We start from the raw sequence: 538,461 nt of genomic DNA, 5'->3' as shown, positions 1-538,461 counted from the left end.
GTGGCGGCGCTGGTGCTGCTGTACTACGGCTTCTCCATCGGCATCACCTTCTACAACAAGTGGCTGATGAAGGTGCGGGGCGCTGGGCGGCGGGGCGGCGGGCGGCCGGGCGGCGGCGGTGACGGCGGCTGTCGGTCCCGCAGAGTTTCCCGTTCCCGCTGCTCGCCACGTTGCTGCACCTCCTGCTCATCTTCGCGCTGTCGGCGCTGTCCCGCTCCGTGCTGCGATGTCGCTCCGGGCGGCCGCCGCCGACATTGTCCTGGGCCGAGTGGCTCCGCCGGGCCGCGCCCGCAGGTACGGCCGGGGATGGGGCGGCGGGGGCTGCCCGCGGCTCGGGCCGTGGTTGTGTTGTCTCCGGACGAGGCCAACGGAGGGTATGAGGCATCCATAGCACCGCCCCGAGCATCCACGGAGCGGTCCCAGCCCTCGGCCTGTCGTAGGAGTCGTGCTGCTCCATGATCTGTCAATGCTGGGCTCCTGCCGGTGTTTCCCATGTGCTGGGGGCCCGGTGTCGGGATGTGGCCCCACCAGTGCTGAGTAGAGGGAAGGACCGTCTGTGTTGACATGCAGGTGACACATGGCCCGGCACAGCCAGGGATGGCTCCCTTAGCAGCACGGAGTGCACGCTGCTCACTGCTCAATGTGATGCTAACTGGGGCTCCTGGGCGGTCCCAGCACCTGCTGCTGCCTGGGGTTGTTCCTTCCCAAGTGTGATTATGTGCCCCTACCCGTGGTTCACTTTATTAGGTTTCTGTGAGCAAAGCTCTCTGGCTGCCCGCCCCTCTGGTGCATCAGGTTCATCCATGGAGTTACTGAGAGTGCACTCACCATCCAAATCTACTGACAGCTACCAATGACTTTCTTCTCCTTCCCATGCCTGGAAATGGTTTTTACTGATAGCTGTTCCATGACCTTCCCTGGGAATCTCAGCCTTTTGATATTAATACTGTATCAGGAGTTGTTCCTTCCCAGTTGCAGCTCCCTGCCCTCATCCTTATTGAACTTCATGAGGTTGTTAGCAAACCTCTCCATCCTGACAGGATCCATCAGGACAGCTGTGTGACCCCCTGTAAACAAGCTGCGCCTCCCAGTCTATTTTCCAGCCTGTTGTTTGTTACATTAGCAGCTTTCTCTGGTTGGAATTTGGTCTTTGGCTCCAGAATAGAAACAGAGCTGAGCATATCCAAGCTGTGTTAGTACTGAAAAGTTAGTGAGAAAAACACCATTATTTTTTCCTGACTCTGCTCTGTGTTTGTGGACACATAGCAGGGATTTCTTTTGTGGGCTGGAAGGCAGCTAATTTCAGGATGTTTTCTTTGATTCTTCAGCTTTGTCGACTTCCTTGGACATTGGGCTGAGTAACTGGAGCTTCCTGTATGTCACTGTGTCCCTGTGAGTACAGATCTCATCTTCCTTGGGAGTCCTAATAGTTCTTCCTAATAGTGCTTCTCTGGTAAAAGACTGCATTGGAAGCTAATGATGACATATTTTGGTCCTTACAGCTACACGATGACCAAATCCTCCGCCATTCTCTTCATCCTGCTGTTTTCACTGCTCTTCAAGCTGGAGGAAATGGTAAGAGTTCAGTGCAGTGCTTTGAGGAGGCTGAAGCTCAGGCACAGGGAGGCAAAAGAGATAACACGCGTGAGAAACTTAAGTAGAGGAGGAATGCACTTGTGTGGGTGACTGAAAGAGTTAACTGTCTGTTCAGCTCTAGGAGTCTTGGTAGTGATTTTGTGTTTGCTCTCACCCAGAGGGTGCAGTTGGTGCTGGTGGTTGTGCTGATCGCTGGGGGGCTCTTCATGTTCACCTACAAGTCCACGCAGTTCAACACACAGGGGTTCATGCTGGTGCTCTGTGCCTCTTTCCTTGGGGGTGTTCGCTGGACTCTCACACAGATACTTATGCAGAAGGCTGAACTGGGTATGTAAAGAGCAGGAACTGGGAAGTGGTGCTGGCAAAGGGTGGGGAATGAGGAGGCTGTAACTTAGTGCAGAAACAGAACCTCCTGTGTAAGGGGCAGCATTTGAAACCTGGGTTGGGATCGTCTCTTGGTGGGTAATAAAGATAGCTTGGTCTCTGCAGCAGCAGCAGCCTGGGCATTGCAAAGAAGGTTTACATCTACACGTAGTACTAATAGCTCAAGGAATTTACTAATCCCTGGCTTGTTGTTACCTGATCTGTTATCGATTCTCTTCTTGCAGGGCTCCAGAACCCCATTGATATCATGTTTCACCTGCAGCCACTCATGTTCCTGGTGCTCTTCCCTCTGTTTGCAGTGTTTGAGGGTGCGTGAGTTCATTAGGAAGAAAAGCAAGGGTAGCTTAATAGAGTGGTTGGGAGTTTGCTTAGCTGGTTTAAGATGATTCGTGTAGTGAACACATGTGAACTTTACAAAGCAATCCTCGAGTTACAAGGACCAAGATATAACTTAAGTAGAACATCACAGAGTATGTAACAGTTGTAGCTTGCCACACCTGTGGAAATAAGGGGACTAAAGACCTGGCTTTACATCCTCCTGATACTGGAATGTGAGCAGCTCAGCTGAGTCTTGTGGGGGGCCCTGGGGGTTGGGAAGGGTCCTCTGCTACTCACTGTCTTGTTCCTAGGCCTGCCTTTGTCCGTATCAGAGAGGCTCTTCCATTCCCGTGAAGCAGGAGCGATGTTCTGTATGGTAGGAAAGCTGTTGTTGGGTGGAATTCTTGCCTTTGGTCTAGGCTTTTCTGAGTTCCTCTTGGTTTCCAGAACGTCTAGCCTCACCCTTTCTATTGCTGGCATTTTTAAGGTAAGGCATGGTTCCTGTGCTAATACTAAAGGGCAAGTACTGAGGCACCCCTAATGGGCCTAATGTGGTGGGAACTTCCTTACAGCCTCAGAGGTCATCTCCTATGACACAAAAGCTTGCTGCTTTGACTTGCTGTCTCTGCAGTGAGGGCTCATCCCTGGTGCTCTGATAACAAAGAGCAGAGGCATTGCATACTGTTAAGGTCCAAAGTTTGGTGGGATCTGGGAGGAGCTTGAACATGTGGGCCTTGTGACCATTGGATGGTGTGGGAGGGAGGAGAGTTGAGAATGCTTTCGTGCATCAGACCTGGATAAGGATAAGCCTCTGGGTAGAGGTAACTCATTAACCTGATGTGGCATGTGTTGTCCTTCATTGAAAAGTACAGTGCATGTACTGCTGAGCTGGTTGGTGACATGTGAAAGTCAGCTATGTAGGAATCTTATAACTGCCAGATTAGATGAATGGTTCAATCAGGGGACGTAAAATCCCTGATCCCAGTTTGACAGGTTGTTCTGATTCTGGAATCTGTTGTTGGAACTTTTTACACATGGTGGAAGTCAACAGCCTGACATCTTGATTTAGGCTTGTGCTGCAAAATAACTTATGCACATCTCGTCCGGTGCTGTGCTGCCACTTGTCATATTTTTTCTTTCCACAGGAAATCTGTATTTTATTCCTTGCCACGCACCTGCTGGGAGACCGCCTCAGTCTCTTGAACTGGCTTGGCTTTGCTGTCTGTCTGTCAGGAATCTCCCTTCATGTCGTTCTCAAAGCTCTAAATTCCAAAGGTGATTCTGTTTTAAATACCTTTGTGTTTCACTGTAGGTGTTCTTGAGTTTCACCAGGAGCTGCACCTGATTCCAGGTTTGATGGGTGCTCCAGTGTGAGCTGGCTTCTTAGTAAATGAGCTGTCTGCTCACAGGTGAGAAAACACTGAATCTACACAAAGAGACATGCTCTGAGCCTGACCTGGAGCTGCTGCTGCACCACACTGAACACGGGGAGGAGGAGGAGGAAGATGTTGGAAGCCTACAACAGCACTGAATGAACGTGAAGCAGAGTCCCATGCTCTGTGCTTGCCAGGTCTGACAACTGCCTAAGGAGAAGGTCCAAGGATTCTCTGTCTGACTTTCCAAAGGAGAACGAGGGTCCAGTGAGAGTCCTGCTGTTCTACTGTAGTGTGGATCCATAGACGTTGCACAGCAAACAAGCAATATCCTTTGCCAGAGAGCAAACTTGGAAATTGAATCCCAGTTCAGCAGAAGTAAAATGGTGAGACTGGGAAAACTTTCTAGGGAATCCTGAAGGCTTTATATTGAGATTGCAGACCATGAGCTGTGGATCAAGTATGGACATGTCTGGACTGCAGGCTGAGTGGTTCCAGGATGGTTTTAGTGGTGTTTAGGCTTTAGCTGCAAAGAGGAAGGTAGGTGCATCTTCCTGTGCTTGTTTTGTGGTTCTGCCGAATGGGAGCTCCTGTCCTTGTGGGTGCAGGTAATTGCGTGTAATTCCCAGAAGGAGCCTTTGTGCCTGGTGATATCCATGTGTGTATGTAAGGAGGGGAGTACTTATCAATCTGCTGGTATTTGGGATCAATTAAACAGGGCCAAATGATGTTGGGCAGAGAAAAAATGAGGGTGCAGGGAGTCCTGCTGGCCCTACAGCCGAGGGAGGAGAGGGCACAGGACGCCCAGCTTAAGCAGTAAGCTTACCAGAAAGTATGTGGGTATTTTTTATGGCTGGTTGGTTTTGGTGGCTTGGTTTTTATTTTCAATAAACTAGTTTTCTGATTCCCTACTGTCTGCACCTTATGTAGCTGTGCTTCAGCAAGCAGAGATCATCTCCCTTCTGAACTTTGTCTTAGACCCATGGCATCCTTGCTACTGCGTGCCCTATTGATTTGGACAAATACTTGCTCAACCTCAAGGTTGCTTGACCTCTAGGATTGGGATCCCTATTTGGAGGATCTGTCTACTTTGATGGTGCTAACAAGACCCCATATCCTAAGAACACGTGCTATTCTGTTTCACTGTAGGAACCTTATCTCTGCCCCATTGCTTTGGGTTAGTGAGAGCTGAAATTTTGTCCAGGGAAGTGGAATAGTGAAGGATTTAAGGCGTATCTACTTCCTTTCTGCTATGAAATGGGGTTGGGCAGCAGCTCTTTATTAAGTGAATTTCCTCATACTCAGAACCTGAAACATCTTGACTGATTGTCCCTCCATTGATTTTGCTGGGTAGCTTTCAGACTGGAGGCCTTTCTTGCTGCCTTTAATCAGGAACATATTCTGAAAAGAAAAAAAACCAAAACCAACAAACCAGCTGGTTCTGAGGAAAACTTTTGTTAATGCTGATCGTTTTACATCGTGTTCTAAAGGAGCCTGGTGCCTTGCTTTAGAGCAGACAGCAGGTGGAGCAGCTACCTCATGGAAAGCTGCTGGTGCAGTGGTGGTGGCCCATCAGCACCCCCAGGGGATCCTGTGTGCCAAGTGGGACGTGTCCTGGAGTGAGAATGGTTTGTTCTCTCCCTGGCTGGATTTTTCAATAGTTGGGGCTTGTGGTCCTTCCACTGGGGCTTACCCATTTGCCCTGTTGAGAGGTGTGAGCACCATCTTCTTTAGTGAAGCACTGAGTACTGTTTTTACATGCTGGGGGGCAGTGGTGCTTTCTGCATGTGGGCTGTTAGCAGTGTTGCAGCTGCTCTTTGCCTTTCACTTTTCACTCTCCTTGGACTGAACTTTAGGTTTCTTCCTACTGCGTAGCTCTTGCCTGGGATTTCAGGTCCCTGCAAATCCAAGGTAAGGTGACTTTGTTCACAGAGATTTGCATCCCATATGGTGCTGAAAGATAAAATTTAATTGTGCCTGTGCAGGTTCTTGGGAGCCATAGGGCTCTGTAGTCTCGTGCTTCCAGAGTTGTTTCTTCTTTAAGACAAAGGAGCTGATGCCCTACAGCCTGGTGTCCAGCATTCTGTCTTTCTGAACTAGGTACAACCTCTTGGTGACTAATACACCACTGACATTTACTCCAGCTCTATGTGCTGCTAATACCTTTTGGAACAGAGATAGTCAGGGTCTCCTGTTGTCACTGAAGCTGTTGCAGATGTGGGTCAATGCAGTGAGAGGAATGAGGTGGTCGTGCAGACCCCCAGCCCTACGTCAGGAGCTGCTTGAGAGGATGGGAAGTCATCGTTTTCTGTGCCATTGTGTGGCATGGTTTGGTTTGCCTCTGTTTCCCGATGGAAGAGTGTGAAGGTTGGTCTTGCTGGAACAGTTGAGCACTGCAGTGCTGAGGGGACCTGCATGTGTGTGACAGCACCTTACATGGAGAGAACATGCACACGTGTTCCTGCTGGGGAGGTTTGTGAAGGTCTGCACACACTGACACACAGCCAGGCACAGGAAATAAAGGGCTGTGATTGAATATTGATGACGTTTGAACTAATTAACGAGTGGAAGCAAAGCTGAATGAATCTGAGGTGCTGCACTCTTCCCACAAGCTCTGTCCTTGCCTGTAAGGCCAGGTGTTTACATGGACGCTGATTTTTGTTCCCTGCCTCCCCCCCAGGAGGTCTCTCTACTTGAGCAACAGCTGCTTGCCTTCCTGCTGGGATTTCAACACAGCAAACACCCTGAGGGCAAGGAGAAATTGTCCCTGCAAACCCCTCTGCACTCTCCAGTTCTCTGCCCAGAAAACAAGGTCTCATCAGCAAGCTTACTGTCAGAGCTCACATGCATTTGCAATTTTTGCTATGTCAAATTCTTACCCCTGCTTCAGCACCAAGGCTCTCCCGTTCAGTGCTGTGGTGTTGAGGTTTTGATGTTCACAGCCTTAAGTATCTGTACTCCAGGGGTGGTGAAGGACCTTTGCTCCTGGTTTGCACCCCATGCATGGAAATGACACCTTTCATGCGGTTGTGCTTACCTGAGAGATACTGTGTGTTGAAGCTGTCTGAGGAGTTGTAGGTTGGGAATGGCCTTAGGGGCAGAATTGTTTGTCTTGCTTTGCATTAGGAAAGGTGATGTAGCCAAAACAGGGTTGTGTGTGTGTAGGGGGGGATTGGGGTGGGGTGCTTAAGAAAGTGGTGGTGGCTTTTGCTTCCCTCTTGCAGATGGTCTTTCTGACAGGAGCAGGGATGTCTGAGTGCCTGGCTGGAGCTGTGCTGCCCACCTGGCCTTGGGGCAGCACCCAGTGCCTGCCCTGCTCAGGACCTTGCCAGGAGCAGAGCTGCTGCCGTTGTGTGGCAACTTGCCCAGTGAAAAGTAGCAGAATTGACTGTGCAATTGTTAATGAAAATCACAGGCAGGAAGTTGTAGCCAAGGCCTGTAATTGCACTAATTGGTGGCATCCTCATGAATGTGCCAAGAGCCATTCTCCTGATCTCAGCCTAGTAATTCTTCTCATGTCGTGTTTCAGCATCTCCTGTGTGAGGCAGAGCCACCTGCCTGGTGGACATCATCAGTATGGAAGTTGCTGTAGATCTGCTCCTTTGTTTTCAGATGTTGAAAGTTTTCAGTGGAGAAGGTGTTGGAGTTGGTGCCGGGTATTGCAGCATTGCATTCTTCATCTATGAGATGAGATGGATCAGCCCAGGCCAAGCAGGAACCTCGTGGACTCTCTCATTGGGCACCACTGCCAAGAGCCTGGTTCTGTTTTCTCAGGTAGCTTCTGTGTGGTACTGGTTGCTGTGATGGCCCCCGAAGCCATCTATCTCATTCCCAGGCTGAACAAACCCGGCTCCCTGTGCTTTTCCTTCCAAGAGCATATATTCCAATCCCTGTATTACCGTGCTGGCTCTCTACTGAACTCAATCCAGTTTGTCCATGTCTTTTCCTGTACTGGGGGGAAGCTAGATACAGTATTCTTCATAGAGTTTACAAAATATGGGTACAGATGGATAATCATTTCCCTTGACCTATCTCCTGCTGTGTAGCTAGCAGTTAGGATGCCATTACATGCTACTGGCTCATGTTTAATGTCTTGTTTACTGAGATTTCCTGGTTCTCTTCATGAGAGGAGCAGGAGAGCCAGGGGTGGTCCTGGAGGCACTTGAACAGAGCCCTAGGCTGCCCTGTTAGGTATTTCAGGCTGCTGTCATGGCACAGATACCACAGGGACATTCCCTTTGCTAGTGTGAGTTTAAAAACAGTGTGGTTTTGAAGGATTTGACTTGCAAAACTGTTAAGATGGTCAGGCCTGAAAGAGGAGAGATGGGCAAGACCACATGGCGAACTGCTGCCTCTGCACTGGCATGGCTGACAGTTGTCCAGGTTCTGAGACAGGAGCAGGTTGGCCTTGCTAATAAGCTCTGCAGGCAGGGTCTACTCCCAGGTCTCTAAAGCATCCAGATCCTCAACCTTTTCTTGTCCTCTGCATATTCTATGGAGATGGATGCTCCTTCTGCCCAACACTCTCTTCCGAAGTCATTTCTTGTGAGAGAAAACCGCAAACCCAGCATAGCTTTTGCCCTAGGACAGGTCTTTGGCTTCCTTGACACAAGTGCACTGCTAACATTCTCCCCAGTTTCCCTCCAGGCGTTTGTCCTCAATCTGCCAGTGTCCCTCAGCATCTGACCGCCTACCTGTGCAGGATGCAGCCGGCAGGATTCCCCTTGAAGCTCCGATTCTTCCCTACATCTCTGTTCTTTGATGTTCGGCAGCATCGCCCTTCCTGTTAACACTCTTATCAGAGCCCACAGCTGCTCTCCCCTGCTGTTGGCACGGGGAGGGGAGGCAGTTCTGCACTGCAGTCAGATGGGCTTCGGTGTGGGTGGTAGGAGCAGAGAGATGAGGAAGGAAAGTGTGGGGAGAGGGCCTGGAGGAACGAATGTTCTTGTTACCTGTCCTTGCACCAGCCTCAGAGGGAAAGGAAGCCTTGTTCCCACCAGGGGCCATACCAGCATCCATCCTCTGCAGCAGTGCTGTCCATTGTAGGTTTGGGTAGAGGTAGGCGCTGATCCTGGGTCCATCCCCAGGTGGCAGGTGAGACCAGTGGCTCAGGAGCTCCCTGCAGGTGGTTCAGTGCCTCCTCGCATGGTGCCGGCTGTACCTTGTGCTGCCAGCTTCATAGATTTTAAGGCCTGAAGTGGCTGTTCAGCTGTCCGGGGGCCCTGTGTAGCTCCAAGTGAGAAATGCCATTATCTTCTTTAGCCTGTAATGAACTCAGTATCTCTCAGCTGATGTATTTTCCATGACAGGATGGAGGATGCTAGGAGGCAGAGCAGATGGCACTTCCCTGGTAGCGTGGCCCAGTGCCGTGTTTCTTATTTGCACTTGCTTGACTACAGGCTCCATCCTCTTTTCTTCACAAAGTTAAAGAGCTCTTTCACACCAAGTATTTTCTCTCTGTGAAGTGCTTACAATCAAATCACCTCTCAGTCTCCCTTTTTGGTGAGATAACAGACTGAACTCTTTCATTCCGTCTCTGGCAAGTGTTTTCTCCAGCCTCCAAATCACATTTGTCATTCTTCTGTACATCCTACATTATCTTATGTATTTTTTTTTTTTCAAATCCCTTTAGAAATGTGGGCACCAGAACGGATCGTCAGCGCCATCCCACTCATCGCAACCATCCACATCTCTGAGCTTGCTGCCACTGCTTTCCCCACTGAGAGCATGTGCAGGAGACAGGGAGTGCTGTGTGTAAAGCAAAAAGGACTCTGTGGTCCCGTGAATGGCTGATTTCCCCTCAACTTATTATTAACCCAAGTGGGTCAGTCTCATTGTCATTGCCCACTGGGGTTGGAAGCCGTCTTGGAAGGGGCTGCCCCACCAGGCTGGCAGGTCCTGGAGGATAAGAGAACAAAGAGCAGTGAGTTATTGCTAGGAATTGCATTACTGTTCACATCATTGGTTCATGACCCCTAGTTGCCTTCCCCACAGCCACATCTTCCATGGAAAAGCAAGCAAAGGGAGGCTTTAAACAGAAAAGAGGAGGAGGAGGCACCTGACCAGAAAAGGGCACAGAAAACAAGGGATGGGAATGGTGAGAGATGCAGCTGGAGGGCATGAATGCAAGAACTCATTCTGTCTGGCACTGAAAGGGCTTTGGTGGGACACAGAACTGTCCTACAAGACCCCCCCTTTAGCATAAGTATCCCTGCTACCTTAATTGCTCTTAAACTTCTCAGCCTTGCAGGACTGGGTGATTGCTTTATCAGAGCTGCTTGCATTAACAGGCAGTAATGGGCACCTGTGCTAAGGAGCCTTTTTATGATTACTGCTGAATGCAGATCAAACTCTCCACAGCTGGGAGATTACGTGGGGGAGGAGTGGTAATGCTCATGTTTACCCTGTCTTTCCAGCAGGTGCTCCTCTTCCCTCAGGGCTGAAGCATTTTTGGTGTTTGTTTCTTGTGCCTTAAATCTGCAGTAGCACCAGCCAGGGCTCCATGGGAAGCATAGCTGTGTGCTTCTCTGGAGCATAGAGAACAAGCGCAGCTCACGCAGTGCTCATCTCTGTTCTTTGTCACGTGGGTGTTTCGTACAGAAGCTTCTGCTAAAAATCTTACCTTGACTAGTGAAGGCATGAGAGGGATTTGGTCCTTGGTTGTTCCCTTAGCCCTATGCATCACCAGCTGTGGGGGCTCTCCCCCTGGCATACAGCTCCCTTGGCTCCTGCTGCATCAGCACTCCCTGTGCACTGGGCCCAGCCCCCTTCTGTTGCCATTTGTCATTTCTGATCCAATAAATAACAGTACAGTGAGGGACTGATTTAGATTGTGGGTAGGAGCCCTAGGCTGTGTGATGGAAGCACAGAGAGTTGGCTGCGAGCACCTGGGGGTAAACTGTGCTGGCATCTCAGGAGTGCAGCAGCCTGGTGGATCCCAGGTGGTGAGGAGGAGTCCTGCTCCATGGGGGAAGCAAGGCCTTTGTAGGCTTCACTACAGGACTCCTGTCCCACAGTTCTGTCTGAGAACCAAACCTTGAGCAGTAACAAATTGACCTCAGCTGCGTTGCTCACCCTTTGCTCTGTCTCTGCAGGGTGCAGTGCTCTGGAAGAAGCCCATGAGAGGCCCCCATGACTGCTCCAGGGGACTGCAGCAGCTGTCCTACTGCCACCTACATCCAGTGCTCACAGAAGTGGCAGGAGTGGGTGCAGAAGGAGTTAAAACAGTGCTGGGAAAATTGGTATTTAATCCAGCACTGTCCCTTCTAGCAAACCTAGATGGGAAAATGCCTCCCTGTTGGAAACGGTGCCTCTCAGAAATGGAAATGCAGGATGGCTGGGGATTAGGGTGCCTATCGCTGGAAATGGGTTTCTTATCGTCTCTCTGTGTTGAAATGGTGGGACAGCCTCTGAAAATTGAATTGCTTTCCCTGTTTCTGCCTCTGCCATTGCATCCCTCCTGTGCTGTGGCTTTGCACTTGCTTTCCTGCCTCTGGTCTCTCTTGTCCCAGTGCTCAGCAACGTCAGCAAGGAATTCATGTCTGTGGAGAGGGATGGTGCTGCAGCGGGCTGTGGGCAGGGCTGGCTGCATTGGGAGGGCTTCATTCATGGGACTCCCAAGGTCAGGATGCAGACCCTCTTTCCAAGCTTCCTTCCAACCCGGCAAGGACAGCAGAGGCAGAGCCTGATATGGGGCAGCACACAAGGAGGCTTGGAATGATCAGAGGACATCGGGCACAACTGGAAAGGAGGGACTAATGGTGAGGAGCTGGGGGAGAAACCAGTCTGAATGTGCAGCACGAAAGAGACTGAATTCTCGTGAGACAAGAAGCAGCCTTGATCCCAGGGCTTTGCTGTGGTATGTAGGGGTGTAGCATCCCACATCTCTGGCTGTGACTGCAGTGGCCATTCCTCCTCTTTCCTCCTTGCAGCTTGTCTTCGTAGTGTGAAACACATGTGTCCACAAGCAACGGTCAGTCTTTACACAGCTCTGTGATGCTCTCAGGCAAACCCACACAGCACGGCTGTTGAGCACACCAACCTGCAGCCTTGGTGCTGCACCTGGGTTTGCTCACTGCCCTTATATCTTTCTCTGCCACCTGTGGAGCTTGCAAAGAAAAAATGATGGAGCAGACATTATGGGAGCCAGCACAGAGCTGTCCCTATGTCAGCTGTAGATACTGAGGGTCACCCAGCTGGGCTGTGCCTGGCCTGGATGTGCATTTTGTCACCTGGGGCTCTCACAGCCCCTTGGGTGTGGTCATGTGTTGAACAACTATTAAAACAACTTCTGTTTCATTTTGGGCTAAAGCTGATAAATCAAGGTGACTTTGGGGAGAGAAATAATTCCTTTCCTCGGATTTGCATAATCCTGGCTGGTGATATGATAATGGTGTTTGTTAAAGACAGGACACAATAAATTAATACTGTTAAGTTGTTGCTGCAAACTACAAAGCAGGTAATTTACTCTGGGTGCAAAGGAGAGAGTGAGTGCTGCAGGCATGGCCATGGCCTCTGTCCTCAGCTTTCACCACATGCACCTGGGTTCAGCTGATGTGATGCTGCAGGACAAGTGAGGAAGGGCTGGTGTGATGCAGAGGTAGGGAGAGGTGCTCAGTAGGGGTGCACTGGAGCCTCACTCATTCCCTGGGCTGCTGCTGCAGCTCCAGAGCCATCCTTGCATGTCATATCCCACTGGAATCCTAATGCACCATTTATCTCTGCAGCTTCACAGCTCTATTAGAAGGAAGATGCTGTGTGGGAGCCAGAGCAGGGTTTCGAGCTAATTGGATTCTGTGTCTCCGTGGTTTCCCATGTAGGCAGGCAACAGGGATTAGTGCAGTGTTTCTGAGGAACAGAGGAGAGTTGAGGATGACCTGTATGGGGATTTCCTCCTGCATAACCCCTGCTGCTAGCAAAGGACTTTTAAAACAGGCTGTTGAGGTGGAATGGCTGGGAGCAGCATGTCCTTAATCTTTGGTAGAGTTGCTGCCTGAATTTCATGTTCTCTTCCTAATTCTTTGAGCCAGGTGCCATTCACTTTCCAGGGACTAAACCAGCTCAACCAGCCTCCAAGCACAAACAAGCCTGGCACTGTTCTGGTCTCTCCTGCGAACCCCTTTGTAGGGGAAACCAGATGGAAATGAAACTGTTGGTGTCTCCTGAGCACAACTAACCACCTGCCTGAGTTACTCCCTTTTGCCTCCCTGCTCCCCTTCCCAAGCCTAGCTGCTGTCTGGAAGCAGTGCACATCAGATATCCATCCTCCCTGAGTTCCTAGTCTGCCAGTGTAGGAACAGAATTCTCCTCATTAACATAGATTTATTCCTGTATCAACATTTCATTGCTTTAATTGCAAACCAGTCATACTGCAGGCAGTGGTGGCAATGCCTTCATTTACACTAAGCATTGGAGACAGCAGAGTACATATGGCACATGGCTGATTGCATACAGGTAGGACGTGCCACGGTGTCTGCGTGCAGAAGTGTGTGCTGTGCAATGCAGTGGCAGCTGGTCTGGGTAAGTGACCCTTCTTCCTGGCAATAGTGAGGCCCTGGGGCCCCATTCAGCTGAGCACCAGTGCAGGAGGATGCACCCAGGCAACGGTCTGCTGATCTGACAGCTCTGTAGGTGCAGAGAGGTACCGGTTCTTGACAGCCTGCTGCTGCATTTCATGCTCTCTGCTCTCCCACATTCTCACCCAAACGTTAATTTTACGGATGCCTTTATAAATCTCGCCGTTTTCTCCTGTTCATGGGCTTCATAGATTTCATCATGCTGAGAGATGGCACTTCTGGCCTCTGGTACCAAGCTATCAATTTAATACTCTGAGTGTAATAAAAAACATGGGACGATATTAACTCACAATTACTCTGCTGCTCCTTGCTGTAACTCGTTCTATTCCATCTGAAAGCTTGGGATGCAGAGTATGTGCATCAGCTGCTGGCAGAGCCACAGGCTCAGGGCAGCCAGTGCCTCCCAGCTTGGATCTACTCATTTCCCAAACTATGAGCTGTTCTTCTGCTTGCCAAGAATACAGAGGTGTCCGTCTGTACCTCTGTCAGACCAGACCATGTGGATGCTGAGATTGCTGCCTTCTAGAGAGCGCTTTTCCAGGTCTGTTGAGTAAATATAGACCTGGAAGTCATTTTTTTCTATTCTGTTCCCCTGCTATTTCATGAAGTCGGGACATTTCTCATACAGAAGGCTCCCCCAGCAGCCCAGCCGCAGGGTGTAGCGAGCGCCCAGGTCCCAGTTGACCTATCACTCAAAGAGCAACAGCAGATGGATGTGAAAAGCCTTTAAATTCAGCACATGATCAATGCTAAACCGATCTCCCGGAGTCCTTTATAAGATTGCCCCAGCTTCATGCATCCAATTGTAACGAAAAAATCACTCGGCACACAGGGGAGATGTGAGAAACGCTGTAGATCCCATTTAGGATGCAAAGAGCCAGAGTAAGTAACTTCACATTGTTTCTTGCCGTAAATAATTTATCCAGCTTACATTTTGGTTTATTGCCCCTGCCCCCCTCAGCTCTATTCTACCGGTTTCCTTCTTTTGTCCTGAAATTCCCTCGCTGGGTCACTTCTGTCACTATGATTCCCTACCACGCACGTGTGTGTGCTTGTGCACGCACAGTGGCACGACTGACCCAGTTCAGCTTCTGCTGGTTGTGGTTTATCAGGGCCGGCAATGCTGGGGCAGGGATGCTGCCTTTTCACCCAGCTTCCTCACCTCGGGCTCTTCCCCAGCACAGCTTTTACACGGTGTCAGGATGCGTTAATGAAAACGTTTGGAATGCGTTAGCAATGCTAATAGTATTGCTGTACTAATTAGGAATGCCATTTGAACGAACTCTCGCTTAACGATACAAATTACCAGCCAGCCAGGCGCAGAGCGAGGGCTGCAGCTGCTGCATGGAGAGCAGCGATTACGGGGTGTGAAGTTCTGGCACCGGGCCTGGCAGCAGAATGAGGCCCTGGGCTTCTCTGTGCTGTCAGAACCAGGAGGAACCCTGCAGCAAGTGCTCTGCATCTGGGCTGGGGTGCATGGTGGGCTCTGCCCTGATTGCACAGCCTTCCTGGTGCAAGCTCTGGTGGTACCACTGAGCCAGATGACCTGTGTGTCAATGCAAGTTGCTACAGCTGCAGAAAGAACAGGTTGATGTGTGTCCCCGCCATGGGAAGGAGCTTGTCTGGCCCTGTTGTACTGCAGTTCTGAAGCCCTTGGCAGCACGCTGGCTCTGGGGCATCCTGCTTCCTGGAAGCTTGGTGGAAAGGGCTGATTTACAAACAGACAGGTGTTCCCAGAGCTGAAAACTAGTTGGGAAGAGCAATGCCTGCATACCCATCCCCAGCCTGCTCCTGGTTATTGCTCCTGGCTGCTCTGAAGACATGATACAGATTGAAAAGACTCTCCCAATGGAAACCATTTGGTGCCTGAGGAAACCAGAGCCCTGCAGATACCTTCCAGGGAGTGGCTTTGTTGGGACAGGTGGATGCTGTTAAGTATCCAACCCCACCTTTGGTTCTGTTCACCTCTGGTTGCTGTGAAGGGCAGGAGAGTTGAGATCAGAGAGTGTGGCCTGTTTGTCCGACCCAAATGGCACCTTCAGGAGCAGATCTTCAGACCTTGTGCAACCCTCTCTATTGGCTGTTCTGCTGCTCCTTCCAGCCAGGCAGCAGGTGACCTTTAGGAGAGAAATGATCCCAGCATCAATGTGATATTTTGCATGCTGTCCCCTTGGGAATCGGTAAGTATTTATAGGCCAAATCTGAGTTATTCTAATCCTTTGTTTTGTGATGTGCTGGCAAGGTGTCACCATCTGGAGGTCAGGGGCTGCTCTGGGTATTTTGAATCCAGACCAGAATGCCTGTAACGCCTGTGGGGCTCTTACTGGGCCTTGGTCCAACCAGAGCTGATACTAACGGGGTGCAGAGCGCTGCACAGCACAGCCCTGCAGGTGAGAGCTGTAGCACTCGGCTCCTCTGCAGCCACTCTCAAGGCTCTGACTTTGCTTTCTATTCAAGGAAACATCCTGGCTTGACCCCCATGCTCTTCCTGTGGGATCAGACATGCTGTGCCTATGGGCTCTCTGCTGGCAGACCCTCTGTGGCAGCAGCCAGTGGTCCGGGGCCGCGTCAGGCAGCGTTGACAGCCCTGGTGTGAAATAAGATGAATGGGCTGAAGTTGGTGAAAATGATTCTAATTTATAATCTGCTGCTTTGTGGAGCTCCCCAATTAATTCTCTGTAGATACATAAGTAGGCCACATGTTTGCTTTGCTTCAAGTGTAATAAACATTACGCTCTGTCCTCTGCTTTTGGTGCTGGTTCCTGTCAGAGCGTTAGTCCCTATAGCTAATTTCTCACACCTGTCTCCCAGGCTCCTGGGAGCTGGGCTGAGCACGGGGAGGAAACGCCAGGCTGCAGGAAACTTGTGGCATGGAGAGATAAATTGCTGATCAAAGGGCTAGCGCACAGTGCCTCTGAATATTTAGTTGCAGGCGAGGCAGCCAAACCCACTCAGGAAAGAGCTTTGTTCTTGAAGAGCTGTTTGCCTGGTTCTGCTCTGCAGCAGTGAGCAGCTGGGGTGTGATGGGGTGGTGGGATCAGCGCTACCTCGGAGCCAAGCAAAGAAATGGATACTGGGGTGTGATGGCAGTAAGGGGCTGTACTCAGCTCTTGACAGGGAAGAGGTGGGAAGGGTTCCAGAAGGTAGGGTGGGATATTCCTCCATCTAGATGGTAAGAGTGCTCAGGTGGAGGCAGTAAGTTCTGATGAAGAGACAAGCACAAAATGTTGCTGGATGCACGACCTTCCTGCTTGCTCTGATCTTTCTAGATCTCTGGGTAGCCAGAGACCTTCTCCAGACCTTCATCTTCATTCCATACCCAGCAAAAAAACCATCACAATTGCTTGCTTGCATCAGTTTGCTCAGCACCCTGACCTTGCTCTGGTGCTCTGTGGGTTCATTGGGTGAGGAAGCGCAGAGCTGCTTTGCTTGCTGAGATGCCCTTGAGAAGGGGTGAACAAACTGGAATTGCCACACTGCCCACAGGTGCCAGTGGGCACTCACTGGTGCTCATACATAGAGCTCAGTCTGGGTCAGGATCCAGAGCCCTGGAGATGGAGAGCTAAAGCACTACAGCAAGAGGATGCACAAAGCTCTTGAGACTCTATGCCACTGGCTGAAGGCATTTCTGTATGGCCCAGGGCACGGTGCCCTCAGGTGCCTGCTGCTCACCCTGTCCCCAGCAGCCAGCTCCTGGCAGCAGCAGAGTATGTTTCCAGCCCTGAGATGGAGTGTTTCTCTCTCATCAGTCCAGTTTGGTTCAGGGATGATGGAGCACTCACAGCAGGAGTGGGCTGAGGCTGCTGGGCAGCCAAGCTGCTGGAGCATGACTTTTTAAATGCTTTCCATTACAGCTCTCTGAAGCTTGTGTCTCTCCGGAGCTGCTTTCTGCACAGCAGGGGGATGGAACTAGGTGATCCTGGAGGTCCCTTCCAACCCGAGCTGTGCTGTGATTCTATGGTCTCAGCAAACAGGAGCTTTCAGAGTACGCTGCTGCAAGAGCAGCTCTGGGCTCCTTGAATGTGTCCCTGGGAAGAGCTGCTCTGCACCTTGCTTTGGGGATCCCCAGCACCTCTGGAGAGGCTGCGCTGGGGTTCTGGCAGTGGGGAGGGAGAGGGCAGTTTCCTTTGGAACAGGACTATGCTTTTCAGCCTTTCTTAGCCCAGCTCTGCTCCCTCTATACCTGTCTTTGGCTCTTTCCTTACCACAACATCACAGAGAGAAGACAAGGGACTGCAAGGAGTCAGAAGAGGCATCAGAGCTGGTCATCCAGGCTCACCAAGCCCAGGACCTCCCTCAGCCCCAGGTTCCCTCATCTTTGTACTACCTGCTCGTGCTCAGAGAGCTGCCAGCATGCAGAGAGGTGCCTGCTTGCACCCAGCATCCCCATCCTGGCCTGGCTCCTGGCCTGAATATATTTTTACATGTTATGACTCAGAGGTTTTTAAATTTAATGGGTTCTTTTTTTCTTGCTTGCTTCTTAGCACCTGAACTGGATCCTCTCTGAGCTGCTGCCAGCTCCAAGGGATTACAAGTGAATAATTCAGGTTCGATGCTGTTTGAAGTTTCAGGGAAGGAAGTGGCATGTGAAGCCTGTTCCCCACACCTGTCCCAGGGCCACGCTGCTCCAAAGGCAATCACAAGAACACCCTGAGGAGCCACACTGAACATTTCTGTGTGGATGTTGCCTTCCCAGCTCCTGGCAGCCTGGACTGAGGCTGTTTGTACAGGCTGCAGCTCTGCACAGGGGCAGCTCCCCAGCACTAGAGGATTGCTGCAAGGCTTGAGAGTGCTGTGGAATGAAGCACAGCATCCTGCTTGTCCAGGAGGGGTTAAATGCCAGACTACTGTGTCTGTTCCAGCTGCATTGAAGCATGGAGAAGAAGGCAATGGACAAACATGACCTGCTGTAAACAAATTTACAACTGAACATAAATCAAAAGCTGAATTGCCATCAGAAGCTGGGTGTTCTTCCGTGACAAAGATGGTGGGAGCCACATCCACGGGCACTCGTGTTTGGCAGCTGGTTCTCAGATGGCCTTCAGAGAGGTTTCCATAAGCAGAAGTCTGTGTTAAGACAGGGAAAGGGATGGGTAGCACAAAGCTTTGCTTAGAATCTCAGAAAGGCTCCTAGGGATCTTTGGAGGGATGGTGATGATCACAGAGGGACTATACTTTGTCTCAAGGGGTCCCTGTTGCTAGGAAATGCCTCTGGGAGCGTGTCCTAGATGAGGCAGTGCTTTCCTACCCCACTGCACCACTGCTCAGACACTGCTCTTTTCAAACAGCACTCATGGATCGCCTGTCACCATTGAAACTGCTATGGCACTGGTGGCAGAGCCAGGAGCAAGGAGGCAATGGGAGCTGCTGTCCAGCCAGTGGCTTCATGCTGCTCTGGGAGATCACTTGGTGTGCATTCCTCTGCTGCTGAACTTCAGTGGGAAGGGCTGAGTTTGGGTTTGCTGCTGCAGGCTACAAGAGGCACCTGTGATCCTCAGGCTGTTGGCTGCAGTTGTGGCTGGAGGAGGAAGAGGTTTGCAGTGCACTGAGGGATGGAGAGCACAGAGCGTTTGTCCGAGGTGTTCATCTTTGCTGAGCACAGAGCACATCTCTGCTCAGCTCTCCAACCCCTCGGGGTCAGGAAGCAGAGCTGACTTCCTTCACTGCATCCCAGGGATGTGTGCTCCCATCAGTGCTCTCCACAACCCGTGTTTGCACAACGCCAGGTGTTGCTGCTTCTTGAGACGAGGGACACAGAAAGATAGGCTGGGAAATTATTTTTAACCTCCTGCAATTTACTGTTCAGAAAGATGTCACATTTGTCAGGGCTGGTTCATAGCAGCCGCAGTGGAGGCAATCTTTCCCTCATAGATACACTTCTTTTTGTAAGGTGGCTCTCACAAAATGTAAGTATGATCTTTGATGGCTTCTGAGAGCTCTTGGAAGAACTAACAAGCATATCACAGGGTCCAGCATTAAACCCTTCCCTGCAGGGGTGCAGTTGAGAATGGAAACTATCAGGCAGTTTGAGATCCATTTAACAGCAATTAGTGTGGATGAAAGAAACGCTAACGTGAAAGTGCCAGTCTGTGTGCATAGGGTCAGAGGAGGAGAAAAACATGGAAGGGAAAATATAAACGTGACAAAATGTGGTTATGTAGCCCATGAAACAACGACTCCTTTTAAGTTTTTTTCATGCCAGCAGAAGCCAATCAGTCTGCAACATGATTGAAGACCTGCAGTAAAACCACAGAGCTGACGGGATTGGAATTCTGTGTGTGGTATGAAAGGAAAGGCAAGCGTCCAATGAACGAGAGCCAGAAGCTGCAGCAGCAGAAGCCTGGATGAGAGGACCATGCTTTGGCAAGGAGAAATCACCTCTGGTAAGAGATACGGAGCAGGTACAGAAAGCAGGAATATTACCCAGGAAAATCCCAGGTCATGGCAAATGTGGCCCTGAAGTACAACCTGAAATATGTGACTTGGAATGTGTTCTTTGAGGCTGCGTCTCATGGAGGACTCTGTGGGTAAAAGCATATTGTGGACTTTATGCTGTGAAGTGGTGAATGAAATGCAGAGGTGAGGTTGGCTTCAGGGGGGCACGGGGGGGAGGTTGGTAGGATGACAGCCCTGGAAAAAGGAAAAGGAAGGAATACACAGCAGATAAACTTCATTCCATGGGCAAAGGGCACTCTGGGCTACACTTCAGTGTGTTCTAAAAGTACCTACGCTGCTAGGTCCTACGCTTGGGAAATAAGAGGGAAGACACATATTTGCCATTTGGAAATACTGACGTTTGTTACAAGGTTAGTGTTATTCCCTGGATCCTGGTAACTGAGTGAGCTCGACGTGGTGCACTTGTGCTGTGCCTTTGGGGAGGCTTGAGTTCCTGCAGCTGTACACACTCATTCAAAATGATACACAGGGAAACCTGCTCGCTGAGACAGAAGAACAACACGTGGCACAAGGAAAGTGTATTTCAATGGGAACTCTATGAGTGGGGCTGTAGGAAGCAGGGGATTCACCGGGCTCACACAGACGTGTGTTAAAAGATGGTGGATCTGGTGGTGATTGCTGAGCAGGGTTTGCATAGGAGGGGACTGGGCATGGGGAAGGATGGACTCTTGTGCTGTACCTCCAGATGCAGGCACTGGACAGGGCTCCTTCACCAGCAGTGCTGGGGCTTTGCTGCTCCCTCCCAGCCGTGTTATTTATCAGAGTAATGAGTTCAGCCATTACAACACCGACATACTCCAAAAGTGGTCACATTGCTGTGCCTTGCTGGGATATGAGTCCAAAGACCATCCTAGTATCAGAAATAAACTACTGCTATTTTCCAACTTACCTGCTTTCCGCAGCTTTTTGCAGCAAAATTGGGGCTTTCACTGCATGTGACTGCACCACAGCTCTTCTGTCTTTATGGGAAGATTACAGTTGCTCTGAGCCCTGTTTCTCCCCTCTCTCAGATGGAGAAAGGGAACAGAAAAGCACGTGTGAGTGTGCGTGTATGCATGTGTATTTACTAGGGAGAGAATCACGGGAGGAGGCTGTGTGGTGCTCCTCCTTCCAGTGAGCCCTGTTCTGAGATTACAGTCCAGCTGGGATCCTTGTGTTTAGCCCAGATCTCTGCCTTTCCTGTGTTTTCTTTGCAGGGTGATGTATAACTATACATCTAGGGGATGGCTTCTGTCTCACTCTGCCTAAGTGGTGAGTCTAAATGTAGTTCTTGGAGTAAACACCGCCTGGAACAGAATGTCTGTGCTGACTGCAGCAGGGCACTGTGTGAGCGCATCCCATAGCAGTGGGTCGTCCTCTCCCCATCACCTCTCTGCCGCTGCCTATCAGCAACTCCAAACTCTTGCTGCTGGGCTTTCTTCAAGCCACAGTCTGGGACTGGGCCGGCAGGGCAAGCGCTGAGTCACTGCTACAAATGACTGCCCCAACCATTAATTTTTGTAGTCTGAGTGGCAGCATTTCATGCTGGGCACAACCAGCGGCAGAGATGAAAGCTTGAAGCCAAATAGGCATCGCAGAGCCAGCACAAGTGCTATTTATTAAAAAAATGCCTGGATTGCAGAGGAAGCAGAGGGGTGCGCCTTGAAAGGAACCTTTAACACCTGTGAGCAAAGAGCAGCAAAGGGCTGAGGAGCACAGGGAGCTGCCAGAGGCAGCAGCTAATGGCTCTGGTCCTGGGGTGAGCTGGCAGCAGGGAACGTGTGGCCGAGAGCCAAGGGGTACTTTGTGCTGCTTCCTCTGTAGCCATAAAAGCAAAGTGAATGAGGGCTGTCGTACTGCTGGCTGTAGGTGCTGCTCAAACTGAGCCGAGAGGCAGTGAGGTGCAGGTGGGGAAGGGGATATCCCTGTGCTCCTGCAGGGAACTGCTGCCCTTCACTGTCCCGGCCTGCCTGCAGGGATTGCCACGTGTGTGTGCCCGTCCCCAGCCTCCAAGTTGCTCCGTGCAGCAGAATCTGCTGCATTAGGTCGATTTCAAGAGCCCCTCAGGTCAGTTAGCAATTACCTGCACCAGATACGCGCTTGGAAAGGAGCTTCTGATCTCTTCAATGCACTCGTTTTCCTCTCTCGATTTCAAATTCCCCTTGCTGGAAATAGGCACTTCAGCCTCTTTTACAGACCGTAGTAAATTAAGATTTTGTCCAGTTCTGTTGCTTTTGCTGATGGAGATGTTTTTCCCTACAGAGGCAAAGCCATGGCCAATCTGAGGTGTGCTCAGACCCCTCCATGCCAACTCTTCCAGGTGACGTCATGGTGTGCAGAGTATTTCTGCTGGCCCCGCTGTGGGCTGAGGATCCTCTCCTGAGATTGTCCCCACAGTGCCAAAGCTCTGCTAATGAATTCAGGCTCCAGGGAGGGGGTCAGCCCATTTGCTTTGGGGCTCATAGCTGGGCTCCTGCTGTCTGATGGGAAGTTGCGTGACTCCCTATCCCAAACCAGCGGTTCAGTGCTCACAGGCAGAAGCAATTTTACATAAAGTTCAATTAAATATTTGCTTTATAATTGCGCAACAAATTATTCATAAAGGCATTGGAATTTAATCACAAGGCTGACACCGCAGAGGCTGCAAATGACACAGTACTTGGGGAGAATAAAGATAGGGAGAGAGTGCCTTAATGCACAGGACAGTGGAAATGCTCCTAGAAAAGGGCTGGAAGCCACCATCAGCCAAAGCAAGGCAGTGCTGCTCGGGCAGCTGGAGAGGAGCAGCATGTGAGAACTGCTCTGAGGAACAGGCTGAGGGGGACGGGGTGCTCTGTGTATGCTCAGCAAACATAGGGCAGTGTGCAGCTGTGCCCATCCCAACTGTCTCCTGTTGGCTCTGATGTCACGTCCATCCTTGCAGCACTGAGAATGCAATGCATGATGTGGAAGGGATGTGCTGGTGTTTGCTGTGGAGCAGAGCTGTGGGGGCTCACGCACATGAGGAGCTGTGTTCCTGTTGGCCTTCAAGGCTGAGAGTCATGCAGTTGTACGAGGTTTGAAGGCCTTGTGCCATCCTCGAGCTGTAGGGGGGAATATCTGTTCCTGAGATGGTGCCAGGTGAGAGCTGGGAATTTAAAAAGGCCTTTGAGCCGATGCTGAGCACAGCTCTCACCACCGCCCGATTTTGCTTTACCCAGCAAGGACCTCTCCATCCCAGATATTGTCCCTTACTGTCACTCTGAGTAGTGGGGATGAAGGTGTCCCACCATCCTGCTCGGGGGAAGCTCTGCAGGGCAGCAGAATTAGGCAGGTTGTGAGTGACAGGGAGCTGGGTCCTGGACAGAGAGCAGGACTGGAGATGGATTGCCTGCCACTAAGATATGGACATTAGATAGGGAGTTAGATTAATGGGAGCTGGCTCTGCCAACATAGAGGTGAGTCACAGAGCTTGTCCTGTGCTGAATCTGCTCTCCAATAGGGAAGAAGTAGGAGGATTTAGCAAGATTAATCCCTCACAGCATTGTGAGAATAGCCAGCGCTCAGGAGCTCCTCAGCAACAAATTTCCATGTGAGCAGACAGCTCTGTATGGAGCATAGATCCATACTTGGGAACCTTGGAATTCCCTGCTGCTGGGCACAGCTCAGGTTGGCTGTCCTTGTCCTGCAAAGCTCTGCCTGCACCGAAGCACCATGAGAGCAGAGGTCTGAAAGCACTTCTTCCCAGAGCTTTCCCTGGGGTCGTTGTCTGCAGTTGCTCTGCCCCAGACAGTGCTGGATCCTGCATAGAGCACACAAGAAAGGGGTAAGAACTCCATGCAGCCAAGAGGGGTGCTGACAAGCCTCACTGTGTGAGGTGTTTATGGGAACAGTGGATAGAGATTATCTCAGTGGCAATGAACGAGGGAGGCTTACATGGAGAAGACGAATCTCCATGCGATGCTGGGAGTCCCGGTGCTTTGTTCTGTGTTGTGTTTTTATTTATTTGTTCTTTCTGATATTTCTTTAGTATTTCTTCGGTTCCTGTGATGACTCTTTGGTCTGAGCAGTTTTACAAATGTGCTGTGGAGATGAAAGCACCAGGGAAAGCTGCTCGGGATCAAGTTGGGAAAGCTTTTCATTTTCAGCTCCTACAGACAAAGGCACGTGGGAGCTGGTGGGGAGGTGGGGGGGTGTAGTGCAAAGAGTGGGAAAAGGAAAGGAGCAGAAGAAAAGAGGAGAAAAGAGGAAAGAAGAGGAGAAAAGAGAAAACAGGAAAAAAAAGAGGAGGAAAGAGGGGCAGAGCAGAGAAGACAAATCACAACATGGGAGATGGAACAAGTCAGTAGCAGGAAGAAGGTGAGAGAACAAAGCAAAGGGGCCTGGAACCCCATGAGATGGGGAGAGTGTTGCAGGTACAGAAGGACTATTTGAATGCTGGGACAAAGAAATATAGGAATAGGAGGAAAGGAGAAGCCAGATAAGGACTGAATTACTGTGGAAATACAGGGCAAGTCAGCAAAGTTAAAGGATGACCGATCCATCCTTGCATCACTGAGAATGCAAGACACGACATGGAAGGGATGTGCTGGTGTTTGCTGTGGATCAGAGCTGTGGGGGCTGCCCTCAGTGCTCACACACGAGGAGCTTTTGGCCTTCAAAGGTAGGAGTCATGCAGTTGTACGAGGTTTGGATGCCTTGTGCTGTGCTCGAGCTGTATGAGGTGCCTGAGCTGCTGCCTTGCTCAGCTCATGGTCCGGAAAAGAAGTCATTTCCCCTGGATTCATGCTGTCATTATAAGACACTCTTTTTGCTTTACATCCTCTACTCTCTGACCTGCAGACAACCTGCCAGTGTGGGAAGCACCATACCCAAGTGATATGTGGATGAGAAACCCTGCTGCTGTGTTACCACCGTTTCTTGCCCCTATTGGCTGAGCACAAGATGTGTACAAGGCACTGCACACTCGGAGCAGCAGGATATTCCCTTCTCTGCTGCTCTGTCTTACTCTTTCCAGGGCCAGATTCCAAGGCCCATTACTAGATAGAGATCACCGTGAAAACAGTGGAGACTGGAAAACATCCCTCTGGAGCTGTTTGCCTGAGTTGTGGCTAAACCTTGACACATATGACCAAATATATCAGTCCTAAAACGATACTGCAGCCACACCAGCCTTGATCGTCTTTTCTTCCCTGCTTCCACTTTCCCCCTGCCCTAATGATGCCCACAGCAATCTGTAAACTCGTCACCCCATTGTGGATCCCACTGGCACATGGCTCTCCACCGCAGTCACTGTGCTGTCCCTGTGACCGCAGGGTGCTGCTGGGCCCAGATGATGCTCTACTGTACAGCTCTGGGGGAGGCACCTGTGACCTGAGCTGAGGATGCTCCAAGCACATCCGGAGTGGGGTCTGCCAGTGTGTGAAGTCCATGCCCATTTTGAAGCCTCTGCCAAGCTTCCACTGGGCCACGGGGATAAGGGAGGGCAGCCTGGGGTCACCCCGCCCTATGGATGCTCAATTCGGCTCTATGCTGCCACGCACTGTGTTTGTGCGTTCTCAGCCATGGGTGACTCCCGGCGGTGAGGTGCGCCCCGTGCCCTCAGCGCCATGGCTCTCCCCCTAACTCCGGGATGGCCCCAATCTCTCAGCGAACCCTAGGCGGCTTGGTATCTGGATGCTGAAGGAATAGGAGCCGAGGGGACGGCTGGTCCGTAAGGCTGGGCTCGGGCCGCCCCGGGGGCAGGCGTGGAGCAGGTCCCCGCAGCCCGTACCCGGAGCTCGCAGCTCGCCGGTCCCCGGGGCGGGACCCCAGGGCCGGTCCCGGGCGGGGACCCGGCGCTGCATTCTCAGAGTCTCCAGCAGAGGCTGGGCTGGGCAGGGCTGGCGGGGAAGGAGGGAAGGAAGGGAGCGAAGGAAGCGAGGGGGAGGAAGGCGGCTCTCGCCGCACATGCATCCCCAGCCACACACCCCGCCGCCCGCGCCCCGCCTCGCTCCGTGCCCGCCCGGTGCCAGCAGCCGCTGCGCTCCGCTCCGCTCGGGGCCGCCGGGATCCTTTCGGTGCCGGGGAGCGGCGCAGGATGCCGCTGGAGGCCGGGAGCCCCGCGCGGGGGGACCGTCGCGGCCGCCGCCCCAGGTAAGAGGCGCTGCGGGCGGCGGGGCGGGCGGCGCAACGCGGGGGGAGCCCAACTTCCCCGTCCATCGCAGCGCCGCAAACTTTAGTGCCGCTCGGAGAGGCTGCGGCGGGCGCTCCCCGCGGGGCTGTGCGGGTTCGGCCCTACCCCGACCGGCCCGGGACCGCCGCAGCACCGCACCCCGCCGCCCCTTCAACGCTCCGCGGCCGTAGCGTTGAGCGCTTCAGCTCCGCAGGGCGGGTGAGGACTTGGATTTATGCGCCGTTGGGCATCGCTGGTGGTACCCAGGGCTCTGGCAGCTGCGTGGTTCGGCGTACCCTTCAATAAAGGGCTCGGGTTCTCACGGAGCTGCGGCTCTTTTTAAACCGGTGCAACCTTCAAGCAGCTTCTTGGAGCTCCTTCCTACCCAAGAACGATCTCATTTTTCTTAGTGAGCCCGGAGCCCTCCATGCCAGCTGCACGCTCGGGGACGGGTGTGAACGTGAGGCTGAGCTGCCCAAGGAGTCCTGCCCGCGTCCCTTCAGCAGGCAGGGGAGCATCTCTCTGTGTGGAGCCACGTTTGTGGTGTTTGTTGTTGTTGGTTGGTTTTATTTTTCTTTTTTCTGTTTTTTTCCAACAACAAACTATAAATAACCGTGCTAAAAAAAATAACGGTGCTAAAACTGGCACTTTCCTAATTGAAAACGTGGTTCCCCAATGGCTGCGCAGGGCCCTGCTGAGGGCAAGGGCTGCAGCTGCGCCTGCCCCTCCTGCGTGCACAGCCACAGCACTCACACCAGCGCCGGGTGCTGAGTGCCCTGGGAGCTCATCCCGTGGCAGCCAGGCTCCCACTGCTGCTCGCCGTGCCAGCAGGGCAAGGAGGGATGTGGTTGATGCATCCATTCTTCTTTTGTGTGATTTCTGGTCGTTGTAACATTCAGTTGTACTGTATGTGGAGATCTGCGCTGTCTTTTCTCCTAACCTCATTTTATACATGAGCAAGAACAGTTACAGGCATGATGGTGCGGGTAGCAGCAAGGAGAAGCAGGAGCAGAGTTCAGGGGTAACTTCCTAAGACAGCACAGTGCATTTCAGGGAAAGCTTTGCACCTAAGAGGGGTAAGAAGGACGCTCCACCAGAGCTCTGCTTCTCCACAGCTCACAGAGAATCAGGGACATGTGCCTCTCCCTGTCTGCTGCTGGCTTGGTGCTGTGCTGTTACGTGTGTGTTGCAGCAGCAGCCGGTCCTGTAGTCTTTCATGCCACTGAGGAAATCCCAGGTAAGGAAACCCCGGGTGATGATGGTTTCTTTGGGATCTGTTCAGAGGACTTAATGTTTCTGCTGAAGCCTACAGAATGTGCTCCTGCACAGTGTGCTCCTGCAGACCTGGTGCCCAGCTATGAGCCCCGGCTGCACTTAGTTTTCCCAGAGACCAGTGGATGCTCTCCACCTTTCTCATGAGCACCGGTTAAGGAGTATGTGCAGCAAACACTTATCAGGGTTGAAGATTGTGATCCTGGCACATCAGTTTTCAAAGGCTGGAAATAAATTGCTTGTCTGGCTTTGGGTATCGCATAGCGGGGGAAAATGGAAACAAGAGTCTGAAATGGTTTTGCTGTACTGATACTCCGTTTATTTGTGTTCGAGGCCAAAAGGTGGGTCTGCTGCTTATTGATGGAATCCCTGGAAATGCTGACAGGACCCTGAGAGTTGCACAGGGGAGAGCCCACTGTAATGGGATAAGATGGCCCAGAGTCTGTACTGACCTCGGTACTGCGTACATCTCTGCTCCAGCTAAGTGGAGGCTGGAGCAGGTAAAACTTGGTCTCTGTATGAAATGGTGGTGATATGACATTGGAACTGATGGGCTTGTGGAGGAAAAAAAAGTGGGTGCTGTTTCATAGGTTAAAAAAAGCAGCTTTTTTCCTTAAAATAATACAAGTCCTTTGCTTTGTGGTGCACTGCCTGTGATACGACACGGTGATTTTATACCTAGGACAGACAAGTGGCGACTGAAACCAATCATCCTGAGAGCCCATGTTTGATAACTAAAGCAGACCACATTGAAGTAGCATGGTGACATTTGTTTTCTTTTGCCATCAGATCACCAAACAGCATTTGTACAAAAGAATACAACCACGCACGGGTTTGTGTGGGTATCTTTTAACCATGTTGTTATGCGGCTGTCTTTGAGTTTACAAGGAGTGACACTTCTCTGTGGATAAGTCCACACGTCCTAAGGCACGGCCTGTTTAGGAGGATCTGATTTTTGATGAACTTCATGTAGAAATTGGGTTTGGCCAGCAAAATGCTGCCCGTCAGCTTTCCCTGCCCTTGTGTGAACCAAAGGCATGGGGAGCTCATTTTAGGGCTGTGGGTCTGCAGTTGGGTGCCCACGGGTCATCTGTGCCTGCAGCTGCATCCACTTTGAGCATTGGATTCCACTTCAGAGAACAGTGGAGGGACAGTGGGAGTTGCTCTGACCCCACCAGTTGCCATTGCAGAGACTTTTCCCCCCCGATCACAATTCTTTTTGCAGTCATCGATGACACTGTGTTATTTGCAAAGCTTGTAAAGGGAACACAGCACACCCCAGTTAATTTCAACTTGATTCCTTGCAATGACAGGCAGGGAGAGCTGGAACTGTGCAGCCCAGAAGGGAAAAAGAGGCTGTGGGGAGAGCTGAGAGTGGCCTGTCAGCGCCTGGAGGGGCTGTAAGGGAGGGGGTGGACTCTTGAGCAGGGACAAGGGAAATGGTTTTAAACTGAAAGAAGGGGGATTTGGATTGAATGTAAAGGAAGAAGGTTTTACAGTGAGGGCGGTGAGGCAGCAGCACAGAGATGAGGTGGGTGCTCCATCCCTGCAGGCAATCAGGTCAAGCTGGTGCTCTGAGCACTGATGGAGCTGTGGGTGTCCCTGTGCACTGCAGGGAGTTGGACCAGATGGCCTTTAAGGGTCCCTTCCAATTCAAACCATTCTATGACTCCATAATGAAGACTTCACCTCATGTTAGCCCTATATCTCTTTCACTTCTGTTTCTTTTTTGTTTGTTTCAGTTTTCGTTTTGTGTTTATTTTGTGCTACATTAGGAGGAGATAGCTTTGTGCCATGCTGTTGGCTGACACTGTACTGCTGGTTCTGTGGTGCAATGTCTGCATAGCAAAAGCAGATGTCTTTTTCAGTACTTGCTGCTTTTCCCCACCCTGGAGGCTGTCTGCCATGCCTGCAGGGGGTGTGGGGTCCTTCTTTTCCTGTGGAGGCTGAAAGATCCCATAATACTTACTTGAACAAAACGTAAAGGACAGACCCTGCTAAGGCTGAGGCTGCACAGAAAGCAGCCGGCCCATCCACCTGCAGCCCAGGGGTGAGGTTCTGGCTGGATCATTCCCTGCTGCTCCAGGAGCTGTGCTGAAAATCAAGGTGCTTTCCAGAAAGTGACTGTGCTCTGTGCTGCTCCTTCTAATTCGGGCTCCACTGTAAGGGACCCGCGGTTTAGTTCACACGCTGCAGGGCTGGTGCCTATTAACACACACAGCAAACTGTTGTGTGCAGGGTCTGCTGTGCAGAGAACTGCCTCACCTCTCTCCTGTGCTGATTTTGGCACTGAGTGGCTGACAAAGGAACGAAGCTGTGGGTGTGATGGAGGTGATGATGGACCTGGTGCTTGTCAGCAACAGCCACGAGTCTGCGGCTGCAGCATTTGGTCAGGTGTTCACTGAACAGAGCTGAGAGCATCCCGGCCTTCCTTTGGGAAGCAGCATGCCAGGGCCAGCTATTGCACAGGGTAAGCACCCCTGTGCTGCAAGGGTACAGCTGTGCGAGCCTTGCTAAGCCTTCCCACCCAGGAATCATCACAGCAGAACTCTGTTCAATCCCCTTTTACAGATGCCTCTACCCCTTTTTCCTGCTCTGCCGTGCTACAGCACTCCAGAGGACACTGAGGGAAAAAGGCTGCAGGACCACTCCTTTTTACTTGCAACATTGCTTCACTCACATTCACCACTTCAAGTAGGTTTTGCTAATTTTTTTTCCTAATTAACTGTGGCTGATAGCAATAAGAAATGCTGGTGATTTGCAGCTTGAAACCCTCAGCCCACCTGAAGATGCTGATGGCCAGAAGCCTTTTGCAGCCAATGATGGGAATCTCCATAGAAACATCCTGGGCAATAAATAGAGCCTCAAAAGCACTGTGTTTCTTTTGGCAGAAGCCCATGCACAAGTAGGGGCACAGGCACACAGTGCTGTGTGCAGGAATGGGGAAAGGGATGGGTTGGTAGGCTGTGACTGATAGAGGGTGAGCTGTGGGGAGGCTGAGGCTCATAGGGAGCAGCGCAGTGATTTCTGTATGTGCCTGAGGATGCTGTGCTCTGTTTCCTGGTCCCACTTCCTTCCCTCTCTGTCACACTGGGATTATCTCCCTCCACTCCTACTGCAGCTGCTTCCTGGAATTTGCAATCCTCAGAATGCTGTTTCTCTGGTAATCCTTGCTGCCAACGGTGGCTCCTAAACTCTGAGCACCTCCTCTCCCCAGCCGGCACCTCAGCATCCTTTCAAGAGAGATACAGTCTGAGATGAGTAAAGTAGATTGATAAGCAGAGAAATCAGAGACAGGACACCGCCACCCCTCATCACCACGAGCTCACTCTGGAGTCACCCCAGGCCATGAGCTCTTCTGGATTTTTCACTGTTCTGTTTCTGAACAGTACAGAGATGCTCTCCCCTTTGCTGCCCCCATGGCCAGTGGGGCTGCTGGAGGCTGTGCTGTGTGTGAGGGGCAGCTGTCTTCCCCTCTGAGTCTGGAAGGTGAAGGACATGAAGTGAGCAGTTCCTTGAGGAGCATTCAGAGCTCAGCCGGTGGCGATACAGCAGAGCCCTTGGAGAGCATCAGCACAGCCCTCAGGAAGCGACGTCCCAGCTCAAAACTTCTAAAAGTCGGCTGAGCGCCTGTTTGCAATGACCACCACCCCCCTCCCCGGCCCCCCTCTCCATGGATGTGCTCTTCTCCCCAGCAGTGTGATCAGGGACAGGGTGCTTCCTCGGGAGCCTCCCCCGGTGGGATTCAGGCTGTGCCCCCCGAGGTGCTGCGTGCAGAGCAGCGTTGGGGTCCCAATGTTTTTGGGGAAGGGAGGGCGTGGGGCTCCTCGGGCCTCGTGCCGGCAGAGGGAGCCAGGCATCCTCCGTTCCTATGTGCAGCCTGACACGCCAATTAACGAATTAATTTGAAAGGTGCTCTGAGAGATGAGATTAGAAGCAGGATCCTCCAGTGGGCAATGGCTGAGGTAGGCTTGCCGGGGGCTGAGAAACGACCGCACCCTTCCCAAATGTCTCTGTGTTGCTGCCTGAGTTTGGATCAGACAAACCCTCAGGTGGGTTTGGTCTGGTTGGGCTTTGGGCAGCTGTGCTGGGCACAGAGAGCTCTGAGCAGATGCAGCTGGTGTCGGTGCTGTAGGCAAAATACCCAGCAACCAGGGCTGCAGGGGTTGTAATTGATCCTCACCCAGGGCTTGACAGTGGCTTAGCTGGGCAGACAGGAGCTCGTGGGTCAGGGCTGTGAGGTCCGACACTTTGAGACCTGCCTTGTCCTGCATGCTGTGCTGGCAGCTGGTGCTGCTTCCTTCCTTGGTACTGCCATGTGATGCAGGTATGAATTGCAAGCACTGGGCCACCCCTGGGTAGAGAAGCAACTGCAGGTGAGTATTTACAGGCTTTGGAAAAGCTGCTGGCATTTTTGTGTAATGGCGGGCTCTGAGAGGTGACCCCATCTAGATGAGCTGGTGGTTTGGGGCTGCTCCACAACAGATGTGAGCTCATGCCACAGTGCTGAGAGGCTCAAAGGATGGTGCAAGCACTGTGGTGGCTTCTCACTATGCTGGGGCTGCTGCTTTCTGGTTAACAGGCTGGGAAAAGGATTGATATGTCTTCTTCCACTCTGGCTGTGCATGCGGCCAGTGGTGATGCTGCCATGTGTTTTGGGACTTCTAAACACTTCTTACTGTGTGCCTTTGCAGAGTGCCTGAGCTGTGGGAAGTTGCTTGGTGCCTTTTGCCAAAGAGTCCTTGTTAACCTGGTTAGCACAGTGGGACACTTGGCCTGTACTCCGTGGGTCTGATGGCAGAGGCATGACTGGGACTGCCTGTGATGCTGCCAATCACAGCTCTGTTTTGATAAGACAGGGAGAAACTGAGTGCCAAAAAACAAGCCTCAGAGCAGGGCACTGAGCTACCTCAGCTGTTGCAAATTAGCCTTGCTTTATTGCTGTGGTTGAGCTGGACAGGCAGGATCTGACCTGTGACTGCTCTCAGGGGTCTGCAGACACTGCTGAATGTCCCTCTTTGGTTCCTGGGTACAGACACCAGTCCAGCTCGATGCTGCTGGGAAGGCCTTTTTTGAGCCTTTTGCTGTCCAAGAACCAGAAAATCTGCAGCTGGGTCTGTATTGCTCCTGCCAAGTGCTGTCCTGGTTGTGAAAAGCTGTCTGCTGCAAAATAGAAATGAGAGGGAGGGGCTGTGAAGCAGCAGGCTGGAAGGCCCTTGCTTTGAAGCATAGCTGAGCTGGGCTCAGGGCTGGGAGCACGCTGCCTGGTCCTGGCTGCCATAAGGCAGCACGTGCGTTTCCCTTGTGAGCACTCAAAGGATGGCACTGAGTCTCATCTCTATCTATTTTCTTTCTTCCTATCTGCTCCATCGCTGTGCTATCTGGTGCCTCCCAAGTATGTTTAGAAATAGAAATGCCAGCTTTTCTTTCTCCTTTTGTATCTGGTGGGTGAGGTGTTTTTGTGTGTGTGAGGTCTATCTGTGCACTAAGACCGGTGGCTGTCTCCTGAGCATCTGATGTACCTGCCATGGGCTGAGGCCTGGGCAGATCCAGTGCCTGTGTCTAGTTCACTCTTGAGCCTCTTAAGGTTCACTCTCAGCACTCCAAGCAGCTGGGACTCATTATTCTGGTTTTGAATCACGCTGTGTATTCAGGTGTGAGTTTTGGTGTCAGTTCACCATGAGGCTGTGATGGTTGGGGGCAGGAGGTGGGTACAGCTCCATGCGCATCATGGGGTAGAATGGCTTTTTGTCTGCGCTCTGCTTTGTGTTCCCAAGCTCTGCTGAGGCTGCTGCTAACCCAGCGACCTGAGAAGGGGGTTATTTGGATGGTAGGGAGCAAAAAAGCACATCTGCCTTTGTGGTACCGCTCTTGGTTGGCTTTGGGCACGTTTACAGAGCTCAGTGTTAGGAGCGATGGGGGCTTGGGGACTACCATTATCCTGTACATGAAGGCAGTGTGCATGGCTGGAGTCGGGGTGTATTGTGTTTTGGCTGGGAGAGAGTTAATTCTCTTTGTAGAGTCTTCTCTGATGCTGTGCTTTGGATTTTTGATGAAAATGATGGCAATAACACGGATGTTTTCAGTTGTTGCAGATCGGTGCTTATGCCAAGTCAAGGACTTTCTGGCTTCTCACGCTGCCCTGTTGGTGAGGGGCTGAGGGAGCACGTGGGGATTCCAGTGCTTTGCATGAGGATGCTGGGCTCTGGGTGTCCCAATCCCTTTTTAGGCGTTCACGAGGGGCTGTGGGGCTTTGTGCGTGAGTTCTGACATGATCATCATGGGGGGAAAAAAAAGCTAAAGAGAACAGTGGAGAAGGAGGGGGAAGTGAAACAGCCCAAGGAATAAGGGGAGAGGGAGCAAAGGTCTGCGATGTAATGATAAAGACAGCAGGAAGCGAAGATGCAACGTGTGAGGATGACAAAGCTGGAGAGAGCCGTGTTTGCATGTAGGCAATGAGAAGTGTCTGTGTGCTGCTACTTCTCCCCATTTCCAGCATGGAGCTCCGGGGAGGAGCGGTTCAGGCACTGCTGAGAGCACTTGGAGCCTGAGTTACAGCTTTGGTTTGGCTCTGAGGATTGTCACTGCCACAGGATGGCTGTGAGGGTCTGTGCTGGATGGAGTGAAGTGGGTCACAGCATCCTATGTATGCAAGGGACAGTCTGTGAACCCACGGAGGGTCTGAAGGGCTCAGGGCTGTGCAGGACCACACCTGCTTGTGTGGGTTTCTGTGCCCCCTCCTGTGTGCATTACATGCTCACGTGTTCCAACACGATCCTGCTCGCTCACGTGTATGCATATCTCTCCTTGGCTCTATTCTTTCACATGCACTTTGTCCATTTGCTTTTCTGTCTTCCCTGTTGCTACTGTAATCTCTCTCTCTGTCTCCCTTTGTTGCCTGGGCTGCTTTGTTGCCTCTCACCTCACCATGTCCTTCTTTATTTCTTTTGATAATAATAACATTAGAACGTACACGCAAGGCCTCAAGGTCTCTGCTTTGTGCAGATACATCAGGAAAGACCCTTCAAAGCTTGTGCGTTGGAGAGAGCAGATTCCCACAGTCTCCCTGTTGCCAGGACTGACGGAGGCGAAGGGTTCAGTAGTGACACGAGACCTGTGCAAAGCCCTGTGTGTGTCCTGTGTCCATCCTGGGATGTTGGAAGGGGAGATTTGAGTCTCTTGTTTGATGGAGTTCAGCACCAAAGCCCTGAACCCTTAGATCTGATTGATGGATTGGCCAATTCGCCTCCTTTCATTACTTGTGTTAAGCCCAGTGCTTGTCCCCAGAGCTCCAGTCTGTCCCTTCCTCAGCGTGATGTTGGACTGGTAGGAACGCAAATCTGAAGCTACTTGTGGATGCCATTCGAATGTACTCAGCTTTCAGAAATGTTCTCCTTTCCAACTGCGTTTTACATGTTTGGCCTCTGCTGAGAGCTGATGAACTTCAGTGGGATGCTGAAGGAGGAGAGCAGAGCTCCCAGTGACACACAGTGCTCGCAGTGCCTGCTGTCCCTCCTGCATTGGCAGTCCTGTGTGACTGCTGGGTGCTGGGCCATGTTCTGCAAACACAGCACTGGAGATGGGGGAGGAGGAATCCAGTTTTATTTTCCACCTGACAAAGTGGTCAGAGTTCTTTGTGAAGGGAAGGTGGGTACTGTCTCCAGCTTGCCAAATCATATCCAGCAAGCCAAGCTATTCTTTTTGATTTGTCAGAGAGATGTGGCTCTGCCATGCCCGTCCATCGTGATGTGTCAATGATTCAGGCTTGAACTAGGAAAGCATTCTGAAGTCAGAAAAGAGATTTAACGCTCTTACAGCCCTCTGAGAAATGTGCATTCTGTCTGTAGTGGTCTCTTTCAGCTTTGTTCAGCCACGCTTCACAGTTTTCAGGTGCTTCCTTCTGTTCTGGCTCTGACAGAGGAGCCTTTTGCTGTGCCTGTGTCAGTTCCTGTGTCCTGAACCTCCTTGCTGACACCTGGATCTGGGGAAGAGTGAGCAATAGGCAGTAAAACCACGAGCCCTCACCTGGCCCTGGGTTTTGTGGTTGTCTGCAAAGGTTGCTGAAGCTGCAGGTTGCCTTGGCAGATTTGCTTACCATCCACTTTCTCCAGGAGAGAGTTTGCTCCCAGAACAGGTGGCCAAGGTCCCTCTTGGTGAGGTCTCATCCTGGGCTCATCACCCCCAGAGAAGGAGCACGGTGGTGATTTGCCTTCCTCCAGTTGCTGACATTAGATCTGCCCATGGCAATTGGAGCTCCCATCTGCTCTGCGCTGCTGTGCACCTGCCTGCAGCTGTCAGAACAATTCCTCATTGCCAGAAGTGGAGGGAGGGAGGAGAGCGTTCCCCTCCCTGGACAAGGCATGCTACTGAAAAGCACTGGATCTGGCCAGGTGAAGGTTTTGAGAAGCACCTGTAGGCACCAGCAGGGCTTGTTCTGGATGGCTGCCTCTCTGTGGGACTGTGTACCTTTGGTCTTGGCCAGGAACTATGTGCAATGAGTGGAGTGACAGGCATCGATCTGTCTGGGGATGCACGTGAGAAGTGTGGCAGGGCAGGGGGAAGCTGTGTCTGTCCACCAGCACAAGGCACACTCCTTGGCAGGTGGTCTGGGAATGGAGTGGGCTCTTAGACCTGTTGTGAGCCTTGACTGTGTGTAGTATCTGCCCTTGCTTATGGAGAAATGAGGACAAGTTCTTCTCCCCCCTGTGCACACACAGGAAGGCAGTGGGGCTGGCATGCCTGCCTTCAAACCATCCTCTTGCTCCCGCTCCGCAAAGCCTCCTCCTATAGCTAGTTAATATTAGTATTCAGTTTGTGGAATGGGCTATGCAATTAACACAAAGGTACAGTCATTCATTCCGACTGGAGGACTCATGGGATCAGATGTACTGGGGATAGGAAGCGGAGGCTTTCTGCTGGGAAAGAATGTCACAGCACAGCGGACACAGAAATGAAAAGCTATTAATAATGATCCCGGAACTTCACTTCCATCAGCTGTTTATTTAAAGGTGCTCCGTATTCAAAGCCTCCTGATTTATGTGGGCAATAACACTCACAGTCCTGGGATCACTTTTTTAAGCAAGGCTAATGGGGTGAAACCATCATACTGCGACAGTAGAGATCAAGCTGGGAAAATGATACTGGAGAGAAAAATAAACTATTGCCTAGATTATCCAGGAGCTACGCCGGGCTGGGAGTCAGTGTGAGCTCCCTGCTCTTCCAGCATTTATTAAGGCTTTTACTTCTTCTTTTTTTCTCCTTGTTCTTTGTGAACAGAATTTATTGGGCATGGAAGGATATAAAAAGTTGATTCTATCAGACAAGATGCCAAAAGCTTCTGATTTTTGCGTTAGTATGATTTTTTTTTTTTTTTATGGTCTGTGGTAGGACTGTGTCATTTCCCTGACTCAGCCCCATATCTGAGGGACCCTCCAAGGGAAGGGCTTTCTGCTTGTTGCTTGGCTTCTACTTGGACAGTGGTGTTTCTAGGGTACCTCTGCCTTCAGCCATGTGCCTGCAGGGTGAAGGTGAGAGATGTGGTGCTGTGCTCTTCCTGGAGGAGCTGCCTTTCAGGTAGACTTCTGCAGTCCTGATGGCCAAGAAGTTCTTCCCGAGGAGGTGACTCAGCCTCCAGGGATTCCTGCCAATTCTGGATTTTTCTGAGCAGTGCTGCATCTTAACAAAACATCTTTTCTTCCCCTTTGAGGAGTGAGGCTGCACGATATTCAGTCACCTCCTGATTCCTGAACTGGTTCGGTGCTTCCTTTCCTTTCTGTGGTTGCTCAGTGGTTTCTGGAGAGCAGAAAGGTTTGGGCCTGAGCCCCTTCCCCATACCAGCATGTTCTGTCCTGAGGTGGTACTTCCCAGGTAGCAATGTGATGGTGATGGCACCAGCCTGGTGCATCACACAGATGGACATTCCAGGGGCAGCCTGGGAGGCTGAGCAGTGCAGCTGCAAAGAAGTGGATTTTGGCAGGTTTATTGTTGCAGAAATAATGTTCTTATCTGTTATACTATCTTGCTTCTAATTCTTATTTAATGAGCTCCTCTGAAAATAAGAAAAGCATTGGAACAGTTTTCTTAAGTGTGAAAGATCAGGCTGAAATTGGCGTTAAAGAGACTAATTACTCTCATTCTTCCATCTTCCTGACAGCTGTTTACTGCTGCAGAGCTTGTCCTGAGGTGCTGAGGAAGTCACTTACATCTTCACAGGCTGCTTTCGGCCCGAGGTGCCAGCAACAAAGTCAATGCCTGCTTCTGATCTGGGCTGCGTGCAGCTGATCATCCTATTACATGGGCGGAAGGCACTGTCACAGCTGCAGGCGTGAGCCCTGTGGTGCAGCTCCCCCAAGTCTTGTCCTGCTTTTTGCTACTCTCTTTTTCTCCTTTATGTCCTCCTGGCTTCAGTCAGTGTGACCCTGTGCTGCCTTAGGTCTCACCATCTCAAAATGGCACTGTGTTGGACTGGGAAGAGACTTCCCTGATGTCATATACTGGAAGGAGGTGACGTGCATCCTACCATAAGACAGAGAGGTTTCCAGGGACAAAATTGCCAAGAACACCTAAGAAAATCATAGAATGGTTTGAGTTGGAATGGACGCTAAAAAGCCACGTAGTCCATGCTCAGGCAGTGCGCAGGGACACCCACATCTCTACCAGTGCTCAGAGCCCCCCAGCCTGACCCTAAGTGACTTCAGAGATGGGGCACCCACCTCATCTCTGTGCCTCTGCCTCACCGCCCTTATTGAGGAGCAAAAAACACATCGGAAAGAAGAGTTGGCAGCAGCAAGACCTTCTTGAGAGTGACGTGTACCTGCCATAGCATTTATTTAACCAGGGAACTGAACCTGCCCTCAGACCCTGAGCAGTAAACAGAAGGAAACTGCTTGGAGCCCTTCTGGCTCAGTGATGCCCACAAGTTTCTGTAGAAATGTGAGGTAGAGAGTTGTAGGTAGGAAAGCTGTGAACATCTTCTATTTAACCACACGATATTGAGTGATAAATAATTCATACATCTGCCAAACATTTGATTAAAAGTACCCGATTCCCTCCACATTTGTCAAAGTCTAAGAATTCCATTTTGTGTCTTTTATTTTAATCTGTCCTTTAACTCCTATCCAGGTGCCCACTTGTCGGGGCTGTCAGCCTTGATTCATCTCACCCTGCGCTGGGTATCCCAGTGCTGGGGCTGTTCCTTTCTCCTCTCTGCTGGTTTGCAGGGGATGGAGGGGCAGTGGCCAGGGAGGTGCTGGGTTAATGTCCTGTGCTACAGCAAGGAACAGCAATGTCACCTTGTTTGCCTTCCCAGCTAGAGACAAGCATCTCCTTCATGTGCTTTCTTTCAGCTTCACCTCTGCATTAAAGCCAATTTGGCACCGCCTTTCAGTTGCAGTTTGGCCAGTCCCTTGGCTCAGTCCAACCCTTCAGAAGTTCCTTGCGATAGCCTTGACTGGGATAATCTCCTTTCCTTTATGGATTTTTCTTCCTACGTGGGCCCTCTTGGCATTTTCTGGCAGGTCATGATTGAATTCACTGCTTGTTTTTTCCCTTTCTTTGTCAGATTTGTCAGATCTTTGTCAGATTTGGACTTGTGGCAATGGGATGTATCTTTTTAGGGTTTTTTTCCTTTTGTTGTTTTTGTTTGCCATCTTGGTTTTATCTCCCATCTGCTGCTGAGAGCTGATTCTTCTGCTCCACAGCCTTTGGGGACCTGCAATGGGAAAGAAGGGAACAGCCTCAGTATGTGCCAGGGGAGGTGCAGGTTGGATGTCAAGAAGAATTTCTTCTCAGAAAGAGCGGTGATGCATTGAAACGGGCTGCCCAGGGAGTGGTGGGGTCCCCGTCCCTGGGGGTGCTTAAGGAAAGGGTGGATGTGGGACTGAGGGATGTGGTTAGTGGGCAACATTGGTGGTACGTGGGCAGTTGGACTTGGTGGCCTTTGGAAGTCTTTTCCAACTCTAATGGTTCTGTGATTCTCCCTCTGCCAAAGAAGTTGGTGTGTCCTAGCAGACAGCTTGCCTATGTGAGGGGAAAACCAGCCGTGCCCTGTCCTATCTGGGTGCACCAGTGCCTTGTTCTGCTTTTTGTTGGCGCTTCAGGCAATTTGTCAGCTTCACAGGAAAGAGCAACCAGGAGCTATCGGAGCTGTGTCCAACAGGTGGGCAGCGTGGGCGCTTGCAGGTGCTGTGCTGAATGGGGAGGACGGGTCTGGGTGTGCACAGCAATCCTCACTGGGGCTGTGTTTTCTCCCATCTGACTTTTGGCATTCAGTGCAGGGATGTGTGTGCTCAGCTGGGACAGCAGTCTGTCCAGGTGCACTGCTTGTCCAGCTGGGCAGTGCTGCTGCTGGCTGCTCACCTATGGGGTGCTGGGGGGTACAGTGCAGCCAGCTGTGCTCTGCTCCAGGCACGGAGCCACTCTGCTTTCTTCTCCTTCTGGCTTGGAGTTGGTTCCTTTCAGACGTAGGCAGAGATTGTGTATGTAGTCAGGGCGGCGGGAAGCTGCCTTTGCTTTCACCTCCTCTGAGTTTGTTTTTAAAGGCAAATTAAAAGTATTGTGTTCACGTAGACAAGGCATGAAAATTCCGTTTTGGAAAAGAATTGCTGCAGAGCGAAACCGTTCTGGCTGTAAAAACCTCTTCCCTAAGGCGGACTTTGAGATTTTCTTTGCAATTAAAATTTCTTTGAAACTTGGACCAAAGATGATTTGGAGGAAAAGAAAAATAGGAAGGAAAAAAATAAAATAAAAAAAATCCTGAACTTTGAAAATACGTTTTTCCAAACGCTGCTTGTGTGAGAGCTTGAACAAATAACTCTTCCTCCCAGTGTGTCTGATAGCAGACAGTGGCTGCTGAGCATGAGAAGCCAAGAGGTTGTGAATAGCTCCTGCTCTGACAGTTGCCGCACTCTTTTATTGGAATTTCTCAAGGCGGCATCAAAGGGGACAATAATTAAACTGAACTTAAAAAGGAGGGAGAAAATGGGTGCTTAGTCACACGGCCCAGCATTGTTCATGTAGAAATTCCTTTAGGAAAACAACTTCACCTGAGCTGTGTGTGTGCAGGTTCCCCTCAGAAGAAAGGCAGAGGCTCAGGACAGAAGATGTGCAGAAAGGCACCTTGCCAAACCACATTGCCTGCATTTGGGATCAGTTCATCTGCTTTACAAAGGCCTTTCACTGCGTAAGTGAAAAGGCTTCTCTGGTTTTGAATCCCTTGGCCACTTATCTCCGGCATTTTTACGCACATTTATGCTGTGTGCCACCCAGATCAATATCTCCTGCCTTTTCTCTATTACTTGATTGGTAAAATGCATTGAGATTCTGGAAAGGGCACCAGAGTAGAGTGCGCCTCATGCATGAATGTATTCCAGCAGAGGGATGCTATGGGGCATTCCTGAGCTTGCACTGCTGACAGCCTCTCTAGCCTGCTGTTGCTTTCTGTGGCACCATTCAGACATATAATGTCCAGATTTATTTCATCAGAACATTGGACCTTGAATGGGATCTGGTATGGAATGGGGACTTGCAGTGCAGTGGCTATGACCATGGCCACTCTCAGTGTGGTTTGGCATCCCCCACCTTTGCTCTCACCTGTGATGATGCTCCTTATGGACTTTGAAATGCAAGTCATATATTCCAGCCAAAGGCACTTGCTCATTGTGGCAGTGGTACAGTAGTGGTACAGAGGGAATGGTGGTCCCCATTGTGCTCAATGTGCAGAGCACTTGTTCCTTATAGGGCTGAAACTGGTGAGTGCCCTGGCTGTGTTACTGTCCAGCCCACAGAGATGCTCTTAAAATACCTCTTGGAAGCCAGGGAGAAACCATGGGAAGATGTGAGCATGTGGGTGGGTGCTTGGGCTTGGCACACTGGTTACAGTTGGTGTTGCACTGAGGTGAATTGTCAGAGGTAGTATGTGGGATGCTGGTATGGGAGGTCCTTGCCTTTGGCCTGCTCTGGAGTTGGCACTATCTCATATCTGGTGAGGTTACTTCTTTCTTCCTTCTTCTCTGGATTTTGAGAAGTTCATAAAAGGAAAAAAAAAAACAAAAACACCAAAACCCACAAAAACACTATTTGCCTCATTTTGTCTTACAATATCCAGTAGAGAAAGTGAGCTCCAGAGAGCCTGAGTTCATATCTTAGCCGTAGGCCTAGAGATTATGAACCTTCTTAAAGCTTTGCAGCAAGCTTGCCGTTCTTGTGTTGCCTCCATATTCCAGACAGCAGTGTCAGCTGGTCCTGTGTCCCAGGAAGGGGAGCGTTAAGTGGCTTTGTATCCTGTTTAACAGGAGGAGCTGTGGTTACATGGCATGTGTGGAGCTGCAGGCAGTACGAGACAAGAATCTGATGGTAAATAACTGCAGACTTTTTGCTGCTCCGTCTCCCAGAGAAGTGTGGCTGGACCAGCATGCTGCCTGCTTGTGCTCAGGGATGCTGCCTCGCTCTGAGCTGGCACGAGTGTGGTCCTCAGAGCTGCTGTGCTGCTGCTTGCACATGGCCTCAGCTATTCTCTTGTGACTGAGGCAGCTGGTGAGTGTAGGTGGTGCTGGGCCCCATGCTGGGCTCCTGTTCTCTGTTGTCATCACTGCACGCAAGAGATGGCAGAGCTGTCCCACCGAGCTCCTGGGTAAGGACACATTTGTGCAGAGAGTGGAGAGCTCTGCATGTTGCTGGAGGTTTGCCCGTTGTTGGACAGGACTTCCAACCATGCTCTACTGCTGCTGCAGTGCTGCTGCATGTCTGGCTGTGCACTGGGAACCCTGCAGGAGCCTTTGTCTCTGCTGTCCTGAGCTGTCTCCGGGGGCTGCAGCTCTGCCTGCCAGGAGCAGCACTGTGAGCTGTGTCTGTGCTCTGTGTCCATATGCAGCCGCCTCTTGGTGCACCTTCCAATGCTCTTCTCTCTCCCATGTAGCAGCTATGTAGTGCCAAAGCTAATCAAGCCCCAGGGGCTGAGGCTGAGCTGTGCTTGCTGACCGGCTGCCTTCCTGCTGGAGCTGTTGCTGTCTGTTGTCCTTTGGGTTGGGAAGAGACAGAAGAAAGCTTAGGCTGTAGAGAGCTCCTGCCCTGTGCCTGGCAACTCTGCCTTCCAAGGGTGGAATGAGCAATGTCTGCCCATGCAGTGGAGCTGCAGCTGTGGCACAGCAGGTGCAGTGCTGGTGCAGTGGGTGATGCTTTGCTGTGGGGGGTAAGGAGCAGAGTGCTGCTGGTTACACATTAGTCTGGCAGAGAGTTGGGGGGAAGGGAGACTTTCCTGCCTTGTTGCATCCTTTGTAGCTGATTGTCAGCTGTGTGTTTTCTGCTGATCATAAGGGCTCATCTCAGGGGTGGTGCTGGTGTGTCAGTCCTTCTGACATGGCTGTGGGCAACAGCAGTGCTTGGAGCTCCTTGTGTGTTTACCTGGTGCTGGCTGGGTTGGCACACTCTGCTCTGGTGTGGCACTGCTGCAGAGCTGTGATGGAGCAGGCGGTGCTGCCTCTGCCTGTTGTTGTCTGTCCATGCCTTCCCCCTCCCCTGCCTGCTTTCCTTTGCACCGGGCTGCATTTGTAAAATGAAATAAATATTGACACGGACGGGATGCTATTCAATTTGTCCTGATCACTGGGCTGCGGTGAGTCCTGACAGAGCAGAGTGTAAAACATAAGCTCAGGATGTAATTTCTACTGTCAACATGATGTACAGTACGGCTGTGCCAAATATACACCGACAAACGGCACAAGCTCTTGCAGGGAGGAGAGGGGGAGCTGTGCTGATAATTGGGAAGTGGGGATGACGGAGCATCAATAGGAGAGGGGGCATGTTGGGGTGATGTGAGAGTCTGCCTGGCAGAGCAGGACCTGGGCACAAAGCCACATGAGTGCATGCACTTCTGTGCATCTGCAGGCTGCTCGGGGTGCTGTGCTGGGGCTGAGTGGCTGCAGAAAGTAGCAGCTCCCACTTTACTATTTGTGGCAGGAAGGAGAGGTACCTCCAGCTTTGTGGAGGCAGTGGTACAGGTTGCCCAGAGATGAGGTGGATGCCCTGTCTGCGCAGGCACTCAGGGCCAGGCTGGAGGGGTGTCCCTGATGACTGCAGGGGGGTTGGACCAGATGCCCTTTAAGGGTCCTTTCCAGTTCAAACCATTTTATGACTCTGCAATGTGGGGCTCTCAGGTACTTTGCCCCTGGAAGAGCTCTGTGGTGTGACAGCCAGAAGGAAAAATGTGCATTGACACAATGCTGGCCGTAGGCATGGCCTGAAGCTGTGACAGAAGAGGAAAAGATGAAAAATTTTGGGTAGGGTGTGAAAATCTTGTCTGTGGCAATGAACCTTGTCAGAGATGTGGCTCTGGGTATGTACTCTTAGGTGGCTCTGGGTACCAAGATCATAGGATCACAGAATGGCTGAGGTTGGATGGGACCTTGAAGATCAGACAGTTTCAATCCCCGTCATGAACTGGTTGCCCCACCACCACATCAGGCTGCCCAGGGCTCCATCTAACCTGGCCTTTAATGCCTTCAGGGATGGGACATTCCATCCAGGTCTGGAGCTCACAGTGGGGTGTGTCGAATCTGGGACCTGAGTGTGTGGGAGGTGCACTGGGACTGGGATGTGCTCTGCTATCGCCTGCAAACAGCTCAGCCGAACGGAGCTGAACTTTGTCAGTGTGAGACAGCCAGTAGCAAACCACAGTAGTTCAGGCATAGCTGTAAGATGAGAAATCTGTTAAATGTAAAACACAGCATAATGGCTGGGACTCGGAGCACAGTGTTGTGGTTCCCACAGCAACGGCAGCCCAGCCCATGCGCGCCCAGCGGGACTCTCCTCGTTGAGCCAGAGCTGCTCTACGGAGTGCTCAGATGCAACAGGGCTGAGCAAGTTGCCTTGGGAACTGTGGGCCAGCTCTGCCGGAGCCGTGCTGGCCCATTGCAGCATCTCCTACCCTTGCATATTCTGCCTTGCTTCAGTGTGTGCATTTAGCTTGTTCTTTCACTGCTTTGTTGATGCTGTTTTGGATTTAGTTGCTCAGGAGGTCTTCAGAACTGTTATGTCTGTAGTGCTATTGCTGCCTGGTGAGGCTTCTGCAGGGCATTAAGAATCACACCGTGCAGCCTGAATGGCCTCAGGGCATGGGGGGAGATGGCTGCAGCTGGTGATGGCCTCTCCCCAACGCTCTGCTTATGTGGCAGTCCTTGAGAACATGTACATACGCTGTAGTTCTGCTTCAAGCAGCTCTGTTGATCAGGTACAGTCTGTTTGTAAGAGGATTCTGGGCACATCTGGAGGCACTGCCTGCAGAGTAGCAAGAGGAGAGATGCTGGATTGGGTGTTCTTCCCATGCATATTGCATGTACCGGGTGCCGACCTGAAGCTGTTGCTCTGGCACAACTTCGGTCTGCTGACATCTCTCATTGTCGGGGGAACTCACTCAAAAATAGCTGCGGATTTCCCAGGTATGAGGAATTGGAGAGATGCTGTTTGTGGCAGCGACACTTTGTGTCTTGTTATTTGTATCTCCTCTGTATCCACGCAGGAATGATAGAAACAGATTTGTACGCACCCTGTTACTTTGTCAATCTCTGTTCTTGAATCCTGCTGCAGGTGGGGCAGCTCCTTCACATCCGTGTTTGGCCCACGAAGGGAGCAGTCGCTTTATGCTGTCAGACTCCTAACGGTGGGAGGGAACAAGTCAGCCCATCACCCATCCACAGATCATCCTACTCCCCTGGATGTAGTCTGCCTTGTAAAATGCTTCGTGGTGTTTGTTTATAGGGATTCCTGCCCTTTACGTTGGCAGGAATAACCTGACCTCGTGGGGCAGCGGCTGCGAGAGGGAGCTCTGCCATCTCTGCCGACCTTATGGGGCCACTGTGAATATGTCTGAATAACAAACAGGCTGGCAGGGCAGAGAGGCAGAGAGGAATGTTAGTGCTTCTGCACCGTGGCTCCTAACAAAAAGATACACTGGGGACTCTGTGCTTCTTGGAGCGTGAAGTGCACAGGGCTTGCACGTGGGAGAGCTGATATGTGCATGTGTGCACGGAATATGGCATGTGTACATTGAGGGAAACCTGGCACGTGTAGACCCAAATGAGGCACAAATATGGATAGAGAGGAGTGATGGCTTGAGAACTCTGAGCTGTGTGTGTGAAATATGAGTGAGCCCTTGTGTGCAAATGTGTTTGTATGCATTGCCTGACACACTGTGCACGAACCAGGAGTAGGCAGCGCTGAATGATGCCTGGCACTTCCTTGGGTCAGCAGCTCTGTGCTTCTCAGTGCTTGTCTGGACAGGGAACTGTAGAACTGACCATATGCCTCCTTGGATGCTGTAGGGAACCTGCTCTGTAGGTGCAGTCACAGTAGGGAAATGGCAAGGAACAGCTATGGTGATATTTGCTGGCTGCCCCTTCTCTAGGCTGCTTGGGCTGTTTGGAGTCCTGCAGGGGGCTGTGCAGGGCATGGGTCCAGGCAGCTGCTCAGTGCCCTTCCCTGGGGAGCAGATAGCAATACCTGGAGCCTCGCATGTGTGGTCCAGGATGGATCCCCCTTTCTGTCCATCTACGTTCCCTCTGCTATTTAGAGTAACAGATGGCAAGAGATTAACTCCTCCAACCAGTGAAGATGAGCATGTTTCGTGCCTGGCGGGTGTTGAGGAGCTCTGGTGGAAGCTCAGGGTGTTGGTGGAGGGAGGGATGGGTGCTGCATGCCTATCCCTGACCCTTATCAAGCTTGCTCTCTCACTGAGTGCTCTTGTTTTTTATTCTTACCACCTCATTTATGGCTTGAAGCTTACTCCAGAGGTTTTTCTTTTTTCTTTCTTTTTTCTTTTTTTTCTTTTTTTTCTTTTTTTTTTTTTTTTCCCCTAAATTGGCTTTAACATCATCCAGCTGATGAATCCTTGAACAGCTGCCTTTCTCCAAACCCACTGGCAGAGAAATGAGGTGCCAGGAGCACAGGGCTGGTGGCAGGGGCTGGAGAGCCAGCAGCTCCCACTGGCAGGGCTCTGCCAGCTTCCCTCCAGCAGGACCGGTGGGGTTGGGCACTGCAGTGGGACACCCAATGTGGGGGGGGAAGGGGGAGGTACCAACTGAGGGCACAGGGGCAGTGGGAGGCATGGAGCCCCACTCTTGCAAAAGCACTAACACTTGGCCTTTTCCAGGCTCCCAGAGATGCTGCTGTCTGCCCTACACCTCTCTGCATGAGCTGGCAGAGGATGGAAGCGACTGGCGTCGGCTGGGCCAAGGATCCTTCACCAGGTGCTGGGATATCACCCCTCTGAAGACAGGATTTACAAATGGGCTCATGAGCAGCGTCTGCAACACAGAACCCTGTGCTGCTGGACCCCTCATGCAGTGCTGCGGGACTGCCATGGGACAAACAGAGGCTGCCTGCAGCACCTCATCCACTTAAATCCTCTGTGAACCTTTCCATGGAGAAGCTGTGCTGTGCTCCCTGTGGATGCTGGTCCAGGGCAGCGGTGTGTTGTGTGTGGCTTTGGAGCTGCCTGCCTGCAGGGAGGGCACCAAGCTATTTGTGACCCCGCTCTCGGGCACGGCTGTTGCAGCTGATCCCAGAGCCGTGCAACCTGTCCCCAGGGACAAATGCAAGCTGCCAGACTCTTCTCTGGAGACGCAGGAGCCGCCTGCAAGGCACCAGTGCTGAATGCTCTTGAACTAGCAGCAGGCGGCCCAGGACACCTGTAGTTGCAGACAAGACCACAGCCAGCTGGAACAGGAGGTGTCCAGCTGCAGGATGTAGCATGCTGCAGGGATGGACACACTGCAGTGACCAGTGAGTCCCACGCTGCCAGTGTTGACTTTACTCCTCCTCTTCCCATAAAGATGCCAGTTGCCTGTCCGAAATCTGCAGCTCATGCGGCCTCCTAGAGTGCGATGGCAAAGGGTCTGCAGGGCTGCTGCTGGACCATGCTGTTGCTGCTCTGTGCCATCCAGGAGCTGGGGGCCTGGGCCATGCACACCACGGCGGAGGGTCCTGGCCTGGGGCAGCCGGGGGATCCCACACTGCTGGCCAGCGGGCGAGTGAAGCGCGGCTGGGTCTGGAACCAGTTCTTTGTGGTGGAGGAGTACACGGGCACGGAGCCATTGTACGTGGGGAAGGTAAGGCAACCCTGCGTCTCCCTGGGGCTGGCCAAGCCTGTGCAGAGCAGGGTGTGATGTAGCATGGCTGAGCCTGGTGAGGTGAACTGGCACTGCTAGAGCAGTAGCCAGGGCATGGACTGGAATGGCAGGAGCCTGGCTCTACAAACAGCACAGCTTGGGATGGTCAGTTCCTTGTCCTGTAGCCATCTCAGCATGGGGATGGTGTGCTGGCTGTGTTTCCTCACCCCTCCCTGGGGTTCCCTGGTGGTCCTGGAAGGACTGTGCTGTTGGATCTGTGAGCTGCAGCTGTTTCTATGCTAATCATCTGAGCAGACCGAGGCTGGCAGTGGGGATGCCCTACTGTGGCCATGGCATGGAAATCCTGGGGCCAGGATGAGGTTAGTGTGGGGCCTTGGTGTCCTGTGGTCATCTGCCTTGGGGTTGCTGTACTTTATCCTTCTCAGAGCTGTGCAGAGGGTGCCCTGTTGTTCCCAAGAGCTGGAAGCATGTCATCTGTGTTCTGATGAAAGAGCAGCACTGGCTGCTGGGCCCAGCCCAGGGTAGAGCTGCTCCTATGGGGGCATGGGCTCTCCCCAAAGGAAAACACCCAAGCAAGAGCTCCTGCAGCAGGGCTGTCTGATGGCTTTGGCTGTCAGGTTATGAGTCTGGAGGAGGCTCGAAAATGGGCTTTTTGGCTGGAGGCCAGGTGGAATTTCAGCCATGATTTGTGTCCATTTCAGCAGACACTTGAAAGCCGCACTCCTCTGCTGTGACGCTCGATGCGGTTACAGTTAATTCACAGCTCCCCTGGGAGGTGACTCGAAGCATCAGGCCCTGTCAAACTCCAGAGGTAGCCTAGCAACGGCCTCATCTCCAAAATGAACCCAGGAACCTAAAACTAACCCATTTTACAGCCCCTTTCACATCATTCAATGCATCACTCGTCCTGCTTAGAACGAGCAGCCGGGCTGTGCTGGGAACAATTCCCTTTTGGTGATGCTCCCTGGGGCCAAAAGCAGCCAGAGCCCAGAGATGGGAGACACCGATGCCCACTGATAAGGCTGTGCTGGGGGATCACAGTGCCCATGGGATGCTCCCTCCATGGATGCTCCTCGCACACCTTTGTGTGCTTTTCCAAAGGCCGATCCCATTTCCCTGAAATCTGGGTTCTCCAGCTAATCCTTCCTCTGAACTGTAATTTCCCCCGAGGCTGCTGTCAGTTTGATGTGGATTTCTTTGTTTTATTATTATTTTTTTTTTAAATAGAATTATGGGGTCAGCACTAGTTACAAACTTCTGCGTGTGGACAGATCTATTTTAGATAGAGGAGAGGATTAAAGGGGGAAAAAAGCAGATTTAATTAAGTTGCTAATATTTAAAGAAAATTGATGAACTCGGGCTTTATGAGTTGGAGCAAACAAAGTGCGCCTTTATTACGGGCTAGTTTTTATTTGATTTTCTTTCTTTTCCAGCCCCAGAGTCATTTTTTATTTGTGTATCTGTGCTTTCTGTTTAATCGCTTTTAATAAGGAATGTGCACCTCTGTTCACATTTAATTTCGATTTAATTATTAGCAAGTAATTAATGGCTCTGTGAAATTCCTGGGTTTGGTTCTTCAGGATGAGGGAACTGTTTTCCCATAGAACAAATGGGAGCAATGGGACACATGGGTGCACCGGTGGCTGTGGCATTGCTGTCCCTGCACTGAGCATAGGGGGGACCCCCAAGAGGGTGCCCATGACACACAGTACAGCCCAGAGCTCCCAGGAGAGGTGCAGCAGTGCTGTGGGATCTGCTCTGCTGCATTCCCCCTGATGTCTGTAGTCAGTTTTCCAGCCCTCCCCCATTAGTTGTTGTTTAGCCAAGCAGCACAGATTTAGGTCTTTTAATCTTCCCTTGTAAATCAATCTGTATGGCCCCTTGAGCCCGAGCTCCATTTTTCTTCCTTGCTCTCCTGTTTGCGGGGATGCTGGTGTCTGCTCCAAGCAGTCAGCAGTGAGCAAATATGTAAAGAGGATGTGCTGGGAGCTCAGCATGGTGCTGGATGGTTGATCTCTGCCCTAATTATTAATCACCAGCCTGGTGTTCAGCAGGAAAGCTCAGCTTTCTGCTACCTGCGCTGAGCAGAACAGGTGCAACTTTGTCAGAAAGGCTCAATTGCTAACAGGGTGTAATAATGAACTTCAGGGATATTAATAACATGGAGGGGTTGATGAATGCCCCACAGCCGGAGGGGTGTGTGGGGATCTAGGAAAGGATGCTCTGTGCACCAGCCCTAAAGGTGCTCTGATCCCCATGGAGCTGTGGTTGGAAGTTGTGGGGTTCCCCTTGGTGCTGTGGGACCCCCACTGGCAATGGAAGACACCTATTGGTGCTGTGGGATCCCCATTGGCAGTGGAAGTTCCCTATTGGCAATGTGAAACTCCCATTGACACTACAGGGCTCACAGCCATGCTTTAAGCAAAGGTCTGAGTGCTGGGGGTGCCTGGGGAGCTCCTTCAGATAGGAAGCAATACAGTAATGTATGAAATGCATTGAGTTGTCCAATGTGCAGGCACCTCACTCATGAAATAAATATAGAAACTGTATCTAACAAGACAAATATAATGAAGGCATCATAAAAAAAAAAAAAAAGAAAAAGAGAGAAAAGAAAAAAGAGGCAGCTCTGGTATAAATTCTTGCTGGTAGAGCTGTGTGTCTGAAAGGTGGATTATAGAACTGCAGTTTGGAAGATTGAATGGCCCATAAACATTTTCATATTTCATTAGCCGATTAATGGGCAGCTTTTTTTCTTCTTCTCCTTTTTTTTCTTTTTTTCTTTTTTTTTCTTCTTTTTTTGAGTTGGTGGGAGAACTTTGCTGATTCTAAGCAGAAATTGCAGGGAGCAAATGAAGACGACTGATGAAACCTTGCAGGTCCCTGTCCTGTTATGGATTGTCCCAATTAACGCCCGTGCTGCTCTCTGTCAAGATGCATTCTGCCTGTCCAGTTACTGTTAATAGATTTCTCATAAGTGGCTAGATTGTAAAAACCTCATAACTCAGCTTAATGCCACCAATAAAATTATCTCTGGACGTCTGGCCTGGATTCCAGTCAGCTCCCGGTCCAGGAGGAGCTTCTGTTTACCCTTTCTTTTCCTAATTTCAAACGTTGTCTTAATTAGAAAATGAAACGGAGACTGGCTACAAAAAGCACCTTCCCCAGGGTCTGTTTTTCATTCAGCACAGCTCGTCTCGCCTCATTTCACTGCAGGCTTTGCCCAAAAGCAATGTCTGGCAGCATCAGCTCTGCCATGAGGCTCCCCAACCCCAACCTGAGCTGCATTCCTACCCTGTTTGCTGCACAGCCTGGGAGAAATGGCCTTGTGTTGCATCCTGAGTCCCTGCCATGGGGTAACATCTTTTTAGGGGGCTGATGGTGAGTTCTCCTTCCCATACATCTCCTGGCCTCGCCGTGGCAAGGTCTGTCACTTGGTCTGTGGTGTGGGTGGGTACCGGCAGTGTTTGGGTCCTGCTGAGCTCACAGTGGCAGAAGCAGAACTGATGGTGCTGAGTGTTGTGCCCTCCCATGTGCAGCATCCCCTTTGCTCTGTGTTCTGGTGGTGGCAGAGGGGAGCAGACACAGGGCTCCTCATCCCAACCTGCTCCTACCCTCTGCTCTTTCCCTGGCAGATCCATTCGGACTCGGATGAGGGGGACGGCTCCATCAAGTACACCATCTCTGGGGAGGGCGCGGGGACCATCTTCCTCATTGATGAGATCACAGGTGACATCCACGCCACCGAACGCCTGGACCGGGAGCAGAAAACCTTCTACACACTGCGGGCTCAGGCCCGTGACAGGCAGACTGACCAGCTGCTGGAACCCGAGTCTGAGTTCATCATCAAGGTGCAGGACATCAACGACAGTGAGCCACGCTTCCTGGAGGGGCCCTACATCGGCAGCGTGGCTGAGCTGTCCCCCATTGGTAGGTGTCCTGATGGGTGAGAATCCTCCAATTCTGCCACTAAACCCTGAGCCTGCCATACCCCACAAACCAGGCTGCAAATCACAAGGATTCCCACTGAGAGCAGAGCTGAGAAGCCGAGAGGGACAAATAAATAAGGTAGCTTAAGAAAAAACAAGTGAATAAATCCTCTGAGCTGATTGCCAGCCTGTGGCTGGGCGCTCAGCCCCAGCCCTAAGCTGTGCCCTGGGGATGGGCCAGGGAGATGCCAGATGCCCTGGTTTTGTTCAGCACTCAGATCCTGGGTGCTGTGGGCAGGGGTAGGAATGAGCCCTTAGGAGCCAAGGAGCCCATGGCTACCTGTGCTCTGGATTAGCCCAAGGTCCTGCTGTGCCTCAGCAGCTGCTCTTGCTGTCTCCCCCTGCGCTCAGAGCCCTGTGACTGCCTCTCCGTCCCCTTCAACACCCCTGGGCAGTGCTGCTGCACCCTCTTGCCCACTTTCTGGTTTCTCTCCCGCATTGCTGAAGTCAGGGAATTCATTTCCAATGTAATAGAGGTGGTTTTCTCCATACTACCGCTGGCCTGCTCCCCCAGCTCCCCACTGACTGTCAGCTTGGTGCTGTGCTCAGCTGTAGGTGGGGTGTGTGCCATGAGCATCCATCGTCAGGGATGGCAGCGGGGCAGTGAGCTGCACTCCCCTGAGTGCTGGGAGGGACACGGGGAGAGGATGCAGCACTGCTTGAGCTGGGGGTGGCTGTAGATGTGCAGGAGCTGCTGCCTGGGTGACTGTTGGTGGATGGGGAGCAGACACTCCTGAAGCACCCCGGGCTCTCCATCCTCTTCCATTTACCTGCACTAATCCTCTTCTGAGTCAGATGGTGACCCCTTGAACCGCAGCCATGTGCTCCTGGCGCAATGAAAGGCAGCATGAGAGCAGGAGGCATCCCGTTCCCAAGGGGAAGAAATAAATTAATCTATTTTGCTTGAACTACTTTTAAAAAGCAAAGAATCCTCAGCTCTGAGTATTAGACAAGGATCCCAATTCTTTAAAAAACGCTAACAATTACGGAGCTGCCTGATCACAGACTGATGTGAACAAGACATATCAAAGGAGACAGTTTCTATGCGAAATTGGAGATCAGAGCAAGAAAGAATCACGGTTTCACAACATGAAAGGAGGCGATTCCTGCAAATTAAAATACTCAGAAGTTAAAAGTAAAGAGAAGTGCTGTGAACGGCGTGGGATGTGCTTCCAAGCTGCATGCTCAGAGCAGGGGGAGCTGGAGCCGAGAGCTTATTGGGCTGAAGTCTGTCTGCCTGTGGTAGCCTCCGAGCCCTCTGCAGCCTGGCCAGCCCAGGAGGTGGAAGGGCTCCTTCTCAGCAGCCCAGCGAACAAGCAGGGATTGCTTCACACAGCACCTTGTGGTGCTGCTACAAGTTCCATCACTGGGCATGGAGCTGCACAGAACATGCCTTGCTGCTGTTCTGTGTGTGGATGAAGGCATCCCCCTGTAGTGGCCAAGCGGGGTCAGGAAGGCTGGGTGGCTGGAATTGGCTGTGACATCAAGGTCAAAGGCTGGAGACCTGCTGGCAGTGCTTGTCCATTGCTCTGTTTCCCTGGATGACCTGTGTCCCTAATTCAGCTGCATTCTGCTAGGATGAGTCAGCCCCAGGGAGCAGGGCTGCTCTTCATCTCAGGTGTGGTTTGCAGGGAGCTGCTTTTCATTCCCCATCTCTGCCACTCTGCAGCCCAACCTAAGAAGTGAAGGGTGACCCCTTCTTGCTCTCCTGGACCTCCCTGGGGCTCATGCTGAAGGCTGGCCACGTGGGTGGCTTTGCTCTTACCAGCAGCAGCAATCAGCTGCAGCTCCCTGCCAGAAGCACAGTCCCAGCTCCCAGAGGTGGGTCCCTTCCTGGAGCATAAAGAGAAGTAAAACAAATACGGTCAGATCCGCTCTGTGACAGCAGGAACAGATCAAAGGACATTATTTGCATAATGAAGGAGTACTAATTGGGAGGGAAAGTCATTTGACTTCCCGGTGCCTAAGAGGGAATAACGAATAATGAGGGAATTGCACAAACTCCTGTGCAGCACCTGGGAGCGCTCGCATTGGCCCCATGTTCTGTTCCTGCACAGAGCTCAGCCCTGAGGCTGCATCCCCTGCTGGGCACCGCCCCCCCCCCCCCGTGCCCCCGGCGCAGCCCCCCCCCCCCCCCCCAGTGCCCATCACCCCCCAAAGGACTGAGCTGAGCCAAGTCAGTCTTGAAGGAGCTGCAGAGGAGGTAGGATGGACCCAACTGACTGCTGGGGAGCGGCAGGAGTTTCACCTTGTAGCAGGAGATGCTAAAATTAGCTGTGTTCTCCATGAGCTCCCTGGGGTCTGCTTAACAGCTGTCTGCCGCACACAGGTATGAGCCCAAATCCATACTGCCTCCTGCAAGACATCTCTGCTGCACAGAGCGGGTGGCGTAGCCCAGAGCTGGCTTTTGGGCTGGGTAGAAAGCATGGTGGTAAATGTGGATGCTTCCATCAGAACAGCTCTCCTCCGTCGATGCATTTTGCTTTCATTTCTCTGTGTAGCGCCAAGATTAGAGATGATTTGGCTGTGCAGACAGGAACTCGGGGTCAAACCCTGGCTCCATCACAAAGCTGGCTGAATGCAAAACTGATTACTGTGAAGAGAAATTGTTTAATCTCCACACTAGAAGCAGAGGAAAAGACTTTGTTTAACGTGCAGCCAGAACACTTGCAGGCAGTCTGATGGGTTTTTCTTAATAGAAAATGCTCAAAACGCTTTTGTGCATCTGGCAGAGGCTGGGGCAGCAAGTGAGCGTGTGCTGAGGATTGCACTGCCCTGCAAGCTGTGAATGGTATTGTTGGTAGAATCAGGGTTTCCCTTGATTCCAGGCCTCCAGGTCACTCAGATGGAACTGCTGCCCCCTGGCATCCATCCAGGGTGCATGGCTCTGCAGGATGAGGTGCTTACCACAGGGTCAGAAATCTGCTATCATATGTTGAGCACTGTTGTGGGTAGTGCTGTGCCTGGAGAGCAGGGTTGGGTGCTGCTGGAGGTGGACCCTCACAGATATCCTTCCTGAGGGCTGTCTGTAGGTGAGATTAGCAGCTTCTTCCTCATTTCAGTCGCCTTTGAGGACCTCAGATTCTTTGTTCCCAAGGCCATTCTCATGTCCTGAGTCCCGCTTCTGTCAAATTGAACATGATGTCAAATTACAGCCATCTCAGGGACAGCTGGAGTGAAGCACCCAGTTTAGTGAGACAGCGTTGGAAATCAATAACTTAATTGCAGACATTTGATGGACTTTTATCCAATTTATGGTCCTTCTGCCCTGCTACGTGTGGAGCATGACGACACAGTTCAGTGCCTGGCTCTGGGCAGGCAATAGCTCTTCCTCCCCTGCAGCTACCCTAAAATGTGAGATGACTGCTGGGAGCAAAGCTACTTGCTGATCTGGAGAGCACGTCCTGCCCTAAGGTGGCCCATATTCCCATCCACCTCTCGCTCTGTGGGACAAGAGGGGCAGTATTACTGGATGTCCTCTGATCACGCTCTAAGAAATCCACATCTCTCCAGTTTTTGTTCTCATCCCTGCTGCAGGCACCTCTGTGATGCAGGTGATGGCCTCTGATGCTGATGACCCCACATATGGGAGCAGTGCCCGTATCGTCTACAGCGTGTTGGAGGGCGAGCAGCACTTCACTGTGGACAGCAAAACAGGTGAGCAGCACCCAGGGAGCTGCAGGGAGCCTCACCCTGGGGGTTCAATGCATGTCTGCACTGTGAGCAGCTGGCTGAGCATTGGTATGGGCAGCAATGATGGGGGGAAACTGCAGCTACAACTGCACCACCCCCTTCCCAGCCTGCACCAACCGCAGAGCGAGTGCACCCATGGGCATGTAAAAGCTGGGAAAGGTTTAAGTACTACCAGAGGGGCCTTACCAAAGGCCACGTTGTTATCGCCGGGGCTTTGATTAAAGGTAACACTTCAAATTAAGGAGCGGTTTATAAATGCTCTATTAATATTTAATGAAAGAACAGTAGAAGCTGCTCCGTTCCTTAATAACTTATAATAGAGCCCGTTGTAAAATGCATCTCTAATAAATCCCTAGCAGATGATGCTCTGACATACTGGTTAGAGTAGACCATAACCAGGAGATGTTGGGGTATATATTCTCCTTGCCTCCCAGGAGTGTGACTCTCATTACCCTTAATGGGAACCTTGCAAGCTTTCTAAGGAGGGAAGACACTCAAATGCTAATAAGAGATATTTAAGGTACAAAGCATGCAGTAAAGAACCTTCAGTTTAATGAAAAATTGTCAAAAGATGAGAGCACCGAGCAGCTGCAGCTCCGTTTTGAAAGCTGGGCTGCAAAGTGCCCCCACCCTGGCTGCCTTCTCTCCCACATCTTCTTGGTTTTCCTTTTATTTGCGAGGAGACAACGAGCTAAACACTGAGAACTCAAGTGTGTGTGGGATCCTGCTAGTCTGAGACAGCTTTGTGTGAGTGGAGGCTGAGAATGGGGCTGCTGGAATGGAGAGGGACCACTGGGAGCAAAATGCACAAGCCGGGACGTGCAGAGGCTCAGCTCCCTGCAACAACATTAATGCTGCAGTATTAAGGCATAAAGTAAAATGCGCCCTGTGGGACTGTGGTGAGAATTAATGTCACTCCAGGAGTCCAAGCTTCTGGATTCCTTGACTTTTTGTGTCTTAACTCTCAAGCTGGCTGTTCATACACTGGCTGTTTCATACACTGGCAGGGTTGATTTACGGTTCTGCCTGCGATTCATAAGAGCAAAACTGCTGACAGCCTGCAGCAGCCATCCTCAGCTCTATGGCAGTGCAGCCCTGTGCCCCTCTGCCAGCAGTGCCATGTGTGGCTGTGCTGCTGGAGGAGGCAGGGGCAGGGCTGGCTGTGCTGAGCAGGGAGCGATCTCTGCGTCTGCCTTTGGCACCAGCCAGGAGCTGGATCATCCTTCTGGTGAACCCCATTCTGCCCCCTCTCTGAACTTGGAAAGGTTTTATTGCTCCAATGGGAGTCCTGCCCTGCCCGCTATGGGTGGCCAGGCTTCTTCCCTGAGCATAAGATTTAATTATCCGTAGCAGAAGCATCACTCTTCAAAGCCACCATTGTTATTAATGGCCATAAAAAGAACCATAAAAACCTGGAATGTTACATTTCTCATAATATACGATAATGAAGAGCAATTTGTTTTCCCTGTTTGGTTTCGACCTCCTTCTCCACCTTTCCTTGCAGTTCCACACACACCTGTGCTCCCTCATGCCCTGCTTAAGGCAATGGTGCTGGCACCGCTGCCTGGGTAGCTATGGGTGATCCAGGGGACAGGGAGCAACCAGCCCACAGCAGGGGGTTGGAGCTGGGTGGTCTTTAAACTCCAACCTAAGCCATTCTATGACTCTTTCCAGCTCCACTTCTCCTTTTCTTCTTTGTCTTTGCATTGTACTTCACACTGGGGGGTGTTATGTGTATGGGTGTGATTTGCTCACTTGGATACAGGATGCAAACTGTGTGTATGTAGTTCTGTTTGTCTCCTGTTCCTGGGTGTTACCAGCATTAGCATTCTGCTGGTGTTTTGGACTTGACAGAGCTTTCAAAGGCAGGACCTAACCTGCCAGTATGCCAGCAGAGCATACTATGCTCAGCCCTACAGCTCACTAAGGCCTGAAATCCTGTGTCTTGTGTTGGAAGCCTTTTTGGAGGGAGACAAGCAGGAGCCTGAAGGTGTTTGTTATATTTAGGCTTTGTGCTGCCTTCCCTATTCACCCTCAGTGTGCCAGTAGGGTGCTGCTGATCTTCACGTGCTCTTTATCACTCCGAGCTGCATTGCACTGCTTTGTGGCAGCGGTGTTCCTCTTGGAGGAGGCTGCAGCTGGTGCACACACTGTGCTTTGCTGCTGCTCTTGGGACATGGTCACTTCTGCTGTCACACTGAGGGTGTTGGCTCTCAGCATGCTGCAGACTTTGCAGGGATATTGGCTGTCATAGAACGATGCTCTGGGTGACATTCCTGGCCTTGTGTTGTTTGTTGCTTCCCTAAAAGCTCAGCTTAGGAGAGTGTATGTGCATCTTGTTCTTTATTGGAAATAAGAAGCCGTTCTTAAAATCTGTCATTCTGCTGCACACAGAGAAAAAACAGAAGGACTCTGAAGGCTAATTGGAATGCAGTCTGGCATTTCTTATTACTTAAAACAACTCCTGAGTTAGAGCCTGTCTCCTTATTTGGAGGCTCAGCCAGAGAGGGCTCAGAGGTCCTCGAGCCAGGGAGAACAGGACGAGAAATACTGTCCTGCTGGGAGGAAGTTTGTTTTATTGCGTGTAGTCATGAGTTGTTTCATCCTTAGCTGCCAGCACTGTTGCTTGGAGATCTCTGGAGACCACAGGCTTGGTCCTGGGGTAGTGCTGGTGGGGTGGGAGCTGAGCTGCTGGGAGCATGGGGAGCTGTTCTGATGAGCTGTCACTGTGATGCGGCGGTGGGAGGCAGAATGTGTTTCTCTGCTGCTCTTGCCAGTTTGTTAACAATGCTTCTTGGTGCCTGGGAACACAGATACCAGGATGCGCCTGTCTCTGTGCTCTCGTGGGTTTCAGCAGGTTCATGCCTCAATCCCAGAAGATTATACACCGCAGCTGTGCACAGGGAAGAGGAGCAGGCTATTATGATAGAACTGGTGAGGCAGTGTCACAGGCTGCTCAGAGATGAGGTGGGTGCCCCATCCCTGCAGGCACTCAGGTCAGGCTGGGGGGCTCTGAGCACTGATGAAGCTGTGGGTGTCTCTGCACACTGCTGGGAGTTGGGCCGGATGGCCTTTAAGGGTCTCTTCCAACTCAAGCCATCCTATAACTCTTGGGGTCTGTAAAAGAGCCACCTGTGGGCTGATTCTATGAAGTTGAAAGTTTCCTCCTTGTCTGGGAATGTGGACATCTGAGCTAAAAGCATTTGAGAGCAGAGAAAAGCCCGTAAAGGTAGGATTCCTGGAAGATACTTTACCTGCTGAGTGCTTTGCCCTGCTTTGTTTCTGTCACCCAAATAGTGTCTGCTATTGAGCAGATTTGGTGCAATTTATGCGATGCTGCAAGTGTCCCCTTGCTTTGTAATTACACTGATTAATCTGGATCATGCTGGAAAGCCACATGTGCCTTGTACCAGAGGGTATGCCACCATGTGTCTGTATTATTCAACTATAACAGATGCTGACAAGAACTGGGGAGATGAAGCGAGCTGGAGATTGTTCTTGCTGTGTTGGCAGAGTTTGGGAAGGAGAACGTTTGGCAGTTTCTCTGGCTGGAAAGAAGGTGAATTTGTGGATCTTAGGAGATGACAGTGAGGTTTTTCCATGTTCTGTCTGCAGCAGCACAGGTCCCTTTCTCTTCTGTCTGTGCACCCATAGAAGGGCTCTGCTGCTGTCTCTTAGTGCTACTGTGTGCATGGCAGGCAGCCCGGACTTGTTCCCCACTGGAACGAGTGACCTTGGTGGTGTTCTGGGAAGCCGAGCTCTTTCCTCCCATCTTACACAGGGTACTCTGGGCTGTGTCATTACAAGCAGCTCAGTTAAGTCATTACCGCCTTGGTGAATACATGAGCTTTTTCTCTCTCATCCCAATTCATCACCTTTGTGCTGACATGAATCATTTTCATTATAAAATGCTTCAGACCCCGTTAATTAACAGAATTGCTTGAATTTCAGTGAGATAGTGCTTGCCCAGAAATAATGGCTTTATATTCATAGCAAAGACAGGGGAGGCCCATAAACATGACCAGCTGAGGCCAGCCCTGTGCAGAAGAGCTGGGATGTGTCCTGCCAGGAGCTGTGCTCTGTGCTTCTGACCTGTGTGCTCATATGGAGAATGGGCCTTGGTGAGGCAGCAACAGGAGGGCTGAGGCTTACCCCTGTGTGGTAGTAGGCAGAAGCTGGAAGTGCCCAAGGAATAGGGGACAAGGCAGAGCCCTCTTTTTCAGATGGCTGAAGATGGTGACAGTTCAGGCAATGACAGAACTGAAATGACAGAAGGACTGGGGAGAACTGAGTGAGATTGTGCCTGTCCGTGAGAGCCGGGGAGCTGCAAGCATCTGAAATGGCAGTGATGCCTTTATAATAAATCCTAACAACGATAATTGTTGGAATAATTGCTAGTTTGAGAAAGCAAGGAGAGAGAAACGTCTACAGAACAGCATTGCCAGCTACTGCTGCACCCATCATGTCATGCAGAGGAGAAAAATAGATCCTTTCTTCCTTTCAGCTCGGTGCCATTTGACTGCCATTGTGCCACACCACCGGCAGCTCCTTTTGTGACCTGTCCGCTGCTGTCAGGAGGTCGGGCCCCATAGCTGCAGGCAGCACAGGGCATGGCTGGGCATCTGCCATTCGGGCTTGGGTAAACCTGAGCAAAGGAGGATGTGCAGGGCTGGCAGTAATGGGCAGTAAAGCCAATAGTTAATCAGAAAAGCCTGGAAGAGAGCAATTACAAAAACAGAAAGCAGTGTCTAAGTCTGTGGAATGTTACGAAACTGAGCTGGAGGGGATTTTAAGCTGCTCTGGGCTGCTGCTGGGATAGTGGGGCTGGGAATGCGCCGCTAATGACCTTGTACTCATGTACACATGCTTGTGTGCCCCTGGTGCCACCTCAGGGCAAGAGTCGGTTCTTTCTTTCTTTCATTCTCAAAATGTTTCTCTGTGCTTTGTTTCCATGTAAATGAAACATGTGGGCTGACATAGAAAGTCATAACTTCTGCTTTCACTGTGTTTTTTGGGCTTCGCTACTCTTTCCTTCTTGCTTTACATCACTGTATGTTTTAGTCCAGGTCATTTTCCCATGCTCAGATTATTGAAAGCTTGAAAAGACTTTTTATGCGATGAAATCTAGAAGGCAAAAAGAAGCACCAACACACTGTGCATTCTGTTTGGCTTTGCCTCAAGTGTGCTCTCAGTCCCCTGACACTGGCAGCTTCCCTGGTCTCCCAATTTAGAGACACTTTTTAAAGACCCATTTGGAAATGAGGGGGGTCTGTGCACCTCAATGTGTGAGGGGGGATGGAGGTCAGGCGGATGGACAGCTCTGCCCCACATCCCTCCTGCACTGCTCTGCAGCAGCCGCTCCTCCCATGGCTGCGAGCTGTGCTCATCCTCCTGTGGCTCCTGTCGGAGCAGATAAGGATAAGTGGACTGCTGCAGATCGGTGCCAAAGGGGCTTTGTGACTCAGCAGGGGCTTTTACACAGCGTTCCTCCACACAGCATGCAGCTGGCCCCCAATAATCCATCACCCTGCTCCTGGCTTCCCCAAAGGGAAACGGACCTCCTCCAAATTTGGTGCTATGAAGGTTAGTTAAGTGTTGGAGTTGCTGTATGAGCAGAGGCTGGGAGATCTAGCTGGTCCCATTTGGAGCTCCAGGTTGCTCTAGGTAACCCCAGCAACCTCTCCCAACCTCACCTGTTCTGTGACTGCAGATGCTCTGCCATGTGCCTGCACTCACTCTACTGCCCTTTTCCAGGTGTGATCCGAACAGCTGTGGCTGACCTGGACCGTGAGACACAGGACCGGTACGAGGTGGTGATCCGTGCGACAGACATGGCAGGACAGCTGGGAGGGCTGTCAGGGTCCACAACAGTCAACATCACGCTCACTGATGTCAATGACAACCCACCCAGATTTCCACAGAGTAAGTCCTGCTCGTGTTGTTGGGCTCCTGGCACAGCCTGGTGTGTGGCTGCAGACTGAGCCGGTCCTGCTGCTCTGGATGTTTGCATTGCAGCAGCACAGCACTGCAGAATGCACAGCAGTGTGCCTGGCTCTGAGTGTGTCCCTGCCTAGCGACCCCATGGGGGGATTCCCTCAGCTGAGGGTGTTGCAGCTGGAGGTGGCTCAGCTCTTTAGCTGCTACTCCTAGAAATTAGAAATGGCAATGTTTGCCAAGAATTGGACAACGCTGCTGTGCAAGGGAGAAAAATCACCCCTTTCCTTACCTGGCTCTTTGAAGAATTAGCTTTCCCCAGTTCTCTTCTTGCAGCCTGTTTTTGGCTGGGGTTTGTTTTTCTCAGGACATTCTGAACTACAGATATCAGCAGAGTTTGGACAGTACTTGTGGCCCAAGAGTGATCCCAAGGAGGAACATAAAGGCGTGCATCAGGCTGGGGAAGGTGCAGGCAGAGCTGTGACCCCGGTGCCTTTCTCTCCTCCAGAAATGTATCAGTTCAGCATCATTGAAACTGCCCCTGTGGGCACTGCCATTGGGAGAGTGAAGGCAGAGGACTCTGACGTCGGGGAGAACACTGACATGACCTATCAGATGAAGGATGAGGAAGGGGTGGAGATGTTCAAAGTCACCACAGACAGCAATACCCAGGAGGCTGTCATCACCGTTCAGAAGGTGAGGAGGAAATGCTGGCTGCGGGGAGGGCAGGCATCTCCAAGAGAGCTCTTTCCTTTGGGGGCTTCTACTGCATCTGAGTTGAAATACACACTCCTCTGAGCATAGCTCTAGCAGTAGCATTTCTGCGCTTGCAGATGCCTGTTCTGTCTGGATAGCACAGCACAGACCTGTTTCTGGGTGGAAAAGCTGAAAAGGAGCAGCAGTGCAGTGCCTTCTGCTGCCTGCACGGCTCCTGGGAGTGAGCAGTGTACAGATGAAGTGCACAAAGTGATGGAGAGCAGTGCTTACAGCTCTTATTGATAGCACCTGTTAGGAGCAGAAATGTGCTCACCATGTTGTTGATCAGCAGCACCAGATGTGGCTAATGGGGGTCCTGGGGCTGTTGGGGGGCTGTGGGCCAAGTGTGGCTAATTCTCTCCTGTTGTCTCAGCCTCTGGACTACGAGTCAAAAAAAGTGCACACCGTGGTGGTGGAGGCCCTGAACAAGTTTGTGGACCCGCGGTTTGTGGACCTGGGCACCTTTCGGGACCAGACCATCGTGCGGGTATCTGTGCTGGACGTCGATGAGCCCCCTGAGTTCTGGCCCCCCTCCAACACAATGGAGGTCCAGGAGGATGCGCACATTGGCTCTATTGTGGGGGTGGTCACCGCTCTCGATCCGGACACAGCGAACCACCCTGTGCGGTAAAGCACTGCTCTAACTTTGTGTCCCTTTCCTTCCCTTCTGATGGTGGGCACAGGGTCACAGTGTGGGGTTCTCTTGGCCACCACGTGTGACAGAGTGGGGGTGGAGAGGTGGTGCAGGTGATGAGAGCTTCACGTGTGTGCTGCAGGGCTGGCAGCAGGCGGTGAGCAGCAGTCTGCACATGGGTACCGGCAAGTTAGAGCCACCATCTCACAGGTGACAGACGTGTCGTGGGCAAGTGACAGGCTTGTGAATGGCAGGGGAGTGCTGGGGAAGGTGGCTGGGTGATGCCTGCATGTCCTTGTGCTGACAGCCAGGCAGCCGCAGTGGAGCCTGACATGGGCCAGGCAAGCAAGCAGGAGTGACAAGCGGGCAGTGATGGGGAATGATAAATGAGGTGAGGATTGGGAAGTGCAGAGCCAGAGCTCAGCTGTGTGTGCGCCTGCGTGCGTGCACGGGGATCAAAGATCAGAGGAGTTATATTTGGGCAGGGGACATAATCCAGGCAGCAGCTTATCTGCACAGGACATTTCCCATTTCCATTTAATTTGTGGCTAAAGAGATTGTTACCTTGTTAAATTGTTATTACCTAAGGCACAAAGCAGCCTTCTGGCTCTGCCAACTGGCCTGAGTCATGAGCAGTCGGGATGAAAAGCTGGTGTTCTGAAAACATCCTCAGCGCGTGGAGAATTTCCTTGAAATGTGTGTTCTTGTGCCAGGTGACAGCGGGGCTGCAGGCACCTTGTGCACAGCCTCACATCAAGTGAGCAGCATCGCCTCTGCATTGAGGGTTCTCTACGGAGCCCATCCCTGCCTGCAATAAACTGGGGCAGAGCATTGGGATGGCTGGTAGAGACCTCAGTGTGTGCATACACAAGTACCTGTGCTTTGCACTGGCACGTTTCTGGCAGTGCTACAGAGCAGAGATTTGATTTTGTGATCTGCAGCTGTGAGGAAGGTGTCTTGGGGACAGAACTCTCCTCCTTATTTTCTCTTGTTCTCTGTGCCCTTCCCCATGGAGCTTGTTGCAATATTTGCAGACAGAAAAAAAGGAAGCAGAGGAGAGGCTTCTACCACTGTGCAGAAGGCTGAGGACTTGGAGCAGGTATATGCAGATCCAGCTGATCAGCAGGAGGGTTAGAACCCAAATGTTACCATACAGGGAGCTCAGTGCCAGGTGGGGCAATGCCATGTGCTCAGGGACAGGGCACAGCCAGCAGGACTCTAGGCAAGGAATTGCAGTGTGGCTTAATAAAAAGCTTTGCCACACTTGCAGCTTCAAAGCAGCACCCAAAGATGAAGGCGAGCATCCTGCCAGGGCGTGCCAACAGCCCATCAGTGAGAGACAGCAGCACATCACCTCGCATCTCAAGTGTGCAGCTCAAAGTGCAGTCACAAGGAGCCAGCACTTGTACTTCACCTCTCCTACATGAGAGAGCAGCTGGTCCTGACAGCGTGACCAGCATTTGATCCTCAGCCCCTTGAAGTCGGTGCGAAGCCTTTCAAGTTGGTGCAGTTCTGTGGATCCCTTTAACTTCCTGATCCTTGTCTGCTGGAGGGGGGAGCTGGAACGTGGCTCTTGGGCTCTGCTCCATCAGCTCTGCTCTGTACAGAGGAGAGGGCCAACACCTTCTGTGCAGCATCTCCTCCAGGCGGGAGAGAAAAAGGACGGCCAGAGGCAGCCCAGCAAAAATCAGCACCGTCAGCGCTCCAACCCTGCTGACACCAGGCTGCTGGTAACGAGGTTTGGGAAGTATTTTAAGCCAAGTGGGACAGGAGGTGCCCTTGAGCCTCTGCATCCATCCCCAGGTGACGCAGAGGGCTGTGCCACATCCCAGCTGCATGAGGATACGGTGCCCACAGAGCACCAGCCTCTCTGGGGGAGCAGCCCCCCCACTGCAGCCTCACAGAAGGGCCACAGTTCTGCCAGGTGGATCTGGAGCTCAGCATGGGCTGTGTGTCCTCTGGGGAGCTCAGGAACCCAGCAGGGGTAGCACCATGTGAGAGAACAGTGCTCCTGCTTTTATTCATCCTTATTTGTTGCCTGACAAAAGCTGGAAGCGCTCTTTTTCAGAAAGCATTCAGTTCCCATTTGCCTTTTTGGAGTTAGCTGTGTATTTCCTGAGCATAGCACTGTTTCTCACCCAAACCATTGTATTAGGTTATACAGCAATGTGCTGTGTGTGTGTGAGGCTGTTTGGATGGAAGCCTTTTGTTTCTCTCTCTGCAGTGAGCCTGTGTTCTGATTGCATGCATCCCAGCCTTTATCAGCACTGGGAAAACATTGCTTGGGATTTAAGGTTCTCAGAGATATCCTCGTTTGGCATTCACCAAATCCAGACGCACGTGTTGGACATGGGCATTTCGCAGACACCAGCAGCACAGCGAGAACTACAACCTGCTTCAATACAAAAGGGAGAGGAGGAAAAACAAACATAACAAAAAGCTTTTCACCCAGTGGTTGAAAAGCTCGCTATTAGCAAAACACATGGCATAAAATGTGCTCCTCGTTGCGTTCAGGGGGAGAAGTGAAACAAACTGCTCGAGAAATGCATTCACGAGAAAGATGAGCACCGAGAAAGCTGTCTAAATTAAACAGTCGCTTGTAACATCCAGACCAACAGGCAGTGCCAGCAGGAGGAGAAGAAAATGGTTTACAAGGTCTGCATCCCAATCAGAGCTGGGCACTGCGGTTCCAGATATGGAGCAGCAGCAGCTGAGCAGGAATGCAGTGACATCCTCCCTCCGAGCACAGGGAGAACATGGGAATGATGGTGTCCCTCCCTGGGCAGAACATCAGTGAGACAATGAAGGGGAAGTGGGAGTGCTGGAGGAGAGAGGCTTGAGGAGGGCAACACAGACTTTGGTTAATAAAGGTCCTACTATGCAAAATGACATCAACAGAGCAGAACTGGATTCCTTCTCTCTGGAAGCCCTGGTCTCAATGGGGTTGACCATAACTCCTTGGGAAGGGAAAGTCTATGGCCACATGGAGCCAATGGAGCACTGCAGGTCCACCTGGACTGGCCACTTTCAGATCTCAGCCCCACATCAGTGATAAATGCAGGCAGCACCCAGAGCTCTGTCTCCTTCTGACAGCACTGCACTGAGAAGATGTGCAGCAGCAATGACAAAGGGATCAGGTTCCTGGTCTGGTTCGTGTCCTGCCGTCAGTGGGCAGTCAGTCCTTCCCAGCCAGCTCTGAAATGACAGCAGACAAGCTCAGCAGTGAAGCAATTAGAAGCACAAGAAGTGGTTACCAGTGACACCACGGTGCTCCCTGCACCCTCCTGCCCTCTGGCTTTGCAGGCAGCTGCTGCCAGATGTGATCACAGAACAGGACGAGTTAGGGGTCAGCAGCTGTGGGAGAACAATCGGAGCAATTACACAAACATATCAATTATGCTATTGGAAGGACAGCAGATTTTGCCATCCCAGTTTCTGTTCCTCTTTCTAGCACAGTGTTGGATCTGCAGGAGTTGTCAGACCCTTCCTGTCCCTTCACAGTGGGTGAGTGAGGAGTGAGAGGCTGCAGTGTGTGCTGGTGTCACTGTCCCTTGCCTCCACATTCATAGATGCTTCATTTCCAGCCTGGAGATGGGGAAGGAAATGCAGGAGGGCTGGGAAGTCCCTGGGATGTGGTTTGGCAGTGCCTGGGCTTTTTGTGACAGATCACTGTTACCTCCAGGGTAAGACAGACATGCAGGTGTGGAACACAATCATTTGTGCACGTGCACCAGTGAGATTCAGATAGCAATTTTCCCTTAACTACAAGCAAGTGCTGTTGTACATTCTCACCCCCGTCTGCCTGAGAAGGAGGGAGCTGAGGAATGCAATCTGGTGCTGTGTAACAGTGAGGGCTCGTAGGCACGGAGCCATTGTTGTGCTGTTTGGGTGCCTCCATCGGGTAGGGATTCTCAGCTGTGTGGATGGGTGACCTGGGACATGACCACTCCTGCAGCTGGCTCCCTCCTGGACATGGGGATGGGAGGCACGGGGCTGCCCATGGCTCTGTACAGCGTGGCCATGGCCATGCCTGGAGTGCCAGGCACATGAGCTGCACACCGTGAGCCACAGGTGCTTGGAGCAGCCACCACGCAGTGTGCCTGTGTCACCCCTGAGCCTGCTGCCAGCCTGGGGCTGCCCTGAGCCCTGCCCTGTCTGTCAGCTCTCCAGCTTGCTTTGTCCCTACGTTTATCTTCCTCCTGTTGTTGGACATGTGACCGAAGGCTTTAATTTATTCCCAGCCCTCCTCTCGGTAATTTATCCTTTGTGCTCTTTGCTGTCTTGTATTATTTAATTCTGCAAAGCGCTCTGGGATGCAGCGCATATGAAAGATGCTGTACACAATGGCATTATGCTGCATTGTTGTGATTTGTAGGCATTCTGGATTTCTAATTCCGATCGCAGCGGCAGTGGTGGTTATTTGTGTTACAGCTGCACCTGATGGCCACAGTTGGGTTGGGCTTCCCTTCCAGCCCTGCCCCCAAACAGGGCACCAAGGCTCTCTTTGGCAGGTCCCATTCTTCACGTTTTCCCCTCTTGCCTGCTCCCAGGTACGCCATTGACCGCAGCACAGACACGGAGAGGATCTTTGACATCGATGCCAACACAGGTGCCATTGTGACAGGAAAGGTCCTGGACCGGGAGACGGCGGGGTGGCACAACATCACCGTCCTGGCAATGGAAGCAGGTGAGAGGAGGAGCAGCTGTCTGGGCTGGACCAGAGTGTGACAGCCATCTCCTATGGTCATCTTCCCTATGGCTGTGCACTCTCAGTAAGTGCAGGATCTGCTCACACCCAGCTTGGAGAGGCGGGAGGAGCTGAGCAGCTGTGAGGGTTTTGTTGGTTGATCTTCCCTCCCTCTGCGTGATGCTGAGGCAACAGAGCCCAGCTTGGATGTTTCCAGCAGAAGTTCTGTTTGTCTTTTCTATTCCGGTAAAGAAAGGAAAGAACAAACCTGGGTCCTGCTGCTCAAAGGAGCTTTGAATAAACTCCTCTTGAGGAATGAAAAGAAAATAATAGAAGCAAAGGGAAGGCTTTGATTCCCTGCAGATGCTGTGCTGTGGGTAGGAAGATGGTGGAACTGCCCTGGGCATCCTGCTGCTCCTGTAATGTTTGCATGGGGCTTTGGTGCAGGGGCTGTGTTGGGTCCCCGTGGACCCCAGGGAGCACTCAGATTCTCCGTGTGTTCCTTTTTCTGAGCCTTAAGATGGAGGCAGACTTCCATCCCAGGCACTGTGCTGGGAAGCAGAAATGCACTGCCAGGTTTTGTGCCTTGGATGCACAACACCTCCCAGTTTCCGTGGGTATTTGCCAGGACCTTCTTGTGGGATGGAGCCTTTCCTGGGCTTCACTCTGACACACCCCACAGGGTTCCTGGTTCCCTTTTCTTTGCTCATTCTGAATAGGAAAATGCCATTCAGATTCAAGAAACAGCACCAGGGCTTTGGCTGAGGGCCCAGCAGTTCCTTCTGGCTGCAGAATGGTCACTGCCGCAGTGGCAATGATCCACTCATTTAAGGCTGCCCCAGTGAGGGCGGTCAGTGACCCCACAGACCCCACTGCCCCAGGTTGGGACTTCTTTGGCTCCGCAGCCCCATGGGATGCTCTGTGCCCATGGGTGGGTGAGCTCTGCACGGCACTGCCCCGCTGCAGGGGGAGGAGGGCTGACGGTGCTCAGCATCCAGAGGAAACGTGAGGTGACAAGAATCAGAAGGAAAATATTTATACGCGGCATCTAAGATTTCAGAGCAAGTCAGTAAATGCTGCAGCTCCCCTCGGGCAGGAGCGCCTGTCAGGCTGCATCGCTTCAAAGCCAGGGAGACTCCAGCGCTTCGACTTCTCCCATCAGCAGGCTCTGACTCATCCATTTTAACTGCCCAGACATTCCTCCCCGTGACATTATCCTTAACGTTTTGTAATCATGAAATATTAATGACTGATATTGAATTTAAAGCGCAATTTATGTCTGAATCCTCAGGCAGAAAGGGCAGTTGTAAAGGTAAGGCCTTTGGAGTGACAGGGGGGGACTCATGAGCAGGGCATCATGGCACTGCCCCGGGGCAGCTGGAGCTCTGTGTTGGTGGTGTGTGCCCCACAGCTTTGCAGCAGTGCTGCCCAGTGTGTGCTCAGCGGGGTGTGGATGCCCATCCTGAGGTTGGCATGGCACTTCCCAGGGGTGCGTGGCTATTCTCTGCAGCAGGTGTCCACCCACAACTGAGGGACAGTGCCAGATTTAGTGAAGATGCGAGGCTTATAGAGCCAGGTGCCCAGCTCTGGATCATCCTAGGGCTGGTGGGAAGCTGTGCCCTTGCGATCAGGTGGATCCTGAATCTTGCCTTCCCATCCCTGGCAGCACTGCCCTGCAGGGGTTTAACAAGCAGCAGCTGCTGGGAACGTGCCAGCTGGCAGCACATGCTCCCGTGGCCAGGCTGGCTGCTTAGCTCTGCACAAGATCTAGAAGCAGGTGTTTCTGCAAGAAAGACCACATCCAGGGTCTATGCCCCACCTGTAGATCACTTGAGAGACTGTGTTTGTGTCTGAGGAGCAATAAGAGAAGCAGTTGAAGGCTCCTGGCATGCCGGTGCCGGCTGCTGCTGAGCGCAGTATTTGGCCTTGCAGCAGTGCAGCCAGCGGGAAACATGGGAACCGTTCAGCAAATCTGGGCTGGGACCAGGCCAAGCACTCCTGGAGATAAATCTTCATCTCACTCACAAGCTGTTTACCTTCCTTGGGCTAATATTAGTGATTCTCTTCCTGTTTTCCTCTTTGCTCATGTAAAATGATGAGGCCTTGACTGCTGTGTCCACTGCTGGTAATTGAGATGATAAATCTTCCTGCTGGAGACTGGCTTTAATCAGAGCATTGTGTTTGGATGCGATTTAATGACTCTCATGCTGCTGAGTCTGGGCAGGGCTCGGGAGAGGTGAGAGCCATTTGTATGTTACTTGGCTGCTCTGTTGTTTCCACTTTGCTTCCCTGGAGCTGCGTCATCAGCCCCAGCTGCTGGTGTTGGCCCTGTGTCTGAGGAGCTGTGCCCTGGCCAAGCCCCTGCAGGGTCTCTGCTATCTGTGCTCCATTCCACAGTCCGCAGCTCTGCTGACAGCTGTAGAGCTGCCCTGTGCTTCACAGCTGGAAAGCATCAGTCCATCCCAGTCTGCATTTTATTCTTCCAATTTGCTGAGATAGTGAGGATTAAAATTCCACCCCTGACTCTTCTGGTTCCTCCACTGATGTAAAAATTCTGAATTCAGTATTGTACCAATTTGGTCTTGATGCAGAAGAGGTTGGCTGTGTGCTGTGCCCAGTGCAGACACCCTGAGGAGTGCTGCAGCCACAACCATGGCCTGTGGCCCAGGGGGCCTTACTGGAGCTGGGCTTTGGGTTCCAGGAATGCTGCAGAGCAGCTCTCTGTGGTGTGACCATGCAGCAGAGGAGCACAAATGATATGGCTGCTTCGGCACAGCTGGGTATGGGGCTGCACAACAGAGGTTTGGTTGTGAAAGTGTGAAGTGCTTTATCATGAGTTTGCATGAGGATCTGGAGAGGCACCAGCTGGATCCCAGCATGGTGTAACCATCACTGCCCTCCTTCCCTGCTGGGGGAGGAATGGATGAGCATCTCCAGTCTCTTCCCATCGCTGCCAGCTTCAGCCACACAGCTCCCAGTGCTTATGGAGCAGTGGGGCATCCCCCTGGCAGCTGTCTGGGAGCCTCTGCCCGGGGCAGAGCCTGAGTCCCTTGCAAGATCACTTTCCTGGCTAACTGAATTAAATAAACCACTTGGGGCTGCAGGTCCAGCCAGAACACTGGTCTCAGACTCAGTGTCTCTGTGCAGTGGGGCCATTGGATGACACCCAGCCCAGGGAGTGCTCCCATGGCAGCACAGGGAGCAGAGCTACTGGGGAGGTGCTGCAGCGTGGAGCTGCATAGCACAGCTTGTGATGCAGCATCTCCGACACCATCAGGCCCAGGTTGGCAGAGGCAGCTGCCAGCCATCCGCCCGCTGCGTTCCCAGCATCTCCCCTGTGCTCCACGTGTTTTCCATGTCTCTTTCCTCAGTCTTTTCAGATTAATAGCATTCCAACTCCTGGAGGAAATGCAGGAACCCGACATGTTTAATTTTAATTTAGGGAACCGTTTAGGTAGCAGCCTGGTTTCCTCGCTGCTGTCAATCAGGTTTTCTCAAGGCTGACATCAATTAGTTTAAAAATATTGAATGTAATTTTGCCTGACACAACATATTGCAGCCACTGCAAAATATAATTTATTTTAGAAGAAGAAATAATTAAACTAATTTGCATGTCAGTCAGCTGGGCTGGGAGAGACACTGCCATGGAAAATGACTTTTTTCCTTTGCGGTCGCACTCAGTCCCAGTGCGGCACACAGTGCCCCGTTGTGCTCTGCCTGGTGGTGGTGAATGGGAGCGTTCATGTGAGGGCTGGGAGCGATTATGTGCGCGTGGAGGTGTTGCACGGCTGTGTTTTGGGGTTGCAGTGGTGCTGCTGGCAGTACTGCAGTGTGCTATGCGCCTTCCATCACTGCCGTGCGCTCCTCATTGCGCTTCTGACCGCCGTAAATCCACTTAACGCTCCGTGAGCTGCAGGAAGGGTATTTCAAAGATGGTTTGGAGATATTTTTATCAAATGCATCCAAATATTTTTCGTATGTTATGCCCATAAATTCAGGTGCTGGCTGAAAGGAAGGGGAGGTTTATAAGGAAAGCGTCTGAGGAGCCTTCACATAGATCATGGTTCCACTGGAGTAAAGAGGAGCGGGTTGCGCTGCTGAGCTCGGTGCTCTTGGAGGTGGCTGCATCAAAGGGGCCTGGGAGCACTTGGCAGCATTGTGATCAGCTCCTGCACTGGGGAATGTGACTGGGGAGGGGAAGAATGGGGACATGGGCTGTTCCTGCTGCGCTCTGCCTCCTCCCTTCTCTTTCTGTCTCCTCTCCTCCTTCTCTCAGTGGGGCAGTGCCAGATTTCTTGCACCATAGCACTGAAATAAGGGTCTTCATTTTCCTACAGTGAGCTGAGGGTGGTGAAGTGGTGCTGTCACCCCTCTTCTTGCAGGAGCTGAACTGATTTCCCCCCAGCTCCTTTGCAACCCCTGCGGATACAGAGCGCTGCCCCTGGGTTCCCATTCCCTCCCGCCCCACTGCCTCCCGCTGTCTCTCCCCCTGGAAGTGATGGCAGTTTGTTTCACTGCACCAACATGCTTTTTAAAATAACACGGCGTTCCAGGCTTTTAGTCACGACTTCTGCCTCCCTCCCCCGAAAGCAACCATCTAATCACCAGAGCAGCTGCTCTGGGTGAGAGGGAGTGATAATGCAGGAGTGAGGTGAAGGCAGCTCCAGGAGGGGGGCTCAGGTTCCTGGCTAATTATGGAGCAGTGTTAAATCTCCCCTCCCTTGGGTCCTCCTCTATTGATACATGGGGGACAGCATTAATTCTGTAGACAAACAGACAGCAGAGCTCCTGCCCATGAGGGGAGAGGTGCTGGGTCTGTCTGATCTGTAACCTCTGGGTGGAACAAAAGAGATGGGGAATGAGGGATTCCTCCTTTCTGGAATCACATGAAGAGCTGCAGGAAATGGCAGGCCCTCCATAATGATTTGCTGATATTTAGGGCACCTATGGGGTGCATGCTGTGAGCATTGCTGCGTGTGTGGCTCCAGGCTGTATGCCCCAGAGCAGCTGCGGTGCTGATGGCTCTGACCTGACCGTGGGGCCTTGCTCCCAGCTGGGTAGAATGGGCTAACTGTGGTGTGCTGGGAGTCCTGGGCACACAGCCCAGCCAATGGGCTCATTTACTGGGAAGCACAGGCAGTGAGGCCAAGTGCTGCTCAGGAGCAGCCAACCCGCAGAGGTGGTCACCGGGCACGACCTCGGCACTGGTAGCTGCTGCACAGCCCACCCACGGCCACGGGCAGATGGGATGAGAAGGGCTTGCTCCCTGCCAGCAGCAGATGGCACTTCCCACTGCAGCTTGGTTCTCCTTTGTTTCAGATAATCATTCGCAGGTGTCGAGAGCCTCTCTGCGCATCCGCATCCTGGACGTGAATGACAACCCGCCTGAGCTCGCCACCCCTTATGAGGCTGCGGTGTGTGAGGATGCCAAGCCAGGCCAGGTAGTGAGCAGCCCCCTGCCCTTCTCCCAGGGCTCTGCCACCAGGGCAGGGGCTGGTTTGGTCCCTGTGGTGCTCCCCTGGTTCACACCCTCAAACAGGACTCCACTGGGGCTGCAGGGTAGCTCTGGTGCTGACCTCTGCTCTCTCCCCACAGCTGATCCAGACTATCAGCGTTGTGGACCGTGATGAGCCTCAGGGTGGTCATCGTTTCTACTTCACGCTGGCACCCGAAGCCACCAACAACCACCACTTTTCTCTGCTGGATGTTAAGGGTAAGCCCTGCTGGTGGGTGTGAGGGGCTGGGGCTGTGCTGGGTGCAGCTCAGGAGCACTCAAGTACCCCCATGGTTCCTGGTTCTGAGATGGGCCCACTGAGTGTTTGCATTTCCTTATAGTGGCTCCACCAGTTTCCTCCTTTGCTGCAGAGCACTGTCTGCTCAGCCCACTGTGTTTTCAGGGCTTGTGGTCCTTTCTTTGATGTGAGATCTCCAACCTGCCTGCAGGCAAAGAAATGATGTGGGCTTACAGATGAACGTGCACCTGTTTGCAGCATTATCATTTATCCCTCTGCAAAGCATGCCCTGGAGCGTGGGTCAGCCCCAGGCTGCCATGCGGGTGGATGAGCAGTGGCCTGCAGGTGGGCATGGGAGCAGCCCCGAGGATACTGGAGGGGGCAGCAGTCAGGCTGTGTTTGTGTGGATAGTGGCAGTCCTGGAAGGCAATTATCAGGCTGCTCCCTGTCTTTAGTGGGTGTTCTTGGTGAGTTTAGGTGCTGATTTCAGGTAAGGACAGCTAGGCCCCTTGCAGCTATTGGGGTCTTCTCCAGCCACATGTGTATGTTTGCCACAGGGACCAGCCCAGGTTGGGACCAGCAGATTGTGCTGCAAGGCTTTCTCCTTCCTTGGCATTACTAGGGTTGTTCAAACAGAATTTACAGCAAAACTTCCAATATAATTGTGGAAGAACAGATCTCGCTCTGTGTCCTGAAAAGCACAGCCATCTCTGACCCACGACCCCCCCTGCACTCATGGGGCAGCTGGTCACCAGACTTTTGCTTCTTAGCATGTAAGCAAGCTTTAATCCTGCACAAGATTTTGCCCCACACCCAGCGATTAACTTCCTTTCCTGACCTCAGGAAAACATATGGGAGCACTGTTCCACATTGGGTCCATCCCTTCCTGCACCCTAATGTCAGCTCTGGGGCTGCAGTGCCTGTTGTGAGCTGAGCTGTGCTGGACCCAGGCTGGGGTCCTGCTGGGATCGCTGCTGGGGGGGACCTGGGGCTCAGCAGGGGCTGCTCCACTGCCAGCAGCATCAGGGCCAGCCCCACTTGTGCAGTGGGGCTCGTGGGCAAGGACCCCAGAGCCAGTGCTGCAGGGCAGAGCTGCAGGAGGGCCCAGGATGTGCCCCCCTCCCAGATCTGCTGCTCTCATGAGTGGGACGACGCGCTCATCACGCGGGGTAATCCTCCGTGCTAAATGATCCCACAAACCTGCGTGTGGTGCAACACTGCATGAAATGAGTAAAAGCTGGCGTCACCTCCCGCCTTCTGCTCTCGGTAAACAAATGCTGTTGCTGCAGGGTTATTCCCAGGGTGTTTGGAGACCCTCCCAGTTGCCAAGCGGTGCTTTCTGCCACAGCAGGAGGCGGTGGCTGCCTGTGCAGATGGAGGCATTCCTCACTTCTGCTGTGTGTGCTTTGCTGTCATCTCCCTTTGGTTTTCTCCTGCCCTGACTCCTCTGATCCATAGCGAACCCTGGTCGTGCCCCTCCTCTCCCTGGTTTCCCCACTGCTCTCCTCATTGCCCCCCGCCCTTGCCTTACCCCTCTTCCACTTATCTCTCCTCCTCCATATAAATATCGGTGGTGACAAACTGCTACCACCAGCCCATCTGTTTCTTTGTACAAATTTGTAGCCAGTTTTGAAACGTGATTTATAAATATTGCTTTTGCAGCCAAAGAGTGACACTGATGGATGTCAGCACAGATGGATCTGCTAAGCTCTTGCTTAAATCCTTCTCGTTTTTTTGCTTTGCACCTACTTCCCTCGGCTCCCACCAGGCAGCAGAAAGCCATCTCAGGACGGTGGTGTCCCCAGGGATCAGTGTCCTCTTGGGAACACTCTCGTTGCAGTCCATCTTGCAAAGCACCCGCAGTTACTGCCTGCAGCCCCACTCATCAGTGCCCAGCAGCACGCATTCCTGCCTGCGCTGCCAAGAGCTGCCTTGGTGCCAGGTCAGGGATGTAAGAGCAAAAGGTGACCCTGCAGGATGTTCTGCATTAGCTGAATTACCGCTGGAGCAACACACAGGATTCGGGCTTTTAGAAACAGTGCTGTTTCCTACTGGCGTCTCTTTTTCTCTGCTCTTGACCCATCCAAGTGAGTACTCGAGCACTTGCTAATTCATCAGATGTGAATGAAAAGTGTTTGTGATAACTGTGAACCCAATCTGGAATGCAGATGCTTTGCAAATAGTGTCCAAAAGAGGAGATAGCGCTGGGAAAGCTGACCTTGCCCAGATCCAACCACTGCCTTTCCAAAGGCAGTCGCTATCTTGTGACTCCTAACTCACCTTTTGCTGGGCCTTTCTGGCCCTAGAAAATTGATTACAAAAGGATCAAAGGCAATTAAAGCCTGAAATCATGTTCTCCAAGAAATGCTAATTGTGTTGGAAGGGACAGTAGAGAGCATCTAAGCCCAGCAACCTGGAAGGGTGGTAGATAATATGGAGAGACACATGGAGCTATTGACTCCAGAGCTCAAGGGCTAGGCAAGCAGATGTCAGAACTCTCTGCAGGTCTCATTAAGAGCTTGTAATGGCTGATAGAAGATCTAAAAATCATTGCAATCAAAAGCAAAATGTTAGGATTTGGGGATTGCCTCAGGATAGACAAAGCTTCCTCCAGCCCTGCGGGGATGCCTCTCTCAGCATGAGCAGCGCAGATGCTGATCGGATTTGGGGTGAAAAAGAGCATCGAACCTCTGCGAGGGCTGAGCCAAAGGCAAGGGAGCAGCAGTGGTGCTGTGTCTTGGCATTCAGAGAACTGGGGAGAAGAAACAGGCAAAGGGGAAAAAGGGATCCTTCTCATAGTGGCTGCACCCTCTGGGGCTGGAGGGGGTCCCGGCAGCAGCTCTGCATCCCCTGAGAATGGGACATAGAGGCTGCGGAGCAGAAGCAGAGAAGGGAAAGGTGGGCACCCACCAGGATGTGGAAGAGAGTGCAGGTAGCAGCACCCAGGCCAGAGCTGATCGCTGTCTTCTGCTGTGCTGGTGCTGGTGCTGATCAAGATTGAGTTATGAGAAGGATTTATTAGCTCTGTCTTTGAAGCTGCCAAGAGCTTCTTTGGAGAGGGAGTCTGAGAGACATAATTATTTCATTATTCCTAGTCATGTTATGCCCCCGCCAGTGTATGCTGCGTTCCTAAGTGCTCCTCTCTCTGTGCACTGACTTGTCCCTGTGCTCTGCTCACGTTGGTTTCTGCCTTTTGTGACTGCTCCTCCAGCAGGCAGAGGTGCTGCTTCCTGACCATTGCATGAGGTGATATGATGTGGCGTGGAGTAAAATCGCTGTGTGTTCCTGGACTCTGCTCTGCCTTTCTCCTGTCAGCAGCTCGGAGGGTTGTGCAAGCAACAGGGATGCAGGAGGTGCTGGGGAGGAGCACATGGGTAGTAGCAGTTGGAGGAGTTGGATTCAGGCACTGCTGGGGCCTGACAGGGGTCTGCTCATGGTGAGCAGCACCTTCCTCCAGTAGGACATGCTCACACCTCCCCATTAGAGAAGAAAAATGTTGCTTTGTGATGACTGAAATAGTTCAGTGCTTGTGATTTTTGTCTCTCCCATGCACCACTTTGAGTTGCTCAGCCCCTTCCTGAGCAGAGGTTTCTCACACAGAGCTGGCTGCACTGCTGCTTTATTTTTACTTTGTGGGTTCAGCAATGAAAATACTTCTCCCTCCTGCACTGGGCGGTGCAGAGCTCGATGGTGCAGCACTGTGAGAGTGAGCTGAGGGTGGCAGCTGCCTCTGCAACTTGCATGTCTATTTCCCCTTCATTTCCACAGATGGTTTCTAAGGACACAGCATGCAGTGCTACGTGGCAGGCCATGCTCTCAGCAGGCTGCAGACTGAAGGGGACTCCCTGGTCCTCTGCTATGAGATTTGGAGATGCGCTCTGGGGCTGCTCCCTCAGTCCCATGGCATGGACAGGGGAGTGCTGGGCTGGATCTGGCCATGGTCTAGGAATGGTGCCTTGTCTGAGCTGCCATAACTGCATCTCTACCATCTCTGGGTGCCCAGTGCTTGCGATCAGCATGGACAGCTGGGAGCTAGTCGTACCCTCTCACTGAGATAGCGCCATTAATGTTATTTATATCTCCTTGCTACGCTGCAGCAAGCTGAGGGAGCTGCACCGAATGAGATCGTGTTACCTTTGTGCAAACGATTAGCATAACAATTCAATTTTTCCCAGCTTAGCCTTGGTAGGGAATAGGAATCTGCTCTGCTCCTCCCTCCCACTCACTTCTGCACTGGACTGTGCTGTGCCTGGAGTCACAGCCGTGCTGCAGCCCGTGGGCAGGGACTCCAGGCAGCCTGCGGGCATAGAAGGAGCACACTCCTCTGCAGGCAGTCCCCTGCCCTGTGCAGGCTGCCCACGCTGCAGCATTGGATCCTGTCTGGTTTGGGAAGCGTGAGCCAGCGTTGTGTGCTGCAGCCCTGCAATACCTGAGTGCAATATTGCCTTATTGCTGCCCTGTGATCTGGGCTCTGGGGTGGTTGCCTTTTTGAAGCGTGCTTTGTGAGCAGGGATGAATGAGGTTACCTGGAAAATTCGATTGGTGGATGAAAGATGCTACATCCAAAGGAAGAATTCTGCTAGTGAAAACCGCAGCACAGCTCTGCATGGAGGGACAAGGTTTGGTTTTGAATCCTGGCTGTGTGCCATTCAGTGCAGCTCTGAATGTTGGTTGGTGTGGTCCTCTGCCCGGTGTCCACGCCTCTCCCCAGCAGGAAGGTGAGCTGAGCTCTTCAGGGCAGACCCTGCATTCTCACGTGAACTGGAAGAGAGATGATGTTTTCCTGCCTCCTTTATGCCCAAATCCCAGCCATCCCCAGCAGTGCAGCCATGGCAGCTGAGCTCCATGCTCTGCTCTTCCCTGGCTGCAGTGCACTGCCCTGGGGCCTGCCTGCATCCTGCCTACCCCATTGCCCTCTGTGTGGCTCCTGTCCCTCTGTGCCCTGGTGCTCCCGGGCTGCACCGATCCATACAGCAATTTCCGTGGTGGCAGTCGGCCCGAGCACCACGATTAAAATAGATGTCTTTTCCGATCGAATTGCTGATTGATACAGAAAGGGGCCAGTCCAACATAAATCAGGAGCAATGAGGAGAGAGGCTGCAGACAGCAGCACCTTCCTGCAAACAGGCCAATCTACGTTCTATTAGATAAAGTCTGCAGGCAGTCGGCAGCACCTTCTGACATCTGGCCACAATTGTTCAGCCACTATTCAGTCCTTTGCTGTCCACCTGGTTCTCCTGCTGGCCGGCTGCAAGCAGCACGTGTGAGCAGGGTGCAGAGCTGATCCCAGGCCCTTTTCCTGTCTAACATGCTCTAGGTGATGCATGGCTGCCCAGGCTCATCCCTGGCCCTGGAGCCCTGGTGTGTTATGCAGTGGCTGTGTTATGGTACCGAGTGGTGCTACTGAGCCCATGAAGAAGCCAGGTTTGAACAGATGAGGCTGCCAGCTCCAAGGAGCTTGATGTGCTCCTGCAGAACTTACAAAGGACCCAGTGGGTGCTGGGCTGGGCTCTTCCCCTGTGGCTCTTGGGTTTGGGGGCAATAAGAGGTGCACAGCCCCTGCTTGGCTGAGCTGTGAGTGCTGAAGTTGGTGTCCAGACAAGATTGTGTGTCTCTTTGCACCCCGAGGGTTTGTCCTATGAGCAGACGGGCTCCTGCTGTTTCTACAATGGGAATGACTTTGCTGTGTTTGACTTCTTCCCTGCAGACAACACAGCTGCGGTGCACACGCAGAGAGTGGGCTTCAATCGCCAGGAGCAGGACGTGTACCTGCTGCCCATTTTGGTGGTGGACAGCGGCCCCCCGGCACTCAGCAGCACAGGAACCCTGACCATCCGCGTCTGTGGCTGTGACAGCACCGGGGCCATCCAGTCCTGCAACAGCACAGCCTATGCCATGTCAGCAACGCTGAGCCCTGGCGCCCTCATTGCACTGCTGGTGTGCATCCTCATCCTGATCGGTGAGTGCTGCCCCTGGGCACAAAGGATGGTGCACTGGCTCTGGCACTGCTTGTGCTGGAGCACCAGGGTACAGCATGGGGAAGCAGAGAAGTGTGGGCTTGTTTGTGTGTGGGAATGTGATGGGGATGGAGAGATGATGCTGCAGTGCCCTCAGCCAGCGCAGGGCAGCTGGAGAGCTGAGAGCCCTTCAGCACTGATGCTGGCCTGCAGCTGGCTGCTAAGGGCTGCCAGGGCTCAGGGAAGTCCCCTCTCCTTGGCATGGCATGGTTCCCCATCTCCTGTCACATCTCCATTTAGAAAACCCTTTCCCATTGGATGCACTTTACACTGGTTTCATTTTCCAATGTAATGCAAACAAATTTCTGCCTAATTGCCCAAAAGAATAAAGTGCACATCGGTGCTCAAAAGGTGATGGGCTGAATGGATGATGATCCAGGACACATCTGTGGCTCGCTGCTCAGGCTCCGTGCCATCTGCTCCACAATTGCCCTCGCAACATTTGGCTGCCGCCGTGATTCATGCACCCCCCACTTTCCAATGCATCTTCCCCAGGCTCCATCCGTTTGTCTGTCCAGCCGTGTGCTCATCCATCTGTCCCTCTCGTCTCCATGGCTGTGCAGCATGGAAAAGGGATCTCCCGATCTGCCCTGAGCCAGCATCTCTCGCAGGTGGTGATGTGGCACAACTGTTGCTCTCTGACTGTTGGGAGCTGCTGGGGCTGTGCTCTGTGTTCTGTGCTGCTGGTGCGCCCTGGGCCAGAGGTGTTCTGCTTTTGTACCCTGGTGCATTGTGAGTGTGGTGCTGCTGCACAGCACTGTTGCCTGCTTTGACTGCCTCTGTGCTTCCTCCCCCAGTGCTGGTGCTTCTGATCCTTACGCTGAAGCGACACCACAAGAGCCACTTGACGTCCGAGGACGACGAGGACATGAGGGACAATGTCATCAAATACAACGACGAAGGAGGGGGTGAGCAGGACACGGAGGCTTACGACATGTCCGCCCTGCGCAGCCTCTACGACTTCAGTGAGATCAAAGGCGGGGACGGGGGCGGGGGGCCGGGAGAGGGGGTTAACCCGGCCTCTGAGCGCCATGCCCTCCCGCAGTGGGTGCAGAGCCCGGACCTGGACTTCACCGTATTCAGAGACTATATCTGCAGGAAGGTGGAGCAGGCGGACGAGGACCTCTCCGTGCCGCCCTATGACTCGTTCCAGACCTACGCCTTCGAGGGCTCCGACTCGCCGGTGCCCTCGCTCAGCTCCATCAACACATGGTCCAGCGGCTCGGAGCAGGACTTCTCCTACCTGGGGGGCTGGGGACCGCGGTTCCGGCAGCTGGCAGCGCTCTACGGGGGGCGCCGGGGTGAGGAGGACAGCGAGGAGTCCTAACGGCACCGCCGGACCCGCCGGGGGCAGTGGGTCGGGGGGCTGCGGCGGTGCCGTGAGGCCGGGGGTCGGTGTGGGTGCTCCTCGGCGGTGCTCCCGGTCAGAGCTGTGCCACAACAACCGCGCCGGGTGCCCGCGGGAGCGCTGTGACCGTCATAATCTCCTTAATGCTGATCTCCGTTAAAGCGCTGCACATTAATTTAAGAAAGGGAAAAAAATCTAATTCGAGAGCATTTGGAGGGGGGTTGTCCCCCACAAATTGTCATTTAAATAGATCTGTTCAGTGAGCCCCATTCAGGAGGAGAAGAGCAAACCGGGAGCCTTTTGTTGTTTAAATTGTTTTTGTCACTTGAGTCTCAGAGCATTTGGAGAGCTTTGATTCCTTTAAGAGCTTTCCTTGCAGAGGGAAACAAGCTTTTAATTCTGTTCTGCTTTTTTTTCGCTTACGTTTGCTCACTTTTTGGAGTCCTCTCTGTGCGCAGGGGCTGCTCACGCTGTGGCTCCACGGGCACATCCTGAGCTGAGCGACTGCTGCTGGGGAGCTCGCTCCAAAGCGCTCATCTCTGCTGAGCTGCAATTGCTTCTCCTCTCAGCTCTCACACCTTTCCTGTGGTTGACCGACTGGCGGTGCCTGGATGGGTCTTTCCTGCCTTCCTGCACTGCAGGCACTGGCTGCAACATCCTGGTGTGCCCCGAGGCCCTGGTGACAGATGGGGACGTCCTGCTGCGGGGACACGGTGCTGTGGGCCCCTGCAGTACAGCTGCTTTGCACGAACCCTCTGGTTCTGACAGGTGCATCGGGAGGAGGCAGGAGGGATGTGCCATTGCTCCTCAGCTGCTGATATTGCTGGAGGAAAGTGCAATCTGTGGCTCCTTATCTGTTCGTGGTGAAAACAATCAATGACATAATAGATAGGTAACTGATAAGGTCTCCCAAGGTCTGACGCATCCTGGGCTTGTCATTGGGTTTGTCCTTTTAGTTTAGCCAGAGTATTTTCTATCCTTGGAGGGGGTTTAAACGTAAATGTAGATGCGTGTTTGTTTTATGCTGTTTTGCTTCCCGGCCGCTGGTGTCAGCCCTCTGACCTCAGCGTAACTCCCAGCAGTGGAGAGGTGCAGGGGTGCCCCTTCCCCACAGCCCCCCTCTGCACTGCTCCTCCTGCAGGGCTGGGAGCTGCTCACTGCTCAGGGTCCTCCAGTCCCTGCTAAGGAGGCTGTGGGCACCCACACTCGGAGTGCCACTGGTTCACTGTGACGATGCTGGAGAGGCAGCAGGGCTGATGGGAAGTGATGCCCTGATCCTGGAGCAGGAGAATGGAGAAAGCCCTCTTTTTCCTCAGGAATGTGTATGTGTTTTCCTTCTGGGCTAAAGAGCTGTGTCCAAGCCTCTCCAGAGCTGGCCTTTCCTTTAGCAAAAGTGTTGTGCAATAGTAGGGCTCTGTCTGTAGGAGATGGGGTCTGACAGGGTACGTGTTTAGCCACCTTCCCCTTGGGTTTTCCCCCATCCTCAACCAGCCTGTCCTCCCACACGCATGCACGCACGCTTGCGTCTTCATTTCCATCCCCCATGTAAATACACGGGGAGAGCAGGGCCCAGCAAAGCACTGCTCCGCCGCACCGCCTGCGCTCGGCCCTCTCGTGACTGCAGGAGGAGCTGCCACAGTTCTCTACCCAAACTAAATTAGGAGGTTGATTTTCTCACCCTTGTTATTTTTTTCAAGGTCTTTCATGGACCTGGAAATAAATTATTTCCTTGTCGTCTAGCCTGAGTCTCATTTCCTTCTTTGCCTGGTTCTGTTTCCTGGTACTGAGCTTCCAACATGGTCCCAGAGGGACAAGGGCAAGCTCTACTTGATCTTGCTCACTTCTTCCTGTTTTACAAAGAAATGCTCATCATAAAAAGCATCTTCATGGGAAAGGTCTGTTTTTCTGACCGATAATGTTGAAAAACCAAAACGTGTTTGGCTTTCTCCATCTTTTGGACAGGAGAACGCTGCCCTGCTCCCACCAGGACCTACCCAGGACCCACTCAGCACCATCCCCGAAGCAAACTGCATGCCAGACAGCAGAAGAAAACCTGATAGAGCATCCTCAGTGTCATCCTTCCTTAGCCAACATCATTCCCAACTGTTCTCTAGAGCTCCAGCCCTCAGCACGACGCAGCCCGACGCCCCGGAGCTGTTGTAGTGCGGGCGCTGATCGCGTTCTTCCCATCGTCACCAGCACCAGGCATCGATTGCTCGCAGGTTCCGTCACCATGATCCATATTCATGTGTATTGCTGCAGCCTTCCGTTGTCAGCTGCAGAAAAGAGAAGAGAAAAAAAATCTCCTTCAAACCTAGTTTTAATACTGAAGTGGTGTAAATAAATGACACTCTATCCTGACCGCAGACAATACAATTGCTGGTGGTTTTCTTGATGGCAAGAGACTGGGAAATGAGCAATGTGTCATTGGCCAGCGACGTGAGCTGCCCTGGCCCAGGGGGCTGCCAGGCTCTGGGTGCAGGGGGATGTGCAGCTTGATGGTGTAGGTCAATAGATAACATGGGGAGAAGGTGAACTTCTCCATAAAGCAACAGTCATTTAAGTAGCATCTTGCAGCCTTGCTCTGGAAGAGGCTGTTGATACCCAAGGTCTTGAAGTTTTCCGTATCCATTGCCATCCCGGTGCCTCTGCTCCCATCCTGTTCCCCTGAGTGTTCACTTCATAGCAAGCAAGAGGCATTGGTGACCTTTGATGGCAGCCATCAGTGAGATGCTGTACCAGAAGAGAGCATGGGGGCTCGGACAGGCAAGGTGCACTGCCCGCTCCTGATGTACATCTGTTTCTCTTTTCACAGTTGCAGTGAGTGCTTTGGTAGCTGCCAACACTGAGGAGGCCTTTTTGCAAACATTGTTGTTAATTGCCTACACACAGCAAGTGTGTCAGTGCTGCACTCCCAGCTGTGTGCTTCACAGCTTTGGACACACTGGCCCCAATGGCTGTTCGCAGAGAGCTATTGGCAGTTGCTGTGCATTTGCACCTTGAGTTTTAAGCCCAGAACTCTCCTCTTCAGCTGCAAGAAGCATAGACGGTCCCTGAGTCCTGCTGCCCACCATCAGGCACCAGGACAAACAGTGCAGTTACTGTGGGACATCCTGGGGCCCAGGGGACTGGGCTGTCCCAGCAGCTCCCACTGACAGAGGGAGCACCCTGCAGTTGGTGTGTTCCTAACAAAGGGGTAATGAGTGCTTAATACTGGGTGTGCTGGGTCTGGGCCACATAGGAGGATTTGTGTCCTGATACTGCAGAGGAATTGAGAGAACTCAAAGCAAAGCATTGCCAGCCAGAATCAGACCCTTCACTACAAGAGGAGCATTATTGAGAGCGCTGATTGCAGAAGCACCTATGAAGATGTTTTGAGAGCTCCGTGCAATGCCCTCTCAGCACAGCCCCTTTTGAAGAAATCTTTCCATAGGCACTCCTCTTTCCATAGGCACTCCTCTTTCTATAGGCACTCCTCTTTCTTCAGCAGTTGCATGGCTGCTCCTGGCTTATGTGGGGTACCTCAGTGCTCACCACCACCTGCATGTTTTGACACTTCTTTGCCTGGAGGAAGTCAGTTCTGCTCAGCTGCTCTGCAGGACCATGGCAGCTCTGCTGTGCTGCTGTGTCTGCTGCTTTTGCTGAAGATCAGTAGCTCTGCTCCTGGGGATGGCAGTGTTTGCCACAGGTTTGTTCTGAGCATGTCCTGCAAAGTTCGTGCCCCTGTGCTTGCACACCACTGTGGCACTGAGCACTACGTCTACTGGCCGTGGCAGTGCTGAGCAATGTTACTTTTAACGCCTTTGCTCCAGCAGACGAGGTGTTAGAGCCTCCTCTGGGAGGCATTTGCAAAAGATGGATGTTATCTGCTGGGATTGTTTAGGGGAAATGAGAAAGGTAGTGATATCTACACCCCCAGGAGAAAAATACATCTCTTATACCCAAGAGCAAGCAAGGCCTCAAAGGCTCTGCCTCCCTCTTGCCTGGGTAATTCGCTGCTTGTGAAAATGATCAGCCTTCCCCAAAATCCTCCAAGCAGCCACTCCATCACCAGCAAGTGGCTGCTTTAACCACTTCTGCCACAGTCGATAGCAGGGCTCCCCACATCCTGCTGCTTACCAAGCCCTCAGCTTCCTCTAGGGCAGGTATCAGATTCTCACTGCTTGGAATAATCTCAGTTTGGGATCTCTGCATTTCCTGCTTGGTGCAGACAGCAGCTGTGCCTTGTTTGGAGTTTCTCCTCACAGCAGAGAGCTGAGGGGCTGCAACTGGACAAAAAGCTGTGCTCACTGCAAGCATCTGCTCTGTAATGTGAGCACTGCCCCTGGACACCCTGTTGGGCTCTCTGCTCACCCCAGCAGCTGCAAAGTGTCCCAAGCTGCCCAAGCCCCCAGCCATGTGTTGGAGAGAAGCCCAAGTGTAGGATGAGCCTGGTGATCATCCTCCATAGCAATGTGGGTTCAATGACTACCCCTCCAGTTCTCAGGGAAAGACTTCGGACTTTGCAGAGCGGGATCCCGTACAGTTGGGCAAGATCTGTTGCAATCAGGAGATGCAGCCACTGTACTAAAACAGCAAAGAAGAAAGAAAGAGGGCTCACTGCCCCAGCTGCAGGACAGCTCTCATGTTGTGAGTGGGCAGCAGGGAGGGGCAAAGCAGCAGCAGGAGCTGAATCCCCAGTACTTGCTCCTGTTTTGTGCCACTCAGCACACTGCCACTGCATCTCTGCTGCTGCCTCTGCCAGCTGGTGGTGGTGGGATGCCAAGCACTTGTTCTTAGACATCCCTCATCCCTTGCCAGGGACAGTGAGTGTCTGCAGCACAGGGCTGTAGCCACACTGTGCTGCTGTGGATGTGTTTGAGTTGCTGCCATACAGGGGCTGCTCAGGTGAGCCTGAGCTTTGTCTGCCAGTGGCACCAGACAACCTGAGCAGGATGCGTCCCCATAACAACTGATTTAACCATGGTAATGGGAGAGGTTTTAATCCCTCCTCTGCTGGGAAAAGCACTGCTAACAAAGCCATCCATGGCCATTGCAGCCCCAGGAGCTTCATGCGGTCAGAGGCCACTCACCTGCAGCCAGGAATGGGCAGCTGCTGAAATCCCTTCACACCGCATGCAAATTAGGCATTGAAAATGCTCATTACAGCCAATATGACACGCCTTCATTATTCCAAAATAATTGTCAGAAAGGCTCAGCTCGCTGCTCGAGCTTCACTTGGTGCAGAAACGTGATAAAAAGAAAACAGGAAGTGCAATCAATGCTTGTAATCCTTTTAAATAAAAAAGGTACTTGCTAGTAGCTGCCAACATCTTTAAAAAGCTGTGATTTCCCCAGAGAGAGCCCTTATCAGCCATGACTGCGTGTCATTCCGGCTGTCTGTCAATCCATCAGAATCCAGTGCCACTGACATTAAGAAGCCAGGCATTAAGATTATCACATTTAGCCATAATGTAGCACAGATTGTGTTGACATTTGGAAAATATTCCACCACAGGACCCATTTGACTTCTATACTTTCTACCTAAAGAAAAGAAATGCTTTGAAAAGTTGCCGTGGGGCCCTGCCCTCTGCATGGGAAGGGCTCAGCTCTGCCCACATTGGAGAGGGAATGAGCCAGGCATGGGCTGGGAGGTGCTTGGCCACGGAAACAATGGTAAACGACCTCAAATGAACTGATTAATCTCTTAAATAACTGTGAAACCATTTTCCAGAAAAAAGTTAATCTAGTCTAAATGGCTCTGGTGCTTTTCCTGGGCTCCAATCAATATGTGGTCGCTCGCTTTTCATGTGTAATTCACAGTAATTGCAAAAGAGCGTTTTCTGAAGAAAATGACATTCTGCAAGAAGAAATGCAAAGAGAGATGAGGGCCAATTAGTTTCAAATCCCAGACCAAGCCCTGCTCTCAGTGCCTGGGAGGGATGGAGTAGCGCAGCAGCTCACTGTCCTGGGTCCTCACCAGGATGTCTCCAGAGGTGCCAACAACAAAGGTGACCATATGTGGAGCCGTGTGGCTCAGCTGTGGGTCAGTGCAGCACTGCCCTGTGCCCTCAGTCTCCTGCATGCTGGCACATTTCCCTTCTTTTCCCCATCCTCTCCCAGCACATGGCAGCACAACCATCTCCTGCTGTGCTCCAGCCTGCATATGGGGCAGGAGGAGCTCTGCTGTGGGGTGGTTGGAGAGGCAGCAGATTGGTGGAGGATGGCAGAGCTCCCCATCATCCAGGCCTGCCCTAGAGCTGTGGTCTTGCCCAGCCCTGGCAGCCCAAAAGGAGAACAGGCACCAAGGAGGCCATTGCTTTCTGTCATCTGCTGTAAAACCAAAACATAATTTCCCAGGATGTCATTCTAATTCTAGTGGGAAAGCTTATTACTTGTGATTTACCCATAAAAAAGCCCGGTGACTTACGACCATGTGTCCGTGGGTTTGCCCATCAATCCATCACGGGACTGCGGGGTGGCAGGGCAGGGAAGCACGGTGCAGGACTGAGGTGAGCCTGCTGCTGTGATTGACATGCTGCTTTTGCCATCCATAAAGCTTCTGACATATTCCTTTTGGCTCAGTGCAGATCCGCACTGCTGAGCTCCAGCACAAATGTCATTAAAACATGTTCTACCCATGGTACCTATAAATAATTGAGGCAGCAGGTCTGTGCTGAGCACTGTGTTGCAGCTCTGCTCCTGCATGGAAGGGGGCCGGGAAGATGACCTTTCCTTCCCTCATTTACCACCTTTGAATTCAGGAGGTGCATGGGGACGGGGCACACTCACATCACTGCAGTGTACCCCAGGATGCTCCCAGACTGTGGGGGTGTGCAACCTACAGCAGAGGGATTGCAGGCAAGATGCAGTGTGGGATAATGCAGTCCTGTTTGCAGGATGGATGGCCTCAGCCCTCCTGCACACTCTGTACAGGGCAGGCATCGATCCTGCAGGTTGCAAGCAGGTGGGTGAGCGGCAAGCAGGGCAGCAGCGTGGGCATGGGTGTGCTGCTCAGCCTGGGGGCAGGCACTGCTCCTGGCAACAGGGCTCCCCCCACGTCCCCATGCTGGCTCCCGCTGTGCCACAAGCAAATTGCTTCTTTTCCTCCTTCTCATGACAGTCACCAGCTGCCCCGTGTCAGTGGGAGTCAGCATCAAGCCTCATGCTGAAGGAAGGCGCAGTACCAATGCGGTGCCAGCATCTCTCCCCTGCCACCCAGCCCATCCTTCATGCAGAGCAGCACAAGGTGGCTTGGGGATGGAGCAGCACACCCATGCCCAGTGGTAGAGCTGTGGCCCTGTCCCCAGACTGTGCAGAATGGGCCCATCTGTCCACACAGCGGTGGTAAAGAGATGTGTAGCTATATGGTACGTGCCACGTGCATGCTGAGCACAGCCACTGCTCCACACAGCATGTGGATGCCCTGACAGATCATGAAGGTATATTAAATAGCAGCTGTCGGGCTCTTCCTGAACACAGCGGTAACACAGTTGGGACCGTCGTGACGCCTTCTTAATTTAAACTCATGTTGTCTTCCAGCCACGTGCTAACGAGGGCTAATGAGGAGATCAGCTTGCTGTTTGGCTGCATGCTTTGCCACAGCGCTGCTGCTCTCCCCAGCCACAGGTGCCTCAGCCCTCCTTATGGCTCAGGACACAGGGAGGGATCAGGGGATGCTCCTCTGTGTGCAGAGGCAGAAAGACAAACACTCTGAAATGCTGTTGTTTGCTCACCTTTGTGTCTCTGTGCACGCAAGCATAAAGGAAAAGAGGGATAGCCTCGCTGCACAGCAGCCATAAATGCTCCAAAAGGCCTCAAACACCAACACCGGCACTTACGCCATATTTGCATAGTTGCTTAATAAAAAATTATGGCTGTTCAAAGCCCCATCATTAATTACCCGGCATATTTTCTTTTAACTCCCTCCCTTTTTTTTATTACGGACTAAGCTGTTTTCCTGCTTACTCAGCAAAAACTCCTCACAACTCCACCAGGATGAGACGTGCAATAAATATGTACTTATTAAGTGTGCATTACAACTACACAAGCTGGGAGAAGTAATAACGGGCCCAACATAAAGCTGAAGTATTTATGCGTGTACCTAGGGCCACTTTAGCTATTTATTTTCACAAAGAAATTAAATTAGATAGTTTGATGGCTCTCGGTGTAATTACGGTGGGAATTTACATAGGCCCCAGCCCATCAGGAGGAGCTGTGTGATGGAAGGAGGACGGGCTGGGGGTGTCCTGCCGAGCTCCACGCACTCAGCAGTGCCCCAGTCGCACTATGGACACTGTGGGTGCCGTGGGAAGCGCTGCCTTGCAAATAGACTCCTGGTAAATGGCAGAGCACGGCCATGGTGCCAGCTGGGCACAGCATCCCGTCGGGTCCTCCTGCCGCAGCTCCCCGCAGGAAGCCCGGCAATTACTCCGCTCCCTGATTAGCGCTGATTGCACCCCCGCCGTCCCACGGCTGCCAACCCCCCGTCCCTGCGCTGCCAGCTCCGGCTCCCTTCCGCCCCTTCCCCCCCACATCCAGCCCAGCTCAGCCCCCGAGCAGCCGCCCCGGCCTCCAGGGGCTGCTTCCCTTTGTGCTCATCGTCCCATGTCCCCTTGGTGCTGTCCTATGGGTTCCGACGTCTCTGAGTTATTAAAGATGGGAATTTAAAATAGCACAGAGGATGTCCAGGTTTTGTGGAGTCAGCACAGGGGGGTGACAGGGAGCTGCCGGGAGCCAGCCCAGCCCCTACAGCGACAGTGTCCTTTAATTACAATTGATAACCTGGCATTTCTCCACCAGCACTCAGCATCACCTTGCCGTGGGGCACTGGGCATCCCGAGCTTTATCCTGCCCATCCCCGCAGCTTGGGCAAGATCTGCTGTGCTCCTCTGTTTGCACACCATTTATCTTATCCAAACGAAACCTTGGCAAGCTGCCTTCCCAGGGAGGCAGGGGCATCTCTTGGAGCAGTGCCCTGGCACCCGCGCATCCCACAGCACAGCGGTGCCTGGTCACCCTCCAGCAGCTGCTTCCAGCGGGGGCTCTGGCAGCTTCCAGGCACTGGGGATGGTGTTTGCTGGCAGAGGGAGGGGAGAGAGAGCTGCCTCTGCCCAGAGCACAGCTGGGCTGGGAGCAGGCAGGCTGAGCGCTGGGGCCAACGGCAGGATGTCTGCTTGCCGAGGCGCGTGAGAATCGCTGCTCTCCGGTGAAACAGGAGGGAACACAGCTCAGCAATTACAGCACAATTAGCTCAAACAGCAGGTTGATTGTAAATTGCAGCTCTGAGCCAGCTATAAGTACAGAGTGAGTTGCAAGCGGGAGCCCTTCTGCAGCCCTGCTGCTGCCCGGGCCAGAGCCAGACTTGGGGTGGAGAGACCCGGCCCTAAGCACCCCCTGCTGGGTCTTCCCCACTGCACCATCACATCAGTGCTGAGGACCCACAGAGGTGGTGAGGAGTCCCACGGGCTGGTGGTGCAGTGCCTGCTTAATGCTCTGGCACCCAGCTTGGGCAGCAGCTCCTCAGGGGTAACCCACCCCACCCCAGTGGAGCCAGGGAGTGAGCAGGCTCTGTACGTGGGATTTGTGGGAGCTGCTGCAGCTAAGCAGAGCAGAACAAGTGTTTTGTGCTAAAGGGATGAGTGGCAATTAACTCCAGTTCCTTTTCTTGGATTGACTCTGGGTCAAACAGCCTCTTTCCTCTCACCATCTCAGGGAGAGCCGTGGGCGTGCAGGCTGCAGTGCTGCTCTGCCAGGGGGCAAAGGGACAGAATTCACCCGGTGAGAGGGAGGGGGCCTCTGCAGCAGAACAGTGGCGTTGTGGCTCTCAGCTCTGCAGCAGGCTCCTGGGGAGCAGGACAGGAGCTCCACACGCTGGGATGCATCGGCAGCTTGGAGTGGGGGTTGGCAGGAGACAACAGTTCGTCACCCACCTGTGCCAGGCAGGGAGGGCTTCTCCCACCCGGGCTGCCCCTTCTGCCTGAGCTGCTAAGCAGGCCAGAGGCTGGCAGCAGGCAGTGCCCTGTCAGCCTGCTGAAGCTGATGCCTTTCATCTCCAAGTTACTGGCTCGTGTCAGGGTAGAACTGGAAATGTCAGGGACCGCTGCAGGGTGACCGTGCAGAGTGGCAGATGGTCAATGATGGATTTGTCACTTCGGATTCAAGCAGTTTTTAAATATTCAGCAGAATCGGAGGTGACAGCTGATGGCAGCAGGCAGAATTTCTGTGCATCTCAGTGAGACCTCCCTCTCCCCCGGGAAGGGAGCATGGCAGGACGAGTCCTGGTGCCCGAGGGGGTGGCTGGGAACAGTGCAGCCTGGGATGTGGGGATGGGGCTCCCTGTGCTCCTCAGCCATGCAGGCACAAGGCTGGTGTGGGGCCTGGCCTTCCCCTGGGTACAGCCCCCTTGCAGCCCCTGTGCTGCCCTATTTCATGGTCACCATCCAACCCAACATGCCTTTGGGGCACAGGGGAATCTTGCAGCGCCACTCAGCAGTTTGGCACACCCAAGCCCAGCAATGCTGCCGTGGCAGCCCTGTCTCAAGGAAGGCTCCAGAGCTGGGGCACAGGGCTGGTGCAGCACAGAGCAACCTGCATGCAGAGCCTTTGAAGCCCTGCCATCCACCCGCCAGGGCACAGACAGCTGCTCTGCAAATTCATGGTGGCAGCTGCATCATGCGGCAGTCGGCACCACTGCGGTGCTGCGCAGTCGGTGGGGTTGCTCAGGACCAGCAAGGAGCAGGTTGTCAGAGAGATTCTCCTTTCAGAGCTGCTGGCAGCAGCCCCGACCCTGCTGAGTGCTGCGTGGGAGCAGTCACAGCTGCTTCGCCCTCGAGCTGAGGAGGACCCGATGGCACAGCTGCCTCCTGCAAGTACTGCAGCGATGTGCTGGGGCAGACAGACTGCTCCCAGCCAGTTCCAGCCCACACTCGGAGCAGTTTAACAGCAGCAGAAGGGGGTGGAGGATCAATATTGGCTGCTGCCACCCCTTCTGGGCACAGCCCCCTTGAGCACAGCTTTGGTGTGCCCAGTGCCACGCAGTGAAGCGCTGGGGCAGCGCAGAGGGAAAACCTCCTCCCTCAAATGCAGCCGTTTGAATTTCCTCACTCTGCCTCCATCACTCATTGCATCAACCCTTTCCCAGCTCTCAAACACTGAAGGAGCTGCAATTTGCTCTGCCCAGCAGCCTTGTGGAAAAAGCATGACAATCTCGTGAAAGCCAGAGCTATAAATCAAGGGCAGCGGCAGCCTCCTGGCTCTGCAGGGCTTGCTGGCAGTGAGAGGTGCTGCTGGTAATCCTCCTCCTGGGCACTCCCAGTCCTGAAGCGCTCAGAAGAAGCTGCTGTGCTGCAAACCCACGGCCTTACAGCAGAGCTGGGCACCCTGAGGCCATGCCAGGGGCTGTGCTGCAGGAGGGGATGCTGGATGGGGGTACGAGGCTCTGGCTGGAACCGAAGAGGTTAAATCTTCCTAATCGCTCCGTAAGACCTTCTCTAAGAATTTATCTACTTTCTGCCTTCCAAGAACATATGGATAAAATCCCCCTGAGCGGGACTTACATTTATAGCATCTATTACTGAGATCAAGGTTAATCCAGAGTAATCTAATGGGGTGAAAAGGACTTTATATAAATCTGTTTTAATCTACAGGACATGATAGCCTGTCAGGGCCACTGGGGCAGGCAGGGGGCTGCGGGCAGTGCTGGGGCTGGGAGCAGCACACGGTGCTGCAGGACCCGTGCTGCCTTCAGAGAGATTTAGTGCTCCTGTCCCCGCAGGGTTGGAGTGCTGCAGGACAGGGATGCTGTAAATGTTCTCCCACTAAGTTACGATCCATCCCCACTGGGTGTGATTTATCGGCACTCACAGAAGGATGCTCAGCCGGAGGAGCAGGGCTGAGATCTGCACGGCTCCATGCGCTGCTGTCCGGCTGCTGTGTGTGGGGTGAGGAGCAGGGCCCCCAATGAGGCTGTGTCCCTGCAGCATCCCATGCCTTCCCCCCAGCTGTGCAGCACCCCTGCTCTGCATGGATCTGCTCCTGTGGCTGGTGGGCACATGGTGAGTCCCAGCGCCACGCGAACCCAACCACAGCAGCTCTCCAGAGCACGGCACGTCGCTCTACATCTGCTCAGATGGAGACAGAGTTCTCCAGGTCCCCGAGTCCCAGACCCGCCAGAAGACAGTATCTCAGCTAAACGATGCAAAAATGATTTAATGGAGGGAACTAATCAAGGAATCCAAGAGAGACTGCTCACCAAGGGCTGATGCAAGATTCAATTAAACCACAGCCTTTGTGGGCTCACCATTTTAATTTTCCACAAATTAGCTTTAAAAAGGTATGGAAATGAAGATATTAGATTTTTTTTTATTTTTTTTTTTAAGTCAAAAGGAAAAATCCTTTGAGGATTATGTTAGCAATTTCCCTTTAACAAACATTGTTTCTACACTCATTTTCTTGTTTTAATCTCGACTGTTGAGATGCTGCTTCCATTCTGGCTCTGGTGTGAGCTGAGCATTCTCAGAACAAGACAAGGAATGCTGTTAGCTCTGCCACGAGTGGGCATACAGCCTGGGGGGCACCAGCTTGGCCTCAAATTGCATCTGGGTGCAGCATAGCACTGCAGTGGGATCAGCTCCTTGTGGCTTCCAGTGCATGGCTGTGTCCTTGGCACTGCAGGGACAGCCTTGGGCTTAGTGGCTGCTGGGGGCCGTGCCACCTCCTGGGGTCCCCTCACATTGTTGGGCTCCCGGTGACCTTCAGCTGCAGCTCCTGGCAGCCACTCACTGCCCCTTCCCGCTGTGCCTCAGCGAGCCGGAGAGGAGCATCATTTGTCACTGTCTCCTTTAAAAGGTCCGATCTCCTCCGCAGGGTCACCTGGCGGCTCTGCCAGCAGCTCCTCGTGCTGGCACAGCTCTGCTGCAGGAGCGCAGCTGCCAGCCCTGTATGTGTCATCCTCGTCCTTGGGTCCCCCACACTCTCCCTGCAGTGCACAGGGATGGAGGAGCAATGGGGCACAGGGGTGCCAGGGGGCTCCTGCTGTGCAGCCACTGAAGGCAAGTGCTGTGGGGCTGAGCGAGGGGGGAGCTGCTCCCATACATCACATTGCACGTCTCCACTTGGCCCCATTGTGTTGAGCGGCCGCTGGAGGCTGCAAATGGGGCTCAGCCACTCCCACCGGCCCCTCCCTGCTGAATGGAGCTCAATGCAGAATTAATTTGTCATATTGACACTGATCATTTATTACGGAGCAGAGTGGAGCCCATTCATTTGAACAGAAAACATTTCATCTTATCTCCTGCCTTTTCATGCCTCAGCTCTCACTCTTTAACCTTGGACAACGAGACATTCATAATTTCCTCACTGGCTCTATGGCTCCTTTAGATAAGAAACTTATTTTTTAATCTTTCTTTCTATTGAATTTTAAACATGTTCCATCACAAAACCTGATGCACGTAACGACGCATTTCACCCAGAATTAATGTGGCCACATTGTGCTGCCAGCTCGGGTCAGAGCAAGGCTCCCATCCCCACAGGAGCAATGAGCTGCATGGAGCTGTATGAGGACCAACGCCATTCCCAGCCCTTGTGTCCACTTGTGGCCACTGCTCTTGCAGCCAATAGCCCCACTGTGGGCCCTACAAGGAGATGCTGAGGCTGCTCTCTGCATGCAGGAGAATGGCACAGATAAGGCTCTCACCTCCAAAGCTCTGCTGAGGAATTAGGGAAGGGAGGTGGGAGGGAGCAAATGGAGATAAATGAGTGCGCCGCGTGGCAACCTGCCCACGGGATGCTGGAATAAAAAAATCAGTAAATAAAAAATCACCTGTCTTTATCTGGTCAGAGCCTGAATGGGCCATGTGATAATGGTGAAGGATGAGGAACGCCACAGGGATTCAGGGAGGAACCTGATGTCCTCCTGCACCATATGGGGCTGCACTGCCACGGAACTGCTGTGTCAGGAACTGCTGTGTCATGGAATTGCTGTGCCAGAGAATGGCTGAGCAGTGGAACTGCTGTGTGAGAAACCACTGTACCGTGGTACTGCTGTGCCCAGCCCCACTGCACCATGGAAATGCTGTGCCATAGAACTACTGTCATGGAACCATTATGCCATAGAACTGCTGTGCCATAGAACCTCTGTGCCATGGAACCATTATGCCATAGAACTGCTGTGCCACGGAACCTCTGCCATGGAACCATTATGCCATAGAACTGCTATGCCATAGAACCTCTGTGCCATGGAACCTCTGTGCCATGGAACCATTATGTCATAGAACTGCGTGCCATAGAACCATTATGTCATAGAACTGCTGTGCCATAGAACCTCTGTGCCATGGAATTGTTTTGCCATGGAATTTCTTCTCCATGGAATCCCTGTGCCACAGAAGTGCTGTGCCATGGAATCTCTGTGCCTTGTAGCTACACACCACCACCACAGTGGTGGCTCTCCCTCTCCTGTGCCGCGCTGGCTGCTGGTCCTGGGAAGTGCTTGGCTCTTTCCTTGGCATGAAATGCACTTTCCCAAGTTGTCCTTCACAGCAAGGGAAAAGGCAGATCAGATTCCGAATTAGCCTGCAAGAGCCGTGTTCCCGTCTCCCTTATCTAACTCACTGTAACAAGCTCTTTGCATTTATTCCACCAAATGTGCTGCAGAATTGCGTTACAGCTCATGGCTGCGAGCCATCTGTGGAGAGAAATCCAGTTATACCTTGTATAATAAGTTCCTGACAATCTTACAGAGGACTCCGGGTCATAAAAGTCTCCCAGTTTTATCGCCAGTAACAGACACGGAGAGAAATTAAGTTGTCTTATCAAATTTAGATAATATATATCCCTCTGGAGTGGAAGGTTTCTGATGGATCTTTTACAGTATTGGAACATTTAGAGGGGCGAATCAAAATGCACAGCGAGGATGGGAGAGCATCGGGGTCCCAGCTGCCCAAAAATGGATCTCCCCCACCCCATCTCTCCAAAGTGGACACTCTGAGCCCTGCTGTCACCTGTCTGCAGGTCCCATTGCTGCGGGGCTGTGGGCTGCCTGCGGGGCGGTGTGGGATCCCCCACGCACCGTTCTTTGTTCAATATTTAGTTTTCCATGGAAGCGGAGCGCAGTAGCCATGGCAATAAGGCAGGCAGCGCTGGTGCTGTGTGTGAGGAGCTGTGCAGCTCCAGCGCTGGGGACGTGGATGCACTCCTCCCCTGAGATTCCCCATCTTTTTATTGAAATAGTGAATCCTCACTCGCTGCTCTCTGTATTTTTAAAGAGCAGACACTCTGTTCTTCTCCATCTTCATTCGCTTTTTAAAGATCCACGTCGCCCTTTGGTGTGGAGCCATCTCCGCTCAGCACCATCGTTACTTCAATCACAGTTTGCTTTCCCACAGCTCTGGGTTGTGGGATGGTGGGGATGTGCTGTTGAAGCAACCTGGCTGCACAGGGCTCCTTTTCCTGCACCCTTAGGGCCCCATGGCTGTGCATGGCCTGAGCGCTGCCCACAGGAGCAGGGATGAGTGGGTCAGGAGCCGGCCTCGCCTCCTCATGTCTTTTCTTTCTGTGCATTTGGTGAACAATGCGTGCAGAAGGCTTTTTATTTTTGTGTAGAAATGTGTGTCTAATGAATTAGCCACGGATTGGAGCCTAACATGGGTAATTTACACTGAACATTCGCTCGCTCAGAATCATCCATCAATTTCTTACCACATTAAAATCGACAACCCGCTCTGGGAGTGCCTGCCTGGTGCTGCACCCCGTGTCCCTCCCTGGGTTCTGCTTTGTGTCAGATCTCAAAGCTGCACTGTGGGGATGAGGCTGAGGTCCCACAGGGATATGAATGGGGCCAGGCTGCCCCTGGAGCCTGCAGGTATGGAAGGGCTGTGTGTACAGATGGGCACTGCTGCTGTAGAGGGCTGGGAGCAGTTCCCCCTCACCAGGAGCATGGGGTGGGTGGGGGCTCAGGGAGGGCTGACCCCAAAGCCAAGCACTGCTCCAGGATGCTTCAGCCCATGCTCTCCCTGGAATGCAGCCTGTGGACTGAAAGCTGCACCTTGCTGGGGCCGCAGGCTGCACAGCTCTGGTTTGCTCACTGGGGAAGCAGGGATGTGCTGGGGTGGCTCTGAGGGCTGGTGGGAGCCGTGCGCTGCTCAGAGCTCCCAGGGACACCACAGGGGAAGGGTTACGCAGGGGATCATCAGCACGAACCTAATTGTGGAGATAACTGCTGATGGTGGAGTTTGCGGCCAAAAAAAACCCAACTCAGTGGTCGGGGTCAGTCATAATTGGTAAATATTTGTCTAGCTAATCAAAAGGCCTTTTAATTAACAATTTGGTTCTTGCGACTGGATTAATTTTATTTTTATTTATTTATTTAAAGAACTTCTGCAGGAAGTCAATTAGACCCAACAGATGGCGGAGAACATCCCGGCATCAGCACATTGTGCCATCTGCCGCCGCAGGAGAACGGGACGGCCCCGCACCGCAGCGACCCCAAAGCGGGGACCCACAGCACCGCCCGGGGGGATCCCACGTGCGATAAGAGCGAGCAGGAGCCGGGCCGAGCCGCGCAGCACGCAGTGCCCGCAGTGCCCGCACATCCCCGTGCTCGGCAGGTGAGCCGGCAGCTCCGCACCTGCTGCTCCGCGCAATCAGGAGCTGCTGGTACAAGAGGCATTGACGCGGCTCTTCCTCAATCAGCGGCTCTTCACGCCCAGCTCCGTGCCACTCGCTGCTGATTGCCCTTTGTCTCCCGCAAGGCCTCGCGCTGCGCTGCTCCCGGTACGGCTCTGTCCTCTCCCTGCGGATCCCGGCGGGGAGCGGGGCTGGGGGTTCCCGGGGATGCGGGGCCGTGTCCGGGTTGGGCTCCTGCGGGGATGATGCAGCTCGATCCCATCCACGGTGCTGGAGCGTGGCCAGGTGCCGGGCACCTAAATCTCCCCTGCCTGTCCCTCCAGAGATGTCCCCCTTTATTCACAACTGCTTTTTAATTGCCTTTTGTCAATTACAGCAAGATGGATCGGGTTCCTCAGGGAGGCAGTAATTAGCGCGGGGATGAATGCCGAGGCAGCCAAGCTCCCTCTTCACACGGCGGTGGTGATTTGTAAACCTGTCACCAAACCACTGAACCCGGCTCGGCGTGAGCAGCTCCATCTCCGCAGCACGTGGGTGTGCGGCTCAGGTGCTGGGTGAGGCTCAGGGTGAGGGTCGGGGTTGGCAGCAGAGGGGGCTGGATCCCAGGAGGGGTTGCCCTGCCCCACCTGCAGTGCCCGCACCGCTGCTCTCCTGACTCCCTTCCACCTTCCCACTCCGCTTCATGGCTTTCGTCTAATTCCCTGCGCCCCTCTCCTATTTTTCTTCTTGACAGAAGAAGCAGGCTCATGCATCTAGAAACTCCACGGCCTTTCTTGTAGCTGCAGATTAAATTTCCCTGCTCAGTGCCTGCTGGCCACAGGCTGAGCAACTATACCTGAGTGTACGCCCCGGCCCAGGGGGAGAGGCTCTGTGCAGGCCGTGGGGACATCCCTGCACTGTGCAGGGCCACAGCTTTGGGGCAGAGCTCCTCAGCTCCTGTATCTCATGCTCCGCTCTGCCCTTGACCCTGGGGAAGGTGCAGCACGTGGAGGGAGCCCGGCTGTTCTAATTAAACCATGTTTGCCAACTCCCGTGGTAAGCATTGCTAATTAAAATTAGGGAGAGCAGCACTGCCTTCCCTGCCTCCTGGAGACGTGAACAAGTTCCCTGCGTGCTGACTGGGCTCGGAAGGTGCTGGGGGCTGCACAGCGCTGCAGGCAGAGTGGATGGGGCAGCAGGCACAGCTCCACAGGGTGCCAGGCCCATGGGGTGCCATGGGGCTGCTGGTGCTGACCCCTCCATCCCCACGTGGCGTGACTGTGCCCCGCAGCCCAGACACGCTCTCTTCATGCTTGAACCACTGGCCTAACGATTTCACGTTTTTTCCCCATTTTCCTGTATTATTATTTGTCGTTGTTCCTGTTGCAGTTCAGTGACCATGAATTATTGAATGTCTGCTCGTTCAGTAACTCTTTACTTCCACCTCGGCACACTGCAGCCTCGCAGCTGCACAGGACGGCCGCCAGCACCGCTCCCAGCCTGGAAAATCTGCTGCCCCCCATCCCGCTGCCCCCCATCCCGCTGCCCCCTGCCCTGTGTGCCCTGCCCCACTGCTCCCATCCCATTGCTCTTCTCTGCACTGTGCCCTGTGTTGCTGCCTCCCATCCTGCAGATCCCATCCCATTGCTTCCCATCCTGCTGCCCCCAACACTGCAGACTCCATCCCATCTCCCCACTTCCCGCTGCCCCCATCCTTCTGCATTCTGCCCCACAGCTCCACATCCCATTGCCCCACAGCACGTTCCCATCTCTGCTCCTATCCTTCAGCCTGTCCCCAGTGGGATGGGGAGCACCAGGAGCTGGCTGCCTCGAGGAGCCCTGGAGGGGGTGTGGGTGGCATCGGGACAACTGGGGCCTGTGGGGGCTGCGAGCAATAGGGCAGTGCTGGGCGGATGGGACACGCTGTGGCCAGGAGCAGGTTGGCACTTCGTTCCCAAAAAGCTGCTGCTTTCTCCACGGTGCTTTTGTGCTTAGGGCAGAGCTGAGAAATCTCTGCTGGTATTGTGGGATTTCGCAGGAGTGAAGAATAAAGTCTCTGAACTCCCTACAGCTGCATTTTCTGAGCGCTGCAACACTCTGATACCTCCAAAACACTATTAAGCACCTGGTGCCAGGTTGTCTTTGCGACCGTGTGTCCTAAATAAATCCCTTCCCCATGCTGAGCTGTGCTAATGGCCAATTGTTAAGTGGCCAGCCAATGCAGAGTAATATGAAATCATTCTTCTTTTTTCAAGTCATACCAGCAAAAAATAATTTGTCCGGCATCTTTCTTGTAGGATGAAGCCGAAACTGGGAAGCGGCAAATCCCAGCTTGCACGCCCTTGGCCCTTTGCACGTGTGTGTGCAAAGTGCATCCCATGCCCCAGCCCCACTGCCTGGCACCCACGTGCTCGTCTCTCACTGCCGCCGTCTTGCACATAAGTGGGCTCCTTGGGAGACTCGCTCCATTTTTTTTCCCTTTAACCTTGAAATGCAATTTCCTCCCCCAAAATACCCTTTTTTTTCCTGTAAACAACATCTCTTTAGTGAGATTACAGCAGAAATCCCTGAGCTGCCGGGTCCCGGGCACTTTATCACCCGGTGAGCCCCATCCGTCACGGCTGTGCGTGTGTTCCCACGTCCCGCCCCAGCTGCCGAGCGATGCTCTTTTCATCATTTTTACAGATTTATTTTACAATAATTTAATTTCATCCTCAGCCCTGGGAAGACGAATTGGCCTCTGATGCGACGGGGGGATTCAGAGCCAGTCTCATAAATTTGCTGCCTCTACGCGGAGCTCTTTCCGAAGACACCAATGAGAGCAGCTGAGCGGTGAGGGATGCGCCGTCAGTCTCTGGGTGGCTGCAGGGTGCTGTGCTGGGTGCTGGGTGCTGGGTGTGCACCTGCCTGCTCTCCCCCCTTTGCAGAGCTGTGCATGGGACATGCTGCGCCGGCTGCAGCGGCTTTGCCAATGTAATTAAACTCGAGTGACTCCCCTGCCCCCAGGCACAGCCCCTCATTTCCCTTTGATTTATTATGTCTTCTTAATTTATTTAAATGAGTCTCGGGTGTTTGCACAGGCGGAGGGTGATGGCGGGAGCTCTAATTGCTGGAGTGATGGGAAGGCAGCGGGGGGTCCCTGGGCACGGCCCCGGGATGGCGGGGTGCCCCGCAGTCCCCCCGCTGTCCCCAGGCTGGTTGCTCTGCTGCCGACTCCTGTCACTGCGCAGTACTTTGCACTTGTCCCTATTGAATTTCATCCTATTATTTCCAGACCATTTCTCCAATTTGTCAAGATCATTTTGAATTCTAATCCTGTCCTCCAAGATACTTGTAGTCCCTCCCAGCTTCGTGTCATCTGCAAATTTAATAAGCGCTTTCTCTATTCCGTCACCCGGGTCTTTAATGAAAACATTGAGAGGAGCAGAAGAGGGGCGAGCCCTTGGCCATCCGAGCAGCACATCCACATGTGCCCTGAGGAGGCAGAGCTTTGCCCCGTGCCGTGTCCCCCAGCACAGGTGGGAGAGCTGGGGGTGCTGCCCCAGGGATGCTGGGGGCTGTGGTGTGACACAGGGGTGCAGGGCCCTGCCTCGATGAGTCCATCAGCCACCCCTTATTTTAATGCAAAAAGCAACTCACAAAATGCAAACTGCTGCTATGGCGAGCTGTGTGTGTCCAGGCATAGCTTAATTTCACAGTAAGGTTTCAGCTGCCACAAATGGCCTTTCCCAGCACCAGTCCGCATCCGAGCCAAGTGCCTCGCTAGCTGCTGAGCAGTCCAGAAACAACTCTTGTGCTGCCTGCAGTGCACGCAGCTCCACGTGCCATCCATGCACCGCCAGGATGATGCTGCCCAGGTTTGGCAGTGCCCAGCCAGCAGGACTCTGCTCTCCTGCAGTGAGAGGGGCTGCAGCTGACAGCATCCTGGCAGCACTGGCCCAGAGCTGGCTCTCCCACGCTGGCTCCTTCCACGTCAGAGTTATAACTTCATGGTCAGGGGGCTAGGAGGTTTGTACACAGAGATGCATTAGTTCTGCATTTAGTGATACTTGAATAATTGGTGTCACATCAATTAGATCTGTTCTTGGATACCGCAGTGATAAGTGCTGCGTGGAAGCGCTGCTCTGCAGACGGGTGGGATGCAGCAGGATCAGGGCTGGGGGCAGCAGGCAGGGTGCATTGCTAGGGCCGGACCTGTGTACACAGTGCTGGCCCCATGGGGGGGGGCTTGGGTGGGGCTGGGGCTGCATGGAGAACACAGTGCTCGTGTTCCTGCAGTGCAGCTGGGAGCTGTCAGCCCTGCTCCCGCTGCAGGCTGTAGGCAGAGGTAATTTGCAGATGACAAATATCCCCGACAGTAAATATTTTTCCCACCCTCATCTTTCTACGAGCAGATAAGGTGGCAGCACCATGGCAATATGGTTCCTGGAGGGAGACGAACTCTTTGGCAGTCTTAAAAGTCTATTGTGTCCCCGCAATTATTTATAGATAAACAGAGGAAAGCCAATAAGCACAGAATGGAGCTGCACAGCTGCATTTGTTATGATGATGATGATGTTATCACTCCCTCACACCCACGCAGTGCATGGGAGCTTGCTGCTGGCAGCAGCCAGATCCCATCCAGCACAAGGCAAGACAGCCTGCGGGTTCCCTCAGCCCCCCACCCCTCTACTGTCTGGCCATGGAGCTGCTTTGCCCCACGGAGACCCAACAGCATAACTCCTCCAGCACATCCTCAACATGTGCCTCAGCCACGTGGGCATGGAGATGGAGGGCTGGGGGGTCTGGGGCTGCTGGTGGCACAGCATTGGTGTGACCACAACCCACCCACAGCACCTCACATGGATCCAGGCTGATGTGTGCCATACAGGACATGGGATCCCCCAGCCCTGTGCATCCTGATGCTGCATCCATGTGGGCTGTGAGCAGTGAGCCCAGCCCAGTTGCTTTGCTCCACGCCTGTAGGGTCATCAGCCCGATGCACGCGGGGCTGAGCAGCACTGCCATGCAGAGAGCATCACACAGCGCCTGGGAGCCCTTAACTGGACTGCAGAGAGGGACGATTTTTCATTGCTTCCGTGTAATAAGAGGACAGAAGTAAGTGACTACTACAGTTCGTTCACTCGGTAAAGATTTATACAATCACTTCATCCGGTAATTGGTATTCTGGGGAGAGAGGGAGCTGCAGCTCCAGCACCCGCCTCTATTTGTTTTCTCTCTGTCTTTCTCTCTTTCTCTCCCCTTTTCAGAATGAGTAATTTTGTCCCTCACAATCCCATTTAAACAGCGTTTGCGGAGTGAATAATTAGTTACATTCAATTAGGTCTCACCCTCTCTCCCTTCTCACTTTGGGGGACAGACAAGCTAATGAGACGGCACACGCCCTGAGTGTGGGGCCAGGTGGGGAGAGGTCAGCATGGGGGGGGGACACAGCTGGGGAGGCTCTATTTGGATCTGAGGGCTCTGTGCCCACACGGTGCCAGCCCTCTGCTGGCAGTGCCACCAGGAGTGGGGTCACTGCATCCCCACGGTGGGTATTGGTGGGGCTGTGCTAACACAACGCAGGGCCCATCCACCAGCACTGCAGGCAGCGCGCAGCCCCGTGCAGGACAGCTGCTGGCATGCTTTTATCTCCCTTATTAAACCTAACATTAGGTTTTAAGAGCAGCCTTAAATAACGTGCCTCTGCCTTTATGGAAAAAGCTGCTCCGAGTTGCAGCTGCTCCAGGCTCTGGGATTTACTGCCTTCCTGATGCCACATGGTGCTCGGATGGTGGGTGGTGGGCTCACACCGCTCCCTGCAGCCCCCGCCGGGCTCAGGGTGGGTGCTGGGTTCCTTCCATCCCTCCCCGGTGGGAGCACGACCCCGGGGTCCCCGTTTGGAGCAGACGGAGCAGCGGGGAGGGGCCGCCCGTGCCGCAGGCCATGCTGCTCACGCACACCCAGAGAATAATTAAAGTTTAAATGCCATCTTTTTTGTCAACGGTGTGGTGGAGAATAATTGAGTGTAATTGTTCCCATTGTAACGGCGATGGTACAGCTCGGAGCGGAGCAATAACCGCGCAAATGTCAGCAGCCGGCAGCACCGCGGTGGGGGCTGCGTGCGGTACGTGGGGCTGCGGGGGCGACGGTGCGGGGCCGGGGGCGGCCGAGGGGAGCGGTGCTGAGCCGGGCCGCCCCCCGCAGACCCTCCGCCTGCTGCTCGCTACGGGATACCGGCCTTGGGATCCCGGCTGAGCGCCCGCACCGGGCCGTGACCCCTCCGCCGCCGGTGCGGGGCTGTGCGGGAGCGCTCCGCCCGCTTCGAGCCGCCGACGGCCCCGCAGCGCCCCCTCCTGGCCCCGGGACGGCAGCGCACCGCGTGGGTCGGGGACCGGGATGGGTTTGTTTGTTGTCTCCCACGTATCCCGGCCGCGCCGGGCCGGCACTGCCGTGCCCTGACACCGAGCCGACGGGTCCCGCCGTGGCGGCTGCGTGTGGGGCCACCGGGGCTCCCCCGGGCAGAGCTGCGCTTCGGGTCGGCCCATGCACGGCGCCCCGCTGGGCGCTACGTCGGTCGCTGTGCTGGCGGCCGGGCCCTGTGCTCACCTCCCACCCCAATGCAGGGGGGTCAGCGCTGTCCCTGCCCGCTGCTCCCATGGAGGGCAGCTCCCACGCTGTCACAGCTGCTCCTGCTCTGCGATGCGGCTCTCCTTGCCGTCCTCCTGTGTCACGGGCTGCCCTCCCAGCAGAGTCTCCTGCACTGGGAAGTCCACCTCCTCGGGCTGCTGCATCTCCAGCTCTCTGGGCATCTCGGCCTCAGTCTGTGTGCGGGCAGGAGGTCAGGGCCAGGAGCAGCAGTCACAGCCCCTGCCCGCAGCCGCATCCCTCCATGGGATCCTCCTGCACTCACTCCCACTGCAGCACAGGAGCCTCACCCCATGTGGGTTCCCTGTGTGGGTTCCTGGTGGCCCCGTCCCCATTGAACAGCCCTAAGATAGCCCCCGTTCTGCAGCCCACACATCCCTACCGTGCCAGTAGGGACCCCAACCCACGGCTGGAACCAACTCACCTGTTTCGGCCCACGGCGCCTGAGGTCTGCAGGGAAAGGAGAGAAGGCTGCTGTTGGAGCAGGTCCTGCCCTGCCTGGCCCCCAGCCCTGCAACAAGCTCTGAGCTCAGAGCTGGAAGGGCTGGGTGCCACAGTGACACCCCCTGAAGGGCCTCCCCGTTTCTGGTAGAACTGCTGCTGCCTTCCCCACTTGGCTCCTCACCTGTGTGCACCAGGCAGTAGATGCAGATGCCCACCAGGCAGGTGACAACAGCAGCTGTGATGGGGATCAGCACTGACAGCGATGAGCGCCGGCTCGACTCTGCCAGGGGATGGGGACTCAGTGGGCTGCACAGAACTCCAGCCCATCCCAGCTCTGCACCAGGCAGGGTATGGAGCACTTACCACAGATCACATCTGAAGTGTTTGTCCCTTTCACTTTCACCACGAGCCCCTTTTCCTCGCAGCTGCAGGCAAAGAATGAGACTGTGTCATCACAGTGGGAATCCCACAGCCATGGGGCTGGGAGCCAAGAGCATGCAGTCAGCAGCCCCTGGGCCCTGGGAGCTCATGGTCAGGGCACAGCAATGGGGCTCCTGGGGTGGGATGGGGATGGAGATGCCAGGGCCCTGTCAGAAGCCATTGGAACTGAAAGAGGTGGGCATGTGCCTTGGGTTGAGGCACAGGAGGGGGATACTGGGGCTGGGGCACTTCAGCTACTGCAGAACAGCTCAGAGATGGCTCGATAGCATGCCACAAAGTGGCTCAGTGGGGAGGTAATTTCTGGCCATAGATAGGAGCAAAGTGAAATCCAATGGCTGGCAGCTGAGGCGAGACTAATACAGTCCAGAGGTAACGCTCACATTTCTACCAGGGAACATGAGGAACTTTTCAGCCACTTTTTACAGACAGGAGTGAGCTGGGCCTGGAAACCCCCCCGGGGTCTGGCAGTCCATGAACTGAGGGAACACCACAACAACTGCCACCAGCTCAGTGACCTGGGTCTCACTGCACCCTGCTGCCCTCACTCCTGCCCTGCACAGGCCATCCCAGTGCCTCGTCCCAGTGCCACGAGAGGTGACAGCAGGGAATGTGCAGAGAGGAACAGGGATGGAGCGTGGGGAGTGGCTGACACTGACCTTGTCCAGAGGTGGCACGGCTCGGTTTTAGAAGATACATTGGAGAAGGTGCCTTCTGCACAGGGCTCACACGGTGAGGTCATCTGGGCTTCGGCCATGGCTGGAAGGGAGTGGAGGTTGCAATGCAGCCCTCACAAAGCTCTGGTAGGGCCCCATGCAGAGGAAGCCTCCATCTCTGGGAGCACCTGAGGTTGATGCCGCCAGCACATGGGGCCCATGGCAGGGATAGGGGTGGCTGGGTCTCACCTGCCACAAAGCCAAAGCCCTGCTTGCAGGGCTCATTCTCCACGCAGGTCTGGCAGCTGGCATCAGAGCAGTGCATGCCAGCCCGGCACTGGCACACGGTGTTGTGTGTTGTGTTTCCATGTCTCTTCACGATGAGGCCAGCGTCTGTGAAAGGGAGTGGGGACAAAGTGAGAGTGAGCCTGGATGGAGTGCAGCCCCTGCAGCCCCACACGCTGGGGACATGGAGCACTTACTGTCCTCACAGATGTCATGGGGCGTGCAGTGCCTCTCCTTAGTCCAGCCCTGCTGGTAGTGTCCATTCTCACAGGGTGTGCAGACAGAGTTTTCCGTGTCGTTGCATTCAGAGACCAGCTTCTTTCCTGCAAGACGGGCTGGTGAGGGGGGAAAAGGGAGCTTTCCCCCACAGGCAGCAGATCTGACAGCAGGACGTGGGAGCACCAGGGGCTGTAGCTGTTGAGGCCACTGTGGCATGATGTTCAACTGCCAAATGCAGCCCCAGCAGCCACGGTGCAGGACCTCAGGGAGGAGAAGGCATTTCTGTACCTGGCTGGCATCGGTTGCAGCATCTGCCCTTGTGCTCGTACTGCTTGTCAGAGCAATTCACAGCATCACCAGGCTGCCCACACTGGAAGAGATGAGACCCATGAAGAGATGCTGCTCTGCCACACTCCTGCACAGCTGCACATCCTCCGAGTCGTGCCCCAAGGTGAGGTTTTCCTTGCACCACATTTCCCATGCCTGGGCTAACCACAGACCGCAGCAGATCTGCCTGCGCTGCCTGGCACTGCCAGCTCTCTCTTTGAAGTGGGATGGCAGTGGCTCCTGTAGGGCAGCCCCGTGCTTTCCCAGGTTTCCTACGGGGTGGTGATTGCTCTTCACTTTGGGTGACTGCCAGCGCCACCAGTGCAGCAGTGCTGGGCAGGGGGAGCGGTGCCAGCTGTGCCTCCTGGGCAGGAGCATCAAACCCACACAGACTGCTGCGTCTGCTCTTGGTCAGCCCCAGCACGGTCCTGTGGGCAGTCCTGGTGTGAAGGGGCACTAGCTTGGGATGCCTGACTCTGTAGAGGGGAACTGACCCCCCCCCCCACCATGTGTCTGTGACTTCAGGCAGGAAGGGGAACCAAAAGTGAGCTCAGACACCCCACCCTGCCCCTGCTTCCCCCAGGGCCCGGCCTTGCATCGAACCCACAAGACCCCATAACAGAGCTCAGCCCCTCCAGCAGGGACAACACGCCCCATGCCTGTCCCATGCTTTGCCTCGACACAGGCTGGGATTGCTGCTGACAGGGACCACGTCGCCCTCTCCGCACCTCAAATCCACAGCTGCGCCCCAACCGCCCGTGATGGGGATTGTGGGACAAGGGGAGGCACATGGAGCTGGAAGGGCAGGGACCGCCGAGCCCCTGCTGGGGGAATCTCAGCCACGAGAACGAGGAACGACGAAGCTCAACGCCCGGGAGTGGGAACCGTGCTCCGGGCACCCAGCCAGGGGCTCCCCGAGCCCTTCCCGGCACAGCGCTGGACGGCGGCCCCGGGACCGGAGCTCAGCGGCCCGACGGCGCCGGGCGCTCCCCCCCCACCCCGCAAAGCATCGCCGCATCCCGGTCCCGTTTCGGGCCGTGATCACGGAGCGCAGCGTTGCAGCCCCGGCCCGGCCCCGCTCCCACCCCGCGGGACGCCGCACTTACGTTCAGGAGCAGCGCGCACAGCAGCCCCAGACCGAGCCGCCCCATGGCCCGAGCCGCGCCCATCCGACCCGACCCGAATCGAACCGAGCCGTGCGGAGCCGGGCAGCCGATATTAACGCCTCGACCCGTTTCCGCCCAGGAAGGGGCCGCAGGGGCCGCCCATCCTGCAGTCACCGGGCTGAACGTCCCGAGACAAAGTCCCCACCGGCAGCACCCGCCGCCCCGGGACTTTCCCGAGCTTCAGAGCGTAACCGAGAGCCGTGCGGGGCCGGGGCTGTGCCCGCAGCTCCCCCGCACGGTGCGACCGGCCCGGCCGAGCTACGGGTGGATGTCAGCGTGTAACCGGCTGCTTCCTGGGTGAAGGAGGAGCGGCCGCAGGCAGGAATCTGCCCTGGGAAGCAGAGGAGATGTTTGATCTGGCCCCGACAGCTCCTTCCTCATGCAGAAGTGCGAGGTTTCACTTCACTTTTAAGAAGTCCACAGGGCCCTTCCGTGCTCCCCATGGGCTCCGGCATCTGCTTAGAGTTCCCAGAATCACATCAGCTCAGTACGGGAAGAGGCAGAAGCACAGCAGGGCCCTGAGGCTGCACACAGCCGGGCTGCCTGCCCTGCATCCCGCAGCAATCCCCGTGGAACTTCCCATCCCGTCCCCGTCAGACACTTCCCCATACACAGACGTGCAGGGTGCAGTGTGTGCTGCGGGGGGACTTACACAGTCCGTGCCATCCCAGCACATCATGCAGTCACACTGCACAGCCTCCAGCACAACGTTATGGTGCTGCCATGCTCCCGATGGGCACCACCGCAGGAACGGTGCAGCTCCCGGTGCTGCGGGTGTCTGGCTCCACAGCAAGGCCTCGCTCCGTCCCCAGCCCCAGCTGCATCCTGCAGGACCTGCATCCCTCTGGAGCCCCATGCTGTGCTGCAGCCATGTGCTCTGCATTGCCACCATGCTGCCATTACCCAGCAGCAATGCTGCCATAACCCAGCAGCAATGCTGTCATACCCAGCAGCAATGCTGTCATAACCCAGCAGCAATGCCGCCATTACTCGGACAGCGCCGCCCCGCGGCCGCGCCCCGCCGGACTACAAATCCCATGGTGCATTGCGGCAGCGGGGCATGCCGGGAGCTCAGCCTCCCTCTCTGGCAGCCATGGCGGCTCGCGTTACGTCAGCGCGTCGCGCCGTGCCGTAAAGCGCGACTGAGCGCCCTCCCTTCCGGCCGCTCTCACGTCCGCGCTTTGCGGCGGCGCCGTGCGACAGCGGCGGTTGGCGCCTTTGTCCTGGCGGGCGGCGGCCTGAGGCGGAGCGGGCCCGGTACGGCGGTAAGTGCGCGGCGGAACGCGAGGAGGGAGGAGCGGAACGCGGAGCTCCGCCCTTCCCGGGGCCGAAGGAGGCGGCGGGCGGCAATGGAGGGCAATGGAGGGACCCCGCGGCCGCTGGGAAGGGCCGGGCCGTGCGGCTCGGAGCCTCGCGGGGCGGTTCGGGTTCCGGGCGCCGCCCGTTTGCAGCCGGTGGGGGTTTATGGGTTCGGTGGTGCGGGGCTGAGCCGCGGTTTGTCTGTATGGAGTGACGGAGCTTCAGGCCCGCTAACACCTCTATCTCCGGGCGGGCCCTGCACAGCGGGGTTGGCCCCGGTCGGTGCTCGGGGTGGGGCAGTGAGTATCCAGGCACAGCATTGATATTGGGGTTCCATCCCAACGCCACCCCCACCTGTAGGAAAAGGACGGGAGTATTGAGGGTTTGTATGCAGGAAGGAAAACGTGCCCATGGCAAATGGGGCGCTGTGTGTGTCTGAGCACGGCCCGAACTGCTGACAGGGCCTTGAGCCCATCCTGGGTATAATAAATGTCCAGGTGCCCACCTGGCTGCTGTGTCCCACGTCCTGCCCTGCAGTGCTCAGGTTCTGTTCTGACCCTGCAGAGCGTTTGGTTTCTATCCCTGTAGGACCAGACCTAATGCCTGTGTAAAGGGAAATGGGGTGGGGGCTGCTGCTCTGGATGGAGTGGGTAAAGCTGTGTGTGTGCGTAGCAGGGAAGCAAACCTACAGGAGGACTGGAGTGAATAAGGTGTGTCAGCACCCATGTTTCCTATTGGTTTGTTGGGTGTTTCTGTTCCCTTCCTGTTCTAGAAGCTCAGTTCATATTGAAACAAAGCGTTGCAGTGGGTGATGATCTGTGCCTTCCTGGTTGTGGGAAGGAGGACAAGTGATACCAATGTAAATCTAACGCTCTTTTAAAATAAAAAAAAACAAAATCATAATCAAAATGGTATGTCTGTAATCCTGAACATGCTCATTTCTCATGCTGAGTGTGGTAGAAATACTCTTGTGGAACCATCTGATGCTCTTAGGTGTGTGGTGCATTTATGTAGGTGATGCTTTCAGATTGCAGTGAACGCAGGTTGTCGTTAGGGGCTGTGTTGGTTGGAGGCATCTCATGGCAGATACCGCAAGTCTCTATTGATTTACTCAACTTCACAGTACTTTATGTTTTTAACTTGAGTTCCTCCCTGTCCTGTATTTCTGCGATGGAAGGGATTGCACTTCACTCTTCAGATAGTTTTCAACCTTGTGGGTTCACCTTTTAATGGTGAGTCCTGGGGAAGGGGGGGCTCCTTTGTTTGGGCTACTGGGTGTTGTGGGTGGGTTTGTTTCCTTCCCAGTGTTATGCTGGAGCTGTTGCTGTTGCTGAATGCTGCTGCTGCCTGTAGGGCTGCTGATGTTCCCAGCTGTGGACCCGCCTGCAGTGGGAGGTGGTGTGGTGTGCTGTGGTGGTGGGGCTGCTCAATAGCAGAATGAATAAGAAACTGCTGTCCCCTATGGGAAAGGGATCCAAGTGTAGTCACTTAAGCACGTTTAAAAGTACCCTGTGACATCTCATTTAAAGCCCATCGAGAAATAATTGGATCCTGTTGTGCGATGTTGAGATGAGCGTTTCCTTTCTGCTTATTAACATACCGCTTAAACCTCAGCACTTCTTACCAGTGAACAGAAGAAAAAGATAAGACGATGGGTGTATCGGAAAGCTGCGTTTTCTTCAGTGAGAAATGAGTTTTAATTCTATTTTAGCTCACAGATAAAACACTAAAACACACCCATGAAGTAGATTAGGCTTCCTACCTCTCTGTATTACAGACAGCTCACCCCAGATGCTGCAGTGCACGTTCTTTGTCCACCTTCTGTGTCAGTTGTGTTAAGTTTTCTCTGGAGCGAAGCTTGCGTCAAACAGCCCCGGTTGGCTTCTAGTCTGCAAAGCTGTTAAGTTTAATCTTGTTCCAGTTTTAATTTGAATGTCGTGGATTGAAATGATATGCGTGGCCATTTCTCTTTTTTGCGAAGAGTTGGATTTGGAACGAAAGCAAAATGGCCCGAGGACGCAAGAGCAATAGCATCAAACAGAGCGACTTCACTAACAGCACCAAACCTCAGGATTTAGAGAGAAGACTTTTTATCGGCAATTTGCCCACAGACCACATGACTCGGGAAGAAATGGAAGAGATATTTTCAAAATATGGCAAAATCAGGGGTTAGTATTTTATCTTATGGCTCTTCGTGGCTGGGAATTCAGTCAGAACTATAACTGTCGTGCTTGTCAAATGCTGCTTGCTGCTGATGAGATGAGTGACTAATGCTTCCCCTCAAAAGTGACCTTTAAATGATAACTTTATCTGTTATCTAAAAGTAATTCTTAGAGTACAGCTGAAACCCAGTGCGTATATACCAGCATGCTTTATCTTTGGGGGCTGCGGTGCGATGTTATATCAAGCAAATCTGCTCTTTCAAGTGACTGCGTTGTCTCTTAATCAAGTCTTGGTCACTTTGTGGGCTGATATTTTTGGTCACTGCCTTGTCAGAAGGAAGTCGATCAGTTTTTGTGGAACTGTTTAAGAAATAAATCTCAGAGTCCTTAAGCTCTGTGTTTTGATGCTGGTAGATTTGGATTTCCCATAGAACCTGCCTAGACTTTTCTAGGCAGAGCCCCTTTGCTTGTTCCAACTGCTGGGGTGATGTGAGGCCTGGGTGTGGGATCCTTGCTGTCCTGTTCTTGTAACTGGTCTTGCCCTGCTGTTAACTTTTCCAGCCCTCAGCATGTACCATGGCTATGGGTTCGTGCAGTATGACCGTCTAGAAGATGTCCAGGCCGCTCTGGACGGTGAGAAGGGCCGCCTTTATAAAGGGTATAGATTAGGTAAGGAAAACTGATCCCTGCTCTCCTACCTTAGCATGTGTTCTGCTAGAGAGAGTGCTTTGCTTCAAAAGCTCTCTGGAAAGATCATGATGTGAAACTTGCCTGGCATTAGTCTAAAGTCACTTTTAGCGGGTATGTATTTTCTTTCTGAGTTATTTGCTGTTAAGTGCTGTGTGGTTCGTCTATAGCGTTTTCTCTTGCTCCCTGGGTCCTGCTCTGAATTTGTTGTGTTAGCATATGAATGGATCCATCACTGATCAACATGTGAGCCCTGGGAAGTGTTGGTTGGAACTTCACCTGTTTAGCACTAAAATTGGTTCATAAGCCATTACTGGGCTGCATCTTGATGGATCCAGAGGAACTGGTCACAATTCAGTGGCCTGTTAGATAAACACACTGAACTTGGATTTTCTTGCATGTGGGGAATAATCTGAGTAGCCCCATTAAATACAAGGTGCTTTAAAAAGGCCTTTTCGGAAAGATGAAAATAACCCTTCTAAATCTGCTGGGAACAAACTGAAACTGAAATGAATGGTTGGAAGCCTGAGCCCGATCTGTTAAATGCAAGAGAAACGTCATTTCCATGATAACTTAAAGAAATCTGTTTGATGCAGGGAGGAATGAAAGGAGCAGTAAATAGGAAGTAACCAGCTCAAGGCTTAAGGTGGAGGTGGTGACCAATGGACAGGGAGGGGAGAAAGCTGCAGGGAGGCATCAGAGCTGGTGCTGTCCTGTCCAAAAGTTGTTACAGGAACAGCTGCAACAGTCTCAAATGCTGATATTTAATTATTTGGAGATAGTCTTAGGAAAGAACACCCAGTCTGCACTTAATGTTTCTTCGTGCTCTTTTTGAAGAGTCGGGTGTTTTTCATACAGTTTCCACTTCAGTAGTAAGCTTAAAAAGAGATTAAAAATGGCAGCTATTAAAACTAGTCCTCCAAAAAGATGAAATCTGACATCTGAGATTCAGTGAAACAAAGACCTCTTGAAGCTCTTGATGTTTTCCTCCAAGCTTTGGCTATTTGGGGTAGTTCTGGGCCCTGATGGAGTGCTGAGGATACCCAGCCTGGCAGCAGCTCCAGCAGTAAGTGGGGTGTGATCCCTTCTTACTGAGTGCCAAGTGAGAGAATGGCCCCAATCCAAGTAAGTCCTGTCAAACTCATATTCCTGTACTGCGAGTTTGCTGGGTAATAGTAGCAGTGTTGATGTAAAGTACTTTTGTAAGATGTTTGGTTTGATTAAGAAGCTAGCGCAATTAAAAGCAACGTAGCATTAAATGGAGTTGAAATGAATTTTGGTGCAGCACGGAAGAAATTGCTCAGTGTTTTGAGTAGTGTTCTGGAAGGGCTGGTTCCTGGCCATGCTGTGTTTTTTGTAAGTGACTTGGAAAGAAAACACATTTTCATGGTTTAAAAGAGGGAATAAAATAATGGAGATTGAGTCACTGATGGTGAAATGATGTGGACTTCTTCCTAAGCTGAATGTAGGCAGAACTGAGCTTTTAATAAAGGCAAATGTGAAGATCTGCACCCAGCAAGAGTGCCTTTGTCATCCTTCCCTCTACCACTGAGGTCTGGGATTTGGGAGGGGGTTGGTACATGGGGGATTTTGCTGCTGGAAGGCTGTGTTCTGGTCCGCCTTGTTCAGAGGGAAAGCGCTAGATTGGAGAAGCATCAGAAGAGTCTGAAGGTGTGAAGAACGTGCCCTAGAGAGAGGCTCAGGGTGATGTGATCTGTGTTCCAGGCAGACCTGGGGATAAACGAGTTGTGGTCTAATAGATGTAGATACGATGAGTCCATAAATGGAAATAAAGAGGTTTTTTCTAACTGCAAAATAAACGATAATTGGACTAATTTATTGGATCTTTGATTTCTGTGCTGTGGAGATTCTTTGGTCAGAATTGGTTGCTTTGCCAAATGATGAACTCTAGGTCAATGCACAGCTTGACTTGAGCTAGGAGTGCAGTTGAAGAACCTGTGTTTGTTCAGAGGGCTGTGCTGTAGGATGGCAGCAGCTCTGACACCTCCAGCTCCTGCAAGATGGAAGATTTTTCCCTTTTTTCCCCTCAGAAGTTTTGTTAGAGTTCAAGTTCTTAATCTGTAAATGCTGTTGGCATGAAATAAAATGTTATTAAATCACTTTGCATAAGGGAAGGATCCCTGTCAGAGGTGTTTTTGTCTCCTGTGAAAATACTTTGTCCAGATCTAAATATCTTCCAAATTAAAAAGGAATTATTTCTGGTATCGGGTGTGAAAAATCACAGTAGGGTTCGATGATTTTTAAACAGAAAAATAAAAACCTTAAACTGAAAATGCAGGTAGTGTCTTGCTTAAGTACAAGAATACTTTATCCTAAAGTCAAATGTTAAGTGAAAAATAAATGCAAGGAAGATAGTGACTTTATGAATGCAGTGTAAGTGTTAGATCTGGTGGCTGATAGCACCAAGTGAAAGGCTTTGAGAGAATTTCTCTTGTTGGATTATGCTGAAAGATCCATAAGTGCTTGAAAGTGTTTTTCCATTGAATAGAGCTGTGTGGGGGTATGTGACTGTTCAGGTTGTGGTGGCAGCCTGTTGTGCTTCCTGCCCTGTGAGTGCTGTCCTGCTGTGTGTGCCTGGCGTTCTGATGGCGTTTGTACCTCTGCCATTCCAATGAGAACAGCCAGAGGAAATAAAAATGAAGTGACCCCTCTTGGAAGTACTGAAGGATAGTTTGGGAAGTTGCAGCCAGAGTTAAAACTCAGTCTGCCTATGAGGCACTGTATGGAATATGTCGCTAGTTTTAAAGTTCTTGCAAGTCAGAGAAGTTTAAAACCACAATACAAACCTAATTTACAGTTGTAATTGTAAGGATCTAGGTTTGCTTTCTTCTTTCAAAAGTTCTCTGAAGATACACTTGGAATCATTTCTGTTTGTCCCTGCCCCCCTCTAGTATATTATTCCATCTTCACTCAGCTGTTACAGAGGGCTGTTTCTTCATTGTGGTGATATTGGCTCCCACTGGTTCAGTTTGGTTTAAGGACAGAACGCTGTTTCTTCAGCTCTCTTTTGTATTTCCCTTCATGGCATTTTTCGTGGAGATCCTCAGAATCCAACCAGTTTTCAAGCTTCTGATCTGTTGCTTCTCTCTGCATCTCAGTAACAGTGGTGCTCTGAGTGCACCGTGTTGATTTCATGAGGAGCTCGTGCTTCAGGCTCCCTGCATCCTGCTTCCTCCTGCAGGACGCTGTGCAATGTCATGCAGCAGTCCCTCAGGAGGCAGTTGCATGTGCCATTTGAGAGCCCTTGCATTACTACCTACAAGGGTAGCAGCATGATCTGTTGAGCAGCTCTGGCTGTGAGTTTAAGACTGTTGGGCACTAGCTTCCTTTCTCAGAGGTCTTCAGACTCCGCTTTTTCTCCTAGAGTCCATGAGTTGTAATCTGTTCGCTCATAGACTGCAGAAGAAAGAGGTCCTCTTATGGAATGAAGAGTCTGGATGTAGACCTGAACATAAAGCGTTAGACATTCACCTGAGCTGTCCGCCCTATTTTGAAATCAGAGAAATCCATGAAAATTTCATTGCATTGTACTACCTAAACTTAATAAAAGAAAACTCTCAAAGTGACAATGTCTCTCTGCTGAATGAATTTTCTTGCACCATCTGGATGTTGTTAAGCTTAAGTTGCTTTCATTTGAATTGTGCTGATGATCTTTTTTTTGTTCCATAGCATTGAACAGATGGGTTGATTATTCTTTACAGATATTAATAAAGCAGCGGACAGAAGAAATATGAATAAGGCTTCATCAAGGTCCAGTCCGGCACGAAGGTAAAGTACCTGGAAGCAGTGAGTTATGCTAGGAAGGTCAGGCTTCTGGGGCACGAGCCCAGCTGCCTGTGCTAAATGTCTGTCTCTCTTCCCTACTGCCACCTCCCCACTCAAATGGAAGCACTCGAGTGAGACAATTGGGATGTGGCTGCTCCACCTCTAAGAGCCCTTCTGGCGCTGACACCTCAGGAGGCACGAGGGAAACCTCATGCTTGCTGCTGTCACTACAGCTAAGTGTTACGTTTTGCAGCACAGGTCGTAAGAGACTTGTGAGGAAGAACTTGGTATTTACTCCTGACTCAAGCTTCAGGATGTGAGGCACGTGTATGTGCCATGTAGAGATGGCTGAGGGGCTGTGGTCTTCTCAATGAAGAGAACGACAGGATCTTGCCTCTTCTGTTACCAAAGGCTTCCAGTATTGAAATGAGACTGGAGAAGTGCATGCAGGTGAAGCGCAAGGCAGTGTACGTGTCTCTGTATTACACTGACCAGCTGTGTGTGTACTTCATTGTCAGTGCAGAGCCAGCCCTGGTCTCTGCAGTTACACCCATAGGGGCGCTTCTACCTGCTGCCTCTGGCTTCCTACCCCTGCATGGGAACACAGCTCACGCACACCCTCTGCATATGAAGTCACAGGCATGTGGATGAAGACCTCCTTTTCCTTCTGGTAGCTCTGCCAGGGAGTGCTTGAAGACATGCTCTGTTCACCATTTGGTATAAGGTGTGCATTTTCTCCAGTTATAGTATAAAGCTTTGCACCCAAAGGAGTGTCACATCTGGATTTGAAAACAATCAAGCTCTCACGTGCCCAGTGTGTTCTACTCCCTTGACCTGATTGGGGAAAAAAAGAAAAAGCAGCAACAAATGGGGAAGAAAGTGTGACTGGCAAAACATCTACCACCAAAACTCAGAGCATCTGCACTCCTTGATATTTTGTACATGCTGCATTTCTCCTGCACAGGGCCAAGAGCATGGACAGCAGGCCCAGGAAAAGCTTCATGCACGAGGCCAGGTGTTAAGTTATGGATGCAGCAAGCCATGGGCCTGGGCACTGCTGGATGTGCTTGGTAGTTGCATGAAAACCCCAAGAATGCCAAAGGTGCTGGTGGCAGACCCTTGGCCTTGGTGATGCTGCAGCGTGTGATGACAGAGGTGCCCAGGTAGTGGTGCAAGTGTGAGAAGTAGGTGCCAATGCCACAGCTGTTGGACCTCAGGCCGTGTTGCAGAGGACGTGTGGCTGGCACCAGTGCTGTGGGCATTGGGATCTGTGTGATCCTGCACACACACGAGTCTGTGCCCCTAAGGAGCACTGAAGGCACATGAGCACTGGGACTGGACCGCCACCATGGCTGCCAAAGACGTAGGTGCATTGCCACAGGACTAAGCTGGTGCTGTGGATGCCATGGCCCTCCCGTACTGCTGGCACTTGGTTCCAAGCAGCAGCAGAGGCTTGGACAATGATAAGGATGCAGGCATTGAGTTGTGAGCAAGGCAGCAGAGACCGGACTCTGGACCACGCTGCAGGTGTGTAAACAGCAGCTGCTGGGGTGTGGGGTTCTGAGCCCTGCCACAGGCCTAGGCAGCGGTGTGGGCACTGCAGGAGTTGGGCTGCAGTGGTGGAGGCAGGAGGCTGCTGTGCCTTCATGCCTCTGCTGGCAGCAGGTCAGAAAGCAGAGGGACCCAACCCACTGCCACGTCTGTAGTTACGCTGCAGTTGTGCACTGTTCGTTGTGAATCTTTGTCTCTGCAGATAACGTGGCCTCTTCTGGTCACCCCCGCCCCAGATGGAATAAATGTCATATTGCAAAACAATTACTCTGCATCTGGCTGTTTTGCTACATAGTCTTGCAACTACAGAAAGGTCAGATACTCAGTATCCATCGGAGCAAATCCCCATGTTTTCCCTGAGCTTCTGCTGTCACTCATTGCAGGATGGGGGAGGAGGGGGCAGGGGAAGGCAACAAGCATCTCCTGTGGGCTGTGGTTTTGTACAGATCTCAAACAAAAAGCGGCTTTGTGTGCCCAAGAGAGTGAAGGAGAATGCACTTGCTTCTTAATGAGCACAGTGTTTCTATAAGGGGAAAAAGCAGTATGTGCTTTCGGCGGCATTATGGTAGTGTGTCCCAGTATTTGTTTTGTGTATGAAATACAGAACCACAACAATCCTTTGTACCTCCCACAGCAGCTGGGTGTATAAGCCACCAACGTCTGCACTTGGCTCTGCACATCCTTCTCACTGTCTGCTCTACCTCATACTGAAGTGTGAGTGCATCTGACTTGTTGCTCCTGCTGTCTTCTCCAGCTGGCTACAAAGACAATACACTGTAGTGGAAGTGGATTTACGTTCTGCTTATCTTTCATGAACTAGATGAGTCTGATAGAAGACTTTCTATTTACAAAACAGACTTGAAAATGCTTTTTTTTCCCCCTTTCCCTATGGTTGCCAGTATCATGGGGAAAGAACATTTCAAGCACGTGAATCTTAGTAGTTTCTTGGCAAGATTTTATTAGGTTTGGTTTAGGCTACAGTAAAAGTTGTGTTTTCTTTGGAAAACAAATTATGGCCTGGAGAAAAACCTACCCCTGTGGAAAAGATGAAGCCTGGAACATCGCTCTCTCCTCTGAAGATGACGTGGTACAAAGTCTGAATGAGGTGGATCATTCAGATGTGACAGAGAATCCTGCTCTCGATGGTGATGTGCTGTTGGTTGGGTTTGATACCCTTTTAACATGGGGCATCATAAGACTGAATTTCTACAGCATCTGCCCGTTCCCTGTTGGGACACATCGTTAGCTCATTGTTTCTGCTCACAGCACAGAACCAACCACAACATGAGCCTCTGTGTCATTGCTCCCAGCCAGCTCTTTTTGAATCATGTGCCAGTAACAAATGATTTCAGGTGTTCTGCTGGTGGTGACTTATGAATTTAACGGATCCTTTGAATGCTTCTAGCTGTTCCATGTTTCTGGGTAATAGGATACAGCACCTTACATTTTTCTCAAGGAATTTGCAAGTACACGTCTGATAGATGATCCATAGCTGACCTTGGAGGCCAGAGGCCTTGAAATGGTGGTTTCAGAAGTGCCTGTTCACTCCTTCCACAGGTGTTGTACAGTTTTAGTGATGCTCCAGTAGGGAGCTTTCTTGGAATCGTTTAACTGAGATAAATGTTGTCATTAAGAAACTTCTTCTCCAAACGTGTTTGCTTTGAGAAATGTGTTTTGGGGCAGTTCTTGTTATGGGATTGGAGGGAGGATTTGGTTACTGAGAGAAGGTTCGTTTTGGTATCTCAGGTAAGAGATCTGGGGGTAAACTGCATTATCAGTGGTCTAACAGAGTTTCCCTGGTGTTTTCCTCAGAGAGCCTTATACCTATGGGGATGGCCGCGATAACAGACGCGATCGCTCCCCTCTTCGGGGGAGCCCACGGAGAGACCCCAGAGATGGCAGGGATGGTAGAAACGGGCGAGATTCCAGAGACACTCGAGACATTCGAGCCAGAGACTTTCGTGATGCCAGAGACCACAGAGACCCTCGGGACCTGCGAGACCTTCGCGACCCCCGGGATATCAGAGATCCAAGGGACCTGCGGGACCCTCGTGATACCAGAGAGTTTCGTGACCCACGGGAGCCGCTGTATGATCGATACAGGGATCCACGGGACATGAGGAATCCAAGAGACATGAGGGATCCACGGGACATGAGGGATCCACGGGATATGAGAGACCCTCGGGACCCTATGTACAGGTAATACCTCAGGATGCTATTTGCCCACATGGTTTTATGGCATTCTTACCTTGTGGTTATATCAGTTTGAGTGATCAGTTTGAGTTTTCTTCAATGTAGGAAAATCGCTCTGGTTGAGGGTTGTTTGTGTCTCAAGGGAAACAGCTGGGTGTCTCAGAAGTGAAATTTGAGGAAGGTTTGCATGTGATACACTGACAAAAGTCTTTGCCTGAGCTTACATTGGAGCATGGGAACCATTGCTGCTTCTGTCGATGTTGCAGGCGAGATGAGCCTTATGACCGTTACCTCCGCATGGATGATTACTATCGGCGGAAGGACGACTCTTACTATGACCGTTACAAAGAGCATTTTGACAGAGCACCAGGGAATTCAGAAGGTTAGTACCTGGGGGACTGATGTCTTAATGGGCAGATCCACATTCTCCTCTGGGAGGGTGTAGATGTCTGCAGTGCTAAAGACGGATATATCCACAGCACGTTGCCTTCTGTGCCACTAGGTGGCTTGGAGACTGAGCACAGCTGTGTGCACCTCACTGCTCTGAGCAGATCCAAAGTGCATTGTTTGTTCTGTCTTTCTGTGGCCCAGTTTCAGACCGTCTGAAGCGAGAGGAACGCCGCCGAGAGGAGCTGTACCGTCAGTACTATGAGGAAATCAAGAGGCGTTTTGATGCTGAGAGACCTGTGGATTGTTCTGTGATAGTGGTGAACAAACAGACAAAGTAAGAAAGTAGTTATGACCACTTTTGTTGTTGAGCGGTGGTAGATGATGGAGTTAAGCTTAGTCATGCCTTGGAGCTCTTACAGATTCCTTTGAGAAGAGTGACTTTAGAGCCTTCAGTAAAGCTCATTTTTGTGTGGTTTTCTTTTGCTGTTCTGGGAAGGCTGAGTGGTTGAAGAGGAGGAGAAATATCGTTATATCTTGCACTTTACTTCTCTTCTTGTCAGCTAACAGCACATCTCCCAAAACTTTATATACTCTTCATATAACCCTACTGTCATGATAAGCTATAGCAGCCCATGAATAACAGAACTCATTAACATGTGCCAATCTGCAGATAGCACAGAGATGTTGTTGATGTGGAGTCACAAGGTTGTTCATTTCAGAGCTCCTGCTGGATTGAAAGGAGCTAAAATTTGACTGTTTTAACTCCATTCAGTCAGTGGTTATCTGATCTAGATTACTAAGTCAGATACCACTCAATACTACTAATACAATGTGCAAGACATATAAAATCGCTGGTGACAGCAGTCATGAATGTTATCAAAAGCACGTATATAATTAACAAGGAAATTCTCATGCAGCAGTCTGAACTCTCAAACCTTTTTACTGCATTAAATTGTGAAATTGTTAATGTAGAAATAAAAATGCAGGCTGTGCCAGTAGAAATATAAGCTTGCTTTTGCAATGTGAGGGCTGAAAGCAGTTTTAGGAGTCAGATAGACTTGTGTAAAAAATGCTGGCATGTCTGTGGTTTGCAGAGCAAGCACTGTGCTGGGAACAAGGGGTTATTCCTGCACCTGGTACAGTGCAGGGAGTGCTGTAGTGATGGCACTGGTCTGATGTCTGTCTACAAATGAGTATATTGAAAAGTAGTGAGGATGAGTGAATCAGGGAAAAATGAATCTGAGATGCAGCCCATGAATGTGCAAGGGTTTGTTTCTGTATGTTTCTGACTTGTTAAACTCTGCTGGCTTTGCTTTGTGGTAGGGAGTATGCGGAGTCAGTGGGGCGGAAGGTGCGGGACCTGGGCATGGTGGTGGACCTGATCTTCCTCAACACAGAGATGTCACTGACACAAGCCCTGGATGATGTGAGCAGAGGAGGATCTCCTTTTGCCATTGTCATCACTCAGCAGCATCAAGTTCACCGTTCTTGCACTGTTAACATCATGTTTGGCACCCCACAAGGTACTGAGGTCTTAGTAGATTGCATGGGCTTGTGGTCACTCTGAACTGCACTAAGTACCACTATAGAAGAATTATCCTCTAATAATTCTCCTTCTGTGCTGTGACTTACTGATCTATTAATGACTCGATGGCATGACATAAACGTGAATGTTATTCTTTCTGAAATTCTATAATACCTTATTTGTCCCTCATCAAAAGGACTGCTTAATTTCTGCCATGAGAGAATCTTGTCAGAGGGTTGTGCAGGAGAGCCAGTCATTTGCTATGCTCATAAACCTGTTTATGCATTGTTCACAGAGGTAGATTTTTGGCTTCAGTGAAGCTTTCAAAGGCCTCTTCTTTATTGTATTCTCAAGTAGTTTTTGTTGGATTCATCTTGTGGTAGAGAACACTTGAATGCACGCTCATTGCTTTTTGTTTGCTTACTGATTGAAGAAGCCCAGTTTCTTTTAACATCTGTTGCAGCTGCAGTGTGGTGTTTCTCTCAATTCCAGCAGACATGCAGCTCAAGCACGCTTTCAGTGGGCTTTCTACAGCCTTTTGTTTTAGTCCTTGACTCCTTTAGTTCAGCATCTGTTTCCCTGCCAAGGTTTCTCCTTCAGTGGAGCGAGCAGTGTATCACATCTGGTAAGAACTCTGGCAATTGATTCATGCACAGATCTTTGCTAGGGATTAAATGTGCTGCACTTGAACTTGATAACATATCGCTCTGACTGTGCTGCTCTGGGAACTGGAGATGTGCCTTGAGAGTGCAGTTCTGGAGCCTGTCCGAAGGCTCATCCAGTTGAACGGCTGGAAGTGTCTCTTCTCAGAGCACAGAGAATTTGTGTGAAAGGTAGAGGGAGCTGTTTCTCTTTTTATTTGGATGAGAAGCATGAAGGGCCTTTCTAGGCTGGTACTAAACCTTCTCAGAGCCGTCAGGTGCAGAAGGAAGGGTTGGCCTTGCTGGGTGGTAGCAGTGAGACTTTTGTTGGCTTAGGAAATGGAACTCTTGCTGTGTGCCAAGGGAGCTTCTTGCATCTGTGCTTACAATCCCTGGAGGTGCCTGCCTGCTGAATGAGATACGCTGGTGTGAGTGAGGGAAGGCACCTCCAGCTAATACTGCTTTGTTTTACTTACAGTGTTTCTTTTCCTTGTGCAGAGCACCGCAACATGCCCCAAGCTGACGCCATGGTGCTGGTGGCCAGGAATTATGAGCGCTACAAAACAGAGTCACGGGAGAAGGAGCGTGAGGAGATCGCCCGGCAGGCTGCCAAGATGGCAGATGAGGCTGTTCTGCAGGAGAGAGAGCGCCCGCCCGCCGTGGAGGAGGGGGCCAGAGGGGGCCACCCCCACCCTCCAGGCATTCAGACTCTCTTGAACCTTCTGGCAGACAATCGCTATTTAACTGCTGAGGAGACTGATAAAGTAATTAATTACTTGAGAGACCGGAAGGAAAGGTTACTGAGGGGGAACACTGATTCTCTGCAGGGTAAGTGTCTCAGCCCTGAATGACACTAGTAGTCGTATGGTTTTGTGGGTTCTCTGGTCTGGGACAGGACATCAACACGGGTTACAGAGGAGTCCTGTTCTTGTAACATTCTTACAGAGTGCCTTTTGTTATGGAGGCGGATGTGTCTCCAGGAGTCCTGAGACTATTCTGATCTTTCATGTGACAGAAGTTTTATATGGGATTCTCTCAGGGAAACCGCAGTGCTCCCTGACTGGTTTGGCAGCTATGCAAAAGGCAACAGTTCTGTCCAGTGGTTTGGGTTCCCCAGAGCTGTGCAGCATTTCTGATTAGAGGGTGGCTATTTCCTATGTCCTTGGTAGTTCTAGTTTCCTTTAGGTGCCTCTTCAAGGACATCATCTATGGAGCTTTAACTCCCTTTCTTTTCTTTCCCAGCACCCATGTCGAGACCATCTCTGGGAGCACCTTCAACACCGTCTCTGGGCAGTCAATCCAACCTTCCAAGCTCTCAGACTCATCAGGGTTCACAGCCTCTGGTTTCTGCTCCTTCTGTTCCAGCATCCTCTGCTAATCCCCAGCAGGAGCTCCAGGCAAAAATCCTCAGTCTCTTCAACAGCGGGGCGGCAGCAGCTGTGGCAAACAGCAGTTCTGCACCCACCGTGGGCACGTCGGGTGGCACTCCGAGCCAGAACTTCACTAACATGACCAGCAATCAGGCCCGATCAGCACCAATGAGTGCTGGAAATTTAAACCAGGCTCAGCAGAGATTGCAAACTCCAAACACGCAGATTCCTTCTCTCCAAGGCCCTTCAAGAAATGCAGGTCCAAGACCTGGAGCTCCTCCACCAGCTCAGTCACTTTATGGTCAGCACCAGAATCGTCTCCCTGCGCCTGGCAATGTACCTGCCCAAAGGCCGGTATCGTCTGGTATCAACTTTGACAACCCCAGTGTACAGAAAGCCTTGGACACCCTTATCCAGAGTGGTCCTGCACTCTCCCACCTAGTGAGTCAGACAGTGGCCCAGGGGCGAGCAGGGTCCTCTACCCAGCAACCTATGGGTTCCTACCAGCGACACTATTAAAGCTGAGCTGTCAAACCCTTTCCCCTACCCTTTGTCATTCCATATTTCTAGCTGTTTAAAGAGTCTCCTGTCCTTGATGTGGGACAAATGCCCCTGGATATGCATGTCCTCTCCACTTTGTTGAGAGTGTACTCCCAGTGGCATTGCTGCTGAGTGTTACTAGTGCTGCCCTTCCTCACCTTGGTCTGGATAGCAGTGTTTGGAGAAGTCTCTTCTGTTTTCTCAGTGGCAGGATATGCGGAGAGCCACTTTGGGCATTCACTTGTTCTGTCCAAGCCCAGGAGTTGCTACAATGACAGCCCTACATATTCCTCTCTCCTGTCCATGGGTGCACCTTCATGTTGTGGTGCATTCTGGTCTTAGTTTAGTTTCTGGCCCATTTTGGGGAAAATGATGCAGGACTGAAAAGAGCAGCACCCTGACTGGGCCTTCCTGGAGCTGCAGGCGTTTGGAACGGGCACTTATTTGCATTTCTTTGTTTCTTTTATTTCTTTTCCTTTTAATGCCATGTAAGCTGGTTTCAGAGGGAAATGCAGTGGCAGCACTAAGAACTGAACTGACGTGGCTGACTGCTGTTCTGTAAGCCAGGACAGCACTGTGTAGTCCTGCAGCTGGGCTGTCCTGTCCTGGCACAGCGAGGCTGGCAAAAGCACTTCACCTTGCCTGGCATGTGGGAGCTGACAGTTTTGTTCTGCCTGCGATGGTGGATCTGAAACAGGAGATCTTCCAGCCAAGGCAGAGATCTTAAACGGTCTATTGACTGAACAAAATCAGCCCTGCACCCAAGTAGCCCATTTTGAGATCAGTCTATTAAATTTCATGTACTAATTTCCTTTCCTTTCCTTATAATCTTGCTTTGGGACAGCTGGTTACACTGCCCAGCAGCTCAGCCACAGCCACGCTGTTGTGCTGCTGGTCCTGTCTGCAGCCACTTCCCAGGTGGTCATCGTCTGCTCTCCAAAGCTTCACCTTGGTTGGTGTTTTGTCCATCTCAGGTGGGAGGCAGCGCCAACATGCAATACTAGAATTCCATGTGTCCTGCCAACACTTTGGTAGCTGCAGCGGGCAGTGGAGTGGGTCAGGCAGTGATAGTTCACCGTGTTTTTAACCAGTAACATGCTTTGATACCAGAACACAGAACTTCTCGAACCACGCGGTCCTTCTTGCACAGCCTTCCTGGGGTCTGTAGGTTTCCTGCAGAACCAAAGGATGCTGAGAAAGCAACGTTCTTGGAGCAGAGGATGTTCTTGTCCAAGGTGGTTTGTGTTGTAGCATTTTTTTCTCTCTGTGCTGTTAACGAAAGGACGTTACTTTTTAATAAAAAGGCAGGAAAAACGTTGTGTTGCATTTGATTTATGTGCTTAGAGCAGTTTGAGTGCTGCTGTGCTGCTGCTCTGCTCTGCTTATTTTGCTGTGCTTGCTGTTACTCTCTTCCAGGTTAAGTGCTTCAGGCCTTGCCTGGTGCTGGATGCAAAGGGGAAAGCGTGCAAACCTTACTGTGCCCTCATCTGGGACTATTTTGGTCTGTCTCCGTTCATCACACTTTGGTTTTAATGTTCTTAGGTGCAGTTTGTTGAGGTGCTCACAAGATTCAGTGAGCTGCAGTGGGACAAAATCACACTGTAGGTGATGGATATATCTTAGCAAAGCTTTTGGTAGTGCTTCTGCTGGACAGAAAGCACTTGTCTGGTTGTATGTGGGACGTGTTGAGCTCAGAGGGTCTCATCAGGTTGGTAGCCCCTGCTGGGGACCACCAGGCTCTGTTTTAAGGCTGACACACTTCAGCATCTTCATGGATGCACTGTGCTGCAGCCAGCGCTCAGAGCCGCGATAGTGAAACAGGAGGCCAAGCGCACGGTAAGGCCCTGCGAGCTAATGAGAGCTTCCCATGCGAGTAGTGAAGGGTGTAATAAAATCATTTATTGCATTTTGTGCAGACAGGAGTCTAGAAAAATGAATACAGGTAAAGCAGTAAAGCATTAACAGGGAGCATTCAACAGCTGAGGAGCCACTCCTCCATTAATATCGGCACAGAGAACACGGGGTCTGCACTGAGGCGGCCTAAAGCACGATACTGAAACGGTCACAGAAATTAAATGCAAACCTAAGCCTTTTTTTTGTTGTTTTTGGTTTTTTTCTCTTTTTGTTTGATTTTTTTTTCTGTTGCTGTTGTTTGTTTGTTTTTCTGCTCTTTTTGTTTGCTTGCGACCTGCTTTATTTACAAGGTTCTAAACTGAATTGCATTGCTCTGCACACAGATAGTTCTAAAACGAAGCGTACTCGGTCACTACGTGTCTATTGAAGTATTGCACTTGAATAAAAGTCACTTGGATGGACGCGGAACATCTAAGCTACGGTGATTAAAAGATTATTGGATGAACTGACCCGGTGATAACATTCATAACAAATATATTGCACATGTAGCACGGAAAGTGGTGTAACCAGCAACCTGTAACCTGCCGCTCCTTCTGCCTTTCCCACCTGCAGTCCTGAGAGGGGCCTGACCACCCCCCAACCCCTCCCTGTGCTCCCACCCACAGCTTGGGGATGTGGGACCCCCAGAGCTGAAGCTGCTGCACATGGAGCAGCCGGGAGCTCGTGTTTGTGCTGCAGGAGGACACGGCCTTCACCAACAGCGACCGGCGGGAGGATGCTCCTTGGGGAACCGAACACTCACAGAGGCCAAACGTGCAGGGCTGGGTTTGTAAACTAACATGCAGTGCTGTCTGCTACAACTGGCCCTCTCCAGACCAAAGGCGAGAGCGATCTCACTAGGGAAGCCAGCGCCTGTCCTGCTGCACGGCGCCGCCTGGCAGGGCGCTGTGCCCACAGCTGTGCCCTGCTCCTGCTGCACGGTGAGGACGGGGAGATGCTTTTTTGCCTTTCTGCTCCCTGCAGGAGCCGGGGCCGTGGAGTCACCACGGCACAGTTTGGTGCTGCTGGAAGCGATGGAGCCCACCTGCCCGCAGAGCAGCGTGCCCCGGCCTGGCTTCACACCTGTGCAGCAGAGAATTCAACCCCTGCTGCACAAGGAAGTGTTTTACCCTGGTGCTGAGGTCAGGTTCTCGCTGCTATCTGCTCCATATAGGAGTGGGCTGAGGCTGCAGGGCAAAGCTGGGCTGAGGGCAGAGGGAGACTGCATGGAGCAAAGCACCTTGTGCAGAGGCAGGGAGCAGCTGGAAGCATTGCAGGCCGAGCACGGCGCAGTGCAATGAGCGGGCAGGTGGGTGCACACACCTCCTCCTTGCCCGAGTGCTTCACGCCATTGTGGGAGGCTGCAAACAGCACAGAGCTGTGTGTGGTGGGGCAGGGGCAGAACTGAGCCCTGAGCTAAACCCGACGGGGCACACGGGGCTGCTCTGCTGGCTGTCTCTGCCATCTATCATCTGTCCATCCATCGCAGCGCTCTGCGACAGCCCCAGTGCACCTGAGCAGATTGCTGAGCTGCCATGAGCGCTGCCTGCGGCGGGGGCTGCTGCTGGAGACAAGGAGGCACTTTGGGAGCAGTGCAGGTGTAGGAGCAGGGTATGGGCAGGCACAGGGTGCAGCTGGGGCTTGGTCCGGGAGTGTGTCCAAGGAGTCTTAAAGCCAAAAAAAGAAACTCCAACGAAAAGAAAGCAAGCCAAGAAAAGCCCAAATAAAAGCCCACAAACCACTTCTTTGCTATCTAAGCAGCCTCATAAAGCTTTGGCCTGGAACTGGAGGAGTAGAGGAGCTCTGCAGAGGAAGAGGGGACGGAGCTGTTCTGTGCAAGGGCAGCGGAGCAGCGCTGTGCACGGGGCACAGAGCAGACAGCGCTGCCAGGAGAGGGCAACTCTTAGCAGGCTGCACTTGGAGTGGAAGCTCAAATCTGCTGTGAAACGAGTTCAGAAAAGTCCGTCATTTCTTTTCCCTGAAAACTTTTAAGAAGCTGAATTGAGAAGAGCACGAGCCCCTGACATGGCCCTTCCCTGGGCCCTGTGCAGGGGCGGCCGTCACACCTCCGTCCCCACAGCCCGGTGCTAGCAGAGCCCTGCATCTCTCGGTATAGATATAGATCTCTATATATAGACTTCATCTGGTTCTATTCACATAAATATGATCACTTTAAAAATACACGTACTGTATTATGTACACTATGTACATGGGGCCGGGGCCGGGCTGCCCTCGGCGCCGCTTCCTGCGCGGTTCCTGGAACCGTTCACATTTGTTGAGAGCTCCTCAGTTTCTCTGGATGAGAATCGCTGTGGGGATGGGGATGGGGGGCAGCCCTGCAACTGCTGCCGGGCCCAGGGCTGTTTGAGGGGCAGCTCTGGGGCCATGGTGGGATTTGGGGACCAGGACGGGGCGGGCGCTGCCCAGAAATAGGGCAGAGGGGTCCCTGCTGCCATCCCGCATCACAGGGCTCGGCACAGGTGCTGCAGTGGGGCCGGGGGTGGTCGGACACGTTGCATACACTGAGAACCACCTGCAGAGCTGAGCGTTCCGGACCCTGTGGCAGCACCTGTGCCTGAGCCCAGGGATAAAGCCCCAGTGCACAGCGGGGTATGGGGCTACTGGGACTGGCGGCTGGCCAAGGTGGGGTCCATACAGCCCCCATTGCCCCCAGCATGGCCATGGAGCTTCTGTGCCAGGCCCAGAGCTGGCGATGCCTGGGGTTAGCAGCATCCACAGTCCCACAGCCCCAGGGTGGCTCAAGCTGACACCCCACACTGGTGGGACCTCTGCTCTGCTCCAGGCACCACAGCTCCAGGCAGTGACCACTAACACAGAGCAACACCTGCACAGAGGGGGCTGGGGCCGGCAGGAAGGGGACACACAGCCCCATCCAACTCAGCCAGGGCTCACGCTGCAGTGGCACCGCTGCTCTCCAGGATCCCGACCCACTCGGCTGCCTCCCACCCTCACCCCCTCCAAACCATCACAGCTGCCTCTCGGTGAGCATGGCACACGGCCTCCAGGTGGGCGGTTGGGTCTGTCCAGGCCCAGCACGGTCCTTCCCAGGGCCATCGGGTGCTGCCGGAGGTGGGGAGAGGAGCATCTGGCGAGGAAAGCATGCTGGTGGCCTCTCTCTTCTCCCAGCACCTCTGTGGGGTGCGAGCATCAGGCAGCGGTGCCCAGCCAAGCTCTGTGGGGCGGCAGTGGGGTCTGGGGCCCATCGGGATGCAGTGGGCTCCTGCCCGGCCGGGGGCTGCGGGGGCAGCGCTGGGCTCTGATGCTCAGTCCGCAGAACACTGTATATATTTATATATAAACAAAGACAGCAGTGCTGTGACGTTGCAATGAGGAACAGCTGCTCAGGTGCTGGATGCTCCCGGAAGATCTGGTGCTGCAGTTCGAATGGAGAGGTCAGGGGCACGGCTGAAGGCAGGTGAAGGTTCTGCACACCGGCTGCCGTCGGGCTTCTCTCCTCCCTCCAGGAGCGCGGTGCAGGGTGGTGGGGCTCTCGGGGTGCAGACAAACCTCTCTGGCGACGTGTTTCAGGAGTAGATGGTGATGACCTCCCGGCCCCCGCCGCGCACCAGCAGCACTCGGTCCAGGTGCTCTGTCAGCACCTCCAGGAACTCCATGTCTGTGTGGCCATCAAGGAGGAACGAGGGCTGGAAGCAGGGAGCCTGCAGCGCCCACAGCCCCACACCACAGCTGGAGGGCCCATAAACCCGTCAGTCTCAGCCAGGCAGGCTGCAGAGATTCAGGGGCATCCAGGCTGAGCGCTGGGCAGTGCCCTGCAATGCCTGCAAAGAAGCCCTGGCCCCACAACCCCTGCAGAGGGACTCTCAGCCCACCCCCAGAGCAGTGGGAAGGATACAGTTTTCATCCCCTTTCCTGTTGCGGGGAGGTCCAGGCATATTCAGGAGAACCAGCTGAGCATGTTGGGACTTCTTCACAATCACCTCGTTGAGCTTCACAGCCGTGTGCATCCTCCGCACGTTGGACTGGTTCCTGGGGAGACAGAACATGTGGGTGGGGGCCGGGCACAGGGATGCACAGGGCAGTGGGCACAGGGCAGGGCTGGGCTGCAGCACAGCAAACCTCACTGGCATCGTGTCACAAGCAAACACCAGTGGGTGCAAGGAGCTGCCTTTGCACATGGGGCCCACGAGTGCCCGCCCCCCACCCCCAGCCCCCAAAGCAACATACTTACAGGTTCTCCCACTCCCTGCCCAGGTCACAACGGGGTTGGGAAAAAAAAGAGAGAGAAGAGGTGAGTGCCAGGCATGCACATCAGAACCCAACCCCCTCTATGCACAGGGACCCCCCCACCTCCCACCCTCCCCACTGCACGGGTGGGTGTGCAGGGACCCGGCTGCAGGCCCCTGCTCAGAGCAAGGAGGGACACATGGGCCTGAGCCCAGAGCACGGTGACACGGCAGCAGCACGTGGGGCCGTACGGCTTCATGTTGAAGAAGTCCTTGATGCCCTCGGGGCTGACGGGGCTCTTGCTCTTGTTCTTCTCGGCCACAGACTTCTCCTTGGTCCAGGTGAGATGCACCTTCTCAGGGGCCGACTCTGCCTCTTCAGCTGGGGACTGGGGGCTGCTGGAGAAGGTGGTGGCGTTTTTGTCATGGATGAGCTGGACCTGCAGCAGAGCAGAGGGTGACGGCAGGGGCTGGTAGCAGCTGCTGATCCTGACTCCAGCAGGACACACACACGGTGCCTCACCTCCTCCTCGGGCTTCTCCTCGCCGTCGCCCACCTGCTCCTCGGGGACGTTCAGACGCAGGCGCGTGTTGGCCGGGTTCTTGCGCCGGATGGAACCGCGAGACTCATCCGTGATGCTCTGGATCTGCACGGGATGGGGTGAGCACACAGCAGGGCAGGACGGGGGCACACAGCAGGGCCAGGTGTGGGGCTGTGCCTCACCTCCCGCTCCCGCTCGTTCTTGGTGAGGTGCATTTGCTTGAGGATCTGGGAGCGCTGCTCCATCACCAGCGTCTTCTCGTAGGTGTAGGCTGAGATGTCGCTCTCGTGCTGTGGGGCAGAGGAGCAGGATAAGCTGCGGGGCACAGCCTGCAGCACACCCCATCCTGGCCCCACACATCCCCACAGCGCCGTGTCTCCAAGCCCAGATTCCCTGTATGCTGGGAACAGCCCCGTGCTCACCATCTCCACCACCTCCACCTCCGCCGTGATGCGCAGGTGGTACAGGAATGTTGTCAGGTCCTTCTTCATCTGGATGCTGTTGTCATCCATCTGAGCCACCGTGAAGATACGCATCTTGCACTTACGCCAGACCTGTGAGGGGGGAAGGGAGGGAGCTGTGGGCACCCTATGGTGGAGGCAGACCCGGCCCCAGCCCCTGCCTGTCCCAGGGGCACAGTACCTTGTGGTGCCGCAGGAGGAAGGGCAGCAACATGAGCATCCCTCCATCGTGCACGATCCACCAGACGTCGATGTGTCCCTCTGAGAAGCGCTCCTGGTTGCCCGGGAACATGGCCACATTCTTGGCCACCAGCAATGCCAGGTGCCCGGCCGTGGTCTCCCGCACAAGCTCTGCGGGGAAAGGGCCGTGTCAGCCAGCACTGCTCATGTAGGCACCCCGAGGCACCCGGACACGCAGCCCTACCAATGAAGTTCCTCCAGGTCTGGTGATCCTCCTTCTGGCGCCAGCTGCGGGGCCAGCCCACCAGCACCGTGTTGTGCTGCAGCCCTCCCAGCCCGCTGGACTGGATGAGGTGCGACATGCCGTCCCGCAGGTTGGACGAGATCACCACCTGGCAGAAGCCCTTCACCTTCTCTGCTTCCATCAGGCGGCGGATGGACTGGCAGCAGGAGAGAGGGTGTCAGGGACAGTGCATAGGACATGGCCCCGCACAGCACCCACTGCAGACAGCACACACTGGCCTGGGGCAGCTGGCAGGTGCATGGGGTGCAGGGAGCAGAGCCTGTGGGGCGTGGGTTGTGGGGTGCAGAGCCCTGTATCAGGATGGCAGCGTGGGATGGAGATGGGGGAGGCCCGGCTTTGAGCTGCACCGGCGCGTGGCTCTGCGCCGTGCCGAGCAGAGGGAGTCCCCGTGCCAGGGCTCTGACGGGCGGCAGAGCAGCAATTAGAGTTATTTACTCAGAGAAATTATAACATGTCTGCATGGGAGAGAAACTGTTTGCTTCTGAGGGCTTAATCTCATTAATGTGCCGCCTGGCTGGCATGAGGTGTGAGGGGAATCATGCTCCACTTGGGAAGGCTCTCGCTCCACCTCCCCCTGCCTGCACTGTGGGGGCTGTAGGGAGTGTGGGGGGCTCGGTGGAGGGGCTGCGCAGCCTGGCAGCACTGCGGCCCCTTGCTGGCACTGTGCTGTGCTGTGCTGCACCAGCCAGGAGCCAGACCCACTCCCTGCTGGTACCCGGCATCCCTGGTGCCCTGGGGAGCAGAGCAGCAGTCCCAGCAGCCCCACAGCAGGGCTGGATGCACCGTGGGGCACAGCAGCTGCCGCTGGGAGGGCCTGGGAAGCTCTCACCTCCTCGGCTCTCTGCGCCTGTGGGTGGTTGTCCAGGAAGGTCCCTTCCAGCACAGAGGCCACAATGGTGAGGCCCTTGCCTGCTTTGAGCTGTGAAGTGAAGGACAGGAGCTGTGGGTGCACCACGTTCTGCTCCTGATCCACACGGACCAGAACCAGCAGCTGGGGCCTGGAAGGAAGGTCCTGCAGTCAGCACCCGCTGCCCTGATGGCTCCCGCTCCCCCCAACCCGCGGCCTCACCTCCAGTTCTTGGTGTGGGGGGGGCCCTCCTCCAGCCGCAGCAGTGCGTAGCGAGCAGCACTCAGCGACAGCCCCCGGATCCCATCACCCCATTCCTTCTCCGCCCTGCAGCACACAGCAAAGCCTCAGAGCAAGTCCATGGCTGGGAGCCCCAGTAATGGAGCACAGCCCCAGCACCTACGGCACCACGGGGATGTGGGTCCCCCAGCCCTGCAGCCCCTGCCGGGCCCTTCCTTACCCGCGGTATTCAATGTACTTGTAGATGAGGCCGGCGATCAGCATGGCGACCAGCGCGTAGTACCAGGAGCAGATGAACATCAGAGCCAGGCACAGGCTCATGCCCAAGAAGGAGAGGGTCCTGCACAGGGACCACATCAGCACCCCGCAGCCCTGCAGCCCCCAGCCCTGCACCATCCCCTGCTCACCAGTGGTAATAGCGGAAACGGGGCCGCCAGTTGGGCGTCCGCAGCAGCGTCTGCACAGCACAGGCCAGGTTGACAAACATGTAGCACATGAGGAAGAACCTGCAGAGGGGAGCGGCTGAGCATGGGGCTGTGAGTGTGACATGGAACAGCCCAGGCCCCACGGGGAGCAATGTGGGGCACAGGGGCTGAGGAAGGATCCAAACCCGCCCAGCTACCACTGCACTGAAGGTGCTGCCTACATGGAGAGGATGGGGGCCACCTCGTCCAGGGATGCGATCAGGATCCCAATCTCGCAGATGCAGGCGGTGAGCAGCAGAGCCCAGGTGGGCTCCCCGTTGGCTTTGCCATGGCCAAAGACCTGGGGCAGGGGAGAAAAGGGGTGTTAGGGGTGTTAGGGACCCGGCGGCAGCTCCATGCCGCTGACCTTGCCCCGCGCCTGGAGGTGGGGACAAACACAGCCGCGGTGCTGGGGAGCAGCCATCAGAGCCCCCCCAGCCTGACCACGTTGGCACACAGACCCCCACCCCCCAGGGGTACCCAGGGGCAGAATGTGGGCGGGGGGTGGGGGCCGCGTGTCCGGGAGCACGGCAGGGCGCAGGCTGCGGTCCTCGTGCGGGCGCTCCGAATGTGGCTGGCAGGGCGGAGGCGCTCGGTTAAAATTAGCCTGCTCTTCCCCGGGGGGAGCTGTCGGTTCGGATTTGGAGAGACGCAGTTGTGAGAACGTGTCTTCGGAGAGCAGATAAAACATTAAGCAGCAGCAGCGGGGGGAGGGGGATCCCGACCTTTCCCGACACTCTCCTCCTACCGACAGCTCGAAGACGAACCCACCGCAGCCCCGGTGCCCGCAAGGTGAGGGGCAGCCGACCTGCCCCATGAGTGAGGGGGAGCACTGGAGGGCTGGGGGGCGCTCACCCTGAGGAAGGGCACGATCCCATCCCTGGAGATGGCCTGCAGGAGGCGCGGGGCGCCGGTGAGGCTCTGCAGCCCAGCCCCGCATGTAGAGAAGAAGGAGCCGATAACGATGACCCACGGGGACGGCCACGCCAGGGTGCCCACCACCAGGTTCCCATTGACGGCTTCACCAAACCTGCGGGGCACAGGTATCACCCACGGCCATGGCAGCACGTGTCCAGCCCGACCCTAGTCTATACAGTGTGGGGAGCGGGGGGACGTGGGCCAGGGGCTTCCCACCCCCTCTGACAGGAGTGGGCCAACGAAGGCTGCGTGTGGCTCGGATCCAGTTTGTGTTGGTGCTGGCGACCCAGAAGTGTCACTGCCGCACAGCGAGCTGGGCTGCCCTACATACACAGCACTGCCTGTTGACAAACAAGAGCTGCGCACAGCCTGAGCCGCAGGGACCATAAATGGGGGGGAAGAGGCAGCCACGAGCCCCCAGAGCCTGTTGTGAGCTCTACATCTGCCCTGGTGCACAGCCAGGCATCCTCCCCGCAGGCACACTGTCCCCACCGGACCCAGAACACCACCACGTCAACCCAACCATCCAGCTGCAGCTTCCTGCTGCGTTCCCCACAGCTGTCCCTGTCCCCAGCCCTTCCCACAGCCCAGCTTGCCCCACACAGCCCAGTGGCACTCACTTGTCACGCAGAACAACACCCTCGATGCATGCCCCGAAGAGCACGACGGAGCTGATGTCTGTGGGTAGGTCAAGGACAGCCTGCAAGGCACAGAGCCCCCACACCACCCTGCCCAGCACTGGAACCTGTCTGTCCCACCAGACCCCACCAGACCCCTCTCTGCCCTGCTGGCCCAACGTGCCCATCCTCACGCAATCAAGCCCTGAAGGATACAGACTGCAGAGGTGGTGGCGATGGCCAGGATGGTGCCTGTGGGGATGGACTTCTGTGCATCCCGCAGGTCCCCAGAGCGGTTGGAGCCAGCCATGATGCCTGGAGACAGAGCCACACCGTGGTGCCAGAGCCACAACCCTGCTGGTAGGACGGCTCCAGCTCTGCTGTGCTAAGGGCCCAGATGGACACAGGGACCCCCGCACACCTCACGCCCCCATCAGCACTTTCCCACCTGACCCACAGGCTGAGGCTACTGAAGGATTAGGTACAAAATCCACTGTTTGACTTGTTTCATCAGCCCTTAATTAACTCCAGCAGGGGAGTGAATGGCAGCGGCTGCAGGGTCTGATCATGGCTGGGACAAGACATGGTCTTTTCTGACCTTAACGATTCCAGTCCTATGGTGCTGTGGATCTGGCACAGCCCTGACATGTGTCCCCATGAGCCCGGCTGCCACGTGCACAGCAGGTCCCGCAGTGGGGACGCAGCTACCTGTGGCTCAGCCTACATTATTGATGTGACACAAATCCATGCACAATCACACCATGCCGTAAGCAAGAACCAGGCAGGAGGGTACGGGGGGCAGCACATTGAGGGCACCACAGCACAGCTGAGAGCCATCAGCCCCAGGATCCAGCATCACCAGACCCAGCAGTGAGTGCAGAGATGGGATGGCCCACAGGGCTCCGGCTGAGCTCCCACATCCCACAGGGGTCCCACAGGGCTCCGCAGCGGGACTGGGGCAGGGGAGGGCTCCTCCTCCCCCGGGAGCTATAAATACCAGCACTGCGGGCACGTCAGCACACAGTGAGGCACCGGAGCTGCGTGGGAGGACGGGCTGTGATCCACCCCCGCACCAGAACCGGGCCCAACAGCAGCGCACGTGGGATCCGTGGGAGAGGCACAGCAGCACGTGTGAGAGGGGAACAGCAGCACCCACCTGTGACTGAGGGGAAGTAGATGCCCACGAGCAGCGTGAAGTAGGAGGTCATGTCACTGAAGACGTAGGGCTGGTCCATGTCCACCGGGGTGTCTGGGGGGCTGACAGAGGGCAGCCCCCGCTTCTCCACGATCACTCCCTTGGTCAGATAGGAGCTCCAAAGGTTCTCTATGAAGAGGCACAGCCACTGTGAGAACACGTCCAGAGCACAGCCTGCACCCACAGCCACCTCCTTGAACCCTGCACCATCCCATCCCCTCTATGCCACGCAGCCATAGAGCTGATGGTGTGTGTGGGGGGCAGTGGGCAACCCCAGCCCCTGGTGGGCCTCAGAAACATGCAGGCACCAGGGGTGGGTGGGTGTGTGACCAGGGCAGGTGTGTCCCGCTGCTGGCACTGTCCCTGTAAGATACTGGAGCAGCTGACGTGGGATTCCTGGAGCAAATAATTAAGAGGGTAATATAATTAATACCGATCAACACAGGTTTAAGGAAAGTGGATCGTGTCAAAGTAACTTGATAATGTTTTTGATGGGATTATAAGCGTGGGGCTGATGTAACAGGCTTAATGTCCCTGTGTGTGCTGCCTTGGTCACAGATTGCAGAGAAAAACTGGAGCAGCAGAAAGCAGCCAGCACGGCCAGGCAGGGGCAGCCAGCATCACCACAGCATTGCACTGGGGCTGCCACCCCATGCTATGCCCCTTCCCCACGTCCCCCAGACATCCCCAGGTGACAGCTGGGACTGACAGCCCCTGCTGCCACTGCAGCCCATCCTGCTGGGAAAGGCACATTGTCCACAGACAGAGATGGAGCCTGGGCTGCAGCCTGTCCCTGCCCTGCCCCTGCAGCACAGAAAGCCCCCAGAAGCCCCCAGGCATCCAGTACACCCCCTGCATTCCCTTGGTCCAAGAGCTGTAACCCTGAGTGCCAACACCCCAAGTGTGGCACAGAGCATCGTCCTCCAGCACCCAGCTGAGGAACGTGAGCACCTGGGAAATGCACCAGCAGCTCCAGAAAGCAGGTCAGCAGCAGCTTCTCCCCATGCTGCCGAGGTGCTCTGTGCCCTGGCTGCCCTCCAGTGCCTGTGCTCCAGCAGTAGCAGCAGCACAGTACCCCCGAGGGGCGATTTCTCCTCGCTAAACCTCAGATCAATATCCTCCCTTCCAATGGCTGAGAGGAAACAAAGGGAGGATTTATTCCTCCCCAGCCTCTGAGCATCACTCAGAGCTGTCAGGATCGCACCAGCTGTGGCTCAGGTGGCCACAGCACCGGCCAGAGTCCCGCAGTGCAGCCATTCCTGCTGCCTGGTGCACCCGAGGGCAGAGTGTCTGCAGGCAGGGCTCACCACGCTCCCCATCACTGCCGTGCCAGGACTGGCTTTCTGCTCCATGCATCTGTCTGTGCAACAACCCTCTGCCAGCCCCACGCAGAGCTGCCATGGCCCTGCTCATGCCTCCATCCCCGCCGCACACCCACCTTGGATGAGGCCACTGGCAGCTCCAGGGATGCCCTCGATCTCAGTCACGTTGTTCATGGTGAAATACTCATCACAGGTGGCGTTGAGGAAGCGGGAGGTACAGAAGAGCTCCCAGAGCTTGGAGCCCACCGTTTCGTTGCCCTCCACCACCACCTTGGTGCAGAGGTCAAAGCCGTGCCGCGAAAGGGTCCTGTTGCCCAGCAGGCAGATCCTGGCAGGGGGGTACAGGCACTCAGCAGCACATCCTCAGCCCAGCCCCCATCCCATGGCAGGTTGTACTCACGGGAAGCTCGGTGGGTCGAAGGCTGACTTGATGACACCGGCGTAGATGGCCAGGATGGAGAGGATGACGCAGCCCAGGAAGACCAGGGCAAACTTATTGACATATTTGACCCCCACGAACACCACGGTAGCCATGCAGGTCAGGACACAGGTGCCATAGACGCGCATGTTGTTGAGCATCGCAGCCGCCTCCCCGCTGGCATCCTCTGCCTTGAAGATGGCCATGGCGGGGAAGATGTAGGCCTGGAGGAAAGAGAGTCACTGCTTGGTGAAGGCAGCACTCCTGGCCCCCACCACACATCCATGACCCCCCCCAGCAGGTGAGGGCAGAGCCACCAGCCCACGACACGAGCCCTCAGCATCACATGGGCAAAGGCCACAGCACTCACCAGCAGGATCTCGATGGTGCCCAGGATGTACATGGCGCCAGCAAAGGTGGTGCCCAGGTAGAAGCAGAGCCCCACAGCCCCGCCGAACTCAGGCCCCAGGGAGCGTGAGATCATGTAGTAGGAGCCGCCCGCTGTTGGAGAGAGCAGAGGTTGGTCCCTGGCAGCCCCCAGTAGGCTCCCCCAGTCCTCCCCGTGCCCCCAGTGGGGCCGGGACCCCCAGCACTCTGCTTCAGCCGGCGGCAGCTCAGCCATCCCAAGCCCTGCACAGCTGAGCTGGCAGAACTGCTCGCAGGAGCCGGGCAGCTGGGCATGACGGCCGCAGGGAGACCTGTCCCCTGCGAAGCCACACAGGCACTGCGGCCCCAGGGACACGGGCCGTGCCCCGCTCCTTCCTCCCAGAGGAGCCCTTAGAGCCAGGCGGCAGCGATCGATGGCCCCGCGGCCGGCGGCAGGATGATAAATGGCATTAATTACAGCCGGAGCTGGGCTGCCAGCGCTGTGCTGAGCCCCGGCAGCGGCGGGGAAGGCACCGCTCCGGCTCTATGGAGCTGAACAGACGCTCAGGGGGCAGCCCCGGGCACCGCAGCGCTCAGCCCCCAGCAGCACGTTCCCGCACCCCGGCACCATCCTCCCCCTGCTCCTCGCCCGGCTCCGCTCGGGGAAGCGGCTCCCCCCGCGGCCGCCCCAGTCTGGCAGGAGGATCCGCGTCTGACGGCTCCCGCTGCCATCTGCACCTCACAGCTCTGGGGACGGGGTGGAGGCTCCAGCTCCGTGCTCACCCCCGGGGAACCCGCTCGGGGCTGGTGGCAGAGGGCCGGGACACGGCTGGCACTGACAGCTGCCATCCCCTGCACGGCACGGGGCAGCCCCGGTACCTGGCACAGCACTTCTGGGGCACGAAACCTGGCAGGAGCCCACCCCGGGGCAGACAGCACCCCATGCCCCGAGTACACACAGGCACAGCCTCAGGTCTACCTGGCACCACGCCGTTGGTAGCAATTGCACTCATGGAAATAGCCGTCAGCATCGTCTGCAGGAGGAAACACAGTGTCAGCATTGGGCAGAGCCCCCTTCCAGCTCAGGCGGGGGACAGGAGAGGGAACGGTGAGCAGAGGCCATGGGGCAGCAGCAGGACTTGCCGCAGGGTGAGGACAAGAAGGCTGGGACAGGGCACTGGGCTGGGATGATGCAGTGCTGCCTGTGGGGCTCAGAGGGTACGTGGGCAATGGGATCTCTGCCCACACACATTCCTCCCACCCAGCACATGCTGCAGGGCACCATCCAACAGGGCAGCCAGCTCCTGGGCACAGGGGTCTCAGACAATGGGCACCAACACCACAACCCACCCACACCCAGGTGCAATCTGGGTCACAGTTTGAACACTGTTCCACTCCCAGTTCCTCAGGGAAGCTGGGTGGTTTCTCCTTGCTAAGTGGAGCAGGAGCACCTGAATTTACTGAGCAGCAGTGAGTGCTGGCATGGGGAGCAAAGCCCAGCATGGGGGGAGCGAACACTCCTGGACCAGTGGGAGCCCCCAAGATGAGGCTGAGGGGTGGGGGTTGGGGGCACTTACACAGGAGCAGCAAAGGAAGACCATGCAGAAAGATTCCATGATTCCAGCGATCCCCACCACCCAGGTGAGGCGCAGAAACAGGATGACCCCAAAAATGTTCTGCAGGCAGGGCAGGTAGACACCCATGAAGGTGCCCATCCGTGGAGCCTGTGGAGGAAGCAGGGAGCCATCAGAGCTCAGGAGGGATCTGGTGCCCTGAGACAGGCCACAGCCTGGGCTGAAGGGGATGGGAGGAAGAAGCAGTGACTGCCCTGCAACCTCTCACCTGCACTGGCTTCTTCTTGCCCCCATCATTGTTCTCAGCTTCCTCATGCTCCCTGCTGCCCTGGGGCAGGTTGGTGTAGTTGGCCAGCCCGCTCAGCAGGGATGAGACCATCGGGCTGGTGTCCATCTCCTCCTGCAAAGAACAGAGCCCAAGAGCTGAGGTCCCGCACCACCCACACCCAGCACCCAGAGCACAGCAGAGCACTGCTCACACCAGGACAGCCACTGTGGCATGCTGCATTCTGCAGGCTGCGTGCCCTTGGCCCGTGGCCACTGCAGGCCCTGCAGTGGGAGATCCTGCATGGGCTCCTCAGTGTCCCTGTCCCCATGGCCCCCTCCCCAGGTCCCATCTGGCCCAGGCCACCCGCATGCCCTACCTCGAAGAGGGCCATGTTCTTGCCATCGTACTCTTTTCCTTTCTCCAGGTCTGTGCTGTTGATGAAGGGACTGCTCTCCTTGGGATTGCCATCGCCTGCAGGATACGATGGAGAAGTAAACTGGCAGCCCCCAGCCCTGAGGAGCCACCCCCCCAAACCAGAGCCGCACAGCACTGACCGTCTGGGCTCACTGGAGCGCACCCACAGAGCCAGCACCAGGCAGAGTGAGTGGTGTGGATCCAGGGGGAACCAGGCAACCCAGCATCCCACAGCAACTCACAGCGCTGATCCCTGATACGGCCCACAGGGCTGGGACACACCCGGTATTGAGGGCTGCCCCACAGCACTACCCAAAGCCTGCAGAGCCCATTGCTCCACCAGGATGGGGCTGCCGTGCTGCATAATGACCTCGCACAGAAGACGCCCAGAGTCGGGCTTAATAGCAAAGAAAGCAGCAGAGAGCTGCAGAGCAGCAGAAATAAATCAGGCTGGAAATAAAGCGGCAGCTAGCATGGATGCCATTTGAATGGCGCATTTCTCAGCACCGAGGCAGAACAGAGAGGCCGGGCTGTGTGAGCAGTGTGTGGGGCTGGGAAATGCCCATGAACCAAACGGAGCAGAGCATGGTGTGAGCTCACCCACATGGCACAGGAACCAGGGCAGGACAGCAGCAGGGCCGGGCAAGCTCTGTGCATGGAGCATCCCAGAGCTGCCCTGCGCCCACAGCCAACACTGAACACAGAGCTCAGGAAGGCCCGGAGCTGTGGGGAGGTGCATGGGCTGCCATGAGCCGGGGTGAGCAGCAGCCTGGGACAGACCCAGCACGCTGGGAGCACAGCGCTGCTTTGAAGGCTGTCTGCTCCCGATGGTTGACTCATTTTGGGGTTCAGCGGAGCAAGTTCTCCTGCATGCAGCCGTGATTCACCACCTGCAGCCCCTCCTGGCTGGCTGGGGGGCAAAACCCCCGACACCATGGGTGATGCTGACCCCATGCGCTCCCACCCCACCACCACCATTCAGCCAACAGCAGGGCTGGAGCTGTGGTCCCCATGGTGCCACACCACAGAGTGCAGCCCACACCCACTGCCCAGGCACCGCTCGTGGGGCCGTCAGTGTGGGGCAGTGCTCCTGCCCGGCTGGTTCTGCCAAAAGCATCGTGTAAAGTGCATGTTACATAAGAGCTGCATGCACAGGCAGACACCGTCCTGGCCCCCATCACCTCAATCCACAGCCTGGGCCCTGGGGAACATGGAAATGCTATAAACATAATGCAAACAGGGACACCCACCCCTGCCAGCCCCGGGACCCCAGCCTCAGAATGGGCCCATGGTGGTGAGGGGCTGGGGCGTGTCTGCACTCTCCTGTCCAGAGTGCACACAGCCCCACTACACGGGGACACACGGGGGACATGCAGAGGGACACACGGGGACACGTGGGGGCAGCGGGGTGGGGGTGGGCAGCCCAGAAGAGCCTTGGGACCCCCACAGTGTGAGCGGAGCCGCGGGGCCTCGCCTCACCGCCTGCTACCCGGCCGACGACATCACCACGCTGGTTTCTATGGGAACAGCGAGCCACGGCTGCCTCTGCTCCTGCTCTTATGTAACAGCACAGCCGGACAGACGCCGGACCCCACAGCACCGCACAGCACCATACAGCACCGCACAGCACCCCAACCCACCAGCATCCTGCGGGCACACAGCCAGGCCCCAGGACCCCACATCACCACAGCCCCATAGGGCCAACACTGCCCAGCTCCTGGTGATGGAGCACAGCCTCACCATGGGGCATCCACACTGCCCTGCTGCCCTGACCTGCCAGCACCGTCACTGCACCCCAAGACCGTCCTGATGCCCCCTTGTCCCCCCAGCCCCATCTCAGAACACTGACGGCACCAGGGCAGGGCCCTGAGCCCAGGCTCTTGGGTTCAGGTTCCTGCTGTGCCACACAGCCCAGTGCCCCCATTATGTGCAGTGCCCCTCGGCCTCACAATCCAAAGCTGACCCCCACAGCCCCACAGAACAACAGTGCTGGCTCCATTCTGGCTGCCAGGAGCCCCTCACCTGGTGGTGCCAACCAGCAGAACTAACACCAGGAGAGGCCCAAAGTGGCCAGTGTAGGTGGGGGCACAGGGCTGCTCAGCTTTGCTGTCCTCAGGGTGCAGCCCAGGCCCCCTCCCCATCTCTGCAGGCTGGAAGGAGTTAAGTGCCACAGCTGCGGGGTCCCAGGTGACGGCTGTGCTCCCCGCTCCTGCTGGAGACCATTTTGCCGCAGAGGGGCTGGTGCAGCCTCTTCCAGGCGGCTGTCAGAGGATTTGTGGTCTGTGCAGAGCCGGGCAGGGGCACAGCAGCCCACCCTGCGCAGGGACACCCCAAACCCCACGACTGCTACTGAAGCCGGACCTGCCCGAGGCACCGAGTGTGGCACCCCCAGGACACTGCAGGCTGCCAGCTGACCCCGATGCCCACGGGCCGACACGGTCCCATCACCCCAGCACTGCCCAGGGCCACGCAGCATGGGAGCAGAGCCGAGCCGTGCCAGGCTTCGATCCCGGCGCCGAGCCGCCCCCCTCCCCAGGGATCACTCAACATGAATCGGCCTTTTAATTTGCTGCGGCGGCTGGAAGGGCTCGCGGCTGGGTTGCTGGCAGGGAACCACGGCCCCGGCGTGGCGACCACGTAATGCTGCTCGCGGCAGGGCTCCCCGCCGGCCCTGCATGTTGGGGACATCCCAGCACCCAGCCCACACCCCGCTGGGGACTCGGAGCTGTGGGACCGCCCCTGCGTGCTCACGGCCATCCCGTGGGGCAGCACCAGGCAGGGCTGCGGCACCCACCATGATGTGATCTCTCCGTGGCTTTTTATTCAGCCCTCAGTTGTGTTGGGAAGCATCATGTCCCTTATCCCAAATCCTCCGTAATCGTTTTACACAGCGCAGGGACTGAGCACTAACGAAGGGTGGGAGGGGGGCGGGGGGGAGCCAGGCAGCCAAACCCTGAGGGCTAATTTAGCAGAGATGCTGCCAGGGCTGCAGCCAGCCTGTCCCCCCTGCAGAACCCTGCCAGCATGTCCAGCCCTGGAGCTGGGGGCTGCAGCCCCAGGATAGGTGGGAGCAGCAGGCAAGAGGGGGATGCTGACGGGGCAGCTCCCACCCCATGCCAACACTTGCCCCTGGGTTTGTGCTGCTGGATGCTGCCCCCACCCCAGCCTGGCTCCAGCTGGCATCCCCTCCTGCACTGCCCCTCTGCAGGGTTGGCACTGCGTGTCCCCTACCCCTGCTTTGGCACCAGACAGTGCCACTGGGACCTACGCCTGCAGGAGGCACTTCCAGCCCTGCATCGGCACAGCACCAGCCAAGTCACAGCCCTCCAGCCCCAGGAGCAGGACAGGAGCAGGGCGATGCCTGCCTGCTTTGCGCAAGCTGCCCAGGCCATGGGGCTGTGCTGGAGCTCCTCCCCAGGAGCACAGGGCACCTTGACTTTTGCCAGAGAGTTCGCTGGCACTGGCTGGCAGCAGACTGCTCCAGCTCCCTGGGACTCTGCCCAGGGCTGTCTGCAAGGAGCAGCCCCCAGGTCACGCCAGCACTTCTGTGCATCCCTGTGGGCCGGCAAGCACATGGGCAAGCACGTGTCCCCCAGCTGATAGCCCCAGCTGCTGCCATGTTGCAGGAGCTCCTGCCTGGGGGTGGCCACAGCGCTGTTCTGTCCCCCTCCGGCCATCCAGGGCACTCGGCCATGCATGCACTGGTCCTGGCACTGACCCTCAGCCCTGGGGTGCTGTAAGGTCCTGCAGTGCCAGGATCACTGCAGCACAGAAGAGGTGCAATGCCCACCCCCCCTTCCCCCGGTGACACTGCCCCTGCAGCTGGCCAGCATGCCGAGCGGCCGTTTGGGGTGGATTCTTTCACTGCCTGACCCAAATTAGACCAACTGCTACTTCAGACCTATCCTCTTCCTTCCTAAACCCAGGATTATCCTCTCTTTGATCAGCCGGCCCTGCAGGCTCAGGATTTCCAGCACAGGCGCTTTGGCTGGCTGCATTTAAACAGCTTCCCAGATTCTCCCATAGCCTGAGCCCTGTCATGGGAATGGCCGCAGAATGATGCTACAGCCAAGATCCACACCCCAGCTCTCCTCTCCTCGGACATCCAGGTGCCTCCAGCCCAGAGCACAGGCATCTGCAGCAGGGCTGCATCTGACATCCCCATGCCCAGAGCAGAGCGGTGCACACAGCCAGCCCTATGTCACACTGCAGCCCTGCCTGCTGCCCTGCTCCTGTCCCCTCCCCAGGGCTGCTCCTGGCCCTGCTCTCGCTGGGCTGTCAGCGCTGGATCCCATCCAGCCCTTGTCACCAAAGCACTCTCTTAAGCCACCCAGAACAAGGACCTGCAGAAGGGCTGCTGTTTGGCCTTGGGACACAAATGGCACTAGTGGAGGACCAGGGATTCTGCAGCACCTTGTCTGCGTGTCTCAGCAGGCATCACAGGGCCTGAAAGAGCCGGAGGTGTCCCTGCTGGCAAGCATCGGCTCTGCCACCCTGAGATGGGACATCACCATCCCTAGACAGACCTGGGCAGGGAGTGCTGCGGGGCCCCTGGCAAGGCACAGGAGAAGCACAGCCCCCGCAGCAGCCGCCAGAGTCCTCCACCCCCACCACCCCCGGTACAGGTGCGAGGGGGGAGGGCCCTGCAGCGCCTCTCCCCTGCACCCTCCTCTGCTCTCCAGCCCCACGGAGTCACACACCTCCTCCAGCCCCGCATCAGCAGCCCCACAAGCACCACCTAACTCAGCTCAGCCCCAGAGACAGTTTGCATGGCCCATCTATAGCGGTACCACATCCAACCTCACAGCCAGACCCCAGAAACGCAGCCTGCAAGCAGCAGGGCAGGCACACCTGCCTCCATGCAGCCCAGCATTGCCACAATGGAGACGCAATGAACAACACGGCCCCTGCTGCTGCATAGGGCAAAGGGTCAGAGCCAGGGAAGGGTTTGGCTGGTGGGGCAGCACAGCTCCACCTGGCCGGGCAAGGTGACCCCGAAAACTCCTGCCAACCCTGACCTTGAGTGCAGCCGTGAATAAACAAGCAGATAAACAAGAGCCGGGCTGTGGAGCACACACCAAAAGCGTTGTGTGTGGCAATGCCTGGAGCCCTGCTGCAGGCAGCCGGGAACTCACACTGCAACTGTCGGTCCGGCTGCCCCCTCGAGGCCCTCCCGGCCGGGGCTTTCGACAGACCCTGTAAGGGGACCTGGAGGGAGTGGGGGCGGCCAGAGTGGTACCGCAGGACGCCCCGAGCTCACGGCTGCATTCTCCTGGCCCGTTCCCGTGCCTGCCAGCAACACCCGTAAAGGAGGATGCTGCATTCGCCCTGCTGACGGGAAGCCGGGGACTGCACCCGTTCAGCTCGGCTTTGCCGGGGGTCAGGGAGCACGGGGGCCAGGGTTCCGCTTAAAGCAGCGAACGCTGCGGCCCCAAAGCCCCCCGGGGGACTGCAGCCCCGGCCCGTCTCCGCGGCGGCCCCGGCGGCTGCACTGCGCACGGCTTCAGCACCGCGGACAGCGGCAGCACCGGGCCCGGGCTGGGGGGGGGCGGTGAGACGGAGGAACGGGACCGAAAGCGGCAACCGGGGGTGGGGGAAGCGAGGAGGGATGGGGGCGGCTGGGGGCGGCTGGGGGCGGCTGGAGGGGCCGGAGGAGGCAGGAGGTGGTGCGGGGCGGCAGCGGGAGGGGAGTGCAGGGGGCGGCAGCCGGGATGGGGCCGTCGCAGAGATCTCTGCAGCGGCGCGGCACGAGCGGGCTGGGGCAGCACCTCCGGGGGCCGCCCGGGAAGGGACAGAGGCCGGAGAGCAGCCCCGGCCCCGGGGGGAGGCTCCGCGGCGAGCCCGGTCCGGCCCGGCCGCTCCCCGGGACTGCGGCAGCTGCGGGGCCGGGCGGGCGGCGGAGGCGGCTCGGTGCGGGGGCGCCAACGCGGGAAGCCGCAGCCGCCACCGGCAGCGGGAGCGGGACCGCCCGCACCGCCCGCACCGCCCGCACCGCCCGCACAGCCGCAGCCCCGCGGGGCCCGGCTCGGGCAGCTCTCGGACCCGCACCGCGGCGTCGCGTGGTCGCCGAGCAGCAGCCGCCGTCGCGGCCGGTCACCATCTCCCCGAGCCTCTGCGGCCCCGCGCAGCTCCCGGCTCTGCCCGCGTCCTCTCGGTTGCGGCCCCGCAGCCCCCTGCCGCCGCTCCCCGACGCCCTCGGGCTTCCCCTTACCTTGGCTCGCCCCCCCGTCGCCGTCCTCGCAGTCCGTCAGGTTATTCAGCATGGCCGCTGCCCGCCGCCTCGCTCGGGGCTGCTCCGGTCGCTCCTAGGGCGGCTACCAGGGATTTGCTTCTTCCCAGGGGCCAGTGCCTCGCACTGCAACAAGCCGCCTTCCCTCCGCGCCTTTCTCTGCCTCTCTGGCTGGATGTAGGAGGAGGCTGCAGTGCAGAGATGCCTCAATGCACAGACTCACACGCTCACTCACTCCCAGCAGCAGCGGCGGAGCCCAGCCTGACTACACACTTCATCATGTATTCAGGAGGCATTATCCCCTGTCGGGTTTTTGGGGAGGGGAGCGGTGGCAGGCAGAGGCGAGGGAGGGGGAAGGAGCTGTAGCAGAGCCGCCCGCTGCCTCCCCGGGCTCAGCCAGGGCTGGGGGAGGAATTAGGGCACTCGAGTGGCTGCAGGTGCCCCCCCACAGCTGGCGCAGCACCGCGTCCCTTCCGCAGCCCGGGCGCTGCCCATGCACCTGGCACTCCCCCGCCAGGACGTGAGACTGAGCCCTGCGACATCGGGACTAACACCTGCCCAGGGGACACGGAGAGGGGTCAGGGCAGCCCTGGCCACGGCAGACCCAGCTCAGATGGGAAGCGGGGGGCTCGGCAAGGACTCAGCTCAGGCAGCCCCCCCCCGAAGCCAGAACACTAACCCAGGGCTGAGCCTTCCAGCCCAGCACCACCACCAGCCTGCAGCGGTGCCATCATCTGGGTGAGCCCTGGCAAGCTGGGCACAGCCGGGCCACCAGGAGCGGGGTGTGCACTGGCCAAGGCTGCAGCAGGCAAAGCAGAGTGGGGAAAGCTGCCCCTGAGGGGCACAAGCTGAGAATGAACACAACTGATGAGAGTACAAGGGTCCCAGGGGTGCCCCCTCCTCCAGGTACATCCTCACGCAGAGCCCCGTCCCTCAGGTACGCAGCAATATGGACATGGAGCCGGGGGCTGCCCTGGAGGGCTGCGGCTGTGCTGATCCAGGGCCAGCACGGGATCCGGGTGGAAATGGCTCTCGGTGCAGTTTGGGGCAGGGCTGTGACAGGGACACTGTGCTGACCCCGAGGTCACCCCACAGCCCGTTCTCCTCTCAGTTGCTCAGTCCAGGAGGATCCCAGAAGCAGAGCTGGCTGCAGCTCCCGGCATCTCCTCAGGAGCGGGTTGAGATCATGACAGCCCGCTGGCGTTAGTTACTTCTTGACGGCTGTAATTAATTGTTTACTTTCTCCTGGTATGGAGCCAGCTGCTCTGCAGCGCGGATGCTCCCAGCCCTCACCTTGCAGGGGTTGGCTCCGCTGCCCTTCCCCAGCCCTGCCCCACTGTGGGGCCGGGACCCTGGGAAGGTGGGGCTCAGCATAGCCACAGCCCTCAGTGCCCAGCACAGTGGGGCACAGCGCAGCACTGCACAGCCCTAAGGAGCCCCACAGCATGGGGGCACCCCCAGAGAGCATGGGCAGGGAGCAGCCTCAGCACCCACAGCAGTGGTGCTTCATTCACCAAGAGGGAGCTGAGCAGGGCTGCCCTGAGCCCAGGGATGGAGCAGCCTAACGCCAGTGGGATGGAGTGGGCAGGACTCCAGCGTGTTTGCAGGGCTGGGGGATGTGCAGGGCCATCCCACCACAGCAAGAGCCAAGCACTGAGGTGTCAGCTTTGCGCAGGAGGCCGCGGAACGTGGGCTCGACGCAAGAGGGATTTTCCTGCTAAAGCAGATGGGGGGGAGAAAAGGGGAGGGGGGGGCGAGCACGTGAAAGACCACTAATCCCCTAATCCCTGGATTATGGCTCCATTTCAGGGGCTGGGATTTGCCAGCAGTGCGGGGGTTGAGACATCGACTGCGCTCACTTCACTCGTGCATGGGCTCCCTCCAGCATGGGGCAGGGCACAGGGCACACGGAGCGTGCTGGGAGCCCAGCATGGCGCTGGTCCATCTCCGGGAGGCTGCAGCTCAGGGGTCTGATGTGGGCAGGGTTTGGGGCTGGGACACGTGGCCCCTGCATGCTGCACTCTGCTGCTCCATGGCCTTGGCGCAGCTGGCAGCGCCCAGAAGCGGAGCAGCAGCAGGGCTGCAGCAGCATGAGGCACGGGCAGGGAACAGGGTTTGGAGGGCGGCAGGTGGCTGTCCGCAGGCACAGGGCCCTGCCATCAGCTGCAAGTGGCCCCCGCGCCAGGGAGCACGCAGGCACCTGGCTTTGGGCCAGGCATGGCATCAGTGCCCCACTTACAGCAAGCTGCCGGGGAGCGACAAGGGGAAGGATCTGCTGTGACACGGCCCCGCGGGCAGCACGAAGCTGGCACGGCACGGCCACCTCGCAGCCCCCCTGTGTGCCCTCAGCTACCCTGTACCGAGCCTGAGCTGTGTGAGACCCTGATGGCAGCCACAGCCAGGACCCACAGCACAGCCCCACACCACTGACAGCCCCAGCCTAGCCCTGCTCTGACTGCATGGGAGCTGTGTGAGATACTCAGGCGCCTGCCCACGGGCACAGTTCAGCTTGATGGCTGCTGGGGAGCCGGGAGCCACGGCAAACTGGCATCACCTGGCCCAGGCACAGTGAGCAGCCCCCCACACATAGCAACACCCCCTGGCTGTTTGAATAACACCTCCCCCAGACCCCTGGCCCTGTGTCTTTGCTCTCCTCGTGTCTCTGTGCTGGGGCAGTGAGAAGGGGCTCCATGCAGAACTGCTCCTTGCACACAGCCACGTCTGCCCCACACCCGGTGCCTCAAGGAGGGGGAAGATGGAAAACTGTGTAGGCTGCGCTGTGGGACTGGAGGTTCCTGCCTCACTGCACCCAAACACCCCCCAGCTCTGCAGATCTGTCTGTGGCTGGGTGTCCCCACGGTCAGGATGCCACAAGGGCTGCGGATGCCCCAGCACAGCACAGCCACCCCACAACCCCTGTACACAGCGGGGCCGGGAGGATGGATCCAACCATCCCCAAAGCATCATGGAACAGCGAAAAGAGATGACATCGGGGCCAGTTGCCATGGCAAAGAGAGAGGCTGCTTAACCAGTTGGTTTCCATAGCGACTTCCACGGAGCCTGGCTGCCCGAGGACACGGGGGGGCTCACTCCAGGGATGCCCCTTCACACCCCACGTCAGATGCCCCCCCACATCGCCACCTGCCCCCACTTGGCCCCGTGCTGCCAACCCACAGCCTGCAGAGCGGGGGTCGATCGTAGAGCCATCATAACGATAAGGAGGACCCTGGGGAGCCCTCCCAGGACAGCACCCTCGTGGGGAGGCCGACCGAATGGCAACAGGGCTCAGCGCTTCGGCTCCGGCTGCGGGAGGACCCCGCACAGCCCCGCACAGCCCCGCACAGCACCGCGCTGCAGGGGGCGGCCCCCCGTGGGCTGCAGCCGCTCCAGGACCCCGGGAGCGCCCCCGGCCCTCCGCATCCCGGAGTTGCCAAGGCAACCGGGCCCGGGAACGGAGCCGGCCCCCTACCGCACTCGGGGCTATTTCGGGAACGGCTGCGGGGAGGGGCCGGGAGGGGCGGGGTCACGTCGATCAACCCCCTCCCATCGCGGCCCCTCCCCGCCCCCGCCGCTCCGGAGCCGGCAGCGGCCTCTGGCGGCGAGCTGAGCCGAGCTGAGCGACCCCTCCCGCCCCGCACGGCCCCCCGGGACCCCACGGCCGCGCACCAACCCACGCGACGACACGCGGCTTCGCTGACGCCCCACGGCCCCACACACGCTGCCGACACCTCCACGGGGAGCACCGCACCCGCCCCCACCTCCCGTCGGGGCTCCCCGGTCAAAGCGGGGGCAGAGCAGCTTTCAACAAGCGGCCCCCAGCCCGTGGGCTCCCGTACCCCCACGCAGCAGTTCCTCTAGCAGGCTGGGACCCCGCGTGAGACCCACAGTGATGTTCCCAGGCCCCACCATCCCGCTCCAGGCTGCCATGAGGGCCGGCGGTGCCGGGGGGCTGCTCAGACCGCCCCAACCTGGTGTGGGGCAGCGGCACGGCCGGGTGCAGCCCCCACAGCCCCCGCAGGCCCCAGCACTCCCAGCCCTGCCCGGGTTGGGGGCTGCGGGGCCGGTCCCAGGCAGTTGCTGGCGGTGCTGGGCTGCGCTGTCCTCTGCGAGGGCACAAGGTCACGGCCCTGCTGGGACCCAGCGGAGGCCCCTGGGGGTCTCCAGCCCCACGGTTCCCCCACATTCCCGCACACTCTCACCTCTACCCGCCCTGCACCCGGCCCTCAGACACCCACCCACCAGCTCCCGGTCCAGCACCCGTTGCTGCGTTCCCTCTCAGGGCCCATCCACCCAGGAGCTGCGGGATGGATGGCGGTCCACAAACAGCAGCCGTGGGATGAGGCCGGAGCACATTGTGGGGCACAGCTCAGCTCGGGCATCCCACCGCCCACCCGCCCCCACCCACATTCGCCCTTTGGCAAGGCCGCAAGGTCACAGCCCCGCGCTGCCCCCGGTTGGGTTTCTGGGATCGATAAGGCTCCGGTGACAGCTGCGATGACGGCGCAGCCTCAGCACTGTCCCCTGGGCACCACGAGGCGACAGTTGGACGCAGCACCAGTGCCCAGCCCACAGCCTGGCACCGTGGGGCTCACAGCATCCCAGCCCCACTGCCCCATCCCCATGAGCCTCCCCTGGGTGAGGGGTGGGCAGCCCACATCCCCCACCCATTACATCCCCCCACCGTGCACCTCTGTTCCGACCCGCACACCCCGGTGCTGCCCGGTGCATCGCCCCCAATGGTCCCTGCGTCCCCATAAGGAGATGGGCACGGAGCGCACCCCTGGGGGAGGCCCTGCCCACGTTCGGAGCTCTGTGCCCTGCGCCCCTCACCGCCAGCCCCTCACCCCACTCTGAGCCTCTCTGGGACCCCGGGCCCGGAGCTGCAGTCTCGGGGTGCCCCGACGGCCCCGCCCCGCACCCCCCTTTGTGCCGGCCCTGCCCCTCCATCCCTCCCCGCCGACCCTCCCCACCGGCCGCCGCCACTCTCACCTTTACCATCGCGGCCGTGCGGGCGGTTCTCCCCCGCCCCGCGGGACGCGCCCCGAGCCCCGGCCGGGCCCTCGCGGGACAGCGCGGTGACGGTGAAGCGCCGGCTCATGGCCCCGCCGCCACAAGTGGCTCCGGGCTCCGGCTGCAGCGGGTGCGCGGCCGCCGCCGGGCGCTGACCGGGGTCCTAGTGCCCGCGGCACCGCCCGCCGCGCCGCCCCGCTCGGTGAGCACTGCCCGGCTCGGCCCGACGGGACGGACTGGGAACCGCCCCGCCCCGCCCCGCCCGACCCCGCGCTGCCGCCGCACGGGGGTGCTGGGACCGGGCCTCGGTGTCGGGCGGCGGACGGGACGGGACGGGACGGGACGGGACGGGACGGGACGGGACGGGACGGGACGGGCGCCTCACTGCCCCAGATTTTCTTCTTGCTTCTGAGGAACCGCGGCCTCTAATTACAGCCCTGCTGCTGCGGCCGCCCCGCCCTGCCACGGACCCGGGCAGCCCCCGCCGTGCCACCGGGCTCGAAGGGGCGGGAGGGGCCGGGCTGCACTTGGGGGAGCGGGGAACGGGATGGGAGCCGAGAACGGCAGGGTGGGGATGGAGGCGCATCCTCCTCTGGGGTTCGGCTGCACCCCCTTCGCCTCGCATCTCCCATCCCATGCTGACTGAGCACTCGGAGGCCGCTTCCAAAGGACGGTCTTTATTACAAAGGTGCAGGTGGCGGCTGGCAGAGCCGGCGATAGGCGGGGACGGCACAGAGCCCCGTGTCCCTGCCCGCCGAGGCCGACCCAATGTGACTGGCTCAGGAGAAGACAAAGTCATTATAAATCCGTGTGCGGTTTGCACCGGGAAAACGTCTCTGGGCAGCAGAGCTGGCGCGGGTCGCACTCCCCAGACGGGCAGCCCGTGGTGGGGGCCAGGAGCACTTGCCCCATCCTGCCAGGGAGACTGCAAGGCCTGGCACGGCGGGGCGGCCCCACAGCTGCCCCACAGCTGCCCCACAGAACCCCTGGGCTGCAGGGCGACCAGCTGGAGCAGCAGGCAGGAGCGTGGCACCAGAGCGGCTGCTCTGCCCCTAGTGCTGGGGGCACTGCAGGAGGTCATATTTAATGTAGCCCACACGATCCACCTGGTAACGTGGGGTCATCCTCCAGTAGAAGCTGTCCCGGCAGAAGTGGTATTTGTCTAGGGGAAGGAGGCAGAGGGGTGAGTGGGAAAGTGGGAAAGTGTGAGGAGACGCAGCTGCTGCCCAGGTGAGGAATGGGGGAGCCCAGCCTGCAGGGGGCTGAGGGCAGCACAGGAGTGACAGCAGGGCTGTGTGGGTCCATGCTCACCTTGGTACAGGAAGACGTTACGTGCATCAAGGGGGACACCAGTAAAGACATCATCAGTGTCACGGGGATAGCCCTTATCCACCACCTGGACCTTCACATCCAGCCTGCAGGGAAAGCGAAGCACGCAGGGCTGCATCGAGCCACCTGCTGCAGCACAGGGCTGGGACTGCTGGCCTGAGCCACTCACCTCCAGTAGTGCTCCCCACTGAAGAGCAGCACTTTGCCACGTCCCCGCTGCAGGGCCCCTGTGATACGGCCGGCCTCCTTCCCAATGCCCAGCTTCTCAATCCCACGGGGACCCACTGCATTCTTGCCAGAGAACACCCAGAACTGCCGCCCTGTGTGGGATGTGTAGGTGTCAGCTGGCCCTGGGTGCCCTGGGCAGCACCCTACACCTGGTGCTGTGACAGGGGCAGGGCAGGGCTCACCTGCAAAGAAGAAGACCCTCTTGGTGAGCACATCTTGGAACGCAGCATCGATGACAGGCGGGAGGCCGGGCCAGGTGTCAGCGATAGAGAAGGCTCCTTGAATGCCTGATTTCCAGAAGGACGAGTGGATCCAGTATTTCCTGGAGGGAAAAACCACTGCCCTGACAACCTCAACAAGGCAGAGCCCTGTGCCCCCCGGCAGCCTTGGAGAACTGCAGCCCATCACCCTGGAACTTGTTCTGGATGAGCCAGGAGCTGCTGCTCACCCATTCTTGAAGAAATGCAGCTCTCCATTGATCTCAGTGATGGTGTCGAAGTTCTTCTCTGCGCAGGCATCCCGACTGGGGTCCACAGGGCTGGGCTCAGCTGTGGGCTCTGGTGTCTCCTCCTCCTCCTCCTCTGTGGTGGAGGCACTGCCGGCTTCGGTTGGCATGGGCTGGGGCTCCTCGGTGGGCAAGGGAGCCGGGGGGGTGGGCTCAGGGCCAGAGCCACGACCTGAGTGGGCAGGAGGGGGTGTGAGGGTGCAGAGAGCAGGACCCATCCCAGGAGCATCCCCAGGGCAATTCCAGCCGGGTACCACATGGCACTGCACCACAGAACCATGGTGTGCCAGCTACAGAGGGATCGCTCACCATAGAGGTACTGGATGCCCTGGACATCATCCTCATGCAACTGGAAGTCCTGGACATAGCTGTACATAGGGTACATCAATGCCTCACGTACGCTGGAGTGGTCCAGCCCCAGGGAGTGCCCAAACTCATGGGCAGCCACCAGGAAGATGCTGTAACCTGGGAGAGAGCAGCATCTTCAGTTTCCGGACAGATGGACACGCTGCTGGGATCTGCAGCCACACAGGGCCCCCAGCACGTGGGCCAGTACCTCTGTCTGGGCAGAAGCCCCATTTCTTGTCGGTGTCGTAGTTGCTGGTGGTGGCACACCAGAGCTTCCCATCCTGCCGGCCCTGGCTGGTGCACGTGCTGTAGGACTGCCCCAGGAAGGTGAAGGGGAAGACACACGGGTCCCCTTGGGAGTTGCCACCGATCACCGCCGTGTCTGCAGCACAGCATCAGTGGGGTCACCCCTCTGCCTATGCACCCACCCTGCACCACAGCTGGGACTCTGCCAGCCCTGCACCCCGCAGGGTCCCACCACCCATTCCACTGGCACCTCGGTTGGGGCAGAAGCCATATTTCTTGTCCTGGTCGAAGTTGGCTGTGGTGGCACACCAGCGATAGCCATCAGAGCGCCCGTCCGTGGTGCAGGTGTCATAGGAGGTGCCATCGAAAATGAAGGGGAAGACGCAGGGAGACCCATCGCTGTTGCCACCATTGGTGTAGAGCACTGCAGGGGGAGAAGGGGTGAGAACAGCCCCATTCCCACAGGGCTGTGCAGCCTCCAGCCGGTGCTACTCACGCTCGCTGGGGCAGAAGCCGTAGGTCTTGTCAGCGTCGTAGCTGGCGGTGGTGGCACACCACAGCATCCCGTCTGTGCGGCCCTCCGTGATGCACTGGGAGTAGGAGCGGCCCTCGAAGATGAAGGGGAAGTGGCAGCTGGCCCCATTGGCATTCCCATAGCGAGTCTTCACCTCTGCAGGGAGAGAAGGTGCTCAGTGGGACAGGGACAGAGACAGGGTAAGACAGGTGCCATGAGCCCCCATGAACCCACTGCACCCTCCTCTTACCTAGGCCAGTTCCCAGAGTCCAGAACTCATCATCGTCGAAGTGGGCATCACCCTGAATCCCACTGCCAGGGGGAAAGGCGTGGGCCAGGAGCCCATCCTTGCCATCGAAGGGGTACCCATCACCATGCTCTGCAGAGACAAGTGCCATCAGAGCCACATCACCCCTCAGGCACAGGGACCCCAGGCACTGCATGCTGCCTTCACCTGCAGGTTCCTGGAGGCAGAGCCCTGGCTATGGGGAGCCCTGCAAGCACCACGGGGTGGGGGGGGGCATATCTCCAACCCCTTCCTGGACCCTGTGCCTGCACACACCCCCCACACAGCCCCGGGACATCACCTTGGCTGCCGAACATGATCATGATGTCTGCCTCGCCACTGTAAATCTGGGTGAAGGTGAGGGGAGTGACATCACTCCACACCTTGAACGCCCGCTGGAAAGCGTCATCTATCACGGCACGGTCCAGGTCGGGGGAGTAGTTCATCACCCTGCAGGGGAAGGCTGCAGCTCAGCACTGTGACAGTGGGGTAGCAGTGACCTGGCTCTGAGCACATGGTGGGAACCTTTTCCAGCCCCACAGGGAACAGCAGCACCGTGCAGCCCAGCAGGGCAGCTGACCAGGGCCCTGGAGATGGCTTGGGCACTGAGGAGCAGATGCTGCCAGCTGTGCTGTGCCCTGCTGACCCCAGCTGGCCGGCAGCATGAGGTGAGAGCACTCCTGCCTCTCTCCACCCCCAGGTGTCCATCACCCTGTGGGCACACAGCTCCTATCTCCCAGGGCAGAGACTCACCGGTACGTGAGGTCCATGTGGTCCCATTTGAGCTCCCCCTCGAAGGTGAGGAAACCCCCCACGTCAGGCACCCCACAGCGGGGGGCTCGCATGGCCTCCAGGGTGCTGGCATCCAGCTCTCCCGTCTCCTCCAGCCCCAGCTGCTTCTGCATTCTGCGCAGCGCTTTGGACAGTGACACCTGCTTGCTGCTCCTCCTCACCTCTGCCTCCTGGATGTAGCCGAAGCGCAGCAGGTAGCTCTGGGGAGGAAAGGCAGCCGGAGGGGCTCAGCGAAGCAAGTGGGGCTCGGGGGCAGCTCCCCACACTGCATCCCCACTGGGTCGCAGCCCTTGCAGCTTCAGACAGATGGGAGCCCCCAGCCCAGCCTGCAGCCCCCCAAAGTCTCTGGGGCCAGGCGTTGAAAAGGGGCCGCTCAGGGGCCACATTGCCCTCACCTCTGCCAGCTCCATGTCTGATGGGGCGCTGAGCAGCTCCCCTGGGAAGGTGATGACCGCCTGCGGCTTGCTGTGCAGTGGGGCAGCACGGCTGAGAGCCAGCAGCGCCAGGACGAGTGGGGCCAGGAGCAGCCCCATGGTGCAGCAGAAGAAGGTGAAGCTGTGCCCGGTGCTGCTGCTCCGCTCCTATTTATGCTGTGGGGAGGGCAGTGAGTCACCCTCAGACCCTCAGCCCTGAGGACTCACACTCCCTTCCCACGGTGACGAAACGCACACTCAGGCTCCTCCGTTTGCTGCTTTAACTGTTTCATCACCTTGTTTACTAAACACACCGGTTCCGGTGGTCACGCAGGGTTTGAGCACGGCACACGGATGGTGGTGGGGCAGCTACGCTGGCACAGCTCAGTGCAGCTGTGATGGGCAGTGCCCTGTGTCCCACGGCCATGGTCAGCACCAAGAGTGTGCCTGGACTGGAGGTAGCTGGGTGTGGGGTGCCCCACAGCTGCATCACCACACACCTCAGTGCTGACCAAGGGCAGATGCTGCAAGGGACAGACCCGTGGGGACCTGGGCTGGCAGAAGAGCCCTGCCCAGGGCCCTGGCACCTGCAGCCTGCCCACCTGCCAGCCCAACGCCCACCATGAAGCAGAGCATATGTGGGCTGAGCTGCAACTTGGTCAGACTGCAGCCCCTCACCAGGATGCAGCCTCCACCCCCACGCCCTGAGCATGTCTCCCCAGAGGGCTGAGCATTCCAGGCACAGCAGCTCCCTGTGGTTCCTTGCCCAGCAGAGCCCTGCAGGATGGGCACACACTTGCCCAGCACACGGACACTGCAGTGGTGCCCATGGGATGTGGGCCTGCCCCATTCTCCCAGGCGCTGCCTGCAGGGCACCGCTGAGTCAGGCTCCCAAGGCAGCACAAACCTCGCCACCACCGGATGGTGTTTTCCTGCTTCTCCCAAATTGCCTACGCTTGTGGGAACAAGAGTGGGGAAGGGGAAAGCAAACAGGGACAGGAGGGAGAGGAAAACAGATGGCAGGCAGGAGAGAAAGGCGCAATGTCAGCTGGGGAGCCGGGAGGCTCAGAGCAGCCCCGTGATGCTGCCCGGGGCACAGATGGGCTGCTGCCGCTGCTCTCACAGCCCCAGGCTGCCCTTCGGGACTGCAGCTGGAGGACAGACCCATCCTGTGCTCCCTGCTCCCCAGCTCCCCCAGGCTTCCCCTCTGCCTTGCTCCAGGCTCACTGAGATGCACAGACTGCTCCCGGCTTGGCCCGAGGTTCTGGAGACCTGCAGGACTGGGATGGAGTGAGCAGGGCAGCTTTGGGGAGCATCACCCACACAAGGATGAAGCCCCCAGCACCTCCTGCCCAGCACGGGCATCCCATGCTCACAACCAGCCCAGCCCAGCCAGGCTGTGGTGCTCAGTGTTATTGGGATGTGGTGCCCCCAGGCAGAGCTCTGGGCTCAGGGGGAACCACGTCCCCCCTCCTGCAAAACAGAGCTGAGAAACCGCCAGGTTGCCTCACTGCATCCGCAGCCCTGCAAGAGCAACAGCCGGTGACACGGCGAGGAAGTTGCCACACAGGGCAGCCCCATCCTGGAGCCCAGCATGACACACGTGCACAGCCCACGGTGCCCCCGCAGCAGCCGCTCCCTGGCACAGGGCACAGCCAGGCTCCCAGCAGAGCTGAAGGTGTGGCACAAAGGGATGCTGCCATGGGGTGCGCCCGGAGGGGCTGGGTCCCAGCCCGGCATCCCAGCACCATGGAACATCCCGGGGCCTTTCCCACATTATTCCCCATCTCAGTTCCCATGGCTCCCACAGCCCAGGCACAGCCACATACTGCCTGCACAGCACCGCCTGGGTACCGCAGCCCCTCCAAGGGCTGAACTGTGGCATGGCACAGGGCATAGAACAGGAGGGGCTGAGTGTTGCAGCCCAACCCATGGGCACACATGGTGACAGCCCTGAGCCAGCCAGGTACCCACAGCACAGGTGGCTGCAGCCCTGGCCCCCACTGTGGCCTCTCCCACTGACTCAGCCCCACAACCCGGCTTCCTCCTAGGGATTTTCTGGTGACTCTCTGGGGCCTTGTAAGGAGAAGGGGCAGGGAAACCCCCATGTCTCAGTGCACCAGGAGAATAAGAATGGGGCGGGGGAACTCCACAGCCCTGCAGGAAGCCCCAGGCTATGTGGGGCAGACAGCATAGAGTCTGTGTGGGCAGGGGGACACTGGGGTGGGCTGGAGCTGGGGCTACCATTGTGTGAGGAGGGAGTGGAAGAGAGTATGGCCCAGACAGAGAGGGCTGTGGGGATGCCAAGTGACCCCAGGAGCAGCTGGGAGACGTCACAGACCATGCAATGCTGGCAGCACCCTCCACACCCAGAGCCCTGGTCAGTATGAACGGCACGGAAAATCCCTCGCAGACATCGCCTGTTCCTGCTGGCCACCAAGCCACGAGGCTGAATGTCACCACCACTTCCATCAAAAGGGGAAGGAAGAGGCAGCTGCAGCCTGTTCCCATGCCCTTACTCACAGATGCGCTCCCTGAGCTGACAGGTGCCACCTAAAGACCCCTCCAAGGGAAGGTGCCCTGGGGTCCAGGCCAGGGCTGCTGGGAATGGGGAACAGGCTGGTGGGACACAGCTGCTCCACACAGGGTCTGTGGGTAGATGTTGGATGGAGCCAGGGACCCCAAGGCAGCGCCCAGACCCTGCTCAACTCTGACCCAGCATATGGACCCAGGGCAAAGCACTCACAGCCATTGCTGTGAGGTGCACCAGGGTGGGAGACAGGACAGCTGGCTGTGAGAGCACTGCAGGACACCAGGAACCCCAGGGAGCTGGACAGGGGGTGGCAGAGAGAGGACCAGGCCCACGCACAAGGCTGGCACCAGACACCCTCCTGACATGCACAGAGTGGGGAAGCAGCACAGCAGAGCTCCATGACGGCAAGAGGAAGCAGTATGGGGGAGTCAGAGCCTTGTGCCGGTGACACAGAGTGGGGGAGCACAGGGGTTATGGTGCTGTGGTGTGGCAGGCAGGGGGTTCTTGGCACAGAGCAGGACTGAGAGCATAGGAGCAGCTCTGTGTCAGCTGCTGGAAGCCCCATTACTCCTCATCCAGCAGCTCCAGACAGAAACAACATTCCTGCACACACTCCCATATCTGCTGCCTGACGCCAGCCCTGCGTAGGCTGCAGCACATCCTCCAGCTGGGCCCAGGACCCTCATTTTCAGGCAGTGCAGGGGCAGCTCTATCCCCCCATGGTATATCTGTGACCCTGCACACTGGCTCAGTGCTGTGCAGCCCCTGCCCAGCACCTCACATAGCCCCTCATCCCCTGCCCTCTTATCACCCCGAGATCTCCCCACCCCACCACTGGCCTCTGGTGCATTATTTGCCATTACCCATGCAGGAGCAGGGGCAGGAGCCATGCCAGCTCCCTGCTCTCTGCCCGCAGGTGCCGTGCTGTCAGGATGACGCAGCCCATGTCAGCTGGCTGCTCACCACCCCCCTGGAGGCACCGAAACCAGCACCTCCTGTCACTGCTGGCTGCACCCAGCCCACTCCCTGTTGCACAGGATGGATTCCCCAGGCTGTCCCAACAAGACCCGGAGGAGATGTGAGCAGTACAGTGGCTGAGCACAGCCCAGAGCCGCTCGGGGACACAGATGCCATCATGGGGCTCTGCATGCCGGACATCCATCAGCACAGCATGGGTGGCAGCGCTTTGTTCCCTGGCACTGATGGGCACAGCAGCTGCTTTCTAAAAAGGGAAGAGCTGCAATGGTGACAATGACACGCACCTGCCTGCTGTGCCCCGTGAGTTAAAGGAACAATGCGGCACGAGAAACCCGCTGGCTGGTGGCAATGAAAGAGCTCCAGGAATAAGGAGCGGGGGTTTATGGAAGGTGAAATATGGGCAGAACTGGTGGTATTTAATTGTAAACTACAAGAAACAGAAGGAAAAGTGGTAGATGCAACATGCTTGGGTTTCAGCAAAACATTTGACAACTGTTCTAAATGGCTGCTGCCAAATTAACTCAGACCAGCTCCGCTGTCAGTGTTGGCATATGGACAAATGCAGGCAGCCCTGGGAGCAGCATTCAGCCCGGCCCGTGCTGGGGAACTGCTCTGAGCCCTCGGAGCCCACATGGCCACACAGTGCTGAGTGTGGAGCTGGGGCAGCAAGGCACCGCTGGGGCCCTGCAGCACGCACAGCTCCTGCCCACCTTGTTTATCTTACTTATATTTCAGTAATTTGCTGATTACTCTTTTTTAACTGACCAGCAGTGATGAATCAGCAGCAGAGGGGAGGGTGGGATCCGGCGGCCTTGGACCGTGGCTCCGAGGTCTCAGGTTCTGGGAAGGAAGCCACAGGAGCACTCCAGAAGGGAAAGAAAACAACCAGCAGCAGCAGCACGAGGAGGGGCAGAGGGGCACAGCTCATTGCTGTCTGTACTTTGCAGCCCCCAGCGTGCCCCAGCCAGGGTGACAATGTGCCAAAGCCCACGGAGCAGACAAAGCTGAGTGGCAACACAATGGGAACCTGTTTGTGGGGCACTAAGAGGGCTCAGCCCCACTGAGCAAATCATGGCGGACTGGGCAGCCTCATCCCAGGGCTTTTGTTGGTATCTCAAGGACCTGGACCAGGGCTCGCTCAGCCACAGCCCTGTTGGCTACAGGAAACAGAGCCAGCGCAGAGCAAGGCTGCTGCGTGCCCATGTCCTCAGCTGTGGTGCTCAGGAGCTGGCCTGGCCTGTGCCCCAGCACACAGCTGTGCCCTGGACAGCCCCAGGTGTGTTGTGCTGCTGCTGGGAAGGAGCCGAGCGGTGAAGCAATTCGGTGTGAAGAAAAACCCATTTCCTGCAGCCAGGCCTGTTTTGCTCAACGTTTTTACAAAATGTGCTGATGCAACCGCCCTCCCCAGGTGGGATATAAATACGGAGCTGGCTGATGTGGATGAATGCCCTGCAGCTACACAAACACCGCCAGCAATGTTTTCTTTAGGAAGAAGAAAGGAAGGCGGGAGGAACAAACAGCACTGACTACAGAATCACTGACTGCGGAGGCTCGGGTTGCAGGCGGCTGGGAAGGCGCTGCCCTGGGTATGGCACTCAGCACAAGCCACCACCTATTCTGGGATGCTGACCCAAGAGATTAGGTCATGGAGAAGCTATTGTGGTAGCACAGCAGAGCCACAGGGCAGCACAGGCAGCGAGCTGCTGCTCGGGGACAGGGCATGGCACAGTCCTAGGGCACAGCACGGTGCTCCCAGCTTCATGCCTGCAGCTGGGCTAATGGAGCTCCTTCCAACAGCTGCCCAGGGTGGGAAGCACACAGCTGGGACACCAACAGCCCGTGAAGGATCATCTCCTGCTGATGCTGTATGGCTCTGTCTGCAGGCACAAGTGTCTGTGCTGTTGCCCTAGCCAGTTCCCAAAGGGTCTTTAATTCAGCACTTGGGCACACACTGCAGGCCGCCTGTGCTTTTGAATTCCCAAAGCTTCTTTGTTGCAATGCATTTTCTTTGGCCCTGCATTGAATTCAGGCATGGGAGCCACCACGACAGAGTGTCAGCAGAAAGGAGCCATGCTGCCAGAGCAGAGCACAGGAGCTGAGTTATGGCTTAGGAGCACCCTGCTCACTCTTCCCAGGGCACATAGGGGTATTTTAAAGCTAGCCACACATGCACATCAGCACAGCTCTCGAAGTCAGGAAACGGGTCACTCTTCAGTGTTACAGAGAAGCCCTGAGCAACTTTCCACCAGCACACCCACTGTCAGGAGGGTCCACACGACCCCGAGGCTCCGGAGTGCTTCACTACAACCTTTCTACCCCAGAGCTGTCACCCATCAGGGCTACACGCCGTTAGTCCCAAAACGCGGCTGTGTGAAGGCAAAGAGACCCCTGCTGGTCCGACACCAACCCGCCCCGCTTCCTCCGCCGTGGTTCCTGCAGCCCGAGCCCTTCGGACAGAGCCCGGTGTGAGTCCCGCAGATACACAGCGCTGCTGCCCCGGGTCGGGAGGGGAACCACGGGGAGAAGCATCGACCACCGGAGCTCCCCACATCCTGCCGGCTCCTCGCGCTGGCGGCCACTTCCTTACAGTAACTGCAGGGCTACACAGCAGGGCTGCGTTAGGGGGAAATGGGAAAAGCGTTTCATTGTCTGTCAGCTCCTGGCGTGGCAGTGACTCCGGTGCAGTTTGGCACCAGGGCTCGGGAGCAGACAGTGCGGCTGCAGCAATAGCAATGGTGCAGCACTCCCTTCTGTCACAGCCTGCCCAGCCCGGGGATGGATCGCACAGAGATGGATGAGGGCATAAACCTTTCAAGGATGTATTTAATTAGCTTGAAAAGGAACTGGAATACAAGCGGGTGCACCATGCCAACGGCACGGCAGCAGCTCTGTCACTGCCTCTGCAGCACACGGAGCAAGAGCAACGCGTGGGACCGGCACTGCCCCAATGGGCAATGGCTGCGGGTCGGGCAGAGCCCACAGCCCCATACACAGGGCCGGGAGCACCGCGACCATTGGGGTTATGGCAGGATGAGTCCGTGCAGACACTGAGCGCTGCCCGTCCTGCAGGCACACAGCAACTGAGCATTGCCTGTCCTGCACACAGCAACTGAGCATTGCCTGTCCTGCACACAGCAACTGAGCATTGCCTGTCCTGCACACAAGCAACTGAGCATTGCGCCTGTCCTTGCACACAGCAAACTGAGCATTGCCTGTCCTGCAGGCACACAGCAACTGAGCATTGCCCGTCCTGCAGGCACACAGCAACTGAGCACTGCCTGTCCTGTTGCACACAGCAACTGAGCCATTGCCTGTCCTGCACACAGCAACGGGAGCACTTCCTTTCACACACCTCGCCTGTCCTGCACACAGTCAAACTAGCATCTGCCCCCTGTCACTGCACACAAGCAAACTGAGCATTGCCTGTCCTGCAGGCCACACAGCAACTGGAGGCATTGCCCGTCCTGCAGGCACACAGCAACTGAGCACTGCCTGTCCTGCACACAGCAACTGAGCATTGCCTGGTCCTGCCACACAGCAAACTGAGCACTTGCCTGTTCCTGCACACAGCAACTGAGCATTGCCTGTCCTGCAGGCACACAGCACCGCCTGCCAGCAGCTGCCAGGAGCTGATGTGACCTGCTCACAGCCGGGCTGTGCGGGGGGACACGCTGCTCCCAGCTGCGGCTCTGGGGGCCGGGCAGGGGCTGAGCTTCACCCCACAGCTCAGAGATGGGAGCCCCGAGACTCCATGGGATGTGGCCCCACATCAGGGACAGCCCGGAGGAGCGAACGGCTGACGGGAACCGCGAGGAGAGACGGCACGGCGCTGCGATAGAGCACCGGGCGGCACCGACAGAGCTGCGGTGTGTCAGCTGGGATGGAGCGGACAGGGCAGGCGGGGCTGGAGCGATGGCACGGAACAGCACGGTACGGAACAGCACGGCACGGTATGGTATGGTACGGCACAGCACGGTACGGCCGGGAGCAGCTTCACCCCCGTCCCGGGCGGAGCCGCAGCCCCGGAGCGGGACACGGCGCCGCCACTTCCGCCCCCCGTCACGTGACCGCCGCCACCCGGCGCGACGCCGACGCTCAGGGCCCGGGCGCCGCTTCGTGACGTCACGCTGTGATGCGGTTCTGTATGTCCGAGATCCCTCCGCGGGTCAAATAGTCCCCGGTGCCGCTGTGTCCCATCCCGGGCGCTGCGGGCGGTGCCGCGCGGTGCTGCGGGGCGGGACGGCGGGAGCTCGGGGCGCGGTGCCCGGCGTTGAGCGGAGCCGGTCGGGGCGGGGAGCTGTAAGTAGTCCCGGCTCGGGGCGGCGGGCGGAGCTGTCGGCGCGGAGCGGGGCGGGGGGATGGCGGCCGCCGCGGTGCCGGGCTGGGGGTGTGAGCGGCGGCGGAGCGACGGGACGGGTGAGAGCTCGTGGCGTGTAACGGGGGACGGGGCGGGATCGGCCCGGTACGAAGCGCTGCCGCCGCCCGGCCCCGCCGCCATCCCGGCAACACGAGGCCTCCCCGCCGTGCGCGCGCGCGGTGGGGGGACCCCGCGGGAAAGATGGCGGCGGAGGGAGACGGGAACGGAGGGACGGGAACGGGCGTGGAGTGCGGGAATGACGGAGTAACCGTAATGCAGGACCGGCATAGGAACGGGGAACGGCACGGACGGCACGGACGGCATGGGGGACATGGGGGACATGGGGGACAGCGACGTGCCGAGCAGCAGCGACGGGGCACCGCAGGCGGAGCGGGAGGAACCGACCGAGAGCGGCGTGGGCAGCTCCGAGGCCGTGTCCGTGATGTCGGTGCTGCCCGTGATGTCCGTGATGTCCGTGATGTCCGTGTCCGCCGACAGCAGCGACGCCGCCGCGGGAACCGCGATCCCGGCACGGGACGATTCCGGCGTGGGGCAGAGCTCGGACCGCAGCAACGGGGGCCTGGTACGGGACGGGACGGGACGGGCGGGGCGGATCGGGGCGCGGCGGGTCCGTCCGGGTCCGATCGGGTCCGTCCGGGTGGGGGGGGCGGCCCCGCGGGTCAGGGAGCCCCGTGATAATCAAAGAAGCCGCCCCGACCCCGTCACTGTAACAGAACGCAGCGCTGCTCTGCTGCTGTCACTGTGCGGTGCTTCCCTGACCCATCTCTGAGCTGAGTCTCCTCTCCCGCCCTCCCTGCTCAGGACGAGGTGTCTGACAGCAGCTCCAGCACTGATGTGGTTCCCCGGATCTACCTGCCCGATTCCTCCTCCATCGCTCAGTCCACTTTGGTGTCCAGCGTCTCCACCGTCACCCAGTCCATCATGGTGTCCGAGTCCCCGCAGGTCCTGGTTCACTCCAGCGTCATCAGCGATGGAGCCACGGTTGTGTCGGACTCCACCGCATCCACCTCCACTGATCTGGGTTCTGCCATAGACAAAATCATCGAGTCCACCATTGGGCCTGACATCATCCAGAGTAAGTGCATGCTGTGCTGTGCTGTGCTGCTGGCGGTGGGTCTGTCCCTGCGTGGGGTGGGTTGAGGGCTGGGGAAGGGAGCTGCTAAAGACTTGGGAGCTAAGGGGGAACATGCATCAGCATATGCACGTACCTTGTCCTTGTTTGGCAAGGTCTCTCATCTCACCTTGCCTTAGCAGCTGCTGATATCCTGAGCTGCTTGCAGTGTAGTAGCTCAGCCTCTGGCTTGCTGCTGCATTGGTCACAGCAACTCTGTGCAGACTCTGTAAGCTGACCAGACCTCCTGCACCCTTTCCTACTCACATCAGAACTTGGGAGTGCCGTTTCAGCCCCATTCCCTGGTAGGTACCATGATTTCTTCTCCTTTCCCTCCCCAGGCTGCATAGCTGTGACCAGTGCTGAAGATGGGGGAGCAGAGACGACTCAGTACCTCATTCTGCAAGGGCCCGATGATGGTAAGGGTGCACCCAGGGCATTCCAGTGGTGGCTTTCTCTGTCTCTGAGCCTGTTCCCATTTTGGTAGTGAAAAATAAAACCTATAGGGGATGGTTTATGTGCAAGCACAGGCTGCAGGGGGAAAGTTCCTAGGACACAGGGCAGGAGTGGATGCCAAGTTCAGCTCTGTGCTCAAGGTTTATGTGCAGTGTGGGTGCAGGTGATTTGCCCCCTGGCTGATCCAGTGTTGGTGTTTCAGGTGCCCCCATTGTGTCCCAGATGTCCACTTCTGCTCTGGCCAATAGCTTGGCAATAGAAGCTGTTGCTGACGGGCCGACCTCCACGTGCCTTGACCAGCCAGGCCCTTCGGAGCAGTCGGAAGCGCTGGAGCTGCCTGCACAGCCGGACCAGGTTCAGGAGGCAGATGGTGGGGAGGAGCTGGAGCAGCCGGATTTGGAGACCCTGGAGGAGATGATGGAAGTGGTGGTGGTGCAGCAGTTCAAGTGCAAGATGTGTCAGTACAAGAGTGTCTCCAAGAAAACGTTGATCAACCACATGAAGGAGCGACATTTCCAGCCAGGTGTGTGTGGTGCTGCTGAGGACTGAGAGAAATGTATCTTAGTGCAGATGGGATCATTGTTGTCTCTGGGAAATTACGAGGGGGGGTTTGAGTGCTGTTGCACAGTTAAGCAATGAGATGTTCCTCTGTGCTTTGTGTTAGCGGGTTCAGCTTTGACTTTGAAGAAAGGTCGTCCACGAAAGGGAGGTTCTGCTCCAAAGTCTGCAGAGGAAGAGGTCGCAGAGGAAGAAGAAGATGATGATATTATGGACGCTGGTGCTATTGATGACCCCGAAGGTAAGATTCGTTCTCACCACATTGTACGTAGTTTAGTCTTTCCCCTCATCTCTGTCTGATGTTTTGGGCTGCTTACCTGCAGAGGACAGTGACTATAATCCAGCTGAGGATGAGTCCCGTGGGCGACAGCCCAAGAACAGCCGCACTGTCCCCACGTCCAGTGAGGAGAGGCCACGGAGGCGCCCAGGGAGGCCCCGCAAGTTTCCTCGCCTGGGGGACGTGCCCCAGGACGTACCTGAAGGTGGGTCAGCACAGTGTGCTATGCTGGGAGCTCATGGGGAGCGTGTGTGACAGTGTTGTGCTGTGTGCTGTCAAGCAGGAGAGGAGGTGGAGCCCCTGGTGACGTCCCAAAGCACACCCAGCTGTGAGCTGCAGAATTCGGAAGCAGCCAGTTCCTCTGGCCTGGAGAATGGGAGCAACGAGAGCTTGGCGGAGCCCAGCATCAGCCAGTCAGACTCTGAGAATAAGGACCCTTCCTCCAACACTGGCCCTGAGGAAGCAGATGTCGTCCCCAGGAGGCGAGGCCGGCCCTCCCGCCGCTTCCTGGGCAAGAAATACCGCAAGTACATGGGGCGCAGGTGAGGGGTGTGTGCCGAGCCAGTGCTGGGCCCTCTGGCCAATGCCCAGGGCCGGTCCAGCCCCTGTTTGTCACCACATGTGTGAGTCCTGGCTCTGTGTGTGTGCAGGTACTACTACAAGTCACCCAAGCCCTTGATGAGGCCGTACCTGTGTCGGATCTGTGGCTCACGTTTCCTCACGCATGAAGATCTGCGTTTCCACGTCAACTCACACGAGGCCAATGACCCACAGCTCTTCAAGTGTCTCCAGTGCAGCTACCGTTCCCGACGCTGGTCCTCCCTCAAGGTGAGCGCTGTCTGTCCTGTTCCCATCCCCATGAAGGGTGGTTGATAGCCCCAGGCCTCATGGCACCCATTCCCGCTCCTTGCAGGAACACATGTTCAACCACGTAGGCAGCAAACCCTACAAGTGTGAGGAGTGCAATTACACCAGCGTGTACAAGAAGGACGTCATCCGACACTCCACAGTGCACAGTCGGGACAGGTAAGTGGGGTGAGTTCATGAAGACTGTCCTGCAGCCTGGCTGAACGTTGTTAATATCATCTCTCAAGGCACTTCTCAGCCATGGCTGCAACTTACTGAACTCTGGTGTTTCCAGAATGGATAGCAGTGATGTACAGGGAGCTCAAACTCGGGCTTTGGCTGACAAGTGGATTTTTCTTGTCTCTTTTTCAGGAAAAAGAGGGCTGATCCGGTGAGTTCCAGTTCCCTGCTGGCTTGTCTCTCAGCACTGTTGTATGGGAAGAGACATGTCTGTGTTTTCCACCAGTTCCTTATGCCTAGTTGAGATCAGCTGAGGAAAGGCAGCCCAGGTCCTGTGGTGGGGAGAGAGGCAAGGAAACTGGTGACCTTCCCTCTGCCCTTATGAGCTCATCTTTGTGCTCTTCCTTCAGCCCCCAAAGCTGAACTCCTTCCCGTGCCCTGTATGCAACCGTGTCTACCCCATGCAGAAGAGGCTTACTCAGCACATGAAGACACACAGCACGGAGAAGCCACATATGTGTGACAAGGTGAGAAGCTGGGGCCAGGAAGAGAGCTGGCAGCAGTGGGGCTGTACAGGAGACAAATGCTGCTTTGCTTTGTTCCGCTGCAGTGTGGGAAGTCCTTTAAGAAACGTTACACCTTCAAGATGCACCTGCTGACACATATCCAGGCCATTGCTAACCGCAGGTAGGAACCTGGCCACAGCCTGCTGGGAGAACCAGTGTCTGGGCTGCCATTCAAAGGGAGGGCAGAAGGTCCCTGCTGTCTGTGTGACAGATGGCTTTTGTCCTGGCAGGTTCAAATGTGAGTTCTGTGACTATGTCTGCGAGGACAAAAAGGTCCTGCTGAACCACCAGCTGTCACATATGAGCGACAAGCCCTACAAGTGCAGCTTCTGCAAGTATTCCACCTTCCGGGAGGATTTCCTGGTCTCACACATGGCCGTCAAGCACACAGGTGAGAGAAGCTGCTGCCGCCCCGTGCCCTCCAACACCAGGGTGCTCTCCCTGCTGCCCCCTGGGGACCCCTCCTTGACTCCTGCCTCCCACCTCCCGCAGGAGGGAAGCCCTTTGCCTGTGAGTTCTGTCACTTCACAACCAAGCACAAGAAGAACCTGCGCCTCCACGTGCACTGCCGCCACGCTGACTCCTTCGAGGAGTGGGCACAGAGACACCCCGAGGAGCCGCCCTGCCGCCGCCGCCCCTTCTTCACCCTGCAGCAGATCGAGGAGCTGAAGCAGCAGCACCGCCAAGTTCAGGCCCCTGCTGAGCCTGAGGCCAGCCCACCAGTGAGTGCCATTGCCCGTGCCCCGGCTCCTCCCTGCTCCTCACCTCTGGCTCCCTGCAGCTCTCTGTCTTACAGGCTCCTCTCGGCCCTGTCACCTACCAGGCAGTGCAGGCAGTGCCTGGGACGGAGCCTCCCATCCTTTCGCAGGATTCTCTGGAGGGAGCCACCATTATCTATGAGCAAGGTGAGCTCCTGGACGGGAGGAGATGGGAAGGTAGTTGAGTGCTCTGCTTAACCCTGACTCTTTTTCTGGTGTGCCAGGTGTGAATGGATCAGCAGAACTGGCCACGCAGACCGCCCTGGATCTTTTGCTGAACATGAGTACTCAGCGAGAGCTTGCTGCGGGCTCGCTGCAGGTGAGCAGGGGGTGGCTGTGCCTGCTGCAAGGAGAAGCTTCCAGGCCCTATGGAAGTGCATAGCCCTGTTCCCTTTGAATGGAGCATCTGCAGAGCCTTCCTCCCGCTGACCTCTTGACTCCTCTCCAGGTGGCAGTAGTGAAACCAGGTGATGCAGGAGAGGTGCAGGCCTCTTGTGAACCACAGGCTCAAGAGGATGGGGCGGAGTTGGATTCCTCTGAGCAGCAGCAGCAGAAGTTGGTAACACTGCACATGGCAGACCATGGGGAGACGTTGGTGCAGGAGGCTTATGAGGAAGCGGCCCTGGGTGGCTCAGAGCTGCAGCAGATCACTATTCCCTTTGGCGGAACAACAGAGTACAGCATCATTACACCCATTAGTGAAGAGATTCAGGCTCCAGGCACGCTGTACAGGTCAGCATTGTGGGAGGAGCGGGAGTCAGAGGCTCCTGTGCTCTCAAAGTGGAGAAATTGGGTGGGGAGGGGGTTGCAATAGGTCCACTCTGACCCTGTCTTCTGCTGGCAGTGAGGAGGAGGGCTCTGCAGAGACTTCACATGCAGTCGTGGTGAGTGAAGCTGTGATGACAGAAGTCCTGAAGGACCATAACAATCACTACATCATGTCATCCAGCGTCCCAGGCAACCAGTTCCATCATATGGAGGTGAGGAGGCTGGGCTTTCTCTCTTTTGCAGGCAGCAGGGTGGGCAGGTGTGACCGATGTTTCTCTCTTAGCCCCTCAATGGAGATGCTGCCTTCCCTTTGCCGGCAGAGGGTCAGGAGGCACAGCCAACTGGTGTCAAGTGGCCCCTGGTGCAGTGTGTCACTCGGCAGCTCCAGAAGGACTCAAATTTGTCCCCTACTTCTGAAGGGCAAGAAGTCACGTCCCCCAAGGTTAAATGGCCTGCACTCCAAGGCATGGCCAAGAAGCTGTCGTGCAAGGTTTCCACAGCCAAGAAGCTCTCATGCAAGATTTCCACAGCCAAAAAGTTTTCCTGCAAGATTTGCACAGCCATGTTTACAGGGAGAGCAGAAATGGAAAGTCACAAGAGAGCCCACATTGGGCCCAGCACCTTCAAGTGTCCTGACTGTCCATTCACTGCAGCCCTCTGGCCTGAGGTTCGGGTAGGTGTCCTAAAACAGTCCTGGAAGTAAATGATTTGTGGAAACGGGGCTTCCTGACCCTACCTTTGGCCTTCTGCCCCCAGAGCCACATGGTCCAGCACGCCAGCCTTCGGCCACACAAGTGCACCCACTGCAGCTTTGCCTCCAAGAACAAGAAGGACCTGCGCAGACACATGCTGACACACACCAATGAGAAGCCCTTTGCCTGCCAGATTTGTGGGCAGAGGTGAGTTCTGATGGGCTGTTGCTGCTTCTAGAGATCCAGTCCAGCTTCAGATTTGAGAGGACATAGGATATTAGCAAAGACTCCAAGAGCAATCTGTTAGAGAGGCTGTGCTCTTCTGAGAACAGTCCCAGCTGCTGGTAGATCCAGCTTAGTCTTCAGAGAAGTTGTGTGGGTGGAGGGAGTTGGTATTTGAGCCAATGGAAAAGCTTTTAGGAGCTGAGACAGGCCATGTCCTAGGATAATGTTTGTGATACCTGTAAGTTCTCTGCAAAGACACGAAGGTCCTCTGTTGCCCATGGCAAACTCCACCTCACTTTTGTTCCTCCTGCAGGTTCAACCGTAATGGACACCTCAAGTTCCACATGCAGCGTTTGCACAACTCAAAAGGGAAGAAGCCCGAGGCACCTGCAGCTGCTGCCCAGCAGACCATCATACTGAACAGTGATGAGGACACGCTGGCCACCCTGCAGAGTAAGATTTCACCCTGCTCTCTTAACGTTCCCCTGCAGGTTTCCAAGAGCTGGAACTGGGCTGGGCTGGGAACTGGGAAGCTGGAGTTTAAGTTTGCCAGTGAAGCAGGACCTGATGGGTGCAGAGACCACAGTGGTGTCAGTGTGTGCCATTGCCAGCTGCAGGGGCTTGGTGCTGGGAACAGTCCTGCACAGGCACTGGCTGCAGTGGTTCTGTGCCAAACAGGGGACCCTCATAGATGGGATGCATTCAGACAGCAGCTTTGCTGTCAACAGCCTGTGGCTGGGGATGGGGAGTGGAGTTCATTGTCTGATGCAGAGTTCTGGGTTTTACCCACAGTGATCTCTGGGTTCCTTCATGTTGGGAGAGTTAGGTTTAACTTCTGACCTTTGGTGAGCAGAGCTGAGGCCCCATCCTGGGCCTGGCAGTGCCCCACCAGCTTTATCCCTTTCTCCCCCTTCCAGCGGCTCTGCAGTCCGGGCAGGCAGTGCTGGCTCCCGAGCGGCTGCAGCAGGCACTGGGACAGGAGCACATCATTGTTGCTCAGGAGCAGAGCATCACGAGCCAGGTGAGTCACACTGCTGGGCCTCATCCTGCTGCCCCCTGTGGCTCCTTCCCATGGTCTGTGCTGGCTCTGTCCTCCCCGAGGGCTCAGAGTCGGATCTGCCCACACTAAAACAGCACCCGGCTCTCACTGGCTTACAGGAGGAGGCAACGTACATCCAGGAGATCACTACTGCCGATGGACAGACAGTACAGCACTTAGTGACATCTGACAACCAGGTGAGGGCGTATTGCTCACGTCCCAGGAATGCCTGGAACTGAAAGATTGCACAGAGCTGAAGCAGGAAGAGCTGGGGAGAAACGGGGTGGAGAAGTGCAGGGAAGCCAGACAAGAAGCAGCCCTGTGCAGTGCAGGGAGCGGGTGGTGGTGAATAACTTTTTGGTTCTGAATCCCTGTGTTTGCAGGTTCAATACATCATTGCCCAGGATGGCGTACAGCACTTGCTTCCCCAGGAGTACGTTGTTGTCCCAGAAGGACATCACATCCAGGTAAGCTTCAGGCTGGCTGTTCCTTTGTACTGTGGGTGAGGTCAGTGTGGATGCTGTGTGTTGGGATCACCTCCTCAGCCCTGTGGCTTGCTCTGTTTGAGTCACAACTGTGGGAGGCAGGGAAGCCTAACACGGCCTTACTGCAGCTCTTGTGTTCAGGTTCAGGATGGTCAGATCACTCACATCCAGTACGAACAAGGCAGCCAGTTTCTTCAGGAGCCACAGGTAAGGGGGCAGGGACTCACTGCAGCAACCACCAGGGACCCTGTGCAGTCTTGGACTCTCATTCTCTCTTCCCTGTAGATCCAGTACATGCCTGTCTCACCTGAGCAGCAGATTGTCACCCAGGCTCAGCTGGAAGCAGCTGCACACTCAGCAGTCTCAGGTAGGACAGGGCCATGCTCTGGCAGTTCCATCTTCCCAGTGCTTGCAGGATGCCAGTCCTGGGGGGGAGCTGCTGATGCCCATTAGCACCTGCTGAGATGCTGTGGTGCCTCAGTCCAGCTCTGCCTGCAGGCAGTGCTCGCTCACTGCAGCTGGTAGGGCTGCCCTGCGCCTGGCAGCCCCTGTCCCTGTCATTGTGGGAAGCAGCTGACAGTCTGTGCAGGGGGATGTTTGCTGGACCCCCATCGTCACTGATGCCCCTTCTCTGTAGCAGTGGCTGATGCTGCCATGGCTCAGGCACAGAGCGTGTTCGCCACAGAGGCAACGGCTGAGCAGATCCAGCAGTTGCAGCAGGGAATCCACTACGATGTCATCACGCTGGCAGATTAGCACTAGTGACAGGCCTGGCTGATGCTCAGGGACATCCGTGCTGAGCAGGACGGCGGCAACCAGCTGGAGCCTCTACAGCCAGCAGTTGCCTTATTGCTTTGGGGCTCTGAGGGACGTGCATGCCAGCAAGGCCGTGCTGCCACTGCCGTGCACAGCGAGGGTCCTGCGAGCCCTGCCTGGCACACGAGGCTGTTTGTCTTGAGCAGAGACTGCACCGCAGCCCAAGTGCCGGGACAGCCTGAGCAGTGGTAGCGCTTACGTGGCCCATCTCTGTCTGTTGCACTTGATGATGGTCTGAAATCCCTTCTCCTGAATCATGTCAGTGCGGGCTCAGCTCAGCTCAGCACGTGCCCCGGGTGTGGGGACCCCGGGGGAGCCGTGGGGCCGAGCACAGCCATGTGGTGCACTGTGAGATGCTGAGGTGTGGTCAGCCTCAGCCCCCCACTCCTTGGGGCACACGGGGCTGAGGGCAGCCTCCCTCCCTTGGCTCCTCCGGCCTGCGGGCGGGCGGCAGTAGGGCTTTGGACTGGAGGAACCGTACAGAGGCAGAGGCCATGCTGTAGGTGGTGGAAGATGTTCTATTTTTTCTTTGGATGCTGTGGCCAAGTTGGTTTGTAAGTCATTGTGGGAGGGGTTCGATTCCGATGTTCTCAAGCTTTGAATATGCTTACGAATAAAAAGAGATTGAAAGCTGGGTGTGTGCTGCCTCCGGCCTGTCTGTGCACAGCACTGGGCTCTGTGCTTTGGCTTCCTCCCATCGCGGTCACCTTGACTTCTGTGGGGCTGGAGGCATGAAATTAATCGAGTGGTAAACAGCCTAAATCCCGTGTAACTCTGTCCCAAACTACACACGCTGCCCCTCCCTGAGCGGATTGTCTGGAAGTATTTACATGTGATTATAACAGCTAATCTCGGAGTTTTAGTTTGATGCTTTTGCATTAAACTGATTATCTCTAGAGGGGAAGAAGGCCTGGAACCACCCAGGCACCCAGAGCAGCGCGGTCCGGCCTTGCACCCACCATGGCTGCTGGCACGGCTCTGGGTATGAGTACAGCACATGGGCTCGACCCTTAGCCAAGGCTCTGAGCACTGCCTGCTGCCTCCCTGTGCAGCTCCAGCCCGTCTGCCTGCACGTTCCCATTGCCCAGTCAGGGTGAGGCCATCGGTGGCTGCCAGCCCCAGCATCTGCTGGCAGCTCTGTGCTGCTCTGTACCTGTCTGCCTGTGCCCGTGTCCTGCTGCCAGCCCAGCTCCTGCTCCAGCTGTGCCCCTCAGCTGTGCACATGGCGTTGGCCCTCCCTGTCCAGCTGTGCCACACTGGGTTAACAGGCGCTTTCCTAGATTAGGGCCCCATTATCTAATAAAGCAGATCTGCTACACGGCCGCTGCACAGACTGGGGCTGTGTGTCCTATGGGGACAAGGTTATGGGTCTGCAGGTCGGTCCCATCTGCCCCAGTTGCCTGGTCCCATCCAGCCCTGTCCTCCCCAGCTGTTCAGCCCTGCCATCCCATCCCAGCAGTGCAGGCAGCCCCCTGGTTTCTGGATTATGGGGGCAGACGGAGGTGGGGATGGGATGGGATGGGATGGGATGGGATGGGATGGGATGGGATGGGATGGGATGGGGTGGGATGGGAATGGGTGGGAGGGTGGTTCCGCCAGCGGTGCGGTGGGGTGGGGTGGGGTGGGTAGCAATGGGACATTGGGCTGCTGCTCATGGGGGCTGTGGGGTCACAGGTCCAGGTGGGCACCTCAGCTGGAGGCTGCCACTGCCTGTGATGAGCCCAGGGATGCTGTGGGTGAGTACAGGGATGCTGCAGGGCTCATTAGCTCCGGTGACCTTCCCCTTCCCGTCCCTGGCCAGCACTAAGCGGGTTTGTTACATATTTAATATCCTGAGAGCGTTATTAGTCGGTATTTAATGACAGATACAACCTGGGGGATAATCCTGCTCTGGGTGGTTGGTGTGTGGGCAGGAGATGGTTGGGGGGCACAGGGAGCACACCACTGCCTGCACCCCACCTCCGGGCCCCGGGTCTGCACCACACAAAGAGCCCTGTGAGCCTTCTCCTCCTCTTGGCCCCATGCAGACAAGGATCCAGCCGTGGCCTCCTGGACATGGCCAGGACAGAGGGGCCTCAACTGCTTCCTTACAGGTGGTTGGGAGAGCTCAGGTGGCTGAGAACTGCCCCACACTGCAATGGGGGCTCCAGGGCTGAGAATGGGTCTGACAGGGCCCAGCCTTGCAGTGAAGTTCTGTGTGCTGCATCCCTGTGTGCAGTGTTCTTGTGTGTGCCACATCCCATCACCACTCATGGGGTGGCTCTGAGCCCCCCAGTGCCCCCAGTCCATGTGCAGGTCAGGGGTGCTGATGCTGCTGCTCCCATCCCAGTGCTTGTGCTCCCATCCCAGCAGGGCTGCTGCCTGTCTGACAGTGCCCATCACGGGGGCATCAGATCAGCACTGTGGCTTTAAGGGACACTGCCAGGGCACTAATACGCCAATCGGCCGCCTGCCGCCGCAGACCCCACCCCAGTATAAAGCCCCAGAGCATCTCCCGGCTGCACTCCTGCAACATGACAATGCCTCAGGGTCAGGGGAGCCCCAGCCGGGAGCTGAGGAGCTGCGGGGGACCATGGGGAGCACTACAGAGCCCCCCACCCGCCCTGCTGCCCTGCCCTGTGCTGCCCAGGTACCACCTGCTGCCACCCCCCATCCATCTCTTGGCACCCATGGTAAGTGATACCCAACAGCCTGGGAGACCCCCAGCCTAGGGAGCTGCAGCCCCTCACCAGCCCCAACCCCTTTGTACCCGCAGGTCCCCACACCCTGCGTGGTGCCCACAGGGCTGTGCCCACCGTGCTGCCAGCAGCCCCTGCCCGCTGAGCCGGGCCGGGTGAAGGCAGGAGCAGCGCGGGAGAGCAGCGCAGCACTGAAGGCCTGGCTGGCCCGGCACCCCCGCAATCCTTACCCCAGCAAGGGTGAGAAAGTGATGCTGGCCGTGCTCAGCCACATGAGCCTGACGCAGGTCTCCACTTGGTTTGCCAACGCACGCCGGCGCCTCAAGAAGGAGAACAGAGCAGGGTGGGCGACACGCGGCAAGGAGAACAGCGAGGGGACCCCGCCACAATCCCCCCCCAGCGCCAGCCCCCAGCAGGATGGGAGCAGGAGCAGCCCCATGGGGGGAACAGGACCTGGGAGGGGTGAGCAGCCACACAAACCCAAGATCTGGAGCGTGGCAGCAATGGTGGCACCTGGCCCTGAAGAGAGTGGGGGGACAGAGGGGGTGATGGGGCAGGAGTAGGGCTCAGAGCCCGACCCATCCCTCCCCATGGAGCCCCCACAGCCACACCAGAAATAACTGCTTTGTTGCTGCCCTTCATCCGCCACATCCCAGGGCCGCCACCACTCAGTGCTGGGGGGTGCAGAGAGCACAGCACTCTGTGATGGGGGAAACGTGGGGCCAGGGACACGGAGGGATGGGGATGGGGGGAATGGGGATGTGAACAGAAGGGACATAGGAGGGAGAGGGTGACAAGGGGCGTCAGGAGGCCACGGTCAGGGGAGGGAGAGGGAACCACAGGACGTGGGAGGTGAGGGCTGTGGGGCAGAGCAGGATGCTGGATTTTAATGTTCCTAAGAACCAGGAAACAAATCAAAAATAGACTTTGCTCTTCTCGATAAAAGTAATAAAATGGTGTTAAATGAATCCTTAAAACACAAAAAGTTAAGGTTAAAGACAAAAAAACCACAATGACTACAAAACAGCTGCAAAGAGTCTTTACACACCAAAGGGATTCCTCTCCTCTCCTCTCGGTACGGGACACAGCGGCGGCCAAACGGGACTCAACACGCGGTGAAGGGATCGCGGTGCGGTGGGCACAGCCCTGCGAGGAGCTCAGGAACACAGACACAACTATTGACACTATGGACACAGCGGGGCTGTCAGTCCGGCCGCAGGACCCCGGGCTCTGCCCGCGCTTCTCCTGCGTGTTCTGGGCTGCGGCCGCTGCCGGGACCCTCCGGGCGAGCACCGAGCACCGAGCACCGAGCACAGAGCACAGAGCCGCCCCCATCTGCAGAGCAGGAGCTGAGACGCGGCTGAACGCCCGCAGGCTGCAGGGACTCGAGGGTGGCAGCGCTGCTCACGGCTCGGGACAACGCGCTGCGCTGTGCCCCCATCTCCGCGGTGCCCCCATCTCCGCTGTGCCCCCATCGCGGGCGCAGGGCTCGGCCGAGCGGCTCAGGGCGAGGGGAAGGCGCAGAGCTCCCGGCACAGACACCGGCAGAGGCTGCAGGAGACGCAGAGCAGGAGGGCGGCGGGCAGGAGGCTGACGAGAGCGAGGCCCAGCGCGTGGTGCCGGCTGAGCAGCAGGTAGATGCCGAGGGGCAGCGAGCTGCAGTACAGCAGGCACAGCGCGAACAACACGCAGCGCGGGGCGCCCCGGCACCGCCGGGTTCGGCTCTTGGTTCGTTGCTGCAGCCCAACAACCTGCAGCGCACCCAGCGCCTCCGCGGGCAGCGGCCCGGCGGGCAGCTCCACGATGGTGAGCACCAGGCAGTCCGAGCCGGGCGGCTGCAGCACCGCGGGGGACAGCAGCACCTCGGGCGGCGACGGCGGGTCCCGATCACGGCCCTGCGGCTCCGGCCCGTTGCCGTCGTCCTGCCGCGGTCGCTCGTCCCCGCCGGGCAGCGGCCCGTGCCGGCGGCAGAACGGGCAGCGGAGCCGTCGGGGCGACGCGTCCCCCAGGGCCACGATCCGGCGCAGACATCGGGCGCACAGGCGGTGTCCGCACAGCAGCTCCGTGGGCCGGCGGCTGCGGGCGTCGTAGCGGCTGTAGCAGATGTGGCACTCCGGCTCCTGGGCGCCGAGCTCAGCGTGGGCCATGGGGACGGGACCTGGGGACGGGGAACCCCCCGAGCGCAGCGCTGCAGCCCGTGGTCAAAGCTCGGCTCGGCCCCGCGCAGTCCCCGCCCCGCAGCGGCCCCCTCCCCTCCCCAGCCGCCGCTCAGCCCCGCTCCCACCCACCCGCTCAGCCGCTCTGCAGCCCAGCGCCTGGGCAGGAGGGAATGCGCTTTCCCGAGGGCTGGGAGCTGCTGGGAGCTGCAGGGCCTGCTGGGAGCTGCTCCGCCCCGCACGCCGTGGGGCCCGGGGTCCCCGGTGCGGCTCAGCCCCGTGGCAGCTCTCCGCGTTCCCAGGGCACGGCGCTGCGCTCCCCCCCCGCTCCCTCCCGTACCTGCGGGGGCTCCTCGGGGACCCGCGGCGGGGCCGGGCCGCCCCATAGGGAGGCGATGGGAGCGCTGCGGGGCCGGCACAGCCGCAGGGACCGCCGGCATCCGCCGCGCCGTTGGCCTGGCAACGCGGAGCGGGGGGGGGGGTGGACGGATGCTCCGCTTCTTGGCTGAGCCCAACTCCGCAGCTCGCGGGATGCTGCAGCTCCCTCCATTGACCACCGTGACACGGCAATTAAATACTTAATGAGGTAATTGGCCAACACCTGAGGGACGAAGGACTCCCCTCCTCCTCCTTCAGTGATGACACTTCCAAGGATCAGTGTGTGCTGGCGGTCAGCTGCATTTCAGGAACAGCCCGCCCTGCTTCCCTGCAATAAGCGCTTTGTGACCCGCTCCATTCGCTGCTGGAGTGTCCCCGTAGGAGGTCAGATACCGCAGCGCAGTGGGAAGCATCCCCAGAGAACATCATCCTCTTTGTAACTAACAGCCCACCCAGAGCCTGCAGCTGTTACTGATTCTGCTGCCTCCAAATGCCCCAGGTCTCCGTGGAATTACTTGTGCTGTCCTTACTCAGGTCTTCCAGCCTCTCTTCCCTATGGCATTACCCCCCCCCCCGTCTCCAAGACCAAGGTTTTCATACCCCGTACAAAACCCAGTGCCCTTTTTCCAGGTACACAAAGACATGAGGCATCTCAGTATTATTCCAGCAAAGCTGCCCATGTTTTTGTGCCCGGTATCTTGACAGTGGCACCTTCCATCCCTCCACATCCAGGTAAAACATCACTGCAGGTGCCGGTAAATCACTGAGCAGTTGCCTGAGAACTCCCTCAATCACCTCCCAGTTCTGTGCCACGTGGATTCAAAGCATCAGTTCTGCCAAACTAAGAACCCAAACCATTTTCCTTCCGTTCAGAGGGAGGCAGAGGGGAGGGCACGGGGTGAGTGCAGGCGCCGGGCAGCAGCTGAGGAAAGGCACTGAGACGGGGCAGAGCTGAATGCTGGTTTTTAATGTTCCTAAGAACCAGGAAACAAATCAAAAATAGACTTTGCTCTTCTCGATAAAAGTAATAAAATGGTTAGCGGTGTTAAATTAATCCTTACAAAACAAAACCCACGGAGGTTAAAGACAACCCAGAGGCTCTGCATAAAAACCACAATGACTACAAAACAGCTGCAAAGACGCCTTTACACACCAAAGGGATTCCTCTCCTCTCCTCTCGGTACGGGACACAGCGGCGGCCAAACGGGACTCACCCCGGTGTGAAGGGATCGCGGTGCGGTGGGCACAGCCCTGCGAGGAGCTCAGGAACACAGACACAACTATTTACACTATGGACACACGGGGCTGTCAGTCCGGCCGCAGGACCCCGGGCTCTGCCCGCGCTTCTCCTGCGTGTTCTGGGCTGTGGCCGCTGCTGGGCCCCTCCAGCCGCAGCGCTGAGCGCTGAGCCTCGTGCCGGCCGTCCCTCTCGCTGTCCTTCCACCCTCAGCGTACGTCCCAGCTCCGGCCGCCCCTTCCATCCATGTATGGGCACCCACGGGGCCGCCCGCTCCTCCTGCCGCCCACACGTGGGTCCCTGTCTCTCCAGCCAGGCCGTGACCCAGCTCCTCTCCCTGCCGGGCGCTCCTGGCGCTGCTGGGCGCCGTGCAGTTTGCAGGGGAAGGCGGCTGCCGGCAGCTGCTGGGCAAGAGTTCCCCGGGCCGGTGCTGCACAGCCAGCAGTCTCTCTCCGCCTGCCCGGCCAGCCTCCTCGGGGCCGCCGGCACCTCCCCTGCTGCCTCTCACCTCTGCACCTCAGTTCGCATTGGTCTCCCGGCTGCTGCTTTGCTCCCGGCCCAGCTCTCGCTCCTTGTCTGTGGAGGAGGTGGATGAGGAGGAGGAGGATGACGAGGAGCTGAGGGTCCGGCCCGAATGCTTGTAGGCCGCAACGAGTTCCTGCAGCCGCTCTGGTGTGGGCTCCCACTTGGCAAAGCCTGCACTGTTCTGCAGGAAGAGGACGGCGGTGTTGTGCACAGCCTTGTAGTACATCTCCTCCCTGCAAGGAAACACAGCAGGCGCTCAGCATCGCCCTGCAGCCCGCCTGCCAATAAGTCACACTACTACAGGCAATCTCCTTCCCTGCCACCTGCCTCTCCTCTTGCTGCACATAGGTTTGAGGACCGGTAATCCTCTCTGCCCCTTTCACTCATTATTATGTGGAAAAGAGGAAGAAGAGTGCCTTCCTTCTGCCTCCTTCTGAACAGTACGGAGTTGCTGAGGCACTCTGGCATTTGGCAGCCCAGGAAATGCTGCTCAGCTGTGGCTCGCCAAATTACAGAGCTGGCAGAGGGACATGGAGCATCACCACAGCACTACCTGAGATAAACAGCTCATACTGGACTTGTACCCAAAGAATACATCACTCCAATCTTTTAATTAGTGAAATACCTCAGCAGACATTATATTCACAGCACTGTGGATTCTACCACACCTCTTATAAACCCAGGATGATGATGCACTGCACAGTCTTTCCTTCTCCCTTCCTCCCATATTGATTCCCACTTGGAATATCTCAGTAACACACCCTCCCTAAGAGGCAGCTCATCATAAGGACACCCGGGAAGGACCCAAAGGGAACACCTACTTTTTGCAGACGTGCTGAGATCCGCTGCGGTATTCGTGATCGAAGGCTGACAGGATGAGCTGGTGCCTCTTGAACTTGCTCTGCTCCATGCGGATCAGGGCAGGTGTGGGAGGGTCCCTCCACTCAGGGATGAAGACAATAAAGGACAGGGGCTCACTGGAGCTCTCCAGCAGTTTCTAGTCCAAAAGGAAAACAATGTTAATCTTGGCTGAGCAGTAACACACCTATTGCCTTCTATGAAAAGGAAACAGTTTGCTTCCAGAGCAGTACAGCAGCATACTGTGATAACCCTCTACTTTTGAATGACAGTCTCATTATGAGCATGTAAGAGCAGTGGGGAGCAGATGAGCACATGGCCCATTCAGAACACAGGAGAGTAAACATACCTCAAAGTGAGAGACCATGGCATCCATCAGCTCCTCACAGAACGGAGGATTTGCCTCAAAAGACCCACTTATAGGGAAGAAATCCAGGCACGGGCTAGAGGAAAAAGACAAAGATCGCTATCAGAGAGGCCAGACATCTGATTGTTGGACCTTACAAAACACTTGTTTCCTCACAGAAGACACTCATACTCAGAAGGACTGAATTCTCAGCAGAACAGAGCCTGCCACTTCTCCATAGCAGAAATGGTCACTGGGACACATTCCATCTGTGGTCACTGAAGGCTGACTGCTGATGCAAGCTGACTGCTCGGCGGCCTAGTTCCTCCTTTCTTCAGAACAAGGGCAAACACTGACAGACCTATAAACTGCATCACGTCAGGATCAGACAGCTGGACTAACGACACACTGCTGGTTGCTTCACCGCCAATCTGTGTCCACTCACTGCCTTTCAGTGGGCCTGAAGCACACATCCTCCTGCGCAGCTACTGCCATGAGCTGCCAACACGTCAGCCTGTCCCGAATCACTGCTCTGCACACATGCACACACCCACACAGACACATGGCAAAGGGCACCAGAACAGAAGACTCACCCCCTGGATCCAAAATACCCGTCTGTATCCAAGAAGGCCGAACAGTACTGTTTAAAATAGCAATTCAGTGGCGAGGCAAAGCATTCAAAACTCACTCCAAAGAGCTTGTGGAGGGCTTCAAAGACGTGCACGGGAAGTGCCCCCTGCAGGCCAGTTCCTTCATACAGACCCACACCGAACATCATCTGAGGAGAGCAAACCCCTGTGAGTGGAGCCTGCACCTGCTGTTCCTGCTGCTCCCTTCATGGAATATGGACCAAGGCCTACACATCCATGCACTCACTCCTCTAGTTACGCAGGGCCCCCCTGTCCTCCCTCAAATTCATGTAGGTCCCTTGCATGCACCTAAGAATGCTCTCTAGATACTTCCTCCAGCTCAGGTCCTGTCAAACCAACTGTCAATTTTTACATGTATTCCCTGGGAACCTTCAGTTAGGCCTCACAAAAAAGTCAAGAACTACTGAAAGCTCTTCATCACCATTTATCCCCACCACTGACTCAGTTTAAGCCCAGTTTTGCACCAGGCTCTGAGAGCTGTGGACCTCCCAGAGCACTGACAGTTAAGTTCAGTTCCCCAGGTTTTTTGATGCACAACAACAGTGACAAGACAGTACCTGGTATCGACGGAGAAGGCACCAAACCCTGGGTAGGAACTTTTCAAAGCCAGAGTCATCAATGCAACTGTATCGATAGAGAAGCCACTGGAAGAGAAGGCCCAGCCATTAAAAACAAACAGTATCAACAAAGGTAAGGCAGCCAGGACACAAACATATCGTGACATGAGAAGAGATGATGAACAGAAGGAGCAGGCAGGGTTCTGCATGAAGGTTTTTAAGCTCATCTGCTCTTGCTGTGGGAATGAACCGCAAGCTATTCACTAGCATGAATGAATGTAACACATCAGCAGGTCTCTCAGCAAGGGCTGCCTTGTTGTGAGTACAACCATTCTTGTAGCACAGCATGTACCAAAGCACACACACAACACCTCCTAAGTACTCCCAGCAGAAGGCTGACCCTGACTAAGGAGAACGAAGCTGTCCTCGTTTGTGCTACTATTAGGGCAACACCAGACAGCCTCCACCAGGTGAGTGCTCTGTCCCACTGCATGGTCCCTTCTTGGAGGAAAAGGAGAAATGAAAGCTCTCATGAAAGAGCAATTTGCAACAGCAGTCATGCAGGCATGGCAGTCAGCTCTTACCAGCTTGCTGAAGTAGTTGCGGCTCACTTTCACCATTTCCCCCTTGTACCGCACACATGCCACATTGTTTTCCATGTGCATTTCCACACTGGGGAGTGGTGGGGAGGGGATGGCCAGTCTCACTGGGTAACAGTACACGAGCCTGTCCTGGACTTCAGGAGCTTCTACCTCAGCTATGGAGAATAAAGAGCAAGGCAGCCCATTAGAATCCAAGGACATCTGCAGTGGATCTCCCTTCCACATCTCAGAACATGCACGGACAGGAATAAGGCTGAAGGGCAGAGTAATCTCTCCAAAACACAGGGCTGTTCCTTCACAGACCATGCAGGCAGCTACCAAAGTTCAGAACTGATTCCAAAAATTCCATCACCCACAGACAGAGCACAGAGAGGAACCACATCACAGTGCTGCTCCATTGGTAACACAGCCAACCTGTAGACTTCATGCAACCATTCCAACACCATAATGCATGCTCTGGATGAGTAACACAATTTCCTTGTTATCACTGTTATTTCAATTTGCTCCAAAGTCATTCAAAAACCAGCTAATACTGCCAGGCTGTTAAATGCAGGAGGCAAAGGAACCTTTCTGCCACCTTGTGGTCACCTATCTTGGACATAAGCTTATCCTCAGCTTAGGCAGCAAAAAAAAAAAAGAGAGCTAAAACTAAAGATCAGCCAGAAGGAATCACGAACACATCACTGGGTGCAAACACAGGCAGCAAAAACAAGCAGCAAAAGGCAGACACTGGGATACGGAGGGAGAATGTCTGAGGAGAGCTAGGACCCAAAGGAAAAAGGGCTAAAGAATGGCAGTGACGGAAGAAGCAGTGATCAAGGAAGAAAGAAAAGGTTAACTGTACCAGATATATTGTTTTCTTTGAGGATGGCAAGATGCTTCTCCCGGATCCGCTTGACATATTCAAGGGATATGTAGTAAATCTTGCTGCAGATGCCTTCAACAGAGTCCTTTGCTGCAGCAGACACGTGGGGCCCACACTGCTTGCGTAAGTGCTCCAGGCGGTCCTGCAGAAATCAGAGAACTAGAGTCCCTTACACAGCCCATCACCCAACCCCTGGAGGTGTGGAGAGTCTCTGAACCTTTATTGCTTCCATTTCACAAAGCAGAGGAAACGCAATCACAGCCTTTTCAGGAAGGATCTTCATCTGTCCCCGAACACCCCATCCTTTCACAGCCCCACTGCACTCAGCTGCCCAACTGACCATGTAGTCCTCCTTAGAAGCAGAATGGTCCCGTCGCAGCCAGCTGAAGGTGTCCTCCACATTCCATTTCACCACCTTCCTGCTGTCTGGTGATGCACTCCTGCACAAAACAGGCAAGTGGGGTTAAACCCACAGCTGCATGGCGATTTATCTCATACCACAACAGTCTTCTATGAGCAGGGGAACAGTGCTGACACCTCAAGGCCCTAGCTGCGCTTGCAGGCATTTTAATGACATGAGACTGCTATAACTGTCTGCTGCCTTCTGTGACAGGAAGCAGATGAAGGATTTACTTATTAGAAGAATGCCCCATTTTGATCTCGCCTCCCTTCACTCTTGAGAAAACTACCCTGTTAACTTCAGTTTTCTTCCCCACAAGGCTGCCTTCTAAATTCTGTCCTATTGCAGAGCTCTTCAGAACAAGTACATGTGGTGTAAGAATATACCATTTTAAGTTTGTTCTTCTTTAATAACAGGGAGTGCCCAAGCACTCCTCTATTACCTGGGGGATAAATGACAAAGGCACTCCATATTCAGTATTTTAGATTCTTGTTTGTCTCTGAATACATTCAGCTTCCCAATGTTTGATTTCACCATAACATTACCATCATAAGACAGTTCCAGAACTGTTTTTCCCCCATGTGTACCTGACTGCTTTTCCTCAGTAAGAAGATGACCAGTACTGAATAAAGAGTGATACAACAGCTCCTCTTAAAAGTTGCCATAAACTCCTTCTCATTTCTGAAACTGACAGCACCGCAAGAGGAACTCCTACCTGGATTCAATGAGCCGCTTTGCAGCCTCAGCATACTTGAAGAGCAGTCTCTTGGCTTCTTCACGGAACTTAATTCTGGATAGCCTGAGGTAAGTATAAATTCACATGCGTCAGTTTCACAGCTGCCATGAAGGCCAGGTCCAGATCCCAAATTTTTACACCACCAGCACCTCGCCATTTTATCAGCACAAGTAAAACACAAAAGCAGAAAACTAAAAGCAGGTAAATCACTGGACTGGCCCAAGAGAAAATCAATTCCAAAATTTGTCCTGTTTTTCAACAGTACCTGATGGGAATGTCATTCATGATTTCTCTGAACATGGAAGGAGACACTACTGGCTCGCAGTCACTCGGTAAAAGAGGATCTGTCCCTTTATCAACCACCTTCCTCTCCAACATCCAGCGGTTAAAAGACTCCCTTGGGGGGTCAATCCCTGGAGAAGCACAAAAAAGGGGTGAAACTGTATGATGAAGGGACGCCCAGAAGCTTGAACAAGAGTAACTCAATTGGAGTTCAGCTTAATGAGAATATAATTATCAAATAAAGAAACCACAGGGAGAGCACACATGAACCAGAAGGTACAACAGTGCAGTACTGCAGGACTAAGAACACAGAAAGGGGAGCACAAGAGCAACTCACCTTCTCGCTGCTGGCAGAGCTCACGATAATGTTGCCGCAACTTGAGGATGAGCTGGGATCGAAGCAGCTCCACTTCAGGGTGCGGAGAAAGCACTTCAGATGGTGCCCTCTGCTTAATCACTGCATTTGTCTGAATATCCAGGTCCCAGTATACCCTATGCCAGAAAGAAATGTTATCAGGATGATTGGATCATTGGTTAATTATCAGATATTACTTTTAAAGGTGTTTCCTGGGGCTGTTATACCAGCCAACAAATTGAACTATCAAAGACTGCCTGCAAAGACAGATGAGGCTGTTATGTCCCTCAGGTTATTCTTCACAAGCACTTGGAAAACCAGCTGTCTCTACCCTACCTCCCCAAGAGCAGAAATAAATGGATACAACTCACTCAGTTGGTCGCAGAAGAGCTGCCTGCTGCTTGTCTTCAGGTGAAACACACCAGGCCTTCAAAACAGAGGATCCTGGAATACTGGGAGAGCTGGGGACTGGCTGAGTCACTGGGGTCCCCGGAATATCCGACTGCGAGAGTAAAAGATGAATTATTGCCCTCAGAGAGAAAGGTAAAAGGGAGGCATCACAGTATACCTAACAGCCCTGTACCAGAGCTCCACTTAGGATAACCAATGAATCACTACAGCATGTTTTGATTGCACTTAAGTCAACGTGGGCATGTGAGCTATCATGTTTCTGTCATAATTTGTTCTCCCTCACTCCCATGCTCCACCTAAGGCTGTAATAGAAATGACAAACTGGGAGATGTGAGTATGCTTCCACCTTTGTATTTCTGAGCGTGAGCTGTCAGAACTTGAGCTGTCTGAACTGATCTTGCAGAGTTAAAAAAAAAATAATAGGTCCAAGCTGTGGACCTTCTAGGTTCGATTCTGACAACATCTTTAAGCCTATTTGTCTCACAACACCAGACTCACCTTGGGCTTTTTCACACTGTTGCCACTTGGGGGAACCTCCTCAGAGAATCTCCTCTTCCTTTGCTTGCTCTCCACTGAGGTCTCTACCATCCCACTTTCCAGTGGCATAGGAGCTGCATTCAATCCCAGAGGGTCTGACTAAGAGCATCCAAACAACAGTATTCATTAGTTCATCAGCTGCTACTGCAGAGCACCATAGGCAATAAGGCCTTTTAATTCTCCTTTGCACCATCCCTAGGCTCCCAAGCAGACAAAAGCAATGACACTAATACACCTGCAGAAAGGCAAACATATCTCTTCTAGACTTGTGTCTGAATTAGATATTTAGTTTGTTTGTTTGAGACTTAGATGAGAAAAATGCAACACAGCTCCCCCATGGCAAGTCTGTTTAAGCAGTGCACCTGAATGAGGAACATTTCATTGTGTTTCATTGTGTTTTAGCCACACGCTGGATGGGGAGAGGAGTTCTGCAGATACAGAAGACCCTCCCACACAAGCAATGTCACGTCCCAGAAGAATATCCCAGCGTTAGCACAGCCCTTTGAGACACGTGCTTACTTACAATGACATCATGCTGCCCCAGAACAGGCATTTCCCACAGGGACTGGTTGGTGAAGCGATTGAAGTAGTACGGGCGATTCTCCCTCTTGCTCCAGCACTTCTCCCAGCCAGCCTGCACCAGCTCATCTGAGAACACAGTCTGAGGTCAGGATAAGACCAGTACTGAAAAGCTCTGCCATTCAGCTCCCCGTTACCATCACTGCACACTGCAACAAGCATCGCTCCTGAACTCTCTCAATAGAACTCCCTTTCTCTGCTACTGGGGCCCTTCAGAACCCTGTGGTGGGCTTTCTCAGAAGCAGAATCAGTACCTGGGAGGTCCTGTACCAGTCGCATTGGTTTGGGGGAGCTGGGCTGGTTCTGGTTGGAGGTACCAGGTGAGTGACTCATTAGAGATGCTTCCTCCGCAGGGCTTCCGTGATTCTCATTGGCCATTTCTCAGCAACCACACTGGAAAAAATCAGACAAAAAAGGTCTTTCACAGCAGGAAAGATCCCAGACCCACTTGGCCCATTCAAAGTAAAAGTTAACAGGCAAGAAAATGGGCTTAAACCAGTGCATACAAAATAAGATCTAAGTCCTGAAGAATACCACTTAGCTCAGATACAACCAGCTCTCAACAGTATAACAGAGAGTTCTTATGTCCAGCACTCAAAATACTCACTTTTCAGCTACATCTGTTTCCTAGGACTGCAATGTCTCATCCCACACAGCAAGTACTGAGAGCACAGGAAATACAACATGCTTCACTGTGCACACTTACCATCCCCTACCATACGAGCAGTGCTGCCCATATCTGCTCTGCTATCCCTGGTGTCAGTTGAAATCAGTGTTTACACACACATAACCACGTGCAATTTAAACAAAAAGCAGTTATTAAAAAACCTGTGCTATATAAAATAGCCTCAGTGCATCGCTAACAACAGCTTTGGTGGCTCACAGAACCACAGGCCAGGAATGAGCAACTCTGGAATTATCCTTCTCATTATATTCCAGACCCAGACTAACTGTCAGGGCTGTCGGGCTATTTAAGCCTTCGGTATTTTTGCATTTACATAACAACAGTTATGCAAAAGAAAGCTTGTTCAAAATGTAACGCTTCTCTTAATCATCATTTAATAAAGAACAGCCAGGTTCTTCCTCTCATTCACTCTTCTTCCCCCAGGGAAGCTTCTGAAATGGCACCGTTGAGCCAATTACTACAGATTGCTGCTCTGGGGCAACCAAACTGGGGGAAACTAGGAAATAATTACTGTCTACCTGTTATTTAACTCTATTCAGACCTTTGGAGACACCCAACAACATGAGAGCTGCATGTGCACAATGTTGTTGTGTGCATATAACACTGTGTATAAGTGTTTTTTAAACTGGTCTGAACACCCCATCCTGTTCATAAAGACATCAGCAGGCTTCTCAAAAGTAGAGAACAGCAAGAGCTAATTGAAGAACGAGCAGGTGGGTTCTTGCCAGGCTGTCTGCAGCACTGACAGTGAATGGGGACGATGCAGGACGATGAGGAACAGCTCCTGCCAACACCTGGAATGATGTTTCCATCCTTCCCTTGGGGTATGCAGGAAAGAAACCTGCAGTTATGGCCCCTGCTCACAGCAATGGAGATAACAACATCCACAGCCACAGGCTAAAAAGCACCTGCTACAAAGACTGCACCAATGCAATCACTTAATCACCCCGGCATTGAGTGTTGTGTAATGTTTGTTTACTGACACTTCCTCCAGCCCCGCTGTGACCTCTGCAGTTACAATCCAAGCAGCTGCCACCTGGGCAGCACCTCAGCCCCACGGTACAAGTGTTCTCTACCAGAAAGCTGAGCTGAGGCCGTGGGGTCATGGGTGGCACATCAGGAACCTCAGCAGTATTTCATTTGGCAGGAGCTTTCCCAAAACCTTTAGCCTCCTGTTCTTACAAAGGGAAGGTTTACCTGCATTCACTGGTGTGTCATATGTGCTACATACACAATGTGTTACACAATGATGGGAGCAGACCTCCCAGGGAGAGACACGCAGGGAAATTACAGCTGGCACCGGGTGTCAGATGGGCGGCAGCTCAAAGTGCTTCTTCCCACTGACAGCTCTAAGCAGTGCTCAGATGGGGCTTCTTGTTTTCTCCCTCTCCTGTTTATGGATAAACCAGGACAGGGGAAACACACAAGCAGCTCCATCGCTCTATCAGTTTGAGTATTAAATCCCAGTAATTTCCAACTCTGCTTAAAGGAAAGAAGCAAAGTAGCAAAAATCCCGACAGAAGGAACTCCAGCTGCGTGTGCCCGGTGTCGTGACTCACACAGCGAAAGGGACCCAGAGTGACGGTCTGACACTGATTACGGTATTGCTTTATACAGCACACGGCGCTTCACACACACACACACACACACACGGCGCCGTCCCTGCCCTGAGAGCTCACAGCCCATAGGAGCAGCAGCACCGACACAGTACAGCGAGGCGGCAACGGACACGGAGCGGAGTAACAGGCAGTTTGTGCTTTGCCAAGGGGGGACGGCAGCAAACGGGCAAAGGGGGGCAGCGGCAGCGACAGCCCCGGGACACGGCAGCGCTTAACGTCAGCCCCGGGACACGGCAGTGCGTTCCCCCAGCCCCGGTCCGCTCGGGATCGTTGTGCACCGCCCGCCCCGTGCTCGCTCGGTTCCGGTGCGGGCTGGGCGCGGTGCGGGGCGCGGCCTTGGGGGCGTTGCCGTGCGGTACCGGGCGGTACTTACGGTGCCGCGCTGCTGCCGGGCGGGTCGCGGGGCCGTGTCTCGGTGCTCGGTGCTGGCCGCTGTCGCGCCGGGGCCGCATCCTCATAGCGGGGCGTCCCGTGCCGGGCCCGCTGCGGAGACAGGAGCCGTTACCGGGGGGATCGAGAGGGCTCGGCCGCGGAAACGACGCGAGCGGAGCGGGGCCCAGCGCGGCGGCGGCGGCGGGCGCGTTCTAAGATGGCGGCCGCGGGCCTACGCCGCCTCGCCCCGACCCGCCGCCGTGCCGCCGGTCTCCCTGTCCGCCGCTTGGTGCCCCGGCCGCCCGGTACCGCCGCTCACCTGCCCGTGCTGCCGGGTGCTGAGCGCACCGCGCTCCGTCGCGCTTCCCGCCGCCGCCCCACCTCCGCCTCGCCCGCCCCGCCGCCGCCATCTTGCGCCGGGACCGCGGGCCGGCAGCGCGCATGCGCGAGCCGCCCCGCCCTACGCACCGCGCAGGCGCCGCCGCCGGGACACACTGTGGCGCATGCGCGGTGTCCTTCGCGCCCAGGCGCGCACACTGTGCGCATGCGCGGAGCGCGACCCGCGCTTTTGTAGCCGGAGCGGCGCATGCGCGCGGTGCGACGGCGCAGTTCAGCACGGCGCCATGTTGAGTGTGGCGCGTCGGCACCGCCCCGCTATGGGCAGGACCCGGCCCGGCCCCGCCGCCACGTCCCAGCACAGCGGGAGGTTCCCGGCGGGCGGGGCCGGACCCACAACGAGCCCAGGAGCCGCTTTGAAGGACGGCGGGCGACGGGCGGGGCGCAACTACAGCCCGGGGCCGCCCGCTGTGATCAATGCAAAGCGCTGCGTGTGGCCGCTGGGCACGGCCGGGCTGCGGCCTAACAAACAACGCCCGGGGCTGCGGCCTAAACATGGAGCTGCGGCCTAACAACGCCTGGGGCTGTGGGACACAGCGCAGCCCCGGCCGCACACACACACACAGGCCCCGCCCGGCTCGGGGCTCGGGGGCTGTCGGTGCTGCCCGCTGCAGCGCTGCCCTCTGCACCCAGAGCACCGGGGTCAGTGTCATCAGTTAATGCTGGCCCAGCAGTTTGAAGGGCTAAGTGCTGTGTAAGCACCGAGCCGCATCGGTCTCCCTGCTGCCACAGCGTGAGCCCCCACAGCCCGGCTCAGTGTGTGTGTGTGTGTGTGTGTGTGCAGATAATCACCCTCAGCACAAAGTGCTGGCTCAGCCCAGCCCCGTGCTGCAGGGAATTGGAGGAGGGGGAAACAAGGAGCTCAGCCGGATTTGTGCAAGGCTGCACGGCTGGGAAGCAAAGCCTTGTCCTTTGGAATGCAAAGGGATTGTGGCAAAGCACGGCCGGCAACTTGGGCTGAGCGGGGCCGCTGTGCCCGCACAGTGTCACGCATCCCGGCCTCTTGGCAATGGGATCAGAAAGGGAATAAGGGCACAGCTGGATCTCTTCAGCGGTGCCTCTTGGAGTGCTGAGCACATCTGTGTCTGATCAGCTGCTGGGAACAGGCTGGGAACGAGCCCTGGTGGCTGCGAGCCCTGCAGAGCCTTGTATGTGCCAGGCTGTTGGAGCGGTTCTGTAGCTCCAATTGCCACAGCAGCTTCCCCGTCTGGTGCTCACCTCACAGATGGGCACAAAGCAACTCCCAAAGGACTCATGTTCAGCTGCAGCCGTGGCACAGAGCCCGCTGGGCACTGCTGGAGCTGGCAGAGCACGGCGGGGAGTTACGCAGCAGCAGGGCTGGGGGTCGGCACTTCCCCAAAATGATGAAGCCACCCTGCGCTGTGTGGCCGGCGTCCCCGAGCCTTTCATCCTCCTGTCTGCTGTGTCTCCTCCCAGCTGTGGGCTCACAAGGGGTGGTGGCTGGTGGGATATATAAACGCATGGGAGCCTGAGCCAGCTCAGAAGAAACTCCTGGAGCTGCTGGTGTTCTCCCTCCCTCCCTCCTTCCCTCACTTCACTTCACGTGATTCAGTTTCTCCAGACCAGGGAAGCCGAGGACAAGTCATACTGTAAGTATATGAACTGAGCCAGCATTGTGCTGCGAGCTGCCCCAGTCCCTGTGTGGCCCTCGGGGAAGGATGGAGGCTCCGGACCCCAAGCAGGAGGGGCTCTGTCCTCTCCCTTGCAGAGAACTGGGCAGAAACACAATGGAGAAGCCCTGTGCTGTCCCTGCCATCCCGCAAGCAGCTCTGCCTTTTCCTGCTGGATGAGGAGTCTCCATCTCTAGCCCAGCCCTGCTGCAAGGCATGGGACGTGGACGGGCAGTGCTTGTCCTTGGGGAGCATTTGGGGCTCTTCACAAGGCTGGAAAGCCCATGGTAGAGGAATCCCTTCCCTGTGTGGTGATGCGGTTCCCCACGGGGCTCACCTCACCCTGCAGTCTGTGGATCTAGCTGTGCTGGGGAAGGGCAGGATGCTGCTGGCACTGACAGCAACAGCTGTCCGTGGTTGTTGGGTGTGGTGGTGTGATCCTGCCAGCCCATGGGGTCTGTGCTGGGGGCTTGCACGCAGCACCCTGGGGCGCTGGCCCACTTATGCGATGGGGACCTGGATATAGTTGTGGGATTTTGGGGTGTGGGGCACAGCAGGGCCATGGGGTAGGTGCTCCTTGGGGCCAGCCCCTGCCCAGGCTGCCCCTGTTCTGAAAGCAGGTTGGGCAGCAGCCACAAGGATGGCTGGGCATCCCCTCTGTGCCCCATAGCTCAGTTCATGCTGACCCCGTGCTCTGCCCCCAGGTGCGAGATGGCTGCCGGCAGCCGCCTCCTCCTCCTGCTCCTGCTGCCCTGGCTGACCGCAGGCTCGCACAGCCCTCCCGGCTGCAAGATCCGGATTACCTCCAAGGGGCTGGACCTCGGTAAGGGGCTGGCCAGGACCCTGCTCCCAGGCAGGGCGGAGAGCCGGCTTGCACGGCGGGACCGGCAGGGTGGGCTTTGTTGGTGGAATGCGGCACAGCCTGCCTGGCTGTGACCAGCCCGGGCTCATTTTGCATTGCAGTGAAGCATGAGGGTCTGCGCTTCGTGGAGCAGGAGCTGGAGAACATCACAGTGTCAGACCTGCACGGGAAGGAGGGGCAGTTCCACTACAACATCAGCCAGTGAGTGCTGCCTGCTCCCTGCGTGCAGCAGCCCTTGGGTCTGCCTTACCGTCCCCTCCCTGGCAGGGTCAAGGTGATGGACCTGCAGCTGCCATTTTCCAACCTGCACTTCCAGCCGCAGCAGCACCTCGCCTTCAACATCAACAACGCTTCCATCAGCCTGCGCTTCAGGCGGCAGCTGCTCTACTGGTTCTTGTGAGTTACCCTCCCCTCCCCACCAGCCCGTCCCACAGCCCCGGGAGTGCCGTGCTGCCCATTCCTGGGGCTGATAGGATCTGTGTCTTCCTGTCTGTTCCCATGGCTTCCAGCTATGACATCGGATCCATCAATGCTTCTGCTGATGGTGTCCACATCCATACCGTGCTGCAGCTGGCCAAGGATGAGGTCGGACGCCTCAAGATTTCCAACATGTCCTGCAATGCCTCCATTGCCAGAATGCATGCAGGATTCTCTGGCACGCTCAGGTACACCCGATGCCATGGTGGCAGCCATGCCCCTGTGCCAGGCAGGATCTGTCTGTGCCACCCTGCTGTGGTCAGGCCTGTGTTTTTTTATGGGAATGGAGGTGGGGGGACAGGGCTGGAAGGCTGCTGCAAAGCTGTTGTGTCCTGCAGGAAGGTCTACGAGTTCCTGAGCACCTTCATTGTCACAGGGATGCGCTTCCTCCTTAGCCAGCAGGTAGGGCTGTAAGCAGAGATGGGCACGGAGCTCCCCTGGCTGCAGTCAGGAGGGGCTGACCCAGGGATGCTGGAGGCAGCCCAGTCCTCCTCCAGGCCAGGAGTTCTGGCCCCACTGCTGAGTGATTCCCCACAGATCTGCCCATCCCTGGAGCATGCCAGCCTGGTGCTGCTGAACTCCTTGCTGGACACAGTGCCGGGTGAGCAGGATAAGACCAGACCCTGCTCACTGCAGCCTATGCAGAGCCGAGAAAAAGGACTGCAAGCCACCCCGTAGGGTTTGTTCTCACAGCACCTCTTCCTTGGCAGTAAGGAACTACGTGGATGAGCACATTGGAATTGACTACTCCCTCCTACGTGATCCAGTTGTCTCCCCAGAAACCCTCGACCTGGACTTCAAGGTCTGGCACTAGATCCTGCCCTGCCTCCCCTATCCTTGTTGGCACAGCTCTGCATCAGTGCATGCAGTGAGCACAGCAAGCGGTGCTGCAGCTGCAGCAACAGTCACTGTTCTTGGCACAGGGCATGTTCTTCTACCGTGCGAGGGAGGAGCAGGAGCTGGAGAACCACGCGGTGGAGCCGGTGATCAAGGAGACCGAGCGCATGGTTTATGTTGCCTTCTCTGAGTACTTCTTTGACTCAGCCATGCATGCGTACTTCCAGGCAGGTGTGCTGGCAATAGAGCTCGAGGGGGAGAAGGTGAGCAGCACATTTTGACACTGCACAGGCTTACGCGGGGGAGGGGTGCTGCCTGGGGGAGGCAGGGTGGGCTCCACACATTGAAGTGCAGAAGCTCTGCAAGGGGCAGAAGTGCCAGCTCTCCTACCCATGAGGTTTGTCCTCCCTGCAGGTGCCCAAGGACCTGGAGGTTCTGCTGAGAGCCACCTTCTTTGGGACCATCTTCATGCTGGTGAGAGGAGATCCCCACTGGGGCAGGAGAGGCACAGGGCCCCCCCCTGGGGTGGAGCAGCTCTGCCCAGCATGGTTCCCCTCCCCTCTCCCCAGAACCCCGCTGTGGTGGATGCTCCCTTGCGGCTGGTGCTTCAGGTGTCAGCTCCCCCCCGCTGTGTGATCAAACCCTCGGGGACCTCCATCTCTGTCTCTGCTTTCCTTAACATCTCACTGGTACCTGCAGACCGCCCTCCTGTCCAGCTTTCCAGCATGGCCATGGTGAGTGCTGCTGCAGCCAGGTTGTGTGTGCCTGCCCTACTACACAGGGCAGGAGAACTCTGCACCCCACCTGGGAAGTCTTTGATGCCCCAAAGCTGGGAGCAGCACCCAGGTTGTTCTGCTGCCTGCCCACAATGGCTGCAGCAGGGCTCCCATGCAGCTCACTCTCCCCATAGGAATCAAAGCTGAGTGCCAAGGTGTACCTGCAAGGGAAGGCACTGCGTGTGCAACTGGACCTGCGAAGGTATGGCCCACACTGAGCTCCCACCTGGGCTGCAGGGACCATCTCCTCTGCCCCAGCTCACAGCTGCTTTCCCTCCATGCAGGTTTCGCATCTATTCCAAGCAGTCAGCACTGGAATCTCTAGCGGTGAGCAGACCCTGTGCCAGTACAGAGCGTGGGAGGGTCCAGCTGTCCTGGGTAGCTCCCACAGCAGGGAGCAGCGCTGGGAGGGCTGTGCAGGCCTTCCCACCCCTTCATCGACCCTTGAGAAACACAAGCAGGCCCTACCCTGCCCAGCAGCTCTGGACTCATCCCCCTTCCCCTCCCCACAGCTGTTCTCGCTGCAGGCCCCACTGAAAACTCTTCTGCAGCTGACAATCATGCCCATCTTAAACGGTAAGAACCATCACTATCATCACTGCCTGTGCATGGCAAGCACTGGGGCAGTGTCACGGGGCTTACTGCATCTCCTCCCTGCAGAGAGGACAAAGAAGGGTGTGCAGATCCCTCTGCCAGAAGGCATGGACTTCACCAGGGAGGTGGTCACCAACCACGCGGTGTGTGAGAAGGACAAGGGCAACTCCAGCCCCTCCAGCAGACACTGTGTCCTGGTGGCTGCAGGCACAGCCGGTCCCGTGCCAATACTTCTTTCCTTTGCAGGGATTTCTCACAGTGGGAGCTGATCTCCACTTCTCCAAGGGGCTGCGGGAAGTGATCGAGAAGTACCGCTCTGCCCCTGCAGTCCCTGCTGAGCCCACCGTGCAGCCCACAGCAGCCAGCACAGACTCCCACCAGCTGTAGCTCTGCTTACTTGCTCCTTCACCCTGGACAAAGGTCAGATCCCGGGCTGGACCCGTAGGCTGTAGGTAGGAAGTTACATCCCCAGTACCACTCACACATCCAGCACCCAGGTGGGCAGCAGCAAGGTGGAGACAGCTGCTCTGGGAATCCGTGCTGCAACCCTTCTCATACACTAATAAACCACTGTACGCCAGCTTGTACTGCCTTGTTGCTTGGAGGGTGAGCCCACACTCCAGACCACAGAGCTGCCAGCTCCAGGGGAGAGCTCTCCTCCTGCTTCTGGGGTGGTTTGTTTTTAGGAAGCCCCAGTGCCCTCTGCAGAAAGGGCTCTGGCTCCCAAGAACACCATGCACAGCACATCAGCACTCACTGCTGCTGGATCCTCTGTTAGGAACCACCCTTGAGATAGCCAAAGAAAGCAAAGCAGAGGGTAGCAGAGAGGTGCAAGGAGCTCATTAATGAGGAGCAGGACCACCTTATTCAGAGTTTATTCCAGGTTCCCTAGAGTACTGTGTGACCTAGGCAGTGAGATTGTCTTCATTGTAAACTGCCTTTCAGTGTGGTCAGGTTGGGAGTGGTTTCAAGGGGAGCAGAAAGGCCCTATAGGGCAGCCCACAGCCACCACGTCAACTGTGCTTAGCAGAGAGCAGCTGGCTCAGAGCAACCCAGGCCATGTGTGTGCAAAGGCCACAGGGCAGAGGGGAAGTGATGAGGACTGCTCCCACCCCAAGAGGGAAGTAGTTGCCTCCAGAGATAGAAAGGAGGTAAGACAGGAAGCCACAGCAAAGAGACAGGCTGCGGCACCCAGCAAGGATGGAGTCCCAGGGTCTCCCTACAGAAAGCCCAGCTCCAGGCTGAGCAGAGCCCCTGGGGCCGGAGGGATCCCCACCAGCTGCAGTAGTGACTTTGTTCATGACACAGGGGAGCCCTGGTGCAGCTGAGTGGCAGTGAGGATGAGCTGTGCGAGAGGTGACTGGTGTATGCAGGCAGCCCGAGGCCCTGGTCACAGCCTCCCCAGCTCCTAGTATGGCTCATTCTTAATGAAACGGCTGAACATGGTGAAGGCAGCGAGGGGCTGGTCTGTAGGCACCATGTGGCCGGCTCCCTGCAGGAAACAGGTGCCAGCAGTCAGTGCCCTCCATGGGGCAACCACTGCCTGTCCCACAGCACTGATGTCAGCTGTGTCTGACTGCACCATCTCAGCCCTACCTTGACAGTGAGGAAAGCAATGTTGGTGAACTCTTTCACGAAGCCCCCGATCTGGTTCTCGCCTCCTTCAGTGTAGAGCCAAGGCCGGCGAGCCACCTGCACCTGGGAATAGAGACAGCACCCTGAGTGCCAAGCCCCACAGACCCCACTGCTTCCCCCTGTGCCTGGCTGACCCAGGGACCAGCCCAGATCTCACTCTGCCCATTTACCTTCTGGCACAGGGAGTCCACGAACCACTCATCCCCAAGGAAATTGCAGGCCATGTCAACATCCCCATTGTACACCAGGATTCTGTATTTCTGCAGAGCAAGAAGAGCATGAGCACCACGCAGGGCACGACCCTATGTGGGGAAGAGCTGCTCCCATGGGCTGTGTGCTCCCCCCACAAATACACACCATGGCTCCAAGAAGCTTCAGGTACTGGTCATTCATCTGCATGTACAGGCGCTTGTAGCTGCGGTTCACCTCGAAGCTGCAGAGGAAGCAGCAGTGGGTTCAGCAGCCGCTTGTGCCGCACACTCAGCCCCACCTGTGCCTTGCTCACCTGCACACCTCCCACTCCGGAGCATCGGGGGAGATGTGAAGAGCCTTCCTCACTTCTGGGGAGTTCAGGTACATGGTCGGTGCTGTGGAGTTGGTGCACGGTGGGTCCATCCGCACTTTATTGCGGGCTACGGGCATCCGGAACAGGTTCTGGGGGAGTCAGGACAGCCCTGCAGCAGCAGCTCAACACTGCCCATAGGGACAGCTGCCCCGTCCCTACATGCAGGTGGAGGGCGCTGGCAGCGCGCTGTGATGGGGCCCACGCTCACCTGGCGCCAGGAGAACCTCAATGGCATCCGGATGAAGGAGTTTCCCAGATCATGTGTGACGAGATAGTCACCTTCATACCTGGGGGCAGACCAAGCACGGCAACAGGGTGAGAGCTCTGCAGGAGCGAGGGCTCGGGATAACAGCCAGCACCAAGCACCAGGAAGAAGCGGCCACAGAAGCAGTTTCTCTGCCAGCCCCCTGCTGCTGGTGGGGATCTGCCTGTGCTTGGGGACAGCGGTGCTGCTGCTGCTCTCACCTCATGCTCCCAGGAACACCGCCAGCACACGGGGCGTAGAGATTGTAGATGTTGAGCCCAGACTCCTCTACAATCTCAATCATCTCTGCCATCTGCAACGAGCGGGGCTCAGTCCTGAGCGGGGCTCAGGACTCAACAGAGTGCTTGAGGGACCCAGCACCAAGCACAGTGCTGCTGCTCACAGGGACTGGAGCAGGGCTTGTGGATTGTAGCTCCCTCACCTTAAGCGTGCAGTTCAGGTTGGAGTTGTCATGGAAGTTGCACTTCCCTTCGGAGCAGCAGAAGGTCTGCAAGTCCTTCCACAGCCTGCAGGCAGAGACCAGGAATTGGAGTGATTCACCAGAGCCCACCCTGCCCTGTGCCACAGGGACCAGCAGCACTTCCCCCCCCTCAGTGCTCCCCGCTCTCACTGGGTGCCCAGCAGGCCGTGGTAATAGGCGAAGTACACCAAGGAGTTGTCGTTGATCTCATAGGAGGAGAGGCCGTTTCCCACAGCGATTCCCTGTGGGGCAATAAGAAAACAACTCTGTGGTATGGCAGCTCCTCACAGGGCAGCCACAGAGCATCGGCGTCAGGCAGGAAGCAGCTGTGGCCCTGTTTACTTCACAGGGGGAAGAGGAAAGGCCATGGGTGCTTTGGAGCACTCCTCGGTCTCACGCAGCAGAACACGTTCACCACCGGCACCCAGGGAGATGAAAGGCTGCAGGGCTGGGGCCGCCCCCACGTGATGTGCTGGGTCTCAGCGAGGCCGTGCCCTCACCTTGAGGTTAAGGCTGGGGTCCTGCATCACCCACTCTGCCAGCGTAGGGATGTAGATGCCGCCGTAGCTCTCCCCCGTGAGGAAGAGGTCGTTCTTGGAGTACTCAGGGAAGAGCCTCAGGAACTCCTTCAGAGCCAGGTAGTTGTTGTGTGCGACCTGCAGGGACAGCGGGTGGCATCAGGAGGGTGGCACTGGGCCAACAGCTCCAGGCTGGGCCTGCAACAGCCTCACGGCTCACCTCGGTATCATTGGTGGCATATTTCTTGTCCTCGGAGTAGGAGAAGCCAACGCCTGCAGGGGACTCCAGATAAAGCATGTTGGCAATCTGTGGGGACAGCAGAGGGGCAGGGGAGCATGAGAGACCAGGGAGCTCCCAGCACAGAGGGCCAACAGCCTTCACCCACAGCACTGTTTGCACATGGCCCACCCCAGTGTTGCAATGAGAATCTTGTCCCTGCTCTGCATTGAGCTGGAGGGGGGTGAGGAGCAGCACAGAGCACTGACAACCACAATTCCCCGCAACGTGGGTGGGGCAGCAGCCGCTCCCTGCCCACGGCAGCACCCGTACCTTGTTCCAGGCGTAGTCATTGTACTTCAGTGTGACCCCATCGGGCTGCACCTGAGGAAGGAATGGAGACCGATATGTGACACACCACAGGGCCCCAGACACCGCCCGCATCACGGAGCCCTGCAGCCTCCAGGGAGCCGCCACCACTGACCAGGAAGGGGCCGTGTTCCTTCAGGAATCCTTCCATGGAGCTGCAGCCGGGGCCGCCGTTCAGCCATAGCACCAGGGGGCTGCTCTGCGGGTTGCTCTGGGCCTCCACAAACCTGCGGGGTGTGTGATGTGAGTGAGCACCCAGTGCCCAGCCAGCACCAGCACCGGCCCCACGTCCCGGCCCCACGCCCCGGTCCCGGTTCCCATCCCCGGTTCCCATCCCGGCCCACGTACCAGTAGTGCAGTCGCTGTGTGGGCCCGATGCAGAGGTGCCCCGAGTAGTGTCTGAACGCCGGCTGTTTGTTCAGCCCGGGCAGGAACGTCACCTCGTGCCCCGCGGGCGCGGCCTGAGCCGGCCCCAGGAACAGCAACAGAGCGACCAGCAGCGGCAGCATCTGCGGGAGCAGACACGGGAGGAGCTGACGGACCGGACGGGCAACGAACCGCAACGAACCGCACCGAGCTCCGCCGCCACGATGCTGCGGTGACCCTTGTCGGTACCGGCACTACCGGCACAGCCACAGCGGGTCACTCCCCCCCGCCCCGCCCGGTGCCGTACAGCCCTATAGCCGTACAACCGTATAGCCGTATAGCAGTACAGCCGTACAGCCGTGGTGCCGTACAGCCGTACAGCCGTGGTCCCGCCCGGTGCCGCTCACCCCGCTCACCCCGCAGCCCGGTCCCGCAGCACATGACCCGCGCCCATATGACCGCCAGCGGTCACGTGAGGGTGGGCGGGGTTTCGCGGAGGGGGCGTGGACACCCTTAGCCAATCAGCGAGCCGTCTGGGCAGCTGGCCACGCCCCTCCATTCCACGCGTGCACGTGGGACCGACCCGGCCGATCCACGGACCGCACGGACACGGCGGGATCGAACCGACACGGGGCTGACAGGGCTGCAATGGGGGGAGCCCGGTGTGGGGGGACCCCGATGTAGGGTGGGGAGCACAGGGCCCCGTCCCTCTATGGCCCCGTCCCTGTATGGCCCCATCATTGTATGGCCCCATTCCTGTATGGCCCGTCCCGCACCCCCCGCTCCGCCGCCCTCCCTCTGGCCCCTTCCCTCGCTCCGTCCCCCCGGCAGCAGCTGCCCGGTTATTAATAGCACTGCGGCCATGGCGGCTCCGTGTCACCCTCCCACCCGCTTCCACCGTGTACACGGCACCAACGTCCGCCTGGACGCGTCGCGCACACGGGCCACGCGCGTGGAGAGCTTCGGTAACGCGCTGTGCTTCAGCCACGAGCCGCTGGAGCCGGGGCAGCTCTTCCTGGTGGAGATCGACGAGAAGGAGCGGGGCTGGTGCGGCCACCTCCGCGTGGGGCTGACGGCGCTCGACCCGCAGAGCCTGGGCTCGGTGCCCGAGTATTCGCTGCCCGACCTGGTCGCTATGGGGGACACGTGGGTGTTCGCCATCACCCGCAGCCACAACCGCGTGTCGGTGGACGGGCAGGAGGAGCCGACCCCGGCCCCGGCCCCGCTGTGGGAGCCCGAGCTGCGCATCGAGGGCGTGAGGATCCCCCGGGACAAACTGGTGGGGCGCAGCCGGCCCGGGCGATACAGCCACCTCCTGGACGAGCTGTACCGCACCAACGTGCTGCCGCCCACCGCCCTGCGCAGCCGCATCGGGGTCCTGTACGCCCCCCGGCCCGACGGCACCGCCGATATGCACATCGTCATCAACGGGGAGGACATGGGGCCGAGCGCACGGAGCCTGCCCACGGCACGGCCGCTCTACGCCGTGGTTGACGTCTTCGCCTCCACCAAAAGCGTCCATGTGATCCAGGTGGAATATGGCTGTGGGTATCTGCGTGGGGACCCCACGGGACGGTGGGATGTGGATGTGGGGCACAGAGATACAGGGTTGGGGGGCAGGCAGGGCATCCCGAGTCCCCCTAGAGCGCAGTGAGGCTGTGGTTTGGACCCCACATCCCAACCTCACCCTGCCCAGATCCAGGGCTGCAGCAGCAGATCCAGGGCTGACCCCCATGATGCTGCAGCCCTTAGGTAACATGCAGGTGTCCCCAGGCAGGGTGGGGCTCAGTCAGTTAATAGGTGCTAATTAGAAGCATATTGGAAAAATAAGCACGTGCTCAGGATGATGAAGGATGTGAAGCAGAAGAAATAGTGCCTGGGTGCTGATGGCCACCATCACGCTGCTGTGCCACCTGTGCTTTACATAATTGGGGGATAATAAGGTCTTGGCATAGCAGGCACAAGGCCAGGGACAGAAAGCAAACAAGATACCAGGACCTATAGCAGAGTGACTCCTGCACAGGGAACCCCGGACCCGTGTTCAGCCTCTCAAGGCTGTGCTCTGGCATTCTCTGTGCTGTGCTCTGGCATTCTTTGTGCTGTGGTCTGGCATTCTTTGTGCTGGCTGCTTCTTGCTAGAAGCAATGGGGGGAGGGGAGCAGCAAGGGTTCCCAGCAGCACACAGCATGGGGTGAGGCCAGCAGTGCACCGAGGGCAGTGAGTGCACCCGGTACCAGCTGCCCGCAGATTTCAGCAGCTGCTTTTTCTGCAGCATTTCCCGTGGCTTTACAAATCAGTTCTGCTCTAGTTCTGCTTTTTGCTGGGGTGTGGGTGGTGAAGTGAAACCCTGCAGACAAAGGGCAGGAGATGCAACACTGGGGGGGGGGGGGGGGTCACGCTGCTGCTCACCGAACGCTCAGGGCTGCGAGTCCCAGCCTATGATAAGCATTGCAGATATCCAGGAGCAGCCCAAGGCTGGGGCCGTGCTGGGCACAACGTTGCTTTGTCTGGCGCTGCCCCAAGGCCTCGTGCTGGTGGCCACATGAAGCAGAGCAGCAGGGCCAGCACCCAGAGCCCTGCTCTGCTGTGTGACACCGCAGTCAGCCCCCCCACCCCGCACTGCTGGGGGCTTCACACAGCTCATAGAGGAGGAATCCGCCCACAGTGTGTGTCACAGGGCTCAGGGGGGGCCATGGAAGACGTGTCCCGGGAGCATCATGTGAGTCCGCCCCGCAGCGGGATGCTGAGGGCGCAGTGTGGTGTGCACTGAGGCCACCAAAGGGGATGAGGATGAAAGGAAAATATTGCGTGGGCACGCGAGTCTCTGGAGGAATCATGTGGCAGCCCCAAGAGAAAACAAATGCAGAACACCACAGTAGCACACTGTGTAGGCACATGACTGCAGGGCCACCACACTCAGCCTGGCTGCAGCCTCAGCCCATTGAAGGAGCTTCAGCCTAGGGATAATAAGGTCTCAGCCTAAGCAGGACACAAGGACCCTGCAGGGTGAAGCTGTACCCCAGCAGAGCCCTATAGGAAAATAAGTGCTGCCCCCAAACGCTGCCCAAAAGCGAGGGGCCGGCAGGGAGCCCTGCACACCACGCTGCTGACATGGCTGCTCCAGCCACCCCAGCTCCTCCTGTCTGCTCTCTTGCAGTCCCCTCCCTGCAGACACTCTGCCGGCTGGTCATCCAGAAGCACATTGTGCACCGCCTGGCCATCGACGGCCTGGATCTACCCCCCATGCTGAAGCACTTCTGCCAACACGAGTGAGGAACTGAGGGTGCTGCATGACACAGCCCCCTGCCCCCAGATGGACTTTCCTCTGTGTGAATGGGTGCGGTGGGAGCTCTGAGCACCCGATGTAGCTGTGTGTGCCCCATTCACTGCAGGGGAGTTGGACTAAATGACTTTCAAAGGTCCCTTCCAACTCAAATTACTGTACAGTTGGGCTTGAGGCCATTCACAGAAGAGCTGAGTAATAAAGCACTTCCAGGCACAGCCTGAGCTCTGCATGGTGCTGGTGCAGAGCCCAGGCACAAAGCCACCATTTCCTGGTCCCACAGCAGGAGCACTGAGCACTGAGCACTACCCGTGGGCCTCTTCATCTGCCTGCCCTGAGCAACAGCCCTGGGGCTGCGGGATGGAAACCTGTAAGTACAGGAGGCTGGGGCACTGCTTCCCAGAGCTGTCACAGGCTCAGAGCACTGCCAGAGGTGAGTGCAGGACCAGCAGCCCCAGCCCAGGCTCCTTTCTACCTGGAAGCAGCCTGCAGCAGTGAGAAGGCTGCGTAGGGAAGCTGTGCTGCTAGCAATGGGCTCTCACAAAGGGCTGCAGGGCTCCCTGCTCACGTGGAAGGTAAATTGCAGCTGGGCCCTGGCCCAGCCACGCAGTTTCACTCTTGAGAAACATGTTTACTGAGAAGGGGATGACTTATTTCCTGTGCTCTCTGTGAAGAGGCGGAAGGGTTGGACTGCTGTCCATGCACCACGTGCAATAAGCAGCTCCAGCAGCGGCTGCTCCTCGTGCACAGGCCTGTGACAATGAAGCCTGTCACAGCAAGATGAGGGAGGCCTGGCAGCCCCAGTGCAGCCCCAGGTCCCAGCCTTGGCTCACTGTGTACCTGTGCTGTGCTCCCCTTGGGAGCCTGCTCCAGGAACAGCCAGAACACACAGCTCTAAGCTTACAGAAAGGTGTCGTAGGAAACACTAGGCTATATTTAGACAGAGGGATTTGATATTATCGTACAACATGACAAAACCCTAAAAATGAGAGGAAATCCCCAACCACACAGTTCTACTGCAACAGGCCGACTCTAAGATCGGAGTGTTACTAAAGCACCAACCCGTGGGAAACAAGCGATCAAAAGGGGCCTGTGCTGCTTTGTGCTCCTCCCCAGATGTCCCCAGCACATCCCCCAGGACACAGCCAAGGGGGCTGGCAGCTCATCAGCATCTGCAGGCCAGGGTGAACACATGTTTGTTCTTAGTGTTTTTTCCTCCCCCACTCCCCCACCCCACACACTCAAAGCGTTGACTCCGTGCTTTGCAGAAGGGTTGTTTGTACTGCAGTGACCCCCAGCAGGCAGGAGGGAGGGCGGTTCCATTATCTGAATAACTAAGAGCAGCTGCCACAAGCAGAAAAACAAACGCCCCAGCACAGGCAGCACTGCCAGCAGCAGAGATCGCCACCCTCAGGTTCTGCTGCTCATTAACACACATAGGCTCACTCGCCCAAATAGCGTGCAACGAAAATGGACCTGAAAACCAAGGAAAGATGTTTAAAAACCCTGCCCAAGTGAGCAGCCTCACTGCCCTACGGCAGGAAAGAACAGCCTCAGAAACACACTCAGCTCCAAAGTGACAAAGGCCCATTTATTGGCTTTGTTGCACAATACCCTCACAGCCGGATGCTGGAAGGACCTGAAGGTGCTGGCCAAAGATCAAATAACTTTAATCACATCATTAAACTATCGCTTCCTACCCCACACCACCCTCAGCTCACTCCATGCATTTCCTGCTTGTTAGGTCAGCAGCTTGTTACCCATTACAGTCCAGTTGGGAATTTGTAAACCAGCTCCACAGCTCCCCCATGCAGGAGTGGATGATCACACATGAAGCGGCCCAGCCAGCCCCAAACTCCCATGGGGAATAGTCTGAATCAACGGAGCAATGAAAGCAGAGGAGGGATGTGGCAGAGCCGTGGTCAGTGCCAGCCTCACGCCTGGCTCCCTGTCCCATACTAGAGTTTCACCTGCATGTAGGGCCCGATCCAGCTGTCAGCCAGCGCTCGCAGGGTGCTGCACCGGAGCTCAAACTCCTCTGTGCTACAAGAGGCGAGGAGCCGGCTGACCTCAGCTGTGAGCGAGGACACAGCCAGATATTTGTCCCGAGACTCATCCCAAGGGCTCTCCAGGTCCTCCAAGAGGTGGTCAGCATCATCTTGCATGCCCTGGATGACGTCACATCCCTTCTGCCTCTCCAGCATCTCAGGCTGCAAGGTCTTTCTCTCTGAGTTCAGCACAGCCTGGATGTGCCGGCAGGGCAACTGGAACGTCTGGTTGAAGTGGCATGTGCAGCTGCCCAGCCCTTCCTGAGTCACTCTATGAGCATCTTCAAGGATCTGCACGCTGACAGCATCTGCGTTGGTGCCTATCAGCTGTACAGACTTCTGAACCACCGCAAGCTCGCTCAGGCACAGCCTGGCAGCAGAATCTGTGCAAATATCAGACAAAGACTGCATGATGCATTCTTCAGCACTTTGGTTCACCTCATCGCTGTCCCCCTCTGGGTGTTCCGTGGCCTCCACTTTAATTGCAGGAGATGAAGGAACGTACAAGGAGCAAGTGCTCACAGAGCCGCTCTGGAGGAGAGACTGTGGAGGCGCAGGCTGGCTGCGGAGGGCAAGTGGGAGCTGAGGAGCTGCCGTTGCCACAGGAGAGTCCTGGAGAGAGCACTGTGATGGCTGATCCTGACATGCTGCTGGGGGCTGAAGAGTGGAATTGGATGCGGGTGGGCTTGGGGAAGCTGCACGGTGATCAGCACAGGCAGCGGAGCTCACAGTGTCACAGGGAGAGCCCTCAGACACACACTTCTGGTAGTACTTTGCTAAGGAGGCGATGCAAGTCTCCAGGAAGAGCTCAGCACTGAAAATCTGGCTTAGTCCCTGGGTGACGGCCTCCAGCTCCATGAAATAGTCGCTCTTCTTGCTGCCCCTCTCCCCGTACGTGGCCCAGATCTTATCAGTGAGCAGCCAGTGAGCGTGGAATCGCGGCAGCAGGTCGGGCGGTACCGTCTCGTTCAGGACGCGGTGCATCTCCTTGCGTTTCCCCTCCGTGGCTCCGCACATGGTGCTCTGCAGGGTGCTGAGCAGCAGCCGCTCGGCCCGCGGCTCCAGGCCCAGGCGCTGGATCTGCTCCTGCAGGTGTTTGCACACGTGGAAGGCCGAGAGCCGCACCTCGGCCGCGGGGAAGGCCTGGCCCAGCGCCATGGGCTCGGGGAGGTCGGGGCCGACCAGCAGCACGCGGGTGCGCCACCAGGCGGGGTTGAAGGCCCGGAACGCCTCGCACATACGGGCCAGGCCGCTCGCCGTCTCGTTGCGGGGCACGGCCAGGTGCACCACGCGGCCCGCCGCCCTGCGCACCGCCAGGCACGGCCCGTCCGCCACGAAGATGTAGAGCGCCCGGCCGCTGGGGGCGCAGAACCGGTGAACCAGCAGAGCCTGCGGGAAGCGGGCGAACAGCGCGCCCATGTTGGCCCGCTGGAAGCTGACGGCGGCCATGCGGCCCAACGCGTCCAGCTCGTACGACACCGTGCACTCCCGCCCCGCGCCCTCCGCCATGGCCGCCCCGCCAGCGCGCCCAGCCCCGCCCCGCCCCGCCCCCGACACGCGGCCAATCGGCGCCGGGCGCGTAAGTGACGTCACGTAGTTCCCGCCACGGCGCCCCCGCGCGGGAAAAGGCGGCACCGCGGGGAGCGCGCCCGAGTCACGGCGAGTCCGTCACGGAGAGTCCGGCACCGCCGCCTCCTCCTTTACCACCGCCTCCTCCTCCTCCACCGCCCCCGGCTCCTCCTTCACCGCCCCCGGCTCCTTGTCCCCACCTGCCTCGGCCCAGGCGTCCACGATGGCCCTGAGAGCGGAGCTGCGCTCGTCCAGCTGCGGCCCGTCGCTCTGCAGCAGCAGGTTGGCCAGCTCCTTGCTGAGCGCCTGGATCCGGTCCCGCCGCTCCTCCCGCTCCTCCTCCCGCTCCGTCCCCTCGCTGTCCGGTATCTCCGTGCGCTGCCGGTACTTCCTCTGCCAGCGGTGTCCCACCATGCCGCTCTCCACGCTCCTGCGCTCGGCGTGCAGCACGGCCAGCACGTGTCTGCAGGGCAGGCGGTAGCGCTGCTGGAAGTAGCAGCTGCAGCCGCAGCAATCCTTGCTCACCCGGTGCGCGTCCTCCAGCAGCCGAACCTCCACCCCGCCCCGCACCGCGCTCATCAGCTGCGTGGACACCTGCACCACCTCCCACTCGGCCGCACACAGCTGGGAGTCCAGCGCCCTGCAGCCCTGCAGCGCCTCCAGCACGCAGCCCTTCCTCTCCAGCACCACGCTGGGCACTATGTCCTTAAGAGGCTCATGTTGATCCTGGGAGTCCAAAGGAAGGGCTGCTTTGGTGGCAGCACACAGCTGAGCATCGGGTTTCTCTTGGGAGCCCCTCTGACAGTCCTTGGTGCACGAGGGAGTCCAGCTGGAGCTTTCTAGAGGTTTGGAATCGAGACACTCGGCACACTGCAGTAAATGGAGAACACCGGCCTCCAAGGAGGAGTACTGACCAAAGAGAGCAGACAGGCGGTGTGTGATGAGATCCAGACTGTCAATGTGAGCGCTGCAGGAATGAAGACCCTTCTTGGTGTGCATGTACCACAGCAGCTCACAGGAGAACCAGTTGGCCTGGAGGTGTTCGTACAGCTCCGCGTTAACCACGCTCTTCATCATGTGAGACAGGGCGTCCAGACTGTCAGCCGAAGTGGAAAACACTGCCTTCTTCAAGGCCAGCTTCAGTTCTTGCTTGGCACTATGTGGCATTTCTGCCTCATTCACCTTTTCCTCAAGCAGTCGGACAGTGTGGTAGACAGAAAGCAGCACCTGAGCCGAAGGAAAGAGCTCCTGAAGGACAGATCTGTGAGGGAAGGACGCGTCCACAAAAACAACCTTCACCTTTTGCCACTCAGGATTGAACTCCTTGAAAACAGTCAGCATTTTGCTGATGCTCTGACCCGTGTCAGCTTTCAGGACTGACCAGTGCACGATCTTCCCCACTCGCTCTTTACTCTCTACTAAGAGCACATAGAGAACGTGTCCGCCCTTATTCTGCACCCTGTGCAACAGAAGGCTGGCAGGGAACTTCATGAATAAGCTCTTCATCTTGCTGGTCTGGAAGTTGAGTCTCTCTAGCCCCTGGTCACTGCCTACATCAACTGAAGCCAGTGCCCCGCTGTCTGCATTCAGGCAGTTTTTCACTACTTCAGTGACTCTGGCTGCTGCTGAGGCAGAGTTGTTTTCCTCTCCTGATGCTGAGAGCGCAGGAATCCTGCACTGTGCAGATGCTCCATCCACAAGTTGCTCAGTCTCGGGTGAGTTCTCATCCACCTCATTGGAGCTTTTGGTCCCATCTGGCTGCTGCTGCCTACGCTGTTTGACTGCAGGGCTGCCATCCGCTGTAGTGCTGGCTCCTCTGGTTATGCCTCCGGTCAGGAAAATTTCTGTGTCCACATGTACATGGTCACCACATAACTCACTGATCACGAGTTGATCTATTTCCTCGTTATATTGCAAAACAAAGTAAGCTGGACACAGGTTGGGATGCTTCTTCCTTTTCTTACTGTACTTTTGGGTCCGGGTACAACCAAACTTCACCTGCATGAACCTGCAAACGTTGAGAAAGAGTTAACAGTGGGAGCAATAACGTTTTCCAACATTTAGATTAGACTTTTCTAGCATTTCAGCTCTACGTTCAATTAGTGAATGCACAAATCCCACACATCCACCAGACGTGCAAGGCCAGTCTAATCAGAAGTCCTGAGATAAGCACAAACAGAGGGAACAAAGGAACTAAGACTTACAGCCACCATCACCGAGCACCTCCGTATCCCAAAGAGAAGAGCTAGGGAAACTTTAAGACATGACATTAAGCACGTCCTTGATCCCACAGGCAGGGCCTGGTCCCAGCAGGGCCAATGAAGGCCTGCAGAGCTCAGCACTATGAAAGAGAATCCTGATAACTCCTTTCCAACGCATTGGAAGGGAACGCTATTGGATGCCAACGAGCTACTGCAGGCTGCAGTGCTAGTTAGCAACACCACAACAGCATCACCTCAAACAGCAGAGGGGCAGGTTGCACTACAAGGGGCAGAGAGAACAAAGGCAGATAGAACTGAGCTACAACCAGAGGCACAGGGACAATATAGGGAGCGATGTGGGTGTGAGGAGACACAGCTCAGCCCCACAGCGCCCTGCCAGGGCCTTGCTATGGCAGCTGCAGCCCCAACACATGCATATGGGGGCTCGGCCCGGGGACAGGCCAGGCCCGAGGCCTAATGGGGTCCGAGGCCTAATGGGGTCCGAGGCCTAATGGGGTCCGAGGCCTAATGGGGTCCGAGGCCTAGCGGGCCCAGCAGCACGTGCTGCCACCGTGGGGCCGAGGCCTACACGACGCCGGGCGGTGGGCGCCTTACATCACATCCTCGCGAACGGCCGTGCCGTACTCCCGGTTGTGGAAGCGCACCGAGGTGCAGCTGCGCAGGCTGTAGTGCGAGCCGTAGGCCTGCTGGTAGGCGCACAGCGACTCCATGAACTCCTTGTATGTCCGGAACCGCGCCCCGAGCTCCATGGCGAAATGAGCGAGAGCCGGGCGGCCCGCCGCCCTTATCAACCCGATACGGCACCGCCCCGCCCGGCGCTCCACCAATCACAGACGTTCTTTCACAACTGGCGTGAGGCCGACCAACCGGCGCGATATATTCTGCCGCCAGTCCAGTGACTGACAGCTCGAGAAGCCAATCAGCCGGTGGCTCCCTCCTCCAGCCGTATGGGCGGCTACCGGAAGTGGCTGCCGGCAGTGCCGGTTCCGGGTCGCGGTGGTGATGGCGGCGCCGGGCGATGGCGGCGGTGCGGGGTCAGGCTCGGGGTCAGGCTCGGGCCTGCAGCGTCTGGCGGCGGCCGGGGACCTGCGTAGCGTGCTGCTCACTAGCGTGCTCAACCTGGAGCGCCTCGAGCTCGACCTGTTCAGGTGCCCGGTGTCGCTCCTCCCCGTCCCGTCGCTGTGGCCGTTTCACTGACCGGTTCCCGTTCGGTCCGTAGGGGTCAGCACCATTGGGTGCCCGCCACGCGCCGCCTGTTCGGGGGGCAGATCGTGGGCCAGGCCCTGGTGGCCGCTGCCCGCGCCGTGAGCCGGGAGCTGCAGGCACATTCACTGCACTGCTACTTCGTGAGAGCAGGTGGGACCGCGGGGCGGAGCGTGGCACCGGGACACCGGGACCGGGCGGGGGGAGCTGCCCGGGGTGCGGGGGGGCGGCACCGCAGCCTCCGTTGGGTGGCTCCCTCTGCCCCGCCCCAGCTTTCACCGCAGATCGAAGCATCCCGTGCTGCCCCGCAGCCAAAAGCTGCCATCTCCCGTGTCCCCAGGGGACCCCAAGGTGCCGGTGCTGTACGAGGTGGAGCGGACCCGGACTGGAAAGAGCTTCTCCGTCCGCTCCGTGAAGGCCATTCAGCACGGGAAGCCCATCTTCATCTGCCAGGCCTCCTTCCAGCTGGCCCAGCAGAGTCCCGTGCAGCACCAGTTCACCATGCCCAACGTGCCGCCCCCTGAGGAGCTGCTGACGCAGGAGGAGCTCATTGAGAAGTTCCTGCAGTGAGTGGAGAGGAAAAGGCACCTGGGGGCTCCCTCCTGTGTGCTGGGGCTTACAGAAGTGCAGGGACACAAGCAGGTGGGAAAGGATTGCAGTGATAACCCGAGGAGTCCCCGTGTGTACCTGCAAGGGAAGTAGAGGCAGGCAGCAGATGCGCCCTCCTGCTTTTCCTTGTGGCCCTGGGCTGACACCGCTGCCTTCCATGGGCACTTGGCATTGACTTTGCTTCTCCATTCTCAAGGAATCCTAACTTGGCAGAAAGATACAGAAAGCATCTCAACAAGATCCAAGCTGAAGATGTGCCGATTGATATCAAACCTGTGAACCCACCCGATATATTCTGCACGGAGCCACAGGAGCCAAAGCAGTTCTTCTGGGTGCGAGCCCGAGGTTACATAGGTGGGTCCTGCCTGGAGGGGCCTCTGGATGCCATCCAGGGCTGGGGCTTAAGCTCTCACATTCATGACAGAGGGCTGGGAGAGTTGTGGTTCCTATACCTTAAGCTTGGGGGAGGTGTAGGGGTTTCAGGACTGAAGTAAGGTCAGGGAGACAGGGTGTGAAGCAATGCCCCTTTGCCACATTCAGTCCTGCAGCCTTCATCCTGGGGACGTAGCGAGGGCAGAAGGTCTGAAGTAGCTTTTTGCAGGAGAGACTGACATGAAGGTGCACTGCTGTGTAGCCGCCTACATCTCTGACTATGCCTTTCTGGGCACGGCCTTGCTGCCCCATCGTCAGTACAACGTCAAATTCATGGTGTCCCTCGACCACTCCATGTGGTTCCACGCACCCTTCCGATCTGACCACTGGATGCTGTATGAGTGCGAGAGCCCCTGGGCTGGTGAGTCCTGGCTGGTTCCCTGGGCACCGTGTGGCAAAGGCTGATGTGACCCACGCAGGGGCTGCAGTCTCACAGCATTCTCTGCAGGTGGGTGCCGAGGGCTGGTGCACGGACGACTGTGGCGCAGGGATGGGGTCCTGGCTGTCACCTGCACTCAGGAAGGAGTCATTCGGGTGGAGGAGAACCCAAACCAGAGTAAACTCTAGCCGAAAAAGCCGGAAGCAGCAGCTGGACCAAGCTCTGTGTGCTGGGGCTGAGGCCTGCGCTAGAATGGCTGTGGCGGAGGCAGGACCCCGTGCAGCAGCAGAAGGAGCAGCAGAAGAGAAGGGGCTGAGTCCCACAGGTGGGAGTGTTGGGGCCAGCGCTTCAGCACTGAGGTGGTTCTGCACGAGCTGCAGTGTTACTGCTGTTGTTGATTGCCAGCTGTGCAGTGTAATGGCACGCTATGCTGAGCCACTGTTCACCCACTGTAAATAAAGCGATCACGTGAGCAGCTGAGCTCTGTGCCCTGGAGTTTGTCCCCTTGACTTTGGGAGACCATATGGAACTCTAAGGGAGCTTCTGATGGCGGGGGAGCAGAGGGCAGCACCAGGGCACATGGGGCACACAGGGTCACAGGAGAGGAAAGTGCTACTGTAACACCCACGTGGCTTCCCCTTCTCACTTCTGCTGACCTCCTCGTGCCCTAATGGCTGAGCTGCTGCTGCTGCTGCTCACACCTCGGCCTCCTCTTTGGAGCTGGGCTGGAGAGGGGAGCACAGCAGCCACAAAGGGAAGAACAAGGATGTTCCCACCTCCTGCTGTGGGAGGCACAAGGGCTTCCTTCTGGTGGGTGTCTCTGTGTGGTGCCTCAGGGGGAAGTGAAGCTACACAGATACCACAGGAGCCCCTGTTCTTTCTCCTACCAAGACTTTATTAAAGTCCTTTTTATTTTCTGTTTTTGGAAGTTCCTGGCCAGGAGCCTTCCTGTCCCTTTAATGCAGTGCCAATGTGTCTCAGCTAAAGTCCTGTCTAAGAGCCCCAGGGAGCAGCTGGCTCCTGACAGTGCGGGCAGCAACACCCAGCACCGGTGGAAAAACTGACATAGAAAGTGCATTTTTGAGAGATGGCTCCCAGAGGGGCCAGCCCTGATCCCAGCCACCACGTGCAGCCTGTGCCAACACAACTCTGCCTCCGTGCCCAATCCCAACCCTCACTGCTCCCTCTCCCACCCCGGAGTGCAAACTGTCCTGCACCCCATTGCCCCCGGCCTCACTCCAGAGGTTCCTTGATGAGACACTCCTTCAGGCTGGGCTGCTGCTGCAATGGCACCCCGGCCTCCTGCAGGCCCTGCAGCCGGGCCTCCGACTGCCGCTTATCCTTGCCCACTTTCCAGGCCAGGTGGACGTGAGCCTGGAGGAAAGGCCCAAGCAGCGGGTGGCTGTCCTGGGCCTCCAGCAGCTGCAGCGCCTGCTCACAGCAGCCGTGGGCTTCACCCAGCTGGTCCAGCTCCTGGTGGCAGACAACCAGCCCGGCCAGCGTCAGGAGGAAGCGGCCGGAGCCGCAGACCCCCAGGCGGTCCTGCAGGCGGTAGGCGTTGCTCCATGTGGCCAGAGCCTCGCGGTACATCCCGGTGCAGGTGAGGCGCTGGGCGGCACGCAGGTCCTGCAGGAAGAAGAACTCGAGGAACTCTGGGGAGCGGCGGATCTCGGCGATGGAGTGCAGGTGGGACAGGAACTGCTCGAAGGCTCGGCTCCGCTTGGCGATGGTCTCGGCCGTGAAGTTGCGCCGCAGCCTCTTCCTGGGGAAGGCGATGGCCGCCATGTCACAGCCAAAGCGGCCGCGCAGGCGGCGGTTCAGCCGCTCGAAGTCCGAGTAGCGGCGGGAGATGGAGGCGGGAGCTTTGTCCAACTGCCCGGAGCGGGTCAGGTAGATGGTGTAGAGCTGTGGGCAGGAACGGGGGTCGGCGGCTGCTGCGATGGGGGACGTGGCCCCCCCGGTGAGGCCGGGGCCGAACCGAGCGCACGGCAGCAAAGGAGCCTTGGGCCGGGCACACGCTGCGTGCCCAGGGCGGCGTTCACACGGCGGAGCCGCCGGCCGTAGTTACCTGAGGCTCATCTGAGCCGCGGCACCGTCGGGGCAGCACAGGGAGAGACACAGAGAAGTGAGCGCCCGCCCCAACCCCCACCCGCCGTCGCGGCCCCGTGGACGCACTCACCACGTACTTGGAGGAGCGCTCGCTGACCACGCTGGCGCTGGTGACCTCGAATTGCAGCCGCTGCGGCACGAGGCTGCTCCGCGACCGCCGCCAAAGCTCCTGCAGCTGCCGGCTCAACACGCTGCCGGGCCGCGCCGCCGGGCCCCACTCTGTGCGGGGAGAAGCGCTCAGCGGGCGCCCGGGGCGGCCATGGCAGCCATCCATCCATCCATCCATCCATCCATCCATCCATCCATCCATCCATCCATCCATCCATCCATCCATCCATCCATCCATCCACCCATCCATCCATCCCGGCACCTGCCTCCGTCCTGCGCAGCATCCCCCGCAGGCAGTTCCTCGCCGCCGTCCTCCTCCTCCTCTTCCTCCTCCTCCTCGTCCTCGTCCTCCTCGTGCCCGCTGAAGCTCAGGGTGCCGCTGAGTCTCGTGGACAGCCCCTCGGTGTCGTCCTCCAGCTCCGAGCTCTCGGGACAGTCCTCGGTCTCAGCGCCGTCGTGCGTCCGCTCCTCCCGGTTGCCGTCCGCGCCCAGCGCGTGCCGCAGGCGGTGCAGGATGCGGGCGGCCATCCCCGGCTGCAGCGACGGGTCAGCCCGGCCGCCCCAACACCGGGATGGGCACGGGGAGGGGGAGGAGCGGGGGCAGCGCGAGACCCCGCATCGGGACGGCCCCGCTCCCGGCCGGCTCCCTCCGGCCCCCCCGACCCGCGCCCACCCTCAACCCCGCTCCCCCCGCTCAGCCCCGCTGCCGCTGTGGGCGCTGCTCTCCGTACCGTACCGCGCTGTGCCGGGCCGCTCCGGGCGGTGCCGAGCGATGGCCGCTCCGCCGCTGCTCGTCCCGGGATCCTCCCTGCGCGGCTCCGCCTCCGCTGGGAACCCGGATCGCGGCGGGGCTGTCACGTCCCGGCACGGCGCAGCGCGGCTCGGCGCGGTCCGGCTCCGTCTGTGCACGCACAGCCCGTGACCGATCCCCGGGCACCGCTCCATGATGGTCCCCAACCTCCGGTGCCCCGGCACCCTGACACCTCGGTACCCCAACAGCGCAGCGCCCCAACACCGCCACATCCCGGCACCCGGCACCCTCAGCCGGCACCCTGCCATCCCCAGCCTCGCCACACGCTCCTGCTCCTGGGCTGCAGCCATGGCCGCTGCCTGGCACTCACCGCCCTTATTTAGCACCATCCCCGCTCTGTCCTCGCTGCTTTCTTGGGAATGTCTATTAATATCGAGGAATGGTCCAGCTGCTGCCATCACTCTGTCCTTGCTCCTTGCTGTGCTGTGCTGCCCCATCCATGGGGTGCCAGCAGAGCTGCCCCAGCAGAGGGTCCCGAGGGACCGACAGCCCTTCTGCAGCCACAAAACCCTTTTGGAGAGCTGCAGGCTGTGGGCCACTTGGCCAGCCAGACCCAGGGCCACGGACCTGGCAGAGCCGCAGCCTTTGAGGAGGCCACGGGCATCGTTCCCACTCCCCAAGTCACGGAGCAGCCGTGCCATTTCTGGTAGTGGCTGCCAGCAGAGTGGGAACCCACAGCAGTGCCAGGACCCACTGCAGGGCCACGCTCCTCACCCACCTGCAGCTCACAGTGATGGTCTGAGGGCTGCAGCTTCGCCTTGACCTCTCTAGGACAGAAAGGAGTGAAAGGAGGGACTGATGGTTTGGGCACAGCCAGAGTAACTGGGGTGCTGTGGGGTAAGGGATGGGACGTGGCCCCAGTGCTGCCTGCTTGTCCCAAGCCGCGGCACCTGGGTTAGCAGAGGTTCAGGCAGCACTACCCAGCCCTGTCCCTAATGCCTGGCATGGGGGAAGCCCAGTCCTGGTGTTGGGGATGCTGCTCTTTGGGGCTATTTTTAACCCCCTCCATGCTGAGCTGTCCTGGAACAAGGAGGTGTAGATGAAGGAGCCGCACTCCTGCCAAGATGCTGCGTCCCTCCCTGCAGGGCTTGAATTTCTATCCCGGCTTCAGACCCACGTTTAATCCCCTGCTCTTGGCCAATAACGCTTTGGCTAAATTAGGTAAAATGAGCCCGTTGCCAATGAGCGGGGCCGGATTTCCACCAGGGAGCTGATAGGCTGCTGGGGCTGGGGGCCAACGGCTGGGGGCACGGGGACACTACAAATTGGGGAGCCAGGGAGTGTGCGGGGGCTGCTGGTGCAGGAGGTGCTGACTCCCTGCAGGAAGAGAGCAGCAAAGATGGCGTCAATGGTAAGAGCTCCAGTGGTGCTGGGTTGAGCTGTGGTTGGGCCGGAGGTGTTGGGCACCGCGGTGTGGGGCTGCCAGGCACCTCTATGGGGCGATGGCAGAGGGATGATCCCTTCAGGCTGGCTATGGCAGGAGGTAGCATGGATGTAGGGGCAGTGGGATACGTTCCCCATGGCGTATGTCCCCCTATGGGATGTGTACCCCTATAAGATGTGCCCCAAAGAGGGAGTGTGCGGCTGGCTGGGGGTAATTAATGGGTGCATGGGGCGATCAGAGCTGGAGCTGGGCTGTGTGAAGGCGCTGAAAGCCGAGCGCTGGGTCATGCGACACCTCTGCGGCCCCAGACAGCCCGCGCCTCCAGGAGAAACTCGATCCAGGGCAAACAGGTGCCCGCTGAGCTCTGCTCCCTATAAGGGGAGTCGAGGAGAGTCCAAAAATAGTGTCGGGTGCTTGGGATGCCAAGGCAGCATGGCGGCCTCTGCGTCATGGACCACCGGGGGGCGGCTGCATGGGGCTCAGGGCAGTTGAGCTGCATGGCTGCCCGGGGCCTTGGGTCACTCAGGGAACAGCCACGTGCTGCAGGGCTGAGCTGGACGAAGGCTTTGCAGCTGCACCAGGGAGGCTGAGGCTTTGCACTGTGCCAGACGCTGCTGCAGAGCCCCATACGCTGCTGACCCTGGGCAGGGGCTGTGCTGACACACAGCATGGGGTGGGAGCTGACCCCTTCTCCCTGTGCCTTACAGACAGACCAGCAGGCGGAGGCCCGCGCCTTCCTCAGCGAAGAGATGATTGCTGGTGAGCAGGGAGGGGACAGGGCCCCATCCCAACACAGAGCCCGTCCCAATGCCCGTGTCCCAGCACTGACCACTCTTCCCTGCAGAGTTCAAAGCTGCCTTCGATATGTTTGATGCGGACGGTGGTGGGGACATCAGCACCAAGGAGTTGGGCACAGTGATGAGGATGCTGGGCCAAAACCCCACCAAGGAGGAGCTGGACGCCATCATCGAGGAGGTGGACGAGGATGGTGAGTGGGCTCCATGGGGGTGGTGGGTGTCTGGAGTGCTCAGCCTGACCCACATCACGGTCCCTCCCCACAGGCAGCGGCACCATCGACTTCGAGGAGTTCCTGGTGATGATGGTGCGCCAGATGAAAGAGGACGCCAAGGGCAAGTCAGAGGAGGAGCTGGCCAACTGCTTCCGCATCTTTGACAAGTGAGTGGGGCAGCGCCTGGTGACACCCGTCCGTGGTGGTGAGCGGGGCCGTATCCTGCCCTTCCTCTCCCACAGGAACGCTGATGGATTCATCGACATCGAAGAGCTGGGTGAGATTCTCAGGGCCACCGGGGAGCACGTCACCGAGGAGGAAATAGAAGATCTCATGAAGGATTCAGACAAGAACAATGATGGTCGCATTGACTTCGATGGTGAGCGGCAGGACCTCACCCTGCAGCTTGCTCAGCCCCTTTGGGCTGCGTGTGTGGCACAGCTGGGTCTGATAACGCCGCTCTCTTGCAGAGTTCCTGAAGATGATGGAGGGAGTGCAGTAAGGGATCAGACATTCCTTGGGCCGCCTGCAGCAGCCAGCCCTGCTCCTCCGCCCAGGACTGGCCCCGCCGCAGAGCCTGGCCTCGCTGCCACCCGCTGGAGCCCTGCAGCAGCTCGTGCCACTCGGCTGGCGGCTGAGCTTTTCCTTGACTCTGACAGATGTGGTTTATGGATGAACCTCATTAAAAGGGGGAAAGGCTGAGCTGCCAGTATGGGAGTGCCTGGGGGGTCTGTGGCACTGTACCCCATGGAGGGGGACACGGGGGTGTGTGCAATGCCGTGCCATACCCTGTACCAGCCGGGCTGACCTGTGAGTGTGTGAGCAGTGGTTCCCATGGGCTGCTGGGTGGGCGCCAGGCAGCGCTGAGCTCAGAGTTTCCATCAGGAGCACTCGCTTCCCACGACAGCAGCAGCAGGGAGCACAGCCCTGTTCCTCCCAGGGTCCCAGAAGGCAGCACTGGGAGGCTGCTCCTGCTCACATCACAGGATGTGTGACCACACTGGATTTTGGAAGGGGGAGAGAAGGGGGCCAAGCACTGCTTAGGTTTCTGATTGAAAGGATGGGGTATCCTGACACGAAAAGTTGGGGACTGCTTCCCAACCCTCCAAACCTCAAGACAGCAGCCACACCTCTGCACAGGGATTAAGGCAATGCTGAAAAGCCAGCCTGGTTGGTGCCAGCTCTCCCTGGGGACCCGTGTCTCCGTGCAGCCTCTGGAGCTGGGGAGGAGCACAGCCACAAGCGTGCCAAGATTGGGACGTGCCCTGGGCCGGGGCTCACAGGGAACACCCAGTGCCTGCGGGAGCAACAGGACAGGCACTGAGCAGGACCCCAGCTCAGAACCCATCCCTGCCCCACAGAGCCACTGAGCAGCTGAGTCCCTGTGGCACAGGATGGCACCGGGGAGAGGGGCTGCTTCAGGCTGCGGGGCACGAGGGGTGTGTGTGGCTACCCAGGCTGCGCTCTGCAAGGCGGCAGCGGGGCACCGACAGCTGGTGCTGCAGTTGGGGGGCAGTGCTGATGGCCCCCAGCTGCGTGAGGAGCGGCGCAGGAGGAGCGTGGAGGTGCGGGAGCTCAGTGTCGGTAAGGGTCCGTGCAGCGGGCAGCACAGGGGCTGAGCAGAGGGGCTGCAGCCCACTCAGTGTCTCCATCCCGCAGGGCTGCAGAGCGCACTGCTGGCGTGGCTGCAGCAAGCTGTGGGCCCCCAGGAGCAGCGAGAGCTGGAGCGGCTGTGGGTGCTCTTCCTCTCTGCCCTGGAGCTGTTCCTGCAGGACCTGTGCTGTGCCCACCACCTCTGCTGCACCTTCTCCCCAGGGATGGGTGGTGTGACCCCACTGCGCACTGGGTTGGGGCGGTGGCGAGGTGGGGGTCCCGAGCTGCCCCCAACTCCCCCATGCCTGGAGGAGGAGATGGAGCAGGTGAGGGCAATGATGGTGGAGATGGAGAGCACGGCCAACATCCCACTATGGACGGTGGAATCCATGCATGTGGTGGGGCCAGAGGAGGGCACAGAGCCCACATCCCACAGGCCAGGGCCTGGCACTGGGTCCTGCTGTAGGGTGCTGTGAGAGGGGGGCAGGAAGCGCAGGGCTGACTTGGCTCAGGAAGATGGGAAGCCATGTGCCCCACGAGCTGCCAACTGCAGGGCAATAATAAAGCCCCGCATTACCTGATGTGTATCTGCATCCCTTCATCCCCCCATCTGCCCTGTAGCCCCCCTATCTACAGCACTGCAGGTAACCCAGCTGCGCAATGCGTGTAAGCAGATGGAAGAACTTATAGACATGCATTTATTTATACATTAACCGTAGCTCACACTCCAGAATTAAGTTAAAAACAGCCTATAATACAGAAAGGCGCAGCAGATAGGGGCAAGGGGGCGGCGTGGTGGGGGTCAGGTCTCCTGGTTCTTAGCCTGCTTGCCATACATCTCCCGCAGGTACTTCTTGTAGGCTGTGGGGAGAGGGGGGGTGCGGGCTGAGGTTGGGGCTGTGCCACCGCCACAGCTGGGGGGGATCCTGGGGGCACTCACCAGCCTGGTTCTTCCACAGCTCAGCAGCGTGTGTGTTCAGCGGGCTGTCAATGTTGGGCTCTGAGGACAAGGGCAGGGTCAGAAGGGGGAGATGAGGATGGGGGGGGTCAGAGGTGCCCGCAGCCCCCGTGGCTCACACCCACCTGCCAGCAGGCTCTGGATGGACAGCAGGATGGTGCGCACGTCGTACAGCGCCGACCACTTCTCCTTCAGGATGTCGAGGCAGATGTTGCCCTGAGCGTCCACGTTGGGGTGGTAGCAGGGCGTGAGGAAGCGCACGGTGGGCGCGGTGTAGGGATACCCGCTGGGGAACTCCAGGGACAGCTTATAGCGCAGCTCCTCGTAGGCCTGTGGGGGCAGTTTAGAGCGGGGCGGGGGGAGCGGGGGGGTCTCACCGTGCGGGGTGTCACCGCGCCGGGTCTCACCGTGCCCGCAGCGCCGTCAATGGTGCCGATCCAACGGAACAGGTTGTCGGACTCGGGGAAGGCGGAGATGCCTTTATCGCCGGACATCTGCGGGCAGCGCCATCAGGACGGAACCGTCAGTACGGAACCGACAGCAACGGCACGGCCCAAACCCCGAGTACACCGAGCACAACAACACTCACCATCAGCGACACCAGCTCCTGCTGCAGCCTGCGGGGACAACGCGTTACGGGCCGCACCGGGCACAGCACAGCACAGCACCGGGCACAGCACAGCACAGCACCGGGCAGGGCAATGCAGGGCAATGCAGGGCGGCCCGGCCCGGCCCAGCCCGTCCGGTCCCGATCCAGGCCTCACCTCTTCCCCACGGAGCCCCGTGCAGCCGTCGCTCCCGCCTCAGCCCCTTTGCGGGCCGCAGCGCTGGGCACAGCGGCGGGGTCGGCGTTCTGTGAGGCCATGGCGGTTCCGGGCCGCTCGTGGGGTCCCTCTGCTCTCGGTCCGGTTCGGTCTCGGTCCGCTCCTGTCCCGCTCCCGCTGTGTCCGCCCGCCGTTCCGCCTCGCTCCCGCACTCCGTTTTGAATGTTTCAAACTCGCTCCTCCTCCACCAATCAGCGCGCACTTCCGCTCCCACCAACCAATCGGACACCGCCCAGAATGCGGCCGCTAAAAGAACGGCGGGTGGACCCGGAAGAGGCGGGACGGCGCATGCGCAGAAGATCCCTGCTCCCCCTCCCACCCCGGAGCGTGAGCCCTTAAAGGGGCCGCGCCCCAAATCCCCACCAGGCGTGGAAACGGGTGCGAAGCGGCGGCTTTTATTGCGGGGCCGGGGCCGGGTGTGAGGGCTCGGGGTGTTCGGGGTGTCCAACGGGCGGACCCTCAGGAAAGGCCTCGGGGTGGATCTCGGGGGGCGGCGGCGGCGGGTCCCCCCCGTTGCGAAGCGTCTCCATGTACTTCTGCATCTTCTCCGTCATCCAGGCAGGCGGGACGAAGGGCTTCAGCTCCTCCAGCCGCAGGTCCACACAGTCCCTAAGGGAGAATGGGCTGAGTGCGGGCCGAGGGGTCCCGGGGGCAGGCCGGGCCTCTATGGGGTCCCCGGTATAGGGAGCCATCCAGGTGACCCCCCCGTGTGCACAGCCCGGGGTCTCACCTGTAGTCGTCAGTGGCCGCCAAGTCGCGGATGTCCTCCTCCAGCAGGAGATAGGCCTGCAGCAGGGCGAGACACGCGCTGTGCTTCTGCTGGGGCCCGCGGTGCCCACGGGGCAGCTCTGCCCCCTGTCCCTGCAGTGCTGCCTCTCGTTCCTGCCCAACCCCAGGAGCAGCAAACACCTCTCGGCCCAGCCCTGCTCTGCCTGTCCTCCTCGTGGCCCTGCCCCACACGCTGCCTGGCCTCTCTGCTCCTCCGCCCCTGTCCATCCTGAGCAGGTTTCCGCACAGTTCTTGGGCTGTCGTGGGCACGAGCCCGGCCGTACTCACCATCTTGCCCCCAGTGGCCCTCAGGTGCTGCTGCTCTGCCAGCCATTGCTTATCCTGCGGGTCGGCTGCGTACTGCAATAAAGCAGCAAGGACCTGGCTGAACACGGGACGCAGACCTCCCACCTGGACCACCCTCCTGCGGGGCACAGCCCGTTCCAGTGCTCTGCTGCCAGCACCTCACCCCCACAGCACGGTGCTGGGGGCTCCCAGAGGGAGGGCTTAGCCCTGCCTGCTCTGCTCTCAAATAAAACCCTGACTCTGGGCAAAACCAGCACCTGAGAGGCTGTGCTACCATTAACGTGTTTCAGTGTGCTGGCCAGGTTGTGTGTACGTGCTCTAAGACAACAAATGGGGCGTGGGGAGGAAAAGCCAAGCGAGTCAAAGCGCACACACCCAGTTCCCATCACAAACTGCTTCTGAACAAACCCCAAAGGAGGAGGCATCCTGCTGTGGTATCTGACCTTAAAGAGGTGGGGATGCTTGATGTAGAGTCGCCCTCTTGTTCCTCCCATCCCGAGAGCTCTGAAAAAGGAACACAAGGGGGTGTTACACTGGGACAGAGGGGCCCTGCAGCAGCACGGGGCACCTCCTCTCCTCCCCAGGCCCCAGCCCTTCCTACTGCTTTCGAGGCAGAGAAGTGAAGTGACGGGAGGAGTCTTACGGGCTCCTGCCTGGGAGACACCACCCTCCATCAACAGGGCCATTCCTTACTTGTTTGCTCGAGATCCCAGCACAAAGGTTGTGGTTTCAGTCAGTCGGGATGGATCCCACTACAGAGCAATTGGAAAAGGGGCAACATTAGAAATGAAGCTGGTGCCAGCCAATGCTCCACGAGCCTCAGCTCTCTGACGGGGAACCTAAGAACTGATTTGGGAGGGAGGGAGGTAGCCACAAACCTCTGGATTGCCACAGAGGAAGGAAACTGCACCACCTTGGGCTGATCTAAGCTGTTTCCCTTGTAGGAAACGCTTTGTGGGATCCTCCTGGCTACCACTAAGGCTCTCCCCATGTCTCCTAACAGCTGCACCACACCACAGAGCTACAGTGCCTGGAGGAAGCAAGCAAAGGCTTCCAGGCACTGTAGAGACTCAGCAGAGTAGGGCACAACCTAGGTCTGTTCTGTGCTGCCGCTGCAGGCAGGGCTCTGCTAGCGGAAGCGAAGGGAGGAGAGGGTGAGCCCAGCAGCATCAGCCAGCCAATACCTTTGGTCCATCCCTTCTCACAGGTTCAGAGACTTTGAGCTTCCACCTGAAGGGAAGGAAAGTGAAATAAGAACAGGTCCTAGAAAGATCAATGCAGACAGACACCACAAGCTCCCAGCGGCAGGAATCTGAGTTTGAGCCTTTCCAGATCCACCCTCTCACACCTTCTCTGAAGCCCCATCTCTGCTGTGTTCCCTGTTAGCAGCTGTGTCACACACAGCTCACTGAATCATCCACCTGGTTCTGCACATCCTTTGGCCCTGTTTAAAACAGTTCCCTGGAAGGCTTTGCCTCCTGTGACTCAACCTCAGCCAAAACTCTCTTGCCCTTTGCCATCCCCCCCTACACCTCTCTTTTGTGCAGGGGGAAGGACACTGCAGGTTTTGGTGCCCCTTACTTCAGGCAGTTTTGTTTCCCGCTGCCCCCCCAAAGCACGGGCAGCAGCTTGAGGCCCATACTCACGCAGACATGCCTGAGACCCCACGATCGTTTGACAGGCTCTGTCCTGGAGGCCGTCCCTTTCTCTGCATGGAAGAAATCCTTCAGTCATTCAACTGTGCACATAGAAAGGACCCTTTTGATTATCTGTTCCATCCTACAGAAGCAGCTCTTTCTACCACAAGCACAACAACAGCATGAGAACAAGCACCTCTGAGCCTTCACAAAAACCATTCATACTTGCACATGCTCATACTGTGGTAACAGGAGCAAGGAACAGATCTCCCAAAACATAAAATCCCTCATGTGGAAAACCCTCCTACCTTTTTGGGAAGGGGGCTTCCTCGACGATTCAATTCCTCATCCATCTGTCGGGCACGCTGGAAGAGGAATGGTGGGAGGATGGAGACAAACCCTTCTCCCATCCCAGCCAGGCAGGGCCCCAAGCACACAGCCTGCAGCTCTCATTTGCTGACTTAAGGCAGAGAGCACAAGGGCACAGACAAACTCTGCAGGCAGCCCATAGCAGTGCAAAGCACTCAGATGCTGCACCTGGGGTCTGCACTGGTCTGTAAGTTACTTTCCCCACAAGACAAACATTTCCCAGCTCCACCTCCTCACTTGCACAGCTAGTAGATAATTCCAACCCCGTCATTCTATTCCTCCCAGCTCTTACAAATCATTTAATCCTCCATGAACAACAACTTTTACCTTTGGTCCCATCTGCTCGTGGGGCAACCTGGACACAACTTTTTTGCCATCTGAGAACAGCAGCTTGGCCTGTAGAAAGAGAAGGAAGGTCACCTATTCTGGGTGGAAAGGGGGACTACCAGCAACAACCCCTGCTTCACCCTGTGATGAGAAGATCCATCTTCAAAGGCACCTGTGCTGATGGGAAAGCCCCAGACCATGTGAAACATAAAGGCCACATCTAAAGACCAAACTCTTTATTGACATCTGGCCACTACAGACTAAAGATTTGGGTCTATCTGCCCCCAGGTCCCATCCCAGAAATAGTCTCACGTGTGTTTGTACCCACCTGCTCCAGGCAGCTCCGACACGTCTCCTGGATCAGCTGCTCTGGATCCACGTCCTCCCCAACGTTGTCTCGCACGTTGAGTGCTGCCTTCTGGAAGAACTGGGGGAGGAGCAGCATGATGTCAGCAGCCACGTAAACTCCATCCAGGGTGCAGCACCCAGCTGCCCTCACACAGTGTGCAGGGCTGGGTCCTCTGAGATGCCGTGGCTGCTCCCTGTCCACTCACCTTCATGTACTTATTGAACACAGCCCGGATCTCCTCGTTAATGCTGGGCTGCAGCACGGCTCGCAGCAGGTCCATGGACACGATCGGGTCGGTGAAGCTGTGTGAGCACATGGAGTCAGTCCCGGTGCAGGCACTATCCCGGTGCCCCCATTCCCTCCCTTTAGGCCCATCCCAGCCCCGCTCCGGTTCATCCCTCCCCGCTGTCCGGTCCCTCCGGTACCTGGTTGTCATCTGTGACCGCCGGCCGCGCCGCTGCACCTGCCGATGCTTGATCATGATGTTCCACGGGCTCTGCGGGACACAACCGTCAGCCCCGAGCCCGCCTCCCTCCCGTCCTCCCTCTCCACCTCCTCCTCCTCCCTCCCCCCTCACCGTTCCTCCCGGCTGCTCCTCGCCTCCTCCCGGTCCCTCCTCTCCCGGAGGCCCCGGCTGCTGCTCGGCGTCACGGGCGGCGCCCATCGCGCTCCGGGCCCGCGGCGCCGCTTCCGGAAGCACCGGGTTCAATACGTCATCGGAACGCGACACGCGTGGCGCGACGGAAGTGGCAGCGGCTTCCGGCGGGTGGGTCCGGCGTGGCGATCCCTGCCCGGTGCCCGGTGATCCCTGCCCGCTTCCTGCCCCGCCTGGCCGCCATCCCCCGCCCCGTGCTGCCCCGCCGTGGGGCTGTGAGGAGCCGGGACCTGTGGGATTCAGCTTACCGGAAAGCTCATTGCTGTACGCAGACATGGCTGTAATACATTTAACTTCTTAATTCTCTGTGTTATGACCGATGTTTGGATGCACGGAGCTGTATCGGTGCTGTAATGACGGTGCTGTGCCCAAGGGGGCCGGGGCTGCAGCAGGGCAGGATGGCATTGCCTTTGTAGCTGCACGGCAGTGCCCTGGCAGCTCCCATTAGCTCATAACTGTGCTGTGCTGCCCCTTAGGCCGTGCCCTGAGTCACTGCCACCGGCTGGATTCACCCCGTGCCTTTGTCATTCTCGAGGCAGATAGGAAGCAGATAGTAATCTGTGGCTAAAGAGTAATGGAGATAATTGCACTGTTATCATCACCGTATCACACCTCTCCTGTGGGGTGTTCGGAACACAACGTCAGTGCCACCTGCTGCGAGCGCACCGCTGGGTACCGCTGTCTGCTCTTGTGCTGGGCAGAGACCCACGAGTGGCAGCACCGACACTGTGCTGAGCTGCCCCTCCTGCTGGGGCTTGGAGGGCTCCGGACAGCACAGTAGGTGGCAGGGAACTGTGGCACGAGGGAGCTCTGCTCACCATGGTCACAGAGGTGACACCATCGAGCTGAGATGTGGGGCACAGGGACTGCAGCGGATAGGGGCGGTTCACAAGGGAAATAGCTCCAGAACTGAGTCATGGCCACGAGGAGTGGAAGAAACCTGTACTTCGAGCTCATTTCTTGCAGTAAGCCTCCTTCCCACGCAGGTTTGGTGGCATGCAGGCCCTGCGCCTTCCCACTGCTGAACACATGGCCCCAGTGCTGCCCATGTGTGGCCTTTGCCACCATTTGGACGAAGCTTTCTGAAGCAGTTTTGCCTTCTGAGCTTTCACACAGAGTGACCTGCACATGCTGACAGTGGTAGAGATGCTCCTGGTGCAGAGGAGAGACATAAACATGGTGGCACACTGAATTCTTTGTTCACTCTCAATGCAAACACAGGGCAGGGGCTGGCAGCATGGAGCTGAGCTGTAATACCTGCCCTGGGCAGCTCTCCTCCACTCAGTGCTGCGGCACTCCGTGTTCTGTCTGCCAGGAGACATTTATTCCTGCTGGTTTTAAAGCATAACAAGCTACAGCATTGACATTCAACCCTGCACAGGTGGAGCTGAGCTCCTCCGGGGCAATGGAGGGGGGGAAATCTTGCTCTGCAATCTGGGAAGGTGCCCCTGGGGGTGAACGAGGAGCTCTGATGTTACCAGTGCCCATTAAGGGTTTATGGGCCGAGAATCGGGCTGGCCGCAGCCCGGTGTTCCGGTGTCTCCTCCTGCCCTGCTGCTGCGGGTGTCCCACGGGGCACGCAGGACGTGGGAGGTGCCCGGGGCCGCCTCTCTGCTGTAGCTTAAATCCCGTCTGGGCGCCGTGCGGGCAGGGTGCTGGCACCATGCGGGGGGGTGCTTGGCTCCTGCTGGGGCTGCTGGCCCTCGGTGTCCCGCTGCACGCCGCGCCCGCTGCAGGTGAGCACGGCCCCGCGGTGGGTGAGGTGCGCTGTGCGCTGTGCGGGTGGCTCTGCTTTGGTTTTATATCCCAGCACTTTCTGCCAGAGCTGCGACCCTCGCGAGCTCTAGCCCTGCTTAAGGCTCCTAACCTTTGGCTTCTGCGAAACGTTAAATGTCGTGCGAGTCCGGTTCAGAGCGCTCCAGCTGCAGAAGCTTCTCTTGCTTTCTGTTATTTCCTTCTGACGCTGCTTTTTCTGGTGCTGTTGGCTGGGGCCGGGGCTCCCCGTTCGCCGAGCGCTGGAGGATGCAGCCCCGCTCTGCCCGGATGGGGCTGGTGCCGGGGGGTCTTTGCGTGGAGGCTGAACTCCGCTGGGGACGGAGCCTGCGGTGGCACCGGCACTGAGCCATAGTGCCGGGGAGCTGCTTCCTTCACCCCCACCTGGGCTGTGTGCGGCTCCAGCCAGGCAACCCCTGCACGGCTCTCAGCCTGGGAGTTCATTTGCAAGAAGAGAAATTCCCATGAAAGAATCGTGGCAGTGTTTAAAACTCTGCCCGTCTCCTCCTCCAGATCACTCAGCGTTCACTCTAAGTTGGGCTGTTTGATGTTTGAGCTCCAACTGCCCGGCAGTAACTGCTCAGTGTCAGCCAGACCTGCCGCTGCTCTGCAATGAGGCTCTGATGAAAATGAGTCTGCAGAAATGGCTTCATCGTCTCCTAAATGTTCCCCTTTAGAAGGATGAATTTCTTTAGGTCCTGGATAAGTTGTGGCTTGAAGCCTTATGCTTTGCCAGCCGGTCAGTGGCTGTGATGCCTTCCTTCCTAATGCTGTGGTCCCATTCCATTTCAGAGAGGGAGACTCTAAGGCAGGCAGTGAATGTCAGCGCTGTGTTGTGCTGTTTCTGTGTGATAGTTTGCTATTGCTTAACAGCAAAGCGTATGCACTTGCTTCACAGCTATTCTCAATGCCACGTTTGTGCCCTGGTTGAATAATACGTAATATCTTCATTTCATGTTGCTAAGATCTTGCTGCCATCGGTGTTTCACCTTTCTCCATTTCCTCCACCAGGAAGGTACAGCCCAGGGCTGCACGGAGCAGCAGCCATCCTCCCTGTGACCAAGCCACAGGCGGCAGTGCCAGCAGATGCCTGTTGCCGGCAGCGGGATGGCACCCAGAGCCCATCTGTGCAGCAGCAGCCGGGGGCAGAGCGGGGCAGTGCAGAGCAGCACCTGCATGGAGAGCGGCCGGCGGTGAGACCTGTGGCTGAGAATGGAGCTGGGAGCAGGGAGAAGCCTCCAGCAGGCAGCACAATGAGGGAAAAGCAAGAGATCCCAAAGAAACCCAGCGTGGGGAAGAAGCCAGAGTGTGAGGGGAAGGGGGGGGCTGGGGAAAAGCCAAAGATAACAACAGGAGCAATGGTAAAACCAGGGAGTGGGGAGAAACCGGGGGGTGGGGGGAAATTGGAGAGTGGAGGGAAAACTGAGAGTGGGAAAAAGCCGGGGACTGGGGGAAAGCCAGAGGGTGGAGTGAAACCTGTGATGGGGGAGAAACCAGAGGGGGGGGCAAAACCAGAGGCTGGGGGGAAAAAGGAGAGTGGGGAGAAGCCTGAGTCAGGAGAGAAACCAAAGTCTGAACATGGAGGCGGTGAGGAGGGTGATGACAGCGATGATGACGATGATGATGATGACAGCGATGATGATGTTGATGAGAAAAAAGTGCATGAAGATAATGTGGAAGATGACCATGATTATTACTATGGCTATAGTGATGATGAGGGCTATGATGACAATGATAATGATGGTGGTAACAATGTCAGTAATGACTATGGTGGAAATGATGAGAATGACTATGGAGGTGATGGTGGATTCGGTGACAGCGATGACTGAAGATGACAGTGGTGGAGATGGCAGCGATGCTGGCAGCAGCTCAGTGACCAGCACTGTGAGGTGTGTGCAGAGCACAGGGTGCGAGGACAGCTCATTGCAGGTGGGCACACGGAGCTGCCTCCAGCCTCTCCTCACCTCACTCTGCCAGGGCCAGTCCTGGACACCAGCGCTGTTTTGGGCAGAACCTTCTGTTTCCTAATAAATCCCACAATGGGCCACTTGCTCAACACAACAAGCTGTCCCTTGTCACAATGCCTGGCATCTCCAGGCCATCTGGGAGCTTGCTTCTTCACAGCTTCTTCCACAAACCCAGAGATGCCCCTGACACGTCATAACCTGGGTGAGCAGCCTGATGTGAGGGCAGGACGTGTGCTGGCCTCAGGACCAGCTGGCTGCCATGGCACTTCCCTCCCACGGGGGCCGGGGATCCAATGAAGGCTCACCAGGAGACTGAACATCTCAGAAACCAGCAGAGCTAATTGCGGATGGGCTTTAATAGCAAGGAAGAAGCACAGAGATCCCCACACCCAGTTGTGAGCTGAGGGTGGAGGGGTGGATTTGGGATGGGAGATGATGGGTGCTCGCTCTGCAGTCGATGGATGAGTCCATGTCTGGCTGACTTTCTGACATGAGACTGCACAAGTGGGGTCCTTGGTCCAGGTCCAAACAGGCTAGGTGAGCCCTGGGGAGAGATAGGAGCACCCTAACCCTGGGGCACACTGGGCCCTCCCCAAGTTTGCTGGTCATGGTACAAAGTGCTTTCTGCCATGGGGACGCAGCATCCCAGACCCTCCCCATAGCCCATCCCATGCTCACCTACAGCCACCAGCCGGGCCCAGAGGCAGCAGAACGCCAGTAGCAGCAGCAGCGACAGGACCCTCATGATGCAGGGGTGGCAGTTTTGGGGCTGTGTCGAGTACAGGCAGGGCTTTAAATCCTCCCCAGGGCAGAGGCTGGTGCCAATGACCGTGTCCCTGCCACGGCTTCGGCCGAGCGTGACCCCCACGTCCCTCCCTCCAGGGGCTGGTGCTGTTGGACACAGCATGCAGGGAGCAAGGAGGTGGGGGATAAGGGTCGGCTGCTTTGCTTTGGGCTCTGAGCAACCCGGAGAGCTGAGCTGTATCATGATGTGCTGCAGCACTGCCAGGGATGAGGATGGGGCCAGGTGGGCAGTGGGGCCGGGGACCCTACTTGAGGCTGGGCACTGCAGGGCAGGTGGAGGAGGCTCCGGGGCCAGGCGGTGTGGAGCAGCCCGTGGTGCCCTGGCAGCTCTCCGGGCATTGTTCTGCCACCAGGAACAATTGCTGGCTCCTGAGGGACGTCCTGTGACCGGACATGGTCCATAGCCTCGTTCTGCCCAAGCCTGGCTCTATGGATGGGGGCTGAGACCAGCTGGTGGTTACCAGCTCCCCATTCTGGGGTGCCAGAGGGTCCCATTGCTGAGGATGGGGAGTGGAGACGATGAGGGAAGCCAGGATGGGTGCCTGAGTGCCCGTCACGCTGTGCTGGAGCTGCCTCTCACCTCACACTCCATCCTTGGCCGCAGTTCAGCTCTGACTGTGCCCCAAGTCCTGCAGTGACAGCTCTGGCCCCAGCTCTTCTCACCGAAGCCTCCCAGCTCTGCAGCTGTGCTGTCCCAGGAGCTGCTGCTGCACCGTATGCAGGACACCAAGCAAGGGCATGGCAGTGCTGGGGCATCCCCTGTAGCACCAGGTGCTGGTGGCAGGATTGCTGTGTCATGCTGTGCAGGCAGGCTGCTGGCACGGGTGTGTATGTGCAGTGCCATCTGGGCACGTGTGTGAGCGTGCAAGCCACGCTCTGTACGCCCACACATGCGTGTGCACAGCCCGATCTGGGTATGTGCTGTGTGCCCAATGAACCATGCGCACACGTGTCTGTGTGTGCGGTGTGAGCTGCCTGCATGCAGCACTACACATTGCCAGCAGCTGGTGGAGCTGTGGGAGCAGCCGGGAGCAATGACACTGCCATTGTCCCTGCGCAGGGTGGGCAGTGGGGACAGACCCCCCCACTTGTGCCCTCCCCAGGGAAAGCTGGTGCTGATGGGCTCTGTGTGTGGCCAGCGGGTGTTGCTGCACTGCAGCACCCACTCTGCCCTTGGCTCTGCCCTGCCATGCCCAGGGTGGCACAGCCTGGCTCGGTTCCCACCGCCCTGGGAGGTGCCACATTCCTGGGTGCTCTCTGAGCTGGCCCGGTCACTCTTTCTGCTGAGGTGGAGGCCTGCCCAGCACTGTGTGAGTCAGGCTGTGCGTCCCCAGGGCAGGGCAGGAGGGGGCTGTCCATGCACCTCTGCAGCTTTGAGCATCCCCCTGCGTGGTGCCCAACTACTCCCTGCCTGCAGCCCCCCAGTGCTGTGAGCCCCAACATCCCCCACTCAGACCCATCATGTGAGTGGTTGTAATGACCCCCCAGGTAGGTGAGATACTGCAGAGAGATAGTGGTGGAAAAATGTAGCCCAGTGGATTTTGGCTCCGTGGCCCTGCCCTCCTGCTGGGTGTGGGGCTGGAAGGTCCTGTGCAACCGGGGAATTTCCTGGACAGCTCAGGATGGTGGGGTCGCTGAGCTGTAGTGGTGGGGAGGTGGGGGCCATCCCATCCTGGCCACGTCCCCAGCTTGTGCCACTTCTCTGGTGTCTTGTGCCCAGTCACTGCTGAGGGTCTCAGCCCTCTGAGATTTGGGGGAGAGTTACTGAAAGCTGCAGTGGGGCAGAGGCAGGTGGGCAGCACCTCCCTCTGGACCTCACCTGGGCCCAACTTTCCTGCCTCTCCCTGCAGAGCTTTCCTCTTCCTTGACTTCCCCGTGGGACAGTAATTACAACAGTAGTTAGGAGGACAATTATTCCTGCTGAATGGGAAGAACTTAATCTGTTTCTCTCTGCCTCTTCTGGTTTCACCCCACTCACACCCATGTGCACCAGGTGCTGCTGGGGAGCGTGCGCTGCCCCAGGTCCGTCCTGTTGGTGTCTGCCCCAGGACTGCAAGGAGCTGCAGGCAGGTGGGGGCAGTGTCCCCATCCACATTCCATCCCAGTCTCCATCCTCATACCCATTCCCCATCCTCTCCCCATTCCTATTCCCACCGCAGCCCCAGCTTGCCGGTCACCCCGAGGGCTGCACTGGGGCATCCTTCCCGTCCTACCAGTCCCCCCAGCTTTAGGGCTGTGGCCGAGATGCCACCGAGGAAGCCGGGCCTGCTGGGTGCGGCTCGTTACCCGCACGGCAGGAATTAGCAGTGCTCGGGAGCCAGCCCCAAACCTTCCGCCCCACTGACGCACCTTAAATCCCAGCCCACCACACCTGGGGCGCAGAGCCGGCAGCCGTGGGCACCATGGAGCAGCAAACCTGCCTCCTCCTCCTCCTCCTCCTGCTCCCTCTTTCTGTACGGTCAGTGCCGGCCCCACACGTGCCTGGAAAAGAGGAGCAGATGGGGACAGGTGAGTGTATGGGGGCACTTCCCGAGGAGGGGATGCTCAGGGAGCCCAGGCGTGGTGCAGGCAGCTGTGGGGCTGTGGGGTTGGAGGTGGTGGGGTCTGACTGCGGGACCTATGGGGCCACTTAGCTCTGGTCACTGTGTCCCTCAGCAAAGCCTGGGTATTGTCACCACATCTCGGAGGTGGGGAGCCCTCTGGACGGGGACTGCAGCTCGTGCCACAAGAACAGCTCCTGCTCACACTGTGCTGGTGATGCCGACTGTCCTGGTGCCACCAAGTGCTGCCCCGGCAGGTGTGGCCACACGTGCCAGGAGCCGGTGCTCGGTGAGGGCCAGCGGTGTGCAGTGATGTGTGGGGGTGGTGGTGAGGTGGGGTGAGCTTGGTGCAGCAGATGGGGGCTCACAGATGCCATCCCTGAGCTCTGCTTGCACCAGGGGTGAGGGATATGGTTTCCTGGGGAGATGGGTGGGCGCAGTGCTGGCTCTGGGTAGGGAAGGGTTTGGTGCCATGGGGGCCCCGGAGCGCTCTCCCCTTGAGCCCCACTCTCAGCTCACTTCAGCCCTTGGGACCATGCAGACTTCTGCTACCTGCCCTCGGTCTGTGGGAACTGCAAGGCGCTCTTCGTCCGCTTCTTCTACAACGTGTCCAGCCGGCAGTGCGAGGAGTTCATCTACGGCGGCTGCGGTGGGAACAGGAACAACTTTGAGACCGAGCGGGAGTGCTCCCAGGCCTGCTCCCATCTGGGCTCCCAGGGCTCCCCCCGGCCCCTGCCCCACGGGGAGACGCTCCCTGCAGCCCAGCTCCCAACCCCACGCCTCTCAGCTCCGGGTGCCTGGTAGCACCTCTCAGGTGTGCACAACCCCAGTCTGGGCAGGTATCCCTGTCTGTGTCCCCAGGCTGGGTGGTGGTGGTGGTCATGGTGGCCATGCTGGGGCCGTGGCTTGCCCAAGGTGCATGGCACAGGGCTGTGGTGCCCACAACAACCCGGCTGCCTCTCTGTGCTGTGCCCTGTCTGGAGGAGCCCAGCCCTGCCTGGGGCTGTGCTGCTCTCAATACAAGGACGGGTCATTGAGCAGGTCTGGCTCCTGTCCTTCCTGCCCCAGGTCTCAGATCCAGCCGTCCCAGCACAGCTCCTGCATCTAGATAGGTTTCCATACTCACTTCTGCCCTCAAGCTGCAGATTTGACCTGGCCAGGCCCTAAAGTGATGGAGAAACATCCCCACTTTGATGGAGGTCCAAGAGCTGCCCCAGCCCTAGCGCTGTGCTCACCCTGCATTGCTGAACCCCTGTGCCCTGTATATGCTGCACAGACCCCCTGTCTGGTGCTGGTGAGGGGGACCGCAGCCTGTGACCTCCAGGGGCAATATGGGGACTGGGCCCTGCAACGCAGAGACTCAGAGTCATCTGGAGATGGTGTTCACTTTCTTTATTGCTGGTGATGGTGAGAAGGAGACAGGCCAGCTCAGGTCGATGACTGCCCCATGTCCCCAGATGAAGGCACCTTCCTGACATAGAGATGCTGTTCTCCCATCATGCAGCACCTGAAAGGGAAATGTACTTCTAGGGAGCCCTGACTGATGGGAGTGTGGAGCAGAGGCCATGCTCATACACAAGTGCTGCTGGCACTGCAGCAGTTTGGCATGGCCAGGTCTGGTGAGAGGTCCCTTCTGCTCCTCATCCCTTTGGGTACCCTCACCCTGAAGGCAGAGTCCGATGCTTTGATGTGGCACAATGGTGATATCACGCTCTGTGTCAGGAGAGGACACTCACCTGGTGCTGATCTGGGTCTGGGCATGCTTGTTACTTGGGTAAAAGGGGGAGAAGGCACTATGGACAAGGGAATGGGTGGATACGGGGCCATAACAGGTACAGCCATGCAGGCCCAAGTGCAGCCTGTGTTGCAGCACTTCTCATCCCGCCTGCACACGCTGTCATCCAGGCACTGGTTCCTATGTCGGTGCCAGGGGTCCCAGCACGGCTCTGCCCGGGGGCACCACCCGGGATGCTCTGTGGGAGGAGGGGCCGTGGCTGAGTGCAGGGTCCCCTGCATTGCCTGCAGTGTTGATGCTGCTGCTCCTTGCCCGTGGTGCAGCTGGGGCCCAGCCGCCTGCCCACACCTCTGGCTGGGCGGGAGCAGCGCATGGCACAGCCAGAAAAGCAGCACTTCTCCTGCCGGGGGCAGTCCCGGTCATGCAGGCAGTCATCATCATCCTCCGTGCATGGCTCCGATGTCAGCTGTGGCCTCACCTTTGGGCACTGCCCAGGTTTGTCTGAGAAAAGGGAGGGAAGGGGGTAGCAGGGCCATGGGCTGACCCACAGGGACTGGGCTGCAGGCATGGCAGTCTTGGCACCTTGGGGCCATCTTGGAGCCACGTAGCACTCAGTGTGCACTGTGTGCACCAGGCTGTGTCTGTGCCTCCACACAAGCTGCAAGAGGCTGGGCACTGTCCCGGCTGCTTGAGGCACTGCTGGCACAGCCCCATCTCTTCCCCCTCACCTGGCTCTGGGGCCATGCAGACGTGGCCACATCGGCTGCTGCAGCACTTCTCGTCCCCTGGGCACTGCCCATCTCCTGCACAGAGCTCCTGGCACCTGGACTCCTCTGCCTGCTCAGACAGGGGGCAGATCCCTGGTTTCTCTGGAAGGCAGGAGATGTGCAGCTGGGGGTGGCTGGGCATGACCAGAGATGCCCTGGGGGGTAAGGTGCTCAGTGGCTCCAACCTTGGTCTGGACGCAGGCACACATAGTCACAGCCTTGCAGGCAGCACTTCTCCTCTCCGGGGCAGTCAGCGTCACACCGGCACCATTCTCTGCAGTCATAGCTGGGGAACAGCCCGGCGTTGGCTGGGCAGAAGCCATCCTTCCCTGCAGGGCATGGTGTGGAATGCAGTGCAGTGGTCCCATGGGGACACAGCCCAGCACACATCAGCAGGGTTACATTGCCTGATCCAACACTGCATCCCTCCATGTTGGGGCCCCTCTTTCCTCCCAGGGTGGCAGCTCTGCCATTGCTGTGTCTCCATGTGGCAGGGGCAGAGCTGGCAGTATCTGCACTGCAGAGCAGAGCTTGGATGGTGGGGTCATTGTGTTGGAGGTGAGAGCAGGATGACCACTGTAGGGTGTCTTCATTGTCCCCACCACGTCCTTGTTGCTGTGTGCACTGCTCCCATCCCAGCCTTTCTCTGCCTGTGATGGGCACTGTGGGCACCCCTGGTCCCCAGGCCACAGCCCTGCCTGTGATCCACATCCCACCCCGTCCCACTGCTCTCACGTGCTGGTGCTGCAGGCAGGCACTGCAGGCCGCAGCTGCTGTTGCAGCACTTCAGCTCATCGGGGCAGTCGCCATCACCATTGCACTCCTGCTGGCACGGCCCCTCCAGCTCCAGCAGCATTGTGGGACACTCTCCAGTTTTGGGTTTCTCTGTTGGAGCAGAGCAGTCAGGAGCAGCCCTGAGCACGGCTGGACTCTGGGGGTCATCGCATTGCCCCCACCACCCAGAGCTCCGTGCCCTCACCATGTCCCAGGCACACCCGGCGGCACGCTGCCCATGTCCCAAAGCGGTTGGCATTGCCCCCGCAGCCGCTGTACGGGAAGGTCTCACATTGCCCAGAGGTGACGTTGTAGAAGAAGCTCAGCTCGTGGCCGCCGCAGGGCCCCGGCACAGCGGGGAGGTGGCAGATGTCTGCAGCACAGCCCTGAGCGCCCCGCGGAGCCGTGGCTGCCCCCATGCACGTGGCTGTGGTGGTACCCACAGGCCTTACCCTGTGCCAGCTCCACTCAGGCCAGGCTGCAGCCCAGCGGGCAGCACTTCTGGCTGCCCAGGCAGTCCTTGTCCTCCTGGCAGCGGAAGGAGCAGGGGTAAAGCAGCCCCTCCAGGGCCGCAGCGGGGCAGGCACCGGGCTTCTCTGCAACACCGAGTGGTGCAGCAGGGGGTGAGGTGCAACCCGAGGGCACCAATGGCATCACCGACATGTCTGCCCCTGTGGCCTCCCTGTGCCACATCACAGATCTCCCCCTGCTGTGTCTCAGACCCCCCCTGCACCAGCCCAGCTGCCCTCACCTGCCCCATCCCGGCCTTTGGAGATGGGGGTCGTCAGAGGTGCCAGAGCTGCTCTGGGCAATGGGAAAAGGACAAGGAAGGGGATGGGGCTGGAGGACAAGGGGTGCTGGGGCTGTGCTGGTGCTGCTGTACCTTCTGCCGGGGGTGTGCAGCGGAGGCGGCACTTGTGGGAACAGCACTTGAGCCAACCGGGACATGTTGAGTCATTGGTGCAGAGCGGGGGCTCCTGCTGGAGGCAGCGTGTGAAGTCCCGGGGACACAGACCTGGTTTTTGCAGCTCCCCTGTAGCAGGACTTGGGGTCAGGGCAGCGCCCAGCATCACCCTGCCTGTGGACGGGATGGCTGCAGCCTCTGCAACCCATTGCACCCCTCCCTGCCATGCACACCCCAATGCAACGTGCACACCTTCCCTACAGCCTCTCCCCTCCTGGCACAGCCCCCTGCCATGAAGCTCATCCTCCCTGCCTCACCCTGGTGTGTGCTCTCAGCCTGGCTGAGGCTCCAGTCCACTTCTCCAGGAGGAGGGAAGTCGCTGCTGCCGTTCCCCAGCGGTGTCACGCAGATGAAGCCGCAGGTGGTGAAGCAGCACTTCAGGTCCTGCGGGCACCCTCTGTCATCACCACAGGCGCTGGGACATGGCGTGCGCTGAGGCTGAGATGAGGGCTGGGGGCAGACGCCGGGGTGGGCTGTGGGGTGGGAACTCCTGAGTGGGGAACTCGGGGTGCTGCGCTCCCCCTGCGGCTGGGAATCTCCCTGGCCCACAGCTGAGGATGATGTGCCTGTGCTGAGCCGTGCGAGCACCGCTTCTGCAAACAGCCCTTGTCAGCTCTTGGCAGCGCTGTGATGTTTGAGTTGCAAACAGAGTCGCTGCTGGGAAGGTTTCACTGCAAACAGCAGCTGTTCCACTCAAACAAAGGAAAACTCCCATCGCTGTGGAGGCGGCTCTAGTGCAGAGCCGGGCTGCTCTGGTGTAGCTTCGTCCCACGCAGGGTGGGACGGGGCATTCGATGGTGTGTGCCCACTGCATTACCCACAGCCACACCAGAATCACAGAACTGTAGGGGCTGGAAGGGAACTCCAGAGGTCATTGAGCCCATCCCCCTGCTAAAGCAGGTTCCCTACAGCAGGTCACACTGATAGGTGTCCAGATGGGTCTTGGATATCTCCAGGGAAGGAGATTCCACCACCCCTCTGGGCAGCACCCACCTGGATGGCTCTGCATGGACCAGGTGCTATATGCAGGGCTGAGGAAGGGAGGTATGGCCTGAGGAGAAACTGATCCAAGTCAGCCCAAGGGCTGTAAGCGGGTGGCTGGGAGCAGCTGCCAGCCCTGAGACCCCACAGCAGCACAGTGTGCACAGCGCCCAAACTGCTGCCCTGCACAACCCCTGCATGGCCCCTGGCCCTACCGAGCATGGCCGGTGCTCTGTGAGAGCAGCAGAGGACAGCAATGTCTCAGCTCAGAAGTGCCAGCACGGAGGGACAGGAGCAGGACGTGCACACAGGGTGCAGCTGGACAGAGCTGGCTCAGACCCCCCTGCCAATACTCACCATCTTCCTCCCCCAGTGCAGTGCTCGGCTCTGTGCTGAGGAGCAGCCCCAGGAGGAGGCAAAGCCCCAAGCACACGGTGCTGCGGGGATGCTGCATGCTCACAGCTGAGGCAGTACTGGGTTTAAAGTCTCCGGTGGAGCTGCCAGGGGTGCTGCAGCACAGCTGGTGGGGAGCAGGCAGAGAACAAGAGGAGGGATCGTTCCCAGAACCACAGGCTCCCTGCCAGCCGGCTGCTTATCTCCAGATACAATGCGCTTTTGGGTCAGGATGACCCATGGGGATGGGACTGGGGCAGGGACAGGGCAGCTGAGGTCTCACAGGTGCCATCCCTGCAGTACTGCACAGCAGAGCCTGGAGAGCCCTGGGGATGGAGCACAGTGATGGGATCGGCCAGGATAGGAGCGAGTGGGCCTGCATGGCTCCCAGCACATGGGCGTTGCTTCTCACCCTGTCCCCAGGCTGAGTGTTCCATCTGCCCCTGACTGTGCTTCCAACCTGAGTTTCACACCTCGGGATGCAAATAAACCCTTTCTTGGTGTAAGGAATCTGAGTCAACAGGTTTCTGGCACTCCTGTCCGTGACTGCTGGGACAGCTGCAGCGTTTCCCCAGGACCCTGACAGTGGGGTGGTGGTGCCTGAGGGGCACAGCATGGACATGGGGCCTCCTCTCACTGCCCTGGGGCTGCCTGCAGCCACTTGTCCACCCGCAGTAATTGCACCATGGAAAACCCCCAGCACACCGCAGGCAACAGAAAGCACCCAGAGCAGCCGAGCTGCCACACGCTGGTTTATTCTGAGTCAGTGTTTCCAGGCAGATTGGGGGTGTCTGTGCCGTGCACTGCCTGGCACACACAGAGGGGCTGGATGTCGGGGTTTGCCTTTGTCCCTGGAGCACAGCTGTGGGAGGTGGGGGTGGCAGAGCCCTCAGCCAGGGTGGGTCACACAGTGCTTGTACCCTCAGCCAGAGGTGCTGCCACAGGGATGGGAGCAGCAGGGCAGGGGGTGCTGTGATGGTGGTGGAGTGGAATGACCTTGAAATGGCAGCTCCCAGTGCCATCCCTCAGCCAGGGCTATGCTGTGCCTGGAAGAGATGGATGTGGTGGGCAGAGCAGGATGAGCCCCATCCTGTGCCATCCCCTGTGGGCTGGGTGTGGGGCTGGTCTTACCCTGCAGTGGGAGAACACATGTGCGGCCACAGTCCTGCAGGCAGCACTTCTGACCGGGTGGACAGTCCTTGTCCTCCAGACATAGGATGTGGCATTTACTAGCCCTGCTAGTTGTGGCAGGACAGAGCCCCGGGCGCACTGTGCATGTGCAGAGAGAGGGAATGGTGTGGTGAGCTGCTGGCTGCTGCTCCTCCCCAAGCCCCCTCAGCCCCCAAAGGGGCAAATTGTGCCAGGGTGCTGGCCCTGCAGGGAGGGTGCGCAGCCAGGGAGGGGGTCGCATGGGAAAGTGTCACAGTCTCTGCCCCATGGCACAAAGCTTTTACCCTCAGTGGGCAGTTTGCAGATGTGGCCGCAGCCGGTGGTGCAGCACTTCTTGGCCCCGGGACAGTCAGCATCGCTGTCACACCGCTCCACGCAGGGGCCCAGGGAGCCCCGCAGCAGCACAGGGCACGCACCGGGCTTTGCTGCAGGAGAGCAGCCGTGAGCATCACAGCCCTGAGCATTAAAGCCCCACTGTGCCCGAGGGATGCCCCTGTGGCATGCATGGGGAGTGCACGGCAGGAGGATGCTCAGCCCTTGCACTGCCTGGAGAGGAGTGGGAATGGGGGCAGCAGGTACCTTTGTATGGGGTGGTGCAGGACAGCCCACAGCCAGAGAAGCAGCATTTCTGATCCCCGGGGCAGTCCCCGTCATCAGTGCACACATTGGGGCAGGCAGCAACGTGCCAGGCTCGCTTCCATGGGCAAAGGCCAGATTTGGCTGGAGGAGACAGGGGGCTCAGGGTACGGCTCAGAGCCAGCCTGGCCTTGCAGCATGGATGCAATTGCTCTCACGATGATGGAACTGCCAACCCCTGGCTCTGCCCCACTCCACCTCCAGCCCAGCACAAGCACAGCTCCCCAGCACAGGTGACCTTACCTGGCTTAATTCGCAGGCAGAGGGCACAGCATCTCTCCCCATGGCCACACACCGTCTCATTGCAGCAGCTCACCCCGCAGTTCACCGCTCCAGAGCTGACCAGGCTCTCTGTGAGGCGAGAAGCGCTGTGTGCTGGGGAGCACAGCTCTCCCCATGGCACCCACCCCCTGCCCAGCACCAGGAGCCCCACAGCTCCCCATACCTGCAGCAGGGAGCAGGCAGGAGCTCACGTCCTGGAGAAGGCAGCACTTCTCAGTGCCGGGGCAGCTGTGGTCAGACAGGCAGAACCTCCTGGTGGGGCGCATGGGGCTGCTCCCCACTGCTGGGCACACACCCGCTTTGCTGGGGGCAGGCATTGCAGCTGGCGGCCGCTGGCCCCGCTGTGCCCGGCGTGGTGGGGGGCCGGCAGGGGGACCATTGCCGCGATCCCCACGGTGCTGCTGGGCTGGGGCAGGTGGCAGCTCGGCACACAGGGTCAGGAGCAGCAGCACAAGGGCACAGGCGCTGGGCATCGTGCTGCTGGGGGGAGCTGTGGCACTGTGACTGCCAGTCGGTATTTAAATCTGCTGGGGGGAGCTGGCCCATGGCAGCGCGTGTTTCTAGGGCTGTGGGAGCACTGAGCATGAACAATTCGTTTTGAGGGAGACTCCCAGAGCAGTGCTGGGCTCCCAGCCCATGGCTGGCGCATCCCCTGCAGCGCTCCCTTTCCAGGTCACCAGTGACCCGCAAACAGCCAGGCCAGGGGATGTGGGAGGTGCTCCCCAACCCTGCTCCCTGTGCTCCCCGATGTGGGCACCTGGGAGAGCCCAGAGAGTCTGTGCATCCCATCACTGCTTCCCAGAGCCCACCCCATCCTGCACAAAGAGCATCAGCACCATCTCCCAGCACACGCAGAGTGGGGAGCAATGCTGCAGAGCTGTGGTGGGATGTGTGTGGGGACACATCTGTGCTGCAGGCACCAGGCTGTGCAGGACAGGCTGCAGGGTGGCAGTGCAATCCCCCAGCAGTGCCAGACCTTCAGAAGTCCATGGTATCATTTGCTCTGGCCCTGAGGGTTCCTCAGCTCCCGCTGTCTCTGGGATCTGTGGGGCTCTTGGGGAGAGTGGAAGAGCAGCAGGAGCAAGGGCTGGGTCTGAGCAGGGTGGGCAGCGATGGGGCAGGGACAAGCAGTCTTCACTGTCCATGGCTCCCTCAATCTGCTGCCATGGGCGCTGTGCTGCTGATGGGCTGGGAGTGCATAGTGCAGGGGGTGCTTTGAGAGATGCCCTGCCATTGCACACAGCAGCAGCAGCATCACCATCCCCCCCTAGGCCATCACAGAGCTCCGCTCCGTGGACACAGCTGCAACTGCATACCATGCCCCAGTTGGAGCACATCCCTTAACAGGCCCAGGAGAAAATGCTGGAACAGCTGAGGCTGTGAGACAGCGCTGAGCAGGAGTGTGGGCTGGGGAGCCTTGGGGAAATGGGGCCTGGGATCAGCACTGCAGGAACGGTGCTGGCTTGGGATGCAGACCCTTCTAGACCCTGCCTGCTCCAGCACCCATTTGGGCACAATGAGTGCACTGCAGAGCACAGCCGGGAGCGCATCAGGATGGAGACGTGGCCAAAAACAGGGCAGGGAGTGGCTGCTTTATTGGCGAGAGTGCAGGGGGCTGCGGCACACCCCGAGCGGGGCCCTGGAATGGGAGCTGAGGCTGAAGGCTCCACGCTGGGATCCAGGCCGGGGCCAGGGCAGGAGGACACCGGGGGTCGGGCAGTGCGGCGTCTCTATGGGCAGCAGCTTCCCTGGAGCTGGGATGAAGGAGGTTGTACCTGCAAAGGGAGCAGAGGACTGTGAGCGGGATGGGGCAAGTGGGACAGGAGCCCAGGGCCGGTGGGTGCTGACTGACCTCAGTACAGTGGAGTCATGCAGGAGATCTTCCCGCAGCCATTCCTGCAGCACTTCATGATCCCAGAGCAGTTGGAGTCCGTCTTGCACTGGTTAACGCAGAGCCCCAGCATGGGGATCCCTGGCTTCACGGCTGGGCAGGTGCCAGGTTTCTCTGCAAGGCAAAGGACACAGCGTGAGACCCGCTGTCCCTGGCGTGGTGCGCAGGGCTGTGCTGCAGCTCCTGGGGCTGAGCACGGTGAGCACCCTGCAGCAGTGCGGCTGTGGGGCCGTGCCTGGTGCAGAGCTGGGAAGGGCACTGCTTGGAGACCCTTCCTGAGCTCATTGCTGGACGCAGGACAGTGCTGGGGCTGACGCAGTGTGCAGCTGTGAAGATGCAGTGGGTGTGTGCTCTCTGCCCCTGACAGCGACCTCAGCAGCACCAGGGATGCTCAGAGCCAACCGAACTGCAGGCAGGAGGAAGGGGTGAGTGTGGCCAGCACCACCCCAGGCTGTGTGGGCAGCTGCTCCATGGAAGCACAGCCCGATCCTGTGGGGCTCCGTGCAGAGTCCCATGACTGTGCTGCAGCCAGAGCACAGGGGACGCCCAGGACCACACCGCTACCGAGCGCCGGGAGCCCCAGAGCTCGTTGGCTCGTGGGAGCAGGACTTGCACCAACCCTGGGAGCGTTACCGTTGGGCTCCTGGCAGGCCTTGCCACAGGCCGCCGGGCAGCACTTGAGGGTGCTCTCGCAGTCGCCATCGGACTGGCACCCCAGCGTGCAGTTCGCTTCTTCTGCTGCTGGCTCTGGGCACACGCCGGCTTTTACTGGAAGGCAAAGGCACACGTTGTGGGTGGGAGGGCTGTCTGGAGGAGGGCGATGCTGTTCCCAGCCCTGGCGTGGGCTCAGGGATGCTGCAGAGCTCAGCCACGCTGCAGAACGTGTGCCTGGAGCCCATCCCCAGCAGGCCCCAGGCCAGGAGTGATGCCGGCTGCTGCCGCGGGGCCGTGCGCTCATACTCACTCGTGACATTCAGGACGGATGCTGGCAGCAGCTCTGACCCGAGAACCAGGAGCCCCGCGAAGAGGAGCACGCTGCTGGCCTTGGGCATGGTGCAGGGGAGCTGTGCGCGTGCGGGGCCACCCGGCTGGGCTTTAAGCTCCTCTCCAGGTGGGGCGGGAGGGGACTGCCTTCCGGGTGGCTCATAAGGAACTGGCTGGGCCAGGCTCCCCCTTCGTGCCATTGCACAATCCCCAAGTATCAGGTATCTGCTCGCTGCTGGCAGCTGACCAGGAAGTGGGAGCCTCGAGGAGCCCAGGCGTCTACGCAGAAAACTTGCCCGGCAGGAACAGCAGCCAAGTGCCGCACGCTGCATCTGCTCTGCACCTGGGAGCCCCCAGCCCACAGCATGTGGGGCACAGAGCCACAGCAGGGCCGCTACTGGTCAGCTGTGGGTCGGGGCCAGCAGTAGATGTGGGGCACATAACGAGTGTGCTTGGACCCATCCCGTCCTGTTGCACATGTGAGCACAGCCCTGACGTGCTGCTTGGTTATGCAGTGGTGCTCAGGTGGGTGGTGGGCAGGGAGTGATCTGCTGTGTGCTCTGGCCGTGCCTGCTGCTCCATGGCACCGTGCAATGGGAGCCATGTGGCTCCAGGCCCCTCTGTGGGCCACCTCCCCTGCAGCCTGTGCACTGCGTGCCTGGCGGTGCTGGGCAGCACCAATCTGGGCTGTATTTGAGCAGACCAAGCAATCCTAATCACCCCACGTGGCTGCAAGCTCTCATCACTGTTTGCCGCTCCACCAGTTCTTGCTCATCTGCAGGCACTACCGGCAGTGGTTTTCATTCCTTTGGGTTTGCTGATGGAAGCAGAGCAGCTCAGCACTGTGCTGGGAGACCCGAGGTCCTTCGCTCACTGTTCCAGGTTTGGCTCAGCCCATTTGGTCACTGCGTAGGACCCAGTGCTCTGCATGGCGCTGGTGCTGCCCAGCTGCAGGGCTGGGGCTGAATCTGCTCTTCTGGGCAGAACCCAGAGCATCCCCAACCCTGGCCCTATCCTGGATCTATGCCTGGGCCGAGCCTCTCCTCTGCATTGTGAGGGTGGAAATGGGGCCCTCCTCCATTGCTGAGCCCCCATCACTGAGCACCCATAACCCTCACAGCTTTGGGCTGCAGCATCCTGGAGCCATGCGTGGGCTTGGGGCAGTCCCCACTCCGAGGTCACGAGCTGTTTGTCTGCTTGGCCAGCATCTATTTCCAGGTAATTTAAGCCCACAGTCAACAACGCAGCGAGGCACAGAGCAACAGTAAATCAGTAACTGTTTGCATTTGCTGCAGTCCCCTCCCCAGCGCGTGTGTTTATGTAGTAACAGGACCCAGCGCTGACACCCACAGGACACTCACTGTGTTTCATTGCTGTGCAGCACAGTGGGAACGGAACAGCCCTGAGATAGCACTGGGACAGCAGAAGGCAACACCCCACAACCTGCAGTGCCTGCTGTGTGCCAGGGACTGTGCTCTGTGCTGGGGAGCTGCTCCGAGCTGGGGCTCCTGGCCCCGGGCAAACAAAGGAGCTCCTGCATAAAGGCAGCCTTGTTGCACCAGGACATGCTGCTCCAGCAGTGGGCTGGACTGAGCATCAGGTTGGGCTGGGTGCACGGTGCTGGGCTGAGTGATGTGTCCCCACTGTGTGCTGCATGGGGATAACATCCATCCTGACCCAACGCTGCAGCAGGGCTGGCACCTGGCAGTGGGGCAGTGCTGCCCACCCCACAGCTCCGGGATCAGCTCCGTATCCCACCACCATTTGTGCTGCTGCACCTGCACTGGTGCTACCAGCAGCACTTGCCTTTGAGGTTCATCACTCTGCTCATACGGCTGATCCTCTAATTGCCCTTATCAGTCCCTTTGGCTTGTAAAATCTGTAGAGTGCAGCATTTCCTGAGCACTGGTGTGAATGGGATGGGGCCGGGGGGGCTGCGGACGTGCAGATTCCAGCAGCCAACTTCACCACAGCAACCAGCAGCAGGGAAGATTGCAAGGGGTGGGAGCCCAGCAATGACCTCCAAGGAGAGCACTCATAGAGGGAGCAATGCAGAGCAGGGCAAGGTGCCAGGCTTTGCCCAGGGGTGACACTGTGACCCCCACGGAACACTGCTGAGCTCCTGTTCTGCCTGGATCTGCCTGCAGCCAGCAGGAGCAGCTGGGGAGGCACAGAACCTGCCGGCTGCGGGGCCTGCAGCTGTGCCTGGCTCAGCCCACGCACTCAGCATCGCTTCCCAGAAAATGCTTTGGCTCCTGTCGCCCACACACTGCATTCAGGATCCTGCTGTCCCTGCCCTGGCTCTGCCAGGTGCTTCCCCAGAGGACAGTGGCAGCCATTGCTCTGTGCAGCCACAGCAGCCAGCTCTGTATCAAGGTATGTCATGGGCAGGTCCCTGGCTCAGGATCATAAACTGATGGGGGCCTTTCCCCAGCAGAACTGTGCGTGCACTGTGCCTGGTGACCACAGCTGACCCACAGGTGACAAGGAAGGAGCTGAATTCACAGCCCCTCCACGAGGAGCACAGTGAATACCTTACAGGCAGTACAGCTGTGCCAGGTGGGGAACCCCCAGCAGGCAGGGACACTGGCAGGCAGGGTGAAACGGGGACACCCCTTCCTCCAGCCTCAGGCAATGTGCAGCTTCCTGAGCTCAAATCATGACCTCAGATCAGCCGCCTTCAGGGGCTGATGTTCTGGGAATTCTGACCCCTCTGGGAGCCGTCCCACCCATCCAGGTGTGCCCCATGGAGGCAGTAGTGCTCCGCTGCCGTCCCCAAGCTCTTCTTGCCCCCGTGCTGCTTACGTGGCACAGACCCCTCTGGCCCCATTCAGGGCTGAGGATCCGCCAGGCAGTGCCTGGCCCTGTGCTGCTGCAATGTGTCCCACCTGAGGGACCGCAGCCTGTGCCAGCCCTGCAGCAACCCAGGAGCTGCTGTGACTCTGTGCCCACCTCATGCACTCACCTATGATTACAGCGGCCCTGGCAGCTGGCTGCAGCTGTATGCCCAGCACAAGGATAGCCACAAGCAGAACACCGGCGGCCTTCATGGTGCTTCCGAGGATGCCGACGGCTGGCGCAGGTCAGCGGGGGTTTATATCCATATGAGGCTGGGGAGGGGCCACCACACACATAACCTTTGGGTACTGAAACTCCTGCTGCATTTCAAAGCTGTGCCCGAGGCAGCAGCAGCCCTGTGTGATGTCATTAACTGAGAAATCATTTACCATGGTCCTCTCCCACTCCCAACTGCCAGCCTGGGTGGGGACGTGAGCGTTGTGCCCAGGTGGTGGCAACATGGATTCCTCATCGCACATGTCAGATGCCGCCTGGGCCTGGAGAGAGATGGGTCAGGAAGCAAGGGTAGGGTGCTTGGCAGGAAGGTGTCGCTCACTGTGCTGTGCCCACCCCTCAGTGTCGGCTCCTGCCTGCCCCATCCCCATGTCACAGCCCTGGTCCCTAAGGGTAAGTGTGGCCTCGAGGGGAGCAGAGCGTGGGAAGGCGCAGTGCCGTGCCCCCCTGCCTTGCACTGCGCGCCATTCCTCTGCAGGGACAGGCAGGCTGGGTGCGTCACGTCGGCGGGGTCAGCGTGGGGCTGCCTGCTGCCCGCCCCATGTCCCGCTGCACCCCATCCCTGAGGGTGCCACAGCCCTTCCCAGGGGCTGCAGCCCCCAGACGGGGTGGGGAGCTCATAGTGAGTGAAGGGTGAGCGCTGCTGCAACGTGCTGCAATGTGCCGCAATGTGCTGCAATGTGCTGCTCCATTCCACGTGACACCAAGGTGGGTGATGCAGCCAAGGTGACCCGGGCACTCAGTACCTTCGTGTCCCCGCGGGGCTGTGCACGTGGTGCCATGACCCATCTGCTCCAGCTGCCTCTTGCTTCAGGGCCTGCTTTGTGGGCACCGGGCTCAATGGGCTCAGCAGAGCCATGGCTGTGGCTGTGGGTGGTGGATGTGGTGCAGGGCTGGGTGCTGGCTGGGGGGCTGCGGGGTGGGAGCTGCACGGTGCCGGGGCTGGCTGGGGGGAGCAGAGCAGGGAATGGGGAGAGGCCGTGGCTGGGCACCATGTGGGTAAGGGCTGCTCCTGGCTGGGCTCCTCTCAGCCCACCTGCAGTCGGGCGTCATCGTGCTGGGCAGACGGGATCGCTGCTGTCTCACAGGGGGATTGTACGGCTCGACGATCGTATTTCCCAGCTCGGAAATTCCTGTTTGCGTCATCCATGCTCCCAATAGCCAAACGTGCTTGTTGCTAGAGAGACTGCACCTGAAACAAAGGGATCCTTCAGAAAGACAAACAAAAGGCCGCAGAACCGTCCCATCCCCGCAGGGCCGTTCAGACTGAACCCGACGTGAGGACGAGCAGCGCCGCGGCGGCAGCGTGACGATTCGTAGAGTCACCGCATTACGGCGTGTTGGAAGGGACCCCAGAGTCCCCCCGGGTCCCCACACCGTGCCCTGGGCTGCCTGTCCCACCCCCAGCCCAGGTCCGGCTGCTTCAGGCCATATCCACAGCCTTGGGCACCTCCAGCGATGGGCACGCACAGCCCTACCCGGGTCCCCTCGGCCGTGGGGAGCTCCTGCCCGGTGCGCGCATCCCCCTCCCCTCCCTGCTCCGTCCCAGCCGTGCCGAGCCGTGACGACTCATCCCGGGACAGCGGAGCTGCTCGTTGGCCGGCAGGGGAGGCTGTTGCTCCGCCGAAGCACGGGACTAGGAGAGCGTCTGGGTACCGCTCGGCGCAGAACGGAGCCGTGCCGAGCCGAACCGAGCCGAGCCGTGCTGATGTGTGCCAAGGTGCGCCTTGCCAAGCTGTGCCATGCCAAGATATGCCATGCAATAGTGTACCATGCTAAGCTGTGCCATGCCATGCTGATGTGTGCCAAGCTGTGCCAAACTGTGCCGTGCCATGATGAAATGTGCCAAACTGTTCCATGCCATGCTGATGTGTGCCTAGGTGTGCCATGCTACGATATGCCATGCAATAGTGTGCCGTGCCAAGCTGTGCCATGCCATGCTGTACCATGCTAAGCTGTGCCATGCCATGCTGATGTATGAGAAGCTCTGCAGTGCTATGCCATGCCATGCCATGCCATTCTGATGTGTGTCACAGCTTAGCATGGCACAGCTTGGCACATTTCAGCACAGCATGGCACATTTTGTCATGGCGCCCATAGATCAGCATGGTACACATCAGCATGGCATGGTACAGCATGTCATGGCACAGCATTGGTGTAAATCCTGCAGCTCACCCCAATGGAAACCCCTCTCAGCTCTAATACTTTCATCTCCAGAGCCGTTTCTACCTGGTCTATTTTCATTGCCCAAGATGAACGTGAAAAGGGAAGCGAATATAAATGGGGAAACGTGCATTAATTTTTCAAAGCCGTTTCCAGCAGCACATGCTGTGCATCTGAGCAGAGGGTTTGCAATGAGCGTTGGTGAGAGCTGCTGGAAAAACCCAGTGAGGGCTCAGCAGGTCATCCCAGCACCTACATCACAAAGCTCCTGGCCGCCCTGACTGCTTCCTTCTGCTACAAAGAACAGGGAGTGCTACGAGAACTGACTCTTTTACTGCTGTTTTTATGTAGGGAGGTTCTATGCAGCCTGGCACTGCTCTGGTTTCAAAGCTGGGCTCTGTGGAAATCCAAGTGTTGAGCCCACATGGAAATCTGGAGCAGAGGCAGCAGGAGGCGCAGGGCCTGGCTCACGGGGAGAGCTGCAACAGCTCTGCCAGGAACAAAAACCCAATTCAGCTCCAGCCCTGCTGCTGCCAGCATCAGGGTGTGCCTCCACGGGAAGCACCACATTGCCCTCCCAGTGCCCGCTGCTCCCACTGCTAATTTTGCTGTACCTTCAAGCACTGGATTTTAATTAAATGGATTCCAGTGCCAACTCGAGTCTCCATCCCAAACCCTGCGTGTGTATCAGTGTGGGGAAACAGAGAGCAACCCTGCTTTTGGGGTGGGAAAAAACCTTGTTCCAGGATCACTGCTGCCGTGGCTCTGTGAGGGCCAAGATGTGGGGCCAGGAATGGATTTGGGGCGGCTGGCAGCATGCAGGATTCCCTGTAATGGGCTGAGGCTGGTTCTGGCTGCTGTCACCCCCAAGCTGCCAGCAGAGCCTTCCTGAGGTTTCAGACACAGCTTATGCCCCCTGTGCTGCCCCCAGTTCTCCTTTTGCTGCTGGGACTTTCACTCTCTTGGGGGTTTTCTGTTGAAATGTCAGCCTGGAGTCAGTTCCCATCACTGATGCTGCTTTGGCTCCCACACTAAGGCACTGAGGGGGGATGTGGATGGCTGTGATGGCTGCAGGGATGTTGTATTTGGGGGCCAAGCAACATCATCCCTGTGCCTGGGCACCTCTCTGTGTCACAGCAAGGACACATCCCCCGGCAGCACATTGCCCACAGTGCCCAAGTCACAAAATATGTCTGTTTCCCAGCAAAGCCAGAAGCTGTGGCCTGCCCTGCAAAGGGAACCGTGTCCCAAGGCCCCCCACCACTCCTGCTCACCCCAGTCCTGGATACAGCAGGAGGGCACAGCCATTTCCCAGCTGTTCCGTGCTCAGGCAGGAGCTGCAGCTCTGCTGCTTCACTTGGAAGCTGACACAAGCTGGGCTCTGTGCCCCTTTTAGAGAAAGCCCTGACCTAGATTTCACTGCCCACTGCAAAGCTCTCCCTGTCGCTCCTCCCTGCAGCTGGAAAGGGCCCAGCGGAGCAGTCCTGGCTCACGCTTGTTAAGCTGGTGGCTATTAGCCTTGCAGAGAACAAGCCTGCACAGGATGCTGGGCTCCTGTCATGTTTTGCTTGCTGTTTCGCAGGCACAAGGCACTGCTGGAGCTCACTGTTCTGCAGGAGGCCACCCCAATGCTGCAGTGACAGCTCTTGGCCCCACCTGCTCTCCCCATAGCCACATTCCCATCCATCCATCCTTGCATCCATCCATTAATCCAACTACTAGTCCTTCCACCCACCCACCCATCTGTCCCTGTATCCATCTACCCATTCATCCATGTGTTCTCCCACTCCTCCATCCACCCACACACCAGGAGCAGAGCCTGACGCAGGTGCCACCATGCTGTCCCCATGTCCCCACTGCAGCTCTCTGGCAATCTGTCCCACTTGACCTCCTTTTTGACCCCAGTCCTTCCTTAGTGGGTTCCAAGCTGCCTGCTATCCTCTATACCAGGCTGCCATTTACATGGCTGCATCACCCATGCACCTCAAAAAGCCCCTGAGTGCTTCAGGTGGGAGGGATCCGCTTCCTCCAGCCCATCTTTGGCATCACTGTGGCCATGGGCTGGAGGTGACGGTGACATTCCTCTTTCCCAACCCACCCGCTGTCCCCTGCAGGCTGCGGGGCTTCGCCCTGCTGTCACCGTGTGCAGCCTTCCTCTTTTCTCAGCACCCAAAATAATCCCGGGGCCACAGCAGGGGGATGCCAGAGGTGATGCTTCCTCTTTCTGAAACATCACTGAGGAAGGGATTGGGACTCTCGGGTGGGGAGGGGGAGATGCGGGCACAGCTGGATCCCAGCTTTTCCTGCCATGCTGGGAACCCCCTGCCAGCAGCCAGGCTGTCCCACCGGATCCCCATTGCTTCTGAACACTGAGCTTCTCCCTGCCCAAAACTGCCCCCAGAGCCCCAGGACCCCATAGCAAGAGCCCAGGGCAGGGCTGGAAACAGGTTTTAGCTTCTCTTTTCTTCTGGGTTTAGTTTCACACCTCCTTCTGGAAACAGCCTTAAGTTCTGTCACCTTATCATAGCTCATGTGGCTGCCCTCAGCCCCAAAACAGCCCCGGGGCTGCATGGGGATTGCCTGAGCACCATGTCCCCGCTATGGGTTTTCTCCCTTGTCCCCACCACGTCAAACTTTGAACCATTTCACACCATGACACCTCTCTACCCCCAGCACTGGGAATTTCCCTGACAGCATTTGGGGCAACGCTGCAGTGGGGATTGTCCCTCTACAGCTCTACAGAGCCAGCCCTGGAGTCCCCACTCCTATGGTCCCTTGTTCCACAGTCCCTGTGCACCTGCAGGGCTCTGCTCACCATTGGCACCATGAGCTGCCATGGGGCAGTGGGCACTTGAAGGATGGAATGTACCCCTGTGGCTGCACTGCATGCCCAGAGCCTCGCAGTGTGGGGCATCAATACCATCCCTGCAGCACCCCACTGGGACATGGGCTGGAAATCCACTCCTCCACTCTTCTGCCTGACTTCTGCTCTGCCAAGGGCTGTGTCCCATCCCACTCACCTCACCCTGGGGCCCGTCTGGTACCATCTGCTGCCTGCAAACCCCCTGCTCCCTAAGCTGCTCTAATCCCCCAGATCCTACCTGTGTCCTGGTGCGAGTTGGCATCTCCCCCGGGGTTGTGGGGATGAGCACCCAGGGGTTTGGTGACATTGCCCTATGAGTGGTGAGGGAGCAGTGATGGAAAATGCAGAATGGATGCATTTTGGTTCTGTGTGGCTTTCCAAGAGAAGAAAAAGCAATAAAAGGTGCCCAGTGTCCCCTCCACCCTCATCTCGCTCCCTGCCCATCCATGGGGTGAGCTGTGTGCCCCAGCAGCAGGAGGCAACTCCCAGAATGTGGCTTGGCAAGAGAAGAAAGGGGGCAGGGGAGTGGTGTGGGGCCGGGGGGGCCTTCCTGGAGGGTGTGGGGTGGGAGGAAGTGCTGCAGACAGCTGCGCAACATCTGGCAGCACTGTGGCCCCCCGGGACCCCAAGGCTGCCGAGTGGGCTTCCTGCCCCCCCACTGCCAGATGTGCCCCCACATCCCACCCTTCCCTCCAGGCTGTGGCCCCACCTGTGTCCCGCTCTGCCCCGCTGCTCCCAGGCCCTTGTGGCCCTGCAACGCCCATGGGAAAGGCGGCCCCGTCACCTCAACCACCTCTATCCTTCCATCCTGGAAACCCACCCAAAGGGGCACGGCACCAATTCAGAACCGGTTATGGCTGTGGGGTTTGGCCGTGGCCCTGTGCCTAGAATATGGGGTTTGGCTGTAGTGTGGGGAGCGTGGAGTGCCAGCACTGCCCACCAGCAGCCCCCAGCCCCACAGTGTGTGGCCGGATGGTCCCTGACCCTGATCTCGTGGTGCCTGACCCCGCAGAGTGAAGCTGGAAGGAAGGGATGAGCCCCAGGCAGCAAAAATAGCCTCTGTCCTTCAGGATGGCTTCATGGGATTAAAAATAGCGGTGTTCCCAACAGTGGTGCTCAAGGGGACACGGGCAGAGGGGACAATTGGCTGTAGGGTCTTTGGTGCCTCCACGAGAGGATGATACAAGATAAAATCCAAAACAAAAGGGCCTGTGTCCCCATCTGGGAGCTGAGAAAGACCTTGGGAGTGGGGCTGGTGCACAGACACAGCCCTGAGCGCAGTGTGTTGGGATGCACACGGGGTGCGGTGCTCCCCCCGCGCTCCTGTGCCCCGTGGGGCTGCGCTCCTGCCTCCCTGGGACCGGTGTCTGGGATCGCTCCCACGGCCAGGGAGCGGCGGAGGTGGCGGCTCAGCCTCCGGAGGCAGGAAGTCAGCACTCGGGGTATGCGGGGACACGGGGACGGGGGGACGTGGGGAAACGGGGACACGGGGATACGGGGACACGGGGATACGGGGACGTGGGGACACACGGTGCCCAGAGAACCACAGGGATGCTGGCCCAGTGGGACATGGGTGACATCTGGAGCCCAGGTTGTCCTTTGGGCGAGCGCTGCGGGTCCCATCCTGTGCCAAATCCCCTCCCAGCAGCGCTCGTCCCCATTTCCACCGCTCTACTACGGGTGAGTTGCACGGCTCCTTCCAGCGCTGCAGGGAAGTGGCACCGAGGGCAGGAGCCGTTGTCCTGCTGTCCCCGTGTCCCCGTGTGCTGTTACCCCTGCCCCATCCATGTCCCCAGCACAGCACTGCAGGGTCCGGCGTTTCCCCTCCTTCTGCTCCCCTCCCCTCGGGGCCTGGGAGCCGCTTTTCTTTCTCTCCGTGTTTTCTTCCCACGTTTCCGCTCGCCATGGCAGCGCTGTGCACAAGGTCTGCTCCGAGTGAGACCTCCTCCTCCTCCTCCTGCAGCAACAGCAGCCCTGGGGAGGGTGCAGGGGACAGGAGCTGCAGCAGTGACAGCATTTCAAACTGGATAAAAGGATAAACCCCAGCTTCTTCCCTAAAAACCAGCTCAGAATTTGGGGCAGGCATTTTGCTTCCATCCCATAAGGGATGGGAATGGCCCCAGACACCTCCCAGCCCCACACGGGGCATGCAGAGGGATGCTGGCACTTGGGGCATCCTGCATCTCTGAGCATCCTTGAGAGTGTGTGCATGGAATGTGTGTGCTCATGGCATATGCCTGCACCTGCACATGTGTGCCAGCTCTGGGGGATGTGGAGTGGGGTTATGGGATGTGGCCATGGAGTGGAGCCATGGCCATGGAGGGGGGGTGGCTCTCCCTGGGCATTATCCAGCCCCAGCCAAGCATTATCCAGCTGATCCCGCTCACAGCCCCTAAATCCTTTATGGGGGTTACAACCAGCAGCTGCCAGCCCTGACCCCAGAAGACCCTCCATGCGCCCGCTGTGCCCACACAGGGTGAGACTGGAGCCCCCCTTACCCCTTCTCCCTCCCCTCTGCCTCCCCCAAGCCCCAGCTCCATGGCCAGGAGATGAAAGCAGGGCTGCCCTCCCACATCCTTCCCTGCGAATTCCTCTCCCTCATTCATCTCTCCGGGGGTGCCCGGCTGCATTTATCGCCGCAGTGGAGAGGGCCGGAGGAGACCTTCGCGTTTTCCCCTCTGTTATAAATAGCATGAGATTTATTTTCTGGCAGCATGGAAAGCCCCCGGGGCGTAAGAGAGGAAGCAGACGGGCTGGGTGGGGGGCGGGCAGCGGGGGGAGAGTGAAAAGGGCAGGAAATAACCCCCCGGCTGCAGCGGCCCCGCAGAGGGGAAAATGCTTCGATGCAAACAGAGTGTGGTTAATATGGAAACTCCCAGGGCAGAGCCGTGCTGCCCCGTGTCCTGCTGTCCAGTCCTCAGCCCTGCCTGGACACCCACCCAGCACACGCTCCTCACCCAGTGGGATGAGCATCTCTGGCCCCACTTTATGCAGGAGGAGATGGGGATGCTCATGGACCCCCTTCAGCCCATGCCCTTCCCTGCTGGGCAGTTCCTTGGGCTTGTCCACGACCCCCACTCAGTGGCCGAGCTCTGCCTGTGTAAATCACAGCAGCCTGCTCCATAAATCACTGCAGGTCACTCTCGGGAGATGCCCTCGGTGACCCCAACCTCACTGTACTCCCCTGCTGTCCCCCTGCCCACCCCTGTGGATGGCCCGGTGCCACCCCCTGCATTGTCCCATGGGACACCCAGCTCCCCACATCCCTCCCTTGGTGTCACATCCCACTGCCCCCAGCCGCCCCCAGTGACCTCCCTGTGCCATTGGGGTGGGGGGGTTGTTCTTATTTCCTGGGGACATTTTGTCATAGACTTTCCCCCTTCCCCAGTCCCCGTGTTATCGGCCCTGCGATGATTTCCTCCCTGCCCACCCACCTGCTTATTTTAGCCACTTCTTCCTTCCTCCCAGCTGCTCTCCAGCCCCGCTCCATCCTTGCACCCCCCAGCCCTGTGCCCCCCCCAGCCCCAGCCTGCCTGCGGAGCCTCTATTTAAGGCACGATCCTTAAATTGAAGCCTGTAGACACTGTTCATAGCTCCTTGGCTCTCCGTCCTGCTCCTGTCCTCTGCCTGAACTCTACTGCCAGCCCCACTGCCTGCTCCCCCCCCTCCCCTTCCCCGCCCCCCCAGAAATATTTGCTGGCTTTCTCCAAGGCAAAGCACTTGGCAGCAAACCCTCATCTCATGAGTGACAGCCTCACACCCGGCGTCTCTGCATGCAGGAAGGGTCCTGGCATGGGGACATCCGTGGGGCCGGGTGGTGCTGGAGGTGATTTATGGCAGTGAATGTCCCTGTGTCCTTCAGGAATGCATCCCCACAGCCATGTCCCCAGGGGAGGACGCAGCCCCCAGTGCTGCTGCACAGCGCTGCCACTGAACAGTGGGGACGTGGGGACAGAAGGACGTGGTGACATATGGACATGGGACATGATCCCCAGCAGCATCACCCCATCCCAAGCTTGGAACACAGCAGTGCTGGCACACAGGGGACACCTCTGCTGTCCCCACCCGGGCACGGTGCCGAGCTCAGTGTGCTTCGTATGGCCGCAGCACAGGTCCCTGCACAGTGACAGGGACGAGTGGCTCAGGCACTGTTTCCAAGGTAACCCCGGATGAGCACGGCCTCCGCATCCCTGCGTGCCCCCGCAGATGGAGGAGCCTCCGGGGGCCTGGCTGCAGTGAGGGCTCAGTGAGGGCAGCGGGGATGAAGGGAGGGATGGCTTGTAGGGACAGGATAGGGATGGGGTGGGGATGTGGGGATGGGATGGGGATAGTGGCAAGAATGGGGATGGAGATAGGAATGAAGACAGGGATGGGAACAAGGATAAGAACAAGAATGGGGACAGTACTGAGTGTGAGGAGGAGGGATGGGGAAGGAGAAAGGTGTGAGACATCCCTGCCCTCCTGTTCCCAGCACGGCTGTCCCCTGGGCATGGGTGTGCGCGGCACATCCCGGAGATGGGACCCTGGGGATGTGGGGGAGCAGGTCAGGGTGTTCCATCCTCACATGGGCTGGACCCAGGGTACCTCCCATAGAGAACAGAAATAGGAGCTGTGGTTCCCCCACCCAGCTGTGGGCATGGGGCCAGGGCTTCTCACCCCGGGGACACCCATGTTGGAGCCCATCCCTGGGCCTCTCCTTTCCTGAAGAATGGGGTGAGCTGTGCTGGTGGCCCCAGCACAAAGATGAGTCCAACCCCTTCCACCTAGACCTGGGGTCAGATCAGCCCTCCCTTGCCCATCTGCTTTGCTGCACTCTAACACACAGAGTACCCTCGGCCCACTGGCAGCAGCTATTTCTTATTACAGTATGTTCCGGTCCATTGCCCACAAGATCTGCATCCCAGGGACCAATGTGACTAGGAATTAGATTCTTCTCTGTTAATGAGTTTATGCTGGTAAAGGGCTCTGAAGATGTGAAGCTCTGTGTAGGAGCTGAGCCTCATCTGTGTTATTGATCCCACTGCAACATGGATCTCCAGTGTGAAACCTTCCGAGCCCAGAGGAGGTGATGGGGAAGGAAAAGTCCCCATGGGGTGACGTGGCTCCTGGATGCTGCCAGGAAACCCACAGCCACCAACCTCTGCTTGAAGCATCCGCACCATTGCTCATTCAGTCTTATTATAGGGCTGGTAACAGGACTGTTAATGGCAAAAAAACCCCACACTAAGGAGTGGGGAAAATGATCTGAGTCCTGCTCAGCTCCTAACAAACAGAGCTGTCATCCCTGCAAATAGTGAGTGGTTAATTATGGCATCCGCCAGCGAGCAAAGATGGGATAAAATTGCTCCAGGTTTATTGTATTTGGCAAATCCCCCCTTTCAGTAAATAATTGCTGTACTCTAACGAGGCTCCTTTCATTAATTAAATTAATTTATTCTTGGTCTTTCTTAAGACTTCGGATGCTTCTTTTCTTTAGGAAGGAGTAAACAGCCTTGTGCTGCACACAGGGCATCATCAGGTGGTGATACAATGGCTTTAGATGGAAACTGGCTCTTCCTCCCGCCTCCAATGATGCTGTGACCATGGCACACCCTGCATGGAACCTCCTGCTGCCCAGCATGGGAAACTGGGAAGTAATTCATGGTGGGAGAATGATGGGATTATGGAGGTACCTAAGCCATGGAGGTTCCTGAACCATGGAGGTCCCCAAGTTGTGGAGGTCTCCAAGCCATGGAGCTCCCCAGGAGACAGAAATCCCCAGCCATGGAGGTCCCCAGCCTGGGAAATGAGGCAGTTTCCCCAGTTAACTGCTAGGTAACAATGGAACCATGTAAGTACCCAAGCCATGGAGGTCCCCAAGCCATGGAGGGACCTCAAGCCATCCCCAAGCCATGGAGGTCCCCCAGATGTGGAGATCCTCGAACCTTGGAGGTCCCCATGACCTGGAGGTCAGTGCAATGGCGATGCTGTGGGTCTGGCCACCATTGCCCCACGCAGGAGCTGCAGGAAGCAGTTGGAGTTTTCGTTTGGCTCTGCTAGCAGCAATCACATTGGATGTCCTTGATGGGCTGTGCAGCCCCATCCCAGCCCCGGGTAACAAACTGCATCGGAGCCAAAACCAACTGGGCGGGCGTTGGGTGCCGGCGCTGCCTGATGCGTGGGGAGGATTTCCTGCTGGCCCTGGGCACGCTGCCCCTTGGCCCCGACCTCTCCCAGCCCCATATTTTCGGGAAACGCCTCCTGGCTGCCGCCTTTGTTTCCCACATCAGGGCAGCCCCCCCCCTCCCAGCAGCGCTGCGGTGGGATGAGGGGAGAGCAGCTGGGAGGGAGCTGGGGGAGAGGCGATGTGCTGAGCCCAGAAGGTGGGAGAGGAACTGGGAAGGGTGGCTGCGAGAAGGGCACCGAAGGGGCTGTGTTCCTGCTGCGCCCGTGGGAAGGCAGAGTTTGCCTGGCACAGCATTGCTTTGTTCTGGTGGGGAGGAAATGATGCTGCTTTCCCCGAGTTCAGCCATCACCCGTTCCCACCAAGGGGAGGAATCCTGCTGGGCCTTGTCCTGATTGCTGTGGGACAGCATACGTTCCTTATGAGCTCCATGGCTTTGCCCTGAGCTTCCCTAAAGGGAACCTGTGCCACCTATGGCTGCAGATCTGGGGTCCTTCCAATGGATGCCACCATCCTTCCGTGAAATCCTAATGTCCTTCCATTACATTTTAGTGCTTTTCCATGAAATCCTAATGCCCTTCCAATAGATCCCAAGGTCCTTCCATGAAATCTTAATGCCCTTCCAATAGATCCCACTGTCCTTCTCCAGTTCTCCCAGTGCCTCCATGATCCCAGTGGATGTGGGAGGGGGATGCAATGACCTGGCAGCTGCTTCAGAAAATGGCTAAAAGAAAAAAATGCAGGTTAAAAGAAAAGAAAAAAGAAATAAATAAAGCAAAAAACAAAGCTTTGCTGTTGGTTCCTGTTTTGGGGTCTCCAATAGCTAAAGGTCCCCAAGCATGGAGGATGCAATTTGGTACAAGAAGGAAACATCCCCTCCATGCTGTGTGTGTACAGTGGTCAGGATGGGGCTGCCCAGCATCTGCTCAGAGTCTGGGGATTTTTTTGGGGGGGTTCATATGGCTTCTTTCCCATGGATTTGCACTGGAGACCTGCTGTACCCCTCCAGGCACAGGATGAGGATGCAGTATGGGGGCACTTCCCCATCCAGCCCCACACAGAGTCAACTCTCAAGGTCACAGAGCTGGGCAGCGCTGGGCCCAATTCTGCGTGCTGGGGGAACTTCACTGCCCTGATTCCCATAAATAAAGCACACAGGGAACAGCCCCTTCTCTGTCCCAGTAATTCTGGACCCCAGAGGCCACGCGTTGTGTGCTCAGCAGATTGCTGGCTCTGCTCCTCTGCTCAGTGTGCTCAAAAGCCTCAGTTGCCATCAGATGCAAAGTGTGAGTGCTTGGGGGACATTTCATGGAGATATCACTTGTCCATCCATCCCACAGCCGTCCCATCTCAGTTCTACCCCACCCCAGGGCTTCTCTGTGGATTTCTATCTGTGGAGTCCATGAAGAACCACAGCATCCCATGGCCCTGCAATGTGAGCACAGTGGGGGCACAGCAGTGGGGCACATCTCCCCCCCACACACAACCCCAGCCCCACCAGCCCTACCCAGCGGTGCAGGGCCCCCATTTTCAAGTGACTCAGACTCACCCTTCCTTCCTCAGGAAAACCTGTGATCAGATAAAGCCATCAAACTATCTGGTACGAGTAAACAAACTCGCATCTGCACGGATGCAGGCTGTACCCCCCGTTAATCCCAAGCAGAGAGCAGGCAGCATGCCTTTCCCCTGCCCTTATTGGGGCCAGCTGCAACCCTGAGCATGCACACACACACACAGACATGTGCAAGGATGTGCAATGAACTCCCATTGCATTTGTCTTTGCCGCAGCTGATCCAGCTGCAGAATGCCTTCATCCCCCCCTGTGCTGCATGGAGCGATGCACGGTGCCCACTGGGGTCAGCAGCACTGGGCAGAGGAGGGAGAGAGGGGGAGGGAAATGTTTAAAAACTGCAACTGGAGACAGATGGGCACCTGCCCCCGCAGACATGACACACTGCCAGGCTGGGAAAGAGCAAGGGGAGGTGTGAATGGCTCTGAGAGCCAACCAGGAGAGCTTGGGTTGGAGTGAGACAGCACAGGGGGCTCACAGCCCTAATGCAGCCACTCGCTCTGCCCAGCCCTGCTTCTTCCCCATGGAAATGTTCCTCTTTTCCTCTGCTCCGGCACTGCTAAACCAGGGAAAGGAAAGATGAAGATGAAGCATGGTTGCAGCTGTGCAGTGGGAATGCAGGCACTGAGGATGCTTGAACTGGGAAGGGTTGGGTGCCAGAGGGACTTTTGTGGAGCTGCTTTGTGCTGAGAGCCATTGGTGCAGTGCTCAGAGCAGCAATGACAGCAAGTAGGTTAGGCTCAGAAAGCAGCTGTGGGCATTTCTGGAGGTGGAAGGAAAATGAGGATGTCTCCAGCACTGCCATTCTGCTGCTGTGATTGTCATCAGCCCCTAGGATCCCAGCTTTACCAGAATAGTGCTTGTCTCCCCTCCTGTCCCCATCTTTCAATGGCTGAAACTGGGTCAGACCGTCAGACCCCACATAGCCATACTGCATGGTCCCATAGGACACACAGCAATGGGAGAGCTGCCTGGAGGTGCTGGGCGCTGCACTCACTGTGATCTGGGAGTGCTAGGCAGCACCAATGGCCTCCCAGATGCCTCTGGTAGTACCCATTTGATGGGCAGCCCACATCACAGCTCCTGACAAGCAATTTAATGATTCAAATATTGTGGGGGAGGGGGGAGAAAAAGGTTTCTTATTTACTTCATAACACTTTTTTGAACATTTTGCCCCAGTTCTCCTCATTCATTGCCCCACATTCTCCAGCTGTGCCCAGAGCTCTGTGCAAACAGCAGCGAAATGTGGCGTACCGTATTTAACCTACATAAACCTCAAATGTGGCCTAAATTGTTAGGCGAGCCACCAATTGCCGGGCTAAACCCAAAACCACACTCCCCAACCCTTCACAGTTATATATACATTTTCACTGTTGCTCTGTGCTTTCCAAGCGCAGCTCCATTGCATTCACTATTTATATCGTTTGCATGGAACAAAGGGCTCAGAGACAGACCTGCAATTTGTTTGGGTTCCAAGGGAAACAAAATCTTTGCAAGCAGAAGAATATACCCGAGATGAATCTCTCTTAAGCACAGAGTAGTTTGAGATACTGCAGCAAAAGGGATTTAGCTTGAAAACTAAGCTGTGATCAGAGCGATGCCGACGTGGGAACATCACCAGGGGACCTGGGTTGGCAGGAGTGGATTTGCTCATGGCCATAGGGGCTGCTGGAGGTGTGAGATGCTGCAGACATCCAAATTCACTGCATCCTTCCTGCATGGCGCTGCTGGCATCAGACAGAAGCACGCTGCAAGCACCAGCGTGCAAAGAGGCGAAGCTGAGCCAAGAGTTGTGAAAGAAAAACTCCAATGGAAGAGCACTCTGCTTGCAGGCCATCCCAAAGTGCTGCTTGGCAAAGGGAAGATGCCCCACATCAGCACCTGGCAAAGCTGGGAGAATGCAGAATGCAGCCAAAATCCAATGCAGGCACTAGGCTGCCTGGGCTTCCCATGGAGGAAATGGGGTTTGGGAACCAAAATGGCCTCTGGGATTCCCATGGAAACAATGGGGACTGGAAACTGAAACTGCACTCAGGCTTCCCATGCAGAGGAAGGGGATTGGGAGCCAGAAGAGCCCCAGAGATCCCCACTGTGGCCACTGAACCCAAATGCTGCTCTGGGGGCTGTGCTGCCACCAGCAGGGCCTTGGGGTGAGCCCACAGCCAGCGAGTGGGGCTCAGAGGGGGAATATTTTTGGAGATGAAAGATCAACTGTTTGCTAACGTGGCCAACACCTTCGAGAGCAGCACCAAAGGAGGTTGGTGGGATGCAGCTGACCAAGTGCTTTGTGCATGAGCACCATCGCTCACCCTCCGGTGCACTGACAGCCCTGGGACCCACGTGAGGCAGCTGCAGTGGGAAGAGGTGCAGTGTGCTGGGATGGAAGGAGCGCCCGACCAGCAGCGGGATGAGGAGGAGCAGCTCGTGGGGGTGATGAGGGGCAGCTGGGTGGGAAGAGGGAGTTTTCCTCTCCGGGGTTTTTATTTGCAGTCTCCCTTCACCATATTTAGTAGGCTCACGACTTGCCCTCTCTAGTTCATGGAGAATTCCCCCAAGTGTTTACTCCCACAACCGAGCAAATGCCTCAATACACATCATGGAAAAAACACAATCGACATGCTCACTCCCACTAGAGCAGGAATTCCAACTCGCCAGGCTCCAAGCAGGAGTACGTGCATGCGAGAGAGAGACAAACACAGTTCATTAGTGCAGCTCAGATGTGGTTCACTCCTAAAATGACCTGGTCAGGGCTGCACACCTCCTCCCTCCCTTCCTTCGTGGTAAGAAACCCGCTGACCTTTGGTCTGCAGCAATAGGGACAGGAATGTGGGTCCTTAACCCTTCTTTGAGCTGCTCTGAGCTCAGCGGATTGTCCCAGGCTGTGCAGGGCTGAGGGCAAGAGCCCTAAAATCGCTTCCTTCCTGCAGGGCTTGGAGAAGAACAGGCTTTGGTGATGGAGCACGCTGGAAACAAAAGGGGAACTTTGCAAGCAAAGCTGTCGCATCACAGATCTCTTGGGATTTTTCTTTTGCACCTCCCTTTCCCCTAAAAAATTGCACTAGGGAAACAACAACAAAAAACCCCACAAAAAGGAGTAACAGAATAACGAGGCCACTCGGCTTTTTCAGCACGCCTCCAAACCAACCACAGGACAAAGGCACAAGAAATTACCTCGGCTTATTGAATGCAAAACCTCATTCAGTGCACATGGTCTGCACCCCCCAACACACCTCCAGAGTGGGATGGTTGTGCTTTTCCCTTCTCCCGTGTCTTGTTTATGGTGGCTTCTACACCCCAAATCCCACAAACTACACTGGTTTTTTCCCCTCCAACTTGCTTTTTTTTTTTTCCTATTCGTTTATTTCCATGAGTTTTCTATTTATGAGAAGAAATCACATCTAAGAAATCACATCATTTCTAAGGACAGAGTAATTGCAGTATTTACCTAAAACACAACATAAATTCTAATTAAGGGGGGGATGGAGCTACTTGTGATCAGCAGAAAGAGACAAAACCTTCCTGAGACTGAAGCCCTGTGTGCTGAGCAGCTCCAGGCTCCACGGGCACCTTCTGCTAGCAAAGACCTTCAGCTGGAAAAGGGATCTTGTAGAATCATAGAACGGCCTGGTTTGAAAAGGCCCACAGTGCTCACCCAGCTCCAACCCCCTGCTGTGTGCAGGGTCACCAACCAGCAGCACAGGCTGCCCAGAGCCACATCCAGCCTTGAATGCCTGCAGGGATGGGGCACCCACAGCCTCCTTGGGCTGTTCCAGTGCATCACTGTGTGTTACCTGTTGGTGACAGGGCAGGTGGCAGCGGGATGCTGAGCTGTGTGCGCTGTTTTGTAAGGCTCAAAACTGTCGTAGGAACAGCCAAGTTCTGCAAACTGATCATTTGCATTTTAATGGAGCTCTTTCGAGGAAGGTGCCGTTCGGACTCTGTCGCAATACGAACTGAAGGGAGGTAATTAAAAAACACAACGGAGCTGAAAGACGTTTCAGCTCTCATTAATTGGGTTCAAGGTATTATTGAGGGTAATGGGGGATGAAACGGGAGGGGGGGGGGAAGAAAACACGTGCAGGGACATCTGTGTGCTCCACAATGATGATGTGTGAGCACTGATAAAGCACTGATGAGGCTCAAAGCTCAGCACCAGCACAGCCCCAATGCGGCCATGTATTATGATACAGGGTGTGCTGCCACCCAGGGCTGATCCCTGGGTCACACATGGCCCCAGCCCGGCCCATCACCCGCTGGGCCAACATGGAGGGCAGCACAGCCTGTATGTGCCCACACCCTACAGCTGCCCTGGCCCCATGTGCCCCCACCCGGCTCCGTTGTACGAAGCGGCCCGTCACAGCTGGGCTCAGCCCGGCGGACCCCGCTGGAGGACCGACCCCCCTCTCATCCCCCATTGCCGTCCCGTCGTGCCCCGCGCCGCCGCAGCCGTGCAGAGCGCCCCCTCCCTCCCCTCTCTCACTTCCGGTGTCCGGCAGTGCCGCTGTTGGCGCCCCCGCTCCCCCGGCTCAAGGTGGGGGCGGGAGGGGGAGCGGTGGGCGGGGCGATGGGCGGGGCTTAGGGAGACCCGCGCGGGGCGGCAGCCAATGGCAGCGCTCCTAGAGGCGAAAAGGGGCGGGGCTAGCTGCCGGCACGCGCCGCGCGGCACCGCCCCCCCCACCCTCCGCGCGCCCGAGGGAGCGGCGGGAGCGCGCCCGGCTGCCTCCCCCCCTTCCTTCCCCCCCCCCCTTTTCCCTCACTCCCTCATCCGACTTCACCCCCCTCACCCCCCCTCCCCCTTCCCCTTCCCTCCCGCCGGGGGGAGGCTGAGGCGCGGAGTGACCGAGGGAGCGCGGCCGCTCCTTCCTCCTCCTCCTCCTCCTTCTCCTCTCCATGGGGCCCAGGTAAGCGCGCGCCCCGCCCTGAGGCGATGGGGGCCGTCATGGCCGCCCCCCCCTCAGCGGGCGACCCGCTTCCCCCCCCCCCTTATTCCTCCCTATTCCCACCGTTATCCCCATCGCAGCGCTCCATCGCCATCGATCCGTACGGGGATGGGGGGGGTTCACCTCAGGGGGTCACTGCGGGGGGAGGGGGGGAGGGGGGGGTCCACGCTCATGGGGTGCGGGTGGGGGGCAGGTTTAACCCCCCGTCCCTCCCCCTTCTCCCTCCTCCCACCCTCCTCTCCTCCCGCCCCCCGCCCCTCCCACAACCCCCCCCCCCCCCTCCCCGGTAACCTCCAAAAGGGGAATTTTCCAGCTGGTAATTTCTGCTGCGTCAACACCCGCCCGGCTCGAGGCAGCGCGGCTCGGTGCGGTGCGGGGGGGGCACACACACACATACACACACACACACACACTCACTCACTCACTCACTCTCCCGGCCGCCCCGTTGTCCCGTTTGGGCCCCGCCGCCCCCGGAGCCGCCACAAGTTGGAGCGAGAGTTTGTCGGGAGCCCCCAAGTGCTGCTCGGAGGGATGAGGTAACGGTGCTGCGGGGCTCCCTGCGGCCCTCCGCTTCTCCTTGCCCCCTTTTACCCCCCCCCTTTCCCCCCTCCTCTTTTTCCCCCTTTTCCCCCCCTTTTTTTTTTTCTTCTCCCGCTTTTTTCACGTTTTCTCCCCTTTTACCCCCTATTTTTATTTTATTTATTATTGCTTTGCCTCCATCCAGCCCCGTTTTGGTTTATTGTCTCCCCCTAAAGCCCGGCTCGCAGCGCCTCCATTTTAATTGCGGGCTGACATGGGGGAAGTGACCCTCTTTTAGAGATAATGACAACACGCAATAATAACAACACCCTTAATGGGTGATAAAACAACCAAACCCCAAAGGCGATCCCCGCTCCCGTAAGGGCTGTGGGTGCCCCCGTGGGGCTGTAACAAGTGCAGTGCCCTCTGCTTTGCCCCCAAGCCGCACAAAGTGCCCCTCGGGCGTTATAACCCCTTTGTGTCAATGCCCCATTGACAGCTGTAGGGCCGGGAGGAACCCTGTGCCTTAGCGCTGTATCTTTGGGGGTCTCACCTGATGACGGGAGGACGAACAAAGGGGCACTTGAACAGTTGGGGATGGATTCCCGACGCTGTTTGTGCGGTGGCTGCGATGCACTTGGCACGCCGGGCATTGTTTGCGGCGGTGCCGGCTGGGAGGTGCGTGCTTTGCAGGCAGCACCTGCACTCGAGTTGGTGCCTTTCGGTGTCACTTTGATCCGATCCGGGGCCGGGTCCCGGCTCTGAACTCCATAAAGTATTCATTATGAGTGCGGTGCTGCGCTCGGAGCTGCTCTGCTGTTCGTGTGTTGCGTGTATCTCCCATAAAGGTGATGGGGGGACGAGGCTTTTCCTTTTATTTCCCCATGCAGAGCTGATGTTGCCCAGGATGGATGAACTCACAGCTCTCCATACCCACACCTTTCTTTCTATGTCTCTTACAGCAGCTTTGAATTGCAAACAAATAACTACTTTCCCATGGCAATCCCACCCAATCCCATTCCCTCGCTGTTTGTCAAGTTGTGTGTTGGGAAATCCTTAATGCTGGGGTGGGGGAAAGAAACAAAACCTGACGGAGGGTGGGGTGGATCATTAGTCACAGCGATTTCAGTGTGCAGGGCTGGATTGTCACTTTCTGCTGCTGTTTTGGGGACTGGCAGAGCTCACAGCATCTCTCTTATGGGATCGAGTTGGTTGTAGCACAGCATTAGTAAAAACCCCCCAGTGAGTATATTGGGATCATTCTGATGCTGAGCGGTTATTTATACGTGTTAAAAGCTGCTGCATTCTATAGCACTCAGGATTCAGGCTTTGAAAACATGACCTGTACGCGGGGCTCTTGGAGGAGGAAAATGGGCCACTTTTTCCCCGTGGTCTTTGTTTTCTGGGACAGCAGAGGAGATGTTCTTTGTGACAGGGGTTGGGTTTTTCTATCTGCTTTTCCTCTGAGCTCTTCCAGTTCAGCACCCCCAGCTCTGCAGAGCAATGAGAGCTCTGTTACCTGCTGTCAGCCCAGCTCCTTAACCAAACCTTCATGCCTGCGCTCTCCTCTCGCTCTGATCATTTCTTTGCAGATCTGTTTAGTTCCTGACTGAAGTTTCCTGTCCTGCAGCACTGGCTGACACCCACCAGCGGGACCGCAGCACATCAGCCTTTCCCTGCACTCTTTCCCTTTCTGTGCTGCTCTCAGTGCCTGCCCGAGTGCTCCGTAACGCTCTGTGGACTCCCCTTAAGTTGATTCAGTGCATTCATGGTTGTTGAAAGCTTAATTATTTTATTTGCTCCTGTTCACAGGGTGTTTTCTAACTTAATGCCAAACAAAGAGAGGGAGCGACCTGCAGCTGTTGTGCTCATCCTGTGCACACACTGTGATTCCCAGCAGGTTGTGTCCATTGTGCAGAGCAGTGGATGCTTTGTATCAGGGGGTTAATACTATGTTTGCTGTGTGTTGCACTTGGTTTACTCCTTCCTGAGTCAGCACACGGCTCACCTGTATTATTTGCATGAGATATTTGGGACTTCTATTGTCCAGAAGGTGAAAGGTGCTGGGAGATGGAGCTGGAGGGGGTTAGAATTCCACTTTATTCCTTCAGAACATCCCTTTATTCCTCCCTCTTGTTTTCCCCAGGTGGCACCTTTGCATTACAGCCCCTTTCCCTGAGCTGCTGTCGGATTTTCCTCCTTTTTATCTGCCTTCCTCTTGGGACCCATCCCATCCCATGGCTGCCTGTGGAGTGCTGGGCTCCATCAGCTGCTCCTGAGGAGCAGGGATGCCTTGTTCGCTCCCCTCTCCTAGAACACTATGTAGTGTACTGATGAAACATCACAGATATGCTAAAGATGCTCTTTGTAAACGCGGTGCAGCCTGAGGTTCTCACTGCACCTCCTTACAAATGAGCAGCCATTCCCTGAGCAGCTCCTTCAGCTTTCTTTCCTTTCCGTATACTCAAGAAACATCAGGTTGTGCTTTGGCTGCTGATGAAGCGTCGGTGCTGAGTGCCTCCCATGCACTGCGCAGGCAGGTCATGGTCCTGGACAGCAATTCTAATGAGATGGAAAGGTGTTCCACTGGGCGGTGTTGGGTTGCAGGGAGGTGAGGACACACACAGGCATTATTGGAGCTGTGTAGCTTTGCAGGTAGGGTGAGAGCCAACCCCTCTGCAGCCTGACTGCGAGGGAATCATCCTGCACTAGATTGCTTTACATTGGATATTGCCTGTGTTTGCTTTATGGCGAAGCTGAGGTGGGGTCTTCTGTAAAGCAAGGAGGACACGAAGCCTCAAGAAATATTCTACAGACACAGCCATTGGCTTATGTGTGGATTAAAATAAACTTAGTAACAAGAATGTCGGAGCGCATGCCAAGAACTTAGCTGCTTAAGAACCCTACTTAGAAAAGTGAGCGGGGTTTTACACATTAAGGAATATGTTTATACCTGTGTCCGCTTCAATCCCCAGCTACCTTCCATCATTTTGGTCTCCTTCTTGTATCCAAAATGCCTGTTCCACCCCAGCTGCTTCTCCCTCTTGTGTTTCTCAACTTACGGTTAATATTTCAGGATGAAGATGTTAACAAAACTGACACCTTTTATAGTGATATACCACTGGAGGAAATGCCTTTCTCACCAGTGCTCTGAAACACAAGAATCAATAGTCTGTGTTGGCTATTAGAGCTTAAAATACTCAAACCTGACACCAACTAATTAAACGCTGATAAAAGAGGTAATCAGGATACAGTGCTCCTAAAGTCCTGCTCTACAGTGCAGGAGGATGAGGTGCTGCCAAAGCACAAGAGCAGCTTACAGGCTTCCTTCTGACTGCTGTGTGTCTCTCCTGCCTTCATTCCTCTTCTGGGTTTGATCAGCTGTTATGGGATGGGGGAAAAGAAGGATCAGATTGGCACTACAAAGTTCGAAGGGATGCCTGTCCAAGGCACTGAGTGCTGTACTAGGAACTACAGACATGAAGGAAGCAGAGCACCACATGTGTTGTCTGCTATTGTGGTCCCAAATCCTGTGTCTCTATTCTCTCCTTTAGGTGCCCTTTCCCTCAGCCCCCCCTATAATTCCCTTTTAAAATCACCCTGTGATTTTTCCTCCTTGCCCTCCACCCTTGGTACGTTCCGGGTTTGGGAGTTTTAGCAGAGATCCCCATGTGAAAAAGCCAAAAACCCAACAAAAGCATTTGGGGGGAAGCTCCCAGCAGGGTAATTCCCACCATGACGTGCCTTAACCTTCTTTCTCACTGGTGCTTTTTATGTTGGGTTTTGGGTAACAGAGGCACAGATGTGAAGTCTTTCGCTTCGGTTATTTTTGTGGCTGCATTGTGAGCTCAGCTCTTGCAGGAGTCAGTGGCACTGGGACAGGTAAGCTCAGTTGGTCCAGCTGTTGGGCTCTCTTTAATGCTGACAGAGGATCAGACAGCTGAATTCTCATCTCTCCGGTGTCACGGGACCTCTTGAACCTTCTCAGTGCTTGCTTTGCCATTGGCTGTTCTGTGCTGTGCCCCACACGGATGGAGATGGAGGGACAGAGCTGGAAGCTGTGGGGAGATGGATGAGGGAAGCACGTGGATATTTCCACCCTGCATTTCCTCTGTGCCTCATTGCTGTGCAGAGAGGTGTGCACACGGTGCCCTTTCAGAAAGGTGCATCCTGTTGCATTAGCTGACAGTTGGGACGCGTTCCTTCTGGCTGCATTGCTTTCCTGGTGGGCACATGCATCTTTTTCGATGGCTTTGTGGGTTTTCTTCAGAACGTTTGACTGTCTGTAAAGAGGAAGAGGCAGCTGTGTGCTGCCCTGTGGCTCAGGCACGGCATTGCCTTTTGGAGGCTGTGATTCAGCAGAGATGAGCAGGAATAGAATTTGGATGTCTCCATTCTGTACAACGCAGGCAGGGTTTCCTTGTAACCTCAGGCAAATAGTTTGGTTTTGGGGTGTCGGTGAGAATGACTGTAACAGTGAGGTTGGGTTAATATTAAACCCGTGTGAAGGGTGTGTGTTGCAGGAGTCGTATCAATGCTAATTATATCTTTATGGTGCTAATTAGAACATGCAACGCTGATAGGAGATCTTCAAGCAGCTTCAGCAAGTGTAGTTTTCTGTTGAGTGTTCCTCAGAGCACTTCGGTCTGGAAGCGTGGCCAGAAGCTGTCAGTTAAAATCTGGTGTTAAACTCTGCCTTAATGCAAGGGAAGGGCTAACTCGCTTTCCATGCATGTAGTCATAGCAGTATTTCAGAATATTCCACATTTGAGCTGGGAAACAGTCTCGTAAGCATTGAGTTGTTTCACCTGTTGCTTGTGATGAAGTGACAGTTATTTTTTGGCTTCAACTTCATGTAGATTTTCACCTTCCTGTTCTTTCCATTCCCAAACGCAGGACATCTGAAGAACCTCGTGGAGCTCCTTCCCACCTTCCTTCCCTCACCAAACCATGCACGATGCAGCTGTGAAACATCGTGGCGCTTTGCTTCGCTAACAGAAAGCATTCAAATACTGGTAAGTTCAGAGCATCCAAAGACATTGTCATGTGGTGATGGAAAGAGAGTATCCAGAGGGTGTCTTGTTAGTAAAGCTTCCAGGTGTTCAATAAAATTTAGTGGAAAAGCTTTGTTCGTTTCTGTTTTCTGATGTTTTCTTTGTGATGATCTGGGGTTGTTTTGTCTCATAACCTGGAATGGCATCAGCCATAGGAACTGTCCCTCCCGTGTTCCAAGAGGAATATCCTGAGCATCCCTTTGCAAACACAGGCTTTGTCAGGAGCTCTACTGGCAACTTTTAGGCCCAGTATTTTACAGGTCAGATAAGGTGAACTGGTGCCCTTTGGGCCACAGATGTCTCTTTGAAAAGTCATTAAAGTGAGAATGTTTTCAAAAGCTACCAAACAGGAAACACTGTTGTTTCGTGGGTCTGTTTGAAGTTTCAGTATCCAAAGTTAGGTTATTTTTTCCCATACTTATAAGAAGTAACTTGCTGACACTATTGCAAGAAGGTAACCTGGCTTTAATTACCTTTCTTGTGTAGATATGCTTTGAGTCATCATCTTTCTGTTCATTAGATCATACATAGATCTTTTGTTTGGAGGGGAAGGACTTCAGCCTGTACTGCTGCTGTTCAGTGATCTTGTCATTCAATGCTAAGAACATGTGGTTTTGTCTTTTATTACAGCTCTGTCATTCTGCAAGAGTTCACCCCAGTGCTGTTGGAAGGCCAAGAGCAGGGCACTGCTGTGCTGCCCTCGGACTGTTGATGTCCTCAGCTGCTGCAGGAGAAGCACCAGAGCTGGAACCCAGTTTGTTACTGGTAAGCAGTAATTGGGGCTTTTTTCTGTTTGTTTTTGCTTCTTATTTCTTTTTAAATTGGAGTTTCTCTTAGAAGGCCACTAAAACTCTTTTCGCTGACTGTTAAGAACACTGCAGAGAAACCAACATGTCTGGTGTTTTTTTTCCCTGAGTTCTGCTTTCTAATTGCTCTCCTTCCAAACTGAGGAGGCTGACAGTTTTTCCCCAGCTTTAATTTTCCTGTGAAGTTCTTCATGCACTGTCAGAATTGATGAAGGTTAATAAATGATTTTCTCTAAGCTACCCTTGGAAGTCCCATCGTCCTGCTGTGTTTCTGTACCCGCAGGTTCTGCAGGCTGGAGCTGACCCAGCAGCCTCAAGTCAGTGGTCTGACAGGTCCCAGCCACACACACCACTGTCTGAAAGCTGTGAAGTGGGATGTGAAATGTTTAATGATAGCTCTGTTGTTTTTGTGTTCTGCTTACCAGGGTTAGGGTTAGGTTTTGCTTCTGGTTCTTGTTCAGGTTGCAGAAGCCAAGCTGTAACAGCTGAATGAAGAGCTGGTAGCACGAAGCTTTCTGAACATCCTTATTCCTCTTGCTGAAACTGGCCCTCATCTAGTTCCTAATTGCATTTAGATCTCTGTGTTTTCACAGCAAAAGCGATTGTAGCCTGATGGTGTGGTCTTAAACATATTGTATGTCCTGACAAGCTCTATATCCAGACAGGTGGAGTGAAATCCCTTTAATCCACCAACACTTAGCAGGGAGTGAGCTCTTGGCTGTGTGCTGCAGCTGCTGGAGTGCAGTGTTGGAGCTCTGCTCGTGGGCTCCTGGGCATTACCTGCTGAAGAGATGCCAAGTGGAACTGCTGATATGAGTGGCACTGGCTTCAGTCATACAATCATAGAACAGTTTAGGTTGGGAGGGACCTTTAAGACAATCCAGTTCCAACCCCCTGCAATAGTCAGGAATACCTCTGTGTAGACCAAATTGCTCAAAGTCCCATCCAGCTTGGCCTAGAATATGGGTGTTTTAGTGAATCTCCATCAGGTAGATGGAGCAACAGTCAATGAGAATTGAAGGGGCTCAAATCTCCTGATAAAAATGCACCTAGGCAATGCAGCTGTGGGGTTGGTGGTGGCAGTGAGGTGTCTTGTGCTTGCTTTTTTCTTTGTTTTGTTTAAGTTCACTGAAAAACATATGACCAACTTCACAACATACTGGTTTCTTGAATCAAAGTAGAAGAATTTCTCTTGTGGCAGCTGTTCATTTTCATAAGCTGTGACTTCCACCTACTTTGAATAAAACCAAAACACAAATACAGTTTTGGAGAAAGCAGTATAAGGAAATGAAAACTATCCTAGTAGCTGTGTGCTCTTCTTCAAAGGCCCTTGTGAGGCGACCCTTCAGCTGGGAGCTGTGCATTGGAAAAGCTCAAGTGGTGTCTTTGCAGGGAATCACCACCCGTTGATGTCCCAGTTCTTCCATTCTCTCTCTCATTTGGAAGGATATTCCAAATACAGGCACTGTCCTTTTCAGTTGTTAAGGTTACATTGTGATTTTGTTCTTTTCTTTTTTCCCTTCAGCACAGGGTGTGTGGGTAGGAGGAATCCCCTGTATTTCTGTTGTCTTTAAATGGGTAAAAGTGAAACTTGTGCATACAGAGAACCTTGTGTGAGGGGGAGCGTCAGTCCAATCTCACCTTGCAGAGCTCTTTTGGAGAGGAATTTAAACAATGTTGGAATGTCTTGGGAGTGGAGATATGGAGACGACATGGGGAAGCAGCCATGGGGTGGGGAAGCAGCCATGGGGTGCATTTGTTTTTGTTTTCTTGGTGGTGGGCTTTCTTTTGTATCATAAACCATCCGAGTGAATTTTGGTTCCTCTTTAATCTGTTTTTCCTTTTGTCTGGAGACGAATGGGGGAGGAAACAGCACATTTTTGGTGACATTCCAGCTGGCCTATGTTCCCCAGGGAGCACGGATTGCCCGGTGGAGGTGTGTGCTGCTTGGTGCTCCCTAACCAGAGCCCTCTGTGCTAAGGGTGGAAGCTTACATTAAGAAAATGGCACCAGGCTAAATGCCACAGGGTTCCAGTTTTTAGAGACAGCAAGAAGTCTTTTCCTCTTGTATGGGGCCCTCAGCAGATGAGGAAGAACTGTAGTCCATTTCTGCTGCTGTTTTCTGTCGGAGTGAAGGGAATGAAGCTCTTTGGAGTTTATTTTTGTCCCCACCGTTTCCCAAGGGATGGGATGGTGGAGCCTTTCATCTGTGTGCTGCGTTTCTTCTCTGTGGCTCTTGCTCAAAATTGAAATAATTTGCTGAGTTTAAGACACTACTCATTTGAACCCCTTAATTGAGAGATTTTGGTCGGGGGATTTATTCCAGGTATGTATGCAGAGAGGTTGGCTGTGTAAGCATTACTGACTCCTCTTTTTGCCGGAGGTGAAATTCACTTTAAGTGACTATTCTGTTTACTCAGGCTGTTATTATGCCATCAAGTGATATTTTCGTGTACAAACAACTGTACTGCTAATGCAAAATAAACACTTTCCGTAAACGGTGCATTTGTACAGCTAGGTTCGTTCGAGTTGGGGTTAAAATGTGTATAAATTCTTAATGCTTGCTTTAAGACCAGAGCTTTGACAACACAAGAAACAAAAAGCTGCCCTGTATGTTGGCAGAAGTTGGCAGGAAGGTGATGATTAAATCTCGCTGGTTCTTTTTGCTCTTACATGCAAGCGCTGTTTGTTTAGGGATGATTTTTCTAGTTATTTCTAGGAAAGCAATGGAAATACGGTACTATCTGTAAACTGACTTATGGAGAAAGCCTGCTCTCAAACCATTTATTTAGTGGCAAATCTACAGATGAGCTCTTACGGTTCATTGGCTTCTTGGAAAGCTGTGTTGGGCCGTGTGCTGTCACCAGGGGCCCAAGCCAAAAGAATTTCTGTACATGTTCAGCTTTGAGATCCTTCAGTGCATTAAAGAGACCAGTGGTGAAGTAAAAAACAGCATTGATCTTTGGGGTCCATCTCTAGCAATCTCAGTGGTGTCTATGCTGCATTCCCACCAGGATGCGGAGGGGCTCTGCCTTTCTGAAGAAATCCTTCCACTGTATCTTGTAAGTGGAGATAAACATTTTTACCAAGAAAAGGAGGGAATAAAAAGCCCTACACCAGCCAAGAGGCCACAAAACAGCGTGTGAAATTGGAACAGAAGAGCGCAGGGTTTTGAAGCTTCCTGAATTTTTAACTACTAGCAAATTGCCTTAAATTTAACTTGGATTAATTCCCTGGTGCTCCTTGACATTAAACAGATGTTCTCGTTTGACACGGGTAGACAGAAAACTAATTAATTCCTCTGAATTTGAGGCATATTTAATTTTCTCCCCCGAAGACCTTTCATTTAAAAGGTACAAGGCTGTGACAAATGTTGGGTGGGGGATGATGTGTGCAGGGGGCAGACCTTTAGCCAGGGAAGGACCAAGACATCCCCAGTAACAATTGCTGCCATGGTAGATGTAGGCACTCTTGTCCTCAGTCTAATCAATAATACTCAACATCTTTGCTTGCACACTTGGAAATGCTGTCACAAAACCTCCTCCCAGTGGATGGCTGCTGCTCTTTGTGATGGGTGTCTTCCCCATTCGTCTCTCTTTATACTTAAGATTTAAGTGCTTTGAAACAAAGCTGTCATCATTTGCACAGGGCGATGAATCTTTGCATTACTTTAACATGAATTATTGTATTCTTTATATTCTAGAACATCATCAGATGGCTTTGCTTTCCTGTCCAGAAGGCACCTCCTCCTCTTGTCCCCAGCCCTTAGGGATGTGGGCATGCACAGGGCTGCGTGGCTGCAGGGTGTCTGCTGTCAGCAGGCAGGAGAGGAGCCAGGGAGGAATCTTTCAGGGTTTTTTATTATTTTTTCTTCTGTGGTTAGTAGAAAAATCTCTTGATAGGAAATTAAGTCAGAGGGAAGCTATTTCATAAACAAGCTAGCAAGTGCTTCATCAGTCAGAAGCGGTGGATTAGTCAGTCTGCTGCTCAGACTGCTCTGCTCTAAACTGAAGGTAGAAGAAGACAAATGCCTAATCCAGGTTGTTGGCGTAGGCAGCATTAACAGAGAATGAGGTGCTTCTGAAATAGGTTGCTACCAGCAGCAAGGGGAGCCCAGCCACACACTGAGCTAAGCCCAACGAACATCTAAAGTGACAAAGAAAGAAAATGTTGAGGAATGGGGTAATTTCTAGCTGCAGGACATTAAGGAAGAAATCCAGGAGAAGCTGTTGTTGCATAAAAGCACAGTGAAGATATTGACAAGTATTCCTGATGCTAATCTCTATTGAATTGAGGAGGGGAAAGTTACCTTGCAGGAGACAATTATTTTTCCGAGCAGATCTGGGGAGATGCTATCTTGTAGCCTGGATTTTGATACCTGTAAAGGAAGAGCAAAAGGAAGTGCCAGATCTGGAGCCTTGTGATCATTGCATGGCTGTGTTGTGAGATGTCTTGCATCTCCCTCAGCATCACGTGGCTACTGCAGCTGGTGGAGGCAGGATTGATGATGGACAACTCACTTGATCTTGCGTGGCAATTCATATTTCCTGAGGGAGCTAAGCCAATTCTTCAGCTCCTAAAAGTAGATGCAGCAGTGGTTTCTGGAGTAAAGACAAAACTGAACTGTCATTGCCTTAATAGGTGGTTCTCCCAAAGCTGAAGATGGCTGTGAAGCCTTCAGTGCATGGGTTAGAGAGTGTCTATGCTGCCTGGGTCTGACAGAGTCTTTCCAGGCCTTTAAAGGCCATTTTACAGATGGGTTCTTCATGTTCTTGCTCCTCAACTCTGACTCTTGGTTGTCTATTCATTGAGACAGAGGTGGCTGGAGCTGAATCCTCAGGTAGGTCTGTGTCACATATGTAGTGGCATTTGGATAGTGTAGGGCTATGCTGCTGTTGACCACCTTCACATGAAGACAAGCTTTCTTTTGAGCTTGATTCTACAGAAGAGCTGCACGAAGTTAAAGCACACGAACCTCAGTTCTGCCTGTTCGTGTTGCAGGGAGGAGGTTGGCTTCTGGAGGTGGTATTAATAGCACAGGCAGGAGCATGGTCTTAGGTATCTGTGTTCCCTGGTGCTGGAAACCCTCCTGCACACATCAGTGAACGTTCCCAGTCGTGGCTGCCCTAGGCCTTTCCTTCTGCTGCTGGTTGCTTTGAAGAGATGGGGACTGAAGGTGGATTTGATCTGGGTGTGTGTTGAAAAGTTGCTGTGAGCTCGCTCAGCCTTGTTGGTAGCACTTATATTTAACCACATACCCTTTGGGACTCGGGGATTTTGTTTTTAGCAGCAATCACCAGTATCCTGAATCCAGGATTTGCCTGCCCATGGTGACGCTCCCAGCGCTCACATGTATTACAGAGATGTGGGCCTCAATGTCAGCTTCACAGCTGGAGCTTCTTATGTTGGGACAAATTCAAGGTTTTGGAGGAAAGGAAGAGTTCTCCCTTGCTCTGTAGGGCTGGAGCACCTCTCTTATGAAGAATAGCTATGAATTATAGCATTTTTTTACCCAGCATCTTTGGCTGGCTGAGAAAACTTGGGGATGTAAAGCCAGGGAAACAACAGGTTTTACTGCAAGGTTGAAAAGGTTGTGCTTATAAGTAGCTGGGATGTACCTCCTAACAAATGTGGTACAGATTGGGATTGATCTGAGCTTGTTTGGATGTTGTTACACAGTTGTTTCCTTCTCCATGCAGGACTTGTGGAAGAGGAAACACAAAGACTTCCAGATGAATAACAGAAAGGAAGATATGGAGATTGCCTCCCACTACCGGCACCTGCTTCGGGAGCTGAACGAGCAGCGGCAGCACGGCATCCTTTGTGACGTCTGCATCATTGTGGAGGGGAAGATCTTCAAGGCTCACAAAAACGTTCTGCTCGGGAGCAGTCGCTACTTCAAAACGCTGTACTGCCAGGTACAGAAAACCTCCGACCAGGCCACGGTCACCCACTTAGACATTGTCACTGCACAAGGCTTTAAGGCAATCATTGACTTCATGTATTCTGCACACCTAGCGCTGACCAGCAGGAATGTCATCGAGGTGATGTCGGCTGCCAGCTATCTGCAGATGACGGATATCGTGCAGGCCTGCCACAACTTCATCAAGGCAGCTCTGGACATAAGCATCAAGTCAGATGCCTCGGATGACCTTGTGGACTATGAGCTGGGAGCCCCCTCCAGCAGCAGCACGGACGCTCTGATCTCGGCGGTGGTGGCTGGCAGGAGCATTTCGCCCTGGCTGGCTCGGAGGACGAGTCCAGCAAACTCTTCAGGAGATTCTGCTATTGCCAGCTGCCATGAAGGGGGGAGCAGTTATGGGAAGGAGGATCCAGAACCAAAAACTGACAGCCACGAAGATGTTTCATCCCAGTCTCTTTGGTCTAGTGACATGGGCTATGGGTCGTTACGTATTAAAGAGGAACAGGTTTCTCCCTCTCATTATGGAGGGAGTGAACTGCATTCTGCCAAGGATAGTGCAATACAGAACGCTTTCTCAGAGCAAGGAGTGGGGGATGGCTGGCAGCCCACAGGGCGCAGGAAGAACAGGAAAAATAAAGAAACTGTGCGTCACATTACACAGCAAGTAGAGGATGACAGCAGGGCAAGTTCTCCAATGCCATCTTTTTTACCTGCCTCAGGGTGGCCGTACAGCAGTCGAGACCCAAGTAAGTCATTCTGCTTTCATGGCTGACATGAGAAAAGTTAATTGCATCTGTTTATGGTACAGTCTTCACAACTGTGGGCAATTAATGGATCCAGGGCTGCTGGTGATGTTGGGTTTGGTGTTTTTTCCGTAAGGACTTTAAAGAGTGTGTGGCATTGAGCTCCCTCAGGCTGACTTGAGAAATTCAGCCTGTGATAGGGGTTAGCCTACACTTCATTGCATACTGGAATCCAAGAGGGGTAGGTGAGATTGTATATATGCCTCTGTTCTCAAATTCAGGTGAAAAAAAGAAATATAAACAGTAGTGAAAGTCTGAATAGTCTTTATGGGCTGAAAAAGGATGTGTAAGTTGCTTGCATACCAAAGTTTGACTGTGGCTTTCATTGGCATTTAAATGAATGGGTAACCCTGCAAATATTGTCAGAAGTACTACATTTTACAGTTATCTACTGCAGTAGGCTTGCATGTAATTATTCTAATTGGCTGATGATAAAATCTTAACAACTTCAGTTAGAAGAAAAATGTGAGATAGCTGAAGATAACAGTGATTTGTGATGGATCCTGGCTTTGCAGTGCACGTGTTCCGGGGTTGTTTGAAGCAAAGGCTCGATATGGAGTGCCTGGAATGCCATTGGCACTTTCATTTTCACTGCATCCCTTAAAACCAACTCAAACACTTGTAGTTCTGTGAGGTGTGTGGGTTTGGGACAGGTATTTGAGGCAAACCATGTGTGTTGGAGCGACAGGAAACAACTGCAGCACTGGTCTTAGCAAGCTGCTTAGAAATGGAATGTTCTTCAAGTTGTGCTTTTGAAAGGAGTGCCAAGAGTAGGAGATTGTGTTACTAGAAGCTGAATGATGTCTACATTGTTAAAGTCCTAATTGTGAGGGAATTGAGCAGAAGTGCCCTTTTCTTTACAGCTGTTTGCAGATGAAAGTGCAGCTCCTGGTGTTGACTCAGTGTGATGCTGAGCCAGCGTGGTAACGGGCACAGCCCAAGAGGCTGTTGCAAATCTTGTCCTAAATGCAGTTTCCGATGAGAGAGGTGTTTGTGAAGATGGAAAAGGGCGAGTTGAGCGCTGGTGGCTGGGGGAATTGTTTCAATATTCCACTCGTCCTGATTGAGCAAAGGGAAAAACTGAATGTGAGGTGAGCGGAGCACCAGGACTGAGGCAGCACAGGGCTGTGTGTGTTGGCAGCATGTGGGCACTGCTCTGAGAGCAGCTCTGTGAAATGGCCCTGCTGAGCCTCAGCTCCTGGCGTTCCATTTATTCATCAGCCTGGGAAGTGAGCAGAGATGGAATTCTTCCTGTGTGAGCTGCTGAAGGGTGAGAAGAAGTGTGCAAAGAACACAAGTGTCCCTGCTGCCCCAGGCACTGCTGTCCCATTGCCTCTCTCCAGGCAGGAGGGTCTTTGGGTCTGCTGAACACCACGTGAGTGTTCCCCATCTCCAGCAGGTGGAGGCAGCCCTCCTGCAGTCTGCTCTCTGCAGTTGCAGAGCTGCTGGGTCCCACCCAGGTGCTTGTTGGTTCTTTTCTCTCCAAAGCAGCCAAGGTAGCATACCTCCACATAGCTCCACACTTAGCTCCAAGACATGAGGGAAAAATGGCACGTTTCTGGTGTAAAAACAGTTAATGACAGCTGTCTGTGCTGTGTCACTACCATGGGGGATGTGTGCTTTGCTCTTGAAATTTCATCTTAAGGTTGTGTTTGAATTTGGTAGTGTTGGGCTTTGCTCTGTAAGGCAGATTGCAGCACCCTGCAGTTAGAAGCGTTCCCAGCCACGTTGCACAGAGCAGAGACAAAAGGGTGCCCCTGTGCTGAGGAAGTGGGTGCAGAATGCTCTTTCATGAGTATGCTAAGAAAAAAGTTACCTCGAACTGTGTCCTTTGAAGCTCCTTTATCTTTCTGGATCTATATGGTTATTTTAAGATGCTGCTTGTGAGATCTTCTAGCTCCGCATACGGGATAGCCTGGGTACCCTTTGCAAATGCTGTCTTGCTGGAGGACTAGCACAGACCTTCTGGCAGCACGAAGCTAATTCAGGAGAGTTAATCAAACTACAGTGTTAGCATCTTCCTCCTGACATCGTGCCAGGTAACCTCTCAGTCCTCCTTGCAAGCAGCCCCACATTTCAGCAGGATGCAGGCAGTGTTTTGGAAGGTGGATCTTGCAAATGACAGGGGCATCACACTCTGAATTCAGCGAGGGGCAGCAGCTGTAAGGGAGCACTTTGTGGCACCATACAGGGAAGTTCACTGCAGCCACTGAAACTTTGCTTTGGAGACAGCTGCCCGCTCATTTCCACTCAGTGCTGGGGCTTCTTATGCTGGTAGCACATCTAGAGGGCCTGGCTGAAGGGCTGGTGGTGTTTCCAAAGCTCTCACTAGCAGAGCTGCTTTTGCCTTTCTGTATAATGGAAAGCACTGTCACTTGTGGGGTGTCTCTCGAAGACTTCATTGATGGTTTTATTAACGTGTTACTTCAAGTGCAGTCGCTGTGAATCAGGATTAGATTTCTAAGGAAGGACTCCCACGCATCTTCTGAGTGTTTGCACCCTAAAGCTGTAAGTGATTTTATTCTTTTTTTGTGCCAATTGACTGTGAAACGATGCTAATTAATCTCCAAACAGAACAGTCATTTTTAAAGATGCTGCAGCTTGGGAACTTCTCCCTTTACTTGGTTTAAATGCAGTGAAAATGCTTATTTGTTCTGTAAGAAGAGCTTTATATTACCCATACTGGTGACCTTCATGGCAGGGGTGGACAGGGCTTCATCTTCTGACCTCACAGGGATCCAGGTCTGATGTTTCCCATCCAAGTCTTTGATTCTGCCCAGGTTACCTCTGTCTTGGAGGTGATGCACTGATCCCAGCACAGAGCAGGGATCTTCTGTTGCTGTGGGACATCGAGGGGATGCTCCAGTGGGACAGCAGTCTGATCACCTGCCCAGAGTGTGATGATGTGTTCATCTGGAGTGATGGGAGTCTGCAGAATGGGAAAGCTTTTCTCCTTTGGCAGTGTTCACATTATTCTTGGGGTCTTGGCTGTGTGCATGTGCACTGAGCACCTTTAGACAGTGCCAGTGGTGTTGCTTATGCTGCGCTGCTTGGCAGGTGTTCTAGTCGTGTGATGGAGTAAGGGTCTGAAATCCTGTGAGCAGGGGAAGAACTCAGTGTGGTGTTGGTACCCAGGGTTCGGCTGTTCTGTTCAATTATTAGAGTGCAGCCTTCATGGCGATAACAGTTCTGAGCTCTGTTATTAAAGGGTTTGGTTGGGTTGTTTTCAAATCTGGAGACCAAAGTCAGTGCTTTTCAGCCCGGAATCTTACCCATGGCTACACCCTGGCTGCAAAATGGTTCCACCCTGCACAGCTTTAGCTCTGAGCTGTGTCCATTTCCTCTCCCCACCCCACTCTCCACATTCCCTGTGCTCCAGAGCCCTCCTCCTCCTCTTCCTCCTCCCCCCAGTCACAGCCCTGATCCCATTAATCTGCTTTAACTCCCGAGATCCGAGGCGCTTCCCCTCTGCTGAGTGCCCTTCTCGCTATTTTCTGTTCCCTGTGCCAGGATTAGACCAACAGCCTCCTCACAGCTCTACTGCTTTACCCTTCTTTACTGCAATGCCCAGCAGTGAGAAATGAAAGGTTGAGCATTTTGGATCCCACTTTGTGATCATCTGTCTTTCACTTTTGCCTTCGCAGCCTTTGTGTTCGCAGGGAGGAGGGATTCCTTCTTTAGATGCAGCGAACCAAAAATGCAAACTAATATTGCTGTATTGGTCTCAGCTTTGATTGTGGTCTGGGAGGAGATTTCTTATAGGCACTTGTTTCAAAAGATTAATACTTGTTCTGAAGGATTTGGAAGTGATAATTATTTGGCATGCTGTCACATGCGAGGACCACTTCAGTATTTCAATAGCTATAGTTTCAGAAAGAATTAACTCACCCCATGTAACCATTTCCATCATTCCAGAGGTGATATATTTTTTTAAGACCCACAGATAAATGCAAGGGGTTTCCCAGCTGCTATTTGCCTGCAGCCCATTGCTTTGAAGGCAACAAAGCTGCAGATACAGTGATGCCTTTAGAATGCATTGATGCAAAGTCAGGTCCTGCTTCTGCGAAGGGGAAAAGCATTGCACGTTAGAACCTCTGTATCTCTGTAATTCCTGAATTGTGACTCTGGGGCTTCTTTGGAACATGATGAGCATTAAATCCATGTGTGCACTGCTATGTTAGTACAAGTGCTGCCGATCACAGCTGTGGGTCGTGGCGTCATTTCTCTCTGTAAACATTGCCTGAGAGCACTGGGCTTTGTCTGACAAACAGCCCGTTGTGACAGCGTGGTGAAGGATGGTTCTTGGGCACGGGGCTGGCAGAAATAGAAACTCGAGGGATATTTTTAGCAGCTGTAAAAAGATGGTCGTCGTGCTGATGGCCCAGGCATCATGTTGTCTTTGCTCAGAAGGAAAAGGCCAGGAAACAAAAGAGCTTTTCCTCCTGGGAGTTTACAAATGGTTTGTGTCATTTGCACATGAGATCAAGCTGCATCTTCCTAAATGTGGGCAAGAAATGTCATTCCTGAAGTTCGACATGTCAGAGGTTTGTCTGGATGCTCCATACAGACCCATGGGACAGCTCAGAGCATCATCATTGATTTCATCCAGCTTTTCTCTCAGGTCAGCCCTTAACAGCAGGAGGAGTTAATGGCCAGCACAGGAAAGCTGAGTTTCAATGACTCCGCTTTCCCTTCGAGCTCTATTTCCACCCCCATGCTCTCCTGCAGTTGTTCTGGTGGAAGTGCCTGTGCAACCACAAAGTGAACCAGATTGGGGAACTGATCCGGGATTAAAAATAAACTTTTTTTTTTGTGATAAGCCAGGCTATTTTTAATGGCCATCATTTCCCGTCTCAGTTTCGCTTTGCAGCTATGCAAATAGTTGAATACAACTGAAGGAGCAGCAGAGGGATGCAGGAATGAGCGTCTGGGGCGGGGGAAGCTGCTGTTGGCATCTCTTCCCTCGCATCCCTCTGCCCTTTCTGCTTGTCACACTATGAAGGAAGCAGTGACATTTGCCACCCACCCCTCAAGCCATCCAGCTGTGTCAGAGCCACCAGGGACAGCACAGTGTTGATTGCAGGTGGCTCCAAGCCTGTGTCCTGTGATAATGGAGGACTTGGTAGCATGGAGCAAACCCTCAGCATGTTGTAGGATGGCAGCAGACGGCGAGGAATGATTTTTTGGAACACAACAGTGCCAGAAACAGCACGGATTCAACAAGGACAAATGCAAAGTCCTGTGCATGGCACAGAATAACCCCGTGCATCAGCACAGGTTGGCAGCCAACGAGCAAGAGAGCAGCTTTGCACAAAATGTGTTCTGGTGGTGCAAGCTGAGCAGGAGATGTGTGCCTGGCAGCCAGGGAGTGCACGTGTCTGGGCTGTGCAGTGAGGAGTGGGGAAGGGAGAGCAGACCTAAGGTTGAGGGCCCTGCCTGGCCATCACCTGCTGCAGGACTATGGAGACCACAGGGATGGGTTGGGGTGGGGGATGGAGAGCACTGCTGGTCATCTGTCTGCAGGCAGAACCTTCACAGGAGACCTTAAATACTGAGAAAGCAGTAGCTGAAGCTCCATAAGCCAACAGAGAGGTCATCTGTTTTACTTCATCAGGATCAATGGGCATGCCAGGAGTAACCTGTCTGTCAGTATGTTGTTAGTGCCACCGGTGTGGGAGCAAAGGGAGGAAGGAACCGGTCTTTTTCTCTTAAAATAGCAAGCTTAATTATCTGATGGAAGTCATTTGCAGCATTTATGCTTGACCCACTGTGAATAATTGGGTAACTTACATTGTTGTAAATGAACTTAATCTGTATAAAATATTCTTGTATTTAATACGCAAAGCATCTTCTGTACTATTTCACCTTCAGCAGCCTTCATTTCGCTGCAAGAGAAAACGATGGGGAATGTTGAATCATTGAACAGAATCATTGGGGTTGGAAAAGAGCCCCATCCCGCCCCACTGTGCCCATGGAGTGCCACATCTCTATAGAGCCTGGATGCCTCCAGGGTGGTGATGGGCTGATAGTTGATCTTGGAGGTCTTGTCCTTGATTCTATGAGATGGAGGCATTCTTCTGTGCATGACTGTAAAGTGGTGGAGTAGAATATGGCCTCTTGCATTGGAAGGAAAGAAGTCCATTTAGGACTTGCAGCCTGGCAGAGTATTTCCTAGCTCAAGTCAAGGAACTGCTGCCTTCAGCAGATCTGCTATTGGTACATGGCATCACCTTGGTTTCCTCTGCAGCCCTTCCCCAGGAGCCCCATGCAGAGCTACTTCACTTGTGAAGCACTTCACTACAGCTTGGTTTCAAAGCTGAAAGCTACCTGAGGCTGAATCCCTTACAGTGACAACCTTGATGCTGATGCGCTATAGTTGGTAGGCTGCTGGCTTGGCTTTGTTTTTCTGATGCCTGCATTTGTGACAAGATCTGAGCTTATGTATCTTTCAAGTAACATCTTTCTGAATGGCAGTAGTGGTGACCAAGTGTGGGTTTCTGTACTCAGGCTTCCAATGATCCTTTTTGTCTTATGTTTTTGTGTGTAAATATGAGCTTTCCAAGATAATATCAAAGTTTCAGGGATGCCTTTTCGGCTTTTTTAAAACCACATCAGTGAATTATTAATCCAAGTCAACAGACTCATACAGCTTTTCTAAAGCTTCAACGCTACGGAAAGCAGGCTGCTGTAAGAGAATAACTACCAAATAATTAATTGCTAAGGAGACTAATGAGCTCAGCACTAATCCCAGGGCAGCTCTGGGGCTGGGGGTGGATCAGAGGCATGGCCAAGGGCTGGGAGCTGCAGTGCTGTGGGTGCATGCTGTCCAGGTCCTGGTTTGTGTGCTTCTGCAGAGCTCCAGGATATGGCTGGATTGCTGGGCAAGGACAGATGCCTTTGATTCATGTCATTCTTTGGCTCAATCCCATTAAAAAGAGCTGCATCCCAAAGAGAAGTGGTTTTGGAATCTCGGGGAGAGGAACTTGATGACTTTTTGGGTTTGGGTGTACGGAGAGTCCTTATGTCACTAAGTGGATATTGGTTTTGCCGTAACGTGTATTTGATTAGGTTACTGCAGCTATAAATACTGTGAGCTCCAAAGCCTCTATTTCACCACCTGCCTCTAATCTTGGCTTTTGAGGAACGTTTAATGCATTGTTGTGGTTACAATTAATCTGTGTGTGTTTTAGCAATTAGTGTCCGTGTGCAGCCAACAGCGGCACGTCGTTTAATGTCCATGGGCAGCTCTGAGATGGGACGGGAGGAGGGGAGGGATCTGCTGCCCATGGGGTTGGCAAACACCTGGATGGGGCTCCTGCAGCTGTCCCTGCTTCAGCTGGGACGTGTTCCTGTTTCAGTGCACTTTGATTTGCTTTCTTCACCCTCTGTTGGAGCAGCTGTTGTGTTTTAAATTCTCGTAACTTCCCTTTATGTGGAAATGTTTGGAAAACAAACTTCATTATCTTGTAGGAGAAACGCATGTACCTGTTAAGGCTTGTGCTCAGTTGCAGAGGTAGTATGGGATACATACCCATAAATAAAAGTCAAAGGAGGGAATAATGCTGATAGCACGTGATTAGGAAAACCAAACACGGGTGGACGAAGGTGCTCTGCTTCTGCAGGTACCAGGCAGAGGAACTGCAGTGCTCGAAGCTCCCCATGAATGGGACAGCAGCCTTTTTTGGTAGGGAGCTTTTTGGTTTGTGAAGATTACAGATACAGAAAAGAGTTCCTTCACATCAACAATCACACTCAACCTATCACAGGCTGTTTGCTGATGGTGTTCAGTACTTTCAGTGGGGGGTCACAGTGTGGTTGGGGGTCACAGATGGATGTCAGGTGTACACAGTGCATCCTGCTCATGGCATTTCTCCTTGCACAGGTGCTGATGTGACGGCGGCGGAGCCCAGCAGCTCAGACAGCCGGGGGGAACGGCCAGACCTGTTTGCACACACTGAGGAGCAGCTGCTGGGTGCTGGGGAGGGCAGCTACCTGCCACAGCCCCCCCTGGACAGGGAGGATGCTCTGCAAGCTGCCGCCGTCGCCAACCTGCGTGCAGCACTCATAAGCAAGAACAGCTTGCTGTCGCTGAAGGCCGACGTGCTGGGCGACGACAGCTCCCTGCTCTTCGAGTACTTACCCAAAGGCACGCACTCTCTCTCTCGTAAGTTTGTGGGTTTGTGTTGTTTGTTTATTGGTGCTTGAAGTGGAAGCGTTGGCGAGAAGAACAAACAACACGGGTCGCTGTCCTGTTTGTTACTGCTGTTGTGTTCGCATCCGGTACTGAGCTCTGCTTAATCGCACTTGCCGTGAGATTTGGAAGCCTGTGTCTGGTATTGATCCAGCTTGAATGCTGACTGCTGACTCTGTGAGAGGAAGGCATGTGGGGCGTGCGTGGAGCTCCTGTTGTCAAACGTCTGTTGTTCTTGTTTGCAAAACCCTGGTTACCAGCAAAGCGCAAAGTGCTGGGGTCCTTCTGTAGCTGGAAATGGTTCGAATCCCAAACTGACTCGTGTTGAGAGAGGATTGTTGCTCCTGTTCTCATAAAAGCAGCTCTGGTTTTGTGGATCACGCAGTCCTTCCTTTCTGCTGTTTATGGCTGGACCTGTAAGTGATGAGCAGCCACTTGTGCATGAGTGGCTCTGTGGGTGATTTGTTGGGGACAGCCGACTTGTACCAGTCTGTGCTCAGTGCATCTCTTGGTGTACTTCTGTGTTTTCTTCGTCTCTATTGTAAAGTAGGTTGATTCTCTACTGCACAAAGAAAGAGAAGGTATTAATGCTCTATTTTAATGATGCTTTCTGAAGATAGGATGTGATTTAACACAGTGAGCTGTGAGTGCCTGAGTACTATCTGTTAGTTTCCAGCAGAAAAAGTGTTTTAATCTATACAGAGAAAATGGACCGATTAAATGGCATGAAAATTCACTTCAGATATCTGTTGTATTTTGACTTTCCTCAGTGACAAAGCAAAGGATAACTTCCAATGATTGATTGGGTGTACAATGAAGGGAAATAACTGGACTACACGATGTCAGTGTTGGAGCCTCTTTTCCTTTCCCGTATCTGAATTTAGAAAGAAAATAAAGTTTTTTTTTACCTTATTGTGCTGTTTAAATATCTGGGGGATATTGCTAACACAACATTCCTGTTGTTCCTGCAGTAGTTCAGTGACTGTCAACAATTAAGCCAGATGTAGAGTGTTGCAGGTAGGCTGCTGCTGGGCGTCCTGTGGGCTGGTGGTGGGGTTGTGCAGAGTGTGGCTGCTGTAGGGCTGCTGTGATCGATGCTGGGGGCTGTGATTGATGGCACCTGGAATCAGTGGCTTCGTCTTCTGTCATGTTGAAGTGGAGTGATAATGGGACCATTCTCCATCTGTCATCTTGCTTTTGGTTGGAGCGTTTTAGGTTTTCCTTTGAAGCTGAAGGACTGCTTGGCTGAAAGATAAATGAGTGCAAACCAGTCATGCAAACCAGACGTAACTTTGGATGAGAAAGTTAGAGATTCCTTCACCAGCTGAGGAGTGGGGTTCTGGTGCAGGCACAGGGTAGGCAGGAAACCAGCTGGGTCTGCAACAGAGCTGGATGGGTTTAGCAGTGTGGGGAACCCCGACGGACTCAGGAGCGTCCCCTTCACTCTGTGGTTTCTGGTCCCTTTATTGGTACTTGGATTCTGTTCACCTCAGCTTTAATTATCTTTCTGTAAGTGAATTGCTTAAGACAAAGGGATGATTTGCTGGCTGTGTCTGCAGCTCTACGGCAGCAGTCGATATGGCTGCAGCTGGTTCAGGGCTTTGTTTGTATTACTTACATTATTCAGATCACAGACATCTACTTCTTTTAATCACCTGAAGTTATTCTGATGCCACTGTCTTGTTTTTAAGCGGTCCTTCTTGAATACGATATGACAGTAAAGCGAATGCTGAGAGTGTAGGGATCCTAAAACACCGTCTGGGTTGGTGCTTGCTTTGTGGGTGTTTCTGGTGCTTTTTGTCAAACACAATTTGAGGATATTGAGTCATATGGGTTCTACCCTCCCAAAGAAAAAGGGAGGGGGAACAGGAGCATGACGACCGAGGTTCTTTTTAAATACCCAAACCATCACTGTATGTGACCATCGTCATCTGTCTGATTAGAAAAGCAAGCACACCAATCTCCAGAGCTTTTAAGTGATTAATCTCTCCTGAGTTAAAAAAAAAAATACCCTATTTCTGATCTTAACTGCTCTCACTGCGTTGTCTTTGTGTTTTCCTATGACGCAGTGAGGAGCTGACTCATGCAGTGGCTTGAACACTGGTTTTTCTTTTCTAGAGGAACAGCCTCAGTTGTGGTGCAGCCCAGAGGAGCACACGATGCACACTGAACCTGCTGATGGGCCGTTCCTAAGGGGACATCAATCTCAAAGTTACTCCATACATTTCAAGTTGGAATTTTACTTCCATGTAGTTCACACTGCTGTAAAAGTTAATAGAGGATATCCCAAGGTTTTCGTTTCACTTTTCCTAATTCACTGTATATTGTTCTGATATATGAGGTGTGAAATTACTTAACATTCAGTAAATGGAAAATGAGGCACAGGATGTGAAGAGCGATTTTTGTCTGCATCAAAAGGAACGTCACTGTACTGCTGTGCTACAGCCAGGCTGAAGAACAGTGTTTCTGAAGCCAACCAACTCAAACTGGCTTAAAAGCAGGAGAGAAAGTTCCTGTATCTTGTTGTCTGGGTTGGATGGATGGATGGATGGATGGATGGATGGATGGATGGATGGATGGATGGATGGATGGATGGATGGATGGATGGATGGATGGATGTGTGGTTGGGTTGGCTGGGTTGATGGACGGATGGTTGGGTGGCTGGTAGGGTGACTGGATGGATGGCTGTGTGGATGAGTGGTTGGATGGATGGGTGGTTGGGTGAATGGCTGGGTAGGTGGCTGAGTGGCTCTCTGTGATGTTCATGACACATGCTTGAGATTGACTGCTGCTGTGCAGTCAAAAACGTGAGCATAGAGGTTTTGGAGAAAGAAATGTGAGTTATTTATGGGCAGCACCGATGTCTTCTTGGGTACTGCTAATTACTGAGCCTGCGTGGCTTGGTTTGGGGCTGTTCTTCTGATATGAGGTTCAGCTTTCCCCTTCTTTACATGGTTTTGGGGCTGTTGGTTATTCTTTGCCACTTTCCAGCTTTAGCAGTGCTGGAGCTCCTTGGTGGGACAGTGCTGAACTTTGGTAGCGTTGTTACGTGTAGTTACAGCACGGCTACAAAATCTCAAAGGCTTTAGTTGGATGCTTTTAGATGTTTTTGCCAAGTATAATCCAAAGAATGAGAATTTTAATACACTTTAGGGAATAAGTTGGTTAATTTACATCTTTGTTTTCTCCTTTATTCTTAGTTTTGTTTTTTTTCTTCTAAAAGGAAGCGTTTCAGATTGGGGGTGGTTGGGTTGGGCTGCCCCAAGGAGCAGCTCCCACCCTACACTGCACTGCTGCTTTGTGGGTCTAAGTTTGGCTTTTCCTGTTTACCCTTTTGCAACTGAAACTGTTTATAGAAGCAATTCCTATGGAGCTTGTTGTGCGAGCGATTGCATGGCACACAGAGCTCTTTTCTTTTGGGCAAACCAGCTAATGCTTTATTTTTAGTTAGCAGTTCATCGGAGCCAATAATTTATACTTGCACGTTGTGTTAAAGGAATACATTTTGCACAGCGGTCGGTTTCCCAGCTGGGAATTAAAGGTATTTGCTTTGGTGTGGAATTTTAGAACGGGGGGGAAAACAAGATTTAGGGGAGAATGGGTGTAATTGTAGATGAGATGTGATAACCTTTCCTCTCTGTTTCCCACAGCACCATGCTGTCCAGCTGCCAGGGAACGCTGTGCTCACATAACACTGCTAACCCAGTGCATCCCTGTGCAGAGCTGGCAAAAGGGAAGCGCTTCATTCCCTATTTAAAAGTGAAAATACTTTGCATTAAAATTCAACGAATGGAAATTTCTAAGGGAAAATGGTTTCTCACCGTACTGATCAGAATGGGACAAAACAAAGGGTGGGTTGTTCGTATGGGTTTCTCCTCTTGTCTTATTAGTGAAACCCAAATAAACATCAGTGATTGCTTGAAAAATCACGCTGCTGCCATTGAGTTGTGTTGTTTGAGAGCTGATTTATTTAATAATAATAATAATAATAATAAAGTTTGGGATCGTTCAGATTTAGAAATCTCTGTGCAGTTTCACTTGAATGCCACGTTGTGACCCAGCTCAGGGCATTGTGTTCCAGCACAGCTTCGGCTCTGCTGTTCAGTGCTGCATTAAGGAGTGCAACTCTTGTGTGCACAAAAGTTCTGTTTGTACACTTCTGTATTCGAAATGAAGAGCCTTTATGGCGTAATGCTTTAAATATGGATTTACTTCCATGCAGTGTTTGCTTCTGAATTTGCCTACTTGCTCACCCCAAAAAATAATAGTAAAGAAAAGACCAGCGCAGTGCATCATTACTGTGGTGCAGTCAAGGTGTTGGCTGCTGGTCAACTAGTTGTGATGTACACCGGTCTTCATTTTACAGTCCTTGTTTCTGTAAGGGTTTCTCTTTACTGGTGCAGCTTTGGGGATGTTGTGTACTGAGGGGCAGCAGGTGGCTGTGCTCTGCTTCCATCACACCAGCAATGGTCTCCTGCTCAACTGCAGCAGGATTTTGGAGTGGAACAGCTGTTGTGTGTGACTGAATCGCTTTGTACAACTGTTGGGACTTCTGCTTGCTAGGAATGGTGTCAAAGCCATATATATATCTATATTTTTTCCATCTTTTATAAAGCACTTTGAGATCAAAGCTGTGGTAAATAAGCTCGTATTTTGGGCTCCAAAGCTCCAGCGTCCATTTCCAAGAATCCTCAGTTACACCCACACTTGTGTGTGCATTCTGTGAGGCTCCCAGTGCTGTGTTGGCAGTGGTGCTCCCTGAGAGCTGCTCCCATCCGCCAGCAGAGCCCCCAGTGCCAGGAAGTCTCTGCCCGTCCCTGCTCTGAGCTGGTGCTGGTGCACATGGGTGAGATTCGTTTCCTGTGTTCCCCAGGGCCTGGCACCAACTGGAGTCGTTCCAGGGGTGAATGTGATGGCAAAGTGGAAGCTGCGTCCCCCCCGCTGCCTGCAGCACACCTTGCCACTCAGAGCCCCCCCGCCAGCTGCTCCTCTGGTGGCATGTCACCAGAAGCCACCGCGAAAGGAGAGCTGCCCTCCTCCACCCAGGTAAGATATGGGGAGAAAGGCAAAGGCGTCGATTGAATCCAATTACCCTCAGTCAGGAGTGCTTTGAAAGACCATGTCATAGAATCACAAAATCATAAAGGTTGGAAAAGAGCTTCAAGATCCCCAGGGCCAACCCCAAACCATCCCGCCATGCCCACCGACCTGGTCCCTCAGTGCCACATCTCCATGGTGCTTGAACACCTCCAGGGATGGTGACCTTAGCCCCTCATTGCAAGAACTGCAATCCCTTCTTAATTGCAAGAAGCCAGTTTACCTCCAATATCTTAGATTTGATCTATTAGCTGTTCTAAACAAATACAGGTCATCTTAAAACTAGAGGTCAGCACTGTTGCTGTCCTTATATCCCACTTTCTTCCTAACCACAGTGTGCATTCAAAAAGCTATTCATACTTTTCCATTAGTAATGGTGTAAAGGTAGCTGAGCTCCCAGCTCTCTGCTGCCCATTTCTGGTGGTTTGAATACGGGCTTATTGCAATGATCTAAATAGATTTAGAAGCAAATTGCCACAGGGTAATAGAATAGTTGAGTTGGAATGATCCTTAAAAGTTGTAGAACCACATTATGGTTGGGTTGGAAGGGATCTTACAGCCCTCTCAACCCCTGCGTGGGCTGGTTGCTCCCCATCAGCTCAGGCTGCCCAGGGCCCTGTGCATCTGGGGCACCCATACATTTCTGAAGCATTTCTCAGGCTCTGTAATTTGGCATTACCCACATGGTGGCAGCCTGGCTTTCCCCATGCAGAGCAGAGCACAGGAGCTGGGGGTTCAGCCTGCAGCCTTGCTGTGTGGCCCCGTGCCGGGCCACCATCTGCCACACTGCAAACAGGAAAAAAAAAAATCAGCTTTTATTTATAATGTGGATTAGCGATGCCAGGGAGCGTTGCGTAAGGGGAAGCGAGTTTTGCTTGGGCTTTGCTACATGGAAGGAAAAGCAGCTGCGTGGGGCAAAGGGAAAATTTTCCACTTCTTTTGTGTTTGGTGGCAACGTGCCCTTGGTCTGCCACTGGTCTGAGTGTGAGCTACAGGTGCTGAGGGACACCAAGAACTCAGTTACCCTTGAAATAGGTACATTGGTGGCTGCTCTAACCAGCAGCCCCACGGAGCACTGCCTGGTGACCTAGCTGTGACAAAGGGAGCTTTGTACGGGTGGTGATGTGGGCAGGACAAGTGGTGAGCTGTGGGCATGGGGCCTGATCGCATCATGGAACGACAGAACAGCCTTACAGAACATCTAATTCCACCCTGCTGGGGCTGAGCACTGAGGATGGGTGCTTTATGGGTATGCCGTAACCTGAGCGTGCTTTCCGTTCACAGGCCGCTTGCGATGGGTTTCTAGCACTTTGGCCATTTGATAACTCTGACTCTGGTAAGTAGAAAATAAAAAATGCTTTAGAAACGACCATTATTTTAACCCAACAACAGTGATTTGTACACGTGTGTGTCTTGTTTCTATTTCAGACACATGTTTGAGGTCGGAAGACACGGACGTAACCCACGATGGCCTGTTCCCAGACCCAGCCCTGCCCAAGGGACTGACCTGTGGCTTCTGCAGGAGGGTCTTTGAGCGTGCTGAGGAGCTGCAGGAGCACATCCATGGGCACATCTACCAGCACGAGGCTGCCCTCTCCCTGCTGCTCCCTCTGGACGCCCGCACACGGCCTGGCCTGCTGGGCACCCTCCCTCCCAGCCGCTTCCAGTGCGCCCAGTGCCCCGCCAGCTTCACACTCAAGTCCAACATGGACCGCCATGAGAAGACCATCCACTTCAACTGTAAGAAGATGCAATGTCCTAGCTGCACCAAGCCGTTTCGTGACAAGACAGACTTAACCCAGCACCTTGTGTCTGTGCACTTGAACGAGCGCGCTTTTGTGTGTCTCCTCTGTGGCAAGGGCTTGGGCACACAGAAGAACCTCGCTCGCCATGCCAAGGTGTGCTGCCCGGCCGCCGTGTGTGCTGGGCCTTGCTTCTGAGCTAGGAAAACAAATGGTTTCCTTACAACAGGTGTAAGGATGTAGAGTAACTCCTCCAAACTGACCAGGTTGGGTGCTGGTGTGAGACACAGCGTAACTGCATCGTGGTGCAATTCTGGTGTGAATATATCCTTGGTCAGTCTGCATCATGGCTCTTTGGATGCCCTAGTAGTTTGATATCCTGTGTACTTATCTTTAACTTTATGCATCAGTGGATCTCAAAGTGCTTTATAAAAGAAATGGTGGTGTTTTCCTGAGCAAATAACATCCCTAAGCCTGTGAGCATGTTAGCAGTGGAACTAATGGCAGAGTTCAGTATTCTGTGTTCTGGTCCCATTCTCTGTCCCTGGTACAGTTTGAGCATTTCAGGGTTTATCAGCTTGAAGTGGGAGCACGGGGCTGCTCAGCACTGTGAGGTGCCAGGACTGACGTTCTGTCATCTGAAGGAGAGGGGAAATACTGATTGGGGCTCAGAAATTACATCAGCATTGGTATATTTTAATACTTTATATCATTTTTGAGTTTTTAGGAGCTCTTAGAAAATACACCTGGGTATGGCTGGGCCTTTCTGGGGTTGTGCAAATTTTCCAGCTAATTTATTTAATATAATTTATGTTAGCCAAGGTGAATGTGTGCTTTGAAACTGGAGGAGGGTTTGTATGGAGAGTCTCAGCAGTGGTGCACATAGAAAACCAGGAGTGGTTATTAGTGGAAGGTGGAAATCCTACTGGAACTCCTGTTTTGTGACCTGAAATTACTTATTAAAAACAAACCCTAAGTGTCTCTTGCCATACATTCACTTGCAAAACCAGATTATAGCAGCTGTTAAATGAAGGCAGCATAGTTAAGTTCAGTTATTCTCATCAGCTTCTTTGGTGTTGTGTCTAGTTCATAGTGCATTGGCTTTTCTTCTTCCTGCTGTCAGCTTGTTCATTGCCTTGTGGTTTACTTTGCTCATCAGTAAACAGCAAGGGGAGGTAGGGGAAAGCTGAGCAAGAGGAGAAAGTTGTGGGCAAAATGGGTTCCACCTGGAAACATGGGAGGAGCACGGCAGGACTGTGCATCAGCAGGGGATTGCAGTGAGAGTTCAGCTCACATGGAGATAGTGGTATTTCCTGCTGGTTCTTTGTGTGTCTGTGTGCAAATGTTATCCCATTGTAATATCAGCCACAAGTCTGGTGTGTCCAAAGGACAAAAGGTGCTGTTGGAGGCCCCATCACAGTCCCTGTGGATGTGATGTGACGTGTGTGTTACACCGATGTGTGTGCTCCTGGTAGACAGTGTCCGATGGAGAGTTTCTTTATTAAAACTATTGGCAGAATCAACTACTTGTAGGTTGTAACTGCATGTGAAAACACTCATAGATTGAGTGGTAGGGTCACTGTCCATGGAGGTGTTCCAGAGCTATGGAGATGTGGCACTGAGGGACGTGGACAGTGGGAATGTGGAGATGGGTTTGGTTGAATGTGAGGATCTCAGAGTTCTTTTCCACCCTCAGTGATTCTGTCATACTGTGACACTGCTATGGTTGCACAACCAAGCTGTGCGTGTCCAGAACTCTGTGAGAGCAGTGTGAGCCTTGCAGCTGACTTACAAGCTTTTGTGGTAGCTCAGCCATAACATGGATGATTTATATTCGTGGTAAACCCCCAAAAGGCATCTGGTCATTGAGGTACAATCTGGTGGTGGTGGATGTGGAGGACTTGTAATGCGAACGGTTACAAGGTCAGACCAGAAACATATCTGTCACAAATAGCTTTGTGCCATCACTGTGAACCTTCTGTAAGACTCCTGCAGGAGAAAGTGGGCTCCTTGCCTCTGGTAACTACACTGAGTATGTCAAATCCACTGTAGGACGGAGGATCTCAGCGAGCACCCAGAAACACTGCTGAGTGCTCTGTGTGTTACATGCCTATAGGGCAGGTCTGGTGTATGCCTTATTCCCTCTGCTTTCCTACAGCCTGGCATTTATAAAAATCCATTAGCATGATGTAGCGTACTTATGATGATTAACTACAATTTGCTTTCTTTTTTTCTTCCTTCCTTGTTATGTAAACGATAGATTGCTTTGAGAAATGGTGATAATTAGGACAAAAATGGGTGAAAATTAACATATGAATAGGAAGCAAACAGAATTGTAAGGATTTTAGGGATTTAAAGGCATATCTGTGTGGATGGTCTATCCCAAATTTATAGTGGGTGGATGTCCTCGGGGAATAGCAAACACTCAGTTTCCACCTGCTGCATTTTGCATATTGCACTTTCATTGTGTTTGGAGGAGGAAATACCAACACAGCTGCTGTGTGCATTCTGCTGGCAAATTGGACCCCTGGGCTGTCAGTGCTGGATGCGTCCCCTGAGCCTGCTGTCTGTGCACTCCTAAGGAGATGACAAGAGGAAAAGAATCAACAGTGTCAGAATGACTTCAAATAAAATCTCATCGTTTTCCAGTTCAGTATAATGTGGTTTCAGGGCGGGGGGAGGAAAAAGACCATCAAAGCCTTAGACATGTAGAGCTGGCTTGTAAGGAGGCTCACCAGAGCCATGCTGTAGTTTGGCATGACGTGTTCCTCTGTATTTCTATATCTGTGCACTGTGGATAGTTGGAAGCTGGAGAATGGAGCGTGCATAGTCCTGACTTCTTGTTTCTGCTGGATAAACTGTGGTCATTGCACTTCCACTGACATAGCACTGGAGCACACACAGAGGACTTGCTTACAGCCTCCAAATACCAGCACAGCGTGGTGCTGTTGCTGGGGTCTGCTGGCTGGTGCTCTGCAAACAGGCGTTGGGGTTTTAGGTACCGGTATTTAGGATGATTCCTGATAGTAAATGAGAATTGCCACAGGTTACCAGCCTGCTGTGTTTGCTCATTAACCAGCATTAGGCACTGTGCGCTGGGCTGCTCAGTGTTTACCTTCTGCCTCATTCAAAAGCTGCTCTGATGAAGGCGCTCAAAGCGCTCAGCTGCAATGATATGGTATAAGGACGCGGGTTTAGCAAATTGCAGGTGGTGAAGGAGTGAGAGTGTGATTTCACAGTGATCTGATCTAACAGGAAAATGCTGAACCAGAACACTGACCGCGAGGGGACATTCTGAAAGTAATCTCTTCGTTTCACTTGCTCTCTTACAGTCAACGAGTTCACAGTGATCAGGAAGAAATTCAAGTGCCCCTACTGCAGCTTCTCTGCCATGCATCAGTGCATCCTGAAGAGACACATGCGGTCCCACACGGGAGAGCGGCCTTACCCCTGTGAGATCTGTGGGAAGAAGTTCACGCGCCGGGAGCACATGAAGAGACACACACTGGTAAGAGCTGGGGGCTGTGTTCAGTCGTGGAACTGGAGGGGTTGGAAGGGACCTCTGGACATCATCTAAAGCAGATTCCCCAGAGCAGGTGGCACAGAGCGCCCTGCTGGCCGCACTCTTTGTAATACATGCTGGGGTGCCATTAGCCTTGTTGGCCGCCAGGGCACACTGCTGGATTGTGGTCAGCCACTGGCCAAACGTTGGCCACCAGAACACCTGGGTCCTTCACTGCGGTGCTCCTTCCCAGCAGCTCAGCCCACAGGTTTTACTTTGGGAGTGGAATGGAGGTGATCTGTGAATTGAATTAGGTCTCCGTTTCTTCTGCTGGAGTCATTGTAGGTCACTGACTTGATGCTTGGAGCTTGCAGGTCAGGTTCACTTTATTATTATACGTGTGGGGAGATGAAAACAGAATCGGAATGTTTGTGAATGCATACAGAAGAGGAGTCTCTATCCAAATCACTCCCTCAGACAATCTTCATGGTCTTCATCTGCCAAAGGGGTGATGCTCGTGGCGAGCTGAATGTCTGGGATCATGTGCTTTGCTGCTCTGGTAATCTTATTTCCATTGCGTGTGGTATTTTGGGCTTAATTGTCAGATCTCTGGTAAATCTGCAGAGATGAGTGCTGATAGGCACCAAGGGAAAATGTGCTACAAAAATAACATAGAAAAAGGAAACGGGTTTAGCGCACAAAAAACCCACTTTCTTTTCTTTCAGTTCCTCACTTGAGAACTGAAGACAAAAGGGGCTATTTTAGTTTCGTGTTTAGCTCAGATCAAAAAGAATTTTTATAGCCTTTATATAAAGTGTAAATTCAATAGAAATGTCTGTTTTCTTTGAGTCAGATGGTTCAAATAAACACGGGGTTTTCTTCCTGAAGTCTTTGCATCTCGGATGGTGCCTCTGTGTGGTCACAGGGTGTAAGCGGTGCTTCCCAGCTGCAGGAGCAGGCAGTGTCCAGCAGGAAGTGCTGCCTGGGGGTATCCAGCTCTGGTATCCAGCTCTGGTTGGAGGTGATGGCTCTGTGTGTGCAGAGCTTCCTTCCTGCTCTGCTTGCAGCATCCCGAGTGGCTGCAAGCTGGAAGTTCCTCTCACATATTCCTAGTTTGATCAAAGGCATTTTCAAGAGGATTTTGATAACCAGAGTGTGTGATAGTGATAGGACAAGGGAAAATGACTTTAGACTAACCAAGGAGAGATTGTTAGGTAGAAATTCTTCACTTTGAGGTCAGTGAGGCTCTTGCACAGAGCTATGGGTGCCCCATCCCTGGAGGTGCCGTGGCCCTGTGCAGCCTGGTCTATGGCAGCTGTCCCTGTCCATGGTAGCGGCTGGAGCTGAATGAGCTTTAAGCTCCTTTCCAACCCAACCATTCTGTGATTATATGATTTCCCATTGCATTACAGCGTTACAGAGTAGAATTAGCTGTGATGGGTTTAAGTTGCACAATGAAAGCCATGGTGGTCTTGGTTTGCAGTCGGGCAGCTGGGGCACCCTTCATGCAGCCCTCAGCCCAGCTCCATCTCCGTTAACCTTTCTGCTCATCCCCTTTCCCAGGTGCACAGCAAGGACAAGAAATACGTCTGCAAGGTGTGCAACCGGGTCTTCATGTCTGCAGCCAGCGTGGGCATCAAGCACGGCTCCCGCCGGCACGGCGTCTGCGCCGACTGCTCGGGGCGCGGCATGGCCGGGCACCTGGAGCCCAGCGGGGCTGAGGGGTCCCCTGAGGAGCTGTACCCTGGAGAGGGGTCGTATATGGAAGACCCAGATGACATCAAGGTGGAGGGAGATGAGGAGATGGGAGATGACGACGACATCAAATGGAAGGATGACGTAGGCATGGCGCACGATGACGTGATTTTGGATGATGACAAAGACGTCGACTCCTCGCAGGAGAACTCTGGGGAGAACGACAAGGATTTTACCTGGATTTCTTAGGGATCCTTTTGTCACGTTCTGTTGTTTGTAGGGGGAGGGAGGGCAGGGGAGGAAGGAGTATGTTGGAAAAACTACATAGCCTTGTTGTCGTCCACGTGTGCAAAATTATTTGTGTTTTCTAAACGAGTCCTACTCAGTTCCACTTGGATGTGTGTTAGCAACACGGCCTCGCCGCCCGCTGTTCCTCCTCGATCCTGCATGGGGATCCTATGGGCGTGTGCCCCCGTCCCACCCTGCATTGAGCTCCAGGACATGTTGTGTGCGAAGCAGGTTCTGGGTGGTGGTGAACATCCCATCAGCAGTGGAATTGCAATCGAACGGTGGTGGGAACGAATGGGTGCACGTTTCTGAGGGCTTCCCCTAACGATGCAGGCCTTTTGCAGGTTATTTAAAGAGGGTTTTTATTGTTGTTTTTTTTAACCGAGCCAAATAGATCAAAAGGCAAGTGGGATTGCAGCCTTACAATTCTTGTCAGAAAAGTAGATTTTTAGCTTCCAAAAGGTTCACTATCAAAAAAAGATCATGGCATTTCTAGGACCTAGTGGCGTCGTACCCATGTCTGGTCTTCCAGCCTTGTGTCTCCACACCCACCGATGGGTGCTGGCATTTTCATGAACTCTTTGCTATAAGGACGCAGGGAATTGTTTACCTGTTGGCGTTTTCCACGGATATTTTCACTTTTCTCCCTTTGCTCAGCTGCCTTTCTCACAAATATATGCAAACGGTAGGAAAAGCGTGAGACCTTTAGGATGAACTGTGAAGCACGGCACACCGCGGTGAGGAGACCCAACATCCTGCTGGGATCTCACCCGGGTGGGCTTCAGTCCATCGTCGGTAGGTGTGAAAGCTATTAAGGAAACCTTCAATCTCAGCTGCACTGGTTTCATGTAAATTTGCAAATAAAATGTTTTTATGAGAACCAGGTTTCTCTCCTGCCGTGTCTCAGAAAGGTTTGGGTGGCTCCGAGTGGTTGGATGCTCCGTGTCCGTATCGAGCACCGCTGCCTTCTTCCAACCCCAAGGAAATGACAACGCAGTGCACTGGAGGGGCCTTCCAGGCGAGGAGGAGTCCGTGTTACCTTCCACCTCTTTGCTTCTGGTGCTTATTTTTTAATGAAAAGGAAAAAAACAAAAACCCAAAAAACCAAAAGACCAACAAGGCAAAAAAAAACCCAACCCCAACAGAGCTGAAGGCCTCACCCTTCCCTCGCTACGGAGCAATTTCCTACGCTGCGATGACGCTCTTTGAAACCTGCCGCGAAGGACAAGCTGGTGCCGAAAGCCAAATGACTCCAAGGTGCTATTTATTATCCTCTAATGGTGGGAAGGGCCGTCTGTGGTGGGGAGGGAGGATCATGCAGGCGTTGGTTTCAATGGAAGCATGGTTGTGCCTGGCAAGAAAATGGGGTTGTGGTACCATCAGCCCAACTGATCCCTCAGGGTTGGAGCTGCTGGCTGCCAGCACTGCTCCCTGCAGCCCCATGCAGACACTGTGTGTTTCTATTGGCGTTGGTGCACGTTGGGAATCGGGTGTATGTGTCCAACTGCTGCCATCAGTGCTCATCCCTGTGTGTGCAGGGGCTGCAGTGAAGGGATGGGGGTCGTGCAGAAATGTTCTTGTTGAGCTGTACAAACCTTCATGTTGCACTGTAGCTCCATGCAGGGCCCCGCTGCTGGGTTTGAACAGGCAGATCAGTCCCCGTGTCCTACCATCAACCTTCACAACCATCCCCAAGGTCCCAAAGCTGCCCCAGCCCCGTGCCAGGCAGCTCTCAGCTTCCACAAATATATATTTATTGTCAGCCCTGTACATAGGAGGGGCCCTCGCAGCCCCCACTTCTGTGTAGACAAATGCATACAGTGCATACGGATGGCTGTAGCTTTGCTTTTATATGTTAAGTCTATTTAAAAACAGAACCCCTACACCCAACCCCTCACCCCTTTGTTTCTGTGACATTCCATTCCATCCCACACCACAAGAGCTGGGAACCCCCCCCCAGATCCCGTGGTGACCCCTCAGCTTTATTTCATCTTTGGAAACGTTTCCCATTTTTCCTTCCTGCCCCTTTTGGACCCTGAACCCAGCGGTGCCCATTGGGTGCACTCTCAGAGCTGAGGATGTGAAAGAAAGAGGTTAGAAGTGAATTAAAGCAGGAAACTCCATAGAAAAGCTTACATAGCGTGTTAGCATTACCATCCAGCACTGCTCCTCTATGGGGGCTGCACTCCGTGTCCCAGACAGAGCCCTCTGAGCCACACTAAGTGCTGGAGCTTCACTGCCCCATCAGGAAGGGAACAACTGGAATCCCTGCAATACTACAAACAAAACGACCTTATTTTATCTCATCCCATGACTCCTATGAGAGCGGTGCTGGATGGTTCTCTGTTCGTTTCGGTCACCCCTCGTTGTGTTTTGGGTTCCTGCCTCTGTTTTTAGTTCTGTATAGAACAAGTGCTGTGTGTACAGCTCCCACCTCTATTTATTTCTCCACGTGCTTTAAACCTGCCTGCAGAAATCAAGACAGACAGAAAGAGGGCGGCGTTCGGAGATGATGACGATGAATTATTTCCTTTAGCTGGGAATATTCTATACGAGAACTGACTCTAATCACTATTATCAAGCCTGTGTTTGTATTGAAGGTGTATTTAATATTGCCGGGGAGGAGATTGTGGTCTCGGAGGTCAGCAGAGGACGTGGCTGTGTTGTACCGATTCCCTGTCGATGTAGTTCAGTCGATAGGACCTTCCTTTGGTCTCTGTCTGCCCGGCACCCGGAGCTGTGCCCTCTGACTATACATACATTGTGATGGGACTTAGCGTAGACGTACGTGCAGAAATCAAATCCCTTTCAATAAACTGGGGAAATTGCTGCTAACCTTTCGTCTGATATCTCTATGTTCACCTCGAGCCTCCATCAGCTCCTGCCTTTATCCTGCAGCACGGGGCAGAATCGCTCTGCTGGGGTGATGCCATCCCGACCCCCCCCATCCCAGCCCCACAGCACCACGCAGCTCAGCATCACCCTTTAACAAAAAACCAAAAAGAATCCAAATCTTTTATTCTTTTTCTCATGAATCCCACCCATCCCAGCACCTCCCCAACCCCATCCCGGGGGCACCCAACGTGGGGACCCCCCGAACCCCAGGCAAAGGGAGAGTAGGACTGTGCCTGGGGAAGGGATACAGGGACTGGGAGGGGACAGGAGAGGGGGAAAGGCCAAGGAGCCCCACCAGTCCTATGGGCTGGAGGCAGTGCAGCCCAAAGGGGGTGGGGGATTGGAAGGAGGGGGAAGGAAGGGAGGGATGGGGAAGTACTTAAAAAATAGGAATTTTCATATATTTCATTTAAAAAATAAAAACACACGAAGGAGGGGGAGAAAACAGGGGGGGGGTTGGGGGGGGGAAGGAAAAAGGGGGAAAAAAAGGAAAACAAAAAACGAAACAAAACAGAAAAGGTCTTTGTGCAGTTTGGCTTAGTGCAAACGGGCGCGTTCTGCAGGCACTTCCCGGAGTACGGCCCCCGGCGGGAGCAGCTGCTCCCCAGGTACAAAACAGAGAGAGGAAAACACGCCACGAAGAGTAAAAACCCCCACGGGGCGCAGGGGGGGCACCCCGTGTGTCTGTCAGCCCCCAGTTAAGGCGAGGGTAGGGAACAGGACCCGCCCCCCCCACCCCCCAAAGCCCCAAGGCACAGCTTCTCCCAGCAGCACGTGCCCCCCCCCAGCAGGGACATGGGCTGCAGGCAAAGGGATGGGGGGCACGGAGGGGGTTAGCTTATTTTCAGAGGATAAAGAAAGGGGGGGAAGCTCTGTGTTGGCGCGGGGGGGCTGTGTGCATTAAGCTTTAGGGGGGAAGGGAAGGCAGGGCCAGGCCCAGCTGTGCATGCCCCCACCACCACCCCACAGTCCTCCCCCCAACAGCGTGGGGGCTGTTCCCTGAGTCCAGCCCTGGGGGGGAGCGTGTGTGTGTGTGTGTGTGTGTGTGTGTGTGTGCGGGGTGGGGGGGCGCGAAGGCACCTCAAGTGCAAAATGTGCAAGAAGGAGAGCTGGGGGGGCACGGCGGCGGCAGGGCTCAGTCGAGGAAGCGCTGGCAGGCTTTCTTCCAGCGGCACGCCGTGCACCACAGCTCCCTGTTCTCCATGCCGTACACCTTGCGGCACTTCTTGGCCTCCCCCCGGGGCTTCCTGCAGGGCAGCGCTATGTCAGTGTGCTGTTAGGGATGGAGGAAGGAGCAGAGGGGATGGGGACACGGCCACACCAACTCACCTGGGGACAGCGGGGGGCTTCGGCAGCGCCGGGGTGGGCAGAGCCGGCGTCCTCGGCACGGGCACGGGGGGACCTGAAGGACGTTTCTCCCCACCTGTGGGTCCTGAGGGGCAGCCCTGGGGACACGGCACCACGTCAGCACCCACAGGCACACGCAGCAGCCCTGAGCACTGAGTTACACCCCAGCCTCACCTGGTACGCGTGGTCCGTGTGGACGTGGCAGAGGCCGGGGGGTGGCGGGGGGCTGCGGGGGGAGCCCAGAGGGGGCTCAGGGCTGGGGAATGGCGGCAGCTCGGGGCCGGGGAACGCGGGCGGCACGGAGGAGGTGGGAGAGACGGGCGTCAGGCTGGAGAGTCCATCCGTCAGCGAGTCCACGTCCACGTCCAGCTCCGTGTAGTAGAAATCCTCCTCACCGTCGCTCTGCTCCAGGTCGGCTTGGCGGCTGTAGGGGAGTGGGGTTGGACTGGGGGCGGCCCCATAGTGGGGGTCTGTAGGGTTGGGGGCACCGGGGGCTGCCCCAGTGCTTACCCCAGGTGTGCGGTTCGGATGTGCTTCTGCATCCCTGAGGAGCTGCTGAGGACTTTGCCGCAGCTCTTCCACAAGCACTTGAACATCACTTTGGTGGAGTTCTGTGGGCGAGTGGGGTCAGGTCAGCAACTCCAGCCCCGTCCTCATCACCATCACCATTCCCATCCCCAGTGCCATTCCCAACCCAACCGGCATCCCAACCATCTTCTTCATCCCCATCCCCAACTCTATCATCAAGCCCACCCCCACTCCCACTCACATCCCCACCCCATCCCCACCCAAGTACTTCACCTCCAAGCACTACCAACCCTTATAATCATCTCCATTCCCAGCCTCACCACCTCCAGCCCCAAAACTATGGCTTCCCCACCATCATCTCCAGCCTCAACCCCATCATCAGACTCATCCCCAACCTCATGCCCATCCCCATTCCTGTTGCCATCCCACCTTCCTCTTCCGTGGGGTGGGCTCTCCAAACATGAAGTGGGTGCTGTCAGGTTCCTCGGGGCCATTGTCTGGCGCCAATGTGGGCAAGAAGGCACTGGGGTCATGGCTGGAGAGTGGGGGTGAAGGGGTGGAGGGGGTTGAGTGGTCGCTGGGGGGGTCCCAGCTCCATTCCCCGCTGGTGTTGCTGCTGCTGCTGCAGCTGAAGGACATGGCTGGTGTCTCCTTCCAGATCCCACTGCCAAGCTCTGCTGAAAAGAAGGAAGGTCAGGTCTGCACCACACACCCAGGGACAGAGGCTCAGTGTCCCCACAGTGCATTCATATACCTGGGCCGGGGGGTGCTGGGGGGTGGCCGAGCCCCAGAGGGCTGCTGGAGAGGCTGGTGAGCACAGCGGCTGCCATCACTTCATCGATGCCTGCCTTGCCAGGGAGCCTCCTGCCAGGGTGAGCACAGGGGGCTGTGATGAGCACGGCCAGGACCCCACACCACCACCCCTCTGTGCCCCCCACCTCCCACCAGGGTGCCCACAAGCTGAGGAGGGGACACTGTGGGCACTGACACCTGCACTGTGCCACACACAGCTGAGAAAGCAGCCTTAGCCCAGCTGGGGCCAAACAACTTCCTGAACTGGAAAAAAAAAAAAAAGACAAAATTAAGAAAAACTAAAACAAATGAGAAAGAGCCAAAAAACAAAGTGAGCGAGAGGTCAGCAGCAGCAGAAGCCATTTTGCTGCAGCGGGACAAAGCGGGGCAGCCCTGGGTTAGGGCTGTGTGGGGCTCTGCTCTGCTCTGCTGAAAAGCAGAGGGAACAAACAGCACTTGGAAAGCAGAGCAGGGATTTCTCTTCCTGCGCCCTGAGCTGTTCAAATTCGCGCCTCCACGCACACAGTCCCGAATGGACACGGTGCCAAGCAGCTGCCGCCCGCCCCGACGGCTCCGGTTACGGCACCGGGCGCTGTGCCACGGCCCGGGCTGTGCTGGGAGCCCCAGGGAGCAGCGATGGGCTCTGTGTCCACAGAGAGGAAGGGCTGGGGGGACCCACACGGCTTCATCCACATGGGTGAGACGAGAGCACAACCCCACCCTGACCCATCTCCATCATCTCCATCCTCATCCCTGTTCCCAACCTTACAACCATCCTCCCCATCCCCATCCCCATCCCCATCCCCATCCCCATCCCCGCTCGGTCCCTCCATACCTGTGTCCTGGTAGGGGGATGCAGGTTGCGTGCAGCGCCAGGCACCGCTCCAGCCCCACGTCCAGGACCCTCAGCATCGCCTCCTGCTCGGGGGGCTGCAGCCCCAGCGGGTCCCCCAGGCACCGCAGCCAGCCCCGCGCCCCCGGCAGCCCCGCACTGTGCCCGGGCAGCGCCTGCAGGGAGAGGGCGGCCGTCAGGGGCTGATCCCGCTGCTGGAGGATCCCAGCCCCATTAGATTCCCCGGTCTCTAAGGTGGGTTAGGAGATGGCAGCGCTGTGCCGGGCTGTGGGGGGATCCCACCGGCTGCGTGTCCCAAGTGGATCCCAAGCAGATCTTCCATCTGGGAAGCAATTGGGAGCAGCAGGATCCCCCCAGGCACTGACTATGGGGTGTCAGCACCCAATGGATCCCTCTGCGGGTGGATCCCAAGGAGACCCGGCGGGGCTGTGCTGGGCAGGGCTGGCATCCTCCAAAGCAGCGGATCCCTTTGGAGCAGCGCACCAGGATCCCACAGGATCCCCGCGGTGCTTTTAGCAGCTCCCTCCTCACTCGGGACATCCCCCAGGGCTGGGATCCGCTGGGGATCCCTCCCATCCTTCTCACCTGGGACACCCCTAAGGGCTGGGATCCAGCTGGGACCCATTTTGGAACCGGCCGGGATCCATTTGGGAACGGGTCGGTATCTCCGGCCGGGATCCCATCGTGCAGCAGCCGGTTTCCGCCTCGGACCCCGGTCGGCCCCACAGGGCGGTTCTCGGTGTCCCCGGACCCCCCCCAGCCGCTCCCGCCACAGGCTCCGGGGGGGCGTGTCCGCCGTTCTGCCGCCAGCGGGCAGCAGCGGATCCGTGCGGGGGCGGCACCGCAGGACGGGACAGCACCGGGACCGCGGGGGGCGGCCGGGGGGGGCTCCCCTCCCGTCTCCCCACCCCCTATAAAACCGCCGGGGAAAGTTTTCTCGCTGTCATCCGCCGCCGCCCCCCGGTACCTGCGGGGCCCCGTCGTTCTCGGGCGGGAGGCGGCGTCGGGCGCGGCGGCGTCGTGCGTCGTGCGGCGGCAGCAGCAGCGCGCAGCCGGCGGGTGTCGGTGCGGGCTCCATGCGGGGCGGCGGCGGCCGCGGGGCCGGGCCCGGCGCGGGGCGGGGGGGGAGCGCGCCGGCGCGCGGCCCGGTGTCGGCGGTGACCACGCCCCCTCCGCGCCCCGCCGCTTTTTCCTATTGGTTCCCTCGTGGCGGGATGGAACGCGGCCGCCTCGAGGGTGGCTCCCGATTGGTCGAAAGACGCTGCCACTTGGCGCGCCGCGCCCCGCCCCGCCCCGCCGCGCACCGGCCCCGCCGCCGCCACCACCGCCCCCTTAGCGGCCATCTTCGAACCGAACCGCCCCGCCCCGCCCGCACCGGCACCGGGGTGGGGGGCCGCAAAGCGACGTCGTCCCATCTACGAACCGCTCCGGGTTCGGGGCGGCCCCGGGCGACCGAAGGCTGAGGGGACCCCCAAAGTGGTGCCCCCCCCCCACACACACACACGTGATAACGCGCTGCGGAGTTACACGGACGCTTCAGATCCAAAGGGCTTCAAATCCCACCCCCATCCCAAAAGAAAGTTGCTCCCCCAGGATCAGCGGGTTCCCCCTCATTACACTGACCCCCCCCGTAACTCTGCTGCTCCTCCCCCAAATTCTACATAGTTGGAGTCAACCCCCCCCCACATAAAACCCGCAGGGAACCTTCAAAGCTGCAGCTCCCCCCATCAGCCAAAGGGTTCCCTGTCAGTTGTAGGGCTGCCCCCGAAGTAACGCCCCCTCCCCAATGGGAGGACCCCCCCCATAGGCTGTAGTGCTTCTCCAAAGGTACGGGGCCACCGCAGCTGTATCAACCCACCCACATCTACACGGTGTCCTTTGGGGGACCAAAGCTTTGTTAGCACCCAGGATGAGTTTGGGGCTCTCCCAAAGGCTGCAGTTGAACACAGGTCTCCTGGGGTACCTGTGTTTATGGGGTGCCCGGAGCATGTGGCTGCACAGGGTACAGTGGGGGCACAAGTTGCATGGGGTGCACGTGGTGGCTGCATTTATGGGGGGGCACAAGTGCACAGGTTGGCACAATCCACATTGTGCTTGTAGGGCAGCAAGCAATGGGTGCTGTCCTGGCTCTGTGCTGTTTGATTTGGGGCCTGAAGGCCAGGACAGAGTCCGTGCAGCTGTGTCCTCTCATTCACCACCCACCCCCAGCAGCCCCATGTCTGGCCTGGGTGTCCCCTCAGTGTGCAATAAAAAGGGTGGCCCTGGGGCATTTAATTAGAAACAATAGGGTGCAGCCACCAGGGGTTGGGGTAGAAGGGCAGGGGCTCCCCACAGCCACCCCCCACCTCGGGTTAATGGTTAACACCAGGGCGATGGAGCCCACGTTGTGCAACCGAGCCGGCACCTTGGGTGCATTGCACAAGGTGTAGGGCACAACATGGGGCTGTGTGGGACATGGGGCTACAGGGCACTGGGGGCTGTATGGAATTACATACAGGCCCTATGAGTTCGGGTGCTGTGCTGGGGTACAGAGCGGCTCAGGCTGGGGGCTGTATGGGCAGGAGGAGAGCATGGGGTGCAGCACCATATGGTGTGCAGCAGAGCATACAGCACCATACAGTGTGAACCACAGCATGCACACAGCACTGCGGTGCACAACATGCAGCACGTGGTGGGATGGGGAATGGGGTGGAGAAAATAAGGGTGGGGAAAAGGGCTGGAGAAAAGGGGATGGGAAAGATAAGGATGGGGGAAAGGGGGTGAAGGATATGGGGGAAGAGAAGATGGGAGACGGAGAAAAGGAGACGTGGGGAAAAAAGGGACACAGAAACGGGGATGGGGAAAAGAGCATTGGAGAAGGTCGTGGAGATCGGGATGAGGAGATGGGGATGGTGAGAACGGGGCCGGGACACGCAGCAGCGCAGCAGGGAGCCCACGTGCGCAGCATCCCCTCGCCCCGCCCCGTGCCCTTTCCTATCTGCCCCCCATCTCGCAGGGGATGGGCCGGGCTGTGCTCGGTGCACGTTGCGGTTTGGCACCCGGCTCAGCCCGGCGGCAGCAGCTCGTTCCTCCCCGTGCGGAGGACGTAACATCCCCAGCGTTCTGCTGAGCTCCGTGTTTTCGGTCCTCAGTTCTTCGCCTGCTTCAATCGAGGGCAGATCTGGGGGAGGTGGGCGCAAGGTTTCCTTCCTTCTTTCCTTCCTGGTGATGGAGGTGAAAAGTGCCAGGGGACGATGGGGACGATGGGGATGTGAAGCCATCCCACAGTTACCTCGGGGATGCTGGGAGATGGAGTGGAGCTGTACAGGCTCCCAGTGCTGCCCCATTCTGCCCCAGCATCCCTGCCCTGGGTGACCCAGTCCCACAGTCCATGCCTGCAGCCAACTCATGGCAACAGCCCCAACCCACATCTGGACCTCCCATAGAACACTGGAGGCAGCACCAGGCATCCCACCATAACCACCCATCTGGGGCATCCCTGTGCCGAGCTGCTGGCACCGGGTGGGACAGGACAAGGATGCTTAAAGAGAAGTAACGTAAGATATATACAGAGCTCACATTTGGCACAGCTGTGTGCCCATCCCCACCGTGCGGGGCAGAGCCGCAGTGCCCAACCTCCATCCAGCTGTTTGTCCATCCGTCCATCCGTCCATCCTCTCTCCCACACTGGCATTGCTATAGGTTGGTGATGTAAACCTGCAGCCCGTTGGTGGTGCTCCAGCCAGCACCTCCCCGAGGATCCCCTCCCCACATATCACCAACGCTCTCATAGAGATTATCCTGCTGGGGGGGCTTCCCCGGACGGTCCCGTTTTGCTGCCTTCTTCCAGCGAACATCCACAGCTTCATAGTCCGGCTCAGCACCACGAGCAGCCCAGGCTCTGTCATTGATGGCCTCGTAGCAGGGCTCGGAGGGGGCTGTGGGCCAGCAGGCAGCTGGGGGAGGCTCCTCATGGGGTGGGGATGCTGCAGGGCCATGGCTCCTCTTCTTGGTGGCTTTGCACACCGTTGAGTACATATCTTCCAGCTGCAGAGGGAAGGGGATGGTCTGGAGGCAGATGACCCTGGGAACCCCCCCAGGGCATCCCTAGGACCCCACAGCCCCAGTAGGGCTCTCTCACCCCAGAGAGCACTCTGTGCATCTCCTACCCACATCTGAGCTCCATCCCAATCCCCCAAAACACAGCTGGAATAGTAGAATTTCCCATTGTATGCCCTTCTCTGTATGCATGCATTATAGGAGAGGTGTTATGGGGGTGCCATACCTTCAGACAGGGTGCATTGCCTGTACCTTCCCAGCACGGTGGGGCTGCAGAGGGTCCCGCCACAGCCCCTTCCTGCTCCTCTGGCAACGTCTTCTTCACCTTCCGGACGCAGGCATAGTCAGCAGCCCCTTGCCCGACCCGGGGGGGACACGCTGAGGTCCCGGTGGCAGCAGGTGCATCATCCTCCCCCATTGCCAAGCACTCATAGAGCGTGTCCGGGGGTACACGATGTGACGGGGCAAAGAGCAGGTTGGAGTAGGTCTGGTCAGAGCCGGGGGGCTCAGGGCTGGGGATCTGGGGCAGCTGGCGGTGCAGGAGGACGGAGCTGTGCAGGGAGTCGGGGGGCATTGAGGAGAGGGGGAAATCCATACTGGCTGGACGCTGGTCTGCAGGGAGGAGATGGAACATGGGGTCACTGCACAGCAGCACAGGGTGTGTGGGGTGGGATGCTCGGGGATTGCACACACTCACCCTTGTCCTTGGCCTTCAGGCAGTACAGCTCATGTAGCTTCGTGTCTGACTTGCTGAGTGAGCGCAGCTGTTTCTGTCTGAGCAGGGACTACAATGGGGAAATACCTGCAGTCAGAGCAGGACACCCAGAGCTCCCCCCAGCCCTGCTCACACCCTTACCTCATCTACCAGCTTCACACCATCTGGAGGGACCTTCTTCCTCCTGCCACGGCTGTGGGAAAAGTGGGACTGAGTGCTGGCAAACTCTACCCAGCTCCAATGGGAATTACTGTGCAGCCCTCACCCCAAACCCATCCCCTGCCCCTCCACCAGACTGCAATGGGGGCAGTGCTGCTGGGGGCTTGGGAACATCCTGCACCCAGCTGGATGCACAACTCCAGTGCCCAGGAACCCTCCAACCCCCATTGAATCACACCAGCATCCTGTAAGCATCCTCACAACATTCACCCACTCAACATCCACCCCCAGCATCACCACCACAGCCTCGCCCCCAGCTGGGACCAGCTCTTTTGGGCACAGACCTCCCCCCTCGGTGCACACCAAGGCTGCAGCAGGGGGGTCTGGGTGTGGGGAGCAGCCCTAAAGCACAACGTGTCACTGGGCACATACCGTCGGCAGGCAGCACACAGGGTGCACAAGTAGACCAGGCCTCCGAGCAGGGCCAGGACAACGAGGGCCACCAGGGGTGGGGGTCCCAGCAGCCCCTCACCATGGGTCACAGCCATGGGGAACCACTTCTGTGAGAGCTGCAGGGCCAAGCTGTGGGGAGAGAAAACACAAGTGGAGCCAGGTATGGGGACAAGGCTCAGCACCCAATGCCCAGTGACCTGTTCCCTGCCAGGACCCCACTGTGTGGCTGCTGGGCAGGGGGCTGCCCCGATGCTGCCCACAGCCTCTGCAGGGACAGCCACCAGGGACTGTTTTCTGTCCTGCTGCTCCGGATGTTGGTTCCTTTTAAAAAGGAGCAGCACAGAATTCATTGCATTGGAGATCTTATAAAAGAGAAGCCCCAGAAGGACCCCAAATTGTCAGCATGGGACAGCAGGGCTGGGCAGTGACCATGGCATGGGGGCAGAAGAGCTGGGAACCATTTGGTGAGGTCATGTAGGATGCTGCCATCACATCCCCAGCATCGCTGTCCCAGCGGCCGCTCCTTGCTCTGCACACCCCAAAAAGGCCCTCGGGTGTCAATGTGAGAACTTCCCACACCTTCGGAAACATCACCGACTCAAAGCCTTCACCCCCAGAGAGCAATTATTTCCATGTGGAAATGGAGACAGGAGGTCGGAGACACCGACCGGGCTGGGCAGACCGGCTCACATCAGAGCTGGGAAGGAGCTCCTCTCCCTCCATGGTGTTTTAATTAGGCAGCACCGCTCGCTGTCTGAGCACGCACCATGTGTTACCTGCAGCACTCCAGACTGTCCCGGCTGAACTTGTTTGGCTCATTACAGAGGATCAGAGGCTGCAGGGGTGGCTGCACCCAGGGCAGGAGCAAGGAGAGGTGCTGGGACTCAGCGATACGCAGGAATGGTGGCTGGAGGTGAATGGGGCTCCAAGGGCAAACTTCTCTTGCTGAGACAAGCACACATGGGGGCGGCCCATCCTACAGCCATCCATGAGCTGTCTGGATTTGACAGTGAGGTTCTTCAGCTGAAGTTAACTCAGAGCACTTCTCCTGACCTACTTTGCCCACCCCCTCCTCTGTGCAGGAGGTCTGCGGTTTCTCCTGTGTTTTTGACCTAAAAAATGGTCCATTTTTAATGCTCTTTGGCACGTTTGGGTTCTGCACTCACTGGGAACGGCCCCCTCAGGGACTGGGTGCTGCTTCTACCTGTTACCAAGAGTGACCAGTTTGAGACCCAACACCTGGAAGCCCAACGCTCTGACCGAGCAGGTCTGCAAGACAGAGATTACAACCAACTGCAACGTGCAGCTCGATTTCCTGCTAATAAAGTCATAGATCACCACATCCCAGGGCTGCTCCGAGGGCAGGAGCTGCAAAGTTCAGCACTGCCATCAGCCCCACTGCTTGGAAGGTGGCTGCAGCTCCGTAGTCATGACACGCACTGGGGAATCGCCCCGTGTCATGATGCCTCAGCACCAGCACTGAACCCAGTTTCTTACCCCGGTCTATGAGGGTTTTTCAGCTCCAAAAGCCACGTTACTAAAAGCTCGAGTTCCTCAGCTGGGCCTCATGACAACGAAATTCGATTTCCTGTCAATTTAAGTTCTGCTGCTGCTGATTTTGCTCATGTGATTCATTGGGGCAGATAATGCTGCACCAACACGATGTGGAAACAAGAGGAGGGTCTGCAGCTCCAGCACAGTGCATCCCATTCACAATGGCCATTGGGGCCACAGCCAACACAGCACAATGCCCTGCGGAGTTGTACTGAACAAAGCCCCACCAAGCAGATGTAGGGGGGGTTTCAGTCCCCAGGTGTGAAAAGCAAAAGCCTCCTAACCATCAGCCAACAGCACTCAGCCTGCCCAGGACAAAGGGATGCCAGCAGTAAAGATGAAGAATGTTCCTGCACTGCGCTCATGCGGCTCTGAGAGGGGATCCGAGCTCCCATTGAGATAACTAAGAAAAGGGCCCAAAATCTCTCTCAATACCAGACCCAAACCCCACCGAGCTTCCATGAGCACTTCTAAGACCCAGCAATAGCAATGCAGACCAAGGCACGCTCCAGATCGCAGCATGAGGGGATGCAGGAGGTGTTTGCCCAGATCTGCTGGCTGTCTCCGTGCCCCACATTCAGCACAATCCTACATCATTTCAGATCAACCAGAGGCTGTTTCAGTGATCACACTGAAGCCTCCACATTGCCCTGCTCACAGGAGCTCAGTTGGTTTCCTCCAGAGCCGTTCTGGATTCAATCAGCAGCTGAAGCCCAAGCAATGCTGCCGTGTTCAAGACCTTTCCCTCCTTCCCCATCCCCAATGCCAGCAGCACCACGCACAAACCCTGCACACCTCCCTGCAGCTTCACCCAGCCAATGCTACAACTGCAGCACTGAATATAGGAATCCCACCTGTCCAGTCCAGCTGGCTGCAGCAGCATCTCTGACAGCTCTGCAGTTCCAACACGGATTAAGTGCTTTCCAGCCTCAGTTTAATCACAGACACGTTACCAGGCAAGAAAGGGACCATCACTTACGTTGCAGAACCTCAGAAGCCGGTGAGTGTGAAGAACGGGAATCCAGCCATGGCCTCTTCCTCACCAGTCAACCTGGAGAACTTCTTTAAACCACAAGACTGCTCCTCATCAGGGGCTCCCAAACATCCCAAGCATCTCGATCCAAGCTCTCCCACTCTTCAGCTCAGTGTCGGCAGGCAGCTCCGTGCAGATACCACGCAGCACAAGACCACAGCTTCCTGACCTGCAGAGCTTGTTGTTTCACCCAGCAGCAGGCTGGGCTTCTCCCCGCCTTGGCTGCAAGCAGGCTCTGCAGGCACCCAGCTCACAAGAGCACCCTCTGCCGCTCTCTGTTCCGGCAGAGCTGGTTTTGGAGCCAGCTGTGTGCCTGCAGGTGAACGTAAGGAAAGAAGGGGTTGCCACACGTAGTCATTACCTTGCAAACAGCGCCTTAAAAGGGCAGAGGAAAAAAAAATAAGTCAATCTTTATTCACCGGGGATGAGTCCTGGGTGGGAGGCAGCAGCCGTGAGAATGGAAGCCTGAAAAGTGAAGCTGTGGGCAATCAAAATACAGCTCAATAGAGACACAGGGCCAATGCTTCCAATTGTGAAATGTAAAATACCAAACAGCATCGGGGCACAAAACAAACCAAGGAGTTCCACTGCCCAGCTCATCAGTCATGGGCCACTCCAACAGGCACTCGTGCTAAGCTGGGCACACTAATCCTTGTCACCACTCAACACTTGTGTGTGGGAAACCAGCAGACATCAGGGAGGGCACTGAGCAGCCATTGTTAAAGCCCTGAGTCAAACCCAGCGCACAGAGAACACCAATTCCCAACAATGAAGAGACTTCAGCCAAATGAGTTACAAACAGACGGATGCGTCGCACTCGAGGCAGCCCACAGCACCTTTCACAGCAGAATCCCATTGCTTTCCAGGAGGAACCAGGCACTCTGACAGGCTTCCTGACTGTATTAATCTCGCTTATCTTCGCCGTTGCTCTTTGTTTTCCGAAGGGCGTCTGCAGTAGTGCTAAATCACATCTGGGCTCTGATGGTATCTCCTTCAGCCGTAGGTTTTCTGGTTAGCTCGGCAGTGAATCAGACAGGCCGGGCCCCCACAGGGTGATGCAGTTCTGCCCAAGCTGACGGCTTCAGAATCTTCTCAGAAGCAGATAAAAAGGTGGCATGAAGGGAGCAAAGCTTTCCATGAGACAGAAAATGACTCAGAATAAAAGGAAATTGATTTGGGTTTCGGTTTTTTTTTTTTTTCTTTAATTAAGAAAAAAACGTGTCCTGGCTTGAAATCACTAACAATTTATGATGACTGTTTTTTTTAAAAAACCAACACAATTACAATGAATAAATCCCACCGGAAAGAGAGGCTGAGGAAATCACCAGCTCTCCTCTGGGGTAACGGCCAACTGCAGCCAACAGGGAATACAACCTTGGGGAGAGGACATCCCTCCTGTGAGAGCACTGACCATGCAGCAGGGAAGGGCACCTCGCCTGGCCTGCTCCCAGGCAGGGCTGTGTGCTCAGCACACACACACACACACACACCTCCCAGTCCTCGTGCTCAGTCTGACCTGAGACTGGGTCCTGAAGTTTCTTAATAAAGGATGGGCATTCAGAGAGCCATATGGGACTGAAAATCTCAAGTAAGGACAGAAGCCCAAGGTTCTCTGTAGTGTTGTTCCTAGCGAGGAGGTTTGAGAATCTGTTACTCTGCTGTCTTACTCCCCCAGCTTTGGCACTCACAGAACCACACAGCTTCCCATGCCAAGTCGATCAGTTAGGCTATAGCATGTCTTAGGGATACTCTTACACTGAAATTGAAGAAATATGATGCTTGAGGCCCCTAATACCCAGCCCTGAGCTGCCAGTTTTCTGTCTATGCATTACACAAGGTTTATGAGAAACTGCTCCTTATCTAAGAGTTCTCCCCATAGCAAACGACAGAAGGTGTAGAGAGCAGCTGAAGCAATTTGCCTTTGTTGTTCTCAACTAACATATGCCTTTTCTGCTCTGCCAAAACGTGCCTGGGACCCTGCCTCCACTTGTGTTCATCAGTTGGCTGCAAACACAAGCCACAACCGATGGCAGGATGTGGGGCTTTCAAAGGCCCTCCTCATCCTGTTCGTAGCCAGCAACGTTATCATCTGAGCAGCTACACACTCTGGCTACTGCAGAGATGAGAGGAAAGAAGTGTGCAAGATAGCAGAGAACTGTATTTCTTGTAGCTAGTCCTTACACAAAGTTCAAGACTGGACAGATGTGGGCTCCTCCTCTTCCCAGCAGAGCTCAGAAGCATCTGGTTTCAGGAACTGCTGCTTTTCAGCCCAGTTTTTGGGCTGGGAGTGCAGCCTGAGGCCCAGAGAAGCAGGACAGCTCATCCAGGCTTTGAGGCCATGAGCACAAGAGTTAGCTAGAAGGATAACCATGGCAGTCAAACACCTTCCTCAGAGACTAGAATTCAGTCATCTTCTTATGTGTGTCTGCTTTCTTCTGCTCCCGCTGCAGACTGGCTTCCTGGGCCTGCAGCTGCCCCAGCTGTTTGTGTGCATTAGCCAGCTTCTCCTCCAGCTGAGCGGCAGCAACGCTGTGCCTGAAAGCAAAAAGCATCATAGCAATGTGTCATCCTGCATGGTTAAGATCAGAGGTCTGTCACCATCCTAAGAGGGTCTTCCCTTTTCTATGGGATCAGCCCAAGGCACCTGTTGAAGGCAGGAAGTACCTGATGCTCGGCACAGTCTGGGCTAGGAAACATCCTCCAGTGCTGCTCAGCAGCAGCACTTCAGAGATGGGTATGGGAAGGAAAGGACTATGGGACTTCTCCTGAGAGAGCTCCTCTCTTTAACACAGCCTGAATTCCACCCAAAGGACCTCAGACACACCTGCCAGTGTCCAAGCTGGGCTGAAGCACACGTTAAAGGCTCTCTCCCTCTACTTCTCCCCAGGTCATGCACAATAGTTTCCTTCCTTCCTCCCACACCTAATTTCAAGCCCACACCTTCCCAAGTGCACCAAGAATCCTCAGTTTATCCCACAGCCCAAAAGAGAAGTTTTTCGTACCGCCCAATATTGCGTGCCAGGGCCTGCTGGATTCCTCTTATATCCTTCTGTGTTTGTTCAATCTTTTCCATTGTCTGGAAGAGGCGGACACTCAGGGCCTTCTTGGTGCTCTTGCTGGCATGGTAGATCTCTTTGCTTTTCCTTTCCGGCAGTGTCATACCTCCAACCTTCTCTCCTGTGTTCTTCCCTCTCAGTTTCTCATTCAGAAAGTCAAACACATTGCGGGGTGGCTTGCGGCTGCCTGCAGGGGACCTCCCAGTGTTATTTCCCTTTGCTCGGGATTTCTTTGAATTGCCAGGGTCCAACCTCCCCTGTTTCTTTCTCTGAAGCACCTCAGCACACTGGTCAAGGGACTTCCCTCGAGGAAGTACCACCGCCTGCACCGGCTCCACTCGGCCATCAGAATTCTTCCCAAGCCCTGAGAGGGAAAAGCCATAAGAGTCACCAAGCCATTACCAAGAGGAAGGACATCCCCTCTCCAAGTCAGATCCCACCACAAACTCACACTGACAGTGACAAGCTTAGAACAAGCAAGCAGGCTTTGGACGTGCAAAATGTCGTAACTACCATCCAAATCAAGGGAAACAGCCAAAAGCTGCAGCTCATCTATGTAAATCGACAACAGGAGCCTTCCTCAAGCAGAATATAAGTGATAAAAAGCCCAAGGCCAATAACCAGGTCAGTTTCTGTAAGACAAGGTTCAGTTTCACATCCTTGGCTTCTCAAGGAAGGTTCTTCTTAAAACTGGTTTGGTTCCTCTGGGAGAATCCGAGATAAATCAAGTAGCAAACTGGCCTCCCAAAGCCCCCAAGGCTCCATCCAATTTGTGTAGTAAGAAGCTAGTTTAGCAGGCTTTGAAGTCCACGTCTAGAGCCAGGAGATGCTTTAATACAGACATCACAAGCTTCATAAATCAGTTCCTTTCTACCTACCTAAAGCCTTTGAACAGCTCATTCAACAGTTCTCACAGCTTTAATCATTAACCTGACCATGGTTTTAAATGCCTCCAAACTTTTGCTGTTACCATACAAGAGCTGGTGCACACATGCGGCTGTACTTCGATTAAATAGTTCTCTTCTTGCCTACCAACATTTCCACCCAGGGGTGATTCATCACATACCTCAAGCCTTATCTAACAGGCCCTTCAGCAAAGTTTTTGCCTCGTCCAAAATCTTGGTCTTCTTACCTAGCCTTAGGATGCATCACAAGACTGAGACTGCAATGCAGGCAGGCTCTCACACCACCATGATAACCCTCTTTCCTTACCTTTTCCAAACTCATATCCCATCTGAACGAGCAGTTTGGAGCCAATGCCACGAGTGTGGGCTTCCCAGCCACCGAAAGAGGAACTGCATGCAGGAACCCATTCTCCATTCTCTGGAACCCCAGAATCTATCACTGTAACACAGAAAAGACAAACCGGTGACACACAGACACAAAGCTGATTTGCAAAACCTTCAAGAGCATGAAAACCCTTCTTGATGTAATACAATGTACTGCTCCCACCACAGAATTGTTCAGCAGCTCCTCCAGCCTTACTTGCTCCTGCTATGCTGTCACCTTTTACAAACACCACTTAGAGGGTTATTTGAGAGCTCTCACTTGAATTAACGCACATACCATCTCACAGTTCCAAGCAGAATCGCCTAGAAGTTTCTATGTTTCTTTTCTTTCCTTTCTTCTGGAATGGTCAGATTGACATATGACATCCCAGCAAAGTTTGGCACTGTGGCACATAATGTGCTTAATTAGTGCCTCCAGTGCATGTCAGTAGCATGAGGATTCTCTAGGCTACTATGCTAATGATGTGTTATTAGCACTCAATAATCTCCATTAGGCTGAATTTACTGAGCAATAGGACACAGCTTTGTCCCTGTGACAAAACAGGGGCACAGACAGAGTGCTATCTGTGTATGCTCAGAGAACCTGGTTCTGTTGGTGTCACCTCTTCATAGTAAAAAGCCAGGCACAGCTGTTACTCATCAAGACACTGGGAGGTTTGAATACCTGTGCCTGGGATCTCTTACTCCTGTTGTGTTATACAGCTCTGTGTAGGCTCCGGAGAGATTAGAAGTCTCCTGTTTTACTTGCTCAGCTCACACACCCACTTGAAAAACAGACTAAGAACTGGAACTCCATTATAAAACATTGCGCCCTCTACCTGCTGCTACAGAAACATTTGAGCTTCACCAGACTCATACTGGTGACAGAAGGCAGACACAGATCACAAGGCACTTCTCTCACACCCCCACCACCCTCTCACCTTTAGCATAACCAGAATCATCAACACTGTCTTCATCAGATTCAGCAGATGAGGCACCATCTTCGCTTCGTAGTGGGGGAATTATACTATCTCCTTCTACAACAGCTTCCTTTAGCAGCAGGGAATCAAACTTCACCGTGTAGTAACCACTGTCAATATCTACAGAAGGAAAAGCAAGAAACAAGAGTTCAAGTAAACTCTCAATACAAACACTGCAGAGAGCTTCCTCAAAGTTGGCTTCAGGGAATGATGCGGGAGAGGAGGAAGGCCTGAAGAACACGTGTTAAAACAGCTGAAGGCTTAAGAGATTTACTTATAAAAATAGAGGAATATGGGCTGTCAACAAATGGAACTAAAAAGAAGTTTGACTTACTCCCTCTGACCCAACAAGTGCCAAAGAAAAAAACTTCTCAGAACAGAGGGGAGCCTCTATCAACAGCTCCCAGATTACTGCAGTTCTACTCTAATATGCAATTGTATATGCATGTATATTTCCTATCCTATTCCCTTCCCAAGCCTGACACAACTCAGAACACGTTCTCAACTACCTCCAGATTTTTAGTTCAAGGCCACAGCTACATCCTCAAGTGTTTGCTATCATTAACCAAAACGGTCATACTTTGTAATTCCTTCAGCATGGGTGCTCAATCTCTACACAGCTCTGGCACAACACCCACAAACACCACTCACCAGTTATTTTGGCAGCATACCATATCCCATCACTGTGTTTGGCCAGGCAGGCTGAGCCCACCTCCAGGGTACTCAGATTGGGCTCCTGAAAAGGCTGAAGCTCCTCCACAGAGACCACCTGGCCATGTGAAAACCTGCCAGGGAAGACAGAAAAGGAGTCAGATCTACCTCACTAGAAAGGGCTTGAAATATAAACCCCTTCCTTCCTGACAGGAAACTCAAACAAATTGTCAGCAGTGATGAATCTGCATCAGAAGGTTTATCATGCATCATTTCAATTAAAGAAGTCATTCGTTTTTCACCATATTCATATAATTTATGCTGTGTAATAGAAGAAATAATCCCACTCCCAAGAATGAAGCTTTCCCTGATAGGGAGATCTCTGAAAAATCACAGATCTTTTGAGATAATGAGGACTGCACACAGACACAGAGATCTCAGCCTCCTGCTCAAAGCAAAGCCAACTTCAAAGCCTGATCAGGCTGCTTAAGGCCTCATCTGGGTTAGATTTGAAGCTCTCCAAAGATGGAGACCCCGCAGCTGGAACAAAGGTACCATCAACAGACAGCCCTGGGTGTTTTTGTTTTAACTCATAAGCCTGTGACTAAAGTAGCTATTGGAATGATCAGGTAAAATCTCTGCAACTTGCCCACAGGGATTTCCACTTCATATCTGCATTACCTGAACTGTCCAGCTCTTTGATACCACCTGTTACCATACATAATGGATTTTAATAACACTGCAAAATCCCATTGGTTACAACAGCCAGCGTGGAACACTCAGATGTTCCAGCCTTTGAATCACACGGCCTTTATCAGCAGCGAGGATACGAGCCCCCTCCCCCTCCATATTTTTCTTTACCGACAGTTCTCTTTAAATCTGCATTTGTCATCCAAGAAGAACGGGCACGGCTTCAAGGACTTGTGAGTGGGGTAGAGATACAGCACTCTGACACCTGCACTGCCATCTTCCAAGTACTCCGTCCCCACAATCATGGCATTATGATACTCCAGCGTCCCCCACGAGCTGTAATACGGCGCTTTAACCTTCATCCCACTCAATTCCTCCTCCTCCTCCTCTCTATCAGACTCTTCCTCGCTGCATTTCAATTCACTCTCCTTGCTTTCTTCGTCTCCCGTCGCAGATCTCTCGCTGTTATCAGCTGAGGGCTCACCATCAGTCCCCAGCTCAGCAATGGCTTCCTTGAAGGCAGCATATTCCTCATCCTGGGCACAGCTATCGGGATTTTCACGCTGATTTACACAGGAGGCGCTTGTATCCAACGCAGCCAACAACTTGCTCTTCTTCACAGCCACCAGGCTGGACTCGGTCAGTTCTATCAGCTGCTTTAAATCTTCTTGTAACTGAATCAGATCCGATCGCTGCGAGGGGTCCTGGCCCGCCCCCAGAGCCAGCTCAACCTGCTGCAGCTGGGCGTTGTAGGCCTGGATGGCGGCTTCCAGGCTCTCCTCATCCATTGCGAATAGAAGCCAGGCCCCGGTTTAGGCCTCAATCCGAACCTCCCCGCTCAGCTCCCGCACCCCCACAGCACGGCCGCCATTACGCCCCCCCCACTTCCGCCCTTCTGAGCAGCCACTTCCGGCTTTTCCAGCTGTCGCGCAACGCCACTTCAGCGACCAATCTCTCCGTAGTGCGCTTGCGCAGTCGGGCCCGCCCCACGCATCCGGCGCCGCTGAGCATTCTGGGAGTTGTAGTTTAAAATAACCCCACCTCCCCGCCATAGAGGCGGTGTGAGAACTACACTTCCCAGAGTGCCTCGCGAGGGACGGCGCCGGCGGCTGGTGTGGTGGGGGAGCGAGGCGGCGCTGGGTGACGGGAGGAGCTCCCGGTACCGGGTGAGGGGCTGCGGTGTGCGCTGTGCGGCCGGGCCGGGGCCTGCGGGGTACGGAGGGACTGTGGAGGGATCTGAGAGCTCAGCCGGGCTCTGAGGGGTGGGGACGGCGGGGAGGGCTGCGGGCTGTGGGGCAGGGGGGGTCTAAGGGGCGTTGTGTTGTGACCAACTGCTTGTATAGCGGGTGCTGCAGCAGCACTGCTGTTGGAGAGAGGAGGGTTTGGGATAGGTGAGGGTTCCTACACACACCGCCTGGGTACGTGGTTTGAAGTTAAAAGAGGGAAGATTTAGGTTGGATGTTAGGGGGAAGTTCTTCACTAGGAGAGTGGTCAGGCCCTGGAACAGGCCGCCCAGGGAGGTTGTGGATGCCCCGTCCTTGGAGGTGTTCAAGGCCAGGTTGGACGGGGCCATGGGCAACCTGATCTATGGGGTCTCTATGGGGTCTCTATGGGGATCTATGGGGTCTCTATGGGGATCTATGGGGTCTCTCTGGTCTCTATGGGGATCTATGGGGTCTCCTGGGCAACCTGATCTAGTAAAGGTGTATGTTTGGTGGCCCTGCCAGGCAGGGGGGTTGGAACTACATGATCCTTGAGGTCCCTTCCAACCCGGCTCATTCTGTGATCCTGTGATCTGGCTGTGAGCTCGGTTCAGCTGTTGAAGATCCCATAATACTGTCATAAACAAAGTGAGGGGGCACCAACCTGCACATTCCTGCTCAGAACACTCCTCTATATCTGCACACCACTGGCTTCTTTTCTACGAGTCTTATATGTTCTCTAAGTTACTTTCAAGCAGACTTTAGCTTGCTCTTAAGTCCAAGAGAGAACAAACTTTGAGTTGAGAAGTGAGTTCATAATGGATGCTGTGCATTGTGTGCTGAAACACAGGTTAAGCTACTTGGAAGATCATGTTTTGAACATTGGATCTTGAGCTGTTTGCACTCTTCCTTTTGTGTCTGTGATTTGTCCTAGGGTTGGCTTAAGAGTTACTGATAAACGAGTAATGTCACTTATTAATCTGATGTTGGGAGAAGTTTAGATCATGGAGTGGAAGAATTCTGGAGATAATCTGTTTGTTAATGATTTCCTGGCATCTGTTGCAGGAGCAGGATGTATACTCTGCTGTCTGGGCTCTATAAGTATATGTTCCAGAGGGATGAGTACTGCATCTTGATCCTCGGTTTGGACAATGCTGGTAAAACAGTAAGTGCTGAGTGTTACCAATTGCATGCAGTTCTAAACATCCCCATCTTCAGAGACAAAACTTCCACCAGATGGGTCAGTCTTTGTCTGTAACATGAGCTATTTAAGCGATGTTGCCCCCAAGGAATCAACTTTTATCTCGTATTTAAATTTAGCATAAGCTTTGATAATCCTGTAATCCTTGTGAGCCCTTCTTTCTGCACTGAAATAGGGAGCGAGAAAAGTGCTTTGTTTCAAGGTTAGGGCAGTATCTATTGGAACAAGGTTCTGCAGTCATGAAAAAGGAGATCTGGGGCAGGGTCACCCAAGGCAGTAGAATATATGAGAGTGAATACTATTTCACATTCCTTTTCAGACCTTCCTTGAACAGACTAAAACTCGATTTAACAAGAACTACAAAGGGATGAGTCTGTCAAAAATCACAACCACTGTAGGCTTAAACAGTAAGTAAATATGTCTGGATTGTTGTTATTATTATTGCAAAGTTAGGCAACAGTTTCTTTTGGAGCGTTTGAATTACTTAAGAGTAAGCAAGACCAAAATAGTCCCTGCAAATGAAGGTCTTCTCTCCCAACCCCATTTATTTTGTGTAAGAATAAGATTGACTTGTTTAGCTTATAAGCAAAGGTAACCTTGAAGCCATGAAAACCTAACGAAGCAGATGTTCCATTTCAGGGCTACGCTCTGCAGTTAAGTAACATTTTGCTGGAATTCTTTGGCCTGATTCTGATATTATTTGTACTGATGTGGTTCTATCTGATATAGATGTCACTTCTACCTCATGTATTGTTGTGCTGCTGGAAGTAGCACTGTATATGATTTGCTCCAACCCCTCACTCTCAGTGTCTGTACTTTAAAGACCCTTTTTAGTTTTCATTGGATTGTTTTTTCTTCTTTCCTTCTAGTTGGTACAATTGATGTTGGCAAAACTCGGCTGATGTTTTGGGATCTTGGGGGCCAGGAGGAGCTACAGTCTCTTTGGGACAAGGTTGGAGATGTAGTTTTTTCTTTTGGTCTCTTTCACAATTACAGAACTATGATCCTTTAATCATCATATGGGTTTAATGGTAACCTTAGTCTTCAGCATCAACACTTCTCCAAAGGTTTGAGTGTATCTTTGTGAAATTAGCTTCAATATATATATTATCTTCATGAAGATTGTGCTTCATATTTGCATTAGTGTTTACAGGTGGTAATTACCATTAGATATGAGGATTGTGATGGTGGAGAAGCTCTTCAGGGCTTGGGGGGCAGATGTGTTTCTTCACCTGCTTCATTCAGTAGGCAATGCATGTGATGTGACACCATTCGTCTCTCCAGATATATGTGATGGAAACATCTGGCTTTATGTGGTTGATCTCTTTCACGTGTATCAAAATTCTACCAAGTAAAATAGAAATCTGCAAGAGTAACAGTTGGCCCTATACATGCACTAATATCTTGTGTTGTCCTTTCAGTACTATGCTGAATCTCACGGTGTCATCTATGTTATTGATTCCACTGATGAGGAGAGGCTCTCAGAATCTAAAAGAGCTTTTGGTGAGTTTGCTGTATTTTACCCGTCCTGTGATTTCCTCGTGTTTCTTGGCACTGTTCTGTTATTGCCATCATGTCTGATCCTGCAGTTGGTGACACATCTGTAGTACATTTGCATCTTCTCATCATAAATAACTGTGTTTATGAGGCAGAAAGCTGAAAGGTTGGAGCAAATAAAAATACAGCATGAGGAGGAGCCTCTTGCTTCATTGGGCAAGAAGGGTCTTGTGTCTGCACAACGTTGTCCTCCAGAACTGGCTAAACCTCTGTTCTGTTTTTTGTGCTTTACAGAGAAGATGATTACTAGCGAAGCTCTGGAAGGAGTTCCCATTCTGGTGTTAGCTAACAAGCAGGATGTAGAGGTAAGATTATTTGCACATGTGCTTCTTACATGAGCAAACAAACAGACATTGGGAAGTTGGGCTCTGCATTTAAGTTATTTTATATTCCTGGACTGATACCTGTTGAGCTTTCTTGCTGCTGGAAACAAATTCTTTGAATTTAGTTTTTCCTTTCTCTCCCAGTGATGCAGGTAAGTTTACTACAGAGACACTTTTCTCTCCTGATTTGAACTTTCTTTTGTGAACAGAACAGACTATAGCTATGGGAGGGCTTTCTTGTGCTGTGGCTTGGTATCTTGATATGGTTCTTTCCTCGTTTATTTAGCAAAACATTGTTAGTGAACTTTGTTTATGCTCTTCTGGATTTTACGTGGAATTCCAGTACTGCAGTTGGAGAGATCAGTCTCTAGATGGAGCTAGAGACTGTTGGGAAATTATGGAGTAGGAGCCTTTGCAGCTGTGATCAGCGTCTGTTCCAAAGTGTGGCAGTGCTTCCCAGCTCCTTCTCCTGGTCTGTGCACCTTTTTCAGTGAGTGTATTTGTGGGAGATCCTTGAGATTTCCATGGATGTTGCTTTGGATATAAAGGAGGATTTTGTTGTCATCCATTTGTACAACGCAGGAGATGTTTGGGTGATCGTCAGGTTATGTGGGCACAGAAAGAAAAGAAGTTAATTCCACTTTAGGGACAGCATAAACTTAAGATCCACAATTCCTGATTTCAGGTTGTGACTTTGCTGTGAACTCTTGTGTTTGGGAAAGATGAGTGTCTTTTCTATGTGGAAACTAGAATGTTACCTCTTGTGCTTCCATGCAGCAGTACAGTAACAGTGAGCAATCTGCACTCTTCTCTTTTGCTATTGAAATTTAACTACATGCTGTGATTTAAAAACTGTTTGAAATTTCCTCATGGCCATGTATGCATTTTTTGCTATGGACTTACTGCAGAGGTCAGTTCTTCTGGCACCCAATCTGGGCCAGTGTAAACTGAACAACTAGACCTCTTCACGTGGCTACAAAGAGGTACTTGAAACAGGCTTTTAAGGTAAACACTATGAAGGTTCAGAGGGTTCAGGAGCAGCCCACAGATTCATTGCTTTCATGCAGTCACAGGACTGTGATGAGATGAGCAAAGCTGTGCTGGCTGGAAGTGTATCTATTTTCAAGTCATATCTAAGTTATATACATAGGGGCCTAATCTTAGACTGTGATCTTGGATGTGAACACAGAGTGAAGGGACGTCAGTGCTATTAACAAAATACTGAAGGGTCTGTAGTGTATTTCTGAGTAATTATTTAGGCTTTCGTAAGCAAGGATTAGAAAACTAGAGGGCTTTTTTCTCTTCCACTGATGTAGCAGAAGTGATGACCTTTGGAAGAAAACAATATTACAGAGCAATCAGTGGAGAAAATTACTCTGTTGTGATTCTCCAGGCATGTCATTGGAATGAAGAATTCTCCCCAGCATTCCTCTGCTGTTAACACAGATCATAATGAGGGAAGATAAATGGTGTCTTAATCATTCTGGTATTTCTGGGTGAAAAAATAATGTAGGTTGGTTACGTTTACAAAGGTCAGAAGGATATTTGTGTTGTAACGTCTCCGAACTCTGGCATGGATTTGTGTTCTGAAGAACAAGTGAAGAAAGTTGTGAAATGCACGCAGCCTTGTAAAGGGTGAGATTCTTTTTGGCTCTGATGCTGAATAGCTTGTAGACAGAAATTCCTCTCTTAGCAGCCACTGTTACCCTGGGGTAAGTTGTATCGACACAGCGCTGAGTGATGTTTGGCAGTATCAGGAGATGGAATAACATCATGGGCCGTGAAATAGCAGTTTTTCTATCCTGAAAAGAATGTGAATCTTCTTTTACCAGGAATACACTCTATGTTTAGCAGAGTTTCCATACAAGGCCATTCTGAACTGCTGATTAAATGCTGAGTGTGTTGTTAGTGGGCTGGTTTGGGTTCTGTTTGTTCTAAAGGAGCTGTAGCTTTGCTGGGGGCATCCATATCTGATAGGTAGTGTTTGGTGCTGACTCTCAAGTCAAAGACCCACTTTTGGCCCATTTTGCTTTACCTGTTGACTGCTGAGTAAACAGCAAAACAAGAATTTTCTGTCTGTGGTTTTGATCTGAATGCAGCATTTAAAGGCCTTTAAACTCTCTGTGTTGCTGAGCTGTAAAATGGGGAACAGAATGCCTCACTTAGGAAAGCTATTAAAAATACTGGAGAAAGTGAGCTAAAACAATGAGCCTGTGGAAATGGAGTGTTGTGTGATGACTTTGGGAGGAGGTCTTGCATTCCCGGTCGTAGGATAAATGTTGGGAGTTTAGCTTGAAATTAGTGAGATATTGGAAAGCATCCCACTAGTGCATCCATTAAAAATAACAGCACAGAATGCAGGCCAGGTTAGTTAGAATCATTATTATTATTCAGTATTTTTGTTTGGGCCTTATTATTATTAGCTACCTTATTATCATTGGCTCCTTTTCTAGTTCCATTCTGCCAGTTACCCTGGAGGTGGCTGGGAAGCCCATGATTGAAGCTTTGTCCTGGCACGACCATGCCTCAGGGAGCCTACGTGAAGTGATGATTTTGCACACAGTCTTTAGGGGAAGTGAAGATGGATATCAGACTCCTTGAGTTGTGATTTTCCTCTGGTGTGGTAGATAGCATCATTTCAGAAAGGTCATGTGTGGATTTTATCATTGTACTGTTAGGCTGATGATGTGGTCACGAACCCAGTTTCCCTAGTTTGCTCCTTGGTTTCAGCTGGGAGACAAAACACATCTATAAACAGTTGTTTTGTAATGGAGATGGGAAGGAGGAAAAGAGAGGAACTAAGAGAAAATGTCAGTTGTGGCTTCCAAAGCACGAGAAGCTCAGATGCTCCTGGCAGGCAGTGAATGTCATACAGAAAACAAGCTGAATGTTTTAGAAACCTGAACAAGTTGATCATTTGGAAGTCATCTCTCACCCATTTTCCACACCTACTGGTATGAATCCCAGCTCCCAAGTCCAGGCTGACTCCTGTGATGTTACTATGCTTCCATGTGGCTTAATCCTTCAAGTCTCAAAAGGATCCGATGTGGTGTTTGGGTAAACACATGTCTAAAACATAGAAAGAAAGCTCTTGTTTGATTTTCTTTGCAGACTTGTCTGTCAATTCCTGACATCAAAACAGCGTTTAGTGACTGCATTAACAAAATTGGGAAGAGAGACTGCCTAACACAAGCCTGCTCTGCTCTGACTGGGTGAGTATGAGAACTGATGATGTTCTGGTTAACAGAACAGCTGTGTGGTGCCATACAAGGGGATCAGTATGGCACACTGCAGTAACCACAGTAAGGGTGCTGTGTTTCCTTCCCAGCAGTGACAGATGCACCTTTGTTAACCTTGAACTTGTACCAGGTCAGCAACTCCATCTGTAAAACCTTTCTATAAAACATAATGCAAATGTAGCAGCCCTGTCTGCTCACAGGCACGGAGCAATGGCACTTGGGGGCTTATGGAGCTGGTGATGGTTCTCCGTTGTTTTTCCTTCCCCATACACATTAATCATTGCAGTGGTTCTTTTGCTGCAGCCCCAGGCCTTTATGCAGTAAGTCAATTGAAAATACAGCTATTTATGACACTGATAGGGCAACGAGTGGTGTTCTGTTGCTGGTAATTATGCTTTTGCTGTCATATTTTTGGGCATGCAGATGAGCTTTGCTATATAGATAGTGTGTATACAGCTGTCTCTGATAGAGCTTGTGTGCCAGGGAGGTGTGTGGTTTAAGACACAGCGACTAGAACAGACCAGAACTTGGGAGGCTGGGATATTTGTTTGTGCCTGTGTAGCTGTGTGCCATGGCCTTGACCAGGCTGCTCAGTTCTCAGCACCTTGGCATCATCCTTGTGTCTTGTAATACTTTGGCAACACTTTTATTTCTTCAGTGAAAAGTGTTATTTGGCATGAAGTCAAAAGCAATGTGAGAGGTGATTAGAGAAATACTGCAGGCTGAATGAATTACTACCCAAAGTACTGAATCCAGAGCTTTGAGATTTCTTCTCTTCTTTTTAATGTAACAACAAAGCTGTAATCTGACACAGGCTACTGGAAAACATAAGTAAAGCTTTTAACCCATGGGGAAAAAATCTCAGCTGCCTACATTACTAAGAGCCAAATGCTGTTAAGCAGATGAATGACCACATCAATAAAAACAATGGTTAAGCACTGACTGGAAGAGAAGCATTAGATAACAGCCTTATGAAATGCAACCTTTACCATTGTGGTTTTCATACAAACACTTCTATTTTTGATCTGTGTGGAAATTCCTTGCAGAATTTCATTTTGAGTTTGCACTAATAATAATAGTGGTAGAAGTCCTGTCTGGGAAGCTGTGCAGATGGGTTTGTTGCTTGGCAAACCCAGCACAGATGATTACAGGAAGTGGGAGCCAGATTGGAATATGTGATATAACTGGTCTGGGACTTGCAGCAAATAACCTCAAAGGAGCTGACTCTCAAGTTCTTTAACATTCAAGGTTTCCCCAGGGTTGATGACTCATTAGATTGGACATAGACATGTGGAAACAACCGAGAAACAAAAGATGGACTTTAAATGCCAAGCTGAAAAAAGATCTGATTCCCATTGTTTGGATGTATGAGAGGCTACCATAGTAATGCCAGCACTTAAGTGCATGGCAGGGCCCTTCAGTTTCTCATGTAAGTGGTCAGTTAGGGCCTACATGCACCATGTGTGTTTTAATCTTGCCTACCTGTCTTATTTCCTCAGCAAAGGAGTGAACGAGGGAATTGAATGGATGGTGAAGTGCGTGGTGAGGAACATCCACCGACCCCCAAGAAAGAAGGACATAACGTAAGGAATTGCAAGGCAGCCAAGGAATGGACATTCTCTTCCCACACAGCTTAGTGTTCTCTTTAAAGAAGGTGGTCCACCAGATTTCTATTACACCTGATTCTTTCCGAAGTTTGAAGACGAACATTCTCTTTCTTTGTCTAAAAAACCTGAGCAAAGGATTCCAGCTGGGGTTGGGGGGAATCTCTTACTTCAAGTATTAAGCCATTGGCCTGAGGGCATAGACTGAGTGGCAATCTGTAATTTGTTGCAGATGCAAAGAACTTCATTTTCTACTTTGTATTACTTTGTGACTCTTGATTTATTAGTCTGATGGGCTAGAGGCCAGTAACTTGGAACTGTCCTCTCTTGAAGGAACCGAATACATGAATATGAAAGGGAAGGAGCACGGGGAATGGCTCTCCCTTCTCTCTGAGAAGATACCTTGCTGCTCCAGCCCCATGGCTACTAAAGGTGGTCTTACTGGCCCTGTTATGCTTTTGTTTGTATGATGGGGAGAGACAGTGTTGATAATAATTCAGTTTTCAGTTGGCACTTTGATCCAATGACTTTTACCCGTGGTAAATACAAATATGGAAGCCAACCTGTAGCACAGTGATACACTGTTTGAAAATGGTATTTGTAACAGGACATGAAGCACTGCCTTGCTTTGACTGCCAGTCTCTGCTGTGCATTCTTCTTAATTGTAAGAATAATTGATTGATTTGTTTAACTGGAATGAATTGGGGCACTCTGTGTATAATGTCTAGGCCAAAATCTGAACCTCTAGGCAGGGAGAAAATCAGTATGCAATAAAGCTTCCTGCTCCTTCCAACTCTCTTGCTCAAGCAACTGATGAGTCTTATAAGTTCAGGAACGTTGGTACTTGGCCTTCTATGGCTTTTTGAAATGCAGGAAAGAACAGAAAGGCAGCTCTCAAAGTCAGATCCTGCTCACTTCTCTTGTGGCCAACCCAGCTGGTAATTCTGTGGATGTATCACTAACGTTTCTCCAAATACCTCTTTGAAAACATCTGGATGCATTTAATGGTGGTTTGGCTGTGGGCATTATTCTTTGTGTGGCTGAGTTACTCTTGGCACTGGTGGGTGTTCAGAGCTGTTTGCACCTGATGAAGTGTACATTGTTCTGGCTCTGTTTGAGTAAGATACATGGTGATATTTGTTTAATGATATGTTATCTGGCTCTTGCCAAAGCCCTTTGTGTTAAATGTTCTGTGTTCAACTTCTTGCCAATCCTTTTTTTTTCCACAAAAGCATTCATTTCCTTGCTTGGAGTCAAGGTGTGAAAGAACATGAAGTACTTCATAAAGTACATGAAGCCAGAGCAGAATCTTACTTCTCTGTACCACTAAGACAGGAGAAGGCTGGGCAGTTGTCCCGCAAGAAAAACAGTGATTGGTGCAGAATGGAAGTGATTCCAGAATCACAGATCCAGCTGGAAGCAAGAGATGTCATTAGGTTTCTTTAGACCCAGTGACCCATCTTGGGTTTCCTACACACTCTGTGGATGCAGAACGAGAAGATTAATTGAAGAACACTTCAGTAAGTAAGTAGTAGCTCCTTTTCTAGGTGCTGCATGTTTTGTAAGGCTGAAAGCTTCAGGTGTGCAAGAGAACAGGATGTTCAGTGGCCTTTACTTGTAAAGGACATCTCTCCCACTTGACCATCTCTGAAAGCACGAGGCCTTTCAAGGTAACTGTGGTCCTGGCTGTTGTTTCAGTTGGCAGGGTTGATGTCAACAATTAGGCTGAAGACGTAAAACAGTAACAGGAGAAGAAAAGCTAAGAGATAAAATTCTTCAGTCAACTAATGTGAAATATCAATTTAATTGGATGCCAGGGGTTTTCCAAGCTTTCCTCATACCTTTCTGAGATCTCTTTCTCACCACAGGAGATGAGAGAAGAAAAACAGTTTTGAGCTTAAGGAAACAGTTGTTCTCATAAGTGTCTAGACACCAAGAATGTTTTGATACCAAGCAACGTTTTGACTTCGAAATACAAAGTTCTCATGTTTGGGAGTGGTGGTGGTTGTTTTGTGCCTGGAAAGATGCATCAGCCCACAGAAGTCAAGGAGGATTAGCTTCTAACACTCACAGCAGGTATTGGATGGGGCGTGTGGCTGCTTGGCACCCAAGGTGTGTTTTAGGACAAGTTTAGCAGTCAGATTTTTCCAACATGACCAAGTACCTGGTACGGTCACAAGATTTCTGCATGCAGCCCAGTAAGCAAACACAGTCAAAGCAGTCCTAGAATTGCTTTGGTGTGTCCTCCACGCTGCAGCATGACTGCAGTGTAGGAATTCAGCTGGATCAGCTGAGAGGTACAAGATAAAAATCTTGCTGTGCAAGCATGACCTACACTTGTATCTCACCAATGGTGCACAGTGTGCAGCTACTCTGTTTGAAGCACACTGAGAGCAGAGTGCTGCTAAGTCAGCTGGGGGTTTTGCTTGTGTTTGCTCTACGTGATCATAAACACGTCCGCAAGGACGACTTGCTTCTTCAGTTGATTTATTTCAGCTTCTGTCTTTGTAAGTGGGTTTATACTGCTAACGATGCTTCAGGACTGACCTATGGAATAGGATGGAGTGGGTATGGAAAAAGCATTCTCAAAAGGGACGGGACGTAACTCATAAACACCAATGAAATAATCCCCCTGGCACAGGCAGGGGTGCCATGCTGGTAACCAGTTTGGGTCCTGATCAGTGATTTCATCAGTTATTCATCATATTTTAGTCCTGTGCTTTCTTTAGGCCCTTACAGAATGCTTTTCCATTACAAGTCCCTAGAAAACCTTCAAGGAAAGGAAGGACACTTCAGTGCAGGTAATTGTAAGCAGTGTTTCAGATGCCTTTGAGATGGGTCTGCTTTGCCTCTGCCCATTCACAGCAGTTCATTTCTCCAAACAGTTGCTTTCTATTCCAAAACAAACTCATCTTCTTTTTGTCCTTTGATGTGCTTTACACTGAGATAAAACTAAGTGGCTGAGGACAGTGGTAGGTATTTCACTTGCCTTGTTTGAACATTAGCAGGAGATTAATTTTCTCTCACCCCTCTGGAATTTCCCTACTGGGCAAACATTTATTAGCTGTTAGCAACAGGAGACAACAGCATCGCTTAAGAATGATGCCCAAAAAAAGCACTTTTGTTGCTTTTGAACTCTCTGCTCATTGTAGTGCTGCCTGTGTTTGCAACCATTTCATGTTCGCTTGGATCTGGTGGAAGGTGTGGAATGACTGAGCTACAACTCCTCTGGCTGCCCTTAGTCTTTTCTTCCCTACCATCTCCTCCTCCTGTGCTGCTGGCCCATCCTTTGTGCCATGTCTAACGCATCCATCTGTTCAGCTGAGGTAAGGATCTGCCTTTACACACGGAGATAGGAATCTCAAACTAAAGGAAACATTCTGTGGGTCTGGAAGTTTGCTTCTCTTCAGCAGCGATGTTTCCACTGAACACGAGGTGATCTGGTTAGTCATGATTTCCAGAAGGGCTCATGAATAACTATGAGGTACCATCGTGGGGTTGGAAAATAAACATTTGCAACAGTCCTCTGCTAAAAACTTGGATCAGAATCCTTACTTACAAGGTTCGGGATTGATTTAGGTAATTTCATTTGCTGAAACAGGACGGTGGATCTTGTCTGCTAGCAAGAAAACCAGCCTGAAGAGGGGACTTCCAGAGAGAACTGCTAAGAAATGCAAAGAGGGTTGTACTGGCTCTGGTCTTCACCATCATCCCTTCAAATCATGGGTGTCAGAAACCATCTGATTGATGTGGGTGGTGTCTGAGGGGCAGCCCCACAGTGGTGTCCACACAGCAGGTTTGCCTTCAGTCTTGGGCCCGTTTTTAGAGGCTGAAAGAAGTGACTCCAAGTGTTTGTCTGCGGGTTTCCTGACATCAAACTGGGCAAGCCGCAAGAAAGAGAGCAGGCTGAACTGACCCTGCAGGTGGGCTGGGGGCTGGGTGCCCTCTCAAAATCCCTTTTGGCACAGTTTTCCATTAACATTTTGGCTCAAATCTGCCTGCAGAGAAATAAGAGGCATTGGAGAGCACTTATCAGGACAAAGAACAGCAGGGAAAGCAGGGCAGGTGCTTTTTCACAACGGGATTTTGTAACCGACTTACTTGAAGTTGGAAATCCCACATGAAACATCTCCAGAGCGTAACATGGCCATTATTTGGTGTGCTGGATGTCAGGTTTTTCATGCAGTTTTGTTTCTTAAGCTTCTGAAATCCCTCAAAGAACTGTTGTACCGTTCTTCGGGTAAGTCCAGCTTCTGTGACAACCACTGGGGGCTTTCCATTCGTTTCTCTAGGCGTGTTTTGGCTCTTTTCTATCCCAAACCAGTTCCCAAGAATACAGCCCCAGCCAGTTGCTTTCAAACAGCTTTATCTGCACAGCTTACATCTAATCACAGGAATCTTCAGCTCCGCGACCCGTTACCTCATAAGGGAATGCTGGTTGTACTTTCTGCTGAGAGCATCATGATGCTGACAGCAGTCAGGGCTGATGTAGGAGAATATCCGAGGGCTGGGGCACTGGGGAAAAACATGACCCCATTTCTGACGTCAGATTCCAATCAAGCAGAACAAGGAGCACAAAGCCGTGCGGTGACTAACAGCTCAGCTGAGGAATTGTGCCTGCCAGTTATTTTTAAACACAACATCACTTTCTGTGGTTAGGGGGGAACCTCCTCATTCCCACTCGGTGACACCATCTTTCCCTTAAGCTGAAGGCTGCTGGTTCTGGACTAACACCACCTTGTCCACATCCCTTTTCCAAGGACGTCAGGAGGACAGTGCAAAGTGTCTCCCACATGTTGCCATAGGGTACCGAGAAGCAGTAGTCACCGTGAGGCAGCAGAGAAATTTGGTTAAGAACTCACAGCATGAAAGATCCCTTCCATGAAACAAAGCCACCGCCAGAATACGCGGGAAGTGCCCTCACACCCTGCCAATGAGTAATGCCTCCTTCTTGTGCCTATCTGTAGGTGGCAGCCATCCACAGACGCTCGGCACTTCTTCCATCCAGTCCTCTGCTCCAGCTGTGATGGGAGGGAGTGTTGCACCATGGAGGATTCCTGCTTAAGCCCTTGTTCGTCACAGATGGAACTGCTGTCTATCTGATCTTCAGGCACAAGCAGGCAGTAAGGTGGGCGTTGCGCTGCTCTGCCAGGGCACAGAGGCGGCTGCCAGCTCCAACAAGCACAAAAGCACGTGGTAAAAGCTTCATAAAAGCACGTGGTGAAAGCTTCATCCTTTGGACTATGCGTCCTTCAGACAGGTGGATGCCAAGCTCGATGTTTTGTAGCATCACAGAATGGTTTGGGTTGGAAGGGACCTTAAAGATTGTCTTCTTCCAAGCCTTGTCATGAGCAGGGACATCCAACACAACCTTGAGCACCCCCTGGGGTAGGGCAGCCACTGCTTCTTTGGGAAGCCCCTGTCAGAGCCTTGGAGTGAGTTTCTCCAACACTTAACCCTATATCTCCCCACTTTTAGCTTAAAACTCTTCTCTCTGATCCTATTACCACACTCACTGGTAGCATGCCCCAACAACTTCCCTATAAGCCCCTGTTATGTACTGGGAGGCCACAGGGAGGTCTCCCCAGACCCTTCTCCATGCAGAGCACCCCAGCTTTCAGGCTGCCTCTGTAGGAGAGATTCTCCAGCACTCTGCTCATCCTCCCAGCCCTCCTTTTGTTTGCAGGCACTAATTCAAACCTATTGCACTGCAGCCTTTAGAAATCTGTGTTTCATTTATACCGTAAGCACCGCTCTGAGGACAAACTAAATTCACTGTAAAATTAATTGGATCCTTATGCCCTGAAACTGAAACCTGCGGAGTCTGTTTGTGTTCCAGTTCATTTCCAAGCCAGGAGCTGCTGTGCAGTTATAGAAACCGAACAGCCTGGCATGCAGCTCCTCTGCAGACATATCTTAAGCAGTGTGTTTTTGAGTCACACTCAGCAGAAGAGCATGTTCCATAGGGGCATGAGGAACTCTTTGTTCTCAGGAATAAGTGGTACAAAGAGCACTTCCTCACTGCACGCACAGGCACTAACATTCAAATGAGCATCATTCAGGGGTTGTGGATTTAGCAACCAAATCCCACCACCCACACAGGTGGGCTTTTGTAGCTGGGGAATGGACACCAAACAAGGCTCATCTTCAGATCTTCTCTTTGAGGCTGTGTTTCATCTCTACACGTACTGAACACTGCAGTTTAGCAGCAAAGCCTTTGCTCTGCAGATGGAAGCAGGGGGAGCAGAGCTCACACCTGGGCAGGGGGAGGAGGATGGAAGGGAAAGCAGCTGCCCCCAGGCAGCCTCATCCCCTGCAAGGACTGTTACCCACCTTAACAGCACAGCTCATCTCTGTGCCAGGAGAAGAGGCAGAACCACATGGCCTCATGTGCCACATGCTGTGCAGGACCTAATAAACAACTCGTGAGTAGAACTGCTGTACCAAAGGGCACAGAGTAGCTGTAAACCAGAGATGTTGAATCACTGGCCTGGTTGTTTCTGCATGACGTCATTATCAGCACCCAACAGACGAAACTGGGGGAAAGAATTTGCTTTTTATCTTGCCAAGATCTGATTTCTCCTTTTGGGCTCGGCCACAAAGTGAGGAATGCACGCTCCTTATCTTTGTGTTTCCCAGCTAAATATTCCTTGTGCTGCTTCTGGGAAGTCCTACCAAGTCCCAGTGACGGGGAAGGAAGTGCAGAGACGCAAATAGAAACCAGCATCAGGAAATCTGCACGTGAGGCTGATGCGATCTCACCAAGTCTTCATCTGGTTCCTTGTACTGCAGAGCTGAGGATGCCCTTCAGCCCATATGGCTGAGAGCAGCAGCCCCCCAGCACACCTCCCTGCTGACCTCATGCTCTTGGGAATCATCCTTTCCTCCTAATTCCATAGAAAAATGACCAAATCTCCCCGCTCTACATTCTCTGGGTTGCAGCTGAAGTCATGGCACAGCTGTGCTATGTCCAGCACAGCTCTTTTCTAACCTTAACCGTTCTATGGCTCTTACCTGGTGTGCTGAGCCTGTGCAGGACTCTCAGTTCCCATTTATCCAACCATCCCAGGCTGGAAACAGCTGCTGCGTCATCTCTCAGTTACTCTTTGTGCTTTACAGGAAGCTCCTCAAGCCCTGAAGGGAACAGAGATTATAAACTGAGAAGGGAAAGAAATTGGGGCTGAGGAGTGAAAGGTAAAGTCCTGTGGGAGAACAACAGCTCCCTGAGCCCACACGTATCTGAGCACCAGCAGCATGGGCCCCATCAATGCATCTCTACTAACAGACTCCTGGTGACTTCTGTTTGTCCTGCATGTCCCCTGAGAGCTATGGGAGGTTCAGGTCCCATTTTTGCTCACCCCGGTGCCAAGTTCAGGCTGCTTTGCACAGCACCCCTAAGCTGCTCCTGCTCTTGCACACGGCTGACTTCCTCCAACTCAATTCTTCCCTGGCACTGGCCCTGCAGCACCTGCACAGCTCCAGCCCATCGCCAGGCATTGCTCTGCAGAGATAACACGTGCAGCAGGGAGGGACGAGTCTCAGCAGGGAGAGCGTGGGCAAAGCAGTGGATTGCAATCAGAAGAAAAAAACCCTACAATCAAATAAAGCCCGGGCTTTAGAGCAGATAAGATCAGTGCCTCTTTGGAATGATGGTGGGCGGATTTGAACAAGCTCAGCCTGCGTTCACCTTCTCCTGCATTCTCTCTCCCTGGAGCTCAGTTTGTTCCCAGGGCTGGGTGCAGGAGGACACAGCATTCCTGCTCCATCAGAGCACTGCCAGTGCTGCGGGATGTTTGCAGGACAGGGGGTGACTTTGTCTGACCTCTGATCCAGTCGTGACCCCACAGCTGGGCCCAGTTGCATTACAAACCCACACCATGTCCCCACTGCACACCTCCAAACCCCCCCCACCCCCAGGTACCATCCAGCACCAGCTGCCCTCACTGCTGACACCAAGATGTGAACCAGTGACGTGTGACCTCACCATGCAAACCTGTACCAGCTCCAGCCCCCATTCATCATTCATCACCCCTATTTCCAACCCCTCTGGGGCATCACGATGCTCTGGGCGCATCGCAGTGGGACGTGTCCCAACCCCTCCTGCTGCTGGAGCTGGGATTTGGGAGCTCCAGCCATGAGTCAGCGCCGCACCTGAGAGCCCGACTCATCCCGTGCAGAACACGCAGCTGTGCATCAGCTGCTTCAATAAGCTGCGGGGTATTTCTTTCTTTCCTTCCTGTTTAAGTACGTACCCATGTCGGGTGATCGGGAAGGCCGTTGTGAGGCTGGAGTTTCTATGCGGCGCTCACAGCATCAGGGGAAATTGGCTTCTGTGTACAAAACATCTGAGTCATCCCTGGGGGAGAACCACGTCCATGTTTAATGGTGCTGCCTTCTCCTCTCTGCTGCAGCTTATAATGAAAAGTGCCATTTAAATTACCAGGAAGAAGTTGGTGCTGCCAAGTGCTGGAAACTTCAGTGAAACCCTATGGGGGGTTTAATCCTCTGAGTTGCTCCACAATGAGTGATACTACAGTGAGCGTGAGCAGCCCTGTGAGCTGCAGCAGGAGGAGGAAGGCAGCGTTACTTTGGCACCATGGGACTGGTGTGGGATCTCATAGCAAAGCCCCATTTCCCAGAACCCAAGTGGCATCCACCTGCTAACACCCTTTGTATGCTGCTCTAAAGGTCGGCATTGACCAGGAAGATCCCTGCCATGATAACTGAGATCCTGCATGAAGGAGAAGCTTCACCACACAGAAATCCCCACCGGAGCAGCACAAACTCTGCAGGCAGGGCTGGCACTTCTCATGGCAGCTACAAAATGGCCCCGGTGCTCAAAATGTCACCTGTCTGGAAACCACACGAAGGGACACAGCTCCTTGCACACCAGGCTGGCACCAACAGCTGGTCCTTACCATCCCTGCATCACAGCAGTGGGGCAATGTCAGCTCTGAGTGGTACCTGACACTGGCTGAGTTACCCCCTGTTGTCTCAACATCCTCATCCAGCTGGCTGAGATCTGCAGCTCTGGTGCGGCAGAGAAGGGTCTGACCTGGCACTGGGGGCCCCAGCAGCAAAGCACCACGTCATGGGGCAGGGCATGCATCTGTTCTGCATCACACACAGTGTCTGCAAGGCTCCTCAGCTCCTGGGGGTGGGAGCAAAGCTCTGCTATAATGGATGGGACAAAGATCTGCATGGATTAAGAACAGTGGAAAAAAACACAACCAAAAACCAAAGCAAAATAGAACCCAGCAGAACAACCTGGAAAAACCCAAACAGCCCGACCAGCACCAGCATCCAGCTGCAGGAAGCTCTCCTGGGCTCTGCTCCAGATCAGTTGTTCTGGGTGAGATGGAACGTACCGCACAGCCCACGTGCATCACCAGCCCCGTGCCTGCACTGCTCCCCACACATCCACGTGGAGCTGAGAGCAGCAACAAAGCTGGATACGTGCTCAGCCTGAACCACAGCGTGGGCAGATCCAGGCTCACTTGGAGCCCCATATTTTGTCTTATGGGCAGAAAAATCAACACAGGGCATCCCAACACACCGAGTGGGAGGCAGCAGCACAGCAGTGGGATCCATAAAGGTCTTTGTTCACAAAAAACATGCACAGGAAAAGCCCCTCTCTCTGTCTCTGGAGGAACCACCCGGCCAGACCAGCATCCCAGAGTGTGGCTACCAGCTCTCTAAATCATATCATAATCTCTTAGGCTGGAAGAGACCCCATGAGGTCATCAAGACCAACTGGTCCACTCTGGTGCATGGGGACCAGCCGCCCCTTAGCGTGTGTTTCATCCTGCTCTGAACAACTCAATGGGGGAAAACTTCCCGTTTCAAAGCCCAGACTCTTCCTGGAAACGACTCGGCAAAAAGAGCCCTAAAAAAGCCAAACTCATTCAAGGCGGAAGAGATGAGCGTGGTGTCATCCCCACCACAGGCTGCACAGCTGGGGCACCATGGTGACTTCCACAAGTGACTGAAAAAAGCCCTGAGGGAAGTGATGCTGGATGGGCAGCAGTGACCGACCGCAGCACCCACAGGGACAGAGCCAGCAGTGACACAGCTGGGCTGAGCTACGGGACGTGCTTGAATGGTCATTGCGTGTGCAGTGCTGCTTTGCCTGCGGTGCCATTTGGTGTGTGTAGCTGTTTTGCATGCAGTGCTGGATGTGTGCACTGTTCCCTTTTGTTAGTGGCTGATGCCATGTTCCCATAAGGGGAGGTACAAGCAAAGTGGGTGTGAGTAAGGATAAGCAGTAACCACAAAAGGCAGAGCAGGACCCCCAGTTCCACCTCCCTCCGGTGAGATCAGGACAGGACAAGTGGTGAGAAGATCGTGTAATAAAATAACCTCTTGGGTTTCTCTCTTTAGAAAACGTATCTCACATGGTACAAAATCAGGTAGTTCAAAAATAAATTGAAAGCCAGCAGGACCTCAGACCTTAGGGACATCTTCCCCCCAGTCCACTCCTTTCTCATCAGTGTTCCAAGAGCACACAAGACCTCCAAGACCATCCAGTCCAACTGTTGACCCAGCAGCACCCATACCCACCAAACCACATCCCCAAGGGCCTCATCAGCCCAGCTATACAATGACAGTCCAAACCCAACCTCACACAGCTCAGAACTAAGCCAGGCTCAAGCCCTCAGGGAGGAATGGGTTGCTGGAGGTGTTTCATTGCTGATGGACTGCAGATGCTCCTGGCACACCGCAGGAGCACCCAACACACGGCACAAGGCAGCACTCGGCCACGTTGCCTTTCCAGTTCGTTTTTGAAACATTAATAAATTAATGGAACCATGGTAAAAAAGACACTAACAACCCTAAGAGTCCATTCTGTGATCTCACTACGAGAGAAAGCGCTCCCGCACCTTCTTCTCTATGGAGGTCAGCTTGGTGGCCCGCAGCGCGGCCAGCAGCTCCGTGATGACAGCAGAGTTCTCCTGCTTGCGGTGTGTGAGCACAGCCCGCAGCTTCTCCTGCACCACTGCCTTGGTTTCCACTGCCTGCTTCCTGGGTGAGCTCTCCAGGATCTGCTGCAGGCGCTTCAGCTTCTTCAAGGGGATGTTCTGATATGCCACGAAGTCAATCAGGGCTTGATCACAGTCCTCGTCCTCTGGAGCTGGGGGAGAAAAGCACCCGGTGGTCACAGGTGGATGTGGGGAGAGCAGCATTCTGAACATCAGAACCCTGCAATCCCTGAATCCCGGGATGGTTGGGGTTGGAGGCACCTCTGGTCCCCACTGAGCCCAAAAAGGCCACCCATAGTGGAGCCCAGCCCCACATCCAGGTGGGTTTGGGGATCCCCAAGGAGAAGGTGCCACAAACACCACATGTGGCAGTCAGGAGGTAACTCTGAATAGCTCCTTCATCTCAAAAACACCAAAAATACCTTCCCCTGTGCTCCTCCATGCCCTGAAGTTGGGAGGAAAACCAATGGAACTGCACCCAGTGTGTACACGCGCTGCTTTTCCTAAAGGTTCCTGGTTTCCATGCAGAATTTTACAGCTGGGGACAGGACCGGCCACAGACACAGCCCAGATCAGAGCTTTGGGGCAGACCCCATGACAGCTCATTAAAGAGCTCCCTAAATTCCTTTGGTGTTGGGAAAGAAATACATCACCGTGCATCGGACATGCAAGAGCTCAAGGCCAGCACTATGCTATGCATTATCACAGTGACATGCTGCTCTCTATGCCCATACCTTTCCATGCCCCTATTATTTCCAGGCCAAAATCCATGTCACACTGAGGCTGTGCTGACCTTTACGTTCTTACTCCACTCAATTCACACAAAACAAGGTGTGGGCTGCAATAAAAGCTTCCTTTGTTTGCTGTAGGAAACACAGCAGCTCCTGTGCCACATGGCCAGCACCTGGTTTTAGGCAAAGGCTGCAGCAGCCACTTCGTGTACTGACATCCCCAGCAGCAAAAGCCCCACTGGAAGCACAGCTGGCCCACACCTGGTTGCTGTGCTTGCTTAAAATCTGACCCCAGGCAGGGAGGGAGGGAGAGGGAGCATTTCTTGTACCCTGCAGCCCCAGCACGGATCGCTCTGTGCTGTTCCCATTTGCCTGACCTGGTTCTATGCTTACACCACGATGCTGGCTCTCACCTCGTGGCTCAGCTCTCACCTGGTCTCTGCGTGCTGTTGCTCCCACCCGTCCTGCAGGAGGTGCACAGGGTGTCGTGGTATTGGTTTCCCAGCACGTTGGTCTCCTTCCCCAGCTGTGTGCAGTTCTGGTGCACCTGGCACGGCTCAGTTCTGGAGCTGGAGGAGGAGAAGGAGCCACGAGGGCAGGCACGGCACTGTGTGTTCTCAAACGGGGTACCTGGGGGGGGACATGGGATATTAGACATCATCCCCAACCTGTGTGATGGGTGAGGAGCTGCAGGGGGGTTGGAGCACCCTTAAGTGGGCATCCAGCAGCAGGGCACAACCATGCCACCACCAACACCTTTCCTCAGCAGCCACGGGGCTCTGGACAGAAGGGGGGGATGCTGTCCACTGAAGGTGACCTTGCAGGGCAGCAGAATTGGCTGTGAGCACCAAGGAGCAGCTGCCAAGGAACACTTCGATCTCAGCACGAGTGGAGGCTCCCAGCCAAGTGAAAGTAAAAGTGGCTGAGAATGCAAAGGCTCAGCTCAGCACTGCCCTTCCTGCAGCGCACAGAGCTCTCCCAGCTCCACGCAGAGGACGTTGCTGATAAGCAGCTCAGTGGATATCATGGCAGTATCGCTTCTCCAATGCCCCACGTGGCTCCTCAGACTGACAACTCACTGTCCAGATGAATCAGTGTGTAAGTCAATGGATCTCCCCGCTTGGAGACCCAGCTCACCTCTATGCTGAATCACTTCAATTTGTACCACTCCCAAAGAAAAACTGAGCCACTCAACTCAACATCAGGCATCCCTTGGGGACAACAAACACTGCTCTGAGCCCGCAGCCCTCCCATGACACACACTGAGGGATTCCCAAAGCACGTTCTGAGCACAGAGCAGTTGATGTGGATGCTGCCCGTGCTGCTGTGCTGTGTCACCTGTGCTTTCCTAACAGAGAGCTCGGTGACTCAGCAGAGAACCAGAGGGAAGCACGCGCCTGTTGTATGCTAATAGCATCTTTAGGAAGTACAGAGCCAAGAGCGTTGGGTAACAAAAGGAGCAGATGTGATTCAGGAAAAGATGGAAAAAATAACTCCCTAAAACCAACCGTGACTCAAAGGAGACTCAGACTCACAAACCTCCTCGAGAAAGAACCGCAACGAGACTGACGTCACCATCTTGGAACCTCTCCCAATTATCTATTTCACGTTTCAGATGGAGCCCATCCAAGTTACCCAACAAAGCTCACAAAACCAAGCCCCAGAGCTATGCGTGCTCACCAGCCTTGCCCTTACACCAGCAGCATTCACACCTCCACCCCATTGGCCACCTGCCTGCAAGGACAGCGAGCCAACAGCACCAACAGCACCCACAGCTTGTTGGAACTCGATGACCTTTAAGGTCCCCTCCAACCAAAGCCGTTCTATGGTTCAGCACATGGGAGCCCCCCATTGTAGTGGGCAGCATTGGGCAATGCCACAACTACGCACCCAACTTCACCACTCCGGAGCCCGGCGGACACTCAGAGTGCTGCACACAGAACTCCAGCTCAGCATAGAAGCCCTCCTGGCACTGACACGCTCTGTTGTGGGTGGCGTTGCACTGCTGCACCTCCACCTGCCGCTCCCCGCAGATGACGTTGCAGTAGAGGCACTTCTCCAGGTAGTTCCAGTAGTGCGTGTAGTGCAGGTCGGGGCAGGGTGAGCACAGCGTCGCTCTGTCCCTGGTGCAATGCTGTGCCACGAATGTCCCCGGCGGGCACTGCTGGCAGGTGACCCTCTCCTTGGTCCCGGCGTCTCTCCATTGGTAAGTGGGTGGGGAGCTGCAGCCCAGCTCTGCCAGCAGCAGGAGGAGAGGAGCAAACGCCCGCTGTAGGGAAGCAAATTGCTGTCAGCTCTTATAGGGGGAAGAGCAAAAAGCTCGGCTGCCGCGCTGAGTGGCTGCTCCCATTCATCACTGCTGATGTAAGGAGTGATTCTTCTGCCTGAAGCTCCCTCAATCGCTCTCCCACCTGCTGCTCTCAGTCCCAGCCGTGTGATGAGGCCCCACTGCAGCCCCCTCTGCCCGCACTCACCAGACGGGGGGGGCGGGGGAGGCACAGTTTCCATCCCAGTTCCCCCCCAGCCCCTACACTCGCACTGCCGGCAGCACAGCACGTTCTCCTCCGCTTCGGACGGCGGGAGGTTCTTTCCTAAAGGGAAGGGAGGGAGAGAGAACTTTCCTAAATGCGTAAAGCACGCTCCATAGGAACCCGACATTCCCCCACTCCGGGAGCGGGGCTGAGGACCCCGGAACTTTCTTTCTCCCCCCCCGCCCCCTCCTCAAACCACCACCGACCCCCGGACGGTGTTGACCCACCTTGGTTGTCCGTCTCGCTGTCGGATCGAGGCAGAGCAGCATCGCCGCGGGGCTGCGAAGAGCGGCGGTGTCGGTGGGGGCTCCGGGGGGCGGCGGATCCTCGCAGCGGTTCCGGGGTGCGGCGGCAGCGCCCGCTCAGCTTTAAAGAGACGCAAAAAAAGGAGTGAGGCTGCTGCCGTGAGCTCCGCTCCCCCGCACACCACCGGGGGTGGAGGGGCAGGGCAGGGTCTCCCGGATGTTCTCTGTTGTCCCCGTCCCGGTCTCAACGCTACACTGCAGCCCCTTTATAGCCCTAATAGGGAAAGACCCCTCTTGCGCAACGACCCCCCGCCCCGCTGTCCGGCCGCAGCCCTACACCCTCCCCCGGCCCCGCTCCGCTGCAGCGCGGGGCAGTTACCTGCCCTCACTCGGTTCAGCGGCAGGTAGAAGCTGCTCATTATATAAGGATATGTGAGTGCAGGGGAACGGCAGGGAATTCCCCGGGGGATGGCCTCGCTTTTAGTGCTCACAGCTTCCCCAGAACAGCCCCCAAACGCTCCCGGTCCCGTAGCCCCCGAGGGTTATTCGTGCCGCGCTCTGTAACGGGACTCACAGCCCCCAAGTGACCACGGCGGCACCGACATGGCTGGATGCACAGCCGCAGTCAGGCTCATATGGATGGACGGAGGGACACACAACGAGGCTCACCGTGTTCCGGCAGCGCATCCCCGCAGAGGCTCAAAGCTTCACCCTTCTCCTTTCCGAGCGCTGCAGCTCCGGCCCCGCTCCAGCTGTGACGCCCCGCAGCTCGGTGGGTGCAGCACCCAACAGCTTCACACAGCAGATGTTCTGCTGGCAATCCCGGCCACGAGAATGACTGCAAACCGAGCGCAGCTGCAGCGCTGCTCAGCAGAGCCGCCCAGGAGCGCATTCAGCAGCGCTGCTGTTGTTGCTTAAGTGCAACGGGAGTATTTTGTCCTGCCCTACTCGGGCTCCCTCTGAAGCCGAGTCCAAGGACACCTCCACGATGTGCTCACAGTTCTAGCAGCAAAGACGAGCCCTGAAGAGCTCGTGGTCTTCATTTAAGGCAAGGACAGAGGGGAGGAGAAGGGGTGAGGCATTCCCTTCCCTTGGGATACACGCAGGAGCCCCATCCCGAGCTCAGCTCGACCTTACAGACATCCCCATGGGGTCAGTGCTGCAGGGCAGGGAGGGACAGAACAGCTGCAAGGGACTGAGAGCAGCTGGGGGGGAAAGGTGAGCCCAGTATTCGGGCATTCAGCTTTCCAACCAATTGAGGTGAATACAACACCTTACGATCCCATCCCAGCACAGAGAGCACCCACCTGGGAAATACACCCACCTCCCCAGCGCCTTCTGCAGGGCTAACACCCTTTGTTGGCTTCGTGCACAGAGGGCAGCACCTCTCAACACCCAGAGTTCACAAATACATTTGTACACAGACACTGTGCACAGCAATGTGTGCTGCATCCGGATCAGGTGCGTGCATGGGGAGTGAGGGCACAGACTCGTACCCCATAGCAGCCCCTGCCCCAACCCAGCAGCCTCACAGGAGGGAGCAGTGTTGGATACCCACAGAGGCTCTCCAAAGAGATACTGAGCAGCAGCCAAACACGTATCATAAACACTGCGCTCCCAAAAACAACTGTGAAGCTGAAGGTGAGTCACAGTGCAGGGGGTCAGAGGATGTGGAAGTTCCGCTCAGCCAAATGAGTTTGCAAATTATTACAGAGAATTACCCACACTGAGCACTCACCTTCTGCAACACTGGGATTAATGCTTGGCAGAGTAACATTGAACTACCCCAACTCACCACTGGGTCACCGCATCCACGCTCCTTTTCGGGTGGTGAATCTCACTGGATCCATTCCTAATGATCTTCCAAGGGCTGAACGATTCCAGAAGTCCTCAAACCAAACCACTACTTCACCACCCAAGAAAAGCAGCACATCCTGGTTTCCCACAGGACCCCAAGGCTCCTTCCAGCACCACCAGTCCCACCCAAGAGCCACATCCTTGTGGGTGGGACGCAGAGCAGTGAGTGAGCGGCGCATGCTGAGTGCCAGGGCCAGGACATGCAGCGTGCCAAGGAGCTGCGGTCTGTGCAGAGCCCCTGTGCTGACACATCCTGACTTTTCCAAGAAGCTGCAAGAGAAATCAGATCATCTTGACTGTTGCAAACCCATGAGCTGTTGCTGTGATGAAGGGTCACACCGCAGCATCTGGAAAGCGATGGTTACTCAGAGGAGGCTGAAGGGCGGTTTGTTCCACTCCAATCCTCAACGTTCTGCGGTTGGGGAATAAATCCCCATCTGAGTGCCCTGTGAATGCCTTTGCCACGCTACCAGCAGCTGCACACATGGATGGAGGAGCCCACATGACACTGAACCATGCCCTGATGGAGCACCAGGGAGCCCCTGTGCTCTGCTGGGGATGCCATGGATGCAGGAAGTGCCTGGTCACATCACACCACCCTGCAGCACCACCAGGGCTTTCTGCTCTGCCTTTAGAACAAAACCAGCTCAGATTAATGCTCATAACCAGGGAAATGCCACGTCAGGAGGACTGAAATGGCTCCTCCAGGCAATTTCTTTCTGCCATGCGGACAAAAGCCAGTAAATTAAAGCACCTCCAATCACCCTTTTTCCATCTTTTCCCTTACTCGACCAGTGAACCTCCAAGGATGGGCTCAATGCTGCTGAAGGCAGCACTTTCACTCACCCCTGACCTCCTAAGCAGATGCTTCAGGGAACGAACACAGCACTGCAACCCCAGGGGGTTGGTTCCACTTTCCCATCATCTCACACTTTCGAGAGCTTCAGGGCGGCCAGAAGTGTTGCAAAATGAGGTGTGTGGTTACCATTCAGATACAAGGCTGTAAAGCAGAGAAACCCCTTGCTGCCAGAAGTCACTTATCAGTGCCAAAAGTCATCACTTCACCTCTTTCCTGATAGGGTTGCTTTGTTTGGTCTCTTCTGAATTGTTCTGAGTATATGGGGAGAAATATTCCAATGACACACAGCAGAACCGAAGACAGCTCTACAGCCACAGCACAGTGCAGAAGCAATGAGCTGCACACTGAGTTGCCCCCTTTGTGATGTTTAACTCCCATGTCACTTTGCTTCCCCAAACCCAACAGGAGTGTCCATTATTGGCTTTCCTTTCCAGGAACAGTCAGTTCCTCTCACCAGATTTATCAACGTGAATATTTGAGAAACATCCTTATTTTCACTTTCTGCACTTCCTAAGCTGTGTCCTCCCTTCCCATTCTTGTAAACCCAGCTCATTCCAAGATGACCAAAGCTTGTTCTCATTTCTTGGGGACACATCCTGAAGCAGTCCCTGGTGCTGCTGCCCTGCAGTGCTGGAGGCAGCCCCATGCTGGGGACCCATAGGCAGGGCCACAAGAAAGCAGCAACAAATCCAGGCTGACTCCAACCCAATTCCACCTACAAACAGCAGATCCATTGCTGGGGGCACAAGTGCAGCTCTCTCAGTCCTTTAATCTCAGGCACAAGCAGTAAATCTTCACCAAGATTGCTCAAAAGCAAGGGAAGGGACACAGGACTCTTTGGAAGCACTGCAGTTTTAACACAGTCCCTCTGCCCCATCTCAGTATCTCATTGAAGCACTCCTGGATAGAAGCAGTCTCCAAAACCAAACCAACCCCTGGTGGTGTGGAAAAGTGAACTGGAAATCTATTCTGGCTGTGGAAAGAAAGAGAATGAAAACCGCGCCACATTCTGATCCAGCGCTTCACCAGTGATCACTGCTCACTCTCCCGTGCTGTGGTTTCCCTCCAGTGGCACCAGCAGCAAGCTGCAGCTCTCCCAGAGATCTTTGTAGAGCACACAGGAACTGAACCATCACCAAATCGCTTCTCACTGCGCCCAGCTTCACTCAGCTCCAACTTCTTCTGAAGTTCTTCTGAAGGAGCTTCAACTCCTGCTCCCCAAACTGAGAATCCAGAATGGGGACGATCCAGCTGAGCAGGTTGGGTTGTTCTCCTTTGAGATGAAACCAGACAGCCCTAAAAGCTGCAGAGCAACACATCAGTGCTGGGTGCTCTGCTCTGCCACCAGTGTTGGGTTTACTCCCATAATACAGCAGCTATTGATATACTTGCTACAGACAGAGTCCTTTGTAAGGACAAGAATTGAACATTAGTGCCTTCTTGACGCCATCCCTCCAAATCTTCTCTTCCTTTTTACAATACATCTAAAAACGAATATAGAAATCCCGTGGGTTAACAGAGAAAAAAAGAAAATCTTCTAGAAAACTCTGAAAACAAACATGAGTGTCAAGGTCCCCATGGCAGCCTCAAAGCCAAGAATGGCAGAAATGAGCAGATTATAAATGCTCAAATGTCAGAGGTCCCCCAGCACAGAGCTCGCCATGTACTCCTAGCAGGGCTGCTGGAACTCCAGCTCTTGTTTCTATATCTGGTTTAAAAAGCAATGACATTAAAGTAAGCCCAACCAATGCATAAAAAATGTTTTTATTTCTGGTTCAGTTAAGAGAAGGGACTGATGACTTAAAACTGATTTTAGTTTACCCCTTCTTCGCACTACTTACAGAGAGTGGAAGCATTGAGGAGGTTTGGTTTTTTTTACCCATTCCACTTCATTTATGTTAAAGACTGAAATCAATTTGGTCCATTTTCTTCTTGGAAGACAACCATCAAATAACACTGACACAACAGGAATGCCAGTGCTAGGCTGAACATAAAGCCTCCTTAGAAGCATGTTTCCAAACATCCCAGCACTGTGGGAGACATTGTGCTGCAGGGTGCACAGCAGGCACTGGGCAGCATCTCTGCTCACTGTCCAAACACTTGATTTTGTTTGAAGAGAAGCCCAGCTTTCAGTATCTTCTGCTATTTTAGACAGCAGCTGCTGATTGATAAACACCAGCAGAACACCAACTGTTCCTTCCAAGAACACTGATGGGGTTCGTAGGGCTGTGCCTGGCCTGTTAACACAGCCAGCTCCATTCCAACATAGTACTGTTGTAGGGTTTCTCCAGGAGTGGATGTTACCTGAAGGGCCAAAGCAACAACAGCCTCCTCCAGGACACACAATCAGGTCTAAGTCAATGTAAAACTCACAGGCTAAAGTAAGTAAGAGATTCACCACCTCTGTCCCAGCAGAGGACGATGCTTTGTCTTCTGCCAGCAGCGCACACCTGACCCTTCAGACTCTGTTTGCAGGAAAAAAAGTGACAGCATGTGCACCAGAGTCAATGATGGAAGATGTTCAGAAGGAACCCTCCTCCTGCTTCCACCCAGCTCAGGGTCAGAGCACAGGAGCCTATTTCTGCTGACACGAAGCACTTGTCCTTTCTGGCAGTGAGACCATTACCAGAAATAAGCTCGAACCAAGCGCTTCTTCTTCACATCACAGCAGCATTCCGGGCACTTCTTCATCTATAAAAAACAAATGAAGAAAACATATAGATTATATATTAACTTTCTCTTCCAAGTTTGCAATGGTCTGATATGAAATATAACCAATGCTTGTCATTGCACTGCTCCTAAGATACCATGCCTACTATTTTTTGATGCGGAGTTACCACGCAGTCACTGCTTTAATCACCAGCAATGCACAGAAGAAAACACAAAGGCTGCTGGGTGAAGGAGCAACAAGTTTTAGAGCAGTTGTCTCAGAATGACAGCTGTGGTACAGCTGGAAGGGTAAGGAACGAGGAAACAATATGATACAAGAACTTGCAGGAGCTGTTGTGAAGTACAGAAGTGCTTGTTGGCAAAGTGCTGTAAAGTCACTGAGGAGTTCCATGAACTTCCTCTGGCACAGACGAGAAGGAAGTGGGCACAGCAGGAGATCAGTGACACATGGCCAGGGCCAAGATTCCTCTAGAGGAACAGAGTACATTTATTTCTTTATCCAGGTATCCAGCAGAGGATGGCACATGATGCACCTGTTTCTCAACCCAGGTTTCAGCGTGCTTCTCATCTCACCTTACATTTAGAAAACCCTTGCCTATAACCTCCCCTCATATGAAGGTTTGCTGTTCTAACACAAAGCATGGACTTGTAAAGTAGGTTAGGGCACTGTAATTTGATTCCAGAAACACAAAACACTGTTAATGGAGGGGGAGAAGAAACTCATTTTACGTCCCTGTAGACTCTGCTTTGTCAAATAACCCCCAAAGTTTTAAGTGCATTGTATAACTGTGAAACTCTTATTCTCCCATAGCACACCTAAATATCACAAAGGAGAACAGCTTCCAGTTTCTCTGGAATACCTACAAGAGCATGAATGAACAAGGCATTTAAACACTGCAAAGCAGCATTTGAAGGAAGCTGAGAGGAGTTCTGTCTTCAGTCACACTGCAGAACGTGGAAAATAAAGATGACAAAGGAAACATTGAAGTTGTAAACTTGAACATGAGGGTTGGGGTTTCCTCTCTGTAAACAGAAGAATTTGTTCCAATGGTTCTCCTGAAAAGCACAGAATTCCCTATCAGCGTCAGGAAAAAGTGAAACTAATAAACAAGATAACCTTTAAGAACTGCTCCCAACATGTTTTGCAGCAAGTGAAGATGCACAATGGGCATTTTAAGGGCACATCATCCTCAGATTTGCAGTTAGGACACTGGTATCTTCCTAGAGTGCAGAGGGGGAGAGAGGAAGAGAGAAAGGAAATTACTAAATTCCATTAACTTGTGAAACTCTCATGCACACACAATTCCACCAGTGCAATCTAGAAACCAGTGACCATGAGTTCTATGAAATTCTTTTATCTTAACAATGCAATACAGGGCCCTGAATTACTTCTCATATGACCTCGACTCCATCTCTTGGTGCTTCAAATTCCCATTTAGAAAGAGAATTTACATCCTTGCTTTACAAGGAAGTTGTTGAGGAAAATCTGTAAATTCTCAGGAAACCATTACATGACTGTGATAAAGATGATGAAGTACTTTGATGGAACAGATGCAGATGACAGTCCAAATTCTGCTCTGCAATCCATACCACATATTATTGCATCTGTGCAAATGCAGATAGGAAACAATCATAATTTAACAGCTCATCAGCACAATTCTCAGTTCTCTATTTCTGTTCATTCCTGCAAATAACAGAAGCACACCTAAAAATCTCACCTATACCTACCAAACTCTGGATCCAACTCTAGTGGTAAGCTGGGAATGACTCCGGGAGCTGTGGGTGCTCTCACACTACTAATTCCTTCAGATACTTCAGTCTTTGGTAATTCAAGCTTGCACTTCTGGCTGAGGTACGAGGAGGAAGTTTCTCCCTCATTTTTTTCTGGAACTTCACTCTTAGGAGCATCTCCATCTGACCATAAAAACAACAGCACACGATACAGCATCATGCAAAACACAATTAGCAGTAAGGTCGATAAGTTCCCATTGTACAAGAACAAAAGACTTTGAGTAACTTTTCTTTTAAACACCTGAAGTTTCTGGTACTTAACACACAACATTATTACTGAAAGAGACTCTTTATGTCGAAACAATTCCATGGTAAATGAGTCTTAGACATTGAGGATCTTGATTTACACTTGCCCCTCATAGATGCAAAAAATTCTGTCTTCAGTCATAACCCATTTCACAGTTTAAAAGATGGCCCTATAGCAGATGTTCTCGTTTCCTTGTGCTTCCCCATCTCCAACTGCCTTCTAGCTTATGCTTGTTTTGTTTTTATACATAACTTGGATGTGGCCAATTGCTTTGATCTTCCTTTACATATCAATACATACGAGAGCCAAAGCTGTTGGACACTTCTCATCCTAACACTCAGTAGGAGCCTAAGCTTCAGAATAACGTTCATCCTCACCTTGTTTAGGGCTGTTTTCTCTCTTAGTGAACCATCTCTCCAGTGTCACAGTGCTGTTCTCATTCTGCACCTGCTGCTGTTTCTGTTCATCACCACCAACTGTTCCAGTCAGATCTTTACACAGCTGCCTGAACTGCTCTTTGTGATGAGGGCGCACAAACATGTTAAACCCTGCCCAAGAGAAAACACAGTGAAATGTCTAGGGAAATAAATGGCTGAGTATGGAGGAATGGCTATTTTGGAGGGAAGTAATTCTTTGGAAGATGAACAAAAACATCCCTGTTCTTCAGAGTACCCTCAGGTTTGTGAAGCGAACAGCCTTTTTGTTGGCTTTTATAATTACCAAGTTTTCCTTGCTAGGAGACAGACAAGTATTCAATACTGAAATGGTTTTTAAAATAAACCTTACTTTGCAGGAGATGAAAATCTTCCGGCCTCTCAGTAGTGAGGGCTGCTATCACTGGTATCATAGCATCGTAGTCATCTGTCCTCTTGTAAGCCAACAGTGCTTCATGGAAGCGGCTGTAAGCGCTTTCCTTCAATGCCTTTTTCACATCCTTGAGGTAGGTCGTCCTGAGGACCTGGTGGTGATCTCTCCTTGAGCCTGATACATTTTTAATGTCTTTGCTCGTAGCTTGACCGGTGTTATCCCCTGAGGGACAAAGAACACAGATGAGCAGCGCTCTGTACTCATGTCTCCTCATCCAGAGAGGGGTTCCTGCACTGCTTCAAAACTGCTGCCACTTGCACAGTCACACGCTCTGCTCAGACACGACTTTGGTGCTCCTGGCAACATCAACCAAGCAAATGAATTTTTGGGAACCTCGTTAGCATCTTTGGGAGTTCCTTTAAAAGTCTCTGCAATGGAGCAATGTGTCGGAAGGTCACTGGGGGAACAGGGAATAGGTAACACAGAAGAGACTGTGCACGAGGTCAGCAGTGGATTGGGTTTTGTGCTGTCATTAAAAGGAGCACAAGCATTATAAATGGATGGCTTACCCAATTACACTGGCCTGATATGCAGGCAAGTAAATCTGACTGCAGTTTTAAAGATGATATTTCTTTTTCTAATACTAGAAGGAGAAGAGGTGTCCTTTTTCACCCCCAACAGGAAAGCAAGAAGCCAAAAAGAGACTAACCCACCCAAAATAATATAACAGATGGTGCAGTGAAGGAGTAACAGAGAAGACAGGTGTAGCTACGAACACCTTGCTCAACTCTGAGTGGACTTCTCTTCAAAACATCAGGATTTGTTTTTGTTTCTGACAGGTTTGAGAGGAAAACTGTATGCTTTGCATATTAGAGGTATGTAAATGTAGGTAAAACATATAATGGCTGATTTAAATTAGCCAACCACATGTTTTGCTATTTAAATCTTCATCCTTCAGAGCAGATAATGAGCTTCTAAAAGAGGGACTTGCATCAACTTCTGGAAAGGGGAAAAGGATGGGTGTGAATTTTCTCTTTGGTAGCTTCTCACAGGAGCAGACCCTACCCAGGGAACGAGTCACAGAAATACTACATACGTTTAATCCTGTTATTTTCTTAATTGCTTTTAGCAGAAACAAAGTTCTGTGCAGATCAATCTCACAGATCTCAGGAAAAACAAAAAAAAAATAAGTTACCAAAAATTATTTCATGCCGGAGTTCTTAAAATCCAAAATAAAACCAGGAAACTCAACAAAAGAAGGAACGTGGCCTCACAGACGAAAAGCTTTCAAAGCCTTCCAGGAATCGCTTGCTTTTGATTTATTTTTTGTATTTTAAAAGGAAAGGATTAGTCTGGCTGTTCTTTTCTCTCTCTTAAGAAAGACATCTAAGCTGCCCAACTATCCTACTCATTTCCTTGTAAGAAATACAGAAAATTCCCAGCTGTTCTCAGGAAGATCAGTAATCAAAACAGAACGAAGCCTTTGACTTCAAGGGTAAATATTAGACAGTAAGAGATTAGAAGGACGCAGGTAGAGATTACATGTGATTGTGAGAATATATTTACTGGTCTCCGTTTCTGCAGAAAACAGACTGTCCACACTAGGACTGCATGCATTCCTGATAAAAAACAGGAACTGCATTTTGCTTTATACCTAAAATTCACACTGACCTCATCTACAATTACATTCCCCAAACATCTCCCGCGCACAAACCCTGGGCAAACAGGAAACGCAGCAGTCTTGTCAACTCCTCCTCTCCCTCACTGAGACGCACAGGTCAACACTTAGTGCAACCTTCTGTCTTCAGTCGGTTCCTTTCGTATCCACCTTGATATAAGTCACTGACTTGTTTGTTCTGTACAATCCTTGCTGAAAATTCACAGTTACCATCACTCCTACCTACAGACAGTGAGCTGGTGCTGGTCCATTGTGCTGGGTGAAAACAGGGAACGCTGGTTCCCTATTCACAAAGACAAAACACAACACACAATACCTCAGGACTGCGATTTTACTTAACACAAAGCGTACCTGCTCTTGTCTGTCTTGCTGTCAAGTGAAACCCTCCCTGGTTCAAGTGGAGCCCAGGATTCAGCTGAACCCGTGAGTGCTCTGAGAACGTTGTTTTCTGCTGACTCTCTTTTGCTTCTGTTAAAGCAAACCAGTTTGTTAGCAGTGAACTTAATGAAGAACAAAAATAGAATGAGGTATTTCAAACTTCATCACTCTATGCTGAAAACACTTGAAGATGTAGATGTGTTCCTTTGTATTGAGGGGATGAACCAACACTGTGCTCCTTTAGCCTCTTACTGCTACAGGATTTCAAAGACTGCACCAGCTGTTCACAGTTCTTGTGGCACTATGGGGTAGCAAAGCAGTCAGAGGAACGCACATGAAGCTCTGAAATCCACTGACTAGGCTCAAGACACAACCATCAGTAAGATGCCCTTTTCAGAAAGGATGGCACCATTACTACCAATGTAGTAGCCAAAGCGAAAGCATCTGTGTATGCTTGTGGTAAGGCAGGTAGGAGGATCATACAAAGCACATAATTGAGTTTCATTTTCATTCATCAAATTTGCTTTTTACCCTTGCATTTTTACACACTTAATGCATCTCGCTTTATGATTAGACAAGTTCCAAAGCTCCTCACCTGCTTTCTTTGCCAGTCCCTCTCTCTCGTCCAGCAGGAGGCTGTGCTCAGGTTTGTAGCCACAGCCCACCCCGGTCAGATTGCAACATGCTTCATCAAACTCTTTTTTATGGTGAGGTCGAACAAACTGGTAAAATTCTTTCATTAGAGAAAGGGGAGAAGAATGAATAAGTATAGAAAAAAACCTCAATGCAAAACACATAAAAAATGCCAAAGAAACTTATGATGGTAGGACTTCTGGATTAGTGCAGTTAAATAACTTAAAGCCTAAATGCTGTTCTTTTGTATTTATATAAGCACACTTAAGAATTACACAAAGTTAAATTACAAATCAATCTTCCAGCAAAGCTGTAGGTAATCACTGTAATTTTCCCACTGTAAACAGGAAGCAATTTACACATCATCTCACTTCACTGTGAAATGCCTACAGACCAAAACCTAAACCTCACTGCAAGTCAACTGAGCTTTAGATTTCATGTGTCTGCAGCTTCAGAAAACTAGATGTTGCCTATTACCTTAATGTGGCAATCTAATGTTTTCTTAAGGCAAATTGGGAAACAGACTGTGGCTATTCCCAAGTGCTCATATTCGCACTCCTCAGCATTACATATAGCCTTACACGATTGTAAATGAGGAACTATGCCTTTTTATTTTTGGCAGATGAAAGAAGTGACAGAACAATCTGCCCCTTTGCTCACAAGTACAATAAACGATCAGTGAAGTTTTCAAATTCTCTCATCCTCATGACACAGAGTCTATTTAAAATACAAAGTCACACCATACAGATATACCGGGGAACTCGTCGTACCTCGCAACAAGATATGCTTTGTTTCATCCTCTGTAAAAAGGGAACTCATTTGAGATAACATGGTATTGAAGTCAGCTGTGGTCCTGTAGCGCTGAAGAGCCTCAGAGAAGAGATTATAGTTTTGTTGGCTTAGGGTTTTCTTCACTGTTGCGATGTATAAGGTAGCCCGGGCTTTCTTTGGCTCAGTTGGGTCTGCTATCTTATTGGTTAGCTGAGAAGACAGGAAGGTTTTTCAGTCGACAGGATGATGAAATGAACTACTCTCATATGGATTCAGATGAAATTAATGTTTTCAATTCTGCAACATTCTTTAAACATTTGAGACTTTCAAGAGGCAGAAGATACCTTTAATACAATGTAATAACATTATTGGACTGCAACACTTTCACATTATGTGTTACTGTGACTCCTGCAGTAAATGTAGTCACATAAGAAAAACAACCACATTCAAACAATGGAAGGTGCTCCTGTATTTCGGTTCCTCTAACACACATGCAAGCTAGACTACTCTCTAGTATTGGGAAACATCTGTCTTCTACGATCACAAGCAGTAGGAACTTGAAAAAGAGTCAAAACGAACCCTCCTTTATGAAAGTGCACATCACAACGTTCTTACTCAGTTTCAACATGTGTAACTATGACCCTTGTCACTCATTTTGAAGCCATAGGGCAACCTTCTGAGGCATGAGTATACTATTAATTCTCCCTAATTTGATTATCATAACTATGCCTAAAACATTACTCCCAACATCTGTAGCTGCTCCCTCATGAAAGAAAAGCAATGATATTCATCTTCTCTGCTGACAAAACTGACTGCTGGAGAGGAGCACTTTGTAGAGAAGGCAGCCAAGTTTCATTTCACAATTCTATTCTTGTGGCTTATTCAATGGCTTATTAAGAGAAATGAGACTTGTTGTAACTTTAAGGACTGGGGTGATTCATCGTAATAACAAACCGTAAACACAACCTTCTGCAATGAACCTGCTCCCTTCCTCACACCTCAGATACCAGCACATCAGGATCTGTGATTACTCTATTAGTTCTGGATGCCGAGTGACTGGCAGACTGTGGCACAGAGACAGTACCCAGTTGAACAGCATCTTCAACAACTACTGGCATCCACAACCGCTCAGGATCCCCATGAATTTACCATGGCTCTCAGGCAATAAGCTGAATCATGACTTTTACCATGCTTTCCTTCATTGTCTTGGGAGACAATACACAACAAAAACACACAACTGCTAACATGATGCACATCAGTGCAATGTGACCTGTTGGTGGGGTCATAATGTGATCACTGACCCAAACCAAGCTGGTCAGTTTTACTATTTGAGGCTCTACCATCAATAAAAGGAAGAACAAATCCACCCACCACACAGGGTGAACGGGAGGTGATGTTTGCAAGGTTTCACCTAACTCCACCTGAACCTTTGTGCTTGACTGGACTTGTGATGCCTAAATATGAGAAAGAGCATGTCAGAAACTGATTTCAGATGTGCACTCATGAATATTTATAGTTTAGAGAAAAAAAAAACCACCTAAATTTGTTTTGGCATCGGCATCAGTCCGTATCAGTCATTTGTCTGCCTGGAAATTTTCAATTCAAATGACAGCATTCTACATATCAAAAGGATGGCAGAGATGCATGAAAACACATACCGGATTGCTGACTAGCTTGATTTTCTTCCTTCCTCCTTTCTGCTCATCTGTTAACCTCTTCTCATACTGAAGGGAAAGCGTTGACAGACGTTGTGCCTACAAAGGTTAATTAAAATAAATAAAAAAGCTCTCCAAAATGCTTTTCAAAGTTAAACTCTACTTAATTTAGCCATTTCCAGTAGGAAAGCTTGCTAACCCAGCATGTGACACCGCTCCACAAAGTGAAACCAAGCAACCTAAATTACTTCACAGTAGACACTTACCTCCTTCTGGAAAGTAACTGTCTACTGGACATTTCACACAGATAGAACCAAGCAGAGGAAATCAGAGAGTAAATTCCTGATGAAGCAAAGCTGGGCTTACAGCTAACTATTTCAGGGTAGGCCTGGGAGGGTACACAGGTGTGGAACTGATGTCTCACACGCCCCCTCACTTTCATGCCTTGAAGTACTTCTCACTGACGAAACCATGTCACGACCTCTCTTAATATACTGGGAAGCCCAGATAGTCTTATAGGAAATATCAGGTCAGATGGGATGAGAAAGTATTAGAAATTCCTGTGGTTCAACAGTGTTCCCCATTTCCAGTAACAAACTGTTGCACTTGTACAACTGTGAGTGGGAACACTGGCATACACGAAGCTCCAAAAGCTAAGTGCATGGGCATAAGCAACAGGCATGGAATTGCTTAACAGCAGTCTCCAACACCAGCATAAATCAGTATCAACCACATTACACTGAGTAACAGATGAAACAGTGGGATAGCCCCATATTGCCCATTGATTTCTACATACCTGTTGAGAAAGCAGGTACTTCAAGTGATTTATTTCTTTGCTCTTGCCCAATAAAGAATCTCTTAGTGAGTACGTGACTATCAGCCCACTTACAGAATAGCGTGGTTTATTTCTGAGAAGAACCAGTGAAACACAACTGGACTCCTCTATTCCACTGCAGCTTCTAAATGTGTTTGTTCAGATCAAAGTTTCAGAGACAAACTAAACTAATCACACCTAAAGCAATAAAAGCAAACAAAACTCCAGTGCACTCATAACACTGCAAGGAGAGTGAATTGCAGGCAAATCTGACCAAGGTAAGAGCCCATTTAAATATATTGTTTAAGTGTCATGTAACAGAGTGAATGTCTGGAATACAAGCTGCAGGTCAAACATGCATGATACATGCACTAAGTCAGAAAAAGGTCCAGAGATATCTTACCATTCTAATCCCAGGCTACATATGAGCAAAACCTTTCACAGTATGATGCAGCAGACATGAGGCTACAACAAAGTATTTCTCACAAGTAAAAAAGCCGTCACATCATTCTTTGAGTGGACTGAGGTACTATTTATTGTAATTAGCTTTTTGTTTTTGTTTTGAGATGACAAAGATTTGTTTCCTTAGAGAGAAATTTTCCACTCAATGACAGCAGCTTAATTTCCACACATAGGGTGCAAGGGCACAGAGTAACTTTGATAGAAGAAAAAGAATAATACAGCTCTATGATGGATGGTGAATAAAGTTATGAAAGCACACGGACCACACCACCAGTCCAAATGCAGTGGTTAGTTAAGACAGCCTGACACTAGACCTAGCATGAAATCTGGCTCCCTCAGAGGCACTGCACATCTGAGCACTACACTGCCCAGACTTCTGGTACCAGAGGTCACCGATTTTGGTGCAGCACAGGATGACCAGTCTTTTGCAAGCCACAGGCAAATAATAATGCTGTACAGGAAGATGGACATATGAACTGACTCACTGCCTATTCATTGAGACCACCAGCTTACTTGACTTAAGGAAATCCTGAGCTAGACCAAATGCAGTGCAGCTGTGTTACCAGACTCTCTTCTCAGGGTGATGAAGCCCCATGAGATGTGCCGGGCTTTCCAAAGGATGAGCTCAGATGTCCATACCACATCATGATTAAGGTACCCATGGGCGATGGAGCTGATTTCTCATCAGCTACATATAAACAAAACATTCTTTGTTTCTTTAAGCTTGTACATTTAATCTGTCATAAACCCACATCCATTTATATGCTTAAGGGATTTTCAAATACTTCTTGGATGTTCCTTACACACTCACACTTTCCCTTAGGCATGTTCCCCTAACAAAATACTTAGGTAAGTTGTTCTAGACGTTTCTGAAGTCTACAGTCATCAGTCAAACCCCATGTTGTTTTTTTTTCCCCCATTTGCTGTCTGCTCACAGCACTGTGCCTTTACCAACCTCTACTTTAAGAGATCTTTGCTCTCCAGACTGCATGGTTAGCTTCCAGAACCTACATGGTCAGCAGTTATGGAGTACAGCATAAACACGTACCCACTGGTTATCTAATTGAATGTGGCAAGGAATCTCTTTATTTAACTGAGCTATGAGAACCTGCAGGTTCTAGTGCAATTAGTTTTTCCTCAAAAGAGGGCTGAACTGGTACTACTGAATCAATGCCAAACTCATTTTGCTTTACAGCCTACAATTTTTACTTGGGATTAATTTGCTGCAGCATCGTCATTACCTTTTCCTCCCCTGACAAATCATCATCTTCCTCCGCCTCTTTGCTGTTCTTCTCATTGCGCTCCAATGCATCCAAAAGCCCAGAACATCGTCTTCTAGGTGAGATCATTTCTTGTTCGTACTCTGTGCAGAGGCTGGATGCTCCATCTCCATTTACTGGCATTACTGCATAACACAGATAAGAAATCAACATTTTTGTACTCTCTTGCATTTTCTCTGACTTAGCAATGCCTCAAAATCTTACTTGGCAATCCACAAAGAAGTACTGTTTTATCTCCTCTTCCATCTCCTGCAGAGCTGCTTTCTCTGACTTAGGAAGAAGACTGCCTTGCTCAACCACTCCCAAAAATCGCTCAAGCATTTATCACAATGAGGTACAGATTTAAGTCAGAACTTCTCTCAAACGTCTACTAAAGGGATAACATATTTAACCTTAAAATGGCTTATGATCAATGGAAAACAATCTCTACTGCCACAGTTGCCTGTGTTTGAATGCTATATTTTATGGATTTCCCTAACAAAACATGAGATCCTGCTCTTAAATGATTCACTCATTAGAAAGTTTTTACTGCTATTATTTTAAAGGCAACGTAAGAGATGCTACAATCTCACAGTATTAGCAGCCATAAGACACAGCCTCCACTGTGTACCAATAATACATGTTCTCACTCTTCAAAATCCACGTGTAGTTGGTTTTAAATACACGGATTTGCATCTGTCAGTGGTGTCAAATTAGTATCAGTTTCCTACTACAAAAAGGCATTCTCTTCAAAATACATTTCCTCTACACTGAGTTACATAGAGCTGTTTACTAAGAAGAGTAACTGTTTTGAGAATCTAAGCATATATAGCCACAAATCAAAAAAGCATAAGAAGCAAGAAGCTGGTAGCCAGAGATGACAAGTTTAGTTTGTTGTTACAGCTAAGAAGTGCCATCAAAAGCTTACACTGGAAAGGTTACGTAATTAAACTTTTTCCCTCTATCTTCATTTCAGTCATGTATTCCAACCCATCCTTTGGGATGGATCTACCACTCATGTGGATGAAAAGTAAACAGCTGAATAAGCTCATCTCAATTGCTCTGCAGCTGCACAATAGATGGGAATTGAGGGGGAAAAAAAGGTGGTGGCCAAGACAACCTCTTTATATATGACATCCTGTAGTCAGACTGGCTTAGACATATAGCAAAGTCTCATCCTCAGTCTCAGTCATAAGTTCTTTGGAATCAGTTTATAAACACACTTCATTGCACTGATCAGAAATGAAGCAAAACAGGCCGGAAAGTTCTGAAAGAATCTCTGATGTGAGAAATATTATTTTGCATTAGCGAACCATGAATTTTAAAATACTGTTTTCTTTGAAGGCCAACACCTTCTTTCTGTTTTCTTATCCAGATTACCATGTAGGAGTCATTCAAACTAAAGGATGGAAGAATGACATGTGAAAGCCAGTGCTAGTCAGAACAGAGTTCCAGTTATTACTTTTTGAACAATGATATTCTGCTAACTTTCGTGCAGGAGACATGTCCATGCCACATCTTTGTTCTGTAGTTGCAATTGCTAATCTGATTCCCTGGCACCAAGCTATGTCTATTCTGATCAGACTTTGACATTGTTCTTTGAGCCCTATGCATCTTCCCTCCTGTTCCAGTTTAGTTTTACTCTATCTTTCCTGCTTTATCTTAAAACAACGAAAGTGTATCTACAAGGACACCAACCTACCTATCCTTTTCCTCTTCAAACTGGGAACATGATCATCCAAAATCTTGGCTTTCTGCAGGGAGAGGATCTGCTCAGATGAAGTAGAAGGTTTCACATCATTTTCACTCAGGGTAACAGCAGAGCCAGAAATGCACTGTGCCACAGGCGGGGGCATCTGCAAGCAGTTTACAATACGTTACAGTAGGCAAAAAGCTGCTTTTCCACTCCACTACCTTTGTAACCAGAAATCCTGTCAGTGACCTGAAGACACCACATTTGTCCCAGAAACTCTTAACAGCAAGATTATTCAAGTGTTCTGGGTTTTCACGCTTTTGATGACAGGATCAAATAACTAGAAGGTGACACATACAGATGAATTAGATTAAGCAGGCTTAGCACTAAGTGACTCTTAGAAAAGGCACACACCACTGTTCAGAAAACAACTGCTTCCTAACAGCACTCCTACAACATCACTCCTTCTGGCAAAGCACACTGGGTTGGGGTTCAGATTTACAACAAAACTCCTGTTTATCATCAGAAAGGATCATTGGGTCATCCAAAAATCTGAAACGTATGATTTTGAACAACTTGTATTCGGCCAAAGTATCTTCCAGGAAATCATCCAAATCTGTCATGTTTATTTTAGTCCTAGTCTCCATCTGGAGGCTAAAGAACTCCCCATCCTGGCTCTCAGCCCATTTCTTGCTACGCCTTTCTCCAGCACATCACAAAGTCTTTTTACAAGGACTAATTTTTATATCAAGGAACAACTGCTGAGAAAAAGAGCTTCTTAATGCAAAGAGAGACATCATATCAGTAAAGACCCAGCCATGAAGTTCAATAACTTCTGGGTTTGTCTCTTTACACCAGTCAGCTTAGATCTACATTTAAGGGTTTGACTGATTCTTTGACATATATACCTTCTCCCAGAGGGCCAGGAAGTTTTTTGGATACTAACATCAGTGTCAGTATTTGTATGCCATCCAGTGAAGACACTGTTTGTTTAGGAGTGACTGGAAAAGGAAGTTTTTTTTGTGATCTAACCTAATGAGCTGTGCAACATGACACCATATCCTGTTATAGCTCATTCAGATATACTTCCTTTTCCACAAAGCTTCCAATGCAAGATGATGCCCCAAAAGAAAGGTTGTTTAGAAGTGACTCCTTCACATCTCTCACATCTTAGTATCCCTAGTTTTACTAACAAAAAAAATGCTTTTAGTCTGTTTGATTTTTAAAGATACTTGCAATTTCTTGAGCAACGCGGAAGAAGACTGAGACACTTCTGACTGCATGCCCAAAGTTGTCATAAACGTTCACATAAGGGCGGACCCAGGAAGGCAGCTTGCTTCTTACATTATCAGTTGTGAACCTATGCAGGATTAGAAAAGGAGATAATTATTTGCCAGATGTCTTAGCATTTGTTTAATTCATTTAGGCCAAGGGAGGAACAGAAAGACAACAGAAGATTGAAAGAATGCAGCAAATATAATGGGCTGATGTCTGCACACAATAGAAAAGGATTTTGTTGTTACCATGCACTATGCCATCACCCAATTAATATCATTCAATCATGAAATCTTTAACTATACAACAGTAGTACCATGGGCCAACATCGCCTGTCAGGCCTCAGCACTGAGGGACATCAACTAAATTCTTGTTGCTTCAGCAATACAGTCTTTCCTTGTTTTCATTTTCTCCAGATGAAAATCAGACACAGGTTTATATCTAGAGCAAAGGTTTCACCTGTCATCACATAGGAAGATAGCACCATAGTCCTGGCGATGCCTGATGACCCTGCCAATAGCCTGGTTAACAGCTCGGGAAGCTTGCTGATTGTACCACTGATGCCCAGATAAATACTGTAATATGTGGGAGAAAGAATGAATATCAGTCACCAGGTAAAAGCATACTCTGTGACACGCAGTCACTACTCAGTTCTAAAAGACTTAAAAATGTATCAGCAAGATCTCCTGAAAAAGCTCTAAGAGCCTAGGAAAGCCAAATTCAGGTTGAATTGTGTATCACAGCTGGGACACAAAACTCAAGTGTTAATACACAACTCAAGGAGCTACTTAGTAGATGACGCACTGACTTCCCCAAAGGGGTATTAAATAATACAGTGAATCGAAGAGCTAACCTGCAGCATAATACAATAAATTCAGAAGGCCCTTCATTCTTGTGCCTGAGACAATACCAAAAAGAAAAACCACCACAAACCAACCAGCACGGGCAATTGTTCTCCTCACCCTCATTCTGCAAAAAGAAATACATGCAAAGACTTTGATCCAAATTTTAATTACACTGGGGTTGTTCTTTTGAGCTGTATTTGATTGCAACTGTGTCAGTAGAGAAAGACTTTGGAACCCTTAATGCTATCAGAAATATGTGAATATACAAGTGACAAACTCATAAGTTTGTCTGACGTTCGTGATCTCACAAGGGTGAGAAGAAGAGCCAAAATCCATGGGGACAAGATGGAAAAAGGCACAACAAACCTGCAAACAGCCAAAAGGTTACAGCTGCCCAGTATTACCTGTGCACCCATACTGCTTTTTTTCATTTCATTCAGGAACTGCATCTTTAAAACAACTCTGGGATCCCAACGAGGAGGAAATGGAAGGCCAGTAATGATGACTCCTCGTCCATTCATGTCTGCAAAGTCCAAGCCTTCGCTGGCCTGAAGAGAGAGGGGTCTTCAGCAAAAACTCTTCTGGTTTATTTTTTCATGTGTATCCAATTTCGTATTCATACTATTAATCCTACAAGTACAATAACCTAAATTGTCTGTTCTTCAGGTAGGTGCTACTGCAAAGCACCATCTCTCCACAGATACTGCTCCTCTCAGAGTGATTCACTGCTGTTGGAAGGACAGGCGTATTCACCAGAATCCTGCCCATAAAGAGCTACATTTTTTCTTAATTAATCCAACAGCAACTCTGAAGAAATGCACTGAAGGCTCAGAAGATGAGTTTCTCTTTGTACACAGTAGCAAAAAGTTTGAATAACTTGTAACATCGTAAATGTTTCCACTGGTATCGTAAATCAATTTATCAACACTTCAACGAAAGGCCACCACATGCAACCAGGGGATTGAGATTAACATTCGTTTTAAAAATTGAGCAATATTTCTGGTTTTAATCAGTGTCGTTCTGACATGCACAGTTACAGTTGTTTCTTTTAATTCTCCTCCAAAATCGTTCTCATTTAATGAGTCAAACCTTCTGTCTGTAGCCAACAGGAAATGTAAGTATCATGATGCTGATCCCCTTTAGAGAACGCTGAGATGTAACTCCTCAGTAAAAACAGGAATTAAACATACATATACTTGACATAAATTTGAACAGCCTTCGGGGCATCTAGCTTTTCTTTCCCCTCCCCACTTGACTATGGTTACACAACATAAACATCCTTGTTAAATTCAAAATGGGACGTAATGTGATTGCAGATAATGTAAATTCTCAGTTTCATTACCTTCCCCCGACACACTGCCAAAAAAGTAGCTCCATTTGACTTAGGACAGGCAATTTTACCATAGTACGCATCTATTACCTAAAAAATATAACAAGATTAATACAATTTTTGCTTAAATTATCTCCTTAAGTCTAGGCAAGTATTAAAGGTTGACATCAGATACTTCTGAAAAGAAAGCAGACCCATGGACTGTAATGTATTTCTCCCCTTGAACAAAACATGCAATCCAGGAAAGCAATTCAAGGATATTACTAACTCTTAGAAACGTGCAGAGCTGTTATAAGCAAGTGAAAAGAAAGCAAGAAACTGAACATTTAAATACTTTAGAAAGCCAGGATGGGACTTCATATAATAATCAACAGCACGTGATTCAGTGGCAAATCAGACAGCACTGTTAAATCACTGGATTTCAAATGAAGACTAAACAAAGCACAAACAGGTGGAAGAGTAAAGGGAAGACAAATAGAAAACACACAGTTCAAAGAAGCTCTCTAAACATTTTAGTTTAATCCTAGGAACAGGAAGTTAACACCAAAGCACCACTCAGAGAGGAACTTAAACATCATAATAGCTCGAAGATGTGTTACAGGTATGTAGCGCACATTCCCTACCTCTGAAAAGCTTCCTTTATTCCTGGGTTCCACAAACATTGGTTTCACTTCTTCTATTCTTTTAGCAAAATCATGCTCCTGTTGAACAGGTAATGAACATATCAGATATTCCAACGTGAAAGTAAACATCTACCAGAAATCCTCATGAGAAACGATACGCTTGGACTAACCCACCATCTGCTCCTCTCCATGCCAAACCACATGGAGATGGGGGCAAAAACGTTTTTAATAAGCATGGTTAAATAGCATAACTACCAACTGTCTGAAGTGTGCAACCAAACCACCCATAAAGAGAAAACAATTCACATACTCTCCAATACTCCAGGCTCTTATCCATGACAGGATATGATGGGAAAAATACCAACAGTCCATGAGGTACGACTCGCACAAGATTACCTGCAACAAGATAAGCAAATGAATAGTTCAGGGTATTTTTCTCCTGGCACAGATTGCACAGACCATGCAGGAAAAAATAAATTAACAATATGGCTTATCTCCAAAATCTCTCCTGCTTTCTTGACGTGAAGGTTGGTGCCCTAAGATTTCTCTTTAAATCCTTTCAATAATCTTGTTGTCAAGGTAGAAACTGTAGACTTTGATGTTGCTAATAGCACATTTTATCCCATAAATGCTACACTTCTGAAAGCCACTTACAACATTACAGGTTTTCTAAAGTGTCACAGTAACTGAATAAAACTCATTATGAGTACACCGAAGTCGAGGGAAGGAAGAGATCTATTTTCAGATCCGCTTTTCTTTTTCCTTGTTGTTGTCTCCATTCTCTATCCACTGCAACTTAAACATTCAGAACAACAGAAGTATCTCAAGCCTGATATTGAAACTTCACCTGTCATAGTACAGACCACATTGAGAAACCATTCAAATGTTATTTTGTGAAAGCACTTTTCTAAGTTCACCACTGAGGCCACAACAAACACCTCAGAACTCGCACCTCCCTTTTGCTTGTGTTCTCTTCAAGCTTCTATAGACCTAAGGTTCCCTTCATACTGCAGTCAGTCTACACAGACGCTTCTACTGATGTGTGAGAACAGAATAGAAGCTTCATTATTCTATTATGTTTGTAAAACACGACCAAAATAAATGCTGAATTAAGATCATTTTGACAAACCGCATTTATATACATCACATGAAATCCCATCAGCTTCTTGTGATCCTTAATTGTTCTGTGAAGTGATGCTTGGCAGTATAACTGCTGTGCATCTATTTTCTAGTCTGCATCGCTTTCTCATCATGCTGAAGGACACTTGTGAACCATAAGCTGACAATAAAGTGAACTCCTAACATGGAAATATTAGCTTAATCAAACTGATTTTCATACATAACTACAGTAGCCAGCTGCTTGAGCTATCAGGAGCATATGAAAGAAACAGATAGTACTTAGATACACAGTGCAATCTTTTGCCTTTCTCTGTCTTATTGTTGGCTCCCTTTTAACATTTCACACACCTTCCAAGTGATTTCTAAAAATGCTGTGCAGCAACATGTTCTTGAAAGCCGTTCCCTTCACTTACCAATGGTTTTCCCCAGGGAAGATAAATAGTCCTCTGAAAATCTACAAAGAAAAAAAAGTTGGGTAACATTCACTCTATTTTCTTCTGTACATTTCTCGTGCGTCTTGACTTCCTCTGATATTGATCTAAAATAGCACACATCAGGATTGCTCCCAAACGCCCACACCAAGCAATACTGTGACAAAGTGATACTATTGCTACTAAATCTTATCGCTGGCAGTCATATGAGTTTATGATTAATACTAACATATTAGAAACACAAGTTCTGCAAGAAAAGTTTGTAGATCAGTTCTTGAAGCCTGACTGACATTACAACAATTTAAAATAATTACAGATAAAGTAGGTGTGGTGAAGCTGCGGGGGCAAAAGGAGTGAACTTTGTCGCTATGGTTATTGTTTACTGCAGATATAAGCAGAGTGAATCATTTAATTAGACTGAAAAAGTACTGTTCTACAGTGAGCAGCATTTATCTGTTTCTTCCAGTCCTGACTTACATGTCACCTGTTCTCTCATGCCCTCATGCTTCTTTCTATTCAGTTTCATGTAGTTTCTCATACTTAATTTTCCCAGGAAACTTAAATACACAAGGAAAAAAAAATAAATAAATCCACATTTATAAGAGCTATAAATATTGGTATCACCAAACAGCTGTTGTCAAAACATAACGAACACTGTGCATTCCCTTTCTTCAAAATGGTGTTTTAGGCCAGAGGCAGGGAAATCCCCAACGTTTTCTCCTTGAACGATGTTATCTTCAACAAAATACACTGAAACTAAGAAACTAAGCCTCTGAAAACAAGAAACGCCAACTGAGGGTTTTCCAGGCTTCTTTATCTTCTCTGCCAAAATCGTTTAGAACCATTGAGCCCCCTTCCAGTTCTGTGGAACATCTGGCAACGTTTCTCATTCGTGAAGTAAAATCTCTTTGAGATGTATTTTTTGATCATTCTGTATTGCTTAACAAGCGTAAGCTGGGCCAGCAAAAAGGCAAAACTCTGTAATTCTCAGCTAAAGGTACAGGTATAATGCTTAAACTGAAAGAGGCTTAAGAATGAGCTAACATAAATGAGGAAGAAAATTAAATGTAAGAACACGTATATCACACATAAGGATATCCTCATTTCAAAGAGCCACAGAAGGACTGGAACCTAAAACACAATGGTTGCACAAAGGCCTTGGCACTCTTCAGTAACCTCAGAGAACTGAAAGCAAACAACTTCAATGTGCAACAAAGCATGAAAATACCCCTTTAAATGATATGCTGAGATCTCAATGAGAATAACCTATTACGGAATAGAAGCCAGTATACAATGAACTTTGCTTCAGTATTCCTTGCTGACACTACTCTTACAGAAAAAGCAGAAGGAGCAGAAAGATGGAGAAAAATAATGAAAGACCAAAGAAAAGAAAGAAACAAAGATTTGGATATGTTTTCCTTAAGAAGGCAACGCAGAGGTGAAAGGTCAATTGTGATGAATAGCCTTAAGCATAAAAATATTTGTTACAAAGGCCAGGCACATTTCAAGTCGATTGAGCGTCCACAGTAAACTGAGGATGAAGCTCTATGCTTGTGTTGGCAGACTGCTCTGTAATGTGAAGGGAGGTGGGACCAGAGCATGATCCGAAGGAGGAGACCTGCCATATCAACAGTGTAAGCAAGTAGGAAAGACTCAGAGACAGCAGTCAGGTTCAACTGTGAGTGCAGATTCAGTCAGGAAGTCAGGGTCAGATCAATGGGGCCAATGGCCAGGTGTGGTTATAACAGAGCTGGAGACACTTCCTGTATTAGTGCAACTCCTGAGCTCACTTCTCAGATGAAAAGGCTTCACTTCTGATCTGTGGGGGATTTTCCATGTGAGGCCAGTCAGGGGCATTAAGGACTGTTACTGCACTCAGTGCCCTGATCCTTGCTCCCTTCCATCTGTCTACTTCTAAACTTTCTGCAGTAGTGGTTAAAAGGGTATTGTTATTCATGTTTATTCACACATTGCTTACCCATGAAAAGAACTGCAGAGACCACTGATTTCTTCAGAACCCAAGATGTGATAACTCAAGGTTTCAAAGCAGAATTCCATACAGAATTTTATTACCTTCTCTCATAAGTAGAATTGAGCACAGCTCCATCAGGTCCTTTGGGAATGATTCCAACCCAGAGCTGCCGTTTATCAATAACATGAGGGTTCTCCAAGAGAACAGGAAAAGGGCTGAAGAAACATGAAAGTGAGACTGAAGTCACAATCTCTTTATGATTCTCTACTAACTACCAGTCCAGAACACTCAATTAGATCTGGGATAAAATAATAAAAAAAATCATTGAATTTTCAGTAACGTCACTGTTCACATACCCAGGCACTTACATCTGCATTTCCATTGTAAACGATGAGAGAGGGGAGAGAGTCCCACTAGTAAGGATAATTGTTCTGACTCCCTGTCGAACAAGCTCATGCATGCTATATCCAGGGCTGAAACACCAATAGCTTAAGGTCTTTCCTGTATCGAATAAAGAGAAAATAAGGGAGGCACACTGTATTGTGAGAAAAATAGGATATGAATAGCACATGGCAGCATTTGAACTTCCAGAACTAAAACATCTTGGCATATGAAGCTAAAATCCCAGGCACACGTGTCTTGCTTTGGCCCTTCCCAATTTATTACGATTATTCAGAACATAATCTAAGATGTCATTGCTCACTCATACCTTGAAGTAGATTCTATTACCATAGAATCATGGAAAGGATTAGATTGGAAGTAATCTCGTCAGCTATCTCAGGCTATGTCACTTATCCTCACCAATCACAGGCTGTAGACAATTATGCTCAAGTAAATCATTTCTTCCAAATCCCCTGAAGATAACCATTCTTAAGAGGTTTGCAGCATTTCCATAAAATATGCTACACATCTATAGAGAAACTGAAGATCTCATCAGTCACCTCTGGCCTCTGCCATGTTTACACATAGTACAAGACCCAATATATTGCTAGGCTGTCACATGGGTACGTGCAAGTAGTTTTTATTTCAGAAGCAGATACACCCATATGTGTTTGCGACATCACAGAAGAATGTTGTGACTGCTTCATATTATTTTTATTCACAAGCATCCAAATTATGCAATAAATCTAGTGTTTTTGCTAGCCTTTCCCTTCACACTTAACAAAATCCACTTAAAATTATTCCTGTAAGTCGATACTCTGAGCAATGTCCCAGGAAAACAATAGATGCAGAGTAACAAACAGCATGTTCTGCTGTTCAGAACAGCAAAGGGAATACACTCATGGGGACATTATGTGAAAAAACATCAAAATTGAGGGAAAGCATTCTTTGAAAAACATTGCTTTCCATCCTTAACAAAATGACTTCTGCAAACAAACACTTATATTCCTGAGAGCATTTAAATGAATAATTAAGTAGACATTTACAAGGCAAGGTAGTTACAAAGATCCTTGGGAAGAATTCTGTTAAGAAGTCTTAGATAAAAAGCATCCATCTCTCTTTAATAAGGGAGGAGACGAGTTGTTTTCAGCCCAGCTTTTGCATGAACCTGAATGTGAGCTCTGTACCTTGTTTTTTTGCAGCTGACGAATCCCAGAGATCTGTCCTTTCCTTCTTCTTTTTCTGATTACTGTTATCCAGATGAATGTGTACCTGAAGGAAAATAAGAGCAAGGCTCCCAGAGACTGTTGCATAAATGAATTTGCACTTCATCCCTACCAACAGCTAGCTCATGATAAGGAGCACAATTAATGCCATTTTATAGTGATACTAAAGCTGTATAACTTCCTATCTGCCTTTCATGTTTCGTTTCCAGTTTTTCATGTGGTACCTAACAAGGAGCAAAGCAGCACAGTAATTTAACCACCCGTTTTCAGTCAGTTTATGGGAGCAGCATTTCATGGGTGGCCCTGAAATTTCACTTACGCCTCACAAAGAATCCCTTCACAAATGGGGTTACAAAATCTGAGTAACACGAAACATCAGTTTGCCAGGAGAACACAAGACTTCGAGAATTGCAACATTTTCAATAATTCACATTTTCTGCACTTTCCTTATTACATTTTAAACTTCTTTTTTTTTAAAAGAGTTTCTCAATAAATTACTGCATAGGTCCCCTTTTTCCGTGGGACCCAATTTAACTATCTTTCCTGGAAGAACCTGCATAACCCCCTTGTAATCAACACCCCAGTTTGCTTTACTATCCACATCCTTCTCAGTCTTGAATATGTAAGTACAAACATTCAATGTTACCTAGGAAAAACACAGAACAGAAAGCACTTCATACCTTATAATATCTGGATATCGACTGAGGTGGCACAAAACTGGTTGTGCCTTCTGGAGGATCAACATTAAACACCGTCTAGAAGAAACAATAGAACAACATGGAAAGATTAAACAACAGTTATCAATGAAATTCACATACCTTTACAATGAGAAGTGTTACCACAAAAATCACTGGAGAGATAATCTTAAATACATCTCCCTGCTCCCTTTATTTAATAAGGTAATTTTGAACAAACACATTTTCTACAAGCAATTCTTGCTAACCACTGGTCTTCCTCATTGCACTGAACAACACAAGCCAGAACCTAATTATATATTCAAATTATACAAATGACAGTATTACTATTCACGCTGTATGTGACCCTTGGTTGCTCAAGAACACAAGCACACCGCAAGGTCATGAGATCACAGAGAGCCACAACCGTGTGTGCAAGGACTTTTGGAACTGAGAATTCCAGCTGTGGTATCCTACCCTAATATCACATTGCCTAGAGAAAAATCAAGTTGTAACTGCATTTGTTCGTCCACATTTTACACAAAAAGCTTCTAAAAACCCCACACAAGTGCAGAACAGAATCGTGCTTCCTTCCCTTTCCTGTCCTCGATGTCTTATGACTAAAAGGGACGCAGTTGCAAACACAGAGCTTTTCATGAACCCAGCTGTGCTTCTCAAATATTTATAAATTCTGATGATTTTTCTAAACAAAATTTCTTCAGACATTTAAAATGAATTCTCTAAGCTCACAGGAACATCATCTAGTTAACAAGAAAGACGTTATCCAGTAATAAGAAGAAAACAGAAGCATAATTCCTGGAAAAATACCTTTTTTTACTACAGATCTCCTGACTTCACCATTAAATTTAAAAAAATAATAATGCAGTTAAAGTGATCTTTTATTTGCTTCTTTTGCCTTAACCTGTCTCTTTTTTTGAGGTCTCACATTTCCACACACTGATGCTTGAATGTGTGCACAGCTCAATAACCCAGCTCCACCTGGTGGAGGCTAAACCCAGACAAAATTCAATCTAGCTCACCACAACGGGACATCAAACCTACAGTATAACAACCAGGGTAAAAATCAAAGTAGGCTACTTCTTTAGGCAGCAGCTTTCTCCTCTAAACCTGTATATCTCCATCAGTGCACATGTATATGTACAATTAAAAGGGGAAAAAAAAAGGTTCCCTCCAGTGACACTGGATGCTTTTTAAACCAACTCTTCTATATTAGCAGCTATATAGTGCTATTAGCAGTACCTAGTACCTATAGCAGCTGCATTAAATATTTACCTGGATAATATCTGAGAGTTTATGCAGTCCAGAGGTATTGATAAATATCCCAGTGCCTACAAAGAACAACACAATTACTCTTACAATAGAAAACTGTGTGAGAGTTCAACACACAAAAAACACCATCAGTAGAATTTCAGTAAGCCCTCCTCACATATTCCTCCTGGTTTTGTAATAGAATCCTCTGTGTGTGCACATATGTGTACACTTGTGTGTACAGTCAGCAGTAAATGCTCAGGTTTTGACACAACACTGGTTCTTAAACTCATTTCTGGTTCATGAATGGACAATGTTTCCCAACAGAGGGCCAAGCAACAAATTGATACCGCTCCTCAAGATCTGATTGTTTGATTTTGAGTGTTAAATGCAAAGATGCCTTTTTCCACTCCACCCAAATCAGTTCAAACTTCCAATTACTTACATCAGGGAAAAATGTCCAAGTGAAATGACTGATAAATTTACAGACTTACGGCCTGAAAGAAACTGTAAAATCTGTTCTAGTGACTCCAGGAGTGAGGTCTTGGTTTGGAACGTTATTTGGGCCTTTGCAAACAGCTCGAAGATGTAGCTGCAATTCAGAAATAAAAAAGCACAAGTGGGTAAACACTGTAAATAATCACGTGGGCCGGCTGCTATTACTATTTAACAGCAACAGCTTCGCTGTCCAGTCACAAAACATTCTCAACTCAGTAAGGAAGAAAAAATGATGGGAATATAAACAAATATATCCCATCAAAAATAACGATTGCTACACAAGGCGATTCAAGGGAAGCTGCAGAATTGAATAAGCACTATTTCCAGGAACTAGAATATTACTACCAACCCTAACAGTCCCTGATCAATCCTTTACACAGTGACATGTTTTTTGTTCCATTGCAGGCTTGTTACGTGAGCACACAGAAGTGCCTTCATAAGCAGAAAGCTCACACTAGACTCAGTTTAACCTGGGTTTAGAATTTATTCTTCTCACATGCAAACACATTAACGAGAAGAAAGTTACCTTCCATCTTTGGTGACTCCACTGTCATTTGGTGGCAGCTCCACTGCATCAATTGCACTTTCTAGCTGAAGAAGAATTTCTTTGAGGGAACCAGGAGGAAAAATAGTTACGGTTCATAGAAACTCACCTCAGTAGCTCATCTGAATCCCTTTTTCAAATGCAGTTTATTCAGAAGCTACCATCAAAGACAACAACTTAGCTGCTTTCCTGATCCAAAAACAAGCTAAAATGATTAAAGCCTATTTCCTAGACGTCATCTCTAAATATTTGAATTAAACATTAGCAAATTCTATGACCTCAGCTCTTGGATTAAGTCTGTGGTACTCACAAAATACAGCTGCTCACTAAATATTGAACTCTTCTCTACAGATGGAGAAAGTTCTTGGAAATGCTTTCCAAACAGACATCTCAAGTCCTTGACACAATTGCTTCATAGCATCACCTTCTTACAGCAGAATGATGCAACGAATACGTTGCCAGCAAACATTATGAAGTGAAGGAACTTCTGGCAGAGAGACAAGGGATCCATTTATCTACTAAGTCTCACCTTCCAGGGAAGTAACTGCAACTAAATATTCAACAACAACCTCTGAAAAACAGAGATTTCCAAGGATTGCTCAGTTGTTAACAGTGACACTAGATGAACCTGATTATCCAGTTGCTAATCAATTAGCCTTTTGAAACAGTTACAGTAACAACTTCTAACAACAGAACAAAAATAAAACAAAAAGAACCTTACTCTTTATCTTTGCTATATCTTCAAGTTCCATGTTCAGCCCTGTTGAAGAAAAGAAAGATTTTAAGGAGGATCTTTCACATCTGCTTCATTTCATTCTTAGTTTCTTCAAGCCTTTTCAGAACTTATCAGTGTGGACATCACACAGCACTGCGTACATCAGAAAAACATGTTCTGTATTCCATTCACTGTTCCAATTCATGACTCTAACAATCAGAAAGATCGACACAACAGAACGGTGACACAGGAAGTGTAACGATAAAAGGACTAGAGCAAAGGAAAGGTTATACAAAGAAAAAGCAATCACCCACCTCTGAAGATTTAAGATTGCAGGGAAAACTCCACAAAAGAGGGATCTCCAGCCAGAGATCCTTCCCCATTGCAGCCAGCCCTTAAATGAGGTCTAAGAGAGCTGCAGCCAGACCCTTCCAGTCTTACAGCTGAACTGCCTCCACCTGTGCTCCCAGGGCTGACTGGGTCCTTTCCCCACGTGCTCTATCAGTGGCTCAGGCCGTGACTCAATGCTTACCGTACACATGGAATTTTACATCACATTGGTTTGGCCAAAGTTTTTGTGTTTGTCTGACATTATTAATGACCACTTACCTACCAATGAGTCCGTTTTCCAGAAGCTATTAGAAAAAGTTATTTTCTAGTTATATTTTCCAGTAAAACAGCAGTTTGTGGTCACCAACACACCTGAACTGATGCTCTCCATGTTGAATTCAGCATTTACTTCATTCTGTTGAACTACTTTGGCTTGTTCTTCCAGTACTAAGTTTATAACATCAATTGCTGAAGCCAAATCATAGGCCGTCAGGTCAAAAGAAGATGACTCTTCACACAATCTTTCCTAAAATACCAAGGAATGGAAGCATTACTCAGACTGCACAACATGGTGTTTGAGAGATGGCAACAGAACAGAGACCTACCACATTGTGAGCTTCATCAAGTATTATCACAGTCCCCTTCAGATCTATGTTGTGAGCTCGTCGGCTCTAGAGATGAGGAAGAGAGTGAGGGAACACTTATGGAGATTACAACTGATAGAAGAAAATATTCCTACCATACTAGGACTTAAAAGTTTATCAGAATTGATTTCACTCATCATTTTTGCAACCAGGGATTTGGAAGGAGTGAGGTGTAAACTAGGGAGATCTGGTTTGTGGGTTATTTTCGTGCTGTTTGATTTTTGCTTTTGTTCTATTTTAGCAAGTTTATCCTTGTGATATCTGTGCTGGGAGCTGATGCTCTGAAGACATCCTCAGCAACAACACGTCATCTAACTTCACAATGCTTCCCTGATTAAGGCGGCCAGAGGTTTTTGTTAGATGTATTAAAGCACTTAGTCTTTTTGCCTCTTGCAGCAATAGAATGTAAGCCAGCTTCTACTACAGCTCATGAATAAAATCAGGTTGCTGGTCACTGCAGAAACAAAAGTTTCTCAGAGCATGTGCAGAACTATTGCAAAGTGTGCTACTGAAATGTAATCAAACATCAAAGACATCACATTCAGCAAAGCTAATTTGAGCAAGACTTCAAAGAAATGAACGAAAGAGAAAAGCTTTGCTAACTGCAGGAAAGTAAAACTAAATAGTGAAAACCACAAAAGGGCAACCTGAAATAAAATTAAGAAAATTGTATTTAAAAACAGAGAAATGTGCTACCTTTGCGTCCAATAAATAGTTGTAAGGCATAAAAATAATATCTGCCTGCTGCTTCAGGCTTCGAGAGAGATAATAAGGACAAGCTCTGTTTAAAAAAAGAATACACACAGGTTATAAAGTAATAGTAGCAGAAATATTAAGAGTGCATTCATCATTCACGTACTATGTTTCATGCTCTCAGTGGTTTCTAATCAATTTTCCTAATGAATTGAAACTGTCATGTTTGCTTTTCAGGCAAATAGCTCTATCCATGCAAAACATGTAGTAAAGTGTAGAAACTAATGCCTATCAATGCACGCAGCTCAGCTGAACAAAGGAAAAAGGAAATTGATAGAGTGCTATTTGTTGCTGCATTATACTTTTAAACCTGGAGGCAAGCAGTAAATGCTGGGCTATTTTACCTCAAAAAACAGTCAAATCATCCTCTTAAATTTGAAACAAAACTGTAATGCTTGTCACATCAGATGACATTGGAAGCCTTTACTCAAGCAAGAATTAAAATACTGGTGATCTAATATGACTATCTTTGCACAAGAAAGAATTGAAAAAGACTGCTGTGTGATGAATACGACAGTAGAAGTTAAGGCTCGAGTACACACACTGTTTTATCAGAAGTTGTCTCTGCAATGTATCTGGCTACTTCACTTGGCTCTCAGTATTGCTCTGCTACTTTAGTGTATGTCCAGGCCATATCAACGCATTAAGAAGTACAAGCTGATGAACAGTTTTCACAATTGAGAAGGAGTAAAATCAGAGAACAACTACCTGTGCTTGCTTCCATTTTTAACCAAGTCTTCGATATCCATGATTGAGTCCATCAGCCCTTTCTCTGTAGACTTTTCTGTGAACAGTTATAACATTAGAACCAGAGGCTTAAGTGAAGGCACCCCACAAGGACTTCTCGTTACCCTGGTCATCACATTCATCCACTTCTTAATACTCAGTTCTTGAAAGACATGAATGCAGAGCACAGCACACACATATATATACATACCGCATATGAATGCACACACAGACTCTACCTACTCTTCCAAACTTCCCTACCTGCCAAGCAGCTCCCTCTCCAACAAATGGGGCTTTATTTCCACAGCCAAACTCACCTTCCACATTGTTATAAAAATGACAAGCACGAGCCATCACTTTCTTTCGGCACATATAGATCTGCAAAATATAGTACTTTTTAGCACAGCTTGTCAAGCACTGTGAAGTGAGCTAAGAGACAAAGAGTTATCCATTATCCGTAATGACACTTAATGCTACACAATCACATCCTCCTTCAAAAGCTACTGGAGATGCCAAACTAAATCTTGCACTAAGACAGATATAGCAAGCTCCACAAAATGCATGGGGAAAAAAAGAGCATCTTTCACTGCAGCCTCCAGTGATAAAACAATGTCAGGCTTAAGAATTACACACTTTATGTCAACACAAAAACCAGCCTGGCATGTTCATGTTACACGTGTTTTCAAGGCTCTGTTCTCACTTGCATGTGGTTGCTCTCCTGTCGTTTCACTTCAGGATTGATGCAAAGCTGCTCTCTGGAACCCAAAACAGATATCTTCGGCCTGTTCAAACAGAATATACAAACCTGGTGTTAAAAGATGAAGCAAGAAAGAAGAACACAGGTGAACACACCTATGTGGCGTTTAATGCCTCAAATGTGAGAGGTTTATGAGAAACAGATGAGCATAAAACACAGGTCAGAATCATAACCAATGAGTTAAGTCTGTCTGCAACAGCCACAGATACACTTCATAGTGCTACATTTGCCTGGGAACAGTGGGAGGCAATGAGTAGCAGCTTACATTGTGCAGTAGAAAATCTGGGTTTTGTTATGACAGATCAGCCAGATAAGCTGGGGCTGCCACTTATTGCAAGCTACTTGAGAGGCGGCTGTCATTCTTACATGCATCAGATCATGACAAGAATTAATGCAAGGAATTTTGGAAGCAAATGTGTGAAATAAAGAACCTAAACCTGACTGAATTCAGGAAATTCAACAACTGGAGGAGAAAAAGACAACAAAGAACCCCACATTGTACACACACGCATTAAGAGAACTACATTTCAGTATCAGTTTTTTATACCTTCATAATTTTATACAGACGTAAATTCAGACAGCAACTAAACAGTATTTTCTTCCACCTTTTCTTTAAATAGGAGCACTATCCTAAATCATATTTACCTGTAGACCGTGTTCTTTAATTCATTAATGACCTGCGTAAGCTGAGAGTGAGTTCTGGATGCATAAATGATTTTAGGAATGTCTGTGTAGTACGCTGTCAAACAGAGGGAAAAAGAGCAGAAAAACACTATTAGCACAACAAGAACATGCAATATTATTCGTTTCCTTTCCCAGCTGATGCTATGGCAACAATTTGCCTTGTAGAGACAAGAGATTCTGTCATGCAACTACTCACAGTCATAAAGAGAGCTCAACGCGCTTTTAATACTCTAAGAAAATTAAAAGTACAGAAATAAAAGCAGGTGTTTATTATGCATCACTCCCACTGAGTATGAAAAACAAAGCACTCACTTGGGATATCGCCATCCGTGGCAGCATTACCCCAGGAGGACATGGGTCTGTCAGGGAAGAGCTCGACCCCATTCATACGCTGTGCAATTTTGCGGGCTGAGATGGTATCTTTGAAGTGTTCTCTCCAGGCCAGAGTGGAACAGAGCAGGCAAAGGGTCTTTCCTGTACCTGTAGGGCTCTCTAGGATGCCATTTACTTTCTTTATTGAAGAGAAATAAAAGGAATAGGGGGAGAATGAGTAATTTGGAGGTTCAGTAGAACAAATACCCAGAGCTTTCTCACACAACAGAAAAATACACATCAATATAAAAGCTTTATAAAAGCACGACCTGTAGGACCCCCTAACTGCCTCTGCTGCCATATAACAGCAATAGGATGAGAGCTGACGGCCTCACATTGTGCCAGGAGGGGTCAGGTTGGGTGTTAGGAGATATTTCTTTCTCCCAAAGAACAGTGATGCAGGGTGGCAGGTTGGGGGTGGCAGGTTGGGGGTGCTGGGTGGTCTCACCGTCTGCAGACACTCGAGCACTTTGGCCATGTAGATCTCCTGACACTCATAGGGCTGGAATGGGAAATCCACCGTGACACCCCTCAGCGTGATCCGGGGCATCGCTGTTGTCCTATCCCTATAACAGAGCGAGCTGTTAGAAGCCGGTACAGGCCAGAGACCCACAAGAACTCGGAGACCGCCCCAGCCCCCAGCCCCCAGTCCCCAGTCCCCAGTCCCCAGCCCCCAGCCCCCAGCACCCAGCCCCAAGTCCCAGTCCCAGTCCCAGTCCCAGTCCCAGTCCCAGTCCCAGTCCCAGTCCCAGTCCCAGTCCCAGTCCCAGTCCCAGTCCCAGTCCCAGTCCGGTATCGCTGCCATTACTGCCTCCATTGAACCTCACCTCCCGCTCCACCGTTCAGAATCCCCGCTCCTATATCACGCGTCCTTCCGCCAACCCGCAGCGCGTAACTTCCGTCGGAAGCCCATGCGAGTCTTCCGGCTTTGCGCAGGAAGTGAGGCCTAGAGGGCTGTGTGCGTCCCAGCCGGACCAGGGCCGAGCGAGTGGGGCTGGGGGGCTGCGCCTCTCTATGGGATCTAATAGAGAGGCCTCGGGAGCTGTGGGTTGGGAGGGGATGAGACATGGTGGTGGTTTGGCCTTCAAGGACAGCAGGGCTTGAGCCTGAGGGGGGCTTCATTGCTCTGCTCAGGCCCTGGGAGGAGCCATGAAGCCCCTTTTGTCAGCCCCCCCCCCAGGCTGTGCCCCTGCAGTGTCAGTAATGGCTGGAGCATCTCCTCCCCTTATTAGAGGCTCGGGGTGATGAGATGGCTGTGCTTGCTCTATGGGGCTGCTTTGTGCCCTGCGTACCTGGAGCCCTGCACAGAGAGCAGCCACACAGCACCAGGTTTGCCGTGGAGTCACCCTGCCTGGTAGATAAGGGGATGTCTCTTATTTTGTTGGGCCTTCTGGCTTCTTCAGTAGTGAATATTGACAGGTGACTTTTGCTAAAGGTGAATGTGCTGCTCCTTTGTTCTCCTTTTGCTTCCCTTCAGCACAGTTCTCTGCCTCCCTTCATCCTCCTGGTGCACAGGAGCTGCCCAGAGCCTGCAGCCCCTCAAACCTCATGTGCCCACAACCAGCCCTGAGCTGCTCTGTGCTCATGGATCACTCTGTGTAAGATCCCAGCAAACCATGCAGCTCTTGTAATAAATAGGTAGGTATAGTTTACCCGAATCCCCAAATTTCACTGATCTACATTTTACCTGCCTACACAAGGAGAAAGGTAGGAAGAAAATCATATACATCTCCCTGTGTTGTTGCAGCATGCCACATTGTTAGACAGTTGCTGTGAAGATGCAGCACAGGATGTGGTTTAGTTTGCTGTATCTTGTCAAATAGCTCCAAGCAAACAGCAAGGAGTAATGTTAGTTCAAATACTTTACAGACCTTCAGTGTGACCCTGTTGTATGAGCTGATCTCAGACTTCTGGTATATGCTGTGTTCCGTTAGGGGAGTTACTTGTGTGGCTATTTTGCTTGCCAGTCTTTAAACTCCTTGAGCTGAACTTGACTGGCTTGTAAACTGTCTTTAACAGCAACTAATGGGCTGGAGAGATTAGAGTTATTCCTTCTGTGCTTTGCAGCGCTCCACACAAAATGTAACAATTTATTTTGCTTCTGTTTCTGAATATGCCAGAGAGCTCTAACTCGATACTCATCATGCAAGATTATGCTGCAAAAGAAATGACTTATTAAAGCTGTGAAGCACCGTAAGAATGAGAATAAAGCTTAAAAATGATCGCAAATATGTGGTTTTCTGTCATGATTTCTTATAACTTTCCTACACCAAAGAAGGATAATAGTAGTACTATGTCAAATCAGATTATTTTTAGGGTTATTTAGGTTGAAGCAATGTTACTTTTAGAGAAGAGCTGGAAGGCTACCAAACCCAAAAAGGAGCGTGAGTCAGCAGCCTGCTGTTGTCCGGGCTGTGTGAGTCAGCACTGGCTGAGGGCTCCTCATCATTCTGGAGGTTTGGTTCTCTGCACCATTTACCTTACTTGACCAAGTCTGCAGTGCCAGCATTGGTGAGTCTGTCATTGCTGCACCTGAGTGTTCTAAAATCAGAGCACAAAACCTCCCACAAGAGAGGGATTTGTTTCTCATTGAAGTTGCTGAAGAATTGTGGGGGTTCACTGAAGCTGGAACATCTGTTTGATGGTGTGACACAAACACAGGGAGCACAAGAAGTTGTCGTATGCCTGGACTTTCATTCTGGTTCCTGGCTCCCTTCATTCTTGCAAGGCAAAACTTTGAAAAGGGGGAAAAAGAGAGAAAAGGAAGGTTTTAAAGAACAAAACAGATCAGTTACTTGGCAGCCCAGACTCCACACTATTAGTGTTCATTAGATGATAAACCAAGACAGGAAGACATGCAGCCAACTGAGTTTTCCTCACTGCATGTTCGGGTTAGTGCGTGTTGGTTTTGAATGAACCATTTTCATTTGAAGCAGCACCTTCAAGGGGAGAAATACACAAAGGAAAGACCTTGAAAAAGACGATCCTCAAACTGTAGGGAAGGGGGGGTGTGAGTGACTGAAGTGAGCTACAGGGCCTCCTGCAAGCAGAAGGTTTGTGCAGTGCAGAAGTACAAAGTTCACTGTCTTTGGTTTTGTTCAGAGGCCACCTATGCAGGATTTCTCTTCCCATTTGAGGAATGGGAGGAGGCTTCGAAGAGCTGCATTGACTGACCATGAAATTGCTGCTATTTATGGGAAGGATATTTGTCTCCTTTGGTATAGGAGAGGATTAGGTTGCCATTCATTGTCCTCCTGAGGATGTGTGATGGTTCCTGCAGTAACCATCTGAAACTTCTGTTTGGCCACATAATTCTTTGGTTCTTTTGAACCCAGGTAATCCAGAGCCTTGATGTCTTTTCCTGCTGTTGGCTAATAGCAAAACAACAGCTTTCCTCTTTGACACTCAGACTTTCACACAGTCATTCTGTCATTAGGAAAATGAGTAACTATGAGTAAAAACAGATGAAGAAGCCTAAGCAGATGGGATCAGTGATTTGGTGGAAGCTGTGTGGCCATCACTGGCCATCACTGCACTGCTCACTTCTGTACCCACACCCAGGGGTGACCTGAATCCACAGCTTGCTTTGCACCTTTACGTGACTGAAGTAGCACAACTCTTCTCCCTGACCCAGTCCCTTTGTACAACTTGGCCTCGTTTCTCAAGTGCACAATGGTTATGAAGAAGAAACACCAGAATAACCCCGTTGTTTCCTTGCCTTCAGGGAAACATTTTCTTGATTTAGTGCTGGCATTGTCATGGATTTCTTGTTTTAGTTAACAATTTCAAGGGGTTGATGGCTGCCCTGTGTGGAACATTTATCATTTCATGCCAACTAAGGCAGCTTCTCCCAGCTTGAGACTGCAAACAGTACAGAAAGGTCTCATGCTATTGCCTGGCAGTGTGTTAGTCTCTTATATTGCAGTACCATAGAGAAATAGATCTTGAAAACACAGTTACATTGAAAATAAGGAAGAAAGATCACCCAGTTTAAGAGATGGATCCAGCATTAACTATATTGAAGTTATTTATGTGTCAGGTCATCTGTCATCAGTGCTGGAGCTGAAGCACATGCTGTGTGGTATGGCCACTTCCATGGAGTTTGCTCAGTGTTTCTTGTGCAGTGTGCTCCAATGGGACACGTGCCTTGCAAATGTCCTGTACCTTTTCTAAATAAAAGTTATGCAATTGCTGTCTGGGTGCTTCAGAACATTGCATGGGGTAGGCAGACCCTGTCAGACCTCCTGGGTGAATCAAAGCCAGAGCTGACACTGAATGGAGCAGGAGAATTCCAGTATTAGTGTGCCTGGGATTGCTGTTTTTACCTGCTGATGAGGAAATGTATTAATGAATCATAGGAAACTTCAGCCTGCATCCCTCAGGAAGACCTCTAAAGTCATAAAAATTCAGCCAAAAGAAAAAGCAGGGGATTTACAGCTGGGAAACAAGCCTTGAGTAGATGCAGGTAGCAGTTAATTGTCCGCTTGGGATTAAAAAGAATCCTGCTCCAAACATGAAGTGGAAATTTGTGGATAATGCCAATATTATCCTGAATTAGACTTAAGATTTTTATTTCTGTGATAAAGCTTTTCATTTTATGTACAGCACTGAGGGAATGGGGCACTTGGAGACTGGGAGACAAGAGAGGAAGAAAGGGCTCTGAGTCTTTCAGGGCATTCAGCAGACACTGCATGTAGCTCCCATCCCTGTTGCAGCCTCTCTGCCTGCAGCAGTGTGAGCAGCCCATGGATCCCTGCAGCTGCTGGGGGGGCTCAGCAGCGCCTGCATTGCAGTGCACTGGGGGGGCTGCAACCGGAGGCTGTGTGGGGGGCTGCAGGGCTCTGTGCAAAGCCCATCTGAAGGAAAAAGTGGTGATTCTGTGGTCCTGAGCGTGGCTGGGGGGCATGCTGCAAAAGGTGTGCTGGCCTCTAGGCCAGAGAAGAAACAAAGGGGGAAATGGTGGAAAATGGAAAAAGAAGAAAAGGAAAAGATGTCTTGATGCCTGAGAAATAATAATAATTAATACATACACATGTAGAGACAGAAAAGTTCCACTGGATTTGGAAGGCTCTGTTCTGCTCTTCTGCATCTACTTTTACAGCATGATCACCCCTAACTGCTGCCCCTTTGGTGCCCTGGTGCACAAACTGTGCCTAAAACCCCCCGTCCTTCCCTGCACTGTTTGGCTGAGAATGCAGCAGTGTTTGGGGTCTGGCTGTGAGCCCCATCCTCCTCATTACCAGAGCTCAGAGCCGCCCTTGGTGGCAGTTAAAAAATGAAATGAATGGAGTGAGATGAAATAAAAGGAAATAAGAAAAGAGGTAAATAATAAAGACAACAAAGATAATGAATAAAAAAAAACCAAAAACACCACCAGCAACAAATCTGCTCGGTTTTGCTTTCAATAGATAAAAGGGAAGGAGAGCAGCAGACAAGAAAGGCAGTCGCGGGGGAAGGCCATCTTTTGCCGGAGCTGGGTGTGTCTGTTCCCCCCCCCCCCTTAATCCCCCCCTCCCGGCTCCGCAGTTCTGGCAGCGGGCGAACGGGGAGGGACCGCCGTCAAAGCAGCCCGGAGGAGCCGGAGTCGCTCATTGCCGCCGCCGCGGATCCTCCCGTCCCTCCGCTCCATCCCCGCGCTGCGGGCGCTCCGCTCCGACCTTACCTCCCCGTACCCATCAGCATGGCCAGCACCGTCTCAGGTAGGGCTGATAGTTACCCTTGTTCTCTTATATATATATATATATATATTTGGAGGTTTCTTGTTTTATTTGTTCTCTTTGGGCTGTGCTGGTTTTGATGCATTGTTCCCCACCGCCCAGCACACACCCCCTGGTGCGAGGCAGTGGGTGCTCTTTTGATTTTAATAGCGATCCACCCATGATAAATGTGTCTATTTATACGATGGCTGCTGCTACTTTGCACCATCCGACGATGCTGCCTGCCAATTAATGGTAATTTCCGCAGTGTGATGCAGCTTTCTATTTATTCCCCTTAAAAAACGTGCATGGGGTGTAGCTGGATGCAGAGAAATGCAAAATGGCATTTCCTTACAAAATCCCTTTAAAAAAAATGCCTAATCCCAACCTGGGCGCACTGCTGTGCCTTCTCCCAGCTCCCCACCCTGTGCTTCTTTCATCAGGAGATGCTCCAGGGGAGCGGTCCTCTGATGGCGCTGGTGAAGCAGTGCTGCAGGGCAGCCGCCCTCCCTCTCTCTCTCTCCCTCCCTCCTCCTGCAGCAACACTGGGGCTCTGAGTGGGCTCTGCTACCCTAAAAGTGATCCTTGTCCTTTTGGTCTGGAGAGCAAGGATTGAAATGGCTGGAGATGAGGCGGAGGGGAAAATCCTGCATTGATACAACAGACAGTGGGTGTGTTCAGGGGGTCTTTATTTTTTCCTTAAAGAATAAATAGAAGTTTCTGGAGAAAACATTTACATACATAAAGAGGGGCTTGGGTGGGTGAAGCTGAACCATGCCGGGCTGGGGTATGGGGCTGAATAGGAAGAGAAGACAAAAGGGAAATGTGGGGAGTGCTTTTGTGCCCCCTCCATGGCAGAGAAGCAGGCAGAAGGCAGCAGACGTACCTGCCTCTTCCCCTGCCCTTTGCTGGGTCCTTCTGGGTGTTCTCTGTTCTTTTCTCCTTTTAAAAGGGATGGGAAGATGGGAGGTGTTGTGGGGCGGGTGAGGTGTGGTGGGCTATGTGTGCAGATGTAGGTGGGGAAGCAGCACATCAAAAGGTGTCTGAGTGGTAGGAAATCTTCAGCCATTATATGCATTTGTGCAAGTGTCCCCAAGCCGGGGTGTTCTGGGAGGTTCCCCCAGCTGCTCCCACCCTGTGATGGGGCTGGGGGTGTTTGCAGCTGGGGAGGGGGCATGGATCCACTCGTGGGGACACAGCAGGCTGATCGGCCATCACACCAAGGGTGTAGCTAGCCCAGCGTGGGCAAGGTTCTGAATGCATCCCCCATTTGGTGCATTCTTGCTTTCCCAGCCCCATGCCTGTAGCACATTTCACCTGCTGGAAGATGCAGTTTTACTGCCAGGGTAGACTTCAGATCATGCAGGAGTGTGTGCTTCACAAAACCTTGCTTTCTGTGGCTCTCTGCAAGCAGGGAAGCGATGTCAGGGGGTTGGAAGGCAGGGCTGTGGCAGGAGGAGAGCAAGGCTGAGCCTCGCCCAGCATTGCAGCAAGCAGCCTCTCACCAGCTGCTGTCTCCATAGCAGGAACAGACTGGAAAAGCAAGAGAAAAAAGGCAAGCTGCTCCTTAAAACAAGGAAAAAAAAGATCCTGTTTTCTCTTTTCATTATCCCCAGCCAAAGCTAATCCACGCTGCAGGGAAAGCAGCTACAATTGTCTGCAGCTGGTGCCCAGGGGCTGATTCCCCCTTGGGAAGATTTTCTTGGGTTTATTCAAACAAATTGCCGGGATGGTAAGAAACAGGGCTCACTTCCCTCAGCCCAGCAGTTGGCACTGGCTTCCACCTTCGGTTTTTGCTGGCCAGGGTTGTGCCTGCTAGTGCAGAAGCGGAGGGAGCAGCAGCACATGCTCAGTGCAGGTTCAGCTGCAGTGCTGCAGGGCCGGAGCCCCACACACCCTCCTGCAGCAGCTGGACAAAGCTTCGTGCTTCCTGCAGCACCTAATGGGATCCTGTGGGGCTCTATAGGGCTGGAGCTTTCCCCGTTGTGTGTAGTTGTCTGGGTTGATCAGAAGCCAGGAGCACCAGCTTCCTCCATAGAGATTATGAAATGATGCGGTAAGGTAGGAGCCCCATGGGCTTTTCTCGGATGCTGGTGTCTGTGAAGGAGGAGCTGAGAGGAGCTGCTGCTTGGCATTCATGGATCCTGGAGTTTTCCCTCCTGCACTGAAACGTCAGAGCTCTGTGGCCTGACATGGGCACGGGTTGCCCTCTTACTCCCTTTTCTGAATGGTGTTGATGGACATCAAGCAGCATTGCTTCATACTTTCATTTCTACTGCTGGAGACAGTCAGGGCTCTTTGTGCTTCTCTTCTCCATCGCAGTGTTCTCAACAAATCACTATTTATTTTCTCTCTCCATTGTTGATGGAGTGCACATGGTCTGTCTTAGATATTATGGTACTTTTAGTGGGACATCAGTTTTGCAGGCCAAGAGAACCCCTTGCAGGCATTTCTTTTTAATTTAATTGTTCAGCTGTGTCTCAAGCAACGGATCTAAATCTGTAGATAATATATTTTCTTTCTAATATAAGCCATATCTTCATTGGTGGCACCATGTTGGTACTGGGTTGACCCTCAGACATCTCAAAATTCTCCTATGCAGAAGGGAGCTAAACTGCTGCTTATATCATCAGCTATGATTTAGAAATACAGAAGAGTTAGAGGGCAACCAAAGACCATGTGAATGTGCTGTAGCACTTTGGCACATCCCAAGTGGTGAAGGATATTTTTTCACCAGGATATTTTCTAACAGCTCTTTTATTCTTCTGAGGTTCCTCTACATGTATAGTGCCATACCGCAGAATCTTGTGTTCTCTGAACGTGTTTATGCAAATAGTATCTCTGTCTAAGGTGCAAGTACAATAATCCTCGGATAAGGAAAAGGAAAACAAAATCCAAAGGAACCAAATGGCTGCCTGTGGCTCAATGTGGCACTGAGCTCCTGACTTTGTCCCATTAACAGCTTGTCCTCTTCCAAGCTACTTGTTAGCAGCTTCTCTTTGTCTTATCCAACCCTGACCATCCAAATCTGCATTTGTCCCAAACCTGTAAACACTCTGGGAGAGTTGCCTCCATTTTGGCTTCTTCATCTGCTTTAGCAAGCAACCCAGCCCATACTCTTCTACTTCCTGATGACCCTTCACTAACCTGCTGAGGCTGCTGGCTCTTTGCTGCACTGCTTGGACCCTTCTCCCTTCCTCAGCCAGAAGAAGGGGAGGTTTCCCTGATTATTTTCCTGCAAAACACCTGCTCCAGCATTAGAGAGGGAGTGATTTATCTAGTAACCTTCCTTTGACCTTGCTACCAAATACGGCTCATTCGGTCTCATCCATTTTAATTCTCCGAATTCATACAAATGATTTTCAGTGTGCCTCTGGCTCATTATGATTTACACTGTATTGGTGTTGTGCCTTACCAGCCCTGTTCTATTTTGCTGGACATCATTATACATCTAACATCTAATGAGACAGCCTTCAGCTTCCTTTTATCTGGTCCAGAAGCAAAGAACCAGAATTTTTGACCAATATTGGGCTGGATATGGAGAACCCTGTGGTCCGTGCACATCACCAGAGAGAGATGGTTCATGTTACTCATACCTTGCGCCCATCCCCAGTCACTTCTCCATTTCCTGCTCCACAGCCACTCAGGGAGCAACTGGATGGTGTCCCTGGGGCTTAACTTGAAGATAAACACATTACATGGACAAATGCTGTGTGTAGAGCTCACGGGAAGCAGTAGGAATAAGAGGATGCATTATGTACTGTGCAGCACTAGAGGGAGCTCAGGAAATGGGTCACTGGAGAGGAAGGAAGCTGAGAGCATGTTCGCTTCATAGCAGGTTGGTAGAGGCTTTGGTAATCTGCCTTGTTCTCCTTGCAGTGGGGAGGAAGTAATCTTGTTCGTGCAATATGGAAAATGCTGAGAAAAGCTGGATGAAACATTTTAATTAAGATTAATTCTTGAATGGTTTGTGCAGTGGAATTGAAACAGAGCAGAATCCAACCGTGCTTGTTACTGGGCATAAATATTCAGAAGTATTGCACCTTTTCAGATAACATTGTCGTTTAGTAACTACCAGAAGTCCAGTGAAACCAATAATAAAGTTTTCCCCACCTTACAGGCTGATTAAATAAAAAGTCCAGCTTTTCTGGTCTAAATGTTATTGAAATATGTAAATTTGTGCACTGGAAGGCACATGATCTTTCCTGGCAGGAGCTGATTGCATGTAATACTCTGGCCAACCATCTGTCTTCTCTTGCTTCAGGGATTATTCATCCTGACATAAATATGCCCTCAGAACTTTACATCTATTGGTAAATATGAGTGTAGACACTCCTGAGGCAAACTGATGAGTGCAAGGTTTCCAGTTGTGGTCTTTGCCCTGAGAGCTTTAAGCATTCTCTTTCTGATGCAACCGAAATTGAAAGACTTTCTTCAAGAGACCTTGGATTTAATCTCCTTTGACTCAGTTTCCTCCCAAGGTTCGGTTTTTCCCTATTTTCACGCAGAAACTCCCAACCTTGGCGCTGCCCGGGGCCTCAGGCGTGGTGCTGAAGGGACAGCTCCATCGACTGGTAGCGGGGATGGAGGGGTTGTGGTGCTGAAGGGACAGCTCCTCACGGAGCCGTGTTCCGGCTGGGCCGGGCGGTTCTCGCCCCTTTCCCGTTGCTTTCCCCCGGACCAAGCTGTGCAGTTGCCATGGATTTCCATGGCACAGAGGGCTGCCCTATTGGTGAAGCTCTTTGGCTCTTTACCCCTCAGCACGCCGGTCTCTGGGGCTGTCAGCTCTCAGCCTTGCTCCTTCGGCCCATGTGCCCACATGCTGTTAATTGCATCTGACGGCTGGCGCCGGGGTGCAGCTGCTGGCTCCAGCTCCGGGAGAAGGACGCAGAGCACTTCCAGGGCTCATTAAAGCACTGCCGCAGCTCAGTGGAGCGATGTCCTTTTGTCCTCCTCTCTCCTCTTCATTTTAATTGACAGAGAGGGACGGTCAGTTTGTGCTACAGAAGGGAAGCAGGACAGGGAAGATCCCAGTGGAACGAAGGCAGCTGCTAAGAAGTGAAATCACTACAATAGGCCTCCTGAAATGCAGGGCTGCAGCGGGCACTCATCTACACAGAAAACCACAAAATCAGAACTGGGGAGCTACTGAAGTTCAAGTAATGACATATAAAGCATTGTGGTTTATAATAAGTGCTAGGAGTTAAACTGGTGGGTCAGCAACGTGGCACATCTGCTTAATGTCTTGGCTTCACCCAGAATCACACATAATGGTAAAGCAAGGACCTTGGTGCTCTCTGTTAAGTGGTAATGTCTCTCATTGGGTCCAGGGATCCTCCTCTGGGTTCTTGGCAGCACATTATGAGATATAGTAGTTTAACTGATGCATGCTGCTCTTCTAGTACAATGCTGCACTCTCGGAGGCTTTCCAAAGTCTTTTCCATTAAGAACAAAATCAAAGATGTCCTGCTTAATTGCTGATGTAAACTATTCCTATCTGACATGCATTTAATAGCAAAGCTGGACAGGGCATTAAAATAGCATGCATCATGAACTGGGAAAAGTTCAATACTTTTGAACAGTGAAGGGACTGTTGGTCAGCCACAGGAGGATGTTAAATAGGATGATGTTTTGTAGTTGGGAGGGCAAATAAATGCTGAGATATAGTATGCAAATAGACTCACTTTTTTCCCAAACAGAATACCAGAGGGAAAGCAGAGGAGAAGCTGCATGCCCTGCTGTTGTTAGGGCAGCAGTGCATGCACTTGTTATCTCTGAGGGTGCAGCGGTGCATCCTCCAGCTGTGGGAATGCTGAGCAAACTTAAGGGGTCACAGTGGCAGAGCTTGATGGGACCATGTATTTCCCTGTCCTTTGCAGAAAGCCATGGGCACAGCATTTACTGTGACTGCAGTCCAATATCAACCTCTGTCTATATGAACCCACCTGTGCTGTCCCTTGCCTGCTCCTGCAGTGAAGGACTTACACTGGGAAGTTGGAAGTTCTCCTCACAACTGACTGCAACTTTCCTCTTGATCCTGATGTCAGGAAGTTGCTGAGGGTTAAGAAATATTGCTAGGTGTCAGTGGGCTTCTGAGTCTGGAACTATGATGGAGAATGTGTTTGGACAGCTGTCCTTTTCTGATTCACTACAAGAGCAATAGCGTGTCTGCTCCTGAGTGGGAAAATTTTCCACAGCAACTTCCACCTCTGCAGATGGCAGAATCCTAATGTGTGTCTTCCTATGACATTTGCTACACTGGCTGATAATTTAGTTTGCTCTAGTACTCCTTGGGGACACTTGGAAAACCCATAGCAGCCTGGAAGTCTTCCACAGAAGCTGGTAGCTGTAAATGCTTTTCCCTGTGTCTACTTGCTTCATTTCTACACGAAAAGGGGCTACTATTGCCATGAGACTCTTGTCATTGCTATTTCTTCTTTTTCAGCCTACAAGGAGAAAATGAAGGAGCTGTCTCTGCTCTCCCTTATCTGCTCCTGTTTCCACACCCAGCCGCACCCCAACACCATCTACCAGTATGGAGGTATGTAACTTGCTCCCACAGAAGCTGCAGAGCTGTTGGCACATGCTGTGGTTGACACTTTGGTACCAGTGTGGGCACTCTCATCCTGGGGCAGAAATCCCCACCTCAGCCCAGGGTTCTTCTGCTAAACCTCCTTCTCCAGTTTATTCTGTGTAGACAACTCACATTTTCCCTAAAGGAACTGATCCCAGAGGCTGTCCAGTTCCTACTGGGGTGAGCTCTTGTTTGTGTTTTTCCCCCCCCTAGATATGGAGGTGAAGCAGCTGGATAAGAGGGCATCGGGCCAGAGCTTTGAGGTGATCCTGAAGTCTCCTTCAGATTTGTCTCCTGAGAGCCCCATCCTTTCCTCTCCCCCCAAGAAGAAGGACCTGTCCCTGGAGGAGCTGCAGAGGAGGCTGGAGGCTGCAGAGGAGAGGAGGAAGGTAACGAGATGCCCTGAAGCAGCAATGGTAGACATTGCCCCAAACCCTAAAAATGGTTGATCAGGAGCAATCTAAAATGACTGCTGATGTTGTTCTCACATATTATTCAGTCACAGTCAGGTGAGACATGGGGAGGATGCAGTTCTGCAACCTGGCATTAGGCAGAATTAGGCAGGAAGTTGGATGTGGTGGCCATAATTGTCCTCTGTGCCTAAAACTGTACAGCTTTATGGAGCCCTGTCTGATCTCACGTGCATGGCCAGGTCACGGGAGTTCTTAGCAGCTGATGCAGGAGATTGAGCAGCTGGTCATATAGCCAGATCAGCCTCTAGCCTGGCTGTTATGACAGCTGCCTGTGCTATTTCCCACATCACTGCAAATGCCTTCTGGAGGGAGGTGGTCAGCAAAGCTCTGTGGGGTCCAGAGCAAGGCTGAGGGGTGCTGTCCCATTGCCTCACCAGACCCAGGAGGCTCAGGTGCTGAAGCAGCTGGCGGAGAAGCGGGAGCACGAGCGGGAGGTGCTGCACAAGGCACTGGAGGAGAACAACAATTTCAGCCGCCTGGCTGAGGAGAAGCTCAACTACAAGATGGAGCTGAGCCGGGAGATCCGCGAGGCGCACCTGGCTGCCCTGCGGGAGAGGCTGCGTGAGAAGGTGAGTATCAGGGGTGCTGGCACCCATGGGTGGGTGCTGTGGGGTCTGGGGAGGTCACAGGATCATAGGATCATAGAATATCCTTAGTGGGAGGGGACCCATGTGGAGATGTGCTCCTGCCCTGCAGTGCTTCACTTCTTGCAGATGAATGCCCCTGTCCTCAGGGTGTGTTGATGTGAAACTGCCCCCATAGCTTTTCTTTGACTGGTACAAACCATGCATGCAGGACAGGAGGAAAATAGGGCAGGCAGGAACAGACACTGTTAGCCTGTACCTCTCTCACTGCTCACCCACAACCCTCAGCTTACCCTGAGGACTGATCACCTCGTGTCCTCTCTCTTGTTTTTGCAGGAGCTGCATGCAGCTGAAGTGCGCAGGAACAAGGAACAGCGGGAGGAGATCTCTGGATAAAGGGCTTTTCTACACATCCAGCACCTGATTCCTGTTAACAAACCGACCGACACGTTTTATTTTCTTTGTTTAGATGCAGCGTTTGGTTCTCCATCCTCCCCCCCCCCATCCCCTGGTGTTCGTCCCCCCAGCAACACGCTTCTCTGTCTGCATCCTTAATCGTTTGGTGCTTGTGGGGAGTCACAGGTCATAGGGACCTCTCAGCAGAATAGCAGCTAGTTCACATGAAATAGAGATCAGTCAATCAAGCAGCTTCTTTGGAGGGTTTGTCCTTTTTTCTTAAAAACAAAAAACAACTTATTTCTTAAACTCGTGTAAAAATTGAGCTATTAATAAATTCAACCAGCAGTGTCACAGAGATACAGAATTCTTATCCGGGGGCTTTTACTACTCTTGGTGTTTGCTCTGAGCTAAGTATCAGGATAACAAGGAGTGATCGTTTCTGTGTGTAAGCAGAGCAATGAGCAAAGTGTCAGTGGAGACAGCCAGGCTGGCTGCATGGCACTGCCATGTGGCTCCCAGCCATCCCTGCAGCCAGGGTAGGCAGCAAGCCAGTGTCCTTATCTCGGATAGTGTGGAAATAGGGGAGGGTCTCAGCACAGAGCTTGGTGCTGTCATAGAATGTTCCCAATCCCATCCTTTTCCCCGGCCCCATTCCTGTCCTCATCCATGTCTCCTTCCCCATCCCTATCCCTGTCCCCCATCCCTGGTGGCTGCAGGCTGAGCCCCCTGCCCCCCAAGGGCTCTGTCACCTCAGCTTTGCAGAACATCAGGAGGGTCCTCAGTCTGCATCCTGCCAGCCCTCCACGACCCCCTCTGAATGTAGGGACAGGACACGGTGGTGAGGCCGCCTGCTGGCAGGGAGGACATCACTCTTCCCAAGGATGGATGAGGCTCAGTGGATGCTGAGAACAGGGAGCTCCTGGGCAGCACTTCGGGACAAGGACTTACCAGCAGCACTGGATGAGGTGGAGCTGAGCAGGAGCAGTTCTGCAGGAAGGGTGAGGAGGTGTGTTCCCATGCTCGTTTCTTGGCTATCTTTAGCTTTTCAAAGCCTATTTTTAAGCTAATGTTGTCTCTTGGTGGAGGTAGGGATGAGTGGAGGATATGCAATGTGACAGTGGTAGGTGACAGCAGAGTGATGCAGGCAGGTGGCTGACAGCCTGGGGCTCCCTGACTGCTATTGCCATGGTTTTGGGAGGCAGCTGAAGTCCCAGCACTGCAGGGCTGTGCCCATGGGACCTTGCACCCACTCTGCTTCTGCCTTGAAAAGCTGAGAGGAAACATTGCACCCAAACACACTGCATTGAATTGGGTCCAGCTGTGCATGGGATGCAGTGCTGAGCAGCCATCCCAGCCTGTGGTGGGATTTGGGGCAGGAGGTGATGAGGGTACCCCCGTGTTGTGCATTGGTGTTGTGCTTTGGGGAGGGCAGCATGCAGGGGGTGGGCTGCTGGGGTCCCCTGTGCTGTGCGTGAAGCAGAAGGGGATACCCCATCCCTGGAGGTGGGATGGGTTCCTGAGCAGCCTGATCTGGTGGGGGCAACCAGCCCACAGCAGGGGGATGATCTTTAAGGTCCCCTCCAACCCAAGCCATTCTACAGTAACACCATCTGCACCACAGGCTGTGCGCTTCCCTCTCCATCTCTCCAGAAAAGCAATGCTGGCTCGGTTAGGACCTGATGTTTTCTGTCTAAGGTGTGCTTTAATTACACACACAAAACAAACGGTTATGACCAAAAAAAAAAAACCCCAAACCAAAAAGAAAACCCACCAAAAAGCCAAAGGGCAGCACTGCTGGGGGTCCAACCCTGAGCTCTTTGCTGATCTCCCCACAAGTCCCCAAGGATCCGGGAGCGACCCCTCCGCAGCCATAGAGCATTTGGGGGGATCTCTGCTCCTGCAGGAAGGGCTCCCCCCGGTGCTGGGGTACTGCAGAGTGCTGGGGGCAGAGAGGGAACCGGAGCAGAACCGAGGGTTGACTTTCTTAGCAGTAGCCAATGATCTGTTTATAGTAGCAGCTGTCTTAGATACTCATCATTGTAGAGCGCGGCGTCGCCGCCGGCATCACCTCATCCATATAGTGACAAGAAATTAAAGAGAGAAAAAAAGAAAAATGTTTAAAAACATAAAAACAAAACCTAATTTTAAAAGTAATTTAAGCAAAATATTTGTGTGTAAGAAAGGGTTGAAACTGTCCCATGTCTGTGTCCCACGCTGGTGGGACCTGAGGAAGTATCCGCGAGATGTTAACCCCGTCCTGCTCTCTGTGGTGCTGAGTGTTTGCTTGGTGTGTACTTCTGACCTGGAGCTTGTTGTAAATACTGTTTTTAGTACTATGATTATTACTATGATGATGATTATTCTCCGAAATGTTGTACTCATGAGCAGGAGTCCTAAAGGAGAGAGATGAGCACCTTCCCTATGGAGCAGGGCTGCAGCACCCGCCCAAGGATGGCACAAGGTGTTTGTGCTCCCATCAGTGATTTGGCATCAGTGAGTGTGTGAGGGCTGTGCCCTGAGCTGAGGGGTGAGAGTGAGGTGCTGTGGGCTCAGCGGGATGAAGCTGTGCAAGGAAGGGGCTCACTCAGGGCTGAACCTGGGGAGCCGTGCCACGAGGGTTAAGATGTGTCTGAAGGATGCATTGCTGCAGGCTGAGCCATGCATTGGTGACAGCAGGGACTGCCACACATGTGTGTGGCCAGGTGCTGCCCTGCCGTGCCATGGGTGGGTGCTCCCAAGGTGGTTTGCCCCTCACACCACTGCTAGGCTGAGCCTTTCTTTGTCTCATCAGCCCTGAGCCACACAACTGCTGTGCCATAACCCAGATGTGGGGTTACCTTTGAGTCAACCCTTCTGTGGACAATTCATGATCATGTGAACCCTACACTGCGGCCAGCTGCTATTGCTGCCCTGTTAGCTGGGGGTGAGCATCCCTGGTGTGGGCTCTGCCCCGCTGCAGGACTGTGTGTGTGCAGAACTGCACCCATGGGGATGGGGTTTGCACTCACACTGTTGTGCCACTGGGAGTGAGGCAGGGAATGGCTGCTCATGGTGCTGGAGGTTTCTCATACCCCAAAGCAGGGGTTGGGGGTCCCATTAGCAGAGCCCACCGTGGAACCATTCTGAGCTGGAGGTGGTTGTTGTGTGAGAGAAATGATGATGGAAAACAAGGAAGGAAAAAGAAACTGAGTGTGACCCCCACGTGTGCCCATCTCTCTCCGTGAGTTGGTTGTTTGAGTTCTAAGGCTCCTGTGTGTATTGTGGGAATACCAATAAAAGGCATTAAACAGAACCTGAACCTGAAGGTTTTACAAAACAGAATCCAAGCCTCTGTATGTTCAACGAGTACTTTGCACCTGTACAAAAGATGCAGAAACTGAACCCATCCTTTCTCACCATTCTCAGAGGAAAAGTAATGCTCAAATGCAGGTACCACCCCGAGCCCTGCACTTAGAGGTGAGGGCATGCAGCAGTAACAGAGGATGAGCAAAACGTTATGAGATGATTGCAAATACAATAAATCCAGTTCTGGAAAATGTGTGAGCTGCTTTTCTTTCCAACACTCTCCCCCCTCTCCCCACACCCTCCACCTCCTGTGTAATGTTTCCTAAAGGCAACATAGCCCCCCCTCCTACCCCCACCCTGAGGCAGCATCCCAACAGAACCCCAGAGTGAGATACTCCTAAAGCATCCCCAGTGCTGCAGCATTCAGATGGGTGCCCCTTTGGGATTCCCTCAGGTGCTGCCCTGAGGAATCTGCACTGCTGCCTTAGTGAGCCTCCATCAGAATAGGCAGAGCCCACCACTCCCAGCCCCTCCGGCTCCAAAGGAACATTCCCAAAGCAGCATCCCTGTGTTTTGGGGCCCTGTCCATATCTCTGCAGGAGCAATGCTGGGGCTGATGCACCACAGCTCATCCCATGTGCACAGGATGCCACCATCCCCACAAACAGCACTTCTATTTTTGCAGTGTGACCTTGGCAGTTTGGAAGATAAGAACCCAACTGGGAACGCAGTGCAGCTCAGTGCTCGGAGGTTCTCTATCTGCAGCTCCAGGCATGGGGGCCTGTAACAACGTGGTGATCCTATGTAAAAATCCTATCCCTTGGCACTAGCTGAGCTTGCAGCAAAAGGGAGATTTTGCTTCCCAGGAGATCACAGACCACAGACCTACTCTCTTTATTGCACCTCTGTCATTGGGGATGGGAGGGAGGTTTATGTTGGAAAGCAGCTTTATGTTGTCTGGTGGTTGAGTTACCACTGCTGGGTGATCTGGTGGTATTTGAGGAGAAGCAAAATAAATCTGATGGGTGGCAGCCCTGCCCACAGCATTGGAACATGATGGTGCCAAGCCAAGCTATGGGTCTGTGAGACTCTGACACCCACTGAGGAGGTGACACCCATAGGAGAGGTGTCCTGAGCTGCACAAAACACCCCCACAGACACGGTCTCTGTCTTCTCCAGGTGCAAAGCACACATTTCTATCTCCAGTTTGATAACGCATTGCTGATAAAGACAGTGGAACAGCCATCAGAGAACGTAGCTCTTCAGACCTCAGGGTCGGTGGCAGAGCACTGTGGCACAGCTCTTGCAGGGCTGTGAACACTGGGGGAGTGGGCACAGCCCTGGCACTGGGAGCTCATTGGTGGCATCCTGGGGTCTCCCTTGAAGCACTGCATGTCCTGCATGGAGGAGTCTGCCCCCTCCCTTACAGCCCCTTTGGATCTGGAAGGGACACTTTCAGGTCTCCCTATGGCCCTGCACCCTCCACACTGCACAGCCTCAGCTCTCAACCTGTCCTCGTATGGAGGCGTTCCATCCCTTGGAGCCTTTTTGTGGCCCTTCTCTGGATGCATCCCAACAGACCCACGTCTCCAATGTGCTGCAGATGGATGCAGCGCTGCAGGTGAGATCCCACAGCACAGAGCAGAGGGGCAGGACCACCTCCCTGTGCTGCTGTTTGAGCTGCTTTGGGTGCAAAATCCATGTGCAAGCACTGCTTTGCATTTCTAAACGGAATGAATGCATGGACGGGCATTCACATGCATCAGTGGGGTGGGAGAGGTGTGTGTGTGTGTGTGTGTGTGTGTGAAGATAGACATGCCCAGCACCACATTGCATTTGGCTCAGGTGCATACACTCCCCATGCACACCATGCCCTGTGCTGGGGGTTATGCACGATGCTGGGTGCATTTGCAAGCAATGGCAGCACGCAGTGCGTGCATGCAGGATGCTGGGTACACATGCACAGCTCCCAGGGCTCATGCACGGCTTGGGGGCATGCAGAAGGCATGAAAAGCATGCATATACATACAGGGGGAGGAAGGAAAAGCACGGAGAAGGAGGGGGGAACACAGGGCAGGCCGGGGGGTCGTGCAGGGCTGTGTAAGGAGCAGGGACAAGCATGCACAGCTGCAAAAGCATTGCAACAAAGCGTGCACAGCTGCAAAACCATTGCAACAATGCATGCACAGCAGGCAAAGCGTGCACAGCATGCTCACCGTGCTGCACCGCTGTGCCCCCAGCTGCCCCCGAGCACCCCCAGCCGCGCATGCGTACACCGCAACTCCGCCACTTATTTCGCAGGCGGCTGGGGCCTAGTCGCTGCGCTAAATAAGTCCCGAGAGCGGAGCCGAGGCCTGTGCGCCTGCGCGCCGTCAGCCCGGGGGGGGCCCCGAGAGCCGCTCGCCCGGCGGATCCCGCAGCCCCCGGCCCGTCACAGCGCCCCGAACCCGCCGCCCCCGAGCCCGGCTCGGCTCGGCCCCCGCCGCAGCCCCCGGAGCCGCAGCGAGCGGAGCCGCGGGGCCTCGGCCTGAGGTAAGCGCCGGGCTCGGGCCTACCTACCGCGGGGCCTCGCGCCTGCACGCCGCGTCCGGCCGGGTCCCTGCGGAGCGTCAGGACGTTACGGCGGGAGACGGCGGCAGCGCCCGGCCGGCCCCCACACAGCACCCCCAGCACTAATACTGCTACTGCTCCTCATCCCCGGCCTACAGCGGGACCAGAGCCCCCCTCTGTGCCACCCCACGCTCCCACCTCCATACAGCCCTGCACCCCCAACCCCCCTTTATATGCACCCCCCATACTGTATCTCCTTTCCTCCTCCATGCATGCCCCATGCGCTGCCTCTGCACCCCCCCACCCCCAAAGCTTCCCAGTGGTGCAATGCTATTCTTCCCACCCCCCAGCCTTCCCCAGTCCTGCATGGGGTCACTGTTTGTAGGAGCTCTGTGACTGTAGTGATGCCCCCAGAGTGTGGGGATTCACCCCAAAATGGATCATAGGGGGCAGTGATAAGGCTGGCTAAAAGCCTGTCCTAGTCAGCAGCTGCAGAGCTGTGCTGTGTCCTTGCAAGGAGGGGATGGAGCAAAGATTCGGCTTTTCTTGCTGCCTGCTGTCCGCTCAGCGTGGTGCCTTGTTGCTGTAATAATTCATTGGGTTTCTTTCTCCTTGTTTATTGAAATGAAAACGTTGTAAGAGCAAGATGTTAATGAGAAGAGGCTTAAAGAGGGGTATGGGGGTGGAACAGATGTGCTTACAGTGCTGCTTGTATTGCACCAGGCTTGTAGCCCTGAAAGCACAGTGGTGCCTTTGGATGGTGGCTGAATCCTATTGCTTTGAGTGGCTCAGAGCTGGGCACCAGGAGTGCTGTGCAATGGCAGTGTGCAAGGACACGGCTTTTCCTACCTGCACTTGGCTGGGGTTGCTCACTATGAGGTCCCTGCCCATGGGGCACAATGGGGCTGACAGCATCTGGAAGGGTTAGTGGCTCTATGGAGATATACCCATACCACAGCCTGCTGTAAACATCCCCATAAGTCTGTTTTAACTCACCCCTGTCCTGCTGTCTCCCTTCCTTTGGCACTGCTGGTGGCAGAGCAGTCACTCTCTGTGTTGTGTCCCTGCAGAGCACTGCTCCCACAGCCCCGCCATGGCCACGCCGGACGTCAGTGTGCACATGGAGGAGGTGGTGGTGGTGACGACACCAGACACGGCAGTGGATGGCAGCGGGGTGGAGGAGGTGAAGACGGTGCTGGTCACCACCAATCTGTCCCAGCATGGGTAAGAGCAGAGGGGACCTGGTGGGATGGATGTGGACTCACCGGTAACTATATCAGTGTTTTATCCCTGTTTCTTTCACAGTGATCCACTAAGCTCCAGGCAGTGGATATTATTGCACAGCTGCTGGGCACAGTGCAGCAGGGCTTGTGCTTTGAGGTTGGGCTTATCAATAAAGTGCTGGATGGGGCAGCACTGATCCAAAAGCAGAGCCAGCTTGGGTGACGTGGGTAGTACTCTGCACCCAATTCCTGTCCCACCTGTTGCAGTGAGCTCTGGGACACGTGGGCTGTTGGCTTCTCTTCTCCTCCATCTTTTCTGCTCTATGCCCAGTATGCATTAGTGCTCCAAGCCCATTTTGGCAGGCAGAAGCCCCCAGCTCACATCTGGTGCTGCCTTTGGGTAGCTTTACCCACCTCAGGTGTTCTCGTGCTCCCACAGAGCAGGCAGCAAGCAGCTGCTTGTTGCTCTCCAAAATATTTGAGTCCTGCTCCTGCTATTTCTGTGCTCTGGGGAGGGGCATCGTGTTTCAGCTTTTAGAGCACCACGCAGTGGCTGTGTTGCAACCAGAGTCAGATCTGAGCAGGCTCTGCTCCATGTGCAGTGCTTCTCCAGCACTCACCCTCCCTTCTCCCACCTGTGTGTCCTCCCAGAGACATGAGCAGCTGCATCCCAGCATTGTCATGGCAACTGGTGGGGACACTTCATCTCCTGCTGCAGTCCTTCCAGAATGGAATGGGAGAAGGCCAAAACCAGCCCTTTTTTGTGTGTGTTCCCCTACATCTCTGTAGCAAACTCCATGCTGCTTGATTGACCCCATCAGCAAAGCTCCTGGAGAGGTCTGAGGGCTCTGGTGTAGGGAAGATGAAAGTGGAGTGTTATATTAGTGCTATATGTATGCAGGGCTGTAAGAGGGGGAAACAGGGGAGTCTGTAGCTTGTGCTGTGTTCTCTGTTCCCAGATCTGTTGAGCTGCAGCACATTGCTTGTACCATGCTGAGGTCCCCTGAGCAGGAAGCAGCCTTTGTGTACCAGGTGCACTATGTGTTGTTTCCAAGGAATTCCTTAGGGGAATTTGACAGAGGCTCCTAAGGGAGAATCTGACCCACAGCCCAGCTGTGCTGGCAGCATCTCTGCGTCCCCTGCCTCTGTACCAACCATGGCTGCAGGGAGAAGAGTCAGATTTTGTGGGAATAACTTCTGAAGCAGTCTCCTCTAAACATCACACCAGAGACAGCAATTCCACGCAGCTTCATTTTGTGTTTCTCTCTTGCCAGTGGTGACATAAATGAGGACACTCTGGAGACAGAAAATGCAGCTGCTGCGGCTGCTGCCGCCTTCACAGCATCCACACACCTGAAGGAAGCAGTGCTAGGTAGGTCTGAGCTGCAGCTGATGGGGCTGGGCTCCTTGGAGGCTGCTGAGAGCTGGGGAGACCTGCTGCCGCCTGGCAGGGCTGGGGGTGCTCCCACATCCCTCTCTGCCATCAGGAGTGCTCTGTGGGGTGCCCAGCATGGGGGATGCTGCTCTGTGTCAGGGATGTTCTCCAGGGCTTGGGGAGGGCTGGGTGCTGCTGCTGCTCACTGGAGCGCTGCTGCCCTCTCCTGGTGTGAGATGTGTCCTTGTGATCTTACCAGCTCTTGGCTTTTTGCCGCAGACAGATGTGATGTTGGCTTTCCATCAGCTTTGGTTTCAGACAATAGTGGATTCTGAGAGCGAAGGCTGTAACCCAGCTGGGGCTGGGAGCCTTCAAAAGTTACGTTCACCCATATTTGAGAATGTATGATCATCCTAATGCCACCATTCCTTACGTGGTTATCAAGAATTGGATTTGCAGCCCTGGCTGCTGATTTCTCAGATTTCATGCATTCAGCTATGGGAGGATTTATAATTCATATGGATGTTTTTGCACTGTTTCACCTGAGCAATTTGGATGGCTGGATGGCAACATGCGAGTGAATTGTGACCACAAAACCCCATTCCCACCCATGGTCCTTGTGTGTTATCTACTTGTGCTGATCCCGACCTTCAGCACTGTGTTGGGTGCTGCAGCTCACATTTCTCTCTGCTCCATCCCTTGCTCTGTTCCCTGTGAGAAGTGAAGATGGCTGAAGACGAGGACAGCTTGGAGGCAGAGATCGTGTACCCCATCACCTGTGGGGACAGCAAAGCCAACCTCATCTGGAGGAAGTTTGTGTGCCCAGGGATCAATGTGAAGTGTGTGCAGGTGGGTGTGGGGCTGTCCCTGCTTCTGCTCCTGGCTGGGAAGGACCTGAGCTCCTTTGTGCCCACATCATCCTGTGTGCTATGCTCGGGTTGGTGACTCAGTGGGCTTTTTTGAGTCAGAACCACATCATGGTAGGAGAGGGAAAGAGTTTTGGGTGTAGTGCCTGCTACTTGTCTTGCTCCATCTGAGCAGACCTGGCTGGAAAGATGCTTTCCCCATTTAACAGCTTCACTCTGGAGTCTGAGGAGTTTGGGCTCTTCTGCTGTCTATTCATTTAGCCCATTAAACACTGCTTTGGGGTTTGCCTGAATCTGGAGGCTGCTTTTAGCTCAGCTCATGGTTTCAGATCCGGCTGGGTGTGTAGGGCAATAAACAAAGGGGCAGAACATGCTCCTGGTACAGCAGCACCAACTCCCTGCAGCTGGTTTTCCGTGCAAGCAGGTGTGCTCCAAGAGGGGTCAGAGGTTTCACTGATAGCAGTGGCTGTGCTCGGTAGCAGGAGGTCAGAGGCTGAACAGGCTTCTCCTTCCTCACTTACGCAGGGCTGTGTGCACAGGGATGTGCTGGGCAGCCCATGGAGGCCATACAGCCCCATGCAGCGCTGCAGCAGCTGAGGCAGTGAGCTGTGCACTGCTGCTTGAGATCGCCTGCATCAGCCCCAGGTGTTTTGCTGTTCAGGGCAAGCAAGCAGGTTGGGCATTCAGCAAACTGCTGTGTGCTGCTTGTACCCCAGGCTTTGCCAAGCAGCTGCCAGCTGCATGTCTTCAGCTCTGAGCTGGTGGTGCTCCAAAAACTGTTTTCTCAAAGGTGGGGGATGCCTGCCAGCCATCTCCAATGCTGATACTTCATTTAAACATGTTGAGTCCTGGCATGAGCTGCCCAGGTTTGCCTGGTGTCATCACCAGGAGCAACGTTACTCATTGCTCACCTCACTGACGCTGTGTTTCTCCTCCTGCAGTTCGACGGACACCTCATCAGCCCCAAGGAGTTTGTGCACCTGGCAGGAAAGTCCACTCTGAAGGACTGGAAGCGGGCGATCCGGATGAATGGGATCATGCTTCGGTCAGTCTGCACGGCAGCAGATGGGATTTCTTCTTGCTGGGTTGGAACAGAGCCTTCTACATGGTTGTTGTGTTGAAGAGGGCACTGATGTGCTGCTGAATGCTGGCCCCAAATATTGTCACCTGATGGCTTTGCATATCCTTGTGGACAGGGAATAATTTGGGGTAGCAAAACCCCAGGAGTTGTAGCACTTGAACCCCTTTGCATTCCCATGAGGTCCTAAGTGAGCACTGCAGTGCCCAGGGGTCAGGCTGTATTGTGTGCAGTTCTGTTTGGGCCGCAAAGCATGGTCTGCTCGTGAGTTAACACTCTTGTTGCATTATGGCTGCTTTAGATCAGTTTGTTGGTTTTCATATTTTCCCAAGGGCTTATTCAAAGCTTATTTATGGAAGCATTTACCTCCTTTGGCCTCAACTGTAGCAATTAAATTCTTCTATGTTCTTGAACACCAGCCTGAGACAGGTTCAGTAACACCCACATCCCTGCCTGTAGGCAGCACCTCGTTCCCTGGGGACTGCCATGCTTTCCTCATCCTTTCACAGGGTGACACTGCATCTGTCGGTGTCCTTCTGCTTTGATGCATGAGTCTTGTTACTCCTAATAGCTTTTGTTCCATGTAGGTTCTGCGTAATAAGCTTGTGCTGGGCAGGGCGGGCCCTTGGGGAAATAAGGCGTGTAAGGGATGTGTGATGGGGAGCTTGCAGGCTGCGGGGGGATGCCAAGGGTTCACTTGGCTTTGGTCTTCCCAACTTCTTCTTTCGCACATGAGTCTGTGTGTGCAGCTGTGAAAAAGAGGAAGGCTGGGTGAGATCCTTCCTTGAGAATTGGTTATTTTTTTTCTTTTCTTTTTTTAGTCCTTCCTCCTCATTTTAGCTGTTGAGGAAAATTTCCCTTGAAAGCCATCAGCCCGCTGTAGGCAAATGCTCTCCCTTCTTCCTTCTGTTCCCACATGGCTGCGTTTTGCTGAACCTATTCAGAGCATCCTTGGCCATCCCTCATCTCGCTCCTGGCACAGCGTGGCAGGGCTGGGGGCTCTGGGATGTGCAGAGCAGTGGTCAGAAGCAAACTATGTGAATCTCACCCTATATGCCTCCCTCTTGGGGGTGAGAGAGACTCAGCCCATTGGCTGGTCCTAGGAGCCAGCGATGTCCTTCTGACTTATCTATGATGGCATCTTTCCCTGAATTCCTTCTCTTTTAAGTCATTTTACTCTGTTTTCTTTCTTTCAAGTGGAGCTTGGGTAGCATTAGTCAAACGTACCTTTGTTTTGTAAAGTTTACTCTAAAACTTCTGCTAGCTTAGAAAAACAAGGTAGTTTATCAGTTTCAGTGGTACCATCAAGTCTCCATCCCTACAGGAAATTTGGCTGCAGGACATCCATCCCACTCCACGCTGTGTTGTTTTTGGAGTTAGCATACCAGGCCTCCCACCCAACCCCAGTGTTTGCTAACAGCAAAGGCTGCAGGTCACTTTGCTTAGGGAATGAATGAATTATCCACTATGTTCTACCCTGAAGGTTTCCATGCTGTCAGGAAGTGGACATTTCAATAAGTCTTTTCAATAAGTGGCCAGCATTGAGCAGGCTGTGGTTGCTGCTTTAAGATACTCTTAGCGAATGGTGCTTGTAAGGAGGGGAGAACTTGGCAAGGGATGCTCAGACCTTTGTCTCTACCACTGCAGCTCCATGTGCTGCCTGAGTAGGAGCTGCTCCTCCAGCTGAGCACGTGAGCATGTCCCTGTGTTTGCTCCCTCTCTTGCAGGAAGATCATGGACTCGGGGGAGCTGGATTTCTACCAGCACACCAAGGTCTGCTCCAACACGTGCAGGAGCACCAAGATCGACCTGACCGGTGCCAGGGTGTCCCTGAGCAGCCAGACCTCCACAGAGTACATCCCTCTCACTCCTGCTTCCACAGATGGTACGTGCAGCAATTCCTGGCACCTTTGCAGCAAAAGCTTTGCAGAATTAAAGCAGAACTGGTGCCGCATACCCAACGTCCCTTACGATTGCCTCTCTACTATATTTTGCTTAGCAGTTTGCTTTTATTCCTCCTTTTCCCCTTGCGTTGTTGCAGGATTTCTCATAGCAGAACTAGGCATTGCTCTCAGTGCAGGGAGGCAGTCCCCTCTCCCCATTGCTCTGTAATGCTGCATGACCGAAGGGAGCTGCCCTTCTGGCACCCTGTCCTGTGTATTTGAAGCAATTGATCAGTGAGCAAACAGCAGTGGGGATGTGATGGGGGCTCTGTCCCAGCTGTTGTGTCTCACAGTGGTCACAGCCCCCAGGGCTGGTGTGGTCCCCAGCAGTGCAGGGTCAGAGCCCTCCTGGGGAGCTGACTTCAGCTTGAATAATGAATGGGCTCTCGCTGAAGGCTCCCTGGCTGAATTATTTATTGGGTTTTGTCTGGTGGAAGATTAAAGAGAACAGGGGAATACAATGGCTTCTGTATCTGCTCTTGTGCATGTAGTTTATAAAACTGGATTCAAATGACGTTGCAGCTCTGTAGCTTGAGCCCTGAATTTAATTTGTCCTATAATTACAGGCAACTATTATATTGGAAGCTATTTCTGAATACTTTTTCTTAACTCAGTTTGCTTTTGAGAGTTAAGAAACACTCCTGAGAACTCCAGAACACATCTGTGGGGCAGTGAGCTGCCAGCATGAGTTAATGATGGCCCTGGCTATTAGCTCATTACTGAGGGATGCTGCAATAAGCACAAAGCCACTGAGGTTTGGTGGGGAAGGAACCACCCCCTGCAAAGCTTTGGGACCCCTATGGTTTGTGGGTCTGGCAGATGGCAAACTGGCCAGAAGGGACTCCAGGATATCAGGTTTGGAGCACTGCTTTGAGAAATAAGGGTGTATGCAGAGGGGGATGGGAGGAGAGCGCTCTTGGTCTTGTGAAAGGGTTGCATAAATAATCCCTTTGGTATTGCACTCCAGTGTGGAAAAATCAGCTGTGGCCGCACAGCGCAGCTGCATGGCTCCTGTGAAAGTGGCCCCACCCAACCAAAAGGGGCAGTTCCAGCAGTGTAGCAAGGAGAGCATCCCTTGGAAACAGCCTGTGAAAAACAGGAAAAAATCAGGACTTGGTTTTCTTTTTTTTTTTTCCCTTTTCCTTTTCTGCTATTGGTTGCAGTGAATGGATCCCCAGCTACAATTACCATAGAAACATGCGAGGATGCAGGCGATTGGACCACCAGCATTGGAGGTAGGGCTGCATCTGGGCGGAGGCTGAGGGTGATGTAGGAGAAGTGGGGGTGGTGGGGACAGGGGTCAGGGACGAGGAGCAGGGCCCATTGCTGGAGCTGCCCTGCCCAGACCTCCTGGTGTCAGCCCATCTGTTTAACTGCTGCATCGGCTTGGGATGGAATTGTTTCTAAGCACTGGAGTGTCTTAAGTGTGGTGTGGCTCTCCGGGGGTGGGAAGAAATTAATTGGAGAGCCATTAATTGTCTTCTGTGGTCCTCTGGAGTAATTGGAGCTGGAGAAATAGATGTGGGGCTGAGGGCGTTGGGTTCTTGGAAGAACTGTGCTGTGGTCACAGCCTTGCACCTGTGTGCTGAGTCCTGAGCCGGAGGAGTGGGCTCTCCTGGCACAATGTCCTGGCTCCTCTGTGTGCTGCAGCAGGATGGGATTTGTCCTTCTCTCTGCCCTTTGGGTACTGGGAGACCTCACCCTTATATGGGACAGAAGGCACATCACAATCACTTGGAAGCCGGTTAATGTGCAACTCCTTTTTTTCCCCTAAGAGCCATGAAAACCCCACTTCCACCTCTGAGGGTTCTGAAAAAGCTCCCTTTCTCTTCCCCCAGATGACACCTTTGCGTTCTGGCGAGGCCTGAGGGATGCAGGTCTCCTGGACGATGTCATCCAGGAGTTCCACCAGGAGCTGCTGGACACCATGCGGGGTTTGCAGCAGCGTGCACAGGACCCCCCCCTGCAGCTGGGAGGTGAGCAGCTGACAGCAGGCACTGGGCTAAGGGTGTCCCTTGGGAGCTGTCATGACTCAGACTTGTTACAATCAGAAATGAAATAGAAAGGAAACTTGTTTCTGCACTTTATCATCATAAGTGTATGCAGACAGCCCTGTTCTCCTTGGTGCTGGTGCAGGAGGGCAGCTCTGAGTGGGAGCTGGAGGTGGTCACAATTCCTTCAGGTTCTCTGGGCCCTGGGTTTCCCCTGCTGCTTTCAGGACACTGGGCAAGCATTTGGCTCTAGAGCTGGAAGGAATTTAGGCCATTGCAAGCAGCTGCTGTGCCAGGAGCCTTCTTATCGATCCCTGCTAAGTAGGAGAGTGCTGTTTATCCAGGAGTGACCTCCTGTACTTTCTCACCACTTCTGCCCAGTTCCTTGTGTTGCCCTCACACAGGCTTTGGCTGTCTCAGCTGAACACCTTTGCATTCAGATATCTTGTTACCAAACCATTTGTGTTCCTCTGTGTCTTCTCTTCCTTTAAGACGCTGTTCTACTCAACAACGTGGTGCAGAACTTCAGGATGCTGGACCTGGTCAAGAAAGTCCTGGCCAGCCACAAGTGCCAGATGGATCGCTCCAGGGAGCAGTACACGCGGGATCTGGCAGGTATGCTCCCACATATCCAACAGTGTGGGTTATTTCTGTGTAAGGCAGCAGGTCTGGTGTTAAACTGGTGCTTGTGGGACCCATGCTGGAGCTGTGGGGATACTTGATATGTGCTGATTCCACTCTTCTTGCAGCTCTGGAGCAGCAGTGTGACGAGCACCGCAAGCGTGCCAAGGAGCTGAAGCACAAATCGCAGCATCTCAACAACGTGCTGATGACTCTGACTCCTGTCTCTGTCCCCACGCCTTTAAAACGGCCCCGGCTCACCCGGGCCACCTCCGGACCAGCTGCCATCACCTCCCAGGTGCTGTCCCAGCCAGCGCAGATCGCCGTCACCCCGGCCGTGCCGATGTCCCAGCTCACCAGCCTGCCTCTGGGCAAAGTGGTTTCAACTCTCCCATCCTCAGTGCTGGGTAAAACCCCATCCCAGCCTCCTGCTGCCAGCTCTCCAGCCTCCCCACTGCTGGGTGGCTACACCGTACTGGCCTCCGCTGGCAACGCCTTTCCTGGTGCAGTGGAAATCCACCCAGACACTCCCAACGTGACGGTGCTGAGCACGGCGGCAGCCACTGCTCAGGACAGCAGCACAGTGGTGAAGGTGCTCAGCCCTTTCCAGCTGTTGGCGCTGCCAGGGCTCGGTGCTGCCATCCAGAACGTGACACATGTGGGTGGTGGTGGTGCAGTGCTCAGCGTGCCCTCCGAGGGTCCCACAGCTGAGCACACCGCTGCCATCGAGGTGACTGCTGTGGCCGATGAAGCAGAGCAGAAGTGAAGGAGAGGGCCCTGCCTGGAGGGGACATTCGACACGGCGCTCGGGGGATCGGCCTTGGGTCTGCGTGGTGCAATGAGGGGCGTGGGTTAAGGAGGCTCAGGGCAGCCGGAGCTGGGAGCAAGGAGGTGTGTGGGGCAGGCAGCGAAGGGAGGGGAGGATGCCTGGAGGAGATGAGGGCAGCAGCGTGTTCTGCCCTGATGGGAGGAGGTCTGGAGGAAGAAAACAAACAAAAAAGCAAACAAATGAAGGTGAAGTGTTCATAAAGCTTTCCTCCCTGCTCTCTTGGGGCACTTCCTCCACGCTGTGTCTGAGGAGCAGGTTGGGGTGTAGCATGAGCTTCAGGAGCGTGGAGCACTGAGCTGGCACCGAGCCGGCTGCTGGGAGCCCACAGGCAACAGTGGGAGGAGTGTGGGGCTGCTCACCGTCCCTGTCCTGCAGCACATGGGGGGACGCAGAGCCCTGGGGCTGACCCTTGGGTGCAGGCACTGTGAGTGGGTGGCCCAGGTCAGAGCGAGGAGGATCCCAGGTTGTGATTCCCCAGAGGAACCCAGAGGGCCGGGAAGAGCTGCCACTTCTGGGGTTTTTTGGGTCTCTTTTTCTATTTTTTTTCTCAAAAGCAACAAAAGAAACCCAGTTTTTAGGGTTTGTTTTTAGTTTTTTTTTGTTTTTAATGGAAGGCTGTGAGCACATTTACTGCAGTGAGGCAGCACGGGGTGCTGGGTGCAGAGTGAGGAGCTGAGCGGCAGCAGCCCCATGCCCAGCATCAACACACTGTGCTGGCATCCATCATCGCCTGCTGCAGGAGGATGCTCTGAAGGAATGGGGCACTGCCCTTAAGTGTGTCCCGGTGTTTGGGTGCTGGGAGGGGCTGGGTGCCTCAGGTGTGGGGTTTTCTATGAGCTCAGTCAGGCAATGGCAGGTTGCTTCTATCAGCTAATAAACGTGGGGTTTTTGACAGAGTTTTGCTGGTGTGTTGCTTTTCTGTGTCTTGTCATGATGTTTAAAGTGAAAATGCAAGTACTTATAAGTAATGACATCCATATATATATGTGTGCTGTACTTGTTACCATCCACCCATCAGAGCTGGGAGGAGGAGTGGTTCCTCCCTCCAGGTATGAACTGTGCTTGCTTTCCCTGCCCTGACCCAGGCCCAAAGCCCCATGTGGAGGCTGAGGCTCTCTTTGCAGGGCTGCCATCCATTAAGATAACACTGTGATTTTCTTCTTTGCTATCTCTGTACTTGGGACACCATCAATAGATCAGTGTGAGCAGCAGCACCAGCTGTGCACCATCCCATCTTCACCAGCAAAGCTCTCCAAACCTGGTGACCCTCCCTGGATGTAAAGCAATAGAAGCTGTGCAGGACTTGGGCTGGGGATGTTCTCCATGCCCAGCAGGCACAGGGTGCAGCCTCAGCCCTGTTGCACGCTCTGCTCTGGGGCAGGAGGGCAGCGCTGCAGAAGCAGCCCATGCAGCGGAGCCACTTGGCAGCCCTGCGGTGTTTCCCCACTGCTGCTGTGTGCAGATAACGCTTGGAATGGAGCCCACAACAGGGATGGGTTTGGGACTCCACGAGGAGAAAAATGGCTGAGTTGTGTATGACGATGTACACAAGTGTATAAACAGAAACATCAACACGAGGCTTGCTGGCTTCGGGCTGAAAGCACCAAGGATTCACCCATTAAGATGTGAGCAATACACCCAAGGTAAAGGTCCGGTGCTGCTGCTCTTGGTTTCTATTCTGGCTGGTTCTTCAGCCCCGTATGCAGCAATGGTAAACCACCACTCGTGGGTGTGTGCCTCGGGGAGAGGCTTCTGCCCTTTGCTCGGTGACTCCAGGCTGTGCTGCAGCCCTCCCTGCTCTCACCTGCAGCCCATGTGGGTGGGGAGCACCTGGACGCAGCAGCTTTCAGTTCTCCCAGCTCTAACGGAGCTCAGCCTGCCCCAGCCCCGCTGCTGCCGCTGTCTGCTGGTGCTGCAGGTACAGAGATGCTCCAGCCCCATAGGGACCCCCCGTGGGCAATGAGTGCCAGGCGATGAGCACTGAGCGAGCGCAGGGCTCCCCCACAACCCCCCTCCTCCCGCTTCCTCCTGCAGGAGGAATGGAAACCGAAACCGGGCTCTTACGGCTGGGTTCGTCTGTCTGAAATGAGCCGGGTTTCGGCACACCCCCAACCGCTGCTGCCGTGACGGTGATGCAGCTTCGCCCTCCTCACTCAGCTCCACTCCTGCTCCTCACCCCCCCGCGCTGTGAGCACGACCTGCACTTTGCATTGTGGAAAGCCGATGTCTTCCCCTGCCCCGACTCACAGAGCTGCAGCGTTATGGGAAATAACCCACCCGTAAAATAAGGGTGAGCCCTCGGTGCTCTGTGTGAGCCCGGCTCTGCCTGCGTCGTGCAGGGGAGGGTTTGTTTGGGTTTTGTGGTTGTGGTGCTTTATTTCTGAGTGATAATGGCCAGCCCAGCACTGACTGGGGGGGATCCGTGCCCACGGGCAGCACTGCTCAGCATCGCAGCATCTGTTCCTGCTCTGCGCTCGGATGATGCCTTCCTCAGCCTTTCCGTTGCATTTTCATGGGGAAAAAGAATCGGTTCCTCCCCCCCCCAGGGTGACCCAGCGCTGCCCCAAACCAGCAATGCTCCCAATGAGGAAGAGGCCACCAGGCTCAGTCTCAGCCCAGGGTGACAGCAGGGTCATGTCCTGGGCCGCCTGCCCTTTGCTAATAAAGCACAGCCCAGTGCATGGCCCCACGGCTGTGGCCCCACTGCCATCGCCCCATGGGGCTGGCAGAGAGTGGGGTTTTCAGTGCATAGACCTGAGCTGCCCATCGACCCACTGCTTGGGTTGGGTCAGGTCCAGCTCTGCGCTATGGGGCCGGGAGACATCGAGCATCGTACCCTGTCTGCCCATCCTTGTTGACAAACACCAGGAGCCGCTCTGTGCCCCTCCTTCCCCATCTGCTCGCTCTGCCTGTGAGCTGCTGCCGGCTCCTCTGTGCTTCCTGCAGCTGCTTGTCCTGCAGCTGAGCCGTCTTTCCGCTCACCCACGATGGTTTGCAGCAGGACTCAGAACCCCACTGCCAGCATTGAGCCTCTCCCTCCTGTCCCCTGGCCCTTTCCCAGCTGCTCACATCTGGAGGAGCCTTAGTGCTGCCCAATCTCTTTCCAGAACGAGCTGGATGTTGGCATGGAGATAACTTTACAAGGAGGGAAAGCTGGGGCTGCAGAGCTCTGAGCGCAGTGCCCATCCCAGTGCTGCCCCTTTGCCTGGGCGGTGACACAGTGCACAGCTGCAGCCCTGCAGCTCAATGGGGGCTGCCACAGTGTGGGGAATCCTCCTGGGGGACTCCATTGGCCTTCCAATGGGTTTGTGCCTTTTTGGGGTCAGGCTGCGGTGCCAGCAGGGCAGGCTGTCTGTGCATCCCATTCTAATGGGCTGCTGCTTGGGGTGGGGGCTCATGGGGTCTGCAAGTGAGTTGAGAAGGGGCAAAGCAAACAGGGGAGGGATAACACTGGGACAGATGAGGGAGGGGCACGGCTGGGGGCCGAGGAGCCCCCAAACTGCTGCTGCTGAGTCCTGGAGGTGATGCATGGTGCCATGCCTGCTCTCGACTCCCTGTGCCCTCCCTTCTGGGGGTGGGTTAATATACACACATTTTTTTTTCCGGCTCGAGGTTGAATTTTGCATTTCTGGCTGCACCTCTTCAGGCAGGGAAAGGAATGGAAAACGAAACTGATGATAAACAGAAAGGAAACAGAGTAAACCCTGCCCCTCCCGGAAGCCCTTTTAAAGCCCAGACCGCCGGCTCTTCTCGTGCCCTGTGCCGAGCTGGGATCCTCGAGGCTCTTCGCCGTTCGTTTCGGTCTCGGTCGGAGGCGGCGGACAGCGGAGCGGTGAGCAGCGGGAATCGGCCCCGACGGTGCGGGGATGGGGAGAGGGGCCGTGAGCTGGGACCGCGTACCCCGACCCTCGGGAGCGAGAATGGGACTGGGAACTCTCAACCGGGAATGGGGGTAGAGCCGCCGTCCTGCTCGGTGCCCGGGGCGGGCGGCGCCTGTCGGACCCGCCGCTCCCGCTCATCACCCCCAAGTGCGACCCCTCCCGGTGCCGGTCCGCCCCTCCTCGGTGCCGCTCCAACCCCGTACCGCTCATTTTCCCCCCAGTGCTTCCCGGTCCCCGCGCATCTTCTCCCCCCCAGCCCCCCGGTTCCCCGCACTCCGGTGCCGCTGCCGGTGCCGGCGGGAGGAGCGGGGCGGGGCGGGGCCGCCGTGATGCAATTTCCGCGAAATCTGGTCCCGGTTTGAATGCGGGGAGGCCCCAAAAAAAAGAAACCACAGACGGTGGCAAAGGGCCGATCCCGGGAGTAACTGCGGTGAGAGCGGTGCGGGCCCGGGGACGCGGGGTGTGATGCGGGGTGAGGTGCGCGGGGCGCTGCGGCGCGTCGAGACCCGGGGCTCACCGGGTTTACCGAGTGCTGCAGGGCACGGGGCTCCCTGGAATGCAGCGCGACCCACGGCACATTGCGGGGGCTGCCCGGCCCGGGGTGCCCGTGGGGTGGGGTGCTATGGGGTCCTGCGTGACACCGGGCGCTCCGGGGTGATGCACTGCTCACAGCTCAGAGCTTGTAGCTCGCAGCATCGATCGCTGGGGTCGGAGGAGGGGGAGTGGGGGGGATGAGGCTGAAGGGGACCGCTATCGGGGTGCAGAGTGCTGGGCTGCACGGTGTGGAGCTCCCAGCCGGCGGGGCGCTGAGTGCCAGCTCAGACGAGCAGCCCCCGGCCCCTCTGCTCTCCCGACTGCACTTCTGGGCTTTGGGGGCACGGTCTGAACTTTTCCAACTCGGAGAAGGCAAAAGCAAAGAGCTGCGGCTGCCACCGTGCACCGAGGCCGTGCGCGACGCGGAGTTTGAGCTCCCCATCGGCGCTTTGAAGCACGGGGGTGGGAGAGCCGTGCTGGCTCCCCGAGCCTTGGGCTGTCACACAGCAGAGACCGAAATCGGGGTGTGGATCCCCGGGGTGCCCTCATTGCTGCGGGGAGGTGCAGCCCCGGCACCCTGCCCCACGCCGCTTGGCTTGCGGCAGCGAGGCGCGTTGCTTAATCTCCCGTCAATAATTAACGAAGGCAAGGTCTGACAAAAATCCGCCCTCCTCCCCCAGCTGCTCTCCAGCGTGGCAGGGCGGGGAGGGCAGAGGGGGTGCGCGGCCACGTCGGTGCGTTCCTCTGCTCATCATTACTGGGGAAATGGGGTTGTCCCATTGGGAACGGTCCCCACGGAGGACGATGCTGTGACAGCGAGACACAGCCCTGCCCCACGGCGTGGCCTCCTGAGATGGGCAGATGCTGTCAGTGAGGTGCTGGCTTGGCTCGGTCTGGTTTCAGGCTGGGTGCACATATCCGTGTTGGTGAGGGTATGGCCAATTGGGACTGAGGAGGATGCTCGTGTAGTTGGGGCTGGGAGTGCAGCAGGGACACGATACGCCCAGTGATGTGAGCGTCTTGTTGCTCCCATCAGTGGAATGAGTGGTTTTAAAGCCAGCCCGTGGTTTGGAAGGCTTGTATGAGGAGGGGCTGCTTGGAAAACGCACCAAATCCAACCTGCAGGTTGCAGGGATACGTATGTGCCTCTTGACCAGCTGCCACTGTCCCTGGGCCACATGGATTTTGTCCTGTTGACATCAAAGCCTTATCATTGCAAGGAGAGCTGCTCTATGGGACAGCCTCCCTCAGCTCCCTCATGCTCTGCATCTCTCTGCCACTCTGTTTGGATTTCTAAAGCTTCTGCAGCTTCTTTCTTTTCTCCTTTTTTCCCTTTTTCCTCTCTGTTCTGTAGGGATAAAAAAAAACCCTGGAGCTCAGCTTTAATGCACAAAGACCTTAACAGGGGCATGTACTTCCCTTTCCTTTTCCCTCCTACTCACAGACCCAAACAGCGAACGTGCTGAAAACCAAATGCTTTCTGAAGCCAATAAACAATGGCAAAATTGACCATTTAAAGCTAGAGTGTTCCCCCACGGCTTTTTAAAGCTAAAATATCCCATCTTTGGCATGGATTCCAGCTCTGTCCCTGACCCCAAAGGTTCCCACCTGCAGGAGCTGAAGCTCTCTGACTTTGCCTGGGAGTTTGGCACTGCTGTGGGGCCATGGAGAGCCCTGGGGATGAGGATGGGGCAGCCCTGGCTCCATGCTCCCCTCAGGGATGCTCTTAACACTTGAGCAAGAGGCACGTCCAGCAGCTCAGAGGGATTTTGGGACTGGGCACATGCAGGACACGGCAAGAGGGTGGTGCTGTATGAGCACATCCAGTGTGGTCCCTGTGGATTGTGTAGGTTTGGACCATTTGTGCAGCCCTGTGTCCTGCTGCCATCACTGCCCGCTGCCTCAGCACCCCAGAGGTGGGCAAAGCAGCACAAAGTTGGGCTCCTTGTTTTGCTGTTTGTAGGACCACAGCTGTTAACTGCTGTTCTTCCCGTCTGGCTGAGGGCTGCAGGCTGGGAACCCAAGGTGGATGCTGAGCACGGAACCGGTGGCTCTGCTTGGTGGCACGTCCTGCCCCAATCTGCCCGAGCATCGTGTCCCGTGTTGCACCCCGAAAGCCCCCCAGCATCCTTTCTGGGGATGCTCCCTGCCCCTGGTTGCCCAGGAAACAGCTCTCGGATGCTCTCGCCAGTGGCACGGAGCACTGAGTCACCGTCCCCACATCTGAAGCCGCAATGTCTGCAGCCGGATGTTTACTGGCCGAGCGTGCCCGGCTCTTGCCCTCGGCTGCTGCGGCCAGCGAGGAAGGAGGGCGGTTCGTGCGGATTAATCCTAATTAATCTCGCAAGCCACGAGGAGGAGGGCTGGGGGCTCGGGCTGGGGTTGCTCTGCTCGGCCTGGTGCTGCCCCAGCACGATCCGGGGAGGGGAACAGAGCAGGAAAAAGAAAGGGAAAACTGTTGAGAGTGTGCAGAGCTGGAGGAGGCGCTGGGAGAGGGAAGAGGAAGCGGGATTGTCGTGGTCTGCTGCGGGAGGATGTCGTGGTTACTGCGGTCCCTAATCACGCCGTGCAGTGCTGCCGGCTGGTCCTCGGTGCGTGCAGAAAAGGTCCAAGGCCTGCGATGTGCTGAGGGCTGCGCTCAGCCTCGACAGTGATCAGAGCAGCTCGTATGTGGTTCTGAGACCCACGGGCACTCAGTGCTTTGGGAGCAGCCCCCAACTGCTCAGGTGCTGTGGGTGAGTTCGGCTCTGGCTGACAGCTGGGAAGCATGACTGCAATGTCCCAGCACAGCAAATAGCCCAACTTAGCTTCCTGCTAAGCCACTTGTTGCTTGTTTCTTTGTCAGGCTTTGTGGGCTCGCACCAATGGCCGGTGGGTACATAGCCAGCTAGCACCACCATGCCAAATACCAAAGGCCCCAAGGTGCTGCTGGGCAGCCTGCAGAGCCAGCTGGAGCTGCTGCTGGTCTGCTCCAAGTGCAGCGTGAGGGAAGATGAGATAACCTACCACCTGCGTCCCGTGGAGCACAAGTGTTTGTATGAGATCCTGCTGGCCCGTTGCCACAGCCGCCACGGTGTTGCTTGGAGGAAGGTATCCCGGCGGCCAGGCTTCCCAAACCCAGCACGCTACGCCGTCTGCAGGTATTACAGACCGGGCTTGGGCTGCAGCAAGCATGGCAACCAATGCACCTTTGCCTGGAGCCCAGAGGAGGCCATTGTGTGGAACTTCGAGCGGGAGCACAAGCTGGAGCGGCGTTGGCTGAAGGCGGCGGTGCTGCTGGCACAGCTGGGGGACAAGTCCAGCACCGAACCCCTCAGCGCCTGCAGCGAGATCCTGAGTGAGTTCGGGGGGCAGTTCCAGGAGATCTGCAGGCTTTGCTTTTTCGGTTGCCCTCAGCGCATCTCTGCGGGCGGCCACGGGCGGCTGTGCGAGTCACACCGCGTCTGGGACCCACTATTGGTGCACGTGGTGGCCGACAGCCGGCGCAAGAAGCAGTACACGGCCATCCGACCCTGCCCCGAGTTCATGCTCAACTTCAGCTACTGCCGCTACGTCTCCAAGGGGCAGCCGTGCCGGCACGGTGAGAAGCGCTGCCAGTACGCGCACAGCGATGTGGAGATGGCGGTGTGGGAGGCTGAGAAGGAGCACGGCCTGGTACGCTCCGACCTGCTGCCAGCACCGGGGCTGTGCGTGGAGAACGGCAAGCCTGCAGCGCCCGCCCCGGTGCACTTCTACTGCCGGCTGTGCATGGTGACCTTCAGCTCGCAGGAGAGCTTTGAGAACCACTGCTCCTCCGTGGAGCACGCACAGATGCTGTCGGTTGACACTTCTGTGCAGTGGGTGCATCGTGCTCCACCACTTGGGCTCAGCAGCTTCAAGCTGTGCAGCAGGTAAGGGAGCGGGCAGCAGCACGGGCGGCGCGGTTTCCAGGTGCAGGTGGCAGCTGGGACGGCTCTCTCCCAACAGAGCGGAGGTGTGCGAGATGGGGGACGGCTGCACCAAGGCTCACTCCAACGAGGAGCTGCAGGAGTGGATCCAGAGGGTGAAGGTTGCTGACAAGAAGAAGAAGCAGGCCATTAAAGAAGGGCTGGTGTCCTACCAGGACCGGCTCATTGCCGAATACCAGAAGTGCTCCAATGAGGTGCTGATTGTAAGTTGTGGGCAACAGGGTGGGAGCTGTAGCCTCACACATCTCCTGTGGTGTGAGAAGCATCTGATGTGGGAAGGGAACCTGTGGTCTGTGTTGGCTTCATTGCCAGAGTTGGGCTTGGGAAGGGAGTTCGTACTTCCCAATGGCCTCACAACTGTAATTGAGTGAGATGCAGAAAGAGAGGCATCATCCCTACATCTTCACCCCATCCAGATGGCAGCCAAGCACCAACAGCCTGCTCTGAATGCCTGAACACGCTGCTCTACCCTGAAGCCTTTCATTTCCCAAGGCTGGGAATGATGAGCAGGAGCATATATGGATGGTCCTGCTTGGGGGTTGCGTAGAAAACAGGTGGAAATGTTGCCATGGTGTGATCCACATGTTTTTTTTTTTCCCCCCATCCTTCTCTTCTCGTGCCTCTCCCACAGATGTCTGAGGATGTTGAGGGCGTTAAGGTGGTATGTGAGGAGCCCCTGGATGTGCACTCGGAGAACAGGAAGCTGAAGTACCAGTGGAGGTTCAAGGTTTACTCACAGGTAAGCCCAGCCCTGTGCAATGGGTTTCTGGGAGATCAGAATGAGAACATGTTGGTAGTGCTCTCAGCACCTCTGTGTAATGTCAAAAATAAGAAGATCCATCCATGCTCCTTCTCAGGGTCTAGTGGGTGTCAGGAGCAAAAGGATGGGTCTAGTTGTCTTCTTACAACTAAAGAGATCTCCAGTTTATGGCAGACTTTTTTAACTGCTGTAAAACTGAAACGTGAGCTTCCTAAAAGCTGAAAGGACTTTCCAGTGGGGTTGCATGAGGTGAAGGTCATGAATGCTACATGCTGGTTCCTGCAGCAGCTTTTGTGAGGAATGGCTGCTGGAGGATTTCACGGCTCCCCGTCTTCTCTGGCAGAAGCCCCTGCAGCACGTGGCGCTGCTGAAGCGAGAACCCGGAGCCAACTTCTTCCTGTTGGGAAATGGGCTGCCGAAGGGCCTGCAGTACCTCCGGGGTGTGCACGTGGCCAAGCTGCCGTCCGACCCACCCGCGGCGCAGGTGGAGATCTCCTTGGAGTGCTGCACGTTGGGCATCTTTGAGCAGTGGGTGGTGTTCGATTTTGGCAGCCGCCCCGTCCTCATGAAGAAGCTGAAGGTGAGGGTGGGCCGGCGGGATGCCCCCCAGCACGTCCCCACTGGCAGGAGGAGCGGCCGCACCGTCAACTTTGTGCGGTGGAATCGAGGCAATCGCATCATCATTCCCAGCGTGGTGAGGACCAGTGAGGACATGGATCTGCTGGCCAAGTACAAACCTGCTGCTCTCTCCCTGGACTCCCAGCATGAGGGCAGTGCGTGTGCTGTCATCACCCGCCTCAACTACCGCGAGAGGATGCACAGCTTCCTCTTCCGCGAGGAAGAAGCGGAGCAGGCTCTAATTGCCAAGTAAGTGCCAGGTGTGGATCCGAGCCATGGACCCATTGCTATCCCTGCCCTTGGGGCCATGCTGGTGGTGAAGCTGCCATCTCTTCTGGGTTGGATCTGTAAGACCTTCCCATATGGATGGAAAGCTGCCAACAGGTAGCTTGTATTGGAGTGGTAGGAGGGGAAGGGCTGTTTCATCCCAGGGCTGTGGATTAGCTAGAGGCAGGTGGTGATCTCCCCTCTGCAGTCTCTGATTGTCCAGTTATTTGCTGTTAATTTGGTTGTTTCTTTCTTCCAGACTCAACCTGCGGGTCCTCATCTCGCTGACCTCCATGATGCAAAACCTCTCCATGGGGATGAAGGTCGCCCAGGCTGGCGAGCTGTTTGCTGAAGTGCCTACCCCTTATAACCTCTCACCAGACACAGATGAGGGATATCTGCTGAACAGGTCCGTGCCCACAGCCCTCCTGGCACTTGACCCCCCTGAAGACAATCGAGTTTATGAGGTTAGCGTGGAGAATAAAGCCACCACGGAGAAGACAATCTGGCTACAGATACCAAAGAGATGTTGCTCAGAGCTGAACTTGAAGCCAAACACTTCCCAAAATGTTGAGATCCAGTTCCAAATTGACCAGCTGCTGTTCCGGCAGTGGCACCAGGCTGTTGACCGCCTGTTGGATGAGAAACTGGTCCTACCTGATGTTGCCAGTTGCTCTATCCCCTGCTGCCTCCGACAGCCGCAGACAGGGAACAGCAAACAGAAGTTGGCCATCTCCTTCATCACTGGACAGGCAACCAGCAAGCGGCAGGTCCCACCGCTTCTTATCTACGGGCCATTCGGCACAGGCAAGACATTCACGTTGGCCATGGCCACCCTGGAGGTCATCAGGCAGCCCAACACACGGGTGCTGATCTGCACTCACACCAACAGGTTAGCAGGGGGCGAGGGAAGAGGCAGCTGGAGTTGTGGCTGGGTTCCTGCTCTGGGTATTGATTGTACAGTGTGATGAGAGGGAGCCAGAGTGTGAGGGAGGGAGCTGAGCTGAGCTGGCCTTTTTCCAGTTTGCTTTTCAATTACTTGTTTGAATAAATATATTAATATGTCTTAAACTGCTTTGGCACTCCTGCTAGGAGGAAGCCTGGCATGGATGGAAGTGTTTGCAGAAGAGGTAGCATATTCCTGCTTTGTTATACAGTGGGGCTGGTGAGACCATATATCTTTCTAGCCTTTAGTGTGTACTGAAAGAAATGGAAGGGAGCCTGCAAGTGCTCTGTGCACATGTCAATGTTTTGACTTTTCCAGGAAGATTATAGGGAAAGGGAATTGCAGATCTGATTGCTGTTGAGTCTGCCTTGAGAGAATGCAAGGTTGTTAAAATTAGAGCAGTTATGCTATGCTGAGTGCCTACTTCCCATCATGCAGGCAGCTACTGCCTTGTATAATGAACAGGTGACTCCTAATCTGCCTGGGCTGGGGGTGCCGGGAGGTCAGCAGAGGAGGGGGATTGGGCCACATCTGGACCTAGAGAAGCAGGGCCACAGATTTCACTGGCCATGTTGCTTTTTAAATGACTTCTCCATGTGAGCACTGAGTGATGCTCAAGTCTCAAGTACTAACTCATAATTTAAACCACGCTCTCACATAATGGTTGGATTTAGTGGCTTCCTTGCACATCTGTGAATGTTTCTTGGGAAGAGTGCGTGGTCAGCCAAAGCTGGGGGAGATTTTGGCTGCTTGGTGGTGAGTGATCAAAGAAGATAATGGTCTTCATGGTCAGAACATCAGGGAAACCACCTACAATCCTTTGATAGTTTCCCCTTTTATTCCTCTCCAGTGCTGCTGACATCTACATCCGTGAGTACTTCCACAAGTACGTGATCAATGGGCATCCCTGGGCTGTTCCCTTAAGGATTATATCCTCTGACCGCCCCATCAGCCTGACTGACCCCACCACCCAGATGTACTGCTGCCTCACTAAAGACCAGCGCTTCTTCCGCTACCCCACACAAGAGGAGATTGACCGGCACCAAATCATTATTACTACCTCCATGCTATCCAAGAACCTGAAGGTTGCCCCAGGGTATTTCACCCACATCATGATTGATGAGGCTGCTCAGATGCTGGAATGTGAAGCTCTGATTCCACTCTCCTATGCCACTTTTGAGACCCGGATTGTCCTCGCTGGGGACCACATGCAGATAACTCCAAAGCTGTTCTGTGTTGGGGATGGGCAGTCTGCGGATCACACCCTGTTAAACAGACTCTTTCAGTTTTACCAGAAAGAGAAGCATGAAGTGGCCATGAAGAGCAGGATCATCTTCAATGAGAATTATCGTTCCACTGCAGGCATCATTGAGTTTGTCTCCAAGCACTTCTACATTGGCAAAGGCAATGCTATCCATGCCAGTGGGAACATTCCAGCCCACCCAGAAATCTACCCACTCATGTTCTGCCATGTTCCTGGTGTGGCTGAAAGGGATATGTCCATGATGTCTTGGCACAATGCTTCTGAGATAACACAAGTGGTTGAGAAAGTGGAGGAGATATATCAGAAGTGGCCGTATGAGTGGGGTGCTCAAGATCTGAAAAGGATCTGTGTGGTCTCCCATGGGACTCAGGTACGTATGGGAATGCTTTCCTTTGCTGGAGGGGAATGTATGCACCACTGACTAACTGCTGTCCTGTAACCTTACTGACAGATGAGGGACCTTGTAGCTCAGGGGTTGGCATTCCTGTGCTGAAGATGTGTTCAGCTGTGCCTCTTTCTTTCTTACCAGGTTTCTGCTATAAGACAGGAGCTGAGGAAGAAACAACTACTGGATGTGGTGGTAGAAAACTATGAAAACTTGCCAGGTTTGTGTCCTGTGCAGTAGCCAATAAAGTCTGGTTGCATTTTGAGGTCTCCTGCTTGCCACTGAAGACTTTCCTAGTCAAGTTTGCAGGCAGGAGAGTATCACAGCTGCAGTCACTGTGTAATGGGCAGGAAGAAGGGACATTGGGTGGTTAGCAGAGCATCTTAATGTTGTCCTTACTGAAATGCTCGTATGGTGAGTGCCCATCTGTACATTTCCCTGCAAACACCCCAGCTGCTCTCATGGCAAAATGCCTCTTGGGCAGAGTGATGTGGGGCTGCCCTTCCCCACAGCTCCCCAGTGCTGCAACCCACATAGTGCTGATGAGGAGAGAGCAACTAGAAATCCTTTGGCTGATTTCCATTCCTGTCTGGTTGGTAACTCCTTTATTTCATTCTTGCCTTAGTCAATAAGATTTTACACTGAATTAAATCTGTACTCAGCCATCAACTCCTTCCAAACTTATGGGTGTTGCTGGGAAGGAGGGTGGGAACCCTGTGAGTTCAATCCCTGAGCCACCAGCATGCGTGAATCATGAATCCCCAGGGACACCAATGGAAGGGAACTGAAACCAGCATTCCCTGTGGGTACCAATCACAGTAAAAATGCAGAACAGTTTCTGAAGGAGTTGTCTGCTGTTCTGTTGATGGTGAGGGAGGGATAGGGCTGGTTTTGTCCTCTAGGTGACTCTTTGTTTCTCATCCATGTTTTTATTATTACTGTCTTTTGTTGTACAGCCAGGACTCCTGGTGGTGAGAATAACTGACCCCTTGGGGTGTGTTCCTGATCTCTACACCCTTTCCTTACCATCTCTTAGCTCAGAAATCACACAGGGTGCCTCCTGCTGTTTGCTATTTGCTGTGCTGGCAGCACTGTCCTTGAGGGTAGAGGGGCACTAGTGAAAGGGGCACTACCCTGTCCCCGCCACTGCTTCAGTGCCTGGCCTTTCCCCTGACTTCACAGTGCATGGGTGGTGGTGACTTAGCATCATAGAATAGCTTGAGCTGGAAGGAACCTCAAAGATCATCTCATTCCAACCCCTCACTTGGTGGCATCCATCCTAGTTCACAGATGTTGCAATCCTGAAGATCTTTCCTATGCTGAGTGATTTCTCCCTTGTCTCCTTTGGTGCAGGCCGTGAGTTCCGGGTCATCATCATCAGCACAGTCCATACCAGCGACAGCCTGCGTGTCTCAGCCTCCCACAACCTTGAGTTCTTCAATGAGGCCAGGGTGCTCAACACCATCATGACGAGGGCTCAGTCACAGGTCATTGCGGTGGGGGATGCAGTGGCCTTGTGCTCCCATGGTCAGTGCAGCAAGGTGTGGAAGCGCTTCATCCAGGAGTGCATTGAGAAGGGGAGCGTCTCCCCAGCGAACCTGACCATGGCCCAGATCAAACAGGCAGCGTGCGACAAGGAGAGCTGGTCCAGGAGGAGCCCAGAGGACAATGATGAGGACAGTGACACAGATTCCTGGAGCTCTGATACTGACAGCATGAATCCTGATGATCCCATCCTTCAGGAGCTGTTAGATGAGAGCAAGAACGTGCTGGTGACAGTGTCCGAAGAAGGGCTGCTCAGTGTGAAGTCTGACACTTCAAATCACTGGGAAGACAGGCAGGAATACGTCAGCTTCTCATCTCAGGTGATGCAAAAATATCTGCACATGCACCCCAAAATGTACAAGAGGTGTGAGCTGGTCAAAGAATGGTTTGACAAGGCTTCAGCCTTCCCCCTTGATGATTCTCCAGCTGTTACCATTCAGATCAAAGGCAGAGTGCACTGCGGGACAGCCTTCACTGGTGATGAAGTGCTTGTGGAAATCCTGCAGAACAGCACAGCTGACAGCAGCCTGCGGCCCCAGGGGAAGGTGGTGGGCATCCTGAAGCGTGCCGAGAGGGAGCGCAACTTCATCTGCACGATGGACGAGTTCGATCCCCGTGTGATGATACCCATCGATCCCACTGTCACCAAAATATTTGTGCCAGGGCTGAAAGAAAAGCCTAATGTTATTCCCGTCCGCAAGCTTGTCAATGGGAAGTGCCAAGTGGTCAGCTGCAAGAAGATCAACCAGGACACGAGGAGATGCCAGATCTTCTCTGTCCAGATCATTGCCTGGCGGGAGGGTTTCTACTACCCTTTGGGGATAGTAACTGAGATTTTGCATGTGGCTCTGACTTCAGAAGAAGGCTTAAGGATTCTCAACTTAGAGTATGGCTTGGAGAGGAAATACTCAGCTGTCGTTACCAAGGAGTTAGCCAAATACAACACCTCCAGCAAACCGAACCCCAGCAAGGAAAACCTGAGGGACTGTCGGAGTTACCTGACCTTCACTGTCGATCCTCAAGGTGCGAGGGATCTGGACGACGCTATCAGTGTCAGGGACCTTGGACAACACTATGAGATTGGGATCCACATTGCTGATGTGGCCAGCATCATCCCCAAGGGCAGTGCTGTGGACCTGGAAGCAAAGAGGCGAGGTGTCAGCTACTACGCTCCTGAGCAAGAACCGGTGCACATGCTCCCACCCCGTGTTAGTGGTGACATCTGCAGCCTCCTGCCACAGAAGGACCGTCGTGTGATCTCCCTGTTTGTCATTGTAGAAAAAAAGACTGACAAGGTAACTGATGGAAGCTTTGCCCTCTCTGTGATCCGCTCGGACTGGCAGCTGTCCTATGAAGAGGCAGAGCTCTGCATTCAGGACCACTACCGGGGAGGTGCAGATGCGCTTCGTTTTGATACCCTGGAGGGCTGTCTTGCTGTGGCTTATCACTTCTCCAGGATCCACAGGAAGTCTCGGTTGAAGGAAGACTGCTTCTATGACCAGCTGGATGAGGAAAGCTCCCCGGGCAGCAGGGGGTCCCACCAGATGATAGAAGAGCTCATGATCATGTTCAATAGCTTTGTGGCCGAGTTCCTCACCAACAAAGAGGTCACCAAAAATGTCACTCCTCTCCGGTGTCAGGGTAAGCCAAACCCTCAACAGCTTTCACTCTTGAAAAACAAGTACAGCCATATCATTCCTCTGTCCCTCCACCTCTCACACTGCCTGGGAGATGAGCCTTCAGACCAACACCCCCCAAAAAAAGTAGAGTTCTGCCTCCTGGACTCCATCTGGGAGCACCTGCAGTCTGCTGCACATATCTCTGACCTCCAGAAGATGCTAGACCTTATTGTTACTGATGACATCCACCCGAAATTAGCTCCTGTGGCCCTGGAGTTCAGGAGGCTGCTTGGGCGCTCCTATTTCTGTCGCTCCAACCCCACTGCCCAGTCCAAAGTGGGCCATTACTCCCTGAAAGTTGACTCGTACACCTGGGCTTCCTCTCCCATCCGCCGATATATGGACATTGTGGTTCAGCGTCACCTCCATTCTGTGCTCCGCAAGAAGCCCATCACCTGTTCTTCAGATGACATAGACTTCCTCTGTCATGACTTCAACAAGAAGAACTCCAAGGCAATGATGTATGAGAAGAGAGCCCGCTGCATGCAGATGGCCACCCAGCTGAAGGGCCAGGCCATGCAGAAGATCGCCTTTGTAGTAGATATCGAAGGAACGGACAGGTACTTTAAAGCTCTGTTCCCACTGAATAAAGAGAGCCTTCCTGATCCCCATGCAATCAACTACAGGGCTCTTCAGCTGATAGAGCAGCCTGTGTTCCTGCCGGACCACAGCAGTGTTAAGCTGATGTGGAAAAGGAGGATGTATTCAGTGGAGACAATGAAGGACCACATCCTGAAGCCCTGCCTTCTCCATGATCACAGTGTCACCCTCTTCCAGGCCAAGACATGGCAAGATGTGCTCATGGCCATCAGAGAGGAGAAATTTGATGCTGTGCCCTCTCTCCTTCAGAAGAACAAGGAGCTCTACAAGCGGCGCGTGGGCTGGGTGAGGAAGAGCGATTGCTCACACTATGTGGAAATCATGGTGGAGCTGAATGCTGGTGACACGCTGCAGTTCCAGCTCGCCACTGATGTATTCCGGGGCTTCCTGGTGCCCTTTGTGCAGCTGTGGTGTGTCACACCAGGTTTTGATGTCTGCCTACAGCACACAGAAAAACCAATTGATTGCTTCTCTGCATACGCCACGCTGCCATCCAAGGACAAGTACAAGAGTGCTGCAGAGTACAGCAAGGTGTGGATGCCAATGAGCGCCATGGAGTCTGCGTCGTGTGCGGTGGCTGAAAATGACTCTATCGTCATCCATGACGTCAAAATATCCTGGGCAAAACAAAGGACAAGGAAAGGGCAGCTGCAAGGGACTTTCTGCCTTAAGAAAAGCTTTCTGGATGAGTGCTCCATTGAGGTGGACTTCAACCAGTGCTACTTGTGCATTCGCCTGGGTGGGCTGAAGCTCCAGAGCCTTCAAAGTGATGAGGAGTGCCTTAGTCACAGCCTCCAGAAGCTGACCTTGGGTCACAAGGAAAGATCCAAAAACAAACTTGTTGTGGATCCGGATACGTATACCTGGGTGGCTCATGGGCTCACTGAGGAGTTCAGTGATGATCAGAAGTCAGACAGGAGTAATGAGCAGACGTTGAATTTTTACATCAACTACATGTCTATGGACAATATCCCTGCAGAAATCTCACAGGACTCTGCCAGGTTCACTGTGGAGCTCATCCCAAAGATGCTGCCAGATGTGTAAGTGTGCTTACGCTCCTGCTCTGGTTAGCCCAGTAGGGCAGAGTTTTCACTATGTTATGCTACACTTCAGTAATTCTTATTTCTCCCTCACAGACGGAAAGAAAATGCAATTTGGAAGCTCCAGAATGCCTCCAAACTTGCTAAAAGCATTGCCCTTGGTCATGAACCTCCATCAAAAGGTAGAGAAGATGTTCTCCATTCTCCTACTGTGGTTCTTGCTGGCCAGGCAGGTGACCTGGAGCTTCTCTGGGCCTTTGGCATTGGGGTTCTGCTCTCAGGCCAGGAGGTTTCCCTTAAAAGGGTTGGGGCAGCTGCTGGCCCAATAGAGTGCAGGTGGCAGAGGTGCAGGCTCCTTCTGGAGCAGGTGCAGGTCGGGTTTTATCCCTGGGGCATGCAGAGAAGTCTCCTGGGTAGATCGTCTTGGCATGGGATGGGAATTACTTTTGGATGGTCTTGTAATGGGGCTGCAATTGTTTGCAGCCTGACACATCCTCCTGTTGAATTGCATGTGTGCTGACATCAGTAACCTTCTTTAAACTGGTTTCCGTGTCTCTTTGCTCTAACAGTCACCAAGTCCAAAATCCTGCAGCAAAAATCCTTTGATCTCCCCGGCAGCCAAAGGAAGCTCAACCAGAGTCAAAACCAGGCTGTGCTAAATGCTTTAAAAACACCCTTCGCGCTCATCCAAGGCCCACCAGGTAAGGCAGGGGACAGCCCTTGAGTATTTAGCCCTTAAAGGCAGGTGAGAACTTGGCTGCTGCTTTCCCTGGTACAGGCAAAGGTAATGCAGGTTGGCATCACCTCAGGCTGTTCAGGGCAGTCCTGTTGGTTCTGGGATTTTATTTGTGGCTCTAGTGATCTAGAGCAAGAGTACTGTGCTTAAAGCATTCTCAGCAGCATTCTTGCTTTTCTAGGCACAGGGAAAACTGTTGTTGGAACTCACATTGTTTACTGGTTCCATAAGCTGAACGAGGAGGCCACCATGAAGGAGTCACTGCTGTCTCTTGATGAGGATGAGCCCCAAGGGAAAAGGTGCATCTTGTATTGTGGCCCATCCAACAAATCTGTTGACGTCGTTGCTGGTAATTACACATCCTGTGCCCCTGCAGTAGATAGTACTGGTGGGAGGGAGATGAATGGGAGTCTGGGAAGCAAGAGAAGCTGATCCAGTGCCATCTGAGCAGGCTTTTTCTCCTCCTCCAGAGATACTGATGAAGATGAAGGACCTGAAACCACTGAGAGTTTACGGGGAGGCCATAGAGACTCTGGAGTTCCCATACCCAGGGAGCAACCGGCACCTCTCCCGTAAAGCCTTGCGAGACGCAAAGCCAAATCGTGCGCTCAGGTAGGAGCCGTGCAGCTGAACAGCCCAGAGCAGCCATGGTTTCCAGTGCAGAACAGCACTATTAACCTGCTTTTCCCTTTCTTTCAACTGAAGGTTGAAATCAATTATCTGGTCAGGAAACTCAGGTGGTTGAAAATATCCTAGATTTCCTCACTTCTTTTTTGAATAGTTCTGAAAGTCTCTGACTTCATTCCTGCTTGTGACTGTCACAGGGTGGTTGCTGTATTTTGTGTCCCCAAAGGGCAAAGTGAGAGTTAGGTCTATAAACATGTACAAGTCTGGTTGTGACTTCTTCAGCTAACATGATTTCTTCACATAGGCAGGTGTGGTGTGCTTCACTGTTGAAGCTGGGGTCTCCACAAGGAAAATATTTATATTATTGTCTCTTTATTCAGCAAAATAATTCTGCACCATCGGATCCGACAGCCGGAAAACCCCAAATGTCACCAGATCCGTCAGTTTGACAGTCGAGTGAAGGCAGGAGAGGAGATAACAGAAGATGAAATAAAGAAGTGAGTAGAAAGAGACCCTGGTGAGAGAGATCTGAAAGTCGGCAGGTTTGTCCTGGCTCATGCAAACCAAGGGACCAGGTGAAAAAGTTGAAAAAGACTAGCTCTACATTTAGAGTGATGGTAAGCAATTAGCTGAGGGTTAGTGCTACAGTTAGTGCCTCAGCAGCTTGTCTGCTCAATGCTATTGTTCTTCATGTCCCAAAGTCTCAAGTATGTGTGCTCATCCCCCATCCTGACTCTCTGCCCTCTTGAGTTCAGAACAAAATGCATTTCCTTCTGTGTGTGCCTCAAGCCCTTTTCCGGGACCACCAGCTTGTTCTGGGGTGGTTAACAGAACCATAATCATTTACAGCCTCTGCCAGGCTCCTGCATAAGGAACCCGGAGATGTTTCTGCTGTACGTAACCTGGTGTCTTCTGCATCCATCACCAGGCACAAACGTACCTTGATGAAAGCTCGTGCCTATGAACTGGAGCGCCACGATGTCATCTTGTGTACGTGCTCCTCTGCATCTGCCAACTCCCTGGAGAAGCTCAATGTCAAGCAGATACTCGTTGATGAGTGTGCCATGTCCACAGAACCTGAGACTCTCATCCCTTTGGTCAGCCATCCATATGCTGAGAAGGTCAGTCCTTTCCATCTGTCTTTAGGATGGCTGCTTAGAGCTCTTGAGTTTCTATGCACCTCCTACTTCTTACCATGCTCTTCCAAGGAGGGATTTGATCTTGCATTTGGCTTTCTGTAGGGAAAACAAGTTGTGTGGATGTGGTTTTGGTGCTTTATTGCAAGGTGAGCATCTCTGCCACCAAAATATGTCCTGAACCATGTACAAATTATCAGCATGGCAGGAAGCAGAGGGCAAATATCCACAGACTTCCTATATGATGTCATTCTCCTGTCAGATGGGAATAAGGCTCTGCATTATCTGGGTCAGGGTTTTTATATAATACACAGCACGGTCCTTGTCTGAGGTTGCTGTAACAGTAACATAAATAAATAGCAACAAATATCTGAATATAAACAGTCTTTCAAAGAGCTGATGACCTTCACCATTGCCAGTGTTCTCATAGCTGAAGCATCCACCATTTGTTGCAGGTCGTTTTGCTTGGGGATCACAAACAGCTGAAGCCTGTGGTCAACAATGACTTCTGCAAGAGCCTTGGCATGGAGACGTCTCTTTTTGAGCGCTACCAGGGGCAGGCATGGATGCTGGACACGCAGTACCGCATGGTGAGGCTTTCCTCAAGCTGCAGCAGAAAACGTTATCAGCAGGGTTTGGCTGAGACCATTGGAAGATAGATATTCTCCATTTCACTTGCCAGAGCAATGAATAATGCCCTTGCCCAGTAAAGCAGAGTGGCATTGCAGGTGAAACCTGCTCCAAAAATGCTGCCAGTTAGGAATATTTTTATTATTATTATATTATTGTATAATTTTATTTATGTATTTATTTTTCCTACCAGCACAAAAACATCTGTGAGTTCCCATCCCAGGAGTTCTATGAGCATCGCCTGAAAACGTGTCCCCAGCTTCTTCGCAAACCCAGCGTCCTGTACCACAAGAATAACCGCTGCTGCCCCATCATCTTCGGACACGTGGAGGGGAAGGAGCAGAGCCTCGTGATTTCCACCGAGGAAGGAAATGAGAACTCCAAAGCTAACCTAGAAGAAGTGGAGCAAGCGGTGAGCGGGGCCCTGGGGTTGTGAATGGGAGTGAGCTGTGAGATGGATGGGGATCAGTGGGGTGGGTGCAGGTCCTGCTCGTGACTGCAGCTTGTTGTGCTGCTCCTGGCCAGAGTCAGAGGTAGGGAAGTGAGACCCAGAGGTGAGAAGCACAGTTGGTCACCTTTGCTGCCCTGGGGACATGCTGGAGTTCTGCTGGAGGTTCCCAGGTGAGTAGAATCGTGGTCTCTCCAGGTGAGGATTGCGAAGCAGCTGACACTAGATGGCACCATCCGGCAGGAGAGCATCGCCATCCTCAGCCCTTACAACGCCCAGGTGTCCGAGATCAACAAGCGCCTGCTGAAAGAAGGCATCTCCGGCATCACCGTCTGCACCATCATGAAGAGCCAAGGTGGGGCTGGAGGGAACGGGAAGGGCTGGAGCAGCTTCTGACTGAGACAAATCCTACAGCAGAGTATTTGCAGCCATGCATGGACCCAGTTTCTGGGGGTTTTGTGATAGTGATAAATTACAGTGCCCAAGTGGGATGAGGCTGATGGGAGTAGGAGGCTCAATGGAGAGGACATCTGAAGGGGTTATTAAAAAGATCTGCTATTGGAAGTGCTCTGCAGAGATCAATGAGCAGGAGTTGGATGGCCTCCAGAGCTGGAGAAACCCAATTGGTGCTTGCAGGTTGTGGGTCTTGTGTCATATGGGTGGCCAGACACTTCCACCTCAAGTATGTGGTTCATTTGTGCTTTCTAGGAAGTGAATGGAGATATGTGATCCTGTCGACCGTACGCTCCTGCCCTCGACATGAGATCGACAGGAGGCCAACAAAGAGCTGGCAGAAGAAGTACCTGGGTTTTGTCACTGACCCAAACCAGGTCAACGTCGGCATCACCCGTGCTCAGGAAGGACTCTGCATTATAGGTGGGTGAGCTGGGAGTGTGCACAGCCTGCAGGGAGCAGCTCAATTTGCAGAAAGGGATGGAGGTCCACATTAGTAAGATCTGGTTGTCTTGCTTTGTTATTCTGCCCTTTAGGCTCTCTGTGATTTTGAAACTGGGCTATATGGGCAACTTGGGCAAAGCAGAGGTTGTGTGTGGCTCATGTGCAGCATGTAGAGTTAATTTCTCTTTATTTTGGACAGTGTTGTTTCCATCACTTGCATCCTAGTCCTCTCTTCTAACAGAATTTACTCCTTAGTTTCCCAGTAATTGTGCAGATGGAGGCTGTGATGTGTAAGGAAACTCCTTGCAAATGTGGCAGAACTGAGAAGGGCACTGTGGTTTCATAGAGCTCTGGCAGACAGGAATATCCCCAGAGTTACCCAGCACTGCTAGGCTAGCAATGTTAAGCAGAAGTGTCTGTGGTTGTACTGTGTGATCCTCTCTTGACCACTGCCTCCCTTCCCTGTGCCAACAGGGAACCGGTACCTCCTAGAGTGCAACCCTTTGTGGAGGAGGCTGCTCCAGCACTACATAGATCATAACTGCTATACAACAGGCCAAGGGATTTGTGTCAAGAGGACTTTAAGCTTCCACCGATGAAGATGAGTTCTGCCTTGATGAGCTCGTCCCTCTTCACCCGAACTGTGCTACGTGTGCCTTGGGAAGGACGCAATCTTTCCTTTATTCGAACGTGAACCACCACATGAGTCAGATGCACTGGGAAAGTCAGGAGCTCTCCCTGCATGTTGACAGCTCAGCCTCAACGTGTGCTTTGTGGACTTGTTTTTTATATCCCTGCAACCTTGTATAGGAACTTTCACCTCAAGCAAACCAAAAAGCATTGGAAGTGGGTGGATGGGCATGCGTGACTTTACTGATGGCCATTCAATTTTTAACTAGAAGATGCTCGGTGCAGCCACCATCCTGTTAGTGCAGCTGTGCTTTGGGGACCAAATACATATTCCATTTGTCAGAGGTGGAATGACTGCACGTGGCAGATCCACACGGCAAGCTGTGATTTGCCCTATGGGACCAAACCTTCTGAGTTGTACCACTCATTTTAAAATCAAGGCCAGGGATTTTTTTAAAGGCATCTTATTTCTCAAAGCTGGAAAATAATCTCTTGTTGGTTTGGTTTTGTTCTCGAGAGAAGGAAGAAAGCAAGCAGAGAACCACGTTCCATGCTGTCTAGCCAAAGTGCTGTTCTTGTGCTTGTAAATATCACTGAGCCAAGGCTAAGCTGGTTTTGTAAATAGATTTTTACCCTCTGTACAAAGGAGGCTGTCCTCACCAGCATACAGTTAGTGGAAACTGAGGACTGCTCCTACGAGGAAATGTTGGAGTTTGTAAAGATATTTTAAACTGTTCTGAGTTTTAATTGAAATCTCCTCCTGTAAGATTCCCCCCACTCCCTCTTTGCCCCATATCTTTTTAAAGCTGCTTCTAATTTATTAATGTTTAAATCTATGAATTTATTTCACAGCCCGTGGCCTGAAGTTTTTAAGAGTGGTGATGGAAACCTGGTGAGCTCATCCCACGTGTCTATAATGTATGTTTTTATTTAAAGCAGCTGAACTGCTGCATACTGGAAGCTGTGATTTGCAGGGGAAGGTTGCTTTGCACCGGGAAGCTGAGAGGGATGCACTGTGGTGAAGTGGTGCTCTCTACTGAATTGTGGAGCTGCTTTTAGAAGCACGATAGTTTTGAAGGAGAATTTCTTCACTTCGTTTCAGTTGGGAATACATGAAGTGCCTGCTTCAGCTCTCCATGACACCACGTGGCTGATCCTGGATGGTCACATAGGATGGGGCCAAGATGCAGTCACAGCGTTTTTGCACTACATACATATATATGTATTGTGTTGGGACACAAGTCATCCCTGGCATCAAAGAACTTCACAGCACTATGGCAGAGATGAGTTTTGCCCTGTGACTGATTGCAGCTCTTCCCAGTGTGAAGGAATGTGCAATAAGAAAGCATTGTGTCTGACAAAGCCCTTAAATGCTGTGTTACCGTGTTCTGACTCCATTAGACTTGAGAACTTATGGAGCAGTTCTGTTCCTTGTTTTAAGCTACTCTCCTGTGCTTCTGCATTTGATGGGTTTGATCTGTACATCCACGGTCTTGTAAGAACTGACAGATGGTTGCAGTTCTCCATGGGACAGCAGCCTTTGGGAAGTACTGCTGGTTCTAAGAGTGGGAAAAACTGGTGTCCTTTGTTGCACCTCAAAGCCATTCCACCCTGGATCTGAACCGTTCCATGCCAGCTGCTTTTGCAAATATTACTGCAATTCCAAAATGAGCTTGTGTAGGAATAGTTTTGTATAGGAATAACCTTGTAGGTGACTGAAATGCAGCCATCTATCTCAGCGATGACTGCAGGTTGGAGAGCTGCAGAAGGTGCAGCACTAACAGCCATGCCAGGCTGCTGGGTATCTCTGGAGTGGGTTGTGTAGCTGCGATAGTCAGGGCTAGCAGAAAGTGCAATTAACCAAACCTTTTTTAGACTGTTAGTGCCAGCCGAATCTCACGTTCTCATCCTTGTACTCGTGAACAGAGAGAATCATAGAATTTAATACCAAAAACAAGCTCAAAATGATCAGATTTTATTTGCACATAGAGTTTTTAATTTACATTTGAAAACCCGCTGGGCTGTGTTTGAGGGCTCGGCCTGATGTGTGTAGGACAGTAAATTTACTGCAATAAATTGTCATTTTGGCTTTTTATTTTTTAATAGAAATGAAATGTGTCATAAAGCGTAAGTTAAGGAAGGATAAATGTGTTAAATTTCTATGTCTGTGACTTGCAACAGACTTAGACTGACTCTTTGGATACAAACATTTTTACCTGCTTCTAACGTTTGTATAAATGAACCTCGACATTCCGTTTTTTTTTTTCCTTTTTTTTTCTTTCTATATTTAAGCCATAATTGTGAAAGTGATTCTTATTTAAGTAATAAATTTTCTTACTAAAAGTTCTCTTTTCATGGTGGTTCAATCAGAAGCTGCATGAGGGTGTCTATGCTTTGAATGAACCAAATAGTGGAAAGGAAAAGTAGCACCGAGCGTGGCATGCTCAGTGTTGGTCTTCTGTGGCTATATTACACTTCCCTGTTCTGAGTGGTTATCTTTAATCTCCTTGCACTGGAAGGGGTGAGAATGAAATTGAGATCTCTGGTCACCCCATACCTTGTAGTCACCTTAATCGTGACTTCGCGGGGGTGAGGAGGGAAACAAAATAGCTTAACAAAATGCTTAAATATTTTTTCTTTATTCTTCTTCTCATTCACTTTGTTCATATGGAAAATATGAGAAAACATTCCTGTCAGCCACCTCATCCTTTGGTCCTCAGGTGCTTTTGTCTTCAGCTACGTTAGCTTTTGTCGTCAGTGTGATGGTGTCATGCCATAGTTCATAGACAAGCGTGTATGTTTCTGCTCTTCTGATCATGAACTCGTATGATCGGTCAGGCAGCAGGCCCTGGACTACACAGTTGTTGGTAGTACGTGTCATCAGCCCACAGTGTCCAAATTCTGCCTGAGTTCCACACTTCAGTAACTTAAAATGCAGTTCATATTGTTCGTGGGGTGTCTCTTGATTTTCGGTAGACCACTTGAGATGGGCCCAGTTCCTGTGTGCAAATGATTCCTTTCGATCGAACATAACTGGCATCTTTGCACAGAGAAAAAGCCTGATGTCTGGTATTTTGTTCCCTCTAATATCTGCACATGACACCAGTCGGTGCTTGGTGTAGAGTCTTCTTGACACTTGAATGGAAATGAATTTGTTCATTATGTTGGAGAGGTCTGACATTCTCTGCTTAATTAAGTCCCACTTGGAGAGGAAGGTTACCATATCACAGGTCTCTACGTAGCAGACCAGCTCCTCCCGACCTTGTTGCAGCTCTTCTAACAGGTGGGTTAAAAGCTGCAGATGGACTTCAGTCTGGGATTTTGCCATTTTCTTCACCCTCTGGAATTTCCAGGGGTCGATTACTTGGAAGATGCTGGTAGGAAGCGCCAAGAGATTCTGATCTCTCAGGATCAAAAACGTGGGCAGAACCTCGAGGTAATAGCAACACTTCTTCAGAAGCTCCACTTTCTTCTCATGCATCTCAAGGACGTGGAGGCTCAGATTGGATTGCAGGTACTGCCGTACGAGGTTGCTTCTCTCGGTGTACGTCCTCCAGATTTCATTGTCTTGTTCCTCTGTGCTGTGTACTGTATTCTCCAAATTGGTTTCAAATTCATCCAGATTCACGTTCATGATTCCAAAACTTGCTGTTTAAATAAATAAATAGTAGCAGTAATGACATTAAGAACCAAAGAAAAAGCAGTTGCAAAAGGAATCATGGCTGTGACTCTTCTTTCTCCATTAAAGCTTAGCTCACAGATTTATAGATGAGAAAGAACTGCAAAACTAGATGTATTTTAACAGGAATTTTCCTTTCTAGCTGTATGATTTCTAATATCTTGTACAGCCTGCTGTCATATATTTCAACCAGCAGGTCTCCTGTTAGCCCTCCCCCTGGACTGGCCATACTCTAACAGATACACTGCCAGAATTATTCTCTGATATACTCTACCAGCATTTCCCCCTATCTTATTTGCTCTTTCATTCCAATCAGACACCTCTGTGCTCCTGTACACAATTTCTCTCCATTCCTCTAAACCTCTGGAGGCATCTGTTTCTCTCTCTTGTAATCTGCCAGGCCTCTTTACTCGTTCCATGCAGCTTTCTGGTCATAGTACCTGACTGTGATGTTTTAATGTCTTGATGCTAGGTGGTGTTATCCAGTTGATAGGTGTTTCTCTTGGCCTGGCTTTCCCTATATAGATAATGGAAGTCATATTACTTCCTTCTTGGAGTACTGGGAGCCAGTAAACCTGCCAGAAGTCTGGCCTCCCTGCAATTTACACTGTTTCATTCATTCACACTACATCTTCTTTTCCAAGAAAGCTGTCAACTTAAGAAACAAACCAAATTTCCTTTTCACTTTTTCTCTCCAGAAAAATACCCTAAAACCAAAACAGTGACGGTTCTTGGCAGCCCGGAATGAAGTGGAACAGGGACAGCACACGCAACAGGTTACACCAGTGCTTTCAGAGCAATTTGGCTGCCTAGAGTGGTTTGTTTGCCCACAGACGGAGATGTGGTTGTGGTTGTTTTCCTTTCTGTTTTTACATCCCTTTTTTTTTTCCTTGCCAGAAACGTCTGTTTTTCAGCAGCACTGCTAGGTTGGGAATAGCAGCACTGCTAGGCTGGGAATAGCAGAACCTGGTGCTGCATGGCTGGGGGTTGGAAATGGGAACCAGAGGGAGCTGGATCACCCTGACCCACCTTGCCCAACCTTGGGGAGCCCTCCTTCCCCCTGGCCAGCCGGGGAGCCCCGTCCCACTTCTGCACCCCCTGGTGCTCCCAGCCTGGCCTGGCTGGCTGCAATCTGCAGGCCTCAGCCGTTGCCATGGCAGTGCATTGTGGTGTATGAGGGCTGAGGTCTGGGGTAGGTCTGTGGTTGGGGCTTTGTGTCTCTCCCTGATCAACCAGGTATATGTGCATGCATGCTGATAGTGCTTGCTGGCTCACATTGCCTTTATGGGTGCTGGCTGTGCTGGGGCTGAAGGACTGGGTTTTGTCTGCTTCACAAGCAGCATCTGTCCTCAATGGGTTGTGCCAAGGAGCCCTGGGCTGCCTTTCCTTCAGAGCACTGAAGGGATGAGCAGGAGTGTGAAGGTATCTCCCTCCTCCTCCAAAACAAGCCTGCTTTGTTTTACCTCCCATTTTGTTTCCTTGTTGTGGGCTATGGGAGCACTGAGCTGATGAAAAGACTGTGCTTGGAGGAGCCCAAGGTTTGTGGTTATTGCAATATCCAAAAGACAACTTGCAAAGTTTTGGTTCCCTGTGTAAGGCATTCTCATTGCTCCTCTAGCATGCATCACCTGTGCTGCTTGGAGCCAGGCAGCGGCTTTGGTGCTTTACCATCCCTATCTGCAAGTCTAAAGAGCCCAACAGAGCCACCTCAATGCAGGCCAGAAAAGCTGTCTCCATCTTGCAGAGCCCTGAGCTGTCTCTCTGAACCCTGGTAGTGAGTGCTCCATTAAGTGAAGCAAGCTTCCATTTGGGTAGGAAGGGATTTTCCTGTTCTGTTGTGCTGAGGGACCCGCCTGGCCAGTCTGCTCTGTTATATTGCAGAGGAGAGGCAGGCTCGTCTGGTTCACAGCACTAAGCTCTGCACCACGACCAGAGCTGCCATCAGCGAGCTGGACAGACATCCTGGATCTGAAGGTGCTTTCATACTCCCTGTGATTAAGTCTTTGGGTCAGGGCTTAGCCTTAATGCTGTCTTGGTTGCTTAGCTGGTGCATCTTTGCTAAGCTTTTTTTAATTGAATGATAGCCAAGATCCATAGCACTGTCCCTGAGCTCCTGCTTGAGCATCAAGCAAGGAGGTGATCTGTCATTTTAAGAAATCAATGCATCTTCTGGTGGCAGCCTGAGCTTTACTGTTTCATTTCACAGCTGCCAAGAGATTAACTATACAATTGTCAGGTGTGATTCTGTAACAGACGAGGAAGATAACAAAGACAAGTGAAAGAAGGTTGACGTCCTTGCTTGAAGGAGGTTAACAGAGATCACCATTTGGTAATAAGCATGCCAAGCTCCTGCAAGAAATTAATGTGCTGAGATGTTTGGGATCTATGACACGAACCTGTCACTTAGGCAAAGTGTGCTGGAAGCTGGAGGTGTCCTTGTGTTCTGGGCTTTTAAAACAGTAAAGGTGCAGTCCTTGGCTTAGCCAGTGTTACTCTTCATTCTGGTGAGGGTAGGATGCCATCTGAACACTTTCCATGAGCACAGTTTGATATGAGATTGAAAGTGAATTTGTTGCTGAAGTTATGTAGAGACTTCTGAGCTGAGCTTGCCTGTGATTCTCACCGTCATAAGTGAGAATCTTCATCCCAAATTAGAATGGAGAAATGGAATTCCTTTGGTTACCCGTATCCTAAACAGCTGGCCAACTTTCTGCCTTGATTTTAGGAACATGAGCATAAACTTGCTTGTAGTCTTCAGTATTTTCAGTATCTTTACATCAGGGATCAATTCAACTGTAGGATTTTTTTACAGTTCCCTGAGTTTCTTTGAATTAATAGAAAACGTGTTTGAAGCCATCAAGCTTCATATACTCCTCTCCCTCCCCTCTCATCAGCTGAGCTAACGCTGCTGAGAAGCTGACAGCTGCTGTCTACCATTTGTCATTCTGCCCTGTCCTCCTGCCCACAGCATCAAAATAGAGAACTTGTTAGTCTTTAAGATCAAGATATAAGCAGACAATTGATTTTTTCCTCCCTCTTCTCATTAGCGAGTTCTGACACTTAATAAAACATGTATTTCCACCCTCAGAGCAAACAAAACACCCAGATAGTGCCTGTCAGAGAGACCTGGAAGCTGGAATTCATCTTTATGGAAAATCAATATCTGGAACAGAGAAATTGGCAGAATCCAAATTAAAAGTCGCTGACAATTTCTGTCTTCATATTTCACATCTATTGCATTATGAAATAGTGATCTGCTGCAAAGAGGAGCAGGGAGGGTGATGGACTTTGTCACTGATAAGTGCATGGTTCTTCCTGTCTGCTTTGCACAGGGGTGGTCAGGTCTGCTGGGTGAAGGTGGGGGCCAAGGGGTGTTGGCAGCAGACACAGGTTTGGAGCAGCTCTTTGGGCAGCACCAGCTGCAGCGTGACCCTGGGGACAGAGATCTGCTCCTGCTCTGCCATTTTCCTGCATCCATTGGAAGGTACTGTTGGAAGGATCCCCAGTGTCACCACCTCCTCCAGGACTCCTGGCTATGTCCACATATCCCCTGACCATACTCATATCTGGTTGACCCCATCAGAGCTGCCTGTCTGCTCTGAGCTTCTTCAGTTCCCCAGATCTCAGGATGTGATTGATTTACTCCCTGCCTGCTCCCAGTTTCACTAGTGCCTCATACACCTGAAATAAATTACACATTCCAGATAGATTATATCCCCAAATCTAAGCCACGCACCAGTGAACTCAATTTGCTCATCAGGATGTGATTCAGAAGGCTGACTTGGAGGAGGAAGAGGGAGGTAAGTTTTCTAAGGGACCCAGTGGGAGAATGGCTTTTCTGAGATGCAAGAGCCTCCAGCTGGATAAGGCCAGGAAGGAGTTAATTGCAATTAAGCAGCAATTATCTCTAACTCATTGCACCTACTAATGATGCTCTGGGAGGAGGCTACCAGCCATGGGCTGTGCTGAGCTGAGCTGAGCTGGGAGAGCTGCTTGCTGAGATGTGTGTGAAGTTGGAGGCTGCTCTGGGGACAAAGATCTTCCATGGTCCAGCCCAGGCCCTGTCTTAGTGCTCAGCCAGGAGGTCTGCAATGGGCAGAGCTGAGTGCCTGGCACTGCATCAGGTAAGGAAGCCTTTGTCTGCCAGCTCTGGTTTCCTCACTTGCACCAACTGGTGGCTGGGCAGCTCTTGGCACTAAGGGGAGTCCCGGGGCCACAGACCCTCCTCTCCACAGTGGTGACATTGTATGATGTATGATCTCAGATGCTTTGCTGGGAGTGAGAGACCCTCTGACTGCAGGCTGCAATGGAGGTGGGTTTGCAGATGATGCATCTCAGGAAGATGGAGTGGGGTTGTGAGAGCTCAAGTGATCTGACTGGAAGCTCATCAACAGCCCATTCGGGTATCCTTGTGCGTGCTGCGCCTTGTGAAACAGATGTCCTTGAGCACAAGCTGAAGGCAGGCTGTCGTGTCCCAGATCCCACAAGCTGGCTGTTACTGGCAGGCTTATGCAAGCAGAGAAGCGTGCGTGCCCCCTTTTTCCATGAAAACCTCCTGAAGAGGTCACGCATGCTCAGATGCAGAACAGGGAGAAGAGGACTGGCACAGAGCACAGCACCTTCAGCACCAGCAGACAGAGCTGCAGCCTGTGTCCTGCTTGTTATTGCCTGCCCAGGGCTGGCACGTCAACCTGTGCTGGGCACAGGGATGAAGAAGCGTGTGGAGGTGGTACTGCTCAGAGCACAGCCGTGTCCCCAAGGCTCACCCATAGGGCTGGGGAGGGCTGCAGAGCCCTGGCTTTGGTGGCAGGGTGGCAGAGGTGAAGTCAACTCATCCATCTCTGCTGCTCGCAGGCTGGTCCCCAGGGAAGCGCGGGCTTTGGCAGCTCTAAGTGGGGCTGGAGGCGGATGCAATTCTAGAGAACAAAATTCCCATGCAAAACCTTAAGGAAAAAAAAAAAAAAGTACTAAAGTTCTTGGCTGAAAGGCTTGTTTAAAGATCTCATCTCTGGCAGAGGAAATAACGCCTTAATTCGTTCCCTTGCTGCTGCCTCCCAACGCATCTCTTTGCGAGTCCTCGTTCCCCAGAGGAGCACAGGCCATTAGTTCTGCCAGGAAACAAGCTGGGGATGAGGAGGATCATTTGTTAGAGGAGCTGAGACCCACCTGCATTGATTGTGTGTAAAGCAGTGGGCAGACACCCTGTGCAGCCCTGCAGTGTGAGTTTGGGTGGATGCCAGGTAAAAATATGTGTGTTTTTTCTGCCTTGGTTACCTTTCTTTTCTGAGGTTGTGGTTTCATTTTGGGGGTGGTTTGGGGGATGCTTCCTGCCTGCCTCCGTGCCATGGTGCATCCCTAGAGCTGCTGAGAGGGCTTTCTGCAGGAGAAAGGATGGAGTGGCTGTGCTGGACAAGTGTTACAGTGCTGTGAGCAATGGGGTGGGAGTTACTTAATGAATGGCAGAGCACCAGAGCTGCCCCATCCTTGTAGCCAGGACCCATTGTTGTCCTCCTGCAGCAAAATGGCATGGGCAGCAGAGCCCACACTCACCAGCGTGCCCTCGTGTCATCATCACCTCTTCCAGCACGAAGAGCCTCATCTGAGTCATCCCCTGGCTAAATGGATTGTGTGGGCTTGTGCAGCGTTAGGCTGTTCATCCTCTGCTTGCTGCAGCCTGACACCGGGTAGAACAGCTATTCATCAGCGCGGGGATGAGGCGAGATGGATGTCCTGTGCTGCAGCACGAGCCTCGCTCTCCTCCCACCCGCGGGACCGGAGTGGTCCAGTATGGATGGCTCAAGTGCTCGCTGCCTGGAAAGCTCAAGAGATCTTGAGAGAAATATGGACTTGTGCTTTGCACCGAGTGACTTCACGCTCCGGCTCCTCTACAAGTGCTGGAGCCTCTGTGAAGTGCAGGCTCTTGAAAATGTTTCCTCCACGTGTGTCACAGCAGCTCCAGAGAGTGCAATGGTGACGGCAGCATCTCACGGCTGCTGATGTTCAGTCTTTCCGGTGGCCTTGGGGCTGTTGTGGCCACGGTGGCCATTGGTTGTTTCTTTGGAGCCTGTCCTGTCCCTGCTGCCTTCCTCTCCTTGCAGCTTTGCCATGTGCAGCTCTTGCAGATGCACCTGCCCGGCTGCTGAAGGGCCAGGAATCATTGGGGTACTTTATTTTTCAGCTCTCAAGTAACTGAAGTGTCTTTGTGGAGTTTAACAGCCCTTTTTTGCATATAAAATAGGTCTCCAGAGATCAAATCTAGAGTGAAATGTTTCTCCTTGTGACTGACACTAGTGATGTTTAAAAGCTTTTTGGCTGTCGGCTGCATGGTCACCTGCTCCTACACCTTCACTGTGCAGCGTGGTGGCACACGTGCCAGCTGACCTGGCTTCCACCCCTGAGCTCCATCACTACATTTACAGGGACCAAACTAACAACACTGGATTATTGAGGGCCATAGGAGCACAGCTTGCCATGGGGGCTGCTACCTCTCCAGATGCAAAGTGTGTTTTGCCATCAGCCCCTAACTGGGGGCTGCCCAAATGCTCCCTTCCACTAGCCTAGCTTAGAACAGGGGGAAATCCCAGCAGCAAGAGAGTCTTCTGTTTCAAATCCTTGTGCTGCTCTAAGGTGACTGGGGAGCACCAAGGGACTAGAGGATACGTGTGCTCTGCTAGTGGGAAATGGGCTGAGACCTTCCTGTGCGAGGGAGCAGCTGCACTGGTGACTGCTTTGTTACACAGGTAGGTTCCTGCTTGTGACAAACTATTCTAGGAAATATAAGAAAGCAGGACTTGTTGAGGGCTGCGCTTTGCAAAGCAGCTGCTGTGGCTGTGCCCCTGGAAGGACTTGTGTTCCTGGTACAGCAGAGCCAGGCTTTGCTGTGTACATGCTTTCACGTAAGCAGATGATCCACTTGTGATGTAGATGTTAACCACTACCTGCAGCCAGCCCAGAGCTCCTGCAGCTCCTTTAGCCTCTTCCCCCCCTGCAGGAAGGATGCTCTGGAATGGAGACCAGGGGCTCTGAACACCAGAGCTGCCCTCACTGTGTGTGTCACCCAGTTTACGTCCTTCAGCCTGAGGGTTCCCTGCCTGGTGCCCCTGGAAGGAAGGCAGATCACCCCCATGGGGCTGGAAGCATCCGTTTTGGATGCCTGTTAGCAGCAATTACACAGCACAGTGATGGCTGGCCAAGGGGAGCTGTCGCACAGGGGCACAGCATGGCCCCATGTGCCAGGACACTGTGTCCCTTTGCCTGCTCAGGGGTGGCGTCATGTCCTTGGCACTCAGGACATCACTGGCTGCCTTTCCCTTTCCCTGCATGAAGGAGGGTTGTTGTCACAGCTCATCCTCACTGAGCTTTTCCTATTGTGGATGCCAATGGTGGCAAAGGGACTCCAGGTGCTATAAAGGTGCTGCAAAGACGAAGTCAGAATGGAACGAGCACACACAACTCACCGTTCATATGGTGTGACTTTTCAACCCCATCAAACAGCTTTATTCACACAAACGTCTCTTAATTTACAAAGCCTCTGCCACTCATACACATCAGGGCATCCACAGCGTTCACAACTTAAATAGAACGTCTCATACCAACCCGAGTAAACCAAGTACAAAAAAAATTCATATAAAGTTGTTCACACGTAGGTCCTAAATCACCAGCTTCTGTGCAAAAAGAAAACCAACCAACAAAACAAAAAGGAAGTAATACAGATCCATTTACTAATACCATTAACTTTGGAGTCTGGGTTTGAGCCTTCTGCCCTCAATGGGGAGCAGGTGTCCCCATGTCCCATAGCTGGGACGTGGCATTGTCACGTTGTCGTGTTCCTCCCATGGCATTCAGCAGGCTTAAACCCAGTCTCGGTACTGCATACAGAGGAGACATACGACGCACACAACGGAGGATTTCCACAACGATGGTAAATGCTTGTTTTAAATCTTATTGCTCCAGGAAGGCTCTGGGAGCCTCTGATATGTGAAGGAGCTGGGTCCTGAGGAGTAAAGGAAGACCGTGGGGGTAATTCTTATCTGTCACTAGCACCGTTGAGCCTCAAACACAGCAGCACGGGGGAGCTCACCTAACCCCTCTGCCCTCCTCTCCATAGACCCACGCTGCCTGCAGAGTCCAGCACACCCACACGGTGCTGACAGCCGGCCCTGCTGCAGGCTGGTGCAGATAATGTGTTTCCCAATCCTCCTGAGGCTTGGCTTGTACCCCCACCCCTACCCCACCTCCCTCTTGTAAACAGCAGTCAGAAGTAAACAGTTTCATACAATCACCCCCAGCGCTGGGCTCAGCCTGGACACCCAAAGGGCAGCAGGAGGGCACATGGTCCCCCCCCTATAACAGCATCTCCCTCCATACCTGGATGCCTTGGAGTTGCTGTCCTAAGCTTGAACATTCCCAGCGATGCAGCCCAATGCCAAAAACTCCCCCTGCAGGGTTCAGCCTGCAGGAGATGCTCAACAGATGCAGGTGGGGAGAGACACCTGATGCTGCCACCTCGTTCTATAGAACAAGTTTGGTCTGGGCTAAAGCAATTGGAGGAGAGGTGCTAGGAGCTGTAAACACAAGGCAGCTTCATCTACAGTCCAGGAAATCGAGCGCAAACAGCAGCAAAATCATCAGGGAGAAATGTTTTGAAAAGGGCAAATTAACAGGGAAACATCCACGTTGGCCAAAGTTTAGCAGCCTAGGGCTCATCCTCGGAAGTGTTTGCTAACTCCTAAGTAAGGCACTACGGTCTAGCTTGCTAACATCAAGCTGCTTTACAAACACATCTGAAATGCAAAAGCTGAGGTGAAGACGTGTGGTTTGAGAATGGCCCAAACCTGACATGGGCCAGGAGGGTGGGGGGGGGGGACTTCCCCAGTGCTCACCTGCCACCTCCATGCCCTGCATGCAGACCTCCTGCTGGGAAGCTCATTTCTTCCAGCAAGGGGCCCTTCCAGAAGCGTAACCCATGAGTGGGATGGGAGGGTACAGCCTTCTGCATGCACCAGTTCATGCCAGGGATGGGTTGTAACAGTCAATAAGCAACAAAAGCTCTATTGGGTGGAGGAATGGAATAGGGCACTAACACTGTACTGTGAACAAGAGATCAGTTCTCAGCTCACTATGGCCCTTGGGGCAATACTGGGCATGAGTGGGGCCATCCAACCCTGCCCAGGAAAGGGGCAGTGCCAACAGCTGGGGGGCAATTAGACCCCAGGAACCCACTTCTGCCTGAGCCCTGGTGCTGTGGGGGCTGAGCAATGGCAGTGATGCTGCTCCCCAGACTGGTTCTGACAGTGTCAGCTCAGCAGGGAGCATTTTAGCTTGTCCAGGCCCCAGAGGTTGGAAAAGAGGTGGTGCTGTATTCTGCATTTACAGCCAGCAAAGTCTAAGGACAAGCAGCATAGCCCCAGAGTGTTAAGTGTTGCTACAATATAGGCAAGGAGACCGAGTGTTAACTGATCGGCCTGAGGTTCCAGCCTCCTCACCTGAGCTGTACTGACTGCAACCAAGTGACCACAACCAGCGTTTTGCTTTACTGAGACAGTTTTCTAGCAGGAAGAAGTGTTTTACAGCAGGCCAGAATCCAGCCCAAGAGCCACTGAGGCCAAACCTCCTCCCAAGCACCGCTCCTCACAAATGAAGCTTGGCATCAAATGGCTCAGAGTAGTGGATTGTTTTCAGTTTCTCTTGTATGCAGACAGAATGTACCTACACACTCCCCATTAGCTCTGTGTCCCTAACAAACACCATTAGTGACACCCAGCTTAGGGAGACAAGGGTCTGCCCCTCGCAGGGCACTGCTGACTCCCCAGTGCCTTTCCAGCTTATGCTACTCTATACCTAACAGCAGTTTCTAGTCCAGGCAGCACGCACCTATCCAGAAGCTGCCTGGCTATGAAAACATTCTACTGCTTGCAACACACGGTCCATAAGACTCACCTCTAAAGCAATGCATTCCAACTGCAAACCCATTTCCTTGGTGGAAGCAATAAACCCCCCAACCAGTGCCCAGCTGGGCTCAGCAATCCTGTCTGACAGCAGACCACAGCTGTCTATTAACTCCTATCAAGACCAACTGCAGAGCAGGGGGGACATGGGGAGGGCTGGGCAGGGCAGCTCTGTGCTCTGGATCGCATTCAATAGTCTGGTGAGTGTGATAAGTGCCCAGCTTGTGCCCCTGCAGCCCCCCTGCGCCCCCAGAACACCACTCACCAACAAAACAAAGTTAACACCCAAACATTTCACATTGCCAGAGATCCTGAAGACCAAGGATCTTTTATATTGTCACCATCCCTTATCTTCACAGCCCCTCGTTGCACGTAATGGAGATGATGGGTCCCTGGTAAATAAACCTGCAGGAAAAACAAGAAAGGAGAAACAGAGATCAGACATGTGCATGTTACTGCAGTGAGACTTTGCTCCCCTTAGCTTCCTTTAATTAATTAATTTAATTATACTGTTTGTCGGATGTTAGTTCTCCAGTTAGGAGATGCTGTACACTGGGAGGAGATACAAACAGTCACTGAACTGGGAGTCAGGGAATTCTGCTCATGTAGCAGTGAGATTTAGGTTCACTATTAGGAAGTTGTTCTTTATGATATGGGCAGTGAGGCAGTGGCACAGGCTGCTCAGAGATGAGGTGGGTGCCCCATCCCTGCAGGCACTCAGGGTCAGGCTGGGGGGGCTCTGAGCACTGATGGAGCTGTGGATGTCCCTGCACACTGCTGGGGGTTGGGCCTGATGGCCTTTAAGTGTCAACTCCAACTCAACCCATTCTACAACCCCTGCAGCTCCCTTCCAACTCAGAATATTCTGATTTCTTGAGCAAATTTTAACTAAAGGAACGGGCTGCAAGGTAAAGCCCCAGCGCTGCCCATGATGGCACTGTCCTCAAGGACCTCCATGCAGCTGAGCACAGTGGAGAGACAGAACACACCGTGACTTTGGGGTCACACTGAACCTCTTGTCCTGTGCGTCAGCGGCAGCTCGGGCTCTTGAGTGCTCTGCAAGAGGCTGCTAAAACCATTTGGATGCAACCAAGAGCAGTGCAGCACCTTGTGCAGCCCCTGAGGATGCTCAGAGCCTGAGTTTTGGGGCAGGAAGGGCAACTCTGCACGGCCCTCAGGGAAGGCAGAGCTCAGCTCTGCACAGAAGCCTTTTTCTCCTGGTTAAACAATGCACGACCCTTCAAACCAAGGGCAGCGCTTTGCTTCACAACAATTTTCCCCACAATTAACAGCAGTTGAATTATCCCCCAAACTTCAGCTCTGAGCAAAGTAACATGGAGCAAACAGGGAATTTAGTTTCCCCTTCACAGTGCTGAAGACACAGCCGTGTCCCCTCCAGCTCTACAGACAAACTGTGCCACAGCCACTAACCAGCAAACGACTCCAATCCCTTAGTCCCAGGAAATCTCGTTAAAGAAATCCATGCCTGCAGAATCCACTTTTAAAGGAAGAGGCCGAGGTCGCTTGTACTCAGCTGGGATCAGAAAGAAGCTGTTCTGTGTCCCGTCGGAGGCACTGGGACACCAGGGCAGGGGCAAGGGAGTAAAGAACTGCTTGGAAGATTCCTCCTGCGGTGCAGCTCCATCAGCAAGTAGGGCAGTGCTGCTGCTACTCGTGCCTCCCTGGAGCAGGAGCAGTTCAAGGAAGATCCTGGTCTGACTGCTCCCAAGCTCACTGCACTGACGCACGTTGTTTCTGGGCTTGTTCAAGAGCTTTTAATACCCCTGCTGACGCCACTTCCAGTTTTAATCAGCTCGAATGTTCGCTCAGCATCAGCTGAACACGAACCAGCAGCCCACAGCCCTCACGCAGCGCTGATGGGGATGACGCTAACGTGCAGCTTAAGGCAGATGGAGATGAAAACATGGCCCTTGGGGTAGAAGAGGGTCTCACCAAGGCAGGAAGACATAACCTGGCAGCTGCTGGTGCTCACATCATCCAGCCCTCTGCGGGGATGCAGGGTGCAAGGGAGGGGGCTGAGAGCCCACTGTACCCCCATGTCCTTCTCAAACACATATGTGGGGCTCCTTGGTTGCTCCCTTCCATCCAACCCCAGAGCCTTCCCTAAAGGGATGTGGGGTTAACAACAGCAAAGCACTACCACTCAATGCCAGAGGTGCAGCCATCCAGCCCTGCCCAGGGCTCTGCTCCTCTCCAGTTGGATGTGACACTGCCTGAAGGATGTCAGTGCCCTGCAGGGTGGCCCAGAGGTGCTGCAGTTACTGCCATGGCCAAGAGGAACTGACCGTGCTGTTCTCACCCCATGGTTTGCTCTGTTCATGCCAGGACTAACAAGCCATGCCGAACACATTTTCCTGTCGTGCTGACAAAGTCCCTTCCAGCAGCATCAGGGCACTTTTACTGACTCCCTAACAGACACATCCTACCCCAGCACAGCAGCCTTCACACAGGCAGCTCACAGCCAGACCCATTTCTGATGTGCACTGATCCCTGCCCCCCAGAGGTGGATTCCTACAGGGCAGCTGTTTACTGACAGCACTCAGGTGTCCGTGCAGACATGCTCATCACAGAGAGGTGCCACTGAGCTTGTTCAGTATCAGTCCTGCTGCACTGATTCTGTGATTTTGCAGATGCAAACAGAAACAGGCAAACGCCAGCAGTTACTTTCAGCTGACACCAGGATATGTCAGAACGTGGGGCAAAGCAGCTGAGGGCAGCACCTATACCCAGCCCAAATCACTCTGCATTCAGATTCCTGCCTTCTGTCCTGAAAAGAATCACACCTATTTTGCTCACAGAGTATGATTTACAGAACAAGCTGCCTTCCACACTGAACAAAACCGCTGCAGTTTGACACCTTACAGGAATGATAAGCACACATTTCCTTGCACGTTAAATTGCGGAGGTGGGCGATGCTGCCTCTTGTTCCCTTCGTAATCCCCTTCTTTCTGTGGACAAGATCAGTGAGCAGCACACAGACTCTCATTGCAACACACCTCAACAGCTTCTTGGGTGTGCTGCATGATCTTCATGGCTCTCCTCCAATTCAAGACATTCTACGCATCTATGGTTCTGTGAGCTTTGCTAATGAGCGCCCAATGCATCCTGCACAAACAGTGCCTGGGAAGGCAACTAAGAGAATGATGGACAGAAACAGTGACGCCCACAAGGGAACAGTAAACTCAGGCTTTGGATAAACCTGAACTGCAAGAAATGGGGAAGCAACACTCAGAAAAGAGGGGGTTATCCCCAGGGAATGCTGCCCATCTCCACAGGACACGCTGCTGCCTTGGGGTGCAGGCAGTGATAAGCTCATCTAACCCCAGGCTCAGCTGAAAGCAAGGCCAGAAGCACCGTGCTGGCTGGGAGCAGACACCAAATCCCTCTGTTCTGCAGGATAACAGCATAAGAGGCATGGTGAGCAGCAGGACTGAAGGCAGAGCTGCTGGGATGCAAAGCATGATCCGAAGAAGTGAAGAACGAGAGAAAATCTGATTTGCAAGATCAGGGTTACAGTTTTCCAGGTCATGATGTGGGCCAGGTCTGCACAGGGGCTGAGACTGTTGGGAAGGGAACCTCACTGCACAGCCCTGCACTGCACACCAAGCCCAAACTAAGCAGGGAGAGGTTACTTCGGTTTCCCGGTCAACTTAAATTACCTGAGAACAGAATTCAGGCCCTGCCCTAAATCCCATTTTAAGCTTCTCAAGCTTCCGATTTAAGCTTTGCATTAAATGAAAGCCCCACAGTAGGCCAGAGGTAGGCTGGTTTGAACATCCGCATAGACAACGCATTAAGAAGCCCTATAGGAAAGCACACCAACCATTCCACTGCCCTACAAAAGCACACCAAAGGAATGCTCCCACTGCACAGCGCATGGCTGTGGGTTTGCAGGGAGCACACGGCCAGTGCCAGGCTCCTATCTGGGCCACGCTGCCTTATGTAAGCACAGCATCTCCACTGCAGCTGCGTCACCCCCAGACAATCAGTGGCAGCTCATGGAGGAGGGACAGAGAGGGGAGGGGGGGCTTAGAAGGCAGCTGAGTTTTATGCAAACAGCCCCAGGGTAGGACTGTCCCCTCCATGTTTGTTATCCCTGCATGTACCATTCTGCAGATATGCGCAGGATGAATTTTCCCCAGAGGGCACGGGCTGGTTGCATAACATAGCAGCATCATGTCAGCAGGAGAGTGATCCCAGATGGCAGCAACAAAGCCTGACCCCCACTGCACAGCCACAGCTCAGAGCAGGCACATCCCTGCCCTGCTAGAAGCCTCCTCCCTTACCCCAGGGTGCAAGGCGGGGTGCCCTGCTCTGCACCCAGGACTTCTGCATGCCTGAAGCACTCACATTCCTACAGGTCACAGCCCTGCTCTGATCCCCACCCCATGTTCACACCAGGACCAGCACCAAACCCCAGCCCCTGGCAGACTCAGTCACATCACATCAATCACTTACAGTGGAAATTTTGAGGGAGTCAGTGCACTGTGTGGCAGGAGAGCAAAGGAGGTGGTTCATGGACCAATCTGGACAAACCAGCAGGGATGACACCTACCCAAGGGGCTTTCCATTTCTCTATCCCTGTTTCTCTGGGGTTCATTTTGAGGGACGCATCAAGCACTTCCTACAGAAGGTGCCAGGAGCTGGATAAGCCCCAGAAGCCCATCCCCTAAAGGCAAGTCCCACACTGGCTGCTGGAGTGCAGCAGACCCAGGTAGAGGACCACCAAGAGATGTTGGAGGCAGCACAGAACCTACCTGGCACACACACACACTGACCACAAGGCTGACAGCTGGGTGTTTGCCAGTAAAAGCAGCAGTTCTGGCTTTCATTGCCCTCTTGTATCTGCGGTTCACTTTGATCCAGAAGGATCTGTTGGGTTTCTGGTGAGTAAGGACCAGGAAGCAGCACTGTCCAGCTCTGAAGCAGCCTGTGAAATACCAGGACTGGAAAGATATCTGCCTCACCCTGTAATCTGTCATTTTTCAGTTTCATTGAAGTGTTTGGCCAGGAGAGCCCCATAGTAACAGCTCTTGTTTACAGACAGCTTTACCAATGATCACTACTGCTCATTCCCTTGATGTCACTGCTGAGTGACACAGCCAGCTCTATCCCACTTCTGTGGGTGTCCTTCCCGACCTCCACTAAGGACCAGGATGCAGCAGAAGCCAAGTTCAGGACTATTTAGGCCCTGAGCCTGGGGAAGAAGGGAGGGACTCTGCACGAACCGAGCTCCATCTGAGCACAGATGTTCTGTAAGCTTCCTTCCTGAGCAGACTCAGGTCTCAGCTCAGATGTTAAACACCAAAGCACCCCACTGGTTTATGCAACTGTGCTTGGCACTGAAGTCCTGCCTTCAGCAAGGAAATGAAACGAGATGGATGCACATGCTTTGCAAGTGAAAGCAAGGAAAACAGCCTTGTCTGTGCCAGAACCCACCTGCCGCTCAGCTCAGTGCCTTCCCAGCAGGCCAGCCATGACCCAAGCTGCCCTTCCCTAATACCAGTGGGGAAGGAGCACCATGTTTGAGAGATAGGAACTCTCATAGCTTTGCTGAAATCACAGCACGTGGAGGAGACAGAAGAAAAGGCAGCTCCTTCCCTGCCTCTGGAAGGGACCAACACACCCAAAGCTGATGTCAGGATGTTCAATGTGCCTCCCCAGCCCAGGTCCACAGAGCAGAGCCGTGTCTGGGCTTTGGGCAGCACCAGGACATGCGGCTGCTCATCTGCTCTTCACCTCTACTGTATTGCTGCAATAGAATAGGTGGGGAAAAAAACACCACTCAAACAGAGTTCTGATGAGTCACTATAGAAATAGCTCTGGGAACATAAAGGACTCCATTGTGTCACTACAAAGTGCATTAACAGGCTGGACAGCAGACAGAATAATATAAAAACCACCGATCACTTACCCAGCTGCAAAGCACAGCAGTGCCCTGCCCTGAATTTAAGCAGCACATGTAACCTGGTCCATTCTGGTTTCGAGCTCAAAGGCATCAGGTCGATCCTGCGGGTTAGCAGCCAACATGTCTTTCAGGAGCTGCTTGATCCCCTCAGACATGGAAGTCCTGCGCCTCTGAGGGATGTGCAGCTCCATCTTTGGGTTTTCTAGCAGCGCTTCCCCAACAGGCACAATCTCAGACCCTTGCTTGATGTAGGTCCCCAGCAGCTCCCTCTTGGTCTCAGCATCAATGAAGGTGAGCCTCTCAATCATGGCCCAGATGATGATACCGAGGGCGAAGATGTCAGCCTTGGCAGTGTAGTGCCCCTCCCAGACCTCGGGGGCCATATAGAAGTCAGAGCCACAAGCCGAAGACAGCCAGTACTTGTTCACATTCACATTTCTGTTCTCATGGCCACCCTTTTTTCCTCGAGCCGTCAGACCAGCACAGACTTTGCTGAGCCCAAAGTCAGCCACCTTGAGAACTGGGGTGCCCGACTTCTCGGTGATCAAGATGTTGTCTGGCTTCAGGTCCCGATGGACGATGTGGTTCTTGTGCAGGAAGGCGATGGCGCTGGTGAGCTGCAGCATGAAGCTTCTGTTGGTCGCAGGGTCAGGTCGTCGTGACAGCACGTACTGGTTGAGGTCCCCCCCTTCACAGAACTCCATGACGAACCAGAGGTAGCAAGGCTCCTCCGCGTAGCCCAGGATCCTCTCACCTTACCAAAATGGAGCAAAAAAAAAACAAAGAGTGAGTTCTGACAGGCACATTGGAAGGTGTCCACACTAACTCAGAACAAGGGAAAGACACGAGGCTGATTTACACAGACAGTAAAAGTTTGAGGAACTGGCTGCACTGGGACAGGCTGCCCAGGGAAGCACTGGAGTCACCCACACACCCAACACTGCCAGGACCAGAGTCTTGCAGCACACCAGCTGCTCTCAGGCCAGATGTGAGCTGTTTAAGCACTGTGTTTGTGCTCTGCCACTTCCCTACAGCTCTAGTGAAGCACCAACAGGTCTTCAGAGAGACCAAACTGGAAGCTCAAGCAGTCAACATAGTGAGGTAGCACTATGTTTAAGTGCAACCTCAGCCATGCTGATGGATCCAGCTGCCTCTACCACAGTCAGAAAAGCACAGGCAAGTCCGAGTGTTTGGACACTACTTAAAGAACTCCACCTACTTTACCAAGGTTGTTTTGTTTTCATTTAGCAAAGGCCTGCAGACCATCTGGGAAAGCAAACTCCCAGCAGCAGGTAGAGCCAAGCACTACCAGCACCACCGAGGCCCAGGCTCTCTGGCATCCACAGTGGTCAGCGATTGGTGTGGGTGGGAATACTGGTTATTTGCACAAACAGTCTGTATCCATGGCTACTGCTATGGAAATGAAATCCTGCACAACACAAGGGTTTGGCTGCACCTCCCTGCCCTCAGCAGAGCATGAGAAGTAGGGCTGGGGTGTGTGGGGGGGGGTTCAACATCTCCCACCCGGGGTCTGCAAAGTGCTGAGCCCAGCACAAGGGGTCAGGGAGCTCCTGTCAGCCAGCAGCATGAGGAACCACAGCAGTGCCATGTGCACAGAGCTGGGAGCATCACACCATAGCATGCAGGTGGGACGAGACAGCATTTCCCAGCAGTCCCATCCCAGGGGGAAGCAGCAAAGACCCGCTGGCTCTGTCACACTGAGGTTTGGGCTCAGCATAACAAAGGCTCAGATTCAAAACGAAGCCCCACACGTGTCTGCAGGAACAGGGAGGACACAGCTGACCCAGCAGTAGCCGTGAGCACCGTGCACTTCACTTTGGGTGGGGTTCTGCTGGGAGATGTCGAAGCCAAGAGTAATATTTCCTCATTTTCTTTCTATAATGTGAAAGCGTTTGAGTTGTTAAATCACCTTCCTGCCTTCAAAACAAACAGCTCCAAACATAACAAGCCGGCAAGCCACTTAAAGATGAACTTAGCAAGACAAGCTGCAAAGAGATGAAGGGACACAAACAAGAGCCCAGAGCTCCAACACCAAGCGGGCGACCCTCCATCCCCACAGGCACCCCCCTGCAGCCTGTCCTGGGAGCTCATTAACAGCTTGCTAATTTGCTTTGCATCAGTGGGAACAACCTAATGCCAGAAGAACCAGCCTCCCACTCCTCAGCGCTGCATGGAACCTCAACTCCCTCTGTGCAAAGATGCTGTGCTGGAGAGAAGGGAGCCAGGCAGTACAAAGCCAGGGACCTGGACCCATGGGCAATGTGCCATGGAGCACAGCCCCAGCTCTGCTCACTGAACAAAGCAGCTCTGCCCAGCACTGCTGTGGGTTGGGTGCAGCTAACAGTGCACACAGTCACACACAAGACCCAGAGGTGTGCACGGCACTGAGAGCACATTGCTCAACTCCACACCTCTCCTGGAGGCTCAGCGCCGCGCTGCCTTTTTGCATCCTGCCCCAAATGAGACGTGGCATAATCAATTAAACACGATGGAGACGATGGCTGAGCACTGTAGCTACGACCTGCATAGCCTGCTATCCCGACAGTTATGCTCCTGATGCAGAAAGAGCCTCAGATTAATCCCCCCCCCTCACCCTGAGCCGGGCGCCTTGGCACAGCATCTGTGCAGCCTGTAAATAGCCACGCTGCAGTCGTGCAGAATGGCACGGCTGCCCGGCCACGTGCCCACTGCAGCCTCAGCCAGGAGAGCTGCGGGCAGGAAGGGAATATATGCAGCTCAGGGGCTCTCCTGGCTCTGCTGCTAACAATATTTATCAGTACGGTATCAAAGCCAAAGGTGGGGAAGGTGGTGAGCACAGCTTCTGTCCCTGCCTGGGGCCAGCAGATAACACAGCTCAGAGGGCAGGCACAGGGAGGGAGAAGATGAAGAGGGATCAGGACAGGCAAAGCTCTCCCAGCAGCAGGGAGGTGACTGTGCAAGGAACAGAAGGCACCTGCCTGCAGATGGGTGGGGAGCACCGACAGCTCCCCCAGAAGCCTTCTCTGAGGGATGCTGCCTGTCAGCATGGGGAGCAAGAGACCCCAAGCACAGGGAGCTCTCTGTGTGGAGGGCAGGCAGCCACCCCACAGGGCTGCACAGAGAATAGGATAGAGCCCTTCTTGGATGACTTGGATGCATGCATGAGGAGCAAAAAGAAGCCAGGTTCAGGGCCATGTGAGGACATACAGAGATCCAGACATGATCCCAAGGGTGTGGGAGCTGTGGATCTGCTCAGAGGGCAGCTCTGCAGCCTTCCACAATGTCCACAGCAGGGGACACCAAGCCAAGGGGCACAGGCAGCTGGAGAGACACTGGGGACACCCAGGAGATGGGGCTCCAGTATTTTTCCACTTCTTCACTGCATGTTGGCAGAGCTGGGCCTGACAGCAGCCAAAGGAGCAGAGGGAGGGAGCACTTTGGAGATGTCACCATCACAATCATTGGTGGTGGCAGGAGGTGACCCCAGCAGCCGCGTGATGCTGCCGAGGGGACCCAAGGGAAGGTGGCAGCCATCCCTATAGGGCAGAGTGGTGGAGAAATAGGGATGGGAGAGTACAGAGAACAGCCCCAAAACTGTCAGAGCCCACGGGAACACAGAGGGTGCCATGGAAGTGGGGTCACAGCCTCAGGGTGCTCAGAGATGGGGCTGAGAAGGGGAAGGACTGAGGGCAAGCACCGGGCTGTGGCACTGGGCAGAGCAGCAGAAATGGGGGTGCGATGGAGGCACAGGGGGACGTGCCTGAGCATGGAGGTGATAATGCACAAGGTTGGAGGGCTGCAGAGGGGAAAAGCAGAAGGAGGGGGGTGGGAAAACACAGCACAGTGCGGGCAATGCTGGGCTGAGTGGGGTAAAAAGTGCTAAAATAAAAGAGATAAAGGAGAGTTAAGCAAGATGGGGGCAGCCTGGGGAAAGGAGGAGGGAGGGGAGGAGGGCTCCTTGAGGGCAGAGGATGCCAAGGAGGAATTTAAGCAATGTGGGGGGAGAGAGGAAAAAAGGGGCACAATGGGAGCACCCATGTGGGGATCTCCAGAGCTGGAAGGCCAAGGGAGAGCACCCAGCAGCTCATAGAAGCTGGGGTAGGAAGGAGCTCTTAAGATAAGGGTTATAGGGACAGATCTGGAGATGGGAACCCCATGGCAGGAGGGGCCGGAGGCACAACGGGAGCACCCATATGGGGATCTCCAGAGCTGGAAGGCCAAGGGAGGGCACCCAGGAGCTGGGGTAGGAAGGAGCCCTTAAGATAAGGGATACAGGGACGGACCCGGGGATGGGAACCCCACGGCAGGAGGGGCCGGGGGTTGTTGTGTGCCGGTACCTTTGAGGGAGGTCTCCACCAGCCGCAGGTAGAGCTGGCTGCGCTTGTTGCCGTGGCTCATGCGCTGCCCCAGGCCGTGCCGCTGCAGCACACACTCCTCGAACCGCACCACGTTGGGGTGCTGCCTCCTCAGGCTGGTCAGCGCCCAGAACTCGGCCAGCGCCAGCTCCACGTTCTCGGGGGCGTCGCAACGGATCCTCTTCACCGCCAACCGAGCTCCGCTGCGGCTCGACACCGCCTCGTACACCACACCATAGGCCCCGCGGCCTATCTCTGCCAACAGCCGGTACCGAGGGACCCCCGCACCGCTACAGCCCGACCCCGGGCCCACCACCACCGCCGCAGCCTCCTCCTCCTCTTCCTCCGCCATGGGGCCGCGCCGCCTCCTCGCCGCCCTTTGTGTCCGTTTGCGGCCTCCGTCCGCCGTCTCCATAGCAGCGCGGTGGGGGCAGCCCCGCTCCCAGCCCCCCCCCGTCCGCCGGTCCCCGCGTGGAGCCGGGCCGGGCAGCGCCGAGCGGGACGGGGGGAGCGGCACCGAGCGACACAGGGCGGAAAAGCGCGCCCTGCCGGCCCCTTTAAGCGCTCGGCCAATCGCGGGGCGTCGGATCGTACCATCAACATTACGGGGGGGGATGGAGTGACGGAGACGGGACGTGAGCATCGTACCGAGAGGGAACGGAGGAGGAGAACCGGGGATGGAGGGGTGATAAGGGTGGTGAGGCCGCTAGTGCTGCCCGCCGGGCTGCTCGGTGCGGGGGGGATGAGAGCAGTGAGGGCACGGCCGGCCGCTCCCCCTGCGGAATGGTGTGCGCCGAGCGGCTGTAAACACTGCGGCCGTGGGGAGCGCAACGCCCGGTGCGGCCGGTGGGGTTTGTGTTGTTATGTAACGGGGGGCGGCACAGCCCCGCCTGGTCCGCAGGTAACGGAGCTCCGAGTTCTGGAACGTGGGCAGGGATGGTGACACCACCCCCATCATCCACCCCTCGGGTTGTCGGTGTCCAACACCGCTCATCCCGAGGGGGGCTTCATCCTAATGTCCGACCCCTGCCCCCCTGTAAGGCCGTGGGGAGCAGGGGCCGCCCACCCCACACCCCGTTATCCCCACACCCCGTTATCCCCCCATTACAGAACACAGTGGGGATGGGCGCACCCTGCGGTGTCTCTACGGGCTGCAATGACCCAACATGGGCAGCTCAACGCGTGTTTCCAGCTCCATTCCAAATCGAAGCCCCCTCCCCTCCCTGCATCATGCGGGGCTGCCCTCCGTCCGTCCCTGCTGCTCTCATCGCCCCTATTCCCCTCCCTGTATCCTCCCCCATCCCCGTATCCCTCCTTGCATCATGCGGGGCCGGCTCCAGCCCCGTGCCGCTGACGCTGTGTGCCGCTGTGCCGCTGCCTCCCACCCGCTGTAACACGCACTTTTCGTCCCCCCCCCCCCTTTTCCTCTCCGAACTGATGCACTTAAAGCAAAACTTAACTTTTCTATTACCGCACATTTCTCTTAGCCAGGTGTTTAATTACCATTGTCCCAGGGAAATGTCAGCGTGACTCACAGGCAGGTTCCCATTAGGAAGAGACGGATGAATATTAATTAACGCTCGCAGGTGGGTGGGTTCGGTGGCAGCGCCTTTCCCAAAAGGGCCGTGTCACCCCCACACCCACCCGGACCGCAGGGAGCTGAATGCGGCCGGATCTGCGCACATAGAAAACAATGGGGGCTGCGGTGCCTTGGGGATGGGAGAACCCGGATCTCTTCCTGCAGCAAGAGAGGTGGAGGCACCTGCTCCATCCCGTGCTCTTGGGGTTAGCTCAGCCACCAGGAGCCCCACTGCCTATGGAGCAATCACATGGGGATGGGGATGCTCCAGATGTGTGCTGGGAGCTGGTGCTGCTGCCAGCAGGGCTGCTTTTGGGATGCTCCACACCATGATCCCTGGGCATGATCACCTGGAGACGGGGCTCCCAGGGCAGCTACAGCAGGATGGGAACTAACAGTGCACCAGCAGGAGGTTGGGTTTGGGGGACGTGCAGGGTGAGACAGGAACTGCTTCTACTTTCAGCATGAGAACCCTCTGTGGAACCCCGTGGTGTTCAGTAGTGAGGGTGAAACCTCCTGGGGCTGCCCGCATAGCACTGAGGATGCCACTGTGGTTTGTGGCTGCTTTTTGTTCTCGGCTTTGTTCTGCACCTACAAACCTTCAGCTGGGGGTGAAAACACAGCTAACACAGCTGTCCTCTGCCTGTGCCTCCATGGGGACTGAGCATCCCCATCCCTGCAGCACTGCCACCTCCCAGCACAGCTTCTGCAGGTGACATCCCCTCCATCAGCCCTGGGAGATGCTCGGCCCTTGCTTCACCTCTCCATGCCCTGCTCCTTTAGTGCCTGAGTGAGCCCAAACCCACACCCAGCAAAACCCACGAAGTGCCACGTGCCGTCCATATGTGGCACCCCAAAGGTGGTGGCAGCAGTGCAGGCAACCAGCTCCCAGCCGTGCCCATTCCCCTGTGCTTGGGGAAGGCTGAGCGCAAGCACCACGTCCAGCAGCTGGTGCTCGAGCCGGGGAGAGAGGCAGGTTGCTGGGAAACATCCCTCTTGAGCACCCGATAAAAATAGCTCCGTCTTCAAGGCGAGAGGGCAGGCTGCGCTGCAGCCAGTGGGGCAGTGGGGATGGGATGGGGATGGGGATGGAATGGGGGCAGAGTGCCTTGGTCTGGTGTGTAGGCACTGGGGCTGTCAGGATGCAGTGCTGATGGGGCTCTGTGGTTCATGGGCTGGGGGTTCCCCAGCACTGTCCATCCCCAAATTGGGCTTAGAGATATGTGCCCAGGGTATGGGGCTAAGCAGAGGGTGTAGGAGCTCCCTGCCTCCCACCACCACTCTCCCCCAGCCCTTTTGGATTCGCTTCTTTGAGTTTGCCCCCAGGAGGAGTTTGGGTTTGCCCCTTGCCCTTTGTGTGGCCTCCATCCTCTCCCCAGCTTCAACACAGGGCTGGGGCTTCTCCCAAGCTGGGAGCATGAGGCTGGGGGCTCCCCATCTCCCCCACCTCGGGCAGGGCTCGCATTCAGCACCCAGCAGCTAAGAGAGACCCCCACCCACTGCCCGTGCCGAGGACCCCAACGGGGTAGCAGCAACCAGGGGGCAACCTGGAGCGCTCACACCCAATCCCTGGGGGCTGCAGCGACGGAGCCCACCAGGGCTGTGTCGGGGATGCTGCGGGGCTGATTATTCACAGCTTTCCTCGCCCCGATTGGCTCCGCAGCGCTGAGCGGTGTGGGGCCCCGCCGCAGGAGGAGACTCGGTGGCCATAAAAGCTGGCGGGCGGGCGGCGGGCGGTGAGTTACGGTGCGCACCCAGCGTGGCCCATGCCCAGCTCAGCCTGACCTGAGAGCGCAGCACAGCGGGACGGGGCGCACAGCAGGTAGGGTCGGGGTGCATGGATTTGGGGTTCCCTTCCCTTTACCCGCACGCACCTTGATGCTGGGCATCACTGCTGCTCGAGGGACTGTGACTCAGTTTGTTTCTAAGCGTCCCCGAGCTGCCGTGCTGGGAGCGTCTCACACTTTACTCGTTGCTTTATTGCTTTATTTCAAGACTCACACGTTCGCTGCAGGTGCCCCACTCATCCCCTGGTGGTTTCGCAGCATCGCTTTGCTGGGGCTTGGGGTGATACTGGTGCCATGGCTGTGTGCTCATATGGAGACAGCGCAACCCCAGAGCAAAGCTGAGCTCAGGGGGAGGGCAGGGGGAATGGGGTGGGTGATGGCACAGTGCTGGGTGTGCCGTGATGGTGGTCGAAAGGTCATGTAAGGAGTGGAAAGAGCTGCTGGGAGCGGGCTCTGCTCCTCCACAAGTGTCTGTGTGTCTCAAACTGCCTGGGAGAAACACCTGCAGCTTGGGTGTCTGCACTGCGAGGTGACATCTCAGTGTAGAAATGCTCAGAGATGCAGCGGGTGATGGCTGGGAGCAAAGCCCTCCATGGCCGTGCTGTGCTCTGTCACCTGCTGCACACTCAGGGCTGTTCTCCATCCCTCTGTGCTGGTGCAGCCGGGGTTGGAACCCAGAGCTGTGGTGCACAGACACACCTGGGGCTGTCCTGTGTGTTGGCACCAAAAACCTGAACAGAAAAAGGGGCAGAGAAGGAGTGGCCACGCAGCAAACACAGGACGCAGGGAGGAACCCAGAGCTGCCCTGGTCCCTTGCAGCTCTGCTGTGACCATGCAGACTCATTCCCCAGGATGGATGTTCCAGGCAGAGCTCACCTCAGGGTGCTCCAGGTCTCACGGTCCCACACTCCAAACCCATTATTCTTCCTCTTCCCTTTGTCTGTCCCCTTTTTGAGCATCTCTTTTCACTTTCCTCCAAGCCCTGCTTTACCTCCCCTTTCCCTGCCCTGCTCTCTCCATCTTTACTGAGGTACGTTCACATTGGGTGCATGGAGCACTGCAGGGCTGCAGCTTCCAGGCACAATAGCACAGCCAGCATTTACCTTAGCAGCAGGTGAGTCCTCTCTCCTCGCTCGGAGCCATTGAGATGAGCAGGGGCTGTCAGTGCTGCTGTGCCCATGTCTGTGCCCATCCCAAGGTGATGCACTCGGGTTATGTGGTGCAGCTGAAGAATGCAGATTTCTCGACACACTATGGTGCAGATTATTCAAATTCAAATTTAATTTAGCACGAATTAATACTGTGGCATTAACAATTCTTCATCAGCTCCAATTAGAGTACATTAGCAGACAGCGCTGAAGAATACAATAGTCTCTAATATGCGTCATTAACGTGTAACTGATCCCTCTGGGTCATGCCTTCCCACCTTGGATTGAAGTAGGCGCAGAGGCAGTGGGATGCTGTTGGGTCGGCTCTTGCTCCTGGGATTGGTGGCACTGCGGCCCTTGGGTTCTGCAGGTGTTGCTCAGGGTTCTGGTGCCCCACTCCATCCCCCTGCACAGTGTATGCAGCCCTCCTGGCCTCGTGCAGGGCTCTCGGAGCCTGGAGGATGGTGGTTGCAGCCAGCAGGTAGGAATAAGCCTGAGATCAGCGTTCTCCCCCTCCCCACGCAGATGCAGCAGGTGGGATGAGGGATGCAGGGGACACAGCATGGGGCGAGGCTGTGCTGGAGGTGGGTGACCTGTTGCTTCAGTGCTACCCTGCATCCTGTCTCCTTCTGCTAGCAGCTCTATGTCTTAGCACTATTCTTTCCCAAGGCCAAGGGGAGGGCTGATTCATCCCCTCTGTGCCATGCAAACGTGCGATCGCAATATTGCAGAGAGATGTGATGCTGGAAGGAACGAGAGACTGCCTGCAAATGGTACGTGCTGGGTGGTGGGAGGGCTGGGATGGGGCTTTGGTCCTTGTGCGTGAACCCACACGGGGTCAGTGTCCTGCAGCATCCCTTGGGTCGCTCCCAAATCCCAGAGGTAAGTCAGGTGGGTGCAGGCACAGCTCCCCAGGAGCAGGCAGAGGAGGTAGGTACCTGCTGCCCACCGACGGGCTCTGGGCATGGGCAGATGTTGTCTCCCAGCTCTGTGTTCAGATGGGTGATGCTGTCTGTACTCTCACCCTCCCCAGGCAGCGGGGCATGATGGCACAGCAGGTGCTGGCGCTGGTTCTCTGCCTCTCCCTGGCTGCAACAGCTTCTGCCGACTGTGCAACCCAGTGCTCCCTCTGTACCAACCAGGCACGTGGCACCGAGAGCAGCATCCAGCCCCTGGTGAGTGTTGGCCCCGAGCAGCCCCCAGCATTCAGCACTGAGGTACAACAGCAGGGACAGCTCGGGGATGACACAGGGTGGTGGTGCATGGTCTGTGGGTTGCTGTCACTGGCACCCAGAGGTTCTAGGAAGGCACAAAGTTTGGCTCCTTGTGAGCTTGGCAGCATGAATCCAGGGGATGGGATGGCGACAGATGGGGTGGTGGTACCTGATTGCTGGGTGATGCTGGTGGTGCCATGGCTGCTGTCTTGCAGATGTGCCTGTGGCAGTGCCAGGGCTCCTCTCCGCCCGGTGCTGAGTGGGAGAGCTGCAGGAAGGCGCTGGCACTCCTGGCCCCGTTGGTGGCCCTGGCTGAGGGGACAGAAGGAACAGACCCATCCCCAGCAGAGGTGGAGGATGAGGCAGAGCCAGAGCAGGATCCCAGCCCTGAAGAGCTGCCGCTGGCACCAGCCAAACGCTACGGAGGCTTCATGAAGAAGCTGGCCAAGGGGAGGCTGCTGTCCCTGCTGCGTGACAACACCCACAGCAAGGGCAGCCTCAGCAAGAAGTCAGGGGGCTTCAGCCACAACCCAGGGGAGCGGGCAGCCCCTGAGAACTACCCAGGGCTGGGGGAGGGTGAGGAGCCTGAGGGTGCGGGGGCTGAGGGGCAGGAGCTGGCGGAGCTGCACAAACGCTACGGGGGCTTCATGCGCCGCATCCGGCCCAAGCTCAAGTGGGACAATCAGAAGCGCTACGGGGGCTTCCTGCGGCGGCAGTTCAAGGTGACCACGCGCTCGGATGAGGATCCCAGTGCCTACTCAGGGGAGGTCTTAGACCTATAGAGCCTGGCATGGGACAGGTCCCTGTGCCACCAACCTGACCGGTGTTGTCACCCCATCCTCATCCCTTTGTCCCCTGCTCCAAGCGGCTGCCACCATCCTCGCCTCATCCTCCTCGAAGAGCCATGGGCTCTGCCACCCCCACCCCAGCCCTGCAAATGACTCAGTTCTGCCCCCTGTTGTCTCACTCTGGTTCACCTGCACAACACCCTTTAGGGACCCTGTGCACCCAGGAGATGGTATCGCACCCCAGCTGCTGGCAGCACATCCAGTGGGGATGCATCCCCAGCCCTGCCACAGCTGCAGACGCACAGCAGGGGCTGGAAAACATCACAGCTGATGGATGAGGCAACAGCTTTCAAGCCCCAGGAAGGATGAGCCCGAGCAAGGCTGGGATGCAGACAGCAGGGCTATGGGGCTGTACAGTGGCCATAGGGAGGGGTGGCAGGGCTGCAGGGGGCTGAGCATCCCCATCCTTTCCCCAGACCACTCATTGCATCCTGCTCATCCTAGCACCCACCTGGTCCCACTGCCTTCCCTGATACAAGAACACTCTCTGGTTCACCCCATCTGGGCCCCCTGCTCCCCCCCCCCAGCCAATAAAAGGCAGATGCCAACCAAGCCATGGTGGGTGCTGAGCATCATCTTCCTCCGGGTGGATCCAGCCCTCAGCACGAGAGGATCACACACCCCAAGCTGTGCCTGAGGAGTGCCCACAAATCCCACTGCTGCTGCCCTAAGGCCATGCTGTGGTTGTGAACCCAGGCACAGTGACCAAACCACCCCATTCCCACACGTGCTTCGATTACAGCATGACCAACAGCAGCAGCTCTGTGCCAGCAAAGCCCAACCCACACAGAACTTCTCCATAGCCTCACTGCCCAGGGCTGCAGGCACCCTAAGCCATTGGGGGATGCACACTCAGGGCCCCAGAACTGACAACCCCAGCCTCACCTCTAGGCTGTTCTTCCTCCTCCTTTTCCCTTTGCTGCAGCATTGAGGCTGTGCTGGATGAATCCCCTTCAAAAACACAACACAAGCTGCTGGCCCCCCACCACACAGGCAGGCGACACAGTGACAGCCACAAGAGCCACCGAAGCACAGGACTTTCCACTTTTATTATAAAAATATCTTGCAAGCAAAATGAAAACAAAAAAGAAGAAAAAAATCACAGTCAGTACAGGCAGTCACACAAATCCCAAAGCAAGGCCAGGGCTTCTCCCCCACCCCACACTGGTCCCATGGGTTCTGGAGGGGGGTCCTGGGGCAGGGGACACATTGAAGATGCCTGCCTCCCTCCCTCCGGTCCTGGCTGCAGGGAGCTGTTGGTGCCCCCAGCCCACATCCAAGCTGGGGTGGGGGGCATGTCAGACAGAAGCTCAGTGGGGTTTCTGGGGTATTTAATGGAGGCCCCATTCTTCATTCTGCACATCTTACCCTAGTGCGACGAACACAGCAGTACACCCACGTACAACACGTGAAACACTGGGGTTGAGAGCTCTAGAAATTAAGAGTTACATGGCAAACATTTAGAACATGTTAAACGTTATCAAGGGGTGGGGGGGGCTGTGCCTGGCAATGAGGGGCTCACCATGGCCCCAAACACACAGAGCTGCATGGCTGGAGGGGGCTGCGTGCTTTGTATAAGCCCAGGGCACAGATCTCTGGGCTGTGTGGAGGAGGAGGATGTTTGGTAATGGGGCAAAGCCAACATGGCTGTGGCTCGCCTCCTGCAGCCCCCCAGTCCTATTGGCATCAGTGCAAGAGCCCATGGAAGAGACACTTGGGATGAGAGGTGGACACTGACATCACTCCTTTAAAGCCAGAGTTTGTTTTCCACACAGCAGAGCCCCCAAAGACAGGTGGGAGCCCCTTGGCCTGGAGGCACCATCCCAAACCCTGCTGCACTGCAGTGCTCTCCAGCGACGCATCCTCAGGATCTGTGAGCAAACCCAGTGCACAACTCAGGGGTCCCCACGGCCAAGGGCTGGGGGGAATCCCAAAGGCAAGGAACCCTCAAAGCCATCCCAAAAGTCTGCAAACAGACATCAACCCCCAGGAGTAGGCACAGTGCCAAAGGCTGCACTCCCATCCCCAGAACACGGGTACTGTGGCCATCAGTGCTGCTGAGAAAGTCCCTCTGTAGGGTGATGGGGGGGACCGGGACCCCTGTGAGCCCCAGCCCCGCTCACTGCCGCTGGATCTGGACACTGGCGTACTCAGAGCTGCTCTCCTCAGGGCATGGGGGGGGCCGCCGGGGTGCCTTGCTGAGATGCACCATGTCCAGGTCGGCATAGGTCAGGTTGTCGTTGTTGGCAGCCTGCTGGCTGCTGCTGCTGCTGCTATTGCTGCCCTGGATGCAGGCGTACTCCGACTGCTGGCTCAGCTCGATGATGCGGCGGATGCTTTTCTTCTTCTCTTTGGCGAAGTTCAGGTCGGCGTAGGTCAGGTTGTTGGGGTCAGACTCCTGGGTGAGACCCCAAATGTTTTCTTTTGGAAACTGCACAGTGAGTCCCCTTCCCACCCGTATCAAAATGCTCCGAAGCACCAACACCACCCGCGCCCCACACTGCCCATGTAGCAGCACTGTGTCCATCCCACAGCACACACAACCACGTCACCAAATGCAAAACAACCCCACAAACTGCCTCGTACTTATGGTGCAGCTGCTTCCAGTCCTAAAGCCAGACCTTCCCGGAAGGAGGGGGAGAGAAGGCAAAGGCAGAAATGATGCTGGGAAGCACCGCAGCTCCTCCTCCCCTTGGCCACAGTGTGGAGACACTGAGACGCTTCATGCACAACCTCCACCCTCCTCTCCCACACTTGGGGGCTGCTCCCCACCCCGGACCCCGAGGTAGGTGACACACCTGGGTGGTGGTGGTCATGCTGCTCTTCTCCGGCTCGTGTAACCTATAAGGGGAAACGAGGGGTCAGGTGCACCACACATCTCATGTGATGGAGCAGATTGAGGTGGTGGGGTCAGATGCAAAGCAGAGATGTGCACTTACCTGGCAGACGGAGAGCTCTTATCTGCAGGGGGGAGAAATAGTTTAGGAAGGAAACAGTTTATCAAACCCAGAACCCCCACTTCCCCAGGCACACCAACCCACACACTGCATTGCTCAGAGCTTGGACTTGATTTCAGCAGTTGCCCCCCATGCCACGCACGTGGTTTCCTTATCCTCACCCTTGCTCTGCTTTGTCCGGATGAGGTAGAGAATGGCAATCACCAGCAGCGCCAGCACAGTGCACACCACTCCCACGGCCACGTAGATGAGACTTCCTACAATGGGAACCACATGTGAGAAATGTCACTGTGGACCTTAAAGCCCCAGGCTCAGTGTGATGAGACTGCATGCACTGAGCAGGACATCCAGCAGCATCCCCCAGGACAAAGATCTTAACCCACATTCTGGTGGGACTCTGAGCTTGCCCTGGGGGGTGACCTCCCACCCCGCCCCACATACACCCCGCAGCTCTCACGCACTGCTGTCTCCAATGAAGCTCTCGGTTTCCCCTGAGGTTGGGACAAAGACCCGCAGGGTGTACGTGCTGGAGATGGGCTCCTGGTTCTCGTGCACCACCCGGCAGGTGAACCTGGAGCCGCTCTTCTCCTCCCCCGCCTGCACCATCAACGTGCTGATCTGCTCAAACAAGCCCTGGGAGGTCTCTGTTGGCTGCGCGCTGCTCCCCGCGTTCATCTCCGTCCCGTTCTCCAGCCAGGTGATGCTCACAGCTCCCGGGTAGAAGCCCTGCACGCGGCAGGTGAAGTTCACCGTCTCATTCACCTGCACGGCTCCCGGCGGTGCAGCGACCACAGACACGCTGGGGGGAACTGGGAAGAGAAGCAGCACTTGGAGCTGGGGTCCCTCAGCCCACGGCTCAGCCCTGCCCCAACCCCGGGCTGTGAGCCTCACCTCGCAGGACCCGGCCCAGCACATATGTCTTGTTCAGCGGGGCTGGCAGCGTGCTGTGCTGCACCTCACAGGTGAGCTCCGAGCGGACGTCATTCTTGCTCAGCTTCACCTGTACGGTGCTGGACACGCTGTACAAGGAGTCCGGCAGTTCTGCGGTGATGGGGGGTGGCACAGCCCGAACTGGAGTGCTGTTCTTGAGCCATTTCACCTGGATCTCACGGGGGAAGAACCCTCTGGTGCTGCAGGTGAAGGGCACCGACTGCCCCGGCACCGCTCGGTCACTGGGCTCTGACATGACCAGCTCGGAGGGTCTGGCTGTGGGAGAAGCATCGGCCCATCAGGGAACGTCCTGCCCTTTGCAGCCCCACAGGAGAGCCCACCAGGACAGGCTGGGACCCCACTCACCGTGCACCAACACCTCCGTGCCCACACCGCTTGTAACGAACTGTTCACCAAAGGTGCCTCTGATAAACTTCACACAGTAATAGGTGGCAGTGTCCTCCAGACGGACATCGCTGATGCGGATGGAGAGGTCTTCGTTGGACTCAGTGTCTACACTCTTCACACGTGGGGCGGCGCCTTTCGGGTCATAAATGGTCTGATTGCTGCTGCCCTGGACCTTCTGCCACCTCACAGGGCCAATAGGACCCATTCCAAATGCTGTGCAGTTCAGGGTCAGCACCTCCCCTTTGATCACCACCATTGGGCCCCGGGGCTGCTGCAGCTTGAAGTCTGGATATTGCTGGGCATCCAAACCTGTGGACCAAGAAGACTCCCTTATGTCCCTCCTGACAACAGGGGGGCCCTGAGCCCAGCACAGGGGCAGAGCTGTGAGCCCAGTGCCCTCAGTACAGAGCACCCCTATGTGCCACGCTCTGTGCAGCCAAAACACCAATCCAAGCCCACTGCCCCCAGCACAACCCACCGCAGGGAGGAAAACAAGGAATGTCACGAGGAAACAAGGGCATGCGCTGCACCACATTGAAAACCAAGCTCAGACACAGACATAAAACCACTTTTTCTGCACCGAATCTCCCGAGCTCCAGCCCCTACCCGTGCCAGCAATGCTCAGCTCTCAGCTGTAGCCGATGCTGTTCCTTCTGCAGCCAGCAGAGGAAAGCTGCGCCCTGGATGCACCGTGGCTGCAGCTGCAGTGCTGTGCCTCCGCCTCGTGCCCCAATGGGAGCACTGCACCTTTCCTGAGCTTCCCAGAGCCTAAAGTCCCCTGCTGATCTAACATGACCACACTATGACTCTGGAGATGGTGAGCAGGACATGAGAGCGCTGCCACAGCTGTGCAAAGACTATTGCATTTGATCAGGGAGCTCCTGCTGCAGCTGCCAGCACTGGGAGCATGCACACACATTGAGGTAGGGCCATGCATGCACCGTGGTGCAGCTGCAGCCCCACAGCCTGCTCACGGGCCCTTGGCATAGAGAACCAGGTCCCAGAGCAGATTGGTGCAGCTGTACCCCAGTACAGACACAAGCTTTGGGCCTTGGCACTTCCCTTTGGAGCCACAAAGCCAACACGTGGCACCAAACCAAACCTGTGCCAAAAGATAAAAGGTGGAAATGCCAACTGTCCCAGCTGAGCAACAGGCTGAGCTGCTGTTTTCCAGTGACCGTGTGGGCTTCTGCAAGTGCAACTAACACCCAAGTTTGGGGAGCAGCCCTAAAGCAGAGCCCTGGGCACAGGCAGCACACAGCACAGCCGGCTCAGCTGGTGAGCCCCTCCCGAGCTCCTCCACTGCCCACGGGCTTTTTGCAAGAGCAGTTGAGCAACGCAGAGAGGAAGTCATAAAGCATCACTTGCCCCACGCTGCACCCACATGGGACAAAGCTACTCTGGGCATGGAGACCGGCTGCCTCCAGGACAGACCCCCAGCTCCTTTATGTGCCCAGGGCAGCTGCATTGCTCCAGGGGTGCTTTGCTGACCTCTCCGCACGCACCGCACGACAAGTGCTTCTCTCCCTGCTCCCAGCTACAATCCTGCAGAGAAGTGGCTTTGCAGCAGAGCAATGTGCACCTGCACCCCATCCCCTCGGACACCCACAGCACCCATCACACTGCAGGAGCCTGGTGCAGCCCCACTGAGCACAGCCTGCCCCAATCCACGCGTTCCCTCTGCATCCTCCCTCTCTCCATCTGTTGCGCTCCGGTGAGGCACGCGCTGTGCCTGGAGGGGAGGAAGGACTCCAGCTTTAGGGTCTGGGGGCTTCAGAGCACACATGGGCACCAGAGCAGGGCTGGGGTGTGGGCAATGCTCAGCCAGAAAGCACAACCCTGGTTGGGGCTGCCAGGGATCCCGCTGGCCCCCAGCACTGGCATCTCTGTGCTGGCAGCTCTGAGGCTCCATCATCACACGGCTCCAAACAGTCTCTCAGCTCAGAGTGAAACGCAGCTTTTGGCTATTTCTTTTTCTTCTTTCATGTGCTAATTTAGAGATTTTCCCACAGATCTGCTTGCCCAGCACTCTGCAGATTGCTACATTCAGGATTTGCAGGAAATCTGTTATACACCAATTTCAGCCACAGAATGCAGTACTGGCACCTCGCTGCCTTAACCTGCCCCACTGCACCTCCTGGATAACAACCACATGGCCATCCCTGCACAGGAACACCCTGACACCCATCCTGGTGCACAACCCGCTCCCATCCCCCCCAGTAATGGGAAAGCACAAAGGGGAAGTCGCACTAAAACCCCTCGCAACCCAAGAAATGCAAAGTTTCCACTCAATCTCCTCCCCCTGCCCTTGCCCTGCAGCCAGCTTCCCCTTACACCACGCAGACCTCTCTCCTTCCTCGTTCTCACCCAGCTCCCATCACGCACCATCCCCACGCGCCGCGAGTTTTCCATCTCGGTGACACATTTTTCTTCGCTCTATTTCCACCTTTTGAAGTATCTGATACTGAACAGATTGCAAGAGGCCGGGCTTTCATTCAGGAGAAGGTGCCTGCAATGCTTCGGGCCGGTAAAAATAGCTTTCCTTCTGAAGGCACCAAGGAAGGAGCTCTGGGATGGAGCGGGGCCGTGCAGCTGGTCGCCGGCATGCGGGCACTGTGCAGCACCCCAAAATAATCCCAATGGAATTTCACCTGCACGGAGAAGCTGTGGGGAAACTAACAGGTGCTGGCTATAAAAAGAGCCTGGAAGCAGCAATTTGGAGGATAAGAGACCCCAGGATGGTTACCCGGGCAGGGCAATAGCAGGGGCTATATTTGACATTGGTGACATCAGAGGATGCCTCGGATCATGCACAGCCATCATTTGAGGGCTGCCTTCCTATAGCAGAAGCAGAAACTCAGCTGTGTGGCCAAGCAGGTTTCTGACTGGGGGGGGGGGCTGCAGGAAACCAAAGCCCTTCATAAGCTTACACAGAAGGGCTGTAAGCAGCCGAGAATTCACAGAGGGCTCTTTGCCCTACAGGGAGACATCCTGCAGGATCTCCCCTTTCCCCCTTTGTTTCCTGCCTGCTCCTCTGCAGCACAGCTGGATCACGGGGAAGAACGGTCCCATTAGAAACACACTTGAGAAACAAGGTTTGCACACCTGCACCATCTCCCATACAAAGCAGCTCTCCAACCAACTGGAAACCCAGAGCCCTGTGTCCTTTCAGGGACCAAAATGGATCTTTTTGTCCCAATAGAAAAAAAAAAAAATGGTGTTGTCCCTTTGGGGCCACACTTTGTGAAGCTCAACAGCTCCGCTTCAGCCATTATCATGGCAGGAAATCACAGTGGCTTCACTGGGGCAGAGCTCACAGCCAAAACCTCCTTTGGTTTTGTGCAGCTCAGAGCACAAAGCTCAGGGCCAATGCTCCCCAGCTGAGGGCAGGCAATTAGGAAAGCAAACAGTGCTGTGTCGAAAGCATTTGCTTTCTGTTGGAGTTCACACTCAGCTCTGCACCAAAGGAGAGCTGCAAGGGGAAAGGTCTCCAACGGGCCTGGAGGGGTACAGCTCTGCCCAGGGCATGCAGCTCACTGCAGGGGAGACGTGGGGTCCGGACAGAGCCAAACAGGCACAATGCCCATTGGGGACGTGCATTGCTTTTGCCCTACAAAGTTTGCTCCGTCCCCCAAAAAGCCACAGACAACAGCAGGCCAGAAGGAGCCCAGCTCCTCTGCGCTATCACTCCAGATTAACGACACTGAAACACTCTAGAAATGAAACATCCTTGAAAGCAGCACCCACAGCAGGGCTCTGTTCCTGGTGGGCCAAGAAACTTCCTGCTCCCATAGGGGAAGGGAAACACCGGGGAGAGCACCGACCGTCCATTCACACAACGCTCTCTTATGGGACCACGAGCCAAGAGGAGGGCAGAAAGAGCCACAGGGGACCAGAGGGGACCCAGAATTAGCCTTAAGTGAGAGCACAGGGAGCAGCCCCGCTCTGCTGAGCTCAACAGTTGAGCAGCAAGGACAGGATTGGGGTGGGGGGGGGGGAGGAAGGGCAGCCATAAAAACCAGGTTTGGGTTTTAACGAGAGCTCCCCACTGAGCTGCCCTCCTCCCATCCGCAGCGATGCCGGAGGCGATGCGCCGCTCCCGGAGCCGTCGGGATGCTGGGCAAAGGGCTGGAAGCAACGTGCCTCTTCACGTCCCTAATTCCCGCATGTGGCTGCGGAGGGGGATGGATGAACGGCTCCGTGCTGAGAGTAACGCAGCCGGGCCCCTCGCTGGAGGTCATCGCCTGGAAAGGTCACAGCAAAGAGCGGCGGCACCGCATCGCGGCCGGTGCGGGGTTGGGAGCGGGGAGAGGAGCGGCAGAAAGGACGGGAACAGAGGGAAAAACACAGCAAAACCGGAGAGCTCGGGGCTCACCTGGGCAGAAGGGCGGGCAGAGCAGCAGCAGGCAGAGCAGCGGCCAGGCGGGGGGACGGGGCTCCATCTCCGACTCCTCCTGGAGAACAGAACGGCTTCAGAGAGAGAAAAACAACAACAAAACCCAACCGACCAGCCAGGCAGAATTGCTGATGGAGAAGGAAACGGCACTTCTCAGCCTCCAAATGAGGAAGGACGGCCGTACCCCCCCCAACCCCAACCCCCACCCCCCGCTTCGCCGCAGCGCGGTACCGGATCGCACGGACCTGGCCGGGCCCCGAGCGGCCCCGGGGCCGTTCCGCTCCGCACCGCCCCTCCGCAGCGCCGCCTCCGTTGCCCTGACACCGAGAGCGGCCCCGGTAGCGGCGGGGCTCCCCGCAGCCCGGCACCGCCTGGCTCCTGGCAAAGTCGTGGGTGGGAGCTCCCCCCGGGACACCGGCAGCTGCCTTCTTAAGGTGGGCCGGAGGGAGCCCCCCCCCCCACGGAAGGATGCGGGTGAGGATGGGGCAGCTGCTGCAGCGCCCGCACGGGGTGGGATGCGGTGGCTGGAGCTGCTCCGATGGCCACGGGCAGCTCACAGCGTGGCACAAAGCCCGGTGCTGTTACGGTGGGGTTACCGGGGAAAGCACGGAGGTGGTGGGGATACACAGTGCTCCTAAATGCAGTGGGTGTTTAGTGCCATCCGAGAGAGCTCGCAGTGCCGGCAGCCAAGCCAGGAGGGCTCATGGCAGAAGCATGAGTGGCTGATTTGGAGACTCCATGTCTATCAGGGTCAGACTGAGCAAAGAGAGGACCCCAGAGCAGGTTGGAGAAGTCCTTATATCCCATCCCTGCACCAGTTCATGAGACAGACATCCCTGGTGTGTCCCCTCACCCAACAGGCTTAGCAGGAGCATCCACCATAGAGGATGGGAGCCTAAAGCGGTGATAGCATGAGGACAAGGTGACCACCATGAGAAATAGAGCTGAGGGAGAAAGCACCCATGGGATGCACATCCCTGCTGCTCCAATACAGGCTCTCCCAGGGGAGACACATCCTCCACTATCAGCTCCTGCTGCAGTTCCTCCCCATGGCACTTCAAGGCCAGGAACCATCCTGATGCCCAGCACTACACTCAGCCACACTCCCTACACCTGGGCATCACTGGCAGCTCCCAGTGCTCTACTCACTCAGGGATGGCAAACTGTCCTGCAGGCAGGAGCTGAGCAGCACCCAGCACAGGACACAACCCAAGGGCAGCAGCCATAGCCACGCTGGGACCACCACAGGCATCAGCTCCAACTCGCTCTCCAGCAGCCGCTGGGGCTGTCGGCTTTATTTAGAGCTTCACATAAACAAACAGCAAAGATAGCTGAAGTGTCTTGGCACCATCAGTCTGCACACTGCTCAGCCCGGGTGTGTTCTCTGCATTCTCATTAGTGCTGCAAGCCTCCCCCTCGGCCCTGCTGGTACAGGGGCATGACATACACCCACGTATTACAACCAGCTTTAAGTGACCTCACTTGCTCTGGACTTGGGACAGCTGTGCTGCACCCCTGCACCCTCAGAGCAGCTCCAACCATCGCTGTTCCCAGGGAGCTCCCAAGAGCCCAGCACAGCTGTTGCCTCATTTCCCCTTCCCACATCTGGCAAGCACATGAGCCAGAAGCAAGGTTTGGCTTTCGGCCTCTTACACAGGCAACGTGGTGATAAATCAGCTCTTTGCATGGGGAAAAGGAAACGGGATCGGCTACGGTTTGGTCTGTAGCACCTTGGATCCCATGTTTGGGAGTTGCACCAGCAGAGCAAGGCAAGGCGGTGGTGGGACGCAGCCCTGCCTCCAATCCAGGTTCTTTTGAAGCAGCAGCACAGCTCCTGAGGGCCCGGCTGCCTACAGCCTGTCTGGGCTGTTCTACTCAGCACTGAAGGTACAGACAAACCCATGATCACGGAGCACAGACAGCCCTATGCGCAATCAGAGCGCTTGGGAAGGAAAGTTGGAGCTTAAAAAAGCTCTGCAAGAGGAGGTACCACGGTACAGCAGATGGTGAGGCGCGAGCTTCCCGGGAAGAGCAGCTCCTGCTCTAATGTTATGGAGCATATGGGCAGTATGAGCTGCCTCCCTGCTGCCTGCAGCCCTGAGCTGGAATGCGGGGTTTGGAGAAGCCGGGCTGGGGAGCAGCCCTTGTGATGGAGGCAGAGAAACGGGAGCGTGGTGCTTTGGAGATGTGACACCATCACAAGTGGTTCCCTGTGCATGTGAGCAGGAGGCTCTGCAGCACTGTTGTGTTGTTGCACCCGTGGCAACCCCATGCTCCAGAGCACAACCCCTTCTCCAGGCTCACACTACCATATCCCAGCCCCTGGGAGCTGCTGTTGGGGGTAAGGAAGGGTTTGGGATCATTCTCCATTGCTTTGAAGCAACAACTTCCTCAAGGTGGGTCAGGGTGCACCACAGCTGGAGCATCAGCATCACCTTGAAGGGAGGATTGCAAGCAAATCTCCATATCGAGCCCAACAGCAGCATCACAGCTATCCCCATGCAGCCAGCAACCACCAACAGCACACACGTAGCACACAGGTTTGCAGGGATCCACAGAAGCTCAGAGCCACAGAGTTGTATCCTGACCCACAGCCCCACATTGGGGGCACACATCCTGTAGAACCCCCCACTGCTTCCCCCATCACCCCCAGGCTGTGGGTTCAGCCCTTGCAGGGCCCTCAGCTGAGAGAAAAGCACGCAAACATCTCCTTAAGGAGGGATTTCCAATTACACCACTGATATTTAGGGCTTCCAGCACAACAAATGGAGCTTCAGCTTCATTAGGTACCATGCCAACTTAGCCCAAGACATCCAGTACAGAAGGAGCTTAAATTAGTTTATCTGATGTTAACTTCTAACAAGCAATATGCCAACATGGGGATGGGAAGCAGCAACCTTCAGCCCGTGTGCACAAGGCAGAATGCAGATGCACCCAAGCTGGACCCTAAAAGCAACAGACACCGATAGAAGAGCAGCACAGCACAACAAATACCCACTGATGAGAGCAAAGTGCATCATACCCACTCACTGTGTGTCCTCCCTGCAGCACCCAGCTGGAAAAAGAAATAGTGTGGCACCTGGGAACCCCTTTATGCCACATTAATGAGCTGCAGGTGCTTCATTATGACCCCAGTGCAGCTGTGATGTCCATAGTAAAGCAGGATGGGGGCTGCTGGTTTCCTCCTATGGAGCCAAAATCCTTCACCTAAAACAGAGCTTGGGGTGGGGGGAGCTGCTTGTAAGAACTGCTTTGTTTATGCTTTTATGGGATGGTTTAGAACTATGCTGGGATGTTGCAGGTCCTTCCTGAGACCTCACAGTGATGAGTTGTGCTCACTGCTCCCAGTCACAGCAGGACAGACAGGGCAGGAGCCAAATTCCTAATCACAGCCCTCTCCATCCTGGCACTACTGGAGTGCTCTGCCAGGGCCAGGCGGTGCTCTTGAAGTCCATAAAGAGGTATTTATGGAGCAGTTTAGCTCTGATTGCTCGATGTGTGGAGGAAGAGGGGAGGATGTTGGTGCTGCAAATGATGCGCTGGGTGATGTTACAGGGTTTATTTATCCATGTCCCTGCAGTGCACGTGGGATGCTCCAGCCGAGAGGTGCTGGCACTGGGGTAACTCCACCAGGCTTCCTTAACACAGCCCTACACATTTCCAAGGGGGAATTCCTACCAGGCTGTGTCACAGCAGGAAAGGTGTTCTACATCCTGCCCTGGCCTGGCAGCCTGCCCTGGGAGCAGAGGGATGCTGGGTTTGGGCTGAACTGCTGCCATGGTGAGAAAAGCCAGCTGCAGGGACAGGAGCTGGTGGGGACACAATGATGTGAGCACTGGGTCGGTGTCAGCTGGTGAGCAGGGTCCTGTATCTGGCTCTGGAGGAGGCTTTGCTGTCCCATTGTGGGTGCTGAGGTCCCACAGTGCCAGGGGATGCACTGGGACTAGGTCACAAAGCAGCAGAGGGGCCAATCCTGCACCTCGTGGCTGCAGAGCTCAGGGATGCTGTGGGTGGTGATGCTGTCTGCAGCCCTGTGTGCTCAGCTCAGCAGTGACAGCACTTTGATTTTCTTCAGCTTTCTGTTGTTTGTTTCCGTATTCTCTCCGAGTTCTTTATTGATGGCAAATTGTTATCACAGAAGTGCATCCGTGGCTGCAGCAGCAGATAACGCTCGCTGTGCTCCCTGGGCCGTGGTGGCTGTACCTCAATGCTGCCCAATGAAGTCAGAGTGAGCACCAGTGGGTGTCTGTGGGGAGCCTGTTGTGTGTGTGCACTGTGTGTGTATTGCACCTGCATTGCACCTGCATGGCACAGGGCTGTGGATGCAGGGTCCCAGCTGTGCCCGGTGCCACTAAGCCCACACCTCTCAGAGAGCAATGCAGTGCTGTGGGACACCGAGGGCACTGCTGGAGCCCAGGGCAGAGCTCTTGCCCTGTGATGTGCAGGGCATGAAGTTCATTCATGGGGAGCAAAACTCAATTGTGTATAGCACAGATGAAACGCTCCAGCAATCACTGCACAGCGGCCCTTTAGCAGCGGCTCTGACCGCCGGCATTAATGATATCCACCCAATTAGCTGCTGTGCGCTCCGCATTGCCCGAAGGATTAACAAATAAAATCATCATTGCGGGGTGTAAGCGCTTAACGCCGCTAATTAAACACCCAGCTGCTCCCAACCCAAACACCCCACCTGTCCCAGCAGTGGGGTGCTGGCACACAGTGGGGTTTGGGGTGCTGCCATGGGCAGAGCAGTGGGGCTCTCCTGCTCACACCCCATGGCCGGGGCTCCCCTCGCTCCTGGAAGCAGGAGATGTTTATGGGGAATTTGCCTCGCTCAGGGATACGTTATTTTTACACGTTGCCATGGTGAATGCTACCGTTAGGAAATTAAGGCTGAACCTTGTGGAAGCAATGGAGCTGTCAGATGCAATTATTTACAGACCGCTCTGTTTCCCCGCTGTGCCGCCCACCCCACGGGCTGAGCCCCCCTATGGGGCCCCATTCTGCTCTATGGGGGGCACCCCAGGGCTCACCGCTGGCACAACATGGCCCCTGTGTGCTGGCAGCACCTCAGCACATCCAGCACATCCAGGCTGCTCCTGCTTGCCGCGCTCTGCTGCCTCTCTAAATATTTTCTCCTTTCCTTTACACTTGTCCTAAGAGGGGCACTTGTGCCGGGCTCAGGGCGCTGCCAGCACTGGGGCTGCAGCCAAGTGCAGCTGAGCTTTTAAGGTCGCTCCGTGCTGTTGGAGATGGGGTTCCCGTAGCATCATGCCCAAGCACACGGCATCCCCCCCCCCAACCTCCAGCAGCTCATTTCCTACGTAAAACCCCTTTGCAGCAACACGTCCTTGTGCACGCAGCTCTTTAAGGCAGGATGCACGTGGGGAGCTGTGCCACCTGCAGCTGACCCCATAGGTCAGGTCACCAGGACACCCCTCCCTGCCTGCCCCACTGCCCCCATGGGTGCTGATCCCGGGCAGGGCAGCAATGCTGGCTCTGATGGCCGCCGTCCCCAGGCAATGTCCCATCAAACACCAAGAGCACAAAGTAAGTCTTTCTTCAGCTCTGAATGTTCCTGTTCGTCCCACAGCCCTGGAAATCCATCTGTAATCCTTGCCAGCACTGTGGCCTCAATGACATCCCCCCAACGGAGCACCGCCAAGGCTAAATGAGTGCTGGGTGTAAAGGATTTCCTTTGAAATGTGTTTGATGGCTTTCGTTTTCGCTCTCTGTCCCCTAATGCCCATGGCAGGGAGGATGGGGAATGGACAGAAGGGCCGGCTCCAATCTGCCCAACAGCTCCAATGATGCCACAGAAGTGGGACCAGGCAGGGCAGGGTGGTTCCCAGCACAGCTTCTCAGGCACCAGAGAATCCATGTGTGTGAGCAGCATCCTCCAGAGAGCTGCTTTGCTCCTCAGCTCAGCTTGGGGGTCCCACGGATGTCACCAGCCGTGACACAGACCTGAGGACCCCATGCACGCAGCAGGGCCCCCTGTCCCCATAGTCAGGGCTATAGAAGGTCCCACCGTGCCCCAGTACAGCCCCCATTCCTGTGGGATGATGGTGCTTCATAATGCACTATGTCCAGGCTGAGCTTACAGGGCTGGAAGAACACCTGGAGAGAGCCGAGGCCTCTCCTCATAGGGAAACTGGGGGGAATAACAAAGCTGGCAGTGAGGCCACAGCACTGAAGCAGTTCCTATGACAACCCCAAATCCCAGCCCTATTTATCCCCTTTAATAAAAATCCACAATAAGCATGAGACCAAGGAATAAGGTTCAATAAGAAAGGCACAAAATAAATCAGGGACAGCACAAAACGTGTCACTGCTTTGCTTCTGCTTCTTTCCTTGCTTTCCGAATAGAATGCTGGCCTGATAAATTGAGGACTGTGGGGTTTTGTGTTGCTCTGTCCCTTGAGACGACAGCACAGAGCCCAGCAGGAGCCTGGGGACAGGCACTGCCATCACATGAGCTCCTAGGGCTGCTCCCAATTGGTGTCCTGGCATGGCATCCCCATGGCATCATCTGGCCCCCAAGGCACTGGGGGCCCAAATGGCATCGCAGGGTCTCCATGGCATTATAGCATCCCCATGGCTTTGCCAGGTCCCCACAGGATAGCGGGGCATCATCAGGACCCAATGGCACTGTGATGTCCCCGTGGGGTTCCCTGTGGCTTTGGATGCTCTTTGTCCCATGGCCATTTTCCCACAGGCTTTGTGGTCACTGCAGTCTCTTGGTGGCAAGAACAGGGATGGGGTCAGAGCAGGAGCATCGCAGACAGAGGCAGCCCCAAGGCACTGCCCATCCCTGCAGCAGGCACAGCCAGCACTGGACTCTGCTTTTCACACATTTATCCCTGTCCTTTTCCCTTCCCCCCTGCTCAGCCCTGGCTCCAGCACAGGCTCAGCTTTGTCCTGCTTCCTTGCAAGCACTGCCAGCCCCCCTGCCCCCCAGGGATGAGTAGAGCCTCTCCTTGCCCTGGCACCCAGCGTGGACACCATGGAGCCAAAGCAGGAGTGACCCAGTCATACCCCCATCCCGCCATCCCCGTTTGCTTGCCGAGACCACATTCTTCCTCACTCCTCCCCCACACCGGCCTCATCCATCACTCACACCCCCTGGGCTGACCTCTCACTGTAGCTACGTGTGTTCTACTGGAGCCTCATGCTCCCCTCTGCTTTCCCCACGGCCACTCTTCCCACACCAGCTCCTGGCCCAGCCCCTGCAGCCCCAGAACCATTTCCCAGCTCTCGGGGCCAGCAGTGGAGCAGATATCCATGGGGACATGGCTTGGATCTCACCACCACCCCCATTCTCAGTGCACAGACCCCCAATGCACCCCGAGGTGCTGCCCGCTGCGCTCCTACCTTGTGTCCACGCTCGGGCTCTTGTTTGTGCTTTCACTGCCGGCACACCCCGGGCTGATGGCTTAAAGGATTTTCCTTTAATAACCACCAAATCCCTTTCCTGGGCCGTAAGCCGCAGACCTGGGCCTTTCCTAGGTGCACAGTGTTCCGCCGTGCCTTGCTCCTTGCTGCTTTGCATATGCTTGCATCAAACTGGATTTCCCCACTCCTGGCCCAGCCCAGAGAGTCAAAAGTGCTGAATGCCCTCCAATCTCATTTCCCCTCCTATGCGAGGTCTGTCCCTGGTTCCAGTCCCCCCAAGTATGGGGCTGGGCACCCTTTGCTCTGCTTATGGCAGCCCCTGTTTCACCATCAGCTCTGTCCAGGTGCAGAGCTCACTGCTCCAGAGCTCCATCCCAGCTCCCAGTGCTACAGCCCCTGTGTGCCCCCTGGCATCGGGCAGAGGGGGACAGCACTGGGCTCCTTACAAACACCCAGTCTCACTGGGTGCCACATGCCCCTGAGCTGTTCCCCAAGGAGAACAACCCCAAAACCACCCCCATGACCCGTCCCCTGGTGCAGTGGATGCTGCTTCAGCCATGCAAATGAATTTCACAAGTGCCTTCCCTCCCCTTGCAACAATTCGCCCCTTGATAACCATCTCTGTGTCCCCATACAGTTCCCCTGCGTGCACACATGCAGATATCTCATGCTGTCCTCTTTCACTTCTCTTTTCATATTTCACAGAAAAGCAGATAAAATAGTTGAAAGCTGATAAGTGCTTACAGCTTTCAAGGTCAGAGGCAGCTGCAATGATTTCTCTGCAGGAAAAGTGCCTATGACACAGCTCCCTGCCTCCACCTCGCTCCGTCCTCCTCCCGGCGTGTGGCCACAGGATGTGGGTTACAAAGGACTGAGAGAAGGAAGGAGTGGGCTGGGGATGAGTGTGGCAAGAGCCAGGGCTGCAGGAGCAGGGAGCACAGCCTGCCCCTCACCAACCATTCAGGTGGGTCAGGGCAGAGCTGGTTCTGCTCTGTTTAATCCCAGCCCTGTTCGGTGGGAGCTGCTGGGGGGCTCAGCACGAAGCCGGCAGCAGCACAGTGTGAACCAGCACAAGGCTGTGCTGGCCACACATCTCCAGGGCCCCGCAGCAACTGCGGCATCGTTCTGACTCTGAACACAGCAGGAGCAGGTGGCAGGGCTGTTTGCTGGCTTTAATGAGGATGAGCTCGGTGTGGCGATGGGATGATACAAATGACGGATCTCTTGAGCTGGGAAAGCTCTGGTTGCCTGTGCTGGCGGAGACATTCATGAAGTCCTCCTGGAGCCAATAGCACCACACAGCTTGCACAAGGCAGAGGTGCTCAGCTCACTGCCCTGATCCTGCACCCTGGGGAGCTGCTGGCTCCTGAAGAGGCTCTGATGAGCCTGAGCTGGGCCTGCCCCTCCCTGGCATGGCCACCAAGACAGGAAGGAGAGCTTTGAGATCCTCGTGCCAAGCTTGGCCGGCTCCAAGCAGCTCCACTTCTTCTTTCTGCTGCCCCACAGAAAGTCTCTGCTTCCTGCCTCAGTGCTGTGGCAGGACCAGCTCACTTAGCAGCTGCCCTGATGCTGGCGTACTCGGAGTGTTCAGTGCCATGTCTCCTGCTGGGCCACCGAGCTGCAGGCAGGGGCTGCAGGTCGGCATAGTGGATGTCCTTGTCCACCTCACTGCTTTGCTATAAAAAAATGTAGAAAACCTTGCCAAAATCAGCCCTGCATGGCAGCTTCCACGCAGAGTGCATGGACAGCTGGGTGCTCAGCCACCACCACCACCCTGGTGGTGGCAGTGCAAAGCAGCTCACCTGCATCAGGGCTTCACCCTGCCCCATATCCACACCCTGCCCCATATCCACACCCTGCTCATACCTGGTGCATCAGCTTTGGGTTCTCTGCATCCTGGACTTCACTGCTGGAGGAAAGGACAGTTGTTAGAGCAAGGACCAGGCAGCTGAGCACCCCACCACACCCACAGCAAACATCACCCAGGCCCAGAGCAAAACACAATGCTATTTTCCCTAAACTGCAGCCAAGTGAGGCAGCTTGCTCACCTCGCAGTGCAGAGGGAAAAGGCAGGGGTACCAACCTGGGGGTCCCAGGGCTCCCTGCACAGCATGGAACAGGGAAGGGTGAGCAGCTGCCCGTGGTCACCTCAGCCACGTGTTGGCTCTGCTCCCCTCCCCTCTGCTTCCTGCGGTACAAGCAGAAGGCGAGGATGAAGATGAGGAGGATGAAGCAGAGCACAGCAGCTGCAACCTCTATGCTGGGGAATGGAGAGGTCTCTGTGGGGACACAAAGTAAAGTAGGGAGAAGGTGGTGGGCATAGCGCAGTGTGGGCCTGGCTGTGGGAAGGGCTGGGGCTGAGCTGGGACAGCCACAATGGGGTCACACCAGGATGGAAGCCCACTCACCATACACTGACACCTTCGTGCCCTGACCACGACTCAACATCTCATTATCCACGATCTTCTTTTCAAACTTCACACAGTAATAAGTGCCGGCGTCCTCTGGATGGATGTCCACAATGTGGATGGTGAAGTCTGTGTTGGACTCGTTCAATGCCCTCGTCACACGGCGTGAGGAGCTTTTCCGATCATACACAGTCTGACTGCTGCTGCCCCAGCCCTTCACCCACTTCACAGGGCCGATGGGACCCGATGCAGTCACTGTGCAGTTCAGGGTCAGCGTCTGCCCCACAGTCACCCACATCCATTTATCGGGCTGCTTCACCTCAAAGCTCCATCCCACCTGGGCACCTGCATGTGAGAACAACAGAGCAGGGTCTGAGCTCAGCAAGGAGGGGACAGCTTGCTTTGTTCCTCCTGCCCAGCACAGGCAGAGCACCCACAGCTCGCTCAGCACCTCAGCTGAGAAATAAAGCTGGGTGTGGGGGGAGAAAATGGCACTTAATGGGAGTGGTGGAAGCCAGCTTCAAAATGGGCACGGGGAGAGATTTCAACTCCTGTTGTGCTCCTTATGCCTGGCACTAGTGCCACTGGGGGGAGAGAATCCAGGCACAAAAAGCCCTTCATTCCCTCCAGCATGGCCTTCCCTCAGCGCTGCTAAATGCCCTCAACAGGATCCCAGCTCCTGCTCCCAGCCCCTCCTGCCCAAAGCTTTTGGATGTGGCAATGAAACGCAGTGCACCAGACCCCACATATCCCTCATGCTGGGCACACACCCGAGGCCAAGTGCCACATCCCAGCACTGGGGGAAATGGCCAAGGAGTGCACGGATGGGAGGTGGGTTGTCCCTCACCCCAAACAGCCCCACACAAACCCTGAATGTCCGAAAAGCTCCCACCCAGGGTTTATTTTTGCAGGGGTGCAGACAGCACAGACCCAATCGTGGCTGCGTCAACCCCTCCCAACTCAGTGGCTGTGTCAGGCAGCAGGAACAGGTACTAGGAGAGCTGACCACAGCTTCTGCTGCTGTGCTGCCCCGTACTCACCCCACACCCATGCCAGGAAGAGGCTGAGCTGCCCGACCAGGAGCTGAGCCAGCAGCGCAGTGTGGAGCTCAGCCATCGGCGCTGCCGAAAGTTTGGGCTCTGACTCCAGAAGGAAAATGAGAAGCTGCACAGGAAATGGAGGCGAGCGGCGCACGCTGTTAACGCTTTTGGTGCCTGCTTGGGACAGCTGGTAGGACACTGAACCAGCAGGGAGCTCAGCCGGGTTAAACCTCAAAGTGCATCCCAGGTTGGTGCACCCTGAGCTCACCCTAAACCCCGCACAGAGCATAGGGGATGCAGTGGCTGCAGGGCAGGAGAGCAGCTCTGACCTTGGTCTCAGCAAGACGGCAGCAGGGGGGCTCTGTGGAAGCCCTGCACAAGTGGCACAGCAGCCTCCCGTGCTTGAGGTGCACGCCAGTTTGGAGCCAGTCTCTCCAGCTGCCCCATGTTGGTTGTGGCACTTACTCATGGACGGAACAGGACCAGCATCAATGACAAGAAACACTCATCAAAACAAGATGGCACAAACACCATTGGCACCCTCTGGGATTGCACAGGGCTGCAGAGAGGAGCATGGTCAGTGGAAAAACCCAAAACCCTTCCTTCCCATTTCAGCAGGAAGAAAGCCTGGGGCCCCACCACTCTGAGCCACACTGAACCACAGCAGCAGGTAGCAGAACATAGCACTCACCATGACTCTGGCACTTCAGGCGATGCCTCTCACCTGCCTGGTGCTGCTCCTGCTCCACAATGCCCCAGGTGAGTGTGTCCTGCACAGCTGCAGCCTTCTCCTGGATGCACTCCCCATTGCTGCTGGCAGGGCAGCCCTTCTTTGAACCTAAAGATATTTGGGGCTATTCTCTCCCATCTTCCAGCTTGCTTTTGTCCCCAGCCAAGCAGCCTTCTTTATTTGACCATGTCCAACTACCTGCTGTCTTTGTCCCACAGTGCAGTGTCACAGTGCCAGCTGCCATGCGGTGTGACAGATGGGAACATCTCTCTGCCTCCTGCTTTGAGGTCTAGAGATGTTCAGGTGCTGCATCCTGGCTCTAGAGCCTCTTGCCAGCCCCAAACTTTCCCACCACTGTCCCCAGGTGCCCAGCCATATCCAGACTTCAAGCTGCAGCAGCCCCGGGGCCCAGTGGTGGTGATCAAAGGGGAGGTCCTGACCCTGAACTGCACTAAAGTTGGAATGGGTCCTATTGGCCCTGTGAGGTGGTGGAAGGTCCAGGGCAGCAGCAATCAGACCATTTATGACCCGAAAGGCTCCGTCCCACGTGTGACGAGAGTAGATGCTGAGTCCAACGAAGACCTCTCCATCCGCATCAGGGATGTCCATCTGGAGGACACTGGCACCTATTACTGTGTGAAGTTTGTCAAAGGCACGATTGGTGTAGAGTTCTTTAAGAGCGGTGGGGGCACGGAGGTGTTGGTGCACGGTGAGTGGGATCCCAGCCTGTCCTGGTGGGCTCTCCTGTGGGGCTGCAAGGGGCAGGACGCTCCCTGATGGGCTGATGCTTCTCCCACAGCCAGACCCTCCGAGCTGGCCATGTCAGAGCCCAGTGACCGAGCGGTGCCAGGGCAGTCGGTGCCCTTCACCTGCAGCACCAGAGGGTTCTTCCCCCGTGAGATCCAGGTGAAATGGCTCAAGAACAGCACTCCAGTTCGGGCTGTGCCGCCCCCCATCACCGCAGAGCTGCCAGACTCCTTGTACAGCGTGTCCAGCACCGTACAGGTGAAGCTGAGCAAGGGCGATGTCCGCTCGGAGCTCACCTGTGAGGTGCAGCACAGCACGCTGCCAGCCCCGCTGACCAGGACGTACGTGCTGGGCCGGGTCCTGCGAGGTGAGGCTCACAGCCCGGGGTTGGGGCAGGGCTGAGCCGTGGGCTGAGGGACTCCAGCTCCAAGTGCTGCTTCTCTTCCCAGTTCCCCCCAGCGTGTCTGTGGTCGCCGCACCGCCGGGAGCCGTGCAGGTGAATGAGACAGTGAAATTCACCTGCCGCGTGCAGGGCTTCTACCCGGGAGCTGTGAGCATCACCTGGCTGGAGAACGGGACGGAGATGAACGCGGGGAGCAGCGCGCAGCCAACAGAGACCTCCCAGGGCTTGTTTGAGCAGATCAGCACGTTGATGGTGCAGGCGGGGGAGGAGAAGAGCGGCTCCAGGTTCACCTGCCGGGTGGTGCACGAGAACCAGGAGCCCATCTCCAGCACGTACACCCTGCGGGTCATTGTCCCAACCCAGTGGGAACCCAGAGGTAGATCCACCAAACACAACAGTGCGTGAGAGCTGCGGGGTGAGCTGAGTGCAGTCTGCGGCCTCACACTCATGTCTGTACCCACACAGGTTCCTCTCTCCTGTCCTACCCTGGCTTATGGCTCGGCCTGCTGCTGGACAAGGCGCTCCTGGCCATCGTCCTCTTCTTCCTCTTCAGGCGCATCCTGCACTGAGCATTGCTGGGCTGAGCTCCAGGACAAGGATCATCTTCATACAGCCCTTCACAGCCCCATAGCACTGGGATGGGCCCGGCCTGCGCCCTCCCGACCCCACTGCTTCTATAACCGACTTTTGAAGATGAAATCGATGCACAACCTCGTGCCCAACTCAATACAACATACTGCCCAACTCCTCGCCGTGCTTTCCTATGGGGTGTTGGGGCGAGGGGGAACCATCGAGCGGGGCGACACCCCGCAGGGCCGAACCCTCAGGGCCGAACCCACACGGTCCAACCCTCAGGGTCGAACTCGCCGGGTCGAACCCTCAGGGCCGCGGGGGGTCGCTGTTGTGTGGGGCATAGCGGGCAGGGAACGCGTTTCCCACCCGGAGCTCTTTCCGGTGCGCACCGCTGTGAGGCGGGGCGGGCTGTGGGACCCGGAGCGTTTTGCGCGTTGCACCGCGGCAAGATGGCGGACAGGGAGGAGGCGTTGAGGGAGTTCGTGGCCGTGACGGGCGTTGAGGAGGAACGAGCGCGGTTCTTCCTCGAGTCCGCCGGTTGGGATCTGCAGGTAGCGCCGTTCCGGCCCGGCTGTGGGCGGGGCAGAGCTGGGGCCATGCTGTTCGGGGCGGTGCGGGGTTCACCTCGGCCTCCTGCGGGCTCAGGCCTCGGCCCGCCGCCCCTTTGGTCCTCAGCGGCTCCCAGGCCTTGTCGTGCTGTTTTGACCTCGATTTGTATCCTGTTATTTCATTAACACGCGTATAGTCAATATATTAGTGGAGGGAGAGGGATTTGTTGGTGTTCGCTGTGACCCCCCAGTGCTCTGGGGGCTGTTCTGGTAGTGTTACCCCTTAGAAAAGAGGGCCTCGGGTCTGTAGGAAATGTATATGGAGTTAATGGCCTCACATAGTGAACACACACAGCGCAGCTGGCAGCGTCCGGAATTTACTATGACATCCAAAGGGGAAAAGCCCATCAAATGGCTGTGGTCAGAATATGTTATTAATGTATGTGTGCATTGGATCTGTTGCTCTGGAATGTTTGCTGTCATCCTGACACACTCCTGCCCTGTTCCATTTCAGATTGCACTCGCCAGTTTCTATGAGGACGGGGGTGATGAGGACATTCTGACCCTCCCCCAGCCGACACCCAGCTCTGTATCCAGAGGCACCGCAGCCAGGTGAGGAGGGAGCTTCGGTTCAGCCTTGTTTGTTTAACAAGGGGTTGTAAGGCTCATTGTGGATGCAAGTTATGTTTAAAAGAAAACCCCTATTCTCTATTTAAAGCATCAGTGTTTGTTAGTATTCAGAACAGTTGTGCTTTTAGAACTATTTCAGCTCATACGGCTCTCCAGAAGTTGTGAAAACAACCATATCACAAGCGCGGGCCTTATTGCACAACTGATCCAAAGATCAGTTGAATGACTTGTTTCATTGCTCAGGAAAAACTGGAGTAGTGTTGTGAGGTTGGAAGGGAATCACGTGCTCAGTGACAAGGAAGGTGGCTGAAGAGTGAACTCTTCTGCTGGGCCTACAGTCAGTTGTTTTGTGTTGATGTGATTTGCACGGAGCTTCAAGAACATTATTCACTGCTCAGTTCCACCACTGCTGACCTGTGATTTTGTAGAGCATTGAGTCAGACCCTAAAAGTAGAACAGAGTCAACCTGACACGCTAGCTCAGGAACTTCTGTGTCATGAGGCTGATGTGCTGTGATCGACTTTTGCAGTGACCATCGAGTAACATCATTTAGAGACCTTGTTCATGCACAGGAGGATGATGATGAAGAAGAAGAGGGACAGCGGTGAGTTTGCACTTCGACTTCAAACCTGTGTGTTTTATCTCTGCTGTTTTGTGGTAGCTTGCTGCTCGTGTACAGATATCTATGCTTTTTTAAGCAGATTTAAGTAGATCTGCTACTACTGTACTGAAAGATCTTAGCTGAACTGTAAGTAGTTAAATACTCTTCAGGTTTACAAGCAAGGTAAATTGAGTGGAACTGATGCAACTTAAGGTTGCTCAGTGTAGGTGGGCCACCTGGTCCTCTGCAGTCAGATGTGAGCTTGCTCTTGGATGTGTTACAGGCCAGCTGGAAGTTAATAAACCCAGTCTTCCGCAAGTGCTTAATTGCACTTCATTGACTGTGTGTTCATTGCTTCCCACTGAGTCCTGTTGTGTGTGGTGATCTGTCAGTGCAGAATTAATGTTTGCTTTACTCAAAATGCCAGTTATTTCCTCAGTAAGTTACAACTTGTTGCTAAATCCTGCTATAAATGTGCTGGATCCTGTCTCACGCATCCCCTGTAGGAGCTGTGGTCTGGTCTTACACAGAAGTGGTGTGGTTTCTTTCTAGGTTTTATGCTGGTGGCTCAGAGAGAAGCGGACAACAGATTGTTGGTCCTCCAAGGAAGAAGAGTCCCAATGAGCTGGTGGAGGATCTGTTCAAAGGAGCAAAGGAGCACGGTGCAGTGGCAGTTGATCGGTCAGCCAAAAGCAGTGGCGAGAGTAGCAAGCCTAAAGTGAGGAGTGATGAATTCTTCCTTCATTTCCCTCTTTCTCTGTTGGAGTTTATCTATATGTGGCTCCCACTGTGACAGCTGTTTGGACCTGTGGCGTACTAAAACTATCTTAAAGGAACATCTGAGTCTGGACTGCTGTGTTAGTGCAGCTCTAGTTTACTTGTTACAGTGGAAAGAAATGCTGCTTTGTGTCATATTTATTAACTAGTCTGGTCACTGTGCCTGAGGGACAGCAAATGTTGCTGATACTTTGAAGCCCTTTGCTTTCCCTCAGAACAGTGTTGGGGAAAGGGAATTGTGCTGTCCTGGCTATGTGTCATCATGTAACCTCTTTGCCTGCACTTCTACAGCCTTTTGTAGGGGGAGGATATCGCCTTGGAGCTACTCCAGAGGAAGAGTCTGCCTATGTGGCAGGAGAGAGGAGACAAAGCTCTGTTCAGGATGTGAGTGTCTTCCTGTTGTTTTGTAGTGGTCAGCTGAGGGGCTTCTCTGCTATAACTACAAGGCTTATGAGTCAGAGAATTACAGGGCTTGGTGGAAATTCAGGAGGATATGATAAATTCTGCTTGTGAGATTTCTGATTGGAGGAAAAAAAACGTACGTGCTTGGGTCTTATGCAGTAGTTTTTCCAATGAACATTAATTATCTGAGCATTCTTTAGAAGTACAGGGATCTTTTCTCACCCTCTGTAGTATGAATATACTGATTGTAAAAAACAGAGTGCAAAGAGCACTGTGCAGTAAAGCTTTATCTGTTGAAGAGATGCAGAACTTAACAGCATCATTTCAAGGACCCCTTCTGCTTTGTGAGCAAATATCCATCTGGGCCTTGGTGAGAGCTCTGATTTAGGCTCCTTGTCTAACACTTGGCTTTTCAGCAGCCTTTATCAGAAAGGGGTCTGTGTTGTCATCATCTGATGAGGAATGAGCATAACCAGTGCTATTTCTTCTCACCACTGACTGTATCAACCCAGTGGAACATGGCTGGGATGTTTTCTGCTGCTTGAAGTTCCTCTGCCATTCAGCAGCTTTTCATTTTACATCCAGTTGCTCTTATTGGGGTGTTTCAGTGAGGCTGATCATTGTCTGGGTTCTGCTGTAGGTGCATGTTGTACTGAAGCTCTGGAAGAGTGGATTCAGTCTGGACAGTGGAGAACTGAGAAGCTACCAGGATCCATCCAATGCCCAGTTTCTTGATGATATCCGCCGAGGGTATGTAGCAAGAGGGGGTGTTTTCTGAAACACAGGTGTTTATGGTCTTCAGGATTGTAAATCTATGTCACATTTTACCCAAGCTTTCTTATAAGGACTTGTGCCTGTCAGTGGGGAGATGCACACCTGCCTTGTTACTTAAACGAGAGTGCATGAAATTCCGAAGGTTTCTGGTTGCACCAGATACTGTGGCTGCCACTTTCTTTGTACTCTTCTTACTTGCTTCTTCAGGCAGATTCCTTCAGACACTCTCTTTGCAGGGAAGTCCCAGCAGAGCTGCGCAGGTTAGCACGAGGTGGGCAAGTGAACCTGGATATGGAGGATCACCGTGATGAGGAGTATGTGAAACCTAAGAGTGTCTTCAAAGCTTTTACTGGAGAAGGACAGAAGCTGGGCAGGTGAGAAAGCAGAAGCGCTGCTTTGCTGTGTGTGTGACTGAGAGTCAATTAAGAGGTTTGTGGGGGAGCTTATTGATTCATCTTGCTAAAGAGAAGGTACTCAGTGCCTGTGGTATGTGAGGTGTTGGTATAGGAGGAAATGAGGCTCAGTGCTGCGTACTGTGGGCTCTTAGTGGAAAGGGGCAGGTCTCCAGTTTGGAATCACTGTGATGTGTCACATAGAAGCAGTGTCTCTTGATTGTATTACTGCTGTTCCTGTGAGGTTTTGAAGAAGCAAGATGTGGTGCTCTTTGAGGTGAAGGTAAGAGTGAAGCTACAGATGAGTGCCCACTGCCTTGTCACCTTGCTAACTGATTCCTAAATTCCCATTTCCAACTTGCATTGGCGTCTCTTGATTGGAAACCTCATTAGTTGGGCCCAGCAGGTGATGCGCTCACAGTCTGACTCCTAGCGCTCTGCTGTCAGGGGAGCAGTTTGGTTTCTAACAGCATTTTTGTGTCTTCTGTTCTCAGCACTGCCCCTCAGGTGCTGAGCAGCAGCTCCCCAGCCCAGCAGGCAGCAAATGAAGCCAAAGCCAGTTCTGCCATTGCTATTGATGAGTCGGAGCCCGTCACCAACATCCAGATCCGGCTCGCTGATGGGGGGCGACTGGTCCAGAAATTTAATCACAATCACAGGTACAAAGGCAGCAGGAAATGTGGGTTACTAACTGGGAAGGCCTGAATGACAATGCAAATTGTGCTCAGATGGAGCAGGTGGTGAAATCCTGGCTAGCCTACTAAAGGGAGCCTTGGGGATCCTTCTGTATAGATGAATATCATTAAGTCTGTGGGGTTTTAAGGCAGGTGTTTCCTGTTGGATGGACAGGGTTTCTTTCCAAATAGCAGTGGATAGTATCTGGTGATACTGCGTTTCAGATCTTTAACATCTATTAAAAAACCCTTTGAAGCTATCAGGTATTCAGGGATTGGTGCAGTTATTCTCTCAATTCAGACTTTTCAGCTGGGCTATTCCCTTTCTACTGAATGTAGCACTGAGGGGTGCTCATGAACAATTCAGTTCCCTCAAACAAACAAAGCTGGCCTACATACCCTGCTGCTTCCTTAGAGTTCTGTTCTCCTCGCTTCCCTGATCTTGGAGAGAGTGCCTGTCTGTCCATCCTTGTTCCTCCACTTTCTGTGGAAGATGAAGCATGTTCCAAAAGGTTACAAGAACAATCCTTTGGGATCAGGTGCAGGAGGTAGATCTGGTGTCACTGTTGTGGCTGCCCTTGGGAGCTGAGATCGTCTGGGTTACACCTTGTGATAAGCACAGTTGCTTATAGCAGGTAGTATTTGAACAGTTTATTAATGTGTTCATCTCAAAGGGCTCAGAATCCTTCCAGGCTCAAATAGTCGCTTACACCACAGAACTTGAGCAATGTAAAAGAATGCTTAGGTGAAATTCTTTAACCTAGAAAGTAGCTTATTTTGCTAAACTTGTTTTGCCTGTGGAAAAGCATCTTAAATCATAGGCTTGTCTGGCTGCAGCTGACATTGTTACCTGGAAAACAAGTGCAGTGGGTGCAGGTTGCAGACTCTGCAAAGGATGAATTTAAGCTTTTTGTTGTTCACTTCTACCAGCTGTTCAATAACAGAATAACCTTTGTGTGTTTCATCCCTTTGGACAGGATCCGTGACATCCGGCTCTTCATAGTAGATGCCCGGCCAGCAATGGCAGCAACCAGTTTCGTCCTCATGACCACCTTCCCAAATAAAGAGCTGACTGATGAGAACCAGACCCTGAAGGAAGCCAACCTGCTCAATGCTGTCATTGTTCAGAGGTTAACATAAAGGAACCCGTGTCTCGCTACGTGCCTGCTCGCAGTGCACACGCATCATCTCAGCCATGCGTGCACCTGCGTTGTGCGAACACAGGCTCACATCTACTTGTAGCTCTGGGTTCTTAGATCTTGGTTGGACTCTTTAGTTGCATTTCCAATGGGGTTTTTTTTTTGTTGTTGTTGTTTTGGTGTATTTTGTGAATTTTTTTGGTTTTTTTTTTTTTTGGTGATGATCAGTGGACTTTAAAATAAATAAAGGAAACGAACCTGTTTTCAAAGGAGATGCAACCTATTGAGCCACAGATTCTCCCAGGAGAGTTCAGTTACCTTTGTGGAATGTCTTTCTGTGCTCTTTAGAGGGGAAGAAGGTAAGGAGGGAGTTCCCATTTTCCCTCTGTGCCATTCAGATGCTCTTTGCAGTCTGTTACTCTCCCCTCTCTTTTTTTTTTGCACATCAAATATAAATGTACAAGAACGGATGACGTTGCTTGTCAGGATAATGGTTAACGCTGCTATAAAAGTGCTGTCAGGGAAATGGTTGTGAAACAGTTGCTGCTCAGCGTGTGGGAAACTGATCAGTGTGTGTGCAGGTGCAAAGGTTTGCACTGCTGGAGGGAAAGTCCTGACTCTGTTCCTTCAGCGCAACACTTACGGTGTTTGTTACAGTTCCCACCTGCTCTGCCAGCACTTTCTCCTTCAGTCCAGACTGACTGACTGCAGTTTTAATGTGCTGTATTGCGTTTGTTTGAGAAACTCAACTTCCTGCTGATTTTTTGTTCTAAGGAAGGCACGAAGCTGAATCAGCTTGAAATGGCTGAAGCTACAAGGCAAACAGTATTTTACTGGAAAGCAGATTTGATTTTAAGATGAGTTATTGAGTTCAGGTGAAGAACTCTCAGCTGTAGTACCCCTTGATTTATTCCCTTTGCTGAGGATCATGTAGCTGAATGCCTGGAATGCTTCAGCTTCAGTCTGTCCACTCTTTTGGACTCAGGTCTCCATTTCTTTCCTTTGGACAGAATGCTGTGGGTGAATTCACTGCTCATGGACGAGGGTCTGGTAGTGCTGGTACAGCATTGCGTGTGCAAGTTGCCATCTAGTGTTGTGCCGTGGCACTTCTCGCTGCTCTGTAACACGCTTTCTATCCCAGGCCTGTGCTTTGGAGCAGAACGTTAGAAGGCTGTAAGCATTTAGATAACAGCTAGCTGGGATCTGCATTATCCTTTGGAAAAGGATTGCAGCTGTGGTGCGGTCCTGTTCATCCCCTGCCTCTCAGCTGGGAGCTGTGTGGTTGCTGTCCTCACGTTGCTGTGAGCAGAGCGAGCTCTGGGTGCATTGCAGCAGGAGGGCTGGCAGGTTGGGCAGGTTGAGCACGAGGAACTCGCTTGGCTGGGTGTACTAATGCAGAACTGCAGGCAGCAGAGCTCAGCAAGGGCTTTTCTATACAAGTTGAATTAACGTAGATTTTTTCATTACTAAGTGGACACATAGCGTGAGTAACAACATATTTGTAAACTATTATGAAAACAACCATTAAAGGCCCAGAAAACAGGAAAACAGCATCTGACCCTTTCTAACGATGGCTACCATCTGTTCTTGTTTTGGGTGACGTGTGTGCTGCCATCTACTCTCACAGCTTTGGGTTTCCCATCTAGCAGCCTTCCCAGCGCGGAGATGCCTTCAGCTACATGAGATTACAAGCCTTGGGGCTGTTCTGTGTTCTTTCTGGAGAAGAAACTGGTCCGAACATCCAACGTGCAGCTCCCCAGAGGGCTCCCAGCCCATCGGAGCCTTTTCCCCCGGGGCCAGATGGTGGCAGTGCTGCTGTTGAGGCAGAGCTGTGCATTTCACATGAAAATTTGCTTCTTTTCAATTGCCATGTAAGTTGCAGCTCAGCTTTATGACTGTGCTCTGACTGTAGCTTCTTCTCTGTAACTGAGTTTTCTGCAGAACACTGTGTTTCAGCAACTTTCCCTTCCCCACACCGCTATCGGTAGCACTTCCTTCTGTTTTGTTCTTCCCCATCCTACGTAGTTTGTTGTTTCCTCCTCTTCCTTTCCACGTGTCTGCGTTGCCAAGTCCCACATTAATGCCTTCTGACTGCATTTCCCCTCCGAAGCCCTTTTGTACAACTTCCTAGGAACTCTGCCTGCCTACAGCAACACTGAGTTCACTCTCGGGTGTTTCCTGGCAGGAAATGTGGAGCAGACCCAGAGGTTGTGCTCAGGGATTGCTCTGCTGTAGGCATACCCATATCTAGGTGCAGGTACTGCTGTGTTCCTGCCTTGTGTGGTTGAACCATTCACAGCTGCGTTTATTTGGAGCTGTGATTAAAAGGATGTCAGGTGCTCCTGGGCTGATTTCAGATGTTCAATTGGGACATGCTTTCCTTTGAAAGCAGCGCTGCTTTCCATCCTTTGTTATCAAGAACAAGGACCTTGAGCTGATGTTTCTTGAATGTAGTTACCGTGGAGAACAGGCTTAGGGGATTGGTGCTGCAGTCACATAAAGGGTGATGTAAAGGGCTTTCTTTAAAGCCCACTGCCATGGGGGAAGGCTGTGATACCTGCCTTGGGGCAGCAGCAGGCCTGTGTCTCATTGCTGAGTTTGGAAAGAGAGATGGTGTAATCCCATACTGCCTGCAAACGGTCTGTCTGTTGGTGAGCCAGAATGCTTACTGCTGGAGTTCAGGGATTTCAAAGGGCAGATTTCATAGCACAATGAGGTTACTTTTCCTACCAGCCTGAGTGTTCACACTGGTGCTTGTACCTCAAACACATGGCACCATCCAGGTGAGCTCCAGAACTGTGGAGATGTGGCACTGAGGGACAGTGGGCACAGAGAGGTTGGCTGGGGGGGGATCTGAGAGGCCATTTCCAACCTCAATAGATTCCATATTCTTATTTATTCTGGTATCTTTCATTATCCTTCACGACATTAACGTCTGCTGGCTTACAGAGGCAGCAGCCCTTCTCCTGTCCAGTGTCACGTGGTGATGGCTGCAGCTCTGTACCCCCCAGAAGAGCAGCTGTGCAATGGGGTGAGCAGCTGTGGGGGGGGATGACACACACAGAGCACTTGTCAGTGGAACGCATCCAACTGCTGCCATCGACTTCCCTGCCAAAGAATTCCCAACTGCAGGCTTTGCATGTTATTTCAGTGGGGCTGCCTTCCTCTGTTGGCCATAGTGCCCTGCAGGAAGCTGATGGCTCGCACTGGAGCTGCTTGAAGCATTCCTGGGCCTTGGGCTGCTTTGAGAGATAAGACCTTGTGTTTCTGCAGCAGGGAATGGGGTTCTCAGGAAAGGAACTTTCCTTTGTGGTAATTTCCAACATGACATTGTTTCTTAGCCTGCAGAGCTTTGGTTTCTATGAGCCTTTTGCAAAGAGCATTCACAGAACAGAATAATGGGGATAGGCACAGCACTGCTGCGTTCTCTTCCTACCTATTCCTAAGCAACCGTTAGCATAAGATCAGCATAGAGACAGAAGAAGCATCGTCCTCTTGCTCCTCAATGTGCTGCTTTGGTTAGATCTTGTGCAGCGTTCTTAGAAAGCTCGTTGCCATCCTGCTTTAGCAGTTGGCTGCCAGCCGTCCCCCTGGCAGCAGGCTGAGCTCACACAGAGCAGGATGTGCGCTCCCCGCGCTGCTGCAGCCATCGGGACATCCTGTCTAGACCTCATGGGGAACGTTGGCTGCTTGAACGAGGCAGTGCAAAATAAAAGGGTTTGAGGAGGAGGTGAGCAGAGAACAAATAAAAGCTTTTCCTGCGCTGGAGAGAATCGTGCTCTGAGTCAGCCGTGGAGCAATAGATACAGCTGCTTTGGGAAGTGGCTGTTGGTCATCTGTTGATTTTCTAGTGCATCCACAGAAAATGCAGCTATTTGTACCTGGAGAGTAAATGAGTGCCAAAGAGCCGGAGGGCTGAATGCTGAGTGCAGTCTCAAAAGGTGCTTCGTGCCTGGCCAAGTGCAGCACAGCGAGCTGAGTGGGTACAAAATGACCCAGAAAAAAACTGAAACCCAAGGTTTTATGTTTCCTTCTGAGCTTCCCCTTTCGTCTTGGGTGCAGAGAGATGTATTTTGCTTCTTTATGGAGATACGTGCTTAGATATGCCGGTGGGAGACAACAAGGATTTGGTTCCCACTGAGCTGGCTGCGGTCCAGTGTGAGCGATATTTGTGATGGGAGATGTCAGTAAAATCGCAGTGCAAAGAGATGCTGCTGCTGACTCAGTTGTGCTGCGGCTCCTGAACCGCGTTCTGACTCAGCCTGAGAAATGCAGGATTTCTTCATTAACCCCCAATGGCCGAGGGGATGTTGAGCAGGACATGACGCACTTTAAACAGCGCTGGGATGCAGCACAGGTTGAATGCTCCCAGGTACTCCAGGACGGTGCAGTGCTCTGACATGCAGTGATGGATTCCAACCTAAAGGCCCTTTATTAAGGAGCAAAGCGATGAGACCACGTGTGCCCCTCAGTGTCAGCCCATTGCCATGTGCCTCCTCCAGCTGCTTTGTGCCTTTGCTTGCTGGGAGCTGCGTGGTGGGAGCATTGCTGCCTTGGGAACTGCTCCCACGCAGCGGCTGGGCTCCTGCTGCTCCTAATGGAAGAGCAATTTGTGGCTGTGCTGTGGAGACTGCTGGGCTCCGCGGGCTGTGGAAGGGGGCTCAGAATGGCAAATGACTCGTGACTGGGTTCAAACACACTGCGTGGGGTCTGCGCTGCGATGGGAGGTCTCACAAACTGAAAGAGGTTTATAATTACGGATCTTGCTTAATAGAGAAAGTGGGAAATGCATCCCACGCCTCCTGCTCTGTGACTGGGTATGGGCAGCACCGTGCCTTGCACCCATTAAGGAGAGGGCAAAGCAGGGGACAAGGATTCCACAGCCCCCGGTAAGAAGCCAGAATGGGGCTCCTGTTCTTCCTGCAGCCCTTGGGGATGAGGAGCAGCTACACTGAGCAGAACCCCCACCTTGCCTTGCTCCCTGGTGGCTCCAGCTGCCCTCCATGCCCACATTTGGCTCCATATGGTTGGTGGGGTGGTTTGGAGCTTGGCTGACCAATACCCTGAAGATATCAATGTGACAGCAGCCTGCGGTCAGGGATGAAGCACTGGACCTGGTTTGCAGCATACTGCGTTTCTCCATGCAGCTGCAGAAAGCCCACAAGCTGTTGTCCTGCACCACTGCATGCACTCTGCTTTCCAACCTCATTGCACCTTCCCTTGTCAAACCTCCTCCTGCTCTACTCAGCGCTTGGGGCAACGAACACCCCATGAGACACCAAACGACACAGCCGTGCTTCCAGGTGGGCACAAAGGTGCTGCACTGCATAGGGGAGCCATGCTGCAGGGTACTGCAGGGTAAGGTCTGCATCCCAGGGTGCTGCATCCTCACAGCAACGTGTTCTCCACGTGCTCGCTCAGCCCTGCACCCACACAGCTCTCAGCAGGACTGTGGGGGTGTGTAACGGTGTGTGACTCAGGCTCAGAACACACAGCACGGCTCTGCATTGTGCTGCTGTTGCCGACTTTCCAATGGAAGGGGCAGAGATGTGCTGAACTCTGCTGTACCTGCTGCGAGCATCCAGGGAACAAAAGCCGCCACCAAACCCAGAGAAAAGCTTTGGTAATTTTAGAAATGGAACAAACAATACTCCAACGTGCTCCACCAGCGGTGCAAGGTTAATGCTGCAGGATGGGGACGGAGCTCTGCACTACAGGGATAGGGCAGGACAAGCAGGGCACACCAGCACTGCTCCCTGTGTGTGTGTGCAGGAAGGAGCTGGGCCCCTGCATGGAGGTCGCTGCTGGGTGCTTGCCAGATGCTTGAGGCTTGGTACAGTGTTTGCTAAAGCAAATCGCAGCCAAGTCAAATAGAGGTTTTGCCATCGGTGCGCTGAAACGTTCCTTGTATTGTCCCAGCTGGTCCATAGGGATGCCCTGGATGCTGGATATTGCAGTTTGACTCAGCAGAAGGTTGTGCTGCCATTCAGTGAGGGCTGGGTAGGATGAGAGCTGAGCAGAGAGGAACCTGATGAGGTTCAATAAGGTCTTACAGCTGGGGAGGAACAACCACACATCAGTACAAGCTGGATCTCAGCACCCTCACATCTCTCCTGGCAACAGCGAGGGGAGGAGAGGAGGGACTGGCCATTGCTGCAGGCAGCATCGCTGTGCTCGGCCTCGATGAAGCTGGTTATTTTTAGGGCTGGAGCAGTGCATGACCGCTGCTTGACCTTGCAGCTCTGCAGCCTGGTGCACACTGGCAGGATCTGAGCAAATCAGCCTCTGGTTGTGCACTGAATTAATGCGAACCTTGAGCCTTGATCCAGCCGTGGTGGATGTGAGGGGCAGCAATGGCATGTATTGGATGCAGTGATCCTTTTAGGGCCCTTCCAGCTGGGGCTGCCCTATGACTCCATGATGCCTGCAGGCCCCATCTCCTCTCCCTTCATTTCCTCCCACCCCAGGCCTCGTGCACTTCCCCTATTGATGGAACCAGAGCACACAAAGCACCGCAGAATAATGCAAGAAATAACGATATAGCTCAGAGCAGGAAACAAAACCCCACATGATGCACGGTTCACTTCAATATAAAGCATACAGGCAAGGAGCAGAAGCAATTAAGGTCTCCTTCAGCCCATTATCCGCCCTTTTCAGCATCCCATTTTAACGCAGAGCAGCCGAGCTTTTATGGCGGTGTGGGAGGGGGGAGCGGGGCAAGATGGCGTTGTGGGGCGGGGCGGGGGGCGGGGTGGGCTCGATGGCGGCGGAGGCTGCGCACACGTGGCCCCTCCTCCATCCTCCTCCTCCTCCTCCTCCTCCGTCGGGTTGCGGGCGCTGCGGCCGCGCACGGACCGGCACCGGCGGCACCGGCGACATGGGCGTGCACGTGGAGACCATCGCCCCCGGAGACGGTGAGCCGCGCCCCGCGTCCCTTCTCTCTTTATCCCCCCCCTCTTACCCCATCCCCTCCTCCCCCCGGTGCTGCTCTCGGTTCCGTTCCGCTGATGATTCGCATCTTCCCGCAGGGCGGACGTTCCCCAAACGCGGCCAGACGTGCGTGGTTCATTACACGGGTGAGTGCGGGGCGGGGCCGGGCCGGTACCGGGAGGCGGGGCGGGATCTGCCCCAACGCAGCGGTGCGGCCTGCGGGGACACGGGCGGGGGGTGTAGGGCCGGGCCTTGCTTAACCCCGGGGCGATACCGAGGGTCGGTGCGGGGCCAGCGCCTCCCCGCGTTGGGGTGGGGGTCCCGAGGCTCGGCCTGGACCAGCGGGCTGAACCCCCCCCCACCCCCCGTGTCCGACCCTCAGCGGGAGGAGCCGGGCTGAGAGAGCCCCGCTGGGACCCTCCTATAGCCCCATTGAGGAGGGGGCGGCAGAGGAGCCCCCCACCCCTGGGTGGCCGCTGCTGGGGCTCCCCACCCCGCAGCCCTACCCCGACGTGCTCTGAGCTGCCCGCAGCAGCCAGGTGGGTGACGTTAGTTCGGCACGTTGTGTGCTGTGAGCGTGAAAAATGCCCGCAGGGCTCCGCGAGGGGCTCACACACACATACACCCATACACATACACACATATACACACACACATACACATACACACATACACACACACACATACACACACACCAGCCCCCCCTCCAGCTCAGCCCACCAGCACCCAGCACTGACCTGCCTGTCCCCATTACCAGCAGCACGGGCTGAGCTGGCAGCCTGTTCAGGAGCCCCCAAAGCCCCTCTTCCCGCTGCGCTGTCTGAGCTCTCCCTCCAGCCCATCTGCTTCTCCTCCCTCCCAACCCCCCCCCTTCCCTTCCCTTCTTCCCTTCCCCATCCCTATCCCTTTTAATTCCCTGCTCTGGAGGAGAGGAAGCTGCTCACTCTCTCCCGGCCACCTCCTCTGCCGGCAGCCCCGTTTCCTCTGCTGGGGGAAGAACAAAGGGATGCTGGCAGGCAGTCAAGTGGCTCTCAGTGGGCCAGCCCTGCTGCTGCCAGCCCTGCAGCTCCAGCCCTGCTCCCCCCTCAGCACAGGGGCACAGCCGCTCCTTGCCCCATTGCAGCTGTTGGGGGGGGTCGCTGGGGCTGATTTCCTGCCCCCTCCAATTTGCTTTTGGGGTGGGAGGGTGAAGGGCAGTGCAGGACCTGCCTCCTGCCAGACCCTTCCTGGCAGCAGCGAGTAACAAGCTGGGCTTGGGAGTGGTTCTCTGATTTATTTTGATATTGTTTGTTGTTGTTATTGTCTCCTTTTGGCCTTTAGTGTCTCCCCCCCCCCACCTCCCCCTGCCTCATCTGCTCTGTGTTATCAGGCAGCTGAAATCAAAGCCCCCCCCAGCAGTTCACACCTAATGCCCATAGGCCCAGCTCCCCTGCTTTTGCTGGGAGCAGAGAGGGGAGTTTTGCTCTAGCAAAAAAAAAAAAAACAAGAAAGCATTAATTTCCCCCAGCCCCGAGGCTTGTTCATTGAACGCAGTGCAGTGACAGCAGTAACAGTGCTGGGCTCAGGGGCTCCATCGTGAACCCCATGTGCTATTCAGCCCCCTGGCTGCAGTTTGCTCTGTGCAGAAACCCAGTGCTGGAGAAATGCAGCCCCAGTTTGTGAGCTCTCATGGGCACACAGCAGCTCAGCTCTCAGCGAGCTATAGATTTGCAGTCACTTGATCAAAATCCATTTTGCTTATCTCGCCCAGAGGATCCTTTCCTCCTCAGGTGCTCCGTGTCTGCTTGCCTTGTTACAACAGGCACAGAGCAGGTGCTGGATTGCTCTCCCCTTGCCCCACAGCCCACATGTCCTACCCCTGTGCAGCTCATCTGCCCCACTGCAGTGCTACCCAACATTAGTGAGAGCAGCCATGTCAGCCCAGCACTGCAAGGGGTGGACAGACAGACAGATGGATGGGCAGACAGCCCTGTTATGGGAGCACAAGAGGGCAATGCTTGGGGAAGATGGTAGAGAGCATAGCATCCTCCAGGCTGCTGCTTGGGAGCCATCGATCGCTCACACTGGGATTTTCCCAGTGGCAACAGAGACACGTAGGGGGGATTTGGGGGCAATCTTCTCATTCTCCTTTGCTCCCAGGTCAGGCAGGGAGAGAATCCTCAGCAGTGCTTTGGGTGTGCCATGCTCCCAGCAGGATCTGAGCCCGCAGGGGGATGGAGGAGCTCTGCTGGAGAGCTGGCGCAGTGGGGCGTTGGGAAAAGGCTTTGATGTGAGGTCTGATGGAAAAGGCTCTTAAGGAAACTAAATCAAGGGTAAAGTCCTCTTACGTATTCAGCAATGCTCAGAGCGATGCGAGGATGGCTTCGGAGTGCAGAAGTGCATTGATTGTGGGTAGCAGCCCTGATGCTGTGTGCGTCGGGCTCCTGGGGCTGCGTAGCCAGCTTGGAGCAGGGGGTTTGTTCTTGTTCACCCCCCAGCACAGCCAGGACTGAGACCACATCCTCCCTAATGATGGGAGCAGTGGGTGGGTGGGCTGTGGGGAACCATGCAGAGTTGCTCCTTGTGTGACCAGTAGCTATGACCAGGACTGGAGCATGTTTGATGTGACGCAGTGCAAGGAGAGATGCTGGAGAACTCTGACTTCCTTTGGCAGAATGAGTGCAGTGACAGGCAGGACTCTTCCCCCAGCACCTGCACGTCGCTGTGCAGCTGAGCACAGCCTCAGCCATGGCTAGGCACAGCACAGACTCTTCCTGCTGTCTGTGCAGCACCTTGCATTGCTCTCTAGATGCTGCCACGCTCGTATGTGGTTGCAAGATGTTTCCTCTCCTACCGACTGTGCAACAGCTGAGCAGTTGGGTGAGAGCTCAGCACCAGCTCCCCTAGCACCCAACCCCATGCTGTGCATGCACTCGTGTCCTGTGGTGCTCAGCAGAACCCTCAGTGGGAAGGGTTTTGAATCCCATCCCTTCCTCCGTCTGCAGCAGAGGGGTCTGCCTGCTCTGTGCCTGCATCTCGAGGGCTGGATGGAAGGAGATTGGCTGTGGGGCTGCCCCCGTGTCCCTGCTTTCTGCTGTCCCTGCCCAGGAAGGGGATCGCCGCCAAGTCGTGCATTGCAGCCGGCATCTCCCAGCCACTGCCTGCCAAGTGTGGCAGAGACCTGGCATAGCCCTGCTGCCAGCCCTAAATGGAGCTGGGGATGCTCTCTAGAGCCCCTCATCTCCTGTATCGTGCTGCCGTGGAATGACAAGGCCCTGCCACTCCCCTCACTTTGTTTTTTTCCAAGACACCCTGATGTCTGTATTTCTGAGTGCCAGGAGCTGCTGGCAGTGGGGTGGCTGTGCTGCAGGGTCTCCCATTTCCATGCTGCCCTGCACGGAGCTCAGACAAGCTGGGATGTGCCCTGGGCTGGCGGCTGCTCCTGGCCTCCGGCTGTTTGCAGTGTCTGGAGCTCTGCCTCTAGCCAGAGGATGCTTTGCCTGACTAATAGCTTTAAGGTCTTGTTATCTCCTCGCTTGCGGATGGTAGGGAGGAGGAAATGGTTGCTTCTACTTGTCCAAGGCTGGAGAAGTCTCCTGGGAGCCTCTCTGGCAGAGGAAGTTGCAGAGATGAAGATGCCATCTCAAAAGCCTCAGAGCTTTTTATTTCTCTGTTGCATTGCTGAGCTGCACGGCATCCCATGGCTGCATGCTGGGTGAGCTGCCAGAGTGTGGAAGGGGTTTGGGGAGGGGGTGGCCTCTGTTTTCCCCACACACTGTGGTAGCAGCAGCACACCATGGTTTGTTTTCATCTAAGTCAAATTGCAGAAACCATGGCCACAACCTCTGCCCTTGGTGGGGCAGACCTCTGCTGCACTGCCTTGCTTTATTCCAGCCCTGCTTGTGGGGCTGCCTGCATCCACTGTCCTTCCCTTGCCCACATCCCTGCTGCTGCTGTCCTGGTGCCAGGCAGGGCTGGGAGCAGGCCCAGCACCAAGAGCTTTATCCTGGAAGGGGGAAATGAGGAAAACCCCAGATTTGCTGTTCCAAAGTCCAGAGCTGCAGGGTGACCAGGTGAGCTGGTGCTGATGCTCAGTGCTGGGGGCCCTGCAGGGGAGATTTTTGCTTTCTGTGAGATTAAAAGCTTTGTTCTGCTCCCCAAAAGAAATGGGACAGTGGCCCCGTTCTATGTGCAAGCAAGTCTGGCTGCCCTGTGCTATTGCTGGCAGCACTGCTGTGCTTTGTGGTGTGATCTGAGCCTTCCGTGGTGCAATGCTGGGCCCATGGGGTGATGGTGACTGCATTGGGCACTGCTCAGTGCTCTGGTACTTGTTGCTCTCATGGAGATTGTGTGTTTCCCACACCTCCCATTCATCATCTCACCACGCCTGCTGCTGTCCATGCACCTTGCTCACCGCAGCACGAGCCTGGCTGCTGCATCCCGTGCTCTATGTTTTCCCTTGCCCCTGGGCAGTGATGCTGCACCCTGCTCAGAGAAAACCACCGCTGCCCATGTGCTGCTGGACGGGGCAATGGGTTTGTTTTTCCAGACCAGAGAGTTTTCCAACCAGAAAAACAAGTTCTTGGGCTTTTGGGGGAAGTGGAGAAAGGAGAACTGTGTGCAGCAGTTGCTCTGAAATTACAAACCCTCTGGTGCTGTTCATTAACCACGGCCACTCTGCTGCCTGTGCCTGTTGTTGAGCTTTGTGCATTGGGTGGGCAAATCCCCAGGTACAGCACGGCTCCCAGCAGGGCTGTGCTCCCAGTAACGTCGCTGCTCCTATAAGGCAGCTCCAGCAGTGAGATTCCCCAAGAAGGTCACGCAGGGAGCAAGGGAGGGACCATGGAGAAGGGAGGAAATTCCTCCTCGCTCGTGCTGGAGGGTTATATTTAGCCCTGTGGGTATCGATGCCGCTGTGCCTGCGCTACGTGGTGTGTGCTGTGGGACGGGGGCTGCCCTGGGCAGGTGTGGCCCCTACTTGGCACCATCACTCAGGGGCACTTTGGCTCATGGCTGGGTATGGGCAGGCTGGAAGCCAGCAGCACTGACTGCGTTTTGTGCTCGAGGACAGAAACCAGCCCTGGCTCATACGCTGCCATGCAGAATGCTGGTGCTCTGGGATAGGAGAGGTGTCCCCTGTCTGCTGGCTGTCCTCTGGCATTGCCTTCAGGAGGGCTTCTCTGCATGCAAACATCACAGAGCAGGGATGCGGTGATTCCTGCAGCTGGGAGGAGCAATGCTGCCCACCCAAGGGCTGCTCCTGCCCTCCTCTCTGCAGCAGGAGGTGCTGGAGGGGAAGCTCCCCCACTGTGCAGGTGTTTCCCCAAAGCAGCTGGGAAATCCTACTGACTCAGGGCCATGTGAGCTTCCCACGGTGACCGTCACACCTGCTGGGTAACAACCTGATCCCATGACACGAGCCTCACTCCTCCTTCCCCTTTCTGTTCCCCAGGTATGCTGGAGGATGGCAAGAAGTTTGATTCTTCCCGCGACAGGAACAAACCCTTCAAGTTTGTGATGGGCAAACAGGAGGTGATCCGCGGCTGGGAGGAAGGAGTCGCTCAGGTGCCCGGCATCCTTCTCGCTTATGGGGATCTGTGGGGATGTGGGCAGAAATCACGGCGTGCAGCCCTTCAGCTTTCCACCCCCTCCATCATGGGAGGCGTGGGTGTGAATATCACCTTCTGCATTACCACCTGCCAGATGGCAGGAATGGAGCAGGGCCGGGCCGTGCAACACCTACAGCACGTTGGTGACTCAGAGCTGACATTTCTCTACTGAGTCACCTCTGAGCGAGCGCCGTGGGGAGCTCAGGCCCCCTGCTCCTGCTGGAGGTGGCTGTGGGCCCAAGGGGAGGAGGGTGGGGGGGATGTGTGACTGCAGTGGGCTTTGTGCTGCTGGGAGTCTGCACCCACACTGCAGCACGGGGATGCTGCTGTGTGCAGTGAGCAGCCTGGTGCACTTTGGAAATGGTTGCATGAAGGACATCGTCAGCTCTGCTCTGTCTGCTGCCTGCCTTTCCCTCTCATCAGTCCCCTCTACTTGTGCCCAGCATTGGTCTCCGCTCCATTCCATCATTGGGAAAGGAGTAGGGACAGCTCTGCGTTTCTCCTGCTGTCACTCACCAGGTGTTTGCGTGCATCTCACATCCTCATCTTCCTTCCTCCTCCCAGATGAGCGTTGGTCAGAGGGCGAAGATGACCATCTCCCCAGATTATGCCTATGGCTCCACTGGCCACCCAGGGATCATCCCACCAAACGCCACTCTAATCTTTGACGTGGAGCTCATGAAATTGGAATGACCCACCCCAACGCCCTGACCTCGGGTAAGGAGGGGGAGTTATAGGGGGTGGGGGAGGCTCAAGCTCCCGTAGTCTGCCTTGGGGGGAGGTGGGATGGAGGTGTTAGCGGCATGGAGAGCAGCTTTCTGGCTGTGGGCTGGTTTTGGAGGCTTGGGGGTTGCTGTGGGATAGAAGCAGAGCTTGCCACAGAGATGGCACAGTGCTGGTTGGATGTGCCTCAGTCCTCCACGCTGCTCTTACTGTATGGGTTCTGTGATGGGCAGGATGGTGCCTTGCTCCCCACATCAGCAGAATTTGACTTCTGCTTTGAGCAAACCATGCAGCAGGAGGTGGGATAACCCCTTTATGACCACGTTCCTTCCTGCACCGGTCCCTTTGGCTGCCTGTGTCACGGTGCCTCTTCCTCTCCCCAAACAGGTTTGGCACATGGAGGAATCCAGAATCTCAGCTTCAAGAAGAGTGCACATGACTTTGTACGGAGCTTTTCCTGATAGTCCACTACACTCATTGTATAACCTTACACCTTGATTGAATGCCTTTGGTCACTAAGCTTTTGCGTCTGACTCTTCCTCCTTGTATCGTGTTTTTATGTCTTTTTAAACTATACGCCGTAAACCTCAACTCTTTTTTGGGTCACGTTCTTAATCTTATTTTTGTTCCAGGTGTAGACTGCATTCTGTCAGTAGCACGCAGACGGGCTGAGCTTAGATAGGAGTCGTTGGAACAAAAGGAAACCTGTTAGTTAGTTACTTGTTTTGGTGCAGATCTCTACGGTGTTTGAAAACCAGAAATTGCTGCTGCTGCAAAAGCCATAGCAGAGTGAGGCTGTCGGGGCTGAATGGATGTGGAGAACTATGTAGTGTTAGGATGTGTGCAGTTACCTGGAATTGGGGTGCTGGGGAAGCAGCGTTCTCCTCCCTGTGCTCTGGGGGAAGCGCAGCATTGCGGGGCTGCTCTGGGATGGGGGGTGCTCAGCCCTCATCCCCTCCCACCTCCTCCCTTTGCCGTCTCACCTTTGGCTTTGTGGGGGTGGTTGGGCTGTCAGAGCCTCACCCGCCCCCTGGAAATTCAGTCTCTTGTGTTGAGGTTTTTTTTGCTTTAAAACAAAACAGCAGACGGATGGGAGGTGCTACCAGGGAGGTGGTAGAGGGGGAAAGGGGGGGAGCTTGCAAGAAAACACCCCCATCCCCTCTGCCCACCCTGGGAAGGAAACATCAGCCCCTGGCTGCCCCCAGGCTCAGCACAGCCGCCCGTTCTCCTGCCCCTGATGCTGGTCATCGCCGCTTGGCTGCTCTCACGCCATGCATCGCTTCCCCCGCCGCTGTCCCAGCCGCCCCCAGCGCTGCCTTGTGACGTGGTAAGAGAAATCGCCGCCGTTCACTTCCTTCTCCACCGCGTTAAGGTATCGAGTTTTATGATTGCAATAAAAAACGCTTTTTGCTGGCTTTTCTCAGCCCCGTCTGTTGGAGGTTCTTCCCTGGGTGGGGAGGGCTGGCAGCGTCGTGCTGCTCAGTGCTGGGTATGGAGGGATGTGGGACATCGACCTGCCCGACCTGCTCTAATTGCCTTACCGCAAACCCATTAAGTGCTGCCCTCAGCCTCCCCGTGGCTCAGCCTGGTTCATCCCTCCCACTCCGGTGGGACCAGATTTGTTTTGCCCCCTTTTGGAGGCTGGAAAGTGCCCATCCAGCGGGGCTGTGTGCACGGATCGGCTCAGTGGGACCATAAGGCTGTCCTACATCTGGTTATTTCTTGGTGCCGTAGTGATCTGATGCTGGTACCTCCTCTGTTCAGCAGTGCCTTTGCTCCTTTGCAGCCCTTCCTCCCCAGGGCTGCCCGTGGCTGCGTTGTGGTTTCTCACCTGGATGTCAGAGCTCACAGCTGGGACTTTGGGTCTCTCCTGCTGGTGTTTGCACAGCGGATGGTGAGGGGGGATGTGTGTGGCTGCTGCTGTGGGTGCTGCTCTTCTGGCTGTGTTGGAAAGCCCGGTTCAGCACCCAGCTATAGGGTGTGGGTTCTACAGCAGCATTAAAGGCTGAAGGTCCCCAGCCGTGCTGCTCAGATCCCTGTGCCAACACCTGGTTTCTTTGCAAACAACGTTTGCTTCATTGGCCAAGATCAATAACATGTCTGCAGCAAAACCCTGCGCTGCAGCGGGTTCAAAGTCTGTGTTTTAAAGGGGAACATTATGAGGCTGGATGGGGCTGGTGCCTTTGGGAGGGTGCAGAGCTGCGAGCTGTGCTCCCCACCCTGTGCTCCTGAGGCTGGGACCTGCAGCACCTGGGTTGGGAATGTTGTATGTGTGCTGCTGTGATGCTGTGGGTTGGAAGTGAGGTGATCCTGGGCTGGGCAGTGCTGTGGGCCCCCCAGGCTCAAGGCTTTGTTGCAGGACCCTCAGCTTGGCAGCATGAGGAGGAAGGCAGGGAGCTGCCCTGCCCTTTGCTGCAACTGCTCCTAGGCAGAACCTCCCTGTGAGCTTGGGTTTCTCTTCCTGCAGAGCCTTTCGCTTTAATTATTAACCAGTGCCAGGCTGTGCCATGGCTTTGAGGCCAGAGATAAAGACTGGGGAGACCCGGGGCTGCATCTCCTGCTCTGGGGGCAGACAACCCAGCATCCCATTCCTGCCTTCATGTCCGTCTGTCCGCAGGGCTCTGCAGCAGCTGCTTTGAAGGATGGCACTGCACTGCAAATGGTCGCTGAGTGTTTGTGGATTTGCATGCACACACGTGTGCGTGAGCAGGGTCTGTGTGCTCATGGCAGCATCTGTGTGCAGGTGTAGGGCATGCAGTGTGTGTGTGCATGGCTGCACGTGCTGTTTGCAGTGGGCAGCAAAGTCCCAGTGCTGTCTGTGTTCTCTCTGTGCTTGAGCCCACCCAACTCCTTACCCATGAGGCTGGTGCAGCCCCGCTGCTATGGGTGCCATCCTTCCAGGGCAGACCAGGTGCTCGCTCTCAGCTGTGCTTATCATCTGTCTGCTGCTCCCATTGCATTCCAGGGCAGCTGGGCACTGCAGGCTAAAAATAACACTGGTAAAATAGATTGCTTCCTGCTGGCACACAGGGCTGAGCCATGCCCTGCATCAGGGCTGGCCTTGTGCCACATGCACCCACAGAACCAGCATGTGTGGGGACACAGGGTCTGATGGCATCACACAGGTTGGGATGTGTGGCTCAGTGCTGGGCTGACACCCTTCACCTGCAGCCCTGACTCAGTTTTCCCACGGGGCCATCACGAATGGATGCGGGATGTGGCAACGTCAGCCCCACGCAGAGAGGTGTCACGGAGGACAGACACCCACATGGGGCTGAGGGCACCCGCTGTGCCCACCCTGCGCTGGGCAGGGGGCTGTGGTGGCCCCTGGTTGGGGCTGCAGTGACACTGAGCACTGTGATGGTGGCACCTGGGGGTTGTGTGGATGGGAAGGGTGGAGGCCACCCTGGAGATCCATGGCCTCATCCCTGTGGCTCACAGGATGCTCAGAGCCATGGAAATCAGTCCCTATCCCTGTTTGTGTTCCCATCCATGTCCCTATCTCTATTACTGACCCCATCCATGCCCCCATCCCCACTGCTGTGTGCTCCTCCCCGGGGCCAGCCCAGCTGCTTTGCCTTCACCTTCCTCTTCCTCCCCCATGCTCCACCTGGCACAGGGAGGTGATTGTCAGCTGAGGCCACTGGGCCCCTCCCTGGGGATGGGCGCTGCTATAAAAGCACAGGGCCAAGTGAAGGGCAGCGCATAGGAGCTGGAAATCTCTGCAGGTGAGTCTGGAGGGAGCTGGGCTGGGGGGTGAGACTGGGTTTGTGGGATCATCCCCCCCACCTCAGGATGCTGCTACCAGGCAGGATCCTTCCTGGCTCTAGTGGTGCTTGGAGCAGAGGCTGGAGGTGGGCGTTGATGTTTGAGTGATGCTTTTTGAGGCACAGAGCCATGCAGGTATGGGGTGGAGGGGGCTGGCAGGGCCTAAGGGCAGCAGGAAGCAGCGACAGAGAGGTTTTGCCTATGGGGACATTTGCCCATCACCCATGGGGACATCCCCCAGATGAGTTTGGGGAAGCTAGAAGAGCCTCCATGGGTGCCTGAGGTAGCCGTCACATCACACCTGGAGCAGGGCAGCTGCTGGGATGCTCGTGCTTATGCTCGTGCCCAGCACGTGCCCCAGCTCCTGGGAAGTGATGGAGGTGGTGGCCTCGGTGACACAGCCCTGAGTCACGTCCCAGGCTGCAGGTGATGCCTGGGACACAGAGCCAGGATTACAGCAAGCCCAGCCCTGTGGGTCCCTGAGGGGTGTTTGGGGCACAGCACCCTGCCTTAAAAAGCCCTGACCCTGCCCTCATCCCATCTTCATCCCATCCCTCAGCAACAGCGATGGCAACGCTCTACCCTTCGCTGGAGGACATGAAGGGCCACCAGGTCCTGCAGGTCAGTGTCTGCTCATCAGCGCTATGGGGGCGATCAGACCCATTGGGTGCCCATGGTGATCCCAAGGCAGGGGCTGTACCTCAAACAAACCCCATCTCCCCCAGGCTCAGGCGGCTGCTGGGATCAGCACCCCTGCCACCACGGTGCTCACCGAGAAGCCGAAGCTCCCGGAGAAGCCAAAGGTCACCTCCAGCACCGGTAATGTGGGGTGTGGTGCCGAGGGGCTGTTTGGGGTGGGGATGTGGGGGTGTCCACATGGTGGGGGCTCAGCTGAGGCCCCCAGCAGCTCAGTGCATGGGTAGGGGGTGGGGTGTGGGGGTTTCTCGGCTCATCCCATGGGTCTCTCTCTGTATCTGTAGTGCCCTCAGCACCACCTGCACTGTACCCCAACCTGGCTGAGCTGGAGGATTACATGGGGCTGGCGCTCTCCAGCGAAGAGATCCAGAAAAACCTCTTCCCAGAAAGCAGCACTGTAGGTTGAGGGCTGGGGGACCCCTCCCATAACCGCATCCTGCCTGGGGAAGGGACTCATTGTCCCTTGAGGGCTGATGTGTGACCCTATGTCCCTGCTGATCCCTGGCTCCATTACAGGCGCTGACCCCCATCGGACCCCAGCCGGGGCAGCTGGTTGCCCCACTGAGTGGGAACAGTGCGGGGCTGCGGCGGGCAGAGATCAAACCAGGTGTGCGGGAGATCCACCTCTGCAAGGATGAGCGGGGAAAGACGGGGCTGCAGCTGAAGAATGTCGACCAGGTGAGGGCTGGGCTGGTGGGAGGCAGGGCGAGGTGTGCCACTGCATGGCCCATATTGCATGGCCCATATTGCATGGCCCATATTGCATGGCCCATATTGCATGGCACATAGTGCATGGCACATAGTGCATGGCACAAAGCTCAGCCTCGCTGTGTCCCCAGGGGATCTTCGTGCAGCTGGTGAAGTCCAACTCTCCGGCGGCGCTGGTGGGGCTGCGCTTTGGTGACCAGATCCTGCAGATTGATGGCAAGAATTGTGCAGGCTGGAGCAGTGACAAGGCACAGCGGGCACTGAAGAAGGCGTCCCCGGAGAAGATCGTCATGGTGGTGAGGGACAGGTGAGCGGTGCTGGGTGGGTGCTGTGCAGTGCTGCTGTGTGTGGGGCTGGCTCTGACCCCGCTGTCCCCATAGGCCATTCCAGCGCACTGTCACTGTGCATAAGGACAGCACTGGGCACGTGGGTGTCGTGGTGAAGAAGGGGAAGATCGTGTCTCTGGCCAAGGACAGCTCTGCTGCCCGCAATGGGCTCCTGACACACCACTACATCTGTGAGGTCAATGGTCAGAACGTCATCGGCATGAAGGTATGGGCACAGTTGTGTCACCTGCTCCTGTCCCCATGGCACAACTGAGGGCAGCCCTGCAGTTGGCACAGGGTTTTTGGGTGCAGACTGTGGACTTGGAGCCATGTGGGTACGGCTGCTTTGGGAGGTGCAGGGAACCCCAAGTCGCCCTGGATGCAAAGTGGGGCTGTGTCACAGCGTTTCATGTTTACCCCTCCTTCCACAGGATAAGCAGCTGATGGAGGTGCTGGCGGGAGCAGGGAACGTCATCACTCTGACCATCATCCCCGCTGTCATCTATGAGCACATGGTGAAACGGTGAGATCCGTGCTCCCCCTATTCCCTGTCTCCTATCAACAACCCCCCATAGTGCCCCCAGGGGACCCTGGGGCTCCCCCTGACCCCTTTCCCCACGTGCAGGTTGTCACCAGGACAGATGAAGTCGTCCATGGACCACTCCATCCCCGACCTCTGATGTCCTCACTGCTGTTCCAGCACCCAGGGGCACATGTTGGTGCAGCCTCCCCACAGCCGAGCCTGGAAGAGGTGAGGGGACTCAAAGGAAATGCTGGAGGTTCCCCTTCAGCCCCATAAAAAGAACCCACGGGAGCTACTGGTGCAGCACCATCCCATGTCACCCAGCTCTCAGCACATGGACCAGGGTTGGGGAACGTGCCCCTGCCCCCAGTGCCTCTCCTTGTCCCCATGTCCCCCCCATACCCTCCATATCCACCCCAGGGCAGATGCCCAAGGCCGTCTCCAGCGAAGCAGACACAGACCCAGCGACGTTTATTACATCCACTGCAGTACAGGACAGCGGAAACGAGAGAAGGGGCTTAGGAAGGGGAGGAGGTTTACATCTCTGTTGGGTTTTTTCTTTTTTTCCACTTCTGTATTTAAAAAATATATAATATAGCTTTGTCTTTCAAATATAACGTTACATTTATTTCTTGGCTAAGCTTTGGATAGTCGGACAGACGCGTACACGGATCCACAAATACATTGCACGAGAGGTTAGAGCCCAGGGCTGCTCCCACTGCTGCTCCCCCAAACACTGCATGCAGTGCCAGCCCCCGCCCCATGGATATGGGGGGCTGTGGGGGCACAGCGTCCTGCGGTGGGGGAGGTGGGGGGGACACCATTGCTTCAAGTCACAAGGAAGCTGCAGACATTCGCGGTGGGGGCTGGGACCCCTCGGTACACCCAGGGGCAGCCCCTGCTGTGACCAATCTTTGCTGTCTTTGCTTTTCCAATCAAATAAAACAAATAAAACAACCCACCCTCCCCCCCAAAAAAGGCATTTTGCAGTAGTCTGTGTGTCCCGTTCCCCCTCCTTGCCCGTACCCCTAAGAAAATAGGGTTTGGGCTGGGAGGGGTGGACAAGGATGCACCCAAACCAAGAGGTGCCCCGTCCCACAGCCCCAGCTGTACCAAAAGGAAATGAAAGTGAATATAGTGCAAAGCAAATGAATGAACGGATCGGACGGCGCTGCGGGCGGCTCAGCCTTGCTCGGGTGTGAGGTATATCCAGTTCCATCCCATTTCCACCCTCGGTGTCCGGGGTGTTCCCTCCTGGTCCTCCTGCACGTCCCGTTGTGCAATGCTGCACCCAGAGCAAGGAGTGTGCCTGGGGAGGGGGCCGGGCTGCACCCATCGCAGCCCCCATCCCGGTGCTGGGCGCCTCCTCGCCATCACCCGCTGCAGCCACGTCGCCGGGTCCGTGTGCGGACAACGGAAAGGAAAGCGAAGTGCCCAACCCTCGGCATCCGTGGGGACAAAGGCTCGGGGCAGCGCGCCCACCCTGCGCCCCTTTTGACTCCACCCCAGGGGGCTGCACGAAGAGCAGAGCGGACGGAGCGCCACGTCCCCCGGCGCGGGGCTCTACAATCAGCCGTCGGCTCCATGGGGTGGGCTGGGGGGCTGCACGGGGCGCAGGGCGAAGGTGGGGGGGTGGGGGTCAGGGCTGCGCTCCGCCCCCGGGGTTGTGGCTGCTGACGGCGCGGCAGCCCATCCTGCGGATGGAGTGCAGGGCCACGGTGCAGCAGCCGCGCAGCAGCGAGCTGATGTTGTAGATGGGTTGGCCCTGGCGGCGCTGCGAGCGGCACAGCCACGCCACCGTGGGCACGGCCGGCACCACCACGGCCAGCAGATCCACGATGAAGTGGCGGCTCCAGTAGCTCTTGGACGGGGTTCCGTCGCAGCCCTGCTCCGCTGTCGCATCCTCCTCGGGCGCGCAGGCGATGGACACCGAGGGGCCGGCGCTGGGGGGCTGCTGCACGGTGGGGTTGTGCGGCACCTCCCCGTCCTCGGGCTCCAGGTCCATTCCCCCGGCGGGGTTCGGCATCTCGCAGCCCGGCGCCACGTCTTCCATCTCGGACACCCAGACGGAGGTGGGGCTGCCCAAACTGCACGCTTGGGATTTCATCACCTTCTCCAGGAGGGTGTCCAGGTCGGGCTGGCAGTGCGCAAAGTCCGTCTGGATGGCTCGCTCCTGCATGCAGCTGGCCTGCACGCCCGCCTCCACTCCGCCCCGCAGCCCCAGCAGCTTCTCGTAGGTAGAGCTGGGGGGCAGCCGCCCGCAGGGCTCCCCCCCTTCCAACAAGTCCGGGCGGCCGGGGGCTTCGTCCCCCCCTGCAAAGCCGCTGTCGGCCCCTTCGTCCACCGAGATGGTCTGCGATCCGCCCGCCGTGCGCTCCCCGGCCGCCTGGTCGCTCAGCTTGGTGTATGTGGAGCTGCGGGTGAGGGATCGCGCCGGGGACCCCCCCGCCGACTCAGCAGCCCCCTCCTCCTTCAGCCCCGCGCCGTTCTGTGCCACCTCCATGCTGTGCAGCAGCGTCTCCAGCTTCTTGTTCTGGATGTTGATGTCGACGAAGTATTTCTGCAGCCCCTTGTCCTTCTCCAGCAGGTTGTTCTTCACCGTGTCGATCACCTGCTTCAGCTGCTTGATTTCCTTGCGGGCCTCCTTCAGAGCCAGCTGGGCCTCCACGCGGTGGCACTCCTCCTCGATCCAGTCCTCCTGCATCCGCGACAGCTGCGTCTTCAGGTCCTCGATCTCAGCATCCCTGCAATGAGATGGGGGCAGGCACATTGGCATCACCGTGGGCCCTGCTGCACCAGGAGCAGGAGGCCCTGCAGTCCCCACAGTGGTTCAGAGCAGTGATTTAGGGTAAAACCACCTGGGAAAATCCACTTTTAGGACACAGGGCTGTGCCCAGGGATGCCAGCAGTGATGCCCAACCAGCTCCCAAGGGCAGATGTGGCCTATAGGGACATGTTTCTGTGGACACGGTGGGGATGGGTTGATGGTTGGATCCAGTGACCTCAGAGGTCTTTTCCAATCTCAGTGACTCCATGTGGGCATGGTGGAGATGGGCTGCTGGTTGGGGCTGATGATCTTAGAGATCTTTTTCAACTCTGATGGCTCTACAATCACGAGGAAGAAGAGGAGGTTCAAGGAGAACCCACTGCTCCCTACAGCTCCTGAAAGGAGGTTGGAGCAAGGAGGGGTCAGCCTCTGCTCCCAGGTAACAGAGATTACCTGGGTGGGAGGGGGAGGTGGTGGCCTCATATTGTGAGGGATGGCCAGGTTGGGTGTTAGGAGAAATTTCTTCTCCAAAGGAGTGGTGATGCAGTGGCAGAGGCTGCCCAGGAGGATGGTGGGCTCACCAGATGGTGCTCCAGATTCATGGAGATGTGGCACTGTGGTCAGTGGGCACAATGAGGTTGGGCTTGGGGATCTTGGAGCTCTTTTCCAAGCTCGATGACTGTGATTCTAAGGGCTGTGTGGGGACATCAGGTGCCCACGGTGGCTGGCTGGCAGCTGGCAGGGCGGTGAGGACGTGCCTAAGCCCTCAGAGGAGCAGATGGAGCTCAGCCACTGCGTGATGCTGACATTCAGAGAAACCGTGGGAGAGAAAAACCAGCCATGAAGGGAGGAGCGCAGTCAGCTCCGGTGAGCACGCCAGGCTCTGCAGCCCCACCAGCTGCTCTGCGCTGTGGCAGTGAATTCAGATTTGAAGAACATTAAAAAGGAAGAGCCGTGTGCCCACAGGAGCCCTGCCAGCCCACACCTACCTGTCCTGCAGCCGCTCCTGAGTGTCCTTCAGGCGGGCCTTCAGGTGTCGGATGCACACCTCCTTCTGCTGCAGTGGGGTCAGGTACTGCTCCGGTGTCGGTGGTTTGATGCCATGGTTGTCACTGCACAGGTTGTATTTGGCAGAACGCCTGCGGGGACATGGCTGTCACCCAGCTGCTGGCACGGGGCTGTGCTCCCCATGGAGATGCCACACACACATTGCCCAGAGCAATCCCTTGGGGAATGGACCATGAGCACAGAGACCCCAAACTGGGGTCAGTCCCACCAGAGGTGGGCAGTGGGGTGGGCTATGGTGAAGCAGGTCTGAGCTTCCCATGCATCCCAGGCTGCTGCTGCAGCTCTGGAACCTCTCTGTGTTGCCACCAGCACAGCTGAGGTTGATGGATGTCTTTGGGCATCAGCCCAGGGCAGCTCAACAAGCATGGGGCAGAGAGGGAGGGGAGGAGAGAGGCTGCTGCTCCATGGCTGCATGCTTGGCTAGGGAGCAGGCACAGAGCTGTGCACGGCTCCAGATGCTCATGCCTTGCAGGAGGCTGCACCGAGCCCCAGCACAGCAGGGTGGTCCCAACCCTCTGCATTGCAGCAGAGCAAAGCCCCCATGCACTGCCATGGCACAGCCCAAAGCTGCCAGGCATCATGCAGGCAGCCCTGCAGTGCTGAGCAGAGAGAAGCAATGTGTCGGGAGCAGCCAGGTAGGATGGTGGTCTGGCAGTGCTCTGTTTGCTGTCTGACCCCACCATTTCCTTCCAGATGCAACACCACCTCTGGCAGCTGGAACACAGGGATGAGCCTCACTGCCTGGAGCAACACGTGGGCAGCCCAAAAAGCCCCAGAGGCAGCGTTCCAGGAGAGCAATGAGCAGAGGCAGGAACGCATGCAGCGCACAAGTCACAGCCAGGGCAGGACAGGAGGGATGGGCACGGAGCTGGCAGGAAGGTGACAACGGGGAGAAGACATAATGACAGCAATAGAGGAGTCGTGGGGGCTCAGCAGCCCCTCCGGCAGCTCCGAGCACAGCAGCACGGCCTCATCCTGCAGCCCCTGTGCTCCTACCCCATGGCGTGTAGGCACCAGGGCCAGCGCTGCTCCCCCTGCCCGGGGTACCCCCAGGGGGACAGTGCCCACGGGGCTGCGGGCGAGGGGTTACCTTGGGGTGGGGCTGCTGTCGCTGCCCTTGTAGGAGCCAGAATTGCTGCTGCTGCTCAGCGAGGAGGTGCCGTAGGTGTCCCTCCCGGGGGGCGAGGGGCGCCTGGAGGCAGGGAGAAGAGGCTGTGTCTCAGGCCGAGTGGCTGAGGGCGCTGACGACTTAAAGAAGGAGGCAAAACCACTCCGTCCATAAAGCCCGCGACTGCCAACCACCGCACCGAGAACACACAAGACAAAAGGACAGAACAAACAGCGGGGATCAAAATGGCACGGAGACGGTGACGGGTGTGAGGGTGGGGGTAGGGGAGCCCAAACCCACCCGCTCCAATACACGGGCACCTGCACGGCATCCCCATACCCAGGGACTGGGAGCCCCCAGGAGAGAGTCCTGAGAGTGGGATGGGGTGGGCAGCACCCACACATGGGCACATCTGCCCCCTCTCTACTGTCAGGAACTAAAGAAGTGCAGCCCAGGGTATGGAAACACTCGGAGGGGAATAAATGCTTCCTCCCTCTCTTTATCCCTATTGTCTGCTATTGCTACGGCTCAATGAGAGTCTTTCCAAGGGCCAATGGGCATCGCTGCCCAATCCCAGGGCTGCGTGGGGAGGGGACATCCATCAACACTGCCTTAGGAGGACGGGACCAAGAGTGGATCCTGGGGCAAAGAAATGGATCCCAGGACTGCAAGATTGGTGCCGACTGCGGCAGACACATACAGAGACGGACGGGTGCTGTGCTGGGGGTGCTCCATGCGGGGTCGGGGAGCTGTGGGCAGCATCCAGCGACATGCAATGCCCCGAATCCTCAAAGCTGCATCCCCAGGCTGCTTCCTGCCCTGCTGTGGCCCTGGATGGGCACCGCTGCTGCTCCCTGTGCGTATTCACCTTCGTGATCCGGTAGATGAGCGTCTGCTCCCCGGCAGAGACATGGCCGTGGTGCCGCGGGTCCTGGGCACAGGGGAACTGCAGGGGAAAAGCAATAGAGAGAGGAGATCAAATGGGGAAATCAGAGCCCACCAGCTGCTGTGTGAGGCATTGATGCACTCCTTGGGTCACCTCTATGGGACTGTGCCGTGATCCCATGGCCCAGCTGCATCACAGTGCCATGCTCAGGGTTGAAGCTTTACTCCCTTCATAAGGCAAAGCACAACCAACCACCTGCACATACATTCCTTAGGCAGAAACACCCATTCCTGCCCCTTGCTGCATCCTACCCCACTCTGCTGCCCCTGCTATGGGCCACCTGCTGCTCTCTCTCTCATTAATTAATCCCGAATTGCCCATTCATCATCGACATCAGGTGAGGAAGCACAGATCCCTGCTTGATGCGGCAGCAGCTGCTAATCCCATGAGAAGCACAGATCTCATCTGCCTGAAAATAAATAGGGCAGATCCCGAGGTCTGCAGCTCCAGCAGCTCTGGGCCCACGTGAGGATGCATGGGAACTGCTGCAGAGGAGGATTGCTATGGACAGCATCAGCTCTGCACATCCATGGCACCAAGCAGTGCTGCTGCCCTATGGCACTGACAGCGTGCTGGGAACAGCTGGGCATTGCATTGGCACCCCCCCATCCTGCACATTCCAGCTCCATTTGTCCCAGATCTCAGCAGCTCCAGCCCACAGCAGCTCCAGCAATAGTCCCCCTGATAATCGATGGGTGGCTGGGACCATTAAGTGCTGCTCGGGCTCTGGGCCAGGGCAGGGAGAGAAGTGGGGTGAGAGGGGAGGAGGGAGCTCTGCCAGCCCTGATGGAGCCTTTTGTGTTAGAAATCTCAGATTGTCTCCCCAAGGATAACTTCTGTCCATGCTCACAGTGCTCTCCTTTCCCCTGGGTTCATACCTGCCTGTATCCCAGCATAGGGCACCAATGAGCTCAGTGAGCCAGAGCAGCCCTACAAAGGGGTCCCAATCTCTGGGCTCGGGGGGGTCACAGCGATGGGAGGAAGCCCTGGGAAGGGGCAGCAGCGCTTTGTGCTGCAGGATCAGAGCTCCCGGATCAGCAGCGTGCGGCTGCGGGGCTTTGCAAATGCAGCAGCATGAATCAGCATCCAGCAGAGCCCGGCCCCCGGCAGCGCGTGCTGCAGCACAGCCTGGCCCCATGCATCACCACCGTGCTGCCTTCGGGCCGAGCTTTGCGGGATTTGCAGTCACAAAGGTGAACTCCTCGCTCTTTCACTGCCCCGAGCGCTGCGTGCCGATCCGTGCCTGCCCCACAGCGCCAGGCCGGCTCCTGCTCTTCCCATTGCCGGCTCCCATTCCCACTCCTGCCTTTCTCATCCCCCGTTAGCGCACAGCAAAGCTCAGCTCAGGAGGGAGCCCTTGGGTGCACGTAAACCCAATGCACGTTCCCCCTGCTCAGGCTGCTGGGTGCCCTCCTGCACCGCACCGCCTTGGTTCCCATTGCTGGTGATAAAGCAGCGCTCTCTTTGTTCTCAGGAAATCCATAGGCTGCTTTTCCATCTCCTCAAAAGCCACACCGTGCCCACGGGCTGCCAGGACGGGCAGGTCTGGCAGACAGACAGACAGACCTGCACATCCTTCCCACCTACACTGCTACGCTTTGCCTCTGAGGGCGGAGGTAATTGCTTATTTGCACTCGCAATTAGCGCAGCCGTGTGAACCCGGATGAGCAGCTACAGAAACCTCACCGCCAAGGAACGGGAAAGGCGAGGTGATCTGATCACATCTGAAGCGCAACAGAGGGAAACGCGGCACAGCTCTCTGCTTTCTGCATGCTTAGTGCCTGCTGGCAGCTCTGCTGCAGAGAGCAACAGGGATTCAGGAGGAAAACAGCAAAGGGATGGAGCTGCCACTCTGCTGGTAGGACCCACGTCCTGGCCTGAGCTGAAATGCTGAGCTGCAGCCTGGGTGGGAGCTTCCCAGCATGGCAGACAGCCCACAGCAGCAGCTCTGGCTGCTCATCCATTAGGCATTAGGAAAAACACACAGAGAGGAAATGGAAAGCATTCAAAGATAAATGAGAGGGTCCCAGAGCGCGCTGTGAGCTCTCCAGTCAAGAAGACAATAGCAGGGGAGAGGCAAGGAGGAATCAGGAGCAGGTCTGTAATGGGGGGAAATACCCAATAAATGCGGTTCCTGGAAGGGGTCAAAGCAAAGCTGCAAGGATGGGCAGGAAGAAGAAAAGCCTAAAAGTATTGGGGTGCAAAGCAATCCAAGCTGGGTATGGCACAGCAGCAAAACACCAAGAACCTTAAAAATGAACATCAGGAGCTGGGGCAGCAGGAGGGGAATCAGATCTGGAGCACCCGGGGGGTTCCTGCTGGAACCAACCAACAGCAAAATCCCCCACTGAGCTCCCAGCACGACCCTGCTCCCAATACACAGCACCCCACGGCCCCCACCAGCACTCCCCCCATCCTCACACCGGCTGCTTTCAGCCATCATTGCTTTGGTAGCACTCCGTATCTGCTGTGCTCAGCAGCGGGCAGTGCTCCGCTCCATGCTGACGGTGCACGGGCAGCAGTGCCAGGCACAGCCCCCCCCAGAGACCACGCAATGGAACGGAGTGAAGCGAGGGGGGTAGGCAGAGCACTCACAGCTCAGCCCTGTGCTGCGGGGGAGGGTTCCCCCCATCAAGGTGAGCGCTCAGCCTTGGTTTTGGGGTCGGTGCTTCGCAGGGAAACACATCAGGATGGAACAGGGATGGATGCTGTTGTGGCTGGACTGTCATTGCTCTTTAGGCTTCCTGCATGCAGCAGGACCCCGGTGACCATTGCCTCTGAAGACCCTCAGCTCCTTCCTCAATGGGTTTTGCTTCTGCACATTGCTCAGATACCCCACTGCCCCCACTCCCATAAGACCGGCCGTGCCCTGTCCCACCAGCTCATCCTGCCCTCACACGGAGCACACAGAGACAAGCAGGCTCCACACTAACCTGGCTGCTGCAACAGCCTCCTGCCCCTCTGCTGCCTTCCCCATCCACTCAGATTTCCCCATCTGCTGCTTCTTTTGTTGGGGTTCCCATGGCTGCCCACTGCCAAACCCCATGGGATGCTCTGGGATGCCCCCAGCCCACCTGCCAGGTGGGTCCATCCCATTCCCATCACTGCTCCTGCTGATCTGGGACAGCCACCAGGTGTACCTCCATGCAGTGCCTCTGCTATGTGTCACACAGAGCCCCAAACAGCTGCAGATGTGGCCTCATATGGGCCCATCCCATAAGCAGCCCCAATCCCTCAGCACAGCACTGGGACACTCTGGGGCTGGCACAGCTCACCAGGCCCCATTTGGACTCACCTAAATCCCCCAACCTCCTCATTTCCCTTGCCATGTTCTGCATGGGAATGCTGTGCCACGGTGACCCTGAGCAGCCCCAGCACTGTCCCAGTGTGACCCCCAGGGCCACGTCAGCCCCCCACAGACATCCCCAATGAATGCAGAGAACAAAAAGGGGCGGCAGATCACAGCTCCACTTCCACAAGGAACAAACCCGCCTCCGGAGGAGCCCTCACTGCCTGTTCTGTGCTGACTTTGCTTTCCCTTCACGCTAAAAATAAAGGAAGTGCAAAACAACAGCAAACAGCCACAGACTCGATTTGGGATGGAAGGCCACGGCCTGGCAAACAGCAGCAGTGCCAGGATCAGGGCAGGGATGGAAGGGACTGGGATGGAGCTGGTTGGATGTGGGGCCAACATAGAGGTGGATGGACACACAGCCTCAGCCTGCAGACAGACAGACAGATGGATGCAGCTTGAGGTCACATCAGAGCAGAGCACTCAGGGCACGAGCGGAGACACAACGTGTGGAGCATTTACTCAGCACCACCAGAAAAATCAATCCCGCTATGAGCCGGCCCCTCACACGGGTATTTTCTCCTTTCATTCTCCCTTGTTTTGTTACAAAACGCTGAGCTGACACCCGGAGTTTGCAGGAAAATAGAGGCCATTGGATGCCACGCTCTGCAGCTTATCCCTCCCATGAGGAGAGCATCGTGACAAACCCTGCAGCAGCCACAGTGAGAGCAGCATTGCGACCCAGACCTGATGGTCACGGCTGTGGGTGCACAGTGCTCCCACCACCCCATGCACCCACACAGGAGGGAGAGGGAAACCCTCCTTCAGGGCAGGAGGGCAGAGACACAGACGATGGGTTCATCCTCCAGCACAACAGACACCTCTCCCTCCCAGCACACACAGCTGCATCATGGCAGTGGTGGGGCTGCCCTCACCCCCACCCACCCCAAATAGGGTCCCCACGCCTCTGCACCATCCCATTTAGTGCTGTGTCCCATCTCCTGTCCCATCTTGCTGCAACACCCCCTGCTGCGTGCACACATCTGCAGGCACTGCCCTCCCTGAACCCAAGCAGAGACCCCAAAGCCCTGCAGATGTTATCTTTGCTTCCTTGCACAAGGTCACAACACAGCCTATGCATTACCCAGAGCAAGGTGAGAGTGCTGCTGTTTTACAGGCACATCCAATGCACAGCAGTGGGTTTGTGTGTGACAAGCAGGCAGCACTGACCTTGCAGGGAGAAGAGGAAAGGAGAGCACAGCTCATCAATCTGCTCGTGTGCTTTCCATCCCTTTGGAGACGGAGCTTTAAGCCATTAAGTAATCGAATCTCAATTGCACAGCAGCTCCAGCTCCTGCAGTGCCCCATAGTGCTGGGAGGCACAAATGGGCTCTGCATGGAGCAGGTGTAGGTCTGGGGCATGTAAGGAGGGTCTGGTGCATGCATGTAGGGTGTGTCTGGTGCATATGGTGTGGGACTGGTGCATGGAGGATGGGGCTGATGTGCCCAGTGGGGTTCTGGTGCATGGAGAGTGGGTTTGGTGCATAAGTGGGGTTCTGGTGCACGCCATATGGGTATGACGCATGTCATATGGGTACGATGCATCAAGGGTGGGTCTGGTACGTGGGGTGGGGGTGCACTGCCGGGCCAGCCACCACAGTACGTGCCATTCCCACTGCAGAGGCCCGGTGCATGCAGTAGGGCTCCAGTGCCTGCATGGCTGCTCTGTGGGCTCAGTGCAGGTGTGTGCAGTGCGGGGCTGCTGCATGCAGAGCAGGGCTGGAGCACACATGACGTGTGTCCGGTGTGTGCCATGGGCTGTGCTGCAGGCCTGGTGCACTGCCCTCCCCGAGCACCCTCTGCCTTTCAAACCCCCCCAGCACACACAGCTCCCCCCCATCCCCAAGCCCCCAGAGCAGACCCCTGGTGCCCCCTCCCTGCTCACCTGCGCGGGGCCCGCGGCTCCAGGGGGCGGCAGCGCCGGGCTCAGCGACCTGAAGGGGAAAGGAGAGAGCGGGTGATAAGCGGGGGGGGGCAAGGAGAGGGGCCGGGACCCCCCCCACCATCCCGCGGCCTCCATCACCTGCGCCGGCCTCCATGGGTGCGGCGGCGAAGGGAGGGAGGGATGGAGCCGGCAGGGAGGGATGGAGGCAGGAGGGAGGGAGGGATGAGCGTCGCAGCTGCGTAATTTGCCTCTCTCTGCTCTGCGCTCTTAAAGCGACGGCAGCCCGGGTGCCCCCCCGCGGGGTTTCCCTGGTTTCTATAGTAACTCCCCCCCCAAAAAAAAAGCAGGAAAAATAAAAAGCCGGGTTTCCAGACCCCTCCGCACCCGCCCAGCCCCGCTAACGGCGCACGGCAGTAAAGCAAAAAAGCTTCGATTCATGGCAGCTGGAGCAGAGCGGGGCTGCGGGGCGAGCCGGGCTGGGGTGCGGGCAGGTGCACTCAATGCAATGGGAAACGTGAATTTGTTCCGTGGTTACTCACGGTGTTACCCGCACGATGCCATCCAGAGCCAGATGAACCTTCTCTAACGATGGACGGAGCTGTACCTGGGGCGGGAGGCTGCGCTCTGCCTCCCAGCACGGAGCATCAATCGCCGCAGCCCAGCGGGGACAGCCCGGTGCTGCAGCTCCGTGCTGCTCAGCCCGGCGAGGTCTATGGATTTAAGGAAGGAAACGGTTCTTGAGCTGGCAAGGTTAGAGCGGGACGTGCTCCTGGATCCAAGTCACAGCCCAACCTCGGAGCACACCTGACCAAGAAGAAAAACCAAGCCCTTGTTTAGCCCATGCACACTCAGAGCAGCACCAACACGCCGAGCTCCCTCTGCCTGCGCAGACTCCATGTGTGACTCCCCGGCTGGTTATTTTGGAGTTCTGACAAACCTGTTTTATAAATACGCTCGTCTTTCTTCCTCTGCTATTTGCAGCGAGGTTTGCACCTCATTTATTCTGCCACACAGGCTGCTTTCAGTGCGTGTATATCCTGCCAACCTGCCTCTGGTTTATTCCTGCTCGCCTTCTGCTCTCCTCCAGCCTCCTTTTGTTTCTGCAGCTCCTGATGAATCCAGTGCAAAGCCTCAATCTCTGAAACAGCAGGTTAATGAGTTCTCACGTTGGCTGCCACCAGAGCTCCTCTCCCTGGTATGGCAATGGCAGACGCGATGCAGGCAGCAGCTCTGCTGCAGTGTACGTTCATTTCAGGTGCCTTCAGAGGAAAGGAATGGTTTCTCCTCCTCTCCCTGGCCTGTTCTTTGTATTGTTTCCCTCCTGACTCCTTATGGAGTTGAGCACCACCATTAGCAAGGCTGGGCACACAGGGCTGTAACCAACACCAAGGCCTGGAGAGTCAGGATGAAACATCATCCACCCTGTGACACGTGAAGATCACAGCAAACACAAGGTGAGCCCAAACGACAGCGAGGTGGCACCAGTTTTGATCCAGGGAGCACAGGAAACACCTTGGTTGGACTTTTATTGATTCCATATCAGGAGGTGTCAGCATACCCAGAGCACAGCCACTCAGTGCTGCATCACGTGAGAATTACCATAAATAGATTAGATAGAAGTACAAAGGATCACTGACATTTCAGTTCTTACATTGGCCTGTGCTGAAGGAAAGCTGTCAGCCTTTGGGTAAACGCACCCCACAAAATGGAACATCACAGGGGTTCTTGGAAGTACAATTCCCTCCCGACCTCAAGGACAGCAGAAGTCTCCATCTCAGCACATGATGGCAGAGCTGCAGTCACTTGTAAGACCTTAACACATCAAATACTGAACGTTCTTTGACATAAATAAATTGGAATAGACTCGAAGATAATTCAAGGTACTTCCCTTCTCTTACTGACCATGGTACCTAATTAACACACAAGGACTGAAAATAACCTAATTTCCAATGCTGGACTCTAAGAAAGGCTTTAAAGATCTCTCATCAAGCCCCTCACGCTGTAAATGTCTGAGGGGCAGCATGGATTTTAGCTACCTACTATCAACAGAGCAAGTAACATATATATAATGTATATATATATATTTATAAACATATATATCATGAAGCTGAACACACAGTGAACACCTTGCTAACCAACACTGCAGCCACACAGCGGCACCGATTCATTACTGTGTGGTTCCAAGAGGGCACAGGAATGAAAGAACTCCGCTCAGTTCACCGTGGTTTGATGAGAGTTCCTTTCTTTTTGCAGGAAAAGAAGAGTATTTTCTGGTGAAAAACAAAACTGAAACAACAGAATGGTGTTTCAATGAGCTTATCTGACTGCTGCATGGTTTCAGTGAGCACTGAACATTTGTCCGGCTGTGGCTGTGATGTCTGCAAATGGAGCATGCTGAACCAACTCGATGACCATCTGCTTCTTCAGAACAAGGAAGATGTAAAACTTCACTGCAGCTTCTTTCCTGTTGCTCTTCTGACAGAGCTCCTGTAAGCTGAAGGAATTCACTCCAGATTTGTTCAGGTGCTGCAGGAGGGAAAAGAGAAGCAGTTGGGTCATGGAAAACCAGAGCTGATCAAGTCCGAACTGAACAGTGCTGCTCGGAGCCACTATTTCCTGCTTGAAGGCCTTGAATAGGATCTTAGCAGGCACTTACCCTCACACAGTGACTCTTAACATTTGATTGCGGTAATATTGCTTGCACCTACATACGTTCCTCACATCTACACATGCCCACAGCTCCACTGAACTCAGTGAAAGAGCACTGAAGCATACAAGGAAGCCTATCTGTAATGGCTTTCATGATGCAAACCAATAAAAACCATTGCATGCCCTGTTCTTGGGATACAGAACACCAGCAATTCCAGCTAGCTCATCGTTATTATTGCTTGTTTTTTTAATGGCTGCGCATATACATACGCAGTTATTTATGGGTGTCACACAAAACCTTTTAAAGATGTGCACAGAATTAAACAACCAAGAAGGCTGCAGAGCCAAACTCAAGCTGCGGAGCAAAGCCAGGCTTGGGAGCAGGGTTTGGTGTGCTTTGCTTTGGCAGAAGCTCAGCAATGAGGTGACCCAATGAGGGTTGGGATGTTGGGTGTTGGGACAGCCTGTGCTTCCTCCCAGGGTGCCTGCCATGTTCCTGCTGATAAAGCATGTGGTTATCACACAGCTTCAGCAGCCCTGGAGTTATTTCTGCAAGGAAGGCAGGATAAACCTTCCTGATGCAAAGCCTGCCCCGCTCATTTTGAAGCATCTTGAAAGCTCTGGGGCATTAAAACCCTTTATAGAAGGGGTTACTGTCTGTAGCACAGCCACCACTCTTTTCTATAGCCTTCACCTCAGGAAGAGCTGGGCTTTGTAAGGATGCTGAAGAGAACAAAGTGTTAGTGCTACAGCAAGCACTGCAAACAGAAGTGCAGAACATGCTAACAATTCTGGCAGCTGTGGGAGAGTGGACATGATGTCAGGCACTCAGAATCCTGGTTTCCTCCACCTCCATCCAACAAAATGCAGTTAAACTGTGCACGTGATGCTACACAGTGGAAGCAGGGGGTCCACTGGAGATCAATACCTGGTTTGGGCTTCTAATCACAAAATCCATCACCTTTACCTGTAAGGTTTTTAATAACTGAAGAGTTCTTCTGTTCCACTTCATTTCTTCACTATCTTTGCTTTCCAATTCCAGCTCCTTGATGGGAAACACAACAGGAAGTTAGAGGGCAAACGTGTCAGAAATTGGTGGCACAGCAAAACCCAATGTCAATTTGTGGAATTACAACTGTTGTTTTTTAGGTATTTCCATGATATAATGCAGTTCTGTTCTGCAGTGTGAGAACTGGCAGCTTTAAGTTATACATACGTGTGTTGTCTCAGCTTGCTGCACTGGAGTTTCTCGGCCCATTGAATTATTCACCAGCATGGAGCTCTCAAAGAAAGCAGCTTCACCCTGCTGTCAGAACAGGAAGGTGGATCAGTCACTATTGCAGTGTGTGCCTTATTGTGCTGTATGATAACAATTTTGCTCAAATAATTGACTGTTGTAAATGTTTTCCAAAACAATTCAATAGCTGCTGTTTCTACCATGCCTTTTCTCATTGTGAGAGTCCACTAAAATGCTTCTAAAGTAACTTCCCTGAAGTGAAAGGCTTTTCAAACATAATGTTAACAATTTCTTAACCGGTTTGATAACCCCAACAACAAAATGAAACCAGGGAGTACATTTGGGTCTGCAAAACATAAGGAAACTGCTCACTAGGGTTTCACCAAAGCCATTCACAGTTTCACTGCTGTTATTCCGTTCTGTCAGTGCCAACAAATCATTGTCAGTTTTTCTCTCAGGCTCTGAGCAGTCCAACCCCTGCAGGTAACTCGATTCGTCTGTTATCAGCACCTCTGCATCAACAAATAAACACAAGGTTTAAGGTGAACTGACTGCTCATCTGCCCTTCAAAAAATAACAAACATTTTGATCATTAATACAGCCAGTTTTGGTGATGGTTGAAATATTTTGACTTTTGATTTGTAGATAATTGCAAACTGTGCATGTCTGGAACATCACATAAAACAAGGTGTTTGTTAACAGCTAATTCTGCCACAACAGAATCAAAGCTTTACCTGCAGCATCTTTCTTCTTCCTTGTTTTGTCCATTTCAGACTCCATCTGTGTTACATTTCTTCCCATTTCAAATCTAACTCTCCTGAAGCATTTTGCAAAGAGCTGGAAGCAATTATTATTGTTTGTTGACTGTCAGAATACAGTGTCAGATTATTCGCAAGCATCAAAGCAAAGCTACGAAGACGAGTCGCATGTTAATTACCTCACCCCAGAGCTTTGCATCAGGTCATTTCAAATCTGCATCTTTTAAAAAGGAACAGCCCTTTGGCAGCAAACTCTATGAAGAAATGTCTTAGGAACAGCTACAGAACAAGCTGAAATTCTCGACTCTAAGAGGTGAAGCTGTTCTGCTCCATGGAGCCTGCTGAGCTGTTTGACTGCTGACCCAACAGAGGGAACGCAGTGTAATTAACACGAGGCTGCTGTGCAGAGTTAGCACTGCACCTTTCTCCACCTCCTTGCATATGAGTTGATCTTTCCTTGTTTTATCATCACCCCTAAACTCACAACTTCTTTGAAAGATTTGTCAGATCATACACAGTGGCATGGAAGGATTTGACAGATCATATTTCCATGAAGCAAACATTTCCCTTGCACAAGAAGAGCAGTAAGGTCTATGAGCATGGAAGGGGTGTTCTGACCTGCCCTCCTCACCCATAGGACACAGCGATCAGAACCTCTGGAGCAGCTGAAAGGCAAGCTCTCCTTATCATTTTTAACTCACTGGAGATTGAAACCAGGAGCTGTACTGATGGCCTTTCTGCTGAAGCAATTAGTGACGAGTATGCAAATTACCATCAGGTATCCAATGGAACAGTGCTGTGACACAAGACTTCCAGCAATGCTATGCACCTGCAGTTGCCTTGGGGTTCACAAAAAAACAAGTGTGCAGACCCCAGACAGTTCCTCAGATGTGTAACAGTCCCACCACCTACACAGCAGCATACATACCAACAAGGAAGAAATCTTTACCATTTGTAGTTCAGCATGAAACAAATGCTGTGCAGGCTGGGACAGGAGTGTTTCCGCTCCTCCTGATTCTTTCCACATCATTGTTTGTTTAGTTGGAGGGGCAAGGTCTAATGTAACAAGGGTGTCCGTGCTGTTGTTAAGCTGCTGGTATATAGCATTGCAGCTGAGCTCCTTCTCTACATCTACAAGCAACTTCCTCTTCCTTTTATTGTTTTTCCTCTGGTTGAAATCTAAAGAGATCAAGTATTCAAAAAATAAAACAGCATTGACCTCAGTGCACAACATGGTCACAAGAGGTCCCTCCCATCGTTAACAGTCTGTGATCCTTGGCCTCTGTCACAGACACACCTACCTGGGGTGCTATCAGAGATGGGGACAGCTGAAGGCCCTCAGCTAATTGTCCCCTTCAGCCACACATTCACTGTTTGGAATTACAGTATTCAAAGCTGACAAGGAGTTGTTCAACCCTCCTGTTTCTGATCAAGGCACACAAATAAAGTCCCATCCACAGAAAACTTAAGTGTGAAGAGAACCACTGAGAGTAAATGGAGCTGGAGACCTCCTGAATTCACACAGTTGAAGGGGATGGCCCGTTCCCCCAAAAGTATTTGTAAAGTTTACTCTCTGTATTCTTATACAGGAAACCCACACGTGTTTAATTACAGAAGGCATGAATACTGTACTGAGGAATCGGGAACACAATGACTTAATGAGAACACATGATACATGAACAGGTCTGAGTAAGCTATCTTTAATCTACCAGGAGGAATTAATTGTTCCAAGAACTCCCGATGTACTCCACAGGTTTCATTATCTCATAATTAATATCTGGGTTTGTCAGTTGAATAGTTTGGCAATTATACTGAGGTGTAGATTGTAAACACAAAATAGAGATGCTGATTGGTTGTACAGCCATTGCTTCCTGAATCTTGCCTTGGCAGTCTGGAAAATGCCAGTATCCTAAATATCATCAATATCAACTCATTTCATTTGCTAATAGCCACCATCAGAATAGCTGAGGTCTAGATTTACACACAGATAAAAAGAGGCATTTCTCTTTTTTAATCTTAATAAAGTCAAGAGGTCCCAAAGCCTCAAAGTATGAGGTGGTTGTTTTACACACGAGAAGTCACGGAGGTATCACTGGCAATAAAAGCTCAGCTGAATTTCTGGTAACACTGCTGAGCAGGCTGCACTGCCAGCAGAACTGCAGAACAGCAGCACTTGGTTTGGTGTGGGGAAGGAGCTGTAAGCAAAGAACTGGGCAGATCAGATAATACTGATCAACCTGATGCTGGTTTTGTATAAGAATGATCATAGAACAGAGCTCTGACAGCAGGAGCAAACAAAAGTGAAAACAATGTTTTGCAAATATTTACACTAACAAGGAGAAAACCAAACACAGCAATGCAAACAGTCTGCAAGAAACTGATGGAGTTCTGACCTGTAGCATCAACTGGCTCAAGCACAAATCCTTCTTCTTCTTTAAGCAAAAGCATTGTTTCATTCATGAGATGACTTTCTGTCTTCACTGCAGAGTCTGAATGGTTGAACTCGGCTATCAGAAAACACAGCAAATAATCCAGATCAAAAAGTTGACGGGATGGAATAAATTCTCCTTCCCACAACATTCAAGACAGCAGACAAAAGGAAGCTTTGAATTTGCAAACTCTGGTTTAGTGTGTAATCTCACAACACCTGCATTGCTGCTGCTTACATTCTGCTGACACAAGACCCTGTTGGGGCAGGTATTGAAACAAACTGAATATCAGCAGACTGATACCAAATCAAAACAAGACTAAGAACACCTGGACGAATTACTAGAAGTCATCTGTAGCTGAGATACAAATTCAGACATACTGGGAGGTAACATTCAAAGTGACTTCATTCTGTTTCCCCTTCAAAAGAGATATTACTGCTTAAGCTGCAGCATGGATCTCACAGGGTATCATGCAGAAGTGTATGTAAGCACCGTCAAGTTACATAGCTGCAAGTCCTAGGTCCAATTAAAAAGGTGAATGACACATATCTGAAAAAAAGGAAACTAACAAAGGAAAAAGGCTTGGGATATTAATCTGTGCACACAAAGCTGAATGGGAGTAACTGAGGCGTTGATGCAGGAGCAGAGTTCACATGAGGCAGGAGGAGGAGGTGCTGCCAACTCACCTGCTGTGCTGCTCTCTCGTAGGCCTTGTGACAAAGGAAGTTCTTCCTCCATATCAAGAATGCCATTAGTTAGGCCATTTTGTTCGTCCCTCAATAGGATTTCTTAAATAGAAGACACACAGTTGAATCATTCTGAGACCTTAGTCATCATGCAGTAGCCTGATGTAGCCCAATGTAACTTAGAATAAATATAAATCAAATTATTCAATAATAAGTATAAATCAAATGCGTTTAACTCTAAAAGAAAATTAAAATCTTTAATTTTTACTTAGTGACACCTAAATGATCACAGACACAGTGTCAAGTTGCAAAAAATGCAGTATAAAAACAGGAGAAGAATGAATTTCTGTTTGGAAACAAAGACTTTCATGCGGTTTCATTTGTTTTCCTGCAATAATCAAAATGTTTTGAAAGAAAACAATTCTGTTTCTCTACCAATCATGTCTGCACCAGCCTCCTCATCTCCGAAGCAGTCCAGCTCCAAGCAATACGAGCCCTCATGTGCAGCAGGCTTGTCTCCATTCATGCTTGCAGAGCTGTGATCAGCCACGAGGTTGCAGCTGCTCATCAGAAAGCTCACATCGAAGTAGCTCTGTTTTCTCAGTGCATCTGATTCCTCATCTGGACAAATACAGAAAGTCTTAGGCTCTATCTGTACAGATCTATGGGAAACGTGTATTTCTCCATCTCCTGAGTTGTTCAAATAGCTTTCAAAAGGTTGTAGGACATCCCATGCTTCAAATAGAATGGACAAAAGTCAATTTCATCTAATGCCAAACGTTGGGTTCGATTCTCTATTCTATTACTTAGGCAAGGTACTTACAGGGAAATTTAAGCATGAGCCCACATGATGGGCCAGTCAGCACAAACATGAACAAATACTCTTCTAGTGATAGTTTTTTCACATAGAGAAATTACTCACTGTACAACATTTTGCATAAAACATACTTTTCCTCGTGGAATATTTCTAATTTCTCAACTTCTCTCACCAAAGTTCCTATCACAGAGGAGTACATTGCTTTCATAATCCTCTTTAAGTGTGATGTCTTCAGCTTTGCTCTGATTCAAGGTAAAATGCTCAGCAACATCAATGGCACTGATGAAAGAAACATTATACAAAACACAGGATGAACTGAAATTCACTCGCTGTGAAAACTTGTTGCTAACCAGTCTGCAAACCTGATATTCTGCTCAAAAACCCCCCAAAGGATAACTCCTGTTTCCTATGGCATTGAAAGTACCCCCACCTGATCCTCATTTCTTTGGAGATGGAACAACTGTCTCCCAAAGCCATTAGCATTCAAGCTATTTAAGATTTGATTCATAAAAACCACTGCTTTGAATTTCCTTTAAAAGCTCAAAATGAGCATGTGGAAAACAGATGCTGTCTGTTGGTTATGAGGGCTACCTCTAAGCAAGTAGGCAGCTGCTTTCTTTGCTAGCCAGGCCCCCTATGCAGTCTCCAATGTACGCTGTACAGTGAAGACTGAATCTGGAATGGTTGTAACATAAATGGTACCTCTCTGTATTTCCTAGTTCTCTATTCTTCTGCTAGAATATTTGGGCTTGTGTGAGTTTGGTCACACTCAGGCCCTACTGACAACCAGGCACTTGTCACATAGAAGGCATCAAATTAATGCCCCACTGCCATCTTTACATCAAACCATAGGGATTATTTGTGTAGGCAGAAAAGGCATAAAGATATGGCACATTGGAGTATGTGAATAAATGGAATAACCAGTATTACATCCCAGATGTGCTTACAAAACACTAAAGGTTTACAGATGCCCTCAAGCTGCATTTATGGTGAGGTGCAGAGAAATTCTCTGTTGATGTCCACTATCCTGGCTCTATTGGGGCATGGAAGCACATCTTAGCCTTCTGCTTTTATCATTTTTTCTACATTAGTGCTGGTTCATTCCAAAAATCCAAAGAAACACATTGGCTTTTCATTGGGAGCAAAGCTTCCTAGAGCTGATAAAACACCCAGGGCCTAAAGAGCAAGGGACCAGAAACGAAAAGCATTTACACAGCAGAACAGTATGACATTGTGAGGCTGGGAACCACAGGCTCCATGGTATTACAACAGTGTTCAGGCTGACTTTCACATCTCCTCTCAAGGACAGGAATTTCTTTGCAGGGTTCACTCAGACAATTGTAAATGAGAAAATCTGGAAGTATGGGCTCAAGGTATTATTTTATTGTTAAAGTTTGTTGATTAAATGGACTTGGAGGAGCCCTACAACAGCACGCAATGTTGTGACTGCTGCCTTGTGAAGTTCACCTCTGAATTTAGGAGAGATCAAGTTGTCAAATAGAAACAATTCCATGCAAGACTTGATCAGATAACTGTAAGGATGTCTCTTACTTCTGAAAACAGTGAAATAATGAACAAAAGGGAGGGAAGAATTTACTTTAATTCAGGTAGCGCTGTTTCAAAGTCATGAAATTCTTCAGGTAATGTAATGGACTGATAAGCAGCCTCACAGCTCTCTTCTGGAAGGTCAACAAGTCCTAAAAGAAACAGAAAACAAAATGACATAGCTATCAATAACACGAAAAGTATCTCCCACGTAGATATAGTAAGTCTATAAACCTGTCCGAAACGTCTGTTGTCATTATAAAGAACAAAAAGCTTGGGCAATTCATCAACAAGACTCCAAAGTGGAATTAAAACACTTAATTTGCATATACATTAGGAACCATATTTTACAGGCAGAGGAGAGGATGCTGCTGTTGGACACTGGTACAGCTCTTGAAGAGCTGTAAATACACTGTGCATATGCACAGCCACATAAAGTCACTACAACTTCAGGTAGGTGATTATACTTTGATTTTCTATCCATGGTCTGTGTAATTTCCAGCATCAAATAATCATAAAGACTGGCTGCAAATACCTAGCAGTCAGGGAATGCTGGAACAACTCAGGTTAGAAGGGATTTCTGAAGGTCACTTAATCCAACCTTTGGCTCAAACCAGAATTAATTCTTAAGCTAGATCACTTTTGACTATTTTTGATGATGGAGATTCTGCAGCATCCCTGCACAGCCTGTTACAGCATTTTACTACTCCCAGTGTGAATTGTTCCCCTCCTGCAGCTAGTTGGAGTTTCCCTTGCTGCAGCTGTGACCGCTGCCTTCTGTCCTTGTGCTATGCAGTCCCTTACAAGCTGCTACAGCACCCACTATAAACAGTACTACATACTTATTGCAAGCGATTCGTCTAGTGATTTCCACCTTGACAAATATTAACTGATTGTAATCATATCCTTGAAAATCACATAGAGTGGGTATTTAATATTCTGCAACCAATCTAGGTCACAGAGCACATTAAGGCTGGCAATAGATGTTGGTATTTTAAGTCTTTTTTTAGACAACAGTGCCTCCCCATTTGTCACCTTAACATGACAAGCACACAGACTCCTTGGAAAGGATTCCATCATCTCAGTTCCCTTCTTGCTAGCTTTGTGGCTAGAGCTCAAAACACAGTCAGATCTGGCACGAACATGTTCTTAGACATGTTGAGAGTCATCAGTGGTGACAATTAATTATCTAGCAATGGAAGCTGAATTCAAGCTGCTTCTTGTAGGACCATTTAAGATATTGTTGATGTCAATGTCCATTGTGATCAGTGACGTGTGCGTAACTGAATCAACCAGAGTTAATGAAAGCAGAAAGCAATGCAGATGGGAAGATGCAGAATTCAGCACATACCTGGGCGAAAGGCTGTCTTCATTTTTGTCAGAGCTTCACTGCAGTCTGCCAGGAGGTATTTTGTTTTCCTGTGGTAGATTCGCACCACTCCCAGGAGTAAGTGCCCAGAGGTGCGCAGAGCTATGGTAAACTTTAAAGGTGATTTAAAGAAGTTGTTCAGGAGTTAATAGGTTTGGCATTAAAAAAAAAAACAACCAATACCATTTAAAATGGAAGTATTGCACAGTACTAACCCAGTTCTGGTAAGACACGCCTGGAGAGAGCTTTGTCCTGCTACAGAGGATCAGAGACAAAGCAATATACAGAGCTAGGAGTTTCTAATTGCTTCTGCCCCAAAGTATTGCTGTGCTGAAGCCCAAGTCCCAAACCAATTATGTTCAATTAATCACAACCCACGGAAGACAGACGATGAAATTTACACTATCAAACAGGTATTTTCATGGGGAAAAAATCCTGCTTGCGCCAGCAGAAAGCCTTGGATCTCTTTCACCATCGATTAGTGACAGTGCAGAATGTTCTCACTGTTCCCTTGGAGGCAACTGCAATTGCAACTGAGAGGCCAAGGACTGAGTCATGGATACTGCCTGCATCTGCGCTTGTTTGAGTCACAACTTCTCCGTGATACACAAAGGATTCATGCAGAATCTCTCATAAGAGTCTCTAATTATGCTTATTTATATACTTATCCGCTTATAACAGAGGGCCAGGAAGGAGTCCACTGAAAGCACAAGGATAGTTATTATATGTCAGAAGCTACTTACTACAACATCAGCAAAAAATGGTTCTCAAATGTCTGCATGCAACATTACAGGAGCTTTCTTACTCCCTTGATTTTGGTGTAGTGACTGACTTCTCTTGTTTTTTGGGACAGTTTCCTCAGATACTGCAAGTTCCCAGGTTATATTGTGTATCTGCAGTATCTGCAGCTTAAAATGTCTTTGGAGAGCCCAGAGCAATGGGGCTCCCATTGCTTCTCTGGGCAGCTGTGCCAGCAGCTCAATGGAAGGCTGCAATGAAATCTCCTCAGAGCCTTCTCTTCTCCTGGCTGATAACCCCCAGCTCCCTCATAGCAGAGGTGCTCCATCCCTCTGATCATCTTCATGGCCCCAATTTGAACGCTACAGTAAAAACGCTCTCATTCTGTAAACGAGTACATTCCACAGACCTCCGAGAGTAAAATAACAAGCAAGATACCTCTATTATTACCATATAATGGGACCGAGACTTTATCTGAGTCAGAACTGAATAAAATCAGAGTCGGGATTTGCCTCACGCTGGTTTTGAAGCAGCCACAAATGCTTCTTACTACATCACTCACACCTCAGGGCTCACCAGGAGATGCTCTCCCGCTTTATAACATACCTTTGGCGAGGCGATCTTTTTAATGGTAGTCTCTAAGTTGCACTCGAAGATATGAGCCTTGGTCAGCTTCTTCTCCCAGTGAGCAGCCAGCCAGATCTTGGCCAGAGGCCCACGCCTGCTCACCAGCAAATGCATGTAGGACATGGTGTGTGGGTCTGCTGGGTCTCCTGCAGTGCCTCTACCTGAGCTTTGCCTTCCTCCTTTGGGTTGCTTGAGGGTGTGAAGGTCCCAAAGAGAATGTCTGCTGGGGCTTCAGAGAGAGCTGGAGCTGTGGGTTGGAGCTGACAGCACCTGTGGGCACATGGAGAGACGTCATGGGGATGGGGAACAGAGGTGGATTGGGGATTACAAAGGGGGAGATCAGGGGGGTGCATGGGGTGGGATAGTGTGAGTGCTATGGGAGGTGGGGGCATGATTCACAGAATCACAGAATTATCAAGGTTGGAAAAGAACTAGAAGATAATCTAGTCCAACCATTACCAATACTTCCCAGCTAAATCATATTCATCAACACAACATCCAAATTCTATGGATTCTATGACTCTATGAGGGGATAGGGGCTTCGTGGGGCCCTGAGGGGATGGGGGTCCTTGTCAGCCCTGACAGGATGGGGTCATCACAGGGCCCTGAGGGGACGGCGTTGCCCAGCCGTGCCATGAGGGGCTGGGGTCTTGACATAACCCTAAGGGGGATCTTAAGCAGGCAGTGAGGGGCTGCTGGACACCACCGTGGTGCTGGGATACCCGGGCTGGCCCTGAGGAGCGGCGCTGCGCTGTGGGGCTGATGGCGCTGTGGGGCGCTGTGGTGGCGGCCCGTCCCGCTCTCCCGCCCTCACATCAACCCCGGCCCCGCCGCCACAGCCCTCCCGTCTCATCCCACACCGTGGTCCCCTCGTCCTTCCTCCATCCTTCCGTCCCACCCCGGCCTCCTCCCTTCCCTCTTCTTTCCAGTGCCTCAGCACTATGGGATCCGTGTGTCCCATCATTATTTCTGCTCCTCTCAAGAACATACAGGCAGCAGAGCTCTCCTCCCATCCCCTTCTCCCTCCTGCCTGCTCCACATCCATCCTTTAATGCTGATTCGGGACAATCTGTGTCCTGTGACCTACTTGTCTCATAGAGCCGGGTTGGGTTGGCACTGAAGCCTCTCTAAATGTGGTTAACGTGTCAGGATGCGCTTACATTTATTTTTAATTCCTTTCTTTTCTCAGCCTGGTTCTGGATGCATCCCCAGGGATGCTGTGATGGGATGACTCTGCCTTTAGATACAGAGCAGGAGGGAGGTCAGAGCCACACAGCACTCACATCCTTCCCTGCAAATAAAACATAGGCATCCATAGGGCATCTATAGGCAAATAGGCATCCATAGGGCATCCATAGGCACATAGGCATCCATAGGGCATCCATAGGCAAATAGGCATCCATAGGGCATCCATAGGCAAATAGGCATCCATAGGGCAGCACATAGGGCAGCACATAGGCATCCATAGGGCATCCATAGGGCAGCAATAGAGGTGGGTGAACCCCCCCAGACCCACTATGGGAGGAGCAGGTCAGCATCAGCCATAATCAAAAGCAGAAAGCATTCCCATGGAGGAAAACTAAAGCTAAAAATGGAAGGAAAAAAAAGGCTAAACATAAAAGGATCCAGAGGTTAATTTGAACATCGCCTTTTGTTTAATGCAGAAGGTGGTGAGGGAAGGATGAAGCTGTCACACGTCACTGCCCCACTGAGCAGCAGGGCCGGAGCCAAGCAGCCCTCAGCAGCACCTGCATGTGCACAGCCTTCAGCTGCATGGAAATCCATATGCACCCCTTTGTATCTGCACCTTCCTGCACCCTCTTAGAACCTCTTTGGTTTAGGCTGAAAAACAGAGACTTCACAGAAAGTCCCTGTTGATTTGCTGCTGTTTGATGTCACTGTGAAGGACATTGCTCCAGTGCTGTGGGTTGGATGGAGCTGAGAGTTGCTATGGGATCTGTTCCATGGGGGAGTGGGAATGTTGGGGGGCTTGGGGTGCAGGGAGTGGGTGTGTGAGCCCACCTGGTGCTGCCAGCAGCATCTGAGCATCACCTCATGCTGTCATATATGAGCTTCTGAAGGTGCTCAAGGCATGTGAATGTGCTGAAGGGAATGGCAATGTGACCGACAGATCTTCCCGGCAGCTTTCAGCAGCCCACCCGCTATCAGTCGGGATTTACATCCTCACCATCTCCAGGCACGGCTCCAAAGGCAGGAATAGCACACGGCTCATTAATGACAAGGCTCAAGGCTCGCTCCTGCCAGCAGGTCACTGCTGGGGCTCGGGCCTGGGTCCAGTTTCAGGTCATGTGCAGACGGTGGCGGTGGGAAAAGGGAATAAATAACAGCTCCGTGTGCTGGGAGGCTGCAGCCTGGTGCTGTTCTGTGGCCCCATTGGGGCTGGGGGCTGCATGGCCGGCACCCTATAGGGCACAATCCGTGTTGCAGTGCTGCTTCACCCCCTCCTTCTGCAAACCCCCCACCCCACGATCCCTCCGCTGCAGGTGATGCATTGCACGGGCGGTGCCGGTGTGCAACCGTGCGTGTGTGTGTGTGTGTGCACACGTGTGTGCACGTGTGTACCCCTGGGGCAGCCGCCGCTACGTTTGCACGTGTGTGCGTGCAACGCCGGTTGCACCGCGGGGTCCCACCGCCATCCCCTCCCTCCGCCGTTGCTGCACCGGCACCGGGGACCCGGCGGGGGTAGGAGGCCGGGGGGGGCAGCTCGGTGCGGGCAGCGGCGGGGCGGGACCGGGGAGGCGGCTGGGACCGAGGAAGAGGGAGCGCAGCTCGGTGCGGGGAGCTGGGGGAGAGGCGGCTCGGTGCGGGGAGGGAACCGGGGGAGCGGAGGGGACGGCAGGTCCGGGACGTGGAGCGGGGTGCACAGCCCGAATAGGGGATAGACGGCCCGGGGGTGTCACGGGCTCCCGGGATGGGGAGGGAGGAGGGGACAAGGCGGTGGGATGAAGCCCGGTTCGGGAGGTGGGTCCCGGGGGCTGGGGAGGTTCGGGCCGATGGGGCGAGGGAGGGATCAGCCCGGTTCGGGGACGCGGGTCCTTGGGGGCTCGGGGGCTCGGGCGGGATCGGCTCGCTCCGGAGGCCGGGTTTGGGGGTGAAGGGTGGGGGCTCATCCCGGCCGGGGCAGGCGGTACGGGGGATGCAGCCCGCCCCTCCGCTCACCTCTCTCCTCGCAGGGCGGCGGCTCCATGGCGTCCCCGCGGGCGGCGGAGCTGCGGAGCCCGGGAGAAGCGGCGGCGGCGGCGGACGGGGGCGGCCCGGGGGGGCTCGGTCCGGCTCCGGGCCCGGGGCTGGCGCTGGCGCTGGGCTGCGCGCTGAGCGGGGCAGCGCTGGTGGTGCTGGCGGGGGCTGTGCCGCGGGCGGCGCGTCCCGACCCGACCGTACCGGCACGGCAGATGGAGCGGCTGGAAGAGAGGGCGGCGCGGCTCCGAGCCCGACTCGACCGCTGCACGGTGGCCGGGCTGGCTCTGCTGGCCCTGGGGGGGCTGCTGCTCGCCGCTCTCCTGCTGGCCGCCGCCGCCGCCCGCCGCCGGGCCCGTGCCGCCCGCCGGGCCGGGAGCACCTACGGCTCCGTGCGGCTGCGGCTGCGGCGGGTGTCGGCTGAGGGGGCTCAGGCGCTGCTGGAGAGCCAGCTGAGCCCCCCGCCCCAGCAGCACCCCGAGGGGTCCGGATCGTAGCCCCGCACACCGGCACCCCCCCTCGCCGCACCGCAACATCGATGCCATCGGGGAGGCTTCGCCATCGGACACCTTCCTTGCCCCTCCCGGGACGGGGTCCTGTCCCGCAGCACCGGGACCGCCTTCCACCAGCAGCGGGGTGACGGCACTGTGAGACGCCCATGCCCTGAGCCGGGCTGGAGTCGAGGCCGAGCTCCTTTTTGGGATGTAGCATCTGATTTTCTGCCATCAGCAACCTTTCGTAGCAATAGTTTCTTGTAAAACTCTGTGGCGTAGAGCTGGCGTTTGCACCGCTCTGGGCAGAAGAGAAGGGGACCTCAACGTGACCGCCATCCACGGGGCCACCTCCTCCGGACCTGCAGCCTTCAAATCCCACGAGAGCAGGATGAAGGCTGGGACCCTTCCCCCCGTGCCCAGCGTCCCACCAGCGGCCCCACAGCGGCCACAGAAACCAGGGTGCTCTGTCTGGAGGAGAGAGGATAACTCGCCCTGTGGTCCTTCTTCACCTGTTTTAGATAAGCAGCTCTGCCCCACTGGGGTGCCTTTGTGCTGCTCACAAGAGCCATTGTCTGCAGCTCGAAGGTAACACTGCATCTCGGGAATTAAACATGAAGTTATCGTTAAAGCACAAGGTTCTGTGGAGAGAAAAAAACAGCCTGGGCAGGATGCTGAGAAAGGCAAGGGATTGTCCCTTAGGAAAAAACAGCCCCACAGTGGTGGGTACAATTGCTGGGGTCAGATCTTGTTCTAAGGCTCCCATAGAATCCTTTGGTGTTCCCACCCCTCCCACGGCTGGGGACATTCTGCAGCCCACCATGAGCCACCATCCCCATCCTGCACAACAGTGTCCATTCCTCTCAGTGCTGTGAAGGACCACACGTCCCTCTGCACATCCCTATGTCACCCACCCCTGCTCTGTGTTTAGTATTGGGTCCTGGAATCCTCAGCTGGCCTCACGCAGGCTGCATCTGCTGAACACCTGCATTATATGGGCAAAAGACATTCTCCTTTGTGTTAAGAACGTGGGGCTGTCGGAGGGGTGTTAATGGAACGAGGCTGTCTTTGCTGTGCCAGCACATTGCTGTGCTGTTCCTTAAGGAGGGCCTGGAGGTCTGGGGGAAAACCCTCCGGATTGAAATATAAATATTTAAGGTGAATGAAGTGCGTTGAGGAAGGAATGACATTAAAGAGGTTCCCCACTGAGACCTGTAGGACTGGAGAATGATTTTGCACAGGGGCAGCAGCGGGACCAGAGGTGAGCAGTGCAGCAGGATGGAAATACTGAACCAAAGTGATGATTTCTTTAGGAAGCAACCCAAAATATTCCCAGGTGGTGAGACAAATCTGCCCCAGTGAGGTGGGCTGGAGCAGGGCAGTGTGGGCAGGATGAGGCCTCGGCCCCACTGTCACACCCTGGGGCTGTGCAGCTGTTAATGGGTGGGTTGGGGCAGCTTTGGGATGCCCCTAGTAAAGTCCTCGTGCCACTGGAGGCACAGTGAAACCCATCCCATTGGGGAGCACCTTGCTGCTGCACGGCATTTCTGCACACCTCCAGCTTCCAATGGAGAAGCTGGCTCAGCACAGAGCTCTTGAGCACCCATCGTCAGGGTCCTGGAGTGTCTCTGTGCAGGAGGGAACAGCCCCATACATCTCCCTCACTCCTCTACAACAGAGGCTGCTTTGTTTCCCCATCTGTGCAATATCCACCGGTTCTTCCCTCGCACCGTCTATGGGGCATGCAGGATCCTGGCTCAGAGCATCATCTGCAGGGTAATTAGCAGAACGAGGGCTCTGCCATTGGGAGCACGAGAGGCAGGTGCTGTTGGCTGGGCAGGCTGGCAGATGGCCTGAAGGACTCTCCAGGGACGTCGAGCCATTGCCAATAATAATCCAGTGCCTTTCTCTAACTGTGATGTGGAAGCACCTCCTTGGCACTGCGGGAGGAGTGAGGGCCGTGCCTGTGCCAGGATCGCACACTCCAGCCCCAACCACTCTTTACAAACCCCCATGAAATCAGCTCAAGATGCACCACTCACTGTGCTCCCTTACATGCTAACAGCTTCAGTCACTCACATTAGTGCTGGTGTTGATGGCCATGCTTGGTGCAGGGTCCACATCTCCCCACACCTCTGCTCTGTGGAGCACAGGCAGCAGAGACCACAGCAGCCCCAAGGCTCAGCCACAAGCCTCCAACTACCCCAGCTCCGGGTGTACTCATCCTCTTTCCAACCCCCTCCTCTCCCACCTGCTCCCCCAAGCTGCAAGGTACTGCGAACCCACTGGGGTTAAGAGCTGCAGACAAAAGATTGTTTATCAGAACCCGACACATCCTCTCCTGGCGCTGGATCGTTTTAATTAGCCCCATCAAAGCAGGCTGTGTTTCTCCCTCCTGAAAGGTTGCAGCACATGATTAATGCAGGCAGCAGAAAGCAGCTGTCTCCCGCAGAGAGCCTCTGTGATAAGGCAGAACCACTTCCTCTCCCCACAGCACTGCACATCCCAACCACACACAGCAAGGTCGGGGCTGCCCAAGAGCTGGGAGAACAGTGGGGACACAACAGGAGCCTCACCCTGCTCCAGTTCACCCACTGCCAAATCTCTATGGCCAGCCCCCACATGCACACAGTCTGGGGTTGCATACACTGCAACTCAGCTGTTATCAGCTGTGTTTGTAGGCGAAAGGGGGTTAAAAGGAAAAGCCTTAAGGGAAAAGGGAGAGAGGGGGGCACTTCCCCTTTTTATTTATGCCTATGCAGCTGCACGCAGTGTAACAGCGGTGTTCAGTGCCCTGGAGAGCCAATTACCACCAAACAAGGGCTGGGCCGTTCTCTGCTTAATTTTCTTAATAAGAGTCTCATCATCTCAGAAAAGCAATGCTGCTGAAGGGAAAGAACAAAGCTGGCTTCCAGCTCAAACCCACCACCCCAGGTAGGGCAAGCACAGACAGAACGGAGCTCCTAAGTGCAGCTTTGGGGCTCCTCTTCTTGTGTGGGGGAGATGAGGTGGCCAAGTGGGGCAGGGGGAATCACCCCCAACAACTGCCAACACAACACTGTTGTCAGATGTTTATTTCAAACTCATGAACATCCTTCCAAGAAATCAAACCACGATTAGAAAATATTCAACCCCTCAGTGGGTTCCAGCCCCAGAATTATCTCTCATGGGGAGCTGCAGGAAAGGGAGGGGGTCCCAGAAAGAGCTGAGAATCCTATGTCCCATGCAGGTCTTGTTCTTCCTCCACAAGCTGTTTGCTGGTGGCAGCACAGAGTCCAGCTGGGCAGAGCCACAAAAGTCTCATGCCACAGGACTGACAGCAGCAAAACATGTTCCTATAAACCTGCTGCAAAGCAAAGCTCTAAATCCTTCAGCTCCACCAGGCACAGAGAGACTGTGCTGGACCCAGAGTTCAGGTAGGCGCCCAAGCCCCCTCTGTTCCACCCCAACCCAACACAGTGCCCGATAGGCAGCCCTCCACACCGCCTGTGGGTTTGGCACACATCCCCAGGAATGAAGGACTACAGGGGGCCAAGTAATGCCAGGAATTCACTGTACGTCTCTTTTCATGCACATCAAAGGCTTTGCTGTTGGAGCCCTTCACATCCAGTGTGCATATCCATGCAGAAGCCCACCTGAGCCACTATTGGGGGTCTGCCCACACAGACCCTATGAGATGGGCTTTAAGCCCTCTGTGCTGATCAGCACTCTGTTGGGATAAAGAGCAAGAGAGAAACCATCTCTGCACTGGAAGCCTTCTCCAGCTGAAGCTTTCAGTGAGACTATTGCAGCTCCCCAGCATGGGAGTGGCAAGAAGCCAGCTCCCTCCTTACCACTGACTGCATGCGTAATCCCAGCAGCAAAAGCTATGCCACCCTGGAGAAGAAGAGGAGGAAACCTCAAAGCCCAGGGCTGCTCTCAGCACGCCACACTGCTCCCAACACTGCCCTGGCTCAGCGCAGGCCCGTGTCTGCTGTGTACCCATGGCTGGCTACTCTTGGAGGAGTAGAGAAAGAAATGGACCTACTGCCTCCTCTTTTGTTCTGTGCATATGGAAACCTTTATAGCCAGTCTGAAGCACAGGAGCATGGCCCTGAGCAGGGAGAGAAAATCGCTGCTGAAAAGATCAAAGTCCACCAAAGACGGGAATGAAGAGGGGAAAGTGCTCCTCGCTCCAGGAGACTGCTCCGGCTGCAGCTAGCTGAGAAACCACTCAGTGACTCCTCACATGAACATGTCATCATAGCCTGGAGGTGGGAGGTGGTCGGGATCTGGCCTAGAAAGGAATTTAGAACAAAGTCAAACCAGGAGCAAGAGCACAACCCTGGAAGGAGCAGCAGAGCAGGGGCAGACTGGGAGCATGCTGTGGTACTTGGCTGCAGTGGCAGCTCAGGCATAGCCATACACCTACCCGGCCCTACCAGCCCCTAAGGGGCCAAAGGGGTCGAATCTGGCTCCAGGTGGAACTGCTCCTGGGGGAAGGCGGCCGGGGAGACCTGCTGATGGGTCAATGCCAGGCTGCGGGAACCCAGACCGGAGAGGATCAACGATCATCCCACCACTCCGACCTCTGGGAAGAGGAAAGGCAGCAAATGAGATGAGATTGGCACAGAAGAGCAATGTACTCCTCCTGCACCCTTCCCAACGCTGCACCACAACACATGCTCAGCGCAGGGTGTTAACTGTAGCTTAACACTACACTGAGATGGGAGCCCTATGGCTGCAGCACACACACCTAACCCAGGGCACGAGCAAATATCCAGATCCAAGGCACCACCATACTGGCAAACTTTCATTCTAGCTGGAGACACGCAGAAGGAAGCAACAGCAGCAGCTTCCCTCTTCCCTCAAGTTCCTGCAATGAGCCCATGCAGAACACAAGCCATGGCTGCTAAGTCCCCAGTGGGCTGCTGACCATGCATCGGAGCTGCCGGCCCTCACTGCCACTTGTAGTCCCATCCCTGCTCCCCTAGGGGAGCACAGTGTTGCAAGAGCCTGCAGACCCTGCGAACCTTTCCAAAGCACTGCCTGGAAGTCATTTGCTGACCACGGCGGCTCCTCAGAGCTGCCCCATGCTGTGAGTGCCATTCCTCATCGTCGGCTTTATGCAAACTCGGCTGGAGTCTCTGGATAGCACTGCCATCATACAAGTCATTAACAACAGCGCTAATGAGTTCCATTACGCCAGGCTGGCTGCCCAGAGCGCCCCAGGACAGCCAGGCCCCAGGAGCATAAGCCTGGGAGTCTGGGTCTCTGGCCCCAGCGCTGACAGGTGTCAGCACACAAATCTGCTTCCACTTACAATAATTCCTTTGTCACTTACAGAGAAACTGTCAATGAAGAGCTGGAGGCAGTGGGAAAAACAGGGTCGTCCCCCCACAACTGAACCCCTTTTCCTCATGCTATCAGGTTTCCTTCCAGTCACCCCCAGCTTCTCCTTCCAGTAGGGCAGGATGTTTCTAGCCGGCCCTTTTCTAGCCAAACCCACAGAGAATCAAGTCTTGCAAGAGGGAAAAAATGTGATCCCCACTGGAGAGCTGTTCTAAGGAGGACTCCCTTGGGCCGCAAGGCGCTTTGCAACAACTCCAAGGACTGTTTTTTGTCTGAAGATGTGCTTTTATCTGGAATGGCAGATGACAGGTTCTTCTTGCCCAACCAAACCAAAGACCCAAAGATGCATCTGGGAAGATCAATCCTCCAAACAGCCCGGCTTCCACTCAGGCTTTCTCCAGCTTCCCTGCTCTTGAGTGCCCCAAAAAGCCAGGAGGCTCACAATCAGGACTCGGGCATCTGTGGACTCAACTTTAAGCCTGCTGGGCTGTAAATGCAGCAGCTGGTACCATTTTAAATTAGAGACTTACATTCACTTAACGATGTATTCAGCTTTGATTTACTGAAGGAATTAGCTCATGTTAAATGAATACAGGCTGATTATTAAACAGACGCAGATTGCAACCTATCATCTAAGCAAGCGACGGGATCTTATTACAATATTAGAACCATACTGAGGTTTAGCAACTGTCAATTGCTCCTTTGCAATTTGTAATGAGGAACTGTTCCGCTGCCACCCGCACTCAGACACACTTTGCTCAATGCCTGAGCCAGACCGACTGCAGCTGTTTCAGGGAAGGTCCCTCAGTAAAGGGCAGAGCTGGGTGACACTCCCAGGACATGCAAAGCACCACCTCCCCCAGCCATACTCACCCCAAAGGGTCCAGGTCCT

At 53.9% G+C, this 538,461-nt stretch overlaps 47 protein-coding genes and 6 long non-coding RNA genes across 108 annotated transcripts in view; 23 read left to right on the top strand and 30 right to left on the bottom strand.

Annotated features, from left to right (window-relative positions):
• Positions 1 to 4,583, top strand: part of SLC35C2 (solute carrier family 35 member C2) — a 4,687-nt gene extending 104 nt beyond the window's left edge. Inside the window, exons 1-9 of one of the 2 annotated variants that reach the window (XM_015881889.2) lie at positions 1 to 72; positions 144 to 294; positions 1,329 to 1,392; positions 1,503 to 1,575; positions 1,755 to 1,923; positions 2,205 to 2,288; positions 2,610 to 2,785; positions 3,444 to 3,573; positions 3,708 to 4,583. The exon at positions 1 to 72 is cut by the window's left edge and continues 104 nt beyond it. In XM_015881889.2, the coding sequence (XP_015737375.1) occupies positions 1 to 72; positions 144 to 294; positions 1,329 to 1,392; positions 1,503 to 1,575; positions 1,755 to 1,923; positions 2,205 to 2,288; positions 2,610 to 2,785; positions 3,444 to 3,573; positions 3,708 to 3,829 (1,041 nt within the window). In that variant the 3' untranslated portion in view covers positions 3,830 to 4,583. The remainder of the gene's footprint in view (positions 73 to 143; positions 295 to 1,328; positions 1,393 to 1,502; positions 1,576 to 1,754; positions 1,924 to 2,204; positions 2,289 to 2,609; positions 2,786 to 3,443; positions 3,574 to 3,707) is intronic. The other variant, XM_015881890.2, reaches the window with a different exon arrangement.
• A 2,281-nt stretch (positions 4,584 to 6,864) lies between these two features.
• Positions 6,865 to 20,590, top strand: LOC107323235. The gene is made up of 2 exons (XR_001559180.2): positions 6,865 to 17,609; positions 17,731 to 20,590. It is a non-coding gene; the product is annotated as an uncharacterized LOC107323235 (long non-coding RNA).
• A 4,943-nt stretch (positions 20,591 to 25,533) lies between these two features.
• Positions 25,534 to 81,732, top strand: CDH22 (cadherin 22). The gene is made up of 12 exons (XM_015882098.2): positions 25,534 to 25,795; positions 46,228 to 47,185; positions 50,839 to 51,133; positions 54,730 to 54,849; positions 60,640 to 60,807; positions 61,328 to 61,515; positions 61,949 to 62,202; positions 66,760 to 66,896; positions 72,216 to 72,337; positions 72,492 to 72,609; positions 78,336 to 78,587; positions 79,443 to 81,732. The coding sequence occupies exons 2-12, from the start codon at positions 46,961 to 46,963 to the stop codon at positions 79,970 to 79,972; spliced, it is 2,409 nt and encodes an 802-aa protein (XP_015737584.1). The 5' UTR covers positions 25,534 to 25,795; positions 46,228 to 46,960; the 3' UTR covers positions 79,973 to 81,732.
• Positions 81,733 to 95,572: 13,840 nt separating this feature from the next.
• On the top strand, positions 95,573 to 100,800 carry LOC107323175. Of its 4 annotated transcripts, none has more exons than XR_001559165.2 (4): positions 95,573 to 95,831; positions 96,342 to 96,742; positions 96,972 to 97,149; positions 99,293 to 100,800. It is a non-coding gene; the product is annotated as an uncharacterized LOC107323175 (long non-coding RNA). The 4 variants fall into 4 exon arrangements; XR_001559166.2 differs by lacking the exon at positions 99,293 to 100,800 and adding an exon at positions 97,329 to 99,273; XR_001559164.2 differs by lacking the exon at positions 99,293 to 100,800 and having other exon boundaries at positions 95,577 to 95,831; positions 96,342 to 96,576; positions 96,662 to 96,742; positions 96,972 to 99,273.
• Positions 100,801 to 101,616: 816 nt separating this feature from the next.
• Positions 101,617 to 107,290, bottom strand: CD40 (CD40 molecule). Of its 2 annotated transcripts, XM_015881983.2 has the most exons (9): positions 106,677 to 107,290; positions 105,532 to 105,613; positions 105,222 to 105,347; positions 104,989 to 105,132; positions 104,743 to 104,842; positions 104,009 to 104,070; positions 103,827 to 103,925; positions 103,626 to 103,651; positions 101,617 to 103,377 (listed from the first exon to the last, which is right to left on the bottom strand). In XM_015881983.2, exons 1-9 carry the CDS (start codon positions 106,737 to 106,739, stop codon positions 103,234 to 103,236), a joined length of 846 nt encoding a protein of 281 aa, XP_015737469.1. In that variant the 5' UTR covers positions 106,740 to 107,290; the 3' UTR covers positions 101,617 to 103,233. The 2 variants fall into 2 exon arrangements, with proteins under 2 accessions (XP_015737469.1, XP_015737468.1); XM_015881982.2 differs by lacking the exon at positions 106,677 to 107,290 and having other exon boundaries at positions 105,532 to 106,069.
• Positions 107,291 to 107,884: 594 nt separating this feature from the next.
• Positions 107,885 to 124,385, top strand: NCOA5 (nuclear receptor coactivator 5). Of its 2 annotated transcripts, XM_015881908.1 has the most exons (10): positions 107,885 to 108,001; positions 110,017 to 110,203; positions 110,759 to 110,866; positions 114,607 to 114,673; positions 118,034 to 118,420; positions 118,681 to 118,796; positions 119,006 to 119,138; positions 120,128 to 120,327; positions 121,469 to 121,798; positions 122,213 to 124,385. In XM_015881908.1, the coding sequence occupies exons 2-10, from the start codon at positions 110,041 to 110,043 to the stop codon at positions 122,857 to 122,859; spliced, it is 2,151 nt and encodes a 716-aa protein (XP_015737394.1). In that variant the 5' UTR covers positions 107,885 to 108,001; positions 110,017 to 110,040; the 3' UTR covers positions 122,860 to 124,385. The 2 variants fall into 2 exon arrangements, with proteins under 2 accessions (XP_015737394.1, XP_015737395.1); XM_015881909.2 differs by lacking the exons at positions 110,017 to 110,203; positions 110,759 to 110,866 and having other exon boundaries at positions 107,908 to 108,001.
• A 372-nt stretch (positions 124,386 to 124,757) lies between these two features.
• SLC12A5 (solute carrier family 12 member 5) lies at positions 124,758 to 150,434 on the bottom strand. 2 transcript variants are annotated; one of them, XM_015881905.2, is made up of 27 exons: positions 150,326 to 150,434; positions 139,070 to 139,164; positions 138,694 to 138,825; positions 138,429 to 138,575; positions 137,831 to 137,885; positions 136,856 to 136,986; positions 136,468 to 136,709; positions 136,184 to 136,395; positions 134,707 to 134,874; positions 133,767 to 133,865; positions 133,554 to 133,611; positions 132,871 to 133,045; positions 132,198 to 132,316; positions 131,959 to 132,057; positions 131,772 to 131,891; positions 131,534 to 131,638; positions 131,294 to 131,462; positions 130,405 to 130,600; positions 130,162 to 130,331; positions 129,942 to 130,073; positions 129,702 to 129,809; positions 129,502 to 129,624; positions 129,231 to 129,418; positions 128,984 to 128,998; positions 128,648 to 128,781; positions 128,302 to 128,410; positions 124,758 to 128,167 (listed from the first exon to the last, which is right to left on the bottom strand). In XM_015881905.2, the coding sequence occupies exons 1-26, from the start codon at positions 150,432 to 150,434 to the stop codon at positions 128,319 to 128,321; spliced, it is 3,393 nt and encodes a 1,130-aa protein (XP_015737391.1). In that variant the 3' UTR covers positions 124,758 to 128,167; positions 128,302 to 128,318. The 2 variants fall into 2 exon arrangements, with proteins under 2 accessions (XP_015737391.1, XP_015737392.1); XM_015881906.2 differs by lacking the exon at positions 150,326 to 150,434 and adding an exon at positions 145,319 to 145,762 and having other exon boundaries at positions 124,758 to 128,410.
• Positions 150,435 to 151,007: 573 nt separating this feature from the next.
• On the bottom strand, positions 151,008 to 155,165 carry MMP9 (matrix metallopeptidase 9). The gene is made up of 13 exons (XM_015881923.2): positions 154,990 to 155,165; positions 154,556 to 154,794; positions 154,104 to 154,252; positions 153,767 to 153,895; positions 153,499 to 153,672; positions 153,253 to 153,426; positions 152,965 to 153,138; positions 152,718 to 152,873; positions 152,352 to 152,580; positions 152,086 to 152,225; positions 151,845 to 151,995; positions 151,658 to 151,761; positions 151,008 to 151,508 (listed from the first exon to the last, which is right to left on the bottom strand). The coding sequence occupies exons 1-13, from the start codon at positions 155,125 to 155,127 to the stop codon at positions 151,399 to 151,401; spliced, it is 2,067 nt and encodes a 688-aa protein (XP_015737409.1). The 5' UTR covers positions 155,128 to 155,165; the 3' UTR covers positions 151,008 to 151,398.
• Positions 155,166 to 162,879: 7,714 nt separating this feature from the next.
• Positions 162,880 to 172,307, top strand: ZNF335 (zinc finger protein 335). 6 transcript variants are annotated; one of them, XM_015881898.2, is made up of 28 exons: positions 162,880 to 162,934; positions 163,155 to 163,458; positions 163,698 to 163,971; positions 164,349 to 164,426; positions 164,666 to 164,986; positions 165,128 to 165,262; positions 165,345 to 165,503; positions 165,582 to 165,825; positions 165,949 to 166,126; positions 166,212 to 166,324; positions 166,517 to 166,535; positions 166,735 to 166,851; positions 166,935 to 167,011; positions 167,121 to 167,281; positions 167,383 to 167,612; positions 167,672 to 167,795; positions 167,873 to 167,967; positions 168,097 to 168,380; positions 168,493 to 168,628; positions 168,700 to 169,089; positions 169,173 to 169,315; positions 169,647 to 169,786; positions 170,251 to 170,354; positions 170,492 to 170,569; positions 170,756 to 170,839; positions 170,999 to 171,064; positions 171,143 to 171,224; positions 171,495 to 172,307. In XM_015881898.2, exons 2-28 carry the CDS (start codon positions 163,198 to 163,200, stop codon positions 171,611 to 171,613), a joined length of 4,212 nt encoding a protein of 1,403 aa, XP_015737384.1. In that variant the 5' UTR covers positions 162,880 to 162,934; positions 163,155 to 163,197; the 3' UTR covers positions 171,614 to 172,307. The 6 variants fall into 6 exon arrangements, with proteins under 6 accessions (XP_015737384.1, XP_015737382.1, XP_015737385.1 ...); XM_015881896.2 differs by having other exon boundaries at positions 165,582 to 165,840; positions 171,498 to 172,307; XM_015881899.2 differs by having other exon boundaries at positions 162,881 to 162,934; positions 167,687 to 167,795.
• Positions 172,308 to 175,375: 3,068 nt separating this feature from the next.
• LOC107323162 (E3 ubiquitin-protein ligase RNF182-like) lies at positions 175,376 to 177,722 on the bottom strand. Its single transcript, XM_015881987.2, has 2 exons — positions 176,848 to 177,722; positions 175,376 to 176,509 (listed from the first exon to the last, which is right to left on the bottom strand). Exons 1-2 carry the CDS (start codon positions 176,945 to 176,947, stop codon positions 175,854 to 175,856), a joined length of 756 nt encoding a protein of 251 aa, XP_015737473.1. The 5' UTR covers positions 176,948 to 177,722; the 3' UTR covers positions 175,376 to 175,853.
• A 109-nt stretch (positions 177,723 to 177,831) lies between these two features.
• On the bottom strand, positions 177,832 to 188,943 carry PCIF1 (PDX1 C-terminal inhibiting factor 1). 2 transcript variants are annotated; one of them, XM_015881921.2, is made up of 17 exons: positions 188,821 to 188,943; positions 188,503 to 188,612; positions 186,080 to 186,218; positions 185,770 to 185,894; positions 185,208 to 185,345; positions 184,670 to 184,800; positions 184,281 to 184,435; positions 183,927 to 184,074; positions 183,641 to 183,724; positions 182,866 to 182,965; positions 182,505 to 182,667; positions 181,643 to 181,815; positions 181,059 to 181,145; positions 180,445 to 180,629; positions 179,855 to 179,948; positions 179,469 to 179,644; positions 177,832 to 178,880 (listed from the first exon to the last, which is right to left on the bottom strand). In XM_015881921.2, the coding sequence occupies exons 3-17, from the start codon at positions 186,201 to 186,203 to the stop codon at positions 178,640 to 178,642; spliced, it is 2,124 nt and encodes a 707-aa protein (XP_015737407.1). In that variant the 5' UTR covers positions 186,204 to 186,218; positions 188,503 to 188,612; positions 188,821 to 188,943; the 3' UTR covers positions 177,832 to 178,639. The 2 variants fall into 2 exon arrangements, with proteins under 2 accessions (XP_015737407.1, XP_015737408.1); XM_015881922.2 differs by lacking the exon at positions 188,503 to 188,612 and having other exon boundaries at positions 178,451 to 178,880; positions 188,821 to 188,911.
• An 829-nt stretch (positions 188,944 to 189,772) lies between these two features.
• Positions 189,773 to 194,654, top strand: PLTP (phospholipid transfer protein). The gene is made up of 16 exons (XM_015881939.2): positions 189,773 to 190,507; positions 191,233 to 191,351; positions 191,492 to 191,591; positions 191,658 to 191,786; positions 191,900 to 192,055; positions 192,206 to 192,269; positions 192,405 to 192,468; positions 192,578 to 192,669; positions 192,791 to 192,967; positions 193,119 to 193,178; positions 193,274 to 193,438; positions 193,615 to 193,682; positions 193,765 to 193,807; positions 193,993 to 194,056; positions 194,141 to 194,217; positions 194,321 to 194,654. The coding sequence occupies exons 2-16, from the start codon at positions 191,240 to 191,242 to the stop codon at positions 194,459 to 194,461; spliced, it is 1,512 nt and encodes a 503-aa protein (XP_015737425.1). The 5' UTR covers positions 189,773 to 190,507; positions 191,233 to 191,239; the 3' UTR covers positions 194,462 to 194,654.
• Positions 194,655 to 194,933: 279 nt separating this feature from the next.
• Positions 194,934 to 199,043, bottom strand: CTSA (cathepsin A). Its single transcript, XM_015881942.2, is given in 16 exon segments — positions 194,934 to 195,566; positions 195,671 to 195,772; positions 195,880 to 195,969; positions 196,067 to 196,142; positions 196,215 to 196,363; positions 196,483 to 196,561; positions 196,740 to 196,831; positions 196,961 to 197,045; positions 197,150 to 197,241; positions 197,500 to 197,655; positions 197,738 to 197,824; positions 198,068 to 198,118; positions 198,219 to 198,330; positions 198,452 to 198,612; positions 198,877 to 198,932; positions 198,935 to 199,043. Coding segments are annotated over 16 exon segments (1,566 nt in total). The 5' UTR covers positions 199,029 to 199,043; the 3' UTR covers positions 194,934 to 195,482.
• A 96-nt stretch (positions 199,044 to 199,139) lies between these two features.
• Positions 199,140 to 202,021, top strand: NEURL2 (neuralized E3 ubiquitin protein ligase 2). The gene is made up of 2 exons (XM_015881980.2): positions 199,140 to 200,013; positions 201,627 to 202,021. The coding sequence occupies exons 1-2, from the start codon at positions 199,182 to 199,184 to the stop codon at positions 201,740 to 201,742; spliced, it is 948 nt and encodes a 315-aa protein (XP_015737466.2). The 5' UTR covers positions 199,140 to 199,181; the 3' UTR covers positions 201,743 to 202,021.
• Positions 202,022 to 203,322: 1,301 nt separating this feature from the next.
• ZSWIM1 (zinc finger SWIM-type containing 1) lies at positions 203,323 to 205,329 on the bottom strand. Its single transcript, XM_015881961.2, has one exon. The coding sequence runs from the start codon at positions 205,307 to 205,309 to the stop codon at positions 203,711 to 203,713; it is 1,599 nt and encodes a 532-aa protein (XP_015737447.1). The 5' UTR covers positions 205,310 to 205,329; the 3' UTR covers positions 203,323 to 203,710.
• A 122-nt stretch (positions 205,330 to 205,451) lies between these two features.
• On the bottom strand, positions 205,452 to 208,451 carry ZSWIM3 (zinc finger SWIM-type containing 3). The gene is made up of 2 exons (XM_015881924.2): positions 208,186 to 208,451; positions 205,452 to 207,377 (listed from the first exon to the last, which is right to left on the bottom strand). The coding sequence occupies exons 1-2, from the start codon at positions 208,338 to 208,340 to the stop codon at positions 205,469 to 205,471; spliced, it is 2,064 nt and encodes a 687-aa protein (XP_015737410.1). The 5' UTR covers positions 208,341 to 208,451; the 3' UTR covers positions 205,452 to 205,468.
• Positions 208,347 to 210,694, top strand: ACOT8 (acyl-CoA thioesterase 8). The gene is given in 8 exon segments (XM_015881731.1): positions 208,347 to 208,371; positions 208,449 to 208,544; positions 208,547 to 208,739; positions 208,811 to 208,947; positions 209,135 to 209,360; positions 209,600 to 209,757; positions 210,005 to 210,196; positions 210,284 to 210,694. Coding segments are annotated over 8 exon segments (1,146 nt in total). The 3' UTR covers positions 210,403 to 210,694.
• A 390-nt stretch (positions 210,695 to 211,084) lies between these two features.
• On the bottom strand, positions 211,085 to 213,768 carry SNX21 (sorting nexin family member 21). 4 transcript variants are annotated; one of them, XM_032448641.1, is made up of 5 exons: positions 213,553 to 213,768; positions 213,163 to 213,332; positions 212,698 to 212,965; positions 212,401 to 212,542; positions 211,085 to 211,976 (listed from the first exon to the last, which is right to left on the bottom strand). In XM_032448641.1, exons 3-5 carry the CDS (start codon positions 212,957 to 212,959, stop codon positions 211,448 to 211,450), a joined length of 933 nt encoding a protein of 310 aa, XP_032304532.1. In that variant the 5' UTR covers positions 212,960 to 212,965; positions 213,163 to 213,332; positions 213,553 to 213,768; the 3' UTR covers positions 211,085 to 211,447. The 4 variants fall into 4 exon arrangements, with proteins under 4 accessions (XP_032304532.1, XP_015737450.1, XP_032304531.1 ...); XM_015881964.2 differs by having other exon boundaries at positions 211,085 to 212,119; positions 212,394 to 212,542; positions 213,553 to 213,759; XM_032448640.1 differs by having other exon boundaries at positions 211,085 to 212,119; positions 212,394 to 212,542; positions 213,168 to 213,332; positions 213,553 to 213,758.
• A 720-nt stretch (positions 213,769 to 214,488) lies between these two features.
• TNNC2 (troponin C2, fast skeletal type) lies at positions 214,489 to 216,337 on the top strand. The gene is made up of 6 exons (XM_015882000.1): positions 214,489 to 214,593; positions 215,334 to 215,385; positions 215,471 to 215,614; positions 215,688 to 215,802; positions 215,878 to 216,014; positions 216,106 to 216,337. The coding sequence occupies exons 1-6, from the start codon at positions 214,582 to 214,584 to the stop codon at positions 216,135 to 216,137; spliced, it is 492 nt and encodes a 163-aa protein (XP_015737486.1). The 5' UTR covers positions 214,489 to 214,581; the 3' UTR covers positions 216,138 to 216,337.
• A 395-nt stretch (positions 216,338 to 216,732) lies between these two features.
• On the top strand, positions 216,733 to 217,809 carry LOC107323168 (regulator of G-protein signaling 9-binding protein-like). Its single transcript, XM_015881995.2, has 2 exons — positions 216,733 to 217,219; positions 217,295 to 217,809. The coding sequence occupies exons 1-2, from the start codon at positions 217,030 to 217,032 to the stop codon at positions 217,702 to 217,704; spliced, it is 600 nt and encodes a 199-aa protein (XP_015737481.1). The 5' UTR covers positions 216,733 to 217,029; the 3' UTR covers positions 217,705 to 217,809.
• Positions 217,810 to 217,908: 99 nt separating this feature from the next.
• On the bottom strand, positions 217,909 to 219,277 carry UBE2C (ubiquitin conjugating enzyme E2 C). The gene is made up of 6 exons (XM_015881999.2): positions 218,951 to 219,277; positions 218,776 to 218,803; positions 218,594 to 218,680; positions 218,312 to 218,516; positions 218,169 to 218,228; positions 217,909 to 218,089 (listed from the first exon to the last, which is right to left on the bottom strand). The coding sequence occupies exons 1-6, from the start codon at positions 219,049 to 219,051 to the stop codon at positions 218,031 to 218,033; spliced, it is 540 nt and encodes a 179-aa protein (XP_015737485.1). The 5' UTR covers positions 219,052 to 219,277; the 3' UTR covers positions 217,909 to 218,030.
• A 106-nt stretch (positions 219,278 to 219,383) lies between these two features.
• On the bottom strand, positions 219,384 to 223,494 carry DNTTIP1 (deoxynucleotidyltransferase terminal interacting protein 1). Of its 3 annotated transcripts, XM_015881949.1 has the most exons (13): positions 223,344 to 223,493; positions 223,192 to 223,262; positions 222,972 to 223,068; positions 222,746 to 222,844; positions 222,418 to 222,486; positions 222,030 to 222,086; positions 221,731 to 221,792; positions 221,269 to 221,314; positions 220,778 to 220,836; positions 220,528 to 220,588; positions 220,067 to 220,138; positions 219,741 to 219,796; positions 219,384 to 219,619 (listed from the first exon to the last, which is right to left on the bottom strand). In XM_015881949.1, the coding sequence occupies exons 1-13, from the start codon at positions 223,428 to 223,430 to the stop codon at positions 219,406 to 219,408; spliced, it is 1,050 nt and encodes a 349-aa protein (XP_015737435.1). In that variant the 5' UTR covers positions 223,431 to 223,493; the 3' UTR covers positions 219,384 to 219,405. The 3 variants fall into 3 exon arrangements, with proteins under 3 accessions (XP_015737435.1, XP_015737436.1, XP_015737437.1); XM_015881950.1 differs by lacking the exon at positions 222,030 to 222,086 and having other exon boundaries at positions 223,344 to 223,494; XM_015881951.1 differs by lacking the exon at positions 220,067 to 220,138.
• A 1,503-nt stretch (positions 223,495 to 224,997) lies between these two features.
• Positions 224,998 to 227,252, top strand: LOC107323041 (aspartate and glycine-rich protein-like). Its single transcript, XM_015881730.2, has 2 exons — positions 224,998 to 225,157; positions 226,206 to 227,252. The coding sequence occupies exons 1-2, from the start codon at positions 225,085 to 225,087 to the stop codon at positions 227,021 to 227,023; spliced, it is 891 nt and encodes a 296-aa protein (XP_015737216.1). The 5' UTR covers positions 224,998 to 225,084; the 3' UTR covers positions 227,024 to 227,252.
• Positions 227,253 to 227,499: 247 nt separating this feature from the next.
• On the bottom strand, positions 227,500 to 229,369 carry LOC116654302. The gene is made up of 2 exons (XR_004309445.1): positions 227,840 to 229,369; positions 227,500 to 227,705 (listed from the first exon to the last, which is right to left on the bottom strand). It is a non-coding gene; the product is annotated as an uncharacterized LOC116654302 (long non-coding RNA).
• Positions 229,370 to 230,262: 893 nt separating this feature from the next.
• Positions 230,263 to 231,545, top strand: SPINT4 (serine peptidase inhibitor, Kunitz type 4). The gene is made up of 3 exons (XM_015881998.2): positions 230,263 to 230,473; positions 230,621 to 230,794; positions 231,047 to 231,545. Exons 1-3 carry the CDS (start codon positions 230,368 to 230,370, stop codon positions 231,307 to 231,309), a joined length of 543 nt encoding a protein of 180 aa, XP_015737484.1. The 5' UTR covers positions 230,263 to 230,367; the 3' UTR covers positions 231,310 to 231,545.
• A 337-nt stretch (positions 231,546 to 231,882) lies between these two features.
• Positions 231,883 to 236,632, bottom strand: LOC107323147 (whey acidic protein-like). 6 transcript variants are annotated; one of them, XM_032448643.1, is made up of 8 exons: positions 236,084 to 236,632; positions 235,003 to 235,218; positions 234,665 to 234,814; positions 233,987 to 234,154; positions 232,969 to 233,892; positions 232,589 to 232,741; positions 232,242 to 232,478; positions 231,883 to 232,012 (listed from the first exon to the last, which is right to left on the bottom strand). In XM_032448643.1, exons 1-5 carry the CDS (start codon positions 236,178 to 236,180, stop codon positions 233,597 to 233,599), a joined length of 927 nt encoding a protein of 308 aa, XP_032304534.1. In that variant the 5' UTR covers positions 236,181 to 236,632; the 3' UTR covers positions 231,883 to 232,012; positions 232,242 to 232,478; positions 232,589 to 232,741; positions 232,969 to 233,596. The 6 variants fall into 6 exon arrangements, with proteins under 6 accessions (XP_032304534.1, XP_032304535.1, XP_032304533.1 ...); XM_032448644.1 differs by having other exon boundaries at positions 231,883 to 232,478; positions 232,969 to 233,077; positions 233,193 to 233,892; XM_032448642.1 differs by having other exon boundaries at positions 231,883 to 232,478.
• A 522-nt stretch (positions 236,633 to 237,154) lies between these two features.
• Positions 237,155 to 238,837, bottom strand: LOC116654303 (WAP four-disulfide core domain protein 3-like). Its single transcript, XM_032448648.1, has 6 exons — positions 238,371 to 238,837; positions 238,169 to 238,276; positions 237,869 to 238,009; positions 237,574 to 237,714; positions 237,251 to 237,388; positions 237,155 to 237,165 (listed from the first exon to the last, which is right to left on the bottom strand). Exons 1-6 carry the CDS (start codon positions 238,678 to 238,680, stop codon positions 237,155 to 237,157), a joined length of 849 nt encoding a protein of 282 aa, XP_032304539.1. The 5' UTR covers positions 238,681 to 238,837.
• Positions 238,838 to 239,778: 941 nt separating this feature from the next.
• On the bottom strand, positions 239,779 to 241,234 carry LOC107323167 (WAP four-disulfide core domain protein 2-like). Its single transcript, XM_015881994.2, has 4 exons — positions 241,063 to 241,234; positions 240,732 to 240,866; positions 240,060 to 240,212; positions 239,779 to 239,982 (listed from the first exon to the last, which is right to left on the bottom strand). The coding sequence occupies exons 1-3, from the start codon at positions 241,148 to 241,150 to the stop codon at positions 240,061 to 240,063; spliced, it is 375 nt and encodes a 124-aa protein (XP_015737480.1). The 5' UTR covers positions 241,151 to 241,234; the 3' UTR covers positions 239,779 to 239,982; position 240,060.
• A 13,358-nt stretch (positions 241,235 to 254,592) lies between these two features.
• On the bottom strand, positions 254,593 to 261,586 carry LOC107323176. Its single transcript, XR_004309386.1, has 2 exons — positions 260,705 to 261,586; positions 254,593 to 260,537 (listed from the first exon to the last, which is right to left on the bottom strand). It is a non-coding gene; the product is annotated as an uncharacterized LOC107323176 (long non-coding RNA).
• Positions 261,587 to 261,668: 82 nt separating this feature from the next.
• Positions 261,669 to 298,308, top strand: ZBTB46 (zinc finger and BTB domain containing 46). 11 transcript variants are annotated; one of them, XM_015881914.2, is made up of 11 exons: positions 261,669 to 261,814; positions 262,154 to 262,389; positions 267,269 to 267,387; positions 268,057 to 268,191; positions 273,932 to 274,901; positions 282,841 to 283,122; positions 288,023 to 288,195; positions 289,531 to 289,582; positions 289,675 to 289,986; positions 293,321 to 293,496; positions 293,865 to 295,027. In XM_015881914.2, exons 4-11 carry the CDS (start codon positions 268,138 to 268,140, stop codon positions 294,000 to 294,002), a joined length of 2,157 nt encoding a protein of 718 aa, XP_015737400.1. In that variant the 5' UTR covers positions 261,669 to 261,814; positions 262,154 to 262,389; positions 267,269 to 267,387; positions 268,057 to 268,137; the 3' UTR covers positions 294,003 to 295,027. The 11 variants fall into 11 exon arrangements, with proteins under 11 accessions (XP_015737400.1, XP_032304414.1, XP_015737397.1 ...); XM_015881911.2 differs by lacking the exon at positions 293,865 to 295,027 and adding an exon at positions 295,054 to 298,308 and having other exon boundaries at positions 261,670 to 261,814; positions 262,167 to 262,389; XM_015881913.2 differs by lacking the exon at positions 293,865 to 295,027 and adding an exon at positions 295,054 to 298,308 and having other exon boundaries at positions 261,670 to 261,814; positions 282,841 to 283,104.
• A 575-nt stretch (positions 298,309 to 298,883) lies between these two features.
• SLC2A4RG (SLC2A4 regulator) lies at positions 298,884 to 303,231 on the bottom strand. The gene is made up of 9 exons (XM_015881729.1): positions 303,110 to 303,231; positions 302,474 to 302,960; positions 301,871 to 302,043; positions 300,998 to 301,107; positions 300,673 to 300,920; positions 300,226 to 300,326; positions 299,890 to 300,139; positions 299,698 to 299,813; positions 298,884 to 299,615 (listed from the first exon to the last, which is right to left on the bottom strand). Exons 1-9 carry the CDS (start codon positions 303,229 to 303,231, stop codon positions 299,504 to 299,506), a joined length of 1,719 nt encoding a protein of 572 aa, XP_015737215.1. The 3' UTR covers positions 298,884 to 299,503.
• Positions 303,232 to 305,409: 2,178 nt separating this feature from the next.
• Positions 305,410 to 310,890, bottom strand: LIME1 (Lck interacting transmembrane adaptor 1). 2 transcript variants are annotated; one of them, XM_015881955.2, is made up of 6 exons: positions 309,787 to 310,890; positions 307,233 to 307,382; positions 306,783 to 306,834; positions 306,624 to 306,711; positions 306,153 to 306,538; positions 305,410 to 305,914 (listed from the first exon to the last, which is right to left on the bottom strand). In XM_015881955.2, exons 2-6 carry the CDS (start codon positions 307,346 to 307,348, stop codon positions 305,564 to 305,566), a joined length of 993 nt encoding a protein of 330 aa, XP_015737441.1. In that variant the 5' UTR covers positions 307,349 to 307,382; positions 309,787 to 310,890; the 3' UTR covers positions 305,410 to 305,563. The 2 variants fall into 2 exon arrangements, with proteins under 2 accessions (XP_015737441.1, XP_015737440.1); XM_015881954.2 differs by having other exon boundaries at positions 307,233 to 310,890.
• Positions 310,891 to 311,063: 173 nt separating this feature from the next.
• On the bottom strand, positions 311,064 to 317,368 carry ZGPAT (zinc finger CCCH-type and G-patch domain containing). Its single transcript, XM_015881927.2, has 6 exons — positions 316,657 to 317,368; positions 315,796 to 315,929; positions 315,106 to 315,264; positions 314,109 to 314,240; positions 312,843 to 313,260; positions 311,064 to 312,375 (listed from the first exon to the last, which is right to left on the bottom strand). Exons 1-6 carry the CDS (start codon positions 317,271 to 317,273, stop codon positions 312,237 to 312,239), a joined length of 1,599 nt encoding a protein of 532 aa, XP_015737413.1. The 5' UTR covers positions 317,274 to 317,368; the 3' UTR covers positions 311,064 to 312,236.
• A 164-nt stretch (positions 317,369 to 317,532) lies between these two features.
• Positions 317,533 to 330,843, top strand: ARFRP1 (ADP ribosylation factor related protein 1). 3 transcript variants are annotated; one of them, XM_015881988.1, is made up of 9 exons: positions 317,533 to 317,651; positions 318,753 to 318,852; positions 319,208 to 319,295; positions 319,758 to 319,840; positions 320,310 to 320,391; positions 320,680 to 320,750; positions 323,880 to 323,980; positions 325,507 to 325,590; positions 330,579 to 330,843. In XM_015881988.1, exons 2-9 carry the CDS (start codon positions 318,760 to 318,762, stop codon positions 330,712 to 330,714), a joined length of 738 nt encoding a protein of 245 aa, XP_015737474.1. In that variant the 5' UTR covers positions 317,533 to 317,651; positions 318,753 to 318,759; the 3' UTR covers positions 330,715 to 330,843. The 3 variants fall into 3 exon arrangements, with proteins under 3 accessions (XP_015737474.1, XP_015737476.1, XP_015737475.1); XM_015881989.1 differs by having other exon boundaries at positions 317,569 to 317,698; XM_015881990.2 differs by lacking the exon at positions 330,579 to 330,843 and having other exon boundaries at positions 325,507 to 326,811.
• LOC116654298 lies at positions 323,136 to 334,009 on the bottom strand. The gene is made up of 3 exons (XR_004309442.1): positions 333,864 to 334,009; positions 332,626 to 332,745; positions 323,136 to 323,837 (listed from the first exon to the last, which is right to left on the bottom strand). It is a non-coding gene; the product is annotated as an uncharacterized LOC116654298 (long non-coding RNA).
• A 1,933-nt stretch (positions 334,010 to 335,942) lies between these two features.
• On the bottom strand, positions 335,943 to 340,364 carry TNFRSF6B (TNF receptor superfamily member 6b). 3 transcript variants are annotated; one of them, XM_015881975.2, is made up of 5 exons: positions 340,080 to 340,364; positions 339,796 to 339,912; positions 339,212 to 339,590; positions 337,754 to 337,951; positions 335,943 to 336,736 (listed from the first exon to the last, which is right to left on the bottom strand). In XM_015881975.2, the coding sequence occupies exons 1-5, from the start codon at positions 340,119 to 340,121 to the stop codon at positions 336,468 to 336,470; spliced, it is 1,005 nt and encodes a 334-aa protein (XP_015737461.1). In that variant the 5' UTR covers positions 340,122 to 340,364; the 3' UTR covers positions 335,943 to 336,467. The 3 variants fall into 3 exon arrangements, with proteins under 3 accessions (XP_015737461.1, XP_015737460.1, XP_015737462.1); XM_015881974.2 differs by having other exon boundaries at positions 335,943 to 336,742; positions 340,080 to 340,362; XM_015881976.2 differs by lacking the exon at positions 339,796 to 339,912 and having other exon boundaries at positions 335,943 to 336,742; positions 340,080 to 340,362.
• Positions 340,365 to 344,556: 4,192 nt separating this feature from the next.
• Positions 344,557 to 375,779, bottom strand: RTEL1 (regulator of telomere elongation helicase 1). Of its 3 annotated transcripts, none has more exons than XR_001559160.2 (36): positions 375,667 to 375,779; positions 375,288 to 375,405; positions 374,780 to 374,978; positions 374,429 to 374,522; positions 373,727 to 373,808; positions 373,344 to 373,404; positions 373,009 to 373,084; positions 372,244 to 372,328; positions 371,509 to 371,574; positions 371,276 to 371,429; positions 370,580 to 370,618; positions 369,841 to 369,919; positions 369,311 to 369,408; positions 368,841 to 368,896; positions 367,554 to 367,628; positions 366,835 to 366,919; positions 365,635 to 365,767; positions 365,368 to 365,481; positions 363,277 to 363,317; positions 362,055 to 362,140; positions 361,745 to 361,822; positions 361,134 to 361,211; positions 360,196 to 360,339; positions 359,406 to 359,521; positions 358,908 to 359,031; positions 357,681 to 357,834; positions 355,961 to 356,124; positions 353,447 to 353,542; positions 351,788 to 351,998; positions 350,980 to 351,117; positions 350,358 to 350,474; positions 348,308 to 348,550; positions 347,899 to 348,069; positions 347,212 to 347,397; positions 346,348 to 346,539; positions 344,557 to 345,504 (listed from the first exon to the last, which is right to left on the bottom strand). XR_001559160.2 is itself a non-coding variant. In XM_015881901.2 (36 exons), the coding sequence occupies exons 2-36, from the start codon at positions 375,387 to 375,389 to the stop codon at positions 345,436 to 345,438; spliced, it is 3,918 nt and encodes a 1,305-aa protein (XP_015737387.1). In that variant the 5' UTR covers positions 375,390 to 375,405; positions 375,667 to 375,779; the 3' UTR covers positions 344,557 to 345,435. The 3 variants fall into 3 exon arrangements, 2 of the variants coding, with proteins under 2 accessions (XP_015737387.1, XP_015737389.1); XM_015881901.2 differs by lacking the exon at positions 346,348 to 346,539 and adding an exon at positions 346,601 to 346,704; XM_015881903.2 differs by lacking the exon at positions 346,348 to 346,539.
• Positions 375,780 to 380,353: 4,574 nt separating this feature from the next.
• On the top strand, positions 380,354 to 391,857 carry STMN3 (stathmin 3). The gene is made up of 5 exons (XM_015881997.2): positions 380,354 to 380,538; positions 386,981 to 387,076; positions 387,323 to 387,498; positions 387,960 to 388,151; positions 388,503 to 391,857. Exons 1-5 carry the CDS (start codon positions 380,520 to 380,522, stop codon positions 388,560 to 388,562), a joined length of 543 nt encoding a protein of 180 aa, XP_015737483.1. The 5' UTR covers positions 380,354 to 380,519; the 3' UTR covers positions 388,563 to 391,857.
• A 2,448-nt stretch (positions 391,858 to 394,305) lies between these two features.
• On the top strand, positions 394,306 to 405,223 carry GMEB2 (glucocorticoid modulatory element binding protein 2). Its single transcript, XM_015881928.2, has 10 exons — positions 394,306 to 394,382; positions 395,471 to 395,624; positions 396,898 to 396,995; positions 397,720 to 397,847; positions 398,806 to 398,909; positions 400,670 to 400,827; positions 402,049 to 402,120; positions 402,724 to 402,861; positions 403,369 to 403,491; positions 403,626 to 405,223. Exons 2-10 carry the CDS (start codon positions 395,494 to 395,496, stop codon positions 404,261 to 404,263), a joined length of 1,590 nt encoding a protein of 529 aa, XP_015737414.1. The 5' UTR covers positions 394,306 to 394,382; positions 395,471 to 395,493; the 3' UTR covers positions 404,264 to 405,223.
• A 2,746-nt stretch (positions 405,224 to 407,969) lies between these two features.
• Positions 407,970 to 429,243, top strand: HELZ2 (helicase with zinc finger 2). Of its 3 annotated transcripts, none has more exons than XM_015881893.2 (20): positions 408,046 to 408,158; positions 411,587 to 412,631; positions 412,708 to 412,891; positions 413,320 to 413,427; positions 413,792 to 414,315; positions 414,593 to 415,225; positions 416,130 to 416,913; positions 417,073 to 417,148; positions 418,282 to 421,792; positions 421,889 to 421,974; positions 422,362 to 422,493; positions 422,710 to 422,877; positions 422,999 to 423,140; positions 423,536 to 423,652; positions 424,084 to 424,276; positions 424,747 to 424,881; positions 425,115 to 425,333; positions 425,568 to 425,724; positions 426,078 to 426,245; positions 426,741 to 429,243. In XM_015881893.2, exons 2-20 carry the CDS (start codon positions 411,640 to 411,642, stop codon positions 426,863 to 426,865), a joined length of 8,454 nt encoding a protein of 2,817 aa, XP_015737379.1. In that variant the 5' UTR covers positions 408,046 to 408,158; positions 411,587 to 411,639; the 3' UTR covers positions 426,866 to 429,243. The 3 variants fall into 3 exon arrangements, with proteins under 3 accessions (XP_032304455.1, XP_015737379.1, XP_015737380.1); XM_015881894.2 differs by lacking the exon at positions 408,046 to 408,158 and adding an exon at positions 408,190 to 408,637; XM_032448564.1 differs by lacking the exons at positions 411,587 to 412,631; positions 412,708 to 412,891 and having other exon boundaries at positions 407,970 to 408,158.
• A 276-nt stretch (positions 429,244 to 429,519) lies between these two features.
• FNDC11 (fibronectin type III domain containing 11) lies at positions 429,520 to 431,728 on the bottom strand. Of its 4 annotated transcripts, XM_015881973.2 has the most exons (3): positions 431,605 to 431,693; positions 431,016 to 431,092; positions 429,520 to 430,544 (listed from the first exon to the last, which is right to left on the bottom strand). In XM_015881973.2, exon 3 carries the CDS (start codon positions 430,528 to 430,530, stop codon positions 429,613 to 429,615), a length of 918 nt encoding a protein of 305 aa, XP_015737459.1. In that variant the 5' UTR covers positions 430,531 to 430,544; positions 431,016 to 431,092; positions 431,605 to 431,693; the 3' UTR covers positions 429,520 to 429,612. The 4 variants fall into 4 exon arrangements, with proteins under 4 accessions (XP_015737459.1, XP_015737458.1, XP_015737455.1 ...); XM_015881972.2 differs by lacking the exon at positions 431,016 to 431,092 and having other exon boundaries at positions 431,605 to 431,728; XM_015881969.2 differs by lacking the exons at positions 431,016 to 431,092; positions 431,605 to 431,693 and adding an exon at positions 430,896 to 430,982.
• A 6,310-nt stretch (positions 431,729 to 438,038) lies between these two features.
• Positions 438,039 to 451,832, bottom strand: STK35 (serine/threonine kinase 35). Its single transcript, XM_015881947.2, has 3 exons — positions 450,789 to 451,832; positions 446,458 to 447,205; positions 438,039 to 440,927 (listed from the first exon to the last, which is right to left on the bottom strand). Exons 1-2 carry the CDS (start codon positions 451,447 to 451,449, stop codon positions 446,493 to 446,495), a joined length of 1,374 nt encoding a protein of 457 aa, XP_015737433.1. The 5' UTR covers positions 451,450 to 451,832; the 3' UTR covers positions 438,039 to 440,927; positions 446,458 to 446,492.
• A 2,247-nt stretch (positions 451,833 to 454,079) lies between these two features.
• On the top strand, positions 454,080 to 457,935 carry PDYN (prodynorphin). Its single transcript, XM_015881991.2, has 3 exons — positions 454,080 to 454,207; positions 456,354 to 456,495; positions 456,750 to 457,935. Exons 2-3 carry the CDS (start codon positions 456,364 to 456,366, stop codon positions 457,314 to 457,316), a joined length of 699 nt encoding a protein of 232 aa, XP_015737477.1. The 5' UTR covers positions 454,080 to 454,207; positions 456,354 to 456,363; the 3' UTR covers positions 457,317 to 457,935.
• A 475-nt stretch (positions 457,936 to 458,410) lies between these two features.
• LOC107323135 (tyrosine-protein phosphatase non-receptor type substrate 1-like) lies at positions 458,411 to 469,182 on the bottom strand. 3 transcript variants are annotated; one of them, XM_015881932.2, is made up of 9 exons: positions 469,096 to 469,182; positions 466,053 to 466,131; positions 461,636 to 461,986; positions 461,231 to 461,545; positions 460,801 to 461,148; positions 460,501 to 460,596; positions 460,322 to 460,343; positions 460,181 to 460,223; positions 458,411 to 459,780 (listed from the first exon to the last, which is right to left on the bottom strand). In XM_015881932.2, the coding sequence occupies exons 2-9, from the start codon at positions 466,117 to 466,119 to the stop codon at positions 459,502 to 459,504; spliced, it is 1,521 nt and encodes a 506-aa protein (XP_015737418.1). In that variant the 5' UTR covers positions 466,120 to 466,131; positions 469,096 to 469,182; the 3' UTR covers positions 458,411 to 459,501. The 3 variants fall into 3 exon arrangements, with proteins under 3 accessions (XP_015737418.1, XP_015737417.1, XP_015737419.1); XM_015881931.2 differs by lacking the exon at positions 469,096 to 469,182 and adding an exon at positions 466,319 to 466,632; XM_015881933.2 differs by lacking the exon at positions 469,096 to 469,182 and adding an exon at positions 466,305 to 466,467.
• A 5,437-nt stretch (positions 469,183 to 474,619) lies between these two features.
• On the bottom strand, positions 474,620 to 477,517 carry LOC107323148. Of its 2 annotated transcripts, none has more exons than XM_015881959.2 (5): positions 476,917 to 477,517; positions 475,877 to 476,221; positions 475,552 to 475,747; positions 475,335 to 475,377; positions 474,620 to 475,144 (listed from the first exon to the last, which is right to left on the bottom strand). In XM_015881959.2, exons 1-5 carry the CDS (start codon positions 477,383 to 477,385, stop codon positions 475,016 to 475,018), a joined length of 1,182 nt encoding a protein of 393 aa, XP_015737445.2. In that variant the 5' UTR covers positions 477,386 to 477,517; the 3' UTR covers positions 474,620 to 475,015. The 2 variants fall into 2 exon arrangements, with proteins under 2 accessions (XP_015737445.2, XP_015737446.2); XM_015881960.2 differs by having other exon boundaries at positions 475,335 to 475,374; positions 476,917 to 477,515.
• Positions 477,052 to 479,540, top strand: LOC107323144 (tyrosine-protein phosphatase non-receptor type substrate 1-like). The gene is made up of 6 exons (XM_015881953.2): positions 477,052 to 477,163; positions 477,532 to 477,675; positions 478,011 to 478,355; positions 478,446 to 478,760; positions 478,843 to 479,172; positions 479,262 to 479,540. Exons 2-6 carry the CDS (start codon positions 477,609 to 477,611, stop codon positions 479,363 to 479,365), a joined length of 1,161 nt encoding a protein of 386 aa, XP_015737439.1. The 5' UTR covers positions 477,052 to 477,163; positions 477,532 to 477,608; the 3' UTR covers positions 479,366 to 479,540.
• Positions 479,541 to 479,785: 245 nt separating this feature from the next.
• On the top strand, positions 479,786 to 485,619 carry NSFL1C (NSFL1 cofactor). Of its 2 annotated transcripts, none has more exons than XM_015881962.2 (9): positions 479,786 to 479,920; positions 480,432 to 480,529; positions 481,077 to 481,151; positions 481,701 to 481,866; positions 482,217 to 482,309; positions 482,968 to 483,077; positions 483,338 to 483,475; positions 483,988 to 484,152; positions 485,145 to 485,619. In XM_015881962.2, the coding sequence occupies exons 1-9, from the start codon at positions 479,819 to 479,821 to the stop codon at positions 485,305 to 485,307; spliced, it is 1,110 nt and encodes a 369-aa protein (XP_015737448.1). In that variant the 5' UTR covers positions 479,786 to 479,818; the 3' UTR covers positions 485,308 to 485,619. The 2 variants fall into 2 exon arrangements, with proteins under 2 accessions (XP_015737448.1, XP_032304459.1); XM_032448568.1 differs by lacking the exon at positions 479,786 to 479,920 and adding an exon at positions 480,029 to 480,356.
• On the bottom strand, positions 485,509 to 493,148 carry LOC116654280. Its single transcript, XR_004309391.1, has 2 exons — positions 492,974 to 493,148; positions 485,509 to 492,452 (listed from the first exon to the last, which is right to left on the bottom strand). It is a non-coding gene; the product is annotated as an uncharacterized LOC116654280 (long non-coding RNA).
• On the top strand, positions 492,067 to 499,970 carry FKBP1A (FKBP prolyl isomerase 1A). Its single transcript, XM_015882002.1, has 5 exons — positions 492,067 to 492,220; positions 492,335 to 492,382; positions 497,668 to 497,780; positions 498,389 to 498,541; positions 498,935 to 499,970. The coding sequence occupies exons 1-4, from the start codon at positions 492,067 to 492,069 to the stop codon at positions 498,515 to 498,517; spliced, it is 444 nt and encodes a 147-aa protein (XP_015737488.1). The 3' UTR covers positions 498,518 to 498,541; positions 498,935 to 499,970.
• A 2,515-nt stretch (positions 499,971 to 502,485) lies between these two features.
• On the top strand, positions 502,486 to 505,180 carry SDCBP2 (syndecan binding protein 2). Its single transcript, XM_015881981.2, has 8 exons — positions 502,486 to 502,936; positions 503,041 to 503,134; positions 503,296 to 503,408; positions 503,528 to 503,689; positions 503,851 to 504,026; positions 504,100 to 504,271; positions 504,477 to 504,568; positions 504,671 to 505,180. The coding sequence occupies exons 1-8, from the start codon at positions 502,883 to 502,885 to the stop codon at positions 504,723 to 504,725; spliced, it is 918 nt and encodes a 305-aa protein (XP_015737467.1). The 5' UTR covers positions 502,486 to 502,882; the 3' UTR covers positions 504,726 to 505,180.
• SNPH (syntaphilin) lies at positions 505,023 to 517,062 on the bottom strand. Of its 6 annotated transcripts, none has more exons than XM_032448567.1 (6): positions 516,234 to 517,062; positions 515,695 to 515,743; positions 510,380 to 510,457; positions 509,494 to 509,694; positions 508,325 to 508,474; positions 505,023 to 507,312 (listed from the first exon to the last, which is right to left on the bottom strand). In XM_032448567.1, exons 3-6 carry the CDS (start codon positions 510,421 to 510,423, stop codon positions 506,208 to 506,210), a joined length of 1,500 nt encoding a protein of 499 aa, XP_032304458.1. In that variant the 5' UTR covers positions 510,424 to 510,457; positions 515,695 to 515,743; positions 516,234 to 517,062; the 3' UTR covers positions 505,023 to 506,207. The 6 variants fall into 6 exon arrangements, with proteins under 6 accessions (XP_032304458.1, XP_015737420.1, XP_015737422.1 ...); XM_015881934.2 differs by lacking the exon at positions 516,234 to 517,062 and adding an exon at positions 515,833 to 515,942 and having other exon boundaries at positions 510,212 to 510,457; XM_015881936.2 differs by lacking the exon at positions 516,234 to 517,062 and adding an exon at positions 515,833 to 515,942 and having other exon boundaries at positions 509,494 to 509,595; positions 510,212 to 510,457.
• A 123-nt stretch (positions 517,063 to 517,185) lies between these two features.
• RAD21L1 (RAD21 cohesin complex component like 1) lies at positions 517,186 to 531,813 on the bottom strand. 2 transcript variants are annotated; one of them, XM_015881926.2, is made up of 15 exons: positions 531,730 to 531,801; positions 529,272 to 529,840; positions 528,529 to 528,819; positions 527,167 to 527,296; positions 525,868 to 525,967; positions 524,443 to 524,549; positions 523,889 to 524,074; positions 523,454 to 523,555; positions 522,732 to 522,845; positions 521,288 to 521,517; positions 520,315 to 520,417; positions 519,953 to 520,092; positions 519,560 to 519,649; positions 519,311 to 519,388; positions 517,186 to 518,220 (listed from the first exon to the last, which is right to left on the bottom strand). In XM_015881926.2, the coding sequence occupies exons 3-15, from the start codon at positions 528,670 to 528,672 to the stop codon at positions 518,032 to 518,034; spliced, it is 1,713 nt and encodes a 570-aa protein (XP_015737412.1). In that variant the 5' UTR covers positions 528,673 to 528,819; positions 529,272 to 529,840; positions 531,730 to 531,801; the 3' UTR covers positions 517,186 to 518,031. The 2 variants fall into 2 exon arrangements, with proteins under 2 accessions (XP_015737412.1, XP_032304456.1); XM_032448565.1 differs by lacking the exon at positions 529,272 to 529,840 and having other exon boundaries at positions 531,730 to 531,813.
• Positions 531,814 to 535,297: 3,484 nt separating this feature from the next.
• The window catches only part of PSMF1 (proteasome inhibitor subunit 1), a 5,101-nt gene continuing 1,937 nt past the window's right edge, over positions 535,298 to 538,461 (bottom strand). The window contains exons 5-7 of the mRNA XM_015881986.2: positions 538,443 to 538,461; positions 536,650 to 536,808; positions 535,298 to 536,514 (exon numbers count right to left, since the gene is read on the bottom strand). The exon at positions 538,443 to 538,461 is cut by the window's right edge and continues 35 nt beyond it. Of these exons, the coding sequence (XP_015737472.1) occupies positions 536,463 to 536,514; positions 536,650 to 536,808; positions 538,443 to 538,461 (230 nt within the window). The 3' untranslated portion in view covers positions 535,298 to 536,462. The remainder of the gene's footprint in view (positions 536,515 to 536,649; positions 536,809 to 538,442) is intronic.

The sequence above is a fragment of the Coturnix japonica genome, chromosome 20 (genome assembly GCF_001577835.2).
Source record: "Coturnix japonica isolate 7356 chromosome 20, Coturnix japonica 2.1, whole genome shotgun sequence".
Classification (NCBI taxonomy): domain Eukaryota; kingdom Metazoa; phylum Chordata; class Aves; order Galliformes; family Phasianidae; genus Coturnix; species Coturnix japonica.
The sequence above is the reverse complement of the archived record's forward strand: the minus strand, read 5'-3'. Positions and strand labels throughout refer to the sequence as shown.

Bases quoted from the DNA above. Each gene is read 5' to 3' on its own strand.
- PLTP (XM_015881939.2), top strand. From the start codon at position 191,240: ATGGCTGCCGGCAGCCGCCTCCTCCTCCTGCTCCTGCTGCCCTGGCTG. The intron at 192,469-192,577 runs GTGAGCAGGATA...CTTCCTTGGCAG, and splicing joins CTTGCTGGACACAGTGCCGG to TAAGGAACTACGTGGATGAG. The intron at 192,968-193,118 runs GTGAGCAGCACA...TCCTCCCTGCAG, and splicing joins TAGAGCTCGAGGGGGAGAAG to GTGCCCAAGGACCTGGAGGT.
- LOC107323148 (XM_015881959.2), bottom strand. From the start codon at position 477,385: ATGAGTAAGTGCCACAACCAACATGGGGCAGCTGGAGAGACTGGCTCC. The intron at 475,748-475,876 runs GTGAGTGGGCTT...GTGTCCCCACAG, and splicing joins CACGAAGGTGTCAGTGTATG to AGACCTCTCCATTCCCCAGC. The intron at 475,145-475,334 runs GTATGAGCAGGG...ATTTTTTTATAG, and splicing joins ACCCAAAGCTGATGCACCAG to CAAAGCAGTGAGGTGGACAA.
- MMP9 (XM_015881923.2), bottom strand. From the start codon at position 155,127: ATGGGGCTGCTCCTGGCCCCACTCGTCCTGGCGCTGCTGGCTCTCAGC. The intron at 154,795-154,989 runs GTGAGGGCAATG...TTTCCTCCCCAG, and splicing joins CAGACATGGAGCTGGCAGAG to AGCTACCTGCTGCGCTTCGG. The intron at 151,762-151,844 runs GTGAGTGGCTCA...CTTTCCCTGCAG, and splicing joins AGTGGGGAGCACTACTGGAG to GCTGGATGTGAAGGTCCAGG.
- SLC2A4RG (XM_015881729.1), bottom strand. From the start codon at position 303,231: ATGGCCGCTAAGGGGGCGGTGGTGGCGGCGGCGGGGCCGGTGCGCGGC. The intron at 300,921-300,997 runs GTATATGAATGC...CCTTCTTTTCAG, and splicing joins CCCAGCACCCCCCGGCCCAG to CAGAGCTTGGCAGTGGGATC. The intron at 300,327-300,672 runs GTGGGATGGCAA...ACTCGCCCACAG, and splicing joins CCACCCCACGGAAGAGGAAG to AACTCCACCAAAGTGATGTT.
- RAD21L1 (XM_032448565.1), bottom strand. From the start codon at position 528,672: ATGTCCTACATGCATTTGCTGGTGAGCAGGCGTGGGCCTCTGGCCAAG. The intron at 520,093-520,314 runs GTAAAGCTTTGA...TTGTTGATGCAG, and splicing joins GAAGAAGAAAGATGCTGCAG to AGGTGCTGATAACAGACGAA. The intron at 518,221-519,310 runs GTAAAGGTGATG...TCCCTCCTGCAG, and splicing joins AGTTATTAAAAACCTTACAG to CACCTGAACAAATCTGGAGT.
- LOC107323041 (XM_015881730.2), top strand. From the start codon at position 225,085: ATGCGGGGGGGTGCTTGGCTCCTGCTGGGGCTGCTGGCCCTCGGTGTC. The intron at 225,158-226,205 runs GTGAGCACGGCC...TTCCTCCACCAG, and splicing joins GCACGCCGCGCCCGCTGCAG to GAAGGTACAGCCCAGGGCTG.
- PDYN (XM_015881991.2), top strand. From the start codon at position 456,364: ATGATGGCACAGCAGGTGCTGGCGCTGGTTCTCTGCCTCTCCCTGGCT. The intron at 456,496-456,749 runs GTGAGTGTTGGC...GCTGTCTTGCAG, and splicing joins AGAGCAGCATCCAGCCCCTG to ATGTGCCTGTGGCAGTGCCA.
- LOC107323167 (XM_015881994.2), bottom strand. From the start codon at position 241,150: ATGCCCAAGGCCAGCAGCGTGCTCCTCTTCGCGGGGCTCCTGGTTCTC. The intron at 240,867-241,062 runs GTGAGTATGAGC...TTTGCCTTCCAG, and splicing joins ATCCGTCCTGAATGTCACGA to TAAAAGCCGGCGTGTGCCCA. The intron at 240,213-240,731 runs GTAACGCTCCCA...TTTGCCTTGCAG, and splicing joins GGCCTGCCAGGAGCCCAACG to AGAAACCTGGCACCTGCCCA.
- LOC116654303 (XM_032448648.1), bottom strand. From the start codon at position 238,680: ATGCCCAGCGCCTGTGCCCTTGTGCTGCTGCTCCTGACCCTGTGTGCC. The intron at 238,010-238,168 runs GTAAGGTCACCT...TGTCTCCTCCAG, and splicing joins CTGCCTGCGAATTAAGCCAG to CCAAATCTGGCCTTTGCCCA. The intron at 237,715-237,868 runs GTACCTGCTGCC...GCTCTCCTGCAG, and splicing joins CTGCACCACCCCATACAAAG to CAAAGCCCGGTGCGTGCCCT.
- GMEB2 (XM_015881928.2), top strand. From the start codon at position 395,494: ATGGCCACGCCGGACGTCAGTGTGCACATGGAGGAGGTGGTGGTGGTG. The intron at 395,625-396,897 runs GTAAGAGCAGAG...CTCTCTTGCCAG, and splicing joins ACCAATCTGTCCCAGCATGG to TGGTGACATAAATGAGGACA. The intron at 396,996-397,719 runs GTAGGTCTGAGC...CCCTGTGAGAAG, and splicing joins CCTGAAGGAAGCAGTGCTAG to TGAAGATGGCTGAAGACGAG.
- SNX21 (XM_015881964.2), bottom strand. From the start codon at position 212,959: ATGGCCGCCCGCATCCTGCACCGCCTGCGGCACGCGCTGGGCGCGGAC. The intron at 212,543-212,697 runs GCAGGTGCCGGG...CTCCCCGCACAG, and splicing joins GGATGCTGCGCAGGACGGAG to AGTGGGGCCCGGCGGCGCGG. The intron at 212,120-212,393 runs GTGAGTGCGTCC...TCCTGCCCACAG, and splicing joins AGCGCTCCTCCAAGTACGTG to CTCTACACCATCTACCTGAC.
- ZGPAT (XM_015881927.2), bottom strand. From the start codon at position 317,273: ATGGATGAGGAGAGCCTGGAAGCCGCCATCCAGGCCTACAACGCCCAG. The intron at 313,261-314,108 runs GTAAGGAAAGAG...TTTCCCTCTCAG, and splicing joins GGGATATGAGTTTGGAAAAG to GGCTTGGGAAGAATTCTGAT. The intron at 312,376-312,842 runs GTACGAAAAACT...TTTTGCTTTCAG, and splicing joins CTGGCACGCAATATTGGGCG to GCACAGCGTTGCTGCCGCTC.
- HELZ2 (XM_015881893.2), top strand. From the start codon at position 411,640: ATGCCAAATACCAAAGGCCCCAAGGTGCTGCTGGGCAGCCTGCAGAGC. The intron at 421,975-422,361 runs GTAGAGAAGATG...TTGCTCTAACAG, and splicing joins TCATGAACCTCCATCAAAAG to TCACCAAGTCCAAAATCCTG. The intron at 422,878-422,998 runs GTAATTACACAT...CTCCTCCTCCAG, and splicing joins ATCTGTTGACGTCGTTGCTG to AGATACTGATGAAGATGAAG.
- NCOA5 (XM_015881908.1), top strand. From the start codon at position 110,041: ATGGCCCGAGGACGCAAGAGCAATAGCATCAAACAGAGCGACTTCACT. The intron at 110,867-114,606 runs GTAAGGAAAACT...TATTCTTTACAG, and splicing joins TTATAAAGGGTATAGATTAG to ATATTAATAAAGCAGCGGAC. The intron at 114,674-118,033 runs GTAAAGTACCTG...TGTTTTCCTCAG, and splicing joins AGGTCCAGTCCGGCACGAAG to AGAGCCTTATACCTATGGGG.
- STK35 (XM_015881947.2), bottom strand. From the start codon at position 451,449: ATGCTCACGTCCCGTCTCCGTCACTCCATCCCCCCCCGTAATGTTGAT. The intron at 447,206-450,788 runs GTACCGGCACAC...CATTTTGGTAAG, and splicing joins GGTGGAGACCTCCCTCAAAG to GTGAGAGGATCCTGGGCTAC.
- FKBP1A (XM_015882002.1), top strand. From the start codon at position 492,067: ATGGCGGCGGAGGCTGCGCACACGTGGCCCCTCCTCCATCCTCCTCCT. The intron at 492,383-497,667 runs GTGAGTGCGGGG...TCTGTTCCCCAG, and splicing joins GTGCGTGGTTCATTACACGG to GTATGCTGGAGGATGGCAAG. The intron at 497,781-498,388 runs GTGCCCGGCATC...TCCTCCTCCCAG, and splicing joins GGGAGGAAGGAGTCGCTCAG to ATGAGCGTTGGTCAGAGGGC.
- RTEL1 (XM_015881901.2), bottom strand. From the start codon at position 375,389: ATGCCCCGGATCACGCTGAGGGGTGTCACGGTGGATTTCCCATTCCAG. The intron at 372,329-373,008 runs GTAGTTGTTCTC...TTTTTTAAACAG, and splicing joins AAAAATGGAAGCAAGCACAG to AGCTTGTCCTTATTATCTCT. The intron at 366,920-367,553 runs GTATGAAGTGCT...ATTTTCCTTCAG, and splicing joins CGATATCCAGATATTATAAG to GTACACATTCATCTGGATAA.
- ZBTB46 (XM_015881912.2), top strand. From the start codon at position 268,138: ATGTCCTCAGCTGCTGCAGGAGAAGCACCAGAGCTGGAACCCAGTTTG. The intron at 268,192-273,931 runs GTAAGCAGTAAT...TTCTCCATGCAG, and splicing joins TGGAACCCAGTTTGTTACTG to GACTTGTGGAAGAGGAAACA. The intron at 274,902-282,840 runs GTAAGTCATTCT...CTCCTTGCACAG, and splicing joins GTACAGCAGTCGAGACCCAA to GTGCTGATGTGACGGCGGCG.
- ZNF335 (XM_015881895.2), top strand. From the start codon at position 163,198: ATGGGGGACATGGGGGACATGGGGGACAGCGACGTGCCGAGCAGCAGC. The intron at 164,987-165,127 runs GTGTGTGTGGTG...GCTTTGTGTTAG, and splicing joins GGAGCGACATTTCCAGCCAG to CGGGTTCAGCTTTGACTTTG. The intron at 165,263-165,344 runs GTAAGATTCGTT...GCTTACCTGCAG, and splicing joins TGCTATTGATGACCCCGAAG to AGGACAGTGACTATAATCCA.
- SNPH (XM_015881934.2), bottom strand. From the start codon at position 510,273: ATGCTGCCCACAGCTCCCCGACCCCGCATGGAGCACCCCCAGCACAGC. The intron at 509,695-510,211 runs GTATGTGTCTGC...GGTGGTTGGCAG, and splicing joins CACAGCACCCGTCCGTCTCT to TCGCGGGCTTTATGGACGGA. The intron at 508,475-509,493 runs GTAACCCCTCGC...ATGTCCCCGCAG, and splicing joins GACAGCAGCCCCACCCCAAG to GCGTTCTGCCAAATACAACC.
- CD40 (XM_015881982.2), bottom strand. From the start codon at position 105,724: ATGGGAAATGTGGTGCAAGGAAAACCTCACCTTGGGGCACGACTCGGA. The intron at 104,843-104,988 runs GTGAGACCCAGC...ACTCCCTTCCAG, and splicing joins GGGCTTTGGCTTTGTGGCAG to CCATGGCCGAAGCCCAGATG. The intron at 103,652-103,826 runs GTGAGGAGCCAA...CTTTCCCTGCAG, and splicing joins CTACTGCCTGGTGCACACAG to ACCTCAGGCGCCGTGGGCCG.
- ZSWIM1 (XM_015881961.2), bottom strand. From the start codon at position 205,309: ATGGCGGAGGGCGCGGGGCGGGAGTGCACGGTGTCGTACGAGCTGGAC.
- LOC107323162 (XM_015881987.2), bottom strand. From the start codon at position 176,947: ATGCCGGCGGTCCCTGCGGCTGTGCCGGCCCCGCAGCGCTCCCATCGC. The intron at 176,510-176,847 runs GTACGGGAGGGA...CCCCGTCCCCAG, and splicing joins TCCCCGAGGAGCCCCCGCAG to GTCCCGTCCCCATGGCCCAC.
- SDCBP2 (XM_015881981.2), top strand. From the start codon at position 502,883: ATGGCAACGCTCTACCCTTCGCTGGAGGACATGAAGGGCCACCAGGTC. The intron at 503,135-503,295 runs GTAATGTGGGGT...CTGTATCTGTAG, and splicing joins AAAGGTCACCTCCAGCACCG to TGCCCTCAGCACCACCTGCA. The intron at 504,272-504,476 runs GTATGGGCACAG...CTCCTTCCACAG, and splicing joins AGAACGTCATCGGCATGAAG to GATAAGCAGCTGATGGAGGT.
- TNFRSF6B (XM_015881974.2), bottom strand. From the start codon at position 340,121: ATGCTGCTCTGCCTCGATCCGACAGCGAGACGGACAACCAAG. The intron at 339,913-340,079 runs GTGGGTCAACAC...CCTTCCCTTTAG, and splicing joins CAGCGAGACGGACAACCAAG to GAAAGAACCTCCCGCCGTCC. The intron at 337,952-339,211 runs GTGCGTAGTTGT...GTCCCCCCCCAG, and splicing joins CTCCGGAGTGGTGAAGTTGG to GTACCCCGTTTGAGAACACA.
- LOC107323168 (XM_015881995.2), top strand. From the start codon at position 217,030: ATGGCACCGGGGAGAGGGGCTGCTTCAGGCTGCGGGGCACGAGGGGTG. The intron at 217,220-217,294 runs GTAAGGGTCCGT...TCCATCCCGCAG, and splicing joins GGTGCGGGAGCTCAGTGTCG to GGCTGCAGAGCGCACTGCTG.
- LOC107323147 (XM_015881957.2), bottom strand. From the start codon at position 233,439: ATGGAGGGATGCAGTGTTGGATCAGGCAATGTAACCCTGCTGATGTGT. The intron at 233,110-233,192 runs GTTGGAGCCACT...CCTGCCTTCCAG, and splicing joins GTGCCTGCGTCCAGACCAAG to AGAAACCAGGGATCTGCCCC. The intron at 232,479-232,588 runs GTGTGGGCAGGC...CTCCTCCCACAG, and splicing joins CTGCTCCCGCCCAGCCAGAG to AGCATCCCGGGTGGTGCCCC.
- ARFRP1 (XM_015881988.1), top strand. From the start codon at position 318,760: ATGTATACTCTGCTGTCTGGGCTCTATAAGTATATGTTCCAGAGGGAT. The intron at 323,981-325,506 runs GTGAGTATGAGA...TTATTTCCTCAG, and splicing joins GCCTGCTCTGCTCTGACTGG to CAAAGGAGTGAACGAGGGAA. The intron at 325,591-330,578 runs GTAAGGAATTGC...GCCTATCTGTAG, and splicing joins CCAAGAAAGAAGGACATAAC to GTGGCAGCCATCCACAGACG.
- DNTTIP1 (XM_015881949.1), bottom strand. From the start codon at position 223,430: ATGGGCGCCGCCCGTGACGCCGAGCAGCAGCCGGGGCCTCCGGGAGAG. The intron at 220,837-221,268 runs GTATTGGCTGGC...ATTGCTCTGTAG, and splicing joins TGAGAAGGGATGGACCAAAG to TGGGATCCATCCCGACTGAC. The intron at 220,139-220,527 runs GTCAGATACCAC...GCTTTATTGCAG, and splicing joins AGCATCCCCACCTCTTTAAG to TACGCAGCCGACCCGCAGGA.
- ZSWIM3 (XM_015881924.2), bottom strand. From the start codon at position 208,340: ATGGAGCTCGGGGCGCGGTTCCGGACATACAAGGAGTTCATGGAGTCG. The intron at 207,378-208,185 runs GTAAGGCGCCCA...CAACGTTTGCAG, and splicing joins GCCGTTCGCGAGGATGTGAT to GTTCATGCAGGTGAAGTTTG.
- LIME1 (XM_015881954.2), bottom strand. From the start codon at position 307,603: ATGAATTCTGTGCTGCTCCTTTTTAAAAGGAACCAACATCCGGAGCAG. The intron at 306,712-306,782 runs GTAAGGGTGTGA...TCCCCATTGTAG, and splicing joins GTGTGAAGCTGGTAGATGAG to TCCCTGCTCAGACAGAAACA. The intron at 305,915-306,152 runs GTATGGCACCCC...TTCCCTCTGCAG, and splicing joins GCAATGCACCCTGTCTGAAG to CTGGAAGATATGTACTCAAC.
- SLC12A5 (XM_015881905.2), bottom strand. From the start codon at position 150,434: ATGAGCCGGCGCTTCACCGTCACCGCGCTGTCCCGCGAGGGCCCGGCC. The intron at 133,046-133,553 runs GTGAGTGCCACT...TGTGCCCCGCAG, and splicing joins GGTGTTGTTCTGCGTGACAA to GTTTGGTGAAGCCGTCAATG. The intron at 130,601-131,293 runs GTGAGAGCTTCC...TCCTGCTGCCAG, and splicing joins AGGCGCAGAGAGCCGAGGAG to TCCATCCGCCGCCTGATGGA.
- TNNC2 (XM_015882000.1), top strand. The intron at 215,386-215,470 runs GTGAGCAGGGAG...TCTTCCCTGCAG, and splicing joins CAGCGAAGAGATGATTGCTG to AGTTCAAAGCTGCCTTCGAT. The intron at 216,015-216,105 runs GTGAGCGGCAGG...GCTCTCTTGCAG, and splicing joins TGGTCGCATTGACTTCGATG to AGTTCCTGAAGATGATGGAG.
- CDH22 (XM_015882098.2), top strand. From the start codon at position 46,961: ATGGCAAAGGGTCTGCAGGGCTGCTGCTGGACCATGCTGTTGCTGCTC. The intron at 47,186-50,838 runs GTAAGGCAACCC...TTTCCCTGGCAG, and splicing joins AGCCATTGTACGTGGGGAAG to ATCCATTCGGACTCGGATGA. The intron at 78,588-79,442 runs GTGAGTGCTGCC...TTCCTCCCCCAG, and splicing joins GTGCATCCTCATCCTGATCG to TGCTGGTGCTTCTGATCCTT.
- PCIF1 (XM_015881921.2), bottom strand. From the start codon at position 186,203: ATGGCCAATGAGAATCACGGAAGCCCTGCGGAGGAAGCATCTCTAATG. The intron at 179,949-180,444 runs GTGAGTCTTCTG...TTTTTCCTCTAG, and splicing joins GGGTATTTTGGATCCAGGGG to CCCGTGCCTGGATTTCTTCC. The intron at 179,645-179,854 runs GTATGTTTACTC...CTTTTGGACTAG, and splicing joins CCATGGTCTCTCACTTTGAG to AAACTGCTGGAGAGCTCCAG.
- SPINT4 (XM_015881998.2), top strand. From the start codon at position 230,368: ATGGAGCAGCAAACCTGCCTCCTCCTCCTCCTCCTCCTGCTCCCTCTT. The intron at 230,474-230,620 runs GTGAGTGTATGG...TGTGTCCCTCAG, and splicing joins AGAGGAGCAGATGGGGACAG to CAAAGCCTGGGTATTGTCAC. The intron at 230,795-231,046 runs GTGAGGGCCAGC...GGGACCATGCAG, and splicing joins GTGCCAGGAGCCGGTGCTCG to ACTTCTGCTACCTGCCCTCG.
- LOC107323135 (XM_015881932.2), bottom strand. From the start codon at position 466,119: ATGGAGCCCCGTCCCCCCGCCTGGCCGCTGCTCTGCCTGCTGCTGCTC. The intron at 461,546-461,635 runs GTGAGTGGGGTC...CTTCTCCCACAG, and splicing joins CACGGAGGTGTTGGTGCACG to CCAGACCCTCCGAGCTGGTC. The intron at 460,597-460,800 runs GTGCGTGAGAGC...TTCCCATTGTAG, and splicing joins GAGCTTCATTGGAGACAGCA to GAAGTCTCATCTACGTGGCC.
- NSFL1C (XM_032448568.1), top strand. From the start codon at position 480,231: ATGTATATGGAGTTAATGGCCTCACATAGTGAACACACACAGCGCAGC. The intron at 481,152-481,700 runs GTGAGTTTGCAC...GTTTCTTTCTAG, and splicing joins GAAGAAGAAGAGGGACAGCG to GTTTTATGCTGGTGGCTCAG. The intron at 483,476-483,987 runs GTGAGAAAGCAG...TTCTGTTCTCAG, and splicing joins GAAGGACAGAAGCTGGGCAG to CACTGCCCCTCAGGTGCTGA.
- NEURL2 (XM_015881980.2), top strand. From the start codon at position 199,182: ATGGCCCCGTCCCTGTATGGCCCCATCATTGTATGGCCCCATTCCTGT. The intron at 200,014-201,626 runs GTGGGTATCTGC...GCTCTCTTGCAG, and splicing joins GATCCAGGTGGAATATGGCT to TCCCCTCCCTGCAGACACTC.
- UBE2C (XM_015881999.2), bottom strand. From the start codon at position 219,051: ATGGCCTCACAGAACGCCGACCCCGCCGCTGTGCCCAGCGCTGCGGCC. The intron at 218,517-218,593 runs GTGAGACCCGGC...CTGCCCCCACAG, and splicing joins TTGACGGCGCTGCGGGCACG to GCCTACGAGGAGCTGCGCTA. The intron at 218,090-218,168 runs GTGAGTGCCCCC...CTCTCCCCACAG, and splicing joins GCTGTGGAAGAACCAGGCTG to CCTACAAGAAGTACCTGCGG.
- FNDC11 (XM_015881969.2), bottom strand. From the start codon at position 430,926: ATGGAGAGAAATTGTGTACAGGAGCACAGAG. The intron at 430,545-430,895 runs GTGTCTGATTGG...TTATTTAAACAG, and splicing joins TTGTGTACAGGAGCACAGAG to CAAGTTTTGGAATCATGAAC.
- STMN3 (XM_015881997.2), top strand. The intron at 387,077-387,322 runs GTATGTAACTTG...TCCCCCCCCTAG, and splicing joins CACCATCTACCAGTATGGAG to ATATGGAGGTGAAGCAGCTG. The intron at 387,499-387,959 runs GTAACGAGATGC...TTGCCTCACCAG, and splicing joins CTGCAGAGGAGAGGAGGAAG to ACCCAGGAGGCTCAGGTGCT.
- LOC107323144 (XM_015881953.2), top strand. From the start codon at position 477,609: ATGACTCTGGCACTTCAGGCGATGCCTCTCACCTGCCTGGTGCTGCTC. The intron at 478,761-478,842 runs GTGAGGCTCACA...TTCTCTTCCCAG, and splicing joins GCTGGGCCGGGTCCTGCGAG to TTCCCCCCAGCGTGTCTGTG. The intron at 479,173-479,261 runs GTAGATCCACCA...GTACCCACACAG, and splicing joins AACCCAGTGGGAACCCAGAG to GTTCCTCTCTCCTGTCCTAC.